This window comes from Pipistrellus kuhlii, unplaced genomic scaffold (assembly GCF_014108245.1).
Source record: "Pipistrellus kuhlii isolate mPipKuh1 unplaced genomic scaffold, mPipKuh1.p scaffold_m20_p_1, whole genome shotgun sequence".
Taxonomy (NCBI): Eukaryota; Metazoa; Chordata; class Mammalia; order Chiroptera; family Vespertilionidae; genus Pipistrellus; species Pipistrellus kuhlii.
The window spans coordinates 68,603,862-69,180,577 of NW_023425404.1; the positions used below are offsets into that span (position 1 = coordinate 68,603,862).

The 576,716-nt window shown below is 38.2% G+C and overlaps 1 protein-coding gene, 1 long non-coding RNA gene and 1 other non-coding gene across 4 annotated transcripts; 1 reads left to right on the top strand and 2 right to left on the bottom strand.

Moving 5' to 3' along the window:
- Positions 1-82,898: 82,898 nt before the first annotated feature.
- On the bottom strand, positions 82,899-361,472 carry PRKD1 (protein kinase D1). 2 transcript variants are annotated; one of them, XM_036450797.2, is made up of 19 exons: positions 360,910-361,472; positions 214,027-214,165; positions 161,392-161,523; positions 160,371-160,531; positions 154,031-154,054; positions 139,526-139,736; positions 139,304-139,381; positions 137,264-137,468; positions 135,145-135,268; positions 133,379-133,456; positions 131,805-132,084; positions 130,550-130,602; positions 128,476-128,548; positions 125,710-125,816; positions 104,174-104,335; positions 103,524-103,622; positions 101,868-102,135; positions 84,922-85,007; positions 82,899-83,858 (listed from the first exon to the last, which is right to left on the bottom strand). In XM_036450797.2, the coding sequence occupies exons 1-19, from the start codon at positions 361,177-361,179 to the stop codon at positions 83,640-83,642; spliced, it is 2,769 nt and encodes a 922-aa protein (XP_036306690.1). In that variant the 5' UTR covers positions 361,180-361,472; the 3' UTR covers positions 82,899-83,639. The 2 variants fall into 2 exon arrangements, with proteins under 2 accessions (XP_036306690.1, XP_036306696.1); XM_036450803.2 differs by lacking the exon at positions 154,031-154,054 and having other exon boundaries at positions 360,910-361,471.
- Positions 361,473-397,981: 36,509 nt separating this feature from the next.
- LOC118704849 lies at positions 397,982-423,727 on the bottom strand. Its single transcript, XR_004983532.2, has 3 exons — positions 423,445-423,727; positions 413,658-413,660; positions 397,982-397,993 (listed from the first exon to the last, which is right to left on the bottom strand). It is a non-coding gene; the product is annotated as an uncharacterized LOC118704849 (long non-coding RNA).
- A 66,139-nt stretch (positions 423,728-489,866) lies between these two features.
- LOC118710878 lies at positions 489,867-490,028 on the top strand. Its single transcript, XR_004985580.1, has one exon. It is a non-coding gene; the product is annotated as a U1 spliceosomal RNA (small nuclear RNA).
- The last annotated feature ends 86,688 nt before the right edge of the window (positions 490,029-576,716 follow it).

Genomic DNA, 576,716 nt, shown 5'->3' on the forward strand with positions numbered 1-576,716 from the left:
AGTTTTCTGTAGGCGGGCACACAGCTGTTCGCCATCTCCATGGGGTGAGCCTCGAGGAACGCAAACACCTGAGTGCCCTTCTGGGTTGGATTTCCTTGTTTCTTCTCCTTTTCTGAAACAGTGCCAGGTTAATGGTCCTATTTGTCCAAGTGGTTCATGGTGAGGGACCTATGTTTCCAATAACCCCTTTTCCCATTGAACAACCCTGTTCTCGGAGGAGGACAGTTCAAATGCTTATGGGGGCTCAGAGGGCCATACCAAATAATTTTTTTTTGTATGAAATGTGTCGGCTTTGGGCTACAACCCCCAAGCTGGTATACTAAAGGCCCCCCAAACCAGCCCAGTATCTTGGAATGAGGCAATTCTGACACAATGGGATTGCTACTGATCCTATAAGGCAGGACTGAGCAGAGTCTTAAAACCGCTAGAGACGAGACGCATTCCACAAAGCGGCATTAAATTATATTTTCTTCTGAAAACTGATTTTTTTTACACCAGCTCATAATATCTCATATTTAGCATTTTACAAGGTTTGGAATGGTTTTATTATTTCATTTGATCTTCAGAGTAACCTTATCCCCCCCATTGAAGACACGGAGAAATAAGTCGAGGACAGCATTCCCTGTGTGCTAAGGAGACTTCGCTTCCTGAGGTTTCCCTAACCTCGAGTGTGAGCACCGTCCCCAAACGTGACACCATCCCCCGCAGAGAGGCGCAGAGCGTGCGCGGCTGCGGGTGTTGCATCGTCGCTGCTGCCCTTTAAAGGCCGTGGGAGCCACCGCGGGGCTATCTTTGCTCTCCCCGCCGCGTGCATATGGCCCAGAGCGTGCTCACGGCTCCTGCCTTCCTCCGGGAGAGGTGTGAAAAAACTCCTCTCCGCGTCCAGGAGAGTGGGCTGCTCAAACCCTCCTGGAGACAAAAGGAGGAATTGGTTCCAGTGCCTTTTTCAATCCTAACAGCTTTCGGATGACACATGGGGAGTCGTTTGTACAGACTTTGAATATACCCCGGAGCGTTCCTCGCCAAGCCTTCCCACAGCGCAGCGAGCCAATGCAGATCACTTTATTTTAAAAGGTTACATGCTATGTAAAACCCACACAACTAGCTGTCTTTTTCTCTACCCCTGCTTGGACTTCTATTTTTCCATCTTGAACGACGGGAACGGGTTTATCGTCACCCGCAGAAAGCAGCGCTCCTGTGATAACCTATTATACTTCCCATGGTACCAGCCACCGGCAGGCCTGCTCCGTTCAGCGGTAACATCTCCTGCTCTGCGGTTACCACCCTGCCGATGGATAAGCAAACTGTCCATCCCAAAGGCGGCACTCCTCGGGCAACTATTTTTTAATTGATTAGTAAGTCAAATGAATACACTGTGCAGCTTATGCCCAAAATGTTGCTCTTTTTTTCTGAAGGGAAACTCTTGGAGTCATCTTTGAATCTGTTCCTTGACCTGTGAATTCAAGCTCCTGCTGAAGGTGATGCTCCAGCAAAATGTGTTTCCCTCGTAGTTCATCTCAGTAACTAAAAAGCCTGCTTTACACATTTTTAAAGGTAAAAAAAGTCCACTCAGTGTGTGCTAGTACCAAAAGGTACTCTAGACCTCTCTGAGACATTAAATGGCTGTATTCAGACCAAAAGTCCTATCTCTGTGAAAATCCTGAGAGGGCACTCTCTGCCTCTTCGCCTCTTATCCACAAATTGGAAAATAGGTCTTACTCCTAATTATCTATTATTCAAATTTTGCACATTATCTATTATTTAAATTTTGCACAATACCTTTCATTCTGTTATAATAGCAAATGGCTTGCATTTTATTTTTGCTCGTATGTACAACTAGCCATTAGGTAGTTTTAAATGAGACACACATGGATAATATTTTAGAGATGAGAGATAATTCACAATTCTGACCCATTTTAGGAACAAATTTCAATGAAATTGCACTAAGGAGAAACATGGTCAAAACATTTGCTGATGAGCATTGGTCACCCATTATCTTTATTAATGATGAGAGAGAGATCAATCTGTTGTTCCATTTATTTATGCATTCATTGGTTGCTTCTTGTATGTGTCCTACTAGGGATCAAACCTGCAACCATGACACATCAGAATGACATTCCAACCAACCACCAGGGCAGTCACCCATTATCTTTAGCTTCTTTTATTTTTTCCACCTTATCATTTTTATTCTTCCTTGAGAAAGCTCGTTGAGTTGTTAACACAAAATCTTTGTTTCAAAAAATACCAGGTTCAATTACCCATATGTAATTTCAGTCTCAGCTAGCTCACTGACCTGCAACCTCATGCTTCATATGTGAAAATATAGTTCAAATGCAATTTTTTCATCTTGAGAACATATATCAAAATGAGGCCTTTACAAATATAAATATTTAAAAACCACCAAAGATAAATATATACATATATTCATAATTTTCATTTATAAGTTGAGTATATATTTATATTTTAAGAGTATAATCTAAATTTTATAAGGAGTGGAAACTAAATATCACTAAATTAAAAGAGTACAAGTTCATATATGTGTATGTGTGCACGTTTTTCCCTAGATTTTCTAAATGCATGCTTGATAAAATATGTATATATTTTCAATTTCTAGATTTCATGTTTGAGTCTGCTAGTTAAGTGTAATAAACAATTTTTTCAAATCGTTTTTTTTTATTATTTATTTGCTAGAAATGAAAATAACATGAAATTATACTTCAATAGTGGATTGCCAATGCAATTATAAGTTATTTTCCCCAACCATCTCTATTTTTGGTAGATGATTAGTGCCCCGTGGGAACCAGAGACTTCTCTGATCGAGAGCTGTTTGTTTTCTGCAGGCTGCAATTATATATTACACATACAGCAATGATGAGTAGCCTCATGTGTTGGGATAAATATGTTATTACAAGTTCAAATGCTTAGATACTTTTTCGATGTTTATTTGAGCTGAGCAAAACATAGTGGTTTGAGTTCACAGGTGGCTTACCTAAGCCTTTTGGGGGAGAATCTCGGCTCACTGGGGTTTGTAAGCAGATGGCATATGCAAGCAATCACACTTCTCCTTGGTGGGAGGACTGGCATTCTCAGCGTGACAGAATAAGAGAGGGAGGTGCCACGTCAAGTCTGTCCTCAGAGTCTCCGCCCGGGCCTTCCCCACAAAGCAAAGATACTAGGCTTCAATCTGAAGGATAACATGGAATCGGAACACCGTGACGTGCTTCTCTCAACACCTGCAGACTGGCCACCTCCATTCTTCCTCTGGGAGCCTTGGAGTGAAGGTGAACCATCCCACTCTTCAGATCTGGCGTGAAATTTTGCGAGAACTTGATGAGATTACGTTCAGGAAGGTTAGAGCCTGGGACTCCCCAGTAGCTGTCCCCAATGTGACCCCTCTGGAGCTACAAGACAGAACCAATTTTGAAATGGGAATCAAGGGTCACTTTTGTAATAGTTGGACCAGCACCCAGTTCTCCAATGTAGAGAACCCAGGAAAATGTGGGTTGAAATACCTGTAAGAAGAGTCCTCTACCTTCCAACCAGCACCATCCATTCTCCATCTACATCTTAGAAGGTGCATTCTGCCCAGAGTTACAGGAACTCAGAGCAGTGACTACTAAACTGTGATGAAAAGCTAAACCATTTTAGTGGAGGCACACAGTTTGAATGAGTGGGGGATAGAACAGAGGGAAGATAAAGAAAAAGAGAGAGAGGTAAGAAGGGAAGGGTATGGGAGGAAAGGGAAGGTACCGTAAATGTTTCTTAGCTCTCAGTGGCCACACTCTCTAGCAAATGTGTCTCCATCAAAATGAAGAAAGAGTGGACACAGAATTGACCAGAGAAGACATTTTTGTCCTCTCTCCCTACCAAAACATTGAATTTTAAAATAACCAGAGATGTCAAACAGACCTCAGGTAACCCCTTAGATATACACACACTCTCAGTGGGCTGTCCTCTAAAGATATATTACAACTACTAGAGGTTCTGTAAGCAGAACCTGGCCCTCAGATACACTCTAGGACAGGTCTGTGACTTGATCACTGAAACCACACAAACACACCAAAGCTGACCCCTGTCATTTTGGTGAAACTGGAAATAAACTTGTTTTAAAAGATAGGGGAGGGCAGAGGGAGGATTCACAAGACTTCCCACTCTTACCTGATATGTCCATTCATAGTAAATGTGTATTTCAAAGACATTCTTTTCCATCTAGATCAACATCGATTTATGCAGTGCTACACAGAAGACTTATTTCTGCAAAGAAAAACAAAGGGCACTACTGTATTCAAAGAATTTTTGTCCAAGGCTCTGGCTGGGTAGCTCAGTTGGTTAGAGCATTGCCCAGGTATGCGAAGGTTGCAAGTTTGATCCCCAGTAAGGGCACATACAAGAAGCAACCAATGAATTCACACCAAGTAGAACAACAAATCAATGTTCTCCTTGTCTCTCTGTCTCTCTTTCTCTCTCTCTCTCTTCCTTTCCCTTCCTCTCTCTCTTTCTAAAATCATAGATAATTTTTTTTAAATGTGTTCAGCTCACTTCATATACACGGAAGCAGTCTTGAAATATAATACTTAAATAGAAAGATCATTTGCATTTCTTTATGCTATTCCATATTCCTAGTGGCTATTACTCCCAACTGTAAACTTAAATTTGTTCTAGTGTTTTTTTATCCAATTCCTCCAAAGGAAATCACAATTATAATAAATAGCAATGCAGTTCATAGTTGAAATTCCATTATTTCACTGGTATCCAGTTTACCCAATGATAATAAATACTGTAAGTAAGTATATGCAAGTTCCTCTGTAAGTGAAGAAAATACCATGTTAAATCCTGATAATGGCCGAAACCGGTTTGGCTCAGTGGATAGAGAGTCAGCCTGCCAACTGAGGGGTCCTTGGGTTCGGTTCTGATCAAGGGCATGTGCATGTATCGTGGTTGTGGGCACATCCCCAGTGGGGGGTGTGCTGGAGGCAGCCGATTGATGTTTCTCTCTCATTGATGTTTCTAGCTCTCTGTGCCTCTCCCTTCCTCTCTGTAAAAAATTAATAAAATATATTTTTCTAAATCCTGATAATGTGGGAGGGATTCTTATCAAACCCATTGATTATTTCTTGGAAGCTGTTATAAAGAGATAATATCAATTCAAGCCATTTACTTCTACTGCTTACAATTTATTTCTAATTATCCTGTTCCTCGATAGTGAGCATACATCCTTTTACATGTGAAGGTTGTGTTTTAGTAGAACACAAAACACCATTCGAATATACACACATTCGCAGTGGGCTGTCCACACAACAGAACCACACTATGCTTAAGAAAAAAGAGAACTCCGGACTATTATACCCTGAATAAAAAGAGAAAGACGGGCAAATCAAAAAATATTGCAAAGGAATAATAAACAACAGCCGGTGATCTGGGAAATAGGTGAGTACAATGAGGAAGACCAGAAGATTGGTTGTTTAATATTTGAGCTTCATTCCATTAATATAACAGTTATTTTACTCTTCACACCACCAGCAGAAACAAGATGTTTACAAGGAACAGGTTTTAAGATTCTTTTTCTTCAAAATAGGGGAAGATAAGCTGGCTTCTACAATTGGAGGTAAACCAGAATCTAAGAAGATATTGTGAAAATCTTGGCTGCGTTTTCAGAAGACAAAAGGGTATTCAGAAAAGGAATCATAATGAGGCGGCTCAGGGAGGGCAGATGAAACAGGAAGATAAATGTGCATCATTTACATTTCCCTTGGAATTCAGAAATATTTGAGGGAATCCCGATAAAAAACCTTCTACAGAAAATTTGTGTAAATTATTGAGCTTAGAGTAAAGTACATTTTCCATATTTGTTTTTTCATATAGAACATTTGGAATAGAAAAAGCTCTTTAGAGAAAAACTAATCAAATAAGTTGGAAGTTGGAATTTAGTTAACAACAACAACAATAAGGAGATTAGTTAATAGTAATGTACCAAAGTTGGTTCATTGGTTGTGACAAACACCATACTAATTAACATAGAGGAAAATAGGCTTGGTATATATGGGAACTCTGTAATATCTTTGCAACTTCTTTGTAAATCTAAAACTACTCCAAAATAAAATGTTTATTTAAAACCAAAAGAAAAGAAAAGAAAAAAGAGCACTTGCTAATATAAGTAAATTTTAAACTTTGGCCTATGAGCTCAGATCAGTTCTTAGCACATATAGTAAATGTTCATTAAATGAAAGGCATTGCTATTATGAGTAAAGTAGAGGCCCAGTGCATGAAATACATGCACGGGTAGGCCTGGCTGGCAATCAGGGTTTGGGGCCTTCCTTCATTCCATGCTGCCTGCTGTCAGCACACGTCATAGTGAGCAATCAAACTTCTGGTCTCTTAGTGGAACTCCCAAGGGGACACTTTGCGTATTAGCCTTTTATGTATAGAGAGATGTGCAATAGACAAGTTTCAGTAAGAACTTTACATGATCAACAAGTTTTAGAAATATTGGTTTAGTGACTGGTATTTGGCTTGAATAAAGATAGTAGAGACAGTAGATTCTGAGAGACCATTTAGAAAACCTTTGCCTCCCTGTACCTCAGTTTCTACACCTGTAAAATGCTGAAACTAACTTTACCTACCTCATAAGCATTTGTAAGAAAGTAAATAAGTTATTAAGTGTAAATAAATAGTAAGTTATTAAAATGCTTGACATATAAAAAAAGTTCAAAAAGTATTATTTATTATTGTCATCATTTTTATTATCATTGCATTATTATCCTACTGAATCTTGTGGAAGGAAAGAATAAGAATGGTACTGACAAAACTGAGGGTTTAGAAAAAAACAGCAATTTTGATAGAGAAAATGATCAGCTAAGAAAGATATATAGAAGAGGTTAGGCATCATGAGATTAGAGTGCTTTTTGTAGAAGTGATTGTTTAAATGTGAGAATAAATGAGATACCTGAGACTATATAGAAAGAAGAGAGCCAAGATCTTAGTTTTAAAAAAAAAATATCTCAGCTGAAGGTTAGGAAAAGGTAGAGAGACTGATGAAGAAAAGTATTAAAAAGAGAGGTAAAATAAGAATCAGTTAAGAGAATAAAAAATTATAAAAGGGGAAGAGGACAGCCATTGAAGACCTCAGAAAAGAGCAAACAAAATAAGAAAATCTAAGAAAGACAAGAAGATTCACCCATGACCCAAAACAAATATTAATAGTTCAAAATAGAGTAATAGAGAAAGAAGTTAAAGAAGAATGCATACTATTCATTCTTGCATGATATTCATGGTGCAGATTATTTTTGTCTCTCTTCCATCCCACAAATATAAGCTGCTCCAGGCAGGAATTTTTATCCAATTGGTTCATTGATGTATGCTAATGCCTGCTACATAGTAGGTATTCAATAATACATAATACACGATGAATTAAGGAACAGGTAATTCTTTAACTAAGTTGATCACTTTACAATAGTTTATATTATAATTCAATTGTTGCATATAAGTAAATGGCTATTGTCAAAAATTACAAATACTTATTTTAGCTTTTTATCAAAATAAAAATAGCCATCTTTCCAGCATCCCAAGACTATACTTATCTTACACAGATTTTAAACTTTGCTATTCATTTTAGATCAACGTTTATGACACTTTGGAAGTAAAATTTCTGATTTTTAACAATATTTGGAATCTTGGGTTGGTGGAAATAAAAGTATGCCAATGTCAAATCTTGTTGAAAAATTGGGGATTATCAATATTCTTTGTAATTTTAATGAAAAAAAATAAATATTTTATAGGAGCAAAGTCAACATGATCATTTCATAGAAGTGAAATATAAAGTAAATGCAAATAAGAAGAATACAAAGCAAAACAATCAGATGCTAGGAGTAAGAGAAACCAGAATTCATAATAAATATAAATGAACTCAAAAGCCCTCTTTAAAGGACCAAATACTCAGTTTGAATAAACAAAAAAGAAAAATCTATAAATGCTGTTTTTTAGGGACATACTTACAACATAGAAGGGTTTGAAGTAAAGAGAAGGGTAAAGATATATCAGAAATAAAAATAAAACAAACTTCACAATACTATATGAGTAAGTACCTGGCAGTGAATATTTGGCATATTCAGCTCTGTAATTTGAAGAGAGTTTAATAAAAAGAATTATCTATAAAACATGGGCGGGGATTAGGAGAAACTTGAGCATTACTTCTATCAGGAAATAGTTATCACCCCGTGGTCTGAGTGGGTAGAGGGAGGTGGCTATTACTGGAACCAGAGGCTGTAAGTAGAGGTCTATCTGACAGGGTGCGTGGTCTTTGGCCAAATTTTATACTGTAGTTACATGGCAGCTCCACAAGGAAGGTGCCTGTGGAATAGGCGTCCTGATTCCATTCTCTCCCCTCCCTGGAAGGTCCTGCCAGTGCCCCACTAGCCGAACCCCGTGGTCAGCAAACCGCAGCTCACGAGCCACATGTGGCTCTCTGGCCCCTTGAGTGCAGCTCTTGGACAAAACACGACATGCGGGCGGCGCGCACGTACAGTGCAATTGAAACTTCGTGGCCCATGCACAGAAGACAGTTTTCGGCCTGAAACCAGTCTATTTTGAAGAAGTGGTTCTAACGCCGAGCCAAACTCAAGGAGCCAAAGAGCTGCATGTGGCTCGCGAGCCCCGCGGTTTGCCGGCCACTGGCCTAATCAACTAGAAGCTAGGGGACAAGGGCACCTCTTTTCTATTGTGTGTTTCAAACACAGTTCACGTTCAATACAAGGGCATCTCTTGATGTGTGTGGTCCATACAAATCAGCATGCAGAGGCAGAGCAGAAAAGAAAATGGTGCAGAGTGGATCTCGGAGGGCAGTATAAGATTTCCAGTACAAATCGTCACAAAAAATAAAGAGAACTCAACTCAAAATCATTAACTGAAGAAAAGTGGGGGTGGATATTTTGAAAGGTCAAACTTTCAAAGTTACAGAATCAGGAGTGTTTATGCATCAATAGATGTATCACTAAAATATATAAAGTGAAAAAATACTTTGTAAGAATACTTTGATAAAACTCATGACTATGTAGTGACATACTTTAAAATTTGACATGATCAAAACTAAAGACTGATGAACAAATGTGCAAAGTAAACATATAGAGAGAGCTTTGTTCCTAACTGAGAAACATATTTATTTCTAACAACTCAGTAAAATTAATCACCCACTCAGAAATAAAATAAGCCTCAGTAATTTTCAAAACAGACCATTTACAGAAAACATTCCCTTACCACAATTAAACAACTAGAATTTGCTAAACACTAATTTTGCATCCTTATTTAATTTACATACTACTTACTATAAGGGAAATACTATCTTCTAAAACTGAAGGAAAAACATACTGAATTTTAAACTGTTGTGGCAAACCCTGGCCAGTGTGGCTCTAATGGTCGAAGCATTATCCCATACACCAAAATGTTGCTGGTATTGATTCCTGAATTCTGGTCAGGGCACATACCCAGGTTTTGGGTTCAATCCCCAGTCCTAGTAAGGTTGAATGCAGGGGACAACTGATTGTTGTTTTGCTCTCACATCAATCTCAATCTCTCTTTCTCTCTCTCTCTCTCTCTTTCCCACTCCCCTTCACATTTCCTCTCTCTCAAAAAAAAAAAAAAAAAAAAAAAAAAAAAAGAAGAAAAGAAAAAGAGAAAGAAAAAAAAAAAAAGAAAAAAAAAGAAAAAAAAAACATATCCTTGGGTGAGGATTAAAGATTAATAAAGGTAAGTGAAATTAAATAGGTCAGTCAGGAAACGCTAAGAACGATATGCTTTCACTCATAAGTAGGATATAAAACTGAAACTCATGAACATAAACAGCAGTGTGATGGTTGCCAGGGGGAAGGGGTTAAGTAAGAAGGGGGTCCTAATATGAGGTGACAGAAGATTTGACTTTGGGTGGTGGGCTCACGGTATAATATACAGATCTTATAACAGAGAAAACCACACCTGAAACCTATATGTTCATGTTGCCCAATGTAACCCCAATCACTTTAATAAATAAATATTAAAAAATAAAATCAACTAAATAAAATGCTGTGGAGATAGTAAATAAAATAAAATATGAGCTACATAGATTATTATAGCAGAATGAATATTGAAAAAGGTGATGAGGACTAAAAGAGAAGATAGCACCAGAAGATAACATAAAATAAATATACAGAGAATACATACATCTGTGGATATATATATATATATATATATATGTTATGAATTATGAAAAAAATGAAGCAGAACAGAAGGGAGAATCAAAAGGAAAAAAAGAATGTATCTATAGACTTGATTGCTGAAATTAAAAGAGCCCATTTGGTACCATGCAATATGAAAGGAGAAACACGACTAAACAATTTTGTGAAAATTTATTTCTATTTCAAAGGTTGTTAGCCACGGGTCTGAAGCTGTAATCATAAAAATAACTTAACATTTAAACAAATGGGAAATATCTCAACTGAAAGGAAAAGTTAAAAGTTCTCCTCTACCCATTCTCTGGGCAAACCTACCTATGTGTTGAGATCATGGTTTTTTTGAGGTCCTTAGCAATTAATTATTTTTAATAAGAGAACTTTATTTTTATTTATTTATTGATTCTTTTAAATATATTTTATTAATTTTTTTTGCCCCCCTCTCTCCCTCCCACACATACCCTCCCTCCCGAGAGTTTTATGCCCATTGGTTGTACTTATATGCATGTACACAAGTCCTTTGGTTGATCTATTATCTCCCCCAGAGCTTCCTCCCCTCTCCACTGTAATTTGACAGTCTGCTTGTTGCTTTACTGTCTCTATATCTATCTTTTGGTTCATCAGTTTATAATGTTCTTTATCATCCACAAATGAGTGAGGTCATGTGGTATTTCTCTTTCACTGATTGGCTTATTTCACTCAGCATGATGTTCTCCAATTCCATCCAGACTGCTGCAAATGATGAGAATTCCTTCTTTTTTATGGCAGCATAGTATTCCATTGTGTAGATGTACCACAGTTTTTGGATCCAATCATCTGCTGACGGGCACCTAGGCTGTTTCCAAATTCTGGCTATTGTAGATTGTGCTGCTATGAACATAGAGGTGCATATATCCTTTCTGATTGGTGTTTCTAGTTTCTTGGGATATATTCCTAGAAGTGGGATTACTGGGTCAAATGGGAGTTCCATTTTCAGTTTTTTGAGGAAACTCCACATTGTTCTCCACAGTGGTTGCACCAGTCTGCATTCCCACCAGCAGTGCACGAGGGTTCCTTTTTCTCCGCAACCTCACCAACACTTGTCGTTTGTTGATTTGTTGATGTTGGCCATTCTGACAGGTGTGAGATGGTACCGCACTGTTGTTTTGATTTGCACCTCTCGGACAATTAATGACTTTGAGCATTCGTTTCTTAAGTAAAAGATGTAAAAAATGAAAATTAAATAAAAGATGTAAAAAATGAAAATAAAATAAAGAATAGTAAAATTAGTGGTCATTCACTTCCTCTGTTATTGTATTTGGCATGCCTGAATCTCGGACCAGAGAGTCTTGCAGTTCCCAGCATTCCACTGCACCTCAATTTTGTAAGGTAATCCTTAATTTTAAGTAGGCTATATCTTAGTTATTTGTGTCCATTTATTTTTGATTAATTAAAAGAAAAAGAAAAAGAAAAAAAAAAAGGCAGTTTGTAATTCAGCCCTTAGGTGTCAGTGTTACCAGTTTGACCTCCCAGTCTTTTTGGTTGCTCTGGCCTTCTTTCTCTATGGCTCTAGCTGGCAGAGTGCCAACTGGCTCCCAGACTATCTTTTCTGGCTCTGATCCCTTGTTTCTAGGAAGGCAAATATCCCCCTGCAATTTCCCCGGATATGCCCAACTGGGCAGCCCTTCCCTAGTATTCAGGAGCAAGGGGGTGAAGGGGATCAGGCGCTGAGGTGTCCAGATGTTCCGCCCTTGGCGGGATAGCCGTGATTCTTAACAATCTGTCCTGTGTCCCCTGGAGTTTTAAAAAAGTCCCACTTCTGGGGAAGATTACGCCAAACCCAGCACTGGCTGTTGCCTGGCAGAATTTCTCACTGCAGCCTTCTTTGGGCGCAGCTAAGCACAGGTGGCAGCAAGGCCCTCCCGGCTACCATGGGGGCGGGGCCTCGCCGGAGCTTCGCGGCTACCATAACTGCCTGTGCCACGGGACCCATATCCCTCAGGCTATCCCTGCAAACTTTAACCTTTCCATGGGTGGTTGAAGAACTCCCTTGAATCCACGTGTTTGCGCTGATTGGGGCGTCACAGCTGCTAGATGGACTCCTCCACTGTGGGTTTCCCAGGCCTCAGAGAAGGTCCTCCTTTCCTGGTAGGATGGCGCAGCCTTCCCTCTGAGCCCACGGCAATGCTGGCCACTTGGTAAGGAAATCCTGTCCAGCGGACCCTTCCTTACCTTCCTTGAGAATTCCGCTGCCCCTTAGCTGCTAATCAACATTCCCTGAGTGACTCAGAGGCTGCTTTTATCTGTTCTGGGACCAGAGTCAGAACAAGTCCGTCTGTTCGGTCGCCATCTTCAAGCTCCGCCCATCTAATAAGAGAACTTTAAACTTTTTATCTTTCCCAAGGATATGCTTGTGTGTGTGTGTGTGTGTGTGTGTGTGAGAGAGAGAGAGAGAGAGAGAGAGAGAGAGAGAGAGAGAGAGAGAGAGAGAGAGAGAGAGAGAGAGAGAGAGAGAAAGAGAGAGAGAGATGGATTTGTTGCCTCCCATATGTGCCCCACCAGGGATTGAACCTGAAACCTTTTGGTATATGGACAATACTCCAACCAGCTTGTCACCTGGTCAGGGCCCTGTCGATCACTTTTAAGCACCACTGTCAGAGCTATAATCAGACTCACTTGGAGTCTATTACTATCCCACCTCTATATACCTATTAGATATCTTTCAAAATGCAGTGATACTGCAGCTGATGACTTGGATAGTCTTTTAAAATGTTATACTTGGGGACAAATTTCAGAACAATGAACCTGTTTGATTTTTTAAAAAAACAACTATGCATTTGTGTGTATGCATGTATGCAAATAAACACAATGTAACCAGGGTTACCTGAAGGATAGTCAAAACTTCATGAAGATCCCAGCTACTGAGCTGAAGAACATTCCCTGCCTCATCTAGGACAGTAGGTACAGATCTCCATGTCCTGCAATGAGCCAACACCAGATGCTTACGTGAAAAAGTCCAAATGCACAAGCACCTATATTCAAGCCTGGGGAACTCAGCCCAAGGCTGCTTCACTGCTTAGATCGATTAAGTGGAAAATAGTTAAAAGATTACCACATTCTCCAGCCATGTTTCCTCACTGAGGTTCACTGTAGTGACTTCAGTAATAAATACATGTCTTTAAAATTTCAAAAATTTTGTTGCAGCATTTTTGCTATGTCCATATATTTGTGGTTCAATCAGCAGTAGCAATTGCTCTGGTTTCCTGTGGTTCCCTAGATGGCCCACTGTGTTGAGAGAGTTGTTATTACTGAGTTCCTGCAGTTCACATAGCTACCTAGAAAGTGATACATGTAAACAATCACATCTTATTCACCTTCAACACATTCATAAAAACAGCATTTGCCTGCTACTTAGCTACTTTTTAGGATATTGTATTTTAGTTTTGCTATCAATGCATTTTCTGTTATTGAATATCTCACTCACTGTTCTATTAAGTTCCTTAAAGATTAACAAGAATCAAATTGTATTTACTGCTCTATCCTTTGTACCTAACATCTATCTACCTCTCTGGCATTGAAAATAGAAAATAAATATTTCATAGGTGAATGGAATGATGTAGGTGGATGCATTGATGAATGGATAGGTAATCAATTAGATATCTATATTTACCTACATTGTCAGCTTTGTTTCAACAGAAAGAACTTTGTGTATAGGATTTCTAGAAATATCTATATTAATAAAAAGTTAATATGCTAATTAGACTGGGATACTGGCCAGGGAGAGCAGTCGGAGGCCATGAGGCTGGCCGGGGAGGGCAGTTGCAGGACATCAGGCTGGCTGGGGAGGGCAATTAGGGGGCGAGCAGGCCAACAGGCATAGTGGATAGGGGCAATGGGGCAGGCAGGCAGGTGAGTAATTAGGAGCCAGGGGTTCCAGATTGTGAAAGGATCTGACAGTTGGACATCACCAGAGGGGTCCCAGATTAGAGAGGGTGCAGGCCAAGCTGAGGGACACCACACTCCGTGCACGAATTTTGTGCACCAGGCCACTAGTAGTATATAATCCTCGCTAATTGCTAAGCATTGTCCTTGACTTGATTGTGTTGATATATAATAAGAAAATAGTTATAACATCTTCCCACCTGCTCCCAAAATAAGGTTAATACAAATGATTAATTGGTAACCTCATTTATAAAATATACCATATATTTCAATTTTTCTGCTCAACCATTTTCATTGGTTGTTGAAATTTCGCTTTTCTCAATTTTTCAAATGATTATTTCTCTTTTTTTTCTAACAGGGGTCATCAAATAATACTAATATTTTATTTTTAAAAGTGCTCTAAAGTACGTTTTCGAACTCCTCTAACCAACATTTCCATTAAGAGATAGAGCTTTCTGCCCTGGCCAGCCAATGTGGCTCAGTTGATTGGGCATTGTCTGTGCACCAAAAGGTTGCCAGTTCAATTCCGGGTCCACATGTTCAGGTTGAGGGCACTATCCCCAGTAGGGGGCATGCAGGAGGCAGCCAATTGAAATCTCACATTGATGTTTCTCTCTCTTTCTCCCTGTCCCTTCCGCTCTCTCTAAAAATCAATTTTAAAAAGACAGAGACAGAGCTTTCTATAATGTCTTCATTTAACCAACTCTAGATTGACAATCGCTATGAAGTAATAGAGAAAATCTTCCTCTAGAGAGCCTGTCACTCTCAAGAAGCCTTTACCAAAAACTTAAAATCAGTTTCACTTAATTTCTGTACCATCGGCCCAGCTGTAGGTTAATCATCCTATGACAGCTGTTGCTCACTGAATTAAGGCAAAATGACATTAGTGAACAAAACTGAGCAAGCAAATCATATATATCCCAGAATGGAACAGGTTATTTTCAGGGTGTTCTCAATCTTAACAAATAGAAGAGCAGTTACATTAAAATTTTCACTTTTAAAAATTTACTTCTGCCTACTTCCTTGTTTTCTTTTGTTCGATTGGTTTTAAATTGCCATTAAAAAAATAACTAAAGGAATAACAAGGAGGAAAGTCTGCATGTAAACTCAGACCTGTGAAATTAGGCTCACTGTCTATTGAGGATAAGCTACACCTGTTACATTTGCCACTGGAACAGGATAAGCATTGTAACTAAATGGATTATGCTGCATTTTACTAGAAACAAATTACCCAATACTACCATTTATGAGTTTGGATTTCCTGTAAGAAAATAGTGCAGGAAAAAAAGAGGGATTATTTCATATCTTTGAAGGGTGTTTTATCACACTGTGCAATTGCATGCAATTTAACACCTAAACTGCTTAAAGTGCAAATGATATCAACTAGTCCACCCTAAGGGCCTGGTAATAGTCCTGCGTTTTTGCTGCTAGAGCTGGTTTTGTCAGCACTTCCATTACAAGCCTGGTCTTTCAGGATTTCTTTCCCACTCAACCATGAAAATTTGCTGTAGTTTACAACTTGGCATAGCAGGTTTTAGCTTAACAGCTCCTATTTTTCTTTCAGCTATTTATTCCCAAAAGAAGTCAGCTGGCCATCTCTTTGGCTTGTAAATAAAAGGAGAAAAAGAGAATTTGTGCTATAAAATATTGAAAATACATTTCAAATTAATACTTAATTCATCAAGAGTTTTATTTAATCTCATTGGTGCTAAGGTAGCTTTTCCCATGATCACAAGAGCCTCCAAAAATATTGGGGGACAATCATTTCTTTTCAAAGTAACTCCTGCCTGGCAAGTTTTCATGGTCCATATATACGGGGCTTAAAGAGAAGAAATAAGAACATATTTTACATACGGTCACATAAATTTCAAAAGAGTTGTTATGGATAGGAACAGAAGACATTATAATTACATCTAGTTAGTTGCTTCCTGGAGCCACACCAACGCCCACAGAAGAGTGTTTTATAGCCTTGAGCATCGGGACCAAGTTGTCCAGATACAGATGCTCCAACTTTTCTGACTTCTCTCACCCCTCCTATGGATAACGACTGTTCCTGCAAGTGCCTTTCTCTCCTCTCCTCAAAAGAAATATTTTTTTAATCCAGAATCGTTTTCACGGAGAAAAATACACATTGAGTTTTTTGTTTGTTTTTATTTTTTAATATTTATTTTATTTATTTTTATTTGTTTGTTTTTTGTTTGTTTTTGGTTAATCTTCATCCAAGGATATTTTTCCATTGATTTTTATCAAGAGTGGAAGAGAGAGGGAATGTCAGAGAGAAAGATCGATGTGAGAGATGTGAGAGAAACACACCGATTGGTTGCCTCCTGCATAAGCCCTGACCAGGGCCAGGACAAGGGAGGATCCTGCAACAAAGGTTCATGCCTCTGACTGGAATCGAACCCAGGACTCTTTGATCCACAAGTTGACTCTCTATTCACTGACCCAAACCAGCTAAGGCTGTTTGTTTGTATTTAATGACAATCTAAAACATAACTACACATTCAGTGTCTCAACACTCTGGCTGCAGGTTAACAGTTCTTTCTCTTTCTCTGGTGTGAGCAGCATCACCTCCCTTCATATCTCCTCGAGGACTTCATTCCCTTTATTATTCTCTTACATGCCAGTATCCCAAAGCCTTTTTCTTTTCTGGCTTCTTCCCATAAATTTATTAAACAAATTCCATCTTGAAACAAAATGTTAAATGTCCCTCTTGAGTCTCTATAATCTTAAAGAAAATGTTCTATTTATTTAAAATACTATACACAAACATATTTGTACATTTAATCCATTCAAAATTCTTATATAAATATGCATTGAAACAGGGATGTAGGTTCATTTTATCCAGATGATTGCGAATTCTTCCTGAGCCATTTACTTTCCCTATAGACTTGGAATTCTATTTACCTGTTTATTTATTTAGACCAATCTAAATGCCTTTTAGTACAATGTTCCAAGTTACACACACACACACACACCCCTACTATGTATATGTATACAGAGAAATTACATATATACTAGAGGCCTGGTGCATGAAATTCATGCATGGGGTTGGGTAGGGGGTGTCCCTCAGCCCTGCCTGCACCCTCTCCAATCTGGTACCAATCAAGCCTAAACCACCAGTCGGACATTCCTCTCACAATCCAGGACTGCTGGCTCCTAACTGCTCACTTGCCTGCCTGCCTGATTGCCCCTAATCCCTCTGTCTGCCTGCCTTATTAGCTCTAACTGCTTCTGCCTGCCAGCCTAATCACCACCAAGTGCCTCCTCTGCTGGCCTGATCACCCCCAACTGCCCTCCCCAGCCAGCCTGATCACCAACAACTGCTCTCCCCAGCTACAACCCACCTCCTCTGCCAGGATCTGTCTCCTTTGTGCCTCACAGAGCCATGGGACCACCAGGCCTCACTACATGGAGCAGCCTCCGGGTCCTGCCTCTGCTGTGGCAGACATCTTGTGGCGGCCATCTTGTGATGACATTGCATATGAGGGCATGAGGACTACCTACATATTTTTTAGATATCATGTCATTCTTACAAAATTATAGTGTTTAATATGAGGGTGATTGGAATATTTGCTTACTCTTTATTTTCTAGCTAGATTTCATTAATATAAAAAGCTATTGATATTTGTATATTTATTTGTGCCTTCAAATTTATAAAACTCACTTTTGCAAATTCCTTCACATGTTCACAAAAAATTTTATATATTTTATATCAATTAAATAATTTAGTATGTTTTATTTTCCTTCTGATAATTATCCCACCTTTTTGTTTTAATGTTATTGTACTTGCTGTAACCTCCAGGAATATTAAATACCTAGAGGCCCTGTGCATGAATTCATGTACATTAAAAGAAATATTTTAAATTGTATTCACCCTTTCTCCATAATAGAAGTGTTAATCAAATTCAGGATCAACAATGACTGATGGAAACACATGCATGTGATTGGCTCCAGAAAAGACTTTATATGTATGAATAAACTTGCTTAATAAAACCTGCTTTTTGATTTAGCTAAACTTTTTCCAACCCAGTGAAGCACCCCAACTTCTCTTTCAGGTAATTGTTAGCAACACAGCAGTAAATATCAACATGAAGCAGATTATTATTGTAGATCATGCAGGGAGAACAAAAGGTGAAATATTTAACTGTAGCAATGTTTGACTATATTCTGCACAGTGAAAAAACCTGAAGTCATTTTCATGTTCCACTATTTCTTACTTCTTTTCAGTCGGGTCAAGTTTCTAAACTTTCTAAATCTTTGTTTTTTGGCTAATGAGAAGAAAATAGGATTCTACTAAGTCTCCTATCTACCTACTCCAGGACTTCTGTGAGGATCAATTGAGATGAGGCATGTGAAAATGCTTCAAAGACATACCTGGCTATAAAGCAAGTTGTATTCCTAAGCTGAAGAAACTCCAAGGAGGCTAGTCACTAGGGAGAGGAAGCCAGGTGTTGCTACATGATGTCATTACCCATAACATCATTACCCAGCACTCACAGCCATTATTTCAGGCTGTGCTGGGCTGGATTCTGGGCTGCATTTTGGGCCATGGGATCTCGACAGCACTGGATGCAAGTTGGTGGGCTATCACTCTTGGGTATTTGGAATATTTGCTTACTCTTTATTTTCTAGCTGGATTTCATTAATATAAACAAAAAAGCTATTGAGATTTGTATATTTATTTGTGTCCTTCAAATTTATAAAACAATATAGGATGTACTGGTTCTCTGGAAATTAAATATAATGTGCATATAAAATTATTTTGACCTGTAGCTTATTCATGTTGTATCTTTGACCACGTTATTAATTTCTCCCTAAGTTATTGTTCTGTTCTAAATTATTGGTGTGTATTTATATTTTTTATAACACTGATAATATATTTATCATAATTAGATCCATTATTCATTTATAACATAATTTTATTTTTTTATTCATGCCAGAGATTTACACATTTTATTCAACTGTTTGAGGTAAAGACTTCTTATTTAGTCATCAGTTCTATTTTTATCCTATTTACTGTTTAATCTTTATTCTTTTTCTTTATTGAGGTAAGCACACTGAACTTGATATTAGGCCTTTTGATGAATTTTTAAGTCTACAATTTTTAAGTCCACAATTTTTAAGTTCACAATGATAGGCACAATATTGCACAGCAGGTCTCTGGAATTCATCCTTCTTTATATTTATACTAGTGGCCCGGTAAAGAATTCATGCAGAGGTGGGGTCCTTGACCAGGCTAGTGATCAAGGCTGATTGGGGCCATCTTGCCCAATCCCAATCAGAGGCCATCAGGGTCCATTGAGGCCAGGTGGCCACAGGGAGGGACCACAGGAGATTGGCCAGCCATGGGAGGTTGGCCATGGGAGCACACTGACCACCAGGGGGCAGCTTTTGTATTGAGCATCTGTCCCCTAGTGGTCAGTGTGCATCATAGTGACCAGTCAACTGGTTGTTTGGTCATTCAGTTGTTTGGTCACTTAGGCTTTTATATATATATAAAAGCCTTTTTTGTTGCTTTTCATCTTTTTCTATTTGTTCAATGCTTATTTAATAATAAATCATATAAAACCATAAATTTTAACTGCAGTCTCCACTGTGGTTATATGTTTTGACATATTCACATTTATTTTATTAAACTGCAAATCATTTGCTTAAATTTTGATTGGCTTTTTAGACCATGTGTTATTTAGAATAGTTTTGTTTTGTTTTTTCATGTTCCTAATTATTTTGTGTCTTTTTATTCTTGATTTCTTGTTTTATTTAATCATGTATGTCAAATATTCTTTAAGACATATATTTTAGGGATTATAATTTAAGTTTATTTGTAACCTTTCTAATGGAAGTTTCTTTTCTCTCACAAATGTTTCTCTTGTATGTATATATCCTGGGGTAGAAATAAGATTTTTATTTTAAACAAGTCAGTTATATAATTACTATTTTTATCTATCTCTTATGAGGTTATTAATTCTCTTTATAACAAATTATAAATATTCTACGGCTAGATTAGAAGATGAAGGTTCATGTTATACCTTTTATTTAGTTTGAATTTACCTTACATAGATAAATTAGATAAATATATAAGTGAAGATTTAAATGTATTTGTTTTAAAAAATGAAGGTGACCACTGGAAAAACAAATTGCATAGTAGAACTTTCAAATATATAGAAAAAATAAAAAATTCAAAACACATCTTTATCAATTTAGCAAAAGCAAAGAAAGGGGCAAGAGTAGGCAGTGATTTAAAAAGACCAGCAGAGAAACATCATGAGGTAATAACAAAATGGGTGCAGGAATATGATAGAAATAAACAATTCAATTACCTTTAAGGTATTAGTTAAGTGACTGGCCAAGCCAATCAGAGAATGACAAATGCCACATGGTTTCACTTATATGTGGGATTTAATGAATAAAACAAATAAATAAAATAGAAACAGACTCATAGATACAGAGAACAAACTGCCAGCTATCAAACGGGAGGGGTTAAGGACTGGGTGAAAAAGTGAAGGGATTAAGCAGTACAAATTGTAGCTGCAGAATAGCCACAAAGGTATAGATTATAGCCTAGGAAATATAATTCTATATAATAAAGAGGTAATATGTAAATTGACCATCACTCCAACAGACAATATTGCTACCCCCATGTGGACACAAAATGGCCACCACAAGATGGCCAGCAGGGGAGGACAGTTGTGGGTGATCAGGCCTGCAAGGGAGAGCAGTTAGGGGCAACTGGGTAAGTAAGGGAGGGCAGTTTGGGGCAATTGGGCTGGCAGGGGAGTAGTTAGTTGTCAATCAGGCTGGCAGGGGAATGGTTAGGGGGTGATCAGGCTGGCAGGCAGGCAAGCAGTTGGGAGCCAGCTGCCCTGGACTGTGAGAGGGATGTCAGACTGCCCATTTAGTCCCAGTGGGATGAGAAGTCAGACATCCCTTGAGCAGTCCCAGATTGGAGAGGGTGCAGGATGGGCTGAGGGATACATGAATTTCATACACTGGGCCTCTAGTCAATAATATTAATATACATGGAATGGGACCAGATGAGTACTTGAAGCATCAGAAGAGCCACTCTGTAAAATACTTTTTTTCTAATCATTTGCTGCGCATCTGAAACTAATACAGAAAAATACTGCAGGTGAACCCTAACTGAATAATAAAAAAAAAATGCAATTACCTTAACTAATATGAATTGATTAAATTCCTATGTTCAAAAACAAAGATTATTGAATTAAGTTAAAAGACAAAATGGAGGATTTTTCTGTGTACAAGAGCCACACCTGGAACAAAACAGCAAAAAGGACGTTAAGCCATGTTGCTTATCCGCCTTTACATTTTTAGTGTTCATCCCCATTATGTCCCCGCTGAGATTGTCAACCGTCGTCTCCTCCCTTCGGACTGACTACTAAAGCATCTCCTGAAGTGAGCTCCACACCCACACGTCTGCTGTCTCCAATCCGTACCTCCACGTTAGAGCTCGAGTGACTTTTCTAAAGTGAACTCAGTTTCTCCCCGAGTCTCTAGCTCCATCACCCAAAGCTGCCCTGTGAATCTTCTCCTTCACCTACACCAATCTAGGGCTCTAAATGTGCGTACATACCATGTCTCTGAGCTGTACTTCTCAGCAGCAGCTCCTTAAAAGCAGAGATTGTGACTGTGTAAGCTCCCAATAAAGATTTGTCAGTGAATAATAAATTGTGCCAGTGAATGAATACAGAAGAAGGGGATTGGTAAACGGATGAAAAAAATAGCATTCTCTCTTTTTTGGAGGTCCAGCCTCATTTGCCTGTCCAACTCCTCCACTTATTTTTCAAGATTTCCCTGAGAAGCTTATGAGAGCATATGACATACTAACTTATTTTGTGTGACAGATAGAATAGCTTCTCTTATAAAGAAATCTACATAAACTAAAAGTAAAGCTTAGTGTCTTACCTAAAAATAACTCCCTTTTATCAATCAGTATACAACCATTGATATGAGAATGTGTGTGTGGTAAATAAAGACGGTGTGACCTGGAATTAATATTCATATGTTTCTCTGCCCTTTACCCCCTTTCTATTTTTTATCCAATGATCCCAGTCCTTTCCTTCTTTTTTCACTCAATTCTGGAATATTTTTTGTTCAGTGACAAGGGTTTTTCTTGCCTTCTAATAAGAAGTCAAGAGTTCAGCTTTCCGGAGCTCAGGATAATGAGCTAGAATCCCCAGAGTCGACTGGCACAGAGAAGAGAGCAGCCTCCGCCCCTTCACCTACACTTTCTCTGAACTGGCTCAGACCTCAGAGAGAATGACACACAGAGAGAGGAAGGGCAGGGGCAGACTCTCCTGGCCTCAGTATCTTTATGTATAAAATGAGGGTCTCAGAAATGATGACCCTGAAAACAGCTGGTATGTCATCTAATAGACAAATATTTTGTGCTGGTTCATCCCAATTTTATGCTAGATATATAAAAATTAATAGTTCTTTCTTTTGCATAACCCTTTTTGACAACTCTTCCTACCAGGGATCAGGAAGGGAGGGGCCTGGTTTTAAAGGAAACCCACTATTGGAGTTAGGGTAATGAATGCAACCTTCCGTCTGTCACTTGAGGGCCTGTGTGGGACAAGGAAGGAGGGCTTATGACAGACCAAGACCTAACCCATCAGTGTACACTCTTTCCTGGACAAAAATAACGTTGCCTCTTGGGCTAAAGGACTCTTCCTGGTGTCAAAAACCTGACCAGTTTCCATGCATGTTATTTTGTTGTTCTCAATTTTGAAATAGTTCGATATTGTGGTGTGCCATAATTAATTGTGAGGAGTGCTTCAAGTAATGTATTATGAATAATAAAGTACAATTACCTTTTTAAATAAATTAAAGAAGACTCACTATTATTCCTGTCTATAATATCACTCTCGCCAACTTGAAATTAGAGCAAGAGCATGCAATACATTAAGTATGGATTCAGCATGTAAACATCATCCTTATGTCTGCTTTAGGAAAGATATTGTTTAAGGACTAATGCATTAAATGCTTAATTCAATCAGCAAACGGCCCTTGGTATGAGAATGTGTGTATGATAAATAAATAGAGTGGTGTGATCTAAATCAGGGAGAGCCCTGGGATCAGAAAAAAGTGCTTCAGTTAGTCTAATTCTATATGAGAGAAATGTGGAAGGAGACTTTTCTCTATGATGCGATTAATTACTCATCTCTTATCTATTCTGATTTATTGCATTGTTCCTCAACCACCACTATATATTATTACCACCTAGGAAACCTTTTAGAAGTATCTAGACCAGGATGTCCACCTCCAGAAATCCTGTTTAAATCAGTTTCCCATTCATCCATGGGTACTCAAGGTTATCACCCTTCAGAATCGCCAGGATGGCTGCAAAAACGACAGATTACTAGAGCCACTTCTGGGGTTTCTCATTGAGTGAAATTTGAGGTAGTCTGAGAATGCATAACTATTGCTGATTCCACTGCTCTGCGAACCACATTTTGAGAAACACTGTATTAAACCATGCCACACAAAGTATCAGCTAATCATAACACCTTGAAAATTAATTGATATCAGAGCTTCCCAGATTCATCTCTTGAAGGTTTGACTCAAAATGTTTGGCGTGCAATGGAGGAATTTTTATTTTAGCAGTTCTCCTCAATGACTCTGCTCACCCAGCGAGGTTGGGGAGCTCTACCATCAGGAGACCCCTGGCCAGAGGTAGAGAAGGACAGTGGGGATGGTGTCTCAGTTCTTTGCATGGCTCTGCTTCGGGGGCTGAAGCCATGTGGCCTGTTACCATGAGCTATTACTGTCTCTACTGCTCTCCCTGCCTGGCTCCCTAGCCACACTGCCTTCCCTGCGTGACCGGGACTTCTCTGTCGTGGCCACGCCTGACAGACTCAGCTGATTTCTGTAGCACCAGCCCTCCCTTCCTTATTCTTTTCCCATCACATGTCTCTAAGGGATATTCCACATCATGGTAGTCACTGTTTTCTCATCATAGACTTCCCCCAGGTGAAAGGAATCTGACTTTCATCCATATTACTTTATGACGTAAACTCTTGGACAGTGTTTCTTATATTTGTGATTTGTACCACTTGTAACAGAATACTCTTCTAACACACTGGCAATATTACATTTTTTCTATTTCCATGTTACTTAAATATGCGTAAACACAAATTTAATTTAATTCTAAATAGAAGTTATCAATTATTATAATATAAATATATTACACATTAAATACAAACTGGAAAACCAATAAATTATACACAAATAATATGTGTAATATAGTAAATAATACATTTATTTCTGAAAATATTTAGGTGTGTTAACTGATTTCAATGCAATATAATATATGCTTCTATAGCTAATATACTTTTCTATTTTGATATCAATACTATGTCTATCTTTATAACCCAGTTTTAAATACAATACAGGGTAAGGCAAAAGTAGGTTTACAGTTGTTCATATGGAGAATAATACAATAATTAATAAATAATAATACAAGAATAAACTGTGTTTCATGTACTCACAATTGTAAATCTACTTTTGCCCCATCCTGTATGAATAATATTAAGCCTTTGAATTCTGGTTCATGATAATCAGACCTTACACTTAACCTGAACACTTTGAGGAAGTGATCTTAAAATGTCAATTTTAACTAGATGTCCCTTGAGAACTCTATAAATGTGTCTTCTCTGCTTAACAGTAAATTTGGTTCTGCTATATTGTTAGAATCTATGTTAAATGCTTATTTAAACCAATTAGTGCCACAAGAAGAAACAGAAAAGTTCTCCATTAAGGTATTTGGTTTTAGTGTTATTGTTAATGAGCAGTGTGAACAAAGACAGAATCCACACGGTGCAGCTCTCAAAGTGAATACGAGATACCCTGCTACAGCTCTGCTTCTATTGAGCTCAGGTGCCTAGACATGCTTTTTAAATATATTTGTATTGATTTCAGAGAGGAAGGGAGAGGGAGAGTTAAAAACAATAATGATGAGAGAGAATCATTGATTGGCGGCCTCCTACCTGCCCCCCCTACTGGGGATAGAGTCTGCAACTAGGGCATTGCCCTGATCAGGATTCAAATCATAACCTCTTGGTTCATAGGTTGACAATCAACCATTGAGCCACACCAGCCTGGCACAGGTGCCTATATTTTAAAGTGCATGCCATGCTGTAAGTCCCCTTTACACTTACCCATTAGGTACTGGAAACTGTCATCAGTATGGCATACATTGATGAAGATGCCACCTGCCCTTCACTTCCTAAGAAAATATATTTTAGATGCAAACATGAACACTGATCATGTAGCAAGTAGATATTCAATACTGTGACTTAATAGTATGTTTATACTAGAGGCCCAGTTCATGGGATTCGTGCACTGGTTGGGGGCGTGGCCTGTGGGGATTGGCCTGCTGTGGGAGCGCTGCTTATCCCGGCCAGTCAAGGGGCTGTGGACCCGCCCTCTAGGTGTCTGCTCCCTGGTCCAGCATCTTCCATGGAGCTGGAGCACCTGCCTCTCCAGGGGATCCTATAGGGGCCGAGCCCAGAGACAATAGCACTGAGGTGACGGAGTAGGCCTCAGTCCCAAGATGGCCATGAACCTACCTTCCAGCCTCCAGGGTCAGCTCTGCGAGCCCAGCAGCCGTGCTCTGAGACCTGCAAGTGTCCAGAGGAGGTGGCAGGGAGAGAGGAGGCAGAGCAACAACCGCAGCCTGGGTTCCTACCCGTCAACCTGGGGTTCCCAGTGGGAGCAGCCTCTCATCCTAGTCAGCCAAGCGGTGCTCCCACTGTGGTAGTGCACTGACCACCAGAGGGCAGCTCCTACATTGGTCAGTGTGCATCATAGCAATTGGTCGACCAATTGTTCTGGTCATTCCACCGTTTAGTTGCTGGGCATTTATTATATACGATTATTTTTAAATTTTTCAATGCAAACAAAAACAAAGAACTTAACATATTTTTATGGTGAACTCCTAAGACCCCCGGCTAAATCTATGAATTCCAGACACCAGTTTAAGTAAACTACCTTATAATAATGGTTCTTGGAGGAAAAAGTTTCTTGGCCATCTAGGGCAGTGGATCTGAATAATTTGTAACATTTTTAAACTACTGATGAGTTACTTTGAGATTCTGATACAAGATACAGTTTTTGCTAATTCCCTGTCATGAAAATTTATTGTTGTTGATGGAAGTAAATGGGTCCTAAAGTCTCTGGTTCTCTAATTATAATTATACATACTGACCTCTTATCTGGGATTTATTTATCCTCTATTTATCAGGTAATTTACATTAGTTAAAACTTACTACCAGCAATATTAAAACTTACCTAAACTGTATGGCCTATAACCCACTAAAGTAGGTAGTATTGTCCCAATTTTATAGGTAGAATACAGATTTATAGAAAATAATTTTCCTAATAAGCATTAGAGTTGAGTTCTGAACCCAGGGCTATTTGACACAAATAGTAAGACTCTTTCTCTGTCTCACCCTCTTGCCTAAGTATGGTATAACAAGAATGGCTTCTGAGAGCTTGTGCTTTGGAATAAGTAGGAAGACAAATCTCAAATTTGTTTTAATCATATTAAAACTAGTGGCCCAGTGCACAAAATTTGTGCACATTAAACGGGAATTAGTGGAAATATTTAATATTGCTATTTGCCCTTTTTCTATAATATTATAGAAGTGTCAGAGATGAAAGAAAATTAGTAAAATGTATATGAAAATCACCCTCCTGTCAGAGTCTGGGGCATGCCACAGGACCCAGAGTTAAGTTCCTACTCAAAATCACACAAGACCCAGACCCAGCCAGCCCCACCCCCCCGTCAAGCCCCACAGGGAGGGGACACAGCTTCAGGTTCCCTGTAAAGCCCTGATGGAGCTGGGAGCATGGCCTCAGGTCCCCTGGCCCCAGTGCAAGGGCATGAGTATCCTGGAACATGAGTATACTGGGGCATGAGTATCCTGGAGCATGAGTATACTGGGGCATGAGTATACTGGGGCATGAGTATCCTGGAGCATGAGTATACTGGGGCATGATCGGCTGATATACTGGGCATGAGATACTGGGCAGATACTGGGGCATGAGTATACTGGAGCATGAGTATACTGGGGCATGAGTATACTGGAGCATGAGTATACTGGGGCATGAGTATACTGGAGCATGAGTATACTGGGGCATGAGTATACTGGAGCATGAGTATACTGGGGCATGAGTATCCTGGAACATGAGTATACTGGGGCATGAGTATACTGGGGCATGATTATCCTGGAGCATGAGTATACTGGGGCATGAGTATACTGGGGCATGAGTATACTGGAGCATGAGTATACTGGGGCATGAGTATCCTGGAGCATGAGTATACTGGGGCATGAGGGTGAGAGGGCATGACAATCATTTGAATATTAGCTCTTTATTATATAGGACTAGAGGCCCAGTGCACTAAATTCATGTGTCCCTCAGCCCAGTCTGCACCCTCTCCAATCTGAGATTCCTCAAGGGATGTCCTTCTGCCCATTTAGGCCCGGTTCAGGGCCTAAACAGGCTGTCAGGAATCCCTCTCACCATCCAGGACTGCTGGTCCCAAATGCTCACCTGCCTGTCTTCCTGATTGCCCCTAACCACTTCTGCATTTCAGCCTGATTATCCCCTAACCACTTCCCTGCCAGCCTGATTGATGCTTAATTGCTCCCCTGCCAGCCTGTTTGCCCCTAACTGCCCTCCCCTGCAGGCCTGATGACCCCTAATTGCCCTCCCTGTAGGCCTGGTCACCCCCAACTTTCCTCCCTGACAAGCCTGGTTACCACCAATTTCCCTCCCCTGCTGGCTTGATTGCCCCAACTGCCCTCCCTTGCAGACCTGGTCCCTCTAAACTGCCCTCCTATGCTGACCATCTTGTGGTGGCCATCTTGTGTCTATATGGGGGCAGCCATCTTATGTGTAGGAGTGATGGCCAATTTGCATATTACTCTTTTATTAGATAGGATAGAAGCCTGGTGCTCAGGTGGGGGCCAGCTGGTTTGCCCTGATGGGTGTCCCAGATCAGGGTGGGATTCCCTTGGGGTGTGGGGTGGCCTTGGTGAGCTGCCTGAGGTGGTTTGCAGGCTGGCCACGCCCCCAGCAATCCAAGTGTAGGCCCTGGTATTTGGGATTTATTTATCCTCTATAATTGAAACTTTGTAGCAGAGGCCGAGGTAGGCCAGGGCTACCGAAGCTTGGCTTTCTTCATCAACCAGGGCAATTCAAGCCTCCTGCTCTCTCCAGCTTCATGACTGCCACCATTTTTGTTGGGATTTACTTAACTTTTATAATTGAAACTTTCTAGCCTTGAGTGGAGGCCTGGGCCCTCCAGGGTGTGCAGGAAGGTTGGCTTCCCTCATTGCTGGGGAACCTAAGCCTCCTGCTCACTCTGTAGCTACAGTCATCTTCATTGGGTTAATTTCCATACTCACTCCTGATTGGCTTTTGGGCATGGCTTGTGATCGTAGTGGAGGTATGGTTAATTTGCATATTACTCTTTTATTAGATAGGATTAGAGGCCCTGGTGCATAAAATCATGCATGGGAGGGGTGTTTGAGCCTGGCAATCAGACATCCTTCTCACAATCCAGGACCACTCACTCCTAACTGCTCTCCTGCCTGCATGCCTGATTGCCCTTAACCACTTCTTCCTGCCTGCCTGATTGCCCCCTAACCACTCCCCTGCTGGCCTGGTCAATACCTAACTGCTCCCCTGCCAGCCTGATGGCTGCCAACTGCCCTCCCCTGCCGGAGCCTGATTGCCCACAACTGCTCTCCCCTGCCATGACCTGCCTCCTCCACCAGGACCTGCCTCCTCTCCACAAGGTGGCAGAGACACCAGAACTGACCTCCTCCACACCACACAGAGCAAGGAACCCTTCCAGGCCTATTCTTGCAGAGCAGCCATTGGGCCCCACCTATGCTGTGCATGCGACCATCTTGTGATAGCCATCTTGTGATGGCCATCTTGTGATGTCGTGAGCGTGTGATGCCACCTAGGCTATTATTAGTATAGATGCCTAAAGGAAATAGTATATTTTTCTGTAATAAGACTGAAATTCATCTAAAATGTCACATTTCTCTCCATTTGATTGAAATTATATAAAGTCATATGATAATGAGGATTATCCAATGCTAATTAAATATTTTTATGGCTCATTACAGATTTTGATGAAAAAAAGTACATGATATTGGATTAATTATGTAAAAATTATAGGGATCCTTCATGATATTAATTGGATATTATTTGGGATAGACTAGATGACCATGAAGAGACTTATAGCTCTAGAATTCCAAGATTATATTCCATACATTGTTGTTCTCATATTTGCAACATTTTTGTTCTTGTCAATTAAACATATATATATATATATATATATATCATATTAGCTCTCCTGGTGTTTTGTTTATATGGCACCAACACTGCAGCAACTTGGAAACCCCAGGTGATTGAATAAAGTTTTCCCATTGTATTTGAAAATTTGACATCAATTAATGCAACAAGAAAGTCCTTAATTTAATTAATGATCACTGATAATCCTTCCTTTTCTTGCCACTTCTAAATTTATCCCCAATAGATGCTTTCATTTATTCATTTAGGGATATTCATTGAGTACCAACTGTATGTCACCACTACACTGGGCTGGGATTTCAAAGAGGAATATGTGAAAGACTTTCCTCTTAAAGAGCCCAAGATACCAGGAATAAAAATACTTTAACACTTATTTCTGTTTGTTTCTCTTCCCCTTAACTGGGCCCCAAGACATTCTCTGTCTAGCAATTTACCTGTTTTCTAATGAAGCCAAACTTTTCATTATTTTATTAAGGCATTTATTCTTGAATTGTCTAAATGGCACCTGTTTTCAAAATCCTTAGGAATATTAATTAGCTTTATTTTTCAGCACAAAAGATAAAATCATTTTTTTAAAACATGATTACCTTTTATCAGTTGTAATAAGATTTATTTTACATATTAGTTTTGCAATAACATACAAACAACTGCTAGACTTTTTTTCTTTTAATTGATATAGTATTTTCAGGAGCTCAGTATTTTGGAGCAAAGAGTTACTGACAATTTAATACTGCAGAGAATATACTAGTTTTCACTTGACTGAAACACTTGAAAAAGAACAGGCAATTTCATAGGGCAGAAGTAATATAAAATAAACATTTGAGAGACTCTTTTTCTTTAAATGTTTATTAATTATTCTTGGTTTGCTTTTGGGAGTTGGAAATGCTTTTCAGTGTTTTCTGAATGTAGAAAAATTTATTGAGTTAATCCATAAATGCCCTCTTGTGACAGTCTCCAAAAATGCAACTGCCTTTTCCCCTATTTGCTTTGCTTTGTTTTTTTCTTCTAAAATAATTTTATATATTCAGACTGTACTAGTTTAAATTAAAAATATCCATTTTCTATTTTATCTTAACAAGTTTACTTATCTCTTTTTAATAAGATATGTGATGTTAGAAAAACTTGTGACAATACTATTCCCTGTAAGGTAATTCTTGGAAAGCCAATGAAAAGATTCTAGTTGTACTTTGTGAGTTGTGCTTGGTGAGAGATTTCTATATGTTGTGGAAAGATCCTTTTTCAACCTTTTCTTAAGACCTTCTGGGGGTATGGCATATTTCAAAATGTGATAGCTACAAGGTAATAAATACATTGAATTAGCTTAAACCATTCTTTCATAAATTATAGCTAATTTTAACCAATTATTTCATTTATATTTATTGGTAATCTCGGAGTTCCTAGAAGCAAATATTACTATTCACATTTTAAAATTAAACAATTGGTTATCATAACAGTTAAATGACTTGCCCAGGAATTAAGTGAATGTATCACTGTATGACCCATGGGCCAATGTGTGGCCTTCTGTGGGCTTCCTACATACCTGTATTCAGTCAGATGTCAGCAAAAATGTTTTCAGAGATCAAATGATGTGTCTTTTTCAAAGTTCATTTCCAAAACTTTGTTTTAGACCAAAAACTTTAGTTTCAAAACACAAAAAGAATGTTGAAAATATTGTATAAGCTTCAGAAAAAAACTGTAGATCTCTGCTACTCATTATCAGATTTACTACAAAGAGAATCAATTTAAACAAACTAGTTAACAATGGAAACATAGATAAGATTCACATTATTGAAATATCATTCTCATCTATGAGCATTAAGCATGCCATATTTAATTATACTTTTTTTTTTTCCATTTCAAGGTTAAGGGATTAACAGTTACTGATATGTGACCATCTTAGCCACAAAATAAAGTTAAATTGTGTTTTCTTTTTAGTCTACAACACAAAGTTAAGCATTCTTTTCAAAATTCAGTCTATAACAGATTTCAATAAAGATATAAATGATGAAATTTTTTTAAGAAGATGGTACAACATAAAACTTGGGGATGATCCAGACTAGTATTTGGACAAATAACTTGATTTTTTCAAAACAATTTTTTCTTCTTACAAATGGCAATAATATTAACCTACCTTTTAGGGTTTTAGTGAGATTTACATGAGATCATGTATATATAAATTGCTTTGCCCTTAGTAGAGATTTAAAAATTATAGGCTGCAGAAAAGGGTTTGGCTCAGTGGATAGAGCATCGGGCTGCGGACTCAAGGGTCTTGGGTTTGATTCCAGTCAAGGGCATATAACTTGGTTGCGGGCACATCCCCAGTAGGGGATGTGCAACAGGAGCTGATCAATGTTTCTCTCTCATCAATGTTTCTAACTCTCTATCCCTCTCTCTTCCTCTCTATAAAAAATAAATAAAATATATATTTTTTTAAAAAATTTGTGTTGCAGACTAAAAAGAAAACATAATTTTACTTTATTTTGTGGCTAAGATGGTCACATATCAGTAACTGCTAATTCCTTAACCTTCACATTTAAAAATAGCATAATTATATATCATACGCTTAATACTTATAGCAAATGAAAATAAGAAAATTTAAAAATGTAAATTTTATGTATATTTCTATTGTTAACTTTGCTTAAATTAATTCTCTCAATAGTAACACATGATAATGCACATGATAATGAATAACAGAGATCCATAGTTGTTTTTTGTGGGTTTTTTGGGGGATTTTTTTTCTGAAGCTTATACAATCTTGAACTTCCAAAATCTTACCATCACCAACTGGAAAGAGAAGGATGTTGAGAACACAAGTCAGTTGTCCCTGATGGACCTCAGGGGCATTCTGAACAAAGGAATGTCAACTGAGAAAGCAGGGAACAGGGATTCTTGTTGTTCTTACCTTCAGGAGGGAAACCTTTGGAGTAGGAAAACACTGAATCTTCTACCATTTTGGAAATGGATGCAATATATTTTGCTGAGCTACAATGTACTGCAATTTCAATTTTGAGACTTCTTGCAAATAATCATGTCTTTTAATTTCAAACCAGAATGCAGGATGTGAAGTCATTGTCAGTTATGATATCTGAAAAGATCCCTTATCCCATGGTAGCCTTTTCCTCACCTTCCATGTTCAGTGTATGCTCAGTCTTGTAAATTTTACTTCCTAAATATATCATGTTATTCCACTCTCTACCTTTACCATTGCCACCTTAGCTGAGGTTGCTACAGTCACCTCTGAATCTGTACCTTGAATCCACTCTGTCTCCCCATTATCCCTTCTCCTCTTTATTGCCCCAAATACACACTCTGAATTCTGTCTCCAAATAATGGTCAGGCCGATCTTCTGAAACTACAGATGTGATGACATAACACATTGGTTTGAAACTTTATGCCATTTTCCATGACTCCGAGGATAAAGTGCATAATCCTAATGGTGTGTAAACCCCCTGCCTGACCTTCCTTGTCTGCTTCTCCAGTTTTGTGTCTGACCACTTTTCTCAGGTAATTATGGGCCATATTGGTCTTTGTCTAGTCCCTGAAATACATTAAATTCTCACCTGTTTTAGGGCTCTGCTACACATTTTTTTTCTGCTAACTTTTGCCTAATCCATGTCTACCTACCTTCTAATCCCAGCTCAAATACATGTTTCCTCCAAAATAAGACATCCTCTGAAAATAAGACCTACTTACAGGTTTCCTTCTGAGTGAAATATAAGGCATCCCCCTGAAAATAAGTCCCCCCCCAGGCTAAACATGAGAGATTTGGTCCACTGATTCTGAAAGAAATGGAGTCACAAGGAATTCACCAGGAAATTCAGGAATTGGATTGTTATGATGATGTTCCAGAAGATGATGACATGATTGTCACTGAATAAATGAGTAAATTCTTGATACTGTAGGATTCACAGTTTGTCTGATTTGTGTTGACAACTACCGTACTACCGTACCGTATACAGGTAATAAATTTCCTTTATTTTCACTTAACAATAAATGTGTACCGTATTCTTCATGAAAAAATAAGACATCCCTGAAAATAAGACTTAGTGCATCTTTGGGAGCAAAAATTAATATAAGACACTGTCTTATTTTCGGGGAAACAGGGTATCACAAATATCCTCATTCAAATACCCAACATCTTGCTACCTCCAGAACAAGCATAGCATTTGTGTTCTAAACTAGCATACTTCTCGTACATTTCCTCCAAACAACTTATCGCAATTTATACTTAAAAATATATTTGGTGATATACTGATAAGTACTGACTGTTGGCCTCATTAGACTGTAAATTCTATAAGGCTACATCTATCTGCTCACCAGGATAATTTTAGTACTTGGACATAGACATTGCTCAATAATTACTTGTTGAATACATGTAATTGCTTGTTTTTCTCTCTACTGGAGAAATTACTCTGTGTTTCATCTTTCTCCAGGAAAAAAAAAAGTGTTCTATGTAATATTTTTAGTCTTTTCCTCTTCTTCCTAATTGCAGACTGACTAGCCATACCTGCCAGAAAACTACACTGAGTGAACCCACTGGTGCCACCTGTGGCCTTCCCCTCCTCACATATTTCTCTCCGTCTCCATCCTCCTTTGAGGGGTACTAGGCCTTGATGCATTCTCCTCGGCTCTTATTCTTCTCTCCAATTTTAAACTTACCTTTAATCAATCTTTCTTCCTTGTATGCACACATCTTTCTAAATTTTCTATCTTTTTCTGTTTCAACTTTGTTCTGTCATTTAGTAAAATTTTCTCCAGTATTCTTCTCTTTCCAACTTCCTCTCTCTTACTACCTTCTCTTCCTCTCTCTCAGCTTCTTCCTATTCATTCTTTATTAAAGCATCATATATATATATATATATATATATATATATATATATATATATATATATATTTTAAGTTCAAGAAATCTACTTTCCAAATTTTAGCTTGTAATTATTTAAAAATAAAGCTTTCTAAAATACCTTTGGCTTTTTTAAAAACCAAGGTATATATTTCTTCCATTAGCATTCTGATGAAGCATAAAGTTCTAGAATTTTTATGGTAATACTCTGTTCTCCATCTGTTTTAGAAATAAGCTTGAATAAATAACTTTAATGTATTTATTTACATAATCTCAACAAATTATTATTAAATAATGATTGACTTGCACATATACAGTATTACATTCCATTAAATAATTTATTGTGGACTTAATTACCAAAAAAGGAAATAAACATTTAAAAGGCAAAAGAGCCTTGCCAGTTTTGCTCAGTGGTTAGAGCGCCAGTTCTAGGATGGAAGGGTTTCAGATTCAATCCCCACTGGTTAGGGCACATCCTAGAGGCAACCAGTTGATATGTCTTTCTCACATCTTTGTTTGTCTCTCCCTCACCAGCCCACTTTCACTTTCTCTAAATATCAATGGACAAAAAATTCTCTGGTGAGGACTTAAAATTAATTAATCAACTAATTAATTACTTAATTTAAATAAAATAAAATGTTGACCCCTAATCGGTTTGGCTCAGTGGATGGAGCATCAGCCTGCAGACTGAAAAGTCCCAGGTTCGATTCTGGTCAAGGGCATGTGCCTTGGTTGCGGGCACATTCCCAGTACAGGAGGCAGGTGATCGATGATTCTCTCTCATCGATGTTTCTAACTCTCTATCCCTCTCTCTTTCTCTCTGTAAAAAATTAATAAAATATATTTAATAAATAAACAAATAAAAAATTGAAAAAAAAAGTTTGTTTTATAATTTTCAATGTAGATTTATTTACTTCCTAACCATATTTATCCTTGGTATTGCAAGTTTATGATTATGAAGACCTTTTGAGATTAGCTATCTACAAGTAAACAAAATGAGCAGAACATTTTGAATTCTGAGCAGTATTTAAATTATAATATTAAATAAATGATTTCATCTTTTTAGAATTATATATATAAACTCAACAAACTAAATGTCCAGTTGAGTGGAAACTACTCTATGTAATTGAATGTATTACAAGTACCTTTAGGAACACTGAGAATAAAATACTATATATGCAATAATTATTTTTTCATTAAATATTTTTAATGTTGACACTATTGCAGGTGTCCCTTATTCCCCCTCCTTTTTCCACCCATTCCCAAATCCCCCTCCATTGGCCTTCAACACAAAGAATTCTTCAATGTCAAAAATAATTTAATGGAAACTGTTTGGTAAAAGTATTAATTACTGATTATTTGCATACTCTACATGAGATATTATGTCATTCTGTATTTATTGAAACCTTTAATATACAATCAAGGGGATATTATTTAAAATTTTATGTAGACTGACAATTCATTAAAGCAATTATGACCAAACTTACTTATCCATTTAGTACATAAAAACCAAGAAGAGGGATTATTTTTCACTTAGGTTTACCTTATGGAGTTAATTATGTCCATCAACTTTATAAATATCTTAATACAAAGTAGAAAGAGGACAAATTCACATATTGTGGGTATAAATTCAAGTCTTCAAACATTCAATGAGCAATAACTTAGCACTATGAAGAATACTCAGATTAGGGAGACAAAATTCCTACCTTCCTAGAGTATGAGTGAACCAAGAAGCAAAATTGGTCATCTATTTTTAAAAAAAAAGTAAAGGAAAAAAAAAAGTTGGTTGTTTTATGAATATTAATCTTGTATAAATCAGAGAACTCATCTTCAAGACCTTATAATTAACTGTTTAGTGAGTCTAGCATTCCTTGTACACCAAATCTGAAATAATTATTTATTTCTTTGAATGGTATCATCCTATATTAAAAAAAATAGGGTGAGAGTTATAATAAAAAATTTGTAAAAATGATCAGTAAAATAGCCTTGAGAGGCCTGGAATAGAATGGGACTTATAGAAATTTTATATTACTCTTTATTGATTAGCAAATGAAAAAGTATTATCATGGGAAAAGCTCTATAGGTAGCATTTTGTATATTAAAGACGGAAGATCTAATTTTGATATACATGTCTTAGCATATACTTTTTGTTTATGAAAATATTCTTTGATTTTTATCAAAGTGGATATAGTTAATGGGGTTACACTTCCAGATAAAAATAACTTTTCTTTTCTTTTTTTAAAAATTCTTCATTGTTTAAAATATTACATATGTCTCCTTTATTCCCCATTGACCTTTCCCCAGTCACCCCCAACCCCAGCACATGCCCTCACCCTATTATTGTCTGTGTGTATTGGTTATGCTTATATGCATGCATACAAGTCCTTTGGTTGATCTCTTCTTACCCCTCACTCCCCAACCTTTTCTCTGAAGTTTGATGGCGTGTTTGATGCTTCTCTGTCTCTGTCTCTATTTTTGTTCATCAGTTTATGATGTTCATTATATTCCACAAATGAGTAAGATTATGTGATATTTATCTTTATTCAACTGGCTTATTTCGCTTTGCATAATGCTCTCCAGGTCCATCCATGCTGTTGCAAATAGTAAGAGTTCTTTCTTTTTTATAGCAGCATAGTATTCCATTGTGTAGATGTACCACAGGCTTTTAATCCACTCATCTGCTGATGGACACTTAGGCTGTTTCCAAATCTTAGCTATGGTACATTGAGATGCTATGAACTTGGTGCATATGTCCTTTCTGATTGGTGTTTCTGATTTTTTTTGGACGTACTCCTAAAAGTAGAATTACTGGGTCAAATGGGAGTTCCATTTTTGACATTATGTACTTTATCATATTTTTGTCCTCATAAGAATCTTTATTTTGAAGGCATAACATTATTTCTCTGTGTTTAAGAGGAAAAAGCAACACAAGCAAACAAAAGAAAAGCCTTCCTGGACTGGCCAGGACATAAGACCCCATAAGTAAAAAGTGCAGTCTGCTGATATAATTATGCTTCCGTATTACACCACTATAAAGCTGGGCTGTTTATCAATTTGACCAAAAGTTGAAAAGAAGACAAAACTCAAAAAAAATATGCATGGTATATGTTTGAACAACCTTAGCATTAATGGGAAAATCTCTATTTCATATGTTATTTTAAAGTCAACTTGAAGAAATACATGAGGTAGGTGAAACCGGTTTGGCTCAGTGGATAGAGCTTTGGCTTGTGGACTGAAAGGTCCTAGGTTCTATTCTGGTCAAGGGTATGTACCTTGGTTGTGGGCACATCCCCAGTAGGGGGTGTGCAAGAGGCAGCTGGTCTATGTTTCTCTGACATTGATGTTTCAAACTCTCTATCCCTCTCTCTTCCACTCTGTAAAAAATCAATACAATATATTTTAAAAAAGAAATATATGAGGTAAATATCTAGTACCCTAATATTTCTAAGCCTTTTAATATACAGTACTGATGATATCATCAAAGTGTGGGTCACATGCTGTAAAATGTTATTTTATAGCATCTGAGCATAGCTTAGAAAACAATATCTCAGGACTAGATATCACTGGAATAGTTACAAATAAGTTAATAGCCATTTTGTATTAATTAATGGGAAATGTTAAATAATACAACAAATACATTCTACAATATAGTATGCATATTAATTATATATCTTCATCACTTAATTAGAAAATATCATTCATATAGTACATAATAAACAAGAAAAACTTAAAACAAGAATCTGAATTTTCCAAGAAAAAAATTCAGCCTAAATCACATTATCCTTACACTTGACATATTTTGTCTCTAAGACATTATGCCTGAGACCATTTTTTCTGTATTCAACAATTTAAAGTTTATAATTTGTATCATATTACACAGTTTGTATTAAATAAATTATACCAATAATTAATTACATCTCAAGTTAAACTATATTTTTATATCAATTATAGTCTGATTTTTGTTATAAAACTATTAAAATATAATTGTATGATAAAATATATAATGTGTAAATTGTTCACACTTTAAGTAAAATCCTAAATAATAAAAGAGTAATATGCAAATTTACTATCACTCCGCTACAAAGATGGCGGTGATCCATAGCATCCCACTCCCAGGCCTCAGAGAGAGGAAAGGCTGCAGCCCTGCTCAGAGCCACTGTGGCCGCTGCAGCGCCGCTTGGGACACGTCCCCAGCCCAGGGAACAGAAGCCCTGCAGACAAAATGCAGGAGGTCCTCTGTGCATGAGCTACAGAGGAAATACGTTTTCTTTTTTCTTTTTTAAAATATATTTTATTGAGTTTTCACAGAGAGGAAGGGAGAGGGATAGAGAGCTAGAAACATTGATGAGAGAGAAACATTGATCAGCTGCCTCCTGCACACCTCCTACTGGGGATGTGCCCACAACCAAGGTACGTGCCCTTGACCGGAATCGAACCTGGGACCCTTTAGGGCGGAACTGGAACCAGTTAGGGCAGAAACACCTTTTCTGAAGGCTCATTGGCTAAGCTCCCTGTAAGCTGCCTCTCACAGTGTTCTTGGTAACTTGAGTAATAAGAATCCAAGAAGGTGATCTAGGGTTTTTTCACCTCACTCCTGGAGGAAAAACTAAAGTCTGCTGCTGGAGGGGCTAAGCGCTAAGGGATGTCATATCCTGCCTTAGTTTGGCTCAGTGGAGAGAGCCTCGGCCTGCCTATCTTAGGTTCTGGGTTTGATTCTGATCAAGGGCATGAACCTAGGTTGCAGGCTCCTCCCTGGCCAGGGCCCAGGTCAGGTCTCATGCAGGAGGCACCCAATCGGAAGTGTCCCTCTTACATTGATGTTTCTCTTTCTTTCCCTCTCTCTTTGAAGCTCTCTAAAAATCAATGGAAACATATCCTCAGGTGAGGATAAAAAAGAAAGAAAGGAATGTCATATCCTAGAAACACACATCTTGAAAGTGCCTAAAGAAAGTTGTCATTTTCTCATGATGAAAGGACTGGTGTCCGTGTTAATGAGAACACCTTGGCAACTGTAACAGTGGCAGCAGCAGCTGAGTGATGGGGCTGTTGCCTTCTCCTCATCAGCCCAGTCACCTCCCACAGAGGAAGGCCAGACTGCGGCTTAGGCCCGCTTCCCATCAGCAGGACATCCCCTGAGGGCTCCCAGCCTGTGAGAGGGGGCAGGCTTGGCTGAGGGACACCCCCCCACCACCACCACCCAGTGCATGAATTTCATGCACCGAGCCTCTAGTATTTTATAAATGTGCTCCTCTACTTCAGGAATAATATAAACTAGAGGCCTGGTGCATGATATTTGTTCACAGGTAGGTTCCCTAGGCCTGACTGGCAATCAGAGCTAATCGAGGCCTTCCAGCTGCCAGCAAGAGTCTTCCTTCCCCAGCTGCCGGCTGCAAGCCAGGGCCTTCTTTTGTTCAGCACCACCCCCTGGTGGTCAGCACATGTTATAGCAAGGAACCAAACTCTGGGTCTCCCAGTCAAACTACTGAGGGGACAATTTGCAAAATAGCTATATATATATGTGTGTGTATGTGTGTATATGTATGTGTGTGTATGTATATATCCACATATATAGACTAGAGGCTGGGTACATGACATCTGTGCACTTGAGGTGTTCCCTCAGCCTCTCACAGCCTGAGATCCCTCAGGGCATGTCTGACTGCCAGCTTATGCCCACTTCCTGTAGCAGAGGGCCCAAGCTGGCAGTTGGATATCCTGAGGAGTCCTTAGTGCTGCCTTGGAGGCAGGAAAGGTTCCCGCCACTGCCCCACTGCCACTGTGCTTGCCAGCTGTGAGCCTGGCTTCTGGCGCCCACTGTGGGAGCTCACTGACCACCAGGGGAAGCTCCTGCATTGAGAGTCTCTGCCCCCTGGTGGTCAGTGCGTGTCATAGTGACCAGTTGTTCCACCATTCAGTCGATTTGCATATTAGCCTTTTATTATATACTAGAGGCCCCGTGCATGAAATTCGTGCACAGGTAGGGTCCCTAGGCCTGACCACTGATCAGGGGCAATTTGTAGAGCAATCAGTGAGGTGCTTGGGGGGGGGGGGGGGGGAGAGGAACTGGCACCTGTTTTGGCTGGCATGGGGCCTGTGGGCTGGGAGCATCTCCTGTGTTGAACATCTGCCCTCTGGTGGTCAGTGCACATCATAGCGACCAGTTATTCCACTGATGGGTCAATTTGCATATTAGGCGTTTATTATATAGGAGGATATATAGATGATGCATGTCTTGGGTAAATTGAGTTTTTGCAACATGTCTAATCTGAGTTCACCTGAAACTATTGGCCAACCTTTTTATTGGATTATATTCCCTTAAACAAAAGTGAAGATGAATATTAAAAAGGCATAAATGTGAAGTTATCATTATTTAGTCCTCCAAGTACTGGCATTTTCATCCATCGAAATCTTAAAATTCTAAAAGAATTTGAGAGGTCATTTAATTTTGTCTCTCCTTCTCCTCCACTTAGCAAATTCATATTAAATTAAACTGGACTAAAACCTTATTCCATAAAAGTTAAACTTCAAAAGCAAAGCCTGACTGGCTACTGTTAATTTTAAATACTTTCAGCATTCTCATAGTCAAAAGGCTACACCAATAAGTTTATGTACACCATAAATTTACTATGTGACTAGAGGGTTGGTATGAATGCAAATACACTCATCTATTTTATGTTTATTCACGTATTCAACAAGTATTAATGTAGCATTTATTATTTGACATGTATCATTTAAAAAAAATTTAATGTTGGATTTCTACATATATTTGCTATATTTCCTTTATAGTTCCTAAATATTCAAAAAGCTCAAATATATTTTATTTAATATGCATGGATTATACTTTTGAATATTTCAACATAGTAATTATAATAAATATTCATATATTAAATATTATATTATTTTACAATATTATGGGTAAGCAGTTATAAAGCAAGGTAGCAATTTAATGTTTCCAGAGTTTGGTTCCTAACACTCAAATATGCTAACAAATATATTCATAAAGTTGAACTGGAGTGTTGTTGGCCTTTATGGTGCCATTCTATATTACTCATATTCCTGTATGGAAATAAAGTAAACACAACTAATGCTACCAATGAGGAAAGGATATCTACCAGATTATAGAGTACAAGATATCTAAACATTTTAATACATAATATTTTTCTGTGTAATTTTGCTTTACTTTTTTTTATGGTCATGTAGATACAACAATAGTTTTCTTTGCTGTTAATATTGAATGTGGATTTGGATATCATATGAAAAAATACTAAGAAAATTCAGTGGGGTAATATTAGATATAAAATGTGGTTTTATTTATGAAAAGAAAATATATTACTTTTACAAAATATATAAGTGTGTATATACATATATATTTATATATTTTTCCAATTTATAGTCTTGTTTTTATTTTTTTCAAGTTATAATTTTGTTTTTGATCCCTACATTCATGAATGCTTTAATTAAAGGGGGAATGGGTAGCAATAAGCTGTTTAAAATAAAACAGATTCAAAAATTGAGGTGTTTTATATATACTAGTATATACCATAACATAATTTTTTTTAACCAAGGTAACAGCAATTCATATCATATTATTTATAGTAAGTCTAATCAGTGAATCTTATTCTAAAGCTACCAGTAATTTAGTGTACTTAAAACACAAATGTGGTGCCATTTAACTGCTGACAAACCAGTTTTATTGATAGAAATAGCCTGAGTTGAAAGAAGGATCTTGAAAAGTTTACAGCTTTATTTTTTTTATTACCACAAACTAATAAGTAAAAACATATGATTAGATAAAATACTTCATTAACTCACTTTTATTGGGTGAGTCAATGTGATATGATTACATTTCAGAAACATTTAATTCCCCATCATATAAAATCACATTGATGTTTGGTTACATTTTCTCTCCTGGTGATGTAGCCATTCATAGTATTTTACTCATATCAAAGCACAGATATTATGAAGTTAAAACTAAAGTCATTTTCATCAAAGCTAATCATAAATTTTATTTTCTTAAGTGTTTCCCAAAGTGATCGCATTGCAGGTCTGTAAAGCAGACTCTTAAAAGCACTCTCAGGTCTTGGGTTCTAATTAGAAAGAAACCCGTTGAGCGTGGAGCATCGCTGTGAGTATAGTCGGGAGACCAAAACAAAAACACCCACATTCGGTTCGTGAAGCTTTGGGTGAACCCACTGAACACTGATATTTTAGGAAGGTATTTCTCAATGTTCCAAATATAATTGGCCATTCATTGCTGAGATGGGCAGCTCCACAGTGCTTCGCACCCATTTTTATAACCCTTATGTAAGTGTATAACTGCTTCTTTTGCACCCATTTTTATAACCCTTATGTAAATGTATAACTGCTTCTTTTGAAATGATACAAAACACGAATCATTACATAAACTGGTAAATGATAGTTGCTCTCTATCGCGCACTCAGTTCCCTTTTTTTTGGTTAAAGGAGAGAGGTGAACATCCCAGATGCAAAGTGTTTGCTGCTGAGAATGTGTGTTTACAGGTGTGGAATACCCTAAGGATGGGTAGAACTGATATCCTGCTGCAGGTGCAGACTTTAATAACAGGAACTTGTCTTTCCTCTAATCACTCCTCTCCTTTTATCAGGCTGTGGCATTATCTCAATTCACAGTAAGTATCACTGGTGCATACAACACATACAAGGTACATTCACTGAGATATGCATGTGACTAGATTTTCTGAGAATAAAACCCAAAATGCATCCACATGAGGAAATGGAACGGTTTAATTTAAATATTTTACGAGTGCTAGAATACTAATAAACATCTGGAAGAACAGATAAAGCTAGATAAATGTTTAGCCTTGTTATGAGTAACACACTAGCATACGATTAGGTTTATAATGGTTGTAATTGAACAAAACTGTTGTATGAAATATTTTGTTTAGCATTCATTAAAAACTGTTAATGCGCTTGTGTTTTCCATGGACTAAATTTTTTGCAGCAGACGCACATTATTAGTATAATACAAATATGCTAAAAAAGCAAACCGTTTGGTGTTAAAATGTTTTAAGTCGGATTGCGAAGGGAAATTTTACACCAATCTTCAATTTTTTTCATTTTTTTTACAGAGGAAAAATTTTACCACAAATTCCACATTTTAATGATATTATACCAACTCTATTTTTTAAACTCATTTTGTCACTGTTTTGTAACAGAAACACTGTAAATATTATAGATGTGGTAAACTATTATACTTGTTTTCTTATAAATGAAATGATCTGTGCCAACACTGACAAAATGAATTAATGTGTTACTAAGGCAACAGCCACATTATATGCTTTCTCTTTCACAGTAGGCAGCAGAGCATATGGTTTTCTCTTAATGGAACGCTAGCTTCTCATTAACATACCAGTAGCAGTGTCAGAACTTACAAACCAGCATAACAGGGAGATGGAAAAACTTATAAATTAGACCCTTTCAGTACTATTGAGAAGGAAATGAGTGATGTTCGAAGGTACAATATTTAGCTAATACTGTGCCCTTTTCTGCACCTTCTTTCCAGGAAAAAAAAAATACTTTTTTCTTATAATAAATATAAATATAAATATTGAAGTGCAAGTAATTTTTACCCTGCTTGGAAGAGTGATTGACACCCTGATTTTGATAACTCTTCTTAAAAATAATATTTCACTGCCTTTTTGCTCACAGTGTGTTTTAAACAGCTGCATTTCACCATCCTGTTTCAATAAAGTACAGCAGTTGAAATGTAAAGTTAAAAGAGGAAATCCACCAGGTAAACAGAAAATGGGGATGAGAAGGCAACCTTTTATTTTCTGGAAGCAGATGACTTTCCCAGCACAGCGGTGGAGCCGCCCAGAGGTTATGCTTGGTAGTGGATGAAGAAATTTATTTTACTTAGGCCCCATTTCACTATAAATAGACCGTATTTAGTAGCCTCATAATAATTAGGATGATTTGAATTTTTCATCCAATATTTTTTCTTTATTTTAAGATCCTTCTCACTGAGAACTCAGCCTTATCTCAATGTCATGTCTTGAGAAACTTAAGCCTATACACACGGATGGTCATGACATGGTCCTCACATCCCAGGAATTTTATAAACTAGTTTTTCCTTTATATTTTAAAAATGTTCATTATATTTACCTATCATTCGATGGTTGAGTGCTATTAAAAAGTGAAATATAAAGTCCTTGAAAAGCAGCCTGTGTTCTGGGTTGCTGTAGAGTAATCACCAAAAAGAAAGCAGATGTATGGGGGGAAAAAACATGACTGACCAGTGTAGCTCAGCGGTTGAGCATCCAGCCAGGAACCAAGAGGCCATCTGTTCGATTCCTGGTCAGGGCACATGCCTGGGTTGTGGACTGAATCCCCTGTGGGGGGCATGCAGGAGGCAGCAGATCAATGGTGTTTCTCATCCATGTTTCACCTCTCTATCTCTCTCCCTTTTTCTACAAAATCAATAATATATATATATATATATGTTTTTTTTGTTTGTTTGTGTGTTTTTTTTTGTTTTGTTTTTTTAAAGCAGATGTATGAATCCTCTGAGAATCAAAACTTCAGGGAGATAACAAAGCTGATTGATAGTTCATTCCAAAGACATTTGTGTCCACATTAGTTCAATTCACTGAATGGAAAGTTATACTCCTAGGCATATCTACCCACTGACTAGGCTTGTTATGAAATGGCAGTTGTAGATGTATCCCTTAAATCTGCAGATCCTGGTAAGTGACAAGAATCTATTTCAAAAGAATAAGTCAGAAATATATTGCTAATAGCAATACTATTTAAATCTTAATGATAAAAATGTAAATCAACTTTCTATTATTCTGAACAAGTGAGCCATTGAGACATATGTGGCTTATTGAAAAGGATTTGTTTTCATTGGTAGAGTTCAACATTTTACTAAATTTTGAAATTTGCCGGAAGTTAGCATATTTGTGCCTTTATCTTCTACCAATGCCTTAAGACAATAATGACCCAAAGAGGCAGTAATCAATATTATAATCAACTATCATATGTAAGTATCCAACTAACATTCCAAAGAGATCACCAGCCTGATGCTATCGAGAATAAACTCCAGTGTTTCAAATCTCAGAACTTAGTTCTTTTCTTTTTGCAAAGAAAAGATACTAATTCTATTCATAGAAAGACCTTTCCCATTCCTACCCACCACAGGACATGACAAAATGTTTATTTCATAATCATTCTCTTTTCCCCCGGCCTCAAAATTTGTCATTATCCCCAACATGATTGCAATTGCTTTGGAAACTAAGTTAATGACTATTATTGATTCAGGCCCAATATTATTAATGCAAACTATTAATTTAAGGGTGTTGCCATACTTTCTGAGTAGCAAGCAGCCAGATAACCATGGCCCATGCTGCAGATTTAATTTGCATGTCAATAGATCCAGATTCCCCCTCCCCCCATTTTATAAGCTTTTTTTTTTTTTTTTTTCATTTCACCAGAACCCAAGAAAGCCCCAGGGAATAACTGGCTTCTTGGCATATACCCCCCTACATATAGATGACTGATACCTAGCCCTAACAGAGGTATGTCAGAAGTCACCACTTCTACTTCTCAGAGTGTTTCCCCAACAAGATGGCATCAGGTACATCTTGGCATTCAGGTGTTAAAAAACGCTTCCACCTCACCTCCAGCATTAAAATTTAAACTGATGGCTGTTATTCAGCCAAAGACAGTATCAGCGTACAGTGTCACCGATCTGGTCACTATCTCTGGGAGGCTGCCAGAGCCTCCGCATTGGCTTATGGTGTCCTCTGTGACGGAAGCCAATTAAGATCACAAGATAGCGGCTGGTAATAATAAACGTCTAATGATGTTCCAGACTGAAAAGAGGTAATTAAAATGTGGATGTGGATGACCCCAGCTTCTATCGGCTGGCTCCATGTCGCTGCTACGCTGACAACGCCCATGCTTTGTTTAGGAAAAGGAGTTAGTGTTGTCTAACAACAATAAAATAAACAATTTAATAATCTAGAAAAGATTGCCTTGGAACGCACACCAGTTTCAATTTGGTTGCATCCCTGACAGAATTCAGTTGACTGTTATCTCCTGGCTGGTAGGTCATTTATTGTTTTGGTTGCGGACTCTGTATAGTCTTCCCCCCCCCCCCCCCCCCCCCCCCCCCCCCCCCCGTGTCCTCCCTGACTACCTACACGGTACACCCCTCCATCCCTCAGCCTCAGCCCCAAGGTGGGTTTTGGGGCTGTTGTTGTATTTCAGCAGGACTAGATCTTATCTTCTTCAGGTGCTTCTTGAAATCAAAGACTTTGTTTTGAAGAGAAAGACAATTAATTGGACAGCAAAGGAAGCCAGCCGGGTCCTCTTATCACTTGATCTGGTCCTGGACATAGTGCTTCACACTTTTCCCATTCCTAGCCCTGCAGCCCAAAGCTTTCCTGTGCACCTGCTCGGCTCAGCTCATCAATTTTCTGTGAGCCGGTTAAGTTCCTTTAAGCCTGTCCACTGAGCAGAGGTGGTGATAGCTCTCCGAGAAAAAGAAGAAAGAGAAAGAGAAGCAGAATGCTGCTCCAGGCCTTTATCTTGATCGCACTGTTTGTTTTTGCATTGATGTCTGTAATGAAACAAAGAGGATTTAATCGTGTTAAACAAAAGCCTGTTGGTACCCAGAGGAAACTCACTCAACTCTGCTCCAAGTCCCCAGTTTCAGGTTTCTTGTCTTCCTCTTTGCCGGCCCACCAGGCTGAGTTCCTTACCTGGGGCTTAAAATTGCGAGGTGTGAACCCTTCTTTTGTTTTGACAGGTGCTCTTTGCTAAACAGCAGCCCAGCCTGGATGGTGATAATACACAGAAGGGGGGAGGGGGGAATTTCAGAGTGTTAATGAGTGTAGTTACCCAACTTCTGCCTTTAATGGGCTTGATTAGCTTCCCTCCTTGGAGTTCTTTAGGATAAAGTGGGAAAACAAATTGGGCTGGTAGGAAATGAGTTGTGAAAAGACAGTTGCTAAGGAGAAGACCCAGGAACCATCCCCATTTTGGAATCCCAAGAAGGAAAAAAAAAAAAAGGTGATGAACCTGGGCCTGAGACTGCTCTTTCTTGATCAAGGCTTTGCTGGAAGTGCTCTGATAGAAGAGCAGGCTCCCAGGTGACACTGATGACACCTGGCCAGCCAGTTCCCAGACGTATTCCCATTAGAAAGCTCTCAGTCACCAAGAGACAGGGATACTCTGAACTGATAGTACTTCGCTCTTATATCCAGAAAACGGTCCCCTTGGGGGCAGAGAGAAACCTTGAGGCCTCCTTCGTTGACTTGAACTGGTCCTAGTGCGTCCCCTTGCTGTCTACTCCACAGTGATCCCCAAGCAACCTTCCTGGGAAAATGCCTCTCCCTGCCCTGGCCTTTCTCCCTGTGACACCCCACACACACACTCCCACAGGACTTTCTCCTTCCGCAGCACTGATGGCTCTGCTGTGCCTCCCCGGCTCTGGGGTAAGTACAGCTGAACCACATCTCCAAGTGGCAAAAAAAGGTGGTGGCGTTGAGCTCTGCTGTCAGCACAGAAAGTTCCACTGCACCAAAATTCCGTAAAGAAAGGGCACCTTCTCTGTTTGCAGTATTTCCCCATCTCTAGTTAGAGAGCGATGATGGAGTAGGATATTCACTTCTCCCAGAAAAAAATAAAATAAATAAATAAATAAATAAATAAATAAGTTCAGCCCTCAGGAAAGGTTCACAGAAAGTTAGAGAAGTGATATGATGGTTAAAAGTGGACCCGAACCATCAAATAGTTCATGCTACAGATTCCTCAGCTTTAACGTGTCTATAAAATAGCACTGAGATTTTAAGATGGTTATAAGCACTTAATTAACTGATGTAAAATGCTTGAACACTCATTTATGGAAAATAAAGAACATTATAACCCGATGAACAAAAAGATAGAGGCAGTAAAGCACCAAACAGACTGTCAAATTATAGCGGGAAGGCTGAGGAGTGTTGGGAGGTGGAGGGGGGGGGAGGGGGAGATCAACCAAAGGACTTGTATGCATGCATATAAGTGCAACCAATGTACACTGACACTGGGGGAGTGGGAGGAAGGCATTTGATATGGAGTAGGGGAGGCTAGGGTAAGGTCAATGGTGGTGGGAGAGGAGATATATGTACTACTATATGTAATATTTTAAACAATAAAATAAAATTTAAAAAACGCTTGCGAGTCCTTGCCATCGCTTGTGCTCAGTAGATGTTAACCATCATTACTGGCAGCTGGACGGTCTTCTCCAGGCCGGTGGGATTCACTGAGACCCATGTCCTTTATCGGGGGCTTCATCTTCCAAACACCCGTATCACTTGTTTTCCAGACTTTGGTGGGAGCGAGCCTTTTCCTTCGCGTGAGAGGGCTTTGCCTCCAGTCTCGTTCTGTCTTCTCAGCAAGCAAATTACCCTGATTCGCACATTCCTTTTCCCTAAAATAACTAATCAGGCTGCTTAGCCTGACTCTCTCCTCGTTCAAGGTCTTAAAGAGGACGGAATTATGTATTTAATTTCAGTCCTTTTCTCAAGCAAGACCTAGAGGGCAGAGAAACAACAAGGAAGCCGTGCTTCTTTCCGGTCCCCACTGGGCTCCACAACGTGGCCACGTCCTGTGCCTGCCCTGAAACCACCCGCTCGCCACCTTGCAGGCCTTTCTCCATTCTTTGCAGGAAGAGCACAAGGAAAGTGGGCTGGTCTCGAGTGTAGACTATTGCCGCTGCCTCATACCTGGAGTTTCCATCATAGAGTGAGGACTGGTCTTAGATCCTGGATAGTTTTTTTTTTTTTTTTTAAATTGAGGTATAATTAATATAGCATTCTGTAAGTTTCAGGCATGCAATATAGTGATTTGATGTTGCTATATATGGTCACCGCAGTAAACCCAGTTAACATGTATGATCATATACAGTGACACATTTTTTCTTGTGATAACTTTCAAAATATACTCTTCTAGTTAATTTCAAATATGCAATGCAGAATTATCAGCTGTAGTCACCATGCTGTCCATTATAGCTTTGTGACTTCATACCAAAATTTGAATTTTTAATTACTGATCCTTACAAGTTAATTATAAACTAACACCTTTGAAGAAGATTATAATTATATAAATATTCCTTAGGAGAGAGAAGCCGGTACAAAGGCTTAGTAAAAAGGTGAGTAATTGCCCTGGCTGGTGTTAGAGTGTCAAGGGGTCACAGGTTTGATTCCGGGTCAAGGGCTTTGATTCTGGGTTGCAGGTTCCTTCCCTACCTCAAGTCCAGGAAGCATGCAAGAGGCAACCAGTTGATGTCTTTCTCACATTGATGTTTCTTGCTCTCCCTCCCTCCTCCTTCCCCTCTCTCTGAAAAGCATGAGAAAAATATCCTAAGGTGAGGAGAATTAACAGAAAAGGTCAATAACTTGGGTCATTGCTCTTTCAGAGACAATAAAAGGATAGGCATACTGCAAATGTGGTTGCTTTCTTAAATCAAATACCTAAGTTAAGCAAAATGATGACAAAAGAGAGAAGAAACAAAAAGTAGTCATTTGGCTGCACTCAAAACAAGAGTATACTCATTTCTTATGGGTGAACTAGAGGCTCAGTGCACAAAATTTGTGCACTGGTAGGGTTCTTAGTGGCTGCCAGCTTTCAGCTGCTAATCAGGGCCCTCTTCCCTTCCCCCAGCCACCTGTTGCCAATGGGTCCTCCCTCCATTCCCCAGGTCACCTCTGCTGCCAGCACTAGCCAGGGCCTCCCTCCCTTCCCCTGGCCAGCTCTGCCCCCTAATTAAACTCCTGAACAAACTCCCAGTCAAGGAGACAATTTGCATGCTATGCTTTTATTATATAGGATTTATCATGATCTTGACATAATATCCTATATTTGTTTTAAAAGTAACAGTTAAGATGTTAAGAGGAAGGAGGGAGGCATTCAAACACCAGTTACCTAATTGGGACAATCCAAACTGAACAGGGCTGAACCTCAAATGGGTATTGTGGCAGTAGCTGCAGTAAGTACTCCTGTTTAAGTTCTCAGTCAGACTGTACAGAGGCAAAACAAGCTCCAGCTTTCATCCCTGACAGTTGAAGCAATCAAAAAGAATATTTGATTCCCCAAATTTCTTTATTTTTTTAGCCAGAAAATATATGGGTCATTCCATTTTATTCTTTTCCATATAATCATGCTACCTTTAATAACTGAGTTTTTTCCAGATTTATAGAGGGTTTTCTTATAATAATGAATGAAGCCAGGTAGGTATTCACAAAATAAAGAATAATAAACTATGCTTTTTGCTCCCCAAATAGAAGTTATCTCACTTAAATAAGAAAGTCTTGATCTTTGATTTTTCTCTTTTCTGCCTTCATGTCCAGGTACTGGAGCTTGCCTTGAGTGTGCTTGTACAGAAAGCTACAAGGAGTCACCTATGGCACACAAATTATTTTGTTAGGGTGCCATCTGCTGGTGTCAATTTTTTTTTTTTTTTTTTTTTTTTTTTTTTTTTAGCTTCACAGACAAAAAGACTAAGGGAGTTTATCATTACCAAGTCAGCAATGCAAGAAATGCTAAAGGGACTGGTGTAAAAAGAAGAAATAAAAAGGTGAAAAGGAACACAGGCACAAAAAATAAAAATGGCTACAAACAAGTACCTTTCAATAATTTTAAATGTAAAAGGACTAAATGCTCCAATCAAAAGACATTGAGTGACTGAATAGATAAAAAAAACACGACCCATATTTTGCTGTCTACAAGAGACCCACCTCAGAATAAGGAACTCACACAGTCTGAAAGTAAAGGGATGGAAAAATATCTTTCAGGCAAATGAAAATGAAAAAAAAAATCTGTGTTAGCAATACTTATATCTGACAAAATAAACCTCAAAGTGAAGGCCATAACAAGAGATAAGGAAGGCCACTGCATAATACTAAAGGGATCAATACTATAAGAAGTTATAACTCTGATAAACATATATGCACCCAATGCAAGAGCACCCAAATACTGTAAAAAAATTGCAGTAGGGGACTTCAATACACAACTTATTTTTCTTAAAGGTTAAACAGTAAGCTTCTATTAAAGCTAGTGGAATATTTTTTACTCAAATTATAGAATTTGACTAGAATGATAGTATAGACTATTTTTAAATGCTTGTCCAGTAGATAATTCTTGAGCAATCCAATATGGTAATGTAAAATTTCACTTTGTCCTAACATAGGTAAATGGACACAGCAGACATTGCCTTGACTACTGGTTCCTGATCTGTTTGGATTCAAGTTTCATTTTATAGCTTCCATGGCTCCCATAACTTCTTAAAATGTTCTGTTAAATTTTCCCCTTAGGAAAGCAATTTAATTGCTCTGCTTGTGATTGCATCAATTTTAATATGAGAAGTCTTGATTTACCTGCCGTTCACTAAACTTGTCCTCCAGGCAAGGTACAAAGTGCATGCACAATTTGTTTTCTCACTATAAAGCAAGCTTAGCCACATAGTCCTTATTACTCATGTTGCTGTTCCCAGGTCTTTGCCCGAAGACCTACCTTCTATAAGAGAAAAGGAAAAGAAACTACCACTACACTATCACTTCTTTTTAAAAATCTTTACCACTTACTGTGTGACCTTGAGCAGCCACTCAACTTCCCCTGACTCTTCTTCCTTCTCTGTCCATTTCAGATAACAGTAACTACCTCTTTAGATTACCTATTGGGTTATCTCAAGTGCTAAAAGAAAGTGTACCTATAAATTTCTTAGAACAGTGCCTGTAACATAATTAGCACACAATAACTATTAGCTGCTTTACTTCATTGTTAAACATGTCAAAAAACATGAGTTAATAGCAACTGGGGAATCATTGCTTTCAGCAACTTTTGAGGTCCTTAACTTCTTCCAATTGGGAAATATAAAATCTGCCTCTTATACTAGAGGCCTGGTGCACGAAATTCACGCAACTGTAGGCCTTCCTTCTCCTAGCTGCTGACACTGGCTTCCCTCTGGTACCTGGAACCTGGGCTTCCCAGCAGCCCCAGCTTTGTCCAGAATGACGCCTGGTCTAATTAGCATATTACCCTTTTATTATTATAGATTTTGTAGAGTGGGGGAAGAAAATTTATTTTCCTTACATTTTTTTTTCTTCATTCTATGAGCATTTAACTGGCTTGAAAGTAAATTTCAACTCCTTTAAATCTTATATAAAGCCTTTCCTAGGCTGACCTACTTACTTCTCCATCCTCATTTCTCAATGTTATTTTTCAGGTTGTGTGTCCCAGCCACAATGAACTTCCTTCAGATGCCTGAGTGAGTGAGCCATGCTCCCTCCCCATAGCTCTCTGCCTGCTCTTGTTCCCTGAGCCTACAACAACACCCTTCTCCTCCCACTTGCCCCATCAGCTGGCTAACCACTCCTTATCTCTCAGCTTCCCTGTTAAGAAGTCTCAAGACAAAGATCACAAAATCCTTTCCTGGGCCCATAATACTCAGTACTCACTTATCCCCACCCTCATGCCATCACATTTCCATGGGATGGGGAGGCAGGGCCCACACACTCACCATTATGCTCCCAGCTTCTGAGCAGTGCTGAAGCCCAGCAGGGGTAAATGTTTGTTACATAAGGGACAGTGCACATGGGCATGTTTATTTTGGTGAAGATGAAAGAGAAAGCATGAGCTATCTCCCGCCTACAGGTTTAATTCTGTCTCAAGTAGTGAACATTTTTCTTCAGTTATTTCCATTAAAGCACTATTAGAATAATCTCATTCATTAATAACTTTGTTACTCATATATTTGTAGCAAAGTATGCTTAATAAAAAATAGATGTGACTGGAGGGGTTATATACATATGGGAATTCATTTTAAATTTCTATGTTGGCAAATAATAAATTCTATCGTTTTAAGTTATGGTGGTTAATCCTCATCTGAGGATTTCCCCCCCATTGGTTTTTAGAGAGAGTGGAAGAGAGAGAGAGAGAGAGAGAGAGAGAGAGAGAGAGAGAGAGAGAGAGAGAGAGAAACATAGATGAGAGAGAGACACATGATTTGTTGCCTCCCATACTCACTCCAACCAAGTCAAAGATCGAATCTGCAACACAGTGCATGCCCTTAACTAGAAATCAAACCCCAAATTCTTCAGTGCTGGAGCCAATGTTTTAACCAGATAACCATACCAGCTAAGGGGTAAATATTACCAGTATCTTTATCCTCTCAACAATTAGAATTTTTTTCTTTTTTTTAAGATTTTGGTTTGTTTTGGTTTATTTTTTTAAAATTCTTTATTGTTTAAAGAATTACGTATGTCTCCTTTTCCCCCCAATGACCTCTCCCAGCCAGCTTCTGCCTCCCAATCCAGACCCTCACCCCTATATTGTCTATGTCCATTGGTTATGTGTCCATATGCATGCATACAAGTCTTTTGGTTGATCTCTTACCTTTTCCCCACTTCTTACCCCTCCCTTGTCTTCTCTCTGAGGTTTAATGATCTGTTTGGTGCTTCTATGTCTCTGCATTTATTTTGTCCATCAGTTTATGTTGTTTGTTATATTGCACAAATGAGTGAGATCATGTGATATTTATCTATTTCCAACTGGCTTAGTTCACTTAGCATAATGCTCTCCAGTTCTATCCATGCGGTTGTACATGGTAAGAGTTCTTTCTTTTTTACAGCAATGTAGTATTCTACTGTGTAGATGTACCACTGTTTTTTTAATCCACTCATCTGCTGATGGGCTCATAGGCTGTTTCCAAATCTTGGCTATTGTAAATATATGCACCCCTATATATGAACATAGGGGTGCATATATTCTTTTTGATTAGGATATATTCCTAGAAGTGGGATCACTGGGTCAAATGGGAGTTTCATTTTTCATTTTGTGAAGAAACTCCTTACTGTTTTCCACAGTGGCTGCACAGTCTACATTCCCACCAGCAGTGCACGAGGGTTCCCTTTTCTCTGCATCCTCACCAGCACTTGTCATTTGTTGATTTGTTGATGATAGCCATTCTGACAGGTGTGAGATGGTACCTCATTGTCATTTTGATCTGCATCTCTTGGATGATTAGTGACTTTGAGCATGTTTTCATATGTCTCTTGGCCTTCTGGATGTCCTTTAATGAGAAGTGTCTATTTAGGTCCTTTGCATATTTTTTAAATTGAATTGTTTATCTTCCTTTTGTTAAGCTGTATGAGTTCCTTGTTAATTTTGGAGATTAAATCCTTATCAGATGTAAAGACTTTTCACAAAATGTATTTGTATAACAATTTATTCAGCAAATACTTCTGAGCCCTTACTGTTTGCCAGGTACTCCTCTAGGCACTGAGTAAGAAGACAGAAATTCCTAACCTCACTGAGCTGAATCAGTTCTGTGCTTTTGCTCAGTTCTTCTGTATCTACCAAGAGAAGAAGAAAAACCAAAAAGAGAACAGTGCCCCACCTGGGCTGTCACAGACCCTGCCCCTCCAGGAACAGGGAAGGAACAGGTACCCAAACGCTACCTCCTGATTGTATGGGGAAGGCTGTGTGGTGGAGGTGTGGCTTTCAGTAAAGGAATTCAGCAAGTTCAGTTCATGGTGTACCTTGAGAGGGGAACCTGGGATAGCAGTTCAGACTTCTCTCCCCTCCCTCCTTCATTCTCCTGCTTTACCTTCCACTAGCTGAAGCCAATAGAAGCCAGGATGCAGGAAGCCCAGGTGAGGCAGGGCCTGGAGAGCAGGGGCAGGGAGGGCGGGGGTAGGGAGGGGTAAAAAAGGGAAAGTGGGCAGAGTGGGTCTGGAAAGAGAAATGGAAAATATCCAGCACTAACCATGATCTAGAACTTTTAAATTATTAGTATTTTAATCTCAGTCTTTTCTAGTACAAAGTATTTTTACAAATAATTGGGAATTTTTGTGCTGCAGAATTGGTGCCACCTGTTGAAAATAGGAGCTTAACTTTTTATGAACTCATGATGCTTAAACAAGAACCAACGTTCTGTATATTTGGAAATTCTTTTTTTTTTTTTTTGTATCAAAAGGAGAGATCTAATATGTATGAATAATCTGTTTCTAGATATTGTCTCTGAAGCTCATGTCAAAACCGTGAAAAGGGGGAAACAGGGTTTGGGATTCTGTGACTAAGGAAGAAAGAGTAAGGACACCACGGATGGATGTGTTTTTTCTGTGCTTCCTGGGATCCACAGTGGCGGTGTGGGTCTCTGCAGTATCGCATGGCCTGAGGACAAGGCCACAGGCAGTACGTGTAAATAGAAAGATGATTGTTGAAGTCCCACAGGATCTTTGAGACCAAGATTTCTTTTAATGGTGGAGGTTAAATACCGCCTGAGGATATCTCTGAAATCCAAAGGCACTACAAGCAAGAACATTGTATTAACCTTATTATACCACCCATTTTTTCCATCATTTGTTATATCATTTTCCTTGAAAGTTTTATTAAAATCCTGCTTGGCAAGATTGCTATACATTAGGTTTATGCTTTCATAGGAACTACTATTTTCACTCATTTATGACTCAGGTTTACATATTTGCTGTGAGGTAAGCTTTTCCTCAGAACAACTTACTCAGTTTCTTCTTCCTGAAACACTACCTGTCCCAAATTTAATATTCTATATAATAAAAGCCTAATATGCAAATTGTCCCCTTGAACTGGACTTAGACAGGGAGTTTGACTGCTCACTATAACATACGCTGACCATTAGGGGATTGCGCAGAATATGGCACAGTGCTGGCAGTGGGCAGCAGTGAGGGAGCGAGCGGGACCCCAGCAGGATGGTGGAGCAGATAAGCAGACAGCACCAGGCCAAGGAGCATGTGAGGGGGGCCTGATGGCCCCACTGATTGTCCCGCAGGCGGTGACCAGCAGCAGTGGTGGTGGTGGTGGGGCTGCTGCCTGGGTCCCAGGCATTGAGAGAGCCAGGCGGGGCCCAGCCCAGATCAATGGTCCTTCAGATGGTGACCAGCGGCCAGCAGGGCCTTAATCACCGATAGGGGCCAGGTTCTGGGCTGGGACAGGGAACTGGGAGTGAGTGGTGGCAACCAACCTCCCGGACAGGGTGATGTAACCTCTTGCCAGCTACCTGGGGGCAGGGGTGATGGGGATGGAGGTGCAGTCAGAATGTGGGGTGTCCACTAAGCTCGTTCTCATCCCCCCTGCTACCCTCCCCCAGGACACCAGGACTTGTGCACCGGGGAAGCCCCAGCTGCTCAGGTGTCAGGTGCACAGAGGAGCCCACCCAGGCCCTGCTCTCACAAGGCCTCTTCTGGGTAAGCCAGGCCACACAGCTCCCTGTGGGCTCACACAGGAGCTGGTCTGTGAGGCCAGCTGGGAGAGAGCATGTTGCCCATCCAGCTTCCATGCGGCTCCACTGGGTGGCCCAGAGGCCTATGCTGCACCCAAGCCCGCAGTGACCCACTGCGCTCACCTCATCTCTGCATGGGGACTTGGGCACCATGACTCAGGTGGAGGGAGGCATGTGGGAGCCCAGGGGTCCAGCTGCTCAGGGCCCAGAGGTCAGCTGGGACCTGCCCTTCCATGCCAGAGGCTCACACTTGGATCACCAGCCAGGCCTAGGGACCACACTCATGCATGAATTTCATGCACTAGGCCTCTAGTTAATTAATAAACCTAACTGTCTGTACTTAACACCAACCATGTGTTTATGTTGTGAGGATACTAGCTTGTATGAGTACCTTCTCAGAGTTAAAAATCAAACAATATTGGGCACAATAAGAATGCCTAATAAATTGTTACTGTACAATTTCCACAAAATTGTATAATGCATTTTTGAATTTAAAACACTAAGACCCCAACTCACTCAAAAATAAGAAAATCAGAGACTTAAATGAGGTTCCCAAACAAACCCACGTGTGCATTTAGGTTCCTAGACATCCAGCCACCCCCTGACAAATAAACAATGCTCTTACGAGCATGAGAAGCTCCGTTCACGGGTGACTTCCTCTGAGCCTCAGCTCTGTCCTCTGCACAGAGCAGGGCTGGGCCAGGTGACTCGGTTCCCCTGGTTCCCCTTCCAGAGTCAGATTTCTATGGACGGCTACTGGCCGCTATCTCTAATTAAAATGTAATTGCGGATTGAATCCCCACTATCTAGCACTTTGCCTGAAAAATGCATGGAAGGAAGTCCATGAATATGCGCAGGCCTGAGTACTTCGCCAAGCTATTTAAGCATAGCCAGGTCTCTAGAACTATTTCAAAAACACTGTAACTCCAGCTTTCGCTCACCACGATGTTAGGTGTTCAGCTGCTAACAGTGCAGGGGAAGATGAAAAGTTGGCCAGGGTTAGTACTCTCCATTTGGTTAGAATTTTGGAAAGAGGGTGCAAGTATATTTATCTCAGGCAAAAGAACATGTTTGCACTTCATATTTTAGCTAAAAATTTACCAAGAAATCAGACACTTGGTCCATCCTTCATGCCCACGTTAAAAGGTGACCCTGTGCAAATGCTATGGAGTGGATTTTTGTGTCCCCTCAACACCCATCTGTTGAAGCTGTAATCGCCAAGGTGTGGTATTTGGAGGTGGGGACTTAGGAAGTAATTAAGTTTGGGTGAAGTCACAGGAGTGGAGCCCCTTGATGTGGTGAATGCCTTGATAAGACGAGACCAGAGCTCCCTCTTCCCACTATGTCAGGACACAGCAAGAAGGCAACCGTGCAAACCAGGAAGAAGATTCTCAAAAGGAACCGAACCTACTGGCACCTTGATTTTGGACTATTCAGTCTCCAGGACTGAGAAAAAAAAAAAAATCTGATTGTTTAAGCCACCCTGTCTATGGTAATTTTGTTATAGTGGCCCGAACTCAGACAGCACATTGCTGTGGTCTATTCACAAACAACGCAGAATCTCATGTTAAAGAATTCAGGGTCAATAATGAATTGTTTTACAAGGTGATTAAAAAGTAAGAAATCTAACAATGATAAGGAGAGGTTATGTGGAATACTGACACCAGTTGCAGAAATAACCAATTCGAGGCAGCCCACAACCTTGTTAGATTTATTCAGAGTCAGGGATGTCTCTAACCCAAAGCAGAACTCTCCTGGGTTTGCCACTGAAGGGGTCAAACTTCTCCAGATTGGGAACTATGTCTTTTTAATGCTTTTTTGTAAAACTCCAGAGAACATGGGCTCACTCTGAATGCTGCTGTAAAAAAAATACATTAAAAATATACACTGTTTAGTAGTATTTTGGTTGTATCAAGTCACATCAGGAAGATTTCAACCTCTGTTTTGTTTAACTTCATACTTAGTACAGAGAATATATTAGCTTTGTTACAGTAGGTTTTCTTGAAACACTGAAAAAACAAATGCTTGTATCAAGGTGTGTGAGTGTGTGTGTGAGTGGTTGAAAAATGAGAAATCTAGTTAAACCCCTTCAATAAAAAATATTCTTATTTAAATAATATAAGGGGCTCATCAAAATAAAGTACAACTAAATTATATGTGACCTGGTATATGGACAAGATGCTTCATGAATTAGATAGAACAGCTACTTGCCCATTTATTTTGACTTTTCATATCTGTTTCTCTCTCTCTAACTCTCCTGTCTTTCAACTTTGCCCATCATATTCTCAATCTCTCTCTCTCTCTCTCTCTCTCTCTCTCTCTCTCTCTCTTTCTCTCTCTCTCTTTCTGTTAATTCTAGCTGCTTAAGTTATATTGCAGGCTCCCTACATATATATACAATATATATACATTTAATGTTTCCTGTGGTTTTGAAATGTTTTATCATTGGTTAATCTACAATGAAACATCTACCTTAGCATTAAAAATGGAAAAGAAGATATTTAAAAATTAGTGTTACTTTTTCTCAATCTGAGTATTAATTCATATCAGTTTAACTTAGGGTTTTCAAATAGCCACATATTTCTGTAACATTGTAAAAGGTTATGTTTTCTGTAATTTTCTAAAATAAAGTCTTTATTTTGTAATATTTATAATAGCTAACTGATTTAAAGTGAGACCAGAGAAAGAAAAATAAACTTGTGAATGCTGTAATTTATTTTGAACAGAAACAGGATTTATTGAATGATGTAGTTTGATTCACTGCATATACAACCATCATTAGGAAACAATGCAAATCACACACACTATTGTACCACCTAAAATTAAGGTAGCAATGTGGATAGCCAAGAAAGCATATTCCAAGTTTAATGGCTCCTATTTATTTATTTATTTTTATCTTTATCGTTGAGAGTATTACAGATGTCTCCTCTTTCTCCCCATTGCCTAATTCCACCCAGTTCCCACCTCATCCCAATCCTTCACCACATTGTCCATTGGCAATGTATAAATGCATATAAAAATTTTGGTTAATCTCTTCCTGCCCTCTGTCTCCCCTTCCTTCTGAAATTCATTAGTCTGTTCTATGCTTCCATGAAGCATAGAACAAACTATGTCTTATTTTATTCAGTTTTTTTTGTTCATTGTATTCCACAAGTAACTGAGATCCTGTGATATTTATCTTTCTCTGACTGGCTCTTTTGCCTAGCAAAATAAACTCCAGGTCCCTCCATACTGGAGTCTCAAAGGGTAATAGATCCTTCTTTTACACAGCTGCATAATATTCCATGGTGTAAATATACCACGGCTTTTTTGTCCACTCATCTACTGATGGGCACTTGGGCTGTTTCCAGATCTTAGCTATTGTAAATTGTGCTGCTATGAATGTAGTCTTTCTGCTATATAGTCTTTCTGATCTGTGTTTCAGGACTCTTAGGACATATTCCTAGAAGTGGAATCATTAGGTCAAATGGAAGTTCCATATTTATTTTTTTTAGGAAATTCCACACTGTTTTCCATAGTAGCTGCACCAGTTTGCATTCCCACTAGCAGTGTACTAGGGTTCCCTTTTCTCCGCATCCTCACCAGCACTTGTTGTTTATTGATTTATTGATGGTGCCATTAATGACTCCTTTTATCACCCTAATTCTCTGGCAAGTTCTATAAGCAGCTTTTTTCACCCTATGAATCAGGAAACACTTCATGGTCTTAGGTAAAAATTGTATCACAAATAACCTGTTGTTGGGTGAAAAAGGTGAAAGGATTAAGAAGTACAAATTTGTAGAAACAGAATGGACATGATTGTAAAGTACAGCATAGGGAATATAGTCAATAATATTATTGTATAATAACTAAGTATGGTGCCAGATGGGTTCTAGATTTATCAGGTTGACCACTTAGTAAATTATATAATGTCCAATCACTGGGTTGTATTACCTGAAACTAAAATATTGCATGTAAACTATAATTAAAAATAAGTTATTTAAGTAAAAAAAAAAAAGTAACCTGTTGCCAACAATTTCAAAAATGTATAATTGATGTGCATTTTAAGGAAATTAGAACAGATTATAAAGTTTATCCCTAGGATATCACACAGGTTCCCAATTTGCTCATTTTCTTGAGTGCAAGAGAAATAGTTGGAGTCTCCCAAGAAGAAGAAAACAGCATTTATTGAACATCAGAACCAGGGTACTCATTTAAAATTACATAAAAGTAGATATGTAGAAAAATGTAAAAGGTATGGAAATTTTGAAAGATAATGGGATTAGCCTTGATGTGTATTTTTTATTTATGGGCAGCTCTACTAATGGAGCAAGTATTTTAACCCCACTGAGCCTCATCTATAATGCAGGAAGACTTCTATTTCACAGGGCGTGGCAGCAAGAATGAAATGTAGGAATGCCTACATGTCCAGTTCTGCCCCTGGGCCCTAGGGGGCGCTCAGATGACTTTCACAGTAGGTGCGCCTTCCAAATGTCAGGCACTGTGTGACACTGAACCTAGCAGAATGCTCTTATTTGGAGGCCCTAGAACCTAGGATCCTGGTCTGCAAACTGCGGCTCTTTGGCCCCTTGAGTGTGGCTCTTCCACAAAATACCTCTACCTGGGCGGGTCTATTTTGAAGAAGTGGCATTCCCACTTTCTAATTTTCCAACCATAAAAATACATTGCCTGTAGTAGAGGCTGTTGATTTTTGCAGTACATCTATGTGCTCATGTACATTTCTCAGCTCACATGCATCAGATCTCATGAGGTCATGTGACTCTCTCTCCACAACCAGACAGCTAGAAGAAAGAATGTGGCACTTCCTGGCCTGGTTGTGCTTTCCATTGTGCTCCCTCCCATTTGTGTTGCTGGGAACCTAGGTCTCCAGTCCCTGCTCAGAGAAAAGATTTGCTGGATTTGCATCAGATTGTAATATGAGCAAGAAATAAACCTTTTTTTGTGTTAAGCCACTGATTTTTGGGAGTTTATTTGTTATTACAGGATACTATCCTGAATAATGCATTTGTGTTTTAATTTTTTTTTTAATTTAATGTTCATGAGTTCACTTGAGACCAGTATTATTATTTTTATATTACATATGAAGAAGCTGAAACTTGGAGACACTTAATAACTTGCCTAAATAGGAAATGGTTGACCTGGAATTTAAATCCTGCTTCCACTTGAACAGTTTGGTATGCTTGTTTGTTTTACATAAACTATCCCTTTATCATATCACAATATAATGTGACTTGCATATAAATAGAGCTACCATTTTTGCATTAAATCTCCCTGTTATGTAAGCAAAAAGTAATTCCTTTTATCCTTTTTGGGCCCTATCATTTTCAGTGTATCCCTGCAATGACCATCCTCATGCATAAGTAAGCCTCTTATTCTATGAGGAAGAGCCCAACCTCCCCAGTTCAAAGTTAAAGGTACTATGATGTGTTTCCAATATTTAGTAGCGAGCAATTTATCCTCTAAGAAATCCCCAATGAGAAATGGAAGGTAATTGGGAACAAATAAGTGGCAGAAGCCTGGGTGTCTGGCTACTTGATGGTTCTGAAGGGAGTCCAGGGTCCTTTATTGAACACATGAGCCAAAATAAATCTTGAGAGGGTATCATGTAGAATAGGCATATGGACCTAACATCAAGAGAATCTGTAATGTGGGTTTTCCAGTAATTGAGATGGAATTGACATCATTGTAATTAGCTAGTTATTAATACTAGAAAAGAGCAAAGGGAAGGCCAGATACCGTGTTTCCCTGAAAATAAGACATCCTCTGAAAATAAGACCTACTTACTAGTTTCCTTTCTGAGTGAAATATAAGGCATCCCCCAAAAAATAAGGCCCCCCTCTAGGCTAAACATGAGAGATTTGGTCCACTGATTCTGAAAGAAATGGAGTCACAAGGAATTCACCAGGAAATTCAGGAATTGGATTGTTATGATGATGTTCCAGAAGATGATGACATGATTGTCATTGAATAAATGAGTAAATTCTTGATACTGTAGGATTCACAGTTTGCCTGGTTTGTGTTGACAACTACCATACTACCGTACTGTATACAGGTAATAAATTTCCTTTATTTTCATTTAACAATAAATGTGTACTGTATTCTTCTTCATGGGAAAATAAGACATCCCCTGAAAATAAGACCTAGCGCATCTTTGGGAGCAAAAATTAATACAAGACACTGTCTTATTTTCGGGGAAACAGGGTAGTATAGGCAGGTCATTTGGGCAGCTTCACAAGGAAGCTACAACTTTGCACTCTCCAGGGGAAGGAGTTCAACAAAGGGAAGATAGAGCATGCCCAATAAAGTTGGAGGGACTATGAAAGGTGCTTACTGTCTGTCACACATAGGATTTGCTTGCTAGAATGGGCATGGCCACTGAAAGTATGTGTAAATTTGGGAATACATAATCCCCTAAACAAAATAATTCACTGTTTTGGTTCCTCTTGTGCTCTTGGGACTCTTGTTGTTCAGTCCATGTTCTCTTGGTTTAATTGATTCATTTGCCCCTATGGCCCACACCATGCAGGCCCCACACACAATGGACTAATGGGCAGCTAGCCTGTTGCTGTATTAGACTATGCAAATATGGAATGAAAACTCTGGACTCTGGCTCTGATTTCAGCTCTACTGAGACTCCAGCTACACTTCCATGACTTGACTAAGGATAATGGGACTTTATTTGAAAACCCAGCGGTATAATTCCACAGTAATAAAGATTTCTATTATGTCTCCTCCTTTCTATGGGGGTCCCCAGAAATGCTAATTCCAGTGATACCTCAAAAACCACCCCTGGCAGGAACTGGGGGAGATGAGGCCCACTCCCCTCCGATAACAGAATGATAATCCTTTTTCCCCATGTTTTCTCTCATAGTCAAGGCTGTGTATTTTCAAGAATGTTGTATATGGCTCCCTACTGCTGGTCTTACTTGGGAAAGTGCCTCAAGTTGAATATTTACATTAGTAAATATGCAGTCTATCAATCCTATCACCAAAGTTTAAATGAGTCAAAAGTGTATAGAATTTTTTTAAAGGGAAAAATATTTTTAAAAATTTGGCCCAGCTGTTCAGCTAACTAAATTTTAATAGCATCCCCTGTATTTTGGAGACATAAAAGGCAGTTTAAGATTGACTATGCCTATGAAACTGTTGTTCAAAAACCTAGATTATTATCCCAAATTATAGGGAACTAGTGACTTTAATGGTAAAAACCTCTATTTATGCCTCAGAAAGAGTACTAAAACTAAGATGATGTTCTCTGAGAAGCTTCTATGGCAAATATTTGAATATGTTATAGATTTACAAACATAGAAGAAAATAAAATTTCTAACCAAAGAGGATATATGCATATATACCTAAGCCATGGACACAGACACAATAGGGTGGTAAAGGCTGGGGTTGGGGAGGCAGGAGCAGAGTGGAGGGGGGTCAGTGGAGAGAAAAAGGGGACATCTATATTACTTTCAATAAAAAAGATAAATTTTAAAAAAATGAAATCCTATGTGGAAAGGAATCAGAAGACGAAACAAAAATATAAGAAAATGTACAGTAATTACTATCTTGCAAATAACCCCAAACTCTCAAAAATACATCTGTACCATGTAATCATGTGACAATGGCTTTTCAATCTCTAGAGATATTTAAAAAATTCATTTCTCCAGCACATTTGTTTCTTATACATTGAACTAGAAAATATAGAAACTAGAGCTTAGCCAAAGAGTCCCTAGAAAATATAGAAACTAGACTTAAGAGTTCATGCATGCTTTGGTTTGAGTTTTAGGGTTGTCACATTTATTCATATATACATTCTATACACATGATATTGTGAATTTTATTTTCTGTTTAAAGCTTTAGTGAAAGGCAAAAAGAGATTGTGCCAGTATTCACATGGTCAAAAGTAATAACCCTTTTCTTATTTTCATTACCATTTATTTTGTGTTATTGTTATAACAATGTGTGGAAGAAAATGTTTATGAAAGATCCAGAAAAGTTTATCAAGCAGACATATCAGCCCATAATAAATTCAACAGATAGGTGTTCATCTTGGGCACGGTCATCTTTTTTGTCAAGGTAATTCACATTTATTCTAACATTTTTGCTCTTATCATTATTAATTAAATATATAAGAACGTTTAGTCATTGCAACAGGAAAATCTTCAAGCCACAGAACAGATGGAGTCATGCAAATAACGACATTGACCACAAGGTGGCAAAGTATACAAATCTACTTCATAGAGTTAGGATCTTCCTGGAGAGAAAATGTCTTTCAGCAGGGGGAGGGGGAGGGGTGGCTTCTTTTACCATTATCTGCAAAATTATACTAACTTCTCAAAATTTGGTAATTATTCCAAATTCTTAGTTCTTGAGATGAATGTAAATATGTTACTATTCTAATTTATTATAAGGTTGTTTTGTTTTTGTTTTGTTTTGGTTTTTTTTAGAGCCAGACTGAACTTCTTAAATCTTACGTGTGCATTTTAAAGGCGAAATTATTGGGTCCCTCTCTTTCATGTGAAATCCATTTGAAATGTATGCATGAGTCAGTTGGAAAGTGGGAGGTATTGCTACACAAATTCAGAACCGTGATGTGATTATATGATTAGTGCTAGTTATCAGAAAATTACAGTTATTTATATTTCAAAAATTTTTGGTTTAGAGAAGACAGATTATAAGACTTCTTAATATTGTTGTTCGCAAAACTCTATGCTCTCTTTTCCTTTGTATACTTTGAGGGATCAGCCCATTTTCAGTGACCAAATAGATAATCCTCTCAAATCTTCATGAGGCCCTGCTTCCCAAGTCCTAAAGCAGAAAATCTAAACTAGCCAGCTGCATGTGCCATATACCAATTGTATTTAAAATACTTAAAACTGATCTCATTATCTTCCTCCCCTGCTCCTTACAAATTATTTCTCTTCTGGTAATCCAAGCCAGGTCAGACACCTGGGGCAGCTTCATGTCTTTACTTTGGTGCCCTGAACCCTTCATGGTCTCGATCCTGCCCACTTTTAGGTGTCAGGCTCCGCCACTCTTCCATGCCCTGCCTCAAACTGTCCATGTTTCCTTGCCCCTTCATGCCTTTGCTCATGCTACATTTTTGTTATCTAGATAGTACTCCTGGAGTTCTAAATTGATATAAACTACCTGGAAACTTTTGACATAACGTATTAACTACCATAAACCATTCATATTTTTCTGCTTGTCAATTCCATTTTTTTAAAAAGAAAATCACCAAACAGTTGGTCTGACATTTATAAAAATGTCATTTGACATAGCAAAAACAAACAAGCAAGCAAACAAACAAAAAGAAACCCTCAGACAACAGAGAAATAATAAAGATAAATTACATTAAGACTCTAAAACTGTCATGTAGCTATGTTAATAGTATTTAAAGTAATGTTACAATTGAGAAAAATGTTTGTTGTATAACAGTAAGTTTAAAAAAAAATGGGAGCAGGGGGTGAAGGGAGGGAGTGTTTAGAAGTCTTGGGAGCCAGGACACCTGGTTCATGTCACTTCTTCACTACAAGTTATTTATTCTCTTTGCTCCTCAGTGTTCTTATCTGTAAAATGCAAAAGGTAATAACAAAGCTGGTATGAGGATTACATGAGATAACACTTGTAAAGTGCCAATAGTGGCTGACAAAAAAGAAAGTACTTAAAAAATTCTGCTAATGTTATTGCTCAGGAATGGCGTTATGATTATTTTTCTGGTGACTATGAAACCATTTGATATCCTATGTTGATAATTGTTTTGATCCATAGCCCTTGATTAATTCCCCATGCTGATGTGGTCTCAGGAAAATGATGAGGCAAGTTATTAAACCAAGTTAAAATCATTCACCTTTGGTCTAAATGGGATACTCCCTAGGGAAATTGTTTATAATTTAATAGAACACATTTGCTACATTTCAGTAAATGAACTGTTAAAGCATAATAATCTCCTCAGAGAAAGGTCTTGAAAAGATTGGCCTTCAAACCCAATACTCTTAGAAAGCAAGGTTTAATATTCCAGCTTTTGTTCTTTCAATAGAATCTATGATACACTTTTTCCAAATGAATATTTAATGAACATAATTAAAGGCACATTATGACAGTCTACTGGTTTACTCTAAGGGTGGCTGAGAATTCTTTAGATCAAAACCTAACCTAGACAAGTAGGTATGAAAGACCTCATGTTTCTAGTGTTAATTACCTTCTGATATAAAAAGTAATTAATTTTAGTTTCCTTTAGTTGGAACATATTCTAATATACCTGTAATACTGTAGTCAAGATTTAAGACTTCAATATCCTCTTACCATTCTTAGGCTCATCAAACTAGGACTTCTTCTAGAATATGGAGTAGTTACTATCTGCTGTGATATAACCCCAAACCATTATCCCTGGACAAATAGTAACAGCCACATTCATTAGATGTTTATTGTACACCCGGCAGTTGGCTTTTATAACTTCACTTTATGCTCTAGCTGTTTTAGGAAGTAGAAACTGTTCCCAACCCCAGTCTTCAGAAAGGCTTACAAAATGTCCACAACTCATGGGCAGGATCGTTTGGGAGAATTAAAGGCTGTGTTCTACATTTGGGACAGGGAGATAAAACATATTTTGCAAGCAGGAAGAGATATCATACTACCCCCAAGAATTTCCAGGAAATCCTGGACAAACTGTTTCCTACCTTACAAAGGAAATTTGTTTAATTTTTACTGGATAGTGTGGATCAAGTAAACTAAAAGGCTTGAATGTATTCAGGCAACTGATATTGAACGCTATAAATTAACACTGATGGACTAGTTCACAGATGTGTATAATGAATGACATATTTATTTTCTGTATTTTTTATCAATTCCTATTAATATTTTAATTAGAAAAAATGGAAACATTTATACATCAAAGTTTTCCAATTCTGTAAATACTTTTCTTTTTACAATACTGAGCTGTTGGTCAATTAGAATGAAAAAAAAAAGCAAGTTTGAACAAATTTATAGTTTTTTCTGAATAAATGTGATGCAAATAAAACTTAATCATAAGGAACACAATCTCAACACTATAGACAGTTCTTTTCTCTAAAAACACATTGGGTTTATTGCAATATATTATCCTACATTGAGATCTAATTCTAGATACTTAAGGGGATCTCCAGAGCAGTTGGTTGGTTGTCGAGTTTAATGAGACATCCATGTTTATATAGCATGGGGGTGAAAAATACTAGCTGGGTATTAATTGAGCTGATTGGATTAAGGAGTAAGAGTTGTTTGTTACTGACTGAACTGAGTCATAAGAAATATGTGCTGGACACATTTGCCTCCACTCCTTCTGTTGTCCACACCTTGCGAGGGTTGAGGCCACAGTGCTCTGGTGTGCCAAGAGTCCCCACTCGCTGAGAAAGCCAGGCTGGACCTGGCCTGCTTTCAGTGCTCTTGCCTGTGGCTGCAGCTTTTGGGCTTTTCATTACGGGTCTGTAGGAACTTACCCTCCAAACCTAAAATCAGAAGGAAAGGAAATGATACCTGTAAACACCAGCTTTCAGGCACATTCGAAACTGGCTCTAGGAACCTTTCTCCAGGTCTTTATCTCTCACAAACACAACCTTACTTAGAACTCAGGGCATACTCTTCAGGATCTTTAAGCATCATTGATGAAAGAAAACTATGTCAGGACTCTGTTCCAATTATGTTCGCGAGTGTTTGGTTTTAAGTGAGTACTTTACAAATTTGACCAAAGACATAACCTTGGAGATGCATGGAACTCAGTGAAATCTAACCAGAATAAATGCAAAGAAATTCTTGCCAGAGATATAATTAAACTGAAAACTGACAGCAAGCAAAAAAAAAAAAAAAAAACTTGAAAGCTACCAGAGAATAAGGAAACATTTATGCATATAGGGAGATAATTTTGAATGATGGCAGATTTCTTATCAAAATCTAGCTAGCAGTGAGCTGAAGGCAGTGGGACATTTTTAAAATACTGAAAGAAAAGAAATGTCAGCCCAAAAGTCTATATTCCATTAAGTTATCCTTGACGAATGAAGGTAAAATAAAGATATTCTTAGATGATAGAAAACTAGAGAATTTCCAGCAGAAATGCTCTTAAAGAAATGGAAAAGGGAGTTCTTCAGATTGGATAAAAATGTCAATGGAAGGCAACTTGGAGTAATACCAGTGAAAGATAAGGAACAGGCCGAAACCGGTTTGGCTCAGTGGATAGAGCTTCGGCCTGCAGACTGAAAGGACCAGGGTTCGATTCCGGTCAGGAGCACGTAACTTGGTTGCTGGCACATCTCCAGTGCGGGGGGGAGGGGGGGGGAAATGGGGGGGTGCAAGAGGCAGGCTGGTTGATGTATCTCTCTCATCGACGTTTCTAACTCTCCCTCTCAATTCCTCTCTGTGTAAAATCAATAATATATATATATAGTATATATATATATATATATATATATATATATATATACCAATAATCAAATTAAATTTAAAAATGCTTGAATACAGCAAATAAAACACAAAGATTTTAATGAATTTTTGAAAATCTAAGTCTTAATTTATTATATCTATAAGAAACTCATATATATATTTATTTAAACTCATATATATATATATATATATATATATATATATATATATATAAAGTAAAAGGGTGGAAACACGTATACCACACAATCAGGAGGATATAAAGAACTGAACAACACCAATAACCAACAGCTCTTAGTTGATATTTGTAGAACATTCCACCCAACAATAGTAAAATACATGTTCTTTCCAAATACATATGAAATATTCTCAAGACAGGCCACATCTTGGTCATAAAACCTTGACAAATTCAAGAGAATTAAAATCATGCAAAGCATATTGCCTGGTCATTATGGATGTAAACTAAAAATCAATAACAGAAAGATAACTGAAAAATCTCCAAATACTTGGGAATTGAAGCACATACTTCTAAATAATCCATGAGTGGAAAGAGGAAGATTGAGGGAAGTTAAAAAATATTTGGAACTTAATAAAAATTAAAATACAAGATATTAATATTATTTGAGTGATGCAGCTAAAATAATGCTTAGAGGGAAATTTATAGCATTAAAATGCTATATTCAAAATAAAAGGGTCAGGTCAACATTTTGAGATACACCTTAAGAAACTAGAAAAAAAAAAATTCCAAAGCAAGCAGAAAGAAAATAACAGATATTGTCAATTAATTTTAAAATAAATAAAAAAGCAAAAAAGTATCGGTGAAACTCAAAGCTGGTTCTTTAAAAAGGTCAATGAAATTGATAAACCTGTACTTAGACTAACAATGAAAGAAGAGAATAAGCAAATTGCCAGAATAAGGAATGGAAGACAGAGTATCACCAAAGGCTGCTTATAGTAAAGGGATATTAAAAGAACAACACAAATAAAGGTATGCCTAAATTCGACAACTTAGACACACTGAACCAAGAAATAAATGCTTAAGATTGGGAAGGAGTATATAAAATTGTCTCTAGTGGCAGATGATTGACTGTGTAGAAATCCCAAGAATCTATATAAACTGCTAACACTTCTAAGTGCAAAACTGTGGAAGAGATCAAAGGAGATATACTAATGACAATAAACACATAAAAGATATTTAGTGTCATTATCCTCATAGAAATGCAAGTGAAAACCACAATAACATACCACTATACAATGATTGGAATGGTTAAAATAAAAATTTTTAAGAGTGCTAGCACACGCCAGTGAGAACGTAAAGCAACTGGAATGTTTATATCGATACATTGCTGGTGGGAATTCAAAATGATTCGGACACTCTGGAAGACAGCTTGTCAGTTTCTTATCAAGTTAACGGGCACTTACCCAGCAATCCCACTCATATGTATGTACCCTTGAGAAATGAAATTTACTTTCACAAAAAAAATATGAACGAGATTATATATGGTAGCTCTATTAAAAAATCAACCCAAACAGAAAGCAACCTAACTGTGCTGTAATAGGTGAATGGGTACATCCATGCAGTAGAATACTACTGGCCAGTGTGACTGAGCAAGGGTCCATGCACCATGCGGTCACAGTTAGGATTCTAAAAGGGCACATGCCCAGGTTGCTCTATCACTAGTAGGGAGTTTGTGGCCAGAGGCCAATAGATATTTCTATCTCTCCCTCTCCCTTCCTCTCTCTGAAATCAATGAAAACATATATATTTTTTAAATGGAATGAACTACCCTGTTTCTCCGAAAATAAGACAGTATCTTGTATTAAATTTTGCTCCCAAAGATGCGCTAGGTCGTATTTTCAGGGGATGTCTTATTTTCCCATGAAGAAGAATACGGTACACATTTATTGTTAAATGAAAGTAAAGGAAATTTATTACCTGTATACGGTACAGTAGTATGGTAGTTGTCAACACAAACCAGACAAACTGTGAATCCTACAGTATCAAGAATTTACTCATTTATTCAATGACAATCATGTCATCATCTTCTGGAACATCATCATAACAATCCAATTCCTGAATTTCCTGGTGAATTTCTTGTGACTCCATTTCTTTCAGAATCAGTGGACCAAATCTTTCATGTTTAGCAATAGCACTGTCTTTAAATGAGTAACGTCACTCATTGCTAGATGTCAGTTGGGGCGGCCCTAGCAACCAGTTTACGGTAAATTAATTTTCATTCTGAGACAGAGCCTGGGGGGGGGGGGGGCTTATTTTCAGGGGGATGCCTTATATTTCACTCAGAAGAAAACCTGTAAGTAGGTCTTATTTTCGGAGGATGTTTTATTTTTGGGGAAACACTGTATTTATTGATTCACACAACACAGATACACCTCATAGGCATTATACTGAGGAAAAGAAATCAATGTTTATGCTTTGCGATTTCATTTATAGGGAACTAGAGGCTTTGGGGGTGGAGTGGGCATGTCCCTCAGCCCAGCCTGCACACTGTCCAATCTTGGACCCCTCGAAGAATGTCCGACTGCCCGTTTAGGTGGGATCAAGTCTAAACAGGCAGTCAGACATCCCTCTCACAATCAGGACTGCTGGCTCCCTGCCTGCCTTCTTGATTGCCCCTAACCGCTTCTGCCTGCCAGCCTGATTGATGACTAACTGCTCCACTGCCAGCCAAACTCCTCTGCCAGCCTGGTCACCTCTAACTGCCCTCCCCTTCAGGGTTGATCACCTCCAACTGCCCTTCCTTGCAGGCCAGGTCCCTCTCAACTGCCCTTCATTGGAGGCCTGGTGCCTCCCTATTGCTCTCCTTTGCTAGCCATCTTGTGGTGGCCATCTTGTGTCCACATGGGGGCAGGATCTTTGACAACATGGGGGCAGCCAGCTTGTGTGTTGGAGTGATGGTCAATCTACATAGTACTCTTTTATTAGATAGGATAGAGGCCTGGTGCACTGGTGGGGGCCGGCTGGTTTGCCCTGAAGGGTGTCCTGGATCAGGGTGGGGGTTCCCTTGGGGCATGGGGCAGCCTGAGTGAGGGGCCTGTGGTGGTTTGCAGGCCAGCCATGCCCCTTGGCAACCCAATCAGAGGCCCTGGTAACTGGGATTTATTTACCTTCCACAATGGAAACTTTAGCCTGGAGCAGAGCCAAGCCTCCTGCTTGCTCCATGGTTGCTGCCATTTCAGTTTGAATTTGTTTACCTTTTATAATTGAAACTTTGCTGCCTTGAGTGGAAGCCTAGGCAGAAAGCTTGGCTTCTTCTGTTGCCTGGGAAACCTAAGCCTCACTCCTGCTCTCTGTGGCCGTAGCCATCTTGGCTGGGTTTATTTGCATACTCACTCTGATTGGCTGGTGGGCATGGTTGGTGGGTGTGTTTCGTGGATGTAGCAGAGCGATGGTTAATTTGCATATTACTATTTTATTAGGTAGGATTCCAAAAGAGCTCAATCAGTAGAGTGGAGGGCAAATTCATGTTTGTTGGGATTAAATGGGGGAGAGTTTGACTACAAAGAGTATCATGAAAAAGTTTTTGGATAGGACTAAATTCTATATATTTAAAAAAAAAACATATTTTATTAATTCTTTACAGAGAGAAAGGGAGAGGGACAGAGAGCCAGATACATCAGTGAGAGAGAAACATTGATCAGCTGCCTCCGGCACACCTCCCACAGGGAATGTGCCCACAACCAAGGCACATGCCCTTGACTGGAATCGAACCCAGGACCTTTCAGTCTGCAGGCTGAAGCTCTATTCACTGAGCCAAATCAGTCAGGGCTTAAATTATATCTTGAATGTGGTGGTAGTTTCATTGATCCATATGTGTAAAAATTCATAGAAAGGTACAACAAAAAGGTCAATTTTACTGTACATAACATTTTAAATAATAAGTGAATATGAATATTTTACTTCATTTGTTCATAATTCAATGTGCAACACTGGAAACACATTATCATTGCGTGTATCACTTTCCCTAGCTCAGAGATCTATGAAGTTATTTTTTATTGCTATGCTCATAGGATTAATGAGATAATGTTTGTGAAATGTTTTGAGTTCCTTAAAAGGAAGTTGCTATGCAAATATAAAATGTTATTATCATTATCCAGGAACTATTTTTTTCTTTTGCTTATATGAAGTTTATGATCATCTTCACTTTTCACATTATTTTTAATGAATCGTAACAATAAAATGTGGTAGCCAAGGCATAAAATGAAGCACATGTGTTAATGAGGCTAAAACTTTGTAATTAGAATTTGAAACATCAGTCTGTTTAAGATAATTGGCTCTCATGATTATTTCTATATGCACACAAGCTGTAATTTTATGAAGTCCAAGTGTGGCTTATTCTGCAGTTTTTCCTGCAGAGCATACTTCAAGTCAAGATCTCCTTGGAGATGTTCTTAGCTTATCTGAGCATCTGAACAGAGGGAATTAAATATGAGGAAGAAATTCCCATGTGACAGTAAAAAGAGTTCTCTATCAGTAAAGAAAGGTCAGTCAGTTTAATTTAGACTCTGCTTATATCATTTGTGTCTTCAAAGAAGGCCTTTAACCTCTTTAAAATAATAAATTCTTGAATTCCAAAGAAAAATTTTATTATCCATTTAAAAAAAAATTTATTAATTTTTTACAGAGAGGAAGAGAAGGACAGAGAGTTAGAAACATCAATGAGAAAGAATCACCCATCAGCTGCCTCTTGCACACCCCCTACTGGGGATGTGCCTGCAACCAGGGTACATACCCTTGACTGGAATCGAACTTGGGACCTTTCAGTCCGCAGGCTGACTCTCTATCCACTGATCCAAATCGGTTTTGGCTATTATCCCTTTCTTTTTTTAAAATATTTTTTTATTGATTTTTTACAGAGAGGAAGAGAGAAGGATAGAGAGTTAGAAACATCGATGTGAGAGAATCATCGATCAGCTGCCTCTTGCACACCCCCTACTGGGGATGTGCCTGCAACCAAGGTACATGCCCTTGATCGGAATCGAACCTGGGACCTTTCAGTCCACAGGCTGACGCTCTATCCACTGAGCCAAACCGATCTCGGCTATTATCCCTTTCTTAAGTGCAAAATAAATAGTATTGCAATTCCTTTTGACAAAAATCACCAATAGCTTCCTATTATTTTGGGACAAAGTGTGAATTCTTCCTGTTTTCTGAAGCTTGAGATCTAGCTTTTCTTAACCTGGGCAGTGTTATTTCCTGGGTCTACCTGTATGTTAGCCCTCTAATTCATCAGGAGCCTTTTCTCTATTTGTATCAATCCATTCTAACTTCTGTATTTTTACCCAAGAGATTTCTTCTGCAATTCTGTCTCAGTCTTGAGGGCTGAAAGGTACTGCAAAGAATCCAGTGTGTGTGAGATTTTGCACAAGACATATACATGTCAGTCATACACAGGTAGCATTTGAGAGTATTCCTTGTCTCTGTGGAAGGTAGTAGACTCAAGTAGTCCATCAATACTAGATAGTTCTCTACTTTCAGGTGTGGAGACAAATTTATAAATAGAAAACTAAAGTAATCTACTTGAATCTCCATGAAAATTGAAATCAGTAGGTGTCCCAAGTTCAAGCTAAGTTCAAGCTCAGCCCTTAGAGCAGAATATTTCAAAAGAAAAGATTCAAGGGTTTTAGTTATATAAAATAGCAGCAAACAATATAAAGATTATTCCATTCCCCATAAAAGTGACACCTTAATTTAAAATCTTACCATTCCATTCAAGGTATAGAAAGAAGGTTTGCAGCAAATGTTCACTCTTTTCAGCAGAGAGTGGCTGGTAGCACAGATTTCACTTAAAGAAAGCATTTATAGTCAGAAGTTCCTGGACACAATGTATGGGAAAAGGTGACTTTTCTTTTTTCAAAACAGAATTTACCCTAGACAATTAAAAATGTATGCGTCATTGACACCGTATTGCCATTCAGCTTAAACCACGCTTTCATGAAAACTGTGGTTAGATGAGTGAGAACCCATCTTGTCCAGCTTCTTGCCTTGTTATAGAAATAAGAGGTAAACTTCAAAGAGGTGAAAATTGTTTCTGTCTAAGCCCTGAAATTTGTATCTGTGGCTCAGAAATCTGTGGGATACATAGAATTCTTATTGAATAGTGAGTGCTTTATTAATTTTTGGAACCCACAGCTTTTGTGACACTAAGAAATAAGAATTTATCTTATAGATAACTGGGAGTAGAGTTTTTTAAGATTTCAGAATATTGCGAGTACAATGATGAAAATACTTTTGGAGAATATAAGTCTAGCAGTGGTATATAAAGAAGTAGATAGGAGGCAAGAGAGCCTGAAAGAAAAAATTCCACTTAGAAAAAGCCTTACAATGCAAATTATATGAGGGTTAAGAAAGTAATAGTGATGCTAGATGTGTTAAAGTTAGGTCATAGGGGACATTTAGATGTAGTCTATAAATTTATGAAGAGATGAAATTAGATTGTTTTGAGTTTGAGGTGGCCAAAATGGATTTATGAGTACTAGCTAAAGTAATAGTTGAATTCATGGCAATAAATAATATCTGGAAAAACTATTGAAAGAGAAAACTTTGGAAAAGCATATAGAAGTAGGGGAGAGGAAGAAATTAACATCTGTTGAGCTGCAACATCTACATTAATAAAAGAGAAAAATGCAAATTGACCATCACTCCATTATGCCCACCTGCCTATCAGAAGGGAATATGCAAATTAGAAGGACAAAGATGGCAGTATCCAGCTGCTCCAGGTACAGAGTGGCCTGCTCTAGAGGGAGGGAGGGGAGCACAAAGGGATCTATAGGATCCCTTGCAGCACTCCAGCACAGCAAAGACGAAGATTGCAGACTCCAGCTGGGGTCTGCATTGAAGACAAAGGCAGCAGACTCTGGCCAGAGCCTGTAGCAAAGACTAAGAAGTCAGACTCTGGCCAGAGCGAAGGCCTAGGTCCTGGGTGCCAGAAGAAAACCTGTGCTGGAAGCCAAGGGAAGGAAGGTCTATTGCATGAATCTCTTTGTGCAACGGGACTCTAGTAAGTCAATAATTTGGCTAAGAAATTTAAATGCTTACTTTACCTAGTTATCCTGATTGCATCCTAAAATATGTATTACTGTCATTCTAATTCTGAGTAGACTTCCAGACAATAGACTAGTTTGTCTATATTCACTCAAGAAGGCTTGAATTGGTTATTTGGATTTATGCCTTTTAAGCTTCAAAGTTCTTGCCCTTCTCAGTCTCCCATCAAAACAAAGGACCTCAGAGAAGGAAGGCCATGGGGAATATGGGTAGCGACTGCAGCTGCCTTCATATGTTACATTCCCAGGACTTAGAAAGTGTCAAAAATAGTGAATAACTAAACACTACTAAACATCACCTTAATGAATGGTCTGAGGCCAAATTTTACACTAAAGAGTTTTATATGCATGGCTGTATTTAACCTCTCACAACACCCTCGAGAGACATGGGAGATGACAGATTTCATGGTCACCCAGCAGTCAAGCCAAAGTTGTCTGTCTCTACATTTGGGTTTATGACCTCTATCCTACATTGAAAAAAATCCCCCAATTTTGAGTTAGAGTTCACTGATCATTCATGGAAGAAGGGATTTACTGATGATAAAAATGAGGATTGTATTCCAATGGCTGTAAACACAGAAGCCGAAGGACAAACAGTGAGAGATTTGCTGGAGAAAGAAAGAAAAAGATTAGATGTTTGCTGGAAGAAGCAAGTTTCAACTTGATTTGTTTATATTGTTTTGTTGAAGGTGGAGAGCTGAGTTTGTTTTGAGACAAAGGATAATTTGTTGGTGGAAACCATACAGAGCAAAGACAATTGGGGGTGTGGCTGTGGAGTCTGAAAGAAGCCAGAAAGATTTTGAAGTCAGGTAGGAGGGTTGAGTTACTGAGCCTTTGAGGAGATTAAAAACTATTCTTTATCTAAAACAGCAAGAAAAGTTTAGGGCTGGGAGAAAGAAACAAGTCAAACCGGAAGGACAAAAGAGCAAAGAAGCTCAACATGTCAAGGAAAACATGCAGGAGAGTTACCACTAGTGCCAAATGTTTGTATGTGGAAAAACATTTTGGCACAACTAAATGTTGGAAGGCTCACGTGGCCACACCTACACCCACATACCTTACTATGCATGTAGGGAATGTTTTTTACCCATTGGGGTCCAGTATGCTGTCCATACACCTAGAGCCCAAAAGAAGGAGAAAAGGATAAAATAAACAATTAATAAGATGTTTTGTTTTTGCTCTAGCTGGTTTGGCTCAGTGAGTAGAGCCTCAGCCTGTGGACTGAAGGGTCCCAGATTCCCTTCCAGTCAAGGGTACATGCTTGGGTTGGGGCTCGATCCCCAGTGGGGGGTGTGCAGGAAGCAGCTGATCAATGATTCTCTTTCATCATTGATATTATATCTCTCTCCCTCTCCCTTCCTCTCTGAAATCAATAAAAATGTATATTTAAAAAAGATGTCTGGTTTTCACAAGTTAATTAAAATTTACTGGTCATTTCGTAGCTCACCATGAGAAATTTGAATAAATGAGAAAACTTAGAATTCTCTGAATATTTTCTCCTAATTGATCTCTGTGTTTTTTAATTTATAATAGATTAAATGAGTTTTTAGGGTTTTTGTTTAACTTCCTATGGATAGTCTTCAAGTGAGGTTAATATTGTTATCTCTGGGAACTTCCAGAATAGTGGAGTGAGAAGCTCAGTAAATCTTTTCCCAAAGAGCAATAATATAACCAGCAAAATTTTCCAAAACAACCATTTTAGGACTTTGGAAATTGGCCAAGGGCATACAATGAATTTTATTCAGGAAAAAATAATAAACCTTAGTAAGAACAATGGGAATCTGTGGCATTTTAGCCTATCTCTATCCTCCCGCATCGCCTCAGCTCTGAGACAAGGTGGTTCTATGAGGGTGGGGAAGGCTGGGAAAATCCTGGAATCTTACTGATAGAGGGAGGCAGACTTGATTTGGAGCTGCACATGGAAAAACCCATTTCCAGGGTTATTGTAAAATACAATACCAATCTCAACAGTGAACAATCATGGGAGGCCAGTGTTAAAGCTATCCTGAAGTTACAATGCTAATTGAGGTAACGAAAAGACTGGTAGGACTACCAAAATTTCTCTAGGGACAAGGTATCTGCATATCCCTGGTGGCTGAAAGGCTACATGTATCTGCAAAGCTGTATACACATTCAGAAGAGACAGAGCCTTAGGCATCTGCTCTTCACCTGGGTGAATGTAAGACTTTGAACATACAGAGATATCTGGGGAAAGGAAACTTATTAACTGGTCAATCCTAATCCACACTCAGATCCATCAGCAAAGTATAGATGACTTATTGGCTGATGGTGCTTAAATTAAACACAATCTCTGATCTATCACTATCAGACCACTAGTTTATGCTGTCTCAAATGTGACCTCTAGGAATCCAGACTTAAGAATAAAATTTTAGCCGAAACCGGTTTGGCTCAGTGGATGGAGCATCGGCCTGTGGACTGTCAAGAGCATGTACCTTGGTTGTGGGCACATCCCCAGTAGGGGGTGTGCAAGAGGCAGCTGATCGATGATTCTCTCTCATGGATATTTCTAACTCTCTATCCCTCTCTTTTCCTCTCTGTAAAAAATCAATAAAATATATTTTAAAAATTTTAAAAAAAGGATAAAAATTTAAAAACCCACATACACTCAAACTAAAGCTGAGCAGTGACATCAGCAGCTGCACACTGGGTGGAGGCAGGATCTAAAAGAACTCATCCTGAAAAGTTAGTAAACAAAGAGCAGCCACCACCATCATGGGAAGAAGGTGGAGAGAGGCTCATAATACAGAGTTGCTGCAATATATTAAAACACCCAGTTTTCAACAATAACAACAAAAATATAAGGCACGAGGAGAGACAGGAGTGGATGCATGCACAGGAAACAAGCGCCTTCAGTGGAAACTCTCTCCAGAGCAGATGAACAGGAGTTACCCAGGCTAGGGAATGGGGACGGGGGAGGAGAGGGAAGAACAGTTCCAGGCGAAGGGAAAAGGCTGAGATGAAACAGCTTGTTCTCTTTTGGCAACTGAAAGCAGTAGCTCTTTTCCGTGGGCCCTAGTGTATCTTCAGAAACCAGTACTTGGTTCCTTAAAAGAGGTCTAAACAAACAGTATGCAAAACCTAATCACTCCTGGGAAGTAGTCTGACTTAACTGGAGTGGATAATGGATGCAGGGAGGAGACAGATGGCTTTCTTATCCTCCTCATGGCTCACCATATAGTTCTCAGAATAGTCTCCAAGCACAAAATGCAAAGACCATCTCTTCCTCAGTAATAATGGACATATAAAAAAAATCCATCTTTTTTTTTTTTTTTTACTTCTTTATTGCTTAAAGTATTACATAGTATTACATGTCTCTTTTTCGCTATTGACCTCTCCTCGGCCAGCCCTACTCCCCACACATAGCCTTCACCTCCCTAGTGTCTGTGTTCATTGGTTATGCTTATACTAATGGCCTGGTCACAAAATTTATGCACATTAAAAGGGAATTAAAGGGAATATTTTAATATTGCTATTTGTCCTTTCTCTATAATAGACGTGTCAGAGATGAAAGAAAATTAGTAAAACGTATGTGAAAATCTCCCTCCTGTCAAAGTTTGGGGTGCACCGTGGGACCTAGGGTCAAATCCTCGCCCACCACCTGCATGTGCTTCAAAAACGTAGGACACCCAGACCTGGCCAGCCCCACCCACATTGGGTGAGACCTAGACCCGGCTGGCCCCACCCCCGTCAAGCCCCTCCAGGCAGGGCAGTGCAACCTCAGGTCCCCCAGCCTGGTGCCGGGTGGGGAGCATGGCCTGAGGTCCCCCATCAATCGGTCAATCCCCACTGGGCAGAGGGCACTGCCTGAGGTACCTGTCAAGCCCCAATAGGCAGGGGGCACAGCCTGAGGTCCCCAGTCATGTCCCACTGGGTGGGGGCCATGGCCTGAGATCCCCTGTCAATCCCCGCTGGGCAGAGGGCACTGCCTGAGGTACCTGTCAAGCCCTGCTGGATGGGGGCCATGGCCTGAAGTCCTCTGTCAAGACCCGCTGGGTGGGGGTGGGGGGGGGTCATGGCCTGAAGTCCCCTGGCCCAGCGTTGGGGCTGGGGGCACTGTCTGAGGTCTCCCAGCCCAGTGGCAGAGCATGGGGAATAGCCTGAGTCCCCTGTCAAGCCCTGCCAGGCTAGGGGCATGGCCTGAGGTCCCTCACTTCAGCCAGGCACCATGCAGCCTCACTTTCCTGCTATTCTGTTATAACAGTATGGCATCCAGGCTAATTTGCATATTCGTCTATTTTTATGATGATGCATTCTCAGCAGTGTCCTCTTGTTTAGGACAAAAGCAAGACTGGTAGCAACTTGTTGTGATGGTTCAGGATTTATGGAGACCAGTAATGTTTATGGCACCTTAATTGTTTAAAGAATATTGTCTCTGTGACAATGATAGAGGACACATCCTCCCTGAAACATGCTTTTGTCATTTCTCTTATTTTTTTTTTCAGAATTAGATGTTTCTGTGTCAAAAATGTTGGCCTGTCTCTTGTATTAAACACAGACTCTTGAGCCGTTCATGTCATGTAATACTGTCATATAGCACTGTTGTGAAGTCTGAACAACTTTATTGGTGATGGTGAGCTTGAAAGGTGGGTGCTGATTGAAACTGGATTCTTTGTAGCATCACTGATACTCTGGGTGAAAGAAAGTGGCATGACTTTCAGTGGCCCACTTTTTTCTGAACACTGGCAGTACCTCCGCTTTCCTGTCCTTAATGACCGCAGAATGGTGTTGTCACACAGGGATCCTTTTGACACAGCTGTTCTCAATGGAGCGGGAGAGCCATGTTTGTTACAATTTGCTGGGAGAGTTGCCAAAGCCGAGTCCCCAAAGGCTGAAACCAACACCTAACATAGCGTTTCTACCCTTGTTGTCTACTTCATCTCCCCCTCACCCCTTTAAAAATATAATCCTTTATTGCTGAAAGTATTACATATGTCCCCTATTTCTCCCCATTGACCCTCCTTCATCCCACCCAGGCCTTCAGCACCCTATTGTTTGTGTCCATGGGCTTTGCATATATACATACAAGGTCTTTGGTTGATTACTCCCCCCCCGCCTTCTCTCTGAGATTCCGCACTCTGTTCCATGCTTCCAGTCTCTGGATCCACTCCGTTCAACAGTTTATTTTGTTACGTGGATTCCACATATGAGTGAGATCATGTGATACTTGTCTTTTTCTGACTTATTTCACTTAGCATGATAATCTCCAGTTCCCTCCATGCTGTCTTGAAGGGTAAGAGATTCTGAACTTAGTCTTCCCTTGACTTCTTTTTTTTCTACATTTAATTCTGTTGTTGAATATTCCTTTTGAATTTTCCTTACTAGTATGCTGGCTGAACCTTCCACATGGATACTTCTCAGGTTTGTGACCTAAGATCCTTTTCTTTCTCATTCTGTCCCCAGAGAACTAGATCATTCTAATCAACCTCTTGTGGGCTTTGTATTCCAAATCTGTACCTTCAACTCCAGCATTCTTCCCTAAACACCTTTAAGCTATCTCAAACTTGGCGTCTTATAGAAACTTTATATTTAACATGTTCAAACATGAACTTAGCCTTTCTGAAATGGCTATGATTTCTTTTGATTAATACTGCCATCAATATCCAAGCCCATGCCTAGGATCAATTAATCAGTAACCAAATCCGGGTAATTCCATCTGTTCACATCGCTTCTATGTACCTCTCCATCAAGCTTCCTATTGCTACTGCCTTAGTTCAGGCCTTCATCTCCCCACATGTTCAAAGAACAGTTGAGCTGGAATATTGGCCCATCTCTTCTTCCCCTGGCTTCCATGCAGACTCTGTCTTGCTGGCAGAGGGAACCTGTTGATATTGCTTACTCTTCTGCTTAAAAAGACTGAATGGTGTCCTGAGACTTACACAGAATAAATTTCAAAGCCCTTAGAACAGTGGTCGGCAAATTGCAGCTCGCGAGCCACATGTGGCTCTTTGGCCTTTTGAGTGTGGCTCTTCCACAAAAATACCATGGCCTAGGCGAGTCTATTTTGAAGAAGTGGCGTTAGAAGTTGAAGTTTAAAAAATTTGGCTCTCAAAAGAAATTTCAATCGTTGTACTGTTGATATTTGGCTCTGTTGACTAATAAGTTTGCCGACCACTGCCTTAGCATAAAGGATAAATAACAATACAAACTAATTACTATTTGGAAAATTGACTATTCCCTCTCATCTCTCCAAGTGTAAATATTGTCTGCAGTTTTAACATACATATCTAATGTATTCAAGTATCTCAAAACAAATAAAATCCCTCCAAACATTCATTATGCTTTTTCAGTTACACTATGAGAATAACACACAGTAATTATTATCCTGCCATAAAGACACCCTGCCCACGTCGCCCACATCAACTACTCTACACACTGATAGTCTATAATTCCTCTCTTCCCCAGGCCCTTCACTGCAGTTGGCTTTCTCTTTAGGAATTACTTTCCAGACTTCATGAGCTTCTGCAGTTCACTTTAAAACCTTCCTGTTTAGATAATGTAGAAAGAAACGAAACCGTTCTTCTAATACACTCTTGGCTTATACTGCCTAACTCAGGAAGCTACATGAAGATTGCTATTTGCAATATTCTTACTTGTGCCTTCAAGCATCCTGTTCGGCTTCGGCCATTTTTTTTTTCTCTTTGAAAGCTTTCGTTCCTCCTGAAAACCAGCTCACACGCAAGTCAGAAAGACTTCTACACTATGGCTTCAGGGAAAGTAGATTCTGGATCATTAGAGTGTTTCTGATTTTTTGAGCAGATACCTGTTCCTAATTGGCCTGAAAACACCAGTGTAAACTATAAATGAAAATAATTCAGTCAAATGGACACATCTTTTTGACAAGAATATTTATTTATTATTAAAAAGTACACAAAGGCAAAAAGGTTGCTTAGCTGCTGATCGTCCATAATACAGCAGGGCATTGTAAGATATATCTCGCAGTTTACATTTTTTAAGGCATTTAGGCTTAACAGTAGCAGGCATGCCTAGGTGCCTTTACTTGAGTTTAAATATACTGAGGCACACTAGGCAGGTAAGGGATTTGAGACTATACAATAAAATACCCATGCACTTGTGTCTTAGGATGGTATATCTGTCCCCCCCACAGCCCCGTCATTCTTTTTTTTTTTTTTTTTGCACATAAGCTTTGGAGTTGTTCATAGAACAATGGTAATAATAGACTTGCTTATCATGACAACTGATGGGACACAACAGAACTATCTGACAGACGGGTTCCGTAGACTCTTACCAAATCGAGGCTCCAGTAAGAAAAACAGCGATTTATAAAGGCACAGTGGAGACAGGTTTAATGCATTAAATATAACACGAATCACTCACAATAACACGTTTAGTTTTTCAGGGAACGTTTGTTAATACAACACAGTTGGTCACACAAAATACAAATGCTTCTGTTGATTTGTCTTGGCAACTCAGATACATCAACAGTGCTAACAGTTTAACAGCTTTGTTCTCATCTGACAGAAAGTAATGGCAGCTCTGCAAGGCAAATGTTAAACCTGACCGTATGTATTTATTAATTCCACAGTGTTTTGACAGATTATAGGGGATGGAACTCAGAGGATGCTGACACGCTCGCTGAGGGCTTTCATCTCCGTTTCCTCCGCCTCAGGACTGTCGCCGGGACGGGCGCTGGGGTTTACCAGGTGTGGGGGGTACTGCAGCCCCTGCTCGCCTGCGTGCTGCTCCCACCGCAGGTCATCGCTTTCGTGGGTGATGTAGCGTTCCCCGGTCTTACACTCCAGCTCTCGTAAGTCTAACCAGGTCTGATAATCCTGACGAAGAAATTCCAAAATATCAGCACAGCGATGATTACAGCTCATTAATGCACTGTCCTCAGTTCCCACAATGGAGGGGTTATCCCTTTTCCTCTCACTCTAAGCCTGTGTGTGACTTCCCTCAGGCACCCTGAAGAGGAGAAGACAGCAGCAGCACCAAAACCATCCTATTCGCCTGAACTTTACAAACGCATCCTGTTCATGTGAGGGGCACCGGAGGGTGGGCAGTAAAGTGCTTGCAGTCCAACAATTAGGAATGTTGGTCTTTTGAGATTTCATGACTGCAAATAACCCTTCTGTATCCCAGAACACCATTTTTCTAAACGTTTAGTTCAACCCTGGCGAGTTTTGCTCGGTGGTTAGAGCATCTGCCCATAGACTAAAGGGTTGAGAGTTCGATTTCCTGTCAAGTGCACATACCTGGGTTGCATGTTCAATCCCTGCCCCTGTTGGAACACACTGGAGCAGCAACTAATCAATATGCCACTCTCACATCAGACAGATCAATGTTTCTCTCTCTACCCTCCCTCCCACTCTCTCTAAAAATCAATGGAAAAAACATCCTGGAGTGCGGATTAACCATGACAAAACACTAAACTCAAATTTTAGGATGAAAATAATAGATATTTAAGAGAAAACATGCATATACCCACGCATGTACGTTTGCCATGCATTTGTTCTGTATTGGCCTAGGGCAGGCTTTAGAGACACAAGTACAAACAAGTACAGGGCACGGCCATGTGTACCCATTTATTTGGGCATTTATCAGAGTTGCACAGACAGATGCTTCTGAAAGTTGGGACTTAGAGTTTGGTTGTGACCCTTAGATTTCTTGATTTTGGTTTGGGGTGGGCAAGTGTGTATGTGATTTTCTTGATAGAGAAGTTTAGAAACACTAAACTTTATTAAGTCCTAAGCAGTTGCATTCATTTTGGCAAACAAATTGATATTAGAATTACACTTTAAAAAATAAGACAAAATAAGTTTTTGCTTACAATATCAAAATCTTACAAATATTTAGAAGCTCACCTGACTGAGGAAATATCTGATTGATTTTTACCTGTAGCCAAGGGTGACTCAAGGTCTTGTCCACACTATAGCGCTTTCTCATTTTTACTTGCAGCAAGTTATTGATAAGATCAATGGCTGAAAAAGAATGTTAGCTATTAGTGAAACCAGATGACAATTCCTTTACAGCTTATTTCATGTCTGCTATTTCACACAGTCAAGGCAGCACAGCAATAGCAGGCCCTAGAACCCAAAGAACATTCATCTTGAGAATTCTAAAACCTTGGTCTTCATTTTATTTTGGGTGCTGAAAAGTGCAATTGGAAACAATCGTGGAGGAAGGAATATGAGTATTTTGTGAATATGATTAAGTTTCATGGTTTAGTCTTTAACACATTTTTCTAAAGTAGAAGTTTTATTTAAATATGTTTCATTTAAATACATCTTGCACTAATGGCAGGATAAAACTAATATTCAAGAGAAGACATTTACTAACTTTGTGGTAAAATGTGTTTAAATTTAGAATACACACAATGGGATTCGTAGTCTTGAATTTAATGACGGCCATCTGGATACCAGATTTAAGAGGGAAAATATATAAAGCAGAACATGGGTCAGGAGTCGTGATAAACTTACAGCCTAAAAACCAGTGGCTCCCCAGGATTAGACTTGTGTCTCTTTCACAGATATCAACAACAACAACAACAACAACAACAACAACAACGTGAATTAACTCCCCAACTTCCCCAATGACTAAGTCCAGAGTCAGCTCCATTGTTTGGTCTACACCAGCATGCCTGCACCAGAAAATACGGACTGTCACAGGGGTGCAGGGGCCACCTGAGACCAAGATCGTTCATCCAATTCAAATGAACCAGACTCCTTATCCCTACAGGCAAAGGGAAGTGATTCCTGCCGTCTTTCGGTAATCTAGAATTCTCTCTCTCTGGCACGAACATTCTAAATATTGGCTTGTACGAAAGGCTGCAGAATCCCAAACACCTAATTCTTTGACTGAAGAAAGCAAATGCTGCCTCTGCCCTAGATGCCCTGGCCAGAGCTGGGACCCCTGAGGAAACACAGCACTTAGTACAGTTTCCCATTGCACACATGTTCTCAGAGAGCTTTCGGAAGTACAGTTCTCTCAGCGAACGGTGTATTGGGCTTGTGCTTTAAAACAGCCATTCACACGATTTACTCACTGGTGAGTAAAGTGCACCTTCCATTCTGGCTGCTGGGAAGTCACAGCACATGGAGGAGGCGGGGTGCAGGGAGAGCGTATGTGCTACGGAGCATTAAGCTTCCCTGGACACTGCGGGGAATAAATATACTGGTATGTTATTAGTTCACTCAGTCTGTTTTGAATTCAATAATTAGGAGGGCAGGAGTACAGTAGCTCAACAAAAGGTTGGTTTGTGCCCAAATGGGCCCCAACAGTGAACCACACTGTTGGGCCTAACGGGGAAGGAAGCACCGCCAGAGGAGAAACGAGAAGTGTCTGAAGGGAATGGAATATGTGAAGATAAAAAAAACAAAATGGTTCTGTTAAATGAAGCACAGGCAGCAGTGGGGACAGCAGGTACCCAGGTGACCTGAATACGCACAGCAAGAGGACGACGAGGATCTGGGGAAGGAATGGGTCCAGGACACAGGGAGAGAACCCAGGAAACACGTGTGTGTCTATACATGTGTGTGGGTATTTGTGAACTTATATAACCTATTTTGTGGCTCTAGGCAGAAAACAGAGGTAATGAACTATTGAATGTTGATGCCTGTACTTAAATGTTGGGAATCTGGTGGTACTGAGGAAATAGGTGCCTCATTTGTGTCTGAAGCTCCATTCTGCTTGCCGCTCTTTCTGGAACTCTCAAAACATCCTTTTTACTCATTATCTTTCACAATCCAGCATTAATTGTACCCTCCAAATGCCTTTCACTAAACCTATTTTTAAAACAAATTCTAAAGTGTGTTTGTTTTCCTAACAATGTTCTGTTTATTGGCCACATTCTTCATACAAACGTATCAATCATCCGTTCACCAAACCTGCCTCAAGAAATTATTGTTGGCAATTACTTAGGGAATAAACAAAAATATCTGGCCTCCTGAAAAGCTCCCAATCTAGTTGCAAAGGCAAAACATACACACATACACACACACATACACACGCAGACACACACACACACACACACACGTACACGTACGTAACAATATGCACCATTTGAGTCTCTGGCCTGTGTCAAGTATCTTGGCATCCCTCTCACTTAATCCACGATTTATTCAAAATTCCTCACAACAGCTTGAAGAATACCTCTGTTAGTTTCCTCAAAATGCAGAATGTCCAGTTCTGAACAGTAATCATATCTCAGAGCTGCCACTGAGGATCCTCCTGTGACACCTCCATCCTCCCAGGTCTCGCTCCCAGCAGCGACCTCCCTGGGAGAAGCTTCCACACTCAGGGGGCGAACCCAGGTGCATGGGAGCAAAGTCTATAGCAATCACAGAGGAAGCTGACCATCAAAAAAATCCAAGACTACAATGGAGACTCAGAATTCGGAGCGAGAGGGAATGTGGTAGGGCACGCCTTCAAGACTGTGGCAACACAAGGGGGAGAGGGAGAAACCATGGGAGAGACATAAAATTGGGTCATTCTGCGAACTTCTCTCAAAAACAACCCAAAGGAGGAAGTGCCTTGGCAGCGGGACTCGGAGGAAAGAGGAGGACTGCAGCAGAATGGAAAGTCAGAGAGAAGGCAGCCTATGGCACAGCACACAACAGGAAGCTGGTGCCCACGGGGAGAGCAAGGACTGCAGAAACCCCAGGCTCCCCGAGTACAGGAACAACACAGGCAGTGCCCGGTCCTCCTCCTCCTTGTAGAAAACACGATGCCAATGTTTACAGAGAGGCAGAGAGGGGCAGAATTATTTTCTGATTGTACCTGCCCAGTTATTCTGGGAGTTTGCTTTTCTAATGCTATTCCAAGAGTTCTGTTATTCATCCTTAAACTCAATCTCATCTTCCCATGTTATTAGTAAATTGTTGTATATCTGAGTTTTCTCAATACCGTGGATAGCCATATTAGGCAATCTGAGATGTTTTTCCTTTTTCTTTTTTATTGAAAAAAATTTAAAGAATTGTATGGTTCAGTTTTTCATTTTTAAAGAATTTACTCTCCCTCACGAGCAGAGAGTTTTATGCTTTCTAAAATGGATCCACACTCATGTTTCCTCTAAATAAAAGAAAAGAAAAAAAAATAAAAGAAAATCTGTATTTTGAAGCTTAATGTTTCTTTTCTTGCTACAGCAAATTATTGCCTAACTAGAAGCTGGGACCATGAATTTGTGTACAAGTGGGGTCCCTCAGCCTAGTAGGATTGGGCCGAAACCAGCTCCCTGACATCCTCTGAGGGGTCCCAGATTGCTAGAGGGTGCAGGCCAGACCAAGGGACCCAACCAGTGCATGATTGGGGCCGGGAGGGACGTGGGAGGTTGGCTAGCTGGGGAGGGACTGCAGGAGTGCTTCAGGGCATGTCTATCCCATCTCCCTCAGCCCCGATTGGCAGGACCCCAGCAGCAAGCTAACCATTGCTGGAGCATCTGCCCTCTGGTGGTCAGTGCACATTATAGCGAGCAGTTGAGCTGCCTTAGCATATCATTAGCATACTACGCTTTGGTTGAATGGACAACTGGATGACGGGACACTTAGCCTATTAGGCTTTTATTATATAAGATACAATTATTTTCCTCTAACTTCCTGTATGTCAGTTTCTGTTGTTGTCGCATCAGTTGAAAGACTGAAATGTTAGGAAAGTGAAGAGAAAATTTTTATCAAAACGCTCCCTTTTTACCAGAACAGGCCTTTCAACAGATGTTGGGATAGCTGAAGTTCTGGATAGCCTGTTTGCCAGGTGCACAAGTACATCTGAACAAAAACAAAATTAAAGGGTACATGCAGGTGCAGAAGAGCTTTATGTTTTAATATGAAAAGAAACGTTTTATCAGAGTGTTAATTGTATGGATTCCATTTTCTTCTGGTATCAAGTACAGAATTATCTCTGCAACTGTGGAAACTATATTGCAGTCATTCTCTATTTCAAAGCAAATGCCATGTGTATGGACACAATAGAGTCTGTGTATGTAGAAGTTTCATTTGTATGTGCCATTGCACCCAAAACTTGGAGAAAATCCTACAAAAAGAATGGAACTGGACATATTTGGATACATACTCGGTCCCTCAGGTTACATCCCTCAGTCCCTCCACCATTCCCCACCGTTCACTAGTTCAGTACAAGCCTATCTCCCCCTCTTCTCCCCACTGGATTTCAGCTCCTTTAAGGCCAGGCAGATTGTGCATTTATTTTTGTACCAGTGTTTCACAGATATTTAAAATAAAATACATCATTTAATGCATTAGAAAAGTGCTTGTTAAGTAGCATTTGGTAGACAGACTACACTAATTAGAAACTTAAGTAACCATTTTCTCAGCTCTGAGTTTTAATATCCATATTATGTGCATATGGTTTGTACATTTTTGCTAAAAATACTCCTGGATGGTAGGACATCACAACTCCACACAATATAACAGATCACGGGATCAGTGACTTCTGTTGGAAAATTAGAGCAATGCTGAGAATATCTGAAATACAAATTGGATTTATTTTTACAACGTTTATTTTACAGAAGATAAATTATTGGTGACCCTCTGGGGCTAACCTGTTTTATCCAGACACAGTACTTTTTACTTTTATTTTTTCCATTCTGTCTTCGAATGCAAATTATTCATGTACAAATCTACCTATATAAAACCCTAATATGCAAATAGACCAAACAGCGAAACAACCAAACAACGGGTTGCTGTGACATGTGTGTGATGACGAGGGGTCTGCAGAACGTGGCGGGCATCGGCCACAGTGGGATGATGGAGCAAGTGAGCAGGGGCACCAGATAAGGCAGGGTGCCAGTCACTGTCATCAGGGCAAGCCTCTGGTGGTTTCTGAAAATTCTTTGTTCCCAAGCGCCACCGTGGTCCCTGGCAGTGCTCACACCTGCTCCCAGCGCAGGCCCCGCTCAGACCCGCACCCACTGCCAGCACTGGAGCCACTGCTGGCACCTGCTGCTGGCACCCAGCACCGGCCATGATTGCTCAATTGCTCAGTGCCATCAGTGGGTGCATGCAGTGGCTGCTGGCCCCAGTTGCCCCTCAGGGTTTCACCTCCTCCTCCTCCTGAGGGGTGATTGGTGCCTGCAGCCGCCTCTTGTCCCCGCTGCTGGAAACGGCCCTGCTTGCACCCACTGCTGACACTGGAGCCACTATTTGAACCACTGCTGGCGCCCGGGGCCAGTCCCAATCGCTCGGTGCTATCAGCGGGTGTGAGCGGCAGCTGCCAGTCCCAAAGGACCCTGAGGGCTTCTCCTCCTCCCCATACTCCTGAGGGGCGATCAGGCAGCAGCTGCCACTCACACTCAATGCTGGCAACAGCCTAATGGTTCCGTGCCATCAGCAGGTGCAAGCAGGGCCAGTGCCATCAGCACGTGGGAGTGGTGGCAGCAGGAGCAGGGCTGCAGGTGGACAGGGGACTCAGGGCCATGGAGGGAGGAGCCAGGCAGGGGCCCGGAGGATGGGCTGAGACCTGCTCCTGTGCCCACCATAGCCTTGTGGCCCACTGTTCCTAGTTCCTTTCAAGGTGCACAGATTCATACACTGCGCCCCTAGTTTTCAAATAAAGAACCCAGATCAGAACTGTCCCTCTAGAGATGGAGCATCATCGATCAGCACTGAGCTCCTCACCTTCTGTTTTCCTTTACCCTTTCCATTCAGCCCCGCAGTTGGTCAGTGTAGCCCTCAGCACTTCTCCCCTTGGTTTGCTTCACGCTGGTGGTTAAGTTGTGTGTTTATTTTAAAAACAATTTTGCAACCCTTCACATTCCAGCTCTCAACCCAGCAAGCTGTTGCCAGGCAACATGAACTGGGACGCGCCTCTCAGGGCCGGAGCCAGAGGCTGCTGCGGGAAGTCATCATCTCACCGGTGCCCGAGTCCATTACCGCAATCCGAGGAAGGGCAAGACCTTTAGAGACTCGAGCCCCAGCCTCTCCCTTCCCAGCTCTTTCCTCGGTGCAAAGCCATTCTGTCAGTGGCTACTCTTTTGCTTTCCCTTCAATTTCACGGCCTCTCAAAGACCGGCAACACAATTTTAGAAATCCTGAACTGTTTCAACATAACCATACAGCCGCCCCCAAACGGGTGCCAACGGGTTCAAAATCCAAAGTAAAAATCAAAACATATTCATATTATTATAATGATGCACAGGGTGGATTTTTATTTCATTTCCACTGCACATTAATATCGCTGAGAGAGGTCTTTGCTTTTAGTGTGTGTTTTCTTTAATGCTGAGACTCACACCCACGTGCAAGGTGCTGGTAGTTTTTAGACATGCCCGGGTGCTGCTGGTCTGTACAGCTAAGGTGGGGGATGAGGGCTGAGCATGGCTTCTCAGATTTGCCAGGCATGTGAGTAACCAGGGGATCTACACTGAAGATCCTGGTTGCTGCGTCTGGGGTGGGACCTGAGAGTCTGCAGTTTGTTGTCTCCCAGGCAGAGTCTTAGACTCATACCTGAGTAGCAAGGGCGAGAGGTGTGAGAACACTGACAGTAGTTAATACCGGGTTAACAGGGCCTCTGACACCATGGAGGTAAGTGCAGAGAAATGAGTCTAACCACGGAGAAAGGTATCCGTGCTGTGTGCCATCTGGTTCACTGTTTGGGATGAAGACTCAGAGGGTTTCAGGACAGCTTCCCCTCAGGAGACGCCAACAGGAAGAGCAGACAAGTCGCATTACACAAGTAAGTTCCAAAATAGCTACAGTGTGAAGCTATGGGCCATACTGGTAAGACAGCACTTAACAGGAACCAATGGAACTAAGTCCTCTACTTAGGTCCCTCCTTCTCACCAACCGAAAAGGGTCTAAGTACAGAACTGAAAAGCCCGGCTTATCAGCAGCATGCCTGAGAAAGAATTCAGGGTTCTAAATCCACAGCAAACTCAATGAATCTATTTATTGTCCCTAAATCAAGTGTCATTTTATGGTGTGCTAAAAGAAATGTGTTCTTTACAACGAGGAACATGGTGGCATTGCTTTATTTTAGAATCACTGAACCTTGAGGCAGAGGCATTTTGAGGATTGGTGTAAAGAACATTGATGAAGAGAAAAGTGTCTGAACTAGAGTGAAGAGGAGGTTGAAAGAAACACTGACTGCTTAGGATAAGACTGCTTAGCGGCTTCCAAACCTCTGAGATAAGCTTTTAGTTACAAGAAGGATTGGGCTTGCTTGACCAGGGGGTGTAAAAAGACCTTCTCCTCATTGTGCCAGGGTCAAAGTAAGAAGAAATAGGGCTCCTCATGAAACTGCATATCTTCCACCAATGGAACATTTTCAGAATATTATGTATATGTCCTCAATGGATTGACACTGTGAAGCAGTACAGGGGTTCGATAAGATTTTAAATACTGGGTTAACAGGGCCTGTATTTTAAAATATTATTCTGTTGTCATTGTGGAAGAAAGCAAATTTACAAGAATATTTAAACTTTGTCGTTCTTCTACTCTAATATCTCTACATAAATTCAGATGTCATATTCAGACGTGAAATTTTCATCTTATAATTGGGATTTATAGGAGACCTTTCAATTTTGGGGGCAAATAAACATGTTTGAGCACTGAGAATGCCAATGTTCTTGCTAAAATTCCCTGTGGTCAGTTTCTCTCTAAAAATTATCTGCTAGAGAAAAATGCCATGAATTTAATTTTATCAGGATAAATAATTCCTTTCCTTGTGGGACCTTTTCAGATATTAACTCATTTGAATTTTAAAAAATTCATTCTAGTAGTGGATATTAATGTAATCACTGTATGCCTTTGGCTCATAATTTTAAAGTTCCTTATTGTTGAACAAAATGCATGCTTTTTTTTTTAAAAAAAAAAGATTAAATACGAGCCATCTCAGAATTTCAAGTAGAGATTGTCTAACATGTTAACCTCCCGCGAAGGTGCTGACCCAGATAATCCGCTTTGGTTTATCCATCTTGATGGACTCTCCCGGCACAAGTCTGGCATAGGTCAGCAGCTCACTAGTTAGTCCCCTTGCATCTGCTCCCCGCTGCTACATCTGACAGCGGTGCTAATATGTTGACAAATAAATCTATTCATTAATATTCAGCTGGCTTGCTGGGTCTTCAAGCCTCATATACTGTTGCAAACACAGTTTAATTATTAAAATGACAACTGTCTTCCTTTTCTTCCTTACACCATTGGGTTTCTGGGTCTCATCCATGCGAGGCTTATTTTTCAATGAGGTTATTTTTTGTTTTGAACAAACGCAGTGAAAAGGGGACCTACAGCTGGTTGCTTTTCATGGCAAAGTGCTACTTCCAACTTAAGTGCTTTGTGTCCTGGAACACTGTTGGATTTTGAAAACATACCATGTGGTAACGGTGCGATGCTTTCCTTTAGCTTTGCTTTGTGTTTGCACTGGCTGTATTTTTCATCGGCAACTTCTGGGGGGGAACACACTTGTGACCAATTTTATTTGAATTTGCCACACTGAATGACAAAAATTGCTTTTTAAAATAAAAGTTAGATGCTTTGATAAATGCAGTGGTATATTATTAGAGCCATTCTGTGCCTTGAGATGCCATGTAGTCTACACAAGTGTCAGCAGAGGACATACTTAGTAATATTACCACTGCACCGGGATTAAGCCAGCGCCTTTTCGCACACACAGTTCTCCGTACCTTCACAGTTCCTGAGGTTCAGCGTGCCTTCTCTCTCCTTCCCAGATGGCAGAGCCTCCTCTCAGCCAGCCGTCTGGCGCTTCAGGGCAATGCCTCCCCTGTTTTTCAGTTCTAAATTCAAATTTGTTGTGGTAGGCTGCATTCGGGTGTCTACCCTATGCCGCCATCTAGGTTTCTCATATTGTGCTATTTTCATTGCAAACAACTGTAAACTTCTTTTTGTTGAGAAACTTTATAATTTATCTAAATTTAAATATTAGGAACTTAATTTACATTTTTTTCAGAGCACTGTCAGCTGCGAGGTCTTTTGGGGGTCCCAGAATTTAACTGTAATTCTTTCCTCATGAGCCAGGGCTCTGAGCCATAGTTTTCAAAGTGTTGCCCATGGATTTCTTACAGTTTCAGCATAGGATGGCATTGTATGGGGGTGGGGCCTGATCATCTCTGCTTTCAGCTAGCTCCTCCACCAAAGTTTAAAATGGCCTGCGATAGGCCTAGAGCCAGACCATGACAGGTTGTTTATAATGAGCCATAATCAAGGAGATTCTTGGCAAGTTATGAGGAACCCCCTGACTTGCAAGCATTCCCGTGCTCTGTTAGCTGGTTTTTTCATTTCCCACTTCTAAGCTCTATACCCCCAGTACTAACTTCTAAATTGTAGACTGAGTCTTGCTTGCAATTTTCTGATTTTTTTTTTTCAATGTCCATCCAGGATTCACCCTTATGATGTTGTACTACTACATACAACAAACATAAGGGCTAACTGGGCCTTTCTCTTGTTGTGGAGTTCCTAAAAGTGCAAGGAAAGGAAGGGCGTATTGGTACATGATCAAGGAAGGTGCAATTTCCTTAGTTTCCTCTGATTATCTAAAAAATGTTTAAGTGATAATGGGCTTCCCTTTTCATAAGATAAAGTACATTTGCCTGATTAAGTAAATATTTTAAAATAGGTGAACAAGTCCTTTCAAGGAACTGAGGAAGGTCACAGGATGGATATGCTGAGGGCTAAGCTTCCTATGAGAGAAAGCTGAGGTGAGACTATGGCCCTGGTTAATCATTGGTGGGTGGTAACGGCTAAACTCAATGATGCCAAATGACCATCCAGACAGTCATAATGATGAAATGAAACAAGACAGAACACACAACACTGCCCGAGAATGAACTGAAATGTCCCCACAGCCCCGTTCCATGATGACCTAGTCTCCTCTTGTGCTTTTATTTGTAATCATATGACTCATTCTGGAGTATTTTCTTATATACGTACATTCTTCTTTAGTTATATGCATAACTATACATAATGTAAGTATCGAGTTTTATATATATATATACTAGAGGCCCAGTGCACAAAATTCATGCATGGGAATGCGTGTCCCTCAGCCCAGCCTGCATCCTCTTCAATCTTGGATCCCTCTCACAATCCAGGACTGTTGGCTCCCAACTGCTTGCCTGCCTGCCTTCCTGATTGTCCCTAACCACTTCTGCTTGCCAGTCTGATCATTCCCTAACCACTCCCTTGCCAGCCTGATTGATGCCTAATTGCTCTCCTGCTAGCCAGTTTTCCCCTAACTGCCCTCCCCTGCAGGCCTGGGTCTTCCCCCTGCCCCTCAACTGCCCTTCCCTACAGGCCCGGTCAACCCTAACTTCCCTCCCCTGCAGGCTTGATCACCCCCTACTTGCAGGCCTAAGTCCCTCCCAACTGTCCTCCCCTGATGGTCTGATTGCCCACAACTGCTCTCCCTTGCAGACCTGATCCATCCCAACTTCCCTCCCCTGCTGGCCATCTTGTGGTGGCCATCTTGTGTCCACATAGGGGCAGGATCTTTGACCACATGGGGGCAGCCATCTTGTGTTAGAGTGATGGTCAGTTTGCATGTTACTCTTTTATTAGATAGGATAACTACATATATAGTTATAATGAAATATGTGTTTAGTTATTCAATACATAGACGGTGTCTCCCAAAATGTATACTCTTTGAATAAGTATTAATTCCAACAGGTTAAATCTGAAAAGAAATAGTCTTATATAATAAAAGCCCAGCGACCGAACAGCAGAATGACCAGAAGGACTGGTCTACCAGCAGCTATGACGTGCACCGACCACCAGAAGCTGCCCCTGGTGTCAGTGCACTCCCACAGTGGGAGCACCACTCGGTTAACCAAGATGAGTGGTTGTTCCCACTGCGTACCCCGGGCTGATGGGCAGAAACCCGGGCTGCTATCATCGTCTCCTCACCCCAGGTTCCTCCTCCTCACTCCCTGCCACCTCCTCCAGACACCTGCAGGCCACGCAGTGCCACCACCAGGCTCCCAGAGCTGACCCCGGAGGTTGGGAGGAAGGTTCATGGCCACCATGGGACTGAGGCCCACTCTGCTGCCTCTCAGTGCTATTGTCTCTGCGCTTAGCCCCACAGGGTCCTCTGGAGAAGCCAGTACTCGGACTCCATGGGAGATGCCGAACCAGAGAACAACTGTTCAGAGGGCAGGTCCACAGCCGCTCATCTGACCGGGATGAAAGGCACTCCCACAGTAGGCCGATCCCCGCAGACCACACCCCCACCAGTGCACAAATCCCATGCACCAGGCCTCTAGTATTATCATAACAAAAATAATTAGCGTGTTTATATCAAATCCAGGTCTATACTAAAAGAAAAATGCATGATAAAGTTTTCATTCTGACACATCTGTGTATGCTACAAAGACCTTATAACCTTTTTTTATTTTTTATTTTTATTTTTTATAATTTTGCCTTTTCATGCCAAGAAAAAAAAAATACAATTAAAGAAATGTCTGAAGAACTCTTGGGAATCATCAGTATGCATACATTTCCTAAAATTATACAATCAATTCTTGGTTTTCTGCCAGGGCAATTCTTAACTTAGCTGTTCTCTTCCTCAATCTAAATCCTTGACTCACCCCACACCTGCCTTCAGAAATGCCTTTCACATCCTTTTCCCATTCGGTCTCTATTACCACCTCATTATGTGGGCAGAAAGCATTACCCTATTCTACAGATGAGGAACCAAACCTCAAGAAAGGTAAGTGATGGCTAATTAGAACAGCACATAGGACTATGTCTCAAACTGTGCGGCCTTCGATCCTTACCTTTGATTGAGGTGCCGACATTTTTATTCTCATGTATCTGGATTCTGACTGGTTTTGGTGTGGTTTAAAGTATCCTGAGATTAAAAATTACTAATAACAGTTGTGACCACCCTTTGTCAGATACTTGTTTGCTTGTGTATTTATTAGACCCCACAAGCTTAAAATTATTTGGTACCAGCTGCCCTGTTATAACTTCTAATGAGGAAATTATTTGTTCTCAACAAGGTAGTGAGCTAGAATTTGGGCCTGTACTACCTCACCTGGTTATTACAAGATGCACAACTCTGGTGCCTCAAAGGTAAGAATGCATTACAGGAAGATGTGGAGGAGAAGCCAGTTAATACCCAAACTGATACCTGAGTTTCAGAAAAGTGAGGGTTACTGAAGCTGGTCTCCACATTACTATGTCTGAATAATAGGAAATTTGTAGTGCTTAGACATAGCTATAGGTAAGTAAATGTGTACTTCCTGGTCAAATATAAATGCTTTGAATTCTACGATGTAATCCCCTCTTTCTAAATGCTGCCTGTATTCCTTTTAATTCTTTAGTTATTGGTCTAAGTTCCATCTCTGAATATGCAATTCTTCCAACTTCACAGGTGTTGAGGAGCACATGAGACTTGGTTGGAAAGTTGGAAGGAGGACATTCTGAGAAAAGGGAAGTGTGTGGAAGGCTGCAGGCCCTGTTTGCTGGAATTCCGGCTTAGGGGAGACTTTAGGGGAGTGTCGAAGGCTGTGCCCCTAATTATTCCTTGACCTTTCCACACAAGTCTGTGCATGAGCACACCCTCTGGGTGTTTACTGGAATTCTTACGCCTAATCCCTGGGTGCCCTTCCCTGGAGGACTGTGTAAACACGTGTCCTCCCAAGATTACTCACCCTGCTGATAGTATCTAAAGATAAAAAGTCCAATAAAGGCCTAAGGAGGCAGGTGATAGGGGCTGCTCTGGCCACTAGATCCAGGGGCCCCTTAGCCTCTTTCACAGACAAACTGTGTCTGAGTAACCTGTTCATCCATCCTCCCCTTCCCCCCACAGTGATTCTTCTTCCTCTGACCTTGGAGACCCTGATTATATACCTTGCTAACAATTCAAGGAAATAAATGATCATTTCCCCAAATTTACGTAACTCATCTCTCCAACAAGTTTCCAAGTCCTTTAAAGACATTTTACGTGTTGTCCTTTGCTTTCATGTTACTTATGATGTATGTACATCGTGGTTTCCCAAGAAGAGTGCCTGGAGCTATTGATATCTATGTTTCTGGTCTCTATTATCAATGGTAATTAAATCTTCATAATGTACAGCTATTCATTTCTGGCCTAAACAGCTGTGTCTGCAGACAAGGCCAGCACATTTCCATGATGCCAGAGGCCACCATTTATTCCACTACAAAAAAGAAAAAAAAAGAAAAAGAAAAAAGTACTCCGAGCTGGAGGAGGCCGGGAGGGTAAACTGTGGTCACGCTGCAGAAACTGGGGAACTGCCCCACCCGCATGGCAGCAGTGGGCTCTGGGCAGGCAGGACCGAGATCCCAGACTCTCAGAGACTTCGGACATGGGGAAACGGAGGCCCACAGAGGGAAGGGCCACAACCCCTCAGCAATCCACACCAAGGCCAGGCCTCGAACTGCAGGCTCCAGTAGGCCTGTGGGGGCAGGGTTCGCCCACATCAGACCTGGACCTGACCCTGTGCTCCCTGCACCCAGTGGGCTGTAGGTGAGGGTCACAGTCCCAGGGAAAAGGGTGTGCCCTGAGCCATCCACGTGTCCCAGCTCCGCAATGCTCGGGGTGAATGAACCCAGGAACCTGCCTGGCGCTCCAGCCCCTGAACAACCGATCGCCCCCATCCCGAGCCTTCTTGGGGCTTCCGGTGACCTGTGCCCAGCCAGTGGGCCTTCCCTGACACGTCTCTGCCCTCCTGGCCTGGCATTTTACAAAGGTGGTAACCCCGGCCTAGAACGCCTGTGTTCGCATCCTTCGGGGCTCGATGTTCTGGGGCAGGGTCAGTTCTAGAACCCAGGACTCTCCTTACAGCCCTGTCTCCGTGACACCCTTTCTTCTGGCCTGAATGACAGAGACCTGGTCTGGACCACCCTGTGTCCAGAGCCCAGCACAGGGCACAGAGCAGACCCCAGGCAAAGCTGACCAGTGGGCAGGCAGTCTGTGCCCACCACAGGGTGCAAGCCTCCTGAACCCTGACAGAGATGAGCCTGTGCCACAGGCACCACAACACCCAGATTGTGAAGGTCTGTTTGTGGTCACAACACCAAAGCCACAAACCACCCTGGGCAGGGCCCAGCTCCCTGGAGAAGGCAGGTGGTCAGGGTCCCTCTGTAACCAGTCTGCTCCTATCAGAGGGTGAGGCTGGGGAAGCACAGAGGGAGGAAGCCATGGAGAAACCACTGTCCTGTTCACAGGAGCCACCCTGTTCTTCAGAGGCCACAGTGTGTGTGTGTGTGTGTTTGTGTGTGTGTGTGTGTGTGTGTGTGTGTTCGTGGCTGGGAGTGGAGGCTTTTCAGTGAGACAGACATTGCCTCTGCCATGCCCTCACTGTATGACCTCAGACAAACTACATCTCCCTGATTGTCCATTTGTCCATCTCCATAATGGGAGGTTCAGACACGATGAATGAAAAGGTCCTCGCTCAGTTTTCCGTAATTATGCTGTCATGAGCAAGCGTCACTGCATCGCCAAGGGATGCTTGAATGTATACACTGTGGGCATCAATGGCAAATGTCATCTCTTCTGGGGCCAGGGTTTGGACTGAAGAGGAAGCTCTAGGTAATGGGAGATTCCAGGCCTAAACTCAGAGGCCCAGGTTCTCACTGCAGCTCTGCTTCTGCCTCCCCATGTAGCTTAGGGACTTGCAGCCCATATTTTGGGTCCTGGTTTCCTCATGTGTAACTGGAGAGGGATTACATTCCATGAACCCAAGGGTTCCAGCTCTGACATGCTAAAGTTCATGAGCTGTGAAGGAGCCCCTGTCCCTTGCTGGCCCACTAGATAAGTGCTACCTGGGATAGAAAAAAAAAAAAAAAGTATTCCACTATTTTAAGATAAAGAAGATTAAATGTGAAAGTATTTTCCTAATGTTCTACTCCTGCAAAACAGGAAAATGCCTGGCCTCAGAGATATTCCTGATTTTCACTGTAGTAAAAGCATCAAGTATTTTACTGGATTTCTGGCTTGAAGTTATCAAATAGAATGGTAACCATGTTTAGGGGTCACAAGGTTACCTGATAATCCCCTCTTTTCTGCTTTCTGAAAAATAACCCTTTGACTTTTGCCTGTTGAATCATCCTAAATATTTCATTAGTCCTTTGGCTGCATGACAGTTCTTTTGAAGGTCACAGATTCCTTTAAGATCTATCCATCTAACTATGATTTACAACTAATTAAGGATGTTAAAAAAGTTGTTGCTAATAGTAATTCAAAGCCCTGATGATAGATAGCTCTTGGCCTTTAACACTATAAGCAATCTGAGAACTTAATTATGCTATTTTTTGTTTTTACACATGCAATAACTGTTATCAAATAGGTATTTATCTATGAAGTATTTGCCTTGTTAAATGGTGAAAAAATTTAAACAAAATTAGAACTGGATGTTGCCTGAAAACTATAAGAGAAGCAGGACCAGCGGTGTGAATTGTACGCAGACTGTCTGAGCAGGGATTCTGGCTCTCCCGCTTCCCAGCTGTGTGGGTCTGACCTGTGGTGACACTTCTTTTGCCTCAGTGTTCTCACTTGAGATATCGGTATTATAGTCAAACTCCAAAGCACATTCCCTGAGGCACCCCTTTCCGAAGCATTTTCTCTGCCCCACAGCCTTCACCACTTCTTTTTAAACTATCTCCTTCCTCTAAGAAGGGAACATTCACTAAGAATAATTTAAATTTAAATAATGCAACACTGCCAAGGTAACCTATCAAAAAAGAATCAGAGATACATGTAAGAAATTATGTATAAAGTTTATCTAATACTGAAAAAAAAAATAGAAACAACCTAAATACTAAATAAAGCAGGGAAATGGCTAAATAAAATCCCATTCCTAGGAATATATCCCAAGAAACTAGAAACACCCATCAGAAAGGATATATGCACCCCTATGTTCATAGCAGCACAATCTACAATAGCCAGAATTTGGAAACAGCCTAGGTGCCTGTCAGCAGATGATTGGATCCAAAAACTATGGTACATCTACACAATGGAATACTATGCTGCCATAAAAAAGAAGGAATTCTCATCATTTGCAGCAACCTGGATGGAATTGGAGAACATCATGCTGAGTGAAATAAGCCAATCAATGAAAGAGAAACACCACATGACCCCACTCATTTGTGGATAATAAAGATCATTATAAACTGATGAATCAAAAGATAGATATAGAGACAGTAAAGCAACAAACAGATTGTCAAATTACAGCGGGGAGGGGAGGAGGATCTGGGGGAGATAATAGATCAACCGAAGGACTTGTATACATGCATATAAGTACAACCAGTGGACATAAAACTCTGGGGAGGGAGGGCAAAAAAAAAAAAAAAAAAAAAATCAATAAAATATGTAAAAAAAAAAAGAAAGAAAAAGAAACAACCTAAATACTAAGTAAAGCAGGGAAATGGCTAAATAAAATAATGTACATGCTCTAATGTCACACAATGGAAGTCAGTACACAAATAACTTAGTATACAACTGTAAGTAATATGATCATTAAAATACCAGGATCTTAAAGTTCTTGTATCCAAAATAGATTAAAAGGGCTTAATACAGAAACAGGTATATGAAGATTACTCTTAGTAAAGATGAGGAATTACTAATACAACAATGTATAAATATTTATATATTCTAAGAAAATATACCAAAAACATTACCAATTTCTCTTTTGCTACATTTACCTCTTAATGTGTATCTCTCAGTTTCTCTATAACACATGCGCATTTCAGCAGAAGGTATTTCTGGTTGCCATTTCCTTTACTTCTCCATCCACCTCAATCAATCTGTCCCCTACTCCAATGGGCAATTCACAGCGAGCATTTAGACATTTACTAATTAACAACCGAAATAACCAAATAACAAGGATTTAACCACTCTTGTTTTTAAAAGAAGAGTATTACCTTCGTGGGAGATTTCCTTCCAGGGGTTCGGTGGGTACATGAAAGCTGCATTCTGGATCTGGTCGTGTATGTCTTCATCTTCATTGAATGGGAAGGTGCCGCTCAGGCTGACGTAGATGATCACCCCAACGGACCACATGTCGAGAGAGCGGTTGTAGCCCTTGTTCCTTAGGACCTCGGGGGCCAGGTAAGCAGGGGTGCCCACCACCGACCTCCGGAAAGACTTCTCTCCGATGATGCGGGCAAAACCAAAGTCACAGAGTTTCACCTGTGGATGATAATGGTGTGCGGAAAGAGGGAGGTCATCAACCGTGTCTGTGTCTTAGCCCAGGTTTACCAAAGAGCAGGCTATATGGCGTTCTCAAGGTAGAAGGAAGTAATAGCTGTTTTCCATTTTACGTACTTGAAGATAGTGGGTTATGTATGGATACATTGAGTGGTTTATGGATTGTATGTATTCATTCATAAAAATACCATGTAAACATTTCCTTCCTCCTCCACCCTCTGATCTGAGAGATACAAGTGAAAATATGAATACTCAGTGGTGGGTAAGATTGTTTTACAAGGCAGTTAAGCATCATGCAAATCAGGGAAGTGACGAGCTGAGCTGGAAGGTTCCATGTAAATAAAGGTTGAAGGATAAGCATAGAACAGTGTTTTTCAACCTTTTTTGGGCAAAGGCACACTTGTCTCATGAAAAAAATCACGAGGCACACCACCATTAGAAGATGTTAAAAAATTTAACTCTGTGCCTATATTGACTATATATAAAGTAATTCTCTTGAATAGGAATCAAATAAACACAAAGAAAGTATTTTATAATTACTTTATTATGAAATATTAAGTAAACAAAATAGTGAAAAATTATAAAATTCTTGTCTTGTCTGCACCTACGGCACACCAGGCAACATCAGTGTGCCGCGGAACAGCGGTTGAAAAACGCTGGCATAGAACACGTCATGCTACCCGTAATGAGCCTCATAATTAGCTCTTCACGGCACCCGGGCAGGACCTGACGGAGTCTGGGAAGCAAGGCAGGACCGCCACCTCGGGCAAGGACTCCCTCAGGAGAGGGAGAGGGACAGAGCCAGTTGCTCGCTGTCCTCCGAGTTGAGGAAAAGAAGAAAAGTGTGCACTTGTCCCCGAGAGCAACAATGAGCTCTAATGTCCTGCCCGGTGTGAGAGAGCTGGGGGCATCCCTGGGCCTCTGCAGAGTCCTCCCTCTCAGAAGCTGAGAGCTGAGTGAGAGGACAGGGGGTGTGCTCCCAGGCAAGCTGACTGAGATGCCAGGTTAAACGCTGCAGTCCCAACAACAGGAGGGTCACAAATGGATGGAAATGAACTTGTAAAATTAGGAACAAGTAAAGGTTTTGAGGGGAAAGATGATGGAGCCCTAACTGATTTGGCTCAGTGGATAGAGCGTTGGCCTGTTGACTCAAGGGTTCCAGGTTCGATTCTGGTCCGGGGTATGTACCTTGGTTGCGGGGACATCCCCAGTGAGGGGTGTGCAGGAGGCAGCTGATTGATGTTTCTAACTCTTTCTCCCTCTCCCTTCCTCTCTGTAAAAAATTAATGAAATATATATATTTTTTAAAAAGATGATGGAATGCCCCAGAGAACGGCTGACTTTCTGCTGAGAGAGGCTTTCATACTTGCCTGAGGGAAAGGGTCAGCTGATGCAAGCAACACGTTTTCTGGTTTGAGATCACAGTGAACGATATTTTTAAAGTGAAGATGCCTCAAGGCCACGAGTATCTGTAAAGAAGAAAATCATCGAAATCATTTTACTTTGGCCTATTGGTTTATTTTAAAATGGTTTCTACTAGGATGTAAGCCTAAAATGCCAACAGAGAGCTCACAAGGGCCAGTTAGACTTCTTAATGCTCAAGACACTGAAATAAGCTAGATTAACATAGCAGGTTTCTAAGGAAACTTTCATGGAAAAAGTAGTATTTTATGGCATTCATATAGCGATCAAGACAGGTGTCGAGAAAATAATTCAACATCTAACAGAAATGAACATTATCGAATTTTTTCGAAGAGCCAGGGCTCAGTCACTGTATATTTTATTATCTCAGGAGTCCTACAGTTTTAATACATGGGCCTGCATACACAGCATCCAATGTACCAGGCTCTGGACACCAGGGATAAATATTTAATAATACAATAAGTCACTGCAAACTTTTGCTTATAGTTGAGACTTTGGAGATAGGGGCCAAACAATCAGGTTAGAATGCTGCAGTTAAACAGTGATAACATTTGATATTAAATATTATCTTTGTTTCTGTCTCTAGCTGATTTCTTACCTGCGTAATTAAAAACTTCGTTATGTGTTCTGGCAACCTGCCCTTTTCACTTGACAAGATCATCTCCAGCATGTCTCCATGGAGTTTTTCCATAACAACAAACACTCTTTCAGGCGTCTCAAACATACACTCCAAATTTACAACGCCAGGGTGATGAAGGTTCTATTAAAGATAAATAAAGCACTTGAAGAAAATGATTTTTTTTTATACTGGTTGGCAAGCTCACAGATTATACAGAACTGCTGGAGCCACAAGCTATGGAGAAGCCCACAGTTAAGATTTTTAACACCTTTAAATTCCACATGTGCTACCTTATATTTTTGAAATTTTAATGTGCCCAAAAAAATACATCGTAACTCTCTATGCACAGTGAAATTGTGTTTTTCTGTGCTGAAAACCTAAGTTCCAGCACAGTGAATTGCTAATTAAGTTTTAATTAGAATACCATATTGAGAAAGCTGTAACTTCTTAGGAACCTCTCCAATATTAAGCATACTGTCTTCAATATGCATGCGAGGCCACCTCACACCCTTGATAGAAATGTAATGTAGAAAAGATGAAGCCAGTACATCTGATTGCACTGATGAAGCACACTAGTCAAAACCTTTTGGAACTGCTTCGCTAGCAGAGGCAGTGGTAGCTTACTACGGAAGCTCTGATCGTCATAAAAACAGCAAATGAATGAATGAATGAATGAATGAATGAATAAATAAATAATTCCTGCACCCCTGCTTTGTCCAAGATACTATGCTATGTGGTAGTCCTGCATTGTTCTCAATAACCAAATAAATATTTCCACTATAAAGTAATGGCTGGTAATGCTAGCCTGCATTTGGCTTGAGATGTTAATTGTCACAAATGTCCGGCATTGTTCTGTCTGGGGTTAATCAACAAAAGACTTTTACTCTTTTTTATCTAGATGCAATAACAAAAAGTCCTGCTATTTAAACATGATTATATGTTCCACTTGTATTTCAATGAGAAATAGGAAAAAAAACATTAACAAATCTATCTAAAGAATAAAGTAAACACACACACACACACACACACACACACACACACACAAACAAAACAAAACAAAACACATAGGAACAAACTTAAATGCACTAACAGCTGAACAGAAAAAAAAATTAATGAATGCTTTGTTTTAGGGGGAAAAGCAACAACAACAACAAAAAAACAGTGAGTGAAAGAATTGTATGTAAAATGAAGCTTGCACAAACTACTTGAAACCTGAAATGGCTCACCATTCAGACCTCACAGATGAATGCTGGGTGGGGAGCAGCAGAGGGGGCTGGGGAGCAGCAGAAGGGTCTGAGGTGGATCTGCATGTAGGTGTCCTCGGAGAACCTGGCACTGCCTGCATAGGGAGCCCCACTATGGTTGGCAGAAGCTCCCACGATGGTGACCTGTCTCACAGAGTGTCCTCTCACAACCTGGCAATTTTCATCTCTGCCTCAGATACCTGAGGAGTCTTTTCAATTCCGATGCCTTGGTGACCATCATGCATCATAAGTGGTCATAGAACATCAAGTTTCTGAATGTGGTCTAAAAGGTGCCCGTACATCCACCCAGTGGCCTTTCACCTCACAGGGCTAAGTAACTGCTCTTGAAACCGTTAACTGGTCAAATGTGGCTACTTTAGATACTTGGCCTCCAGAGTCACTTTTTCCTGGTCGTGTGGAGAGTGGGTGGGATGAACAAAGCTCACACTCTCACTTCTCAGCTCAGCCTGCGGCTTCTGCTGACTTTGTATTAGGCTATGAAGGTTGAGGGAGAAGAGGGAGTCAGTAGATGACCTGGAAGCTCTTCTACCTACATACAATGTCAACCCTCTTGTTCCTCTACCTGAATTCTCAGAGGTACTAAAGTCCTCACTCAATATACTCTTTTTTTCTACTCCTACAACTTGAATGATAGCTGAAAAGTATTTCCAATAGCACAATGACTTTATTTTTTCTGCATAGCATAAATAGTATATAATAAGTTGATATTTTAAACTTAATTATGTATGATTGAGACACTCACGAGCTATAATTTTTGCATTGAACCAAATGATCAAATTTGTTTTTACATTTGACAATAATAATAATAAAAAAACCCAAAAACCCAGACTATAAGAAATCATACTGTTTTTATCCAAATTCTCTCTACCATACTGATGAAAAGTACTTCTTTAGTCTAAAGAAGATAATATTTAAAGTCTAGAAATAGGAAGAAATGTAAGATATTATTTTCTGTAATCATGCATAATTCATATTACCTTATTAATACCTTAAGAACAACTCTAAGATAAGCTTCAAACACATTGGTCCATGTGACTTGTTTACACTTTAAATTTTCTACTTAAAATATAAAATATATAAACTCTTCTATATAAAATAACCATTCAATCCTTTTCTCTTAATGTTCAAAGTAAATGGATTAATTTAAAAATGGCTTAATAACTTCAACGCCATGTCATTTATAGCATACTAATGTTCAGAAAGAATTTTTGTTAACTTCTTAGTCCTACCTCAGGAATTCAAATAATATATTTTATGGCAGAGTAAGTACTACAAGACTTTCTGGCCATCTGTTTGTTGCATTTAAGTAATCTAATTTTCAGGAAATGAAACATTTGGTCAAGTACAGGAAAGAAGAGTGTCCATTCACACACAACAGATTGATGACACATCCAGGGGGTGACTAGAAGCTGTTTTGAAGTCTGGGGGGAAATACCTTTTGGAGATCAAGATAAAAATGTTCCTGACTCAACTCGCCTGAAGAATTCTTATGTAATCAGTGGAGACTATTCACTAAAAGCAAAGGCTTTCCTAAAAGCAACAATATTTTATATCATAAAATAAAGACAACTAATTAACATCTTTACGTTCACATTCTATATTGTTATATCTTCTGAATTCATGTGATTATTTCATTTGTACCTATATTTAATTTTAACAGTATTGCTTTATATATCATTCCATATATAGCTGTGATAAATTGGAGATGTCGTATTTCCCCCTTTCTTCTTATTTCATGATTCTAATACTACAATATATGAGAGATGGTAAAGAGGAGAATTAGAATCAACAACTTTTCAACAGGTTATTTAGGAGCAATACAGGTCTCATATGGGGATTTCTGACTACTTTTCTATAAAAACAAGTAAGTAATTTAGCTCCTACTGAGACATAATGAAATAACCTTAAAAGTGATGAGTATAAGATCTAAAACCTAAATGCCACGAAGAGGAGAAGGAAGGATATTTGCAGTGGTGTGGGAGGGACTGAGGTGCCTTTCTCAGAAGTGTAGCACTCAGGGGCTTTCGCTGATTCTCATTTCTGCCAGTTTGCCAGGGTTGAGAGAAGAACACACCATCTTTCCATTTTATAATCACAGGCTCTTACAATTTATGCTTCCCTTAATGGCTCTGGAAATCACGATCACCTAATGTTTCATGAAGGGGAAATAGGATGTAATTCCCTGATAGATGCTAAAAAAAAGTCATCATGGAGACAGCAGATGACTATAAAAAGACTCGTTAAGGAGAATACTCAAATTGATAAGGTAAGCTCAGCTCTCTCCAAAATTCCAGAACCTTATGCCCAACTGTGTTCTGGGTGTGTTCATTTAAAGGAAACATGTCAAACAATAGGAATTGGTGTCTTTTCTTCCAAACTTATTCTTTGGTGATTCCTCTCTTGGTATATAGCCAGGCATTTTAGTCAGAAACTGAAAGTCATACTAAATAGTTACTCCTCCCTCAATTCTCAAACCAATTGATCTCTAAAATGAATAGAATCCACCTCCTTACTTTATCTTACACTAACCCCTCATCTTTATTGTCACCATGACAGCCTTGGTCTAAGCCTTAACTCTTCCCTAGGGATCTGCCACAGCCTCGCAAATGATCTTATTATAGGTCTTGCTCTCCTCCAATCCATTCCTTAAAGGGCTGCCACTGTGATCTCCCCAGAGGTGATTCGAAATCATACCATCTTGCTTCAATGCCACTATAATCACCACTGGTTTTAGGAGGAGGTGCATGCACCTCTCTAGCAAAGCACATGGGGATCTCCACTAACAGCTCCTTTCCCCCCTCCCACCAAACACTCCCCCAGCTTCTTCTCTCCTGCTCCCACATATCTACCCATATCTCTGGCCATGCTAAACTATTTTCAAAACAAGCCATAATCTCTCTTTCTTTTCTATACTTTCATACACACTTCTTTTCTCAGCCAGGAACAGATTATTTTGTTCAGCGGACAGGCAGCTTTCATGACTACCAGTCTCTCTTATCTCATAGTCTTTGGTAAATTCTTTCATAACAGTTAACATATTAAGTTATTGGTGAATCTCTGTGTTTTACCAACAAGAACCCCAAGCTCCTTAAGGACTTCATTTTATCAATTATATTCCCAGTCAGAGTAAGCCTAGTGCCTGGTATGTATTAAATACCCAATACAAGTTTATACATTAGATTGAAGGTTAAAGAATCCCTATATCTCCTCATTTTTCAGCACATGAATAATACTCGTTTTAAATTGGATTTATCAGGGTGACATTGGTTAATAAAATTATACAGGTTTCAGGTATAAAATTCTACATAATCTATATATTGCATTGTGTTTACTATCCCAAGTCAAGCCTCTTTCCATCACTCCTTTACCTTCTTCTATCTACTCATATTCCCCACAGCCTCTTCCCTTTGGCAATCACCATACTGTTGTCTGTGTCCATGAGTCTTTCTTTTTATTCTTCGGTTAATCACTTCACCCTTCTCATCCAGCTCCAACCCCCTCCCCTCTGATAGCTGACAATCTGTTCTCTGCATCTATGAGTTTGTCTCCACTTTATTTTGTCCATTAGATTTCACATTTCAGTGAAATCATATGGTACTTGTCTTTCTCTGACTAGCTTATGCCACTTAGAATAATATTCTCCAGGTCCATCAAGGCTGTAATATTTATTTTCTGTTGTTTGTTGTTGTTATTGTTGTGTGTGTGTGTGTGTGTGTGTGTGTGTGTGTGTGTGTTTATGGCTGAGTAAGTAGTATTCCATTGTGTAAAAGTACCACAGCTTTTTTATCCATTCATCTCCCCATGGACACTTGGACTGCTTCCAAATTTGGCTATTGTAAATAACACTCTAATGAACATAGGGTGCATATGTTCTATTAAATTATCGATAGTATGTTGGGTTTCTTTGGATATATTCCCAGAAGTGGAATTGCTGGGCCAAAAGGCCATTCCATTTTTATTTTTGAAGGTAACTCCATACTGCTTTCCACAGTGGCTGCATTCCCATTAACAGAGCATGAGGGTTCTCTTTTCTCCACATCCTCACCAACACTTTTTGCTTATTATTGATGGTGGCCATTTTGGCAGGTATGTGGTGATACCTTATAGTACTTTTAATTTGCATTTCTGGTGATTAATGATGTTGAACCTTTTTTCTCTGTATCTACTGGCCATCTTTATGTCTTTTTTGGAAAATTGTTTATTTGTGTCATTTGCCCGTTTCTTTTTTTAAAATATATTTTTATTGACTTCAGAGAAGAAGGGAGAGGTCCAGAGAGATAGAAACATCAATGGTGAGAGAGAATCATAGTTCACCTGCCTCCTGCATGCCCACACTGAGGATCAAGCCTGACAGTACATTTTGCATCCAATATGGTAGATATTGATGTCCTCTCAAAACCCATGTGCTTTGACTGGGAATTGAACCATGCATGACCTCCTAGTTCATAGGTTTAGGCCAAACCACTGAACCACACCAACCAGGCCTTTGTCCATTTCTTAATTGAATTATTCGTTTGTTAATATATATTTTATTGATTTCAGAGAAGAATGGAGAAGAGAGAGATAGACATCAATGATGAGAGAGAATCACTGATTGGCTGCCACATGTGGATTGAGCCTACAACCTGGGCATGTGCCTTGACCGGAATTGAACCTGGGACCCTTCGGTCCACAGGTCAATGCTCTATCCACTGAGCCAAATTGGCTAGAATGAATTGTTTATTTTTTCAGTGTTGAGTTTTATAAGTTCCTTAATAATTTTGGATGTTAAGTCTTTATCAGGTGTATCAGTGAATATGTTCTCCATTCAATAGGTTGTCTTTTCATTCTGTTGATGGTTTCCTTTGTTATGTAAAATTTTTTAGTTTCATGTAGTACCATTAAGATTTAAATTATTGCCAAAACCAATTTGGCTCAGTGGATAGAACATTGGCCTGTGGACTGAAAGGACCCAGTTTCGATTCCAGTCAAGGACATGTACCTTGGTTGTGGGCACATCCCCAGTAGTGGGTATGCAGGAGCAGCTGATCCATGTTTCTCTCTCATCAATGTTTCTAACTCTCTATTCCTCTCCCTTCCTCTCTGTAAAAATTCAATAAAATATATTTAAAAAACATTTAAATTATTTTATTGAAGTGATACATATCTGACATATTTAGTGACAGTACATTTTGCATCCAATATGGTAGATATTGATGTCCTCTCTTAAAAAAAAAAAAGTACTAGGTCTTTTCATTTTTAGTTCACTTGCGTAGGCTAGACAATCTCAGGATTCTGATGATGAATCAAATAATCAGGAGTAACGATTTTCTAAAGTCCCAAAGGTATAACTAAGACATCCTGTTTTTTTCCAGGTACTGTTCCTTTAAAATATAGATTTGGCCACTGCTTTTATAAATATTTCAGCATACTTGAAAGGAATAAATATGTAATTTTCTTACTTCCTAAGTGATCTGTATTTATTTTATAGGTAGCTATTAAAAAAGAGGTACTCATCCATTTCAGTTCATACTCAAAGCCATATGGAAACATTCACAGGAAGAGACAGAAAAGCAGCAGCAGCTAAAGACCATAGCCAGGATATTCCTTTTAAATTACCACTTCCCCCTGCAAATTCCCCTTTATACAACTTGTAAAAATCTAATTTCCTATGATTTCATTATTGTCCTGAGGATGAGAAATACAGCACTGAAAATGGATTGTTTAAATGACAATGATCATGGTACTTCTACCCCTTACTTGGAAAAGGCCTTACAAGTCTTTTCTCCACATTTTCATTCCATTTACCACTGGACAGATGTGACACGGGAAGGCTGGAGGCCTGGAACATCATTTCAGGGGCACAGTTTCTCTGGACATACTCCGCCTGAGTTTGAATTCCAGCTCTACCACTTCCCAATTTTGACTTCTGTTTCTTGATATACTAATAATAATAATAATAATAATAATAACAACAACAACAACAACAACAACATCTAACCTTGTAACATAACTAGAATTTAATTAGTTAATGTATATAAAATCCCTCAAACCATGCCTGGAACACAGTAAATGTTAGTTGCGGTCATTGTGGAGAAGATTTTTTATAATTTTGAAAAGATCTGGGCCACACATCTCTCTTCAGTTTGATAAGTGGAAGGATACTCTAAGTGGCAGAAAGGAAACTTGCTTCTTGCCTTTCACCTCAGAGAGGCTGCGTCAGGAAGGAACTGCCACAACTTGCTCCTTCTAGTTTGTCCGGTCCATCTTTCCCCCGGCTGTGGATTAAACTTCGGTGGTGGGAGAGGGGCTTCTACTTCACCGCCGGTCAGGCAAAGGCTTTGTCCTGCAGCCAGGAAAGCCCTCCTGACCCAAAGTGAGCATGGAGGTGATTTGGTTATGCCAGGTGAACATGTTCCCATGTCAGTTCAGTTGGCAAAAACTCTATATTTCAATAGGCTCCTACTTCAGTCATTAGTTATCTTTTCGGAGGTAACAATTTTTTGGGGGGATTTCATGTGTAAATTTTTGGAAATGTACAATGATTTTCATCTGGGACAAAATAAAGCTAACTTACACTGTCAGAAGAACAAAGGGACACAATGTTACTTCAACAACAAGATTAGATATAACCCTCTACCCTCCGGTGGACAGGGATCACTTGCTGACGTTTAGGTCAATGGGGCCATAATCAAGATGTTCAGATTTTTCCTGGTAAACCGGTTTGCTCATCCCATCCATGAGAACTGGGGTGTATTGTTACTCTTGCTGTAGCATTAAGTAGGACAGATTGACCGTGGTTAAATATAGTTCAAAATGAGGATAATGGGAGAAATAATGCACTGAAGCATCTCCATTAACTGCTATGACGATACATACATACTGCACCCAAATATCAGAAAAGGAAGTCAACTTTTAGGTGGTTAGCTATTAATGCAAAATTTACCATTACATTTTTTTTTTATTTTTAAATCCACTGTCTGTGTATTCCATTAAATAATATTGGACCAAGAAACTTTTTTAAAAGAACAATTCAATATTTGCATAGCAAAAAAAAACCTCATCCAAGACCTGATGTCAAACTTCACTATTACTGTATATCCATAAACCTATCTATACACCTGTCAGTCATTCTGTACTTCATCAATTGTGGACATGCTTTAATCTAGCTTTACATCCCAGGGATGTTTCGACGTATGATAAATACAATGAGTATTTTCCTTTCCCTAAAAAAGGAAGAGGCTAAATGCAGAGGGGAGGAGTATGCAGAGAGCAACACTTAAAAAAAGCTCTCATCATCTTTCATGTTGTTCCCAGCCTTGTCTTGAGTTTTCAACAGGCGAAAATGCTATAAAAATATCTCATATTTGTTAACCATTACCAGGAATCCTTCATATTAAAGGTAAAAATGAGACACTTTAAAAACAAAATCTAGATGCCTTAAGCTCTCCATATGGACTCATACACTGACGTTTCATCAGCAGTGATGTTTACATAAGGCTGAGGCTAATATTGTAATTTTGGAAGATGGGTAATTTCTTTTTTTTTTTTTTTAATATATTTTATTGATTTTTTTAAAGAGAGGAAAAGGGAGGGATAGAGAGCTAGAAACATCGATGAGAGAGAAACATCGACCAGCTGCCTCTTGCACGCCCCCTACCGGGGATGTGCCCGCAACCAATGTACATGCCCTTGACCAGAATCAAACCTGGGACCTTTCAGTCCACAGACTGACGCTCTACCACTGAGCCAAACCGGTTTCGGCAGGAAGATGGGTAATTTCTATAAAAAAAACCTTACATAGCAAGGATCTAATATGTATCTGAGTACCCATCCCTACTTCCCAACCAAGTTGACTTTAGGCAAAAGAATATGATATTTGTAAACTAGAAACAAAGGTGTCAAAGACAGAAAATTAATAACTGACCAATACCATTAGAAAAAAAATAGTGTTAGTAAAGTCTGACCCTCTGTCCACTATGGCACTACTCTGTGTTCAGAGAAAAGGCAAGAATTAAAAGTATAGCTTGTTAAAATAAGAAAATTGGGATTTCTTGCTAAAATAAGAAAATTGGGATCATCAAATCTATATATTGTACATAAAAGCTGAAAACTTCAATTATCTGGATTTTTTCCTATTTGCCATTAAATGCATATCATGGAGATGCATCTAGAACACATTTTTATTTCCTGTTAATGTACCTGGCTGGAAACATGAACACATAAATTCAATCTCATTCTGATGTTAGGTTTAAAGAGAAATTTTTGACAAATCATATCACTGTAGCCTAGTTCCTATATTTAGATGTCAGTACTCCAAGAAGTCTAATGTTCTATTATCATGTTAAATCATCTGTGTAGACAGATAATCCTTCTCATGTCTTATATATCAGATAATGCGAACTGGAATGAGTAGTGTACAGGGTCTACCGGAGGGATTAAAGATGACACACTATGTAGAAAAGTTAAAGTGGTGACATCTTAATAGTATATTTGCCTAACGGTTCTGTGGTAAAATGTGTTTAGTGTCAAAATGTGTTTATTTAGTTCTTAAATAAGGGCATTTTTGAAATCCTTAATAAGTAAAAGACTGTATTCACTTCCAAGATGTGGATGACCTGGAGAGGGTACATATTATTTTCTAAATTGTTTTAGTGAGGAAATCTTAATTCCTAACCCCTTACAGAAATAAACTGAAATCTTTTCCAAAAATATGTTGGTAAAGACAGATACAAAAAACCATGTTATACATTATGTCATTTAGTTCCCCCAAATCATTCCTGTGAAGCAAGCACACTGAGTCTGATGAACTCCATTCATTAATTAAAAAAACAACAACACATTTAATAAAAAATAGAAAAGTTTTGACTTGGTAACTGGCCTTTTTACACTAAGTTTTCACTATGACTGACATTCTTACCAAACACAATATTTGAAAAATTTTTTAAGTTTATTTTCTTTGTCTTATAATATATTTTGTTTTCTTTTTCCTCTATTTTAAACATCCATAAATATTATCTATAAGCTTTATTTTTTGGAACATGCAGAAGATATGACTACTTTAGAGCTGAAAAACATGTCTAAAAAAACAATTTTAAGTAAGTTATTTGTGCAATAAGATACAAAGAAGGAAATATAATAAAACATATTAGATGAAAGTGAGCAGGACAATTAGCTCAGGGGCAAGAGACCCCTGGCCCCACCCTTTCCCTTCCCCTTCTGTTAGGAACGTGTGGAAGTGACTGTGGCTAGCCACTTGTGCCCTTGCCGCCCCTCTCCCAGTTTCCTGGGGTAAGAAAGAGTTAAAACAAAAACCAAAATTCATAGAACTACACTAAAATGGATGTTTTCCTGTTTGCAAATTATCCTATATAATAAAGAGCTACCATATTTTTCGGACCATAAGACGCACTTTTTCCCCCCCAGAAGTGGGGGGAAAAAGTCCCTGCGTCTTATGGTCCAAATATAGCCTACACATATACTTTTTAAAAAAAGTTTTTTTACTTGCCCGGCTCTGTGTGGTCTCTGTGTGCTTGCCCGGCTCTAAAATGGTTTTAAATGCTGCTGTTTACTTTACAGGGTTGATTACATGTGTTTATGACTGTGATGTTGGGTTTTAATGCACATAAAATATTTTAGGACACTATTTGTTTCAGAATCTTTTTTTCTTCATTTCCCTTCTCTAAAAACTGGTGCGTCTTATGGTCCGGAGCGTCTTATGGTCCGAAAAATACGGTAATATGAAAGAAAAAAAAACACCCACAAAAGACCCCCACAAAACAAAAACAACTAGTCTCAGCCAGAGTTGGCAGTCATGTTAACCTAGATCACAGTGTTGAAGTAGCTCTGCCCTTCAGATCATCATGACAGTTTTGAGAAGACCAAAGACAGAGCCACTATCTAGAGAAGAGGGACTTAGATGAGCTGTGCTGATGACCACACCCAAGGTGTCAGAGACCATGAACCACCCCCATTCCCTCCCTGCCCAAAGCTGGCAACCCCTCTCCCCCTCATTCCTTTCCTCTCACTTTAATAAGTCTACTGTGCTTTCCCAAATCTCTGTCTAGTTCTTGAGATTTTTTCCTGTGCAAGGACAAGAACCTGGACACTGTCACCAGGTTGTGGCCTCCCATGAGCCCTCCTGCATCAAAAGTATAAAATAACCTCTCACTACACACTAAAAGAAAAAGTACTCAAATTTTGCACATTTTTCTCTGGAAAAAATAAAAAGAAAAAGAAAAATTGACTCCATAATTTAAAAAAATCAGCAGTTTGCAAAAATGTTCATTTTCCCACCCACATTTGGCAACATTTTTATCTGTGTTCTATCGTGATTATCTCTTCTCCACCTACTCTTGATCATGTTTTAGGTTAAGAGAACAAAGCCATGTATTTAAAGATATGTAATATTCTTGCTCCATGAAGACAAATTACCATGCTTTTTAGACAAAAAGGAAGACTTTATTGTTTTATTGGCATGCTCTGCAATCTATCCCCCTGTTTTCTTCAGGTGTGGCTACATAATTTGTTAAACAAATACTAAATGCCTACCAGGGGCCAAGTATACCTCAAGGCATGTTCAGCCCTAACCCAGGCTTTGAGTCAAATACATGTTCTTTGTGTTGATAAAAAGTATTTGTCTCCAGGACCTACTTAGGAAATTGAACCCCAAGTTCCTAGATCTTCTTCCTAGGAACTGGACTTAAAACTCAATCGTGGCTAACTAATAGCATCTAATAAGTATGAAAACTTTCCTGTGTACCAGGCACTGCTGAGTTTCACAAATCACCACAGTCCAGTCTCATGTCTATGACATTTTTCTAGATAAAGAAATTGAGGCACAGAGAGCTGAAATAACTTGTGCAATCTCCTAAGAACCCTTAAATACAAGTCTAATATTTAAACTGAGGCAATCTAACTCTAGAATTTATGTGCCTTACACACCATGTTATGCATTGTCTTAATTCTTTCCTTGGATTCAAGTCCATTTAGGATTAGGTAGGGCACTGTCTGCTCTAATATGCTTCAGGAGCCATGCTGCTTACGTCTCCCCACCATGATCTCACATCCCAGCTGAGCACGCTGTCTGGATGTCAGTCTTATCACCACATTATCCGCCCCCCCCCTCACACACACACACCTGTTATGACATTCATTCTGACAATCTGCATTGACAATTTAGATTCTCTGTCTTCCTGACTGGCAGGACCGCTTCCCTACAGCTTATTCTATTTTTCAATCCATGAACCACCACAGTGTTGTGCTCTTACCAAATCTCCTCCTGATCTGAGGTTCCACTGCCTTTCAAGGTAACTCTATCATGTTCTCTGATTTGCTTTGCACCCAAAATGCAACTCCACTTCCCCTTCCCCCCAGGGCTTAAATTTTGAGACAGAATATATGTAACATCTGGAACAATTAGTGACTATTCTACAAATGTTCCCACTCATTAAATAGCAGCATTTTATAATTAGAACCTAAAATTTAATGATTTATTAGTATAAAAGATATTATAACAAAGGCCCTGAGAAGGAATTTAAGAAAATACAGTAATTTCAAAGAATTTTGTCAAATGTTAATTAATTACCTGTAGTATCCTGTCTACTATGATAGGTCTTGTGGAAGTTGAAAAAAAATTAGGCACTGCTGAGACTTTCAAATTGTTTATAATCTAATTATTACAGAAGAAGCATTTAATAAGTATTAAAGTACTTTATACTGAGACTAGAAACCATAAATAAAAATGAGATATGGAAAGTAGCACAAAACAGAAAGAACTGGTGGATCTTAAGGATCAATCTAAGATTGATGAGTCAAGTAATCAAAACTGGCATCCAGGCTTGGAAAAGAAATCTGAGCAATGGCCAGAAGTTAGGAGTATAAGGACAGTGGCTTGAAGATAAAAGACAGTCTTAGTGGAATAGAAACTACAGAGTCCAGTGAGATCACCTACAGTGCTAAAAGGTAGGACAAGTAGATAGGTTTAATGAAATCAGAAAAAGAAAACTAGGGACTGATAAGATGAAAGCCAACTAAAGACTCATCAGGTGTGGTCTTCAGGATGAACCAGGGAAAAGGGAGGGCCAGGAATGTGGTGATGTAAAGGAAGCAAGGGAGGACTCAGCTATGACAAATTTCACCCATGCCAGTAATCAAGGCATGAATTTAAAAGCCTAGACTAGTTGCAGTGGAAATGTTAGGGCTACAGCCAAGATGACATTTTAGAAAGAAAGAGGAATGGGGGCATTGTGACTGGCACTACTAGCCTCTAACGAAGTTTTCTTGCCATTAAACATTTTTCCTATATATGTCTTTCCTAAATACCCATGTTATAATAACAATTGTTTTCCCAAATATTTCAATAACCCAAGCATAATAAAACATTTACAGTCACCCAAGCATAATAAAATCCAATTGATTTGACACAATATCTAAGTCACACAAAACCCATTTCCTGGTTTTATTGTGCACTCTGTCTCACCATAGCAGTTTCCAAATGAAGATAGGCTCTTGGGGAACAGAAAGAATTTTAAGAGATATGTAAGCAGAGAAATAGATGTAAGAAAATCTGTTTTGTTTAAATCTGTAGCTCTACTGAAAAGTATAAATACTCTTCAATATAGATCTGCCTGAGCAAAACCCTGTGGTCTCAAAATTCTCCATTCCCAAGTTTCCTTTCATAGTGATCTTTCATCCACTTTCCAAAAGAAAGGCATGCTTCTCACATATTCCAAGTTACAAGAGTGCTCTTGGAAAATCCTCTTGGAGAAAATAAACAGAAAACTTGAAATACCATATTGGCGTAAATAGAGAATAACCTTAATGACTTCCAAATAATTATTTTCCAACTCAGTTTCTAATTCATGCTTTCAACACAATTAAAAAAGATGCATTGGATTTATTAAAAAAGATTAAAATAAATTCCTAAAGATAAATAAGTTTTTCTTTTTCTGGATTACAACTTGGCTTCTACAGTTTTAAAAAAGGTCCTTACTCAAGGATATGTTTTCACTTACTTATTTTTTTCTTGAGAGAGGGAAAGAACATTGATGTAAGAAAGGTACATTGACTGGTTGCCCCCTGTATGCAAATATTATCAGGAATCAAAACCACAATCTACTTATGTGCCCTTATGGGAATCGGACCTGCAACCTTTTGGTGTAAGGGATGATGCTCCAACCAACTGGGCCACCCAGCCAGGGCTTGGCTTCTACATTTTAAGAAAAGGAACTTATATACTTATATGCATAGCCCATGAATACAGGCAAAAGGATAGTGAAGACCTGGGAGAGTGGTTAAGGACTGGGAGGAGGGGCAAGAGGAGGAGAAAATGGGATATATCTGTAATACTACCAACAATAAAAGTATATATTTAAAAATTAAAAATTAAATGTTTTTTAATAAAAAATAATAAAAGGAATAAAATTGTTGCTGAATAAACAGTAATATTCATCCACCAAATTATCAACTAAATTAAAAAATCATTTTTATTAATCTATTTTCAGTAATATTTTATTTTCTATGATAAATAAGCACAGATAAAAATTTATAGTAGATTTATCTTGCTTTATAAAGCTTTTACTAATAAAAACTGTGGTGATAGCTTAATCCAGGTTAATGCTTTAAATACTTAAAATATAATAAAAATTTAAAACAGTGCTTATATTTATTGTAAATAACTATGGAGAATACCAATAAAAGACTTTCAAATATAAAAACACATTACATTGAACTATCATTCTGTATGGAACATGTAATATATTCACAGAAAACAAGGAAGTTGTAAAGTATACTATTGTTTAAAAAAGACTATTCAAGTATTTTTAAAATCATTGATAAATAATTTTAAATGTTTATAATATTTAGATTCTAATGCAAACATTTAAAGGAGTGGCATAGCTTTATTTTCAAATACATATGCTTTTAATACATTATAAAATTAAGACTCATTAACCTCTGACAAAATTTTTCCAGCTATCAACTTAAACATTCACAAGCAGGTACAAAAGGTTTTGAGAACATATGACTAAAAGTGTTTGAAGATCATTCTTCTAAAATGGCCTTAAGTTTTCTACTCATTTTTCACAGAATATTTATCTTGAGCTTGTCCCTCAGCCTAATGTTTCTTTCCACCATTTCTTTGCTTATCAAACTCAAGATTTCATCAATGTTATATTATTCTTGGAACTCTCTGGATTCCAATGCTCAGTCATAATCCACAACTTCTTCCACTATGCTTCCACACTATCCTGATGGTTGCTCCTTGTACCTGACTATACTAAGATATTTAATCTTAAGGGTTTCATTCATTTTTATATGGCACAAAGGCCAGTAAATTGCTTTGTGTGGAGAAAGGAAGTGCTTCATAGGTTCTGATGAATGATGTATATTTTCACTAATTGAAGGAAAAGTTTTTTTGGGGTAAGAAAATGGAAGAATGTTAGCAATATAAACAAAATCAAGGAGTGAGTATCTTATAGGGAAGATGTTAGGATTAAGCATTTGGTGTTAGGCTGGTTGATTTGAGGTAACAATACACAACAAAATGGAGATGTCCTAAGGTCAGAAATAAGAGATGCAAGTGCCCATGAAAGAACAGATCTCAAGAACGACCTTTGATCTCACTCATTTATGGAATATAATGAACAACATAAACTGATCAACAAAAACAGATCCAGAGACAGGGAAACATCAAACAGACCATCAAACCTCAGGGGGAAGGTAGGGGAGGGTGGAGGTAAGGGGGAGAGATCAACCAAAGGACTTATATGCATGCATATGAGCCTAACCAATGGACACAGACAACAGCAGGGTGAGGGTATTAGTGTGGGGATAAGGGCAATAATGGGGGATAAGCACACATATGTAATACCTTAATCAATAAAATAATAATAATAATAAAAGAACAACCTTTGAAGAGATTACAGAAACTCTCTTTAAGTGATGATCTCACTCTGGGAATGAGTTCCAAATTAGCATAAGCCACTTAGCTGAATGAAAGGAGACGTTCAAGGAGACAGCTGGAGGAGATATCAGGGAAAGAGAAATAGGATCTGTTAAGTGCAGGGGTGAAGTGAGGAACTAGACTGGAAAGGGGGCAAAGTATCAACACTGTTGAAGGACTGAGATTAGTCAAATGGGATAAAGACTAAAACACAGACAAAGTGTGACAGCTGGGGAGAGGTAGAACATCAGCTTATGGCCAAAAGAGCCTTGCATTTTCTTAAGAAGATGTGAAAATCAAAGATGAAAAGTGAATTTATGAACAAGAACTGAGTGCAGAGCTGAGCTCGAATCTGAAGTGTGGTGGCACAGAAGGGAGAAGAAGCAGGCTGCGGGAGGCAGCCTAGACCAGTCAAGACCACCTTTTGTTGTTGCTGTGGTTTTCAAGAGCGACTTGAATGAGAAGGGGAGTCCCTCACAATAAAAACAAAAACAAATGACAATGGTAATTTTATGCGATAAGTACATAGGGATACATTTAATTTATGGCCTATGAAGTTCTCATATATTTTTCCCTATATTCTGTATTCTGTGTACTTTCATAATTCCAAAATGCTTCCATATATTGAATCATAAACAGAAGCTCTGGAATATCTCTATGTGTAAAAGCCTAAGTGACCAAATGCTTAGTCGCTATAAGGCGCACTGACCACCAGGGGACAGGTGCTCAATGTATAGGATCAAGCTCCCTTCTGTCTGGATCAGGCCAGCAGGGATGGGGCCAAAACCAACTCTCCAACATCCCCTGTGGGGTCTGGATTGCAAGAAGATGCAGGACAGGCCAAGGGACCCCACAGCTGCAGGAGTCCGTGCACCAGGCCTCTAGCAGATGAATAAAAGTTGATAATTAAGAAAAGGAGAACAAACAAAGTAAACAAATTAGAGTTATATTCATAAGTATTAGCCTAAAGTTTTCTATGCACTGTGACATTATGTTAGAAAATAAAAATTAGAGTTGACCAAATAAGCCAGTATTGATAAATTATATTAAATAGGTCATTTCAATATTACTTATTTTAGATTTTAAATTTCTAAGATTTCTCTGATATATTTGCATCTCCTTGTAAAGGTCAGTGTTTGGTGATATCCTTAATAATCACAAAACAACAATACTTTTTCCTATTTTGTTGCCATGAGTAGAAAAGATCATAATTTCTAATTGCCATGTATTTTTTAGCAAGTTACAAAAATTTTAAATATTATGAATAGGATCCCTTTGGGAATTTTATGAAGTAACAGCTATGTTAATTAACATCCTTCTGAAACATAATGATAATGAAATACAGATAATGAAAAACAAATTTTCTAAATGATAGAAGAGACAACTATGCCATAAGATTCATACTTGCCTTAATTTTAACTGTTGAAAACATCTAATGGGTTTCGTTTTCTAATGACTGATAGGCCTTACAAAACCTTCACCTAGGCTATATGCAGAAGATGAAATGGGAAAAAAATGCACACACAACACAAACAATTCTACTTTTTTGCACAGTCCATTGAAGTCTTGTATAAGCTAAGGTACATTTTTACAAACCTAGAAACAAATCTAAATTTGACCAGCAGCCTAACAGATTGCATGAGGAGGACTTTCAGAATCAGGCTCTTCAACCCACATGATCCCTTCTGGAGAATCAGAAGGAGGAGAGGACAGAACGTTTCAGACACCAGGTACAACCAGAAACTAGGACACTGACTTTCATAAACTAGACAGCACAAGGCAGAGGACACCAAATGCTTCTGGGTATCACTTTTATATCCAGAAGGACAGAAATCTGTTCCTCAAGATCAGTGAAAGAAAACCTTCCCACCACTCATAGGACTTTAATCATGGTGCCTTTTCTGAACTCAACCACAGTCAGAATTCCAACCCCTAGCCCCTATCCCCATTTACAATTTGAATTTTCAAGTTCAAAAGGTGAATTCTTCCTTTTGATAAGAAATGAGGACTTTCAAAGACAAGTCACACACAATCCTTCTTAACAAACCAACCACTTAACCATTAATAGCAATGCAAGCTAGACTTTTGCTATCTTCTTGGACACTATGGGTGCCATGTATGTGACAAGATGGAGTTTCCATACAATTTTATTAATTTAACAAATGTTTGCTTAACAATTAATGTATGCCAAGTGTTAAGGATATATCCTATATAATAAAAACATAATACCGTTTCCCCGAAAATAAGACAGTGTCTTATATTAATTTTTGCTCCCTAAGATGCGCTAAGTCTTATTTTCAGGGGATGTCTTATTTTTCCATGAAGAAGAATACAGTACACATTTATTGTTAAATGAAAGTAAAGGAAATTTATTACCTGTATACGGTACAGTAGTACGGTAGTTGTCAACACAAATCAGACAAACTATGAATCCTACAGTATCAAGAATTTACTCATTTATTCAAAGACAATCATGTCATCATCTTCTGGAACATCATCATAACAATCCAATTCCTGAATTTCTTGGTGAATTTCTTGTGACTCCATTTCTTTCAGAATCTTGTGTCTCCAAATCTCTCATGTTTAGCCTAGGGGGGCTTTGTTTATGGGGGGATGCCTTATATTTCACTCAGAAGGAAACCTGTAAGTAGGTCTTATTTTCGGGGAAACACGGTATGCAAATTGACAGAACGGCAGAACGGCCGGCTGCTATGGTGCACACTGACCACTAGGGGGCAGATGCTCAATGCAGGAGCTGCCCCCTGATCCTCAGTGAGCTCCCACAGGGGAGCATCACTCAGCCAGAATCCTGGCTCACAGTTGGTGAGCGCAGTGGTGGTGGGGGGAGCCTCTCCCACCTCCATTGCAGGCAGGCAGTAAGGAGTGAGGGGTCCCAGACTTCAAGAGCCCTGGGCTGTGAGAGGGATGTTTGAGGGCAGGCGGATATCCCCCACGGGGTCCGGACTGCGAGAGGGTGCAGGCTGGGCTGAGCAACCCCTCGCCCCACAATACACGAGTCTTGTGCACCGGGCCTCTAGTTAGTAAATAAAACAGCAATATTTGCACTCCTGATGGGTACACTCTACTTAGTGTTATAGGGGGGGGAAAAAAAAAGAAAACACAAATCAGAGCAAGATGGAACAGGGGTAGGGGTTGGGAGGCTGTCTGAGTGGACTGTAGTTTTAAATAAAATGTGAGAGTGATGCTTACACAGCTGGTGATATGTGAGCCAACTCATGGGAGGTGAGCTTGAACTTTACTGTCTCTGGAATAGGGAATTACAAGCTTTCCTAAGAGGCTGATATACCTGACTATGGAACAAGTTCAAATACTTTTTTCCACCCCACTTATTTCTGCTAAGGGACATGAGGAATTCCCTATTTTTGATTAACATATTTTGAAACGATTGTCCACTTTACGATAAAGTATAAACTCCTGAACCTGGTATCTGCATGTAATTAAGTGAAGTCTTAAGAAGACACTTACACGATTGAACATCCAACATATAAATAAGTAGCAGCTTAACTAAAGTTAGGGCCCATGACACCTAGGACCTGGGTGTCTTTGTCCCCATGATACCCACTGGACGCAGAGCCGAGCTTAGCTCATGGTACGCATTCAGTGAGTATGAGTTGGGTGAATGAAGCAAGGAATGGCTGGGTACAGTGGGGTTGTGATAAGTGATGAGGATTTTTGAGATTTCAAGCCATAATATGAGAGCTGTTGGACCTCTTCCTATGCTCAAGGGGCACAATTTGACTTTTAATCTAACCTAACTCTTTAGAAAACCACGTTATTATAATAAAAAGTGTGCCAAATGTCTGCTTATTGCATCTGCATTGTGATTGCACCTACTTTTTTTCAAAGTAGAGATGGGAAGCAGTGTATGCTCAGGTATATTTTATTTTCTACTTCACTACAGAGACAGCAGCCTCGAGTGACAGGCTCAGGGAAGCCAACTAAAGGCCTAGGCATAGAAAATCAGACCTGCAACATCTATTGCAGGCAGTCTTCTGCAATTGTAATGAAATACAGGACATAACTATGTGAACCATGAAAGTCCTCTCATATCCTGTAAGGAAGGAGAGGTATCTGTACATACGCCAGCTCTGGAGGTGGGCATGTGGCAGAGGAATCTGCCTTCAGGACCCCTGTGGGAGTGGGGCCTGGGGAGCAAGGGGCAGGTTTGGGAAGACGTCACGTACTAAGTTTTCAAATGTCATCTGTAGTTCAATATTGCCCAGTTAAGAATAAAAAAATTATTTTTGTGATAACTGATTAGCGAGCACTGACCTACGAATCTGTGAATTGGCTTTTTCTTCCCCATGAAAATGGAGAACAATGCAGCAGTCCTCTGTGTTACATTTGTTGTCCAAAAGTACTAAACACCATCTTTACAAATCCTGAATCCCACGAAAGTCTGTTATTATTTTTAGTTTTCTGAATACGTTAATTCCTTTAGAGCAGAAATCATTATCTTTTTCAACATTTAACTGTATGAAACTCAATAAATGGCCGTTAAATGAAACAAACAATGAATAATTAAATATTTCATTTTGTTAGCAATGTTCAAATGAAAATTATTTAATAAAATGATGAATTAGAAATTATGATCAGCATGTATGGCAAGTGGAGAATTATGGAAGTTATATAATAATGGAAATTTATCAATGATCTAAATTTTCTAGACTGAATAGCTAATTTAACTACATCTAGCAACAGTTGCTCAATTTCCACTGGTCTATAGAAAATGTTTTAGTAATTAAACAGTTATATATATCACATATATACCTTTTATTAATACATTCTGGCTTTAAAAAGGGACTGCTATTCATGAGAAGAGTTAAGCAACATGCTGAATATTAAATGAAATGTTTACAGTAAGAGGCAAGATATTAATAACATCAAATTGATGTGGTTCTCAGACATGTTTTACTCATGTACCTGATATTCTGAGAGTTACACACTCAATTCATATAATAATGGCAGCACAAAGGAGAAATGTTTACAAAGGCAAGGTTATTTATAATGTAAAAAAAAAAAAAATGGTCTTAGAATGTCCACTGTGAGCAAACGCTAAAGCATTACTCATTTAGTGAGTATTAATAACATATTAAAACATATAAATTCAGTACATAAAAAGGAACAACTGCTTCCTAGACTCAGGAAAGTTACTACCTAGGCAAGTGGTTTGATGTTTAATCTGCCTTTCCAATAATTTTAAAGTGTTTCTAAATACCTATCCCACACATGTATGGATAACTTTTCTGTTTTGCAGAAGTTGAGGGTGTATTTTATAGCTTCCAAATAAAAAAACAAATAAGTACCTGTAGAATTGCAACCTCATTACGAAGCTGGCTTTCTTGTTTTGTTGGAAATCTTAATTTGTCAATGATTTTAATAGCTACATCTCTTCCTGTTTTACGATGTTTTCCTTTAAAATAAAAAAGAAAATATTAGCATAACGTTATTAAATACCATCTATTTAAGAACTCCAGAATTTATAGGAACACATAGAAACTATAAAAATGTTTCATGAAATTAATTAACATTTCTGCTGTTAATTAACATTTTTCTACCTCACTACAGAGGCAGCAGCCTGGGTGACAGGCTCAGGGAAGCTAACTGAAGGCCTAGGCATAGAAAATCAGACCTACAACATCTATTGCAGGCAGTCTTCTGCAATTGACTTATACCCACTAAGATTTCATTTATTGCTCCATTATTCTAAATCATATATGTACTATAAAATTAGCAACTATTTAAAACACAAAAGAATTGGAACATTAAAGCTATATGTATCAACAGCCTGATATTTCTCATAAAAATGTATTTTAGAAACGGGATATTGAGCTACTTAATATAGAAAGTACTCATACCACCAGCACTATGCTCTCCTTAAGAAAGTATAATTTTAAATTCCTGTTAAACTAATGTGTATTATAATGGAAAGAATAAACATCTTGGCTCTGTCACTCATTAACTTTGGGATCTTAAGCAAATCACTTAAGCTTTCTGAGTTTTAGGTTCCTCATCTTTCATGATAAAGTTGTTATGAGAATTAGATGAAATAAGATATGTAAAGTACACAAAGTGTCCAGATAACTATGCACACTAAAAAAAAAAAAAAAAGTTAGTTATCGCCTTGGCTGGTTTGGCTCAGTGGATAGAGCATCAGGCTGTGGTCTAAAGGGTTCCAGGTTTGATTCCAGCCAGGGACACATGCCTGGGTTGCGGGCTCGCTCCCCCGCAGTAGGGGGCTGGCAGGAGACAGCTGATCAATAATTCTCTGTCATCATTGATGTTCCTATCTCTCTATCCCTCTCCCTTCCTCTCTAAAATCAATAAAAATATTTTTTTAAATGTTAGTTATCATCATTGTCGCCATCATTAGAACATGATAAGCCATTTCTATACATTATATCCCACTTAATCCTCACAAAACAAAACAAAACAAAACAAAACAAAACAAAACAAAAACACCAACTTTGAGACATCTACAGGGCACTCTTAAAGGCTTAGCTATAATGTAACAGGTATAGAGTAGTGTTAATTGAATCTAAAAATTAAAATCTGAAAATGGATCTAATTAGTCAAAATTTTTGGTCACATACAACTTACCTGTTGTAAATCTAATGTTCTTTTCCCCTTTTCCTCGCTCTTGCTATTCTTTCTAATTCATCCCAGTCAGCTTCCTTTAAAGACTGGTTGTTCTCATGTTCTCTACTTCCTTACCACCATTCCTTACTATTGGGACTCACGGCAACCTCTGTTCCAATTTAGCCATTTTCCTGCAATCTCTCTCTTCAAGGTCACAGCATCTTTTGTCTCTACACCTCTGTCACTATAGCACTTGAATTCTCTTCTAAGACTGTTCTCACCCACTTCACGCTCTATGTGTCCTATCTTAACTTTTTCAGTCTTCCTCATGAAGGCCTCCCGAGGTCCCTCACTAGCCTGATAGTGCACTGGTCCCACAGTCTGGCCTGCACCCCTTCATAATCTGGGATCCCCCTAGTAAGTCTACTCTTTCAATGTTGGATGTTACCAATTATCTGGCACCTTGCTGGTCTCTCAGCCTCATTTCCCACACCTGCCTCATCCCGCAGTACATGCAGTTATGGGTATTTACCGTGCTCTATACAACCATGTTTTGTTTTGTTTGCATGTGACTATTACACTGCAGAGCAATACTCTGTGAGTGGTGTGATTAGTCTCCCCTGTTACACTGTTATGCATTAACAACAAGCACAATGGTTGCTAACTCACTAATAGGTTTGCCATAAAAAATAAGTTGAGCATTTTAGAAGAATCACAATTTCTTTGTAAAACAGAGTAGAACTTGATTAATTTTCAAGTAAAAAGCACAATATTACAATTATAAGTAATACTGAGCAAAATGTAATTATTTCAGAGCACCTGCACCTCACAAAAAAAGATAATTTGTTACTAATTTAAGGAACTGAAAGTTATGATGTTGTTTTATAGGGCAGGTAACACATTAACATCAAATGTTTTGTAAAGACTTGACAAATATAATAGAACTGGCTAGAATCTAAAACAGCAGTGGTCAAAATAATAAGTTCACCAAATAAGATTAACAATAAGAAAAAAGATAAAAATTCAGTATTTCATTTCAAAAATTTAAAAAATGCAAACCTTAATGAAATACATTCAGTGTTAAAGATATTAGAATTAAAAGCTTTTTTGTGTCTAGTTACATGATTGGTTTTCCATGGAGTTCTGAGGAAATATTGTAAAAGAAATGGAAGTAATTTTTTTATGAATTACAACTTCCTGGTTTCTCAATATTTTGTCTAAATAAGCCAATATTTAACCAGTATTGCATATAGTTTGTTCATATTTAAGCAAAATATGTTTTTTAGGAGTGAAAAACTTCTTTCAAAACATAAATATTCCAATTTTCCAAATAGTAATTATTTAAAGAAAAATGTCTTCAAAAAGGTAAAACAGAGACACTTACAAACATATATACACACAGGACTTATCTTTCATATTTTTTAGAGATATAACTTATAAACACAAATAGCTAAAATTTTAAATTAATAAAAATACTTAGTGAACTAACCTACCTCCATAAACAATTCCAAACTGCCCTGAGCCCAGTACTTCGTCAGGAAAAATCTGATAGACTGTGCTGATATCCTGTAGGTACGAGTCCAATGAAAAGAAAACATGAAGTGAAACAAAACATGAGTCTTAATAAATTATAAAATGTTATTAATTGTATCATAAATATTAAATATTTCAAACAAATTACAAATGCGAGATGAAATCTACAATATGACCATAATATCCAAAATACATTCTTCAATTAATGTAAGATTGTAATGTTCTGAAAACTATTCTGCTCTTAAGCAGCAGAGTAATGTCCAATGAAGTGTGTCTCTAATGAGAGAGATAAGACTTAAGACTATACAATGTCATTTACTATCAATATTCATAAAAAGGATTTGCATATTGAGATGGCTATATAGAGGAATGAGTTAAATAATCATAGGTCTGTGTGAGTCCTGGTTCCAACCACTCCACGCTTTGTAGCTTGAAAGGTGACGCTGCTTCTTTATCAACCACCACATCCCAATGAATCTACACTGAGAGGAGGTGGCTGATTCACTGCAAGAGCGTGGCAGCCACCACAGATGGATGACAGCCCTTGGAAATCCTCATCTGTGTGGTAACTAAAATCTTCCATGTTTACCGCCTCTGGAGGTAATAAGGTCTCAATGTCTACACTATTTCTCTTTGACAGAATACTAGCTACAGCATTATGTGTTAATCTGTGTTGTACAGTCTGTGACTTGATGACCACATTGATGAAAGCAAAACACAATAGTTTGCCACTTTACATAGGATGTATTCCTATTTCTTGCATTCTCTTTGCTTTTTCAAAAATAAGTCCTTTTACGTTGAATTCTACCATCCTGAGATCCTATACTTTCCTATTTTCTTATGCCCTTCCCTCTAGAAAAGCTGTCAACATCCTATGATCCCTTCACAGTGTCTATGGGGTGAGTTCAGGTTTGTAGATTAGTACTGCTCCAGCATTCTGAGTCCAAGCTACAACATCTTCCTCTGATGGCTCGATGGCCCACCAGGACTTTTCAGTGGCCAGTCCTGGCCAAACAGGGTGGAACAACCCCACAGCTTTCTAGAATTCGCAAAAGGCTTATAAGTTTATCTATATGTCTGTCTTCTCTGGCTAAGCAAGAGCAAAAGGAACCTGCAGATCTTTAGAAAGCTATCTGTGATCAATGGCACAAAAATTCATCTAACCTTCACTCTGAAGTTTTCCTAATTCTCTCTAATCTTTCATTTTCAGTTTACTTTATATCAATTTAGCAAATATTGTAAGCTGTTATAGAGGTTCATGGAATTTATTAAACTCACATCAGTGTAACTCTGCAAACTTTGCTTTTATTCATAGGTAAGTATAGCAGGCAAAACAGTAAAATATCTTAGTCACAAGACAGGTGAGAAAGATATTATTATTGTGGGTTACTTGCCATACAGACAAAGTATTACAAATAAAACAAACATGACAGAGTGCAAATTCTTTCATAATATGTTTGACCTGTAATATTCAAAAACTCAGCTGCAAGGATGGAGTTATGTGCCCTGGGTGACAAAGATGCTAGATATAGATACATAAAATCTAAATCATGCAGGTTTTTGAGGTTTCCTTAATATGTACAAGGGACTGTAACAGCATTTGCAACTCCTTATCATATGACAGCAATCAAGACATGAGAATAAGGGCATGTTTAAGCTATTCATGCAACTAAAAATTTTTATTTTATCTTATTTCATATTGTGTAATATCACTCATTAAAATTCTAGTACCAAGATATAAAAATGTGTGAAAAATTGGAAACTGTATTATAATTGCTTACCTGAGATGAATAATAGGTATTTAGCTCTTAATACTACAGAATAAATTACAAAAAAGTCACCAAAATAATACATCTAATGTAATGTTTCTAAAATCTTATGGAAGAAAAGTACCCAAATAGACACTATTTAATTTAAAAAAAATACTAAAAATTTAAAATGTTAGATAAATAATGAAGAGTATTTCATGATATCTTTATTTTCTAATTTAAAAAATCATATCACCACATTTTATATTACTAAATATATACTCACCACATTTTCTTGAATCTGGCAATTTGATACCGAAATACTCAGAGAAATATCTCCTGGAAATACATGTTAAAAATATACAAAAGAAGTAAGAGAGATAACAGCATAACAAGTAAACACATGCTTACTAATCAAGCTGCAGGAGTATTTTTAAATCAGAGCAATTAGATTTTTCTATAAACATGTCTATTAGGATATTTCTTTCCTTTTACTAGTGTAGATTTACTCAGTACAGCTTTGAAAAATAGCATTTTCTCAGTTTAGAATGTGGAGTCATACAGATTCGAGTTCAAGCACTGGCTTGCCACTTTGTGGCTCTGGTACAAGCTTAACTTAATCTCTCTAGAGCCCTATTTCCTCACCAGTCAAATAGCCAAGTCATTAACATCCACCCATTCAGGTTGTTTTAAGGTAGTGGTGGGCAAACTCATTAGTCAACAGAGCCAAATATCAACAGTACAATGATTGAAATTTCTTTTGAGAGCCAAATTTTTTAAACTTAAACTTCTTCTAACGACACTTCTTCAAAATAGACTCTCCCAGGCTGTGGTATTTTGTGCAAGAGCCACATTCAAGGGGCCACAGAGCTGCATGTGGCTCGTGAGCCGCAGTTTGCCGACAATGATAATTTAAGGCATTAAATTAGAGACCTTATGTAAAGTGCTTAGCACCAAAATAGGCATGCACATTCTACTAATATATATATATATATTAGTTGGAGAGATCAATGAAAGAGAGATAAATCATAAAATAAACTATGATGTGAAAACCTGAGCTTCTCCCCTATAGACTTCATTATTGATAGTAATTATAAGATTTAAAACTACATTTTTATATAGATATCCTCAATATTTAAAAAAAAATCCAACCTCAATATTTTATTATGGTCCCATTTTAATAAAAGTCTACCTCATTCTACTAATGACACAGATTTCTTCCTAGGATAAAATTATCAAGGGTTTTCAAGTATTCTGCACACCATGTACACACATGGTAGCCTAGCCTGCTAGGTGGTTTTCTGTTAACTCAGATTTGCAAATAGCAAGCCTGGCATTCCAGGTCAGGTTCAAGGATACTTCTAGGTCTCTGCTATTGCCTAATATTTGGGTCTACATGAATTTGTTCAAATTTAATATAAAATAAAAATAGGATAATTTAATGAATGTAATATCTTAGTATATTAGGTTACCAAGTAAACGAAACCATCTCCAGAAGGCCCTCTTCACCTGCTCTACAGACAGGAAGCTAGCAGACTCACTGTGAGAGTTGGTTCCGGAACCTACGGACGAGCCCTTGGGAATGACGGGCATGAGGGCATGCTGGATCGCCACCTCCCACATCCTGGCCACATCGGCACCAACGCCACTGGTGAGGACACTGCCACTGGGTGATGGGCTGGAAGGGTTGACCACATTTTCTCCCACGTAATACACTACATTTGCTGTAGTGATCTCAAAGCAGTGAGGGTTGGCCCCATTAGGAATTAAAGCTGAAGGTTTTGCTGGTTCCAGAGATAAAATTTCTGATAACGGAATTTCCTGTGGAAGAAAGAGTATGCTGATATAGTTTACCAAAAGTATGCAAATTTTCAAATAAGATACATGCCAGGAACATGTAAGAAATGACATTACAAATGGCCATCATTTACGTAAAATGGTTTCATAATATACTGAATATTACAAAGCAAAATTAAAAAAAAAAATCTTTGCTAGAGAAAATATAATTATCTCATTTTCCCCAGAAAAATTCAAGTGCCTTTCTCATTATGTTCATGTGGCAAGAATAAGTATCAATAAGAATAATGATTTTGATCCTGCCTCAAAATCTAAAACAGAATATAAATGACAATTTTTGTGACAGTGAGGTAGAATGACAACACTTTTAAAATGCATTGTGTTATGAATGGCTGTTTCTAATTTTTAACTATTCTTTAAGGTACTGGAAGTGATTCCTATAATTTGACTGGATACATGTTAATATAGTAATACAGCCAAGTGAATAGTTTTAGTGAGAAAAACCACAGTGATTGGTTTTAAAAGCAGTTGCTTTTAAGACCATCTTAATATTAAAAAATAATAATCACCACATTGTCTTCCAGGAGGTATGGAGTGACTAAGACATCATAATTGTTAAAACACATTTTTTATTGAAAATTTAATGAGATATCCTTTTTCCATTAGAGCTGTGTAAAGTGGCCACGGAGAATCACTTCAACTATGCCTGAGCCGGCATTCATTTTGCAGGAGCAAGTATAAACTGTTTTCATTCTGAATTTCCTTTGGAACCTTGTTTTAATGGGTGATACATTATTCCACATCTGTATTATTTCATGTAGAGAGAACGAAAATTGCTGCCAAACTTTTGCAAAGTGCTCTTTATGAATATTGACAATGTAAGAAGAAATCAGTCAAGGTTTGATTTCTTAACTACTCCCTGTGATGCTCAAGGCTGTAGAAGGAAAAAAAAAAATGAAGAAGCAAAAGCAAAAAAAAGTTGGAGGTAGTGGATTTCAGAAATTACTTTTAGCTAATTTGCTGTGACCTTGACTTTTCTGTTCAAATCACACATCTCTGCGAAATAATCCATGAGCTTCTTCTCCCCCACCATCAGTCCATGGGGCCAGAAGGATTCCCTTGGGAAATGTCAAATTCACCAAAGGCTATTGTGGGGTCACAACCTGACTCCTCCAAAATTGTAAGTTACAGAGAAGAAAAAGTATCTCTTCGAGCAAGCACAAAAACAACCATGCTTGTTGGATGTATTTTGCATTTATGATAGTCTACATACAGAGAGTGTGAGACCCCAATCAAGGAGAGAGCCACCCTTACTTACCTTGTAGTACCTGCTTCCAGTATCATTTTGAAAGAGGGTTATACATTTGCTATCCAATCTCCAATAGTGCCGTTTCCGCTGAAAGAGAAGTTAGATTCAGGATCTTTTAAAAACCTTCAAAGTATTTACTATGGATAAAATAAAACCCATTTCCCAGTGGGGACAAAATTGGATGGTGGAAAGTGCATGAAAGACTCACAGCCAATTTCATTCTCTGCAAAGTGTCTATTTAGCCATTGTGTGGTAAGTTTGCATGTCTACATCAGAGTGATAAGCAATAAAGGAGGTGATGTATTATTCTCAATCAGAATAGAATTGGGCATGGCATTTAGTACATGCATAATAGTAAATAGAAAATATGCTTTTGAAATTTATTTGACTGCTTGACTAGCTAAAGGTGGATTTTTAGTCTATAACAAAATAGAAAGGCTTAACAGGAGATACAAAGTTCATACATTCTCATTATTTTAGAACATAAGGAATGCCATGTTGATCCAGCCAGGTACTCTGGCTTCAATTAGAGACTGAAGAATTCTGAATGTCACAACAGAACTGAAGACTACTTTGACTCCATGGCATCAAAGTAAGGGAACTGTATCAAATCAGTTTACCTTCTCTCAAGCGCTCTACAGATCTCTAAACTTCAGTGATTTCGTTATTAAGTCCATTTTAGGGGTGGTGATGTGTGTATGTGTATGTGTAATTTCACCTTTTTAGACCCAAAAGCCCCAGCATTATTCTTGGTCTTTTCTAAAACCAATGTTAGACCAATCAAAGATATAAAATATGCTTTAAATCACAAGTGTCAAACACAAGGCCCGCGGGCCAAATCCGTCCCGCCAGGCCTTGCAATGTGGCCCGCACCGCGCTGTCATCACTACACTCCGCTGCGTTTCCATCACAATGACAGTTTATGACTGTTCAGTAAACCATTCGGCCCGCGATTTAGGCTGGATTTTAGATTTTGGCCCCCTCTCTGATTGAGTTCGACACCCCTACTTTAAATACTTGACACCATGTGTAGGAAAAGCTATATCATGTTCAGTTGAGTCCTACATTAAGTCATGCAAATCTTTCTCCAGCATAGAAGGTTGAGACTATAAATAAATGGGTTATAGGTGTTTATCTAATGAAATAATGGGAATATTACAGATTAGAAAGTAATGAGGAAAACACTACTGGTAACTGAGAAAAAAAAAGCTTATCATTAAATTTAAATTTAACTTTAAAACATGGATTCAATTTTTATCTCTTACCCACATGTACAACCTCATTTACAACTATCAGGAGAATCTACAGTAGTGAGCAGCTTATATTAAGATTTAAATGTGTTGTTGATTTTTATCTAATAAAGTATAGGATTACTGTATTCCCGAAGACAGTTTTTAAGTGAACACTTAAGAATTTAACAAGAATATAATAGTTGCATTGTTGTTTTTTTTCTCCCTAAAAAACAGACGAGCATTCTTAAAGCATAGAGTGTGGTTTTCACGTCTGCTCTAAAATGGCAGGTGGGCATTCAAGTTGTCTGAAGATCATCCTGAGGAAAGAAGCTAATTGGTTTCCCTGAGGCTGCTGTCTACACTTTTTGCTAGCTTAGTTGCTTGCTCAGCTACCTCTGACACCCAGAGACTGCTGAAGTGTCGCACCCGATCCAGGCCAGGCCTGCAGGGAGAGTGCTCCTGGCAACTTGGAACACCCCACGCCTTCCCGGGTGTTCGGGTAAAAGTGAGCAACCCCTGAGAGAAACGCCCCGGGCCCCTCACCAGTGCGTCCTTGCTGGTGTAGTGGACCAGCCAGCCCTCCTTCATCACGGTGCTGCCTTTCCGCTTCGTGTGCTTGACAGACTGCACGACTCGCATGAGAGGGATGTTGTTGCTTGTCGATGGACTTGGAAAGTCAAAATATTTCAGGAGATAAGTACTTTTTGAAAGAAATCTTTTCCTGCATAAAACTATTTCAGCTATTTCAAAGTGAAAGTAAGAAAAATGTCACACCCCCATTTTTAGTGACAGGTACTGTCAGAGAACCATGGCTCAGCTTCTGGATTTCTCTGAAGAGTGATAGGCATGTCACATGTACACTCAAAAAACCCCAAGGCAGGATAATAAGTGCCTTCATCTCCAGGCTAACCTCTATGGTGTTCAGTTTTGGATAAATACCAGGTAGATTACTGTCTTAGGGTCTTAAAAAAAAAAAAAATATATATATATATATATATATATATATATATATATATATATATATATATATAACTGAGTTTTTACCGAGAGGAAGGGAGAGGGAGAGTTAGAAACATTGATGAGAAAGAAACATTGATCAGCTACCTCCTACACACCCTCCAATGGGGATGTGCCCGCAACCAAGGTACATGCCCCTGACCGGAATCGAACATGGGACCCTTGAGTCCACAGGCTGACACTCTATTTACTGAGCCAAATTGGTTAGGGCCTGTCTTAGGGTCTTGAGGCCACAGTATTCATGACAACTCATTTGCTTACTTATTACATACTAGAGGCTTGGTGAATTACTTTGTGCACAGGTGGGGTCCCTTGGCCTGGCTGGTGATCAAGGCCAACTGGGGTTGTCTCATGGAGGGAGGGACTGCGGGAGGTTTGCCAGCCACAGGAGCTTGGATGTGGGAGTGCACTGAGCACCAGGGGCCAGCTCCTGCATTGAGCATCTGCCCCTTTGTGGTCAGTGTGTGTCATAGCAGCCAATCGACCAGCCATTTGGTCATTCAGTGGTTTGGTCACTTAGGCTTTTATATATATATATTACAGGCAAAATATTGATCATTTATAGATAACATCATTTCACATAAATTTGAGTCTCTGAAAAGTTTCATAAAAATTAAAAGCTGTTTAAACTGTTTTTTAAATAACCATTCTCCATGAAATTATATTAATCCTTTAACTCTTTCTTTTTCCTTTCTGTGTCCTCTTCCCTTCTCATTCCCACATGCATCAATGCATGTGGCCCCCTTTGATGCTAAAGAAATGTATACCTTCAAAAGTGGGCCATAAGACTAATATTATCCAATATTTTAGAAATATACTTTAATTCATTAAATGGAAAAAATGTCATTATTTGATTGTTTTACTCTGATGAACAATTTCAATTTGGCAATTAATATGGCATTTATAAGTGGACACAAAAGTTTGAACACACTTGTAAATTAGAGATTGGCAAATTTTCTGTAAAGGGCCAGGTAACTAATATTTTAGCCTTTGCAGAATACTAAGCTCTGCCAATTGTAGAACACATGTGCCCACAGACATTATGAATGGGCATGACCATGTTCTGATACAATTATTACAAAACAGGCAGCATCCTGATTTGCCCAGCGTGTGCTAACCCCAGATGTAAAAAAAAAGGGAAAAAAAAAAGAAAAAAGAAAAAAGAAAAAAAAATGGAGATCAGAGAGTAATTTAAAAAGTATAGATGGCTAGATCACAACTATGAAATTTCATATACTTCTGAAAGTGTAGACATATGTGATATTTGTGATAGGGACCAGCTATAAAATAAATGATATCGGCTGAGATTCATCCCCAATCTTTGTGCTTCTACACAATAAGCTTTGCATAAACATTAATAATTTAGTAGTAAGTTTGTAGATGGCAAATATGAGAACCCCTCACACGCAAAAAAAGAAAAAAGAAGAAAGAAAAAGTGGGTCAAAGACTGAGGCCATGCTAGAAAAGGATGCAAACTACACTTCTCCAAGGGATCCTGATCTCCTCACTCCAAAGGCTCTCTATGCTCTACAAACACAGCTCATTCGTGAACAAATTATGCACACACTAGAACTTCCTTTTGTAGTAGATGAAAATATCAGCTGCAGGTCCACTGTTTGACCAAGGCTGTGAGTATGGCCCTCACCTGATGGTTCTGTTGGAGTCCTCCTGGTCTGGATCTTGGTCCTGCATTTCCCCACTGTCGTTCTGGCACTCTGCCATCACCATCGCAGCATCCTGGACCATTGCTTCTTCCATATCGTCCATGAGCCCACTGTTCCTCTCACTGTCATTGTCATCACTCCCTTCTTCCATGACCACGTCAGACTCTGCCCCAGGGCTGAGCAAATCTAAAACATAATTGTTGATATCTGTGAAGATAAGCCTGCGATCCTGGAGCCAGAGCTTAAGAGAAAGGCAATTCTAAAATGAATCGGCCAGAAACCCTAAAAAAAGTAGTTATTTGAAGAATCTATCTTTCCTGTTTTTAAAATTTTTGTTCATAAGTATCTGAACTTATGAGAGGACGAATAGGTAATTGGCAAGCAGATACTTATTTATTATGCCTAAAAAACATGAAAAGTCACAGAGAGCTTTAAAGAAAGGCAAGGGTGAGATAGAAGCAAAGTGCTTGGAAGCAATGATACCAGGCAGAAGTGAAGGAGAAATGAATGGATAGCATTTCAATATCCCAGCCCTGGTGGGACAAAAAGGATATTTGGACAGATGAGGGAAACTTTCACATGCAAAACTTCTCAGGGTCATTGATTCTTTCTAAGTCATGGATTCCAATATATGAAAACAGTCACATAAGAAGCATTTTTTAAATACCCAAGATATTGAATTACCAAGTTGACAGCAATGAAATAAATTATAACCATTTACTGACTTACTTTAAAATTAGAAAATAAACTGATCAGAGACTCTAGCCTGCCAAGCTTGGAAAATTGAAATTCTACCAGATTTTTCTGACTTTCTGGGAAGATGCAATTTCAAAGAAATTAACAATATCAAAAATGGCACTTCCCCCCATTAGTTGTAGTTATCAAGAGTACTTTAACATTTTCTGGGTCGGAACAAAATCCATACCACATGTCACAGGAAGTGGGGAAATGGCCAAGCTTTCCACTTTGGCAGTTAATTCATGCACAAATCTCCAATGCACAAACTAATCTGGGAATGTTTGCCTGGAGAGCATTCCCTTCTTCTAGTAGTTAGGTATTTCTTCTAGAGAAGAAAGTTATAGAGAAAGATAGCCACTTGTTCTTCAGTGTTTTAGCACAATAAACAAACAAACAAACAAACAAACAAATAAATAAATAAATCAACTGGTCTCTTTGGTCTTGCATCACCATTTTTCGTTCCAGAGCAATCAAAAAACTGATACGAGAATAAAGGTAGAAAGCAGTCCACTATCTATGGAAAAAGTTAGCTTGTGGTAGATAGAGAGTCAACTACTTTGCTAAGAATTCATGAGGAATACTATGTGGAAATGAAATGGGAGCTGTTCCTTTAAGACATGGCATTTTTCTCAAAGAATCTTTCAAAATTAATTTACGTAGCTAGAGTTTTCCCAAAGGAATATTACCAAAATGTAGAAAATGATATGTATTTTTAATTGGCTGAATTACAGTTCCTTTTATTATTGAAGTTTCAGGTTAATGGCACATGTGTAATGAAAGTAGCTGGACGGAGGAAGAAGAGGGAGATTATTTCCTGATGGGATAGTCTCTGTATCTTCCCTCCCTTGACCAACAGGGATGAAAACTACCCTTTGGTCTCAGTGCTTGGAATGATGAAGAGGGAAAGAGACACAGTTATGAGTTGTAGGTGTTCCAGCATTCCAACACTCTCTCCATTTCCAAACAAACTGGGAGAGAGGTGTATTAAAAAGGACAACTGGAGAAGAAATTCTGGAATCCAAATTTTCAACACTGGCTGTTCCCTGTGTAAAAACAGAGATAATCTCTTTGGTTTTTATCAAAACCTTATGTGCTGGAATGGGTGATTTTCTACAGTACATATAGTAGGACAAACTGAGGCCATAATTTCTTTTTAGCTGAGTCACAAGTATCTGAATGGAAGAAACAAACAACCACAACAACAACAAAAACACAGTAAAAAAATAAAAATAAGAATCCCGCTAGCTGATAGCCTCTGAGATAGATTGCTGGTTTATACCCACCTCCATTGATGCTCACTTCGCCCAGGCAGTTGTTGGGTACTTTTGGTGCACAGCGTTTATGACAGTTGAATCTGCAATCTAATCACAATGATTTCAAAAGGAAACAAAAACCAAGAATTCATCAGCACGTGAGTTGTAAAACAAAGGAAAGTAATTTCAGCTGGAGGAGAGCTAAGGGTCTCCTCTGACTGGGGAAGATGCTGGCGGCAGGAGCCCCCCTACCTTTGCACTGCAGGCCCTGCCGGAAGAGCCCCTTGAGCAGCTTCTTGCAGTACTGGCACACGGTGGGCCGCGTGTACGAGTGGATGACGAATGTGTGCGGCACTTTCACTTTGGACATCAAAATCTTGTCGAGCTGAATGGGGCGTCCGATGTACGACTGAGAATTGGACCTCTTCTCTCGACCAATAAATGATTCTGATGGTGACTTTTGCTATAGTTTTGAAAAGCAATAAAGAACATTAAAATGTAGGAGAGTACTTGATTGGTATCCTCATGCATTTTAAACACCTTATGTTTTACTATTGTATGTAGTGGCTTGATCCTTAAGAATGTGAGCTATATAAGGCAAAACTGTTCCTGTCCATGAATGTATTTATCATCATCCCTGTATTTCTTATTTGAATTACCTTGTTTTTATAGTTTGAAATGAAGGGAAGTGGAAATCAGAATATCTGAACCTGATTTCTAGACCTTACACAAAATTTTGGCTTCTAAAAGTTATGTAATAACTTTCAGACAGGAAAATAGAGTTGAAGAAAAAAATGGCCCTTAACCCCACTGTGCAAATTACTTCATTGACATTTTCTATAGTATTCCATGCACATGGTTAGAAAATATAAGCAGTTCAAGAAGACAGAAAATGAAAAGTAAATCCACCAGGTCTACCTTATATAGTACTCCATCTGAAAAACACCTACAATTTCTTTAGATTCACTCAAAGGGAAAGGTATGATTTAAAATGATCTCAACCATATGAAAATAAAGGATGTATTATAATTCATACTTTTTTATATATAATTGGAAAACACAGAAACTGGTGGACTATCCATGACACACAAATATTGGTGTTCTGGTTACAATTATATCTCTGTACACTCTTGTCTCTTGTTTTGGGCTTAATCAACCCAAGGCATATGTTTTAAAAATTAAAATTAACTGTTTTCAATTTTTTGGACAATTTCATGGTATCTCTTGACATCATGGAAACATACTTTGGAATCAGCAGTATAAATGTATTTTGAAATCATCAAAATAAAAGAAAAATTAAAGTACTTTTAAATACTTGTTATAATTACAATTATCTCACTCATTAAGCTTCTAATCTGAGTAATTATTGTATTAGGTGTCTTATAAGATCAGGCAGGCCTTATTATTTATAGTTGAGGCATCACAACTCATAAAGTTTAAATAATATTTTTTGTGTCAAATGCTAGTAAATAGTAAAGCCAAAATTACTTGTATTATCATCTTATTCAGTTAATTTCTATTTGGAGTGATTCTGACAAGATGAAAAAAAAATCATATTTTACATGTAATTTCCATCCATTTCTATCTCTGTCTGCACCAAAAGGTTAATACCACTTATTACCAAATGTGGAAATTTTGATTTGCAAATTCACTAGCTGCAACAAAACATTTTTGATTTAAGGTTCTAGTTAAGATTATTATGTCTACAGTTATAGTTAGAATTATAATTCCATGAAAGAAAACTATAAAATATAATCACTCTGGAAAGGCTCAGCTCCTACAGAGACGTCTGGGGGGCTTATAAAGATGGGCCAAGGCCTGCCAAACCAGAATCATGAACATACTGAGGAAATATCTTAGGGATTGAAAAATAATTGAGTCCATGGGGTTAGGTCCCTGTTTCATGTGTCCTTCTTGAGGAACTGCAGCCAACAGGCCAGTTTTAGGCACAGACTAAAATGAAAAGTGATGTTTTTCCATAGTTGGAAAGTTTCAGCACTCAGAATAAAAGCTGACCTGATGTCACACTTTCTTAGCAGACTTAAAATGTTTTCAGATTTGGAAAACCATATGAAAACTTGACCATTCAGTTATTTTCCTTAATTTAAGATACCTAATTCTAGGCTGTTAGCAGAGCCAGTTCAACATAAGACTATTTATTATACCTTGGGGCAAATTCACTTAGAGGAGTAAGAGGCAATCTGTTTAAACAGACAGTTTTCTTCTCATCCAACATAGTAACATTCATATAAACACGGCCATCAACTATAAGAAGTGAGGTTAGGGAAAATAAACTGGCTGTTCCTTTGTGCCCAGACTCTGTACTGCACACATTCAGGCAATAATGAGATGCCCATGGCCACATGTGTCCCTGGCACAGAAGAACCTAAACTGCATAATTTAGTCAGAAATTAAGACTTTACTAGCATTTTAAGATGTAATTGCAATTTATGATTTTACTAGCATTAATAAAGAGTGCCTCCTGTCATTCATGACATCTTAAAATTACAATTACGTAGCAACATGACCAGCAATACTATCATTAAAATTTTTTAAAGTCCCAAACATAATTAGTCATTTTCAATATGGCCTATAGTTACATATGATAAAGTAGAATTTTCAAATATTGAGACAGTGTGCTGGACGGTGACTTCTCATGTGGGAACTAATTTATTGCTGGAAGGAGATCAAGTTTAATTTATTAGATAAACTCTTTGGGGAAAGGAAGAGTGACAAAGCCTTCTGAAATTTTGTTTGCAGAATTACATGCTATGTTTTGGGAGTGAGCACGCATTCGTTTACATGTGCTTTTCCTATTATGTGGCAAATCTAAGAAGTAAACACAAAAAAGAACACTGTGCCACTATCTGATGACTTTGTAAATGCTTCTGAGATATTTATCCATTCTTCAATCAAAATGTAAAACAGGGCCAGGGCCATCATTGATATATAACAAATGGTAAAACAAAAACAAAAGCCTATGAAATCAGGCCATTGCTCTGTGATATGTATTTAACATCCTATATAATAAAAACCTAGGTGGCATCATGCCCTTACATGATACCCTCACATGATGTCATCACAAGATGGCTGCTCCACACAGTGAGGCCTGGGGGTGTCATAGCTCAGCATGGCACAGAGGCCAGTCCAGGTGGAGGAGGCAGGTCACAGCAGGGGAGGACAATTGGGGGGCAATCAGACCGGCAGGGAAGGGCATTGGGCCTAAACTGGCAGTAGGACATCCCCCAAGAGGTCCCAGATTGGAGAGGGTGCAGGCTGGGTTGAGGGACACCCCCCTCCATGTATGAATTTCATGCACTAGGCCTCTAGTTATTTATATAAATGTTTAAGACCCACCATTGCTGTCATCAGCAATTATCTCTTCAAATATTTTCAATGATGAGAACACAAACTAAACATTTCTAAGGATTTTCTCCATTGCTAGTGGGAGTGGGGTTCTTGGGATGCCACTGGAATAAGAATTACTGGAGGCCCCCACATGAAGATGAGATGTGGTAGGAAGCTTTGTTTGTGTGAAAATATATTCCTCAGTTTCCAAAGTCCCATTTTCCTGAAACAAGTCCTGGAAAAGGTGCAGTTGGGGATCCAGCAGAGCTAACAGCAAAGCCAGTGTCCAGAGTTTAAAAAAAAAAAAGTATATAAAGTGAAATAACAGCATTGTGTTATTTCTTCATTCACTTCATTTTACTTGTTTCCTGATTTGTATACTTAATTATAATGTTTACAGTACTTTAGAATTTTAAGTAAGACATTTTTTTAAAGTATACTCTGGTAATAAGAAAATTATTCATTTCTCATCAACACTAGTAAAGGTTTTATTAGGTTTAATAAGTTAATTAAATTGATTTTCACTGTTACTTGTTGTTCTGCTTTCGCACTGTGTGAACCTGGGATATCTACAGGATGATTGTTTTTGTTTGTTTGTTGTTGTTTTTTTTATAAGAAAGTTAAAATGCTTTGGAAAGGAAACCACTACGTTTTATTTTACACTACTTCATTATTATGTTCAGAACAAAAGTGGCTCAGAACTCGCAGAATAAACTTAAAATGCCCTTCTCCATAATTACAGTAAGCATACAGGAGGATATGCTTCCAAAATTTTTAATTTTTACATTAGTCATGGGTCCTATAAATTGTTCTTTTCCTGAGTTGAGGAGTTTGGATCAAATTACAGGTATGCGAGGAAATTTTGTGAGAACTGGCATTATCATAACATATGGTATTGGGATGGCTGTATGTAAATGATTTGATTTAGCAAATTACAGATGATAAAAAATATGACCATGTCTTTTGCATTCTCAGTGCAAGAGGAATCTTATTAAGGGAGAGAGAGAATAGGAGAACAGAAAAGTGATGAAAGCTGAAATTTAAAGGTAGAATTAGAGATTAAACAGAGTAAATATCAGAGAGATTAAAATTTGGTTAAAAGGCTGTGGTTTTGTGAAGGAGCTGCAACATCCTTATGCTAACAGGGGTTCATCTGAAATGAATGCCCAAGTGAAAACTACATGCATGGACACCTACTTCCCAACACAGTGCATTCTGCTTTGCAGAGCCTGACTTTGTTTTTGAAACTGGTATGCTGAAGGAATGACTCAGCAAGTGGGGAACCTTCCCAGGAAATGATTGCTTAGATTACATTATGGAAACTCCAACTGCCAGCAAGTCTTTAAACATTTAACAGGACTTGGAAACAAGGCATATTCCACTTCAAAACAAATTCTCTTCATTAGCAAAGCTAGAAAAAGAGGGGGGAAAGATGCCTTAACTTGTGGTTTGCTTGTTGTTATATATGTAGAGATCACACATGATAAAAGTCACTTTCCAAAAAGCATGATTCAAATACACAAATTAACACACACACACACACACACACACACACACACACAACAATAGCCTGTTCTCAGTGGTTACAGCATCAACCTGAGGATAGAAGAATCTGGATTCAATTCCCAGTCAAGGAAGGGCATATCCATGGGTTGCACATTTGATCCCTGGTTTGGGCAGCAACCAATCCATATGTCTCTCTCACACTGACGTTTTTCTCTCTCTCTAAAAATCAATGGAACCAATATCCTCAGGTGAGGATCAATAGAAAAAAAATAATAAAAAACATGGCTCAAATGAAAACTTGTGCAGTATTAAAATATTTATATTTATTAACTAAAATTCATTTCACAGCCCCACATTGGAACTGGATTTTGGGTGACATAAACTGCACCTTGAGTTAAAGGAAACAAAAAATGTTCAGAATATTTTAGCCTACACATTGACAGTTCTTTGTGGTGCTTTCTCAATTATCAGACAATAAATGTCTAAGGAAAGGATCATGTCTTCAAATATTTGTGCTCTATTAATGAAAACACACATCTGGTACTTGATAAAAAAATAAATAAACATTGCTTGCACTCATCAGAATGAATGTTTTCAGGAAGTGACTGGGAATAAAATGGACAAGACATTTCAATAGATATATTTAAAATGCAGGCTATAATATAAGCATATTTCAATAACTTAATATTACATGGACTGTAACTTCTACAGATTTGCATTTTATTGAGAGTGTACAATTGGCTACAACTATAACTGCTCTTTGAACTTATCTTCTTCTTGATTCTGACCCTTATTTGTCCTATCCAACATGAATCTGTGTAGAACTCTTCTGCTCTGGAAAGAGAAAGGGAGCAAGCTCATATCTGTTCTTATTAATAGGTGGTCCCTCAATGTCATGGAGGCATAGAAAATGGTGTGGACTGTATTCAATTGGAGAGGATGAGCTCAATATAAAAGGGATGAAAATAAATAAATAAATTAATTAATTAATTAATTTAAAAAAAGGGATGGCCACAGCTCAAACACTGCTAATAGCTGCCATGAGAGTATGTAAACCCAGTGCCTCAAGACCTCTTCTTAGTTTTTCAAAAGAAGCAAAAAATCCAACTGTTTTGTGAAATAACTCCATTTCAAGATGTAGGCAATTCTAAAAAAAAAAAAGAAAAATTTAAATATTTTGCCAGTCAACTTATTTGGGTAACAAATTTAGTTCATGAGGAGTCTGACCTTTGAACTAGGTAGGCATAAGACACTTTTTATAACTTTCATATGTGCCAAACTCTTTTCATATCCTTCTATATACATTAATACATTTAAATCCATGACCACTCATGTTATGGTCCCCCTTTTACAGATAAGAAAACTGAATCCCAAGAAGGTTAAGTCATTTGTCTGAGATCATACAGCTTGTTAAATTCCAGACCTACGAATTCAGGTATTTTTAAAAATATATATATATTTTATTGATTTTGTATAGAGAAGAAGGGAGAGATATAGAGAGTTAGAAACATGGATGAGAGAGAGTAATCAATCAGCTGTCTCTTGCACACCCCCTACTGGGGATATGCCCGCAACCAAGGTACATGCCCTTGACAGGAATCGAACCCGGGACCCTTCAGTCCCCAAGCCGACGCTCTATCCATTGAGCCAAACCGGTCTCGGCAGGTATTTTTTTTTTTTTTTTTTGCTCTAGATGATAACAATAATTTCTCTCTCCATAGTCCCTCTCAGCTTTTATATTCTCTGGTTTTATACCAATATAAAAATAGAAAGTATTTTCTTCTCCTCATTTAAGTCATGAAGGAAGAGTTCATAGGAAACAGTGAAGATAATTAACAGTGTATTCTACATGCCAAAATGCAATGTGAAAATATTGTGAATCCTTTAACCTTGACCTACAGAAGAGACTTTGAACCAGCCTGCCTGTGCTCAGAGGATAGCATATGAGTCACACATGTTTTCTAGAACATAATGACTAACTGAATAAACAGCTTCTATTGTATAAGCATCACTCAGCTGGCTGCCTACTTTCCTATTCAGGTACTAGCACAACTGTGTGAAAACAAATGCTACCAAATCCTTTAAGATAACTAGCATTTTGAATTTTAAGATAACTAGCATTTTGAACTAACAGCATTCAAAGAACTACCGTGTTTCCCCAAAAATAAGACATCCTCGGAAAATAAGACCTATTTACAGGTTTCCTTCTGAGTGAAATATAAGGCATCCCCCGAAAATAAGGCCCCCCCTAGGCTAAACATGAGAGATTTGGTCCACTGATTCTGAAAGAAATGGAGTCACAAGAAATTCACCAAGAAATTCAGGAATTGGATTGTTATGATGATGTTCCAGAAGATGATGACATGATTGTCATTGAATAAATGAGTAAATTATGATGCTATAGGATTCACAGTTTGTCTGGATTGTGTTGACAACTACTGTACTACCATACCATATACAGGTAATAAATTTCCTTTATTTTCATTTAACAATAAATGTGTACCATATTCTTCTTCATGGAAAAATAAGACATCCCCTGAAAATAAGACCTAGCGCATCTTTGGGAGCAAAAATTAATATAAGACACTGTCTTATTTTCGGGGAAACAGGCTATGCAGAACAATACCTTACACTAGTTCTCTCCTACTGCCATCGAGATGGCTCTATCTGATTTAAAAAGTGTTCCCCGTGGCAAACCCCTCCTCAAAGCTCAATTAAGATGCTGCAGGACATATAAATACCCTAAATATTACTCTCTGAGCCCAATGAATTTATTATTTACCGTATTTTTCGGACCATAAGACGCTCCGGACCATAAGACGCACCAGTTTTTAGAGAAGAAAATGAAGAAAAAAAGATTCTGAAACAAATAGTGTCCTAAAATATTTTATGTGCATTAAAACCCAACATCACAGTCATAAACACATGTAATCAACCCTGTAAAGTAAACAGCAGCATTTAGAACCATTTTAGAGCCGGGCAAGCACACAGAGACCACACAGAGCCGGGCAAGTAAAAAAACTTTTTTTTTAAAGTATATGTGTAGGCTATATTTGGACCATAAGACACAGGGACTTTTTCCCCCCACTTCTGGGGGGAAAAAAGTGCGTCTTATGGTCCGAAAAATACGGTAATAGAATTATGGACACAACTTAATTGTTACTATCCACAATAGCATGTGTTCTTTCAGATGGTTTTGCCTTATTCCTCAGATTTCAGCCCTGTAAAAAAAAAAAATGTACAGTCCATGGAGAGAGGATCTTAAGTATTCTGTTCATCTTGTATCACCAACTGCTGCAATACTGCCTCACACAGAACAAATGCCCCTATATATGAAGGTTTGCAGCAAAGATAAACCACATCGATGGTGGAGGTGCAGGGGACATTCAGAAAAGCAATTTCCTGAAGAAGACATTTAGTGCGAACACGGAAGTAGTCTTGCCATGCAATGACTATGTTCAGTGTCACTGGCCATTACAATTCTGCTTAAGATGACTGAGCGCTCCCAATCTTCAAACTGCTTAGAAATGTCTTTCATACACTCTGAAGCCTCTTTATCTCACTTGGAAATGATTATCTAACCCTACTAATGGTCGCTGCTAGTAAAACATTGTGAATGTTCAGTATGATGCAGACTACTTTCTGAAGTAAAAATAAATACGTAATTAGCTCCTTTCAACAACAGTACACACTACTCCACAATGGGAAGTCGGGGGATTTCCAGGATGATTTCTTGGGCAATGGACAAGTTTGAAGACCCCCAGGGAATGGAGGTCACATAGGAACAGCCATGTTTCCATGCCCTGTATCTCACTGAGTCGCCAGGATACTGTTTGATGAGTTTCAGATTGTTCAGTGCTATTCTGCCACAATTCTGATTCTATATCCCTTGAACTATAATACCTGCCAAGTGTGCCAGATTTGTGAGTTTGGCTCCTCAATTGGATACCCTAAATACAGAGCATAAATAAAAGCTAATCAGCATCTTTTCATACCAATAAAAAGCATTGCTACAGGGCAAGGGGGGATATATGCCCCCTGCTTAGTGGTGATGGTGCTGTATTCTAAAATGGAGAATCCATTTCTTCATGTTTGTAGCAATTGGGAAAGCTCACAGAGTAATAACATATAATTTCATTAAGAATACAAGGTGATAAGGACACATATGTAATACCTTAATCAATAAGGAAAGAAAAAAGAATACAAGGTGATCTGGATTTGCTAAGTGCTAAAGTAGTCTTGAAAGTTATATTAAGTTTTCTGTTACTCCATTCTCCTCAAGGTAAATAGAAATGAAAGGTAAAGGAACCTTACTATTTTCTTAAGTGATCCTCCCTTTGCCAGAAAAGCACAAGAACTGTTAGCAAATTGTTGCAAATTACAGGCATTGTTCTTTCAAAATGCCAGTTACCAACATCCCACTAATCTGTGGGGTTTCAGAGGAAAAGGGAGACATAACAGGAGAGCACTTTTTTTTTTTTTTTCCTGAAAGCAATGCAACCTTAATGCTATGCACTATACACAATAAAAAGAAGTGTTTCTATTGAGGAAGACAATAAATTTACATGTCAACAACTTCTACTTTGAGGCTTCAAATGTCAGACTTGTTCTACACCTGAACATGAATCGGGTGGTAAAAGAGATTATGCAGAAGTATCAACAATAGCAATTTTAGGGATATATTATTTCCATGGTATTCAATCCTGCCTAAAATCGAGAGGTGCCTGGCCTGGGATTATGAGTTCACTGGAAAGCTGAATGAAATAATTTGGAAAAAGGTCGTGCCATTGAATATTGCCTTGGAAACACCAAGGAGAAGCTGTAAATGCAGGCCATGAACAGTCCACGGCTACAAAGGTTAGAGCCCCTCCCTGCAAAAGTGGCCCAGAGGATAACTTTCAGGTTTTATAGCACCTCAGCCTGCAACATCCATGGGGAACATGAAGCACTGTATTTATGAGCACACATGCTTCTGAAACAATATGACAGAAAGGACTATATTTTAATGCAACTCAATTAAAAAAGAGAGGGAAAAGATGAGACTTTTCCTTTAACTACCCCCAAATTTTTATTTTATTTATTTTTATTTATTTTTTTAGTTTTAAAAATACAGAGAAGCACTAACTCAATGAAATCATATTGCTCAGTGATATTTTCAGTGCAAAACTGGAATACCACCTCAAACTAGGTTATTTTTTTCATTGTTTCGGCTTCCATGCCATTGCATTTATTATAAAAATAGCTCCACTTTCAGTGTTCTTGAGAAGGGAGAGAATTCATGTGATCATATCAGAAAACCAGGTTTAAGGGATGAAGTAAAAGAATGCATCCAAACATTTCTGAAACAGATAAAATGTTAGAAGATGAATTATTTCTTGTTTCTAAAAGTCTAATTTATAGTACCAATTCATCTTCTACCTTCCTCACACTCCTTTATTATTTCTTCTTTTTAAAATTAATCCTCACCTGAGGTTATTTTTCCATTAATTTTCAGAGAGAGTGGGGGGAAGAGAAGAGAGGAAGAGAGAGAAGAGAAAGAAAAAGAGAGAAAGTAGAGAGAGAAACATCAACTTGAGAGAGACATATCAATTGGTTACCTCCTGCACACCCAGACCAAAGCTGGGGATCGACCTGCATCCCAGGTACATGCCCTTGACCAGGAACAGAACCTGTGATCCTTCAGTGCAAGGGCCTACTCTCTAACCACAGTACCATGCTGGACAGGGCAGAGTAGGGACATTGCTGAGGACATGTACACTCTCAAATTTTTCATATTACTCAGCCAAGAACTCAGTATTCATGATTGGTCAGGAATTAAAGGAGACAGGACTGAAATCTGGCCAGGTCTAGCCTGACATAAGATGGATACTGTTGGTCAATAAGTAAATGACTATGATATGACCATTGTTGGTAAAAAGAGGGGTGTGTGTTTTGTAATCTTAAGATAGAAAGCAATGTTTTGCTTTGTATTGTGTATTCTCACATGGCTTGTGGGGAGTGTGAGGGAAGCCCATGCCCTGTATTTCATGGAGTAGCAGGTAGGGTGTTTGCTGAGTTCCAGATCACCTTTCCTGAGAGGAGCACAGGACTTTCAGAGCTTTCATTAAAGATCCATTTGTTCCTAAGACTACATGTTTATTAAGTGCAGTTAAGTACTATCTGATGCCCCCATGCTCCAGTGGAGTTCATGAGGAACTCTCCTGCAGTACTCATAGTTGGAATTACACATCTGATCTGGAAGTTTTTGTTCACAGCATGCATGCACATATAACAAACCAGAAACACAATTGAAATCAGGCAAAATCTGATTATTAGCACATGAAAGGCCGCACACTCTTAATCCTACGGAAGGGTTCCTTCCCCACAAATCCACCACTGCGCTTCTGACGCTCAGGGGGTGGAGATGTGGGTTGAAGAATTCTTGGGTCTCTTTCCTCACTGAAAGTATACAGTGCCCAGGTTTGAATTTGGAAAGCTAGTTTGTACAATCAACAAAAGAAATTTTGCAATGTCTGGCAAATGCACTATATGGATGTCATTTAAATGGAAAAATTATTTCTTAATTCAGATGAATCACCAGGATTCCTGGAACTCCAGAACACAAAAGCAACAATTAAAGTCTCTACTGCTATATAGACTTTTGCTACTTTGGAAAATATCCCGGAAAATATTCATTTGGCCAGAAATATCATCATAGTTTCATTCAGGATTAGAAATAGTTGTGGGTTTTTTAATCATTTGTTCATTAGAAAAGAATCTACCTTGACTATTATAAAGCATATCAGGATCATATCCAGTTATAAATAGAAATTGCAATACTAGAATTATCTTATCGTCTTTATAATTTTAAAATTAACAAAACAGTAAATAAATGAGTCATTTTCTAGAAAAATATGTAGCCAAGAGTTCCTTTTAGTACAATGCTTGGCTTAATTAAATGTGAGTCAGTAAACTTTATGAAAATAATAGCAGTTTATGAAATATTATTATTTATAAAATATGTACCCTAAAATAAAAAAGTTAAACTGAATACTGTCTAACTTTCATAAAAATTAAAGGATGCAAAAAAGTGAGGTTATAAAATAGTTGAACCCAGAGAAAACTTTTGCAATGAGCAATTTATTTCCTAATAATTTCTGGAAAGCAGAAATTATTAGGAAATAAGAATTACCAAAAAGACTACTAGATTGTTAAGAATTACCAAAAAGACTACTAGACTAGAATAATTTAGTTTCACCAAAAACAATTTTATCTATTGTCTACCTTAACCTCAAAGCTATGATAGTAAATACATCCTTAAAAAACATTTAAAACACTTAAAATAACTTTAATAATGTTCTTAAATTGCAATCAATTTCCGCAGGCCTAACTTACATTTTTTTAAAAATTGTTATCAATTATGCACTGCGGTTGCAGAGGACACCAGTGTTTCATATTCTGCTTCACTTTCTACCTTGACTTCAGTAACTTTACCTCAAGAAAAGACCATTCTCCTCATAATTTGATAAAACTATGATGTTTAATCTGCTCATATTAGTTTATTTTCAACAGTTTAGAAATAATAAGAAAATGAGTGAAAATATTTTTTGCCAAGTAAAAATGTTAGTTTGGGAAAAAACATAAAATACATAAATACGTAAACTGAAAATATACTTCCATCATAGATTAACAGATAGAGGATTCCTATCATAACACATGAGCAACCAAGAATCATCTCACAAGGAAAAGAGGAATCCTCCATAAATGAAAAACAAGTAGTCAATAAATATATGAAAAGCTGTTTATCTTCCAATAGAAATTATGTTAAATGTAAGTATTTTTTCTGAAGAAATTAATAAAAAAAAAATTAAAATATTGACAAAATGTGCTGTTGGGAAGAGTGTGGAGAAACAGAAACTTATATACCATCATCAGATTTATAAATTTAAACGTTTACCACTTTTTCAAGAACTATTAATATTTAGCAAAAAATAAGTATAAATGCTTTAGTCATTTCACTTCTAAGGATATAACTTACTAATCATTCTGAAATGCTTATTGAGAAATCTACTGATACTTTTCATACAGTGCAAAAAATACATAAAAATATATACAAGAATGCTTATTTCACATTGTTTAAAATTAAAAATGAAAACCTAATCTGTAGATTAAATAAATATATATGCAGCATTGGGATGTAATACTAGGAAGTTTTGACAAGGACCTATTTTTATTTGTTTGTGTATGGTCCATTTATGAAGCTCCATGATGGCAGATCATCGATATAAGTTCACACTTATGCATCTCAGTGTCACAAAACACGCTGAACATGGAACCATGACCAGATTTCTATAACAATTCTGCAAATCATAATTTGTCACTAAAATACTTCTCTAAAAATTTCATCACATTTCATGCCTTGTTTTTCCCAAGACATTTATAAGGGGTTAAAGGATGCAGGGTGGGGAGTCTGTTGCCTTTTTAACACACGAGGTATAAACAAGTTCAAGAACAAAAGCTTATGCACAAAATGCGTCATATCTATCAGGAGTCACCATGTGGAGGCCTTGCTGCCATTAAGCTGTACAGGTTCCACAGGAAAGCAGACCGCTGGTCACTCCTCCTTTACACACTCCACCCCTGGCTTTAGTCACAAAGGATGATTCAAAGGAAAAGATACTACTTCACTAAAATTACATCTGGAAGGCACTGTAAATTACAACATTTAAATTTATAAGAATATAAAAAAATTATATTTATTGAGCTTTCACCTGTACTTTTCTAAGAAGGGCCCATCTTACCTAGAATAATTTGTAAACATAGGAATTTACTATTATTGAAGCAGATTTCTTCATTTTACCTGTTATAAATCAAGGTATCTTGACTTACCAATTTTATTTGACCCAGAATATGTTTTGGTTGTGTTTTCATTAGCTTCCTTTGTTAGTTACCTTAACAAGACCAGCTTAGAATGAACACTAATAATGATATCTGAAATTTATAGTCTCATGAGGGAAAATAACAATTTGCAAGAGGTAAAAAAATAAGGAAAACTAAATATTAACAAGTCAATTGGTCAAAAGAACTTCTCATAAGAAGAGCACTGTTATATATATACTCTATGCCAATGCTTGACCTAAATGTCCCTTCTTCATGTTCAGGTTATTGACTGCTTAAGAAAGATAAAAGGCCAGTTTTGGAGAAGGACTTTATCAAAACCTTTATGAAGGAAATTTGTGTCTTTTCCATATAAAGTTATTCTTGGATTAAGACCCTGCAATATCCACATGCATACCATCCTTTAAAAGCAATTAGATGGTGATAATCCATTAAGGATTAAAAGTTCCTTCCTTGAAAAAGTTATATTCATTTTTCAGGCAGTCTTTGTTTAGTGCCTCACTGTGCCAACCAAAACCTGTGTGTATTGATATGTGACCTCCCTTTACATGGTTCTGTGCTACCTGGCATCAGGACACAGTTCCAATATGCATACATTTCAGCTAACATGCTACTGAATGCAGTGAGTGCTGACTGTATCCTGTCTAGTCTGCTGGGTTTCACACACAAGCCATGGATGTTATGAAATCAGGTTACAAGTTGCCTGAGGGCAAAATTTTATCTAACAGTTCAAGACCTATCACCCTACGCTCTTCGTTTTGTTGAGGACTGTGAAAACTTGAACAACAACAAGAAAAGACAACAATAAAACTATGGTGTGGTTTGTTTGTTTTTTGCAGTTCCATAGATTGGTTTCTCAGGTAATATTTTTTAAAGGATAGCTGACATACAATTTTGAGCTGTGTTCTGACCTGATTATTTTCATAGAATCGATGCAGATAATTGTCTGATAACAACCTAATGTTATAATGCTGGTTTGCAAAGACGGTGGGTTACATTTTAGTGCCAGGTAGAGTTAGTACATACCTCAAAGCCAGGACTCAGAGGAGTCTTAGGGATGAAGTTGTGAAAGCAAAACAGGCAAAGGAGCAGAATAAAGGGAGGAAAAAAAAAACACAAAAAAATATATAGTGTTATTGAAGGAAAACAACGCACATTACTCAATAATGTTTTATATAGGTTTGTTTTCATGAAAAAGCAAACTTATACTAATTAGTCTTTGTGGCAACACACACAGCTGGGTTGGAAATTACTTTTTAACATTTCAATAGAATTATAGACACAAACTCAAGATTGCAAAAACAATTTTCAGTTGTGAGCTGGTAAAGGTAAAAAAAATAAAACACAAAATACTGCTTGCCATGGTGTCAGTGATGACAGATGGTTCTTTCACCTTGTTGAAAATAAATTATAGACAGAAGCATTTTTGACCTTTAGGTTAAAGATTAGATTTTCTTCACAATAATTTATCCTCTCTATGGGAAAAGGAAGAAAAAATGTTATCAAAGTAAGAAAATGTTACACTATTGCTTTCTGCCTACTGGCAAGAATAAGTCAGTGGTTTACAAATCTGGAAATTCCAATACGGGCTTAGAGTTATAATGAGAGAAACATGCCACATGCATTCTTTGTTCACCTTAGAGTCTTTGTTGCATATCATTGTTTTCTGTCTGATTTCATTCAAGGTTGAAATATAATTCAAAAGTGAAAAACTATTCTGAATGCTTTTATGAGGAGAAGGAATATCGATAAAAAACATAAGAAAAAATCTTGGTTAAATAGTCAACACATATCTGGTAATTTATAATGAATATGTTCTTTTTCATCGCTGTTCCTTCAAGCCTTTTTGAGAGCACCATCTTTTAACTAATCAAAACAAATCAAAACTAAAATAGAGTTGACTCTTTTTCATAACAAATATGCATGGTTGGTGTGGCTAAGAGGTTGAGCATCAACCTGTGTACTAGGAGGCCACAGTTTGATTCCCGGTTAGGGCACATGCCTGGCTTGCAGCTCTGTCCCCAGTGGGGATAATGCAGGAAGGAGCTGATCAATGTGTCTTTCTCATCATTGATGTTTCTACCTCCTTTTCCCTTCCTCTCTGAAATCAATAAAAATATGTTTAAAAAAATGTGTGACTGTGTTTTGCAAACAGTAGTATTTCTGGTGTTGAATGAACTTCTGCACTTTGAGGAAAAACTGTAAATTTTTTTATCTTTAGGCTCCTTGATAACTACATACATGATGTAAAGTACATTTTCAAGTTTATTGGCTATTTTTTTTTTTTTTTTTTGTAAAGTGTTCAAATATTATGCCTATACAGAATGGATTTGTCTGTCTTCTAACATATTTTTAGAGATTTTTAAAATACATTCTAATTTAGTTTTTTTATAGTATACTAGGGGCCCAGTGCCCTCTCACAGTCCGGGACCCCTCAGAAGATGTTTGCCTGCCAGCTTAGGCCTGCTCCCAGGAAGCAGGCCTAAGTCAGCAGGCGGACATCCCCCGAGGGGTCCTTAGCATTGCTGCCATCGCTGCACTTGACAGCTATGAGACCTGCTTCTGGCTCAGGGGTGCTCCCCCTGTGGGAGCACACTGACCACCTATATTAAATGTCTGCCCCCTTGTGGTTAGTGCACATCGTAGCGACTGGTCCTTCCTCCTTTCAGTAGATTTGCATATTAGGGTTTTATTATATAGGATATACATTAAAAACCCTCTCATTTTGTGACTTGCTTAATGGCATTTCTTCTTAGTCTCTGACTTGCTCGATGGTATATTTCAATAAAAATAACTTCCTAATTTTAATAATGTTCAATTTATCAATCTTTTCCTCTTGCCAATAGTAATTTGAGTCTTGTTTAAAACAGCCTTTCTACTCCAAATTCTTATGGTTGTATTGGTACATGTTTGTATTAGTCCCAAAATTATTTGTTGAAAAGAGCATCATTTTCTCACAATAGTGGTACCTTGTCATAAATTAGTTGACCTGTATAACCATGTTGTTTCTGGACTCTCTCTATCTTATTTCATTCATTTATTTTTCTGTTCTTATATAATACCACATTGCCTTAACTGTGGCTTTATCAAATGTTGTGAAACTCTACAATAGGGGTGTCGAACTCAATCAGAGAAGGGGCCAAAATCTAAAATCCAGCCTAAATCGCGGGCCGAATGGTTTACTGAACAGTCATAAACTGTCATTGTGATGGAAACGCAGTGGAGTGCAGTGATGACAGCGTGGTGCGGGCCACATTGCAAGGCCTGGCGGGACGGATTTGGCCCGCGGGCCTTGTGTTTGACACATGTGCTCTACAACATCAGGGATTCTCAAACTCAGCAGTACTAATATTTTGAGCCTAGTACTTCTTGTTGGAGGGGAAGGAGGGGGGACTGTCCTGTCCACTGACCACTCAGTGATGTCCTTCTTTCTGATACAGTGGCCCTCAAAATCCTGATTTCATTAGGTGCTCTTGGGTATCTTTAAATATTGTTGTACTTTGTTATATTTTACTCAGCTTTTATAATTGTCCTTTGCAAGGCAGCTGATCTGATACAAGCTTCTTCATACAGTCTTTTTGATAAGGCTGTCTTGCATAGCATGGTGTCAAATGACTTTAACTTTTCTCATATACCAGAAGAATAATTGTAAATCAAAAAAATGAGTAAAGCATAACGAAATGACAAGATCATTTAATCCTAAATTCTCTTCTGCAACTGTCTAAAAGTCTCTAAAATTGATATAATCTCAATATGTCTATTTATATGTAATGATAAAATTTATTAGTGAGTCCAACTTAAGGATCTGCTGAATTTTTCTTGTTATTTTCTAATATTGGTGATCATTTACAAAATGATATACACCTCTACTTAGCTATCTACCATAAATTGACTACATTTTGGATTTTCTTAAAAGATGAACTGCTTTATGGTTAGTATAATTAATACAGTTTACTGCCAAAGTTGATGAGAAATAGAGCTTGTCATATAACCTGTGTTGTTATCCTCTCTTCCTATGTTAGCAACATGATTGAAATTGGAAATTCAATTTTTGTGCCAAAATGGATAAATTAATAAAATTACCAATATCTTCATCTGCATGTGAAATGGAGATTTTGTAGTCAAAACAGTGAATCAAGTAGGGAAGAGAAAAATCATTTCTTACATTTGAGAGAAATCTATATACCAATCATAGCCAACTTGCAATATGGGTGATCTGGTGGCATTAATGAACAATGCCATTGTCCTTTTCAATAATAGAACATATCCTTTATGGTATATAAAAACTAATAGTTTTAACTGTTATTGCCATAATATTACCTATGACTAAGCACTACAAATTTAGACCATAGTTACAGGCCTTTCTCATCTTGCCTAGGGATAAAATGGGACATACTCATTGTATTCCAAGCATGCCTGGGTAAAGCAGGGTAGTTTTGCCCTATATAAAGGAGCCAAAGAATGGCTCACACAACTGGGAAATCCATGGACTCCTCAAGGTGAGCTAACGCTTCCTCTTTTCTCAGGAATTGGATAAAAAGAGACATAAGTGCACCCATGAGGGTACCATGGGCTCTGATGCACGGAACACAATTCTGAGAGCCATTGTGTCAGTGTCACACACTATTCCCAGAGGCATTTCTCATTGAAGGTTACCTGCAGGGCATTTAATACAAGGTTATGAACGTTTATGATCATATTTTTCAAAGTATCTTATGGCCCATAAGTATCTGATTTGATCAGAATTTTACAAGCATTCTTGACAGACATGTTAAAGTATGACTTTTAATAGTATACTTTAAATATATAGTTAAGTATTCTACTACAAAAATTTGCATTCAGTAATAAAACACTAGTGATTTCAGCATTTGTTGTAAAATATAATTTGGAATTAGGCTAAAGACTACAGGCAGTCCTTGGGTTACATCGGATTCGACTTACGTCATTGGGTGGTTATGTCGCCATCTCTTCTTGTTGGAGGGGAAGGAGGGGGGACTGTCCTGTCCTATATATATATATATATATATATATATATATATATATATATATATATAAAGTTCCGTCATTTCGACATATGTACATACATACTTTATGTTTTTTATTGTTTACTGTATTTACCACAAGTAAAATCAGGGATTTTTATCTTTCTTTTAATTTTTTTTAATTGTTTCACTACATACATGATGTGTATGTGCTTCATATTGAGTGACGTAGGTGCTTACGTAGGTGAGTTTCACCTTATGGAGAAAATCGCATTACATCATGCCATAGGAACAGATCTCCGACGTCACTGGAGGACCTACTGAATAGTTGTGTAATCTAAACTACAGCTATATATAATTTATATATTTATACATATATGCATGCATATGATAATTTAAATGTATAATTTAATCCATACTTACAAAATTTAACTCATATATGTGATGTTTTGAAGTATTTATATATGTGTATATATCTATAAACACCTACATGTGTATATGTTATAAAAAGTTGGCTTAGATTTAAAAGAAGAATCTTCAGCATTAATCATCTAGATCCTAATCTTTTCTAATGATGAATGACTTTAGAGCTTTAGATTTCTTATGAGATATTAAATAATTTTAAAAAACTTCTTCTGGTAAAACTGACAACAATACACAATTAATTTATAAGTTTATTTCTTAAGCTTGTTTATAAATGTCTATCCTGTAAACAGTATGACTCTCAGTGACTATCCTTAAAAGAAAAAGTTGCTATTGTAACTGGTAAAATCACATCTTACAAAAATTTAAAATAAATCAAGAAACTTCAGATTTTGGAAGGTGACATGAAAAGTTATTTGAAAAAATAAATAGCTTTTGCCCTAACCAGTTGGGCTTAGTTGGTTGGAACATCATCCTATATACCAAAAGGTTGTGGGTTCGATCCCTGTTCGGGAGCATGTGCAGGAGGCAACCCACTGTTTCTCTTTCACATCAATGTTTCTCTCTCTGTCTTTCTTCCTCTATCTCTCAAATCAACAAAAATGTGAGGATTAAAAAAAAAAAGTAAATAGCTTTTAATGTAAGCATCTTTGTAAGAACATCACTATTTCCAATTAATACAAGTTTTTGGAGCAATATATATAGTCACACACTTACATTCTGAATGTTACCAAATAGAATACATTCTTCTAGTTATTGGTGGAATTTAGTACCTGCGTTCTCCCAAAACAGAGTATAAAATTTGCTTAATTATCAAAATGAGCATTCAATTGAGTTATATGTCTCGTTTAGGCTGTAACAAATTAAAGTGATATAGAGATCACAACAAATATGTTTCAAAAGAGAAGCTAATTAATAAAATTTTCTAGGTGTCTTAAATATATATCACCACTCTCCACTCCAATAAGGATTTATTTAACCTAAAACTATAGAAATTTTTAATTTCTTTCTTTAATTACATTTTACATCAGCTAGATTATAAAGAGTTCTTGTAAAATCCATTTGGAGATGGAATAGGTGTGGGAAATTTAAAGCCTCACACGATTAGCTAATTTCAGGGGAGGAAAAATTCTTACTTTAAATAATTCACATAATCACCACAATTTGTGTTTTGTTTTCAATGCTTGAAAAGTTCAAATTTAATTTTCCTAAAGAATAATATTTAAGCCATGTCAATGGATTATATATTTTAGAGCTAATGGGATGCTTTAATGTGTTAAGTGCTATTTTTCTTACAGCATTTGTCAATGGTGTCCTTCTGACCATACACTGGAATGTATGCTAGTAATGCCATACAATTAAATACTCCCATATTCCCATTAAGATATGGGTGGGGAACATTTTTTCTGCCAAGGGCCATTTGGATATTTATAGCATCCATCACAGGCCATCCACAATTACCAACTTAAAAATTAGGCTGCTATCTTTGGTCAACATTTAACTAATCCCTAATGCCTTGGCAGGGATGAGGGTCTTCTATGACCTGTGGGCTGGACATTCTCCACCCCTGCCTTAAGAGAACATTTCAAACTTTCTCACCGAATAAATGTCCAGCTATGCCACAAAGTACTTTAATCATCTTCCGAGAAAAACATCGCTAATCTCTATTTTCCAAACTTTGGCAAACTATGTTTTGTAAGATTCACACATCAGTGTGTGCTGCTCTGGCCTGTGACCACCCTGAAACCTCACACATTTTGTAAACTCACAGATAAAAGCAAACTCAAAGCTGTGGGATATCTGATGAAGCCTTGACCAATCTACAGCACCGGCCCAAGGAAACATTTGCACCCTGGCTGTGTCCTCCCCTGCAGGGAAGGCACTGTCTTGGCTGGCACTGCTGTCACATTGTCCCACAGATTTCTCACATGAAAGGGGAGTGGGTGAGCAGAAAGCCCTACCAGAAGGGGCTCGTCGGGGACGCTGGTGGAGAGCTCAGCAGACACCGAGCGGGCCGTGCTGAGCCCGGTGAGGGAAACGTTTGAGAGTCTTCTCCGCCTCACACCACTGCAGTTGTTGGGGATTTTAAAGGCACACCTCTTATGGTAATTCAGACCGCATCCTGGAAAAAGAAAATAAAAGTGGCTTTTGTTCAACCATAAAATAAAAGCTATTCTAGTTTTAGTTGTACATTTTGAATTATTTTTTTACAACAGTACTGCTTCCATTTCTTTTGGGGCTACTTGGAAATTCACATTGTCTTTTGAGATTTTTTTCTGATTAATTTTACCAATCTGTAAGTAACCTGGGTTTTGAATTCTGATTTTATTGAATGAGTTCAGCAACTACTGTGATTATCATTTCCCCTTCCCCCTGAAATGTTCTCTGATACAATGGATTTTGGCTTTGAAAGATCCAGCAACAAAACTCCGAAGAGATTACCTGAGCCATTTTCAGCTGCCCCAAGTTCTAATGTGAGTGGACACATAGGAAAATTAATCACAAAACAGAACAAATTCTGAACTACATTGATTTTAATCCTGGCTCCATAGGTTCCAGGGATTTTTCCACAGAGGCTGATACAACTATGATGCTGGTATACAAGCCGGAATCCACCACTCAATAGCAGAGTGACCTGGGACGGTTTGATGAACTTCCTGAATATCTGTTCACTTCAACCAACACTTAATGAAGGTCTACTATTCCAAGATCTGAATTATTATAAGATGCCAATTTTATTTTCTGTCTGTTAACCAACACAAAAGAAACCTATTCATACGACATAGGGAAAATATGTGAGAATAGGGTTTCCCAGATCTGAATAAATACGTTGAAGACTAGGAGTGTAAAGGAATGAACAGAAGAATCCATGCATCCCCAAGTCCCTGGAAGACGTTTGAGGGGAAGAAGACATTGTTGTAGACAGCGCAACACAGGCAGATAACTGCAGCCTGTGTTCCACTTGGTTGGGGAATATCTTACCTTCACATTTGAGGCCCTGACGGACCAGCCCCCACAGCATTTCTCCACAGTGGTCACAGAAAGCTGGAGCTCTGTACGAATGAACAAAGAGAGCATGGGGGCGGATCTGAAAGTCTTCAAAGGTGGCAGAAGCTGTAAAGACAGCAAAGTTAAAAAATGAGTTGAATGGATACCTTGCTGTGTAGATAATTAGTTTGCAAGATAATGAATATAAAGTATAGCTATAACTCTCCTGGCAAAGCTAAGGAGAGATAAGTTGCAACCCAGCTCGGCTTTTAGCCATTTAGATTCCATTCTTTCCAACCAACCACAGTTTTACAAGTGGTTCCAAAGCAACTCTCACTCCTCTCTTCCTGCTTGCCGGTCGCAGGCCACTTTGAAAACAGGCAAAATGCTGGCAGAAAGCATGAATAAAAGGATAGCTTAACTCGATTTATAAATACCTGATGTTACTTAAAAACATATTGCTTATGCCATCCATTAACTCCTGGCTTCTCCATCTCCTCCCACCCCCTCAAGGACCAAACAACTATGACAAATAATTGAATGATTACCGTCGTTTTCAAAATAAGGCACATCAGAATTTGACAATACTCACACCAAGTTGCATATAGATAGTTTTCTAAATTAATCAGGAAAAATATAAATAATTAACTGAAGGTTTTCAGTAAGTCACCCTCCCAATCTATGTCAGGTAAGTACATTAATTCGCTTTTTTAAAGGGATTAACATTCATAAGCTGTTAGCACCCTTGACTTATGTTTAAATGCCATTTTCTAAAGTTCAATTTTAATATTTTCCTGTTAATGTTAAAATAATTAAATACATTTTAAAAATAAAACTACCAAGTGTGGTGAGGTTTTACATCCATTTGAAATCAAAGCACAAACTCCATTCATTATGAATGTACTTGTTCTGCACCCCGGGGAACCAGCATCGCTGGGTGTATGCATGCCATCTCACCTAATCACAAAATTGCACTTCAGAGATAATCACTTAGCACAGGAAAACAAAGTGAACGCTGTAATTCCATTTCACTTAAATTTTGGAATCCAAATGGACAGATAAGAATAAGAATATTAAAGGGTCTAGAGATTCTAGGAGATGAACAATGTGCTATCTGTCAGTCTGTTATAACCAATCAGTCTACCTAAATTAAAACGATATGACAGAGCTACAAACTGAACACAATGGTCCCCTTGTACTGGTATTTGTGTTTCTCTGATTTGCTCTATTCACAGTCTATTGTTATACGCAGTGTGCAGGAGAGGAGAAAATGACGTGCTTTCCTTAGTCAATGAACATTTGAAATAGGCAATTGAGCCAAAATCTCTAAGATAATCAGTAGTTCTTTTAAGGTTCATTATAAATTGTTGCACAAAATGGAATAAAGCATTTGGTTAGCAGTACACATGAAATGAGGCCTCCAAAGTAAAATAAATAACTTCTGGGGGTCAAAATTATTTGCATAATAAAACAAAAACATGTAAGATTTCCCAAGACTTTCAGTAATTTTTTTTACTGGTAATTTTGGCAATTAGGGAGTAACATTAACACTTTCTGGCAATAACAAATTGGGCCAGATATCATAAAAAATAAAAGTTTAACATATTACAAGTATCACCTCACTCAATTGTTTACAAGCAATTTGTGAAGTACATATTATTATTTCCACTTTATAAATGAGTAAACTGAATCTCAGAGAAACTAAGAAGCTGCCCAGGGTAACATAAAATCTTGAATTAAATAGTCCTGACACCTGTACCATACAAACTCTCTCAGCCACTCTGATGTTTCTCTGACCATTGAGACACTATGAATAACAAATTGCATCTTTATTTTATAAGACACTTGGAAAGATTAACAAAAAACTGTAATTAAATAATATACACCATCATTATAAAGTACACCCTTATCTCAGAGAAGCAAAAACTACTGGGGAGAAGAGTCTATGAAATAATGTACAGAATGAAATTAATTCATGTCATGATAAAAAAAATGATAAAATTAACATGCTTTCTGCATAGACTCCATTTTTTTTGAAATCCTTCCCAACCCAAAAGTAACAATAATAGTTTTTAAAAGTTTTATAAAAATTAACATTAATGCAGAACTACAGGCCAGTTAGAGCTTATGTTTATACTAGTGGCCCAGCCTGATATTGCGCGCAATAGGCCACCCTCCGCTTCTGCTGGAGCCCGCAGGAGCCGCGATGTTTCCTCAAGAGCGGGAGGGAGGCAGCGGCTCTGCTTCCACCGAGCCACGCAGCTTCAAGAGCCACTGCAGCCCGCAGGCAGGAGAGCAGCTGGGAGCCAGCAGTCCTGGATTGTGAGAGGGATGGAGGAGCCAGAGGGAGCCATGCCACTTCATTGTCTGGCCTGTGGGGGCGGGGGCCTAGAGGTGTTCCATGCATCTCCTCATTGCCAGCTGTGCACACAGCCTGCCCCTTGCCAGGCGAAGCCCCTCCTAGCCTGTTCAATGGTCATTGCTGTGATGCAGTAACAGACAGTTTGCATATTACTTCTCTCTCTCTCTCTCTCTCTCTCTCTCTCTCTCTCTCTCTCTCTCTCTCTCTATATATATATATATATATATATATATATATATATATATATATATATATATTAGAAGCCCAGTGCACGAAATTCTTGCAGGGGTCTGGGGGTATCCCTCAGCCCAGTCTGCACCCTCTCCAATCTGGGACCCTTGAGGGATGTTCAACTGCCCTTTTAGACTCGATCACTCTCACAATCCAGGACTACTGGCTCCCAACTGCTCCCCTGCCTGCCTTTCTGATTGCCCCTAACCACTTCTGCCTGTCAGCCTTATCACCTCCTAACCACTCCCTTACTGGTCTGATTGATGTCTAATTGCTCCCCTGCCAGTCTGTTTGCCCCCAGCTTCCCTCCTCTGCCAGCCTGGTCACCCCTGGGATTTACCTTCTATAATTGAAACTTGTATCCATGAGTGAAGGCCTGGGCCAGCCAGGGTGTGTGGAAAGCTTGGCTTCATCCAGGGAAAGCCAAGCCTCCTCCTGTTCTCTGTGGTGGCAGCCATCTTGGTTGGGGTTAATTTGCATATTCGCTCTGATGGGCTGGTGGGTGTGGTTGGTGGGTGTAGTGGAGTAATGGTTAATTTGCATATCACCCTTTTATTAGGTAGGAGATATATATATTAACCAGTGTCACCACATTCAGTCAGTAAGTCTGGCCAAAAGCAAGACAATAGGGAGTTTTTAAAAGCTGTGAAGATTTGTTGGGACAAGTTTGTTTTTCGCTTAGCCTTTGGAATATTGAAAATAGCTTTGGATATCACTCTCCCAACATAAACACACTTATTCATCTGTTTTACAGTTTTTTGGATGAGAAACATACTAACCATCCCCCCATACACACACATAGCAGAGATACTTCAAATTATTAGAAAGTAGTTTTTTATGAGTCCCAAATAATCCTTTGTAACTTCTAACTGGTTGTCACAGTTCCAAAAGCAAGCATTTAAAATTATGTTTTTTTTTAAGTTTGAGGACAGTTTATTTTTCTTAAATCAGCTCATTAGAACCAAGCAGTCTTAATACCTTCAAGCATCATAGTTAATTTATGTTATATGCTATAAATACATCTAGAACCTGCTAGGTAATGTAGTGTAGGTCAGAAATAGAAAAATGAATAATATCTGTTGTTAAAGATTCAAAGTCAAAATGAGAATGACACATGAATAATTAATTTAGAAAAATGCAGGGAAAGAAACACAAAAGAAGGAGGCTGAGACTGCCTGAACAGATCCTTAAAGGATGAGAATAATTTGAAAGGCACAAAATGAAATAAAGTGGGTGGCTCAGCTGGTTGGAACACAGTCGCATGCACCAAAAGGCTGCGGGTTCAATTCCGAGTCAGGGCACATACTTAGGTTATAGTTTCATTACTGGTTGGGACATGATTGGAAGGCAACCAATTGATGTTTCTCTCTGAACCTTCTCTCTCTCTCTCTCTTTCCCTCTCTCTCTCTCCCTACATCCCCCCCCCACTTTCACTCTAAAAAGTCATAAAAATATGTCATTGATGATTTAAAAACAAAAGAGAAAACATTTTTATAAGATCTGATTTTTTATTTAATTATTGATAATTTATAGGATTATCTACGTATTTCTTTGTAATTATAATAATTTTGACACGTCATTGTCTTTTGTGCACTTTTAAGAGAGCTAGCAAGAGTGTCCATGATGCAGATAACTGAGAGATGACCACACATCCCCTCCATGCTATTGTGGCCCAGATGTGAGGCAGTACTTTAAAATTAAGCCTGCACGTGTCTACCCCCCTCCGCCACCTCCCATGCACACACCTGCACCATGAGGCTGGCCCTTTCTGTTTCCCTTTGGTCTCAGCCTCTTCAAACCCCTTTTGTACCAGATTCTCCCATCAAGCAATTACTGTTCCAATTAAACACACATTTTATATTGTTGTTACACCTGGATATACCTCCCCAGCAATGAGAACATTCAATTCTTGTTGAGACATTTACCAGAGCATCTTTTGGATGGCTGAAGTGGGGAGGAAAAGAGGAATTTCTTTTTAACTTACATCTGACCAGAAAAATGTTAGAGAAGTGCAATGGGAACTTGGAAGTCTGTGAATATATCACCCCAGAGATTAGAGCAGCTAATAGAAAAAAAAAACAACAAACATAAAAAATGGTTACATATGTTGATTAGGCAGTTTGGAAAGTTCTGGGAAAATATTTTATAATAATAAGTGCATGGCCAGAGACTGTTAAAAAATATGGCTCCAAGAGGAATAAAGAATGATAGCATAAACCAGATTGATAACACAATAACAGGTTACCCTAATGAGGAAGAAAAGGGGTTTGGTAGGTACAGACACAGATGGCACTGATCATGAAACTCCCTGACAAGGTCCTCTGGAGAAAGATGCACACCGACTGCAGACCCAGCAACACAGGGGCGGAGGGATGGAAATCAGTGGCTTGGCCAGGGAGAGCCACCCGGGAAGGCAAGAAAAGGAAAAAACTGAAACAGAAAAAAAAAGGGCCTTTTAGCTGTGTTACATGCGGAAAGAATGAAACAAAGATAGGCAGGCCTGAACCATGGAAAAATACGTTTAATGCTGACAAAACAGAAAGAGCTGAGCTAGTCCATTGCACTTTTGCTTCTACCTTTTCTAAAAGCAAACTGTCCTCAAACTTAAAAAAAAAAAAACCTTAAAAAAAAGAACAAATATGGTCAATAAGAAAGTGAAATCTACAAATCCAGGATGACTAAAGGAAGATTAAAGACTTTAAACTATTTTTAATAGTCCCAAATGAATAAAAAATGAGGACTCAAAAATGTACCATGTATTATTTGTGTAATACACTCCTGATCCACAAGAAAGAAAATTGATAACACAGAAATGCACTCTGTATGAATTCAAAATACAATAGAAGAGATATCAAAAGTCAATTTATCAAGGAAAAACTATTTAACAAATGATTAACAATTAGAAGTAATTAGCTACTTGGGGAAAATTCAATTGGTAAGCTTATAAAAATATACATTTTGTACTTGGGAATAAAAACTTAAAATAAAAAAACCAAGCCATAGAAAAACTAGAAGGAAACAGAAGTGAATGTTTATCAAATGTCTAGAGGGAAAATAACATTAGAAAGCAAGAGGAATTTAGAAATCTTCAAAGTGATAGAAGAAATCAAATGGGAAAGATTCCTTAGCATGGCTGTGCAGCAGGCACTTCAGGTTGACTTGTCATAGAGTCACATAAGTCTCTTTTATTTTACATACGGTAGTTAAAATAGGATTATTTACAACTATTACTTATGGTAGGTCACAGAAAGCTAATCATGTTTCATAATTCCAGGTATTTAGAATATAGTTACTAACGTTCAAGGAGAGACCACTATGCATTGTTAGATGCCAGACATACAAATGACAAGCCTCGTGTCTTATTATGAAACTAGAGGCCCAGTGCACGAAATTTGTGCACTGGGAGAGGGAGTCCCCTCAGCCTGGCCTGTGCCCTCTCACAGTCTTGGAGCCCTCGGGGGTGTCCAACTGATGGCTTAGGCCTGCTCCTCGGGGAGGCTGGAGAGGCTCCTGCCACTGCTGCTGCACTTGCCAACTGTGAGCCGGCTTCTGGCTGAGGGGCGCTACCTCTGTGGGAGCGCACTGACCACCAGGGGGCAGCTCCTGTGTTGAGCATCTTCCCCTGGTGATCATTGCACATCATAGCAACCAGTGGTTCCACCATTCAGTGATTTGCATATTAGCCTTTTATCAAATAGGATTAAGGAAATTCACATGTATTCATTCCTGCTCAGAAAGAGACAGACCCTTCTTTTTTCCCTTTATTCTCCTTGTAACTAGAAGGACAGCAGGAGTTTTGATGGCCGGGCTAAATTCTGCTCACCACATCCTTTAGGAACTGAACCCAGGGATCTACAGTTCATATTTGTGCCAGCCTTTGCTTCCCTACGGGGAAACGGGCTCTATGGCTGCAGCAGCAATGCCACCTGCCAGGAAGGTACTGCAAGGACCAGAGAGACATGGGATGAAATCTATGTAAGTAAAGGAGAGAGCTAGAAAATAAACTTTATTCCATCCATCTCCACCCTGAGAAACCAGCCAAGAACACTGCTCTCAATGTACATGTTTCTTTGTGCTGGCCATTACTGAGGTCACGTGTCCTGTCTTTGACACACAACCTCCCTTCTGTTTTATAGGGTGCCACTTCTCAGTTAGCTCACTCTTACCCATCTGGCAACTCAGCTCAGTATTACCTGCACGGGGAAGCCTTCTGTGATAGGCCCACCCCACGTGGTGTCAACGACGTCTTCTCTGTTCTCATAGGCTCCTGGACACACTTGTATCATAAAACGCATCACGCTATGCGGCCACCCTTCACTCCTTTATCTGCTCACATCTGACATTAAAAATGGCTAGAGAATACAGGCAGTACCTTCTCTGAGGATATGTGCACATATTAAGTGGTCAAGTAATGTTCCTGGAATAAGTAAGCCTTTATAGTGCATATTGCTTTTCTATGGTTTTACATTTTATTAAGTCCTAATAAATAGCACTTCAAGTTCAAAAGAGAAACAAAGGAAACTTTATTCAGTGCAAACATCTCAACTGTAATATACAGCACAGCTGTGAAAACAGCAAGGCAGCTAGGTGGGCCGAGGGCCAGGCGGTCCTGGGACTAGGCCTCTCTCTGGATAGACTGCTCCTTCTGCTCTGGGCTGCTCTGGCTAGACATCTCTGGGATTACACCTTTGGTGTTTCAGCTCCAGCCAAGGAAGTGATGTCTTCACTTTTCAAAGGGAAAGTTCACTACCCCAGCCAGAGGGGAGCTGGTTTAATATAGACCGACTAGGGGCCCGGTGCATGGATTCGTGCACCATGGAGTCCCTCAGCCTGCCTGCGCGCTCTTGCAATCCAGGGCCCCTTAGAGGATGTCAGACTGCCGGTTTTGGCCTGATCCCTGAGGTTGTAGTGCACAAAGAGGCAGGCGGCCTGGGAGGAGCCCGAGTCCAGGCAGGGCTCTGCACTGTGCCTGCAGCCATGGCTCCGTAGCACTGCCGTGGAGGTGGGAGAGGCTCGCCTGGGAGTACACTGACCATCAGGGGGCAGCTCCTGCATTGAGTGTCTGCCCCCTAGTGGTCAGTGTGCATTATAGTGATTGGTCAAACAGTGGACTGGTCACTTAGGGTTTTATATATACAGATATCCCTGCTCCCCGATTCCTAATTGGTCCATCCTGAAACAAATGAGGATTCCAAATCCTTGCATTTGATTGGCCCAAAAGGCACTTTCCAGAATGATCAGGATAAAGCCATTCTGATTGGCTGGTGAAGATGCACAGCTCTGATTGGACAGGCTTCCACGAATTCCTGTATAAGGGCTGGCTCAGTTGGCAGGCAGGCAGTTCAGTGCTGTTTAGCGCAGTCTTCTCCCTGAAATGCAGTTTCTAAACAGAGAGGACTCTGCTTAGAAACGACTGCGAGGCTCTTAAATTTGAGTGCAGTTAAGCTACCGAGCGCTCTTCTTAGCAGGTACCTTCTTTTGCAGGCTCCACAATCACATCTTGAGAAGTGCTTGGCAATGTTTTCCAGAGATGCCCTTGCTAGTATCTCATTCCACTAAAAGCTGTGTGTGGGGGTAGCTATAAAAGGTATGGGCACAGTGTCAGAGCATACCTGGGTTCTAACCCCGGTCATAGCACATTTGAGACCTCGGGAAAGCTATTTTACCTCTCTGACCTCAGCACCCCTCCGTTAGGCTGGTGTGGTGCAGCTCACCTCGCGGGGCTGAGAGAACACAAAGTAAAGAGCACAGTCCTTGGCGCACTGGTGATCATTGTCACAAACATTTCTCAGCATAATGATGAAGAATAGTGTATAATAGGAGTTTGAATTCCAGTTATGATTATTATATTTTTATTTTTATTGTCACCATCATCAGTAGCAATAATAAAAGAAAGTACTATTTTTAAATCTGTTACCAATCCACAGCACTTATAAAAATTAAAGGCATTAAAAACTAATATGATTTGTTCTTGCTGCTACTTCCTATAGAATACATTTCCTCTCTCGAGGAAATTGCTTTTCTATCTCGTGTTCTGGTTCGCATTAATTAAGTGGAGCCAAGTCCACAGGACTGTGTCTAGCTCCTTCTCTAAAAACGAATCAATGAACAGTTAGGAACTACCATGGGGAAAGAATGCTGGCCATATCCTGATGTGACTGAATGACAAATGCCACAGCTGGAAGGAGATTAGAGAGCACCTCAGGTCAAGAAAGAATATAAATGGTTGCCCCATGTGTTCCATATAGAGGGAAAAGAAAATTAAGTAAAAATGTCATGGAGTCAAATTCTAGCTAATGAGTGCAGGCTCTGCAGGCACCCTGAACAGAGGGAGAGAAAGGTCAAGTCTGTTTCTTAGAAACTCCATCACACACAGGAGACTTTATACTTTTAAAGGGATAATGACCTCATTTACATGAGGAGCACCAGCATACAGATTGCCCTTTGGACTTCTTACAAAAGGCTGGTGGACAAAGGGGAGATGCAACTTTACACCAAATGTTCTAATAGGCAGCAGGGCTGCTGGTGACAAACAGCATCACTGTTGTCAAACACATTTGCTCATGGACACTAGATCGAGGTCCTATATGCTTTACTTCAAGTTTCTTTAAGTCTCCCTGTACGTTTCACAAAAACAGTTACTTACGTTAGACTCATGAAAAACACAGTCCTTGAAAGCTGTGAAACCATTCCAGAGGAGGCAACAGTTCGAGGACAGCAGAGTTTACCTCAGCGCCTGCTGGCCGGGCACCTGCGCTGCAGGAACTGTTTCTGCTGCTGCTAGGGGCACAGAGAGAAGGGAATTGCTATTGAGGGCCTCCCTGTTTTCCTTTGAAGAATCAGGCTGACTGATTCATTGGCCTGCTCTGGCTCACCAGATGGAAAGAGCTTTATTAATTGAAAACCTGAATTTATGCTTTGTAGTCAGGCTTATTGAGGTATAACTTATGTGTAGTAAAATCTATCACGCAAGCCATGGTTGATACGCCATGGTGTGCATACCAATTCACCAGGAGAGTCCTCTCAAGCGGCCATCGCTTACCATTCACCAGGGCCTAAAGCCACGGGGCCTGTGGGATGAAGGTGGTGGAGATCTGTGTCCAGAGCCCCAGGGAGGAGGTAAAAGTAGAAAGAAAAGTTTATTTGTGACCTGCACAGGCCGTTCATAACACAGGAACTTTATTCTTGGAAAGGACTTCCTTTTACACCGGACAGCATATGAATTTAGAGTGAGATAATGTGGCTTCAGGATCTCTCTGTACCTCGTATCTTTCATCTTTGAAAAATGGGCATAATTACTAATCCAAAAAGCAGTTTCATAATCATTTCCATGAAAAAACATTTAAAAATAACAATATCCCATGTGAAACTAATATACTTTTATTAACCAAGCCCCCCTAATAAATTCAATAAAGAAGTAAAACACAAAAAGAAAAAACAACACACACACTCCACAGCAAATAAAAATAACAGTATCATACTGGCACTACACTGTAGTTGTGCACAAAATTGGTAGACAGTTTTTCAAATATGCATGTGTAGATTTATAATGATCTTATGTTTTTGCACTATTTGCAAAAAAACAAAACAAACCTTAACTCAAAATAGAACATGGAATTTAATATAAAACTTAAACTATAAAACTTCTAGAAGAAAATCTCCAAGAGTATGTTTATGACAGTGGTTTATGCAGAAATTTCCAACATCAAAAACATAACTCATTTTAAAAATTCATAGACTTTGTAAAAATTAAATACTTTTGGATTTTCAAAGACCTGCTAAATTATGAAAATAAAGGGTACACTCTAGAATAAACATTTGCAAAGTACATTTTGGATAAAGGACTGTGTATGAAATATATTGAAACTTCTCAGCAACATTAAGAAAAGAAGCAATTAAAACATCAGAGGAAGGTTTGCAGGGACAGTTGACCAAAGAAGCTATGTGGACGGCAAATAAGGAAGCAGCTGAAACCTGGTTAACTGTGGGTCCCGTGGGCTTTGGTACAGCAGTTTGGGATCATTGTCAGCTGTATATTGAAATTCTGTCAATCACCAAGTCTTTCTGTGTCCTAAATAGTTAGCTTTCAAATTGATGCATTTTGGGACATAGTTCACTCATGTGCAGGCCTAACTATATTTGTTTTGGGATCTTATATCACATTCCACCTTGATAACTGAAATCACAAACTTTGGTCCTACTTAAGGAAATGTTATGAAGAACAAATAGGTAAGTCATCATTACCAATTTGTAATTGGAAATTATCTAAAATTAACTATGATTGGACAGACTTTAATTACTTTGTGCAAAACACTCATTTTTTGATTATCAAAATGTTCTGCATGTGTACGTAAGTGAATTATTATTGCAACTTCATTCATTTATTTATTTAATATACATTTGATTCTCACTTCTATTAGTCATACTTAACTTCAGCATTTATTCTAATTTCACTCCCTTTAAAATCACAAGGTACAATGTCATTATATAAAAAGCAACAAGGGGACAATTTTACCATCATACAGATTCCTAACAAATTACCCTGTAATGTCAGAAGAATAAAGGATAAAAAAACATAAGAAACATGTTTAAAATACATAGAGGTAAACCTTTATATAAATTTGATGTTGCCTATTATGATTCTCATACAGTAGTGATGTTTTCTCTGAGATATTTCAGCATTGAGAAGGAGAGGAATGAAGTAGTTCTCTAATTGTATATGCACCTCTTAAAATTCTGATAGTAGCACCTTTCTTAGAATATTCCCCTGTGATAAATATTATTCCATGTGGTGGCAGAGTTAACTTTGTGCTGGAACATAAGTAACATGGGAGCAGCAAGGATTTTATTCTTCAATACAGTGTAATGGGTTAGGAACACCAATTCTGGAGCAAACGTGCCTGGGTTTGAAATCCAGCTTCACTACTTACTATGTGTCTGAGCTGAGCCTGGTTATGCTCCCTAACTCTGTAGATCTGGCCTACCACATCTGTAAGAAAAGATATATAATAAATGCTGAAGCATTAAATATGTATAAATCATTTAGATTTGTGCTTCTCATATAATTACTTATCTCGTCCTAATAAATGTTTGGTATTATGTTTTGTATATATGTTCTAATTAAATATTGAAGATATTTCTTTATCCTCATTTTAAAGTTGCTGTTGACATTCTACGATATTTGCAATAAGCTTGTCCAATCTAGTTGATTCTGTCCATACTCATTTTTAGAGTTCATTTGTATTAAAGTTGTATGAAAATATTGCAGGAGTGGAAAATATGACTTAATTTTTTGTTTAGCATTCAGAGAACGATGTTTCTAAATTGAAAGTTTATCCCAGCTAATTCTTCTAATCAACATTTGCAAATCATCAGTGAAAAAAAAAATTGACATACTGGATCTTAATTCTGTTTTTGTTCCATGTGTTTGCTTTATTTTGTTTCATTTTCATTCTGCAGAGTAGAGAATATTATCCGGCATTTCAGGTAGTCAATGGATATATATTGAATGAATACCTTATCTCTATCTTTCTTAAAGGGACACTCTTTCATTCAACTGGTATTTGTTGTTACTGAGGTAAACAAATATTCACTTAGCATTTACTTTATTTGCCAGGTAAGGCATTGATCAAACATTGGTATGATGATGAAGACCATTATTGCTATTTGATATGACTTTTCATTCACTCAATTTTTAACTTCCTGAATGTTTTTATAAAGTAGGCCTTGTAATTTGTCTTAGGATGGGATTTGATACAGGTATTTATTTCAAAGAAACCCAAAATAATAGTCTTAAACAAGATACAAATGTGTTATATTCTCATATAAAGAAGGAGGCAGCCCCATGCTGCCATGGCTTCTTCTAATTGCCCACTCTATACCTCCAGCTCTAAACGGGCCATCAATTCCAGGTGGCAGGTTAGAGAAAAAGGAGAGCCCATGAGCTGCAAGGAACCTTACAGAAATGTTTACTCCCTAAACACGGGTTCATGTCACTGAAGGAGAGGATGGATATTGGGAGGCAAATCTCTTTCACAGTGAGAGAGTTCTTTATATTTTAGCAGGGGTAGGTAAGGAGCAGGAAAAAGGACACAGGTGATACATGATGCTCTGAGTAGGGTGTGGGCTGGTGAATTTGGGAATCGTCAGCAGAACAAGAGCCAATACAGCCATGTGAATTAATGAGACCTTCTAGGGCTTTAATTTCCAATATGGTGGCCACTAGCCACATGTTATCTTTGAAATTTAATAAAATTACAAATTCAGTTCCTCAGTCACACTACTCCATTTCATGTTCTCAAAGGCCATACGTGATTAGTGGTTATTATATTGGAGAGTGCAAACCATTTCCATGACTACAGAAAGCTGCCCCAGACAGCAGTGCTGGAGAGAAAGAATTTTACAAAGAAAACGAACCTAGTGGTAGGTATTAAAACAGTACTTTCCTACATTTATTTACTAAACTCAAGTTTCATTTTTACTCTCAAGCTTTAGTACAGGGATGGGCAAATATAGGTTTTAGGTTTGAGTACACAAAACAGAATTTATTCTTATATATTTTTCCATAAAAACTGTAAACCTACTTTTGCCTACCCCTGTATTACTGCACTTACCAATAATAGGCTGGCAATTATTGAACACTTAATTGGAGACAGGTTCTATGCTAAAATAAATGCTATTTATTTTATTTAATCCTCCAAACTCACAAAAAGAGTGCTGTTATAATCCTCATTTTATAGATGAAGCCATTAAGGCTTTAAATGTGGACAAATTAGGCTACCAACTCATAGACACTTTAGAGAGGGAATTTCTGGAGAATAACTTCAATCAGTCTGAATCCAGACCTACATGTGGATTTACCATTGCATCTTATGCCTGCAAATAAGTCATGTGACCTGTTGCTTTCCACTATTTCTACTTATTTTATTTTTGTGATGTTATTTCATTTCCAACTTCCTGAACAATGTTGAATGCTAGTAAAGATACTCTAAACCTTGATTGGACTGTGCCTTGTATGTTCTAATTAAATATGATGCTGTTCATTTGAATTAGCTAGTCCTTATTAGTGTAAAAGCATTAAAATGTATGAGAGGTTATAAAAAACTGATTGAATAATTATGTAACCTCTTTATTCCTAGAAATAATTTACTTTGTTATTTTGCATTGCTCTTTTGTATTCTTATGGATTCTATTTGTCACCACATTTCAGTTAGGACTTTTGTATCCAAGAAGCCAACATATTTCATTAGCCACATGTGTGTTCTGATTTCAGATTTTCCTGGGTTGTAAGTACAGGTTTACCACTAAGTAACTGGGCAATTCCTAACAAATTACTCAATAGCTCCATACCTCTGAAAAGATTTATCACAGCGACTAGTGAACAGTATGTGTTTAAAAACATTAACCATTCCATTTGTGTACTTGGTCTAGTTTTCTTTTTTTTCTTAGTCCATTTGGACTACTAAACCAAATACCAAAGACTTGGTGGCTTACAAACACTGGTTCTGGAAGATGGGAAATCCCTAGATTAAGGTGCTGGCAGATTTGGTGTCTAGTGAGAGGGACATCCTGTGTCATAGATGGTTTTGCTGTAATCCCACAGGGCAGGAGGCATGGGAGCAATCTGTGGTCTGTTTCATAAGAGCACTAATCCTACTAAACACCCAACTTCATGACCTAATCACCCCCTGATAGCAACACATTGAGGGCTAGGATTTCAACACAAATTTTAAGGGAACATAAACATTTAACCCACTGCAATTTACTTTTCTTTCTTATACAGTACTATCTTTTCCAAGTTGGAGTGTTAAAATTTTGTTGAATTTGGACAATTTATTGGACAGGATTTTTAGCTTTTATATGTTCTGAAATAGTTTCTGCTGAAAAGATTGACAGAAATGTAACCCCAAATTTGCCTTCAGAATGCTCTGTTTTTGAGGGAGTGGTTAGGGAGCTGATACATCTTTAACAAATTTCGTGTTTTTTTTTATCAAAAAGTTTTTGTGTGCATGTTCCATATAATAAAGAGAACATTCTAATAATTCTTACAATCTAAGTCAAAGGATAGTGAAACTGAATAAACCTTACTATTAAAATGTATTTCAAGCCAAAACCGGTTTAGCTCAATGGATAGAGCGTCGGCTTGGGGACTGAAGGGACCCGGGTTCGATTCTGGTCAAGGGCATGTATCTTGGTTGCGGGCATATCCCCAGTAGGGGGTGTGCAAGAGGCAGCTGATCGATGACTCTTTCTCATGGATGTTTCTAGCTCTCTATCTCTCTCCCTTCTTCTCTGTACAAAATCAATAAAATATATATTTAAAATGTATTTCAATACTTAAATAATTTAATTTTAACTGTGATGAAAATAATGGATTTTAACATGTGTGTAAATTTAAGTGACTAAATGATGAGTATTTGAGGCATAACACAATTAGCATACATTTAATGTGATAATCCTCATCTTAAATAATCAGGAATTTTTTTAAAAAAATAACAAGTAAGCGTTAAAATAAACACTTAAAACTATGGACCATTTGTACATCAACTTCCAGCTTTAAAAGAAGTTAAAAGCTGCAGCCTTTATTAAAAGCTGCCTGCTAGATAGAAGGCCATAGGCAAGAGAGAATGCATCCCTTTTCCAGGACTCTTTCCAGCAATGGCCCTACATGAAAACGATCTTTTAAAAAAGTACACAACTCAGAAACCAAGCCACGTGCCACATTTATCAAAAAGAGCTGATGAAAATGAACCTAAAAATGGAAATTCAAAATGGAAGAAAACTGATTTGATGATAAGCAGAGAACAGATTAAACTTGTACCAAATGCCATTTTCGCCTGTCTTCCTAAACTGTGCTATAATCACAACATTAGCACCAATTATTCTGAGCAAAACTTTCCAAAAGGTGCTTTTGCCTACACGATTACTGCATTTGGTAGAGCTTTGAAGCCATTTTCAAAGGCCACTGTTCTAGGCACTCAAAGATCATACCTGCCCTTCAATATTTTTTGTCTTGCTTCACACTTACAGTGACATTCTTTGGATTACTTCAACGCGGCATTATTAAATCAAACCAATACGGCATCTTCCAACATATTTAAAACAAAGTAGCAAAAGATTCATGGTCAACCATCTAGGACTTTATATTTCAGTTAAGGAAAGTTAAGGAAACACTACAAAACAAATAAAATAGGTCAAGTAGACTATAACCCAGTATTGACCAAACCTAGAGGCGGACATTTGTAAAGGCCAACAGGAGCTCCAGGCAAGGAGAAGGGAGAGTGCGCAGAAAGACTGGCTGAAAAGATGAAAAATGTAAATCTTGAACTGAAGAAGAAAAATAATTTCTCAGATAAAAGCACAGTGAGAATAAGGTTAAGGAGGGAAAACAGGTTGGATGGGAAGGGTCCTGGAGGAATCAACATGACTGAAGGGAAGGTGACTAGAGGCCAACACTGCGAAACACAGTGGATAGTTTATTTGAGATGAGCTGATGAACAACTTCAATATTTCAAGATGAGATTCTAGAATGCAATTAGACACAGTTTAGACTTTAAAAAAAAAAAAAACATGACTAGAATTCATTTTAGTTATAAGTATCAATATACAAAATAACATATATAACAAATATGTAGTTTACAGAAGAATAAAGAGCCATTAAACTTTCCATCCAACTGAAGACAAAGAAGATGACCATTATGTTTGAAGTTGCCTTTGATCCCTCCCCTCCCCAGCTGTGTAGACTAAGTAGTGTCAATGTTTGAGTGAGATTAGTTGGGTAGGGTTCAATAGCATCAGGAGTGAGACACAAAAAGAAGGGACACTAGAGAGCAGTAAGAATCCTGGCGGGTTCAGACTGAAAAAGAAGCAGTGGGAATGCAGAAGAAGGGGGAAATTTACAGTTTATTGTTACATAAGTATTGAAAGGCAAATATGACTCAATTTTGTTTTGTTTGTTCTTGGAGTTGTTTTAGTTTGGCTTTTTTTGTGTGTGTTTTTGCATGGATGCAACAAAATATTGGTACCATTAATAGAAATAGGAAAGAAAGGAATGTTTAAAGTTAAAGCCTATGTTTCAGACCCCATCTATAGCTGTCAAAATGAGACATTTGTGTGTGAAAACTATATTAATAGAAGAAAATGTAGGATAGGATTTCAAGAAATAATTTAAAAAATTAGCTGTTGAAAAGTCTGAGATGATGAGAGCCTTTTGAGAAGCTAAAAAGTAGAGCAAAAAGTTCTGATTTGTAGCTTGAGGACCAAGATTGAGCCAGCTGGAGGGATTGTTAGACGTGGAAACACAAGGCAGAGGGAACCAGGAGCCCTGACAGTCACAGATGAGGAAATAAGAAAGCATTTGGAAAGGTGAATTGTGTAACCTAAAAAAACACCTCCACATAGTAACATTCCTGGGGACACAACCCATAGTTGGCCCTCTGGCAGGCATAAGAGGCCAGTGCTGAGATATTCCCAGTCTCTTATTGCCTGAAGAAGAAGCAACAAAACAAATTACATATTTCCTTTGCAACTGCCAAAGCAGTTGGGCTATCCTAAACTCCCCTGTGCCTCCCACAAACTGCCTACATTCAGTGCAGAAATTCTTGACCTTGACTGTGCATTAGGATCATCGGGAGAGGTTTAAACCAAAAGAAAGTTTTGTATCCAAACTCTGATTTAATTGTTCTGTGTTGGAGCATGAATACAGATTTTTTTTTTTTTAAAAGTTCTAATGGAATAATCAGGGATGAGAATCACTGCTTAAGAGTGACCTCATTGAAATGCACAGGTTTACTAAAGTCAATTACCAAGGAATCAAAATCTAGCATCAGTTCATTAATGGTCAAGGTACCGAGGGGCATATTTTAAGTAAGATGTGATCACCATCCATAATGTGCTCAATGGGGAAATAAAACAAGAGTGTATATCATGATTTTGAGGACATCAAAAGACATACATGACCAGTGCAGACTTGTATATGACAACCTGTGAGGGCTAATGCAGTGAAGAATGTATGATGCTGATTCAAAATATGGGAGAGAATATTCTAGTGTAAGATAGTCCTAATGAGATTGTAAGCCTGTGAAAAAGAGTCTTACTGGAGTAAAACTCGTTAAACTTCCGAAGGGTCAGTGTTCGCCTGTGAGTTCAGTAACTCTGCCTTCCATAGACAATGCAGAGAACATCTTCAACAGGCCACATATGTATCACCCCTTCCCCGACACTGCTAACTCAATTCACTGCTAGGATAACCAAGGGAGAGAAGCTACACATGTTTCCCCTCCCTGGATGTTAACCTCTCTGTAGTCCTTTGCTTTTGGCCAGCATGGCATGAAAGATTACAAAGGACAAAGAAACCATAGTTCTCAAGGCTATGGCACGGCCCTAAAATGCTGCTTATGGAGAGCTGATGGTCCGTCCTAACTAGGGTGAAACTGATTCCATAAAGACGAGGCAGGATGTAAGCCTGCCTTTCTGCTAAACCTTTCTGAGTCTTTCTGTTGAGTGAGAATCATTCCATTCTAACCCTGGGGGCTCACTGGATAGCTACTTCCTGCCAGTTCCTTCATCAGAAATGTTCAAGCCTTGGACTCAGCTTGCCCGGGGCCACCCATCCTTAAAGAGCACACCACCGGATGGAGAATCAAAGCTACCATTTCTGACACCACGGCAGCTTGTCCGCTCTTAAGGGGAAGTTACACTGTAATTAAATGGTCAGATTCCAAGAAACTGTGTTGAGGACAGCCCTGTGAAGGGAGTACTAAAAGGAAAGTTTGCTGAGGGGAAGGGTGTGTCGTTTCTTCTCCATAGCATTCCTTGCAGCCTGAGAGGTGAGAGGTGAGGACAACCTTTCATGGCATTCTCTGTAATCTGCTGTGGCAGCCCAGGGCTTAAGCTACTGCCCTCATCAACTTGACCTTGCATAGCACCAGTATATATGTCACTGCAGTAGAACATAGATAGCAGCAGAGCAAGTATGACAGTTCTAAGCCGCGGCCAGGAGTTCATGCTCTGGGATCAGAGCCCAGGACACAGGCCTTCGGCCCCTGCGCATCACTCACCTGCTTGGTGATCTTAGGTTAGTTATATAACGCCTCTGTGCTTCAGTTTCCTCATGTAACAAAGGAGTTGAGACTAATAATAGGACCTAATTGGCTCTGAGGTTTGAGTGAACTTTTAGAACAGTGCTTGGCAAGCAGTACACATGCAGTCACTATAAGCTATCCTTTATTGTTGTTTATTATCTCTTTATTCCTGCCTTCCTCCTACTTTCCTTCCCACCTTTGTGTGTGCGTGCAAGTGTGAGTGTGTATGTGTGAAAGTATCTGTGAGACTATGTATGTGTGTGTGTATGAGTGAGTGTGTGTGTGTGTGTGTGTGTGTGTGCATGGACAAGCATCAAATCTATTAAACTCTATGAAAGACCTGCTTTTCCAATATCCAAAATCCAAAGTCTAAATCTAAATCTCAGGAAAGGTTTCCCAAGAATATCAGCAGGGCTTTTGGAAAACAAGTTAAGTTCTTGCTATTTAAAGGCAATTCAAATTCACACAATGAGATCTGGGACTGTGGAGCTGGCGAGGTTTGGGACTTTAGGGGATCTTGGGGGTGGTAAGTTTATTTTGGAAGTGGGCTGGATGTGAATCTTTGCAGGCCAGAAGGAAGACTGTGAAAGGCAGAGTAATCACCCCTCACAGATGTCTGCATCTAAAGCCCCCAAACCTGTGACTATATTATGGCAAAGAAATGAAGGAAGCCAAGGGAATTAAGGTTGCTAATCAGCTGCTAGATACTGAGATTGTTTTGGATTACCTAGTTTAGCACAGTGTTACCACCATGGCCCTTAAATGTGAACAAGGGAAGCAGAAAAGTCAAATGCAGAGTGCAACAAAGTGAGGACTCCACCGACCACTGCTGACTTTGAAGATGGTATGGGCCAGGGCCAAGGAATGTAGGCAGCCTGCAGAAACTGGAAAATGCAAGGAAGCATATTTTCCCCTGGAGCCCCCAGAAAGGAATATGGTCCTGCCAACCCTTTGTTTTTTTGGAGGACTTCTGACCTCCAGAAACATAAATTTGTAATGTTTTAAGCCAATTAGTTCATGGTAATTTATTAGAGCAACAAAAAAGAATGGATACAGAGAAGCATAGCACCACATATTTCAGCTTAGCTCTGTACAGTTCTATACTGTATTTGGGGACACATTTCCCCTCAATTTCTTCCATAGTAAAACATAAAGTTTTATTGTGTTACTTTCAAGCCTGCTTCCTGAAAAAAATCTATGTTTTTATAAAAATGATGAATTAAAAAACTCAAGAATAAAAAGAAAAGAGAGAGAAGCTATTATGCTGGAAAAGTTGTTCTGCTTCTGAGTAATCACAAGTCAGTAATATGTATGTGTGTCCACAGCAGAGATGAAGGTGAGTAAAATGTCAGTGTCACTGTTACAAAGAATGTCCACAGGGACCAACTGTGCCCTCTTCCCATCAGCAGTCGAGGTGAATTTAAAAGTCATTACTCTCCACCATATTCTTAGTGATATAAACCAAGCAGGGACTCCTATTAAGTTATAATTATTAGGAGAATAATTATATACTTGAATATCTTTAAATAAAATAAGAAAAATGTTATCTCTGAGAAACAGTTCCCTTTCGTCCTAGTTGGACCATCCTTTGTATAAAACCAAAACCTGCCCTCACAGGCCATAATTTTGATTGTGTTTTTTACTTAAATACTCAACATGGCAGAAACTGTCATCAAGGATCCACACACTTAATGGTGAAATGCTTTTAGAAGGATCGGTACAAGCCAGTAAAACTAAGAGTATGCTGAGAAAATGAGCAGTTAAGCTTTCAAAATTGCTAAGTATAGATGTAATCCTCAATTACATTACCAATGGCATTCTCCATAGCCAACTACACTGAACCTAAAGATAATGAAAAAAAAAAAAAAAAGGAAAGTGAAAACTAGTGAGACGGCCATGGGCCATGGTACATAATTTGATACCCACTGAATTTTACAATGTGTGTGTGTCTCTGTGTGCAAGTACTCATGCAATTTGCCTTATGGTTCTCTATCACATTAGATCATCTGTAAATGTAGCTGTCACAACTGGGAGTATCAACAAGGTTTGGCATTTTTTTGAACTTATTTAACAAAAATTAAAGTGAGGATACTGAATGGTGTACACTGATAGGAGAAGATAAACGTTAGGAGAATTCTCTTTAACCTCTATCCCAAAGGCTTTTCAAGCACCCCTTGCCTGGAAGGATAAATTGGGTTTAGCACATCATTAAAAATGATTTACTTCCCATCATATGTTTCAAATATTCTGAAAAATTAGCTCAGAACCTTCATATACTTAATATCAGACTAAGCTTCCTGAAAGACCACTTTCCTTCCCTTAATATTCCCCCTTCCCTTTTAAATAGCTTTATGTTTCTTACTGTATTATTCATCCAAAAAATACCCATTGAAGAGCGACTGCAAAGAAGACTGCTGGGAAGTGAAAAGGGGAGGGAAGCTGGGACGCTAAGAGAAGCAGAATATGATTCAAGTGCTCATGGAGATTATTATGGCCGAGTACATAACGTAAAATGTATGCAAAAACTACAGTGGAATGTGGCAGATACTATAACACTGGAGGGGAACCTCTGTGCAGAACTTGGGATCTCAGGTGGATTGTGAAGGGTAAATGTGAAACCTAAAAGCTATTAATAAGAGGCAGGTATTTCAGACAGAAAGAAATGCCCAGAATCAGAAAAGCAAAGGGCAGTTCAAGGAGCACAGCTGCTCAGTGAGGCTGGACCCTGGATCCTGAAGGGGACAAACAGAAGTGCATCAGGGATAAGCTGGCGGGTGCGTCCGGGTTTGTGTAGAGAATGTTGGCTACTTGCTCAGGGACTCTGCCGTCAGCAGACAGTGGACAGGGAGGAACTGGAGGCTTCGGAGCAGAGGTGGTGCCTGATCACAGCCAGATTCTGGGGAAATTAACATGTAGGATAGTCTGCAAAAAGGATGGACGGCAGAGTGTCAAGGACACTAGTTAGAAGGAGTTACAGGGGCTCTAGCAGGGGAAACAAAGGAAAGAAAAATAAATGCAAGCTGTACACTTGACAACTCATGTGATGAGAAGTTACTGAGAAAAGCAGTGAACAGTGACACTAATAGCCCTTATAAGGAGCTGGAATCCGATTGGCAATGATGACAGATCACCAACGGAAGGTGTGAGCTGAGCAGGAGGAACAGCACACCCTGTTCTGGACATCCAGCTAAGAGTGTGCCTGTGGCTATCCACGCAGACCTGTCCGCAGATAGCAGTGTGCTGTAGGAGGGTGGTGAGAGGAGACAGATTGGAGGAGACACCCACCACACAGGCAGTTTTAAAGAAATGGCAGTGAAACACTCACCAACAGAAAGAGTAAAGAGGCCAGGGGAGGTCTTCTGGGGATGGAAGAGGAAGCTAAGGGAGAAGGGATGTCCAAATAGAAGGGTATGCAATCCAGCATTAAATGCTGAAAGATGGTTACAGAGTAGAACATGATTGAGAAGTAATAACTAGCAATTATTTAGCATGTAGCAGGTCTTATCTTAAACACTTTAGAGTTATGATCTCATTTATTCCTGATCCCAAACCATGAGGTTCTACTGACATTATCAACTGACAGATGAGAAACCTCAGCCTTCAGAATTGAAGGAATTTGTCCAAGGACATCATTCTTAGGAGGTACTGGCAGTGCATCCAGGCTATCGAACCCAATGACCACTTGCCCACAATTAACCAACTCCTTGTGCTCACAAGTCCAGGGCAGTGGGATTTCCCCCGCTGAAATGCCCCTCACATTCTTCTACACCAGCCCTCGGAGCCCAATGCAAGGACTATCATTTCCAGAAAGTCTTCACCGACTCTCCAGATATCCTCTCTATATTGTTCACAGCAGTTGCTCTTCACGATGTAAATGGCCTGTTTTATGCGATTTTGTCTATTATATAACAGTAACTCAAGTGCACTGTTCTTTCCTCAGATAAGTAGCTGACTCCTCCAGAGATGTATCGGCTTTTATATTCCTTCCGTATCCCCCTTCAAAGCAATTTGTTATCACTGAGAAGCGTGGTGTATCCAGTGAGGAAATGTCTGTCATGTTTTAACCCATGCCTACAGATGTTAAAAAGGAATCAGCCGAGACCGGTTTGGCTCAGTGGATAGAGCATCGGCCTGTGGACTGAAAGGTCCCGGGTTCGATTCCGGTCAAGGACATGTACTTGGGTTGCGGGCACATCCCCAGTAGGGTGTGTGCAAGAGGCAGCTGATCGATGATCCTCTCTCATGGATGTTTCTAACTCTCTATCTCTCTCTCTTCCTCTCTGTACAAAATCAATAAAATATATATATATATTTAAAAAGGAATCAGATCTGGGTTGAAGGTAAAGTGAGTAGAAATGCTCTCAGTTATGTGGGTTCACTAAGACGGTTCTCAGAGAGCAGCAGAACATTCCCAGCCTACACAGCCTGTGCGGGCCTCAATGAATGCTGACTAAGAAGGAAAGCCCTGCTCATTGGGTGGGGCTGAGGAGGACTGTTCAGAGCTAAAAGTTCTGAAAACATGCTTGGCTTCTCATGCAGTTATCACACCCCTGAGTTTGTTAGCAAATTAAGGCATGCAATTTTTCCAGTGGACTAGCCGTTTCAGCTTATTTTAGAAGGCTTTCTCACTTTTTTTCTTTAGATTTTTGAATTCTGAATTTTTCCCCCTTTATAAAGGGATGATTTTACAAAAAGAGTCTCTCAAACCGTGTTACTTTTCTTGGTTTAAGAAAGATATAAAGAAATCTTACTTCTTTACAGAAGATTTAGGCATATTCCAACACGAAAGCCCCTTGAATTTTCTGGCTCATATTCATCTGGTCGAATTCCTCAGGCCAAGGCTGCGTGTGACTTCTTGCCATTTCCCACTCAAAGTGCAAAAAAGCAGCCACTGGGGCAGAGCATGACTGCCCCTGGGATTAGAGTCACTGTATTTGCTCCCACATCTAACTTGATGACTGCTAGAAAGTAGTCCTTCCCCTACTGAGTGCTGGTTTTTAGTTTGTTTAAATATGCTCCACAATTTTATTCCAAATGTATTTGAGAAAGTAAATGTCAAACTAAATGCATTTAAAACCATCATTATCTGCAATGGAACGTCAGTCTGGTAGAAATGAGGGCATAGAACATCCAATCTACTAAAAGTTTCATTTCCATGAAAAACAAACAACACAACAAATGAAGCTCTTTACAAATGAACTTTCCCCATCTTATAGAATGAAAGCCTAATATGCTAAGTGTCTGATTGTCTGTTCAACCAGTCACTACGATGCGTACTGAACCCAGGGGGCAGACACTCCGACAGGAAGGTTAGCTTGCTGCTGGGGTCCAGCCAATGGGGGCTTGATGAGATGGGCATGCCTTGGAGCCCTCCTAAGGTCTCTCCCCGGCCCTGATCATGCACCGGTGGGGGTTCTCAGCCTGGCTTTGCCTTATCACAATCCAGAACCCATTGGGGGATGTCAGAGAGCTGGTTTCAGTCTAATCTCCACCGGCCAGGCCAAGGGACTCCACCGGTGCAAGAATCCGTACACCAGGCCTTTAGTATACTATAAACCTCTATTAAGTTTTTTTTTTTAAATAAATTAGCCTCATCTATCACTCTGAAATATTAAACTAAAAGATAGTCTTACATAAACATAGTTTTGTATCATCTCCAAGAGAAAAAGGGAAAAGTGCTCCTTTAATCTCATAGAAATGAGACTATTACAAACTCTGTTGTGACAAGGGGAACATGTCATTCAATTTTGGCTACACCTTGTTCACAGTACTTTCCATGAATTGAACAAAAATGTGGATGTTAAAATTCCCAATCCTGTCATCAATACTCTGACATATTTTCCAGTAAAAGTGATAAATCTTTGGAGGCAAATAGCATCTTTTGTGGATCTTTAATAGTTTAATACTCAAGAGAGATGAACAGTTGTAATTCAGAGAAAGAACAAAGCTGTATCTTCATCCTCACTAGATGTGTGTGTTATGTCTTTTCTGTGCAATACTGGACCAACTAACTATAACTGAAACTTCAGATGTTTATGCTGAGGGGGAAAATTTTCTATTTTAGACTGTATAGCTTTCATCAGCATTTAGTTTTAGAAATAGAAACTTCTTTAACTCAGATTTTCTAACAGTAAGACAAATTCTCATTTTGATGATGACAGCTGATTTGGGAAAAATGTTTATTTCCATTTTAAAGTGTTCAAAGACACACATATAATAACTTCCCACAGTAACAGTATTATAAAGGGGAAGACATGTGGTTTTGGATTCAATTTGCACAATTCTTACAAAAGGCTTCCTACTTTCTTTAAGAGTTTTGAGAAGTGGGATGGAGAGCCTTCATTCCTTCCCCCTTTCCTCTTAATTTAAATCCTTTGGGTTCTCTTTAAAAAAAAAAAACTTTAAAAATTATATTTTTTTATTGATTTCAGAGAGGAAGGAAGAAGGAGAGAGGGAGAGGGAGAGGGAGAGGGAGAGGGAGAGGGAGAGGGAGAGGGAGAGGGAGAGAGAGAGAGAGAGGAGAGAGGAGAGAGGAGAGAGAGGGAGAGAGAGAGAGAGGGAGAGGGAGAGGGAGAGGGAGAGGGAGAGGGGGAGGGGAGGGAGAGGGAGAGGAAGAGGAAGAGGGAGAGGGAGAGGGAGAGGGAGAGGGAGAGGCAGAGAGAGAGGGAGAGAGACATCAATCATGAGAATCATTGATTGGCTGTCTCCTGCACACCTCCTACTGGGGATCGAGCACACAAGCCAGGCATGTGAACTTGGCCAGAAAAGAACCTGAGGCCCTTCAGTTCACAGGCTGATGCTCTATCCATTGAGCCAAGCCAGCTAGGGTCTTTGTGTTCTTGTTTGAGTGGAGAGTTTGCTCCCCAATTCAGCTGGTGACACATACTTGCTTCTAGTGCTTGACTGCTGTGGACTGGCAAGCACCAGAATTCTCATATTTAGTCTCTGAGTCGAGGCAATTAGGAGATGCCCGTGGGAAGAATGGGCAGTTGGGAGAAGATAGAGAGATGTTAAGCTGGTGCTCTACATTCCAACATATTCTATGCCCCCACTTTTGATGCCTGCATCTTATCTCTGTTGTCTATACCGGGTCTTTGCCTAAGTAATCCCCTCAACAAATCAAGTTACCACATCTTGATTTGCCAAATTGCCTCCCAGATATTTATGTAGCCAAATACACTAAATCTGGGGCTGGAGCAGTGCTACTATCTGATAGATCTCTGCACTCCCAGCTAAGGGCTTTGCCTCTAGGGCATGTAACTCTACTTACCAGCTATGTAACCTTGACCAAAGTCATAAATCAATCTGTGCCTCAGTTGTTGTTGTTTTTTAATCTGTAAAATGGGAAAAACAATCACTTCACTTACCTAACAGACTAACAGTGTTTCCCAAACTTCTCTCATGATGAGAAACATCTGTCTTAGAGCACTAGTTAAGTATACAATTTTACCTATATGTTCCCAAAAATTCTAGTTTAGCACTTCTTAGTTGGGATTTAGAATCTGTATTTTAACAACTCCACCAGGTGATTCTCACCATGAGAGAAGTTTGGGAAACACTGATTTAGAAGATTTCTTTTTTTGTAATTAGGGAAATATGTGGCACAGTTAAACACTCAAGAAGAAAATCTATCCTCTCTCTTTCTACCTGGGGTTAGAAAGTGCTGATGGATACTGACAATAGATGGCACAGAACTTACCACCAGCTGACTATTAATAACGTCAAAATTTTCTTTTCAGAGCCTTCTTTAGTCCGGTTCCCAAAGCTGTCTGACCTTGCCCAGCCCAGCCCTGCCCCCGATTCTGTGATCTGCTGGCCTGAGCCCTCCTGAGACAGAAGGTATGCCAGTCTAAGCCACTCCTGCTCCTTGTGCCTTTCTGGAGGCCTGTATCACCCACCATCTGCGACATATTTCTTTACATCATACACGCCTTTAAATACTACTAGACTAGAAAACTTCTTGAATATTCTTTAAGAACATACTCAAATATGTTAAGATGATGTATCAGAAGTAATTGAGGTTGTTTTACCAGCTGTTCTAAAGCCCACCTGAAACTGGGTGTCCTCCATGTTTGTTGGGAGGAGAAACTGGTTGAGGTTAGGAGTGGAGAGGAGAAAGGAACTAATTGCATATATACTTATCTTTTCACTACACCTCCACAGGCTAGGTATCATCAGAGGCTCAATGAATCTCGCTAATTTCGAGGCCCAACCCCATCTAAGACACAGGTGGCAGGAATAGTGACGCCCCAGCCAAGTGGAAAGGGGGCTCTGAATGTGGACAGTCCTCCGCTGATATCTCAATATCAGTATTAATTGTATATTTATGTGCCATTTGTCTTCTGATCATTTTTTCCTGTAACTTTTTACTAGTAACTGCTACTAGTAAGAGTCTAATGTTAAAAGCAATCACACCTGGTTCAACATACCCACAGCTAATGCTAAACATCTGTCACTGAAATTAGTGGAGAAACTCATAAACATGCTCTCATAAGCTTGTCTATTTGTATACCCATTTGCTGTCTTTACAACTATTTCATCTCCCTAATTTGATTTCCTCTGCCCAATACTTGTTTTAGCTTTCTATTGCTGTGGTACCAGAAACTCAGTGGATTCGAACAGCACACAGTTATTCTCTGAAAGCTCTGGGCATCAGAAGTCCAAAATGGGCCTCAGAGAGCTCAAATCAAGGTGCCAGCAAGCTGTGTTCCTCCTGGAGTCTCCAGGGGAGAATTGGTTTTCTTGCCTTTCCAACTTCTAGTGGCAGCCAGCATTCCTTGGCTCAGGACCCATTCCCCCATCCTCAAAGCCAGTCAAGTTGGGCCAAGTTCTTGTCACCCTGCCATTTCTCTGGTCCTGTGTTTCCCCTCTCCTCTACATCTTGAAGGCTGCTTGAGATTGCATTGCACCCAAGATAAATCCAGGATAATATCCAAAATTTTAAGTCAGAGGATTAGCAACTTCAATTTCATCTGCAAGCTTAATGCTCTTTTGCCACGTAGCCTACCATACTCACAGGTGCCAGGGTTTAGGACAGACTTCTTTGGTAGATCACTACCACTAACCTATGAGTTAGGTGGAAGCGGGTGCTTCTCCTGGAAAGGACGAGGAAGATGAAATGAGAACAATTAGATCACTGGCCCATGGCAAAGCCAGAACGGTAGCCTAGACACACTGATGTGCAACGTATTGTAAAGGGACTTTCACCACCACCTCCTTTATTCCTGAAACTTTCAAAGACAGACATCCCTCTCTTCTCACTTTCGGGATCAGGTTAGATATTCTTCTGGCTTAATTATCCTATAACTATTTATACTCCTCTAGTTCTGATATCTGCCATGGGCTTTAGATCTGTATTACCAGCTCCCCATAACACATTTCATTTGTTCTGTTCACAGAAGTCTTAGTAGGATATATTTATAACCAAAACTACTAACTTCTTGTGTTTCTCTTCCCAAGTTTATTATTTTAACTTGGCCATACTGCACATACCAAAATACAGGTGTAATCCTTGCACCCATCTCCTTTTTTGTCTCCAAATACTCAATAACTGACTCCTGTTCTCAAACCTGTCTACTCTTCTCCACTTCTACTTGTGTGACTGAAGCAACCATCATCATCTCTTAACTGAATTTCTGCTTCAGAATTTTTTTTTTTCTATCTTCATTCTTGCCTCCTTTCTCAATCTATTCTCAGTGTTGTAGCAAGAATTCCACCATTGCTTGGATGGATAATGACAAGACTATAATCCTCAGATCTGTTTATCAGTTCAACCTCATCTAACTCTCCTAACCTTGTACAAATTTTCACTCCATCATCACTGAACTTCTCTGTTCTGTGAAATGCACACACGATATCTTGCTTCTGGCCTTTGAGTACCTGATTTCCTCAGAATGCTCTCTCTTCCTACAATCTCATCTAGACAAGCCCTAGTCACCCTTCAGTTTTCAGCTTAAACTTCACTGCCTTCTTTGATGTCCCCTTTCTTCTTATTCTGGGTAGATACCTTCCTCAGGGCACTGTCTGAAGCCTGTCTGGAGACTTGTTTCCTCTTGATTTGGTTCCGAGTCTCACACTGGCAGCTACATGGCTATCTTGTGCTCCATTTTAGCCTCATGGTGGCACAGTGCCAAGCACATCGTGGATGCTCAATACACCTTTGTTAGCATGAGTAAATGGCATGTTTAATTACATTAAGGCTCAAGCTCAAATGGATTTAAAAAGCAGCACAATTATTTTCCCTAAAATTCTACTGGGGTCTTTTATACAATGGGTCTTCTCTATTTTCCTGAGTCCTTAAAATCTATAATGAAACCACCAGGCCATCAGGCCAGTTCCCACAGACAATAATTATTCTATCCAATCTAGCGGTGAGTTACTTGGTTATATCTTAAAACCTCCTGGGGGTTTTAAAGCATGCCCATCTCAGATGGCACCTAAAGAAATGAATTAAGTCCTGGTCATGGGAAAGCATAGGTGTGTGGGTGTTTTTTTGTTGTTGTTGTGTGTTTTTTTGTGTGTGTGGTTTTTTTTTTAAAGTTTCCCAAGTGATATTAATGACCTGCCCAAGTTTATAACCACTGATATGAGCTTATTTAAACCAATCCCCATGCAAATAAGAGCTTTCTGGGAGCATATGGTTTATGGTGACCTCAACAGGTAGAGGCCACCTCAAAGAGCGACCAAAATAGTAATGATAAGAGAACGACAGGTCTTTTCCATTGAGACAGCATCTTATACTGAGGCTAGTACATTAAAGAGAACTGGTTGGATTAACAGTGTACAAAGAGTTAAATATGATGGTTGAACATTTTTTCATCACTTAATATTTATATGCTTATATGCATAGCCCATGGTCATTGGCAATAGGGTAGTAAAGACCTGGGGGGGGGAGGAGTTTAGGGGCTGGGAGGATAGGGGGAAAATGGGAGATATCTGTAACTCTATCAACAATAAAAAATGTAGAAATTGGGGGGAAGGGGGAAACAGAGATTCCTTCGATTTGTCATCACCATATCACAGAGAAAGGGATACAATCGCCACCAAATTATGAAGGTATATTTAGAATGATTTGAGCTATGTACAAGATTTTTTGGCTCTGCTTTCCCCCCAAAAAATCAATACTTTAGTAAGACGATGAAAGGCTTAGTTATAAAATATGAGGTACTACACATAAAGATAGGACAAAACAAGTTTATGAGACTTGAAGTTCATATTTCTTAAATTTTGAAATAAAATTTGGATTATGCATTAAAGCCAATTATTTTATTTATTAGATTCCATTTTTAAATTCTATAAAAACTGATAATAAAGTTTCTCTTGGAAGTGATGGAATATTCCAAAATTAGATAGCAGTAATGGCTGCACAATTCTGTGAATATAATGAAAACCACTGAATTATAAATTTTAAATGATTAAAGGTTACAGTGTAAGAATTATATGTCAATGCAGGTATTTATAAAATATCAATAAGACCTGATAGAAAATATACAAAAATTGGTAAAGTGGATCACTTTATATTATTTGAACACATTTATCTTGAAACACTCGGTCATTTCTATCTTTTGTTCTCTGACATTGGCTAGAGATATAGTTTCTGCTATGTATTTCTGAATTATGAGACATATAATGTGCAATTACAACGCTGACACTCGGCCTCGGTGACAGGGAGACAACAGAGAGGAGATGACTATAGTGAAAGGAAGAGCTGAAGATCCACAGAAGAGAGGCTTCTACTCCGGGTACTGGCTGCCAAGGAATAGTGAGTGTGAGGGCCAGTTCCTTTGGATTTTTAAGAAAACCCTTGAATCCAGATTTTTATGTGAAATCTCCATATTTTCAAATGTCTGCTCTGGGGTGAAAAAACATGTTGTTAGCTCAATAAAGCACTTTTGCAGGTTGTATCTGGCCCATGTACTGCCCGCGTATAGCCACTTTTTGACAGTCAACAAAAGAAAAGCATGCATCCAGATTTAAACTCCACTCCTACGCTGACCGGATAATTTAAAATCCTTGGTATCATTAGCTAAACCCTATGGATGGGTCTTTTGAAAATTCTCTTGCACCCTGTGCTCCAAGGCAGATGGTCACTTCTACTCAGATGGCAAATAAGAGCATCAGCACAACTTTTGCACGTCTGTTGTATAACTGAATGTATGTACACCAGCTTAAACATGTAATAAAAAGTTAAAATTTCATTTGAATTCCTGTTTTCTAAAATAAGGATGGTCTCTATCACATATGCAGATTTGTGTTTAGTAACATTTTAAATTTTATGAAGCTGTTTTTGGGCAGTCACTGATTAAGAATATGCTATCTTATCACAAACAAGCAACCAAATGACCAGTCAACCTGTTGCTATGATGCGCACTGACCACCAGGGGGCAGGCAGATGCTCAACACAGGAGCTTCCCCCTGGTGGTCAGTGCGCTCTGACTGGTCCTAGTGGCCCACCAGCCATTCACTCCCTCAATAGTCCAGCAGATCCAATCTCTGGAGAATGGGCCAAGCACCAATGGACCAGCACCACCAGCATGATCCCAACAGCATTGCCAGCCTCCTGGAAGTTGGCCCTGGGCACCATGGCCACTTCCCCTCCCTAGAATCTCTGCAAGGAAGAAACAATATTAAAGTAGTCACCACGTGGCTCCTGACAACCAGCGTCAGAGTCAGCAGGACAGGATGCATCTAGATCCCAGGCCAGCAAAGGTGTCCCACCACTTCCCAGCGGGCAATCCTGGCCACCCCCAGCCCTCTTCAGGACTCCACCTGTGCACGAATTCATGCACTGGACCTCTAGTTATCATATAAAAATCTATGTGCAAAAAAACATTTTTGGGAAAGGAATGTTTTAATATAAAAATACTGTTACTACTCAAAAATTTTAGGTAATCGCACTCAGTTCTTTTTCTTTTTGACATGATTGTGCTTGAATTTCTCCAGCAATTTCATCAAATGTATTTTTAACTTGAACAAACAGTAAGCTTTAATGTAGTTCTGCTTGACATAATGAAATTGTGTAACTCCCACAGCTTTCTACTTTTTTGATATTATATAAGAAGCCTATAATTTTATATGCCAGAGAAGACAGAACACCTGAGAATAAATGCCTATTCAAACATGTAGAGCAATATCTGAAGATGCACTATGCATTTTCAAAGTGACCTGAGGTCAAAATTCACAAGGAAACAAGAATGCTCAAAAAACGTTACTGAAATAAATATAATTTTCTGATTATAACCTATATTTCAAATTATTCTAAAAAATTATTATCACTAGTCATATGGGACCTGTCAAAGCGTCAATATTTAAAACACTCACCCAGTGTTTCCTCATTTTTAAGGTTTGGGTATTTGAAACTAAGTTTTGGGAGAACTGAAAAATGACATTTGAAACATAAACAAATGTTTCTAATTACTGTTATCTGGATCATGAGATACTATATAAAATTGTTCAAATTACTAAAACTAAGTGAAGCTGTCATGATTCCCTACGATGTCATTTTTCAATGAAGAGAGCAAAGTAGCAAGTGTAACATTATTATTTATAAGAAGAGCTTTTTACAGTTTTGAAATTTCAGAAAGCAAGCTTCATCAAGCTCTATCAAGCTTGACAGGGAGGGAATGAGATATTAAAAAAAATGACCTATGAGGAAAAATCCTAGATAGCAGATACAATTTGATCTTCTACATTAAATTCTGCCTTTCTAGGTTGTCACTAAAGTTGAAGTACTACAGGAAATCCTAGCCTTTATCTCCTTCAATAATAAATCATTTACTGATCCTTAGCTCACAGATCTTTTTGTCATTTAAACACAGAAATCTCCCATCCCCATCCATGGAATAACCATGTGACTACAATTACCAAATTGGGAACTAAAGGCAATACTACGTATGGCAATTAAATTCTGGAAATACTGATTTGGGATGCAGACCATGCAGAGAGCATCATGTGAATCATCATATTCTGCTGGGTTTGGGGGTTGTTTCTAGTACTCTTAACTCAAATATATTACAATATTGATATTTGAGCATAGATTTATAAACCAGGTGGTCATGGTTTAATTGCTTGTCAGGGCACAAACCCAGGCATGGGGTCCATCCCCAATAGGGGTCTTGCAGGAGACAGCAGATCAATGGTTCTCTTTCTCTCTTTAATATCTCTCTCTCTCTCTCTCTCTCTCTCTCTCTCTCTCTCTCTCTCTCTCTCTCTCTCCTCTCTTCCTCACTGAAATAAAAATCTATTTCTAAAACATCTGTGAGGTCATTATATGCAAAAACAAACAAACAAACAAACAAAAAAACCAGAATGGAAAGAACAATTCTTGAAAACCACAGGGCCGAAACCGGTTTGGCTCAGTGGTAGAGCGTCGGTCTGCAGACTGAAAGGTCCCAGGTTCGATTCAGGTCAAGGGCATGTACCTTGGTTGCGGGCACATCCCCGGTAGGGGGTGTGCAAGAGGCAGCTGGTCGATGTTTCTCTCTCATTGACGTTTCTAGCTCTCTATCACTCTCTCCTCTTCTCTGTAAAATATCAATAAAATATATTAAAAAAAAAAAAAAAGAAAACCACAGGAAATAATTAGTACACCAATTATTGCACACACAGAGAGACAGATGTATTGCACACACACACTACATAGAATCATACACAATTTAGTCCATACAATTTTTATCCTATCAAAGCTAAAGATGTAGCATTTTTCCATAAAGAATACCATAACACTGCATAAACATGCTAAGAGATAGCTCTTCATTGGCAGGAATGGAATATCTCTGTTGCAAAAGTATCAAAGCACATCGCACTTTAGAAATCACATTGACATGTTATACTCAGAAGATCAATTTGAATAATAGTCTTTCCTTAAGAAGACTCCCAGAAATAAAACTTATTTTTAGCTCGTTGATTCTGTAATTATTACATCCTGTTGATCTCAAAGCAATTAAAAGTTCATAAAAACAAATGAGATTGTGTATGAAAGACATCCACAGTATTTTTTATATAATACCTTCACTTATCCTTTCTCTCCCTGTGTAGGTGAACAGAAAAGCCAAATGCTATCTATTTTTTTATTTTATTTTTCATCTACTTTCTGTCTCTATAATTGTGCCTATTCTGGACGTTTCATATAAATAGAATAATACATTACCACCTCTACCTGACTTCTATACTTTAGGATAATGCTTTTAAGCTCCCTCCACAATGTAGCATGTATCCTTACTTCATTCATTTTTATGGCTAAAAAATAACCCATAGAATGTCTATACCATACTTTATTTATTCATTCATCAGTTAATGTAGTTTTTAAGTTATCTCACCTCTTGGCTATGATTAATAATGCTGCTATGAATATTTGTGTACAAGTTTTTGTGTAAAATATTTTTCTCTTGGGTATATACCTAAGAGTAGAATTGCTGGGAAATGCTGAGAAACTCCCAAACCCTTTTCCAAAGCAGTTACACTGTTTAACGATCCCATTAGCAATACATGATGATTCTAATTTATCCACATCCTTGCCAAAACTTGTTATTGCTTTCTAATTGATTATGGCCATCAAGAAGTGGTATTTCATTTGCTTTTGATTTGCATTGCTGTAATGATTAATGATGTTGAGTATCTTTTAATGTGCTTATTTGTCATTTATGTATTCTCTTTGGAGAAATTTCTATTCAATTCTTTGTCCACTTTTTAAGTTGATATTCCCATTTCTTTTTAACCTTTAATTTTCAATGGAACTCCATTCCCTATGTTCTCTTTTAAAAATTTGTAATGAATTTACTGAGGTGACATTGGGTAATAAAATTAAATAAGTTTCGGGTGTATTATTCTATTGTACATTATCCTTATAATATATGGAATTTCTTTTAAAAATTGAAAATGGAGCTACTTTATGACCCAGCAATTCCACTTCTGGGAATATATCTGAAGAAACCTGAAACACTGATTCAAAAGAATATATTCACCCCTATGTTCATTGCACCATTATTTATAATAGCCACAATTTGAAAGCAGCCCAACTGCCTATTAATAGAGGAATGGGTAAAAAAGCTGTGGTACATTTACATAATGAAATACTAATTGACAATTAAAAAAAGAGGAAATCTTACCTCTTGAGACAGCATGGATGGACCTAGAGAGCATTATGCAAAGTGAAATAAGCCAGAAAGAGAGACAAATACCATATGATTTCACTTGTATGTGGAATCTAATGAGCAAAGTAAATCAATGAACAAAAGAGAAACAGACTCATCAATACAGAGAACAGACTGACAGCTGTCAGAGGGAAAGGGTTTGGTGAAATATGGTAGCAATCATACTTGGGTAAAAACTGCTGTTTGAATTTTAACCCTACTATTCTGACTTCGACCTTCACTTACTTGCTTAAACAATAGGGTAGTTACAGGAGATTGATTCCCACTGACTCAGTAGCTTCAGGGATAGAAACTATAAATAACCTTTGGAGATTAACCACTGAGTTCTGCTTCTGTAAGATAGGGCCACATTCCAATGTCCAGCAGGAAGTGACTGGGAACAACCCTGTGGGCTGACCCCAGTTTTTAGAATATAGTCTTTAGGATTTAGAATTTAGAACAAAAGAAAATTCCTGTGATTTGAACTGGTACAGAGGGAGGGTTTGGAGAGACTTGCTTTGTACATCAAGCGATGGGCTTAGGGAGGATGAATTGAAATTCTAAGCAAGGTTACAGGCAGAACTTCCTTTTTTTTTTTTTTTATTAAAGAGCCAGCCCTATGTGCACTTGGTGGTTATCTCAATGCTGGCCTTGAAAACAATACAGTTCTATCCAACTGAAAAAGTGCACCTGGCATGGTATTGAGATTGTGGTTATATCTGGTCTCTGGCCTACAAGGTCAGACAGCAACATTTTGTCTAGGAAGAACAGCAGAGAATTCCAAACAACAGTTTGTTGCAAAATAGGGGTTTTCCTTCTCAGAACCTTTAAAAAGAACTACCTGTCCTTGAAGCAGTGCAGTCGTGTGGAGTCTGCCTGCGTGTGGTGCTCTTGCGGCTGTCATGGCCAGATATTTCAATAAATCTTTGCCTGCTTTTTTTAATAAATCATCAGCCTCCGGTGGTCTTATTTTGAACCCAGGGTTCGACCCCACAACATTTGGGGGAATAAGTGAAAAAGGTGAAGGGATTAAACAAAAGGAAAAAAAAAAAAAACTTCCTATGTTTCTTAATTTTGTTCACCGATGAGTGTTTTTCAGAAATATTGTTGTCAAATGCCACTCAAGTTATAAATTTAAAAAACCCAAACAAACATCAATTTTATAAAATTCATCTCTGGATTGACAAGTAATAAAAATACTGTGCTAAATTATATTAACATCCATATCATATTTAAATCCAAATTCTAGTTAAGTGCCCATGATGGTAATTAATGGAGAAGTTTAATATAGTCAACAATAATTATTTAGTGAACACTTACTGCCAGATGGTACACAAGGCACTGGAGATGATGATAGAAAAAAAGTTAAAATATCTGAGTGATTTATAGTAGATCTCATATCATCTTTACCCAAAATCTTGTGGTGTTATTATTACACTCGGGGCTTGGTGCACGGGATTCGTGCACTGGAGGAGGGTGAGGGGGGCGTGACTTGTGGGGATCAGCCTGCCTTGGGAGCACTGCTCATCTAGGGCAGTAGAGTGGCTTGGACCTGCCCTCGGAGGAGCTGCTTATCCCAGCCAGCCATCCCACTGCGGAAGCACACTGACCAGCAGGGGGCAGCTCCTGCAGTGAGTGTCTGCCTCCTGGTGGTCAGTGTGTTTCCCATCGCTGGTCGACTGGTTGTTCTGGTCATTCTGCTGTTGGGTCACTGGGTTTTTATTATATAGGATGTGCGAGTTAGATAATCATGGCCCTTTCCCTCACACAGTATCCTCTACTTTAGTAAAAATTATTGTGAATAAAGTGTGATAAACATTAGTGAAGAAGTCACCTGATATAAAGAGTTGTCTGACACAAAGTTGGTATTTCAGGTAGAACTTCTTGGAAGAGAATATATGTGATGAATCATGAAAAATAGATAGAAGTTTGTCAGGCAAATGGAGAGAGGATGAAGGTACATATGAATTGCACTGGTTGCAAAGCAAGTAGGTGTAAAGGGGCACTGGAAGAAAGACAGACATCATAATATCCTATATAATAAAATGCTAATATGCAAATTATCCCCTTGACTAGTAGTTCAACCTGGGGGTGGGGCTGGCCAGCAAACCACCTGTGCCCCCCTCCACCAGCCCTGCTCCAATCAGGGTCAGAGCCAGCTGGCCAACCAACCACGGCCCCTGGATGGCCCACACCAAATCAGCACTCCTACCCAATCATGGGTGTGGCCAGCCAGCCAACCACCTATGGCTCCTCCCTCTGGCTGGCCCTGATCCAATGGCCCCCATTAGGGCCAGGCCAGCTGTACCCCATTCATGCATGAATTCATGCACTGGGGGGCCTCTACTAAATAGTAAGAAATGCTAATATTTTGTGGGAGATAATATCAACAAAACTTACTGATTTGTTAGATTCACTCATTTACTGGTAACTTATATATATTGTGCTTACTAGGTATCAGGCTTTGCTTTAGGCACAAGAGATTATATAATAAGGAAGAAAGAAAATGCACCTGCATTTTGGAACTTATATTCTAGTGAGAAAGAAAAATAAATAATACTTCAATAGCTAAATAGATGGTTACACAGCTATCAGTCCAGCATCACCCACTTCTCGCATTAGTTTCTTCCCAGAATTAGTTTCTCCCCAGAAACAACCAAACAACTAACAATTGTTACTTTCAAACTAGATCATATCCTCCATTTCAGATACTTTTTGCAACTTCTGGGGCTTAATTCCCTACTTAGATATGATGCTTATTGGATGACCAATTCATATTAGTAACCTCCTCTGGACTCCTGATTCTAGCTTGTCTCTTGGCTTCCAGATTGTTGATATACCTACCTGGACTTGCTGCTTATATATCATCATTATATGACCCCTGGGATACATCTTTCAGGATGATAGATTGCTGACTCTGTCATGACCTCTTGAACTATCTGACATCTGACTTTTCACTCTCATTAACTAATGAACGCAGCTCCAATTGACCATGAAAGATAAACCTGTTAATCTTACATTTAGGGGTTCAACTCTTATCCAAGATACAGATGTTGCTTACCAGTATTGTGAGTCATTCTAGCGTGTTTATCATTCTTATCTAATGGATAAACACATAGTGATGCCATTTATCAGAAGATATTAGGAAAGACAGTTTAATGTGCTAATCAAAGGAAGAACTGAAATGATCTTGAGGCCAGTGAGTACTTGAAGGAACTGTGAAAACATTTCCTGGTTGTAAAATGAATAAGTTCTAATGATCTAATGTATAATATGGATGACTATAGTTGATGACACTGTATTGTATAATTAAAATTAACTGGGAGATTAGAAGTTAAAAATTCTCATACAAAAAAGGTAAATCCGATTTAGAGAGTTGAAATAACTGTTAGGGTTTGAACCTTGTGAGTCTATGTTGTAGTGATAACTATTGTTGCAAGTGCATATACATTTGAAAGTTTAAAAAGTTAATTTCAAACTTTATATGGTGGCCATGGCATCAAATAAGAGATGTGACTAAATACTTTGTCTTTGCCTACTAGTCTTAAAGAGATAAAGACACCAAGCCACCATTATAAATAATATTTATTTATTTTTAAGTTATAGGTCTTTAAATCACAATAAAGCAAGATACTAAAATCTTATGTATTTTTTCCAAGATTAAATTCTGTGCAATTATTATAATATTTAGTAGAGTATGTGTTAAGTTTCTTCCATTTTCACTATAATGCTTGAAAACTGTTAGTAAGAAAAGTTCCTTTTTTATGAAAAATTCAAATCTAAAAACAAGAACATCCTTACCCATTGATGAACACCTGTTTCAGACACAGATTAATTATAAGTGAAGAAACTCCATAAAAGTTAATTTATTAGTACACAGGGTATGATTTATTAATATTACTACTAAAAAATTAAGAAAGAGATGCACTATATTTCCTTAAATAAAAGGGAAAAATCTAAAATTGTAATTGAAATATTTCACAGTTTTGGCTAAGAATCACACCTACTTACCCCTCACCTCAGAAGTATTCCAATTTTCAAGTGTTAAAATCTCACCATAAAAAAAACAAACAATAAATGCAAAGAGATGATTGACATAAATTTCAAGACAGTAGAAAGAAACAGTGTGAAGGAAGGGGCATACAAAGGGTTTTCAGGGTTATGCTATTTCGCTAATTCTTCACTGGAATAGTTGGTCAGAGTTCTTTAGAGGAAACATAATTGTGGAGGCTAACAAGTCCAAAGATTGGCAGTCAGCAAGCTGAAGAGCCTAAAAGATATGTAGCTCCAGTCTGAATCTATAGGCAGGAGAAGACCAATGTCCCAGCTCAAAAACAAGAAGACTGGCCTCCCTTACTCTGCATTCCTGTTCTAGTCAGACCTTCAGGGGACTGGATGAGGCCCACATACACTGGGAGGTAAATCTGCTTTACTCAGTTTATTGATTCAAATATTCATCCCCTCCAAAATGGCTCTGATAGACACACCCAGAATAATGTTTAATCAAATAACTAGGTACATGTGGCCATCATGGTCACCTACACTGGTATTCACTGGTGTTCACAATTATCTCAAGTGTGTGTGTGTATGTGTGTGTGTGTGTGTGTGTGTGTGTGTGTGTGTTTGTGTATTTTCTTTTTATATTTAAATTGAAGAGCTGAAGTAAAAAATCACTATGACAAGTGCCACTAGAACTTATGTTATCAAATGTAGTAAAAATTAAAATATAGACACCTAAAATTGGGTCTTGAATAAAAAGAGATAAGACAAATATTCCTTCCAGAATAATTCAATTTAATATATCAATTATCCCCTCTTCCAGGGGGAGGAACTTGTCTTCCCCTCTGCTTGCTCTCACTGAGAATTCTCCACACAGCTTTACATTACCATGTTCTCAGGATCAGCAAGCTATGATGGGATCAAACCTGAAACAACCTCTGGGAAAAATAAAATAGAACAAGGTGAGATTCAGAAATAACCAGAAATTTTTCATTTTCCAGAGCTTATCTTCCCCTCTAGAGCTCTTAATAGAGGCTTAGAGAGTTACAGAGTAGGGAAAGAAAAAGTTAGTCTCTAGGGAAGATACCTGGCCAAACACAACTAACCTAGTAATGAAGGTTAACTTCATCAGTAAAGTTGTGTCAATATCATTTACCTGATGCCACGCAATAGGAGGTGTATACTTATTAGTAAAAGCTTAAATATTTTTTAATATTTAAGTATTTTTTAACCAAATATCCACAACTTCAATCTAATCATAAGAAAAACATCAGATAAACCCAGACTGGAGATGCTCTACAGAATACCTGGTCCGTCTTCCTCAAAGCTATTAAGGTCATGAAAAATAAGGACAGTCTGAGAGAGTATCTGAGGCCAAATGTAACAACTAAATGCAGTGTGATACTCAGGAGTGGGTCCTGGAGCAGAAGGAGAGCATTAATGGCAAACAAACATGTAATTCAAATCATGTACCAATGTTGATTTCTTAGCTTTGACAAATATACCATAATAACGTAAGATGATAACCGTAGTGAAAATATATAAATCTGGGAGAAATAAATTCTCTGCAGTATCTTTACAACTTTTCTATAAATACAAAACTATTCAAAAATTTAAAAGTTTATTGAAAAAACGTTCAGGTTTTGACTACTGACTCACTTGCTAGGGCAGTATCACCTATGACGGCCAGTTTAATTGCAACCTGGAAAGATGCATTTGTGCTTGTGTCACCTGTTTTGTGTATTAAGTACTCCAAGAGACCAAAAGTAGTTTTCAGTCAGTGGAGACAGTAAACCAAGGCCTCTGCTTAGCACCAAATGTTTTAAAAGCATTAAACTAGCAAGAGAAGAGACTCATATATGAGATAATCCTGAGGTTCCTGTTAAACTTGAAGAACAACAAAAGGAATCTAGCATGCTCAATGTATAAATATTACACATGAGCTAGGTAGAAAGGCAGGTTTTTGAGTCTATAGAATTAAGCAAATATTTTTCATGAAAATTTTATAATAATAGTCATAATGTATCATAAAGTCTAATGTGTCTTTTAACTTTAAATTTTTCCAAATATTTTAACTCCTTAAAGCCAAAATTAAATTCTTCTTTTCAAATTGATATACATTTATGAAATCCTAAATAGCCAAGCCAAGCATATCCATCATGAACAAATATTTTCAGAGTAACTACTATATGTCTGCCATTAAGTTAATTGTTATATGGACTTCTTAAGAACTATAACATACTGTCCCGCTTCTTTAATATAGTTAATCTTCTTGGGTATGGAGGATCCATATGTATTCAGTATATCCATTTTAGAAAACTTGGGTCTTGCTCTATCATTGCTTTTCATGCCCTGATTACACAGTAGGTTAGTTTTCTATAGGTCAGTTTTCACAAACATAAGTGATTTTTAAGTGCTCAAAATTCATATAGTAAAAAATCTTACATACGAGCAACATTAACACATGACCAAACAAATTCAACTTAGACCTTTACTTGTAGAAACATCAAAATATAAAAGATGGAGCAAACTAATTTCAAACTATCCAACTTTAATTTCAGAACAGTTATGCCTAGTCACTTGGGAAGAAATGTTTCTAGATGGAGTGTCTATATCAGATCTTTGTTTTTTAATATCCATCATTCCTAAATAATTTGATTGTGAGTGTCTTATTTTACTCTTCATCTTTTTTAATAGAGGACCACTTGCTGGGTCCCACTGAGAATTCTCCATACAGCTCTACATGATCATGTTCTCAGGATTGGCAAGCTGTAATGACGGGAACCTCAAAGAACTTCTGGGGGAAATAAAAATAAGATGAGATGAGATCCAGAGTTAGCCAGAAATTTTTCATTTTCTAGAAACTGAAAAGTTGAAATTTCTTCATTATATGAAAAAAAAAATCTGAGCTTGATTCAAATCCCATTTTTTTGTTAAAATTTATATAGGGAAGAAGTATTTAGTATATTTGTGTGGACTCCACTTTGAACCTAAAGTCAACGCTGGTAATAGGGTATAGATTTCTTCAAAATACTTAGAAAAGTGGAGGTACAAATATATTCTGGTATAGCATTGCTCCTTTCAAATACATCTTTCTATTTTATTCCTCCATACTGGCATAATGAATAGCGTTATTGCTGTTTAAGACTTAAAACAGCTGCATTTCTAATTTTGGCAGATTATGAGGGATTTTTATATGGGTTGCATGTTAAAAGCAAATAAACAACATGCCAACCAGCAGAATGAGAGTGCTGGGCAGATGGTGGCAGGGCTCGGTTATTGAATTGAAGTGCTATGTGCCACCAATCATGGAACATCAAAGATGTATATTTGGCAGTTTTTCAAGTGAAGCCCAATCCTTTACCTCAAACAAAACAATTTATGCCCACAAGGTCTTTAGACAGCCACTCAGTAGCTATTCCCCATTGGCCTTTGTGAAAACAGGCAGCCTTTATTTCACTGATTTGAAGACATATACAATTCCGCCTTTCCTCCTCTAGGTTCTCCTATCATGCTGTGGTGTGTGTGTGTGTGTGTGTGTGTGTGTGTGTGTGTGTGTGCTGAGAGATGACTACAGAAACAAAGTATCTGCTACAATCTTCCCATTACTAAGGGGATTATTGCTGCACAGGACGAAGGCATTCTAACATGTCCCCATAGTGAAAAAGAAAATCCGTCCATATAAAAGCATGAAAAAATATTGACCAATATTAATCTCCATTAGCCAAGCTTGATCAATACATGCTTTACACTTCATTCAGAATACTACTATATAAATTTCCCCAAAGCCAAGAGTTAATATTTCTTGAGAATAAACAGCCGGGCAATATACCAAAGAAATGTTTGGCCTTTTACATTCCTAACTGCATGTTATCTTTTATATCGTGGACAACATCTATTATCAATCACTGGTATTTTTTATATTTAGTATGTTTTTGTAAATATATAATATATAATATATAATATATAATATATAATATATAATATAATACACATACACACACACACACACACACACACACACACACACATATATATATATATACATATATATATATATATATTCTTTTGGGAAAATGTGAGATAAAAGAAAGAAATGATGCCATTCATAAATTGTACAAGTAGTGTATATACCATACCATGATGCAGTATTATTCTTAATGAGCTGGGTTTTTTTTTTTCTTTTGTTTTTTTCTTTTTTCTGATCTACGTTCCTTCCCTGTTCCCTTCTAAGACGATATGATAAGATCCATATATCCTGGGTAAGATACTTCACTTTATTATCAAGTCAGTCTCAATGTGAAGTTGAGAAAACTGGTACCCAAATACTAGATAGCTTCCTCACTGCCACAGAGCTAATCAATAGGTAACTAGGAATTGAACTTAGGCAGTTTGGTTCTAGAGTGGGTATTTTTAATCACTAGGGAGTTCTGTATATCACACAATTAAATAATTTATATTGAGAAACCCCGGGGAAATTGCCTATTCTGCCAAATACAAAGAATTAGTATATAAATATATATTAGTATATAGTAATATAATTAATTAGTGATTAGTCAGTGATGTAGTATTGACTTGTACCATATGAGAAACGGCCTGTGGATTCAGATTGAAAGGCCAAGGCCAAAGTAGAAAAAATAATTACATGTCATCTGAGTAACATTATTCATAAAACAGAGCTATCTGGGGAACTAAAGTCCAAAGAATTTAAACTATAAAAAACCCACAGGATGATATAGTGGACAATTTCTCCCAGGAGATATTGATAATAAATATGCTAGCAAAATTATCAGGTGTGCCATTTGTAATATCTCTCAATATGTCATATCAAAGAACATTTCTGCAGGGCACACGTCCACGTGTGTGCATGTGTGTGTGCGCGCGCATGCAATCTCTTACAGATCTAGCAGTAACATTGATTTATGCTCTGTCCAATAGAATTTTTGTTGATGAAGATGTTTTGTATGAATATGGCAGCTATTAGCCAATGTGACTGTTAAACACCTAATATGCAGTTAGTATGATTGAGGAACTGCATTTTAATTGTACTTGATTTTAGCTCATTTAAGTTTAAATAGATTCACATGACAGTTGCTAGTTCACATGACAGGGAAGACTAGAGGAATGGTTGACTTGTGTATCTCTCAGCTGATTCTCATGAATAGAATTTCATATTTATTAACAGACAGACAAAATAAAAATCTAGTTTTATTCTCTAGTTTGAGGCTAGAACACAAGAATTTTGTGTTGTCAAATTCAGCAACAAAGTAATTTTTTTTCAAAGGTTCTGACCTGAAAAAAAAAAATCACCTAGATATAGAAGCAAGCCAAGGAAATACATTTCACAATCTACGACTATTGACTAAAACATTTTATATTTTATGATCAGATTCTGTAACTCATCTATTTCGGTATCTCTGCTGTGTCAAAGTCTTCGTATTTCCATTGGAGTGCAATTTTTAGAAAGAAGCTCAGAGTTAAATCTGATAAATAAGGTAGATTAGAAGACCTTTCTGTGTTTCATAAACTAATTCATGTAAAAAGGCAAAAATAACAAGCTAACATCACGCTATATTTTCTAGGATTCTGAATATGCAAAGTCATCTGAGATTCCATTTACTGTCAAGGCCCTAGGTGGTAAGATTTATGCACATGAGACTTAAATTTCCCCTCCAGGAAGCACAGATAAGGAATTTTTAGTTGCACAGAGACCAGCCAACACAGAGAAAAAGCCCCCTTTATGTGGTGTTTCCTTGCCCCTGTTTTCTTTTCCTGTTTATCTGGAGGAACTATGTTGTTCTCAATTAGAGAAGTAACAGATGAAAAGAGAAAGAAAGGAAAAAAACTATGATTTCTGGCTAGATATCTACTTGCCAGATGGTGAAGAACTAGGCCGGAGGCTAATTCTGTGAACAGAGGGGCACGGTATGTCCCTTTCTGAGAACCATGGTATGTACATGGACGGAGATCTAAGGAGACTTACAGTTGTGTTCCCGTTGTGGAGCAAATGGCTCAGCTTTTTCTATAGACCAGATAGAGTTCATGAGCAGGGAAGACAGGAGCCACAGGAAAAGCTAGTTGGCACCTCAGGACATCAGGCCTTGTTCCTTCCAGAGCCAAAGACTAGCTCCAAGGTCAACCCGTCTGAGCTCTCATGCAGGTATGGAACACAGAGGTACAATGAGGAAATGACAAATGATGAAGGCAAGTATGATTAGTTTTGGGGGGAGAGCATCAGAAGAGAGTGACTTCTGAACACATTTTAGAAAGCAAGAGTATCTGGGAGGACAATTTTGTGATACCAAAATCAATAAAGAAATTTAAAAAAAAAAAGGAATATCTGGGAGAAAACAGCAATGGCTGAAAAAATTATTTTTCTAAAAAAGTGAATTGAGTTTGGTAGCAAATGGGGTTGCTTGGTCACAGTGATGAATGTGACCCGGGAGTAGCAGTAATTAGATGAGAAAATAACTAGCATTCTATGAACCTGGTCTTGAGAAATGTTGTGAAAGACACTGCAATGATTTGAAAGCAGAACTGGATTTCTAAAAATAAATAACATCTAAAGCTGGATTTCTAAAAATAAATAATATCTAAAAAATAGTTATTGAAAATATGTAGAGGATAGCAAGAATCCAGAAAAAGGATTAGTCAGATGACAATAAGACTTATATTACTAATAGATTAGGCAAAGACAAGTCAATGGCATGCATTGAAATTCAATTCCAACAGAACAGTGGTAGCTTTTGAGTGTCATTATATAGAGTACAAATTTACTCACTCATTTGCTGGTTTGTACATTTCGTTTATTCAAGGATTCATTTATTCACTCAACAAATAGACATTAATTGCATGTGATATGCCAGGTCTTGGGGACTCAATATAAAAATAAATGGCTCCTATTTCAAGAAATGTAGCTAGTGGGATGGAGGTGGAATAGGAGAGTTGACTATTCTGTATTTGCCAGGCATCTTATGAAATGTTTTATATTTCTTATTATGACACCTATAGCCTAACCTTACATTGTAGATATTGTTATTGCTATTTCACAGGTGATGGATCAAGACTCAGGAAATGAGCTGTCTTGCCAAACATTATATAAGAGATAAATGATAGGTCTGGGACTCAGAACAAAGTCTTTGCCTGGAAGTCCACTAAGTATCAAATTGAAGTTATGTGAATAGATGCCATAAAAATATGATGCAGATTTCTGAGTTATTATATGTAAAGGACTTAGTGCCTGACACATCACAAATGCTATATGCCCTTAATCACCATCGCTATTATTTTCATAATTTCTTAAAGAAAGCATGGGGAGAAATATCACTTATTCAGAATTAAGCAAAAGAAATACAATGTAGCAAAATGTGCATAAAATTTTCAAATTAAATAATTTTCTTCAAACCACTTTTCCCTTTAGGGTTTGTCTCATGCGCCATGCTACCTGAGACAATGTCTCCATTCTGCCTTGACACTAAGGGAGGGGTCCTTGGGTAAAGAAGCCACATCTCCCTGTGGAATCCACACCAAGAAAAACATCACAGAGAAAGCCATCAAAGTAGCCAAGGTTGCTTGGCCCCTAGATCTCCACTGAAGTCACAGTTCAGGGTGGATGGAAACTCTATGGAAACATTCCAACCTGCCTGCCCTTACATTCATTTGTCTATGAAAATGGTTTAATGTGGCACCAAGAAACTAGAACCAGTTTTACTTAAAAGATAAAGACAGAAACAGAATTAACATTAACAATAACAGTAAGGAGATGCTGAAGACACACTAACAAAAACCATACTTAGAAGAAAAGACTAATGACCTGCATTCTTGCACTTAAAATTTCCTTTGTTACAGAACCACCCGCTCGGATAATCGCAACAAAAGTTGGACAGGAATTGGCACCACTCAGCCCGACATATTTAGATGTCCAAGAACAACTACAAAGAATTATAAATTGAGTACTAAAGGCCAGGTCTTTTATAACCTTAATTATCCAAGCAGTATTAGGGCTAGGAAAGTGCTCCCCATGATTCATTCTGCTTTCTTAAAAGCAAGCAAACAAAGCTATATCTAAAGAATGTACTCAGCAGAAATAATAATGCAGGGATGCAATGTTATCACTCTCGAGGTTTTTCTCCTCCACCTATGTTTCAGAGGGGGACCAAACACTGCTGAGCAATGTACGGTTTCTGAGAGAAATGGATATAATTGGCACAATGCCATATAAATCTACGATTTATACTTTCTATAAATGAAGGAGGATCCTGCTAGATTTTTTTTTTTTTTTTTTTTTACCATATATTTATTCTGGCTTACGTTTTAGACACCAAATCCTTAGTAACAGAAAACCTGGTCATACGAATGTCTTACATATAGTGACTCTAAGACGCTGTTTCAATTTTTAACAGAGTTGTGAAATTAGCTGATGAGATCCTGTATAAGCAGGTTATTTTATTATCTCAGATTTTTATATTCTAATTCCACAGACAAGAGCCTCCAGGATTTGCCTGACATGATTAACAGTTTGTAGAACTATTTAGTATTTGTTTTTTAAATGGAGAAATGGAAAAAGTGGTTCTGTAATAAAAATCATGGCAATGAAACGTGTGCCTCAGTACTCATTTGGTTGTTACAAATACCATCCATGTTTCCCTGAAACATAAACTATCTCACTGCAGTAGGAATTCTTTGAACAGGTCCTCAGGCATTCCTGTTTACTGCTCCAAGTTCAAAGGGTTAGCTTGACAGTGAAGTGGTGTGAACAGCCCCTGAACACTTCCATGCAAGCTCTGGTGCCACCTCTGCTCACGGTGGGAGGTGGGGCAGTTAAATTTATATTCCATAGCTTTTAAGATATCCGATTTCACTACCTCCCAGAGTCATTGCTAAGAAAACAAAATTACTTATGTAAACTGCCCCAAAAGCTTGTGATATTACATAAACAAAGAGTCTCCTTTCCTAACTCCTGCTTTTCCATGGTCCAAATAGCCCCCTCCATGAGAGAGAAGAGGCTTATGTGTACAGAAAATGGATATGCCCTCTCAGAACATTTGGAATCTATCTACCATGAGCACTGTATGACACTTCCATCCAGTATAAACACTTTTTTATTAAAAAATAAACAAAAACCCCTCAATCCCAGAGCTCATGCAACTTGCGCAAAATTACAAATAAAATAAATGGTATACTTCATGCCCAAGAAATCAGTTCTTCAGCCCCCTCGGGGCAATATCCAAACCATTTGGCAAACACATTGGACAAAAAAAGATAAGGACAAAACTTGAGATGGGGGTAGAAAATGTGATCTCTTAAGTAGCTGTATCTATCCTTAGAGTACTTTTCATTTTCTCATTCTCCATCAAGTATGACTAAAGGGTGATTATATCTCTTTAATTTTACCTCTGAAACATTTGTTCATCTCCCTACTTCATTTTCAGCTGTCACTGCCTGAGAATAGGCCACACTCCCTCTGCCTGGGCTACAGCACTAACTTTTTCAAGTGGTTTCCATCTCTAGACAGTGAGAATAAATAACCACATATAGAAACGGCATTTCATGAAAGTTATAAATAATGCAGCATAATCTGTTGCAAAAACTAATGAAAAAATACAAGAAAAAGATGGATTTTTACCATTAGCAAAAGATTCAATGTTTAGCTGTAAGACTTTTAAAATTATTTTTTTATTTGAGAAATTCTTGCAGTCCTGTGTATTTTTCATTTAATCACTACAAGACACACAAAGACACAAAGACACACACACACACACACTCACAATTATTAGAGATCAAGCCCCAAAATATCTAAACAAAAACTAAAAGATCTGGGTCATGTGAGTACAGTCCTGTTATTAATTTGTTTGCTATGGCTGAATTATTAAGCTTTGATAGAGACTCATCATGAAGAACACTTCAGATAAATTCCATGAACTTTATTTTATAGTTCAGTACAATACATATGAACTTGACTTTGGCTTTAATAAGAGGAATTTCCATTTGCAATGTTTTCCTACTTTTTAACAGTAAAATCATAGTGTTCAAGAGGAAAATTTCCATAGTATGGGAACTGGTCAAAGACAAAATAGGGACACCCAGTATTTTGCCCCCATCCCCCTCTACCCTCCATACCTACTGCAGTTTGAATAAAGCTGATCCTTAACCACACCTCCAGGGAATGGCATATTTTCCTGACCAATCACAGCACTCCATCCTTTTCAGGGGCTGATTCAGAAAGGAGGATGTGATCTGAGCTTCCCCACACCCATGGCCTGAAGTGTCTTGGTAGCTTTCATTTTTCTTGCCTCAAATTATTATAATGCAATACAATCCTGCCCACACCACAGGCACTAATTTCTTATTGTTGCTGAGTGACTGCATTACCAGGAATTCAGTTAACTTTCAGGATATATCTAGAAATAATATTTGCATAAAAATTGGTATTTTTACAAAATCTTGTCCATATGGTAACTTCTAATGTGATAGTCAATGGACCAACTCCTACATGTTAATTGAGAACATATATGTTTATATGCCTATGGCAGCGAGGGGATGCGGGGAGAAGAGGCTGAACAGCGGTAAGGCCAGCAAAAGGCCAGTCTGCACTGAGCCAAACAGACAGGGAACCGTGAGTCTATGTCTAGCAGTCACGTGTGACTCAGAACAGGAATGGCAAACATGTGTGGGGAGGTCATTTAGATTACCGACAGGCACATCAGGCCCTTGGGGGCTATAAGAGATGCAAGGTAGTTGAGACTGCTTGGAAGTGATGCAATGCATGTGTGCTCTGGGGAAAGAGAAAGGGACAAATGCAGTCCAAAAATGGCAGGGAGTCCGTGGTTGACAACGACAGTGCAAAAGACAGGGAACAGGAATGTGCATTTGGTCACGAGGGACGGCTGGCCTGGAGGAGGAAGGCGGCCAGAGGTGAGTGCAGTGCCAGAGCCGTGCTTCACAGGTGGGGTCAGGTTGGGACAATGCTGCAGGCGACAACAGCAGTGATAACAAGGAATCTGACGTCATCAATTCCATGTTCACAAGGCCAAAGGTGACGGGGTGCAGAAAGCGAAGAGAGATTGGGAGTCTGGCGCTGAAGTGAGTGCCACGACTAAAAGAATGAGGCTTCCAGGAGGTAAATCATTGCAATGCAATGGTCTAAGGCACATGTGTCAAACACAAGGCCCGCGGGCCAAATCCGTCCCGCCAGGCCTTGCAATGTGGCCCGCACCACGCTGTCATCACTGCACTCCGCTGCGTTTCCATCACAATGACAGTTTATGACTGTTCAGTAAACCATTCGGCCCGCGATTTAGGCTGGATTTTTAGATTTTGGCCCCTTCTCTGATTGAGTTCGACACCCCTAGTCTAAGGAAAACATAACTAGTGGAACAGGCATCGCTGGAATGGGAGGAGGATGGTCAGAAAATAAGCAGAAATGGACCCAGGGAACGGGCTGTTTCCTTCAACTCCTCACCTAAGGAGGAGGACAGTGAGCAGCACGGCCTCCCCATGGGAGGGGTGCAGCACCCCCTTATGGGGAGCTGGGCTGCCAATGAGGCAAAGTCAGGGGAGAAAGAGCAGGCATCTGATCAGAAGGGACTTGGGAGCCTAAAAAGAATATGAGGAAGAAGGTAAGAGGCAGACAGAAAAACAGGGTTGTAATAGGGAAGGGTTTGGAGATGTTAAGGAAAAACTATTTTTAACATTTGTTGAGAAAATTACAACACTGAGCAGCAGAGTGGGAGAGGAGCTAGAAAGAAGTTTATAGATAAATGCCAGAGATCTAAATATAAATGAGTAGCTGTACCATTAAATATACACACTGGATCAGTTTAAGCGTTAAATGACTTGGGGGCCGTGGGGCTGTGGAGAGTGAGAAAAGGGCTCAAAGGCTCTAGGCTCACAATTGAAAGTGGGATGACACAGAGCGGCTCCTTTTAAATACCAGTGACACCAATGAGAGTAGGAGAAGCCTTCCGCCTCTTGCAGCTGGGGAAGCAGGTGAGCAAAAGGGCTGGCCCCAGGTGCCCTCCCGGCAATTGCAGCTGGGGAGACAGGAGAGATGGAACATCGCTGAGGGCGGATGGGAGAAGAAGCTGAGCTGGAGCGCAAGGATGAGAGAGGGAAGGCAGAAGAGGGTCCCTGCACAGTGGGGCGCTGGGAGGGTTGAGGCAGGAACTCAGTGTGGGGGAGAGCCACAGGCAGGCAGTGTCTCCAACGCACACGGGGCATGCATCCGATCTGCCTGGGACTGCACTCTGAAGCACTTGATGACAAAAGTAAAATGGAAAGAAAAATAAACTACACTTAGGAATGTAATTTTTAAAGTTTTAATATCTGCCACAAAGAAAAAGACTCATAAAACACATTGCATTTCCTGTAAAGCAGTCTGGCTATGAGTTGAATGTAAATTGTGGTGAGAACAGATCCAGTGCCTGGTCCCCCTGAATAATTTATTTCAGGCGGCCCCTAGTGTTCAGAAGCAGGAACCTTAAAATATGGCATGTCTAGACACTCCTATTGTGAGGCCATGGTGCAGTAAGTCAATGTGAAAAGAGCGAATCTGAGTGAGAAAAGGGCTCAAAGGCTCTAGGCTCACAATTGAAAGAAAAGAGAGAACGAGAATCTATTCAAAGAAAAGAGAGAATCTATTCAAAGCAAGTGATTCTTAAAAAAACAAAAACAAACAAAAAAATTAACAAAAAAACTATGAAAGGTTTTGCTTTTATTTATTTATGTGTTTTTTTGTTTTGTTTTGTTTATTTGGCAACTGGAAACCCTATAAACAAGAGTAACATTACTACTTTAAATAGCAAAGCATTTTGTTTTATAGCATCTATCTATATAATGAAAATATGGAAATTCCAGTACCTCACACAAGGATAAGTAATTGATAAAGTCAAAGAGAATTAAACTTAAAGCAAAGACCAACTGAATTTTATCGGCGCACCCAAGGGCTGGGCTCAGAACAAATTGAGGAACTTGAGGAAATGGTGTCCAGAATCATTTTAGCTAATGGATTTCCTTCTGTCAGAGAGATAGCAAGCAAAGAAAGCTGAAGGGGAGAAAGGAGTAATGCAATCTGAGTGTCTCAATGACTCAAACTTAACAAAAATAAACAATAAAAATCTGAACCTCTTCAGAATATTGCACTGCATGTTGCAAGAATCCCTGCTACAGCTGTTCACTGGCACTTTAAAAAAAATTAATAATAATTAAATCATCCTTTCTTTTCCTGTATTGATAGGCACAGTCCTAACTTCTAAATCCTAAACAAAAAAAAATATACACTTGGGCAGAGGGGAATGCAGCCATTTCTCAGGGAGTGCGTTAGCTAGTATCACAGGGCATCGCCTGATACTGTAAATGCTGAGCTCTGGTTTTCAACCTGGTCTTGGCTCAGTGCTACTGGATGTTTGACTCAACGAGAACAACAGTTCCCTAGCCCTGCTGGTATTCTTTGGCTCTCAGACACTCAGTAACACTCGGGGTCCTGACATGCCTTAGCTTAGCTGTTGGAAAGTTTTTTTATTGCTTTTGCTGCTGTCCACATGATTCAAGATAATGAATGAAGGTATGGGAGTGTATCCTTGAGGGCTGCGGAAAGCATGAAGTTGAAAGAAGTGATTGGAACAGTACTGGGTGTGGAAACAGCCAATTCAAAGGAAACTTTTTGTTTTTATCAAAATAATTTTAAAAGTACATGTCAACAGAGCCCTAAAATTTCCTTTTGGAACCGAGTTTGATGTATGTTTTCTAATATGCCTTCAAAGCTATGTGTAAGAGTTCTTCACATACTAATTATAAATATGTGGAGAGAGAAAAAAGAGTATACTACCTGACAAGACCACTTCAATAAGATCGCCTTCCTGGATATCACTAGCCGTTTTCACCAGCTGGAGGATGTTTTCAGAGGTAGGGTCATGGCGAAACAGCAGGATCTTATCATACATTCCATAGAAACCACACTCGGGGAACTGCAAATACAAATAAAACAACAGGTTACATGTCAAAATCGTCCTAAATTTAAAACAATAATGAAATAAGCAAGTGTCAGGACATAAATGCAAACTAATTAAAAAAGTTCAAAATATATAGAAATTAAAAATGACAAAAATGATATTAACATGGCTCCAAGTCACAAGGAAATAAATAACATATCATTAGAGCAATAATGACCAAAGGATCTAATTAGCCAGAGAACAGGAGAATATGAGGTTCAATAAATTTTTGGCTGTAAGTTGGTGAAGAAATATAATAGGTGGAAAGAAGTGTACATTTTTATATGGCCTATAGCAGTGGTCGGCAAACTCATTAGTCAACAGAGCCAAATATCAACAATACAATGATTGAAATTTCTTTTGAGAGACAAATTTTCTTGAATTTAAACTTCTTCTAACGCCACTTCTTCAAAATAGACTCGCCCAGGCTGTGGTATTTTCTGGACGAACCACACTTAAGGGATCAAAAAGCCGCATGTGGCTTGCAAGCCACAGTTTGCTGACCACTGGCCTATAGCATTCCAATTGCATAAAAAGGAGTCAGTTTATTACAAGTCCATTAAACATACTATTGCATTTGTTTGCAAAAGAAAGGTCAATCCATTCTGGCATGTGCCCAAATAAGAGATGACTCAACACGTTGAAGCTTGGTCTCTGTGTGGGCAGTAGTGTCATCTAGCTGCTCTGACTCAGGAAAGCACCAGAAGGGACAACCAAAACTGTCCCTCTGTAGCTGCCCTTACATTCACTTCATTTGCATGCAATGTAGGTAAAATAGGAAAGCACAGCAGCTAAAAGTCAGTATGTTTTAAATAGAATACCTCATTTATATCCCCTATAGAAATAAATCAAAGAGTTCATCACTCAAAAATTGTCTCCTGGTTGCACGCATATAATGAAAGCTAAACAAAGAATACTTTATCATGGACAGGCCTAGAAAAATTATAATGACAATTACTATTATAATACTAACCATCAATATTATTTCCTCTCCTCCTTCTAAGACAGGAAAAGGGCCTACATTCAAACCATAGCTATAATTGATTAATTGTGCTTTAAAAGTACATTTGATCTGTTTTTGTTCATCAGTTTATGTTGTTCATTATATTCCACAAATGAGTGAGATCATGTGATATATATCTTTCTCCAAATGACTTACTTTGCTTAACATAATGCTCTCCAGGTCCATCCATGCTGTTGCAAATGGTCACCCTTAAAGATCTTAAAGCAAATTTCAAGCTCATTACTAAACTGTCAATTCACAATCTTATGACCTTTTCTTGAAGGTCCAACTAATCCAACATTGGATATTTTCATTAAAATAAATCATTGATCAATCTAGGCTAAGCTGATATGTAAAAAGGTATCTTTTCTTATATATGTTTTTTTCACACAAGTATTAAAGATTAGTTTTTATAAAATAATATGTGTAATATAGTAGGAAAAGATCATAAGGGGATAAAATTGTCTTTCTTGTTCCTAAAACTAGTGATGGTTCTGACACTTATGTCAATAAAGGTGGATTTTTAAGGGCTGCTGTTGAGAAGAAATGTATAGAATGTGATATCTTTTGAGGATAAACATTATGTATTGTGATTTCTTCTTTTTTCTCTTATTAATAAAATGAAGGGTTACATTTAAGTGAGACATTTTGTATGAATTAAAAGTAAGTGCATTCAGAACAACTCTTGGCTCTTAAGCTTCTGTTAGTGACTAGCTTAAAACTTCTTCAGATCATTTAGTAAAGTTGGCTGCCTTAAAATAAACAAAGAGCTGAAATGATGTAATTTCTCCCCTTCTATTAATTAAAAAACATTTCCCTTTTTTGGCAATTTATCCAATAATATTATTATAATACAAGGAAAAAACGGGAACTCTAAAATATAATTTTAGCCAAAAAAAAATAGTTAATTGAAGTATCATTTACATAATATAAAATGGTTCTAAAATTATAAATCTAAATTTTGACAAACATCAATACCCATATAAAAAAAATCACATGAAACATTTTCATCAAACCCCACAAATTTTATTGTACCCACTTGTAGTCAACACCATCAACAATTTTGATTGTAGGCACAGATCTACTTTCTGTCACCATAGATCAGTTGACCTGCTATAGCATTTCATACAAATGGAATCCTAAAATATTACTTCATCCTCTTTTCTGGCTGGGTTCTTTTGCTCACTATAATGTTTTTTGAGACTTTTATACATTCTGCATTTGAGCTTCACCTCTTTTTATTAGTTATTAGTATCTAGAATAATTGTTTATCCATTTACCCACAAATGAACATTTCATTTTTATCCAGTTTATGAATATTGCAAATAAAAATGCTATGAACATTTTTGTGTAAGTTTTTTAATGAGTATATATTTTTTTTCATTTCATATAAGTATCTAGGAACAGAATTTCTGAGCCACATGATAAGTTTATGTTATAAGACTCTATAAGTCTATCCCTATGCCAACACCTCATGATACTTATTGTTGGAGCTTTACACTAAACCTTAAATTCAGGTAGTACAAGCCCTCCATCCTTTTCCTATTCAAGACTGTTTTGGATATTACAGACTTCTGAATTTCCACTTTCAGTTTGGAATCACTTTGCCAATTTTTATGAAAAAAATTGCTGTGATTTCTAGTGATATTGCTTTGAAACACATATATAGATCAGTGTGGAAAATCTATTTATTTAATCCGAGTTGTCAAAATTTATGAGCATAAAGTTTTTTTCATTTTATTCCCTAATCACCCTTGTAATGTCTATAGGGTCTGTAGTAAAGTTTCTTTATTAGTTTCTTATTTTATAATTTGTGTCTCCTTTCTTGCTTTCTGGCTACTAACCTACCTGTTTTTATGTTAGTGCCATAACTGTGCTAATTACCATAATATATCTTGAAACCAGAAAGTATTATGCTTGCAGTTTTACTCTTCTTGCTCAAAATTATTTGGGCTCTTTGGGGTCTTTTGCAGTTCTATGTGAATTTTAGAATCGTTCTTTTCTATTTCTGAAAAAAAAAAATTCCATTGTGCTTTTGATAGATGTTGCACTGAGTCTGTAGATCTCTTTGGGTAGTATGGCCATTTTTAATAATATTAATTCTTCTAATACATGAGCATGAATGTGTTTCCCCTTATTTGCATTTAATTTTATTTCTTTTAGCAGTGTTTTATAGTTTTCAGTGTATAGTCTTTCACCTTGCATTTTCATCTAACTCCATCACTTCTTTAATTCCTGGTCTGTTTCCATTCATTCCTTTTCTAATTATCACCTGAGGATATGTTTAGAGAGATGAAGAGTGGTAGACAGAAACATGTATATGAGAGAAACATCAATCCGATAGGTGCCCCAACCAGGGATTGAACCCACAACCTTTTGGCATAAGAAGTGATGGTCGGACCAACCAAGCTACCTGGCTATGGCTCCATTCATTCTTTTAATCCTGGTATGGGTCACATCTTCCTGCTTTTTCATATGTATACTTTTCAAATTAGATGCCAGATATCATGCATTAAAGTGAACATTGTTGTTTTCCTTTAAAGAATGTTGATTTTTGTTTTGTCTAAACATTAAAGTACTTGCAGATCAGTATTATCTGTTTAAAGCTTATTTTTAAGCTTTGTTAGGCAGCTCCAGAGTAGCACTTGCTCTAGGACAGTTCATCCCTTCTACTAATGCACGACTCTTTGAACATCTCTATGGAATGCCTCGAGTGCTCTGTGAAATCTTTCCTATTCTCCTGGTACAAACTCAACTGTCTCACAGCCCTGTGTGAGCTCTGGAAAGTGTTAACTTTATAGCTTCCCAACAGTTGCTTTCTCCTGCCTTATAGATTTTCACCTTCCACACGGAGATTTGTACTCAATCAAATACTCAAGTGTACCCCTATTCAGGTTTCTGGAGTTTGTTCTTTGTATAGTTTCCACCTTTCCAGTATTTCTCCCCTAAAAGTTGTACGTCTTTTTGCTGATGAGGTCTCTTTGAGCTCTCTTCTCTGTCTCCTCCACAGCCAAGCAGGCGCTGCTGGGGTTCTGTGCCCCTTCACTATGCTCTGGAGCCTGCCTGCTTCCAGGCGGGAAGCTCAGATGACTGCAGCAGTCAACTTGCTTGTTATCCTCTTGGGAATCCCAGTCCCGTGCTACCTCTTGGTCAATGTATAAAACACATTTTGTGTCATTTTCTTTTTTTTTTTTTTTTGGACCAGGAAAGCATAGCCATAACAGATACAACTAGTTAGTAAAAGAAAAAGTCTCCTGTGCTTTTTAAACATAGAATACTAATCTTCTTTTTTTTATTTATTTACACACTATTTAGGTACATTTATTTCTATGTAAATTGCATTTGCAAGAAAAGTAAGTAAAAATGAAGTGCCTGTAATTGGTAAGAGTACATTTTTAAGGTTAGTAATAATATAAAGATACAAGATTTAATAATTATCATATAATTTTCAAACTGCAGTTGGAGCTACACGGGGTTAAACTTTCACTGTTAAAAGATAGTCTCTGATTGGATCACAAAAGTTCTTGTAACTATCATACAATAATGTACAGACACTATTACCATATCCTTTCTAAAACACTGGGTAGCTGGTTCTAACTCAACGGAGAAGAAAGTTGATGGGATTCAGTGCTTGGGCTGGAGCAAGAAACAACAGCTGGAGATGAAGAGACAAGAAAAGGCAACTGTTTCCCTGAAGAAGAGCTATACTGGTCAGTGTCTTCTAACTAATGCCTGTCTGGGCTGGTGTGGAGCGAGGGTCAGGTAGGACAACGGAAGAGGGTTCTTAGTGAACAGAGATCCTGGCATCTCATCACAGCAGCATTGCAGCCTGGCCTTGTCCATGCACCCCTTGCTCTCCTCAAGGACATCTCCGTTTTCCATTTACCTATAGTCCTGTACTGTTGACACTTAAGCGGCAATCTGTGCTGTGCCTCTGGTATAACCATGGGTATAATATAATACATGATTCGGTGTTCAAGTAAGATCTGAATGCCTCACAGCCTAATTATTATATGCTCAGGGGGGATGCAGAAAACATTTTTAAAAATTAGCCTGGGTAGACCCATGGTCCGCAAACAGCGGCTCACGAGCCACTTTCGGCTCTTTGGCCCCTTGAGTGCGGCTCTTCCACAAAATACCACGGCCTCTGGGCGAGCCTATTTTGAAGAAGTGGTGATAGAAGAAGTTTAAGTTTTAAAAAATTGGCTCTCAAAAGAAATTTCGATCGTTGTATTGTTGATATTTGGCTCTATTGGCGAGTGAGTTTGCAGACCACTGGTAATACCAACACAGGAAACACATATTAAAGGTAGTTTTTTAAATAATTAAATTTTTTAAATGAGGATAGTGTAATAAATGTCCATGAAGGTAATCTGCCCTGAGGTGAGAATACCCTCTCTCCCACCTTCCTTCTTCTTGGCTGTCAGACATCGCTTTTCTCCCTTCAGTAACAAGCCATTTGGAGCAGCCGGAGGGCCCTGTGACACAAGGCACAAGGGTAAACCCTTGACCCCAGGTCAGCTGTCATTGCAGCAGAAGCTGAGGTTCAAATTTTTTTCAGATTGTACATTCTTTCTTGGACATAAAAATACATATGCATATTTACCTTTCACTATTAAGAGAATAAAATCTTTGCTTTTAGGTAACATAATCTGCTTACAGAGCAACTATATACAATAAGACTTTCAAAATTATACTTACGAAAGGATGTCTGGAAGGTGAAAAGTGTAACGGAACAATGCCTGACAACTGAGAAGGGAACACATTGGGGGAAAACATTCATGGAACAACATTCCCTAATTTGGTCATAATCATCTGTTTCTATGCGAAGGTGTGTGAGCTTTGAAATCTGAAAACCCTCATTAAACCAAACAGGCTTTCAGAAAGGCTCAGAGGCTTGTAAACTCAGCTGGAGCTTATTACAAGATCAGTCCTGTGTTCCTCGGGGCTTTGTGGCTGGGAGTGCAAACATCTGAAATAAGTGATTTCAAGCTCTAAGTTCGACTCGAACAAAACTGGCCACTGTGAAAATATGGCCAACAATCCCGGCACTGGCCCTAAGCTCTCTAATTCTACCCTAGGCTGGAAACCTCTGTGCTGTTGTGTGTATCATTTGGCATTTTTGACCACAGAGCACAATTTACTGTTACATTTCGCTATAAATGCGTGGCTGGCCAGACAATGAACTCCAGAGTAGAATAAGTACACGTTTTAATGAGTAGCTGAAATATGACCTGGCCAGCGTGTGCTTTTCCATAGTTGAGGCCAATCACAGGGCAAGGAGCAAGCAATACCAGAAACAAATCAATCCATGACTCAGTTAAGGAAAAAGAGAGAGGGGGACAGAGAGCCATGGCCTGATTAGGAAATAAAAGAACACTTCCAGTTTGCTTGTGCTAAAAGGCAATCAGGCTCAGGAGTCCTGACATTAGGTTATTCTACTCAAGGGCAGGACACGCCTGGCAGCGGATACGGCGATCTTCTCATTGAAGGTGATTCTGAGTTATTCCTTTAGACCAGTGTTTCCCAAAGTGTGCTACGTGCACCCCCAGGGGTACGGGAAGAGTTTGGTGGGGGTATGCACTGCACTGTGCTTAGCTGCACCTAACTCTACATTCTCGTGAGTACGAGGGGTACTCAGCATTACGAAAATTATAGAAGGGGTACACATATGTCAAAAGTTTGGGAAACACTGATGGTAGTCAACAGAGCCAAATATCAACAGTGCAATGATTGAAATTTGTTTTGAGAGCCAAATTTTTTTAAACTTAAACTTCTTCTAATGCCACTTCTTCAAGTTAGACCCACCCAGGCCGTGGTATTTTGTGGAAGAGCCACACTCAAGGGGCCAAAGAGCCGCATGTGGCTCACAAGCCGCAGTTTGCCAACCACTACCCTAGACCTCTCCTTCTACCAGTGATGCCTGGCCACCTTCAACGAGCAAACAAATGACAAAGTACTGGCACTTCCTAGCCTGGCCAAAATACTCCCCAAGTGTTGTTCCAGGAATAAGAGACAAGGACACAGTGTGAGCCAGCCCACTAATACCAAAATTTTACTTAGAAACACAAGTTATAAAGTGTAAGTGAAAAGGGGAAAACGGGATAACCTATTATTTAGAGGTATATTTCAGAAATGTGTTTAAATTTGGGTGCAAGGTTTTTCCTCAATGATTTCACATCCTCAAAAGGAGACACATGAAAAGAATGTCATACAATGACCACATAACGCTGTAATCTTAGGAAACAGAAACCAGGGAGGGAAAATGTTAAAAACTATTCTTTTTTCCTCCCTCTCTGTCTACCCAGAACCCACCCACCGATCCCCCACTCCCACCTCCAAACACCACCAAGCTGGGCAGAAAATGAAGGAATGCTGTTCTATCACAAAAACTAAGAACCAAGATCAAAGGTAACGGTTTGCTATATTCCGAGTTGCAAATTTTATTATAAATTCTTGGTAAAATCAGTCCAAAAGATGTGATTCATGAAAAAATAAAAATCTGTAATACCTATTCTTATGAAGTACTTTTTAAAGCCTTTGAAATTTTCCAGTTTCTAAAATGATGAAGACTAAATGACAGTTAGCTACAGTGTTGAAAGAAGATCCATTATACATTTCCCAAGCCATGAAAAACAGCAGAAATGTTCACTGCAGAGCAAGGAACACATGAATTCTCCATTTTACTTTGCATCTTCTGGACCAAAGACATGCTGTGCAAGTGCAGGTAATCCTGGTTAGCAATCACACTCCTCCCCTTGCTCCTCTGCAAGTCTTTTATACCAGCACCTGTAATCACATGACTCTGCTCCACCAACCCAATGCCTCCTTTGGAAAGGGAGGCCTAATACCAGGGGGTCTATCAACTTCAGAAAGGTCAAGGTCCATATTTGGAAACACAGGTGTCCTTAGTTAGTCCTCCTCTCTCCACTTCACTGACAAAAACTTCCTTTCCTCATTCCAGGCAGGACTTTAATTTATTCCACTCCTGCTCTCATAAAGGCAGATCTAGAATCTGACTGAGGGACTCACTTTTCTGCTTAGATCTCTGACTGTTAGCCACTCTTTTTGCCACAAGTTCAAAATCCCATTGTTTAAACAATCATTTTCATTCTTAATTTTAGCCTCACCCTCTATTGTATTACAGCAAAAATATATATATAATAATAATAATAAATAAATAAATTAAAACACTAAAAATATATATCTGAAGAAGGAAGGAAAATATTTCAAAAAGAGATCCGCTTAGAATCTTTTGGAATTAGAGTTGGATTAAATGGTGATAGATTTTAGCTATGAAATACCACAAGACATAGAAATAGGCATGCATTCTAAATTTGCAATTCCTTTGGGAAATAAATCTAGTTTGCAAATTCTTCTCCCTTGGACATATAAATATATTGATGTTTTATGTAAGATACTGCTAAAGAATTCTTTAGTAAAGTAATGGCTTTTCTTGGAGGCTGCAGATCTTAGTGTGATGTTTAATTGTTGCAAAACTTTTTTAATTTAGTTTAAATAATATGTGATCTATTAAAAAGACAAAAGCAATAAAAAATTATTGGATACATCATAACTCTAATGCAGCAACTTCTGTGTATAGACTTCTGGAAGGTAGTTTGAATCATTATTTTGTTGTATATAATTCTGAAGTTTTAAAATAAATGTTCACATCAAGCAATTATAGGTGGTAATAATTAATGAGAGCCTCACTACTGTGGTATAAAAACCTGCATTCTACCTTGGCAGGTTACTAGTCACTGATAGCTATTAGGCGATTAGTAGGCACTCTGAAATTATTCACACAACAGTGATTAGGTGTGTAGCTGTGCAGCTTGGAAATGGAAAAGGTACTGTACACTCTTTGTCTCAGTCTGAATAAAACTGTCATCATCAGACAATAGACTGTTTACATTTCTTATAAGGCTACCTGCTTGTTCATTACTTTTAGAGAATTAATGAAAATGGATGCATGTACTAAACAAAGAATATGACAGCACCTAAAAGGGTTTTACCAAAAATTAAGAATGATTGACTTTGGAGAAGAAACACTTCGAGATTATTTATTTTATCTCCCCATGTTAGAGATGAGTGGGTTGCTGCCCAGACACACTAAGGAATCTGCCCAAGACCTCAGTGCGAGGTAAAGCCAGAACAACAGGAGCGGCCTGCCTCCTGAACTGCACTCCTGACCTTCCCTTCAGCTCTGCTTCTCACAAGAAAGGAAACACAGGAAAAGTGGCCAAATGTCCAGCAAACAGTGATTCAGAATGAAAATTCCTGAGCATTTTTCTTTGCCAGGAAGCCCTGGCCCCAGGTTTATTGACTGAATTTGGGGGGGCGGGGGGGGGGGGAGAAGAAAAAACCACGTAAATGACTTAATGAGCTTTTCAGCAGCTATTCCCTGGCTATCTCAGTTCTTACTAAACAGGCAAGTCATTAAAAGGGTAGTGACAGTGAGACGGTCCACAGAAGGCTGGTTGACAGCAAAGTGGACAGCTCATGGCAACAGAAAAATTGGCTGAGGTCATTAAGACAAAGGGCAGTTAATGTGACATACTCCACCCTCCAAGGATTGAGAAGATTTCCATTAAATTTCTATAATAAAGTTGGAAAGTAAAATATACTCTTGTTTTTTGTATTTCTATGATCCAATTTGCTTATAATAACAAGACAGTAAAGTTAGAAGAAGTTAGTATGGAAAATGCTTTAAATGAAACATTTTGAGAGAAGTTTCTATTTACTTAAAAAAAAAAAAAGAGGAGAATAAAATCCTCTTGAGAGGAATCTGGTTTACACAGTGATATCTGAGAAATCTGGGCCATCTGAACAGCCTAGCAACTGCAGGTTGTCACAACTCTCCATTGTGTCCTTGAAGCAACTGGGAGTTTATAAAAGGGCGGCCTGTGACTATGCCATTTCAGGTAGATCCATTCATTGCACTAGTTTGCACTGCTTGTCACAGGGAGGGTACAGGTGCATATAAAAATTAAAACTAAAATGTTTGAGTCAAACAGGATATTTTAAACTTCACTATGTATATCGTGACCCATACTGATTTTATCAGTACTTAAAATAAAACTGCAGTTTGTTGAAAACAGAGAACCAAGAAAACGAGAACTAAAAAGAAATTTGATATCTCACTCTATACAATTAGAAAATCAAATTCACTAGCAGAAACTGAAACATGTTAGGAATCAGAACATCATGTTTCACAAAACATCAAACGACCATCAAAATTCAGGTTGCCGGCAAAACATTCAAGATATATTGTACTCCCAATTCCATCCCGATTCTCTTGTCCCATTTATAGGAATTCTCCTTACAAGAAGCAGCTGCCTGTGTCCATTGCATAGGCCCTCGTTTGTATGGACTCCAGGGAGCCGTCTGCCCAACTCCTCACAAGCCAAGGCTGCCCAGGGCCCTCACATTGCCAGATTCCAGGGGTGAGGACCAGTCCTTATGGGCCACGGCTCAGCAGCACTGGAGCCAACTGAACACGCTCCTTTCACAAAGCACTTGGTTTTCCTCCTGTTTGACAGGCTGCACCTTTTCAATCACATTTACTGGCTCTGCCTCTTCTTTCCAATCTCTTCGATGCTGCAGTATTCAGGGCTCCTTCTTCACAAAGTTCATTTTCTCTGTGTATAATCAATCCCTCCCTTCAAGGACCTCATCCAACCACCCATCTTTCAATACCATATATGCTCAGATGACACAAATGTCTCCCTCTATCGCTGAGCTTTCCCCTGAAACACAAACCCATCTATCTAAATGCATTCAACAACTCTGCACAGATATGTCTGTGAGGGGGTCACAGTAACATGCTCACAACTGAACTCCTAACACCAGCCCCTCCCTGCTCCTCCTCACAGCTCCCCAGATCAAGAAACGGCACCAACATTCAGTTGTTCAGGTCCGAAATTTTACAATCCGGATTTTCCTTCCCTCCCATTTCATATGTAATCCATCAACAAATCCTATTAGCTCGACAAGATAATTACAATATAATATATTCCATGTCTAAATTTGTCACCACCTGCACTGCAACGTCCCTCATCCAGGCCACCATCTCTCAACCACATCCCAATAACTGCTCAAGCCACCTGCTGCTATTCTTGTTCCCACAATCTAGTCTACACACAGGAACGAGGCTCATCCTTTGAAAACATTTATCAGGTCAAAGCCCTCCAGGGGCTTCCCTTCACACATAGAGACATCTGACAGCTGTCACCAGAGCCCCTGAGGTTCTTACTCCAGGCATTCCCTCTGCCCTCATCTTCTCCCTCGTCCTCCACTCCGGCCCCATAACCATTCAATTAAAGCATAGGCGGTTCTTTGAACCTGTTCTCCTCCCACTGGAAAACTCCCTTTTTTTTTTTTAATATTCATCACTACCAGAAGATACACATCTATCTTTATTTTCTTAAGTCATTATCTGACTGCCAACTAGACACTAAGCTCCATTAGAGCAAAGGCTTTCCCCATCACATTCACTATTATAACTGAAAATCCTCGAATAGTCAGTGGTACATAGCGTGTGCTCAATATGCAGTGTTGAGGGCATGAATACATTAGTCACAATAAAGCAAGCTACTTTATCTCACAAAAATAACAGAGAAGTTCGTTAACAAATATAGTATATATCATTTTAGTTAATAAAACCAACCCAAGCAGCACTAAAAAGAAATTCATGATTTCTCAGTGAAGGTTTTAGAATCTCTCTGGAGACATTTTAAGACTCTGGCATCTAGCTGCCTATGAGTTTAAAGAAATTATCTCTCTTCATAGTCTAATTCCACAATTAAAACAGGTCAACGACCTGTATAGGCTGGGACGGTCTGTTCCCCTCTGACTCTTAAAATAAAAACAGTTTTTATTTTTAGAAATCAGGATTTCCTTTCCCTGCAGAGGTTACAGCCCAGACACATTTGAACACTGAAATGTTTACGGTGACTTTGGCAGACAGCTCACACTGAAGAGGCATGAGTCCCCAATACAGAAATCCCAAGTCTCTGAGAGCGTAATTCTCATTTTCTGTGCCCCACTTTCCTTATCACAGTATCTTGACCTTAACACCTCTAAAAAACTTGATATTAAGCAAGGAAAACTGAATCTGCCCATTCACAAAATCATGAGATCCTGTCTCACATCAACTCCCTTACTTACCAACTTCCACCCTCCCCTCAGTTCTCCAGAAGCTTCAAGCAGCAAGTGCAGCAGGACTCACAGTCTTTGTTTTTGCTGTTCCCTTTGACTGGAATGCTCTTCCACCTATTAACCCACTAATCCACCTGATCCTGATTCAGGTCTCTGCCAATATCTTTTTTCTTTTTTTTTTAATCTCATGTGTATAGTACATATCTAATCACTAAAATTTGAGTTCATTTGCACAAGAACTGCATGTTCGATCTAATGCTATCCCAGTAGCCAGGACAAGGCCAGGCTCGGAGCAGAGAGTCAATAAACAGTCATTGACTGAATGGTCCACAAATAGCCTGCATGTCTTCACCATCCATTCCTAATTCTCCCCATTATTCACTGAGAAGATTTCCATTAACCTCAGAACTATTAAAAGCAGGCTATTTTGACACCTATTTTAGAATATAATTTCCTTAGTTATGAAATGATTCACTTTATTAATTTGAAGAACATCACTGGAATGTAAACAAGCATTACTCATAGCTAAGTATTATTAATATATTTCATTAATTTGTGGATTGACATATTTTAGGATGCTATGATTTTGTTTCACTACTTTTCTGGAATAATTTTCTCATTTCAGTTAGAAGATCCGAGTGCCGATATACTGTAAAAAATTTCAATATAAGCAGCTTCAAAATATATCTTTCTAAATGCACATACAAAACTACTCCAAACACTATATATAATATATCTACGGACACTGTGTAACCTGGCTAGATAATTTTTCGGTTGTTTCCAGTAGAAAACATCTATATAAAATATTTTAGAATATTAAAAATTAAAGTCACAGTTACAATTTATTGACTACATATAATGTTCTCTGATTTTGGATTTCAAAATATCGGGGGAAATGAATTTCTACAGCTAACTAAAATACAAAGAAATTATACAAAATAGTTAAGTGAATAAATCAGAAAGAAATAAGAGTGTATCTATCTAATGGTGCAAAGTCTTTTCAAAACACTTAAGCTAAGAAGCCCTCTGGCTCAAGATGACAAAGGAAGCACAAACATTAACATATCATTTCCACAAATTCTACTGAAACAGCAGTAAAGTACAAAGAAAAATTAAAAATCCACATCATCACTGAATATGGGAGTGGAGAGTCATCAGTGAACCAAAACTTCTGACAAAATCAAGATGAAAATCTGATAGAAATCCATGTCACGTAGGCCCGCACCTAGAACATGCCAGGCTACTAGTGTTCAGTTAATGTGTCTATCGAGTGAATTTAATAACCAGCAATTTAAAACTCAAGAAATAAATTAAGATAAATCCTTTTAAGATGCTACAATGTCACCTTTGCAACCCAATGCCAATAACAAGTGAATTTCTCAATAAATATATTCTGAATGAACAAACAAATGAATGAATGGTGGAAAATGAAATCTTCAGTGCTGCGAAAAATTTGTCATGACATGCCAGTAAGTAAAAACGATTATAAAATAGTATAGCCAATTGAGCCCTTATTTTGTTAAAAATAAATTCATTCCTAAAAAAGGGACTTGAAGAGAACTATTAACTACGACTAGCTATACCTAAGAATGGAATTATGAAGGACCGTATCATTTTTTTATGTATTTTTCAAATTTCCCACTACAAATGTGTAATCCCTTTGTAATTGAGGAAGGTAGAAAAGCCACTGTATAATAGAAGAAAACAGTTCTGCTGGTCTCTTAGAAGTAATATGCTATCTCCTCTCCCACTCTCCAGCCAGCCAGGTGCACTACCACCCACCATGTGCCAAACTATAGTTCCCTCCTTCAAACACACAGGAAAGAAGGAGTGGAAAGGTCAGTGGCAAGCAGATAGTTACAGAAATGAGTAAGAATCAAGCTATTCTACCTTCCAGGACAGAATTTTATGGCCTCTTCAGGTTGGAATGTATGCCAGGTATATCTGTATGTATATGTGTCTACGTTGGGGATGAAATGTAGGATCACTCTTCCAGGGACTCATTTCTTACCAACGTTTTTAAAGTGCTTGTTCTATCACAGTATAGTCACCAGCACCAAGATGGCATCATTATTATGTGTTCAATCTACCAGCAATTATTTCCATCCCTGTATCCAATGCTATATGGCTGCCCTGTAATTTTTAGTGTCTGCCCACTCTGGTTTTGAGATTGGCCATGTGACCTGCTTTGGCCAATAAGATGTAAGCAAACATGATCCAAGCAGAGGCTAGAAGAGCTGTGTAGGTTAGGGTTTGTCCTCTCTTGCTGCCTTTGAAATCTGCCACTGTCATATGAACTACACACACATGCATGTGTGCACATAAAAGAAATGTTCTAGTATTCAAAACTATTATTCATTTCAGACAAGAACTCATTCGTATCTTTGATGAGCATGAGAAGTTCTGACATCTATATTCACTGTTTCACTTTAATCTTCTTCACTTAAACAAAGTGAAAACCAACAGTGATGGCAGGAACATATTCAGTCATCACTTGACATTTTTCCAGTCCTCCATTATAAAAAAAAAAAAGGTAATAAATTATTTTCCTCAAGAGAATGCTGTTCAGCTCTGTAGGAAAAGGATGACAATCAGTGAGAGAGGCTGTAACTTCCTTATAAATCTGCAGAAAAAACTGCAATAATGGTTGGAGGTAGGGTGGGAAAGTAGATTTCCAAACACCAGGACTTTTTATTGGCATTCCTCCCAGGAGTGAACAGGCAATTACTTTTTCTTCTATCCATGCTCTCCAAAGTGGTTACACACACCAATTTCAAAATGGAATCAAGTAACATTCTTACATGGGCCTCTTTTTTGAGGATCCATGTGAGGATCCACCTTGATTAAAGTCAAAGGCCAAACATGATGTTAGAGGAGACAGTGGTTACTTTAAATTTTGTTTCTGTAAAATTAGCGAAGAACAACCTACACAGTACCTTAAACAATGCAAAAGGACCATATTTAGAACTAAACTTTTCTGATTCCCTGGTCATTTTCATCACCTTTACTTTTGTATTGCTAAAATATGTGCGTGGAAATAGGATAAAGGAACCTAGTAGTTTATTCCCTCCTACCATTTCTTTTTTCCAAAGTCACATTAGGAACAGAGAGTGGAGGTGTGTGCAGGATAGATCTGCAGGCCAAGGAAAATCAATCTCTTACCTGGTAGTAGAAAGAAATGGGGACAGAGGCTGAGTGACTATAAAAAAGGAAAAATAAAGGAAGAAATAATCAGACAATACAGTTTTTGGGAAAAAAAATAGAGAGAGCAGGGGACGGGAAATGAGTGGAAAATACAACTTGATGTGATAAAAACAAACAAAACAACAACAACAAAACCACTGTGAAAGAAAAGCCAAGAAATGTGAATGAGAGTAAGAGGCATATTATAGAACAGGAAGAGCAAAAAAAGAGACATAAGAATCCTAAGGAAAGTAATTTTACCAGAGCTAGCAAGACACTTCTGCATAAAATGTAATTAGTTTCAGGTTCACTATGCCATTATGTGCATTTCAGAATCCACTCTGCAAACGCTTGCCAAACCTTCTCCTTAAACTTAAGAAGCTAGTCATTTTCTCCACATCTTCGGGGCCCAAGTCTTGAATGGCTCTCAATTTGATCATATCGATAACTATAAATAAAGACAACAGTCTGTGCCTTGGGCTGGTGTGCACTGAGTATTCTTACATACTGTCTATTAGAGTCTACTTTTGATGTTCTGCCTCTTGAACATTGAGACAGTAGACACCTGCCATTTTTGCCAGACAGGATTGAGTCTTCCTTCACTGGTAATGACAATTCTGCTTCCTGCTGCCCTTGGCTAATGTCTTTCTCTCCCCTTAATTCCTACAGCTCAGATCTCCTCTCTCCACCCCAGAGAAAGCCACCCAAATGTATTCCAAAATTGTGTTTACATGTGAATGCATATACTCTTATTCACATAAACTCTATGTAATACATCCCTTTGTTCCTTTTTGCGTTTGAGATATATCCAGAGTTTCTACCTGCAGCATAATATTTCTTGGTGTCTACTATATTCTACGCATCCACTTTTCTAGATGACACGCAGTCTCTACCAACATATTGCCTGCACAAACACCACTACAGGGCATATCCTGACACATGCCTCCTTATGTACTTATAAAAAGCTTTTGGAGGCTATATGGACCCCAAAGTGCCAAATTACAATATTTAGGTTTTAGTTTTAGTAAATAGTGCCAGACTACTCATTTGGAGGGCTGCACCAGTCTATATTCCACCAGCAGTGCCCAAGGCTTCCTGAATACACAAATCCCCATCAGCACTTGGCATTATCCAACTTCAAATGTTTTGCATTTTAATATGTGAAAGATGACATCTTATAATTCCTTAGTTTGCATTATCTAATACAAAATAACTTGAGGTAGTGGGCTCTGGGAGTTTCTTCCTCTATAGATCCTGAGCACACATTTTCTGCTTGCTCTCAAAGTGCTGAGACAAAGCCCACTTAAGCAGGAGTCTTGATCTCACTCTGACCCTGGTTTTTCTCTGGATCCCTGAAGAACTAGCTTTCTCCTTAGCTTCTCACCTAATCTGCACAGCCCCACACATAGCCCAGTGTCACAGATTTGCAGTTAAAATACAGATTTACTAATTATCATGCACATTTAACAATTAAGTTGTACAGTTAACCCACAATTGTGACATCAGTGTTTCATAAACCTCGTGAGAAATAGGAAATATATATAGTCATATCTCTATCTATAATGATATACATGTGCATTTTTCCCTCTAGTGAGTTCTGGCACTCTCAATACTACCATTGAGTTCCCAGAACGTATGATATCATTTCAAAGACATATGACAGAGAAACAATGTTTAGATTTCTAAAAGTGACACAAACTGAATTTTAACCGTAACAAACTGTTGTACCCAGCTATGTTTAAAAACTTCGCATTTAGAAACAATGACACATGCTGCCAAAGTCTGTTTGAAGTGTTCTTTCTCTGTTCTATGTATGGAGACTTTCTGGTTTTCAATCAAAATTTACTCCGTGATGAAGGTATATTCAAGGTTTTTAGACTCTCTAGTTCAAATTTGAAAATATGCATGTGGTAGTTCATCTTTTACCAAGTAAGCTTTCAAGAATAAAAGCAACTTAAAAAAACAATAACCAGGAAGAGCATAGATAGTTCCTTTGAATATTACTTTAAAATAAAGCAAGACAAAACTTCCATCCAAACTCTCCATTGCCTGTCACAGTCTATCCTTGCTTTGTGGCCTGCAGACAAATGTCAGTGAGCCTGCATAGTGGCAAACCATAGGGCTAGGCCCGGACAGGGGAGATGTGGTATTACAGAAACTGTCTGACAGGCTCAGCACTCAGCATCAGGGACTAATGCCCTTTGAGTTAGCTGTTCATGGATTGTATAAAAAAGGGTGGAGTGACCAAGCACCAATTTCTTTTTTTTTAATATATTTTATTGATATTTTACAGAGAGGAAGGGAGAGAGATAGAGAGCTAGAAACATCAATGAGAGAGAAACATCGATTAGCTGCCTCTTGCACACCGTCGGGGATGTGCCCACAACCAATGTACATGCCCTTGACCGGAATCAAACCTGGGACCTTTCAGTCCGCAGACCGACACTCTTCCACTGAGCCAAACCTGTTTCGGCCAAGCACCAATTTCTAAGTCTCTTTAACTTGAACGCTCTCAGGTAGAACAGACTATTTGAGTTTAGAGTCCTTTTATCTGAGTCCATTTAGGCTGGGTGACTTATAAACAATAAAAATTTATTTCTCCCAGTACTGAAGGCTGGAAGTTCAAGATCAGGGCCCTCTTCTGTCTGTATACACCTCACTGATTCCTTACAGGGTAGAAAAGGGCCAGGGAGCACTATAGGATCTCCTTTATAAGAGCACTAATCCCATTCATGAGCATCCTACCCTTATCACTTAGGTACCTCCTAATACCATCACATTGGGAATTAGGACTTCAGCATCTGAATTTGAGGGGAACACAAACATTCACACCATAGCATTCTTATATCATATAAATTTCATGTCTTTAACTTTAAATTTATTTGTGTAGATAAGACTAAAAATCATTTAATTATAACACAGCATTTTAACTATATTAAAGAATAATTTTCAGATATGGCCCAGAGACACAATTGCATATGTTTCTTAAGAAAGATCAGCAGAGTGCCCGGCCATTGAGGTGCACTGGTTGAATGCTGACCTATGAACCAGGAGGTCAGGGCTCAATGCCCGGTCAGGGCACGTGATCTCTGGTGGGGGGCGTACAGCAGGGCAGCTGTACAGACCTGTCATCATTGATGTTTCTATCTCTCTCCCTCTCCCTTCCTTTCTGAAATCAAGTAAAAAATATATTGTTACTTACTTTTAAAGTAAGTAAATAAAGATCAATTGTTAACTCTGCTGATCTTTATTTACTTACTTTTAGTAAATAAAGATCAGCAGAGTTAACACGCCATATTGCTAGTAAATTAGAACTGTTTCATACCCTAAGGCAGAGATAGGGAATTTTTTTTTTTTTTTTACCAACAGCCATTTGGATATTTATAACATCATTTGCTTAATATAATGCACTTAATGTAAGTTCATGTTGCTACGAGAGAAAAAAAGCTCCTAGGTTTATTGAATTTTGACCCATGCCTGTGGTTGCCTTGACAGGGCCAGCCCAAATGATTGCCCCCCACCTACCCCACCCCCCTCCCCCACCCTCAGAAAGCCCTAGGGCCAGAGGTTCCCCACCCCTGCCCTAAGGGAATGAGTAATTGAAGTCTGCTAGCTGTTACATCATTCCTACCTTCCAGCACAGTACCTGGACACAAAGATAAACATCCCATTACCCTCTGAAAATTCTGGGATAAGAGATATTTCCTGCTTTCTAGGAGCTCAGTCCAGTGAGAGCTGGAGAATCAGGCAATGTCTGCACTGGGGCAAAGCTAAGTGCAGGTGCCGAGGAAGCAAAAGGAGAGCTTCTTAGCCCCGTCTGAAGCCACCTGGAGAAAGTGGCCTCTCACCGGAGATTTGAAGCTTGACACGTAGCCGGGCACAGAGAGAAGGATCACAGACAAACACACAACACTCCATGAGGATAACTAACAACTGACCACGGCCGTAACAAATGGTATTTCAGGAAAATGGCAGGACAGGCAGGCAGGGTATAACCCTTGCCTGCCACAAGGACTTGCTGTTTTATTGTGGACACAAAAGAGATAGATTTTCTTTTTTTAAATAAAGTCATGCCCTGATCATTCCACAAACCGGCTTACAGGGAGTGAGCGCGCAGACCACGCTGTGGGCAGCCATCCAAGCAGGAAGAGTGCTGAGGACCATCCCAGAGGCAGAGCCCCGAGGACAGAGTGCAGGGCAGCAGACCGTGCCCGAGGAAATGGCAGAGAGAGGACAATGCTCAGACCTGGGGTCAGAGAGCTCCCGCTGACCGTTCCCTAGGAGCAGGAATGCAGGAAGAAGGGCAGACTCGGGGGAGAAGAGCTATGAAGGGCCAGGATGCAAGGTTCCTTTCCTGGGTGTGCCTCTCTTTCTGATCACACTGCTCAAAAGCTAGTAATTTTCTGCCAAAATTATAGTATCTTGCAGGGTAAATAAAAACTTCCTACTGAGAGAGGGGGATAAAAGCATGGACAGGGGAAACAGAAAAAACAAAACAAAACAAACAAACAAACAAAAACGAGCCACTTCTATGCGCAGAGTGAACAGTGTGGAAGAGGAGGGCAGCGATAAGCACAGAAAGTGCAAAGAGAATATTTAGCAGCAGCGACAGTGAGCCGAACCTTAGCAGCTGTACAGACTGGACTTCCAGGTGGCTGCAGCCAGGCTTCCAAACCCTGGGACCCAGCGAACCATGGAAGTAAAACTTCTACTAGAGGTGGCTGGCAACGCAGCAGCTGGCCAGAAACCTCACGTCCCTACTGTTGGTACAAGCCTATTCTCTCCCTGAGGAAGTCGAGGAGGGAGAGGATCGAGTTGGGTGTATCTCACTGCTTTCTCTACAGATTCACCCAGCAAATAAAGAACTGGAGAAGTTTCATTGCAATATCAGAACTGATTTGTGTCTTATTTATAAACTAGTGGCCCGGTGCATGAAATTCGTGCACTTGGGGCAGGGGGGGAATGTCCCCCAGCCTGGCCTGTGCCCTGTCACAGTGCATGAGCTCCATGATCCAACACCCCAAAGAAGTAGGCCCCGCCCACCCATCTGGGGCTCCGGGATGGATTGTACCAAAGACGTAGGACAGAGCTGGGGGAGGCCTGCAGACCCTGGGCCAGGCCACGGCGGAGGCCTGTGGACCTCCACATGCCTGTGGACCCCGGGCCAGACCTGTGGCAAAGGGGCCTTTCTTCACTCCTGCGGAACCTCGAGCTGGCACGGGGGGCGGGGGGTTGGGGGGGGCACTAGCCTCATGTCTCCAGGCCCTCGCAGGGGGTAATGATGCAGCCTGCTGATCTGCCATTATGTGACAGCCAATTTGCATACTATCCTATCATTAGATAGAAATTCAATTTCTCAATTGAACTTTAGACCACACGAGGTTGATTCCACCTAGGTGTTGAGTGCAGTCTATACTTTATTGTTTTACCAATATTTAAACATTGGAAGATATCACATAATTTCTGATTTCTCTTAAAAAATTAAGCACTAGTGCCTGAACATTTTACAGATGCTGTGCATCAGCCATTTTTTAACCATCATCACCATGCTCCCTGGTCCAAAGAGACTGTTGTAACTTTGCTGGGTTTTGTGGATTCCATAATCATATACTGAGGCTAGGTGCAAAGACAGTAAGTGTGGAAGGTGCTGGCGAGATGGTGCTTGCTGCTAGTAACTGAACAGAAGAGAAAAAAAATAATAAAGAGTAACTGGGACCAAAAGCGCATGAAATTCACCTGAAAGAGTTATAGAAGTCACCTGGTGTGTGGAAAGCACAGGGCCCATGTAACAGACCCTAGTTTAAAAATAGCAATCATTTTATCAGGATGAAAGTAAGCTCAATCATTAAATTGGTCACACGAGTAAAACATGTTAAGCATATTCACACTTTCAGTAACTTTAAACACTGTCCTAACAGTAATTTAAAACTGTAAAGACTCCAGAAGCCACCACAGACAGGAAGGCACCTGCATTGCTCACCCTCTGCATTCTGGCAGCGGTGTGCAGGTCAATTCGGTGGTACTCAGGGTATGTTTGGGAGTCAGTCATTCTAGCACAAGAGGGAGGCTTCTATTATATTAAAATATGTAACAGTGATTTGAGGAAAGACATATGAGAGAACACCAAGCACACAGAAGCTCTAAGAGCCATAAGCACAGTGGTGGCAACTGGTACTGAGAGCCAGCCACAGGCACCAGCCACGTGTCAATGAAAAGCTGTTGCATTGTGGGAAAATTCTTAAAAGGGCACTCATATGGAACATTTTGTGTTTATGTTTTCTTAATCACTAAGAAACTTCACATTAGTCACTGGCAAAGTAATTTCCATTTATAAAAATTAACTTCAACTTTTTCACATTCAGGTTTTTGGTCAAAAGTTAAAATAATCTGGTCGACCATGCCCTGGGCCGTAGTAAACACGTGCAAAGGGTTTAGAAACCCAGGCCTCCCCAATGTCATTAAATAAGAGACTGTGGGGTCCAGCCAGTGGGCTAGAAACATTGTTTACTGCTTTTGTATGATGGCACTTTTCAATAGCTCTCTTATATTCCTTTGAATAGGCAGCATTCCATTCAGCCTACCCAAAATTCTCTCTCTTCATACTGGAGAAATTGTTCTGCATTCTGGTCTGCATAATCGCCGAGTTAGGCCAAGAAGAGACCACACACAGCTCAATCCTGCCGCACCAGTGGTTCATCAGAATAGTTTCTGGATTGCAAATTCACTTTAAGGTGACACCTGGGTTTTGCCACCTGGAGTGATCACACCTCTAACTATCATTAAACATGCTAGTTAAAATGCATTTGGGTGAATTATTTCTTCATTACTACCTAGTATCTCCTTCCTAACCAGGCCTTCCTAATATAAGTCATTCCATTGGGTTCCTCAGTCTTTTGAGATCCTTTGTAACACATACATTCACCCCAATAATAGACAGCTTTATGTGTGTTTGTGCTTTAATTGATTGCATTTGTATAGCCATATAAGTAAACGTTCATTCTGAACAAAACTCATAGAATTGGTGGTTGTAGGCATACATTTATTTGTTAGCTAGATTTCATAATACTTTACTTTTAATTACCATTTTAACCCTTTATTTTAAGCCACCAGTATTAAATCTGTCATTTAAAAACGGTGTTTACTTGTCTCCTGAAGCATATTTTATTCAGCAGAACTTACATTTTGAACATTAGCATGGAGTCGTCACAATCAACACCAATGATTACTGTGAGCAACACAGCGGGGCATGGAAAGCACAAACCTTCTGAAGTCCTGGGCTTGGTGTTCAAATTCACCAAGTGATTTGGGACTGCCTGAGCCTTGGATTGCTTTCTACCAAACGGGAATAAGAACGCATTGCTCAAATGGTTGTTGGGATGAGAGTTAGATAGTTAACAGCACTCAGAAAAGACCAGCCCGCAGCATTCCTCTGCAAGTCCGGAGCGCTCTCAGAGCTTGCCGAGGAAGGGGACATGTCGGCTTGTAGTCTGCACAGTGCCAGGCTGCGGCACCTTTAGAGACCTTGTGCTTGATTCTGTCAGTGTTGCCTACTTACCTGTGCTATAAGCTTAAGCTGGTGCTATAACTGCTATCATTATGACAGCCAGTAGCCTAACATGTAAAAATAGTTGGGGGTGCACATGATACAGTAAATAAAAGGAGTGTTTCTGTATAAATCAGAAAAGAGCTCCCCTTCCCACTGTAAGCAAGAAAAGTGGGTTTTCCTAATTAAAAATGTTCTTAAAGGAAAACGGGGGAAGAAGAGGCGCTATAAACTGGTTTACACCAACAGGGCCAGTCACAAGCTGTCCAATTCTTTTGGTAAACATATACGTAGCTTCAGATAATCAGCAAAATGTGCTTGCTGTGAAAACCAGTCCTAGACTGAACTGGGCCACAAGTTCAAACAAGCATTTGTGAACAGCCATAAATACCACACCACCTGTTACTGTCAGCTCTTAAAACTCCATTTGTTTAGTCTTTGTAGGCCTCCACCCATCACTCTGTAGGAAAGAGTCAAATTCTGGGAGGATCGGGTGACCTTCGGGTCAAATCAGGAACAAGATGCTCCCTTGAGTGAACCAATTGAAAATCTCAATCTAGATGCTTTACTCTGAGGGTATTGGCTGTTTTCATTGTTTTTATATACCTTTCCCGAACAGGATGGAGGTGCCGATGTGACTCCTAATGAGCCACACTTATCTCACCATTGGAGCCATGCCAAAACATCTCTACTCTCTCAAACTTATGCAGGTCTATCATCAATATTGGAAGAGGGTTCTATTCCCTTTGTCCCAAGTTAAACATTTCTTCACCTGTTTTTCAAAAAATATGGTTTCAGCCGAAACCGGTTTGGCTCAGTGGATAGAGCGTCGGCCTGCAGACTGAAAGGTCCCCAGTTCAATTCTGGTTAAGGGCACGTACCTTGATTGCGGGCACATCCCCAGTGGAGGCTTGTGCAAGAGTCAGCTGGTCGATGTATCTCTCTCATCGATGTTTCTCTCTATCCCTCTCAATTCCTATCTGTGTAAAAATCAATAAAATATATTAAAAAATATATATATGGTTTCAGGATCCTTCACTGAACTGAATGCCATTTTGTCCAAGTTCCCTCCAAAATAAAGTGCTCACCTGAACATGGTTCTTTGTTCTTAAACCATGTTACCAGGAATGCTACCTGGAATAAGGCCTATTTTTGTCAGTGATATTATGCTATTACTTGACAGTCAGTCAACAAACTCTTAAGATTCCCTCTCTCTCATATACAATTATATTTTGTATAAGTAATTAATTTCAATAAAGTTATGTTTATTTTTATACTTGTACATAATAAATATCACCCTGTTAATTAGGGATCGATTTTCAGGTGCTTGAAATAGTTATCTTTAGGCTTTCAACCAAGAAGTAAATCAATTTGCATTGATGAGTATCTACTGTCCTGTAATACAGAAAATTTGTATTTTAAAGATAAGTAAATGAGGTCTAATATCTTTAAAATCAACTTGCCTTGGAATCTGCATTCATACCTAGTCTGTACGATTCCAAAATCCGTACTCTACCTCCTTTCCTTTACCAGTCATCCCACTACTTTGGAAATACAAAGAATTGCCAAGTAGGCCTTCTAGTCCTTACCCAAGTCACTGATAAACTTACAAATGTGTGGAACCCAAGGATGGAACCTTGTAACACATCAGAAGAAACCTCCCACAGGGAGATACACTGACCCAGTCGACAATGAGTTAATTTCCCAAATAAGAATTAAGCTAACCATTCCCATGAACCCCATACTTTTCCAGCTACTCCATAAGACTATAAGAGAACATTCTGTAAAAACAATCCAGACTCACCATCATAAGTTCCCCTATCAAGGAACTTTAAAAAGAAAGGATAAGTATTGAAAGAGAAGTTGCAGCATACTAAATATTTTCAGTTTATTCGAGCACAAATCCATTGGGATAGGGCAGTGCCAAACCAGAAGTGCTCCACCATCAGCAAGTAGGGACAAGACTCTTGGGGGGAAGATCTAGAAGGAAATGATTGACTATGGCATGCATGGTTGCAGGATTTGGGAAAGCCTAGTTGGCTGTTTGTGACTGAATGTCCTAAGGTTTTGATTTCTTAACCTTGAGGTATTACATACAGGCTTATGTTTTGGGTTGCTTCCATAAACTAAGTACTTCAATCTAATGATCTCTTTGTCTAATTAATTCAACACAAGTTAGTACAGCATGATTTGTTCTTAGACTCGGGAAGCCACATCATCTCATATTAATCACTACAACCCTTCAAAGGGGCCACAGATTTTCATCATCTGTTTGAAATTTGCTAACATTTGAGATTTAATTTACTAATTGGTAATTTATAAACCCTTTGGAGAATTATCTTTAATCTCTTAGAGGTCTTCAGTTCTTTCCGTCTGTGAAGATGGCTAATAATGTCCCCAAGAGCCCCGTGTAGTAAATCTAGGCTAAAGAGAAAAGTCTTTCATCCCCTAAAGGTTCCCTCACTATTTCCACATCTCTATGGCATCAAATGCCTGTTAGCTGTCTTTGTTCTACCTCTACACTTTGAAGCTCTTTCTCCTTGATAAAAAACAAAAACAAAAACAAAAAACAGCAAAGTTCAAAACAGAGCAGTTATTAAGCACCTCTGCTTTCTCTCTGTCATCTAGAAACACTATGTAACAGGCCTCAAACACCAGCTACCTCTTCCATGGTTGTCTTATTCTGAAACTAGCTCCGAATGCCTCCTTTTGGGGGCAGGATGTTATATATTTCAGATTACTCTATGCTTTAAACTTCCTGAAACCAGTTTTAAAATATGTTTCCCCTCTAGTATAACCTTCCACGGTTACATATCTCTCAGGCCCAGCATGATACACACTGTCTTGAAACTGGGAGACCAAGTCACTAGTAATCCCTGAACTCTACATTGCCTCTGCCCCACACACCCAGAAATGCTGAACCTGGGCCAAATGGGAGCTGATAAGAAGGAAATTAAAAGCATTACAGTAACTTGTACAAATACCAGGAAATAACAGCAGTACTCACAGATAAGCATCCCGAGGAGAGAAAAATGGATAAAGAAATTCAGGTCCTGGGAGCTGCAGACATCACCAACAGGAGAAACCCTTGAGGGACAGACCCAGAGTGACTCCTTCATAGGCAGTTCCTTTCTCTCCTATTCTTTTTTAATATGAAATAGCCATGTTCCTCAGAAATGTATGTAAAATTTTATTGAAGAAAAGCCCAAGCCTCTATATTTCTGTATGTGAAAAACAGCAGCATTTTATTATCTCAACCCCCACCCACCTGTGTATTACAGAAATTCTGAGAAACTATAGATCATGTACATATAACATATATACAAATATATAGGAAAATAGCGGAATGAACTGTTACATAAGGAAATTAATTCATATATATGAATGAAACATTCATACTAATATACTATTAATATGTACTAAGCATATATATATTACATAAAATAATACACAGTGTATGTTATATCCTGTATAATAAAGAGGTAATATGCAAATTGACCATCACTCCAACACACAAGACGGCCGCCCCATGTGGTCAAAGATGGCCGATCCCATGTGGATACAAGATGGCCTCCACAAGATGGCCACAAGGGGAAGATAGTTTTGGGTGATAGGCCAATAGGGGAGGGCAATTGGGAAGGACCAGACCTGCAGAGGAGGGTAAATGGGAGGGATCAGGCCTGCAGGGGAGGGCAGTTGGGAGGAACCAGGCCTGCAGGGGAGGGTAGTTGGGGACAAGGCTGGCAAGGGAGGATAGTTGGGGACAAAAAGGCTAGCAGGGGAGGGCAGTTGGTGGCAACCAGGCTGGCAGAAGAGGGTAGTTCGGGACAACCAAGCTCGCAGGGGAGAAGTTAGTCGTCAATCAGGCTGGCAGGGGAGTGGTTAGATATCAATCCGACTGACAGGGGAGTGGTTAGAGGTGGTCAGGCTGGCAGGCAAGCAGGTAAGCAGTTGGGAGCCAGAAGTCCTGGATTGTGAGAGGGACCTCAGATTGGAGAGGTTGCAGGCTGGGCTGAGGGATATACCCTCGCCCATGCATGAATTGCATGCACCGGACCTCTAGTATAAAATAATATTGAATGTCAGCTGTCATTGAAAAATAAAAACATTAAAATAATGACAAGTGGTGACCACCAAGTCAGTAGACACATTATTTTTAAAGTTCACTTTATACATTATATATTCGGAAACTTTAGTATACAATATCATTTTTCATAACATAGTTATAGAACACACTTGCACTTAAGTAACTTGACGAAGCAAAAGAACAGACAACATATTCTCACTAAAGTAGGGGTGTCGAACTCAATCAGAGAAGGGGCCAAAATCTAAAATCCAGCCTAAATCTCGGGCCGAATGGTTTACTGAACAGTCATAAACTGTCATTGTGATGGAAACGCAGTGGAGTGCAGTGATGACAGCGTGGTTCGGGCCACATTGCAAGGCCTGGCGGGACGGATTTGGCCCGCGGGCCTTGTGTTTGACACATGTGCACTAAAGAGTATTTAAAAGGAGGTAATTGTATCATTTGTAAATATTCTTGGAAAATTCACTCAGGTATGTAATTCGCATTGTTGCCATTTCTACAAAGTGATCATTTTATAGACTTCCTCTTTGATTAAATCATTTTTATCAAGAAAAATAATCTAATTCAGCCCTGGGCCAGTGTGACTCAATTGGTTGGGCCTCAACCAGTGAACTGAAAGGTTGCAGATTTGATACCTGGCCAGGGCACATGCCCAAGTTTTAGGTTCAATCTGGGGTTAAGGTGCATGGGGAGGTAACCAATTGATGTTTCTGTCTCACATCAATGTTTCTCTGTCTCTCTCTCCCTTCCTCCCTAAAAAAGCAAAAAAAAAAGGTATTTTAAAAATAATATCTATATGGTCTGTGCATCCAAAAATATGTCTATAACATATTCTTTATATGCCTCGAGTACCTAAAAATATTTGTTTGCCTAAGATAGTGTTTGTATCGTGACAACTGAGTTGAAGAATTACACCCTCTGGTTTTGAAAAGGTTCTGGATAAAGAAGTAGATGTGTTATCAATAATACTTTAAAGTACCAGTGCACATTTTTTACTGCTAGGGATGCTTTTCCTCTGTGCATCAGGAAGGTGCTCTGCTTCTAAGAACACCTGCACCAACGTATTCTCTGGTGTGATTCACAAAAGCATTTTGGGTAATTTGTTTTAACTTAAAGACTACTTTACCTGAATGATTAATTCTAAATTTTAAGTATTATTAACAACAAATATCCATTAAAAACACAAAATAAATATATCCCAAGAAAACAGAAACATCAATCAGAAAGGATATATACACACCTATGTTCATAGCAGCATAATTTACAATAGCTAAGATTTGGAAACAACCTAAGTGCCCATCAGTAGATGAGTAGATTAAAAAAATGTGGAATATCTACAAAATGGAATACTATACTGCTATAAAAAGGAAGAAACTCCTAACATTCACAAAAGCATGGATGGAACTGGAGAGCATTATGCTAAGCGAAATAAGCCAGTCAGAGAAAGATAAATATCACATGACCTCACTCATTTGTGGAATATAATGAACAACATAAATTGATGAACAAAAATAGATCCAGAGACACGGAAGCATCAAACAGAACTTCAAACTTCAGAGGGAAGGTGGGAGGGGGGGCAAGGAGAGGGAAGGGAAGCTTAAATCTGGGGAAGAGAAATGAGCAAAAAAGATTTCAGGTAAGAGAGCAATCAAAGGACTTGTATGCATGCATATGAGCATAACCAATGGACACAGACAGTAGGGAAATGAAGGTATGTGCTTGGGGGTGGGAATGGCCGAGGAGAGGTCAATGGGGGAAAAAGGAGACATATGTAATAGTTTAAACAATAAATAATTTTTAAAAATATTATTTTATATTAGGTAAGGAATTAATTATAACTTATTATAGTTATTAATTATAACTCTGACTCTTTTTAATATTTAATATTTTAATATTTAAATTATATTCTGTTGCATTTGGTTTGGAGACTGCACTGATTAATAGTAAGGATGAAAACTAGTTAGAAGCATCATCTAAGTATATTGCCTTTAAAGATAAATATCATAAAAGTCATATTTGCTAATGATGTATGCTTGGCTGAGTGAACAATTTATGATAAATATTCGCATATTGTGAACACAGACTAAGTAGCATTTACTTTCCAAAATGCCAGCTGCAATGTAACGGAAGATTCATAATTTCATCCAACAACATGCTATTCACATGCCATAACGACCTCTAGGTCTTTACTTGTGCTTTCTGAAAGCAAGAGCCGATGCTCCCAGGCATGAAGGCGTTTATCAGTGGGTGGAATTTAACAATCCCTGAAATGAGTGAGTCCCAGAGGCTTTTTCCATCTGATTTACCCTATTTACAACATCCCAATATCCCCATCTCTATGCTTATTTCCAATGTCTTTGTTCATACATCTGTTTGGTATTTTTAACTAGTTTAAAATTAAAATGATTTCTAAACAACACATTTTTATACATAACTTAGAATCACTGTATCACATGGTCTCTATTGCCATACCATAAAACTTACATTACTATGCTATTTACTCAATCACACATTCAACAAATAGTATTAAGCTATAGGTATGTACAAGGTGCTATAAATAAGGCATCTCTAGTTTCACATTTTAGATCGTCTACAGATATATCATCTAGTTATGTAAACCATTATATGACTACAGTAGTCAGGAGTATTAGAGAGGTGCCCCAGATGCTATGAGGCCATATAACATTTAGTTCTGACTTAAATCTGGGGAAGAGGAAAAGAGAAAAATCTTTCAGGCAAGTCTTCTCTGGGGGTTATTGTGAAAATTAATGCTTAAAAAGCTCTCAGCCCCACACATAGAAGTGATGAAGATGATGATGATGACAGTTAAAATCATTCAGCTCAAGATCTTCCCAGTCCTTCAGACCAGGCATGTCTAGAATATATTATGAATAGAAGATAGATGTGCTAGAAACAACTCTATGTTGTCAATTGTTTTAGGAGTAATGATTAAGGGGTATAAGAGTTTAAAGCCGTCTTTTACATAGTCTTTTTATCACAGAAACTGGTCATCAGGGATATACAGGATTTGCCTCGCCAGTATATTTCTGGCTCTCCTACTCTAAATACGTATTTGAAATCCAAGTGGAAGCTGCCATGCTAATTGCCAGAAAAAGGAACAGGCACCTCCAGTCATAAATAGGTCTCTCAGCCCCCAGTTTGCATGAAACCATTGAGAAACTCAGCATCCTGACCTGTTCAGTTTGCCCTCTACACCTGTTCGCATTCATCACAATTGCTACTCTTCTGTGAGGGCAACTCCAGTGATCTGAATTCAGCAGTCACTCAAACAGCCCATGACCTGCTATGGTATCCATTCACATGTATAAACAACCAGGTAACTAAAACAGGGTGTGTGTGGCCTAGATCCTTGAAGAAATGACAATTTTCTCACCAAAAGAGAAACTTCTGTTTAACCGTTTTTCTCCCTTGTAGTAGAAGTAAAACTGCCCCTAGTTTCCCCCACCACATCATGTTATCATCTCAGTTTAATGCCATGCATTGTGAGATTGTCATTTCCCAAGCAACAAAACAGGACGTTCATGTGTGTTACCTTAATTTTTTTAACAGCTTAACTAAGGTATAATTGTCATATAATAACTACACACATTTAAAGTGAGCAATTTGCTTCAGTTTTTAGATATGAACACACCACAGGAATCACCACCAAAATAAAGATAATGAATACATGCTTCATCCCAAAGGAACTGCTGTGAACTGAATGTTTGTGTCCCCCACAAAATTCATATGCCCAACCCCTCATCCTCGTCTAGATGGTGCTAGGAGGTGGGCTCTATGGGAAGTAATTTGGTTGTGAGAGTGAAGCATTGAAAAGGATTAGTGCCCCTATAAGAAGAGACAAGGGGCAATCTCTCTCCTCTTTGTGAGGATACTGTGAGAAGGTACTGTCTACAAGCCAGAGAGAGGCTCTCACCAGGACCTGACCATGCTGCACCACAAATTCAAACTTCCCATCTTCTAGAAATATAAAAATAAAAATAAAAAAAAACAATAAAAACTTGTTTGCTATTTAGGCCATCCAGTCTATAGTATTCTGTTACAGAAGCAAAAATGACTGATAGAAACCCCTCATGCTTCTTTGTAAGCCCGCCCTTAGCCCCTTCCCACCCTGTGATTCCAAACAACTATTGATCTACTCTCCCGAACTACAGATTAGGTAATACTTTCTGGAATTTTCCACAAATGAAATCTATTACGTTCATTTTTTAGTGTAGCATTTTTCATTCAATATAATTACTTTGAGATTCAACCATGTTGTACTATATACCAATACTCCCTTCTTTTATATTGCCAAGTATTATTCCATTGTATAAAGGATAAACTATACTTTGTTTACACATTCACCTGTTGGTGGACATTTGAGTTATTTTCCATTTGAGGGTAATGCAAACAAAGTTATTATAAGTAATTGTATACAATTATTGGTATGAACATGCCATATGACGGTATATTAAACTTCCCCTGGGCTAATACCCCAGAGTAGAAGAGCTTGAATATATGGCAGGTATTTGTTCAGCTTTTTAAGAGATTGCATCCATTGGCTCTGCTAATATGCATGCATTCAAGTCCTTTGGTTGCTCTCTAACGTCCCCCCCTCCTCTTCCCCTGCCATTTGTCTCTGGATCTATCAGACACTGGGCAGTGGAGGCTTGCCTGGGGTGGGAATGGCTGGGGGGAGGGAGGGAAGATCAATCAGGGGAAAAAGGAGACATATGTAAAACTTTAGATAATAAATAAATAAATAAAAATTTAAAAAAGAAGTTGCAAGCTGTTTTCCAAAGGGGTTGTACCATTTTAGATTCCCACCAGCAGTGTATGAGAGTTCTACATTCCTTTCCTCACCAACAGTAGATGCGGTAAATCAATTACATTTTAGCCATTTTAACAGTATACCTTATTTATTTCTCAGTTTATGAAAAACATCTATAATCTCCATGTCATAGAGCAGAACAGTGAAGTTCTGCCTATGTTTTCCTCCCAATGCAATAATACAAAAGTTTCTTGAAAGAACACAAAATTGTTATTATAAAATAAAAATATTTATGCCATTTGATGATAACTGAATTGCCATATTATAGATTCAAGTCATTGCAAAATTAGCTAGCAAATGAGTTTTAATTCCATGCCTAGACTAGAACATAAAATAGTATTAAAATGAAATATATTTTACAAGGTCAGAATGTCCAAATTTTTACTGTAATCCTGTAGAGTTAGGCAGGATTAGACACTGTCTTAGGAAAGTCACCAACTATTAGTGTTATTATGAATGGTTCACATATGAATGTATCTCAAATGTTATTGAGAAATTCCTTTATACAGAATAATTTTATCCAAAATTTAAAGTTTCCAAAACCAACATCTGGCACAATTTGAGCTTGTGAAATTTCAACCAGGATGCTGACATTGGATAACCATGATAAATCCAAAAGTGTGGAGGAAATAATTTGCCATTTCAGTTACAGGAGCAGCCAGGAAAATGGCTAACATGTCATGTTCCAGAGGTGACATGGTTGAAGAACTCAGGCAAAAAGTAAAGGTTTATTATCTATATGGAAACTTGCTACCAACTCCCAAATACCTAAGTACAATAATACTGGCAAAGAAAGCAATGACATGATGGAAACTAGACAGGAAAAATAAGTTAAATTCACTTAGTAAAGTTTTTGTCAAATAGCCAGTGTTAAAAGTGCTGCCAATTCAAAGCCATTGCTTTCAAGAGCCAAACATTCCTCTAATGTTCACTGGATCAAAAGTGAGCTAGTTGCAAAACAAAATGCATTAAAATACACACCAGAGATTGTAATGGCAATATGGAGACAGCTACAAATCACATTCTTTTTTAAACATTTCACACTTGTATCATAAAAAAAATGACAATCTGCAAGTTATTAGTGCTGCCAAAATTGGAGAAAATTCTTGTATTTTAAAATAAAAGCAAAATATGCATAAATATACAAGACTAGCAAAAGACTATTTTTTGCTTGTAGGAGCACTGTAATTTTATTTAAATGGTAGGTGTTTTGCAGAATAAAAAATGGAATTGCACTTAAAAAGACATCCAATTCTATACCTCGCATATACTAGAAGTAGTCATCTCTCAAATGTTGGCAAGAAAAAATGCCCACAGGAAAAATAAAAGAAGGGAACTATTTTAAAATCATCAAACTATAATAACTGAAGAAACACTTCATCTGTTCATTTTTTCCCCCCTTTTAGGTAAATCTGAAATATGTTCTCCTCAAAGAAAAGAAAAAGCCACTACCAAGAACTGATTTGTTCTAAGATGCTTGTGTACCTAACTCCCACACCTGCGAAGGCCATCACGGCTGTCTTCAGTGGGGAACCGGGGAGTAAGAAACACCGTTCTGCTTGAACAATGTAGTTTCTTACACTTAAAGAGGAGCAATGTTCAAAAAAGTCATATTCATGAACAGTGGCTATTTCTGATTCAAATGGGGAGAAATAAATACCAGTTCAGTTGTTTTTTTTGTTTTTAATCTCTCAAAGCTTTGAAAATGAACCTGTTCTCTATAATTCTTCTGCACAACTCTATTGAAGCAGCGGATTTTAAATCATCCACAGCTGCTGTCTGAGGACAGAAAATGAGAGGTAGAATTAATTATATTTTTCTTAAATATAATATTTTTATTCCAAGTATAGGTGTATTTTGCATTAAAGGGAGAGCTAAAGAGGCAACGAAACAAGCAAGCTGGGGGAGTACATTTTCTACGTGGAAACCTGTAATTTCTCTCAAGACTGCTTATTAGGATAACATTCTATCTCCGTGGAAAAGGTTGTTAATCGCGTTGTGAACTTCATTCACCTGGGCTAACAACAGCATCTGTCTTGTCTAAAGTATGTCCTGCTACGGAGATGCCCATATGCTAACCGCCTATGCCTTTTCCTGAACAGAGCATTCCTTGGTCATCTCCCATCTTCTCTCTCTCTCATGCAGCCTCACACTCACCACATTTATCTGTGCAGGCTGCCACAACAAAATACCATAGGGCAGTGGCTTATAAACAACAGAAATTTATTTCTCACAGTACGGGAGGCTGGGAAGTCTGAAATCAAGTTACTGACTAGGTGGGCTTCATTCCGCAGGCTCTCCTTTTGGGTTTGGTTGGTCACCTTCTCTCTTCATGTTCATATAACCTCTTTTTTGTGCTTGCATCATTGGGGGGAGAGGAGAGGAGGGGAGGAGAACATTTCCTAAGCAAAGCAATCATAGGCTGTGTTCTGTTACTAACATCAATTGTTCCTTCCATCACACATTGATTTTGGCCATGTAGATCAAGCTTGTTATCTTTTACAAATGTCTGAGTATATGGTGCTTGTTGCTTCATCACCATACAATGTACATATATAATATTAACAGATATTGTAGGTTTAAATCTAACTTGCTAATTTAAGGTTAACATGCTGATTTTTAAGAAGGGGGCTCAGAATTTAAAAACGTTTTTTTAGACAATTTTCAAGTTTCAAATTTATTGATATAAAACAAAGACCATGATTTATAATATATATTACTAGAGGCTCAATGCATGAAATTTGTGCAAGAGTAGGCCTTCCTTCCACCAGCTGCCAGCACCAGCTTCCCTCTGGCACCCAGAACCTGGGCTTCCCTCTGGCTGCAGCAGGCAATTGGGACTTGGGCTTCCCTTGCAGCCCGGGCTTCGTCCGGAAGGACATCCAGTCTAATTAGCATATTATACTTTTATTATTATAAAGTAGTGGCCTGGTGCACAAAATTCATGCACAGGGAGGGGGGTGTCCTTCAGCCCAGCCTACGCACTCTCCAATCTGGGACATCTGTCTCACAATCTGGGACCGCTGGCTCCTAACCACCCACCTGCCTGCCTGCTTGATCAGCCCTAACCACTCTGCCTGCCACCCTGATCAACTCCAACTGTCCCTCCCCCCCCCTCCCAATTCCAGTCTACCCCTAACTGCCCGCCCCTGCTGATTGCCCCCAACTGCTCCCCACTGGCCTGCTCCCTTCCAACTGCCCCACCCACCAGCCTGCTCCTCCTCAACTGCCCCCCGCCTCGCTGGCCTGCTCACCCCCAAAGCCCCCCTGCCAGCCAGCTTGCCCCAGCTGCCCTCCCCTGCCAGCCTGATTGCCCCTAACCGCCTCTGCCTTGGTCACAACCACTATGGCTTTGTCTAGATAGAAGGACGCCCAGAAGGTCTCCTAATCTAATATTAGCACACTACCCTTTTATTAGTATAGATTAGGGGTGTCGAACTCAATCAGAGAAGGGGCCAAAATCTAAAATCCAGCCTAAATCGCGGGCCGAATGGTTTACTGAACAGTCATAAACTGTCATTGTGATGGAAACGCAGCGGAGTGCAGTGATGACAGTGCGGTGCGGGCCACATTGCAAGGCCTGGCGGGACGGATTTGGCCCGTGGGCCTTGTGTTTGACACATGTGGTATAGATGGTATACAGTAGAGTACACTTTAGTATATAAAATCATTGTATTTCCTATTTAAAGTATTACCATGGAAAATTATTGTATCTAGAAATTTAAATTAGTGGGATGTACCTTTATATTAAAAAAAAAATCTATAAATTACTAGGCATGGGTTTTTTTTTTTTTGGCCTATTCCTTTAATTCCTCTTCTACACCTAGACCTTTAGATAATTATAATTATTGCACAGAGAGGATACTGTATACTCATTTATTTTAAACATAGTTGTTCAATAATTTTTACTATATATTCATAATCAATATGAAATTTAAGACCACTTTCTCTGGTTCTCTCTCTGCCACTTTATTTTATTTTGTGGTTATTTTCTTGTGGAAAAGTCTCCAAATTAAAAGGTAAATGGTAGAGTCACAGCTGTTACCTTGGGTATTACATTTGTCCATGTCCTGATACACTGATAAACTCTTCTATTTATCATACTAGCAGAAATATGCAAATTCATACATGTCCCTACAGAATCACATAAAATGGATCTATAGTTTTTAGTTATTTAATAATCTGATAGGCAATAGTACACAATATAGAATTGTTTTGATTTTTATTTCTATAATATTACTAAAATGAACATTTTTCTTTTCAACTTTGATATATGCGTTCTCATTTATATGAACAATTATTTCATTCTTTGAACATCTATCCTGTGAGTATCTCCTAGGGAGATGCCGATAGGCTAACAGCATATTCCTTTTCCTAAACAGAGCCATCCTTCGTCATCTCCCATCTCTCCTCTCTCTCACACACAGCCTCACACTCACCATATTAATCTGCAATCATGGGCTGAGTAGCACTCTTATACATTTTCATTAATTCTCTATTTGACATCAATATCAAATTCTAGTCACCAAATGAATTAGTAGTTCATATTGAATTTATTGAGATTTTGTATTTTAAAAACCAGAAAATATCATCCCTAAACCATTTTGTTTTTGTCTACTTTTATATTTCCTTCTACTTTTACATAGTTATGTGTATATATTTATGTACATATATTTAATTATTTTAAATCTATTTTCTATGTTAAATATGCCTTCCTGTCCTTCAATAACTTGAGATATAGGAAAAGTTTGCCTACCTCTGTATTCTTTCCTCAGTTTCACAACACTGGTTATTAAATATCACATGTTCTCATTCTATTCTCACATAATTTCCATATAATAAATTCTAAAAAACATTATCTTGATTCTTCTATTTAACTTTGTCTTTTCTTCAACATGAGTAGTAAGAGTATAACTTTATAACTTAAAGAATGCATAAATATTCTGGTGATTCTAAGGTTGAAATAAAGAACTCTGAAATTGCTTTCAAGACAGAGTTATTTTCCAGTGGAAAATGACAGCAAAACTGACCAACTAGGAATAATGATGAATATACTAATGTGGAATATTCCCAAACTCCACATGTTGAAATAATCATTTAAGACACTTAACAGAACACAAAATGTTCTAGGATTCTCAACATTTAAACTTCGGAGAATTCCACGCCTGAAAATACATGAAATACGCTGTTCTTATATTTTAGTTAAAAAATTCAACTTTAGGAAGAGGAAGAAAATAAAGATAAAAATTATGATCAACAAATACGTAACTATCAACAAGTGAAACTAAAAGCCAAGGGAATTAAAAAACCTGATGAACAATATTAACTGGTGAATATAATAGAATCAGAGGTATGGAACGGGAGTGGACTGAAGATTCTTTGGAAAAAGGGGAAGGGGGGTGCGGGAAAAGCATGAACAAAAACTGTGCACCTATGGATGAGGACAATGGGGAGTGGGGAAAGGGCAGAGGGTGAGGTGGGAACCTGGTGGAGGGGAGCAATGGGGGGGGGAGGGGAGGGAAAGAGGAACATTTGTAATAAATAGAACAATAAAGATTTATTAAAAAAAAAAACCATCATGGTTTATGAACAATTAGAAAAAAAGTTCAACTTCTCAATTTCACTGTAACAGTTAACTTTTTATTGGTAGATAAGCAAAAAAACAAACAAAACGTTTACCAAGGAAATCAAGTAAAACAAACACAATTTACTATTATAAGATCTTTAAATGTGTTAGCTGGCCGCCGAAACCAGTTTGGCTCAGTGGATAAAGCGTTGGCCTGCGGACTGAAGGGTCCCGGGTTCGATTCTGGTCAAGGACATGTAATTGGTTGTGAGAACATCCCCAGTGGGGGTGGTGCAGGAGGCAGCTGGTCGAGGTTTCTCTCTCATCAACGTTTCTAGTTCTCTATCCCTCTCCCTTCCTCTCCGTAAAAAAATCAATAAAATATATTTTAAATAAATAAATAGATAAATAAATAAATAAAATGTGTTAGCTGGTCATATTAGTATGTGTTTTTTCCTTAATTACAAATGCTATACTCTTCTTTCATCTATTGATATGTAAATAACACTGCTATGTATGGTATATTTATAACACTCTTCTAAACAAACCAAACATTTTTCTGGCTTAATTATATCTCCCAAAAGAAATACATGGCATATTATGTTGGCACGAATTAGCTTGTAAGGTAAATAACCTTAAAGTAAATATGAAATAGCAATCAACAAGTATGCATAAAAATCATTTAAATGTGTATGATGTGCCTACCTGAATTGAATGATTCTAGCTTGTCTATCTGAAGTTAAATTCCCCTATTTTGAATATAGAAATTAGAATGAATGCTTAATTATGACAATATCAAAGTTTTAAAATGGTGTTCTTTATCATCTTACTAGGGTCCCAGTACTCAAATTCGTGCATCTTCAAAGGAACTGTGGGTCAAGAGGCTGCAGTTGGCAGAAGGGCAGGTCTCAGCTCAACCTCTGCACCCCTGCCCAGCCCCTCCCACCATGGCTCCTGTTCCCTGTCTGTCTGCAGCCCTGATCCCCCCACTGGCACTCACACACACTGATAGAGTGAGCCCAGTTTGTACCTGTGGACAGTGCCAAGTGATTCGGGCCGGCACCTGCAGCGGTGTGAGTGGCAGCTGCTGCCCTGATATTCCCTCAGGATCAGGGGGCTCACACCCGCTGATGGCGCCAAGTAATCAGGGACCTGCACCAGGCACTGGCAGCAGGTGTGAGCTAGCAGTGGGTGCGAGTGAGGCCAGGTGTGGGTGCCAGGCAGCACTGTGGTGTGCGAGAGCAAAGAATTTTCAGTAACCACCAGAAGCTCGCCCTGATGACAGCAACTGGCACCCTACCTTGGTCTGGCACCCCCACTCTCCTGCTCCACCATCCCACCGCAGCAACATCCATTATGTTCCGCATACATCCCCTGGTGGTCAGCACATGCCATGGCGACCAGTTGTTCAGTTGTTCCAGTTGTTATGCTGTTCGGTCTATTTACATATAAGCCCTTTATTATATAGAATAGACAGCTTTTTCTTTTTTTGGTGGAAGATGCAAAACTGGTCTATTAAAATTTTTGGACATAGAAACCAGAAATTTTTATAACTTCTAAAGTAGAGAAATTAAATGTTTGGGAGAGAGTTCTTATTTAATGACATTAATGTGGCAGTTATCAACCTATAAATGATAGTCATGAGACTGAATTCAGTCTCCAGAAAGTGCAAATAAGGAAGAGAAGAGGATTAAGTACTGACTGCTTGGGAACTCCACCATGAAGGAACTGTAACAGAAGGAGGCAGGAACAAGAAGATCCCTAGGAAGATACACTCTCATCTGCCCTAGGAAAGGGCAATAGATGACCAAATATTGACCAGGATACAGAGACCTGGAAGTCACTGTCGAACCTGACCAGATTTCTGGTGGGGACAAAAGTCTGGTTAAAGAGTGTTTACAAGATAATTAAAGGAGAAGTAGAGACAACAAATATAGACTTGCTGAGTCTTATTTGTCAAAGGAAACAAAGAATTGCTAGTGGGATAAGAGAAGAGGCAAAATGGGGTTTTGGTGTTTTTTTTTTTTATTGTGTGTGTTTTTGTTTGTTTGTTTTTGGTGTTTTTGTTTGTTTGTTTGTTTTTCATTTTAAGACTGTTGAAAATATATAACAATTAATTCTTTAGAGAGCTCCCAGACAACACAGCCCCTGAATCCAATTTAAAGCTCTAATGAGGAAGGGCATTAAGAAATGAGGACTGGGACTAACTTTAGGAAAATGTTTTTGTCTAGAAAACTTTAGACCTCAATTAGACCAGTCCCTTTTTCAAAGTGATTAAAATTTGCAGAAATTCTAAGGACCTATCTAGAGGAACAGTCAAGTACTCCTTCCCCTTCCATAGATGACCCTGGGGTGATGGGCAATCCTCTGAGAGTCACCACTCCCAGAACAGGTAGAAAAGCAAAGCTGCATCAGGTGGTTTCTGGGAGGGCATTGGCATGCCTTGTAAACAAACTGTATGTACTAGTAAGTAAGAAATTAAATCTCTTGGGTGCTGATCAACTGATCAAATGCTGTAAGTTTAAATTCAATGAAATAGAGATGTAGGGATGAGATATTATCAACAGTTCAATGTGTTGCTTAAAATGTGCTCTGGAGGTAATGGTTTAAATCCCTATCTGCAGAATCACAATGGCATCAGTATCACATTGATAAAATACATCACTATGATCCCATGATAGCGGGATCCCATGTGACTGATCCTGCTCCAGCCACATCCTTACTCCAACGTGTCACTATGTAGAAACAAGGTTTCTCAGAACTCCTAAAGCTTATATGAAAGGGGCCACTTTGCACTGACCATAAAGGGTAATTAATTCAAACCACCCAAGGTGGGGGCCGCAGTGCACCTCTGTGTCCCACTGAGCCAGGGGATCTCCAGGCACAGCTGCAGCTGCAGAGGCACACAGGGTGGGAGGAGCAGCCATTCCTTCACCTCAGCTTTCCTGCTCCTCCTCCTCAATGGGCCCAGGCACCAGGATCTAGGCTGGGAACCAAAAGCAGAACAGACTACAGCTGCACTATTGTTTACTTCAAATTCCTTTGCCAAAAGAAAACAATTTCAAGGTAATCATTTAGTTAATACTGAAATCCAGATGATATGTAGAAACAAAATTTCACAGTAAAATTTAGACTGAGTCCAACCAATATCAGTACAGAGATACTCAACCAGAAACAATGATAAATTCAGAACTAAATATCACCCAAATTTCACCACACATTAATCTCCAAGGCATTCCAGAAACCATCATGAAGATGTATCCACACTTAAACAAATACAAAGGACTGTCCTCAGATAATTTCCAAGTTGTTATGATAATGTCAAGAGAAAATTTATCAGCTTTCCTCTGGTGAAAAATTTTGTATCTCAGAAGACACGTCTGAAATGGAATTCTGTCCCTGTAATATTTTTCTTTGAGAATTGCACTTTTCTGATAGCAATATGCAGTTCCACACAGTTCCGCCCACTTCCCACTGCTTTCCAGACTCATGGCGCAGAAGCACCACCAAAATCCACATACATATTCATAAGCTGTCTGAGGCATTAATTCCACACATGGCAATGTACACTTGCATCTGTGGTTAGAGCTTCTAATTTGCAAAAGCAAATATAATGTGTCTGAAAATCTTGATGAGTGAGTGAGTCTTTTAAATTCAAGCCCGGAACATTAGAGATCCACATATACATAATTTCAAGCAGCAACGCACTCGGGTTTTCTGACTGCCTAACATAATTCTTTCCCAAGTCAGAGTGTCACTGTATGAATATGATTATTGCCAATGCTGATTTTTCTAATTTACTTCTTATATTTATTTCAGGTTATAAATATTCATAACCAAGGCCTCTGGTAGTGTCCCCTTCCATTAGTCTGAACTAAATTCTACATGCTAGAATATAAACCTATTTGCTCCCATTTTAATTTGTGAAATGACTGAGAAAAGTAGTTTGCAATATTGTTTCAAAATAAAGGAATAACAACCTTTCTTTTCTTTAAGTGTACAATGGTCTGGTTGTGTAACATTGACAATAAAATATTCACACCATCTTCCATATTAGTGATTCTTTTCTTCTTATATATATATATAATCTCACCAGTAATTGAGATGATCAACTTCCTCTGCCCTCAAGTTCTAATTTTGCCTCTGTAGCTATAAATGAGATATCTTCCTTTACTCTTCTTTCTTGATTGGGGTACCTCCATGATGCAGCAGCTGTTTAAGCCAAAAAAAGCCCTGATTTGCTAATTCAGAACTTTTAAGCACAGAAATTTGCACACAAGTGCTTGACAAATAAAGAATTAAAAGAACTGGCATCAACCTAAAAGTACATAAACAGTTTGCAAGAATCAAAGTTGTAGACTTGCTAATTTCTTGGCAAATTTCAACATGACAAAAATCATTAAAAGGTGAAAACCTCAATTAAACAAGTAATTGTTTTAACAGTGGTTAAAGATGTGACATGTTAATGAAGTGACTTTGTAAATTTTGGTGAAAGAAAACAAATTGCTTCTCCACCAATATTTTGAAAAAGATGACAAATTACTTTGCTTGCATTTTGATTTTTTTTGCTTATTTGTGTTGGTTTTATTAATCAAGCCAGTGGTTCAAAACAGACACCTAAAATTGCTCAGGGTTTCCTGAGGAAAGCCTGTGGCCATATTTGGAGTTTTGCTATTTTACAGCCCTTATTTACTTCTAAAAAGGCTGCAGAAGCATGGATTAAAAATGTTAATTGAAGAATACTGGAAATGACCATAAAATGTCTAGGAGCCCAACAATTTTCTTTAGCACCACCGTACTCTCTTACAGAGTGAGTGTTTTTGCAGGAGGCTATTTTACTACAAATAATTGCATTTTACAGAAACTCCCAATCTATTCGTAGCAGATCCCCACTATTTGCAAATTCTGTACTTATAAATTCACCTACTGGCTAACATGTGTTTTTAACCCCAAAATCAGTGTGCATGGTGTGCTTGTGGGGTTATTCACAGATATTTTGGGTTGATTCCCAGACATTTCATGGCCATTCATAGAATGGCAAAATTTGAGTCACCCACCACATGCATTCGCAGCTGGTATTCTGCCATCTTGTTTCAGCTCTCAGATTGTAAATAAATATACTTTTCTTATTCTATTTAATGCCACATTTCTTTTATTTTTTGCATTTTCTGCTTCTTAATGGTGATTTTGCTATTTCAAATGGTCCCAAGCTTTGTGCTGTCTAGTGTTTCTGAATGTAAGAAAGTTGTGATGGTTGTTACAGGGAGACTAAGTGAATGAAAAGCTCTATTCAGGGACAAGTTAGGGTAGTACTGGCCACGAGTATATTAAACCAGGTGTCCTTAAACAGATACAAAATTGTGCATTGAACACATGATGTGGCCAGAGGCTCGCTGGAACCAACCCTGTGTGTTTTCTCTAGGAGCAAAGGTTTGTATTTGCTCACTCAGTGTGCAAAGTGAGTGTGCAGGGAGTATACCCACTGCCAAGCAGACTTCCAATCAATTTGCTTGTGATTCACCATCCGAAGGAGAGGCAACACTGATGAAAGCCGCACAATTACATTCATTTAATTCTTGGGTGCTAGATTTTGTCCATTTCTATTTAATACAAATTTGTATTTTAAACTTTCTGCTCTATGAGAGTGTTTTCTCTGATTTGCAACAAAACAGCAAAAAACTTAACTTCTGTGGGTTAACCATGATGACTTTGGGTCTAACAATGAATTTATTTTTCTATTGCAACCCAAATTCCTAAAATCACTGTCCTTTGTCCATTTCAGTGTCTTCTTATTTGAAAAGACCATGTTTCAGTAAAATATATGACTTGCTCTACCTTATAAAACCCAAAAGAAAAACTGTGCACACTACAAACTACACATGGACAGATGCCAACTTTAAATAGAAAAGAAGAAAACTAGGGTTTGTGTTTGTTGTTGCTGGATTTTCTTGAAAATAAAAGTGTCTTCAGCAACTTTCCCAAGACAGTTATCACAAGCTCTCCTTAAGGTTCAGCCTCTATGTTAGCCATCCAACTGAGCATCCCTTCACTTCCCTCTCCACACTTGCTCCCTAACTGGACTCAGGATAAGACCACTAGTACCAATCTTCCATATCACACACAAAAGTTTCTATATAGATTTTAAATTTAAAACATCGTTTTAATGTGGGAATTTAAGTTACTTAAAGAAACACTTTACTCTTGAGGCAAAATTTGTTCTTGGCTTTTGCTCTTAAGGCCTTCAAATGATTGGATAAAGTTATCCACATTATTGCTTCAAGATAACTAATTGTAGATGCAAAACAAAACTTTAAAATGCCTTCACAACAGATTGGTGCTTAACCAACAACTTGATACTACAGCTAGCCAAGTTGGCACATATAACTAACCACTACAGTTACCTTAAACCGAAAGTCATTCCAAATGAACACCAATAAGCAGTAGGGAGAAAGAACAAACTGAGGCAACAATTGTGGATTAAATCTCAGCTGTATCACTAAACTGTACTGTTTTAAGAGTCAATTTTCTCCTCTGAATCTCAGTATGCTTATTTGTAACAACAACAAAAAGGTGTATAAACAATTACCTTTTGGTAGTACTGTACGGATCTGCTGAAGAGCTTAGGGCAGTCTGTTGTAGCACTATGTTATAAGAGTCTATGTCTTTTAATACAGTATTGCCAGTCATTCCTGACATGGAATAAGTGTTTCATAAATGTGTGAGAAAGGAAGAAACAAAGGAAAGAAGGAAGGAAGGAAGGGACAGAAAAGGGGAGAGAGGAAAGAAGAAGGGAAGGGGAAAATGAATGAATGAATGAATGTCAGTTTACGCTAGGAAAGAACAAAGTCTCTGTACTTCAGACTACAGAAAAAACAAATGACAATGAAAAATAGTCCCTGCTCTCATGCAATTTAGATTAGACAAGTAGAAAAAAAAAAAGAAAAAAAAAGGCCAGTTTGTAAATAACCATAATACAAACATATTAAGGAAAGGATACAGAAGTGAATGCATCTTATGATACATAAAGCAATTTCAGAATTCTGGTGTAAGTTCAAACAAAAGGCACAATATGAGAAGATGAAGGATCAAAATCAAACATGTGATACACGAGCCATTCAGAGATATCACAGGAGATGGATCTAAATGTGGTTGTGTGGACCTGAATTAGCTTCAAATTAGTTGATAAGGATTAGTGTTGCTCAATTTAAAACTAGGTAACAAAGCAACATCTTTATAATGACATTATAGGAATGGAAAATGTAAAGGAGAATTGTAATTCCGTCACTTGGGCTGATGGATAAGAGATGGGAACCTGAAGATCCACTAATGTTTGTATCAGGTTATCCAAGGAAAATAACCTTATCAAGTGACCCAATAAGGAAATGAGCCTTCCTGTAACCGAGATGGAATATCCTTCAAGACCAAGACATTCCTTATGCCCCAATTCCGGGTTAGTGCAGCCATTTTCCAGTTACTGATTGCCTTGCACAGGTTGCCTTGCTTTGGAGAAGCAATACCCTGAAACAGCACAAAACTTGTAAGAAATGCCTCTATGAACTAGAACGCATTTCTAGTAAAGAGGCATTCTAGCTCATAGAGACATTTCTTGTGAGTTTTACTAGAAGGGGCGTGTCTTCACAGAACTATAGCAACCCTGGCTTGAAGGAAAAAAATAAAATTTCTGAAGCTCAAATTTTGAGAACCAGAAATTGCAACTCAATGAAACAGCCCTGTGATTAACCAGGCAGACAGGCCATGGTGGCTGCCCACTCTGCACTACCCCCATTATTGGTCAGACCTGCGTGTTGAAGGCTAAAAGAACCAAGAGCTTCAGAAACAAAGACAGAGGATAAGTATTTTAATGAGCAGAAATGGTGAGAAGACAGACCATTCTAGATGGAGAGAAAAAACACAGCTAAGGTTCAAAACTGAGGAACACAATGAACACATTAATTAGAATAAATAGTCCAATTTAATGTCCATACACAGGAAGATTGAACAGGGAGACTGGAAAGGAAAGCTAGCCAATGGAGCACTTAAAGAGACTAAACTGGAAAATGTTTGTTTGTTTTTTATTTTACTGGCAATGGGAAGCCATCAAGTTTTGATTTTTTTTTAAGCTGGTGATTATAAAAAGTATAACTGTATATTAGCATAATTAACTGTTGGTAATTCAGGTACAACAGTGCCCCTGAGAGAAATACACATGCCAGGGGAAAAAGTGGACATGGGGTGATAAAAAAGACAAAGGGGTTGGGTTTAGACTAGGGGTGTCGAACTCAATCAGAGAAGGGGCCAAAATCTAAAATCCAGCCTAAATCGCGGGCCGAATGGTTTACTGAACAGTCATAAACTGTCATTGTGATGGAAACGCAGCGGAGTGCAGTGATGACAGGGCGGTGCGGGCCACATTGCAAGGCCTGGAGGGACGGATTTGGCCCGCGGGCCTTGTGTTTGACACATGTGGTTTAGACTATTTGAATTTGGCCTTAAAAATGAACCCAGGTGCAGATGTTAAATAGTGTTATTAAGAGATTCAAACTATTAATATAAAATGATATTCAAAAGTTACAGAACAGCATATCAATACATTAAAAAAAAGAGCAATATACTCATTACTCCTAGAAGTTTTCACACATACACACACACACTCACAAAAAAAAGTTTTGCTGTTTATTTTTTTTTTAATGTGATCTCAAGGTAGAATAAAAATAAAAGGACTGCCTTTCCAGTGTGACCAGACATGGAAGGAAAGACATACTAATCATTTATTAAGCAACTGTACTTAATGTTATGTATAGTGGGAATTTTTTTCTGAGAGAAAATAAGATAGCATATATTTACATATAAAGTTACAAATCTCTTATTTTAACTCAAGTTGAATCTCCATTTTCCACAGATCTCTCTTATTAAATACCAACACTTTGGAAGCTTAATAATTTAGTAAGACAAGTTTAATAATTCAATAATGCCTACCAATATATAATGTATACATTATTGTTATTAAAGATACTGCTTTATCTGTTTCCTTCAGTTAAAAATATTAGCAAGGTATCATTGAAGGACTTCATTATAAATCATGGGCAAATTGACTCAAGTTTTTAAGGACTAATAAATGTCAGAAATACAATGGGTCTTATTTCACAATTTAAGCAATCTATAAAATAATATACTTATTATTTAAAGGTCATGTTTGTTTATGTCTGAAAGAGTTCACAGTTCTCAAGCAAAAACTCAGGAATACTAATGACTACAGTGTGGCAAGAGTGATGGATGGTCCTTTATGTCAACCTGGCTAAGCTACAATGCCCAATTACTTAATCAAACACTAATATATATGTCGCTGGAAAAGTGTTTTGTACTTATGAATATCTACAATTGATTGACTTCAAGTAAGGAGATCCCCCTCAGTAACCTGGAACCTCATCCAATGAGCCAAAGGTCTTCAGGCAAAATGGGGGTTTCCCTGAGGAAGATGAGATTCTGCTGAGAGACTGAGTATCAGTTCCTGCGAGTTTTCAGCCTGACCCCCTGCCCTATGGATTTCAGACTCTCCAGTCCTTACAATCGCATAAGCCAATTGGTTGAAATAAATGTCTTTATACACCACACACACACACACACACACTTACACAGCCTAATGGTTCCGTTTCCCTGGAGAACACTAAGGAATACAAAATGGCAATGCCACAGCAGAAGTGTGAGCACAAAGGTAAACAACCTGTGGAGCCAGAGAAGGTTCTGCAGAGGTGACATCAGTGGGTTGAGTCAAGGTACTGGGTAAGATAAGGAGGTGTTGTATAATCTAGGTAAGGGAACCAGAATGGTCAGAAGTCCAGAGGTTTGAGGAAGCATCAAGTATTTAGGGAAATGCTTTCCACAGCAGTCACTCCAGGTACCTGCTTGGCAACATCAGAAGCTCTGTCCTGCTGAGTCATGCGCTGTCCAGGGGAGAAGCAGGCACTGGGAAATTTTATGTGAGGAAGAAACAGGATTTGAATTACATTTTAGGGAAACTCTTTTTGTTAGGCGAACTATGGAAAACAGTCTTGTATGTCTGCCATCTCTCTTTATAGAGAAGTACTAAATATTATAGAAACTCAAATAAATTCTATTTTATTAATAGCTATGGGAGCCCATTAACCCTCAGAGGGAAGGTAGGGGAGGGTGGGGGTAAGGGGAAGAGATCAACCAAAGGACTCGTGTGCATGCATATGAGCCTAATCAATGGACACATACAACAGGGGGGTGAGGGCATGAGTGGGGGGTGGGGAGATAGGGGAATAAGAATACATATATAACACCTGAATAAAGAAAATTTGAAAATAGTTATGGGTGCAACTGTAAAGAATGCACGGTAGCTGAATGAATCCATACACTCCATTTAGTGGTTCATAAATCAAAATCCAATCTAGTAAGCTGCCTTCACTCTTCACAACACAGCATGTTCCACCCACCCGTAAAAACAGACCTATGCAAGTGGCAGGACAGCAATCTAACTACACAACTGTACAAGGTTTACATGGTAAACTGTTGAAGAAGCAGTGTTCTCCAGTTAAAAATCAAACCGTGGCTCAGGAGCCACATGCAGCTCTCTGGCCCCTTGAGTGTTCTAAAGTCACTTCTGCAAAGTAGACTTGCCCAGGCCAAAAACCGACTTCTGCGCATGGGCCATGAGGTTTCCATCGCACTGTACTTGCGCGCCCGCATATGGTATTTTGTGGAAGAGCCACACTCAAGGGGCCAAAGAGTTGCATGTGGCTCACAAGCCGCAGTTTGCCAACCACCGATCTAGCACTTTTGGTCCTTTCCTTTTTTTTCATTTAATAAATCTTTATTATTCAGATTATTACAATTGTGTGTCTCCCCCCCACCCCACAGCTCCCTTTCCTGACAGCTGGCAGAGAAAACCTTCTGTATGCTGCCTACCCCGTAAACATGTCCAATGCCTCCCCTTTCCTCAACAAGCAAGAGCACCAGATTATCAGCAAGTGCCATACCAGTACCTAACCATGTGCTTTTTTATGCTACCTTTCTCATACATAATCCCAATGAGAAAATGCGTCCTAATTTTGTTTTTATTGATTTTTTTTTTTTTTTTTTTTTTTTACAAAGGAAGGGAAAGGGCTAGAAAGATAGAAATAGTGTTTGGCTATCTTTTGCACAACCCCCTTCTGGTGATCAAGCCTGAAACCTGGGCATGTGCCCTGACCTGGAATCAAACCACAGACCTCTTGGTTCATGGGGTAACAATCAAACCAGTGAGCCACACCAGCCAGGCTAATTTTTAAAAGTTACTACAGCAGCAAAGTGAACAGTTAAAAAGCACTGAACTTAATCAATGCAAGTAAGTCATTGCTGGAAAGATTATCCCTTGAGTTAAATCTCTCACTGCTAAGATTATTGCTATTTATCTAAAGTGTTTCTGAAAAGGTAAGAATGACTGACTGACTGAGGGCTTTGGATCAATGAGATGTGTGTGTGTGTTTCTTTTTTGCAATGAGCTAAAGCTTCCAGTAGACCTAAGCTACACTTTTAATCAAGAGGTTAATCAATAACAATTACACCCAAGAGAATTCCAACATAGGTTTTCCAGGAAATCTCATAGGGTTTAAAATGCTATACTTGTTGAAGTAGTCAATACATTATATTGTAAAACAGAGTTCAGGTTGGTTCCTTCCTATTTTCCTAGGGCAGAATTTTTGTGCTCTAGACGCAGAACTGAGCACACTGCTTCTCAAACATTACCCTACTTAAGAATCGCCTGGGGATCTTGTTAAAACGCAGATTCTGATTCAGCTGATCTGGGGTATGGCCTGTGACCTGCATTTGTACTCCCAGGTGATGCCTATGCTGCATGGTTGGCAGACCATACCTGAAGTAGCAAGATGTCAGAAAACATTGCTGATCAGTCAAGGAAAAGAGCAAAAGGTGTGCACATCCAAGAGAAAGATTCTACTTCTAGATCTTCCACCTCAATCTTCCTGAGTTGGAAAATGACTGAAAAAAAAATGGCAATATTAAACCTACATTGAAGAGGCACATTTTCCAAATGTATTCCAAGGAACTCTTCTTATCTCAGATATTAATAAGTGTTTCCAGAAAAATAAGATGCTAATAGGAGCATCAATGGTCTCATAACTGAGTTAAATGAAACTAACAATAGCAAACATTTTTCTTTCTTTTAAAAAATATTTTTTTTATCGATTTAAGAGAGGAAGGGAGAGGGAGGGAGGAGAGAGAGAGAGAGACACAGAGACATCAATGATGAGAGATAATTATTCATGGGCTGCCTCCTGCACACCCCACAGTGGGGATCAAGTCTACTGGGAATCGAACCATTACTTTCCGGTTCATAGGCCAATCTTAATCACTGAACCTTGCCAGCTGGGCAACAATGACAAACATTTGCTAAACGTTCATCTAAATAATTAATATGGAATAACTCATTTAAATCTTCACAGCAACTCTGTGATGTAGAAACTATACCATCATTCCCATTTCACAGATATGGGAAAGGAAGCAAGGAGAGGTAAGTAATTTGCCCAAAGTCCCAGGTCTGGTGCCTGGTGGAGCTGGGACTCAAGCCCTGGAAGGCTGCCTCCTGAGACAGGCTCTGATCTCTGAAATACAGCACTTCCCAGTGTTGATGGGAAGTGTGAATAACCACAAGGTGATAAAAGTACTGGTAAGCTGCCAAGGAAGGGGGATAGGCAATGGAGAGAAAAAAAGAAAAAAGAAAAAAAAAGCTAGCGCAAGAGATAAAATGTAAACAAGCTGGAGAAGGGAAACCTTAGGAAGTGAAAGCCATGTTTGGGGAACAAGCAGATTTAGGAGTGCTGTGGGGATGAGGGAGACACCCACACAGACACCGGTGAAAGAGGACCAAGCTGCTAGGTGAGGGAACACCTCCGCAGCCACCGGAGGACAGGAACAGTTTACTTCCACCAAATGCACACACAGGCACTCCAAGACAAGAGTCATGATTATTCTTACACTAATTACCCAATTTACAGATTATGTGGGCACCCTGCTGGGTCTCTGTCTTCTTCCCACAGGATTGTTTGGACATTTTGCGTCTAATTAGCAAGTTGGTGAGAGGGACCAGGGAGAAGACAATTAAATCAGATTGTGTTTTTGTTTTTTTCTCTTACTTGGGGATCTAGCACTGGTTTTGGGAGAGGGAGGTTAGGATGTGAAACTAATGATGACATCACTCTCTTATTAATCCTACGTCTCCATGAACCCTCTTTGCCTGCTTTGCAGTGTTACTGGAGGACGAAATATGCTGAGTGGACCCCGTCTGCATAAGAAAGGTCAGCACATGGCGGAGAGTCCCGCTTCAGGTCAGGCAGAACTATAAACAAAGCGGTTGTTTGGTTAGATGAGCGCTGGAAAACAGTGCAAAGTGTTCAGACAAACGTTCAACAAAACCTGACCTCGGAAGCTTCTGACATGCACTGCTCCCTGAGGCAATATATACTGCAGAGATGCTCACTAAAACCTCCAGCTCTGGCTTAAAGAAAACCTTACCCAGAGACAAGGAACCACCTTTGAGCACCCAGAAATGGCCTGAGGTGTAAATGTATTGACAAGGACCAAAATGAAGGTACGTTTTCTGAATGAAACAAGAAGTCACTTGGCCTTCAGGACTGAGATGTGCCATGACAACATACTCTTTATCGCCACGAAACACTACTGCCTGTTGCCTACCTCTCCTTTTAGGGTGCTAACGTGAAGCAACCTCATTTTGGTATGCCAGTACTTCAACCTGCATTTACAAAATCCAGGATCTTCATTTCATCTAAATGTTTTCCTTTTTAACAAGAATCACTTATTGTTTCAAGACACAAATCATATCCCTTTGAAAACATTTTAGGCCTATGTATTACTGTGTTTCAACAGACATGTATACAGATGTAAAACAGCTTCGATGTTAGTTCAAATACACTCTCAATATTTCGCATTGTGTTGACATTATCAAGGCACTTAAGAAAACGCTTCCAGGTGGCAGGCACCTGCTCTGGCTTTGAAACACCAACCTCAAAACTTACCCTCAAGCACCAAAACGGGCGAGAGGGACAAACTATGTATTTCAGCACCTAGCCGTTTTGGCAGCTCATTGGAAGTGGTTAATGCCAGCTGGGCATGCTGCCATTTCCTGGAGGCAAAATTAAAGTGGAAGATGCAAGGGCTTTATTGTAATTTTCCACCACATATTTATATCATTATGGGTTTTGTGCTGCTCTGGTCCCCACACTGTCTCACTGAATATATTCTTATTATGTCACTAAAATTTGAAGCAAATATAGGACGATGCAGTGAAAACAAGTGGGCACTGTGTACAGTACACAACTGCTGACGTTAACGCCACACCCGTCAGATGGGCTACAGAATTTGCAAGGCCCCCGTATAAGAAAAAACATGGGGGCCCCTGCTCAAAAAGCAGAGGAAAAGTTCTGTTAAAAGTACTAAAGTATTGAGATTTCCCCCTTCCCCTGCCTCTGTCAACCTACCCTGATGTTGTTTATTGGCTATTCAGGGTGGCTATGCCTCACCCTCGGTGAGTGCTGACCTGCTAGAATACCACCCCCTGTGCACACAAGCTACCCACACACTAAGTACTGAGTTACCCCTCCCTCTACCATGCACCAACTAGGGGAGGGGGTGACAAGTCAGGCATCTCCCTTCTCACAGGCCCACTACCCCAACCCACAGACTTGCCCCCAGGAGAGCTGCCATCTCTATGCAAGGAGGAGATCGATGCCTTAGGTGCCTAGATTGGCGAGGGTGAGATTTGCCCCACTGAGGCATTGCTGTGACCCTCTGTGATGGGCACAGCCTCATCGATGCCCTGTCCTGAAACATCCTGGCTCTGGCTCCAGATCTGGACACTCCCCTGGTTGGGGCCACAGCAGCTGTGGGGCAGGAGCAGGGGTCTGATCCTTAGGGTCCTAGGAGGTGGGTGGGGTGTGAGCAGTGGAGAGCAGGAGAGAACCCAGTCCAAGGAGGCCAATGGAATGCTCTGGTCACGGTCCACAAAGCCAGCCCTGATTCATTTAAAAGGTGAAGACCTGTGTTCGTTTCTGAAGCATACGTTCTAAAATTGGACAACAGAGACGTTTCTATGACCCATGCCCGAGACCCCACGTAAATTCGGTATGTATTCCCTATTTTTATTTTATGGAACTAAATACAAGTAGACATAGACATATTTACGTGAGTATGCATAAAGACTGGAGAAACCTTTGTGGAACTAGGGAAAGGTGTACTATGTCGGTCAGTATCCTAGCTGTGATGCTCCACTATACTTTTGCGGAATGTTACCATTGGGAGAAACCAGGTACCCTGAACAAGGAATTTCTCTGCATTATTTCTTATGACTGTATAATTAACTCTTTTTTTTAAAAATGTAAGGCCTACTAAATGAACAAAATACAACATAGAGGCAATTATTAGCAAAACTACCTATACCTAGATATATCCAGAACAATAAATGGAATATAAGTTGACTTTGATATGAATTACAGGAGCAATCCTCTAAATAATTAACTCAAATACACAACCTGAGATCAGTGTGCTCAACACACAGTTTACCACCAGGAGGAATAAGCTCAGTTGTGTCGCCTGTTGAAATGCTCTCATCGACTTAAAAGAAAACGAAAACCCACAACCTAGAAACTATAAAATACGCTGGAAACCCAAACAAGCCTAGGCGAAAGGCATGCCTTTATCCATACAAGGGAGAGAAGTACGCAATGAATAGCACACAATCAACTCTAAAATACTGTTTTTGAATCTAAAAAGCTGTCTATCATTTACAACTGAAAGTACATATTTAAATGCCGGTACAGTTAATTAACTCTTATATACAAAAGATGAACCATGTTGCCTATCAGGTGCTGAAATATCAAAATATAATAGGAAAAAAATAAAATTCTCCAAGCTCAATTCCCAGATGATAATTTTATGTTGCTTTTTAGGACTGTGTCTGAGCACATGCCCAAAGGGGGTCAATCTTGTCACAGTCCTGGGGAAAGAGTGCAGTCACACCTATAAAGCCTCAGAGACAGATGTTCAAAGGGCCCCTAATTCTACCCTGACTACGTTAAATGAGGTAAAAGAAGAGACACATTTCTCAACAGACTTTAGCAATTTCTATCAACCATGGCAGCCTGCTTCCACTGTGCCATCTCTAGTCCTTAGCACCAACTCAATATAAATTATGCACCCAATTATTATTTATTGCCGTCAGACAACACTCCTAGCCAAGATAAGCCCACCTTTGGAGCCAGCCAGGACTTTGCAGAGCTCTGAGGAACTGATTAAACAAACAAAGAAGTTTGGGATCCAAATTAATTTTGCCACTGCTAACTGTACCTCTGGGCAAAACACCGAGCTGTTCATCAGTAAGATGAGATTTGAATTTCAAAGATGAATGAATATTCATTCACTTCAGGGTAATTACAGACTAAGGCATTCAAAAAAATATTTGTTGAATGAAAAGCTGAATTAATGAATGGATATGTACAGACTTCTCTCCAACCTGGCTCTTTTCTCTTTCCTAGCTGAATTCCCTTCAGCTTCATTTCAGAGTTAAAAATATCAAAGCAGAAGGGGAGGAACCACAACTGAAACAGCACTTTGCTCCCAACCTCACTTGACTGTATGGCCCTACCCCGCTACCTAATTAATCACTGTCAGCGCCAGTCAGATGTGGATGTGCCAACAACTCTCTGTCAGGATTTGCCAGGTGTGGCAAATTACCGCGTGTTCATCTGGCCAAGCTTGAGCCTGGAAGTCTCACAAAAAGCACTTAAGAACCTCCCGAGGCCGGATAGCAGCTTGGATGGCTATGTCTCCATGCTCTTGTTGCCCTGGTTTCATCCTGGCAGGCTCAGGTTTCTGCAGGTTCCTAGGCCCCTCACTGGATTTTCCCCCATTCCACGTTGGGCCTTCAGATTCTGAACAGCTCACCTCTGATGTCCGCATGCGCCCCAACCGCAGTCCACACACCTGCTTTCAATACACTTTCTCAAAGGCATAGTCACAGCCCTCTCTGCTCCGCACAGGCTCAGATCCCAGGCTGGCTGCGTGCCCAACGCAGTGATTCCCTGCTGCCTCCATTCTGGGCACCCACACAAATGCAGCTTTGTGTCTATTCTCCACAGAAACCTTGACTCTGTTCTATTCTCTCATTGATTCCTTAGCCCTCAAAACTAAGCTAACTATATTTGTGAAATCTAATTAGCTACATGCAAAATTATTCATGACTAAGCAAGACAGGTAAGAGCCAACTTGAATTGTGCCATTATAGGAACAGTGTAAAGGATGGCTTACTATGTAAATAAACACCAACCTAAAAGACGACAAACTGTGTGCTTTAACATAGATGAACGAAGCAAAGTGTTTTGTGTTCTCAGAAACACGTTTTCTATCATGTGCCGTTCAAATCAGTCACAGTTCCAACTTCCCTGTGCGTCTTCCAAGCTTTACTTGAGAGGTTTCTCACTACATCTAAAGCTAAAAAGCTACTAAAAAGGTGCATTAAATGACCTTTTCATCATAAAAAAAAAATGAGCACAGCTGACTGTAAACTATTATGACATTAAATAATTAATCATGACATCGCAAAACTAGCATTAGAAATATCCAAATTATTTAAGATAAGTCAAACATAACTACGTCTTTTCTTTCTAATTCATCATAGTTAACATGAATACCAAAGAGTCTCATGATTAATATCCTTCCAGCAAGTTCTCACCTCTCCATTCCAGGCCTTCACTCTCATAGGTCCCGTGAGGGAAATTGTTGAGAGCAAGAAGTTAAACACGACAATGAAAGGAAAAATCCAAGTGTAAAATCCAAGTGGCACATTCTCAGGTCTGAATATGAAAGAGAAAACAAAATGGGGAAGAAATGTATTGATAACAATTGAACCACTGACCCAAATGGTACCGAATTAGAGAGCCTGGAACGACTGACAGAACAATGCAACAGAATGTTCACTAAGAATTCAGCCTAATGCCTTCTGCCTGGACCGTGGAACACGTCTCCTGGAATCAGGGTTCTTCCCAGGAGACTATGAAGAATGTATATCCTTTAAAAGTCTTTAAGTAGAATCATGGTTCACTAAACTGTGCTTCTCAGATAGCACAATGACAGACATATCTATTTCCAGATAAAGGAATAAATTAAATCAGGTCTACCAGTTTAAATGTGGTGCCTGATTTCTACATATTAATACTCATTTCTTTATTCACTTAAAAAGAAAAACTCTACCTTCAATATAATTAGGCAAAGGGGACACTTCAATGAATGGAACCCAGCCATATCAGTAGTTAATCAAAACTCCTAGGAACTTTATATCAGCAGTTGACAGAGATCAGCAGACAGAGCAAGCCGGCTCCCTGAGCCACCATCACTGCCCAATAGAAACACTAATCACTAACCATGCGCCACACATTCAGGAAGGACAACACAAACATGTAGTATGTAGTTTATTTTCATTCTTTTTTTAAATGTTTTATTATCACAAATCTATTGTAATGAAATTTGTGTAACATCATTAACAGAACAACTGTTACCCCTGAACACATTTAAATAATCTAAAAAGTTTTTTGCTTTTTTAGTTCTCATCGTTCACTATCCTACATAAGAACTTTTTTAAATTATCTATTGTCCATGAGTGCTAGGGGATTTCTTTTTCTATTAAACATACCTCTTTTGCTACATCACTGATAATCTTCAGCAGCTATGTTAACTCTGCCCTTGCCTTGTGTGTAGATGTTGGTTTAGGGTCGTGGTCTGCAAACTGTGGCTTGCAAGCCACATGCGGCTCTTTGATGCCTCTTCCACCATGGCCTGGGTGAGTCTAATTTGAAGAAGTGGCATTAGAAGAAGTTTAAGTTTAAAAAATGTGGCTCTCAAAAGAAATTTCAATCGCTGTACTGTTGATATTTGGCTCTGTTGACTAATGAGTTTGCCGTTCACTGGTTTAGGGCATCTCTCGCTTTCCTGACAGTTTTATATTTCAGTGGTGTATAAATGCTGTTGCTATGAACTGCAAGTCTATGTTCCCCCAAGTTCATATGTTAAGACTTGAATCCCAGTGTGCCAGTATTAGGAGATGGGCCTGTAGGAAGGAATTAGGTGTTGAGGGTGGAGCCCTCAGGGTGGGATTTGGTGAGCTTAGAGGAGGACACAAGAGAGTTTGTTCTTTTTGCCATGCAAGGACACAGTAAAAACATGGCTACATGCAAACGAGGAAGAGGACTCTCACCAGATACATATATGTTGGCAACCTGATCTTGATCCTCCCGGCCTACACAACTGTGAGAAATAAATGCCTCTTGTTCAAGCCAGGCAGTCTATGGTAATTTGTTATAGCAGCCCGAACTGCCACAGACAACTATGGCCCAGGATATTATGCCCTCAATAAAATATATAATCTATTCCATGTAACCCTGTGGTTATTAAAATGGACTCCACATGTGGGAATGTCCCCAAATTCCTAACAGTTCAAAAGATCATGTCTTCTCTGTTTATAAACTACTGGTGACCTGCTGGGTTTCAAAAATGATTTATTTTATTTAAATAAAAAGGACATATTAAGGTCTGAAGGTTTACAATAAATTTTTCTAAGTTTACATTTTTATACTTGGCTTATATGCCTAGCTGGTTTCTTATTTTGTTGTTTTTGTTTTGTTTTAAAAATGAAGTATCTCCTAAAATCATTCTGAAAATGTATTTTCTTTCAAGTTTACATACCAGGCACGTGAAATTTTAAACTAAATAAAATGTTTTTCACAAGAACTATAGATTGGGCTCATCTAAATCAAAACAAAGACAATGCTCTGAGTAAGCAGAGTCCAAGGGTGAATAAACATGTTTAGCTTTTTAATAATGCCTTCTCTCAACTAAGCCAAAGCACAAATACAAGTGGCAAATTAACACATGTTGACTTTTGAAAAGATTCAATTTAAAAAGTGATCTTCAGTTCTTCAATTAAGGGCCCCCTACTTCTTTGAGGAGGACTCTCTGAGTTCTGATTTCCACTAAGTCATATCACCAGGAAAACGGATAAGTAAAGATTGGGGAGTAGAGTTATTGTCTTTATTTAACACTCATACCATATATTATAGGTATTATTTTAAGTATATTACAAATATTAACTTAATAAATCCTCATAACAATTATACAATTAGATACCATTATATAATTCCCATTTTAGAGATGAGGATGTCGGAACACAGAGACAGAGCAACCTGCTGAGACCAGTAGGCTAGTAAACCGTTTAGGCCAACATCTAACCCAGGCAGCAAGTCTACATAGTCCATGCTTTTAGTTACTGCCTTATCCTGCCTTTCCTGGCCACTGCTTGCTCAATTCTTCTCATTAACACCACAGAAAATCCAGTCAAAGAGAGAGAAAGAAAAAAAAAAAACCCAAGAAAAACAACACATTCATTACAGAGGAAAATTAAAGGATCTAGCTTTTAAGTCTTTCCCTCCCCTGTTAAAGGCAACACAAACGATTTTTCATTTTAAAAAAAAAACAAAACTGAATTCCAAACTCAAATGACAAAAACAGCAGGGAAGAAAATGCTATTTTCAAGTTTCTAGGAAGTTATTATAAACAATAAAGAGAGAAAAACAAATTAATGTTTGGTTTTTTTTAAATGGCATTTGACAGCATCCCTTCTACCTCACTGCCTAGAACACTTTGACTGCACTGGTATTGCGGCCGTGCAGAGCACCCCACGGTGTGAAAATGAGAGTGACCACGCCTGGAAAGAAGGAAGGAGCATATTGTAAGCAAGTGTAAGTGCACAGGAAGGGCTGCGTGTTGTGGAAATAAGCCCAGGCTGCCTCTCAACTCGTGAGTTTAGCTGAGATGGCAGCACAGATGACAAACAACAACAAACAGAAACACCATACCACACAATTCTCTCCAATGGAGGAGATAAATAACTGCAGAAGCTCATTTAATTTTATGCTAATTTACTTTCTTGGTTAAACATTCTAAATATTTGCTATCTACTCAATATTCATGTACGATGTTTTTGTACCTTGAGAGTTTTATGTTCTCCAAGGGATTAATGTGTACCCATTGTCAAAATAGCACACTTTCCTCAAAATAACAGCAAAAGCTTTTATTCAAAAACATAATATCAATTAATTAGTCAACATATGTGAACTCAATCTTCTTGGCATTTAAATTTTCAAAATAATGACATGAATATTTGATTGGAAATACTTCATTTTATTCCAAAATAAAACAAAGCATTTATATTCTCTAATACAATTATTTTTGTTCTGTTTCGGCAATCAAGGAAAACCCAGTAGTGGGCATACTCCCCTCCCCTTTCCTTGCAGCTCCAGAAATATACTATTTGTCTACCCAAAATTGGTTTATTCAATCTACCACTTTTAGATATAAACATTTTTTAAGAATATGCTTATTTTTTGTGTGAAGTTTCACAAATAATATCAACTTATTCAAAGAAAATTAAGCTATAGTTTTCAGTCGTAATTATTTATACCAATGTGTTAATAGCTTATTAGTTCAAATCCAATTATTTGTCAGTTTAAGAAAATAGTGATTAAGCAAATTTTACTAACATGTGAAACTCCAAAATAGGATTGTTCTACTAAAAATAAAAAAAGAGGGTGGACTACACTACATTCTTCAAAAGTCAATGCCGTAAAATGCAAAGAAAGGCTATGGACATGTCCACACTAAAGGAGGGGAAAGAGACATAACCACCAAAGGCAATGCCTGACCCTAGGCTGGACCCTGCACTAGAGGGAGAAAATGCTCTAAAAGAAGTTACTGACCCAGTTGATAAAACTTTTAATATGAAAATGACAGATTAAAGTATTTTACTGGTGATAAATTTAGTTAAGTTGATAATTATACTATAGTTAAATAAAAGAATAAGCTATCCTTAGAAAATATACACTGAAGTAGATGAGTGCCAGGGGCCATGGTAGGTAGAATTCTCAGATGGTCCAGGGCCCAGGTTGGGGGTGGGGGTGGGGTAGGGGTGGGAGAGGAGGCAGGGGAATCATGGGAATGAGGGAGTAAAGCAAATAGGGTAAAACGTTTAGGTGAATCTCAGTATAAGAAGAATATTCTTTGTAATGTATTTATTGATTTTTTTTCTGTGAATTTGAAATTATTTTCAAATAAAAAGTAAAAGCAACAACAATGAAAAATTATTGATCTGAAACCAGAAGTATAAACTCCAAGGATGGAACTTACTCTTTATAGGAATGGCCCGCAAGGTATTGATACTCTGTCATAGACTATCACAGACATTCAAGTCACAAAGATCTTGGTCCACATAGAGTGCCAGTTATTTCTAACATTAAAATCACTCCCAAAAGGCACTCTCAGGACACTGCAGTTCTGCAGACACTATGCGCTCACTGTCTCCACAATAAGAAGGCAAGGCACATCCATTCTTGGCACAATGGTTGCAAGATTTCAAAGGCACCCCAGATCAGCCCTAGAAATAAGGTTCCTCCACATCACCAATCCAGAGACAACACCTCCTGGCTCTAGCAGGGGTGGTCTAACTTGGGGAATATTTACTTACTGCCTATTTATGCACAGGCACTAGGCTATGTACTAGAAGAGAATGATGACCTTTGACACTAATCTTAAGGAACTCACAACTTAAGGGCAAAGACATAGAATTCTATGATTATAATAGAAACTATAAAATGCTGCTGTAATGGCATATATTTCAAGTGTTCTGAGAATGATTCAGTGACTAGGTGAGACTGCTTCACTCAGTTATTCAATAAGTATTTACTCTGTATCATGAAAAAGAACCTTAAGGATGAGTAAGTACTCCTTCCATTGACAGGAAAAGCAGTGAGAAGAAAATTTCAGGTAACAGCAACTAATAATGTAAGATATTAGAGTCATGAAAGTATAAGCTATTTTAATTAAATCGTAATGGGGTCAGTGTGACTGGGAGCCCAGCATCTCCTCGGGGTATAGGTACTGGGAGGTAAGACCAATTAAGAGACTGAATCTGAATGGCCTCGTATACAAGGCTTAGAAATTACATGGAGGCAATGACATAATATTTTCAGCAGGAAAATTTAAGTATGAAATGTTTGTTTTAGAAAGACAATTCTGGTTGAAATGCTAACCATTAAATATCAAGAAAAGATGGAAGTAACAGCACATATTCACATGTATTTGCAACAGTCTTCAATTCTAATCAGAGCTTGAACTGAAACAACATCAAAAAAGAAAAAGACATTTAAGGAAGTAGAATGGGTAGAGGTCAGCAACTGACTAACTGGGTCTGACTAGATATGGTGGAAATGGAGGGTTAAGATGATGCAGCTTCCGAGGTTAAACTTTGGGGGCCATCAACAGTGATGGAGGAAAAGGGGAAAGGATAAAGTCATCTTTGAACATATTGAGTTGAAATTCCAGTACAGTTTGCTAAGAGATGTTCAAAACCAAAGTTAGAATTATGGGAAATATATTGAAGTTCAGGACAGAATTTCATCGTGACTAAATACAAAATCATTTCCTTGTATTCTCTAAAGAAAGTTGAATAGATTGAAAAGACAATTAAAGTAGATGTTTAAAGATGATCAAAAAGAAAACAAGCCAAGAAAAGGAAGAAAAAGTAGGCAGCTATGTGATATGACATGGTACCTATGTATGGGTTAGGCCAACACCCTATTCACTGAGCAAAACCAGCTAGGGTGAGAGAGAGAGATTTCTTGAGATGGAATCTACTCCTGGTGAATATGCTATAAAGAGTGTCTAAATAACAACAAAGGACTTAGAATATTACATAAACTTAGTTGATAAAGCATGGTAAGATAAAGTCTAAAGGACTGACTCCAATTTGGAAGTTTTACTATGAGTAAAATGCTATCAAACAGCATCGAATACTCAGAGAAATGTATATGAAAGGAAGAGTCATTAGACCCAGTAGCTTCAGTGCTGCCTTATTTGAAAAGAAAGTACAATTATGGAACCTAAGTAGTCACTTAGGCTTGTAAAACAACTGAAGAAAAATACTGGTAGGTTCAAAAACTAATTACTGAATGCATTCACTCTTTTTAAAAATCATTGATGGGAAAAAATGTCAGAATAGATCATGGTTAAAATAATGCAAACTTTTTTTTAAATATATTTTATTGATTTTTTTATAGAGAGGAAGAGAGAGGAATAGATAGTTAGAAACATCGATGAGAGAGAATCATTGGTCAGCTGCCTCCTGCACACCCCATATTGGGGATGTGCCTGCAACCAAGGTACATGCTCTTGACTGGAATCAAACCTGGGAACTTTCAGTCCACAGGCAGATGCTCTATCCACTGAGCCAAACTAGTTTTGGCAAAATAATGCAAACTTTTAATTGCAACATAACAATGCCAAGTGATGATTCTGGCTTAAGTAATGAGCATCTTCCACATGGAATGCCTACAAATGCTCCAGTGAGCGGTGTGTGTGTGTACATACACACCCACATCACTTCCTTCAACAAACAGACCTCACAGTCATAGCCACCATTTAAATACCTTGCCTTCATCACCCATAGTGACCATCATTCTGGTGCAATCACCTATATATCTCCTCACAGAAACGGTGATACCTGTAGCCAGTTTACTCAGCATAGCAACTAAGTTTTATAACTAACTCTATGAACCAGTTTGTTCTATAAATAAATGTTTTTCTTTTCAAATATCATGATTAATGTACTGAGCAGATCATCAATATTCTTGACCTCTCAGGTCATTACAAAAAACAATCTGATCTTCTTTTACAATCATATGAATAAATAATACCCAGTCATGTCTGTAAGTATTCATTACACATGAGCTATAGAATGGGAATGGGGGGATGAGGACAATTATGTGATACCATAATCAATAAAGAAATTAAAATAAAATAAAATGAATAAATAATAATCAGTCACAGATCAAGTTTAGGACCTTCAAAACAAAATATGTAGATATGACTTACTAAGAATCCTTTGAGTGGTTTCTTTTCTCCAGAAGTTACCTGAAGTTTCTCCTATATTCATTGTACAACCTTGTTTTTTAATCTGTAAATATTTCTCTTGGGTCAATATTCACTTTACGCCTTTCTAACTCAGCAAATAAAGGCTCAAATCCAACATGCCTTTGTCATTGGTCTAGCACAGTAATAGAGCAATGATTATGTTAGTGTTCAATCTGGACAGTCAAAAAGATGACCTTATGATGAACCTCCTGTAAGAGAAACAGTACTGTTTATAAATAAAATCTCATGCTGAGAGACCCAAAGGAAGAAAGCAATCACCATGTTTGCAGGCAGTTAATGTTCTGCCCTTTGCTTTAGGTACATAATATCTGGATTTTCATCAACATTTTTTTAAATGTTTCTCTAAGTACAGAATCCTGGGTTTTGTTCATGCATATCTGGAAACTATTGTGTTTAGGGAATATCCCACTAGCAACTAGGTTACAAAAAAAAGAACATTCTTTGGTTATTCCTCCTAATAAGAAAACACTCTCACAGTTCTTGGTTTAGTCTCACCACATTCTTAAAGGGGCATCTCACTAAAGAAGAGCTGGACCTTTCTGTGAAGAATCAATACATTAAAAAAAAGAAAAAAGAATATTCTCCAAGGAAATTTTAAAGTTATGCAAAAAATGAGTTGCACAAAAGATTACTTATAGATTGAAAACAGTACCAATTTAAAAATTACATTTGAATTTAAATAGACCCGAACTCCCCATTTTGCATGCTGGATTACCTTGAACTTGACTTTGCTGAGAATCTAAATGGAAATAACTGGATATGCTATATGAATAAACTGAGCACTTGATACCCCATAGGCAGTAACTAACATTACCATCCTGCTTGACTTTCCACTTTGATACTGTAAAAGACAACACCATTAGGGAATCCCATAGTTTTCCTTTTGGCACATGTGTTGTTTGCATTACAGTGATTACTTGCCACTGTATAAACAAAGAACATCCCAGATATCCCATGTTAAGTAACTATCACAAGAGGGTTCATAAGCTATTTTTAATGGTAGATATTTCCATAGTCTATGGGTTCACAGGATCACACAAAAGAAAATCACAGCTATATTAAAGTATATATTCAATTAATGAATGTAAACAAAGCTCATAATTTTAAAATACCCAGTATCCTAACCCCATCAGATTGATTTTTATAAATGACACAAGCATTGAATGAATCGCACATTGTCACTTCCTTTGTACTACCTCGTAAATGGAATCAAACACAAAACACTCTTTCATGAGGCACTGTCCCATTACATAATCCAACTACTGACATAAAACAGAAGGCCCTCCACCTTTGTACAACTCTTCAGGTAACATGTCAGATGACAGAAGCCTTAGGATGAGACCACTACAAGTTGTTGATGGAAGAGGAAAAAAGGATTTTAGACTGATTCCCAATGGTAATCATTCCAAAAGATCATATTCATATTAATACACATATTTTCATCTTAATGATGAATAGCTAGCTACCTGCTAAAGTTAAAGAAACAGCAAACCCTTCCTGATTGGAAACGGCAAAACTGTGTGTATTTTCCACTGTATATTTTGGCTCTCTGACTGTTTGATCTGAGAACTCTGAAGTGGAGCCTCAGAAACTCCCCATGCTCCATACGCCAGCACATTCTTTAGACACACTGCCTGCATTCAGTACAATCACAACATGCACAGCTGGGACACAGCGCTGGGGATCCTTGCATTTTTTAATCAGTTTGTGTGAATTTTAAGTGAGTTATCAGCTATGGTGAGGGGGAAGCAATTGTTCTATTTGGAAACTTCTTAAATGGTAATAACAGGACCCAAATATTCTAATGTTCCTTTATTCATTTCAGAGAAACACCCTCTGTCACACTTGCTTCCTTCTGCCAAAGTCTACAAGAATCAAACTCAGTGGTAGCAGAATAAGCTAAATAATGTTTTGTCCAAGTTTCCAAAACAAGCTTTCACAATTTTCCATTTATGAAAAAGGTTAGAAACTACATTTTATCATTTTGAACAACCAAAATGATTTAAAAAAACAAACTTGATTCTTAACTCTCCCATTCCCCTTCAACACCCCAACCACCACTTTTTAAGTAGCTCCAGCACATGGTGCCTTTTCCCTGACCTGTTAACTGAGATCTATCAACAGGAAGTTAATATAGAATCGATATCATTTTCTATGCAGGGCCCTATGCAAATAATGCTAGATAACCTATGTAGCAAATAGCTTGTCCAAATGTTACTTGAAAAACAAATAACTTGACTGACATTAACAAGATATATTTATATGAAGGAAATTTATTTACTGTGTTGATGAAATTATTCTACCAGTCCATTTTTTTACTGTTTGCTATTCTAGGCCAGTGACGTGGGGACAGTTATACAATTGGCCATATGAACACTCTAGATAGATGCTTGAGAATGGGTCTTGCTCAGGTTTCTGTTTTGTTTTAATTCAGAGCCTTATATTTGTAACTATCCCAACATTTATCAGTAATATCAGTAATACTATTTAGTCCAACTGAATACTAGCCCAGTAGGCACCTACCTGTCAGTACAAACCGAAAAGGCCAGAGAACTAGTCACCTGAACAGAGGATCCTTTCAGAGCAATGCCATATTCCATAGGAAGATTGGAATATCTATGATTTTATTAGGTATTATAATTTTCTAAAAGGAGATAATAGTTTTGATCCTAAAATCTAGTTGGCCTTCAGTTATTCTTAACGAGGAATGGAAACATGTATTCTTTTCTGACTTTCAGAAGAAAAATTTTTTCCAATTACACATGCCAGGAATTGAGATAGGTATTTCCTGGTGATAGAAGGATTAAGACTTAACATAGCCCAAATGGAGGAACAATGTATAAAGAGATGGTTTCTTTACAATGCCATAGCTGATTTGACCGAGGTCTACATAGAAAGGGGTGTGTGGCAGGCATAAGGTCTGATAAAGTGATATTAGAACTAACACTTGACAGGCAATAAGTAGTCGCAATTGGCCGAAACCGGTTTGGCTCAGTGGATAGAGCGTCGGTCTGCGGACTGAAAGGTCCAGGGTTCGATTCCGGTCAAGGGCATGTACATTGGTTGCGGGCACATCCCCAGTAGGGGGTGTGCAGGAGGCAGCTGGTCGATGTTTCTCTCTCATCGATGTTTCTAGCTCTCTATCCCTCTCCCTTCCTCTCTGTAAAAAATCAATAAAAAATATATTAAAAAAAAAAGTAGTAGCAATTGGTCAGGCAAAAAGTCGTACATATCCATGAACATGCGTGTATGCATGTATGTATTTGCATGTGTGTTTGTAAGGAGTCACTGCTGTGAGGGAGGGGAATGCATATTAGTAGAAATAGCCCAAATTTCAATAAAATAGAGAATTACCTAATCCCTAAAGGGTTTAGTCATTAAAGAGCTTAAAAGGGATATTATAATAACAAGGTTTGATTTACATTTTGGTGATATCAAATAGGATCTTAAAGATAAGACTGTTATCAAATGTAACTATTGAATAGTACCACCAGTATTTTGTCAACACTCCCCCATGAAGAAGGGAGGTCTGCAGTTCTTCCCCTGATAGGTCTGTTATCGCATCAGCCAGCAGAGTGCAGTGGGAATAAAGGTATGTCACTTCCTAGGCTTGTTCTCAGGAGACAATGGGCCTTCTCAGTGGCTCTCATGGAATTCTCCCTCCTGAGACTGTCCGCCTGAGGAGGCCCCACTTGGAAACCAGCTGCTATGTTGTCTTGCCCAGGAGCCAAACATGGAACTAAGGAAGCCTTCAAATGATTCCAGCTTCTAGGCATTCAAGTCTTTCTATCTGAAACCCCAGATAGCATGTGGGGGGGTGGGGAGCAATAGATAACTGGAATTAAGATCCATCTTTAAAAAAAAAAATAGATCCACAATGAGATCTTTTAGGTAGTTCACTATCAGACCTTTCTTACATAGGCTCCAAAATAACCTGCCTTGTATAAACTTACTAGGAAGGAGTGTCACAATTGCTTTTACTACTTACCATTTTTAAATGTAAAGATAATGGACAACCATGTGGTGATTTCCGGTGGGGAGGACAGTGAGTGTAGGTGAAAGAGGGCATAGAGAAGATAAATGATGATTAAAAAAAAATAAAATGATATAAAAAATAAATATATTCTTTTTAGATCAATTTTAAGTTCACAACACAACTGAGGAGAAGGCTCAGACACTACTCACAAATGCCTGCTCCCATAGCCTTCCCCATCACCAACATCCCTCACCGAGAGAAAGACCTTTGGTACAACTGATGAACCTATGTTGACAAATCATTAGGAGCCCAAAATCCAGAGTTTACTTTAGGGTTCACTCTTCGTCTTGTACATTCTATGCATTTTAAGTACATTTAGATATAATGTATTCAACATTCTACGATAGTATCATACAGACTATTTTCACTTCCTTAAACACACACACACACACACACACACACACACACACACCACTATTAAATTTGTTTTTTAGACCAAAGTATTTTAAACAAAATAAATGTGAAGGCAGGGGGAAAGGTGTGTTTATATGTTTATTTGTTGTCTGTACCTACTTTTGATATAATAAGAAAGCTCTTTTTTCAAAAATAAGACTAAGGCATAAAGCCAACCATGACACTATTTTCCACTAACCCAGAAACCTATCCCCTTTCAGAAAAACAGAACCTCATTCAATTTCAGACAATCTCCCCACTTAAATTCCAGCCTTCTGCATACTTTGAACCAATGTTGTTTCTAGTCACGTTATTTTTATTTTACTAAGTTCATATTTACTGCTAAAATATTCTTTTAAACTTGCATTTGCATATCAGTAAAAATAAACAAAACATGAAGATGAAAGACAACTGATTCTCTTATTTCCTCCAGGCTGGCAGATTTCATAGGAAGTGCCTTTGTAATAAAAAAAATATTAATGAAGTAGCAATTTTTTTGCAGACATTTGCTCCTCTGTCTACTTCATTTATAAATACATTTTAATGAGGTAATAGAGACTACACAGCTCTGCAAATGTTCCTTTCTCCAACATTTGTTCTGAATTCAAAGATTAGAAACAGCTAATGTGCTGCGCTGGGGGGGTTGGGGGGGGCTGGTTTTTGAATACACATTTAAAGCACATTGTTTGAGCATCTGGAAAGCTAACATCTCATAAATAGCCCATCCTCCCAAACATATGATTAGACAATAAGGGTAATCTGAAATTTGTTTAAAATCAGTAGCCATAAAGTAGGTACTGTGTACTACAAATTCTCCCTCCCTCCTCACCCTCCACTTCAGAGCATGTATTGAAACATGCCTAAATGGGCCTTCATTTGCCAGAAGACATTCACAATGGAGTGTCAAATCCTCTCATTTAAGAAATCTACATTTCACTGAATTATATCGAAGCATTAAGTCAGGTCCACCCAAAGGAACTCTGTGTCTGCATTCTCATGTTAAAGGATTAAATGCTGTTTTCTCAATAAAGTATTTTCCAGTCTTCCTCAAATGTGTACATATTTAACCGTAACAATCGGCAGACTTAATAAAGGACATAGTTCAAGTAAAGAATCTGCCTTCTAATCAATACATAGAAAAAAAATAACTTATGATGCAATGTTCTAAAATGTTTTTCCTTATTTCATATACTACAAACTTTTCCTTTCCAGGTTAAAAAAAAAATACAACCTAACCAAGATTTTGTAAAAGTAAGACCAGCTTATTTCATGTAAGAAGAAATCCCTGGGAGTCATAAATATACACGTTTATTGTAATACCCTGCAAAAACCTGTAACATTAAAGAAGTCTCTAAGAAGGAAAATATTGCTTACAATTAAAGTATCCCATAATTGATCTGTTTCATGAATTTAATCTTTAAAGTCTTGGTTCTACCAACTTATATTTATTGAGTGATAAGTGACAGGCACAGAACTAAGTGCTCTATATAAATTACTTCATATGCTTTTCAAAATGGCCCTATTAAGTAGGTACTGCTGTGAAGTCCACATCTTACAGATGAGTAAACTGGCAAAAAAGAGCGTTTATAAAATAGGCCTACTGTCCCACAGCTACAAAGTTCATAAAATTGTCAAGTTTGCAAGAAACATTTAAGATGGCCTAATAAAATCATCTTCTTTGAAAGTAAGAAGCTGAGGCCAGAGATCTAAGATCACAGTTAAGTCAGTAGCAGAACAAGATCTAAACCTAGTTTTTCTCATTCACAGTCCATTAGTCTCTCAAATGTCTTTTCATTTCTCATTTTGTACAGGGAGTTTTTAATGTTTAGTCTTTTTTGTTCTCTCCATGTGTACCCATCCTAAATCTGCTTCCTAAATCTGCTGTGCAATCTTCCAGCCTATGCTTTAATCATTCAATAATTGTATAACAAAATGTGTTTATAACTGACATTCATATCATTATTTTTTATGTACATGTTATACACTATAAGTATGTTGCTTTGTCATTCAAAAGGATGCTTGGGGGATTGGTCTATGTAATATAAGTATGCATATCTAAGCCATTATTTTTAATTTCTAATTACATCCATCCTACAAACATACCATATTATTAAGTTGTTTCCATTTTTCATCATAACAAACAATGCTACAGTGAACATATTAGTACATGTCTCTGAGCTTATTTAAAGAAGTTTCTAACTTAATATATATATATATGTGTGTGTGTGTGTGTATCTCTAGCTTCACTAGTTAAGATCAAATACTTTTCCAAAGGGTTGTGCCAATTCACACTTTTACTGACTATACACATCTTTATCCCCACCTGACTCCCCCTGCCCCCCAAAATCTCTTCTAATGCATAACATTGTCCAAACTTTTAAATTTGGTTAGTGCATATGAAGTGGTATTCCCATTCTTATTTTATGCATTTTCAAGTACAGGTGCATTAATGTTAATTATTTAGATTTCTTTTTCTTTAAATTTATTTACCATTCACCTATTCCTCCATTGACTTGCTTATATTTTTCTTATTAATTTCTGTGATTTTTTTTTCCTTTGTTATATATGTTGTTTTCTCATAGCATTCTTACAGGGACTTCAATTTTGAGATAGTAAAATTTATCTATTTTTTTCCCTCCTGATTAGCTCAAAAAACTGAAACTGATATAAGTATATATATTTTTTACCCAAGATTTTTAGAAATGACACCCTTATTTAGAACTTCCTCAAAGAAAATTAAGAAAATAATAAGAACTGGACTAATTGTTTCTTTGCATTTAGCTAAACAACTGTCAAAGTGAATACAGAAACCCTTTGTTGTTAATAAAAAAAAATTAGAACTCATCATTTCATTTTACGTGTAATTATCTCTTCATTTTATATTGTTTTAAGTAAAAACATTAAATATTTCAAATTTTTATGAAAATAACCCTATCCAGCCCTGGTGGGATGGCTCATTCGACTGAAGCTTTGTCCCACACACTAAAAGGTTACCAGTTTGATTCCCAGTTAGAGCACATTACTAGGTTGTGGGATTGATCGCTGTTCAGGGCACTTAAGGGGGGATGTTTCTACCTCCCATCAATGTTTCTCTCTCTCCCTACCTCTCTCTCTAAAAATCAATAAAAACATATCTTTGGGAGAGGAAGATAGATGATAGATAGATGATAGATAGATAGATAGATAGATAGGTAGGTAGATAGGTAGATATCCTATCCATCTTAACAAGGATCCCAGTAACTTATACGATTATATATTTTATCAATTATCCCTGTTTGTACCTGGATATCATACTTGGCATATGCTATCTTCTTTCTTTGGAGTCCAAGTTTCTTACTATTGAGGGCAACCTACATATTAAGATTTCAGAAAAGTTGGAAATACAAACTATATGTACAACTTAAAAATATTATAACAGACAATAATTTATAAGGACAAAATCTATTTTCCCTAAAATTCATTATCTATGAAATATTTCTTTTAAAATATATCTCAAAAGGTTAGGGTTTTTAAATAACTCAATTATAAAAGATGGCAGCTATTAGATGCTGTCCCTATCCTGGATCATTCTTTTGGAAATCATGTGGATGAATAAGCAATACTTTAAGGAGTTCTCCACAGCTAACACCCTGTCATTAGTTAAGTCACTGATCTCTGATTTTTTTTTTTTTGTAAAGTAAAACATTAGTCAAAATGATCTTCACATTTCTATTCCTTTATATTCCTTTATAAGTATACTAAGCCTCCCATCTCCCACTCCTCTCTCTCTCTCTCTCTCTCTCTCTCTCTCTCTCTCTCTCTCTCTCTCTCTCTCTCTCTCTCTCTCTCTTCTCGCCTAAACACAGCAGCTATGAATTAAAATCCCATTTTCACATTCAGCATCCCAAAATGGGATGGGTAACTTCCTTTCTTCAACATATCTACTGAAATAAAAACCATTACTCACAAACCAAAGGCGGTGTGCCCGGAAGAAATGGATTCTTATGATGCCAGATGTTACTTCCCAAGCAGACAGAATTGAACAGCCTCTCCTTCCCATCATGTAGGAAACATTTCAGTATAAAAATGTGGATAATATAGGATTCTACTTTATAATGGTCAATATATCCATTTTCTGAGTTATCTCCGTAAATTTGTCTTCCTATACATTGAAATTGCTATTTGTTGAATTCAATTTTATATATTAAATTATCCAATATCAATTTTATATATTAAAAAAGCAATTCCTTCCACTCCTTTATTTTCTATCCATCAGATCCATTACTGAATAAATAGCAGTGACTCTGAGAAAAGAAAAAGCCTCAAGAGAGTAGCTATTCAGAACTCCCCAGGCGAACAGCGGAGCAGAGGAAGAAAGCTCGCTTCTGAAAGAGCATGTCCTTCTTGACCTTCCTCCATGGATTTCCTAAAGCAATGGATCCACTGATCCATTCTCCCTTTAGAAACCAATTATATGCATTTTGATATTAAATTGCTTGTGTTCAGAAAACTTTAATTTGTTTTAAACTGCATGGATTTATTTCAAGTAGGGTTTCTTAGTAAAAAATAACGAGTCTGATCAAACTGTCTCTAGTAGAGACAGAAGCTGTCAGCTGTTCATTGTACTGGTTGGGGGAACTCATAAATCTGTTGTAATTTGGGCAAAATTATAGCTGTACCATTTATCTAGCCTGTTTTTGTGTGGATATATTATTGTCTATCTTTTCAATTAAATGTTTTTCCCTTTGCAGAAGTTTCTGACTCCATGTATACATATACATGGAGTCAGATTAAAAAAATAATTATAATTCTGTCCTATTCCTATCATACAGTACAAACATCACTGATATTTCAATGAAATATTTATCTTTCTTTATTATTAATCCTCACATGGAACTAAGTTCTTGGCTTAGCTAGCTTAAATTTTAGAACAAAGCAAATGAACCAAAGCACATTCTTAATTATTTAGTGTTTGGTTTTCCAGTTTATAGATAATTTAGATAGAATTTTCTCCCAGTACTTTTGTTTTGTATTTCATTAAGTAGTAGAGGCACACCCTAGCCGGTTTTGCTCAGAGCGTTGGGTCCCGGGTTCAATTCCGGTCAAGGGCACCCTTGTCTGGGCTCATGCAGGAGGCAACCAATTGATGTGTTTTTCCCACATCAGTGTTTCTCTCTTCTACTCATCCTAAAAATCAATGGAAAAATATCCTCAGGTGAGAATTAACAAAACAAAAAAATAGTAGAGGCAATATCTTGTAATATATTTATTAAAACAGAAATAAGTTACTAACATTCTAGAGCAATTATTAGGTACTTTATTAAGCATTTCAAAAGGATTATCTCATTAACGCTCCTACTTCCTATGAAGTAAATATTATTCACATTTTATAGAGTACACTAACTCATAGCTGCTGATTAATTAGCCAAAGGTCATACAGCTAAAGGTGGTGGGCTGATATTCACATTCAGGCAGAGGACTCCAGAGTTAAATGCTATTCAGTACTACAATGATTTTCAAACAGCCAATACCTGACTCTTTAGTTGGGCACTGCTCTCCTTTCCCTTAGATTAGTGGTCGGCAAACTGCGGCTTGTGAGCCACATGTGGCTCTTCGGCCCCTTGAGTGTGGCTCGGAGTTAGAACCACTTCTTCAAAATAGACTCGCCCAGGTCGACAACCGACTTCTGCGCAGGGGCCACGAAGTTTTGATCGCATTGTACCTGTGCACCCACACATGGTATTTTGTGAAAGAGTCACACTGAAGGGGCCAAAGAGCCGCATGTGGCTCATGAGTGAGCTGCGGTTTGCCAACCAGTGCCTTAGGTTATCAAATTCAAAAATTACAACTGTCAACACAACAGCCATATAGTGTGAATAAATCAAAATTACACCTATTTTTTGTCAGATGGCCAAAAAATATATTTTTTGGTGGGCCACAGAATCTCAGCAATTAGTTTATATGTGTCAAGAGATGAAAAAGGTTGAAAATCACTGTTCAGAATGCTGCATTAAGACTGATATTTTTTCCTCTGAAGAACTAATTTATCCTTCTCGTTTGTGAATTTACAATCTGATAAAATCAATACAAAGAAATGTAGGAACACCAACTAACAAATACATTTAATTAAAAATTGTCATGTACTCATGCTGTGAATATGTCATGTACTCATGCTATTCCAGTACACTAAAAAAGTTAACTTCTTTTATAGAAATACCAGAGGCCCAGTGCACGAAATTCATGCACTGGTAGGTCCCCAAGTGTCTGGCCTCCCACTCAGCTCAACTCCCTGGTGGAACTCCAGAAGGAACTCACAGTTGTAAGGACAATTTGCATACTAAGTTTTTATTATATAGGATTGGAGCAGTAAAATAAATGAAAAGATCAAAACTATTCATTGCTTTTACTTAGCAACTTGGTTGTGCTGATGGATACTAATCACATTTTACATCTCATTCTATTTCCTACCTTTATTGGCTTGAATAATTGAAAACTGGATGACAAGTTCAGTTTTTGCTTTTTTTTATTGGATAAAAAAAGTCTTACAATTACATAGTGCAGTTTACTTCAACAGTCATAATAGTGTTGATTTAAAGAAATTAGTTACTTTAGACCAATTTTGATTAAAATTGGATGCTTCTTATTCAAGTACTCGTTTCCTCAATCTGCACTGAACAAACTCTGAAAGTTTGTCACTTCTGAGATTTGCTTAAAAAAAAATTATATATATATATATATATATATATATATATATATATATATATATATAAAATTGATTTTTTTACAGAGAGAAAGGAAGAGGGATAGAGAGTTAGAAACATAGATCAGCTACCTCCTGCACACTCCCTACTGGGGATGTGCCCGCAACCAAGGTACATACCCTTGACCAGAATGGAACCTGGGACCCTTGAGTCCGCAGGCCTACACTCTATCCACTGAGCCAAACCAGTTGGGGCGACATTTGCTTTTTTTTTAAGAAATCATTTTAAAATCCAGGCATAACCAATAACATATTCTTCCTGAGGTCCAGGACCCCTTTTTATATTTCATGTCATCATAAAATCCAATGAAGTCTACTAAAGATGAAATGCATAATTAGACAGTGGTGGGGGTAAGGACAGGGGTGGGGTGGGGAATTAGGTGGAGGGGAGCTATTGGGAGGGGGGGAAAAAGAGGAACACCTATAATAATCTGAACAATAAAGATTTATTATAAAAAATAAAATAAAAAAGTAATTTGGTTCACAACACATAAACCATTGCACTTTCAATCAATAACTAAAAAATATTAGCCATTAGTGCTAAGGATGTCTATTTAACTTCCTTATGTGTATTTGGAAGAGTTTAATATTTAACACTGTAAAAGTAGAGAAGTAATCAAATTCATTTGTATAAACCCTCGAGTGAAAATCTACTTTCAAGAAAGACAAATAATGATGAAATATAGTAGCATAAATGATTTATTTTAAATGGGCATTTATAATCTATAACTATGTCAGGTGTAAATTCAGTATAAAGTCTACATTTTATACCTAAAGCTTATATAAGTAAAATCAAATGTATTATTGTTTATTACAGTAATGCATATAGAGTAATAGTAATTCATGTGAATTACCGTAACTAAGATATTAATTCATTTAGGTTTAATAACTACTCATGACACACAAACGATATACCATATATATTTATATATGTAAATGTATATAAAATACTGCACACCTATATTTTAGCAACATTTGATTGAATTTCAAGCATTGCAGTAAAAGATTTTCTGATTAATTCTGGGTATGCCAGATTACTTCATCAGCACACCCATTTTTTAAACATTCTTGATTAGTCAATGTTACTTCATTACTTCGTTACTGCTGGCTTTGGGAAGCTACATGCACTTCTCAGCAGAGCACAAAACTCCCTGCTTACATTCACATAATACTTCTCATAGGACAACATCTAAGGATACTTAGTGAAGTGACATAGATTCTAACATTTTTCTGATTTTATAATTCATTCAGACAGATTCTGTGGGTGGTAAATTTTCTGGGTCCTTAAGCCTGGGAAAACACATCCCATATAGAGTCCAGTATCATGTATCATTTTTAAAATTAGATTTAAAACAAAGAGAAAACATTATGCCATAGTTACTTCAGAGCTCTTGTTTATTTAAAAATAAAATAAACTGTCCACCTTTGGCCCACATTATCCTCCAAAACTAAACCAAATTGACATGTCCACAGGACTGTAAGCATATTGGGCAAAAAAGAATCATTTCTTCTGAACCTCACTTTCTGCAAGAGTCCTGAAAATATGGACTGGGCACAGGGTTAGACACGGGGGGAGGGATGAAGAGGAGGAAATGACTGGCCAACTCAAAGCTTTGAGCAAAAAGTCATAAAAAAAAAAAAAAAAAGTTTCCAAAGATGAAATGAGAAAATTCAGACAGACTGTCCCACTATGCAGCTTACAGGAAGGGCTATTCAGAGAAAGTGAAGGTGTTATGAAGAGAATTGTGCCCCAACTCCACCCCACCCCAATATTCATATGCTGAAGTCCTAAGACTTAGAACCTTGAATGTGACTGTATTTGGAAATAGGGCCTTTAAAGAGGCAATTAAAGAAAAAAGAGGTTATGTGGGTGGGCCCTAATCCAATACAATTGGTGTCTTTATAAGAAGAGGAGATTTGGATGTGAGGGCGATCTGGCTGCGACATCTGTCACCCCACTGATCGCCAGGGTTGATTCGGCTGATCTGGCTGGCTAGGCGGGTGTCCCCCTCCTCCCTCACCGATCCAAGTGCGTCCCTCCCGAAGCTGCGCGCTGGGTCGAAGAGGACGACTTTCCCCCAAGAGGAGAGGACCGGTCTTCGGTCAAGGGTATACGAGTAGCTGCGCTCCCCTGCTAGAACCTCCAAACAAGCTCTCAAGAAGAGGAGATTTGGGCACGAAAGCACAGAGGAAAGACCATGTAAAGACACAAAGAGAAATGGCAATCTATAAGACAAGGAGAGATGTCCTCAGAAGAAATCAACCTAACCAGCACCTTGATCTTAGACTTCTATCCAACAGAATCATGAGAAATACATGTCTGTGGTTTAAGCCATCCAGTCTATGACATTTGGTTGTGGCCATTCTAGAAAACTAATATAGGAGGTAAACACAGGAAGAAAATTAGAGGCTGCAGACCAAAACATCAGCAGATGTTGACAAAAACAGGATATGAAGCCAAAAATATATCCTATGGAACTCAGAAGTTATGTTTTCATAGAGTCTCTAAAACCACAAATAAAAAGTGAATTATAAATTGCTCCTCCAACATTTTTATGTATTCAATACCTCTTATATTACCAATATCACCATTTTTCAACAACTATTTATTGAGCACTTACAATGTGCTGGACTGTTCAATGGACTTAGAATTCTTTAGTAAAAAAAAAAAAAAAAAAAAAAAACAGGTTAACATTCCTGCCTTCATTGAAGCATCCAGTCTGGTGGGAAATAACAATGAACAACAGGCCTACTAAATACATGGATGAATCACGTGGTATGTTGGGCACAATTAATGCTACAGAGAAAACAGGGTAAGAGAAATTAAGAATGATGAGTAAATGCAGCTTCATTTATGGGTCCAGATATATATTATGCAATATATGGGCATTATATCACTTATCCTCAAGAGCCTAAGAGTGGAGAAAATACATTATGCCTATTTTAGGAAACTCAAGCTTAAAGAAGCACAAGGCTATTGTGTGGAAGAACTGAGATAACTGAGTGAACCAAATATTCAGCGAGTAACCAAACCCAGCTCCAGACCTGCCACAGAGCCAAGTGAGGGAAGCATGGGAGAAAATAGGTCATTACAGTAGGCATGCCACGTGCTGTACTCAAGGCAACTGCAAGGGATTAGAGAAGAATGAGGGTGCAGCAAAGCCAGGGCCTCTCTCGGAGAAGTGCTCTTGGGGAAGTTAGAGTGAATTACATGAGCCATGTTTAAATAGGGTGCTGATACAACATAAACTCAGTTAAAATATGAATAAAAATATTTCTAGGATAGATACAAATGACCATTATCTAGTAAAACAAAATATCCAAAAAATAGTGATATTATCACATAATGGTACACTCGCAGGTTAAGTAGCTATTTAAAATGTTTTAAAATAATTTAATAATACAAGAAAAATAGGAATTTAATATTAAGACAAAATATGTAAATACAGTAATGTGCACTATAAATAGCTCTGTGTAGGCGTGTCTGTGTGAAATATGTATGTATGTGTGTCAGGTGCACAGATAAAGGTAAAGCCTGAAAGAAGAAAAGTAATTTTTACCTCTGTGTAGCAGGATAACAGATAAGCAACTGAAAATAACAGCAGTTTAAACAAGAAAGAACTTCGATATTTCTTCTACATTTAATTTTTAGAAGTCTGGAGCTTGGCAGCCCAGAGTTGGAAGGAAGGTTCCAATGAGTTATCAACAGCCCAGACTCTTTCCAGTTCATCGCTCTGCCATCCTTACAGCAGGACTGACCTCACAGTCCACCACATCTGTGGAGCTTTATCCATCAGACATCTGTGTGGGTCAGCCAGATGGAAGGGAAGAGAAAGAAGAACCCCTTGCTAATAAAATGAATTCTCATAAAAATCATCTAATATAACCACTGATGGCATGACCAGGATATAGTCTTCCCATGGGGGCAGCAAGCCAATCTAACTGTTGTTGCTGTTTTTCCTAATTAATCAAGAAAGGGAGAGGAGATTAGAAAGGCACCTGGTAGTCTCTGCCACAAGACTTTTCTGTGTTCCCCCAAATTTTCTGCAATGCATGGGTAATACTTTTCTGGAAACAAGAAGGTTTTCTTGCTTATGATACTCAGTTATTAAGTGATACCAAAATATAAGTGAAGAAAAAGCCTAAAGTTAAAGGGAAGATACAAAATTATTGAGAGGTAAACTAAATGTCTATTTGTCATAAATATTAAGGAGCTATGCTACCTTAGATACAAAAACCCACTCACATTTAATGTATTTTCCTTCTATAAGCTCACTACCAAAATATTCCAATGAAGGTTTATTAAGTTATAAAACATACATTTTTTAAAATAGCTGCAAAATTACAGGTTTTCTTCTGAAGTTCAACATTTGGAAAAATATTTAGACAAACTGAATACAAGACAATGTGATCAAGATTAATACAAAATTCTAAAAATATGAGTAAATGAAAAACAGCACATGATTTTGTCTACATTTTACACAGTAGCATATTTTGCTAAATTGATAAAGCTAATGCAATTGCAAAAAAATCAAAGTCACCATCTTCATGACACTTGTAGTCTGACTTACAGTGAATAGTAAAATGAAAATAGTGTCTAAGAGACATTTGTTAATGTCAATAGAATAATAAAGAATAATAAGCAAAAACTGCTGCCCACCTGATGAAAAAAATACTTCCAAACAACAAATTAAGCATTTATTGTTATTAAATATTTGATAAGGATCAGAGTGTGTTAGTTACTCTACCAACCACAAGCCCTATAACTTGCTTACAATTTATCATCTAGATTGATTTGTTGATGAATCTATTTAACAACAACTCATAATTTTATGCTACCATATAAACACAGGTATCACCTTTAAGATGCCTGTTTAATTGATTTCAAATAATAAAATACAAAAATAATCTCATAAAATTAAGGAAATATGTTTCATACATAACCAATAAAGTTGTGCATTTTTCAAAATTTAAGTGGAGTTAGTTGCTGGTAGTATTTATTCATTATCAACTAAATCAATATTTATTAATGTCAGACTTCCTTCCAAGCCCTGGGGATACAAGTATAAACAAGACAAATCCCTGACTTATAGCGATAACATTTTACTGCAGGAGACAATTAACAAGTAAATATAAAATACAACTGCAAGAGGTGATATGTGTTACAGGGAAAGTAAAACTGATAAGGAAAAACCACACACAAGGTGAAAGAGGAAATATTTCAAATTTGGTCATCAAGGTATGTCTGTCTGGGGAAAGAGCACTTAGAGTTCTGGTTGAGAGGAGCCACGTGAATGTCCAGGGGGAGGACAATCCAGACTGAGGGCTCATTGAGATAAAAGCCTTGACATACATGTGTGAACAGCAAGCAGAGGGACTGGAAGGAGAAAGGAAGGGAATCATAGGAGACAAATCAGAGGGGCAGCCAGAGGCCAGAGTGTTTGGGTTTGACTCAGAATGAAATGGGAAGCACAGGGAAGGTTTACATTAAGCAGAGTGGTGACAAGACTCTTGAGAAGATCATTCTGGCTGCTGGGAAGAAAAAAGACTAGAGTCAGCCAAGGGCAGAAGCAGAGAGACCAGCTAGCTTGTGGACTCGCAGGTGAGAGTGGCAGCGGCAAAAACAAGGTAAAGATAATAAGGAAAAGGGGTTAGAATTGGGATACAAAGTAAATGTAAAGCTAACAGTACTTGCTGATGGACTGTATACAGGGTGAAAGAGAGAAGGCAAGCCTGACACCAGTGGTAACCCAAAAAGTTGGATGAGTGTTCACACAAGACAGACTAAGATCAAGAAGATAGTGGGGGAAACAAGTCACGAAGAGAAATCAGAGTTCAATTTTGGACATAATGTGAGACGCCTACATGCATTCAAGAGGAGATGTTTTTCTATAATGTTAAACATGCAGGTCTAGAGCAAATATCAAAATTGGGGTGTCATCACTATATAGATAATATTTAATTAACAGGCAGGACTTCATGCCAGCAGACTAGATAAAATAACCAGGAGTAAGTACACATAATGAGAAGAGAAGCACAACTGAGCCCTGCAGAATTTCCACATTTGGAGGGTGGGAGGAGAAGATGAACCCAACAGATAAGATAGGAAAACTCATCCTTTCTTAGGAACAGTCAGGAGAGAGAATGCAGTCTGAAGGACACCCACTGAGAAAGTATCTTAAGAGAGGAAGACAACTACAACTACATCAAAGGCTTGCTGGCCGCTTGAGAAAGATGTGATTAATTATACACCTCCTGATGACCTTGAAAATAGAGCAGCTGAGATTTCTTTTGGTTACAACTAACAGAAAACAACCTGAACTAGCCCAAACAAGACCTTTGATTTAATTTATTTTATTTATTAGACAGGGATAAAAGTCAGTCTTGCAGTCAAGGCAGTTTCATTGTCACACCTCACTATGAAAAAAAGGTAGCCACCCAACAGCTCCTAAATTTAAAGATGTTCAACAACTCCAACTGCACATAGAGACCAATGGCAGGGTCAGCAGCCATCAGCCTGGGGAGGATAGTCTAACTGGACCAGCATTGACCAGGTGTCCCCCAACAGCTTCCGTGACTTCTATGGTGCAGAGGGGCCACATCTAATATTGTTCGCTTCTCCCAGGACCTGCCCAAGCACAAATGTGTTGGGAAAATTGAACTGAATGTAAACCCTGCCCTCATTCTGGCCATTGTCCGAAGAGCTATGCTAAGGACAGTGCATATATTATCCCAGTAATCACAATCGCCAGTTAAGTTAGTGTACAATGGGAAAACCAAGACTCATAAATGCTAAATAACTCATCACACAGCCGGCTATGTGGCAGAGTTGAGATTTTCTGACTAGTAAACTTATCTGAACTAATTTGGCTCTGCACAACTACAATAGCCACTACCAACAGTTAGAAGTAAAGGGTTTGCATTTCCCCTGTGGACATCACAAGCAGGTATGAAAGAAAGTCTTAGAACAAACTGCAAATCCACTTAGAACATCAACATTAGATATCAGATACAAAAAAAAAAAAAAAAGAATTCTTTATATTTGTTTATAAACTCAACAAGGTCCCAGGGTTCCATTTTTTCTGCTCAGACATTTCATGCAATAATCTAAAAGAGAAGATTCAGCTATTTTTAAGTGATTATCAAGTAACTACAATCCTCCAAATTATTAGCTGATTGGTTTAGGATTCATTCTTCCATTGTCATTCCTGAGACGATACAGAGGCCACCACTCCTACTGTTTCCTCTCTATCCATTGCCTTCACTGGTGAGGAATTTCCTGGGGCAAAAGTACACTTCTTATCACCTTTGATAATAGAGAATACATCATAAGCTGTATGCAGCCCCATCATAATGGAGTAATGCTAAATGGAGTCATGCTATTCAGTCAGTTTCGGGCATCACTAAAACATGTGCATCTGGATGACCAATACCTCACATCACAGAGACAATAAAGGAAGCTGCAACTGGCCACAGGAAACACTAGGAAACCAAAAGTAGCCGCCAGCCTAAACAGTTAAAGAAATCCTTTTGCCAAGTCTTGCACTTGAGTTTTTTCACTTGAGCCAACAAGATCATTTTACATTCCAAATACAGCAATACTGTCACTGCTGCCCATTCTCCAAACCCCCACTAAAAAAAGAAAAGAAAAGAAAAAAAAATCAGTGCAGCCAGTTGTTGAAATACCTGAATAACTGGTAGGACAACCACAAAGATCTATCTGATGCCCTAAGTAGAACAACAAAGACAGTAAAACCATAGATTTCTCATTAGGTGTTTTAGGGAACAAAAATAAAACAATTGATGAAAGTATCATGTGGAGTAAGAAAGACAGATAGCTACAAGGTGTGAATAACAGATAAAACTTTATCTAAAATCTGTATCAGGAAGTCCTGTTAATAGTGAGCAGAAGAAGGACCAACAGCTCAGTATACTAATTCACTGTTCCATGTTTCTATTTCATTATTTTACTTTTCAGTTGAATTTACTGGGGTGACATTGGTTAATAAAATTACATAGGTTTCAGGTGTACAATTCCACAACACATCATCTGTATATTGCATCGTGTGTTTACCACCCCTGTCAAGTCTCCTTTTATCACTATTTATCCCCCCCTTTACCCTCCTCCACCTCCCCCATTCCTTCCCTCTGGTAATCACCATACTGTTGTCTGTGTCTATGAGATGTGTATTTTTGTTTTGTTTTGTCTTGATTTGTTTTTGCTAATCCCTTCACCTTTTCTATGCAGCCCCTCCATATTTCTATTTCAGATACCCAAGAGAGAAGGAAGGCCGAAACCGGTTTGGCTCAATGGATAGAGCGTCGGCTTGGGGACTGAAAGGTCCCGAGTTTGATTCTGGTCAAGGGCATGTACCTTGGTTGCGGGCATATCCCCAGTAGGGGGTGTGCAAGAGGTGGCTGATCGATGACTCTCTCTCATCGATGTTTCTAACTCTCTATCTCTCTCCCTTCCTCTCTGTACAAAAATCAATAAAATATATTTAAAAAATAAAATAAAATAAAAAAGAGAGAGAGAGAGAGAGAGAGAGAGAGAGAGAGAGAGAGAGAAGGAAGGACCAAGTTCAGGACAAATTCCAAGCTCAGAGGACACAGAGCCTGCTGCAGTTTGGTTGTGGGAGATGGGAACACACTCGGCCCACATCTCTGAGCCCTGGGGGAGCTGACAGGAGGAAAATCACTCAAACAGAGCTCCAGCTACCAGGCCTTCTTCTCTTTTTTTTCTCTTTTTTTCTTTTTGTTGTTGACATTATTACAGACATCTCCCATTTCCCCCACTTTGCAATCTTTCTTTTCTGGGCCTAGTCCATTTGCCTTGGCAGAGAGGCCATGAGGATGCTGGATGAGGCCATCATTGATGCTGGAGGAGCAGAGCCCAAGACTATATAAGAAGGCACTGGTTTCCCTGGATCATCACTCCCTTACTTCCAGGATAATGGGAATGAGGGGAAAACAGACTTTAAAATCAAACAAACCCAAGTTTGAATCCCAACTGCACTACTAGCTGTGTTACCTTAGGCAGATGACTCAATCTCTCAGCCTTCTTTATGTGTGAATGGTCTTTTCATATATATATATATATATATATATATATATATATATATATATATATGTATTATTGACTTTTTACAGAGAGGAAGAGAGAGAGATAGAGAGTTAGAAACATCAATGAGAGAGAATCATCAATCAGCTGCCTCCTGCACACCCCCTACTGCCCACAACCAAGGTACATGCCCTTGACCGGAATTGAACTTGGGACCTGTCAGTCTGCGGGTCGACGCTCTATCCACTGAGTCAAACCGATTTCAGCTCTGTGAATGGTCTTATTCCACACCCTGCAGGACCATGAGGAAGAGTGAATGAAATCACAAATGCATGTGAAATATCTAGCATACTGGACAGTCAGAAAACATAGTGCCTAATGTGATCTTTGACTCCCTGTCCACATATGGTAAGCAGGCCAGACTACCTACCTCAGTACAATAAACTCAATCCATACCACCTCTGACCCTCAAACTTCCAACTTGTAAGAGGTAAAAATAAAATGCCTTCTGTCTCTGCTCTGTCTCTCTTCCCTTGCTGGCATGGAAGCCACCTGAGAAGAAAATTCCAGTTTTTTTCATAGGCGGAAGAGAAAAAGAGGAAAGCAAAGCTCCCAGTAGATGGAAAAAATGTTGGCCTTGGTGACCTAGTGGCCTCCTGCCCAAGCAGATCCTCAACCATGGAATATACACTCACTGCTTCCACTCAGCTTTGTTAGACGGCTTAAGACCCAGCAATCCATGATGCAGGTATCTTCATTAGAAAACGCAAATCCCTTTGCTCCAGTCAGGGTTTTGCTCACCTTATGCCTCATTCACACACTTATGAGAACTTCAATCTGCTCTCCTCACAGGGCTCCTAAGGAAGAACCAGAGAGAACGCGCTGGGATATGCAGAGCACTTTCTAAGGTAGAGTAGGCCCAGTGGGGAGGGGAAGGGCAGTGTGAAATAAGGAATGCCAGGGGTGCTGAAAATCTGAGAGAAGAAGGAGAAAGCAAAATGAGTTGATTTAAAATTGTGCCCAGAAGATGGCCACCAGGAGTCCAGGAAAGAGGAGGAAGTTCTTCCCACCTGTTCCCTACTATGCCTCGGTTTCTCCCTCCTCGCAACACCCAGAATGCAATCTTCTATCGTTAGTGCTCCAGTTATATTTCCACTTGGTTTATAGGGGGTTTTTGAGAGCCAGGTGAATCTTAACTTCATTTGCTTAACATTTTTTGTATAGGAAAGCGAGTTATAAGTTCCACAGAACTCAATGAAAGCAAAAACCATATCTGTCTCCTTTAAGATGGATAATACATTTCATTAAACTAACAGATGAGCAGTTGCACAAGTGAGTGAATAAATAAAGGGGAGGCTTTCCTGACAAACCAGTGTACGGTAAAGCAGCAGCCTGATCTCAGTTAAGTTTTCTCGAAGCACGTATTACTATCTGACCTTATAACACGCATTTATTTATTTGTTAATTCATTGTCTGTCTTCCCTGTTACAACATAAACTGCGTGAGGGTCCATACTGTTTATCATACTGCTGAAGTCCTCACCTAAAACAGAGCCTGGCAAATCAGAGATATCCGGTAAATATCTGTTGAATGAGTGAATGCACTGAACAGGAAATATCTTCGTAAGACACTCTGAGGTTAAACACTAAGCCTTTAAGAGCAATACCCCAGGTCCCTCCTGCACGTGTTGCTTCACACCAGAAGCACCTAACTACTGTCTGAGCTTGTGATCATTTATGTTAAACAATGTCCCCCTAATCACTCTAAAACTCTACAGCTAACCTGTAATATTGGCGCCTGTTCTTGACATCACTTCTCCCCAGGAATAATTTTTAAGAAAAATGACAGAGAGTTTCCAACTACATCAAAACTAGGATATTCCATGATTAATGGCTTTCCCTGCTTTTTTTCAGTGCCATAAATGCCTTATCCTCTCCTTTCAAGAAGACCTCAAAGCCAAATCACATAAATGAAGCTGTAATTTCCTCCCATTTGTTCTATTTCTTTTTCAGTAGGAAAAAAATACTAATATTTTTTAAATGAGGGGAGAGGACACTATAACCTAATTTCACATTTAATATTGGAAAGTCACTTTCCCTGGACTGCCTGCTTCCTCTATTAGAGAAGTCTCCTCCATTCAAATAATGGCATAATATCATTTATTTATATTTAGTTATTGTCCTTTTAATTATGAAAAAGGCCATGGCTATTAAACCAAAAGCAAGGCTGGTAAAATCTATCTTCTTAGACCAACCAATTCATTGTTATACTAACTTTTTAATGGTTTATAAAATAGTAAACCATTTCCTTACTTGAACAGACTCACATATTTGATATTTCCCAAATAAATCAGGTCATCAGTAGTCAAAGCCATCTGCTTTGTAAACCACATTTTAAAGCTCAGACTTAATGGCTCTCTTTATATTCAGTCACCCAGTTTCCCCATGTCAATAAGTAGGTGAAATAAAGTAAGCTTCATTTTATAACCATGATTCATCACAAGGATGCAAATATAGAAAGGGAAATGTAGTAACTAATAATTATTAATAGTCACTAAGAATTGTAAAGTTAAATGACTTCTTAGCAAATTAAGGCTTAGAAAAGTCGAAGGCAATGCTCAGGAAATAACTGATTTTTAAAAGTTAATTAACTCTAATACACTCAGTCTAAAATCTTTCTTTAAAACAATATACAATTAATGTTTTTGATGTATAATTTGAATGAGGAAAATGAGCTTTGAATGTACCAAAGGTACTAGAGGGTGCTTGTGGGTTTTCAGAATATTTTCCTACAGAATTCAGCACTTGTCAAATCCACTCTTCATTCCTAGAAACTTAAGAGGGGAGAGGCAAGTAAGAGGGTTTTGGAAAATAAAGAAATGCCTCGAAATACACATGAATAAATATAGCATATGTACAATCTCTAAAACAGGTTCACTTCTTTCTGCTGGAAGCATTATTCCTAAAAAAAAAAAAAAAAAAAATCATGATTATAAAACAAATACCTAGATATGAACCGCTATGTTGCATTGAAGATTAAAGAGGAACACAATGTCTATTATAGAAAACTAGGGGCCTGGTGCATGAAATTCATGCATGGGGGGGATGTGGGGAGGGAGACATCAGCCAAACCTGTGCCCTTTCACAGTCCAGGAGCCCTCATGGGATGTCTGACTACATTTTTTAAAAATCACCTTGTACTTAATTTTCTTAGTTACTCCTCCTTTTACACTCCCCTCACTCTCACATTCTGTTTCTTCTTTTTTATTTAACCACTAGAGGCCTGTTGCATGATATTCATGCAAGAATAGGCCTTCCTTCCCCTGGCTTCACTCCCAGCTCCCTGGCCACTGGGAGCCTGCACCTCCTCACTCCTGGGCCACTCGGAGCAGGAAATCTTCCTTCTGTCTGGAGCACCACTCCAGCAGCTCCCTCCACTGCCACCCTTGCCCTCATAGTAGGCTGCACTCCACTCTGCACCTGCATATGCAAATTAACCTCCATCTTTGTTGGGTTAGTTTGCATATTCACTCTGTTTGGCTATGGGCATAGCAAAGTGATTGTTAATTTGCATGTTTCTCTTTTATTAGGTAAGATTTTCCTGGACTCGACCCCATTTTAGCATCCTTCTCTTTCCTGCTTCCTTTTTCTCCCTCCCTTTGAACCTCCAGCATCCTCTCTCCCTTCTCTCTTCTCCCCCTTCATTCCCCATGTCTGTCTCCTTACTCCTCCAACTCTCCCCCAACATTCCCCTTTCCCTTGTGAGCCTGAACCCTGCCTCCCTCTCTCCTTCCTTATTATTACCCCCTGCCTCCCACCATGTTCACTGGTTTCTCTTTTAAGCCTTCCCCTTTCCTCTCTGGGACCTGCTTCCAGCCCCACCTGAGTGCACTTTGATATTAAAGCTTCCATTTGGAGAGCTTTCATCCCCAGCCCAAGCCCCAGCCAGGCCTTCACCACTCCCCTTCCCCTGCCTCCCCGCTACCATCCTCCTCCCATTCCCTGCCTGGGATGCCCAACTTCTATTCAACCAAGTACACTTAACACACCACCAACCTAACCCTGGCCAGTTTTCTTTGGGTCCAGCCCTCGGGGATGAAAGAGGTACCCTCCTTAGTGTCCAACTCCGCCCCAGCTAAACTAAACTGTGTCTCCCCTCCCAGCCCTGGGTGCCCAACCCAGAAAGGTGGCCAAGGCCTGCACAGCACGGGCGCTGCTGAGGTGGAGCAGGAGCGCCTCCACCCAGAAAGCCTCGAACATCTACCCCTCTATCCCAACGGCCCATGCTGGGGGCCACCACCCTCCTCCCATGTCTGGGCAGGGCTCCCTGCTCCGAGCTGCCTGCATCCCATCCTGCCCCTCATGCTGCTCTGCCCCCTCTATCCCCTCCCACATGCAGCCCCACATTTCCTTCTCTTTTCCATTCCTGCAACGTTTTCTTGTTCTCTTTCTGTATTTCTGTTTCTCCTCTCGGCCTGTCTGCATGCAGGCCTGCTTTCCTCTCCCTCTCCTTTCTTATCCCCTCCTATTGTATCCTATGCTACCAACCCCAGGCATCACAGCTGTCTGAACACGGGGCAAGGATGCAGCCTGCTGAATGGTCGTTATGTGACAGAGTCCCGGACAATTTGCATATTCTCTATTATTAGATATGTGGCTGCACTTTTCTGAAAGAATGAAATCTAAACTAAACTGCATAGGCCACATGTAACTCAGAAGGGGACATGAATAAACTCTTCTTCACATAAGGCAAGATAGATGATAGATCTCTGAAGAACGAAAACTGCAAGGCAGGAAGGCAAACCAGATTTCTCAGACTTGATACAACGCAGTATTTGGAGGTTACATGGAAGTTCAAACTTAAGCTCATTCAGCTCCAATACCATCCGAGATGCTGTTGCCTAAAGCTGACATGAAGAGAGACTTCTATAGCTGTAACTCTAGAAATTAATACCACCTTTTAGCTGTTGCTTACTGGAGTTTTCTAAGATTTGCATGTATTACAAAATACCTTTTTCATTTTACAATTATACTTTATATGTGTTTAGTCATTTGCAATTTACAAAGTGCTTTTACCTCCTTTTCTTTGAAGTAGGTATTTTTATTCTCCCTTTATAAATAAGGCAACTGAGGCTTCAGTAATTTAAATGATATTCCTAAGGTCACTTGATAAAAACAACTTAGACTCAAATTTAGATGGTTTGATTCCAGGGCCAACAGACTTTCCACCACATCAATTTCCCAGCTTTTCCTAGATCATTATCTCGCTCAGTATTTGTTAATTCTGTAATCAGACAGGTTACATTTCCCACATTCACTAAAAAACAAACTAGTCTGATTTTTCAAGCCTAGATGAAACAGGCTCTCCTTTCATTATTTTTTAAAATTTATTTTTAATTTATCTTTATTGTTGAAAGTATTACAGATGCCCCTCCTTTACACCCATTGCCCCCCTCCACCCTGCTCCCGCCTCCTCCCCAGGCCTTCACCACACTACTGTCCACTTCCATGGGCTATGCATATATGCAATAATTTACTTTTTAATACTTTTTATTCAAAACTACTTAACAATACACTAAACAAACCAAGTTAAACTCATTTTTCAGCCAGGATAAATAACAACAGTAGTCAAAATAAACTATGACTGGCACCCTCTATACCAAAGTATAATTTTTGCCTAGTGATATGATGGCTGCAGGGGCGAAGGAAAGCAGAAAGGAAGCTCCTGGTTTGATTGGTGTCAGTTCTCATGAAGTGCGATGGTTTTAGTTCGTTTATCTCTTATTATAAGAGATGCCCTGACTTACAAACTGCATCCTGACCCACCACTTCTAACAGGGTTTATGTCACCTCTAAATCTCTCTCACCTCTTCACCAAGCATTTTCTTCATGGGCAGCTTCATAGAGCACAGACTCAGCTTTGGCTTTGATGAAGGCAGAAGTATTTCCACAGTCTGAAGGAACCCACCACCAACAGTTGAGTATTCTTACTAAGTAGCTGCAGCAAAGGCTCATAGGCTTCCTCTCAAGTACGGAAAGAGCATTATTAAGTAAAAGTGGCAGAAGAGAGTCATTACAGGAGTCAAAAATCAACGAGTTTGTTTTATTTCCTACTATGGACATTTAGGTAGGTCCCAGTAGTATCTTTTCAATATCGTTCTTTTTGTTTTAATCAATAAAGTGAATAAATGCCTACTTAAACCATCTTGTAGTAGACTGAGGCAAAGAACTACATAATATTAGTTAAGATATATCTGTCACTATTGAGGAAATGGTGACATAATAATATTCCTGCCAAGGTAACTTTATCAGAAGACATCTTTAAAACTCAACAGAAGACATACTTATAATTCTACAAAGAAAATATATATGAAAAAGTTCCAACCCCACATCCAAAGAGTAGAACTTAGCATTAAGTCTTTAAGGGTTCCTGCAAATGGAATCTCAATTTACCTACCAATTAATGCAATCCTCTCTTCTAAAATGCAAATGCTGGCCTAAAAAGAAGGCAAAATCTATCTGGCTTCTAAGTATATCCAAAGTACATACATCTGAAGGCAGCCCAATTCCCTAAGTTCAATAGCTAGTCTTCCCCATAGACCCTCAGCACTGACCACGTGAAGAAGAGAAAAAAAGTATAGTTTTTCTCCTAAGAACATCCTCAATAGTTACATGAACAATATATTGTCATTTTTCCATTGCAAAGGCTCAGAGCAGACTTCTTTTTTAACCCTCACCTGAGGACAGGCAGAGAGAGAGAGAAGGGAGGGAGATGGGGCATTGATTGGCTGCCTTCCACCCCAGGTATGTCTTGACTTGGAATCCAACCAGACAGCAACCCTTCAATCCTTCAGTGCATGGAACAATGCCCAATCAACTGAGCCACTCAGGCCAGACAGAGCAGTCATTTAAAATGGGAGGAGGAGAGCATAGATAAATTCAGGGGATATCAGTTGAGGTATTTTTGGTAAGCCAAATGAATCATTCTAAAGGTGACTTTAAAACAAAGCAATTTAATTAAAATCCCAAGACCTTGAAATTAAGGCAGGAGGGGAAGGGGAATAAAGGAACTAGAGGAGCAGAGTTAATAGTCCAAGTGAATAAACTGACCACAGGTCTGGATTTCTCTCTCTGAATTCTCAGTTTATCGGAGGGTACTCTTGAATGGTCTCTAGGTCTGATCTTTAAGCCACAGGTTCAATTTATCAAGTTTTTCCTCAAAGAGCTGTATCTTTAATGAACTGAGACATTGTCTTTTCAGGTCTTCAACTATTTCTACCTTTCTCTGCCACTCAAGTCACCCATGCAAGCACTATCTAATTATAAAAATATACACAAAAATGCTACCAACATCTTATATAATATAAAGCTAATATGCTAATTAGACCGAACAGCAAAATGACCGTCCAGACGAAGCCAGGGCTGCAAGGACCAAACTCCTTGCATGAATTTCATGCATCGGGCCTCTAGTATATTTATAATATTAACCAGTCACAAAGTACTTAGTGATCATATGACATTAACATAAATTATTCAAGGAGGTGGTTACCAAAAAAAATCACATGCTGCATTGCATACTGAAGATAAAGTAAGCATCATGAGGTCAGAGGACTGTGCTTGTCTCATTCCCTTTGCAATTGTCTCTAGTCTCCCGATACAATAAACAGGCACTGAGTAAACATTTGCTAAATAAAAAAAATATGTTTTCAAAAATGTTGCAAATGAGGAAATCAAAATGGCCATGGTTGTTTTAGTTATCTGCATATTGCTGTGTACCATATCTCTATGCTACTTATGATAAATCCCAAATTCCAGGGACCAACTACTCTCCAGATTACCTAATGCAACAAACCCTCTGCTAGCCCTGGATTACACTGAGTAGAACTAACCATTAACTTCCATACATCTGGGATCCAATAATAATTGTTGATACTGACTGCTTATAAGACCTTAAAGTAGTTTTTGATCAACAAAAGGAGTACGAGTGTTGTGCTCATATTCTTTGAATTTAATTCAACTATATTTAAAAATTAACTTTCTATTATCCAAAGATTACTATTCAACCATGTTGAATAATGATGTTCATAATACATTAATCATCTTAAAAGTTCACATGATAAGATAAAGTGATGGATAGAACACAGGCATGAAAATTTAGAGTCTATTGCATGTGTTCCCTAAAACCCTTCACTGGGACATGACATTATTGGGTCGGCAACTAAGTAATTGCGGATTTTTAAAAGAAAATCAAAGACAATTTTTTCATGGAACTAAATAACTTTATTCTGTAATGTATTGCCCATTTTGATCAATGACCTTTTGCCATCTTTCAGGCAGCATCATAATCCCACGTTCAAAAAACTTCTGGTTTTTATTAGCAAAAAACTGAATCAGGTACGATTTGACATCATCATCATTATTGAAATTTTTACCATTCAAGGAGTTTTGTAAAGATCGAAACAAAAAGTAATCAGATGGTGCAAGGTCAGGACTATATGGTGGATGTGGCAAAACATCCCAACCAAGCTCCATTAATTTTTGCTGAGTGACCAAAGATGTGTGTGGCCTTGCATTGTCATGATGGAATACAACACCTTTTCGATTTGTCAATTCGGGCCGCTTTTCTTCAACTGCATTGTTTAATTTCGTTAGTTGTTCAATGTAGACATCAGAATTGATCGTTCGGTTGGGTGGTAAGAGTTCAAAGTAGACAATTCCTTTGTAATCCCACCAAACTGATAACAAAACCTTCTTTTGATGAATATCAGCTTTTGATGTTGTTTGAGTTGGTTCACCTGGCCTGCTCCACGATCTTTTCCGCTTGATATTGTTGTAAACAACCCATTTTTCATCTCCAGTTATCAGTCGTTTTAAAAATGGATCATTTTCATTACGTTTCTTTAGCAAATCGCAGCTGCTAATGCGTTGCGTTAACTGTGATTCTTTCAGTTCGTGAGGAACCCATGTATCGAGTTTTTGAACATAGCCAAGTTGTTTTAAGTGATTTTCAATGCATGTATGTGATACATGAATCTTCTCTGCAATCTCACATGTTGTACTGTGACAGTCCGAATTGATTATTGCTTTGATTAGGGCGTCATCAACTTCAACTGGACGACCAGAGCGTTTTTCATCTTTGAGTGAAAAATCACCAGAACGAAATTTGGCAAACCAATTTTGACACTGCCGTTCTTTTAAGGCTTCGTCACCATAAACAGCACATAACTTTTTATGAGCTTGCGATGCGTTTTTCCCTTTGCGGAAATAAAAAAGCAAAATATGACGAAAATGTTCCTTTTGATTTTCCATTTTTCAACGAACGCCAAACGAAAACTACAAAACAGATCAAAAAACTTTTTTTACTGATTAACAGCTGAATAGCCAACTATCAAATAACAAAATGTGTTTTACATTTGTACTACGTCTGCAAACCTAAAAATTCAACTGAAGCCATATATGTGTGAAACCCGCAATTACTTAGCTGCCGACCCAATACAAAGACATACTGCATGAGGAACTGTTACTCACTCTTAAGTGCTTATGTCTACCTGAGAAAATAAGTCTACCTGAAAAAAAAAACCACAGTGACAGCTCAGACAGAGGCACACACAACCTTCTACATGCCTTGCGGGGAGATACATAACACTCAGGGGGCGGTGGAAGCCGCGGGAAAGGTGGTGATGAGGAAGGACTTCCAAGAGTCAAGGCTTACGAAATGGACAGAATTTAGACAGGCAAAAGGGAAAGGGAAAGAGGATGCCTAAACAGAATTCGGGGACAAGAATGTGGCATAGGCTCCCTAACCGGTTTGGCTCAATGGATAGAGTGTCGCCTTCAGACTGAAAGGTCCCAGGTTTGATTTAGGTCAAGGGCATGGAACTTGGTTGTGGGCACATCCCAAACAGGAGGTGTGCAGGAGGCAGCTGGTCGATGTTTCTCTCTCATTGATGTTCCTAACTCTTTATCCATCTCCCTTGCTCTCTGTGAAAAATCAATAATTCTTTTTTTTTTTTTTTAAAGAATGTGGTGCCGGTAAGAGTTAACAAATAGCAGCAGTGGATAATTACGTTAGAAACAAGAAAAATATGATAGTGGTTTCTCCTCTTTGGATTTTGTTTTGAGGATCATATAGCAGTGCCTATTCAAGTCTGGTTCATGGGAGACAGAAGTCCGGCAACCCTAACTTAATTGCCACCTGACATTGGCCTACCACACCCACAGCCTCAGCCCTGACTTTGTTTTGAGAACTGCTACACATGTAAACTCTGCAATGCCAATCCAGCCAGTCCTCTGTCTTTCCAGCTCTCTCAAACCTTCATCCCCACTACACTTTCTCCCTTAATCCAATAAAAACTTTGGTCTCACAGTCTACAGACTCCTTCCTGATATCATTCTCTAGTGGGGAAGGCATAAAATAATCAAGAAAGCAAATAAATATAATTTTGAACTTTGAATGTGCTTTAAGAAAAAGAGTGCTACAAAAGAGAGTTATGAGGAGGCCTATTTACATAGTGTGGTCAAAGAAAAAAAACTCTCCAGGGAATGACATTTAAGATAAGACATAATGGAGTAGAAGGAGCCAACTGTGAGATGGACGCAGAATAGGGTATTCCAGACAGAAGGCACGGCATGTACAAAGGCTTGTAGATGAGAAAGATCCTGGTCTGGTGTGCGCACAGAAAGGTGCACCATGTGGCTGAACACAGGGGTCAAGAGACAGCAGAGGAGAGGAGGTCAGAGAGGAGGGCAGGGGCCATATAACCAAAGGCTTTGTGAGCTGTGATAAGGAACTTGAAACTTAGGTGACTTGTAATGCAACTTCATCGAAATGCTTTAAGGACTGTGACATGGTCCCATTTGTGTTGTTTACGATGACCATGACTGAGGCATGCAGAAGTGATGCTAGAGGCGTACCTGTAGAGAGGTTTCTGTCACTGTCTACGGTAGAGAGCCTGGCACATGGTACATGCCCCCCAAATAGATAATGACAGAATTAATGAATAAATGAGCCGACAACTCTGAAGCTGGAAGGGGAGTCACAAATTAGTTTTGAAATAATTACTCTGGCAACTCTATCGTGTTTTAGAAGACAGAGAATCTGCGTCGGGAAAGCATTACTCAGACCCTGAGTAGATGGTCCACTGAAGAAGAAGCATGCCACAGCTGACTATCCATTCTGAAAAGTGACAGTCAAACTTTACAGGCTTTCAATGTTCCAAAACACAGTAACACAAGAATCTTATGTATGCACAAAATGGCTCAGCGTAAACTGTTCCTCAAATTTAATAAAATCTTTGTTTATCTTGTGTCTGGCCAAGTGTATGTCTGTGTGTGCTATGTGTGTGTGTTCGTGTGTACGAAATATATGTGTTTAGAGATGCTAAAGACTGATGGTCAATCAAAAACAAAAACAAAAACACAAAAAATAAAACCCCAAGCTGAAATTGTTAAAGGCTGGGAAGTGAGCCAGTTCGTAATCACTAAAGGAACCGCGTACGTAAGCTAGTTCCTTGCTGCCACTCTGGTAATGAGCATTCCTCAAAGGATGCCACTTAGCATAGTTTAGTTCTTGCGGATGCGAAAGACGTCACTTCTGAAATCAGGCTGACTTGTTTTAAAAGAAGTGTCAACAAAATTAAGCTCAACCTATTCACTGATTACAAGAACAATAAAAATAAATGGTGGCCCTGATGCTTCAAAAAAAAAATAGTCTATCAGAAATATATGGCAATACTCTTTGAAAAATTGAACTCTAAATCTGTTGTTCACTGCATTTTTTTTTTTCATTCTCTTTTTATGGAATCACATAAAAGGGGCAACAGGGGTGAAAAACACATCAATTCTTAGTGTGGATTTTTGCTCAGAAGTAATAAGAGAGAGGTATTTTCTTGGAGTAAAATGGAGCTTTTTAAAAATACATATTCTAAAAAGCAACGTGGATAGATTATTAGCATGTAAATTCATATTCTCTTGCTTTGCAAAGAGTTTCATAGAACAATGAAAGTCTAGACCAAGTAATATCAATTTATTATTTCTAGTTCCTATGGAAACATGCAATAAACCTATGGAGGCCAACCATATAGGCACAAGTGCAAGGCAAATACACTTAAGGAGAAATCACATAATTTATATCTCTAGAAAAATGAGCTCTGAGGTATCAGAAGAGCCAAAAGGACCCACAAATCACTGTGGAATGTGCTCTAAACTTACTAAAGTTACTGGTACCAATAAAAAAAGAAAAAGAAAAAACATAATCCGACATTTTAGGATCCCACATTTTGAATTTGCCATTTGCAAATGATCATACATTTTAGAAATATGAAGTTGAAAAAAGGCTAGTCCAAACTCTTAAAAGAGAGATTTACATGAAATGTAATTTATTCAATAATCTCAGTATTTAAAAATCTATATGATAATGTTGAAAAGCCCATATGGTTAAAAAAAAAAATCCTGTGTATTCTCTAAATATGTTACAGGACAGTACTTAATGGCACAGAAATAGGTTTATGGTGTATTGTGTAAAAACATAAGTCCCAAAACACTTTACCATATCAAATCTATAATTAAAAAATATTGGAATGATGTGTACTTCAAAATGTTAACAGTGTCATCTCTGAGTACTAGAATCATGAATGATTTAACTTTTCTTTGTCTTCATTAATTTTCATAACATCTAAAAGTTATTTTTATGATAATTGTATTAGAAATGTATTTTTATGTTAAAAAAACACACAGAATTTTATCAAAAGAGATGCACTGAAGATATAGAACTTAGTAAGCAAATTCATGATTTTTTTTAAATAATGATTTTTTTATAAATCAAGCTAGCCATGAAGTGAAAGATCTGCACACAACGTGCTACCTTTATATAGCAACTTCTATCATTTGCTGCAATCAAACTGAGCTTTAGGTGAATAGCTTACTCCATAACATATGTAAATTTTCAATGACATTCTTTCTTTTTTTATTTTATTTCATGTTTATTTTCAAGTCTGCCCCAAAGTGACAGCAGTCTATTTGTCACTTTGTCTATTTCTAAATTGTTTTACTGTTTTAAAGTTTCTATCAAACAAGACTGACTTCCGTGTAGTCCCTGGTCTTTCCCCTTTTCTTTTGCCTTTGAGACAGTAAAACATCAATATAATGGACTAATTCGGGTAAGGGAGTGACCATTAAAGCCAAAAGTCCATTATATAATAAAGTAGTTTTTCCAAATGCATATGTTAAAAAATTTACAAATTAGTTCAGATAACTGGATTAATAACAAGAAAAAAAATAACCTGTTAATCCTACCTAATAAAAAGGCTAACATGCAAATTAACTGAACAGTTTAAAGACCAGTTGCTTCCCACAGGGGAATCACTGCTCAGCTAGAAGCCCTGAGCCAGGCTCATGGCTGGCAAGTGCAATGGTGGTAGCAGGAATCTCTCCCACCATCATGGCAGCAGTAAGGACATTCAACTGCTGGTTTAGGCCGGCTCACGACGCCATAGGTTGAACATCCCTGACTGTGAGAGAGTGAGGGACCCCTCCCCCAAAAGTGCACAATTTCATGCACCAGGCCTCTAGTTTAATGATAAGCAAATAATGGTTAAAAAAGCTTTTTAAAATTAACAGGGTGTTAATTTTCATATAGAACATATGGACTGGAAACTTTTAATTTTGTCCATAGAATCTGAAATCCATTAAATCAAGGTTAAAAAAAAAAAAAAAGTTTTACTGTACTGGTTTTTATTGAAGATGTTGCCAGAGAGGGTTCTTTCCCTCACAATATGAAGCTAACCATCATTGCTCACTTCCTCATTTCCTCATTCTTAATGCCTCTCCTTGAATACAGTTAACTCATCTCAGTACAATAATCAGCTCTTGTTATTTTCATTTCTTATCACTGAGATAGGGGCAAAAAGAAAAAAAAAAAAGTAATCAGGTAAAAAACCCTTAGTTCAGACTTCCTCCATATTTTTTGAAACCATCAAACAAACGCCCAGATTCTATTTCCCTGTCAGATGAGCAAAGCACACCTCTTCGGTTGCAGCCCCTTTCCGGGTGCATTCACGGATGCCAACATCAGAACCCACAGTTCGGGAGCCGCACACAGTTGCATCTTGTTTTGAATTTTTGTTTGCAAACTGCCAGTAAGATCATCATAAATTGTATGCTATGCAGTCCAATATGTATGTTCTTGAGCACATCTCAATGTAGCCACCAAAAAATATTCATAGCTGCAGGTGTACAAAAAAAAAAGGCAGAATTATGGCTTGATTTGCCTTGATAAGCATGGCAATTTTCTGTACACTTTTCATAAAGTGCTAATCAATTTCAGCTCAAAATAGATTGAAACACCCAACAGATTGCTGCCATAGTCCACAAATGTTTGTCATTCCTAGGCGGTGGCAATAATGTGAATTTTGAGGAGGAAAACTGCAACTGAACTGTACCTTGTTAAAACCCCTTTAGTTTGCCTTAATAACTCCTGAAGAAATGCTAAGAACTGTTCAGAACTTTCTTGTTTGAAATTTCTATTTCTTTTTGTTATGTCTAAGTATTGCTTTAGTAGTATCTGTTGTAAGGATGGTTATGGAACTATTATATTTAGAACTCAGTGTAATGGCATTTAAGAATCATGTATCACATTCATATTGTTTAGTGTGCCTCTAAAATATAATTACAGATATCACATACAACTTGGAAATGAGCCATTACAAACTTCTGCAATAAATTACTTTGTCTATATCCTTAACTATTAAATGTAGCATAATTTTTTGCAAATGTTTTGTCAATATTCTAGTCCTTGCATTAAGATTACTTCACAAATAGAGGTGTTAATATTCCTATTAATGCACCTTTTCCAGTTGCAATAATCCTGCCATATGAGTGATTCATCTGCCCAGGATGTTTTGCCAAACACAAGTGCCAAAACTTTGCTGAGGATTATCATACTCCTACAAGAGAGCCTCTGCTCAAAACCGAGCATTTACTTACCCTTTCGATAAGTGTGGGAAACTACTGGTAATGACATTTACGTCTGGGAATGGTATGTTCTCTATGGGATGTAGGGAAATTAAATGAGAATAGATAACATTTCAAATTTTCACACCCTTCTTCAAAACTACAAAAGTGAGAATATAATTTGGGGGGAATAAAAACCACACAATTTGGCAAAGTTGTGACTTTAAGCAACTTGTGTGATCACCATCTGTCAAAACTTTTTGCCAAAATTAGAGGCAGTAAAGCGTAGCAGACATAGGCCCTGCAGTCAGAAAGCCTGAGTTCTTATGCTGACATTAAACACGTGACCTTGAACAAGGGCTCTGTCCTTGCCATGTCTGTTTCCTCATCTATAAAATGGGAGCTATGAGAATAATGCAGAATTAAGTGAGCTCATATATGCAAAATTCTGAGGATTAAATGAGATAATGCATTCCAAGTTCTTAACAAAGTTCTAGTCAATTCTCAATAAATGTTAGTTCATCTTAGCATCATCACAGTCATCTTCATCATCTGAATGAGCAGTGCTAGACTCACAGTCTGAGTACGATGGTAAGTGCTCTAGCTGCTTTACAGGAACTGCCTGTAAAGAGTTTGTTTCGAGGTCCGGGTCCTCCTGGGTCACATGTATTGACCTTTCTTCCAAGAGACAGCCCAAGGGCCCATCAGTAGCGGAGTGGATAAAAAAGCCCTGATACATTTACACAATGAAACACTAAGCGGCCATTAAAAAAAGAAGAAAAGAAAAGAAGGAAATTTTACCTTTTCCAACAGCATGGAGGGACCTGGAGATTACTATACTAAGTGGAATAAGCCAGTCAGAGAAAGACAAATACCATATGATCTCACTTATATTTGGAATCTAATGAACAAAATGCACTGACAAAATAGAAACAGAGGCATGAATACATGGAACAGATTCACACAGGGGAGAGGGGAGGAGGGACTTGATGAAAGATGATGAAGGAATTAGCCAAAGAAATCCTATATAATAAAAGGCTAATATGTAAATCGACCAAATAATGGAACAACCAGTAAATTCATTTTATTTACTCAACATAAAAATAAAACACACCATTCAGGAAAAAACTAATGTACTTAAAATGTAACCACAAAAAATACATTTCAAATCTTCTTAAATAATTACTGCAGTCAAAAGGAAAACAGCTGACTGCTCTGACTCAAAAAACATTTACATTCTCCACACCAAGTATTTTCCTTTTCTTTCTTCCTCTTTGGGATATTTCTATTGGATAGTTGCTACAGAGCAAGTCAATGAACAAAAGCAGTCAAAACAGAAACATAATCAAGTAAATTGTGTGTATGATTTTAAAAGATGTGTATACTTAGATGTTGTTTCCCTGAGATCATATAGTCATTTGCCAGTTTCCCCCTGACAATCTTAGACTTTACGTATTTGTGTTTTTCTTCAAAATGCCAAAGTATCAGTACACACAACTTCATGAGGTAAATTACCACCTTGTTCACTTTTCCAAAGACAATTTAAATACAAGTTGCAGATGAAGACTGAAAACATTACAAATAAATTTGATGTTGCTTATACTACTTTATTTTTTATAATTAGAGACACTTCCTCAAGAACAAGGTTTTGAAATTTTAGCTAGATAATAAGTTAAAATTATATTTTATTTTATTTAAATATATCTTATTGAGTTTTCACAGAGAGGACGAGAGAGGGATAGAAAGCTAGAAACATTGGTGAGAGAGAAACATCTATCAGCTGCCTCCTGCACACCCCCTTCTGGGGATGTGCCGGCAACCAAGGTACATGCCCTTGACTGGAATTGAACCTGGGACCCTTCAGTCTGCAGGCCGACGCTCCATCAAGTGAGCCAAACCAGTTTCCGCAAAAATTCTATTTTAAAAGAGGTTACTGATTCAGAAAAGCAGGTTCATTGTATACTGCATATTTTGCAGAGAGCAAAACAGGATCATGATGCATACAGAAATACTTTGTCCATATATATATTCAACATGCATTTGTGACTTGATTAGAGTAACTATCCTTTGCCTTCAAAGAATATTTTAAATATTTGCTTTTAAAAGTGCCTGAAAAAGCTGTGGTAAATTCACACCATAGAATCCTATACAGCAGTGAAGAAGGATGATGCCTTGCCCTTTGAGACAGCATGAAGAAACCTGGAGAGTATCATGCTAAGCAAATAGTAAGTATTATGCCCAGAGAAAGACAAGTGTCACATGATCTCACTTATATGTGGAATCTAGTGAACAAAATAAACTGATGAACAAAATAGGTCCAGAGACTTAGACACATGGGGCAGACTGATGGATCTCAGAGGGAAAAGTGAGGGTGGATGGGAAGAGATTAACCAAAGAACTTGTATGCACATATGCATAAACGAGGAAAACAAAGTGTGGTGAAGGCCTGGGAGAGAGGGAATAAAAGGGGTCAATAAGGGAAAATAGGTGCCTCTGTATTACTTCCAACAATAAAGATACATTTTAAAAAATAAAAGTGCCAGAATGGCTGTTAGCCTTTTTTTAATCAGTAATTTATACAAGAAGGGATGCACTCAACCCAGAAATGGGCAAGAAAAACCATAGTCAAGAGAGAGAGAAAATAGCAGATATTGCATTCATTTTACATAATTTTATATTAAATGTCACTCCTATGTTTATAAAATGTTATTTTTATTTTATAATGTTTTACTAACATAGTGTATATACTAGAGTATGCATATATACGTGTATGTGTATATATGTATACACACCCACACACACACACACACACATATTTGGTATATGTGATCAAAGTTATTTTTATAAATAATGAATACGTGCAAAGGTTTTAAACTGCTCCCTTCCTTTCTGGAAACTCCATTCAAGGTTCTCCTCCTCTCCTCCTTCCTCTCTCACCCACTTCTGCTCAGTTTTGCATTGTCTGTTTAGGTGCGGTTGCTCTGTTGGTTTGGTTGTGCACTATTCATCCTCTGTTAATTCTTTAACTTTTTTCTTCAGGTCCATATTTTGGGTCTCTTTTGGTCCCATTCCATGGACTCTCATGAGGCTTTATCCACCCCTCTCAAACAGGGCCAATGAATGTGTTTTCACAAAACCTGCGGCTCCTTTTCTGTCCTTACCTTGGTCAACTGCCCCATCATTCTCTCATAGTCCGCCATAATGTCCTCCTTTACTTTCTCCTCCTCCGGCACACACGCAGACTCACACTCAATATAGCAGTCCCCCTGATACCTAGTTTCACTTTCTACAGTTCCAGTTACCTGCAGTCGCCCAAGGTCTGAAAGTATTAAGTGGAAAATTCCAGAAATAAACAATTTGTAAGTTTTAAATTGTAGGTCATTTTGAGTAGCATGATCTAATTTTACAAGTCCACTCCCCTCCGCCCTCCATCCTGCCTCCTTCCTGGGGACATGAATCATCCTCTGTCCAGTGTCTCCACACAGTATGTGCTCCCAGACCATTAGTCACTGTGTAGCCCCCTCGGTTATCAGATCTACTGATGTCGTATCGCAATGCTTGTGTTCAAGGAACCCTAATTTTACTTAATGATGTCTCATCACTTAGGCACTGTAGCCTCCTGTATCATCACAGGGTGAGTACAGATTTACAATAAGATATTTTGAGAGAGACCACATTCACATAACTTTTATTACAGCATATTATTATAATGGTTCTATTTTACTATTAGTTGTTATTAATTTTCTACTGTATCTAATTTATAAATCAAACTTTCTCACAAATATGTGTGTATAGTGAAAAAAGAAAACATCCTATACAATAAAAGACTAATATGCAAATTGTCCCCAGGGATAGAGTTCAATAGACTGGGAGCTAGACGTGCACTGACCAGCAGGGGGCAGCAGCAGGCAGGCAGCCGGCAGCTGCTAAGGACCCTACCCCTGCAAGAATTTTGTGCATTGGGCATCTAGTAGTATAGATAAGGTTTGAAACTATCCACAGTTTTATGTATCCAGTGAGGGCCCTAGAATGTATCTCTTGAGGGTAAGAAAAGCACTGTGACTACTGTATTCTTAAGTCTTGTTGAGTCTAGCTGTTTCATAGCTCTGGAATTCATCCACTGCTCTCTCTCCCCACAACCAATGTCCGTCACTGTCCCCACTGCTGCCTTATTAAGTAATGGTCCTGGGTCCTGTTCCATTCTAATCTCTTCTCTTCAATGCAGCCACACTCAAATTTCTGGAGTACATATTTCTCCCTACTATTCTTCTCTATAAAAATTTCCATCATATCTCACTGCCACCAGAACCATATTATAAAGTGGCATTTATCTTCATTATATAACATCCTGTGGAGTCTCCTTCCCCATCCCCAAACACAATGTTCCAATCGGAGTCAACTACTCTGAGTTAACTAAGCCACATTCTCTGAGTCCTATAGGAAGACTATCTAACCTGGATTTGGAAGAGTGAAAAGGAAGCCATGGACTCCAGGACAACAAGTGTAAGGGACGACGGTAAGGAAAGAAGCTGGCTCTTACCTACCGGTCTCTGCACTTACTCATCCCTCCATTTTCTCCTCCAACCATGTCACCTATTTGACTTTCATTTCTCATAGAACTAAGCTTTGGTTTTGCCATAAAGTCTTTCCAGAAGCCCCATAACAGAAACCCTAACTCTCAAGTGTCCTACTTGTTTTCACTGAACTCTTAATTTTACCCTTTTCATTATCCTTTTGGTACTTTATTATAATTTTTCTATTTCTTACTCTCCTCCCACCCTATTCCAATTTAATTGTCTCTGGACTCCTTTGGGACTAGACTTAATATCATTATATATCTGAACCCAGCATAATATCCAACGCAATAGTAAGCAATAAATAATTATTTGAATAAATAAATGTCTCTGGGTTATTAAACAAAGGAACTGTTAAATACATATTTGAATGTGCTGATTTCAGTACTTTAGTTAGCTTTGTATTATTATAGCAATAATAACTTACTATGTCCAACATTATCTACCAAAAATAAATAAAGTAGAATAATTCAGGGACAAATGACTTGCCACTGAACCTTAACTATTATTTTCTTATAAGTACCTGCATTTGATTGGTAATCACATATTATATCCCGGACCTTGCTAAAGGCTCAAGACCAATCCTAGGTGTTCATTCTGTAGAAACAATTATAATAAAAATAAATAAGCTCAAGTCTAAAAATTGTGCTTTCACTCCAGGTTCTCTTATTACTATAGTAAAATACACATAATATAAAATTTACCATTTTAACCGTTTTTAACCGTACAGTTCAGTAGGGTTAAGTATATTCACATTGCTGTGCAACCAACCTCCAGAAGTTTTTCATCTTGTAAAACTGAAACCCTATAACCATTGAAACACTACTCCCCATGTCTTGCTTCCCCAGCCTCTGGTGACCACCATTCTACTTTCTGTTTCTATGAATTTGATATTCTAGAAACCTCATCTAAATGAAATCACACAATATTTGTCCTTTTATGACTGGCTTATTTAAATTTAGCATAATGTCCTTATGGGTTCATCCATGCTGTGGAATGTGTCAGAATTTCCTTCCTTTTTAAGGCTGAATAATATTCTATTGTATGTATATGTGTGTGTGTGTGTGTGTGTGTGTGTGTGTATAAAATCACATTTTATTTATCCATTCATTCATCAATGGATACTTGGTTGCTTCCACCTCTTGGCTATTGTGCAGAATTCTACTATGAACATGGTTTCCAGTTTCTTTTAATAGAAGAAAATAAACAATATCACAAATATTAAAAATAAAAAATAAAATTGTTCATAAAAGTATTTTACCATGTGTATTTATTGCTTTTTTCTATAGATATTATTTATAGATGAAATTTTATCTTTGTGATTCACACTTTCACTAACAAACATATGTTCAACACAATCTAAACATCATGTCTGTTATAGAAATGAATATTCATTCACTTTAATGACAAAATAGTTCTTTTTAGCTACATCTAGAAGGAACTTACTTGGGGAAAACACTTGTTTTCTGATTTCTGGGTATATTTGATTGACAAGTCATAAAATATTTTATTTCATGTATGAATATGTAAATGATTGCTAGCCCTTTGGGGTTGCATCTGAGATGTGCCACCTAAATTTGCACAGTCCAAAGACCCCAAGACTGAAAACAAAGATAAGCAAAAATGAATTGAGAACACAATTCACAATCATGGAACTTCTGCAATCTGTCTTCACTTGCTGCTCTCAGATGCATCATTGTCAGCCTCTGACCCCGTTAGGGGGCTGATAAGAGGATTCTGAAGGCCAGCAGATTTTATTTTTAACCTCTCCATATGGTTGACCTTCTAGTTTCAATGTGAGCATCATCTGCACAGATGATCATCAAATGGCAATTCCTACCCTAAAATGTTTTGGGTAATTTGATCAAATCAAAAGTGATGCTCAGTTAAAAAACAATATGTAGAGTGTGATCTTTTCACTTAAAGTTTTACATAATCACATTTTTAAAGGTCTTCAGGACTATAGACAAAAACTGGCAAGTATAACTTATTGACATTAGAACTAAAAGAATTTTCTCAAACTGTATGCCATATACTACTTATATAATAAAAGTTTAAAAGTCACTTTTGCTTTTAAGATTTTCTACTAGAGTAATTTTAATGTAAAACATAGATGATAAATACCTCAAATTAAAAACTAAACTCAGCCCTGGCTGGTTTGGTTCAGTGGATGTAGCGTTGGCCTGCAGAATCGGGGGTCCCAGGTTTGATTTTGGCAAAGGGCATGTGCTTTGGTTGCGGGCACATCCCCACTGGGGGGTGTGCAGGGGGCGGCTGATTGATGTTTCTCTCTCATTGATGTGTCTAATTCTCTCTCCCTCTCTGAAAAAAAAAAATCAATAAAATATATATTTTAAAAAAAAACTAAACTCAAACACAGAAAGTTAATAAACTTCATTAAAAAACATACAAATGTATACTGATGCATTGATATCTCAAGTCTAATATTAGCAATGTCAATGATTACTTAATATAACACATTCTGTTATTACATTTTTTTACTTAAAGGAGATATAAATTATTTTACCCACAACTTATGGTCCACAACTTTATACCCTAACAAACCTTAAAGAGAAAGACAGCAAAGATGATTTTCCATATACAAAAATTGTGCATAGAAGAATATAAAGTTATTCATCCACCCATTTATTCAATAAACATTTAATAGGCACCCATTATATTCCAAAGACAAATTCAACTATATATCTAATAAAGTAGAAGAAAAAGACAGTCTCCACACATCAAGGACCTCAATCAGGTGCCAAAGAAGGATATAAGCAGTGCACTGAGCATGGAGGAAAGGAGGCTGGGGATACAGAATGAAGCAAGCATAGAATTAATCCCTGAGAAGTTACAAAAAATAATAAAATTAAATCAAAAGCACCCTACAAAGACAACAAGTAATTTAAGCCTTGAGGATAAGTAAAAATTCACCTGGGGGCAAGCCCAGGCTTTGTGTAGGTACAGTGGCAAGTCTCTAGGCAGAGGGAACAGGAGGGGAAAGGCTCAGTGCCAGCCAAAACTGTTTAAAATATTTTTTCTTTGTAGGCTCTAGTCCTCAGTCCTCAGAAAATAAAATGGACAGCTTCATTTCTGAGCTGACTCTTCAAAGGTCACTAATATTCAAAATGGCTCACCCCATATTTTTGGACTCGGCTGGCTTTTTCTTCAAATTCCTTTGTAAATTTCCATTTACTCAAGACTTAATAATAAGACCATATACCAATTATAGGATCAAAGTGCAACTCTGGTTATTTATCCAAGGCAGTTTGTAGAAATAATTACACTAAAAAAAAAAAAATGCGTAATATCCAGACAAAATTTGTATAAGAACAGCATTTAGGTGGGTTAAGAAAAATTCCCTATTCCTTAAGAAAAGGATTAAGTCTGTTACTTTCTAATACTACAATGGTTGGCACGTGTTTATGGAATAACTGAGCTATGAGAAAACACTCCCTAATGTCCTACAGAGACCCTCAGTCAGTCACAACAAAAACTGCAGAACAAGGAATGGAGGAAAGGAGAGGAAGAGACTTGCTCTCCGTTCTGGCACATTCTTGCACAAGGAAAGCTGGCAGTGCGTTCTAGCCGCTGGCAAACACTGTTATTCATTAATATTCTAAAAATCAATGGAATTTCAGGGTGTACCTGGTATGTCCAACAGTTCAAATTGCCTCTGAGCCCTGGCATTCTTTTAATGCTTAGCAGTAGCTGCCAAAACTTGAAAAGATATGAAACTAGAACATAAAGGATTTCTATTATCTCTAAACGTAGGTACATCTAGACCCAGGTAGAACATAAAAAGATTTCAGATGAAAGTCAATTATAATTGCCTCTTCCTCTCTCGCTTCCTCTCTCCCCCAAACGAAAGGAACGAGAACACAGTTCCACTAAATGGAGGGCATGTCTTTTAGGACAACAGAATATGGATGAAGTACCTGTCCATGTGTTCAAATGAACACGTTTATTTTTTAAAAATCCTATTTGCAAAAGAGTTCCTGAAAGCACACTCTACCGTGCAATGACAAAACTTACTCTGGGCCTAGCACCATCTGCTGACACCCTTCCAAACCATTATGTTAATATAATAAACAGTGCATGCCAAGAAATGTAAGGGAGTCAGCAGGATGTAACCACACCCACTGTGCTTGTATACTTAAGAGACTGCGATTCTATAGCTGTTTTGCAACTGAACAAAAGATGGCCTGAGCAATGACATTTATTAGTCAGCCACATGGATCATGGCATTAATCATCCAGACTGGTATGTATGGCAAAGAGAAAACAGGAATTGTAGTTGTTCTCCCTCCTCTGATGGTGCTGTCATTTCAACACCAGTGATTGATATTTGACATCGAGCGGTTTTCTGGAAAGGAACTTGTGCACCTCTCAATGGCACATCTGGTAGCTGCAGATGGTGAGCATTAGCATAATTTCCCCAGCAATGATGCGCCAAAGCATAACACAGAATAAGACTTATGCCTGATGTCAATTGTTTGTTTCTTGCCAATGTTAATGTAAAATCTTCCAGAGATGGTTCTAATGCTTACTATCAGCTCAGACTACAGGGGGGAACTCAGGAAGCAATCCTGAAGGCCTGGGGGTGGAATGAATTAACTTTTATGGCCATCGACTGCCGCTACTGCTCTCCCTTCCTCTTGCACAAAGATGGTCAAGTCTCCCACTAAGGAGGCGATGGGTACACAGAGGGGAACCAACACAATGCATGCCCTCTACAATGCTTGGAGATTTGATCTATATTCTATCTGTTTGTGTGTATCCCATACGTCCATATTGCTGATACAATAGGAGCAAAATGTCTTTCAAATAAGTTTTATATAAGCTATCTGTGCTATCTGTTCCATAAGAACAAGAATATATGAGAAAAAAATGAGCATCCTATCTAGACCAGGAACAGTACTAGGTTCCTTGACAGATATTAAAGTATATAATGTATAGAGCCCTTCCTAAAAGACTTTGAGTGAAATAAAAAAGAAAAGCTTATTATCTTACCTAATATCAATAATACACAAACACGTAAACGACCATGCCTCTGCTACGCCCAGAGCCAATCAGAGTGAGTATGCAAATTAACTCAACAAAGACATCCTCAGCACCCAGGTCACTCTGAGGTAGTCCCGCATGGGCCCTGAGCAGCCTGGGAAGGGCCGGAGCCAGGGGCTCCTGGGTAGGGATGAGCCTGAGATAGGAGGGAACTGAGGGTCCCCTGCATAAGCCTAAAGCCAAGGCCAGAAAAAACACCTTTTCTGACCGCTCATTGGCTAAGCTCCCTGTGTGCCACTGGTAATATTCTTAGTAACTTGGTAATAAGAATCCAAAATGGTGATCTAGGGTTTTTCCACCACACTCCTGGAGAAAAAGACAAAGATCTGCTGCTGGAGGGGCTAAGAAATGCCATAGCCTGACCTAGCTGGTTTTGCTCAGTGGATAATGCCTTAGCCTGCTGACCACAGGGTCTGGGTTCAATTCTGATCAAGGGCATGTACCCAGGTTGCAGGCTCCTTGCTGGCTGAGGCCCAGGTCTGGGCTCATACAGGAGGCAACCAATCAAAGTGTTCCTCTCACTTGGATGTTTCTCTCTGTCTTTTCCTTTCTCTTCCGCATTCTCTAAAAGTCAATGGAAACATCCTCAGGTAAAAATACAAAAAAAATAGTAATAATAAAGAATATCATATCCTATGAAAGACATATCTTGAAAATGCCTAAAGAAAGCTATCATTTTTTCATGGTGAAAGGACTGGAGTCTGTGTTGATGGAAACACCTTTGGTGGCTGCAGTGACTGGCTGTGGCTGCAGCAGCGGGCTGATGGGGCTGGTGCCTTCCCCTGATCAGCCTGGTTGCCTCCCACAAAGGGAGGCCAGACTGCAGCTTAGGCTGTCAATAGGACATCCCCTGAGGGCTCCTAATAGTTTGTGAGAGGGAGCAGGCTGGGCTGAGGGACCCCACTCCCAGTGCACGAATTTCATGCAGTGGGCCCCAAGTTAGTATATAATGTATGTCATAAGTGGTATGAGCCCCATTCAAGAATACTTGAAGCAAAGTATAAATGCCAATTGAGTGTAACACAGTAATAAAGGAAGGCCTACATCTTTATGTATCCAATTTTACATGGAGTAGGTAGATCCCATGAAGGGATATACCATACCTGCAGCACAGGTTGCATTTTAGCAAACAAATATATTCAAGAAAAGAAAAAATCTCAAACCTGAATGATTTAATTCAAGATTAACAGGACAGCAGATAACAAGTGATACTTGGAGAAATCTCTGACATCCACATTGACCAAGAGGGTTGACACAGGTGAACCATGAGAATAAAATTCCACATAGGAATGAAAGAGGAAAAAAAAAAACAAGAGAAGTGATGAAAGGAAGGTACACCACACAGATCAGAAATTCAGTTCCTAGGTAGTGAATAGTTATTATTATTACAACTCTATGTTATTTATAGCTTGCATAATTCCAAAATTTCCAGTATTTATTGATACATGCTCAACGCTGTCTCCAAAATGATTTAAAAAGAGAATTCACAAAAAGTATACAACTTACGTGAAAATAACTTGGTGGGAAAGCTGGTTGAAACCAGCTCTGCAATATAGAAGTTAGACTGACCTAAACCTTTGAAATATATATATTTTTTCCCATCCCCTGAGTTGTGTTCTTAATGGGTGCAACATCCCACAAGTGTTCAGTGTTCCTGCTCTCATAAGATTACTAAAAATAGCATTGGTCCTCTTATCCTTGAGCTCTTGATACTACTAGCCTAATATGATTGAATTATTACTTTAAAGTTAATTATGTTTCAAATCTAAATTAGGTCTATTCTCAAACCAAAATTCTAATGAAGATCTGTAGTTGCAAGGATCTTTATCAATACTAATACACCTATTAGTATTAATGATAAAAACAGTTTCAATTTACATTTAAAATATATATATATAACAGCATCTAGCATCATTTCTTGATAATGCACTAGGGAGTATTCTCCTAGAAATATACCTGAATTTAAACCTTTTTTTTTTCTTTCCTGAAGCTTTGGCCAATGTCATAGACATTAAATAAAAAAAAGAAAAGAAACAACAGCATCGTTTTTGCAGTATAACTGCACATATAACTAGAGAAGCAACTGAGAAACTACTACCGAAGTTATTCTTTGCAAAAAAGAGGTAGATAAATAAATATAATTCTATCTTCTAATTATTAGTTAAGTGATCATAATTACTTCACTCTAATTATTCATCTGTAAATACAGGCAAAGCTATCTAACATACATTGTTATTTTCCTCAAGGAAAAACTAAAGTTGTTAGAAAAATCAGGTGAGAAGTCAACATACCTAAATAAATTTAAATTATAAATAAATTCAAGTAAATCATAGAAGGGTTTTTCAAAATGGGAAAGGGTATCAGTTAAAAGCTATAGGCCACTAAATGACAGTCCATCCTTTACAAATGCTTTTTGAGCATTTAGGAAATAATACAATCAGGAATGCTATAAAAGGGGGTCTTATCTAACCTATTCTACACATCCTTTCACTCATCCAACAAGAATTTACAGAGTATATATTGTCTACCAGACACTCTACTAACCTCTGCAGATACAGAAGGAAGCAGAAAAATGTCCTTGTGGAGCACAGAGTCTAACGGAGGAGGAGACAGACATCAATTAGAGAATCATACAAATAAATGTGAAATTACACTGTGGTAAGACAATAATGTGATGAGAGAGAGAAAAAGAGAGAGAGAGAGAGGGAGAGAGAGAGAGAGAGAAAGTCAAATGTTTGCACTACTCTAGCATAAAATAAGATCACCTCACTATAAAAACTGCTCTCTTTAAAGATGAAATAGGATATAGTCATACCCACCAACAAAAACTTATCAGAAGGACAGAACTTTATCCTAGGCTGCAAACAGAGAATAGTAGCAATAATGGCTGGCAATGCTCCAGGTACTTAGGGAATTCTAATCTGAAGATGCCAATCACTACAAGCCCATAAATATACTTCAGCCCTGTCCATTCTCACTGACTTCAAAAGGGAAATTTTGCACAAATTTTAGTCCTAAAAATATAGGAAATCACTGAAAGTAAATAATCTTTCCTTGGTAATTTTCTAACAAGATTCTCAATAACTTGTGTTACATGTATAAACTTCAGTCCCTACCTCTCTGGGTCTCCAGCCCAGGCACCTGGAGGTTCCGGAATGTTCCCTGGAGGAACAGGTGATGGGTGAGCAGGTGAATGCACTCAGAGGGAGGAAAAGGGGGAAGGAAGGGGAAGGTAGGAGTTCCTGAAAGGGATGGCTGGGGAAAGGCTGGGTTTGAGCATGACTCACCTCGGGGCCTCAGGAGACACTTAAGAATAAATAATTAAATTGCAAACGAATTGCTTAATGATGGGCTGCCCCAGATCAAAGCACCAGCTGCCAGCCCGTTTATTTACAGGTTTATTTACAGCGGGAGGAGAGGGAGGGAAACAGGGTAGCCATCCCCTCGGATGGAAACCGCTGGTCGGCTTCTGTACTTATCTGTTCGCTAAAACAATAGAGAAGTTGCCGGAGCCAGTGTGGTTCAGTGGATAGGCCTGAGGACTCAAGGGTCCAGGGTTCGATTCCAGTCAGGGGCATGTGTCTTGGTTGCGGGCACGTCCCCAGTGTGGGGTGTGCAGGAGGCAGCTGATGTTTCTCTCTCATCGATGTTTCCAACACTCTATCCCTTTCCCCTCCTCTTTGTAAAAAGTTAATAAAATATATTTTTAGAAAAAAATAAATAAATAAATAAATAAACTTCAGTCCCTAGATATCTATACTATTGATATTACCACAGTAGTCGTTTTGCTGATATTTTATCAAATGCATATCTCTCAGACACCATTCTGTTCTCCTAAAATTAAAAACAAAAGCACTTCTAGTTTCTGACATGCTCATATATTTCAAATGTTTTATTTTTTTCTCACGTTGATAATTTTTATAAACTCACCCAACCTGCTATAAGTAAAAGAATAATTACCTGGGCAACATCTTTTGAAAGTGAGAACCCCATAAATAATATTTCTATTAATAGATTCAATTCCTGACCATAATTTATTGTTTATTCTCAATTCTTCATCTATAAAACAAATATGCTGGGAGGAATAACAAATGTGGCCCTATACCTGACATAATAAATATTATCCAAAAACAAATACATGTGTGTGCAGACAGATAAGTATTATAGATAGGTTATAAATCAATAAAAACTCTTGACAATGTATCAAGAAAGGTTAGTTGAACAATAATCTTAGGAAATTCAGATATTTAAGGACAATCACAGAACTGAAACAAGCCCTTTGACTTGTCTCTCCTCTTTTTTCCAAAAAATAAAAAATAAAAAATGGTTAGAAATATAATAAACAAGTATTTTCAAAAAAAAAAAAAAAAAGAAAGGAAGAAAGAAAGAAAGAGAAGAAAGAAAGAAAGAAAACCTACCACTATAATAACTCTCCCAAGAGAAGACACTGCCCAGATAGCATGTGAATGGATGAGAGTGCAAACACTGAAACCAGTTGTACAAAGCAACCTCAGGGCTGCTGGACACTGCACACACAGATAAACAAAGATACCTAATCTTTATGAAACTGGTCCACTGCTGCGAAATTAGATGCTTCATCTGACTGAAGACTGTATCTATCACCATGGGCACAGTTTCTTGTAACGTGTCATCTGCATTTCACTGAAAGTATAACTAATGTTAACTATCTGGAAAGAATCCCTACCAAAACATTAACCATGTATGTAACAAGTGTCTGCTTTACTCCGGGAGCTGTTCAGACTCGGGAGACTCACCACGGAGGAGATGCACCAAAACATAACACCTCCTATCACAAGGCACAGGAGTGGCAGAGAGAGGCTGGGAGGATGCCCCAAAACAGCTATGCAGTAGGTGCCAATGTGACGTGAGTGGTCAGGACATCTCCTTTGATGGGGCTTGAATATCAATGGGGAGGCTTAGGTACTGGCTGCTCAAAAACCAAGCACTTGTTTTCACATAAAGCAGAGCCCCCACGGATGGCAACAGCCACTGGCCAATTCAGCTGCACAAACCAAAAACCATAAAGTGAAGTATCTGGTTAGATACACTTTCCCTGCTCCCTCCCTCCCTAGCATAATGCACTATTATATAATTACAGTCCATTATCTAAAATGATGATTCCTCTGCCTTCTCCATCTTCATATACATAAATGAGCCTGCCCCTTCAAGGGCTATTGCAATGATTACCTCTTCCAAAAGAGGGTTTCCTGATCCCTCTAATTCAGCAATTTTCAGCATTTTTCATCTCATGATACACATCAAGTAATTATTAAAATTCTGCAGTCCACCAAAAAATATTGTTTTGTCAATCTGACAAATAAATAGGCATAATTCTGACTGCTTTACAAAAAAAATAATAGTAGTAGTAACTGCTTACACTTTTACTTCAAATTGACTCCTTAAAAACTCAAGTGACTATACTTGTATACATATGATTTCTGGTACCAAGAATTAACCAACTATCCAACATGACCAATAAGTGAATCTCTAGTATATGAGTTATAGTTATGGCTCAAGACAAGGCATTCATGCCAGATGGCTATTGTGTTGGCTGTTGTCATTTTTCTATTTGAAAATCTAAAGGAAAAGAGGTCCGTGGCACATCAGTTAAAAGATCACTGCCCTAATTGAATAGTTCTTGCCCTCCTTTGTCTCTCCCAGGCAAGGTTTCTCCCAATCTGAATTTACTACTGGATGGTAAATTTTTAGTTGTTTCTAAGTTATTCTCTTTGTTATATATATATGGTAAATTTCTTTTTCCTTTTTTTAAAGTATATTTTTATTTATTTCATAAAGGAAGTAAGAGGAAGAGACAGAAACATCAGTGATGAGAAGGAATCTCTAATCAGCTGCCTCCTGCATGCCTCTACTGGAGATCGAGCCCACAATCCGGGCGTGTGCCCTTGACCGGAATCAAACCCAGGACCCTTCCATCCACAGGCCAAGGTTCTAACACTAAGCCAAAACTGGCGAGGGCCATGATAAATTTCTAAAGGATGTATTTTAGTTTCATTCTAGCCCTTAAAGAAAATATGTATTGCCTGAAAAACAGAAGGCACTAGAGAGATATTTGTGGAGTTAAATTCAAAAATCGAGTTTACATGCAGTTATATAAACATACCAAAATACTAATATAATCTAAATATTTATTTTTTATAAAAACTTCTAAAGGATTTCCCTATTCACCTCTTAAAATTTCTAAAAGACTTTCATCAAAAGTTCTAACACCCTCCAATGCTGACGAATATGTCTCTTAGCTGATTGCCTTGGTATTAATAGTAATGGCTTTACTTTAGAATAAATTAAGAATGATTTAACTTCACCAAACTACATGCCCTCTTAATATATGAAGGATGTTATATCACACATTCTCCAGATTTTTTTTTCTACACACAGCTATTGAGCATTTTACTTTCTATCTTTTCACTATCCATGTCTATATGCACAACTATTCTTTCTTCCATCTAGAAAAGCACCAATGCGTGGAGTATGACATTTTGACATGTACACACTTGACCACTAGACAGAGTATGACATTTTGACATGTACACATTTGACCACTAGATAAAGAATAGTTAAATGGGTTTTCTCTTTTCATCTAAAGACTCAAATTTTTAAAACACTTCAGCCAAATTATTGAGGAAGTTTCTCCTTGTACCAGGAACAATCTTTTGTGTGTTTTTATACCAAATATGGAATAATTTCTGGCCATCTCTAGGGGGGGGGAAAGGATAATATAAAAGTTTTAGGCATCATCCCTTCCAGGAGTTCGGTTTACAGTTTCCATGCGGACAGACCTCATAATAAAAGTCTTACACAAACTACCTTCTCTTGCAGTGCCAAGAATGACTTCATGCTACAAGATCCAAGACAGCTATATTCTCACCGCCTATCGTATATTAACTTGTGGAAAAGGTACAGGCACGAAACTGAATCATCTTCCCCGGCATGCTCTGGCTCCAGTGTGCTGAACCACGGTTCTTCAGCAGTGGGTCTTTTAGACTGAGATCACAGCAAGTGTTGAACAGTGCCCTGATGGTACTGATTATTATTAGAATTGATAATAATAAGCATGAATAGGCTTTCATTGGAAGAGAGGTCACCAAAAATTTTAGGTGGCTTCCTTCATTGCTTACAAATAAGAATGTCAACATTTCCATCAAACACATCTATTTCTAGAATGTTGCAGCCACAAACTTATATTGGAAGAGAAGTGCAATTAAAAATGTCCATCAAAGACTTATTTCTTCTTCATAAAGTTAAAAAATAAGTTCCATTCAGCTCTATGGTTTTGAAATACTTAGTCAGAACACCATATGTATTTCAATAATGTATCTATGTACTTGCTGCTGAAGTGGCTATTGATGGACCTTTTCAATTCAAAATTGTAAAAATGAATAGATACACTGAGTTATACTATGAGAGATTAGATTTTCATTTTCCAATAGAAAATAAGTAATGCTTCCTAACAACAAAGATGTAAAATATCAGCTTTCAAAACATATAATACATGTAACAGAATAATTTATTACTGGCAGAGCCAAACTTTCTTACTTAAACATTACACTTTATTGCAGGTGTTACTGACCAAAACTAATCTTTAAAAACATAATAATAATAATTGGAAAGTCTTTTTAAATAATTGGAATTATTTATAATACTAAAGGCCCGGTGCATGAAAATTCGTGAACTGGAGGGTGGGGTCCCTCAGCTCAGCCTGCCAACTCTCACAGTCTGGAAGCCCTCATGGGTGGGAGGCGACCAGCAATCAGGGGAAGGCAATGCCCCATCACACCTCTGCTGCTGCCACTGCTGGCAATGTAAGTCTCAGCAGGCCCTGGTTACCTGAGCCTCGGCCAGCCCTGGGTGGCTAGGCAGCCACCATCTGAGGCCTGCCTGAGCCTCATGCTGGGGGGCTGAGGGAACTGGGAGACTCCAGAGACAGGTGCATCAGGGCTGAGGGGACAAGGCACCACCATCTTGTGGCTGTGGGTGCCACCATCTTTGAGGGCAGGCAATTAGTATATTCCCTCCTTATTGGCTGTTGGCACAGCCATCTTTGAGGGAGGGACAGTCAATTAGCATATTTCCTTCTTATTGGCTGTGGGTGCTGCCATCTTTTGTGATGGTGTGAGGGTGAATTAGCATATTCCCTCTTTATTAGATAGGATAGTATTTTAGTTTTCTTTTTAAAACCTTATTTATGTCATTCTTTTTGTCATCACCCACATAAGTGGTGCCAAAGATTTCCCTCCCTCATTAAATATAACTTTGTTCTGAATTAAAGTTGGGAAAAATGTCAATAATTCCAGACCCCAAAGTTATAAGCATAGGTAAATGGAAAAGGTATATAGCTTTTCAGCTTCAAAACTGAAAGGTTATAAATGCCTTACTGACATGAATTACTTGCTGGGTCCATGAGTATCAGTTTCAGCCCAGGCAAGAATGCACACACCCGGCTTCTAGTTTTAGTTCTGGATATAATTCTGAATTCTAGTTCTGTTCCTAAGTCTGAGCCTAGACTAACACATTAAAATGTCCTTGATAATTACTGAAAATGACCTGTGAAGGTACCTTCGCTTTCTTTCACCAGTGAGTGTTCTGTATGTACCCAGAACTGCCTGTGAGGCAGAGATTTCAAACACAAACATAAGCATTCATATCTTTGACCTCACGAAACCTAGAATCTAGCATGGAAGAAAAACATTATGCAAACAGTGACATGAATATTTATGTATAGTCATGCCACCTGTTACAAAGAAAATAGTTAGTGTGAAACGGAGTGTATAACCAGGAGAGGTTTCCCTGAGGATACAACAATAAAGCTGAGGCATTCAGGATGAGCAAGGGTGAGATAAGAGAAGGGGAGAAGGAGCAGAGCAGTGATCGGCAAACTGTGTCTCTGTTGACTAATGAGTTTGCTGACCATTGGGATAAGGGCTTAATCACAAGGAACAACAGCCTATAATTATTGGAATCGAGAGTCTAGGTCAGTGGTCAGCAAACTCAGTCAACAGAGCAGTAAACGGTGGCTCTCAAGCCGCATGTGGCTTAAGAGCCACAATTTGCCAATCACTGGAATAAAGGAAAAATGGTCCAGTCAGAAAGGATGAGATGTATAAAACCAAGGAAATAAAAGAGGCTTGAGGTCATTAAGGAACTGACAGGCAACTGTCAGAATCAGAGATGGGTGAAAGGGAAGATGAGTGCCCTGCCTCAATCACTCAGGTCACGCAGGGCCTTCCATGCAGACTTCTGTCTGTGTCATGGATTGTCAACTTCATCCCAGGCCAAGAAGGATTGTAGGATCTTTGGTGGGAATCTAGAAGCCAAAAGAGTTCTGCTGATACAGTCTGTACCTTCCGAGATATGGAGCAGGGCACAGAAAGGCAGAGGATGGACAGAGGGCTGTGAGGAATAATCTACAGAGGTCACTGAAGGGTGTCACTCAGGGGTGCCATTTGATGTGACTTGCATTTGTCCAAAATTCTGTTTGCCGAGTACAGAATGGATGAGGGTACTTGCAGTACAAGCAAAATTGCTGATGTCTAGAACCACAAGGTTGGCAGTGGAATGGACAGAAGCAAACAGATTTGAGATATCATTTGAAAACACAATGAACAAGACCTGGTGATTATAAAGCAGAAGCAGAAATGAGGGAGGGAGGGAGGGAGGGAGGGAGGGAGGGAGGGAGGGAGGGAGGGAGGGAGGGAGGGAGGGAATAGGGTTGAGAATGACTTCTCAGTTTCTGTATTAAGAAAGACTGCATCATCCCGGGATCATATGCTGTTTGTACTGTCGGAGGAAGCACAAAAGCAATCTTACTGAGCTTGAAAGCTGATTTCTTCACAAGGACTATAGTAAAAGCAGTCCAAAACCATATCCCATTTAATTTCTCGAGTATAATGTTAAAATGTACACATGATACATAATACATATAATAGACATTCGCACACTATTATAAATTCTAAGCCCTAAAGAAAAACTTTGAGAAATGGATACCCCCTAGCTCAATATCATTTTTATAAGAATAAGCACACCTTCATTTTTACTGTGCTTCTTATTCTCACTCTCATCACCTGGGCCACCCCTTTTCTTCCAAACCACTGTCATCTCTCACTTGAATTTGTATCAGTTACTATTTATTATGCTTATATTTTATTGTTCATCTCTACCCATTAGAGCATAAATTCTAATGACTAAATTATGTTTGAAACCCTGTAAGGTAACAAATACAGGGTCAATTATCTTCATTTTGTAGTTGAGAAAACAGAACCTACAGAATTTGAAAGACTTTTCTATGCAGTAAATACACTAAATTGGAAGTTAAATCCAGATTTCCTGACTCTTAAATTCAATAAATCCAGTTTTCATCAATGCTTCCCAGTCATTAGGTTTTTAAGCTTCTATGAGTGTAAACCTGTTCAAACACACACTTGCACCTTCAAGATGGTTAGCCTAAATACAGATTTGTTTGTCCTCCTATAATTAGTATTTGCTTATGTGACAGGAGAGGAAGTGGACCTCAGTGGTTTTCTCTCCCTGAAAATTAGTAAGCCAACAGGAAAACAAGAGGAAAAGACTTACTTCTCCCTCCATCAGCAAAATCTTCATATCTATATAATAAAAGCCTAATATGCTAATGTCCAGTCATCTGGTTGACCTTTCAACCAATCAAAGTATAATACGCTAATGATATGTTAAGGCCAATCAACAGCTTGCTATGACATGCACTGACCACCAGGGAACAGACAGTCAACTGGTGAACCAAATGCTATGACATGCACTGACCACCAGGGGAGAGATGCTCCAACCAGTAGGTTAGCTTGCTGGGGTCCAGCCAATTGGGACTGAGCAAGACAGCCTGGACACTCCTTGGAGCCCTCCAGCAATCCCTTCCCAACTGGCCAACCTCCCACATCCCTTCCTGACCCTGTCATGCACTAGTGGGGTCTCTTGGCCTGGCCTGCACCCTCTAGCAATCCGGGACCCCTCGGGAGATGTTGGAGAGCCAGTTTCAGCCCAATGGCAGAACAACCGGTCACTATGATGCGCACTGACCATCAGGGGGCAGACTCTCAATGCAGGAGCTGTTCTCCGGTGGTTAGAGTGCTCCCACAGGAGGAGCACCACTCAGCCAGAAGACGAGCCTCTCCTGCCTCCGCAGCAGCGCTAAGGATGTCCGACTGTGAGAGGGTACAGGGACCCCTCAAGTGCATGAACTTCATGAACTGGGCCTCTAATATGGTAATCAACTGGTGAACATGATACAAAACACACAAGATAGGTAGCTACCAAGTCAAAGTACACTACATTATTGGCTAGGCTTTAGTTATTTAAAATTGTCTAAAAGTGTTGAACTTCAAGACATTCGAATGTATGATGAGATTTAAATACAAAAGCTCAGGTGGAGACCAGGAATCGCCTTGACTTCCATCACCACAACTAACATGCAAATGAGTCTTCTTATAAGAGCCTTAGAAGAAAACAAATCAAATGATTATGTTTAGCAGAATAATAGTGGGTGAGAAGGGCTATAGACATAAAGCATGGGAGAAAATAATGACATGAATCAATAATGTTAAGTTCCCTAAGTATTTTCCCCTTTAAAGACAAAAAAAAAGAGGCTTTCTTGTATTTCTCTGATTACATTTATAAATTTTTCCTATCTTGTTAAAAATGTTATATAATAAAAATGAATACACCTATAACCCCAAGAAAAAAAAACAGTTACCATTTTAGATTATCAGAGTATCTTGTAGACTTCTATGTACACATACAAATTTTTACTGATTCATTTTATACGTTTTATAAAACTTTTCACTTAATCATACATAATAGATATCTTTCATTTAGCTAAGTTCTACATCTACATTTTAATGTCTGCATAATTCTTCATTTACCTAGTTCCCTATTGGAAGACGCTTGAATTGTCTGAAGTTTGTTTCCTTTCATAAACAACTGTGCAGCATATTCCTGCACATCTGAAAGCATAACAGGTGGGATTTTCATTTTATAAAATTCAAGAAATGGAACTGCTAGTTCCCAGGACAAGAATATTTCTGTCTTTTAATGCAGATTCCCAGACTATTCTCCAAAAAGGTGAGTCCAAGTTTACACTGACATCAATGACATACAAGAATAGTCACTCCCCCATTCCAAGTATCATTGCTTTCATCTTTGCCAATTTAACAGGTGAAAACTAATCTCTCAAACATGTTTTGTGTTCATTTTCATTACAAAAGCTCCCGTGCTTTTGGGCATGCTGTTCTCCTTTGTAACGGAGTGCGTCTAATCCGCAGCAGTGGATCCTCCGGGAGGAGTCCCAGGTCTCTGCTGTTTACACACGCAGCGCGTGATTCACACTCAGATCTGAGAATCCTGAGCCCATATGCTAAATGTTTACAGTGCTGAATAGCTGATGAAAGGTTTGGCTTATGTTGTCTCCACAGATCTATGCAACAAGCAGGTGGAGCAGGAAGATACAAAGATACTTACAAAGATTTAAAGAAAGAAAAGCTCACAATGGCAAGGAACCTGCCCAAGGTCACATAGCTAACAAAAACAAAAACAACAAAAAAAGAGTGAGAGAACTTTTCATAATGCTGCAGAACAAAGATAAAGTATTCTTTCATTTCAGAAATCTTAAATTGTCCATCTTAAATTGGAGAACATTCGGTAATAAACTGTGCAACTCGGGTAACTCATATATACCCTTAGACTTAAAATTCACCATGTAGGGAAGCATTATGTAATGTTTTTATGTTTCAAACTGATATTTTAAAAAGAATAAGAAAGAAACATTATTACACAAAAACACAAAGAGTAAGTATGTGTTGGGGAGGAAGGCATGATCCAAAACCCCCACTAACAACTCCCTACTCAGCTATAATGTGTCCAATTCGTTTTGGGGAGTGTTCTCCATCCCCAGATGAGAAATGCCATACTTCAGGCAGCTCCATGCGCTGCAGTGCAATGAGCTCTGATATGGAATGATGATCCAGCAGCAAAGCAAGTGTTTGGGAGCTAACAGACTTCTGCCATTTACTTACTTCAGCCTTGTTATTAAATTATTTGTGTCAGTTCCCCAATCTGTAAAATGAGAAAAGTTCCGATCTCACAGAGTTTTATGAAGATAAAAAGAAAGAAAATAGGTAAAATACCATGTATCTGGGAGGTATCTCGTTATTCTGTGTGTGTTTTTCTAAAGATATGACCAAGAATTGGCACTGTTTTTTTTTTTTTTTTTTTGAGAGACTGACTTGCTAACTGGGCAGAAACTGACTGCTCCCATGCTATCTCATAGGCTTTTGACAGCTTAATTAACTGTTCTGTGCACAAGAGCTGTTGTAAACTACCAAGCAAAACAGGACCCACCAAAAAGTCTATCCAACCATCCAAGAAAAGCTGGGCTGTTACCGCAAAGAATGTGTGATGTGTATTTATCAGGGAAAAAATACCTTTGCAATACTCAAAATATACTCACATAAAACTGCAATACTCACATAAAGTTTGATTTGAAGGGCATTTCATGCAAAAATAAAATAAATAAATAATGTTTTCCTTTCTTAAGCAGATAAGTGTAAATGTTAGCATCATGGAACATATATAGGTCACATAGGCTTTGTCACCAAATCTGGAGGGAGAAGGGGAGAATTAAAGGTTTATTAATAATTTGGTAATGTTCTTTTCTTCAGCAGTACTCCATGATATTTGGTGAAAGATAAATTCTAATACTAATGTTCAAAAAATAGTAGTTAGCATTTATTTTCTTATATATTGAGTTACTTTTTCAAAAATAATCTTGTATACTAATATAGAGCCACCTATGTTTCTGAAAATGTAAGGAAAAATTTGATATAAGTGAACATTATGTTACCAATTTAAATTTAAAAGAAGTTAAAAATTAAAATAAATGTATACTTAATTTCATAAATTCAAAATTATGGGTTTTTTTTGTTATTTGTTGTTACACCAAAGTCAGTGGTATATCCAACTTTTCTGTTCTGCATTTTGCAGTTGTGCATCCATGTGTTTTTTTGCGCATTAAGAGAAGTAGTCAGGGACTCTGCATGTTTATGCAACTCATTAAATGTAAATATATCTAAGCTTGAAATAGAAAAGAGGCTTCTCTTTTAAAAGGGTTCAGCCAATCTGGCATGGATCAGTGATTGAGCGTTAATCTATGTCCCAGGTCAGGGTTCGATTCCCAGTCAGGGCATATGGCCAGGTTGAGGGCTCAATCCCCAGTGAGGGGCGTGCAGGAGGCAGAGGATCAATGATTCGCTCTCATCATTAATGTTTCTATCTCCCTCTCCCTTCCTCTCTGAAATCAATAAAAACATTAAAAAAAAAAAATAGGATTCAAACAATGTCACTACGTTCTGGCTAATGTGCCTAAGGGAGCCACGGAGTGATCTGCGAGTCCTCAGGGAGGGGCACAGTCTTTTACCTCAACAGTCTGTGTGTGCCTAGAAAATCAGTGCATTACAAAATGTTTACTGAGTAAATCAATCGATGAATCCCAAATTGTTCACATACTGGCGCTTTTGATGGGTAAAATGTAAAATATATCACATTTCCCTTTGAGGCTTCTTAAAGCACATCATCGGTTATCTGTGTCACGTCATGCAACATAACAAGATGGGTACTTCTGGCCAAAACAGAAGCACTGTTATCACTAGTCATGTTGGTTTTGTTTTTAATTGAGCTCGCTGAGAATATGACTAAACAGGCTCCAACCCAAACAAATGATTCCATCAGTGTTACACACAGATAAAAACAGCCTGAGCCTTCCTTTGGTAGTTAGCACAAATATTTTTCAATATTTCTTTTAAAACAAAAAGAGAGGCTGATTTTAAAGAACAAATCAATCTTAAAGACTCTTATCTGGATGCTATTTTAGAGGACAGAAGGCAGATTTTGATGCTCATCCAGAAGGTTGATTTATAATATCTTGATCCCTGAAGTGTTCTGAAGTTTAATTGATTAAAATTTATAAAATGCTCCAAGTACAAATCCTAATACTCGTGATGCAAATATGAAAATATTTATATTGAAGTTAGCACTTGCTATTTGAATTTAGTTCATTAAGAATCAATAAGCACATGCCAGTGGAATGCCATTTCCATATCAGGGAAATACAGTATCTTCCTAACAGTGAATTTAGATACATTTGTAAATAAAATGTAAATGTTTATTCATGAGTTATTATTATGTAAGTCAATTTATCCATTTTCAAACCTTGTCAGTAAATCATAGAATAAATTTCTTTTATACGATTCACTTAAAACATGGAGGGGTTGTTCAGGTAAAATAACTTACCATTTAGGATTCTGCCCCTACGGGCCTGAAATTATTACCGTAATAATCCCATGAATGCACCCGCCATCTCAGCGAGCTTGGACTGGCTGCTCGGTACCTACGAAGCATTGTGTGTTCCATAGTTGTTACTAATCCACATGGTTAACCTTATAAAATAGTGACTGCGATGCACAGACACTTATTACCCCCTTTTTTTTTTTTTTTTTTTTTTTTTTTTCAGAAAAGGAAGATGTGCCCACGGTTACTCAGTAGCAGAAACAGGATTCAACCCAGGCTCATCCTCTTAACCGTTCCCTTAAAGAGTTCATAATGAGACCCTGAATTATTTTCAAAAATCCTTGGCTCTTGAAAAGGAAGAAGAAAGCCCTTTTTAGTAACCCTAGTATAAAGCAGTTTAAAAGGTAAAGCATAAAAAAAAGTCCAGCCAAAACCAATTTGGCTCAATGGATAGAGCGTCGGCTTGGGAACTGAAAGGTCCCGGGTTCGATTCCGGTCAAAGGCATGTACCTTGGTTGCGGGCATATCCCCAGTAGGAGGTGTGCAAGAGGCAGCTGATCGATGACTCTTTCTCATCGATGTTTCTAACTGTCTCTCTCCCTTCCTCTCTGTACAAAATCAATAAAATATATTTTTTTAAAAAGTCCATTAATTCTATGATTTTTTCAATTCCAAATGTATCATGTAATCACTTTATATTTGCATTTGATCCACAGAAACGTGTGAAAATGCCAAACAAGTCCACTCCATAATATTACTTCTAATGATAAACATTGCTGGGCCCTCTTCAAAAATACTCAAGCCATTTTTCTTTTGATCCTTGCAACAGTAACCCCTGAAACAACAGGTAATGCTATTGCTAGACAACTCATTGTTAGGAGACTACAGTATTTGGATTTGTATCTCCCGTGCTTAGCACAGAGGTTGGCGCACAGTAAGTCTAAGGCCATAACCTAAGTCGTCTACTAGTAAGCCCTTAGTCTCTTCCCACACTGTCACTCTTCTCATGGGGCACAAAGCATGACTGACAGCAAGGTGCATGGGAATTGTGATTTATTCATCGTCATGGTGAGACATTGTTTAAAATGCAGTATGTTTACTGGGGGGAGATGGGTAAAATTATTTTCTGCCAATGACATGGCTCATCAAAAGAGTACAGCGCATTCTAAAAGTTGAGACCGATACAGTAAAGTTAAAGCAACAAATTAACAGTTGTTTAGCTGCAGTTGTCACTTCCTTTAGAATGTATTTTTGAGCGTGGGTTGTTATATTTTAGAGTATTTTATTGACTCACAGAGGAAGAATTGAAAACTTCTCTCCTGCATGGATGCTGCAAAGATGGAATGAAATACTGTTCTGAAAGTGCTCAGCATAGAGCCCTGTTCCATGAAAGGTTACTTGGTCATTTCAAATAAATCTAATTCAAAACAACAAAGTGAACCCTGCACCCACAGAGTCCTTAATTCTCACATGTCCCTGACTTTCAAACCACAATGTTTATATCAGTTGCTCATTATTTAGATTTAATTTTTTTCCATTTTTTAATACCTTTTTTTTTATTTCAGAGAGAGGAAGGAAAAAGAGAGATAGAAACATCAATGATGAGAGAGAATTATTAATCGACTGTCTTCTGCACAACCCCCTTTGGGGATCAAGCCTGCAACCCAGCCTGCAATGTGCCCTTGACTGGAACCGAACACAGGACCCTTCAGTACACAATCCGACGCTCTATCCATTCAACAAAACCAGCTAGGGCTAGATTTAATTTTTAAAAGTGTTAATATATTTTACTTAATACTTTTAGAATGATGCATTCTGTAAGAAATTTTAAAAAGTAAAAAGAAAATAATAAAATTGCCAGTTATACCCCAAATCAGAGATAAACACTGATTTTTATTAATTGGCTTATATTTTATCTTAACTGAAAAAGGAAAAAAGAAAATCAAGAGTAATGACAAAACTGACTTTAGCTGAAGCCGGTTTGGCTCAGTGGATAGAGCGTCGGTCTGTGGACTGAGGGGCCCCAGGTTTGATTCCGGTCAAGGGCATGTACCTTGGTTGCGGGCACATCTTCAGTGGGGGGTGTGCAGGAGGCAGCTGATCGATGATTCTCTCTCATTGATGTTTCTGACTCTCTATTCCTCTCTCTATCCCAACTCTGTCACTGCCTGGGAAATCTGGGACAATTCTTTCTTTCAATGCCCCAATCTCCTCACTTGTAAAATGAGGCCAAAAGTAGTATCTGCCTCTTAGATAAATGAGTTTGTCTAAATAGGCCCTTTAAAAATAGTATAATAATGGCTGATAAATATTAGTTATATTAAGGATAATCATCATGATAATAATAACAATGATTCTATTATTATTTTAACTTACAAGAAGTTGATTCCTACTGTCTATGCCAATGGTTTCTATGGAAGTGGTTCAGATAGAGCTTAAATTGTCAAAGCTATATGCTGAGTTCAAATAGGTTAGCTCACATTTTATTCTTGTTCATGGATTCAAAGGCCAAGGTGAGACTAATAAAACCTGGAAGCAATTAGTTATTATTCCCGATTAAAATAGGTCGTTCAAGAATAGTGTCAAAATCCTGTGCCTAGTGTAAAATAATTGGTCAAAATACCCAAACTTAGATATTTAGTTGGAATCAGTCTGATTTAAAAAAAAACAATGAATCAATAACTTGTGGAGGACACATGTTAACTTTTTTTGAAGACCGCTTAATTGTACTCTGGGTCTGTCAGATAATGATGTCACTTCCTAAACTGGTTTTCAGGTGCACAACAGTCGCTGATGGACTCCAAGATGAAAGAACACAATTTCAAGAAAGTCAGGGAAAAAATTCTTGAAGGGGAACCATCAAAAGTGTTATAACATGGTCTACGTTTCTGAAATTTGACCAGGTTCCCTCCAGGGTAGATAGTCTTCCATGTCCCTTCACCCCAAGGAATTTGGGGAAGATATGGTAAAAAATCCAGGCAGAATGTTTTTTAAAATATATTTTATTGATTTTTATTTTATTATTTTTTTTTTTTTTGCAGAGAGGAAGAGAGAGGGATAGAGAGTTAGAAACATCGATCAGCTGCCTCCTGCACACCCTCCACTGAGGGGATGTGCCCTCAACCAAGGTGCATGCTCTTGACCAGAATCAAACCTGGGACCTTTCAGTCCTTAGGCCGACGCTCTATCCACTAAGCCAAACCGGTTTCGGCAAAAAATCCAGGCAGAATATTTTTTTGTATATCAAGAAACTTCTTAAAATGACTGGATGAAAGACACATTGATGACTTTAAACAATGATTTGCCAGTGGAAAAAACAGGTTCCACTGTGAAATCCAAGTTGAGGTTAACTCATATTCTCAGCCTCTTCTTAGGTCCTTATAAAATCTGGAAAGATGGAGACCATCCTCATAAAGAAGTAGTTTAGAAGCAGGATAGTTTCAAACATGGGTACAAAATTGCTACTCTTCCACCTCCATGAATGAACTGATATGGAGATATCACCTCTCCTGGTTTAGTACCAATGGCTGGGAGCAGCCCTCTCCAGGAGGTTACAAATACTTCCTGCTTACAGCAGGCAACTGCCCAAAATAAAGTGGTTAAATACTTGGGAGATCACAGATTGCTTATCCAAGGACTAGATGTTATGTTAAAAAACAACAGGGTTCCAGAAAATCAAATAGGATATTCACCCAAAGGGTTTATGACTGGAGAAAATCAACTCATGAGTGTATCTATGAGGCATTTAAGAATGTCTGAGAAGGCATAGAACTGTATGAAAAAGTAAATTATGATGGAAAAAGAGAAACAAATGGCAGGGCAGAAAATCTAAAACAAATGAAGTGTAAATCTGGGTTGTCAGAAGCTAAAATTATAAAAATAAAACTTTTTTCAAATACCAGAAAATGAGATAAGACACACACACACACACACACACACACACACATATCCATCATTAATATCCATCATTTAGTATACAATAAGTATTGAAAGTATGAATAAAAATGCTTTTCAAAAATAAGCATAATGCTAAATTATTTAAAAGCTGAAATCTAACTTAAAAAATATAAAATAGTAATTTACATTGGAAAAAAAGTAAAAAATTAAAATAACTGAGGTTAAGAATGGGCAGGAAACAAAGTAAATGTCTTTTTAAACTATAATCCTACTGACTCACATTGAAGCAACTACAGTAGAGACTATTAACTACCTTTAAAGGTCCTCACTAGACGCCACTCTGCTGAACGTTCCTTCTCTGTAAGCCCATCTGAGTTTCTAAAATTCACTTCATAAGCCGTGTGAACCCAAAAAAATAGCAAAGGGACGTCCAGCTAATATTGTTGAGTTTGTGTTATTATCTGATTTTCTTCTTTCCTCTCCATCACCACTATATTTTTTATGTCAGCTTTTCCCAATTTCCATAATTATATTCTTAAAATTTACAGGTAAATTAGGTTGAGATTTGACAAGTAAATCACTGAAGTGTCTTTTAAAAGACTCCTTCTGTTCCAAACACTCAGTTCAATTCAACAAATACTTACTCGAGCCCTGTCATGAAATGTTTTCAGGAGGAAGGTTCTCACTGGCTTTAAATCCTCGGCTCAGTTAGACAAGAGGAATAACAATTCCTAAGAAAAGACTCCAATCCCAGGGTTTTGTGTTTGTTTGTTTCCTCAAACAACGGTCCAACATTCTCCCTAAGTAAGTCCTATCTCCCAAAACAATTCTAGTTCACTTTTTCAAAAGCAATTATTTGAATAATACTTATGGAGCAGAGAAAGAAATGAGCACTACCTAGAAAGCAAATAGTACAGATATAGCAAAATATTTAATTTGCATACAAACTGTTCACACAGCTCTGCTTCTAGGAACTTAACCAATAAATAATGGAACACATCATTTGTCCAAATCATCAGTGCCAGGCACTTGTTCTAGATACCCGGGTATAAAGATCGCTGCCGGCATGGTGTCTATTCACTTATGTGGTTAACTCAGTCGTCTTTAGTCCACCCAATAAAGATGTTCCTGAAACTTTGTGTGTAAATCACAGTTTACAAATCAAAATCCTGTCTAACAAAAGAGTAATATGCAAATTGACCATCACTCCAACACACAAGATGGCTGCCCCCATGTGGTCAAAGATGGCTGCCCCCATGTGGACACAAGATGGCCACCACGAGATGGCCAGCAAGAGAGGGCAGTTGGAAGGGACAAGGCCTGCAAGGGAGGGGAGTTGTGTGTGATCAGGCCAGCAGGGGAGGAAATTTGGGAGGGATCAGGCCTGCAAGGGAGGGCAGTTGGGGCAATCAAGCTGCAGAGGATGGCAGTTAGGGTTGACCAGGCTGGCAAAGGAGGGAAGCTGGGAGCAATCAGGCTGGCAGGGGAATGGTTAGGGGGTGATCAGGCCGGCAGGCAGAAGTGGTTAGGGGCAATCAAGAAGGCAGCCAGACGAGCAGTTGGGAGACACAAGTCCTGGATTGGAGAGGGTGCAGAGGTGCAGGCTGGGCTGAGGGATACCCTCGCCCATGCATGAATTTCGTGCATCAAGCCTCTAGTATATTTATTATAAATTACCAAAGAAAACTCTATAGTATTTAGTAAATAATGCAACAATTTATTTTGCAGGAAGGATTTAGAGGGGGAAATGGACATGTCAAAGTAGACATTCATATATATGAATTTAAAAACCAGTTTTTTTTTTTTTTCAGGTTTCTAAAGAACATTATAGAAAATTGAATAAAAACAAATGTAAAATTTTACTTTTAAGAAACTATTCTATGGAATTCCTTAAATATGTATAGAAATATATGTTTGTTAAATTGCATTTTAAAAGATCAAAGTGAATTTGGATATATAGAGAAAATATCAGGCTAGTTGTTGTGGGGAAAAAAGCAGAGAAATTGGAAAGTGTCAATCATTTTTAAAGATTATATCTGTTCATTATGAATATGCTAGATATAAACTTTCATATGTCATCTATTCAATAATGGATTCAGTGCTGGCTGTTAAACAGTTTATTCTGCATCTTGCTGCTCGCTTCACTCGTTTTTTTCTCTAAATATAGAGCAGGAAAAAACAAAATACATTTATACATTTATACTCTGCAAATTGAAAAAAAAAGCAAAGAATCATTATAATTCTGAAAACAAAACTATAATCTAAAATTATTCTTAGAAATATCAACAAACAATATCAAAATATTTAAAGCATATTAATCTTGGGAATGGAAAAATTCAAATATAAATATTATATGTGTAAGTGGAAAAAATAATGCCAAGACATATACATTAAGATATTTTTTAATGAAAGAATCCTAAATATACAAAAGTATGAGACAAGTTAAACATACTGTAATAAATCCATATAACCATTCTATTCAGACATTAGAAAGTGGTGCCCAGACAGTTCTTTTATTTACAGGGGAAGGTAGCAAGTTAGAAGAATGATCTTATGAGCTGTGACTTAGATGGCTAGGTTAAAGCTCTAGAGATTGCCAACACTCAATCACATACTTAATATTCTAAATAAGAGAAAGAAAGAATATGAAAATGCAGTATTCCATTAGGTTCAAAGGTCTTGAGCATAGATAGAAAAGGGATTAACCAATTTTAACAGCCAAATTCAAAATTCAATCAAATGATCAATCAGGGTAGGAATTTGAAACTTTTCCACACAGAAGTAATACATAAATTGAATCCAAAGATGTGGAATACATGATTACACCCATTGTTGAAGTGATGGAATCACTCACACAAATAGGGTTCAAAGGAATTGATCTACACAAATTGAACTACACTGCCAAGAGAATCCAATTTTGTCCCAGCTAAAAGCACCAGGGTTTATGCAAACTGAACCAGGCCAAGAAGACAATTGCAAAATGTACATAAGAAGAAAACCCCACAAAACTTATGGTATCACATAATTATTTCATGGGTGGGAAAACTTTTGTATACCAGGCCACTAGATTTATATAAAGGTACAAGTCAGTGGTCCTATCTAATATCCTTAATATTTACAAACCAAATAGGGATCAGGCCTAAACCGGTAGTTGATATCCCCCAGGGGATCCCAGATTGGAGAGGGTGCAGGTTGAGCTGAGGGACACCCACCCCAGTGCATGAATTCCGTGCACTTGGCATCTAGTCTATATATATAAAAGGCTAAGCAACCATTGCACCCAGAACAACTGAACAGAAGACTGAACAGGCTGTGTGGGGTGACCAGGCCGGCAGGGGGTTTAATGAGGGCCAGACCAAATGAATGAACAGCAGGCTACATGGGGCAACCAGGCTGGCAGGGTGTTAGTGAGGGGCAACCAAACAACCAAGCAGCAGCTGCATAAAGCTACCAGGCCTGCAGGGGGGCAATTGGGACAACCTGATTGCCAGTGGAGGCAGTGAGGGCAACCAGGTTGTCGGGGGGGGGGGGGGGGGGGGGTGGCAGTTGGTAGCAACCACGCCGGCAGGGGGTGCACAAGACTGGCGGTGGCGGGGGGGGGGGGGGGGGGGGGCAGTTGGTGGCAACTACACCTGCAGGGGGGCAGGTGGAGATGACCAGGCCAGCAGTGGGGGCAGTTAAGTGCGATCAAGAAGGCAGACAGGTGAGCAGTTAGGAGCCAGTGGTCCCGGGTTGTGAGAGAAATGTCCAACTACCACAAAGGATCTCAGATTGGAGAGGGTGCAGGGTGCAGGGTGCAGGCTGGGCTGAGGGTCCCCTCCCCCCTGCACAAATTTCATGCACCAGGCCTCTAGTACACATATATTTAAGCAATTTATTTTGGCTTATGTGAATGTATTGGAACATTTAAGAGCTTAAACTTTATAATATTTTCATACTTATGTTTCATTTATTAGATTTATAAGAATTACATAATAACATATAAGGATTTATTAAGCAGGTGATTACAGTATTTAAAGGAAATCAAATATGTTAAATTTAGAAATGTAATTTAAAATGTTTGAAAGTATCTAATTAATTTGGTTTGTAAAGGATACTAATAATTATTCAAAGGTTCTTAAATGGGATTGATACAATCTGCTAGACTTTAAAAAATAAAAATACTTATGAGTTTAATGCACTCAAACATTAAAATTAAAAGCTGAACTTGTAACTCTATGAACTTTAATATTAAATTCTAAAAGCACAGTAAATAATCTGAAAAGCCTTTTCTTCACACAAAAATTACCCTGAGGGCACTGAACAGTTTATAGTTAAAACTTTTTAAATTTTTTTTCTTTATTGATTATGGTATTACATATGTGTCCTATTCCCCTACCTCCCAATCATGCCCTCACCCCTCTAGTTTGTATCCATTAATTAGGCTTATATGCATGTATACAAGTCCTTAGGTTGATCTCTCCCCTTTTCCCCCACCCTCCCCTACCTTCCCTCTGAGGTTTGACAGTCTGCTCAATGCTTCTCTGTCTCTGGATCTGTTTTTTATTAAATTATTATCTGTGTACATATTTTAACATTGCCCCCCCTCCCATACATATGCTCCCTCCCCAGAGTTCAGTTTATGTTGTTCATTATAATCACAAATGAGTGAAATCATGAGATATTTATCTTTCTCTGACTGGCTTATTTCACTTAGCATAATGCTCTCCAGCTCCATCCATGCTGTTGGAAATGTTAAGAATTCCTTCTTTTTTACAGCAGCATAGTATTCTATTGTGTAATGAACCACAGTTTTTTTAATCAACTCATCTGCTGATGGACACTTAGGCTGTTTCCAAATCTTAGCTATGGTAAATTGTGCTGCTATGAACATAGGGGTGCATATATCCTTTCTGATTGGTGTTTCTAGTTTCTTGGGATATATTCCTAGAAGTGGGATTACTGGGTCAAATAGGAGTTCCATTTTTAGTTTTTTGAGGAAACTCCATACTGTTTTCCACAGTGGCTGCACAGTCTGCATTCCCACCAGCAGTGCACGAGGGTTCCTTTTTCTCCACATCCTCTCCAGCACTTGTCGTTTGTTGATTTGTTGATGATAGCTATTCTGACAGGTATGAGATGGTACCTTATTGCCATTTTGATTTGCATCTCTTGGATGATTAGTGACTTTGAACATGTTTTCATATATCCCTTGGCCTTCCTTATGTCCTATTTCGAATTGTATCTATTTAAGACCTTTGCCCATGTTTAGATTGGGTTGTTTATCTTCCTTTTGTTAAGTTGTATGTGTTCCCTGTAAATGTTGGAGATTAAACCCTTATCTGTGATAACATTGGCAAATATGTTCTCCCATACAGTGGGCTTTCTTGTTGTTTTGTTGTTTCTTTTGCTGTGCAGAAGCTTTTTATTTTGATGTAGTCCCATTTGCTTATTTTCTCTTTAGTTTCCATTGCCCTAGGAGTTGTGTCAGTGAAGAAATTGCTTTGGCATATGTCTGAGATTTTGCTGCCTGTGGATTCCTCTAATATTTTTATGGTCTTATCCATTTTGAGGTGTGTTTTTTTTTTTCTTCATTTTTTTGCATGTATCTGTCCAATTTCCCAACACCGTTTATTGAAAAGACTGTCTTGACTCCAATTGTATGTTCTTGCCTTCTTTGTCAAATATTAATTGAGCATAGTGGTTTGGGTCAATTTCTGGGTTCTCTATTTTATTACATTGATCTATACGTCTGTTCTTGTGCCAGTACCAGGATGTTTTGAGAACAGTGGCTTTATAATACAGCTTGATATCTGGTATTGACATCCATCCTACTTTGTTCTTCTTTCTCAGGACTGCTGCAGCTATCTGGGGTCTTTTTTTTTTTTTTTTTTTTTTTTTATTCCAGATGAATTTTTGGCAAGTTCGTTCTAGGACTGTGAAGTATGCCCTTGGTATTTTAATGGGGAGTGCACTGAATCTATAGATTGCTTTGGGTAGTATGAACATTTTAACGATGTTGAAAATAAGACAGTGTCTTATATTAATTTTTGCTCCCAAAGATGCACTAGGTCTTATTTTCAGGGGATGTCTTATTTTTCCATGAAGAAGAATACGGTACACATCTATTGTTAAATGAAAATAAAGGAAATTTATTACCTGTATATGGTACGGTAGTTGTCAACACAAACCAGACAAACTGTGAATCCTACAGTATCAAGAATTTACTGTTATTCAATGACAATCATGTCATCATCTTCTGGAACATCATCATAACAATCCAATTCCTGAATTTCCTGATGAATTTCTTATGACTCCATTTTTTTCAGAATCAGTGGACCAAATCTCTCATGTTTAGCCTAGGGGGGGCCTTGTTTTTGGGGGGATGCCTTATATTTCACTCAGAAGAAACCTGTAAGTAGGTCTTATTTTCGGAGGATGTCTTATTTTCAGGGAAACACGGAACCAATCCATGAACACAGTATGTTCTTTCATTTATCCCTTCCTCTATCTCTTTTTTCAGTGTCTTCTAGTTTTTCGAGTATAGGTCTTTTACCTTAGTTAAGTTTATTCCTAGACATCTTAATATTTTTTGGTGCAATGGTAAATGGGATTTTTTTTTTTAGTCTCTCTTTCTGTTAGTTCACTTTTGGTGTATAGAAAGGCCATAGGTTTATTGGCATTAATTTTGTTCCTGCTACATTGTCGAATTCATTTATTAAATCTAGTAGTTTTTTGATGGAGCTTTTAGGGTTTTCTAAGTACAGTATCATGTCATCTACAAATAATCCTTTTCCAATAATGACAGTCTTCTTTTCCAATTTGGATAACTTTTATTTCTTCTTCTTATCTGATTGTTATGGCTAGCACTTCCGAAACGATGTTGAACAGGAGTGGTAAAAGTTGGCATCCCTGTCTTGTTCCTGTTCTTAGGTGAATGGTTTTAGTTTAAAAAAAAAACAAAACTGACATAGCATAGCAAGACATGGTATCAAATGAAACAAACAAAACACTATGGGAGTCATGATGAGCATATTCATTCACTTAGAAAAAAAAAAAAACGCCTGATAGGATATTCACCAAAATGTCACCTGTGTTTAACTCTTGGTGGTAAGACCCATTTTGGAGCTTGTCTGAATTGAATGTTCCATAGTATAATAGTTTCTGATTGCTGAAGTAAACAACTACCATAAAGTTAATAGCTTTAAAAACATACACACACACACACACACAAATTTATTCTCTTACACTCCTAGAGATCAGAAGTCCAAAATCAGTTTTACTGGACTAAAGTCAAGGTGTGGCTCCTTCTCCTGCTGCTGTTAGCAGCTTCCAGCTTTGACTCTATTGCTTAGTTCATGACCTCTTCCTGGAATCACTGCAACCTCTAGTTTCTGTTGCCACACCTCTCATTACTACAGAGCTCTCACTCCGCCTTTTCCCCCTTACAAGAACCCCAGCATGGGGGTCACTCCTGGAATGACCTCTATCTTCCTGGTCTGAAAAAGGCAATCAAATCTTTCCCATGATTGGAATCTCTCTTGCTTTTTAGTCTCATCTGTCTGACTTAACCTGAAAGATTCTCCACTTTTAAGGACATGTGATTACATTGTGTCCAATCAGATAATCCAGAATCATTTCTCAATCTCAAAATCTTATCTATAAAGTCTCTTTTGCAATAAAAATAACATTCACAGGCTCAAGGGATTAGGATATGAACATCTTTGAGGGTCATGTGATAATTCTGTAATTATCCAAATTAAAAAAAAACAAACACAATTATCTAATTAAAGTATACATAATATAATTCTAAACAGAAATGATTATGCAAAATCAAGTTCCTTTTCAAGTGGCTTTAGACTCACTGACTTGCATTATTTTTCAGGAGCCAGAGCATCAACATTATAATTTCTAAGCCTATAATTCTTAATATCACTTCAACAGCATATTCATCATCAGGAACCAAGTGTAGAGTAATAGACGTAACTCATATGTTTATTTCATCCAGGCAATGCCCATGAACATCTCAAAGAAAATATGAACTAGAGCCTACAAAAAAAATTTTTTTTTTGGCAGGACAATACAATTTACAAAACTTTATCTCTCTTATTTTCCTATTTATTTTTAAAGTATAAAACAAGTTGTTAAGAAATCAGAGAATTTGTGTGCAACTTCTCTCTTTTTGTGCTAACCATGTTATATTTTCTCCAGAGCGGAGAATACAATAAAATACAACTTGAAACTATGACATTCTTACCCTCATGCTGCATGTACGTCTGTATTTGCCTTTGTGATGGTTGCTAAGGATGCTGAAGGTGAAGGCTGCCTTTTCTGTGTGACCTTCTGAAAACTTCCTACAGGACTACTGTGCTTGGAAAAGCCTCCTCCAGATGAGGCTCTGTTGGTCACACATGTGCTTAGTGAGACCTCGCCCACTGCTACCCTGTTTCCCCGAAAATAAGACAGTGTCTTATATTAATTTTTTCTCCCAAAGTTGCGCTAGGTCTTATTTTCAGAGGATGTCTTATTTGGGGGGAAACATGTATTCATGTGGCCCCTGCTAACTGAATCATAGGCCCTTCACTATCACTGTTTTTTTCTGCCCTCCGGTGTCACTTTCTCACAATCCTACAGGTGCTGCCTACTCAAGCCTGCTCAGGTCTGTTCACCACCACTGACTCAACAGCATCACCAAAGCTTAACTGCAGCCTTCCTGCCCCCACCATCCTCCCACTCTTCCCTGATTCGTTTTATAATTTATTTTATTTTATTTATGTTTTCCATCACTATTTATCCCCTCCATGCCCTTTTTCACCTTCCTCCATCCCCCTAACCCCACAATCACCACACTGTTGTCCATATCCATGAGTTCTCTCTTTTCTTTTTCTTTTGTGCTCAATCCTTTCATTCCACTTCCCAAAACTCCTACAACCCTCCCCCCTATCCCTCCTTCTCAAGAGCTGTCTGCCTGTTCTCTGAGTCTGTCTCTATTTTGCTTGATTGTTCAGTCTGTTCATTAAATTACACATAGGAATGAAGTCATATGGTATTTGTTTTTCTCCCACTGGCTTGTTTCACTTAGCATAATGTTCTCCAGGTCCATCCATGCTGTCACAAAGGGTAAAATTTTATTCCTTCTGGAATTAATGGCACAGTGGTATTCCATTTTGTAAATGTACCACAGCTTTTTTATTCACTTATCTACTGATAGATACTTGGGATGCTTTTTAAAAAAGTATGTTTTTATTGATTTTAGAGAGAGAAGAAGGGAGAGGGGGAAAGAGAGAAATATCAATTGCTTGCCTCCTGTACATCCCCCTACTGGGGATGGAGCCTAAAAGCTGGAATTGAACGGGCAACCTTTCCGTAAACAGGACAAGGCTCAACCAACTGAGCCACACCAGCCAGAGCGGGGCTGCTTTGGACAATGGGAGAGCTACAGCTGTTTGCCCCAGATCACTGCTTATGATCAAGTGGCCTTGACTTCTACTGCTACTGTCCTGATGGGCTAACTGGCCTAACCAATTTCTAAATAATTACAACTCTGTTGGTCACACATGTGCTTAGTTGCAGCTTTCCGTACCAGTGATACAGACCACACTTTTTAAAGATGCTGAAGTAGTGCAAAAGCTCTAGGGATGGTGCAGAATGGACAGGACACCTCCTCTTTCTGGAACCTGAGTATTCTCCAGTCCTACACAAAAAATGTGCTTCCTTGGCAAAGAAATCACCTTTAGGAGTCTCCAAATTCCTTATTCCCTATGCTAGGTGTCCTGAAACCCTTTGTATGTCCCTCCCTGAAGGCTGGCCTTGATCTCCCAGTACTGAGAGGATGTGGCCACTCTGAAGTATTGTAAGAACACCTGGTCTGACCCAAAAGGCCCTCTCCCACCACACAAGACAGCAACCAGCTCTCAATAATCTGAGGAGTTAACAGAGAGAAAAAACAAAAACAAACAAACAAAAAAAACTGTTCATGTTTAATTAATTAGAGGGCTGAGACAGTGCCATGAATAAACTATTTAAACAGGGGTCGGTGGCCCAACTCAATCAATTAAGTTCTCTGGTTTTAACTCAAGTACCTGAACCAGAGAGAAGTAATCTTTGGTCTCTCTCTGGCCATAGTTATCAATTATAAACAAAGTGAGTCCTAGCTAGTTTTGCTCAGTGGATAGAGCATTGGCCTTCGGACTGAAGGGTCCCAGGTTCAATTCTGGTCAAGGGCACATGCTCAGATTGTGGGCTTGATGCCCAGTAGGGGGTGTGCAGGAGGCAGCCAATCGATGATTCTCTCTCATCATTGATTTTTCTATCTCTCTCCCTCTCTCCTTTCCTCTCTGAAATCAATAAAAATGTATTAAAAAAAACAAAACCACAAAGTGAAAGTTCCATAGTCATGCAGTAATTACTCTATCATTAGGGTGACTAATTCAGACAAACTAAGAAAAGGTTTTACTTTTTTGTTATGTCTAGCACTGACAATTTTAAATCTTTCTTAACATTTTAATATAATGGCTAAATCTTTATGAATGGTTAATGAGAAAAAAAATTGCTTAAAAAGTGTAAATTTCCCACCGGGACCGGTTTGGCTCAATGGATAGAGTGTCGGCTTGGGGACTGAAGAGTCCCGGGTTCGATTCTGGTCAGGGGCATGTGCCTTGGTTGCGGGCATATCCCCAGTGGGGGGTGTGCAAGAGGCAGCTGATCAATGACTCTCTCATCGATGTTTCTAACTCTCTATCTCTCTCCCTTCCTCTCTGTATAAAAATCAATAAAATATATTAAAAAAAAAAAGTGTAAATTTCCCCTGGCCACTTGGGCTCAGTGCATAGAGCATGTTGGATGTTGGACTGAAGGGTCAAGGGTTCTGGTCAAGGGCACTTATCTTGGTTGCAGGCTTGATCCCAGGCCCCTGTCGGGTTGCAGGTATAAGCAGAAAGTAACCAATCAATGTGTCTCTCTCACATCAATGTTTCTCTCTTTCTGTCTCTCACCCTCCCTTTCACTCTCTAAAAATTAAATGAAGAATGACCTAGGGTGAGGATTAACAACAACAACAAAAAAAAACAAGTCTAAATTTACATCAACATCAATTTACATAAATCTAGCTGCATAAATTTCAAGCAAAAAATTCTTACTTTATAGTCAACTTGAATCTTTTACCAAAAAAAAAAATTCATAAAAGCAAACTAATGGAATATGGAGTTAATCCTATATAATAAAACCCTCACATGCAAATCGACCAAACGGCAGAATGACTGGCAGAACGATCAGTTGTTATAATGTGCACTGACCACTAGTGGGCAGTGCTCAATGCAGGAGCTGACCCTGGTCAGAGCCGGTGAGCAGGCAGCGCCAGGCCACCAGCCAAGGCAGGTGCCAGTGAGGGCCCCTAATCACCCCACCCACCAGTCACCCCACAGATTGGCTCTGATCGCCAACCAAGCCTAGGGACCCTACCTGTGCATAAATTTCCTATTATGGGCCTCTAGTCCTATCTAATAAAGAGGTAATATGCAAATTGACCATTACTCCAACACACAAGATGGCTGCCCCCATGTGGTCAAAGATAGCCACCCCCATGAGGACACAAGAAGGCCGCCACAAGATGGCCAGTAGGGGAGGGCAGTTGTGGGCAATCAGACCAGCAAAGGGGAGGGGGGCAGTTAGGAGTGACTGGATCTACAGGGGAGGGCAGTTGGGGGCAACCAGGCCAGCAGGGGAGGGCAGTTAGGGGTGACTGGGCCTGCAAAAAAGGGCATTTGGGGGGAACCAGGCTTGCAGGGGAAAGCAGCTGGAGGAAGTCAGGCAGGCAGGGGAGAACAGTTAGGGGCAATCGGGTTAAGAGGGGAGCAGTTAGGGTTGATCAGGCTGGCAGGGGAGTGCTTACTGGGTGATCAGGCTGGCAGGCAGAAGCAGTTAGGGGCAATCAGGCAGGCAGGCAGGCAAGTGGTTGGAAGCGAGTAGTCCTGGATTGTGAGTCCTGGTGGGATCATACCTAAATGGGCAGTCAGACATCCCTCGAGGGGTCCCAGATTGGAGAGAGTGCAGGCTGGGCTGAGGAACACCCTCTCTCTGTGCATGAATTTCATGTACCAGTCCTCTAGTATTTTAATAAACTGTTTTGATGCAATTTGATATAAAAATATGTTATTATCAGTGACATATTTTACCAAATCAGGCTTTGATTATATGCATATTTTTCAAACCATTGTTTATGAAAAAGGAAATAGACTCAGATATTTATTTCACAGGCTTAATAACATTCTTTTATAATTGGGTTTAATTGTCTATTATTTCTATGACAAACATTTCAGTTGACTGAACAACATACATTTGAACTGCCTGGGTTGACTTAAACATGGTTTTGAAGGAGTAAAAAGTTATACACAGATTTTAAACTGTGTGGGGGGAGGAGAGAGGCACAGTGCCCTAACACCCACATTGTTCCAGGGTCAACTGTACACTAAAGCTAGCTTCAACTGCATTAACGTTTAACATTCCATATGCATACCCAGGCCTTGCAACAATCTGAACCAAGGAAAGGTACATACATATAATTTTTTTTTATTTTTTTTTTTACCAAAATAGTTAAATAAATTTCTTCTAATAGACAATATGTTTGTTAGTAACAAGACAATGCACTACATTTTGCCACAGCCTACAGAGCCTTCGATTAAAAATAATACCAATTATTTTTCACATTCATATCTTTTGATTATACTTTGATTACCATATTCATACTTTTTAAATTATTTTATAATATATATGTAAAAAAAAAAAAAAAACAGCCCACAGGGAGAGAGGCATTCAGAAATTCTTGAAATTGTGCCTAAATCCAAGTAGTAAATTCAACAAATTCCTCATCAATCACTGGTTTAGTCAAAATAGAAGCCAATGAACCAGTAAAGGATGCATCAATTTATTTTTCCTTTTTAACAAAATAAGTTGGACAAAATTCCTATCAATACATGTTTGCATATTTAAAAATCGAATCTTCATATTTGCCAACATTGCTAAGCTGCTATATCAACTGCCTAGTTTTAGCCAAATAAAACCTTTTTGAAACTTTGGAAGGAACTTCTATATATATATAGGATACTGTAAATCTGGACATGCATAAGTGTGTCTCAATATGTGGTATTTTTATAATTCTTATCTTTATAAATATCTAAATTCTGTGATATTCCATAATGGCCAAGTGGCCATGTAATTAAAACTTTGTTTATTTAATTATCTGTGATCTGTATAAGACTAGAAAGACAGAGTAAGAAACAGTAAAATGTGGGTTTCTGATGCCAAGTAACTTCAAGTAATGTTGTCAATATCCATTTTTAATGGTACAAAAATATTTGGTTAACAGTATCAGAGGAATTCCTGGGAGAAATTTCACATATTCTTGTAACATGTGAGAAAAATAACCATTTCTCTGTATCTAAATCCTATCAATAGAAAAATGAAAATTGGTGCCTTTTTTACTTGTTTGTGTTGTTCTAACATATTTCAACATTAAGGAACGATTTAAGAAACTGAAACCTCATTTCAAAACCTCCCCAGCATAATGCTGGGTAAATTAAAAGGTGAACACTATTTTTAAAAACACGCTAAACTTTTACCTGTTTTCACATTTGGGCTTAGGGCTTTCAGAAGAACCAAAGTGACTGTGAGAGGTCAGATGTCAGAGGACAAAGAGATTAGTTTGCTTTTGGCAAAAAATATAAAAACAAAGAACTCTTATGATCAACTCCTAAGGAATTGCATTTTACTTCTCATCTAAACTGAATCCAGCCCCAGTTGCTTGGTTATTAGAGCACTTCTCACACACACACACCTACCTTTCATGTAATTATCTATTCCACTGTGAGAGAGAAGTGGTAGTTAATGAAAAGATCTAGAAAAGACTTGTGATTGGCTTAGCCAAACTGCTAACTCAATTGTTCCCCAGTAAAACTGCTCCATTCCAATATAACTCTTCGGTATGTGCACAAGCATGTCAAACTAGGTATTCATCAGATACAGCGATTCAGCAAAGATGCTCGATGCTAGCATGGCAGCAAAATGAGATCTCCTTCCGTCCAAACGCCTTTCTCTTCAGACCAAGGGCTGATTTGCAAAGGAAGGTTAGACTCCAGTCTTGAGAACCATTATGTTGCCCAATGTTGCACCATTACCTATTTTATTTCCCTTTTTTATCAAATGAAATATCATTGAAATTACTTGCAATTGGAAGGGGAGTAAATCAACTTCTTGGTAAAAATAATACAAAGCAATGAAGCTATGCCTTACTTTTATCAGCACATATATTTTTCATTTAACAATAATCAAATTACTTCTTCAGGAAGTCTGAGAGGTTGAGATTTGAGAGGCAGTTTCAGATACAACTATTTCTAAGACTTGCTCTATTATAGAGTACAGAGAACAGATAATGTCACCTGGGCCTTGCAGCCACATTGCTTTTTAATACTGCAATTTCAAATTATATATTGAGATAAAAATAAGAATAGAAAGTACACTTTTCTTCTGTTAGCAATACAGTATGCTAGTCTGTAAAGCCTTAGATTACCAATAATCCTATTTATTATGCACCTATTTACCAGGCAGTATATTTAATCTTTTACACTTATTAGACTTTATTTTCAAAGTTATTTTAGATAAGTTACATCCATACATTCATGGGCTTACAAATGTGTTTTGTCTAGAACAGTCCTTAAAAAGTCATTCATGCATAAATTAGTGAAGACCGAGATACTCACAGAAAAAGAGTAATAATAATAATAAGCAAAATAAAGTTTTAAATCTCCTTTAATAGTTATGATAGGTGTCTGCTGATACCAAACAATACAGTCATCAAGCATGGGGCAAACTTTCAAACTTTATTAATAATTTCTAGCCCCACATCTATCCCAACTGATACACAATCACTATAGCCATCACAGAAAATTCTTTCAAGCTTATTTCATTCTTGGATTTAAAGGCCAAATTAATTCATATATATGTCAAAACAGCCAATTATCAGATTCTTCTCAGCCCAAAGACTGTAAGGCTAACTGCTTTTAACTTTACAGATTCAAAGAATATTTTCCTTGTGAAAACTGCTAAATAATATACAGCTGTAAGAAAATGTTTTCAGTTCTGTGTATTGATAGAAAAATATAAAGCATAGTTTCTCTTTTGGATTATGAGATAAATAATAAGGCCTCACTTCTCGCAGCCACAATAGAAAATATAAAACAACTAGAGGCCCGGTGCAGGAATTCATGCACCAGTGGGGTCCCTCAGCCTGACCTGCAGGATCGGGCCAAAACTGGCTCTCTGACATCCCCCAAGGGGTACTGGATTGTGAAAGGGCCAGGCTAAGGGACCCCAATGGTGGGTGTACAATCAGGGCCGGGGAGGGACACGGGAGTTTGGCCAGCCAGGGAGGGGCCATGGGAGGACTCCAAGGCATATCTGGCTCGTCTCGCTCAATCCTGATCAGCCAGACCCCAGCAGCAAGGTAACCTACCAGTTGGAGTGTCTGCCCCCTGATGGTCAGTGCTTGTCATAGCAACTGATCAACTGGTCTGTCTGCCCCTGGTGGTCAGTACAGTCAGATATGTTGAGTGGCCTCAGCATATCATTAGCATATTATGCTTTGATTGGTTGAACAGATGACCAGACAACTGGATACTTAGCATATTAGACTTTTATTATATAGGATTCTTCAGCATCTGGCAGATAATTGGGCTTTTAAAAATATGTTCCAAAACAGATTTAAACATTTAGAAAATATAATACATATATGTGGTATATTCAAAATATAGGCATTGCATCTAAACCAAAGTATAATCCTATTATAATCATAAACTTGAAAAGAAATTAAAATTTGAAATATATTGTATTAAAGTTACATTACTTAAGACTCACTTAACGAAATGACAAATCCTATACTGCATCATTAAATCATAAATTAATACATACAACAATAACAAATATAAAATTTGAATAAAAATATATACCTAAGACTCAAACACCATCATTAGCTTAAAAGGACTTGGTTGACCCATGTCAACTAATTACTTCCAGCTTCCTCAGATTATGTAGAAGTACCATAGCTAAAATTAACGACAAACATAAAAGTGACACTAAAACTGTTAAGAAAACAACGTACAATTAAGAAAGTGAAACAACTCCAAACAGTGTAAAGCTGCTCTCAAACCCAGAAACAAACCTTTGTTATTCCTTTCGTGAGCTACCCTCTATAAAAGTTTCATTTTTCTTTGGTCAGAGGACATGCCAGGAGTCTTATAGATGCTATTACTCCACATTCAAAAAATAAATATAAGTTGTCTTTCTGTTAACTGCATCCCACATTCCTAAATTAATACTGCTTATTTTTATTGTTTTGTTTTTTTTAAATACGTTTCATTGTTTTTTTACAGAGAGGAAAGGTAAGGAATAGAGAGCTAGAAACATCGATGAGAAACATCGATCAGCTGCCTCCTGCACACCCCCCACCGGGCATGTGCCCGCAATCAGTGTACATGCCCTTGACCAGAATCGAACCTGGGACCTTTCAGTCCACAGACCGACCCTCTATCCACTGAGCCAAACCGTTTTCGGCAATACTGCTTATTTTTAAAAAGTGTGTGATGTGCGGTGTGTGTGTGTAGAGATACATGGTGTACTGTGAACTAAACTAACGTTTCTTTGGGACTACTGTTCCTTGCTTCAAAACAATTCCTTCTTAGTCTATATGTTCAAGATTCCTTTGATAGAAAAAAGTAACTGTGTTTCAAAGTGAGGCCCATTACTGCTCTTTTTTAATAACTATAATCATGTACACTAAGAGTACCTGTCTTTATGTCTTTATACACAACCAGCCTTCAAGGTTGCATGCCTGCAAAGTGAAGAAATAAACATAATAAATATAACCTAAATATAACCGTGGGCAAACACTTCCAGAAAAGAAGGAATTAATCACGTCTTTTATATTCATGCACTGCTACATACAAAAAGCAAGGTTAGATTTTCATCTGACCTTCAAGATAAAAGAAATAATTACTTTGTTTTATAAGTCAGTGTACAGGGTACTTTTATATTAAAGAAAGAACATTTTTTGTTTAGTTGCCACCAAAATTCTTTTAAGTACAGTCAGATCTCTGACACTCTTCAAATCTATGTAACTGAAGAAAACTCTAAATTCTAAATAGTAAGTTAAAGATGTGTTTCTCAGGATCTCCCTCACTCAGCCCTGTCCACCTCAGGTGCTCGGCCTACAGAAATGTCCCAGGAATGTTGCTGAAATAAACAGAATTGTCAGCTAAGACTTCCAAAGATTTAAGCTGGCCTGACCTTAGTATTTAGGGAACTCTCTAACCTTTGAAAACCCTCTTAACACATTATAAAACAATAAAAGCAGAGGACTGCTGTAACATCAACATGACTCCAGTCTGTCTACTAGCAAATTGTAATTGACTTAAAATTCTCAGCTTTCTCCCACAACATTCACTCCCCATGCCCACCCTCTCTCTCCTGCCAATCTTCCTCACTTTGCTACCTTCAGAAAGTACTTCAAGAGAACTGAAATAAAGAACAAAGGACCACCTCACTCTTCCTTAACTCCACACTGACCGTCTCTGCTCCCCTGTATGGATATACTGCCCTCTGAATTCTGCCTGCATGATAACATGTCTCAAGATAGATGGAAATGTTCCTGTCTAGACCCACCATCCAGTATTTATTTTAGGGATGTCGAACTCAATCAGAGAAGGGGCCAAAATCTAAAATCCAGCCTAAATCGCGGGCCGAATGGTTTACTGAACAGTCATAAACTGTCATTGTGATGGAAACGCAGCGGAGTGCAGTGATGACAGCGCGGTGCGGGCCACATTGCAAGGCCTGGCGGGACGGATTTGGCCCGCGGGCCTTGTGTTTGACACATGTGACAGTATCCTGAATATTAGTAACTCTTAAATCCACATCTCTGAATCTATCTCTCCCTTTGCCATAACCTTCAACAATAAAAGTGTGAGACCTCACCTTGGCTATACCAAGCGGTCAAACTTTTCAAACTCTTCTTGTGAGAGACAGAACTGCTGGATTAAATACCAAGAGAAGGGGTCCCCCTTTTAAATCAGTCCCCAGGGCTGGTGATTTTCTTCCCGGCATTCCTCCAGGTGTCCCCCACCCCCGTGTTTGGTTCAGGTCTCAACTGGCACATGATGGAACTCCAGTTTTCTTTCTGCCTTCATATGTTTGGCATTCTAAAACATCCTCCACGCAGCAAACCCATCTTTCAGCTGGCCTTGGTGTGATATCTCCATGCAGGAGATTACGGAGGCTTATGGTAACGTGAGCTCCTTTTCGTTTCAAGGCCTTTTCATAGTTACTCTTTCTCTAAATATCCTAGTCACTACCCTCAGGCCTGCTGTGTTCCACAGAGCCTTCCAGTCCCTCTCCCTTTGCACTCACATAGCTCCCTCCACATAGCACAGCCCGTGTTAACTGCTGATATGACTGGAATTCACTCTTCATTCAACATTCCAATCCCAGACTTCTTACACCACATGTTTCTCCCCATCCTAAGCTCCATCAAGGGGTGTGTGGTGTGTGTGTGTGTGTGTGTGTGTGTGTGTGTGTTTTAAAAGTGTCAAAAACAGCCTGTTCATATTAATTTGAACCAATTCAAATACTCCCTATCACTCTATCACCTGCTTTAAAATTCAGGTGAAACCCCATACAATTGTTGCATTTGCTTTGGGGGAAATTTCATTGTACATTATTTATGTGCTTATCTAGTATTCTTTAATTAACTGTTGACCCCCTAAGAGAGGTTGCTGTAGACTACAACATCCATAGAGGGAAGGCTTGCAGTGCCTAGGGGGGTGGTCCTGTTCACCTGCTACAGGTTTTCCCAAAAAAAAATATCGATGAGGAGGCACCTGATATGATTGGTACCAGAATTAGATAAAATATGTCATTTCCATGGAAGTTGCAAAAAACTGAGAGTTAAGTGTAATATAAAATGTCCCTCCCTTCAATGAACGCTTTCCCTGGCGTCCATCCTTACCTTAGCCTGGGCGCCAGAACTTTCACAACTTCCTAGGACAGTGATTTTTCCCAGCGGATTTTCCTAAATATCCCCGCGCTGGGTGCCACGGTTCACACAACACTCTGGCTTAGCAAACTCTGCTCCCCAAGTTTAAAGAAACCATTCCTGATTATCCAAGTGATAGTTATAAGGCAAGTACCAGCCAGTCCTTCGGGGTTGAAATTCAGCACCTTTACAGACCTGTCTCCACCCCCCTAAGCCTTGGCTATTTACACTAAAAGGGCTGGCGCCAGGGTCCCCTCTCCTTTCTACTCTTATCACCCCCTCCATGCAACCCTCCTCTGGATGGCTGCAGAAGCAATCTGAAACTCAGAATTGCACCATTAACAGTGGGCTGGGTCCCCTCCCAGGGTGGCCTGGCCCAGGATAATGGCCTTTTCCCCCAACCTGCCTTGGATGGATGGCCGCTGTCCAAAGTTTCACAGCTACAAACTTCAGCGCGGTCTCCAGGCGCCCCATCCAGCGCAGAACCCCACCCTGGAAACGCCTGTGCCCCACTTCCACGCCCCACTCCCAGTGACCCCAGGATGAAAAGCAAGAAAAGCTGCAACTTCCAAACTGTATGTGGAAATATCTGCCCCCATGTTCACCTAGAGGTAAGTGGGTAGTTTGTTTTCTAAGTCAGTTCTGTTTTCACAGCTGGCCCAGTCCATCACCCTTTCTTAAAAGATGATTCCAGGAACTCCTCAGCATCCATCCGAGCCAGAGGGGTTGCGGGGGAGGGCTACCGAAGGGAGGGGTGCTGAAACACCATGAGCGGGTCCCAGGGGACTCTGGCGCCTGGAATGAGCTGGTCCAGGGGGAGCGAGGGGACACCCAGCCGAAGAGTCTCCCGAGTTGGGAGAGTTGAGACCAGAAAAGGGCGAGATACCTGGACAAGTCCGTCTGGAGAGGGATGGGAATTGGGGAAGAGGATGCAGGCTGCAGAGAAACCGGGAGTGAATACAGCCTGGGGCGAGGGAGAATCGGACACCAGGAATGCTGTGCCCGGGATGCATGCGGCCGTCCCAATGGGAGAGGAGCGGTCCCCACCAGGAGCTCCCGGGAGGCTGGCCGCGGGCTGCGCGCACGGCCGGACCCGGAAAGTTGGGGCGCCGGGCCCCGGGCGGGAGCGCCCCCCGCGCGGCGGGTGGGCGGGCGGCGGCCAGGCTTACCTTCTGGTCGACGATGGAGCAAGCCATCTCGCGGACGTGCGCCAGGCTGTAGTCCCCGGCCGAGTCCTGGAGCAGCAGCACGGGCTCGCGACTCAGGCCGATCTGCAGATGGAAGGAGATGCCCGCCGCCGGCGCCGCCGCCGCCACGGGCGCCAGGAAGGGCGCGGGGCCCGGCCCGGAGCCCGGCACCAGCGCGGCCGCCGCCGCCGCCGCCACCGCGGCCACGGGCAGCAGCGGGCTGGGCGGCCGCAGCGCCGGGGGGGCGCTCATCGCTGCGCGGGGCGCGCGCGGGTCCGGGCGGCCGAGGGCGCGGAGCGGCGGCGGAAAAGTTTGCAGCCGCCGCGGGAGCCGGGAGCTGCGTTCTCCGAGACCCGAGGCGGAAAATGAAAACTTTCCGGAAAAGTCCCCGCGCGCGGGGGCCGGACCGGGGCCGGGGCTCCGGAGCGCAGAGGGAGGAGGGAAGATGGCCGAGCGGGAGGACTGGCGCCGCCGGGAGCGCGGGCGCCGCGCAGGGAGGCGCCGCCTGAGCAGCACCGCCGGGGCTCCGGCCGGACGGCAGGGCAGCCCGGGCGCCGGGGGCGGGGCGGCGGGGCGGGCGGGGGCGGGGGAGCCGGGGCGGCGCGTGGAGCCTCCGCCCGGCGGGCGCGGGAAGCGCAGGAGGCGCGCGGCCGCGGTGGCCGCAGGGCGCTGGGTGGCCGCCCGCCGCCCCGGGACTGGCCCTCCCGCCGCCGGGCGGGGCCGGTGCGGGGCCCGGGACGCCTGCGAGGGCGCGGCCCGTGGCTCCCCGCGGGACTCCCAAAAGCCCGAGGACAGCACGTCTAGAGAGGCCACCTGTGATCGGCGATGGCCCCGAGGACGCCGAGCCCCGCTGGCCCCGAGGAGATCACGGGGAGGAGGGAGATAGCGGGTCCCAGAAGACCCCTTACATCCAGGCTCCTCCCAGGAGCCTGGGGTTTATGGCCGGAGCAGGTGGGAGGCAGGTCCAAGGAAATGTATCTGAACCTGTCTCTACTTTTTTGTCCCTCTGGCACACCCTGATCTCCAGCCCACCTCCTCCACCGCAGCTCCCGAGACACCAGAGTCTGCAAGTGGCTGGATTCAAAGAACCTCTTGGGGTTTTTTTTGTGGGGGGTTTTTGTTGTTTGTTTGTTTGTTTGGGGAGTTTTTTGTAGAGTTTTTTTGTTTTTTGTTTTTGGGGGATGTGTGTGGGGGGGGCGGGGGCATTGTCTCCATAAAGACAGGAGGAAAGTCTAATGCGGCCTCTTTCCCTTTCCCTTATCTTCTGTGTCTGGAGCTTCTAGTCCTGGACCCTCGGAAACTCTGTTGTCTTCCCTGTTCTGTCACTCCTGAGTGGGCTTTGTAGGATGGGGCTTCCAGCTCCGCCCAGCGCCACCCGAGGCTGGGCACCCCGCTCTACTTTTGTAGAATGATGTCCCCACTGGCTGGTGCTTTGGAGGGAGTGGGGAAGTAGGGGGTTGAAGATGAATTCTAATCATCTCCCCAGTAGGACAGGCTTCATGAGCCTGAGGCCCCCACCTCAGAAGGACCTACTAGGTGAAAGGTTGGACCACATGGTCTGCTGCCTGTCACCCTCCAGGCATTTTTCATTTTTCATTTTGAAGTGGACTAAGCAAATTGGTAGCCAGTCGTGCTGCCTATTTCTCTACTTCTCTTACTCAAGCACACACAACATGATATATGTTACATTTTATTTTGTTTGTTTGTTTATATCTTGACCTCAGGTCCTGGCCCAGAACAAGGCACTGCAAAGTATAATAGTTTTCCCTTAGAGTTCATTCCCAGGGTCAGTATTGGAGCATTGAATGTTTCCAACAACATTGTGTTACTCACTGGTGTAGAAGGGGGTTGAATTTATTCTGCCTGTGTTTGATGTGAGAAGGTTTATGTGTGTGTTGTGTTTTCCCCGCTTACTTACTTCTGAAAACTGCCTTGTAATGCCTTGTCTGGGTCAGGACCTGAGGTCAAGATACAAACAAACAAAATAGAACAAAATAATTTCGTTCTAATATGCCAGATTCAACTAAGCTAGGAGAATAGTGGAAATATTCATGATGCAATGCTCTTCTGATTTTCTAGGAGGTGTTTTGTTTTGTTTTTAATGACAGAAAATGTGTTTTGCGGGGTTTGTTTGTTTGTTTTTCAACCATGGAATAAAATCAGTATGCCCACAGTTTCCTACTTCTAGAAAAAAAAAATCTGCTGATCAATGTGCAAGATACTTACAAAGGTAGTTTGGCTTAAGATGTAGGAAAGGTGGACTTTCATGTTTGTAGATACCACTATGATGCATTAAGACCTTCTCTGCGGGCACTTATACTGGCACTGGGTATGCAGCTATAAAGATGGATAGGTTTTCTGCCGTTACATTAAGAAGGAAAACAAAACAAAGGATTATTTCCGGCAATCATAATTACAATGAATAAAAATAATGCAACAGTAACAGGAGTGACTTGTGAGGAAGAGGGTGGAGAAAGAAATGTAGAGATGAGGGAAGGTTTTCACTGAGTTTACATTTGAGCCAAGCCTGATGACAGAAGGGAGCCAGCCTGAGTGGACCTGGGAGAATTAACATGCTAGGTGTTGGGAGCAGCTGGTGCAGAGAGCCTAACACAAGAAGTACCTGCCATTTTCAAGGCACAGGAAAAGCAGGGCAAATGCCTGAGATGATAACAGAGAGCTGGTAGAAGCCAGATGACAGAGGGTCTGGAAAGCCATGGTACGTTTTTTATTCTATTCTTAATGCACTGGCAATTCATTAGAAGATGTTAAACCAGAGATCTATAGGATTTAACTAACATTTTTAAGAGACAATTCTCCCATCACGGTGTATAGGATAAATGAGTCCAAGCAGATGACCGAGGCAGAGAAGATAGGGAAGAAAAAGATTTCTGCTTTGACCGTGTTGAGTTCAGATGCCACTAGCTGTTCAACCTAGAAATAACCACCAGAACTTGAGGACCCCAAATTTAGTAAACAGAGGAGGACCAGGAATATATTTGGATGGAAATTATCAATGTGCAGATATTTTAAAGTGCAATTAGATGATAAATCTAGAAAGAGGGGGCTTAAGGCATTCATCAGGTATTTGAGACAGGAAGATACATGCTCTACTTAGGAAGAAATAAACTGTGTAAGTAACTGCTTATATTCTGCTTTTTTAATAGTATGAAACATTCTTGTGGAATATTAGAAATAGTTAAGAAAGAAGCAGTGGTAGGGGAGAGAATGCTAAGGAAGCCCTGAAGAATTAAAATTATTTTTAAGAAGCTGATGAGTTGCCAAATGCAAAAGAGTGAATAAAGAGAAACCAAAAGAGGAAAAAAAAAATCCCAAAACTAATGGAGCTCCCCAGAACAAGCAGAATATCCCCATGGTGTTTGTTATTGTCATTTCTATAGTAGACTTCTGAGATTTGACAGTTTGCAAACCATTATCCACTTTGCTGAATCACAAGAGAATGAGCAATAGATAATACCAGAAAGAACCCCGGTATGTATTTCTGGTGACTTTGACTTTATACCTATAAAACTTGAAGGATTTGAGAGAATTCAGTGGTTTTATTCCTCTGGATATTTGAATTTAGGGGGGGGGAAAGGGGAAGTTTAGGAAGTGAATAGCTGTTTATAAATTGCTAGAGTCCAGGTACATGAAATTTGTGCATGGGTAGAGTCTCTAGGCCTGGCTGCCGATCAGGGCCAATGTGTGGGGCAATTGGGGGCCCCACTGGCACTCACCTTGGCTGGCTGGGTACCACCTGCTCACCAGCCTCACCTCACCCCCTGCCATTGCTGCCAGTCGCCTCCCTCTGCAGGGCCACTGGTAAGGTGATCTGGGGGCTCCTGCTGACACCCATCTTGGCTGGCCTAGGGCCTGTGAGCTGGAGGCAGCTCCTGCGTTGAGCATCTGCCCCCTGGTGGTCAGTGCACATCATAATGATCGATCATTCTGCCAGTCATTCTGCTGTTTGGTCAATTTGCATATTAGGCTTTTATTATATAGGCTATTCGTGAAATTGTATTTCATTTTTTGAATAATGGCTAACATTACTGAAATAATGGACTTCTAGCAGTGGCTGGGAATACCACCTTAGAAAGATGGTTCAATTCCCTCATTAAGATTCTGCAAATGTATTTGGATATACAGAAGTATGTGGAAGCGCTTAGAGCAATTTTTAAAAAAATGAATGATAACCTCATTGGGTATTCTTCAAAAGAGGGTTGGATGTTGAAATAATTTTGGAAATAACTGCCTAAGCTTTATTTTTCTTGTATGGCTTATAAATTGGCACTTATAGAAATTGAGAAGTTCTTTACAAAAGTTTTTTTTTTTGTTGTTTGTTTGTTTTTTTTCACTTAACTCACTACTTTCCAGACATTTTTTTACCTCAAAACCCACTCATTTTGTTATTGTAGTTTTTTGTCCTATAGCCTTTCTTAAACTATCACATAGCTAATGTTCCATGGAACACACTTTGTGAACGGTGGATGATATGACAAATGTAAAAGAATGTAGGTTAAAGTTGAAGGTAAAGAAAATTGCTCAGAAAAATTAAAAACAGATACTTTAAAGAAAAGCATGAATGCATAACAGATGCATAACATTGGGAGTATCCAGTAATTCACAATTAATAATCACAAAGAAGATTCTGAATAGCTTCATTTGAATGGGAGTCAGCATAGAAGCATTACATGCTTTCATATTCATTAGTGGGCCAGAAGAAAGAGAACCAGCTTCCAGTGTTTAGCTAGAAGCTTTAAAAAGTATTTAACCTATATTTTTCCAATTTTATATATATTAATTGATTTCAGAGGGAGAGAGAGATAGAAGCATCAGTGATAAGAGAGAATCATTGATTGGCTGCCTCCTGCATGACCCATACTGGGGATTGAGCCCACAATCCAGGCATATGCCCTGACCCTGACTAGGAATCCAACTGATTCATAGGTCAATGATCATCCACTGAGCCATGCCAGCCAGGCATAATTCTTAGTCATGAATAAATTTTATTTTTTTTAAATATATTTTATTGATTTTTTTACAGAGAGGAAGAGAGAGGGATAGAGAGTTAGAAACATCAATGAGAGAGAATCATCAATTAGCTGCCTCTTGTACACCCTCTACATGCCCTTGACTGGAATCGAACCGGACCTTTCAGTCCGCAGGCCTACGCTCTATCCACTGAGCCAAACCAGTTTTGGCAGTCATGAATAAACTTTAAATGTTTTGTCTAAAATGTTGAAGTTTTACTTTTTTGCACACATGAAAAATATCTACATTTACATTTCTAAGTATATTATGTGTTTTTGTTTTGTTTTTTTGCTAGACTTGATTCCCTAAACATCATTCCTTCCTGGACAATAACAGCTTTGACTCTGCTATTCTATATCTGCTGGCTCAAGTTATCATACAATTTGGTTGGGTCCCTTGTAGAAAACAGAATGTAACTTCTTCCTTGGTCTTCTTTATACTCAGAAGGCTATTGCGTGGAGTCGCCAACTCTGTTTGTGGACATCGGCTTTAGTAAATCCAGCATTCAAATTCAACTATGGATATCAAATACCTCCTATAAGTTGATAATGTTCAATAACTTAATTTATTCTCTTTAGTACATGTTATCTTGTCAGACTTTGCATTATTTTATTCAGTATATTTTATAAAGAACTGACTAAATTTTGAAAAATTAGTAAGAAAGAATAAAGGAGATACAATTAATCCAAAGTTACTTTTTGGGTCCCTTCCTGGAAAAAAAATACTTTTAAGCTGAAATTTCTTCTGATACTTGATTTGGAAAATGAACTTTTTAAGGGAAAGAATCTGGCAGATTTATTTCCTCATGACATAATCAGGAAAAATAGTTTTAATAGTTTAAGAAAAAATAATTTGCTTTTCTTGGCTTAGAAAAATTTTAAATGGCATTATTTCTAAAATTCATTTATTACTTAAAACCCATATTCCACTAGGGTAAAAGGATGAATAATTAAAATGAGGTCATTTACATGTAATTAAAACCATATTTTATCTACTTACCATGCTGCAGTTTTAAGTTAATTCTTATCCTCAGATATGCAATCCTAAAAAAAAAAAAAAAAAAAAAAATGTGCTGTTGCAACCCCGTAAACCTTCTTTCTCATACTTTATTATTTTTAAATTGAACTATTTACACATTTGATCACGTGCATTTAAACTAAAAATCTTTGCTTTTCATACCACTTTTAGTAGAATATTTACTTCTTGAATTCAACATTAATTTTTATTTATTTTAAATATATAGTTTCTTTTATTTATATAATTTACATACTTTTTATGAATATATTGTGTTTTGTTCAACCAGTTAGTCATCCAGATCACCTAGAAAAATGAAGTCCTCTTAAACTGAAAAGAGGGGGGGGGAAACAATCTTAAATTCAAGACTTGTTTCAGAATGTCTTCTGAAAGATGAAAGAAGACATTCTAGAGTTAGCTCCTTGCTGCTCTGGGTGAATGTCTAGGTCAACAATTGTAAACAATGAAAGTTTGTTAATTTGTCCATGCAACGAACAGCATTCCTATCACTGTCCACACATCTTTGTCCTCTTTACTAATTATAAAGTAAATAATACATCTAACTTTCCAAGGTGAACATTAAAAAAAATTTAGTTATTGAAGTATATGTCAATTGCTTTGGAAAAATAAAGCTATTTAAGTCACTAATGAGAAATATTCATTTTAACTTTTATTTCCCTTACCAAACATATTTTCTTTGTTTTCATATAGAAATTAAATAATTCAAAATTAAATGATAAATGCATTTATATAGCTTTAATTTATGATTTGTTGTGTGTCCTTTTCAAAAAAACAATAGAGCCATTTTATTAAGTAGAAATTTTTATCAAAATAAATAAGTAAAGCAAATATCTACTAATATCTATAATTTATGCTGTAGTAATTAGGTCTAAAATTCCTCAGAGCCCAAACAAGGGAAAGATAACAGTGTTTTTTCTAATTGTAATTGTCTGATTTTACGCAAAACTTTTAGATGAAATTATCACAGGTGTCCATATTACGCAAGACAGCAAAACATTTAATTTAGAATCTGAGCTTCCTAAGGGCAAGACTCTTATTTTATTCACCGTTTTATCCCTTAGAATCAGAACCTAACTAATGCTCATCAACATGCCTTCCAATTCAAACTGTCCACCTACAGTTTGAAGATTAAAAATTTGGTAACTTTTTTTCAGGATAATAGTCTTTTCTAATCACCCTGTTCTAAAGCTCAAGTCACAGAAACCAACTCTGAATTAGACATTTCCTTGAGGGGTTCAGTTAGTGAAGTTCAAATGAATCCTACTCTTGTGACTTAGTCTGACTCAGATCCACATAGTCAGCTCTGTGCTAGAGCTATGCTTATGGCACTTTCTTCGGCTATTTCTCTAGCACCTACCACATACTATTGACTTCACTTGCATTCTATACCTGTAGGAGCCTTTTTGTAATCATCTCCACAAACTCCTCCTCAAGTGTCTTCTAAACCAATTATTATATCTGACATGGAATAGGTGCTGATCCTTGGTAATAGTTCCAAATTCTTTACTGAATGAGTGAATGGCTTGAGACTAAAATGCCTCCAAAAAAATGCATGACATAATCTAATAACCTGTCTTCCCTAAAAATCAACCATCTCAGCTACAGGTCTTTTTAGAGTAACATTTATTATTCTTTTTCATATTATAAAAGTAATACATGTCATTTTAGAAAATTTGGGGGGGGAATCTAAATCAAAATAAAAATCAACTATAATCTCTTAACTCAGAGTTAAGACTACCTTATTGTGTGTGTGTGTGTGTGTGTGTGTGTGTGTAATAATATAAAAAATATATTTAAATATTATTTTAAAACTTATACCAACACATTTTTTCCAAAGTCATTAAATATGGAAACATTCTTTGAAAACATTATTTGGTATAACTACAGAGTATTTTAGAATATGGTTTTTTATTCCTTTTGCTTGAACATTTTTCCTGTTTTTGCTAGCATATATTTTATGTGATTAATAGAACTATTACTTGAGCAGAAAATATTTTTATAAGTTTGAATAAATACTTAGAAACTCAGTTGCAGGACAGTATAAATAAGACTAATAATTTGTGGGAACAAGTCTGCTAATAACAATTATATCCAGAGGCTTTTGATATAGAATCATTCATTTAAAGATGCAAAAAATTTCGAAGAATTTATCATGGTGAAACATATTAAGCTGACATAAAATCTTAAAAAAAACAACAACAAAAAAAAAACACACAGCACAACACATTTTTTTTAAAATTAGCAAGACATTTTGTAGTTTATAAATTGAATATTCAAAGCAATTTGACACCTCATAATATCAGTTCTTCTCTCAGAAATCACACAGCGATTTAAGCTATATTTGAAAATTAAGTGGTAGAATCTATGTACATGTATGTATACATATATAACTATATTATTATGAAAGAAATTAATTAACTTCATGAAATATCACTGATAAGTGAAACGGTATTTACTTTGCTATTTTCCACCCATACTTTCTGTTAACTGACTCAAAATATAAATACCAATCTAGTTTTCTTAATGCTAAAGTATAGTATTTTAAAAATTATAAGCACATGGCTTAAAAACAGATGGAATAAAGATGTTAAAATTTGATTTTTAGAACCTAGTAAAATGTGTTATAAAAAAAAAATTAACAAGCCAATATTGGTTTCTAAACTTACAATGCCATAAATTATTGAATAATGATACAATGATGGAATAATCTAGTTTTTAGTTAAAAAATAATTAAGTAATATGATTCTACTTGAGTTATAAAATGTGCTTGATTTATCCCCATATTATTACATTATAATATCTCTAAATGGCCCATGTTTTTACTGTTAAAATGTATATCTGTGGAGCATTTTGGCCGCCTATTTGAACAAATATTACACATACACACACACACACGCGCGCACACACACACACACACACACACACACACACCACACTCCAAACTAAAGCTATGGTCATTATAAAATAGCCCTTCTGAGCTTAATTCCAAAATCTTAACTTATAGAACTTCCTTTTTAATGGCAGAAAAGTTAATATGGCTGTTATCTGATGAATTACATCTGCTGCAAAATTCACATGTTGCTCTGGCTTGTTTGGCTTAGTGGATAGTGGATAGAGCATCAGGCCAAGGGCAAATGCCTGGGTTGCCAGCTTGATTCCCAGTGGGGGGCATGCAGGAGCCAGCTGATCAATGATTCTCTCTCATCATTGATGTTTCTATCTCTCTCTCCCTCTCCTTTCCTCTATGAAATCAATAAAAAAATATATATATATATATATGTTTTTTAAAAATTTACATGTTGAAGCCCTAACCTCCATTACCTCAGAATGAGATTCTATTTGGAGATAGGACCCTGGTCGGTTTGGCTCAGTGGTTGGAGCATCATCTGCAGGCCTAGGGATCGCAGAGTCTCTGTCATAAAGAGCATGTGCCTCGAGGACAGGTTTGATCCCCGGTCAATTGATGTGTCTCTCACCTTTCTCTCTTTCTCTCTATTTCTCTCTTCCCCTATCCTCACTCCCTTCCTCTTTCTTTAAAAATTAATGGAAAAATATTCTCTGGTGAGAATTACTACAAAAAAAAAAAAAAAAATGAGGCCCTGATCCAATCTTATTGTTGCCCTCTTAAGAAGAGGAGATTAAGGCACATAGAGAGGCACTGGGGCATATATACTAAGGACAATGATGTGAAGAGGCAGCAAGGGGATAGCCATCTGCAAGCCAAGGTGAGAGGCCTTAAGAGAAACCAACTCTGCTGGCACTTTGACCTTGGACTCCAGCCACCAGAGCTGTAAGAAAATGAATTTCTTTTGCTTAAACTATCCAGTCTATGGTATTTGCTTATGGCAGCCCTAACAAACTATGACAGTAATATATAATGTGTTAGGGTAGAATAAATATATTTTATGCATTTTTTATTGGACCTCTAAGCACAGAGTACAATAGCATCACTTTCTGATTTTTGACCTTTTTAATTTCATCAGGAAAGTATTGAAGGGTGCATATTACTGAAAGATGTCAAAGGAAAATCCTAAGTTATTGCAACCTTGAACTTAACAATTCAAAGAAAATTAGAATGAATGGTAAACTTTTAAATTCAAACCAATTTTGCTGTTTTGTGTAACAATTATATGTATAGGACCAATATTGATTAATTATTATAATACACATTGGGTGAAAGTTTATACTTCAGAAAATAAATATTTTCAGGATTTAAAAAATATTTTAAATAAATTTTGAATAAGGGAAATAACTTTCTTGTGATATTTTATATCTTTTAGAAGGGTACTAACTGGCATTATTTGTAGAGTTTTAGAAGTAGAATGGTATTAGATACCATATTACCCAATTGCTTCATTTTAGAGGTGGAAAAAAGACAAAAAGAATACTCCAAATCACACAAGTTACAAGAGCAATGTCAAGAAATGAATCAACATTGCATTGATTACACAGTATTCTGCACTCTGCATTTGGATATGCACCCAATTAGTGGAAAAAAGAGTACCTACTTCCATATATGTTTGTATATTTATTTATAATTTAATATATAGTTATATTGATATGCAGCTGGTATAAAAATATATACAAAAATAGCAATTTAAAAGGAGATTCACAGGGCTTCCAGTTCTGGATAGCATGGGAAAGATGCACTTCTTACTCCCACTGCTAAATACAACTGAAAGCCCTGAACACTATATATTAAAGAAACAGTGGGACTCTGAACAGTAGGGAGAAAATGATAGACCCAGGAGGGACTTTGATACCCAAAAACTAACATGGTTCCAAATTTCTTGTGTTTTCTTTTTGCCTCACGTGTCCAAATTGGGTGCTGGACAATCATACCATCTGGGAACATCAATAGATAGAAACAAACAAACAAACAAAAGGCTTAAGAAAAGTCTGCTTTCTCTAACCGAAGAAGCAAGAAAGTGAAAGCCCAGTAATACAAAAAACTTGGAGACAGTAAGTGCCCTATTTCAGCCTCACTTTATAGCAAAAACTCCAGGCATCATCCTCTTCCATCATATATACACAACACTCCATCACTCTTCCCATGGATGATACCAGAGAATGCCTAGAAAGACTTTCAATCTTTCCAGGTGCCAATAATCTCCTATCAGTAAGAACACATAAACACATGAGAAACCTACACTTCTACCCCTTCCAAGTGGTAATGAGGCATCCATTCCCCCCTGCTGGAGTGGTGTGAGCAGAGGCCTTGTGAGGAGCCTGGAATTCCACACCCACCCAACAATGAGGCGATCCTCCACACTGGAGTGACAATGAAGAATGACTAGGGAATTGGACTTCCACCTCTACCAGGAAGTAATTAAATGGTATAGGCCTCTCCTCACGGTGTCCAGGGAGACCTGGTAAAACAGAGATTGAAATAAGATCCACAATATCCAAAAGGTTCAAAACACGACTGAAAATCACTTACAAAACAGAACAAGAAAATCCTAACTTGAATGGGGGGGAAAATCAACAGATACTACCACCAAGATATCAAGGATACTGGAATTATCTGACAATGATTTTAATGTAGAAATTATTTAAAAAAGGCTTCAGTGAATAATTACAAGCATGCTTTAAATGAAAGAAAAATGGGAAGACAAAACTATGTAGAAAATGTGAGCAAACAAAAAAATAAAATAAATAAAAACCCGATTAAAAATTTGTAATAAAACATACACACACAAAGGGGGTGGGTAAAAAATCTCATGAACAGGCCTTAAGAGAATGAAAATGGTCAGGGGAAAGGATCAGTAAACTTAAAGATAAAACAATACAAATTACCTAGTCTCAACAAGAGGAAAAGTAGATGGCAACAAACAAAATAAATAAACAAAGCATAAACTATAGAAGGAATGAAATGACGGTAACATTCTTGTCACTGGAGAACCACAAGGAGATGAGAAAGAGGGTGGAGATTTAAAAGTATTCAAAAAAAAAATAATGTCTGGACATGTCCCAATTTGTCAAAAGATAAACCCAAAGAATTACATACCAAGATATATCATAATCAAACTTCTAGAAACTAAAGTCAAAGAAAACATCTTGAATGCAGCCAGAGAAAAATGATATCCCACCTTAAAAGAAAAACAAACTGAAAAAACAATGGATTTCTTATCAGAAACCATAGTTTCTAAAAGGAAGAGGCACATAATAATGTTTAAGTGTTGAAGAGAAAGATCTGTCAACCCAGAATTCTATACCCAATGAAAATATCCTGTAGGAATAAAGGGGAAATCAATACATTCCCAAATGAAAGGAAACTAAGGAGAAATTATTGCCAGCAGATCCATCCGAAAAGAATGGCTAATGGAAGTTGTTAAAATAGAAAGAAAATGAATAAAGAAGGAAACTTGGAACATAAACAAGGAAGAAAGAACAATGGGAAAATTACAATATAAGTCAATGCAATAGACTTTCTCCTCTTGATATTTAAAAATTAGACTTGATAATTGAAAGAAAAATTAAACCTTTGTATGATGTAGTTCTTGGTATATAATACATAGAAGAAATAGTTAAGAGGATTATAAATGATGGAAGGCAAAGAGATTTAAAGAGGGGATAGAGTTACTATACTTCATTCAAATGGGTAAAATGGGTATACTATAATAAGTTATGTATGTATTATGTAAAACCTAGCACAACCATTAAAAAATCAATATAAAGATGTACTCAAACCCACTAACTATAAATCAAAATAGCATTATGTAGTAAAAAAGTTTAACACACAGGAAGGCAGGAATATGAAACAGAAAATAAATACATATAGGAAAACAGAAAAAAGTAATAGATATATACCCTAATATATCAATAATCATATGAAAAACTAGATGACCTAAATATACAAAGTCTGTTCTCTGATATAATGGAATCAAACTAGAAATCAATTATAGAACAATAACAGAAAATTTCAAAATACATGGAGACTAAAAAGCATACTTCTAAGTAAACCATGGGCCAAGAGGAAATCTTGAGTAAAATCAAGAAATACAGGGGACTAAATGAAAATGAAAATACAACATATAAAAATCTGTGGGATGCAGCTAAAGCATTGCTGAGAGAGAAGTGAATAGCACTAAAGGCATAATTAGAAAAGAAGAAAATCTCATATCAACAATCTAAGCTCACATCTAAAAAACTTAGGAAAAAAGGAAGAAAATAACCCAAACCACGTAGAAGGAAGGAAATTATAAAAAGTGAAACAAATGAGAAGATAGTAAAGCTCAGCAAAGAAATGTATTAAAAAATAAAATGGAGATTACAGAACTGAAAAATACAGTATCAGAAATAAAAGCTCACTAATGGAACATTCAGTAGCATGGGGATGACAGAGAATAGAATGGATAAAAGTTATATAGTTAGAACAACAAAGAGAAAATAAACTAAAAAAAATTTTTCAGAGACTGATGGAACAATACAAAAGTACCATCTGTATTACCAGATTTCCAGAAGGAGAAGAAAATGACAGTCTGAAAAGGTGTTGAAAAAAATAATGGCTGAAATTTTCCAAAATTTGGTGAAAGATGTAAACCAACAGATTCAAGAGACTAAATGAACATATTCAAGAGGCAAAGTGAACCCCAGGTAAGATAAAACCAAAGAATTCCATGTATGACATATCCTAATTAAACTTAAGAAAAATAAAAACAAAGAAAATATCTTGAAAGAATCCAAAGAGAAATGACACTTGGCTTTTAAGGGAAAATCAATTCAAGTAACAGTAGATTTTTCATTAGAAACCAGGATGCCAGGAGAAAGTGGAACTATTAAAGACAAAAAATTGATTGCTGCCTTAGAACAGTATAATAGGCATGAATAATAAATAAATAGCCAGTGCTTCAGGGTGAGTCGTGCTTTGAACAGAAATAATAAGCCCAAAGTTTTAAATTTTCAGCTCAAGACATTAAAAGCCAGGCAATGATTACCCTAAGATTGGCACTCATCTCTGCAGGGCTGATGGATGGTATCATGACTCTTATTGAAGGCTAAGACACTGGAATCCAAATTGAGATTAGGACAAATGAGACAACCCTGAAAACTCAGAGCACTTTAAATACTAAACATCCCTTACTAGAAGACATAGCTTTTTTGCCAGAGTTTGATGAGCTATTCCTGCCTTCCTTGAAAATTATGTAAGCACTGTGCCTGAGGCAATTACCTGGCAAGATGGTGTAACTGTCCTTACAATCCTTAGATCTATAACTAGTGTCAGAGTCCAGCATACTCCAAGAAGGCATTGCAAAATTAAACCCAAGAAGGAAAAGCTAACACACCAAAAAGAATGCAACATTTTGCCAAGAGATATTGGCAAAGACCTGCAGAAATGAACTTTGGAATAGATTCTGTGGTTCTTGATCAGAACCAATGGAATATATTTGTATGCTGAAACAAAGTTTTAGATATGGGTTTAGAAAAATATATATAGAACAGAAAAATAGGCACAACCACCTTTGAAAAGTATGCACTATTTTCTACAGACTAAAAATAATGGTAGGAGATGTCTCATTGATAGTGTTTAACCCACGTCATAAAAATCAGTCATTTGACATTTGACACATACTACTCTGCCTTGTTGATTGATTGGGAGGCCTCAGGTCTGAAAGACTTATGTACCCACTTGCTCTGCATAAGCAAAACAAAACAAATAAACAAAACAACAGCAGCAGCAACAACTTAGCCATGGCTCCCTAACTCAGTTCACAGCACAGAATTTTTGGAATGCAGAAGAAGCTGGATATTTTTTAAAACAAACTATATGATGATATCATCTTAGATTGGGTTCTTTCAGAAGCAGACTTGAAATGAGCATTCCTGTGCAAGTGGTGTGCACAAAAAGTGCTCCAAGAGAAGCCAGTGGGAGTGGGGCAGGCTGGACAGGGAAGAGGAAAAGCCAAACAGTCCAATTTCAGACAATACCCTAGCCTCAGCCCAACTCTGAAGTCTTTGGAACATAAACTGGAGTTTAGGCCAAGGGGCCAAAGGAGACAAGCTTTCATATTTGTGTATACACTGAGAGTGGCTGAAGGGCACCTGGGATATCCAGGTGTACACTTTCAAGTACTTGATTTCTCTGCTCCTGCAGGCAAAGTGGTTCCATTAGCCTAAGGGAAGTGTCTAGAAGAATTACAGAAATTCACAGAATTGGTAAGAGAGATCTGCAGTTGGAATACATTCTGATAAACTTCACTTTACATTGAAAATATCCTAAGTTGAACATGTTTTTAATATTACAATGTAGACATATCAGTTGTTTACTCCCGGGATCACGTGGCTGATTGGCAGCTCTGACTCTTTCCTGCTGCCCAACTTCATGAGAGAGTATCCTACCGTTAATGTTAGTCCAGAAAAGATCAAAAGTCAAAATTCGCAGTATGGCTACTTCTGAATGTGTATGGCTTTTACAGTATCATAAAGCCGAAAAATCATAGGTTGAACCATTGTAAGTCGAGGACCATCTGCATTAGCTTGGAGAATACAGTTGCTGTGTTGTTTATAAGTTTGTAAGTTTAATGTGGTAGAGAGTGTATATTGATGTTTGTCAAGAGAAAAATGGGCCGAAATAGACATTTCTCATTTATGTCTGCCTTTCAAATAAATTTTAAACATCCACTTTGCATTGTGATATTATGTCACATGGAAGTTCTACCTCTCAATTTGATTCTATTATTTAAAAATCCTACACGTCCTAGCACGTCCAGGAGTTAGGGTGGGACATGTGGCCATGGTTACACCCACTAGGAATAGTCACGCAAGACAATGATTCAGAGGTAAACTATGAGTGACATTTCTGGATGGTGATTGATTTTTCTTGCTGCAGGTAGTACTATCATTCTTGAGATATCGGTTACAGATATCTTATCAGGCCTGTTCTCTCTCTAGTAAGTTTCTGCTCATTGTTTCTGAGAGTGTTGTTTCTTTATCTCTCCCTCCTTTACTTCATCTCTTTTCTGTAAATTTGCCAGAGTGGATTCTCTTTTTGAAACTAAGAACTTTAATCATAATCTGTAAAGCACATAAATTTGAAGCTAGTTTTCAAGAATATATAGTATTTGAGGGGAGAAATGCAAGACTTTTAAAACATTTCTTTTTTTATCTTTTCTATAGCATCCTCTAAATCAATGTTTCCCAAAGGGTGGTATGTGTACCCCCAGGGGTACGGGAAGAGTTTGGTGGGGGTACGCATTGCACCGGAGTTTGGTGGGGATATGCACTGCACCATGCTTAGCTGCGCCTAATTCTACATTCTCATGAGTACGAGGGGTACTCAGCGTTATGAAAATTATAGAAGGGGTACACATATGTCAAAAGTTTGGGAAACACTGCATTTGAAATGATAATCTACACTAATAAAAGAGAAACGTGTAAATTGACCATACCTCCGTGATGCCCCCGCCCCAGCCAATCAGGAGGGAATATGCAAATTAGCAGGACAAAGATGGCATTGGCCTCATCCCCCAGCCACTTTAGGCTCAGAGTCCCTGGGCAGGGCAGGACATTTACTATGATGGGTGGAGGGAGCTACAGGAGCAGACCTTCGGCCAGAGTGAAGCCTGCAGACTCCAGCTGGAGCTAAGGCGGCAGCCAGAGTGAAGGCCTGGGTCCCAGGTGCCAGAGGAAAACCAGTGCAGGCAGCCAGGTAAAGGAAAGCCTATTGCACGAATCTTCATGCAACCGGCCTCTAGTTTTATATATAAGAGAACAATGATAAGATTTCAGAGGTATCCACAACTTTTTCATTGTGAGCTTTTTTTTTTTTTTTTTTTTTTTAGGGTAAAGCAAAATGAAGATACTCTCTATCTTTATTGCCCACTGCTTATATTTGCAAATAAATATCAAACCATAATTTGAAGGGAAGGCTAGGACAATATAACTCTTTAGACTTCTTACAGTTTCTGCTAAAAGAGTGGCAGATGCAAAAATATTATAGAAAATGTAAATAAATTGCATTTTTTTAAATAACAAATTAAACAAAATAACAACTTTTGAAAACCAACCTAGGATGATCATGAAATCAGGTCATATTATCATAGAATGAAGAAAATAAAAGACTTTTTAATTGCTATCCATAAGTAACCTTAATTGATTTTTTTATATGGCTGTGTTTTCTTTACCTTTTCAAGCATTATGTGTAATATATTTTAATTCTTTTGGTTAATAATAGAGATATTTAAAGATAGTTTAAAGTTTGATTTTATACCTATGAGTTTTTATACATAGCATAGTCATTTTGATTAAATTCTAAATTAGTCTTCCTTAAAATTTTAAAGCAATATCTCTTAAACAAATATGAAAATCTTATGCTTTCAAATTTTATTTGAATTCAAAACAAATTAAATATAAGCCCTCCTCCTACACTGACTATTTGCAATACTTTGTCATTTAAGTACTAGAGTAACATTTGCAATATGGAGAAAATATTGAGTTTTATGGCTTGTTACAAAATTAAATTTTGCAAATATTCCATGGACACTGAAAAGTGAGTGCTCTCAATTATAGGACTAAAATGACATGTTTGCAATTCTTAAAGCAAAGGTCGCAATTGTATTATTCACATGTTAGTCTTATTCATGTTTTGCCTTAATTTGCGAATGATTGATGGAATCCTGTAGTCTTCTCCTTCTACTGATATTTTTATTCATGAACTAGAGGCCCCGTGCACAAAATTCATGCATGGGGTAGGATCCCTAGCAGCTGCAAGCCAGGGCCTCCCTTCCCACAGTTGGCCAGCTGGCTTCTTCGCCACCTGGTTGAACTCAGGCTTTTATTATATAGGATCCTTGTATTCATAAAACATTTTTCTTTATTTTTGTTTTCTGTACTGAAAGGTCCCTAACTAACATCTTTATTGTGAGCCGTATATTTTGCAATATTTGGTTCTTTTTGTCTTGAATTCTACTGAAACTACAAAATCTACTTTTAAAAAGCTTGGATTTTTGAAATGTTTGCTGCCTTTAAAAAAATCTTTATTAAAAGAAAAAAAAAGACTCTCAATTTCTATAAGAAGGAGTTATCTGTTATATCTATTAGTTGAAGTCATCTTAGCCCAGAGCCCAAAATATGTGAATTGTATATTTACAGAAGTAGCTATAGGGAAGAAAAAAACAAAAACAAAAACATATAATTTCATTTATTTTAATTTTTGTTTCATGTTAAAATCTTTCTCTTTACTGGAAGAGTTTAAACTAGTATACATTTTTAAACATGAGTTATTTGCTTATGTCTTTGGTCAGATTGAATTTTATAAACTTCTTCCTTTTGGGTTCCCATTCATCTTCTCTCTTTGTTAGTATAAACTATTATTTATTGATCCAGATAATTTTATTAAAACATAATATTCATATTACATAATTTCTTTTGTAATATTTACTTTTGATACTCGTTTTGTAATGAAATTTTTATTCAATTAGGTTTAGTTCTGTTTTTGCTTTGTTTCATTATTTGTCATTCTATCTAATAAAAGAGAAACATGCAAATTGATCGTACCTCTGCTATGTCCACAAGCCACACCACAGGCCAATCAGGAGTGGCTATGCAAATTAACTTAACCAAGATGGCAATTAATTTACATATCCAGGCACAGAGCAAAGACTGAAGACAGTATAGAAGGAAGCCAAGCACAGCAGAAGGGAGTGAAGCTGCAGAGAAGCAAACAGAACAGAGAAGCAGAGACAGCCTTCGGAAGCCCTATTCTTGCAGGAATCTTCCTGCAACAGGCCTCTAACTTTATATAAATTCTTACAAGTTTCCTATTCTTGAGTTATTAATTTTCTGAATTATGTACATTTTGGGGTAATATTTTTTTCTAAAAAAATATGTGACATTTCTATTTTCAGGTTTGTTGATTATCTCAGAGTCCTTCTCCACTGCCTAAACTGGGTGATATTTTTTAGCTTTAACCTATCTTTGAATCTGAGGGCATAGACATCAGAATGTTAAAAGTGCCTCCTTAGTTTTGGGGGTAGAGACTCACTTTCCTTGCAGATAGACATGACACCTTGGAATGCCTCAGAAGCCTTTCTTCTACTTGCTATTTTGGAGGAGTAGATTCAATTACCATCCTAGATAAGGTTTCAGCAGCCTTTAATACAGTGGCCCCTCCCAACCTCCTGAAGAATCTTCATGGTGACCTCAGTAAAAGCAGTTTTCAGTAAAGTGGGAGAAGCAGAACCAAGACTTTAAGGGAACTACAAGAGAAGAAATACTGAAGAAATGAACTCAACCAATATACACTATTCTTTCAAGAATGAGAGACGACAAGTAGTAACTAGAGGAAAAAGGTCGAGGAAAGAAATTTTTAGAATGGGGAGACATGTTCATGCCTAAAGGTAGAGAGGAAAGAGCTTGTGGAGCAGAATAGGTTGAAAATGCCCAGATATATGATTCAGTCTCCCAGCGAGCACCAAAGAGGTTAGGGTCAATGCAAAATTCCCAAATGTATGCTCTGAGATGCTAAACACGTGTGCTTTTCAAAAAAGTCTGTCAAGTGACAAGTCCCTCCTCTCAGAATATCAAAATTTGAAATCGGGTCTATGTATTTTAGTCAGACTTTCCATAAGGGATTTAAAAATGCTTAAAATTATATGAGAATAAATAATGCCATGTTAATTCTGTTCACCTGCTGATTTCTGGTTTGACAATTTTATACTTCTCTCTGAATTTTAACCAGGGGCATAAAGAAACTTAACTCCAGAGATGATACTGATCTATTCTCTGCTATATAGTTTGGCCCCTAGGTTGTAAATATAATTAAAGAGAATTACCATTATATTGACAGAAACAGAAAGGCATTGATTCCTTTGCTGTGCAAAAACTTTTGAGTTTGATGCAGTCCTATTTGTTTATTTTTTTTCTTTTGTTTCCCTTGCCCTAGGAAATATATTTTTAAAAATATATACTGCTAGGAGAAATGTCCAAGGTCTTACTACTTATGTTTTCTCCTAAGATTTCTATGGTTTTGAGTCTAACATTTAAGTCTTTAATCCATTTTGAGTTTATTCTTATGAGTGGGGTAAGAAAATGGTCTAGTTTCATTGTTTGCACATGTGTGTCCAATTTTTCCAACACTTGTTCCATCATCTCACTGCTACCAACACCTGCCATGTTCCACATCTGCCCCCTGGTGGGCAGCACACATCATAGCAACTGGTTGTTGGGCCATTTTATTTGCAAAATAGGGTTTTATATATATATAGATGTTGAATCTAATGAGCAAAATATACTAACAAATAAAAATAGGCAGACTCATGGAGACTGACACCTTCAGAGGGGAGGAGGCTGGGGGCTGAATGAGAAGGGTGAAGGGATTAAGCAAAGGGAAAAATGAAAGATTCATAAACACAGACAACAGTTTTATGATTGCCAGAGGGAAAGGGGGGTAGGGAGACATTAAAGAAGAGAAAGGGGGAATAAATGGTGATAAAAGGAAACTTCACTTGGGGTGATAAACACAATACAATATACAGATGATGTATTATTGAATTGTGTACCTGAAACCTGTATAATTTCATTAACCAATGTCACCCCAATACATTCAATTAAAAATAAGTAAACAAATAAATAAGCAGCCTTAAAAAAGGCATTGTTTTTACTCATAGCTCTATGTATTTGGGGGAATGGGAGGAGTATAATGAACAATGTCGCAATTGGTAATCAGTAGAACACATCTTTTAATTTATTTATCCTTTTAATCTCAAGCCGTGTTATTAATGCATTTTTTGTCTAAGTATTTTAGTTGGTTTAAAATCACTTTTCTTAACTGTTGGTGCATGTGCATGTGCTTGTGCAAACAGATACAGCTCTTCTATGATGAACAGGGGCACTAAAAATACACAGTGTAATGAAAAAAACATTTATTTGGATGTGTATAGACATAGCACCTGTTGTTTACACATGCCAACATCGAAAATGGAAACGCATATGATGAGCCAAATATTAATCAAATTAGAATCAGCACCAGGTCTTACCTGCATTACTTCTCAAACACTGGAGTAAATTATCCCATACTGCCACATTTGGAAATTTGCATATGCTAATATTTGAATCATTATGTATGTTTTAATAATTGATAAGAAAGCTAAGTTAAAATAAAATACTATTTTAACAAGTATTTTCAATGAATATTAATAATCTACTGCATTTGGAAAAGAAGATGAAATTAAAGCCATAGTGGTCTTAGAAGAAATAATTCTTAATTACTTTTAGAAACATTAATCATACTGGGGCTTTTAATTTAAATAAACATAAATCATCAGAAGAAAATATTCTGACTATATCAGGGACAATTTTCCATTTTTATCTATATCTGGCACAAAGCAGTAACCAAGGAGTCCTCTGGAATTGGTTTGTATTGCTGATGCTAACTTAAAAAAAAAGGAAGGAAGAAAGAAATGTGATTTAATTAATTAATTTAATATATGCTTTAAACAGGATTGACATATAAGAAGATTTATTAAGATGTATGAAAATTAAGCTTATGTTGCTCAAGTGGACACAATCAATAACTTATTTTTTTTAATTATTTGACTGGGACACAGGAAAGTTAAAAATGACATAGTTTTAATATTTTGTGAATAACTTTATGAACCAAAATTAAGTTCCTTATTTAATTTTTAGTTTTTAATTCCTAAATATTCCCCCAAATACTTTACAAATTAAATAGGATAGACACAGGCTATAATGAAAATAAGTTAAAATAATCACGTTTATAATAAAAATTTTAGACTAGATAGAAATCATAGGCTTTACACCATCAGAAAAATAGAGACAATGAATACAACAAAAGCATGAATTGCTTTTTGTTGTATTCATTGGGTGAAGATTTCTGACAACTAGGAAAGATAAAACAAAGCATGTTTATTTTAGAAAGCATTTTCACAGCTCAAACAAACTAAATTTAAAGGGTCACAGGACCTGCTTACAAAGTAAAAATGCAGACTCTAAATGATAACTAACTGTGGAAACTAAATAAGGAAATTGAAACAGAACAAATTGTAGGACCAGTAAGTTATGGCTTAAGGAGAAGAAAGAAATTGGCCTAAAATTTCTGCTGCTGAATTTATAAAATTATAATAAAATATATATATTGATAGTTTTTTCTCATTCTTTGTTATGTTTTAAGACTTTGAATTTTAACAAGAGCAAAGATAGTTATGCAATGCTAAAATCACTATATATGTTGAACTCAAAAGACAAAACTGACAATGATGGCATAGCATTGTCTCTCGCCCCCCACCCCCACCCCTGCCTACCCCTCCTCTCCAGTTGCCACATTGAAGTTTCTAAATTTCTAGTAAACAAGTGAAAGATCCATACCCATCTATCCATAAATCTCATGCATATTCATATTCATGTGGGAAAAACTGAATCGGAAATTCAACACACGCAATATGCTGAGAAAGAACAAAGATACTGTGACATGTTTCATAAGCATGTGAAACTAGATGTTCACATCTCCAATAAAGGCCTGGTGCTTCCTTTTTATTATTAATTTTGTTATTGTTGACTAATTGGATGTTTTGGTTCGATGATGAAAACAGTGGATTATGCTCCAGAAAGGCTGGGCAAACATATCTATTATATTACCCTGCGTAGCCTGGAGAAAGAAGAGGCAGTTTATGTCCTAACTAAGGTCTATATCACCTTCATTAAGTCAGTGTATCTGACTGAGATCCAGATCCCCTATTTGTAAAGGAAACCAATTATCAAGTTTACTTCCAGTGAGAAAGGATTCATTGCCTCCTAGACCCTTGGAAAGGAGTGTGGCCTGGCCAACACCTTGATTTCATTTCTTGCCTCAAGAACTTTGAACAGTTCCTCTTTTAAGCCACCAAGTTTGTGGTGGTTTGTTAGGGAAGCCCTAAACATTTTGCTTCAGTTCATTTTTATGTGCTAGGCATACAGGGCAAAACAATGACTATGGTATAATTCCTTCAAGAGCTCACTTTCTAAAGGGCAAACAGGCACATATACAATTAGCTCAGTGTAATAACATTGAGTTAGTAGTGTGAGAGGAGCACAGAAGAAGTTATGAATTTTGACAAGGTTATTCAGGAAATGTCAGATTTGGGAATAGCCTACAGCTGTTCAGGTGTTTAGCCAACAGGAGGCAATAACTGTAGATTTAGATGCCCTGAGCTGTCTGGCAGTAAACAATTATCCTATTCAGGTTTGGGGGAAGTGCCTTCAAGCCATTCCAACAGATAATTACATATGTAACTCAGCCCTTATTGAACTCCCAAGTTGCATCAACCTTTTGATGAAACTCTTGTAATTATGACATGCTGGAATTGGCTTCTCACAGAAAATAATGGAAGTCAAATTCAACAATATGTGTAAGAACCAAGAAGAAATGAAAAATGGCATAACATTGCTGCTATAACGAACTCAATAGAAAGCATCAACAGTAAAGTAGGAGAAGCAGAGGACCATGTCAGTGAGCTAGAAGATAAGGTAGAAAAAAATACCCACGCAGAGCAGCATCTAGAAAAAAAAAATAAAAAACCAGGAGGAGAGCCTAAGGAACTTTGGGACAACATGAAATGAAACAACATCTACATAATAGGGGTGACAGAAAAAGAGGAAACTGAGCAAGGAATAGAAAATCTGTGTGAAGAAATAATGACAGAAAACTTCTCTGATGCACAGAAGAAAAAACTCACACATATCCAGGAAGCTCACAGAGTCCTAAAAAAATGAACCCCAAAAGACCAAAACCAAGGTATATTATAATTAAATTGCAAACTCCAACAACAAAGTAAGAATACTAAAATTGGCCTATAAATGAGACTAGTGACTTATTTCTCAACACAAACACATCAGACCAGAAGGGAATGGAATGAAATATACAAAGTCATGCAAAGAAAGGGTCTGAATCCAAGAATACTGTACACAGAAAAGCTATCAATCAAAATTGAGGGGGAAATCAGGAGCTTCACAGACAAAAAAGGATTAAAGTAGTTTATTAACACCAAACCAGTAATGCAAGAAATGCTACAATATATATCTGCTATAAAAAAAATAAGAAATAGAAAGGGAAGAAGGAACACAGGCATAAAAAAAAAAAAACGGTAACAAACAAATACCAATCAATAATAACTTTAAATGTAAATGGATTAAATGTCCCAATCAAAAGACATAGGGTAGCTGAGTGGATAAGAACATGATTCATATATCTACTGTCTATAGGAAACCCACCTCAGAAAAAAGGACTCACACAGGCTGATGGTGAAGGGATGGAAAAAGGTTTTTCAGGTGCATGGAAATGAAAAAGAAGCTGGGATAGCATAACCTAGATGAAATGAACATATTCTTAGAAAAAATCCAAGTTCCCAAAACTCAACCAAGAAGACTCAAGAATAGGCCTATAACTATCAAAGAAATTGAAACATTGATCAAAAATCTTCCAGCAAACAAAAGTCCTGGTCCGGATGGCTTTACAGGGGAGTTCTACGAATCATTCAAAGAAGAACTAAAACCTATCCTCCTCAGACTATTCAAAAAAATTCAAGAGGAAGACACACTTCCAAGCTCTTTGTATGAAGCCAGCATTACCTTAATCCCCAAACCAGATAAAGACACAACAAAAAAAAAAGAACTACAGGCCAATATGCTTGATGAACATAGATGCTAAAATCCTCAACAAAATTCTAGCAAATCGAATTCAGCATTACATTAGAAAGATCATATACCATGGCCCAGTGGGATTTATTCCAGGGATGATACAATATCTGCAAATCAATAAATGTGATACATCACATAAACAAAGTGAGAGACAAAAATCACATAATCATATAAATTGATACAGAAAAAGCATTTGACAAAATCAAACACCCTTTCTGGATAAAAACTTTCAGCAAAGTGGGAATAGAAGGGTCATACCTCAACATAATAAAAGCCCTATATGGCAAACTTACATCTAACATCATACTCAATGGGCAAAAACTAAACTCATTTCCCTAAATAATAGGAACAAGACAAAGATGCCCACTTTCACCACTCCTGTTTGATATAGTATTAGAAGTACTAGTCACAGCGATCAGACAAGAAGAAGAAATAAAAGGCATCCAAATTGGAAAAGAGAAATAAAAATGTCCTTATTTGCAGATTACATGATACTATACATAGAAAAACCCAAAAGACTGCATCATAAACACTACTAGACCTAATAAATAAATTTGGCAATGTAGCAGAATACAATACTGCAAAGAAATTTGCTTTTCATTTAGATATCACCTCCCACCTCCATTTCAAGAGTGTGGGACTTGAGTCTTTGTCCCATATAGGATTAGGAAGACTATAATTGCCACTCTAATAATACTAGCTGGCTGTGTGGTGATATTTCCCTAAGTGTGGAGTAGGGGAGCATAATTATAGGACAGAAATCTTAAACTCTTTTGTTTGTGGGTCACTACATGCTCCCTCAGGAGGGTCTCAGTACAGCTAGAAGTTCAGGTAGAATGTTCCATGTTTGGGATAAGCCTCCAGTAGGCCTCATGTAATTGGTGGGTGGGTAGGTGGGTGGGTGAAATGGGACTATTGAAAGAACCAATGGGCAGTCCTCTAATCTGACCTCATCTATGACCTTGTCCTCCTCATAGATCAGTCATCTGGTGTCAGAAAACAAACAGATTCTGCTGAGCCTGATTCTTGTGGGGCTAATGGGGCTCCACTTTCAGGTCCTGTTCTGGTTTCTTCAGACCTCACAACCACTTGTATCTGCAGATCAGGAATTACAGCAACTGGAGTCCACCAACTAACACCTCCATGGCTGCTGTATCCCCCTGCAGTCTTTGCAGAAAGACTGCACATGCATTTGTGCCCCAAGACATCACAGGGGAACCGGATTTAGTATTTGTCCATTTGGAGATACACATGGGTGACTTTGTGCCAGACCAGTTTTGGAAAGTCTGTGGATGCTCCAGCAGTCCTCCCAGAAATCCAGAAAAATGCCAGTCAGTATTAACTGGTAAGGACCCATCTAAGTGTCAGAGCCTGAGCTGGTACCTCTGGAATCATGCACCTCTTATTTTTATTGTTTTTAAATTCAGAGTTGAACATAAAGCTTTAAAAAATCAACTTTAAAATTTTCCTTTTTATGTATTTTCTTAGAAATCTTAGAATGACTTGACATCAAATATATAAGGCTTCATTTCTCTTTCTTTCTTTTTTATTGCCAGTCATCCTATATGAGCAAAGTTATAGGGCATTTTGTAGCACCCAGACCAGCCTCATAACAGCCCACTGGCATTTCTGAAATCAGTAATGACTGTTGAGATCTTAAAAGGTAATTAATAGTATAAAATCCAGAGTTAAACTACTTAAATTTAAATCCCGACTCTGCCAATTATTAGAAGTATGAATTTATGCGAAAACTGGTTTGGCTTAGTGGATAGAGTGTAGCCTGCAGACTGAAATGTCCCAGGTTCGATTCTGGTCAAGGGCATGTACCTTGGTTACGGGCACATCCCCAGTAGGGTGTGTGTAAGAAGCAGCTGATTGATGATTCTCTCTCATCAATGTCTCTAACTCTCTATCCCTCTCTCTTCCTCCCTGTAAAAAGTCAATAAAATATATTAAAAATGATTTTGCCATCATTTCGAAGTATGTATATATGTGCTCTATGTTTTTATTACTTATTTATCACAAGTAAAGGTTAGTAATTGTTATCTTTCTTTTAAATTTTTTTTTTAATGTTTCACTTCATTAGTGCTGTGTATGTGCTCCTTGTGAATGCCATAGGTGCTTACGTAGGTGGGTCCAGACTTATGGCAAAAATCATGTTATGTCACGGTGTAGGAACGGATCTCCAATGTAACCTGAGGACCTACTGTATCTAGACATAAAAATCCTTATCATAATATTAGCAAGTAGAACCCACTATATGAAAGGGATTACACAATGACCAAGTAGGCTTTATCTCATTGAGGTTTTAATAGATATTTTCCTGAAGACTAAGTTTTAAGGACCTTCTCAAATATTTATATAAATGTAATTTTTTGGGGAGAGTCAAGTGTCAGCTCTCTTGTCCATTTTTCTATTGTATTGCCTGATATTTGCTTATTGATTTATAGGAATTTCTGTATACTTTAGATATAAGCTCTTTACTATGTAAAGTTGTTGCAAATATTTTCTCCCTTATGTCCAACCATAGTAACACTAAAGCAACTTGTTCCTAAATTGTCACTTCAAAACTCTATTGGTCACAGATTTGTGTGGGTCAGGAGAGGAAAGAAATAAAAAATCACAAAAGATCCTGACTGATTCTTCATTGCTGGATAGTCAATAGGTCAAAGTCAGAATTTCGTAGGGAAGCAGAGTCAGTGGGGATAGAGAGTTGGCTATTGAAAAAACAGGGATTCTTAATACAGAATATATAAGAAATGTAGACTGTGGCATACGTGTAAAGATGGCTTGCTCTACAACGTGATGGAGGAAGGGAAAACGAAGAGGAACCTGTTACGAAAGCAACACTGGGTAACAATTAGAGGCTATGCTATCATAAGACACAGAAAGCAATCACTAAACCCAAGATTATCACTAACAAACAATGAGAAAATAGAAAATTGCTTTACAGAGTTGTAGAACATGGCATGAGAAGAAGGCACAATTGCAGCCTAGAATGCATTTTGCAGGATGGTGAGTGGCTTTTTAAAAATTTTACATTTGAGGTGGAGGGGGGCAATGGTAAGCTATGTACAAATATAACACCTTAATAAAAGAAAATTTAAAAATTTTACATTTGTCTGCAAGATGTTTCCTTTTCCCACACAGATAACTGGAATTAGCAGTTGTATGATTTGTTTAATGATCCAGACAAAGACCTCATGCAACAATCTTGTTAGAGCTTCAATGAAGCATTAAACAAGTGCTAATGTTAAGGTTTATTTAGCTTAGTCTATGAGTACTGATTACTGAAACATAGTTGAGACTGTGAACAAAGTGAAATGAAGAATTGAATAACCAATCAAAGTAGCAGGACATTCCAGATAATTCATAAACACACACACACACACACACACACACACACACACACACACACAGAAACCACACAAACAAACAAACAAACAAAAACAACCTACATATGATTCTTCTTTGAGAGCTTATTTGTATAATTAGATCAAGGTTCCCTGATATTCGACCTTTGAGTAACCAAATAGTTAAAGTCTACTGCTCATTCTCATAGTTAGTGTCATTCATATACTACTTTAATAAAAAACTACTAGTCATTTGCTACAAATGAATTGCTTCATTTATACCATCTATAACAATGGCATAACTATAATTTGCATATATCACTGAACTTTTTTTAATAATTCGCCTTACTCAAATATTGGATAACCTAAAACCAATTGCTTGTGATTCCATAACATTATCAAAATGATGAGTTGCACATATTAAGTGACACTTTAGTGTTCAAATATTGATCCAAGCAACATTGTACCTGTGTTTTTTAGGTTTCTCTAAATTTGGTTTTTAATTCCCATATAACTTTTTAAAATAGTTTTGTTGATATAATTTCATACAATTGAGTTGATTTTTTAAATATTTACAGAGTTGTGTAAGTATCATCATAATCTAATTTTTGAACATTTTCATAACTCCAAAATATTATTTCTTTTGACCACATTTTCAAATCATAATTATATGTTATGGGAAACTCCACATTTTAGAGTTCACTGCTACTTTTGTTTCTTTTCCATATGGATTCAATGACCTCAGTGTGTGTGTGTGTGTGTGTGTGTGTGCACGCACGTGCACATGTAAGAGTCAGAAAGAACAGAGTTCAATTATTTCAAAATACTAATCATCATAAAAATCCTTCTGCAACTTTTTTTGTAAACAGATCTTTTCTGCCACTTTTGTTTTTTCCAGTAGCAGAAGTGTATATTTAGAATTATTGTAATTGTATGATAGATTCTTTTTAAATTTTTTTCTTTTATTAAGGTATTATATGTGTGTATATCTTACTGTTGCCCCTCCTACCCCACTCCTATACATGCCCTCACCCCCCAATGTTTCTCATCCGTTAGTTATTCTTATATGCATGCATTCAAGTCCTTCAGTTAATCTCTTATCTCCCCCATCCCTCCCTAACCTTTCTGCTGTAATTTGACAGTCTGTTTGATGCTTTACTGTCTCTGTATCAATCTTTTTGTTCATCAGATTATGATGTTCTTTATTATCCACAAATGAGTGAGATCATGTGGTGTTTTTCTTTCATTGACTGGCTTATTTCACTCAGCATGATGTTCTCCAATTCTATCCAGGTTGCTGCAAATGATAAGAATTCCTTCTTTTTCATGGCAGCATAGTATTCCATTGTGTAGATGTACCATAGTTTTCTGATCATCTGCTAACTGGAGCTGAATGAGTTCAAATCCTAGAGAGTGCTTAAAAAATGCACCCTTTTCTAAATGAAGCAGGTTAGAAAGACAACTGCTTGACATCTCTTCTGCTGTGACCATGATGATGTAAAGAGTGAAACCTTTATATTATTTATCTGACGACTAAACCAAAGCTATAAATGAAGATTTTAGAAAAAGAGAAAGCTAGACAGTTGAATTATTTATACCTTCTGTATTTGTGGAAGGCATAAAAAAAAGCTTCATTCTTTTCTTATGTAAATAGACATTGGCCAAAATTCTATTTACACACTTGGAAATAATTTCCTAAGTCATGACTCCCTCTCCCCACTATTAACTGTTTATCCCAAAAACATTGGTGTCCTGGCCATGATTTCCCTTCCTGCCATTAGTTGACTGGATAAGTCTGAGCTGGACTCATCAGGAATCTGAGGTCACGTGAGAGGAGGCTGACCCAATTTCTTTGAACCCTGAAATATGTAGCTCAAAGGCAGCCTCCTGGTGAGCGTGATCTGCCTCCTGTAAGGACCTGAGAAGTAGAGACAAGGAATGCGCAGAGAGAAGAGAGAGGAATGAAGCAAATGTGTGCAAATTAACAGGCCAACAAGAAAGAAAAAGAATCTGAATGGTGAAGGCATTCCAGAGAGCTTTCCACACTCTAGTTCCTGGACCTTCTGAGGCTCTACTGATTCTTTATGCTTAAGCTAGGCTGGCTTTGCCTTATGTTACTGGAAACCCAGAGTCCTAAACAAAGATTCATTTAAAATGGAACCTAAGTATTTTCTTATGTTTCTGAATAGTTATCAGTACTACAAAAAAAATAAGAATAATGAAATTTCTGCTTTTGATTAACTTAAAAGTCTTACTTGGGAAGACAGGATCTATCTTCACTTATAACAAAACTCTCCAATGCAGCTTTCTACATGATGAGCCTTATGTAGCATAATTGTGTGCAGTAAAAAATGGAGAAATACATGTAGGCTCTATGAATGAGGGAAGACTCTGCAGGAGTGATTCGTCATGTTAAATATTAAATGATGAATAGCATTTAGTTAAATAAAAAGTGACATGTGTTTTTGATGAAGAGACACAGTAGCCAAGAATGATGGTAAGAATTTACAGAAAATCCAACTAAAGAATAAACTTGTGATAAGAGATGACATTGAGGGGAGAGGGTGGAGTCAGATAATGGAGATGCTTGATCTCCAAATGAGTAATTGTTGGAATTCCTGAAAGTAGGTAAAAGGAGGAACTGTAGATCCTTAAGCCAAGGATGTGACAAATATTTGTTTAAAAAGTAGAATCTCGCCGAAACCGGTTTGGCTCAATGGATAGAGCATCAGCCTGTGGACTGAAGGGTCCCGGGTTCGATTCAGGTCAAGAGCATGTACCTTGGTTGCAGGCACAACCCCAGTAGGGGGTGTGCAAGAGGCAACTGATCGATGACTCTCTCACCTATATTTCTAACCCTCTATGTCTCTCCCTTCTTCTCTGTAAAAAGTCAATAAAATATTTTTTTTTTTTAAAGTAGAATCTGGTTGTGGTATGCTGTATAGTTTAGAGACAACTGGATGAATTTAGAAGATGTTCTCTTTCACGGTGACGAGAAAGGGGTGAAAAATCTAGGACACATGGAAGAAGCACAGTGACTTACATCAGTGCTTCTCAAACTTTATTGTGTGCATGAACTGCCTGAGAATTGTCTTAAAGTGCAAATTCTTATTTAGTAGTTCTGAGCTATGGCCCATAATTCTGAATTTCTAATAATTTTCTAGATACTACCTATGCTGCTAATCTGTGGACAACAGTTTCAGGAGCCAAGATTTTGAAAATTATTATCTAGTCTACTGTGACAAAGAAAAACAAGAGTCAAACATGGCTCTGAGGATTCTAGTGTGCTAGATAGATGGGAAGGGGTTGGCAGAAGAAAAGGGGAACTGGCCCAATCCAACATTTATTAAGTGACTACTGTTTGTTATTTTTTTATTCTGTGACCTAACTGTATAAAGTAAATCTATTCATTCACTTAGCAACACTTATGTACCAAGCATCGACTGAGCACCAAGCATCATCTAAATGTTGTGGATTCAGTCATGAATAAACCATAAAATGGAATTTTAAGACTTGGCTTACATTTTAAAGGGTAGGACAGAAAAGAAAACAAGTAAAATGGCCGAAACCGGTTTGGCTCAGTGGTAGACTGAAAGGTCCCAGGTTCGATTCAGGTCAGGGGCATGTACATTGGTTGCGGGCACATCCCTGGTAGGGGGTGTGCAAGAGGCAGCTGGTCGATGTTTCTCTCTCATTGACGTTTCTAGCTCTTTATCTCTCTCCCTTCCTCTCTGTAAAAAGATAATAAAATATATATTAAAAACAACATAAACAAGTAAAATGTATAGCATTAAACTTGGTCATAGTATAATTTTAGCTGAGTTTCATTTGAACAAATGACATTGAACATCTGTATAGCACAAAAATGATAACTTTAAAAGGAATTCAAAATATAGATTGAAGTTAAAACTATTTTTTTAATCATTTGAAAGTGTTTTTACTGAGTTAATAACAAAATATTTCTGAAAGTCTATAGACATGTCATACCTGGACATGTTTTTAATAAAATTGTGTATAGGAATGTGCAATGGAATATTTTGAAGCTTTCACAGTCACCCACTTCAGAACAAACTTCTATCTTACTAGTCAGGTAATGTGTGGTCTGACTGAGTGCTCATTTCTCTTCTACAAGGGGCTTACCATAAGTCACAAAGAGCAATTTTTCCCCCCGAATACATAGTAGACATTTATTTCCATAGTAAGTTGAAGAAAACACGATAAAATTATTTTTGAAAAAACAAAGAAATGGATTTATAAATTTTTGTATGCATGTATGTACATATGTATATATTTACTTATATCTACTTGTATTTCTGCCATCTATGAATCTGTAAAAAAAGCAATAAAATTTAAATGGAAGCCTATTAAACTATAATTGCTATAAAACAATAGTTATTCATCTCCAAAATTTATATTTAAAAATTACTAAATGTATCTTTGTTCACTAAGCACTTTAATTAACATCTATAACATGATGATTATATTATTCAACATTTAAATGCTTAATTTGCAATCTGGAATTGCAGGCGTTTCCTGATAAAGACATATTTTCATTTGTTGCATTTGTACTTTTAGTAGAAGATAAAAATAAGAAGATACTTATATGCTAATATGATACTAGATCCATAAACAGAAGTTTTACTCCTTTTTAAATTGCTTTTAAGATTTAAAACACAGTAACAACCTATATTTATGTACTGAGCTGGTGGATTTTTTCATGTTTTGGGAGGTTTGAAGTACTGTACCTGCCACCTACTGGAAGCCTATAGGAGGTACATTTCCCTACTCACCAGTCAAGGCCTCCAGAGAGCGAGTTTAGAAAATGCTATCAGTGATTTGAGGAAATTTTATCAAAGATTTTAAGGACTTTCACCACTGTTAAAGAGAAATAAAGAAAAATAATTTCCTTAATCACTGGTAAAAATACAGAATGAACCCATATGCGTGAGTAGGCAAAATGGAAAGAATGATTCACCTCTGAAATGTTAAAATTACTTTCAAAAGGCCATGAGCAAAAAGACCTACAAATGTTCTTCCCAGCATTCTTATTAAAGGGAGTACTTGGCCATAGACATATGTGTATGTGATTCCTAACTACCGTGTTTCCCCAAAAATAAGACATCCTCCAAAAATAAGACCTAGCGCATGGAAAGATAAGACATCCCCTGAAAATAAGACCTAGCGCAACTTTGGGAGAAAATAATATAAGACACTGTCTTAATATAAGATACTATCTTATTTTCGGGGTAACAGGGTAGTGCAAGTAGCTCTTAGGAGAGAGGGCAGCGAGGATCTGAGAACTTCTCCAGTGACTTCTGTTACTTTCTGGGCTTAAGTGGATTGTTTTCTTTTCTGTACTTAGGGGTAAGAAAGAGTAAATGTGAAAAATAGGCTAAATGGAGACTATAGCTAAAATGGCGAATTACTTTAAGGAGTAAAATACCATAGTTAGTTGTTTAATTATATGCTTCGTGACTGTATTTAATTCCTTCAACTATGCTCTGGGTCAAAATAGTGAGCTCTGGTCCTTCATGTAACCTAGAAATCTACATATCCAGGTATCTAGACTTTTCCTATTCAAATCTAATCTTTACCCTAAATAATTTTAATATAATGTGTCTAATGAATCCTTTTTCCTGGTTGTTTTTTTTTGTTGTTGTTGTTTGTTTGTTTGTTTTGTTTTTTCGGGGGTGAGGGTGGGAACAGACACTTTGAGCTACCCTTAAATTTGACTTTTAAGAATGACTTTACAAATTATGATTTTTAAAACTTAAAAATATAAAACTTTTCAGTTTTTAATCATTCTGTTCTTCTTTGAAGTAACAAGGTCTAGAATAACATAATCATAGTCAGAACTTGAAGGTTTTATGCAAATTAACAGTGGCACTAAGAGATAGATAATTCAAGGTTATACAATGTAGTAGAAGAGCTTAAACTATAATTCAGGTTGTTTCACTCTAGTCACTATTATTTCCACTACATTGCACTGAATGCAACTGTAAAATTGAAATATGAATGACCTTGAGCTATTATCATGTGAGAGTAGTGAAGGTAGATGAGGAAGAATAACAATATTTGAAAACTATGTCCCTGGCATTATACATTAAGTATATTCACTTTCACTTTGAAATTCAAACAACCAGAACACTCCCCATGTAAAAGTTTAAAACTTAAATCAGCCCTGCTTTCCTACCAAAGAGAAGAAATTAAGACAAGGTGTGCCCAGAACTAGGGAGAGGATTACAAAGACAAATGGCAGCCAACATTTCTAAGGCTAAGTGATGAAACAGTGGGATGCCTATGCCTAGCAATATTACAGATAACTTGAGACTATGAAAATCTTTAACTGCAAACACCTGTAAGTGTGGGATAATACGATAACAAAGATTGTTTAAAATGCATAGCCAAACTCACAAAGAAGTTGTAAAATCCCCATTGGCTAAATGCAAGTAGAAAATTGAAAGCCAGTTTTGTCAACCAATGCTAGCCCTTTGGCAGCTTGAGGGAATAAGGGCTCTTAGTCTGGTTATTTAAAGGAATTTAATGAACATTATGGGCCAAAAAATAAGGCATTGGGATTGCTTGAGTTGGAGAGTTGGACTGGCACAGACAAACTGTATATATAAAGCCAGGATACATAAAGCATATGACCTCAGTGAAGAAATAGCAAGGGAAAAATTCATCTACTGGCAAAGTAAAATAAGAGCTCAACTTGTTGAGTTGACCTGTGATCTATGAAGGGGGAAAAAGTCTATACCAAAAAAGTTGCATCCACAAAAAAAGAAAAAAGCAAAAATAAAAACACAAGAGCTTTAGAGAATAAGATTAAAATATACTAAAAGATAATTATTTTTAAATTGATTAAAATAGATGAAGGAATCAAATATTTAAGAAAGTATTACAGCATGATAAAAATATATATAATAGAATATCTTGCAGCAATAAAAAAGATTAGGTAGATCTATACATGCTGATATATATTTTCAAAATTTGTAATTATAAAAATGTTAGGTAGTTACAAAAGCATCATAAAGCATAAATCCATTGTTGCTTAAAAAATTATTAAAAAGACACTTGTGTTCATTTTCTTTATATCTGATCCCAGTTAACTCCTCAGTTCCCATAATTTTTATTGAGCATACTACAAGATTATTACTAATGATAAAAATTTGGGAAAGGATAAAAATAACTTGTAGATATTTTTAAAAGTCACTAAAATATTTGAAAAAAGGATTAGATATGGTGAATAGAAAAAATAAACTTGGAGAAATTATTCACAGAATCACAGAGAGACAAAAAAAAAAGGAAAAATATATGAGTGAGTTTAAGAGACATAGAAGTCAAATGAGTAAGTACAACATTTATTCAAAAGAAGTTTCAAAGGAAAAAAGAAAGAGAATGGTGAAGAATTTATCTATTAAGAGAATGGGTGAGAATTTTCCAGAAGTAATAAAACAATTCAGTTCTCAGAGAAAAAAATATAAATCTCAAAATGTGTGAAGCAGCAAAAAAAATAAAAAATAAAAAAAATAAAAATAAAAAAAAATAATAATAATAATAATTTTAAAACCAAGCCAAGGGAAGAGACAGACCACAACCAACAATTAAACATTGCTGTTTTATCAATAGCAATAATAAATAAAGGAAAGGTAGTGAATTACTCAATCTCAGTGAATGAACTGAAAATACATATATAAATATTCTCATAAAAATGAGTATTTTGTCCTCATTTAATATTACTTAAGAATGGAATCAAAATGGGAATTTCACAAATAAAAATAGATTGCAGTTACTACCAATAGACCAGCACTAAAGGAATTTCTAATAAATAATCTTCATGAAAAAAATTGAATAAATAATGAATAAGGTGGAAAGTGGGTAGGTGAACAAATAAATTGGTAAAAAGTAGAGACATCTTTTAAAAAGCACTTACTGCAATAAGCAACAGGATAAAATTGGTTAATTTGGGGAAGAGGAAAAAACAAGATCAGACCAAAACAAAAATAACATATACATTGGTAATACTTAGAGTTAAAAATTGTAAGATCTTTTTATTTGGGGAAAGTCTGATGTGATGGTTAATTTTATGTGGTAACTTGACTGGCCACAAGGTTTCCAGATATTTGATCAACATTGTCCTGGATCTTTCTGTGAGGGTGTTTGCAGATGAGATGAATATTTAAATCAATATACTGAGTGAAAAAGACCATCCTCCCTTGCCAGGACCTACATGGCGAGGTTCAGGATCTGAAGGGGCCGACACATAAATGAAAATTCTATACAAGAAACATGAATTTAGAAGGTATTAGGGGGCCAGGTGGAACCTCTTTCCTAAAGAGGCACACCAAGTCCTGACCTTATCTGCTTTTTATTCAGTTTTAGATACACATCTTGCTCTCAGTAAAGCACATCAAGAAGGTAGCAGACAGACAATCTCAAAGGTCAGTAAAGACCAATAAGGTCCAGGAAACATTTACTTGGAGGCTATCAAGTCATAAAATTGCTTTGAGCCACCACTATCTCAACACGAGCAATCGGTGTCTAGTGTAAGTCCTGCTAATGCTCAAGGTCCATTGGACTCTCATGTTCCTTGGTGCCTGCTCATGACAGTGTTGGCATGCAGTGGCTTCCACATCTACCCCTCTGTGCTTTCTTAATAAAACTTGAAAAGTGTATCCCATCTATAGGGCTTGAGTCCTTTTAAGATTCTTCATTCCACAACTGCAGACATCTCCCAGATCATCTCCAGACTGATCTCCTCTGATCCTGGACAAGCCCCCAGTTTGTGAGAAATGGCTCATTTATTTAAATTTTAAGTGATGAACTAGGAAACAAAAATGAGAGTCCCAATAACACTCCCGAGAGTGAGCATACATTCCACAGGATCACCAAGAGACCTAGTATCAATGGGCTGGGACCTTTTTAATCACATTTACCTCCCTTTATCTTATGGAATTTTCTCATTTTCTTTCCCCCACCCTACATTGTGTTAGTAATGGCCTGGCCACCTACTGTTTCTTTTCTATGAAGATAAATTAAAGGCATGGTTAATAGACTAACAATAAAGAAATTAAACCAACCAAACAAACAAAAAACACAGATAAAACAATAATCAACAGACAAGCGTGCATAACACATAGATAAGATATAATAGATCAGAGTTCTTTTCATGATTCTTTCAGATGTTTTACATTGCCTGGGACTTACAGCCAGATGCGGCCCAGAGCTCAGCCTGTTGTTCATAGATCTTATTATGTTCTGCTCTCCATAGCATTGATTGGCATCTAAAGTCATTTTACCTAAAATCTGATGGTCCCAAGGTGTCATATGGTAATTTTCAGACAAAGCATTAAGGAGTCCTTTTGTAAACAGACTGTTAGCTCCATTTTCTCTAGTTGATGAGTCTTCCCACACTGGAGGCAGAGGAGCAGGAAGGGGTGGTGATAAATCCTCCTGGAATTCTGTAGGCTTTTGATCCTCAATATGAAGTGGGCAATATACAGCTTGAACAAGAGCTCACATAGTTAAAGATGACAAGGGAGCTCATTTTCCTTGAGCCTGATTTCTTCTTAAATTCCTACCTAATTGTTTCCAGAGATCAAGGTCTAATGTTCTAACTTCAGGGAACCAAGGATTATACTCTATGATAATATGCAAAAACTGTAAGAGAATACTTTTGACACTTTAATTCCTTTATCCTTGAGAATGCAAGCTAAAAGTCTACAATAATGTTTTTGCCTTTTACTCATTATAACCTGGCTGATTCCAGAAGCATCCCATCCATTTACTTTCAAGACTCTGAAGCTGGCATGGGCTTTGGGCACTGGTGAGTTTCCACATTTCCTGGTGAGTTTCTACTTTTCCTTTTTCACTTTGTATTTCGCTCAGGTGAATCTTCTCTTCAAGTCCCTGTTCGGATGCCAATTACAATGTTTCTCTCTCATGCATGGTGAGGGCCAGGATCTGAAGGAGGAGCTGACACACAAATGAAGATGCTACACTAGAAATATGAATTTAGAAGGTATTGGGGGGCCCGGTGGAACCTCTTTCCTGAAGAGACACATTGAGTCCTGGCCTTGTCCAATTTTATTCAGTTTTAGATACACATCTTGCCCTCAGGAAAGCATAGCAAACATGTAGCAGACAGATAGTCTCAAAGGTCAGTAAAGACCACTAAGGTTCAGTAAACATTTACTTAGAGGCTATCAGGTCAGAAAATTGCTTGGAGCCACTGCTATCTCAACATGAACAACCAGGGCCTAGGGTAAGCCCTGCTAGCATTTAAGGTCCATTGGCCTCCCACATTTCTTGGTGCACGTTCATGACATTGTTGGCTGCAGTAGCTCTCCACACTCCCTAAAGTAGATGGGTATTATTCAATCATTCAAGGCCTGACTCTCCCATGAGTAAGAGAGCTCTTCTTGACAGCCTGAGTACTGAAATGTTGGCTATTTTCCTGCCTTTGGACTCAAACTAAAACATCAGCTCTTCTTGGGTCTCAAGCCCACTGACCTTTGAACTAGAATTACACTATCAGCTCTACAGATTTTCAGACCTTTAAACTCAAATTGAAACTAAATTACTGGCTCTTCTGAGTCTCCAGCTCGCTAATTCACCTGAAAATCTGAGATATAGCTACCTTCAGAGTTCATAGTTGCCAATTAATTATAGTCTTTCTGTCTCTCTCCCTCTCTCTCCCTCCCCATTCCTCCATCTCCTCTTTAATCTCCATCTATATTTCTTTGGTTCTGTTTCTCAAGGAAAACTTGAGTAAATATTATTTGGGTACTGAGAGTGATTCTAGCAGGATCCTATACAATAAAAGGCTAATATGCAAATAGACTGAACTGCGGAATAACCAGTCGCAATGATGAACTCTAAACACCAGGGAGCAGACACTCAATGCAGGAGCTGCCTCCTGGTATTCAGTGCTTCCCACAGGGGGAAATTATATAGTTGTAATAACAAAATATATAAATTATATAAATTTATTTTTGAGAAAATAATTCTTATATTTTCTCTGGAAAAATTAGTACTTTAAAATATATTGATGTACCAAGAGTGGTAAAATTTCAACCTAAAATATAATATGGTCTAATTCATAAAGAGGATTAATTCTGTGGTCTCAACCAAATTTTTAATATAAAAACCAGTTTAAATTTAATTGATATCTCTTAGAATAATTATAAAAAGTATATATGATAATCTTTCCAAGTTAAATTTCAAGACTTTAATCTAGGGATAACTATGAAACATTTCACAGGCCCTGGAGTGATTAAAGAATTTATTCCCTCTTCTTAAAATAAATATTTTTTAATTTAACCTATTTAATATACTTGAAATCATGTGGAAAGCTTTATCAAATAAAAATTAATAAATATATTTTATTTATATACATATATTTTAAATATTATAAAGGTTTTTAAGGAGGGCAAGACAAAGTTGCTAAATATTTCTTAAGATTCAACAAGAGAATTTTAAAAAACAAAAGCCTTGGGCAGCCTGCATTTTAAATAGGCTAGGAGAAAGAATGGAATAGATCAAATGTATAAGTCTTCTTACTTTACTTTATAAATAAGAGATGTCTACTGTAATTACTTAAATTAGTTTTTAAAAATATAATCAAGATCTTATACAATTTTGGTTATATGAGAAGCAAATATTTTAATAAACAATTGGATTCTAGTAAAGTCCTCTGAAAAGTTACTGAGACCTCCCACAATCCCTCTGTGTATGCAAATGAGTGCTAACCAAAAAGAATTTTGTTTAAAAATAAATCTTAAGCTTAATAAAAGGAGAAATTTTAAAATTTTTAAATCTCCTCCACTAACATTTACAGAGTAAACTGAAGGTTATTATTCAAGCATTAAATCTAATGATTAATCAGTCACCATAAATAAAAGAGAGGCACTAAAAATGTAGGCAGCAGTATCAGCCAGCATCTGAAAAGAAAGAAAAAAGGTTTTTAAAAAAAACTTTCTAAGTGTAGAAAATACCCTAGAGGGGGGGGAAAAAAGGGGAGGGTTTCTCCAAATGTCTGGAAAGCTGTAATTAAAAGTTAATACCTTAGGCCTCAAAAAGAAAAATAAAGAATTTGTGTTTTTGCCTTCCTCAACAAAGCTTATGTAATCCACAAAACATCAGGAGGTATACTCAAAGACTGATAGAAGAAATAGCCAAGAACAAATGAAGTTAGAAAATAAGCCTTATTTCAGACTAATTTAAACTGGCAAATTGAAGTAAGTGAATAATCAAGGGAACCTTGTACTAGGGAACCTTGTATTGTACTAGGCAGGAAACTATTCTTGGAGTGTTAACTAATTATTTACTGATGGTTCATCTCATAGTAAAGCTGCATATAATGCACAGTCATATTTCTGTGCAAAGAATTGAATTAAAAAACTATCAAGACTGCAATGCAAGATTTCCAAAGATTTCCTCTTAATATTATTTAAAACAAAAAAGAGAGGATAGTGGAGTAATCTCCTTTAATTACTTAAATTTTTACTTTAAAAATTTTTTCACTTATAATGCTGATGGCAAGACACACATGATGTCACAATAAGCCAAAGGAAAATGGTTTGGCAGAATGAAAGGATCCCAAGTCTAGTTTATAGAAAGGATTCCTTTATTAACCTTTGGTTGAAAATATGCTTATTTATTTTCAGAAAACTCTTCCCACACTGTGTGGATTCCTGCAACAATGGATCTGAGTAAGGAACTAACCAGACTACTCCAGCCACAGATAGCAGTGGCCCCAAGCAACACACTGATGAAACAGCCCAGAGATGGAGCATGGTGAAGATGCTTTGCTATGCTAGCAGTCAGCAGTTATGCATTGCTATAGGTTGCCTAGGACAAAGCCAAAGAAGATCGAACCTGCATTGCCATTGATCACTGTTTGTCCACCATCCAGAACTAGAATATCATTGCTGTCATATCACAAGAGACAGTGATTGGAAAGGGGACTAAAAGAACTGTAGGCCCAGAAAAGAGCTTACTACAGACTGATCCCATTGATGCCTAGAAGCAATTAAAAAGGACATGAAAGAACTATCCCTTCCATTGAATTTGAAAATCTTAAAAGGATCTGAGCTCTGCAAATGAGTTCTGCAAATGACATACATTCTTATTAAATTTATTAAATCAAAGAAGGGGAACATGCTGGAGGCTAATTCTAGCAGATCATAAATGCAAGAAGTTCATCAAAAGGTTTATTAACCTTGTGGCTTCAGGAGAGCTGAAGATCTACATATTATTGCCTGCTGCCAGACAGCTAAGGGCAGGTCCCCACACCTGATAATCTTTTACTGTTTACCAACCTTTACCTTTGATATGTATATCTGCTTTGTTATAGGGAAGAATGTGGAAATAAAAAGCCATGGGTCTGGAGATTCTGAGAGCTTAATCACTAGAACTGAGTTTTTGTATGGCTTTCCCCCATGCCTTCCAAATTTATATTTCATGTCTAGATTATTAATTTATGCATAGACCCTTTTCCAGAGTCCTTGAGCCATGGTACATGCAGAAAACACTCCAGCACCTATAAATTATTTTGAAAAGATAAACATCCTTATGGAATAAAATAATAAACAGATTATCAAGAAAATACATATATCCAATAAATATGTGAAAAAATACTTAGCCTCACTAATAATAATAAAATTCTACCATTAATGTAGTCCATACAGGTCAGATTCCTCCGTCATAGAGAAGGGTGGGAAAATAAGAAGTGAATCTGAAGAACAAATGGAACTATACCATATAAAGAGCTTTGCTAACCAAGTTCTCTGAGATTTTCCCAATAAAGACATATATAAATCTACACAGAGAAAAAATAAATTAAATTTTCAAATCTTTGTTTAGAACTGTTTGCTCATTTTGATATGTATGTCTAAACTATATTGGAAGTTAGAAATCATGATATTCTAAATAAAACAAAAGAAATCTAATGGGATTTTCCTAATAGGAAAAAGACTAGTGGGATTTTACCATTAGAATAAATTATAAAACAGATTTTTTTTACACTAGAGAGTTTTCTTTATGCTGTAGAAATATAGGTGTCTTATTCTCATCACAGAGTGAGCATTAGCAATTTCTGAGATTAGTACAATTTGATTCATTGAATTTTGCCACCTTCAGGTGCAGAGATGAAAAGAGGAATGCCTAAATATTACTTGGAAATTACATTTGATTGAGAATTTCATGCATTGAAACCATTGAACTATTGTAGTATCTTAAAAAAATTTTTTTTTTCTAACTAAATAACAAGAGTCAAACATGGTCTAGTCCAGATTGGAAAAACCCTACAACAATAATGACTGCTTACTTATTTGTTCCTTTATTTGTTCAGTTCATTCAATATGCTTTTATATAGTTTGTGTCAAGAATTGTTATAGAGAAAGATTTCTCCTGGAGCTCATAGTTAGTAATGAAGACAAATGCAAAGTATTAAATGATATGATAAGAGGTATTTAATACAAAGTGAAAAAGGGAGCTATGAACACAGAGGAGAATTTTTTAGGGTGTTTTTCTTTTTTTTTCAAAGCAGTGCCTAAGACACAAGGATTCTTGTGCAAGTGATTTATTGGGGGTGTGTATTCAAGTGAAACCTAAAATACTATGAGGAAAGCAAGATGCAGCAATGTAAGTTCAATAGAAGTTAAGCTTCTTTCTGAGAAGCTCTGGGTCATGAATGGCATCATCAAGTTGTACCATCTTGAAGTAAAAATCATGTTCTTATATCAATAGTCACAGTCTCCCGGTTGGCCCAGGGAAGAGTTCCTAGGCATAAGTTCCTGGGTATTTTCAAATAAAGAGGCTTCTGTTGGCCAGGGACAACTTTCAGGAATATCACTGTAGGCTGTTAGCTGTCATTACTCACAGAAGCTGGGGGAGGGGTGCTTTAGCCAAATTATGTAGGATCTGTGCCTACTGCATCCCACCATTTTCAGCTGCTCAGATCCACCTGCTTCTCACATCAAGTGCACATCATCATCATCGTATAACTTATTTCTCCAGAAACAAATTCTGGTTGGCCAGAATTTCTGGGGAAACTTATATGAGGAGAGTTATTGAAACAACTGCAATCCCTACTACACCAGTACTCATCATCTTCCTTCCCTCTCCACACATTCTAGATTCCTCTCTGTCTTGTCTAGCACTTTTGTTGATCTGAATCTACGGTTACCTTGACCATACTCAGTCATGTTTGCTATAGTTCTGTGTTCACCATTTACTCATTTACAATTAAAATGGAGGTGAAGATACCAAGAGATGGTTCATGTGGTCATTTGCATGCCAAAAATATTTCTCCCTATCCTAATATGCAACAAGTCTTATTTCCTGTTGGTTATCAGAGTTCAATAACCCCTGCCAGCATGGTAATTTCTCTTATTTCTTGTTCATCTATTGGTACAAGGAGCCCAAAACGAACAATGGTAGCTGTAAGTTTAATTTCAGTGGAAAACCTAAAGAGCCTTCCTTCTCTTTGAAATCTCGAAACCCACACAGTGTAACTATGTGGGGTTTGGAAGCACACATCCTCCAAATGGGTTATTGTCAGTTATGGTAGTGACTTGCATTTTTATACTTTGATTACCAGATCCACATATTCTACCTGTTAGTGAGTTGAGTGTTGTTGATTTTTGTGTGTGTGATTTTTTTTCTGAGTAGGATGCAAAGTTGATTTCTTTCCCAGGTGGATTAGAAGAACGAAGCTATGGACAAAAGGTGGTACAAAAAACAGGTGGAAATTTATTGGAAACAAGTACAGACTCCCACGTGGAGAGGATGTCTTAAAGGGGATAACCCACTAAGCCCCTTTCTTCCCTAAGGTTTGTAAAGGCCCTAGTTCTTTGTCTCTTGATGTTGCCTTTTAATTGGTAGAATATCAACTTCAAAGCTTAAAACCCATGTGGTGCCCATCCTTTTTTCTCCCCTTTCAGTGGTAGAATTCTCTATCTCCTATGAAAACCTGTTTTCCTCTTTCTCCCATTTTTCAGCATTTCTCTGTCCCCTGTGAAAGCTTGTTTACTCTTTCTCCCCACACCCTGTGGCTCTTCCCTATCTTCTATGAATGGATGTCTTCTTTTCCCCTTAGTGTGGCTCCTTTTGCTCTCTGTGAACGTCTGTTTTTTGGCAGCTCCAAGCCCTCACCTTTGTAGTTCTCCCCCATGGATCTTCTTTATTTCTAAAATTCCCTAAACCTGCCTATTTTACCCCTAAAAACTCCTTTCATTAGGGACATGACACCATGTACTCCATATCCTTACAGGATGTCATCTTCAAGCTTCAGATGCACCTTCAAGAGACCATTCTAATGCCCGGTGAGACTCCAGCTTCAGAATGAGGTAGTAGTATATTATAGGAGCAGTACACCTCATTTGCCATAAAATGGGTCTTGGTTTGCAAAAATAGTATACAGGATCTCATGCTAGTGAATTATATCCTTGAATCATGGCAGGCAGTGGTAGAGGCACTGTGAACAGGAGATGCAAACTCATATCCAGAATGCAAGTTAATTGCAATCAGATCAAATAGTTTCCCTTTCCAGGGTGAAAGGATTACAGTTAAGTCTTGTGCCCGGTTGCCAGCTCTGTCTGCACGTTGGCAATGAGATGAGGCTCTCAACTGCAGCCAAAGAAGCCTGGTTTGTTTAAATTGGCAACTGAATCAGAGCCTGTATTTTCTCTCTTTACGGCATTAATGGTCCTTAGTAACAGCTTCCAAATACCACAGTCCTTACAGTTATTATTTACCCTGAAACTCTTAACCATCAGAAACATTACACAAACTACATCCATCTGTATCTCATCCAAGATACCAGTGGTGGATTTCTCAGCAGTTGTATGGCTACAGCAGGTCCAGACAATCAATACTCTCCCGATCAACAGTAATGAAGTCTTTGTTACTGTTTGGTTGGTCTCCATTTTTAGGACTACTTTCTAGGATCATTCCTGGTACCCAACTATCTTAGGTTGAGTTTTCGAACAGCAGAGCCAGAAAGAGAGGTTCTCTCAGAAACCTTGTTAGAGAGGAAAACAGATTAGGGCTGGGGGTGAAGCTAAGCAGAGATACTACAGAAGTCTAGCCTCAGGGATCCTGTAATGACTTCCATGAATGGCACACTAAATCATTCCAACCTTGAGGCAACAGGTGACCTTGTTGCCTCATATTAGCCAGCTCTCAGGACAGAGAATGGCATTTCAGACATTTCTGAGTGAGGAGGCTCCTGTTGGTAGGAGGCAATCCTCGGGTAAAGAGGCTGTCCATCCATATAGGAGCTGGGAGCAGCCAACCATTGTAGCAACTGCAGGGTGGGGACACTGTCTAGCTAAAATGGATCTGGGCTGGGCACCAGCAGCTCTACTATAGGAGGAATGAAACACTTTTGCTGAGGACTGAGAAAAGATTTTGTCACATGGATGACACGGCTTGTAGGAAAAGAGATCATTAGGCTGAGAATGAGGTAGCCACATTAGAGGGTAAAGAACAATTCAGGCAACAAGTTCACTGAGTTCAGTTTGGAGACTTGTGGTTAGAGTCAAATATGCTTAATTTCAGCCCTCTTGAACTCAGAGTAAGCTCATCTAGTAGGTGTCAATTTTTATTTAGTATTTTTTCTTCTTGGGTTATTTTCTTTAAGCACAATAGCCTGCCCATTCTCCCTGAATATAGCTAGTTAATGAGGTATTCTGGGGTTAGTTTACAATATTTGCACTACTTAAGGTATTTAAACATCTCACTAGAATAATAATAGACACTTTATAGAAAGGCTGTATGCTTTCACTGATGTTTAAAAAGAAATAATTGTGTAAAACAAGGTAGTCTTGCTATGGGCTTCAGAAATATAAACAATTCTATATAATAAAGGCCTAATATGTAAATTGTCCCCTCAACTGGGAGTTTGACTAAGAGTTCAACCACTTACTATGATGTGCACTGACCACCAGCGGGCGGCACGGAACATGGTGGGCATTGGCGATGCAGTGCTGGCAGTGGGCAGCAGTAGAGTCGCTGCAGGCCCCAATGGGCCCTTGATGAGAATGGGACCACAGCAGTATAGTGGAGCAGGTGAGTGGGTGACACCAGGCCAACACAGGTATGAGCGGGACCTGATCACTCAGCTGATCGTCCCATAGCTGGCAGGCCCTGATAGCTGGGATGGGGAACTGGGAGTGGGTGGCTGCGGCCAACATCCAATGGTGCTGGGCGGAGAGCGGCAACCTCTCACCAGCCACCTGACGGTGGGTGTGATGGAGACAAAGGTGTGGTGAGAATGCAGGGTATCTGCCTCTCATTACCCCTGCTATTCTCCAGGGGACACCAGGGCTCCTGCACCAGGGAAGCCCCTGTGTTCAGGTGCTGAGTGCCCATGAGGAGTCTGCCCCACACCCACGTGGTCTCTCCAGGATGAGCCATGGCACAGCTGCTGGGATCGCAGGGGCTGATCCGGCTCCTCATGGGTTTATGCAGGAGCCAATCTGTGAGGCTGGCCTGGAGAGAGCGAGCTGCCCACATAGCTTCTGTACAGTGCCTCTAGGCAGCCCAAAGGCCCACGCTGTGCCCCAACCTGCGGCATTTGGCCACACTCACCACATCTCCACGTGGGGACTCAGGCACCATAACTCAGGCAGGGGGGGCTGCCCAGGACCCAGAGGTCAGCTGGGACCTGTTCTTCCACACCTGATGCTTGCACTTTGATCACCGGTCAGGCCTAGTGACCTCACTGTGCATGAATTTTGTGCACTGGGCCTCTAGTTTAGTATATAAAATGTACATTTAAGGTAAAACAGGTAGAAAAATAGCCAAAGTGAATTAGAAAAGGAAGAGTTTGAATAATTTTGGATTCTCCTAATTTATTAAATGTAGGATATACAATAAGAGGCGAGGGGGGGAAACTGACATTTAATCAATAGCATTACATTTTGAAATCTTCACTTTCATATTGATGGTCAGATAGTCACCATCACTCTATTGTGTCACAACATACTAGAAAAGAGTTCAGGGAAGAAAACACTGAAGGCTAGGTATTTGTGGGTACGTTTGGGTGAGGTGCATATTTGTGTGTGTGGGTGTGAGTGGGGGCAGAGAGGAAGGAAGGGAGAGACAGATACTTTTGGTCTCTAAGTGTCATTTTAAAACCAAATATAAATTATTTAGATAGTCTAGTGCATACCTGTGTGTTTCTGGTGTAACATGTAGGTACAAGAATTGACACCACAATAAAGCCAGCATTTGAAATTCGAAGAGGAGAAAAGACTTTCTTTTGAATCTACCAACCAGATCTCGTGTTGTGCAGTCAGGAGCTTTGTATTATTAAATGAAATCAAAAGCACATCAGGCCTAGCAGCATCTTAAAAACCATTAGTGTTTCATTTAAAGAGAGTGTCTTGTTTCTGAAATATTCATAGCTGGAATCCACCACCACTGCTGAGATTTGCATCTCCTCTCTCCCCATTATGCTTACTGAATCTCTTTACTTGCTATTGTAGAAAAATATTCAAAGATTTATAGGCAGCAAAGAGAAGGAAGCAAATTATAACATCCATTATTGGCATCTACTCTTGTCTGTATCCCCAGGAAATGCAAATACAAAGGACTTCCAATTTTCTACTACAACTGAGTGGCAAAGGGAACTGTTATATGCAGATGAAGCAACTTCTATTTGGACAGAGATAAAATGGAAGAAATTTCAGTCTACTATACTTGGCATACCATTTGCATAACTCCAAGAAAACTGTCACAAAGGGATAATAAAAAATCATAATGCTCTTAAAGAACCACATATAATGCCTGCAGCTAGGCTTCTTAGAAGAGAAACAAACACAGCTTTAAGCTCTCTGAGCTGGATCAAGATCCAAAAACAAAAGAGAGACTAAATATAGATGCTTCTATATTCACTGGGAGAAGTGATCCCTCTTCTCATGTTTGGCAAAAGAATTACACTAGGTTTGAAAATAACTTATAATCCATATTGCCAGTTTTTTAAATTCTTTGAACATAAGTCATTGCTTCTCCTATAGGAATGACTATGACAATATTTCTCATCATATTGTAGGCTCTTTGAGGGCAAGGAGCTCTTGTATTCAATGTTGTCTTGTGTCCTCATTGTCTAGCATAAACTTTTGAACATAACATAATCTCAAATTAAAATGTTCAATGATAGGAATTGAAAGGGTCCTAGCAGCACAATAGTGGGACTTAAAAGATGAATGTTCCAGTCTAGTCTTTGTCTTTGTGAAAACTTGGCAGGGTTCCTATCTCTATGGGCCTCAACCCTCACTTTGGAAAAAAGGAGGTTAATAATACCTATCCTGTTTAGTTTGGGGAAGAATTATATGATGTATCATGACTAGTGTCCAGTATAATATCTGGCATAGATTTGTCTCTTGAGACATGGGTCATTTTTCCCCCCCTACCTCCTAAAATCTCCTCGAGGATTAGAAAGATCAGCAGGCACATGGTTCATGTTATCTGGACATTCTCCATCTGCTCTTATCTTTAAGGCTCTGCCCACTTCAAAACTGATTTCCAACATTTATTAAAACTTTGACTGGTGCAACCACTGTGGAGAATAGTATGGAGTTTCCTCAAAAAACTGAAAAGGGAACTCCCATTTGACCCAGTAATCCCACTCCTAGGAATATATCCCAAGAAACTAGAAACACCAATCAGAAAGGATATATGCACCCCTATGTTCATAGCAGCACAATCTACAATAGCTAGAATTTGGAAACAGCCTAGGTGCCCGTCAGCAGGTGATTGGATCCAAAAACTATGGTACATCTACACAATGGAATACTATGCTGCCATAAAAAAGAAGGGATTCTCATCATTTGCAGCAACCTGGATAGAATTGGAGAACATCATGCTGAGTGAAATAAGCCAGTCAATGAAAGAGAAATACCACATGACCTCACTCATTTATAGTTAATAAAGAACATTATAAACTGATGAACCAAAAGATAGATATAGAGACAGTAAAGCAACAAGCAGACTGTCAAATTATAGCAGGGAGGGTAGGGAGAGGTGGGGGATATAAGAGATCAACCGAAGGACTTGTATGCATGCATATAAATATAACCAATGGACACAAAACTGGGGAGGGAGGGTATGTATGGGAAGGGGGGAGCAATGTTAAAATATGTACACAGATAATAATTTAATAAAAAAATTTTAAAAAAGAATGCCACTAATTAAAAAAAGAAATAAAAAATTAACTAGTGTCTAAATTTAAAAAATTAAAAAAAAAACTTTGGCCCTTGACCACATTTCCCTCTTACCCAAGTACTGACATCATGCTGGGCAATACCAATGTCTGGGTGAACAACACACCCAACTATTTTTAATTCCCTCCTATTCACCTGGCCCTACAGTTATGAGGGTGGCCAAACAGGGATTGTGCAATGCTCGCATGATACTAATGACGCTCACACTCAGGAGAAGAGGACACCCCACATCAGGCAAGGACACATGGAGTGTGTCTGGGAACAGAGTGAACAACTAGGGGTAGTGGAGGCAGGCTTTATAGTATCAATAGGGTGAGTGATCCTGGTTTCCATGGGAGATATGATTGGCTTGCTTAAATAATTCTACAGAATGGCAGGGAACTGCAGCCCACTTCTCAGGGGTAAGCAGAAACTGCACCTGATCCCTGTGATAAGAAGGGTTATCTGGCTAGGGGATCTTACTTGTGAGAACAAAGTGGGGGGGGGGGACCGCGGGGGAAGCCTGGGATTAGGCCATTGAGGTAATTTCTGTTTTGCCAGATATCAAGGCAGCACATAATATTTAGCCTTAATTTTAGACCTCATAAACCACACCAATTCATGTTTGACTTCTCAATTTCTTTAACTCCAGGAATTCACCTCCAATTTACTTTGGTGGGGATTATACTTTCAGTCTAATACTCAGAATCATAATTTCCAACTTCCCACCTTCTTACCATCCTTCTGGTTCTATTTTATTGTTCTTCGATCCTCTCTGAAAAAAACAACTCTGAATCTATTGTGTTTACTCTGCTGAGAACTATAAAGGGAAACCATTCAGCCAATGGGATTTGAATTTTACATTTTTTAATCCTTGACTGTAAGTGGATTATTATATTGCCTAGAAGCTTACGACCTTGTTCTCTCAATAAGCAGCAAAGCTGCTACAAATTTCACTGTTATTATCAAGGCCCTATTCAACCTTTCTCTAGTCATTCTCACAAAGCACATGAGATAAAAATTCTATCTACACTGCATCCTCCCTTAAGCCTATAGAGAAAGGGACATTTCTCTTTCTTTCCACCACCAAGTATACTCTTGTACTCTGAATCTTTTCTTGTCTCATCTCCTTGACATCTTTTCCATCTTTTTCTCTTCTTTTTCCTCAGTCTCCTTCTCTCAGTTGTGCTTTTGTATTAGCATATAAACATCAAAGGCTCTTCTACTTTAAAAATCCCACCTTTGGCCCTTTAACTACTATTGTTATATCTTTTTTCTTCCCCTTACAATCAAGCTGCTTTAAAGAATATGTTAGAATTTAAATTGCTTCCAGCTCCATTCATTCCTAACTCAATGCAACAATAGATTTGCCAATACACATCAGTAAATTGGCTTTCATCAACCTAGTGTAAGGCTTTCAGTTCTTATCCTGCTGAACCCTCTAGAACATGGGGCATTGTCAGTTCTGCACACCTCCAGGCTTCTGGGACACCTCTCTTCTAGTCCCTGATCACTTGTGTTTAGTCATCTTTCCTTTGTTCCCCCTCCCCTGCCCACCTTTAATGCTAAAGTTCCTCAAGGTTCAATTCTCAGTTATGCCTCTTAGGTTGTCCAATCCATACCCCAACTGCTGACTTTCAAAGCAATTTATCTTACTCAGAACCTCTCCCTGTTCCAGAGCTCTGTCTCAAACTGACTACTAATTATCACCTTCTTTTGCATGTGCCCCAAACTTAGGGCACAGTAAATTCATCACCTTCTACATCAGACCTTACTACGAGTGTACTTCATTTTACATCCCCTATTTTGTTTTTTACTCCCCTACAACTAATCCAAAATCCCAGGAAATATCCAGATCTCTTCCTGTCTGCTTCATCCCTTGTATTTTTGCATCTCTGTATTCTTCTATCCAAGCCTGGACTCATACAATAGTTTCATAGTTTCCTCCAGTAAATAACAGTCTTTAGTTCTCCAAAGAGTTTGATTTCCCAAATCTGATCTACCAAATAGCTTGAGGAACATTATTTAAAAATATAGATTTGTTATCTGTATACCTATTTCCCTATCTTCCTCTTCCCATACAACATGGGTCGGCAGCTAAGTAATTGCGGATTTTTTCAAGAAAATCAAAGACAATTTTTTCATGGAACTAAATAACTTTATTCTGTAATGTATTGCCCATTTTGATCAATGACCTTTTGCCATCTTTCAGGCAGCATCATAATCCCACGTTCAAAAAACTTCTGGTTTTTATTAGCAAAAAACTGAATCAGGTACGATTTGACATCATCATCATTATTGAAATTTTTACCATTCAAGGAGTTTTGTAAAGATCGAAACAAAAAGTAATCAGATGGTGCAAGGTCAGGACTATATGGTGGATGTGGCAAAACATCCCAACCAAGCTCCATTAATTTTTGCCGAGTGACCAAAGATGTGTGTGGCCTTGCATTGTCATGATGGAATACAACACCTTTTTGATTTGTCAATTCGGGCCGCTTTTCTTCAACTGCATAGTTTAATTTCGTTAGTTGTTCAATGTAGACATCAGAATTGATCGTTCGGTTGGGTGGTAAGAGTTCAAAGTAGACAATTCCTTTGTAATCCCACCAAACTGATAACAAAACCTTCTTTTGATGAATATCAGCTTTTGATGTTATTTGAGTTGGTTCACCTGGCCTGCTCCATGATCTTTTCCGCTTGATATTGTTGTAAACAACCCATTTTTCATAGCCAGTTATCAGTCGTTTTAAAAATGGATCATTTTCATTATGTTTCTTTAGCAAATCGCAGCTGCTAATGTGTTGCATTAACTGTGATTCTTTCAGTTCGTGAGGAACCCATGTATCGAGTTTTTGAACATAGCCAAGTTGTTTTAAGTGATTTTCAATGCATGTATGCGATACATGAAGCTTCTCTGCAATCTCACGTGTTGTACTGTGACAGTCCGAATTAATTATTGCTTTGATTAGGGCGTCATCAACTTCAACTGGACGACCAGAGCATTTTTCATCTTTGAGTGAAAAATCACCAGAACGAAATTTGGCAAACCAATTTTGACACTGACGTTCTTTTAAGGCTTCGTCACCATAAACAGCACATAACTTTTTATGAGCTTGCGATGCGTTTTTCCCTTTGCGGAAATAAAAAAGCAAAATATGACGAAAATGTTCCTTTTGATTTGCCATTTTTCAACGAATGCCAAACGAAAACTACAAAACAGATCAAAAAACTTTTTTTACTGATTAACAGCTGAATAGCCAACTATCAAATAACAAAATGTGTTTTACATTTGTACTACTTCTGCAAACCTAAAAATTCAACTGAAGCCATATATGTGTGAAACCCGCAATTACTTAGTTGCCGACCCAATATTTCCCTATCTTCCTCTTCCCATACAACATGGAACCAGAAGGACAAAAATAATCAATGTTTATAAATTTTCCCAGGTGAATATCAAGTAAATCACCCTCTGATAAACACTGGGCACTGGTAAGGTTTTCCAGTCATGGTGTTGCATAGTTTTGTGCTTCGGAAAGATAGCTCAGGCTGTGGTGTGCAGGGTGAACTAGAGGCTGATTCAGTGCAACCAACATGTTTTCTTACATATAAAAACCGAAAAGGCACCCAGGATAGCCACCACTGCATGTCCATGTAGTGGTTCCTGTCAATAGACACTCTGTAAGTATTCTTATCTACCCTCCTAGTGATTGACAGCTGTGCTAACTGCCCAGAGTGAGCAAGAAACTCAGAAATATTAATGAATTTTCATAAAATCACACAGTAACTCAGTAACATAAAGATCAGATTTTTATGATTTTCTGTCTCCTTGTCTTGTATAGTTTCCCAAGCCAGTTCACTGTCTATAGACGGGTTATCATCATATCGTCTTTAAATAAATCTTCCCAATGGCTTATGGAATTAACCAACACCTCATTTCCTCCTTACGTAAGTGTTCAGACAATCATATCTATTAGGGAGCCCATGCCTTCCAAATCCCCTGAAGAAGGTTCAAATCTGAGAAGTGAATACATTTTATCTAAGCAGAGCCTGTCAGAACATTTTTAATAAAGGCCTGGCCCAATTTCAGAGCATTCTTTTCATTAGGGCAGGTCTGAAAGCAAAGGCCTTGAAAGTGCTTAGAAAAACATAGTGTAATCACTATGGTACCATTATCCTGTCCCTGGTAATCATTAGGCATCAGCTTGCCAAAGCGAAGGGCGGTAAATTACTCATGTATTGTTACCTGAGCTGTGCAGAAGATTGAAATCTGGACTACTAATGATTTTTTTTTCACCTTGTTTGGGAGAGGCTGTAGAAAAGTTCACATGCAGCACAGCTGCTGGCTGGCTGGCTGGTGAAAGTGCTTTCAGACAAACATGAAAGGGAAGCAAAGCATCACCTCCCTTCAAAAGTGAAGCGGAAAAGCTCCGCATCCTTTCATGAAAGCAGCTCTCAGGGAGAAATACTAAAAGTCGTCAAGATCTATATATTCCTGGATAAGAAACTAGTTCCTCGGCTTTGAGTCGATTTTTACCTGCTATAAAAGATATTAGACAGACAACAAGCTGGATTTAACAGAAATCAAGTTTAAGGTAAATATTTACCAACAGTTTGTAGAAAAAAATTCTTATTTAGTGGCATCATCTAATGAATTGGATGTTGTTGTTTTTGTTTTGTTTTGTTTTATTTTATTTTGTGGTTTTTTTTGGTCTGCTGCTTCAGCAAGTTTGGAATTCAATAAAGGCTTGAGTGTAGGTGAGATGAAAGAGAACCAAACCATTCCTAACCTTGTTAAAGCATTTACAAAATCTAATACAAGCAGTGTGATTGGGAACATGAGAAGTCAGCCATTACTACGTTTGTGTCTGTACCTAAAAAGACATCTGACGAGAACACCTAGGTTCCTGATACTGCGGATAATGGATGTAGGCCAGGTGGAGAGTTCTAGACCGTTTTGTGAATGTGAAAGGTCACATTCACGATGGAGATCGAATGCCTCTTACTTCTATAGGAAAAAGGACGGTGTCTGGAATGGGGACATGAGAATCAAAAAAGCATTTATTTCTACTGCTGGCTCAGCTGGTGACTGCTTCTTTAGTTTGAGGCAATTTTCCCAGCCAATTTGTGACTAAATCTCAGCATCTACAAAATGAGGTTAGGCATCTGTGCTGTTTGAGACCCAGCTAGTACGTATTACTAGGACTTTTGTTCGTGTTATTAATGTTTATGATGCCTTAATGGATTTTCAGAGAAAAAGGATTATACAAGCTCAAAGTGTTATGAATATTATTTTTCATGTTATTACAAAGGGTATTGTGGAGGCTGATGAATTAACATTCCCAATATTCTTTAGGGAAAGTTGTAATAAACATTAAAGGTATTATTTAATGAACAGATCAGTCCCTAAAAATTATGTAGAAAACCTACATGAAATAGCTTCCTGGTCAACCTGATATTAGGGTCATATCAGACTCTTAGTCACCTAAAGTATTTACCAGAATATAGATATAGTTATAGATATAGATATAGATATAGATATAGATATAGATATCCATGTAAACGCAGAGTGCCAGTGTACCCATATTATCCAGAAAGATGAAATAATGTGTCATAAAGTTTCATTTGTTCAAAAATTTGATGGTCTAATAATTTGTATATTAATGTTTCTTTTGTTTCACTGTTGATTTCTTAAACAGTTCTTAATACAATATAAACCCATTTTCTAACAGATGGGGTTTTAATATAATAGTATCCTTGGGGTTTTGTATTTTTGTCAGAGATTTGCTTGATATTTAATGCCTCAGAGATGCTGGACATATTTTTATGGTGCCTGGCTTTGAATAGCTATTAAAGTGTATATTACAGGCATAAGGCACCTTCAATTTGCAGTATTTTACCTACTTATGCCATTTCCAGGGCTCTCTATTGTAGCATTATCATTAAGGTTGCTGGCCCTTTGCTGTCAACAACATGATTGAATTCTATTACAGTTGCTCTTGATATAAAATCCTCTCATGTTCGTTGGCACTAAAGGTGCAGGAGCCATGCAGGAGGTAACATAAAAAGGAGCAATGTGCTCTGAACTGAAAGCAGGAGAGCGGGAGCCTGGAGAAGGTAAATAGATCCCCGATGCAAGACATCGCTGTATTACCATACTCTCTGGGGGCAGGCTTTCTTTTGAAGTTTAGTTCATAAATACTAAAGAGAGTTCTGCTCTCATTTTGCTTTTCTCTCTAGGACACTGGAGCTGCGATCTGGAGGAAGTCTCACAAGGAAAGGCTCAGTAAAGAAAATGGCGGTCTGCCGTAAGACAGAGGAGAATCTAATCAATGAGTAATGCCCCCTAATTTACATTCAATAATGGTGCTTCTTACACTTAGGAAAGAAGAACTCAGCAGCCCTTCTTACAACCAGAACAGCAAAACAGGTACCACAGGTAACTAAAGAACAGAGGTGCCCACTTTATAAAACCAACTTGTCTTCAAAAACTATTTACCAGTACCCTTGAGCTTGTGTCTGGGTTTCAGTTTCCTCATCCTCATAAGGCTGTGGGGAAGGTGGTATTAGTGAATATTTGTGAAACTTCGAAATGCGTGGCCCACAGAACATGCTGTCTTCCGTATGCAGCAGTGAGGTCCGGTACCACACAGCCTCCGCAGGAAGGCACATTTGCACCTGTCCCACCTCTGCCTGAGGAATACGCGCGTGTGAGGAAATGAGGTGACAGAGAAGTGGAGCATATAGAAACATAGCCAATTCACTGTAATAAAGGGATATTCCATACAGTCCTAATAGCTGGTGATTGCTGGGCACGGACTTGTGCTGGATTGAGCCTTCCTGTGCATCATTTCATTGCATCCCTCAGGAACGCTCTGAGGGAGGCATTCTCGTTAGCCTCAGTTTACCACTAAGGAAAATGAGGCAATGAGAGGAAAAAAATGACAATATTTATGTGAGGAGCTGGGAGTAGTTTATCCAGCTGCTATCCTTCATTTTATCGCCCTCCTTTCTCACTCCCATATTTGTATGGGGATAAGAATTGTTAACTGTGGACTAAACCATGAATGTCTGCATAGTTACAACTAAAAGATATCTATTTGTCCATGCATCACATATTTTCTCAGGGAGAACTGGAAGGTCACAATTAAAGAAGAATTTGTTTATAGGCATATAGCTCTACATCCTATATTAACAGAACTATCTTTTCATGTTTGTATAAAGGTTTTGGGGGGCTCAACATGCATGTCTTTTCTGTTCTCCTAAATGCCCATGGCAGAGCAAGGAGAGTGGTGCAGGGGCTGATCTGCCCTAGGTATAGATTGTAAGGAGGTACACTGTCTATGGAGAATTGAAAAAAAAATAAAAATAAAACCAAGCAAAAATCAGCCTGCTTTTTCTTAGAACCAGGCAATTCTAACCCCATTGGTGATAGAGCACTGTTCCTCACCAGGCAGCCTCCAGGCCCTGCCCTCCCTCCCCTCTGGCATGTCACCGCTTATCTGCCTTTGGGGAGGGAATTAAAGTGTGATACAAAGGAAATGAGATATTTTCAATAATAAAAATACCTAGCCATCTATCAGTTAGATATTTATTAGGTATGTAGATATTTTTAATGACTACTGTTAGAACACTTTCACAGCACAGAGAGAAAAAACAAACCTTTTATGAAAAGAAACACATACACCCAAAAACAAAGGTATAATACTGCCCCCAAAATCACTTTGCTCAATCGATCCCTAATATCCAGAGGGGCCGGGAGACACATATCTGCTTCATTTTGTTCCCATGGCTTGGCAGGGAGGTGGGTATTCTTTAATGATGAGAGGAGACTATAGGAAGCAGTTAAGAATAAAGCCTTTCCAATTTAACTGTTCCATTCTTTTCTTCTCCCCAAGATGACGGATGATGTATGGGAAAAAATAAGAATTCAGAACAGTGTGACTAAATCATACTTGTTAAAGTTAGAAAAGCCCTGAATAGGTCAATTTTACTGACTTCATAGAGGGAGAAAAGCACAAGAACCTTTCATGAAAGGTAAGAGGTTTGCAACTCCCCACCTGAGCTTACAATTACTGTTTACTCACCTGTGTACTACCATTATTGTCATCAGACTTTATGGATAAGGTCATCCCATGGCAAAACTATAAAATAGGTGTTGTTCTTTGGTTCACCATTCTTTTTGGAACACTCTTACAGCTTTGCTGGGTTCCCATCTCCTCATATGCTGATGCACCCTATCAACCACCACCACCTCCCACACCCGGTCACCAGACATAACAGTTTGAGGGCTTCGGCAATAACTTGTGTTCCTTATCTTTCCCACTTACTTTCTCCCATCAGCCTTTTTCCCTCCCATGTTCTATTCCCTCGGAACTCTGGTCTGAGAAAACAGCTGGGGATACATTGCTCATGCCACTTCCTAAAGGTGGATTGGCCAATTGCTTTTATTTGAGTAAACTAGAGGCCCAGTGCGTGAATTCATGCATGAGTGGGGTCCAACCGGCCTGCCCTGATGTGGGCCAATCAGGTGGGGCCAGGGCCGGCCTGGGGGAAGGACTTTGGGCAGTTGGCTGGCTCTGTACCCTAGTCAAACTCCCATTCAAACTCCTGATCAGGGGGACAATTTGCATATTAGACTTTAATTATACAGGATTGGGTAGTTTCTCTGTGCTTTCAGGCTAAGAACTAAGAATTTGTATCCTTTAATATAGATTCCCCTAAATTAAGGTCAGGATTAAAAGATAACAAGAAACAAACACAACTATTCAGTTGCTTACTATAAGTGATGTTTAAGAAAAAATAGAGTAGCATTAACTGTCAGTTTTAGAAAATAAAAACAAATCGAGGCCCATTCATGAATTTGGGATAAGGCGAGTCCACAATGTAAAATTGGTCCTACTGAATTAAGCAGCAAATAAGTGTTTAAAACCAAAAGAGCAAAGGCGTAAGTAAGGCTAATGTAGAAAAATGGCTTTTTCTTAAGGTTCTTAAGGATTAAACCTCACAGATAACAGCATGGTGATTACCAAAGAAGAAGGGAGGTAGGGGAAGGTAGGAGAAGATAGAGGGGGAATGAATGGTGATAAAAGGAGAGTTGACTTGGGGTGTTGGACACACACTACAATATTCAGATGATATATTATAGAGTGGTACACCCAAAACCTATATACTTTTATTATCCAATATCAAACCAATAAATTCAATAAAAAAGAGTAGATGTACCACAGTTTTTTAATTCACTCATATGCTGTTGGACACTGATTCCAAATCTTAGCTAGGATGAATTATGCCACTATGAACATAGGGGTGCATATATCCTTTCTGATTGGTGTTTCTAATTTCTTAGGATATATTCCTAGAAGTAGGATCACTGGGTTAAATGGTAATTCCATTTTTAGTTTGTTGAGAAAATGCCATACTGTTCTTCACAGTGGCTGCAACAGTCTGCATTCTCACCTGCAGTGCACAAGGGTTCCTTTTTCTCCACATCCTTGCCAGCATTGTTGTCTGTTAATTTGTTGATGATTGCCATTCTGACAGGTGTGAGATGGTACTGCATTGTAGTTTTGATTTGCATCTCTCAGATAATTAGTGACTTTGAGCAAGTTTTCATACGCCTCTTGGCCTTTCTTTTGTCTTCTTTTGAAAAGTATCTATTTAGGTCCTTTGCCCATTTTTTTGATTGGGCTGTTTATCTTCTGTCTTAAGTTGTGTGAGTTCCCTGTAAATGTTGGAAATTAAAACCTATTGGTGATAACATTGGCAAATATGTACATCTACTAAATGGAATATTATGCTGCATTAAAAAAGAAGGAATTCTTACCATTTGCAACAGCATGGATGAAACTGGAGAGCATTAGGCTAAATGAAATAAGCCAGTCAGAGAAAAATAAATATAACATGATCTCACTCACTTGTGGAATATAATGAACAACATAAACTGATGAACAAAAATAGATCCAGAGACAGAGAAGTATCAATCAGAAGGAAGGTAGTGGAGGATGAGGGTAGGGAACAGAGATCAACCAAAGGACTGTATGCATGCATATAAGTCTAACCAATGGACACAGAAAACAGGGGGGTGAGGACATGAGTAGGGGGTGGAGTGGGAGGACAACGGGGAATAAGGATACATATATAATAACTTAATAAAGAAATAAAAAAAGAGTAGTCTCTTTTCTGCTTAATCCTTTGTAACTCCATAGAAAACAGAGGAAAGGATCACAAGCAACCATACCCTCCTCTGATCATGCCACCTAAATGTAAGAAAAAGATCAATTATGTCCCCAATAATACTATTATAATTATTATATCATATTTCCACAACTAACTAAGCATATTCAAACACCATATCTTTTGCTGATATCTTCTAAAGTGATATATTCTTGTAACTTGTTCAAGATGTATTTTGTAGATGCAGGTTAGTTAGGGCAGTAGAGAAGATATTTTGGGGAGGTGTCTTCAATTCATAGCATCATGGTTCTGTTTATTCGGGTAGGTGTTTTTTGCTTACTCTACATAAAACTTTATAAAGAGATTACTACCCAAGACAAGGAATATTTTGTCACTTCAAGACAAGATATCTTAACAATTCTAGATTCTTTTCTGTGTCTTTCTGGTTTTTTTTTTTGTTGTTGTTATTGTTTTGTTTTGTTTATAGTGGTGGTTATTTGTTTTTGGTTTTCAATTCTTTTTATGTCTTTGCCTTTTTTGTCTGTCTTTCATCTCTTTGACAATAATTTTCTTGGTTAAAATGTTCCATCGTGAACAGACTAGCTTATAAGTATTTTGGAAATAAGAGTGGAAAAAAAATGATTAAATTCAGATCACAGACAGCCTGTCAGACCAAAAAAGTTCAGGGAGAAATCACTGAAAGGTTTTGAACTGGGAAAGAACTGATGAAAAATATTTCTTTATGCTGGCATAAGAATGGGCTGGAAGATTTTGAGACAGGAATCTGTTTTTTAAGTGGAAACTAACAGAATACTATGGCAAAAATTCCCATTCAGCTTAATTTCTAGGGAATTTTATCAAACTCAGCATACTGTCAGAGTTGTGAGAAGTGGTATCAGTAGCAAAATGGATTTATATTCATGCCATTGACAAGAACTTAGAAATGAAAGCTTAACTGTTTTCTCAGTCTTCCATGATCTCTAGCCTCTGTGCATATTGAGTAACAAGTGAAGCTGATTAAAAAAAAATCTATGAAACATTTTGCAAAACAATTTTCATAAAATATTGTATGCGCAATACATATAAAACAATTTTATGCATATAAAATATTACACACACACACACACACACACACACACACACATATACATAAGCTAAGTGACCATCTGACCATTTGACCACTTGACCATTCTACTGTAGTTATGATGTGCAATGACCACCAGGAGGTAGAAACTCAATGCATAGGTGTGGAAACATGGAACAGACTGATGAATCTCAGAGGGAAGAGGGGAGGTGAAAGGGCGGGAAAAGATTAACCAAAGATCTTATATGCATACTAGAGGCCCAGTGCATAGATTTGTGTACCAGTGTGGTCTCTCCACCTGGCCTGCAGGGATCGGGCCAAAACCTCGCAGTCCAACATCCCCCGAGGGGTCCCAGATTGTAAGAAGGTGCAAGTCAGGCTGAGGGACCCCACCACTGCACAAATCTGTGCACTGAGCCTCTAGTATATAAATATGATAGTATGTTATTTTATGTTTTCTAGTATTGTTTTCTCTAAGTGTATAATTATTTTTAAGGTCATGGGTATAGCACACTGTGCTTTCATTGTTTTTAGTCAATGAAGGTTCAGTTATACTGTTTGAAATCAACATGTTTGGCAAAATTTATTCCTATTGTATATATAATCTTATGCCTTTTAGAGAAAATAATTCTGCCTGAATGCCCATCAGTAGATGAATGGATAAAAATGCTGTGGTACATTTACACAATGGAATACTATGCAGCTATAAAAAAGACCTAGTTACTTTTGAGACAGCATGGAGAGACCTGGAGATGATTATGCTAGTGAAATAAGCCAGTTAGAGAAAGACAAGTACTACATGATTTCACTCATATGTGGAATCTAATGAACAAAATAAAATGAATGAAATAGGACCAGAGGCATGGAATCATGAAACAGAATGACAAATCTCAGAGGGAAGGAGGAAGAAGGGGTAGGAAGAGATTAACCAAAGAACTTATATGCATATATGTATTGTTCATGGACACAGATAATATTCTAATTAATATTCATGAGGCCAGATAATAGGGTGGTGAAGGCCATGGGTGGGGCAGGAACCAGGGGTGGGGAAGCAGGGTGAAAAAGGGGGGTGGGGCATCTGTAAATCTCTCAACAATAAAGATTTCAACATTAATGCCATTTTATTATTCATATTTTATTTTTTATTTTTATTCTTGTTCTTAAACAAGTCCCTTAAATGTTTCTTATAGTATCAGTTTGGTGGTGATTAACTCTTTTAGCTTTTTAACGTCTGGGAAGCTCTTTATCTATTCTTCAATTCTAAATTATAGCTTTGCTGGGTAATCTTGATTGTAAATCCTTCCTTTTCATCACTTTGCATATTTCTTATCCCTCCCTTCTGGTCTGCAAAGTTTCTGTTGAGAAATCAGCTGACAGCCTCATGGGAGATCCCTTGTAGTTAACTGACTGCTTTTCTCTTGCTGCTCTTAAGATTCTCTATTTATCTTTAACCTTTGGCATTTTAATTATGGTGTGTCTTGATGTGGGCCTCCTTGAGTTCATCGTGTTTGGGATTCTCTGTGCTTCCTGGGCTTATTTGTCTATTAACTTTTTCCGTTTAGGAGAGTTTTCATCATTATTTCTTCAAATAGATTTTTAATCACTTGCTCCTTCTCACTTTGCCTTTTGGTACCCTCATGATGCAAATGTTGGTAGGCTTGAAGTTAGCCTAGAGGCCCATTAAACTATCTTCATTTCTTAGTCTTTCTTTCTTTCTTTCTTTCTTTCTTTCTTTCTTTCTTTCTTTCTTTCTTTCTTTCTTTCTTTCTTTCTTTCTTTCTTTCTTTCTTTTTTTTCTCCCCCCACCTGTTTGTGTGTTTTCTGCTACCTTATCTTACAAATTTCTCAGTCTTTTGCTTCAACAACATAATCTAATCTATTGAGTCCCTGTAATGTATTCTCCACTTCAATTACTGTATTCTTCATTTCCAAAATTCTTTTTTATGTTTTTTATTCTCCATTTATATGTTTCCTATACCTTTGTTGATGTTCTCACTGAGATCATTGTGCATAATAATGACCAGTGATTTGAACTCTGCATCTGGTAGATTGCTTGTCTCCACTTTGCTCAGTTCTTTCTCTGGAGTTTTGTTCTATTCTTTCTTTTGGGACATGTTTCTCTGACTCCTTATGTTGGCTGTCACCCTGTGTTTATGTCTATGTGTTAGGTAAAGCTACTATGTTTCCCAGTCTTGGTAGAATGACTTTATGTAATAGGTGTCTTGTGGAGTGTCACAGTCTCTCTGGTCACCTGAGCCAGGTGTTACAAGTTTGTCTTTTGTGTGAGTTGTCTGGGCCTTATAGCTGATCCTTATTTGTTGTTGGCACATCAGTGGGAGAGACATATCCTCAGGCTGATTGGTTGTGAGAACTGGCCGTGACTACAGTGGTGGAGCTGTGTGCAGGAACTGACACGTTAGAGCAGGATTCTCTTTAGAAGGGCTCCGTTGCATTCTGAATCTGTCCTTCTCATGTGTCATTTTGTGGAGGTGGTTGGATGGTGCTCTGGTGTGGTCTGAAACTGGCCACTATGTGTGTTGGTTCTGAGGCCTCTTGGAAAGGGCTCTGGTGCAGGCCAACATCAGTTGCTGCCTGTGGCTTTCCCCAGGGCTACTTGATAGGAAATACAAAGTGATCTGTACTAGTAGATGGTTAGTTGTACTGGGTTTGTAAGTGCCTGGGAAAGGCTAATCTGTGAATTTTCTTTTATTGAATTAATTGGGGTGAATTGAAGTCAGATGCCACTAGTGCTGTGGTGGGACCACTTAGCAAGAGGTACAGGGTATGCTGAGGCCAGATGCTGCTTGTTTGGTGTTTGTGAACTTTTAAGAAATTTTTAAAAAGTCTGCAGCATAAGACAAGATAGGCCATTTATATGGATATGGCACTGGAAGGGGCTTAGTGGCTTGGGTTGGCCTGCAAGTTGGGTGGAACAGGGTCTCAGAGAATCATCAAGGCAGGATGATGGAGACTGAGATATAAAAAGGAATAGAAAAAATAAAAATGAGAGAGAGAGAGAGAGAGAGAGAGAGAGAGAGAGAGAGAGAGAGAGAGAAACTCATATCTTCTTCCACTCAACAAAGGAACAATGGCTTTCACCAGCAATTCTGTCCCTCCAGTCCTTGCCCTAAAACCAGACAATTCAGTTCCTCTCAGTATGTTTCTGGTGCCTTTTGAGCTATTTCACTGGTGATGGAACTCAGAGTGAGTGAGTAGGAGTAAGTCCATCCCAGCCTTTAAATGGGATGTGTGAGACCCCAGCAGCCCTCTGTCTCAGCCACAATCTCTACTGGTTTTTATAGCCAGAAGTTATGGGGACTTTTCTGCCAACACTAGAACAAATCTTATGTGGGGCAGGGACCCTTGCTCTGTAGAGAGCACTTCCAAAGCTAAGATATCTTTGCCACACATGGGTGTGGGACCAGCCCATTCTCCATCTCCATCCCTCCTATCAGTCTCAACATGGCTTCTTCTGTAAATCCTTAGTTATTAGAACTTCTATTCAGCTAGACTTCAGGCGATTTCATGGGTTTTCTATAGTTTAGTTATAATTTTGATTTGGTCATGGGAGGAGGTGAGCATAGTGTTTTCCTACTCTGTCATCCTGACTTGAAGCCTCATCATATTTTCTTTTAACCATATATATTTACAACATTTGTGCACTGGGCAAGAGAGAATCCCTCAGTTGGGCCTGTGCCCTCTTGCAGTCTAGGATCCCACAGGGAGAAAGCCTAAGGCAGCAGGTGGACATCTCCCAAGGGGTCCTTAGCTCTTCTGTGGAGGCAGGAGAGGCTCCTGTCACCACGGCTGCACTCACCAGCCATGAGCCTGGCTTCTGGCTGAGCAGCACTCCCCCTGTGGGAGCACACTGACCACCAGGGGCATCTTCTGTATTGAGTATCTGCCTCCTGGTGATCAGTGCATATCATGGCAACTGGTTGTGCTGCTGTTTGGCCAATTTGCATATCAGGGTTTTATAATATAGGATCGCATGTACATGGTTTCCTTCAATCTTTGAACAAATTTGTAATTGCTTTGAAGTCTTTGGTAAATCTAAAACATAAGCTCTCTCAAAGTCAGTTTCTATTTACTGATTTTTCCTCTAAGTATATGTCACACTTGTTTTTTTTGTTTTTGTTTTTAAGTTTCATACTTTTTTTTGTTAAATATTGGATATTTTAGATAATATATTGTAGCAACTCTGGACTCTGATTTTTCTCTACGGAGTTTTTCTATCTCCTTCTTTCTCTCCCTCCTCCTCTCCCTCTTACCTCTCTTCCATTCACTTTCTCCCTCCCTCCTTTCTTTCCTTCCATTCTCCCCTATCCTTTCCTTTCTCTCTCTTTCTTTACAACTTATTCTGTAGAAGCTATCTCGTTGGCAATGTACCATCAATGATATCTGCTAAGATGTTTTAAATTCTACTTTTATTTGTTATCTTGGTTTCCTAGGGTCACATTTCATAGCTTAGTGGACAGCCAATAACTGGTTAGAGATGGTGCTAAACACTTTGAGCCATAAACTTACCTTAAGCCAATCAATCTGCTTGTGATTTGAAGAGGACATTAAAGTTCAGACAGTTTTCATGTCTGTCCCAGATTTTATTTTCCTCTCAGACTTCTTGAGTCTCTGTGTGTGCACACAGTCCCCAGTCATTCAGAAATGTGTGGAGAATATATATAGCCCCACTACAGCTCTTATACTTCCAGGATCTCCCTTTTATATGCCTGGCTGGTCTGTAAGCCCACCACACATCACAAACAGACTACAACCCCAGGCTAGCAAATCTGCAGGCTTGCCTCATTCATTTCTCACCAAGTTTGCTGGTTTTACTGAAAACACCTGCCAGGCACAGATTTTTGCTCTGGGTTTCAGACCAATTCCACTCCCGCTGGCAGCAAAACTGCCAGTTTTTACAGACACTCCTACCTTGGCCTGTAATAATCTAGCTGGGATAGAGGAGAGATGAAAACAGCCCCAGGCAAGAAGGCCACTGTCTCTCACTATTTTAACCTGAAACTCTGTCAACTTTTCATAAATAAATGATCTCTTTGTTGTTTCCCTTTGGTTGATTTCTAGAGGCCTTGGAATGTTTGGGGGATTTGCTTTGACAATTAATAGTTTTATAGTTTGCTTTTGAGAATAGGATTTGCTGACCACCTCTTTTTCTCCATTGTCCAAAGAACTACTTTCAAAGTATGCACTCCTTATTCCATAGTGGAGCCTTTTTCTATCATTTAATTTCTGTTCTGGAGAACAATTTGACATGTGATGCTTGACTAAAGTGGTACAAGAGATAGGATTGAACCTGTCCCAAATAAACAAAGAAAAAGAATGATGTGAAATTTGAAAATGTATATTTTAGAGTTGTTTAAGTCAACCTACTAGTAGTCTTGAACTACTAAATGATCTGTATAGGAGGATAAAGATTAGAAAGCCATCAGCTTATTAGTAATTAGAATTCACACTATGGTTTTTATATTAAAGGCATGATTATGTTACAGCAACTTAGTAGCACTGGCCACCAATTGTATGAAATGGTGGCTAAAATAAATAATGAACATTTAAAAATCATGATTTACATGAATTTTAAGAGAAAAGAAGTATTATTCAATGCTCCTATTGTTTAAAGTTGGAAATGCATCTCCATCCCATCAGAGTCTTATTTCAGTTCCATATCTTCTTCCAAAAACACATCTTCATAAAAGACAGCATGCCAGCCTATTCTCTGGAAGAATGTGTAGATGTTTCATTTCAAGAAGGATCAGTGGAGTTTGGTTTAAGTAATATAAACAATCTCACAAGAATTCAAGAATGGAGAATAATTACACCAGGATTCATGGGGGTGGAATCTAAATGGTCAGGACAAGGCTATCTCTCCCAGTTTTAATGGAAATTCATGGTTAGTGGGTCTCTGCTTCCTGCAGGTTATTTTATTTGTTCTTCTACTTTCCTCAACAACAACAACAACAATAAAACTTACTTCTTTGCCCATGGTCTCTCTGCTCCCTCAAAATACCATAACTTTAGCTTGTCATGAACTGACTTTTATTTGTCTTTACAGACATTATAGCTGTTCTTTCACAATTGACATAGTCATTAAGTGTTCACTGTACTATTCTCAGAAGAAACTGACTCACCGATTTGACTCAGTCCTCTCTAACCAGTGTTTTGCGTTTATAAAGGTAATTCTGATTTTCTATGGCCACCCTGTCAGCAGGAGCCATGGGTGGAGATTTGCTTAGAAAAGGGGGATAGGTTGGGAATGAGGACAATGCCTGACATCTATGATATAATCGGTTTATTCCTAAGTGAATTTTCTATTCCCCAAGTGCTAACAACTTTTTAAAAATTCTCTCTGAAGCAATGCACTCAAAATTTGCTTGGGATGAGCTCTTGAAATTCTTTTATTTAAAACTTACCATAATCTCCTTTTTAAAAAATATTTTATTGATTTTTTACAGAGAGGAAGGGAGAGGGATAGAGAGCTAGAAATATCGATGAGAAACATCCATCATCTGACTCTTACACACCACCTACTGGGGATGTGCCCGCAATCAAGATACATGCCCTTGACAGGAATCGAACCTTGGACCTTTCAGTCCGCAGACCGATGCTCTATCCACTGAGCCAAACTGGTTTTGGCCATAACCTCCTTTTCCTTCTCTAGTTTGATATGGATCTCAATTTTTGGTTACAGACTATTTAACATAAATGCTTGCAATATATCATTTTAATTAATGTGTATAACTACATGTGAAGAATTGAACCAAGGAAAAGTGAAGTCATTTCATGGGTGAGAAAAAAGCTAAAGAAATTATAAAGGCTAAAATGATCATAGTTCATGTGTTTTCCTAGGGCTACTGTAGCAAATTATCACAAACTAGACAGCTTACAAGTAAAGCAATAGAAATTTATTCTCTTGCAGTTCTGGAGTCTAAAAGTCTAAAAGCAAAATGTCATCAGAGCCATGCTTCCTTTAAAGGCTCTAGGAAAGAATCATTTCTTGCCTCTTCTTAGCTTCTGCTAGTGGAAATTCTTGGTTTTCCTTCATTTATAGCTATATCACTCCAATTCCTGCCTCTGTCTTCACCTGGTTATCTTTCCTCTGTGTGTCTTGTCATCCAAATCTCTTTCTCCTTATAAACACACCACTCATTGGCTTTAAGGCCCTAACCCATTATGATTTTATACATACATCTGCAAAACCCTGTTCCCAAAAAGTTTAAATATACAGGTACTGAGGGTTAGGACTTCAGCAAAACTTCCTAGGGGACACAATTCAATGCACATCAGTCTAGTTAGGAAACTAGCATGAATGGAAGGGAGACTGTGTACTGTGGACAAATGTGGATAATCATGAAAATGGAATTCATGAGATTTGGGCTATAAGAAATCATGGTGCAGATGCAACACCATACTAATCAATTTCAAAGGTATCTTTCTCAAATAGTCTATACAAATTCAGAGTAGTCAAAGTGTCTTTTTTAGAATGCATCAATAGTATTGAGTTTTAGTGGCTTGTTCCTTAGTGTTTTTGTTTCTTCTTCATACTTTACTGAGAATTTCCACAGATTTTCTCACATCTTCTCCCACATTTTCTGATTCATGACTGTTACCATAGATGTATTATCCATGCTTTTATCTAAAACCTATCTGTAACTTTGTACCATAGATCCTATCGCATCTTGACTATTCAAGGCAGTACTTTAGCAAATTCCCCTCCCCGACTTTCCTATTACTTACTCTCAGCGAGATCATTCCCATCAACATGCATATATACACAAATAATACATGCATACTGTGGGTACATGCATACATAAATGACATAGCATGAATAAAGATGATGTTATTTTGCATATTTCAGGACTCTCTTGAGTCCATTTTATCTACCAAATGCTGCAGAAATGGTTTTGTTCCCCTTTTAACAAAATTCCTTAAAAGACTTTTCTTTCTTCAAGGTCTCTCCTATACACTTCAATCTAGCTTTCACCCCACCACTCCACTAAAATGTTCTTGTCATAATTATCAATAGCCTCCCTATTGCTAAATCCAGTGGTCAATTCTCAGTCCTCACTTTCTTGACTTATCAACAACATTTATCACAGCTGGCTACTCTTGTATCCTAGATACACTTCCCTTCCAGGATACTATACTCTCCTCAATTTCATTTCACTTCATTGTCTCCCCCTCCCCCAAGTTTTATTTGCTTGTCATTCTTCTCAAACTTATGTTTAACCATTTTAAAGCATCTGTGGACCTCTTGAAGGCAATTTTTAATGTTTTACTAATCATGGTTGTGCTTTAATTGGTAGGATCACTAGTGAAAAAAGAAAAGTTTTTTTTTCTTTAGAAATACTCAAGGTATATATATATATATATATATATATAGATAGATAGATAGATAGATAGATAGATAGATATACTCAAGGTATATATATACTCAAGGATATATATATATACATATATATACATATATACATATATACACATATATACATATATTCAAGATATATATGTATTTATATATATACTCTTTTGGCATGTTGTTGAATCTCTTTGTCTTAAATACCACCTGTATGCTAACTCCCAAATTATATCACTAGTCCAGACCTCTCTCCTATCTTTAGACTCATATATCTAACTGCCAACTTAATATGATTGGATATGTAATAGACATTTCAAACTCACCATATCCATCCTACCATCAAACCTTCTCTACTTTTAACTATATCCACCTTTGATAATGGTACAATAGCTCCAAAAATATCAGTCTTTCTTGATTTTTTCCCACTCTATATCCTATCCAAAAAGTTTTTTTTGTGTGAAAAATATGAAGAAAATTCAAAATATAATCAGAATCCAATAATTCCCTCCACCTCTACTGATGTATCCTCATAAATTGACTATCATTTCTCATCTGCAATATTATTTCAATGATCTTCTAACTGACCTGTTTCTACCCTGTCCTCCTACAGTTTATTCACAACATAGCACCCAGAGTGAAGTTGTTAAAACTTAAGTCATATAACATCTCTCTTCTTCTCAAATCCTTCCCACCTTCTGCAGGGTAAAGCTAATGTCTTTACAATGGCCCACAGGGCCTATATAAACTAACCCTTTGAAATCTTAGATCTCCTTGCTTTCTATTTTCTCTACCATTCTTTTCAAACCAGCCATTCTGTCTTCACATCCATCAGACATGTTAGGTTTGCCTTGTCATAGTAGTCTTGCAATTAAAATACTTCTCCAGATATTTCATTTCTAATTCTTCATTCTTTAAGTCTGAGTAACTATTACCTTCTCAGTGAGGCTTATCCTAACCACCACCACCATCCCCTCTAAGTATTTATTATTTTGTACTTACCATTGTGTTTATACTATATACTAAATATATACTTATTTATTATGTTTATTGTTTAGTATCCCCACCTCTAGAATATAAGGTTTATGAAGACAGGGAGTTTTGTTTGTTTTTTATCGATGCATTTCAAGCATCAAAAACAATTCCTGACACATCGTAGTTACTCAGTGAATATTTGCTGAGTTAATAAATCTTTTGTTTATCTTGGAAGACTAGACCGGTAGCTTCTGAAGGAAAGAACTTTTATTTTTGCTCTAGTGATCCCACCAATTAAAGCATAATTATGATTACTATAATGGTAAAAATTGCCTTCAAAAAAATGTACCTCGTCGCTGATACTAGTGAAGAGGAGCTTTACAGTGTGCAGGGGAATATGATAATTTAATGGTCTTGCATAGCTTGGTTTTAAGTGGTTGTAAACTGTAATGTTTAATGCTCCTTCACCTTGCTGTGCAAAGCAGCATGCAGGGACTGACCCTATCTCTTCCTTGGTATACTGTTGGATGCCACTTTGTAGCCCTGTGCATCATGGGAGGGTCCTAAGGGCAGGCTGGACAACAGAACAGAATGAGAATTCAATAGAATAGGATTGCACTTGCCAAGCAAGTCCTTACCGTTCCCTTGTGATGCTGTTCTCTTCACTTCTTAGAGAGAGAGGTTACGGCGCTGAAACCGGTTTGGCTCAGTGGTAGAGCGTCGGGTCTGCGGACTGAAAGGTCCCAGGTTCGATTCCGGTCAAGGGCGTTTCTACCTCTCTCTCTCTCTCTCTTCCTCCTCTCTGTAAAATATCAATAAAATATACTAAAAAAAAAAAAAAAAAAAAAAAAAAGAGAGAGGATATTGTGGGGGATTCAGAGGCCCTAGAATATTTTGGAGTCAGTGGGTGGAAGGAAGCCAAGTTTCTGAATCAACAGGTGGGAGACCACTCACCAAACTTTTTATTGGCCAGCGACATGAATAAGGGCTAAAATCTTTATAGTTTTAACTTGCTGGTAACGAGTTAATTTTTATGACAGTTAGACAACCATAACCAACAGGGCCAGTTCTGAATATTGCCTCAGAAAGGTAGGTGAAAGTTGATTATGCAAAGCTATTAAAATGTCATATGTTAGTATCAAGGAAACTTGAAATCTTTGGCAAAGCAGGATTACAATCTTTTTACTAAAATGTTCTTTTTACTAAAATGTGTTAGCATTTCCAATATGTTAGCATTTCTTCTTGAAACAAATAGGTTGATGCTTTTTGGACCTGAGATGCGAATCTCTAGCTTAAGTTAGGATTTCTCTTTCAATTCAATGGCGGTGTCAATAGGAAAGCAAGTTGGCCGTTTGTGCCTGGCACCACCTGGCTGCAGTTACATCTCTCAGCACTAAGCAGGCTGGCTGTGTCAGAGTTGAGTACTGTCATTCTGATGAAGTGGGGAGTGTGTTGCCCTGGTAGGAAGCCTTTTAAATTGAATGACAAGGTTTTTCTTATTTGTTACATCCCCAGGCCATTGTCAAATCATATAATGCCAGCCCAGGAAAGTAATTACAGAACTGTTGTGAGGCTGTTAGCAGCTGCTTTTCATTTTTCTCCATTGTGCCTGGGATGTGGAGAAAAATTGGGATGACTAAGAACCACAACATAAACGCCACCCAATCTGCTGGCCAGTCACATGTGGCACTTACTTTCAGCCGAGAGGAAAAGAGCTGGCTCCACAAATGTTATTAGATGTGGGTGCTAAATATAATGAAGAATCTACGGCCAACAAGGAGAGGTCAGGCCATGATAACAAATAGATTTCACTTATTAAATCATTATCAAAATCATAGGCCACAAAATCTAAGTTCTAAAAACAAAACCCTGCATTGATCCCATTGTGCAGCCCCTTTCTTCCCAGCTGTTTCTTTCTAGTGCTTTCTTCATTTGTGTAAGGACCACAGTGAGCCTTAGGATAATATGTCACTCAAAGTTTCCAACAGCAAGTGTATAACTATAAGGATACAGGAAGGGGGAATAGATAATGTTAAGTGTATTTTCATCTTGCCACCTGACCTTAATTTGGTCCTTTCTAATAAGAACCTTATAAGCTGGCCAATGCTTATTTTCAAGGTTATTTTATTTCCTAAACTTTGCTGAGTGAAGAATAGTTCTACATTTGATAGGCTCCTGATTTAAAGTAAAATAGGTGTTGCTTTAAACTTATAACTATTTAAAATGTAATGGAAATTTTTTAAGATTCTTAACACAACTGAATGTTGTATTTCCAATCAGGTGACAATCTAATCAGGATGAACCTTAAGTGATTATTCATTATTCACTTTCTTTGAAAGAAATTGCTTAACTAGCAAGTCGCAATGCAAGCGAGTTACTATGTTCACATATAAGCCTTTCTTGTTCTGAAAGTCATTGCTTTCCTCTCCTTCTTGGTTACTAAGATACAATAAATTCATTTATACACCTTCTAGAAGTTGCAGAAGGCAATTGCTTCCCCATACTCCAGGAAAAATCCCTTCCACTAAGAATGTGTAACCATCTCTCATGAAATAATTTATTTCTAAATGATGAAAGTGGTCAGAGGCTTAGGATCCAACAACATCCCAAATGAAAATAACTAGAATTTGCGGTAAAGATAACAGTGAGGTTTGAAAACTGTCAGTACACATCACTAAGCAGAAATAAATTATGGCTTGTCAAAATGATAGATTTCAACAAGGTGCTTCCTTTTCACTTTGAGTAAGACCTTTTCCCACCCAGCAATTAACTTTATCCCCATTAATATTCAGTAGCATTGACGAGGCTGACAGAGTAAAGCTGGGTTTTACAAAACTAAAGACAGATTGATAGAGACTCATTACTTTGTCTAATAATTTTATTGTTGTATGTTCGATCTTAATAAATAAAGAACAAAGCTGTTGACTACAGCATTGATTTGTTGTGCCAGGTAAAGGACTCAAGTTTTCTGTGTATATTTTCTTTTTGTGATTCATAAATTTATTTTTGCAAGTAAACAGTAATTTTGCCCAAAGGGTTGCAAAGGTGACACATTAATAGATTTATAGCATATCATAATATGCTTAGTGCTAATGTAGTTTTCTTTAGAGATTTCTTCACAATCTGTAAATAATAATTACGTCACACAGTTAAATTAAATAAAATGAGTAACTGCATCTAAACAGCCCTTTGATTATAGATTGAAAAAGCCTAAGAGCAAGTATTTGCTTGTGGTGTGGTAGAAAAAGAGCAAAGAATTAAATCAAAACACAAGGGAACATAAAAACCAAACATCTTTATCTTCCTTCTTTTATGATAAAAAAGTTAGAAATAAAATAAAGCAGGTTTCACAAAGCTTCAATATGTGTCAAAGATGATGTTGCTTAGAGACATAACATCTGTTCTGTTTTTTGTATTTGTCATATTTCCTAAAAATATGAAGATGAAACATTGTGCTTTTCCAAGCTTATGGATACAATTTTTTCCCCCCCATATAGGACACTTGGGCTGAGTTCAGCTTTGCTTTCTCTTCTAGAATTGTGATTTTAAAAATAATTATTACTGTTGGTGAGAAAGAAGTGATATTTGCCTAACAAAATAAACTTGCATTCTTTTTCTGGGCATTGCTAAGTTCTTATTTTCCTCTGCCATGACAGGTGACTTCTTAGAGGTGTAAATCTGTTATTTTTCCTAAAGAGTTATTTTTCTTTTAACATTATATCAATGAGCAAAAAAAAGGTTGCCAGAGGCAATATTAGTGAGTACTGGATGTATTACTGACATGGAATTTTGCCACTTGTATTTATTTTCTGTGCTATGATAAAACTAGCATTCTTTGGTAGAAATGACACAGTTTTAGACCTCATCAAATTCATAGTTTCTGAAAAAGTCTAATTTTTCATAAGTGAAAATTCATGTAGTGAAAATGGAATCATTTCACACAGTTCTGTCTTTGGCCCTAAGCACAGCCACTGAACAACTCTATTCTTTTATCACCCTATTTTTTGTCTGTATCCAAGTCTTTATGTTGGATCACACCTGAACCCTTGAGCAGGATTTTTGTAATCTATAATAATAAAAGCATAATATGCTAATTAGACCGGATAGCCAGACAACCTTCCGGAGGTCATTCCAGACATTCTTCAGGATGAAGCCACGGTGCCAGGGGCTGAGGTAATCAGGCCGGTAGGGGAGAGCAATTAGGGGCAAACAGGCTGGCAGGGGAGGGTGGTTAGGGGTGTCAGACTGGCAGGCAGAGGGGTTAGGGATGATCAGGCTGGCAGGTAGAGGCAGTTTGAGGCTATCAGGCAGGCAGGCAGGTGAGCAGTTAGGAGCCAATGGTCCCGGATTGTGAGAGGTATGTCTAACTGCCAGTTTAGGCCCATTCCCTGCAAAATTGGGCTTAAACCGGCAGTTGGACATCCCCTGAGGGGTCTCAGATAGGAGAGGGTGCAGGCTAGGCTGGGGGGACCCCCCCCCATACACAAATTTCATGCACTGGACATCTAGTCAGAATACAAGGACATTTTTTACATACTCTAGAGACAATATTATCAAAGCCACATAGCTAGCAATTGGTTGAGTCCAGAATCAAATCCTGAATGTGTTTGAAACCTATCTGGCATAACCTGTGTTGAAGGGTTGAAAAAAGATGATATTGGAAAAGTTATTTGAGATCAGTGTTAAGAAAGTCATGAGTAAAATAATAAGAAATTTGGACTTAATTCAGGAAAAAAATAAAAAAGTAAGAGATGTATTAATGCATTTATATATAATACATATAATATTTATAGAACATATATAATGTATAGAAGCCCTTCAGACTTATGTATGGTTCTGTGTTTCAGAGGAAGTACTACAGGAAGAAGGATAAACAGAAGGTGAAAACATCAATTAGGACATTATTGAAATAACAAAGTGTAAGGATAAATCAGAGAGTGTTAGGGGATTGATTCCAAGATCATTGTAGAGATAGAGTTGAAAGCACATGTTGTAATACTTCAACAGTTGAAGCTATCATATAAGGAATAGCAAAATGAACTGGGAATTTACCATGTAGAAGAGAAAGCCCAAGAGATAGACTCTCTTGATTACTGAACTAGGCTAGAGCTCAGAGGCTACTCTGGGCAGCAAGATGCAAGAGAATAAAGATGTGGAAAGAGCTCTTAAATGTTTGTATTTTGGTTCAGTTGAGAAGCAGATAATAAAGAACACAAAGGAGTGGCTCAGTGGTTGAGCATCAACCTATGAACCAGTGGGCCATGGTTAGATTCCCAGTCGGGGCACATGCCTGGGTTGCAGGCTTGATCCACAGTGGGCTGCGTGCAGGAGGCAGCCACTCAACGATTCCCTCTCATCGTTGATGCTTCTGTCATTCTCTCCCTCTTCCTTCCTCTCTAAAATCAATAAAAAATATATTTTTAAAAGAAGAACACAAAGGAGCCTCAGCTTTATATGGCTCAGCACAGCACTGTTAATGGAATAGAAAAGAGTAATTTATGATAAAAGAATATGTATTTCAATATGTAAATGCTCAGGCCAGGCTAACTCAGAAGACTTGATGACACAGACAGAAGCTTGCACCTACTGATAATGAATACATTGGGATTTAAGAGAGTTTAGATCAGAAATTCAGGGAGATAGAAGAGTGGAAAACAAGTCCCAACAGAGCAGACTTATTTGTCTATTTTTAAAAAGAGGGAAATAATCTTAATTGAAGTACGGATAACATGCCAAGACAAATTACAGACTTTGGAAACAGAAAATGATGAAATATGATATTAGCACAAATGAGCTGGGCCTTATTTATAAGTGTGATGTCAAAATAATTCCCAATGTTATGACGGAATGGTGACAAAATATCTCTGAAAACAGATCCCCTGCCTTGAATTCCTACGCATGTTGAGGCTCACAATCAGGGTCTGGTACTTAGAAAGACCCAGGAGACCATATCATATCCTTTGATAAGATATTGAGGATGAAGGATGTACTATAAAAAGCAATAATAAAAGGAACCACAGGAAAAATGGCTGGTGTAGCTCAGTAGTTGAGCACTGACCTATGAATCAGAAGATTGTGGTTCTATTCCTGGTCAGGGCACATGGCTGGATTAAGGTCTTTGTATCTTAATTTAATAATATTTTATTCTAAGTGTTAAAAAAGAGTCTTGGATCTCCTTTGTTATCTATTTGCTTGTAGCAGCTATGTATGTTATATTAGAGACTCAGTCATAATGAGTGGCATTGTTTTGTTGATATGATTTTTCTGCAATGATGAAGAATGCTCAGAATGTGTAGTATAATATTCCCTTGATCTAACAGAATTGCAATTCTAGAAATTTTAGCTTATAACTATGAAGAAAGTTTCTTGTGATATGTAATACTATTTTCTCGACTCTCAAATAATTGTAAATCATTTTTATCTACCACAAATGTTGGTGAGATATTTGAAAGCCATGTACCATAATTATCTATTGTCCAAAATTGATAAATGCATAGGGAAATATCTGGCATCTCTAAATAAAAGCCTTATCCTCCAATTGCTATGAAAATAAAAAAATAATCACATAATTTAAAAATTCTCCCTGCAAAGAACTACTGGTTTCAGTAATGACTCTAAATGAAAGGGAGACCCTGCCATAAGACATACCTGGGCATATGCTAAAACCTCTTAGCAGGGAAATGGTGGACAGAACTCAAGAATTGGGTGATTGGGTTGGAATACATCAGGTTTAAAACACTCAAATGCTCACAGATAAAAGGTAAGAATGAGAAATATGTAAAATAGGTAGAGAGAATGATAATAGCCATATGGTCCTGTTGTCCTGGCACCATTTGTTGAAAGAATATTCTTTATTGAATTGTGTAGCACCTTGTCAAAATCAATTGACTAGAAATATGAGGGCTTATTTCTGGACTATCAATTCTATTCCATTGATCTATATGTCTATTCTTGTGCCAGTACCACATAGTCTTCATTACTGTAGCTTCATAGTAAGTTTTAAAATCAGTAAATGTGAATCCTCCAACTTTATTGTCCTTTATCAAGATTATTTTGCTTATTTTAGATCCCTTGAATTTCCATATGAATTTTAGCATCACCTTGTCAATTTCTGCAAACATGCCAGCTGAATTTTGATAGGAATTGCATTGAGTTGGCACATCAATTTTAGGACTACTGCCATTTTAACAATATTGTCATCTCATCTACAAACATGGGATGTTTTTCCATTTGTTTAGGTCTTTTCAACTTTCTTTCAACAATGCATAGTTTTTAGAGAGTAACTTTTGTACTTCTTTAATTTTTTTCTTAAGTCTCTTATTCTTTTCCATCTGGATGCCTTTTATATCATTTTCTTATCTAATTTCCTGGCTAGAAAAGTTTTTAAAACTTGTGTATCTAGTATCTCATTTATATTTTATTCATTATTTATTAACTTGGTTTGATCAAACCAGTCACATCACTCTATCTTACAGCTCTTTTGGAACTTGCATAATTTAATTCCTAAAACAATAAAAAAAATTCCCTGATTAAGATCACCCTACTACTCCAGAGATTATTTCTTTAATTCACACCACTTAGACATACCCAGGACCATAGTCTGGATTGCTATTTATCCTGTTGCTTTCTATTGTCTTGGAAATTTTCTAAAATTAAATTGTAAGCTCATTGAGTAAAGTCAGTATCTTCAATATTAAGATTTTTCAGTCTTGAAAAAAATCCTAACAAAATCCTATGCACAAAAAAATAGCTCAAAAAATGTGTTTTATTTGCTTTTGTTTTTTTCCTGGAGAAATAAGTCAGTGAAATGAAAAGAGCACTACATTGCCTTGAATCCTGGCTTTGCCACTTAAATTCTGTATAATGTTAAGTGATTTACATCTGAATCTCTGTTTTTCCATCTGTAAAATTGGACTGAAAATGCCTAACGTAATGAATTATAATAAAGATTAGAACAAGACAAGTAAAATGTTCACTTCGTAGCAGGCATTTAGGTTATATAATAGCTTGTATTTCATTACTAATAAAAACAATGTAGCAGGCAACTAAAAAACTAAGATTAGAGTTTTTGTTTTAGAAATAAAGGGAAAGGGGGAATGAAAAATTTAAAAGGTTATACAGGTTACTCCAGATTCTAATTATTTTATGACAATGTCATATCTAAAGCTCCCTCATCAGCATCTTATACAGATGGCAGAAAACAGAAAAAAAATACACAACACAGATAAATAATATCAAGATGCAATGTGATAAAGCCAACCCAATGTCAAATATAGAGAAGTTGAAAGGGCTGTACTCTAAGTCATTGCTCCCATGGGAAATTAAGTCGAAAACCTTAGAAGCTAGTTTTTGTTACTAATTTCATACTTTGTATCAGTTAACTAGAGAAAAATATTTCAAAATGTTATATGTTGTTTGATTTTTTTCCTTCTCCAAAGACTATTGAAAAAATTCTCTTATAAAAGTTTATTTTTGAAAAGTTTAACAATCAGTAAAGTTTAACAGGGAAATGGTATAAGTAGGTAAAAAAACAAACAAAACAAAACACATTTTAACTTCTTGAGCTTCATTAAAGGAAGAGATTCCTTTACCACAACCATCTTTGAGGGACACATTAATTTTAAATGAGTATATTCTAAATAAAACAAGTCAACAGATGTATCAGAATGAATTAAAAAGTTGCACTTACTTGGGGATCCCCCTTGACAGTTATATGTTTGGCTTTGCCCTCTGTAAGTGATGGAATAATTTCTAGTCTTTACAGAGGTTAAAAAATATACACAGGCCCTAACTGGTTTGGCTCAGTGGATAAAGCATTAGCCTGTGGACTGAAAGGTCCCAGGTTTGATTCTGATCCCCAGTAGGAGTTGTGCAGGAGGAAGCTGACCAAGGCTTCTCTCTCATCAGTGTTTCTAACTCTTTATTCCTCTCCCTTCCTCTCTGGAAAACAAAACAAAACAAAACAAAACAAAACACACACACACACACACACACACACACACACTAAAATATATGAAAAACATACACAGAAGTTTAAAAGATTATTCTATATGTACTGACGAAATTATGTGCATTGCAAGAGTTTCGCCAGAAAACAGAAACCACTGGAGTAGTTAAAGAAACTTTAATGCAGAAAATTGATTCTGTGGGTGATGAAAGAGCAGAGACACCAAATGGAGGACATTGGGGGAAATCCAAAGATTAACATCAGCAGGAAGCCATCCTCACCCATGACTGAAGGGAAAGGGAGAAGGCAGTGTTCTCAGCGCCAGTGGAAGTGGGAACCATAGTTGGCCTCCCTGCCAAGAGCTGTATTCATGAAGCTGCTGGCAGGGAAGGAAGAAGAGATACCTGGGCTTACTCCTCCCCACAACCCCCTCCACATCTGCTAACCATGGAACCACAGCTGCGGACCTTACTGCCTCCCGACAGACAGGGCAGAACAGCTACAGGGAAGGGTGGAAAGGAACGTGAGGGCAAACAGGTACAGGACACACACATCATTGCCTGCTATGATGGGAAAGGTAGAGGGCATGGGGCAGAGGCTTGTGGTGAAGAAAGGAACCTGGAGTCTGGCCATTTATATTTTGATAAAGGATATGAAACGATCCCTTTATTTACTCTTTTACAGGAAACTAACACATTGGGACTGAGATGAGCTATTATGCCCCTTGATTTTGCATTACACACTAGGGTTATATGTGCCACTATAGTCTTACTGTTAGGTGGACAGTTGGGGGCAAAGACCACAATCTTACCATCTCATCACCAATTTTTGGCATCCAATATCACAATGCTCTTAAATGCTATCCGTGCACACACACACACACACACACACACACACACACACGCACACATTTTAACTGACAAATATAGAACATAAGTGGTGATGGGTACACGAATCACCTATAAAGATTATGAAACATTCATTGTGATCCCAATGTTCTGTGAAAGCATAACATTCAAATCTATTCATCAAGACACTTTTAATATGGTGGAAATTATAAATGGAAGACTCAGTATCTAAAATGACGGGAGATTTTGCTTCCCAAGCTGTTGTGTCAGGAGGCCACACCTAAGCAGCTGACGGTTTGCTGAAGCCAGCAGAAACAACGGACAGGGGGCCGGGGAGGAGAGGAGAGACTGACCAGAGGGACCGCAGCCCACAGGCGGGAGTGGACAGCGGCCGCTAGGGCTTCTGGGAAATGCCCGCCGGTGCCTGTTCCCTGAAGTCAGAGACTGACTCTGGTCTGCTGTGCAAAGCCATGAAGGGCACAGGTGTCCCTGTTTCTCCTAAGATCTCACCGTGCCACTTTGCTTTTACAATAGGTCTGTATTACTTTTCACCAACTGAGAGAAATCGCTTTTATGAAGAAGACAAAAGGTGAAAATAGCATATTTGTTTCACACTGAGCCCTTGCAGAGGCAGCGCACACCCCGACCAGCCAGCAAGGCCCCGCCAGCTCCTTCCCTGGGACTGACTACACTAAGCATCTCAGCGCCAAGCCACAGCACTCTGTAAGTGGGTGTGCTTTTTTCTTTTAATTTCTTTATTGATTAAATTGTGATATATGTGTCCTTATTCTCCCATTATCCCCCGTATCCCCTCCACTCATGGCCTCACCCCCCTGGTGTCTGTGGCCATTGGTTAGGCTTATATACATGCATCCAAGTCCTTTGGTTGATCTCTTCCCCTTACCCCCATCCTTCCCTACCTTCCCTCTGAAGTTTGATGGTCTGATCGGTGCTTCTCTGTCTCTGGATCTGCTTTTGTTCATCGGTTTATGTTGTTCATTATATTCCATAAATGAGTGAGATCATGTGGTATTTATCTTTCTCTGACTGCCTTATTTCACTTAGCATAATGTTCTCCAGTTCCATTCATGCTGTTGCAAATGGTAAGAACTCCTTTTTTTGCCACAGCATAGTATTCCATTGTGTAGATGCACCACAGTTTTTTAATCAACTCATCTGCTGATGGGCTCTTAGGAGTGGTTGTGCTTTATCGCCATTTACTTTGTGCATTATTAACAAGGTGAGTCCTACGGCATCAGAAAAGCCTAAGTTTTGTGAGGGTGCTATGCTGGGTGTGATGAAGTGTATTTGGTTATTTTGGGGGTCTGGGAATGTTCAAATTTTTTCATGTAAATTAATGGCAGTTGTTTCTTCACTTTCCGCCATTTCAGCTTACAAAAGGTTTCATATGAATGCTCTATTTTCAAATAGTGGGGCAAACCTGTATCTTACTACTCTCTGTCTGATCTTGATAAGAGATGTGGATGATTGAAAAGAAAAGAAATGAGAAATAAATTGATTGGGATGCCTTCCAGTAAACTTTCCTAATTAGCAAACAGCCTGGGAATAATGTAAATTGGAATTATAATCACAGCTGATTTTTTTCCTACCTAGCTGGCCAGTGAAAAATAAAACATTGACAGTTGCATGGCTCATGTAAAAAAATGATATACAGTAAACTTGCAGAGAGATTCCCATGGATGGAACTGGAGATAGCCATGCAGGAAGACAAGTTAGCCCGAGAAACAGCCATAGCTAAGGCGTGCCCTCTCCAGAGCTCCCACACACTCACAAAACACCCTTCTATTAAAAGGTCAAGAGACAGGCTTGCAAAGAGCCCTTTCCTTTAGGAAAAGTAAATAAAAAAATTTATTTGCACATTAAGTAATCATGGGAACACTTTAGAGTATTGCTTTCATTGGCTAAAAACTGGCAATGAAAATTTATTTGTATAAACATATTTGTTTCTCCAATAGTGAACTCAGAAGTCAGGGAGCATTTGGCAAGAAAAATAACAATGCAATATTATCTTTATCAAATTTGGAAAAAAGCCAAAGGGATAATATTATGGTGTATGTTTTGGCATCAAATGTGTTTTTGATGAACTGCCTTAGAAAGTGCCTGAAGATTAAAAAAAAAAAAAAAAAAAGTCAAAATTGACTATATGTGTTTGAGGTCAATATGTCCACATAGTCGTTTAGGAGCATGTGAGAGGAAAGTTGGGAAGGAGAGCTTATCAGAGAAAGGTGTGATGAATTCGTTTTACATCCGTATGCAATTGAAAGTGCCCAGTACATACTTAGAAATATCAGATGGGGTCTCTTTCTGGTGGCATCTCAAAGTAAAAGCAGTGCCTTCAAGATGAAGATGAGCATCCTCTTCCCAGTCACTAGCGGCCAGACACTCGCTGAAGATGGAAGGGTTGTATGGCCAGAATCAATGCTGACAATGCCAAACAAGTTTCCCTGACAATGTAAAACCTGTTGGTGTTCTATGAAACTACCATTTCCCCATACTCTGGCTAGCCCTTGTGAGAGTTAAGGGTTGACTTTTCCAAGACGATCTATAGGCTGGCTTCTCAGAGAAAGAGAGAGCTGGACTCCTGCAAATCTCCATGGAAACTGGCTATGACTATGTTTGAGCCAGTGTGCCTTGACCCAAGGCCATGTTCATCTGCTACTGAGTCAGACCAAGGAGGACTGAAGAAGCAGGTACAAATCCACTCAGGAATGCATTGTAGATGCTAATAGAGTGTTCTTATCTGGGTTGTTGTAAAAGGGGAAAGAGGGATATTTCTGGAATGACTGTTACTGCTGTGGTCCCTTGATTTTCAAAAAAGAACTAGCAGAACTTGCAAACGTTTCAACCTCTTTAAAAAGATGATATCCATCAATATGCTGCGAGAAAGTCTCTGTACAAACAGGGTAAGAGACCCAGAGCCAGAGCATGCAAGTGTCCTGTTATCTTGTGTGTTCTATAGCAACAACATACTAAGAAAAATAAGTAAGAGGATGCAGAATATGCTAAACTTTTGGCCAAGAGAATGGGAGACCAAAGAGAAATTTTAGGAACACTCCCAAAGGCTTACTCCCCGAGGGCTTCTAGTCTCAGTCCAAGTCCAGTCAAAAATAAGATTTTGTAAGAGTAACAGGATTGGATTTTAAAACCAAAACAAAACCATGGGATTGGAGCTTGGATGAAAGTCGGGAGTGGATATGTTAATTTTTTGAGAACACAGATTCCATAAATAAAACTAGAAGAGAAGCAAGGGGAGAAAAGTTTGCAGCACATGGAAGATTGGTTTTCAGTAAACTTCTACCAATTGATCAAAAAGAGGCAAAGACTGTAAACAAGAACTTCACAGAAGAGGAAATAAAAAAGATGCTTATTCCATAGCCAAGGACATGGATCTTAAAAGCATAATATATATATCATTTTATGCCCTTCAGGTTAACAAAAGAAAATAATTTAATGATATCAAACTGTTGTGTACACAAGTTTTGCACGTCCCATACACCAGGCTTGCTTGAGTAGAATTTTCTGTGGAATTCTCAAAGAAGAGAAGCAGTCATAGGTACCTAGGGCACCACACAGCAATCCAGTCGAGCCCAACACCAGGTCTGGGAAAGCAACTCAGATCTTTGCGCTGTAATATTTTTATGCTGCAGGATTAGGAAAGGCCAAGCCCCTCCTGGGGTGGATAAAAGGCTAGGCTTTAAGAGTAACATGATATGTAGAACTGCTAGTTTGGTGTTCACAGTTGGGAATAACACCAGTCCCTTTCTCAGGAGACAGATAGTGATCTAAGCCTTACACCTCTTAGCTGTTCATTGTGGCAAGTTAGCAAAGAATTTTCCCCATAGCCTTCATGGCTGAGGAAGCACTGCACTCTCAACTGGCATGATGGGGTTAGGAACTGGGGTCCAAGCCCTGATCCTGACAAGGTGGCCTTAAACATAATCAGCCACTTTCCATGGTGATCTCTGGAGTCCAGCCCTCTCTCCTGGAAGCCAGCCTACAGATCAGAAGAAATCAACCCTTAACTCTCACAAGGGTTAACCATAGCATGTGGAAATGATAGTCTCATAGAACACCAACGAGGTTTTACATTTTACAGCTGTTTTGAAGGACAAAGACCTACTACCTATTTTCCAACAATGCCCAAAGAGATTATAAGACGCCAAAGAGAAGTGGCTACAAGTTTCCAATCTCTCCAACTATCTCAGTGAAGAAAGCATGATCAAACACGCTGAAGAGTTACCGTGACCTGAGCGAAGTGTGTGGCATTGGACAGTGAACACTTTATTTATATTATATTTTATATACTTTTAAAATATATTTTTACTTCAGAGAGGAAGGAAAAGGGAGAGAGAGATAGAAACATCAATGATGAGAGAGAATCATTGATCGGCTGCCTCCTGCACGCCCCCTTCTGGGGACTGAGCCTGCCACTTGAGCATGTGCCCTTGACCAGAATCCAACCCAGGACCCTCCAGTCTGCAGTCCAAAGCTCTATCCAGTGAGCCAAACCAGCCAGGGCAGACAATGGGCACTATAGAACTAGCCAGTGGAGAAAGATGACCAGAGTCTACAGGATATCCATAATACCTTGAATCTTCTTCATAATATTGAGTCCCTGGTTCAACCCTGGGAAGGAAGAGCTTCAAAAATGACAGTTGAGTTGCTCACCAGCCCAATGGGAAGGGTAACTGTTGGAAATTGGGTTGATTTAAAGAAAACAAAGAATTACAATGTTTCTTGCAAAAAAAAAAAAGTAATTTACAAACGTAATTTCAAGGCAAATTTTAATTTACTTTATCTTTTAACATATTATATTTTGGGGGAATAAATACGGTTTTAAAAGTTCTGAAATTTGCTAATGTCTCATCATGATTGTGAGCATTCAAAGTGAAACCAATCAGGTTTCAAATTACACTATGATAAGTGCCTGAGGCATAGTTTTGTGGTCCTTAGGCCATAGTTTCTACAGGTATAGAATAGGGATTGATATTAATCATTAAGATGAATGAGGCAGTGTTTATAAAGCACTTGGCACAGTGATCTCATTTAGTGGTACTTTAAGGATACTATTCACATTAGAGAAAATGGAGAAAACTGGGGAATTCGGGAAAGATCACTCACAACCTGGCCACCCTGGCACAAGTGCCGTTATTTGGGGCGCGTTCCTTTTTAACTCTGGGGGTTATTGTTCTGTTGTAGTTGTGTCAGCTTCAGGAGGGCAGAGAGTATAAAGTATGGAACTCAGCACTTAACATAGTCAATGATAAAAAAAAAAGTTATGGAGTAGCATTTATATAATTGAGTAACATAATGAGTCAGTTAATATGTTAGAGTTCATTTGTGGGGGGTTTTCCATATTTTTATCTGGTAATAAAATGCAAGAAGCTCTCAAATGGTCAGGAATGTTTTCTTATAAACACTTTTTTTTTGTATAGTTTTTTTTTTTAACAGATAATGAGTTTCACTTTTAATTTGCCTATATTATTTTAAAATATTTCCAAAGTATAATGAGTCAGCCTCAAATATGTGAAGAATATCCAACTCATTTTAAGCATTTAATCTTTAAGCATATGTTATTGTTCCTAATATATATATGCCAAGAATTCAATTGCCTCATATATGTAAAAATTCAGTTCCTCTTTTTTTTTTGTTTTGTTCCTTTAAACATAAAATGGCAATATGTATGTGGAATTGCTAACTTAAGATTCTTGAAACCTGTGTTTTTTTCTTTAAGGATTTCCTCATATTCTCTCAAATCCCAATGAAGTTATTGCTTTAGCAAAAGATAAATTATTGCTTACCATTATGCTCATTTTGGACTTTCCTGGTTAGCTTTCCTTTCCTTCCTGTCGTTAATGAGAAAATGACTCAGAAGCAGCTCAGATCGCCGGTCCTCCAGCGCAGTTCCCATTTACAATGTCTGTGATGTGAACAAGAGAAAGCTGACTAATTTAAACACACAAAAACTGGAGCTAGGGGAATTAGGACAATCTCTAGAAGACATGCTGGGCCTCAGATGGGAATACAGGCTTCTGGTGACCTGGCCATTCTTTCCCCTGTCCTCTCACGGATACCCTGACTGAATCTTTCAGCAGCAACGAGTCAAGCCTCCTCCTTCTTCATCTGGTTTAACAATAACTTTGCACCCCAGTGAGATTTATTCCCCCCTTGTTCTTAGAGTAAGCCTCAATAATATCAGAGACAATACTGACACATGCAGTCATCTTTGATCCATGAATTAGTCCCTTTCCTTCTTAATTTGGCCATTTTATATATTAACATAAAATTATTATTATTTTTTTTTTTATTTAGCCATTTTACCTGTAACTAGCAGCTTTAATGACAAATTGTTGGGAGGGGAAATACAAATTAAATTTTGGTTTTGCATTTCATCATTGAATCCCGATTGAATAAAAACCCAAAGTTTTATTTACCTAGAGAAAAACATATTAGAATTTCATTGTGCAAAATATATCTAAGTAATAACTGAAATAAGTGTAAATAAACTGGCCCATTTCAGAAATATTGAATATGCAAAAACTATATAAAGAGAAAAAATTAAACCAGTAAACAGAAGCTGTTTTTTAAGTAATCTATAATAAACAATAACTACTCTTAAAACCTGAAAAAATATACTAATAAAAAACTAAGAATAAACAATGAACTTATCTTTTGAATTTAGCCAACTTGTGCTTCTTTCTGCCCACGCCCCACATTGCCTTCATCATCTTTATTAATCTAACCTGGATGTTTAGTTTTAGTAATACTAAAATGTTACTTTGAACATTTGTCACTTTCTCTTAAAAATGATTTGGCATTCATGTTGTGCATTATAACTACAACAATTTTTTGACCACTGTTTAAACTGGAAAAAAAATGCTCATCACTAGAACTGTTGCCCTAATACTATTTCATTCTTCAATTCTTGATTCTGATTTCTCTTTCAGTGTTAATGTAATTCCTTTTCAACATTTTTTTGTATGATTATTTGAATAAATAAGTTTTCTCTCATATATTCTGGTATAATTCTTAATTCTGTGCACAGCAGCATGGTGCACTGTCAGTGGTTTTATAGCACAAGCGTGTTTTGCTGTAATGAAAAGTCCTTGGGTGGTGCCAGTGATACACAGGTTATATAAATTACAGGAAGAGATAAAGGTAAATTCTCTTATACCCAATTAACTTGGCAGGTATTTTAAAAACTATTTGTCTTGGAATTACTAGGCTTTGAGAGCTACTTACTAGCTGAATGAATAAATAAGTGTATAACAGATGTGCGACACATGAATTATAAACAAAAAGATTAGAGAAAAGAAAACCAGTTAGATAACAGTCCCTCAGTAATTATACAGAAAATGGAGACCTTGAATCATTTCCAATGAGTCTTTCCTAATCTTTGCTATAAAACATAACTAATTCTATCAAAATCTTATGAGAAGTAAGGATATACTAAAAGCTGAAGAAAGTAAACAGATTTACTTGCCTCAGATGGCCATTGACCACACATCTGGAGAGAGCATTTATGTAGATTTTCTGTTATGTGAATTGATGTGATCTTAGTTAGGAACATTTTATTATTGTAGATGACCAAACTAAGGACATAACTCCCTTATGATTACATTTTTATGCTCCACTGGTTCTCCTGGTAAATAACTATTAACTATTTCACATTCCTAATTAAAATTTTCAGTGAGTTTTATCTAGTAATCCAAGTAATGTTACCAGTATAGATAGTTCAGTCAGGTATTTTAGACCTTTAGGTAGATATCAGATGACCCAATAATTTAGTCAGTATATCCATACTAAAAAAATTAATTAACTGCTATGTTTTTTTTTTTTTGCAAATACAATCAGCAACAAAAGGCATATAGAAAAATCAAGCTTTTAAACATAAATGGAGAACAAAATTGCTGAGAAGTTCCATTTTTACCCAATGACTTGAGTAAATTTTCGGGAAGACATAAACATAATTATGGATGGCATCTTGGATTTACCAGATTGGATTCATAAGATTAAAAAATCTTCACATTGTTATGAAGAACTAAAAAGTAATTAATAATGCAGAGAGCATTCACCTGAAAATCAGGTCACATAAAATGCTATAATTGTAAACATTAAAATTGGAGTTTTTAATCTTTTGGACAACAATGTTAAAGCATTGCTTTGTGCAACCAAATAATTATTGTCTTAATCATTTTATCCACTCCCTTAGGAAAACTCATGCTAGAGAATTATTATGCTCTTTCCTAAGAAGAGGTAGAAGGAGAAAACAAAAAAGAATATGTGAGACTCTATCCGAAGAGAAGGACTGAGAAGGTAATATTTTCTTAGCACAAGGTGCCAATGCTCAAGTACAGCTGGCATTTTGGAGCCAATCAAGAAATCAGCCAGCAAATGTGGTTTGAATAGCTTCTTTCTTTCCTAGAGGTGTAAAAACATGCCATGTGGGCTCCTCCGCTTTGGAGGAACTCCAGAGAAATATCTCACCCAGGTTTCCTGGCAGATAGGGGCCAAAGGCATCCTGGACAATATTCTTGTGGTGTGTGAGGAAGGTGTTAAAGAGCCAAAGAAAAGCCATCCTCGGGTTTCTCTGAGCCCTATTAAATAAAACAATAACAAACAAAAAGAAAACACCATACAAACTCACAAAAGATGAGAAGTCAAACCTGACAGAGTTTCCAGGTGTGTTTTAGGATAGCAAACCTGTACTCTCAGCCTTACATTTCCTAACTGAGCTAAGGCTGCACTATGGTGGCCTACCGTGGCCCTCGGAAAGTAACACGTCAGAATTAGCATAGAGAGAGCAGCTGGAAATGCATCTGAGAAAAAAAAGTGAAGGAGCAAAGTTGTTTGGCAAAGATCGGGCTTCTGAACCCACAGTGATGTATTGGAACTCTTAAAAAGATCTTGTAGGATTTTAAATATGTGTAAGAAAAAGACTCTTAGAAAATGCCCCTCTGAGAAAACAGAGGGTACATATCAAAGGTTTATTGGCGCTGACCTCAGACAGCTGTTTAAAATGAGAAAAACTGAGAAGAGGAAGGGTGACAATCATTTGGAAAGCAAGAAATCCTCCAAACGGTTCCAATCTTGGAGTGTTCTGATGTTAAAACCGGAGGCACACTATCAGGAGATGAAAGTTCAAAGAGGCCTCTGCTGCGTGTTGGATAAACAGGAGCATATGCCCACCCTCAGAAACGTTTCAAATGTGCTGTGAAACTGCACTCGGTTAGGAGAGAAATGTTAGAGTTCAACTGTGAAAAATTCAAGTGCATATTTGAAAAAAGCAGGTGCTGGAAAAGACCACAAACTTTCTAAGCATGTCAGCGCCCTAACCACAGTAGCAAGCAAGTGAAGAGACCTAGAAAGGCTTCCTGAGTGATACATCAAATGAGACTTGGTAGCATATACGTGCCATTGTGGAAATGTACTCCTCTGAGGAGAAAATAAATGTCAAAAAGAAGAAATTTGAGACCCTGCACATACCTCATAGTCAGCCTTTATGGGAAATTTATAAAAATTAAAGGGAATTTTGGCAGAAGTCAGTACATACCAGAGGTGAGAGATCTCTATTGAAAGGAAGAAAAACCGCAAAGCAATTTCACTCACAAAATATACGTCTTTAAGTAGCTCATCAGAAAAGTCCTATTCCAAAGGAATTTTACTTGTTGATTTATGAGTTGTAATGGCAGACGAGGTTAAGTATAGCTAATCAAAAATCTTTTCTTAATCCTGTGAAAAAATGATTTTTTTTAATATAGCTACTCATTCCTCTTCTAAGTGGCTTATATTTCTTTCTTCTACAATATATCCACTTCACTGAGTACAGCATTCTAGGAATGGTAAAGGAGAGTTAATAGATGTTGGCTGATGAGCTTCACAGCAACCCAGTACCAGTACCTAAAACAAAGGGGCAGTCAAGCAGTTCCAGGATCCCCAGGGGCAGGTCAGATGCTGCGGAACAGGACTGTCACCAGTCCTCACCCTCAAGTGTCCCAGCCACACAGAGTCCTCCCTCTATGGAGGCCACTCACAACATACCACACGATGTCCCAATCTCAACATCCTGAACTCCGGGCTTTTACTTTTAAACCTTACCACTTACAAATTATCCTGAACAATGTTCACATGGAAATTGATAAAATTTATCATACTCTGAGTGTGACTGATTAAAATGACCCATCTTGCCCGATCAGTTTTCTTGAAGCCTTGCCACTGCTAATCTGGAAAATTAATCCATGTTATTATGCCACTGGGTCAAGAAGGTAACCTTCCAAATTAACTCTTGTATTTGATAGTGGAAGAATCTAGAGAGAAGAGAAGGTCATGTAAGAGAGTAGCAGGGTTGAGGGAAGCATTTTAGAGCCACTCTTCTTTTAAAATCCACATTGTTCGATCAATAATACTCTCTATTGCAGGGACCTCCTGGAAATTCTGGCTTCCTGTTAAATATTTTGGAGAAAACATTTTTAAAAATATAATAAAAATGCACATGCACACACACACATACCATTCTGTGATGCACTGTTCACTTTCCAGAACTAACAAGTGCTTATATTTTATCACTTTTTTTCAGATTTAAAAAAAAATAGAGCATTTCAAATACATTGGAGATAGACTTTGTTACTTTTCTCCCCCCTACCCTTCCCTCCCTACTCTCTAAAGGCTACCATTATTTGAATTGTATACTTGTCTTATATAGATTTCTGGGTCATTTTATGTATAGATTTATTATAAATAATATATAATATTGCTCTATATGTTTTTTTAATTGTTTATAAATGTACTCATGTTATACATATTCATCAACTCGCTTTTTATCACTCAACATTGTGTTTTAGGTTGTCCATAAAAATATATATGTAACTTGTTTGTTCACTTTAACTTCTAGGTAGTTATTTCATTATATAACTGACTACATAATTTACATCTCTATTAGATATTTCCAATTTTTATAATTATACACAACACTGTGTAAATATCCTTATCCATATCTCTGCACATGAGCAAGAACTCTCTGTGGGCACCTACACTACTAAGTGAAATTGTTGGGTTGTAGGATATGAGTACTTCCATCTTTACTGAATAGTACCAATTGGTTCTGTAAAGGTATTATGTACATTTGCATTCCTACCAGCAATATTTGATATTTCCTTTCTCTACATGCTCATCAACATTTTACACTGTCAGACCATTTGCCAATCTGATGAGTGTAAAATAAAATCTTCCTATTTATTTTAAATTTTCTTAATGATTACCAAGCTGGAAGATCTTTTCATAATTATTGGCCAATTGGGTTTTCTATTTTATAAATCATCCTTTCATATATTTTACTTTTTTTAATGATGTTTGTTTTTTGACAAACTTATTTGTAGGAGGTTTTTTAAATTATGAATATTATTATTGTGTATCATATATGTTTGTGGATATCTTCTCTCTGATGTCAGTCTTATAACTAACTTTGTTGAGATTTATCAGGCAGACATTTTTAATACAGATATATAGTTTTTTCTTAATACATTATGTTGTATTTTTCACTTTATTCTAAAATACACTATATTGCAATTATATATAAACTACATATGTAAAGTGTACAAAGAAAAATATGTACATTTATACACACACAAGTATATCCCACATATCACTTTTTCTAACAGTCTGAGAAGTTTAACCCACCAAATCAATTGAGTTATTATATTACAAACCTATGCTATTCAGCTTGGTCTACTCTGTTGTGTAGCAATTGTTATCCATCTCAGATTGAGTGCCAATCATTTTGACGCAGTACAGGATTTAGCATCAGAGAGACCCAATAGCAAGTCATAGCTCTGCTAAGTATATGACTTTAACCTCTTCATGTCTCAGTTTCCTTACCTGAATCATAGATTTTATCAAAGTAACCACCACACAGATTCCTCTTATCTGTCTCGATCTTCTCATGTATAAAAAAAGCCTGAGCAGGTTTGGATCAATGGATAGAGCATTGGCCTGTGGACTGAAGGGTTCCATATTTGATTCTTTTCAAGGGCACATGCCTGGTTTGTGGGCTCGATCCCCAGTGGGGGGCATGCAGGATGCAGCTAATCAATGAGTCTCTTTCATCATTGATGTTTCTATTTCTTTCTCCCTCTCCCTACCTCTCTGAAATCAATAAAAATAAAATTTTTTTTTTTAATTTAAAAAAAATTTTTTTTTAAATAATGGTGCTCTTCTATGGTGCCCTTACAATGAACTCATTTGATTCTTACAACAACATAATGTAGGAGGCTCTATTATCTCTAATTTACCGATGAGGAAATTGATGGACAGAGGTTAACTGACTGGAATGAAGCCACACGGTTAACATATAGCAGAGCTAGGATTGAAACCTACAGAACCCATACTCTACTGCACTATATTGTGCTGCCTCCCAGTAATTTCTTCCTTGTAAGTAAATGAAAGCATGACTATAAACCACTTACCCTACTTCTCAGTCTATAGACATATGTCGATGTTTGTTTCTTTTTTCCCCTAATTTTCCATAAAGGCTATTCTAAATTTTTCACTTTACTCCAAACTTGAAATATTTCCACAGATAACCTTTCATTGGTAGACTCCAATATCTTCTGTAGAACACTAGAGCTATTGATTCAATTAAAAGTGTCATGTAATGAGAATCTCATTACCTGTAAACTTTTACCTTCTCTTTTGCCTTTTTCTTCCCCTCCCTCTCTTTTCTCTCCTCCTCCTTCAAAACACCTTTGAGAAATTTCACGTGACTTACGTTAAAATTTCAAAGTGAAGACCCTAAACAGGTGCATTTTTAAAGTTTTTCTTATGACTCACATATAAATACCTGGTCTAATACATGGGATATAGCATGTGTTTAGTGAATGCCACATTTTATTATTCAGATTTTTTGTTTTAGTGTGGACCAGGATAATTTCTTCTTCCTGATGCAGGGATTTGGATTTCTACAGCAGCATTGAGTGGGAGATGGATATAGGAGCCATGTGATATTAAAGCACATGTGTCAAACACAAGGCCCGCGGGCCAAATCCGTACCGCCAGGCCTTGCAATGTGGCCCGCACCGCGCTGTCATCACTGCACTCCACTGCGTTTCCATCACAATGACAGTTTATGACTGTTCAGTAAACCATTCGGCCCGCGATTTAGGCTGGATTTTAGATTTTGGCCCCTTCTTTGATTGAGTTCGACACCCCTATATTAAAGGAAGAGAGTCCATCTTCTCCTTACCTTCTAATAGAGAAGTTCATCTCCTTCCGAAGGGAACCCCTCTACTCACATCAATGATCTTATCCACTTTTGCTGCTTCTAATATATTAAGCCCTCTTTCAAATCCTCAATCTTTCATCCTTTTGTATTCTATAAATTTTCTGTTTTTTTCCTAAGATATCCTCACTTGTAAAGAAAAATTGCTACATTAAACTAGGATAAAATACTTTATGACTCATATAGATATAGATTTTTATCATATATCACTTGAGCCTACATAAAAAGAAAATATAAGCAAGTAAATAAAATAAGTTAATCCTAAAACTTTGCATTCACAGTACATTCCTTGCATACCCAGGACTGTTGATGCCATTTTTAATGTTGACGTCGACATATATTACAATATTATACTCCCATTTCCCAGGACAGCTCCCCTGTTGTCTTCAAGACACTCATTCAAGTGCTTCACCCATCCATCCTCTGAGCTTTGACATGCATGGGTTGACTAAAAGTCATGACTGCTATCTCACTAACAGCAACTATAAAATGCATCCTGATTTCAGAAATATGAAAATATGAACCAAGTAAAATACACCATAGAACCAATAAAATATAGATCCTTCTCCTTGGCTTATAAACATTAGGAAGTCACCTCATAAAACTAATGAAAGGAAAATAGTGATAAAAAGCAGATAGTATCAAAACCTTCTCTCACTTGCTTTTCAAACCAACAATATATCAATACTTATTAATTTAGTAATGTTGATTTAGATTCACTTATCAAAAATTCTGATCTAATATGTTTATTTTGTTTTTTATGTTCAATATGATTTTTCTGTATATCATATAATTTTGAAAATTAAACTAGATAAGTGAACTTTTTTCAAAGGATAATAATTTTATGGTCTTTTCAAGGTTATAACATTTATAATATATTTTAATAATATATGTAATATACTTTATTTTATTTCAGGATACTTTAATTTAGAGATCTAATTCACAGACCTCCTTAAAATGCTAAATCCATTTATCCAATCCATTTTTTAAAATTCTAAGTTTGTTTGGAATAAAAATGACTAATAATTTCCATGTTTTACTGAAGAAAATTTCTGTAAAATTTGTTCTCAAAATTGGCAACATTTTACATTATCTTAGTAAAGAAATTCTGAAAAAAACTTCTGAGATTATAAAGCAGCTGCTTTAAAAAATGTGAGAACTTGGATTTACTTTTTAGATATAACTAGATTAATTATCTGATACATAGTTTTATAAGATAATAACATTTTATCATATCAATTTATATAGAAATTACTTAATTTTTTCTCATTTCATACAAACTGTTGTGTTGGCCTACTTTTTGAGTTATTGAATTGTCCTGAGTTATTTCCCCAGAAAAATGGAGCATTTAAAGCACAGGTCAAAAGCACCATAAATAAAATATATGGTGATAGAGATTTGACTTTTGGTGGCAAGTACACAATGCAATATACAAATGATGTATTATCATATAGTTGTACACTTGAAACCTATATACTTTTATTAATCAATGTCATCCCCATAAATTAAATTTAAGATAATCTAATAAATAAAAATGAAAACAATGAAGTTCCTCTTTCTCCTCATCCCCATCTTGCTGACAAGAGTCCAGAAGGAATGTTGCTGATGAAGGTATGAAGAAATTAGTATATTCATCACTCCTGTGACAGTATAAATTTGGACATCCATTCTGGAGGATATTTTGACATTATGTTTTAAAAATAAGTTATATAAACGACTTTTTTGTTGTTAATCCTCACTGAGGAAATGTTTTCTATTGATTTTTAGAGAGATTTGAAGGGAAGGGAAGAGAGAGAGAAAGACAAAGAAACACTGATGTGAGAGAAACACACTGATGGATTGTTTCCCACATGTGGGAAGATTGAGCTGGGGATTGACCCCACAACCCAGATATGTGCCCTTGACTGAGAATCAAACCTGTGATTCTTCAATGCATGGATCAACGCTCTAACCACTGAGCAATATCTCCCAGGGCAGTAGTGTAAATGTATTAACCTAGTCATTCAAATTTCAGAAATTTATCCTAAAAACATTTAGAAAAGTACTCCAACATATACAGAGAAGGATGTGAGTCACAGAATCATTCAGAGAAGTGAAAAATCAAAACAAACTAAATATTTCAATATTGTTGGTTAAACAAATTATGGTGTATCCACATAAAAATATTTTAGCTACCAAAAATCATGAATTAGTTTCATGCCTATTCAAACATTGTGGTATACAGAGTAATGCCTACTAATTGTTTCACTCCCTACCTGTATTTCTTGACACATCCTTGTAGTAAAATAGAGTCATGTAATTCATTCTGGCCAATAAAATGTGGAAGTCCGGTGTGCAACTTCCAAACTCAGGCAATTAAAGGCAGAGATTGTGAGAATTTCCAATCTCTTCTTTTTTATACTTTAAAAATTGAAGAGGCAGGGCATTCCAAATTTGCAGCTACAAGATTATGACATTTCTATCAACCTAGGTCCCTACATGAATGTGTGGTACAGAGCACTCCATTGATCAATTTGGAATATTTAACATGAATAAGAAATAAACATTTGTATATTAAACCATTAAGGTATGAGGATTTTCCTTAGAGTTACCATATGACTCAACAATCCATCTTCTGGGTCTACCCACAAAATTTGAAAATACCTATTAGTAAAGATATACATATGTATTCCTATGTTCATTACAGTATTATTCACAATAGCCAAGACATGGAAACTACCTAAATATCCTTCAATAGATGATTGGATAAAGATGTGGTACATACATAAAATGGAGTACTACTCGTCCATAAAAAGATGAAATATTGTTATTTGCAACAACATGATGGATCTTGAGAGTATCATGCTAAGTGAAATAAGTCATTGGAAAAGGACAAGAACCAAATGATTTCACTCATTTGGGAGATATAAAGCAAAAAGCAAACAAGGAACAAACAAAATAAGCAAACTCATTGATACAGACAACAGAATGGTGGTTACCAGAGGGGAAGAAATGGGGGAATATGAAAAGGGTAAAGGGAATTAAACACATGGTGATGGAAAGAGACTATAGTTTATGTGATGAGCACAGAATGCAGTATACAGATTTTGAATTATAAAGTTGAGCACCCAAAACTTTCATAATGTTATTAACCAATGTTACCCCAATAAATTTAAGTTTAAAAATGATTCATGATATATTAAATGAAACAAGTGTCAAGGATATAATATACTAAAAGGTAACACATTTTGTTTTTATATACTGAATATCATTATTTTATACATTTTTATTATAATTTTCTCTTCTGATTTTTTAAATTAGCATGTTTTAATACATAAAATCAATTTTTTTCACTTTATAAAAACTTTAGAACAAAACAAGTTAGACACACTGATCAAGAAATAAACAAACAAATTCTAGCTATTGTAGATTGTGCTGCTATGAACATAGGGGTGCATATATCCTTTCTGATTGGTGTTTCTAGTTTCCTGGGATATATTCCTAGGAGTGGGATTACTGGGTCAAATGGGAGTTTTATTTTCAGTTACATCTACACAATGGAATACTATGCTGCCATAAAAAAGAAGGAATTCTCATCATTTGCAGCAACCTGGATGGAATTGGAGAACATCATGCTGAGTGAAATAAGCCAGTCAATGAAAGAGAAATACCACATGACCTCACTGATTTATGGATAATAAAGAACATTATAAACTGATGAACCAAAAGATAGATAGAGAGACAGTAAAACAACAAACAAACTGTCAAATTACAGCGGGGAGGGTTGAGAGATCTGGGGGAGATAATAGATCAACCGAAGGACTTGTATACATGCATATAAGTACAACCAATGGACACAAAACTCCGGGGAGGGAGGGTATGTATGGGGAGGGGTGGTGTTAAAATATGTACACAGATAATAATTTAATAAAAAAAAATTAAAGCCAAAAAAAAGAAACAAACAAACAACTAGAAAACACAAAAATATAGTATCTGAATTCTACCAGCATTTTTTTTTTTTACAAGCTAATAGTTTTTAGAAGTATGGGATATAGAGATGTACAGACAGTCAAAGTTGCTCAGTCCATTTTGTGTGTTGTGGTAGGGAAAAGTAAATGCTTATATGCTGCAACCCTGGGACAAGTGAAAGAAGATATTTGGTGGCAGTAGGAAAGCGTGGTATCCTGCAATGTGGGATGGAACATTAAGAACAAGTGTTTTCTCTGTGGAAAATGCCATGAAGGTAAGTATGGAAACTGGAGATGAAGAGCAAAATCTTAATTATCCAAGAGGCAGCAGAAATAGCTGCGCAAGCAAAGAGTAGTATTTAGATAAAGCTTTTGTGGCCCTCGTGAAACTCTGAAGTTAGTGTTCTCTGTCAGCCCAGACTCTGACCTCTCTTCCTCTGGCTCCCTAGGCCCCTTTCTTTCCTACCTTGTCTTGGGGCCTTCTCTAGCCTCCTCCCTCCCATGCTGATGTTATTCCAGGAACCATCATGGCCTCAGGGTATTTTCCATTACTCAGAGATTTTTCCATTATTATAAAAGCAGTGGGATGGCAAGAGAATGTGCCTGCCCTTTCAGATGAAAGTAAAGTGGGAAGAGTTCCTTTGCGGTCCCTCATGGTGACAAGTGAAGATTGTAGGGAAACGTGAGTGTTCCCAGTTTAGAGGTTAGTGAAGGTTATCGCCCCAGAGGCAGAAGATAGTTTTCCCTGATACTGGTCAGCCCAGTGGGATACATGTAAGGGAGAGGACTTTTCCCTTGTTACTGCAAAAGTATCGACCAGTCACTTGACTATATCCCATTCAACAAGGCCAAATCCATAAGCAGGGAGCTCCCTAATTCTCTGACCTGACACTGATATAAAGCTTCCACGATACTTTCCTTAAAAGCAGAGAGGACTGAATGGGGGTTTGACTCTGTGCCATGGTGATAATGAGGATCAACTAAGGAGGTCTGTTACTGGCAGTACTGGTGTGTGCTTTAAGAGACACAGTGGTGCCAAGAAACAATACCAAGTGTGAGAACAAGCAGACTGAGTCATGATCCGCTGCAGATTCTAATATACTGTACACTGTATATAGCACAGCAGAAGTGTCACTTCTGTTGTCACGAGAACTTTTTAGACTGTCACCAGCATAAGTACAGCAGCAATGGTAGCATTTCTTTATTATATTAGCTACATCTGAATTCCGCAGTGAGATGTAGTTTCCCTGACACATTTGACTTGGGAGTATTGGGCTGAGAGACCTTCTGGAGGTAACTGAACGGTGCTTCTTGATTGTGTGCAAATAAACGTCGTTCTTGTTGACATAGATGGAGTGTTGTACTCTTTTTGGATCTGGCTGTCAGAAATCTCCAAGTATGGTATGAAATATGCATAATATTCTTTCAGCAAGGCTATTTTTTTAAACCAGTATTATGTGAGTTTGAAAACAGAATGGGAGCGCCCTCGTTAATAATCCTTCAGCGTCCGATGGTGCAGCTGAGGTGCTGGAGGCGAGGGGCTGTCACACATTCAAATGTCGGGAAAGAAAAGCATTTTAAAGGGTCACATGTGTTTCCCTTCTGTTATTCCTCATTTTTATTTAAAAAAAAAATCTTTGGTTCAGTTTGGAGAAAAGCTCTTGTTTATGAAGACACTATAAAATAAAGGCTTCCTTTGTTACTTAAGACAAACTAATTCTGGAGAATGCCTTAGGGATGCTTTAATGAATGATCTCTTTTATTTCTTTTCCTGTGTTTTTTTTTTTTTGTTTGTTTTTTTGTTTTTAATCTCTGGTAAAATTAAGTCTAGTTGGTCTCAAAGACACAGAAATTTTCTGACTATAGAAATCTTACTCTGACGGACACAGAGAAAATTCAGTTTAAATAGGGATTAAACACACACACACTCAATGTATGGAACTAGATGAAAAAGAATCCAGGGTCCTTACCTTCAAGAAGCTACAATATAATATGTTTAAAACTCTAAGTGCTGACTCTTTTTTACATTAAAAAAATTACGTGCAGTAAAACTCACTCTTTTTGGTGTAGAGGCTGTAAGTTTTGGCAAATACATACAATCATACAGTCACATAACTATCACCATAATAAAGATGTACAACAGTTTTACCCCAAAAACATTCCCCCAAGTCCCTTGAGAGTCAGAGCCGGACCCACCACCAAACCCATAGTTTTGCCCTTTTTCCAGGATGTTTTATAAATTGAATTATACAGTAGGTAGGCTTTGGGGCCTGGCTTCTTTCATAGCAAAATGCATTTATCACTTTTCCATAGTCTTACATGAATTTATAGTGCACTCTTTTAATTGCTGAGTAGAATTTCATTATCTGAATGTTTCACAGTCTGTTTTTCTATGCACCACTTGAAGGACATCTATGTTGTTATTAGTTTGGGGTGATTATGAATAAAGTTACTATCCATATTCATGTACTGGTTTTTATGGAAACACTAGAGACCTAGCACACAAAAATTCATGCATTTAGGGGATCCCTCAGCCTGGCTTCTGCTCTCTTGCAGTCAGAGATCCTTCTGGCAGATATCCCTCTGGCAGCCCAGGAGCCTGGGGGGATGTCTGACTGTGGCTTTGGCCCACACCCTGTGGACACCTCTGTGGAAGGCGTGGTGCCAGGACTGGGCCCCGGATTCACACTGCCGCCTCTCCCGCCACTTCTGCAGAAGGGGGAAGGCACCAGGACCAGGCTTGTGCCACCGCCTCTACATAAGGGGGGATGCCAGGATTGTCATGGCTGGCCTGGCAGCACAGGCTCGCTGGCCTCACCCCATGCCCACTGGTCATTCCAGCAGGTCATTCCAAAAAGTTGTTCTACTGTCCGGTCTAATTAGCATATTAGCTCTTTATTATATAGGATAAGCTTTTGTTCCTCCTTTGTAAATACTGACTGGAACTGTTAGTGCACATGGTAAGAGTATTTTTACTTTAAAAAAAAAAACACACCTGGAAAATTGTCTTCTATAGTGGCTTGTATTCCCACCAGCAATGTACAAGAATTCCTTTTGCTTAACATGGTTATTCACAGTTGGTATTACCAATTCTTTGTAAATTTCATTCATTCTAATAGGCTGTAGTGACATTTTACTCTAGTTTTCATTAGAATTTCCCTATTGATTAACGAAGAGGGACATCGTTTCCTGTGCTTATGATCCATGTGTGTCCTTTGGTGATGTACTTATAGAAATCTTTGGCCCATTTTGAAAAATTGGATTTTTTTTTCTTACTGAGTTTTGAGAGTTCTTTATATATACTGAGTAAAAGTTTCTCATTAGATATATGTTTTCCAAATATTTTCATGCCATCTACAGCTTCTCTTTTACCCTTTTAGCCCATGTCTTTTGCAAAGCTGATTTTCATTTTGGTGAAATTCAATTTATCATTTTTGGGGGTGTCTGTCATATCTACCCTGTTTCCCTGAAAATAAGACAGTGTCTTATATTAATTTTTGCTCCCAAAGATGCACTAGGTCTTATTTTCAGGGGATGTCTTATTTTTCCATGAAGAAGAATAAAATACACATTTATTGTTAAATGAAAATAAAGGAAATTTATTACCTGTATACGGTAATGTAGTATGGTAGTTGTCAACACAAACCAGACAAACTGAATCCTACAGTATCAAGAATATACTCATTTATTCAATGACAATCATGTCATCATCTTTTGGAACATCATCATAACAATCCAATTCCTGAATTTCCTGGTGAATTTCTTGTGACTCCATTTCTTTCAGAATCAGTGGCCCAAATCTCTCATGTTTAGCCTAGGGGGGGCCTTATTTTCAGGAGGATGCCTTATATTTCACTCAGAAGAAAATCTGTAAGTAGGTCTTATTTTCAGGGAAACACGGTAAGTAATTTAAGCCTGTCCAAAAGTCACAAAAGTTTTTCTTACTTTTTCTTCTATAAATTTGATAGTTTTAGATATTACATTTAAGTATATGATCTGTTTTGAGTTGATTTTTGTATATGAGGTATAGGCCAAGGTTCATTTTTTGTTTTGTTTTTTTACTTTGTCCAATTGCTTTAACATCATTCAATGAAAATACTTTACTTTGTCCATTAAGTTGCCTTCATGCCTCTGCCAAAAAGCAATTGATCAAATATGTGTGAGTCTACTTCTGACTCTCAATTCTGTTCTGTTGACCTATGTGTCTGTCTGCCTTTTCACCACATTGCCTTGATTACTACAGCTTTATAGCAAATCTTAATATCAGATTCTGTGAGACTGCCAACTTGTGTATTTTTTCAAAATTGTTTTTGCTTTTCTAGTTCCTTTTCCTTTCCATATGAAATTTAGAATCCAGTTTGTGATCTATTTAAAAAAAAAAAATGCTACTGGGATTTAAATTGGGATTGTGCACCTTAAAAGGAACTGTGGGCCGCGAGGCTGCGGTAGGCACGGGGTGGGTCTTGGCTCATCCTCTGTGCCCCCGCCCGGCCTCTCCTGCCTCAGCCCCCGGCCCCTGTTTGCCAGCAGCCTCTGCCACCACCCCCACGTGCTGATGGCACCAGCCCCACCCATACCCGCTAATGGCACGGAGTGATTGGGGCTGGTGCCAGCAGCGGATGCGAGCGTTGGGCAGGACTGCGGCATACGGGAGCAAAAAAGTTTTCAGTAACCACCAGAGTCTCTCCCCGATGACAATGACAGTGAGCCCCCCACCCCCACCCCCTTGATCTGGCACCCCTGCTCACCTGCTCAAACATCCCACCACAGCCAACGCCCATCATGTTCCACACACACCCCCGGGTGATCAGCTCACGTCATAGCAACCAGTTGTTTGGTTGTTCCTCTGTTCGGTCTATTTGCGTATTAGCTTTTTGTTATATAGGATATATCTATATATATATAAAAGCCTAAGCAACCTTCACTACTGAATGACCAAAACAAAAGGTCAGCCAGTCGCTATGATTTGCACTGACCTCCAGGTGGCAGACACTCAATGCAGAAGCTGCCTCCTGGTGGTCAGTGCGCTCCCACAACCAACCTCCCGTGACCCATCCCCTCCCTCACTTAGCTGACTTCCCCATTTACCCCGATTAGGGGCCAGTCGGCCAACCTCCCAGGGCCTGTCCTCCTCTCCTCCCCTGGCCTGCCCACTTTCTGTGGCCCCTCCTCCTTGCTGGCCAACTTCCCATAGCCTCTCCCCTCCGTTGGATGGCCCCCTAATGGCCCTGACCAGGGGGCTGGCCAGCCAACATCCAGGGATCCCTCTTCACAGCCAGCAGCCTCCCCTCCCCCACCCCCCCATAGGCCTTGATCGCTGGCCAGGCTAAGGGACCCCACCTGTACACAAATTCATCCACCAGGCCTTTAGTATATGCATAAACCTCTGCAAGACACAATTAAGAATCCAAATTCTAGAACTGATCTACATGAGCTAACATTCCTGTTTGTGATCTTGGCATTTGACAGTTACATAACACCAGTTTGATAAAACATTGGAGAAAAATTCTGAGATTATAAAATCCATTTCTTCTCCCAATACATTCTGGTATTGGTCACAGCATAAATAATCACTTAGTTTTTAGATATGCAAATCCATAGACGAGGCCTTAGGAATCAGTGTAAGTAGATACAAAAAGAGCTCATCTTCATAGCATACTCTGCTCAGATGTATAAAAATAGTAAACTTCAAACTGGAAATAATTCTCTCTGCCCATGAAGACTGAGTGGTATCACACACAGAACCACTGTTTCCTGCAGTGTCCCTGTATGTTTGTCCTATTTGAAGAATGCCAACACATCTGCTTGTAGACACATGCTCCAAGTTAAATTACGAGAAGGAAGGGTGTAAAAGAGTATTCAGTTCATATTGGAATAATTCCTAGTCCAAATAAAGCTTATGAAAGGGAGCTTGAAATTCACGTTCATGGGGTCCTGAGGTCACTATGTTAACATCACAGAAAATAATAGTACTCTTTTCAATGGTTCATCTACCCCCTGTTTGTTTCTTCCCTTCAATTAGATTGTTTGGTGAATTGCCAATTTTCTTGGTTTCCTGCAGATTTTCATTGTAGAAATTGTAAAAAATATTTTAATTGCACCAAACCATGTACACATCTTTTATTGACATGGGGTTGTCTTGAGAAATTTTCAGACGAAGTCTGTGGAGAAAACTTTAGCAGTATGTTTTGCACATGGAAGGGGGAAAAAACAAAGAGAGGTTTTTTTTCCTGTTGTCATATGCTTTCTGGCATCATTTTAAATGTATTTATAATACTGCTGTCATTAATATTATGCTCACTTGGTTGAAATTATTTTGTTGTTCCCCTTTGGAAATAGAGCTGCTTCAGACTGATAAATAATAACACATTATATAAGTACTGTAGATTTTTTAACATTCTGACTAATGAGGTATTTCCTACCCCAAAATGACAATCTTCAGAGCTTTGCAGATATAAGCTTGTCAATCTCAGATCATAAATAGTGTTTACATGTGAAAGACAAATCTGATACATTTTAAAATGATTAATTTTTTCCTTACACATTTTTTATGAAACCACTGGTGAAAAGTTTTCATTAAAAACTGACCTTGTCTGTATGGCATTGAGCCAGATCAGACAACACAAGCTAATGGAAGCTCAAATATTTTTGAGAATATAGATTCAGATTCTGCTAATGTTGATTTCACTTAGGTTTATTGTCAAGCTAGCAAATAAACATGGCAAAAACTATAAAGGAGATGGAGATACAAATGAGTGGACTATAAAGGATACTGGGGAACAACACAATTCACCTCTCTGCTGTACTCTTATTATGCCACTCCTCAAGGAATTCATCAGTCATAGGAGCTGGAATCTTGGGCTCTTTCCAGAGGCATCAGTTATACTTGATTAGCACGTGAGAAAATGCTTTCTGTGCCAAGTTACCTACTTCCCACATCATCAGCTTTTCTTATCGGCAGTAGGCTGAGCCATGACCTGGCGTAGGTGTTCTCCCTCTAAATGTGCTCCATTTAGACTCTATCCACTTGGTCCTGATTAGACTATCTGCTCTTTTTCAAGTATATTTCCACTGGCAGGGATGTTGCTAAGCTTTGTCATTGCTTTAAGAGGAAGATATGTCCACATCAAAGCATATCTAAACACTCAGATGCTCAACCTTTGTGGCTAATTTCTAAGTTACCTAACAGGCTATGGAAGTCCCCAGGCTGCAGACATAAGAATAGCAATTGGGTGATCATAGAGTAATTTAAATGCTGATTGCTTTGGATTATGTTTGTAGGAATATGATTTTGTAAATATGTTTTATTGATTTGAGAGAGAGAGCAAAGGAGGGAGAGAGAAACATCCATTTGAGAAACATCAATTGGTTGTCTCCCATAAGCACCCAGACAGGAACTGAACCCAAAACCTGGGCATATGCCCTGACGGGAAATATAACTGGAAACCTTTTGGTGCACAGGAAGATGCTCAACCAGCTGAGCTACACCGGCCAGGGCTAAAAACAGGATTTAAAAAAATCCTCATGCAACTCCCAAATCATCAGATATGTGTAACTTTAAAAACCATCAATAGAAAAAGAGACTAGAACACTTGGTTTTAAATAAAGTGTCTCCAACCACTTCTCTAGGCTCTAAAAATTTCTATGACCCTGGATTCTCAGTCCTTCAGTCATGTCAGTTATAAAAAGGAATAGAATAAATTTCTTGACAAGATAGTTTATTCAATCACACAGAATACATTAAAAGCTGGTTGTGTCTGTCTAAAGAAGTATTTTTGATGGTGTCAGGAGCTCTCCTGCTCTCTCCATTAGGAAAAAGGATCCCTTTTTATTATGAGAAAGTCGCCTTCTAATGCATTCCTGATGCAGCCAAATGTCCTGATTATTATATTCTCTTCACAATAATGTAACAATTTAATATTAACCCTGAGCATCTATAAGGGGAGATTAAGACTGAGGGCAAAGGAAATGTGTTATTGCTGTTAGAAAGGAATTTGGAGAATGCATGATGAAAGGGGAGTGCTCCTATGGGAACGGTTTCTATGAACTGTTCATTGGGGAGTTCAAAACCAGAAGGAAGTTTGGGGCCAAGGGTAATGTAAGGGAAAGATTTGAGAGACCACTCTCAGCGGGTTCCCAGTGGTGCATATAATTGGAGACAGTACTTCATGGGATCTAAAAACTGTGTTTTTAAGAGGAAAAAGAAAACCATGAGTGTAGATATTTAAGTCACCTCCACTTCCACTTGCCAGGGAAATGACTTTGAAGTATGAAACAAATACGCTAGTACCAGTGCTGGAACTGAGTAAAAACTGCCACTCACATGCCACACACTTGGAAATTTCAGTTGCATTGAATGTGATATGGAAGGCCAACTTGTGACTTTCCATACTGTAAATTACCTGGCAAACAGGTACAGGAGAACCTGAAAGAACTCCCAAATACCCTATTACTGACGAATGAGGGCAGGATATGGGGCAAACAGCCACAGCAAATAAAAAATATGTATGGATGAGCTTCCGTCTAGAGCAGATGGCCCCCAAAACCAAGAGTTGGCAGAGTAGGGCTTCCTCTGAAAGACATGGAAAAGATACTGTAAGTCAAAAGGAGACCATCTGGAGGAAGCAGAGGAAATGCCTTCCCTAAAATAGACTTACTGCAAGAAGAAAAGCTCCATGTTATAAAATGATTAATTTAGGTTCTCAAGAATAAATGTCAAATATCAAAAAGTTGAGAAAAATCAAATTTCATGAAGGAAAAAATAAAATTATCCAACTAAAACCTGAAGAGAGGCAATGAGTAGCAAACCAGATATTGCAGAAAATTTACTTTAATGAAATAGAAGTTTCAAATTATATCTAGGGATGAAGAATATCAAGATGAAAATAATTTTAGAAAAGATGAGTCTTATGAAAGAAAATTCTAATTGTCAAATCTGTGTATAATAGATACTAGAATGATAGAAACTAAGAATAAGGAAGTAAGAGAAAGTGTTTCTACTCTGTCTACAGACAATGTAGAAACAAATAACAAAAGAAGTTTTATAAATAAATAAAGGTTGGGTGCAGGTGCACAAAGAGGGAGTGGATATAGGGGCATCTGTAGTAATTTGAACAGTAAAAATAAAATTAAAAAAATTAGAAAGAATTAATAAAGGCTGAATCCACAAACAGCTAAGTTCCCTGAAAATAATCAATTTAAGAATAAATAGAAAAAAAATTAAATTTTTAAATGCTATTCATATTCATCTAAAACATGGAGGAAACTGGAGAGCATTATGCTAAGCAAGATAAGCTAGTCAGAGAAAGATAAATATCACATGATATCACTCATATGTGGACTCTAGTGAACAATATAAACTGATGAACAAAATAGATCTAAAACAAAGAAGCATGGAACAGACTGTTGAAGGAAGACAGGGGAGGGTGGGTGGAAGAGATCAACCAAAGAACTTGTATGCATGTAGGCATAACACATTGACACTGACAATAAGATGGTAAAGGCCTGGGGTAAAGGGAGTCAGGAGCGGGCTAGAGGAGTCAATGGGAAAAAAAATGGGGACATATGTAATACTTTCAACAATAAAGATTTTTTTAATGATAATAAAGTTATTGATAAAAAAAAATGAACAAAATAAATCCAGAGACATAGAAGCATAAAACAGACTGACAGAAACCAAATGGCGGTGTAGACAGACAACTGATCTGCCGATAGCACAACAATTTAAAAAATTAATACTAATACAAAGGACATCTATCATCCAAAACCACGGGAAGCCTGGCTGAAAGAGAAAGGAGAGCAAGCGCTGAAAAGCTGAGGAGCCTAGGTACGGAGGCACTCGAATCGGACTGGTGGTGAATCGGGCTGGTGGCGGAGGCACGTGAATTGCATGGCTTTTCTTTTCAACCGGAAAGGAAACAAGCTCCCTATCACTTTGAAATCCAGTTTCTGGGGTCACATGGGGGACCCAGATGCCTATGGGGAGAAGCTGGTCTGTCGGCCATCGGCCATCGGGTTGAAGTGAGGGCGACTCTTGCAGAGGTGCGAACAGCAAACATTGTTTACTGCACTGGATTGCAGGGAAGCTGGGACTTGGAAACACGGGAGGGCAGGGACAGCTGGCGCAGACATTATGTTAGCCACGCCCCAGCCTAGTGACGTCCTGAGACCCTGCCCCACCCTGAGGCCCCGCCCTGCCCTGAGACCCTGCCCTGAGGCCCCATCTGCAGATTCTACAGACCTGCCCAGGCACCACAAAGCTACTTTTACATATGAATGGCCTGTATTGAGGCAGCTTAACCAGATATAAACTGCAGCTCCAGCAACAAAACCACCAAGTCCCAATCAAACAGGAAAAAACTGTAGTTCTCACTGTAGCTCTTGCAGGGTGGCTTCAGACAGTGACTGAACTGAATCCCATTGGAGATCCAGATGCCAGTGTTCCTAGTGGTCAATTTCAACCACTCACACCCTTAAGTGACACATTTGGGAGACGGACTCAGTGAGCACCAAAGCCCCAATGAAACAAACCGTGTCTCCAGCCCAGCAGTTCTTCCTTTATAGACAGAGTGGGTCCTCACAGACAATTGGCTTGGAGATCAATTCCTCCCAGAGTACCAACAACAAACAAGGCTTAATTATACCAAGACTTTGCACTCAGCCCACAAAGGGATATACCAAAAGGGACCACCCCAGGCGATTGGGGAAGCTGATAGGTCACCTACCACACAAAGCCACTCCATCAACACAGGGAGGAGACACAGAAACATGTCACTAATGGGAGAAATGGAGGAAAGTAAACTACTGGACGACACAGAGTTCAGAATCACATTTATAAGATTACTCAAGAATCTTCTAAAAACCTTTGAGAAACTTGATGAGACCTCCAAGAAGCTTGGTGAGACCTTCAAGGACCTTAAAGAGAATAACAAAAAAATGGAAAAGGACCAGTCAGAAATTAAGCATACATTGTCTGAAATAAAGAATATACAGAAACTTAACTATAGATCAACGTACCCCAAGAATCAAACCAAAGAATATAAGGAAGAAAAAAATCACCCAACCAGAGAGGCAGAAAGAAAGAAGAATCCAAAAGTTGGAGGATAGTGTAAGGAGCCTCTGGAACTGCTTAAAACGTACCAACATCCAGATTTTTGGGGTGCCAGAGGAGAGCGAGCAGATATTGAAGACTATTGAAAGAAATAATGATAGAAAATTTCCCTACCTGGTAAAAGAAATAGACTTACAAGTTCAGGAAGCATACAGAACCCCAAACAAGAGGAATTCAAAGAGGAACACACCAAGACACATTATAATTAAAATGCCAAGGGCAAAAGACAAAGAGAAAATCTTACAAGCAGCAAGAGAAAAGCAGCTAGTTACCTACAAGGAAGTACCCATATGAATGTCAGCTGATTTCTCAACAGAAACTATGCAGGCCAGAAGGGACTGTCAAGAAATATTCAAAATGATGAACAACAAGAACCTACAAACAAGATTACTCTACCCAGCAAAGCTATCATTCAGAATTGAAGGTCAGATAAAGAGTTTCACAGACAAGAAAAAGCTAAAGAAGTTCATCAACATCAAACCAGGATTACATGAAATACTGAAGGGTATTCTTTAAGGAGAGGAAGAAGAAGAAAAGTAAAGGTAAAAATTATGAACAACAAAAAGACATAAAACGCACACCTCCAACAAGTGAATTTAAAAATCAAGTGAATAAAAAATCTGAAGAACAAAATGGACTGGTGAACATAATAGAATCAGGGACATAGAAAGGGATTGGACTAAAGGAAGTGGGAAGGAAGCGGGGAGGAAGTCTGAGGGGTGAGGGAAGAGATTGGACAAAAATCTTACACCTATGGATGAAGACAGGGACGTGGGTAAGGACATGAGATGGAGTTGGGAATCAGGTGGAGGGGAGCTATGGAGGAAGAGGGAGGAAAGAAGAACACCTGTAATAATCTGAACAATAAAGATTTATTATAAAACAAACAAACAAAAAAACAGATTGACAAATCTCAGAGGGAATGGGGGAAGGGGTGGGTGGGAAGAGATTAACCAAAGAATTATATTTGTGCTAACCCCCAAATTATGTGGGCTTTTCTTTACAGTACTGGAACCCTGGGCTGAGGGGTCTAGTGTGGGTCTGGGACCCCTTGCTCCTTACAGGAGGCCTCTACCATGGAGATAGCCCCCCCAATTAAAAATTTATGCTTATATTAACCCCATTTTACAGATGAGAAATCAGACGTTCTGAAAGGTTTATTAACTTGCGTAGATTCCCAGAAGCAGGGCCAGGATTCTATGTAGGTTAAACGCCAGAGCTTTCATCCTAACTATGACTCCCACTTTTCTAAGTCATGGCCCATTGACAGGACTCTTTCTATCCCCATGAATGAATGAATGAATGAGTGAGTAAATGACTACACGGACAAACAAACCAACAAACAAGTGAACGTGTTTCTGAACACTAGCTTTTAAAAATAAAATTTGCTCTCTCCGAAAAGTGAAAAATCTCTAAATCCGAGTATGGGAATACTTTTGATTTCACAAGGTGATCATCTCTTTACCTGCTTAAAATTCAAAGGGGAAGAAGTGGCAGAAATGCATTCTGACTCGAGTGCTCCTGGCCACAGGGGTAAGGACTGACATAACAGACAGGCAAAAGAATCTTGATTTTAGATACATGAAGGGTTTTACTAAAGTTAACATCAATGTCTTTCCTTCAAAGACATTTATATTTTTTACTTCTTATTAGAATTGCTTAAAGAGAATGTCTATATGCACTCCTAAGGAATGTTCATAGCAGCACAATTTATAATGGCTAGGATTTGGAACAGCCTATGTGCCCGACAACAGATGATTGGATCAAAAAATTATGGTACATCTACACAATGGAATACTATGCTTCCATAAAAAAGGAATTCTTATCATTTGCATCAACCTGGATGGAATTGGAGAACATCATGCTGAGTGAAATAAGCCAGTCAATGAAAGAAAAACACCACGTGATCTCACTCATTTATGGATAATAAAGAACATTATAAACTGATGGACAAAAAGATAGATACAGAGACAGTAAAGCAACAAACTGTCAAATTACAGCAGGGAGGGTAGGGAGATATGGTGGAGATAAGAGATCAATGGAAGGACTTGTATGCATGCATATAAGTGTAACCAATGGACACAAAACTCTGGGGAGGAAGGGCATGTATGGGTGTGTGTGGGGCAATGGTAAGATATGTACAAATATAATACCTTAATAAAAAAAAAAAGGTAAAATAAAAAAAAAAATATGCCACACATGGATGTCAGACCATTGTTTTGTGCTCCCACAGTTTCAATGTGTTTCTTCTTTAATTCTCTAGTTGTAGGACTTCCATTCAGACAGATTTCAGGCAGATTCTGAATGATGTTTGTTTGTATTTTAGTTGTAATTTTGATGTGGCTTTGGGAGGCAGTGAATACCAGTGTTTATCTATGTTTCCATCTTGGCTCACATTCCCACAGGTTTTGAATGAACTCAGTCTACTAAGTAGTATAATTTTCATTGATTTGCTAAAACAATTGATAACTAGTTATATGCCTTTAATGGTAAGCATATAAATAAATTAAAATTACTTTTATATGACTTTTGAACTAGGTATCATATACAATAAAGAGCTAATATGCAAATGGTCATCACACCCTCATGCCCTTACATCCTTGTGCCAGGGCCAGGGTACCTGAAGCCATACCCCTCCCTGGTGCTGGGGCTGAGACCTGAGGCTGGGCTAGGGGATCTGAGGCTGTTACCCCCTGCCCAGGGAGGGTTGACAGGGTACCTGAGGCCACGCCAGGGCCGGGAGACCTGTGGATGGGCCAGGGACCTGAGTCCACAGCCCCCATCCTGGTGCTGGGGCCAGGGGACCTCAGTCTGTGCCTCCCATCCCAGCACCAGAGCCAAGGGTCCTGAGGCCCTGGCGGGGCTTGATGGGAAACCTAAGGCTACACCCCCTGGGCTTGACAGGGGTGGGACCGGCCAGGTCTGAGTCTAGTGCAATTTTGAGGTTCAAGTGGATTGGCAGGGAGTTGGCTCTGGGTTCTGCAGCGTGCCCCAGACTCTGACAAGAGGGAGATTTTCATATACATTTTACTAATTTTTCTTTCATCTCTGACACTTCTATTACAGAGAAGGGGCAAATAATAATATTAAACTATTTCCTCTATTTAATTCCTTTTTAATGTGCAGAGATTTTGTGCACTGGGCCACTAGTTTTAATATATAATAGGCTATAGTTATTTATAATCTGAATACATGTAATATCTGAGTGATTGGTTCATTAATGAGAAATGTGAGTGCTCTGGCCTAAAAGATAAACTCTGTATTATGAAAGACATGAGAAGAAAAAGTATGATTATGAAAAATTAGATTATAATCAGTTTCTCATGGTGATGCTTATGTGATTATTTCTCATTGATAAATATAGATGAACACAGAGACAGAACCTACAAAATTACTTTTAACAAACCTCCTTAATCACATGTTCATTATAGAAATATTAAATAAGAAATATGTACATTAAGTTAACTCATGACTAAGCAAATGATCTATGCAGAGAATCCTATATAATAAAAGCATAATATGCAAATAGATTGAACAGTGGAATGACTGTTCAACAGGGGGCAGGGTTGGCGAGCAGGCAGTGCCAGGCCAGCCAAGACACGTGCCAGTGGGCAAGAGAAGGAACAGTGATTAGGGGCATTGGCAACCAGTGGCGGCAGAGAACACCATCCCTGATTGGGTTGCCTGGTTACCTTCTGCAGAGGGAAGCCATTGGCGGTGGCAGCTGCAGTGGTGGGGGGTGGGGCCAGCTGCTCACTGGCTAGCGCCATTCCCTGATCAGCATACAGAGGGAGGCCAGACCTGTGAATTAGGCCCACTACCCACAGGAAACATCCCCTGAAGACTCCCAGACTGCGAGAGGTTGCAGGCTGGGCTGAGGGACATTCCTTACTCCTCCCTCCCCCAACCGAGTGCACAAATTTTCAGGTACCAGACATCTAGTAAAAACAAAAATGGCCCTAGCTGGTTTGGCTCAGTGAATAGAGTTGGCCTGTGGACTGAAGGGTCCCAGTTCAATTCTGGTCAAGGGCACATGCCAGGGTTGTGAGTTTGATCCCCAGTAGAAGGCATGCAGGAGTCTATCAATTGTAGGTTCTTTAATATTAGTGGTATTGAAATGCATTAAAACTGTCTTGTGATTTTACTCAAAGAGAAAGTCAAAATATGCTGAATGATAAATAATATGTAGATAAAGATGCCCTGAGCTGTCTGGCAGCAAATGACTATCCTATTCAGATTTGGGGGAGATGCTTTTTAGCTCCTCCAACAGATGATTACATATGTGGCTCAGCCCTTGTTGAGCCCCCAAGTCTCATCAACCTTTTGATAAAACTCTTGTAATTATGACATGCTGAAATTGGCTCCCAGCATAAACCTGTGCAAAAAAAAAAAAAAAAAAAAAAAAAAAAAAAAACAGCATTTTTTTGTGTGTGTGTTTAAAAGCATGAAATAGGGAGATAATGGTTGAAAAGAACTTCAACTTTGTGATTTCTCATATATGTAAGACTTAAGGTCATTCTTGCTTTTTGTGATTCATTTACCAACTATCACACATTTAAGTCTTTCAAGATAACTACCACTGGAAAGAAAAAAACAAGCACAAAAACAGACAAAAAGGTTTCACTTAAATGAGGAAAATGTACCATTAAGGAGCGTGTAAGTGTGTTTGGATGGGAGGTGGTGGGGAAAGAGGGCGGCATGAAGGTTCTGGCCACAGGATTATATACCACCATGATACAGAATTATGATGTCTTTCTCAGAGGAAAAGAAAATGGAACTACCAGAAACTCGATTAAACATTAACATGTTAGCAAATAAAATCAGCTCTGTATTCTATAAAATATAAGTCTTGTTTCTACTTTGTTTTTATCATACTGTAAAAAGAGACATTTTGTCAAGAAAGAGACTAAACATGAGGAAAATATGAGTCTTGTCTAACCTAGAAGCTTACTGCTGTCAGTCCCTACCACTCATCATATCCTATATAATAAAGAGGTAATATGCAAATTGACCACATGTTCTCACACAAGATGGCCACCCCCATATGGTCACAAGATGGCCACCGCAAGATGGCTGGCAGGGGAGGGCAATTGTGGGCAACCAGTTCAGCAGGGGTGGGCAGTTAGGGGCAATCAGGCTGGCAGGGGAACAGTTAGGTGGTGATCAGGCTAGAAGGCAGAAGTAATTAGGGGCAATCAGGAAAGCAGGCAGGCAGGCAGGTGAGTGGTTGGGAGCCAGCACTCCTGGATTGTGAGAGGGATGGCCAAGGGATCCTAGATTGGAGAGGGTGCAGGCTGGGCTGAGGGACATACACCCCCAGTGCACTAATTTCATGCATGGATCCTCTAGTCTATAATAATAAAAGGGTAATATGCTAATTAGACAGGACATCCTTCCTGGCAAAGCCGGGACTGGAGGAATGCCAGCCCGGGTCCCGGGTGCCTGTCAGTGGCCATAGGAGGGAAGTTCTGGTTACGAGTGCTTGGGGGAAGCCAGTGCTGGCTAGGGGTGAGGGGGAGGAAGGCCTACTCTTATATGAATTTTCATGCATTGGGCCTCTAGTATCTTATATAACTAGTGACCTGGTGCATGGATTCGTGCATACTGAAAGGAAATTAATTGGAAAGTGGCCGGGACTGTACAAGACAGGCTGGACACTCCCTGGAGCCAACCTCTTGAGGTCCCTCCCCAACCAACTGCACCTGGGGCAGCACTATGGTTCAAAGGGCATCTATGGAGTGAGCAGGGTCCCTCCTGCAGGTGGGTTTCCTCAGCCTTCCCTTTGGATATCCCATCCCCCATCCTCTTTTTTAAATAAGTTCAACTTTTCTTTATCCACTATTTGAGATATCCATTTAGCCTGTCCGCATGCACCATCCACTTTAACCTTTCAGGTAGCAAAATAAATAATTTGTAATTTGCTTGAGTTTGTGTATTTCTGTGGTTGGATTGTTTGGAAATTTAAGAATGGTGTTTGAACAAGATTTTGAAATTGAAACCAGAAAAGGACTTCAAAGCACCAATCCAAGCTTATCTAACTTTCTAACAAGGCAGAATCTTTATAGAATCTTTCTATAAAGATTCACTGTCAGGTGTAACTGAGAATTGCCAGCTAACCTGAACCAGCTGCTACTACCTCATGTTATGTTCATAATAATGAAGGGAGGATTTCGGCAAGTGAAAATTGCTGTTTAAAACCTAAAAGTCTGGAAGCATCTGTCAGTGTATTCAGGCCCAAAACTAATGCTTTACAAACCAGATGATGGCTGTGTACATGTTATGAATTGCTACTGTGTGTTGCTTTCCTAAGTTTTGTATACAAAATGGTGAAAGTTTTCATTCTACTGATATGACTCCTCAATACAACAGATGAGATGTTTGATAGAAACATTGCTGTCATTTCTAATGAATTCATAAGCTATTGTTCAATTCCCTTTTATGCTAAAGGCCCAGCTGAAAGCCCAGGAGTTGGTGTTTAATCAGACACAGTCCATTGCATGAATTTTCATGCATTGGGCCTCTAGTATATTATACAACTAATGACCTGGTGCATTGATTCTTGCATATTGAAAGGAAATTAATGTTCTATCTTCACAGAACACTGGGATAATGACCCTTATAATTTTTTTTTTTTGGGGGGGGGAAACCCTAATTTTTTAAGTCTGTGAAGATTCAATTTAACTCATTGGAAGAGATCATTTTTATAAAAACTTTTTACCTTCAATTCATCATTCAGCATATTTTGACTTTCCCTTTGAGTAAAATCATAAGACATTTTTAATGCATTTTAATACCACTAATATTAAAGAACCTACAAATGATAGCATCAGTGGAAGTAGAAAGGTTGGTTATAGGAAAAAAGCATAAATTGTGTTTGAATTAAATTTTGAGACTGGAAGAGAAAGAATATAGAAAAGTAATGCCAGTATCCATACCTTCTGGAGAAGACAGCTTTAATTTGCATTTTGGTACCAATTAGGGCCAAGAATTGCTAGGCAGTCAGCAACAACTGGTACAATCATTTATGCCAGGAATGCCCATTATCATCCTACATAAAACCTTAGTTTTTCTTCCTGATTATCTTCAAGTGCAAGTCAAGTCTCTTTAGGGTTTTAATTATTTTTAATTTTTAAAAAAATATTTTTATTTATTTTAGAGAGGAAGGGAGAGGGAGAGAGCCAAATGAGCGAGGGCTAGAGTTTTTGTTTGTTTGTTTTGTTTTGTGGGTTTTTTTCCCCTTTAAGAATTCTTTTCTCATTAGAGTCTTGCTGGCAACTTTCTTTGTCAGTGTTAGCACACTCAACTGATTGTATGCTCATCATTGGTTTAGTTAGTGAACCAGTACCTGGAGATTGCATTTAGTAACAGATTCAGCTTCTGCAGAATCATGGAAAGGGGTGTGTTGCTTATCTTGGTTGCTTCCCTTCAAAAAAAAAAATGACTTCCTTTCTTAGTATCAGAAAATAGTATTTAATATGCATCTAATTTAGCAATATAATAGTCAACAGGATTATGAGGAATCTTGTTTTAAAAATATGGTTCGATACGAAGAATTTTAGAGCACATTCAATTTATATCTTTTAAAAATAAAACCTATTTGTTTTTGTGCATTTATTTCTTTATTGATAAAAGAAGACAGAAGGTAAATTTTAGAATGAATTATATATATACATCATATATAATGCCTTACATATATAATTTCCTTTAGCTAGCTCCTATTTAATGTTTTCATTATTCTTAATTTAGAAGAATTCATATTTTTGTAGATTGTTGATTAAAAACACAACTTATATAAACAGACGTATGCTACAATCATGATAAATTAAACTATTATAAAATAGAATAGTGTATTATATTTAAATTTGTTATAAGTAGAAATGTTTTTATATTAATTCTTGATGACCTATCTAAGCTATATTTTTTTGGTTTTGGAAGCAATATGTTAACCTAAGTTTAAGTTGAATCTATCTATCTCCAAATTTTCCAATGAGGTAGCTCAACCAAGTCTATAGTCAAGTGCTAAATATGTGTATCTATTCCATCATAGATAATTACAGAGGGAATCTATCAATAGGTTAGGGCTGAATAGACTAGAATTCACCCCTGTCAGCTAGAGTACCTCTGCCTCTCCCATCTTGTACACTTGATGGTAAGTCTAGCTGCGAACTTTGTCCTCTCCACTGCGCCTCTCTCCTGGTAATCTCTAAGCCCATGCTTTAGGGCAAGAAACTTCTGTTTGGTTCAGTGGAGAACCTGAACCACTTTACTGTCTTATGGCATAAGACACTATGTTAAACATTAAGGGTGTAGTGATCACTATGGCACATGTTCTCATAGAACTAGTGAGGATAACTTCTAACCAGTCATTTATAATATAACTATGAAGAGACATTTTAAAATCACCAAACAAATAAAGAAAATTGGTTGAAAGAAAGATATTCTATAAGTTAGGACATTATGTTGCAAGAAAAATCCAATGTGAATTAGTCTAAGCAAAAAATAAAGAAAAAGCAAAATAGAAGAAGGAAAAGAAGAAGGATGGGGAGGAAGAGGAAGAGGAAGAAGAGGAAGAAGAGAAGGAGGAGGAAGGAGGAGGAGGAGAAGGGAGAAAAGAAGAGTACAGAATTTAGAGGCTCACACTAACAGAAAATGCAAGAGTGTAGCTGGTCTTAGATATAATATCAGGAATGAGGGATTTGGAACAGCAACAGGAATCTCTCCATGGATTTCCTTTGCTCAGAAGAATATCTTAGACTCAATTCTTTTCTGCTGCATATGGGTTTAATCCTTATGGCAGGGAACATAGTTGTTGGTTACTCCAGGCTCAAACACTTTCAGTTTTATAACCCAAAGGCCAAAAAGCTTTCCTGGTAGCTTGTTGAAGTACCAAGAAAGAATTATGGTCAGTCCAACTTTGGATTTCATTCCAGGACAGTTACCACGGCCACAATGAAGTAATATGGTCAGCTCAGCCTATGGGAAGTAAGTATACTCTGATTGGAAGCCTCCACCAAAAAATACCCTTAGCGTAGGAGAAAAACACTGGAATCAGAAGAAAGTGAAGACTGACAAGGGACATCAACAATAACAATTGATATTAGGAGTCGGATCATGCAGAAGAGTCTGAGAAAATCAGATTTTGAAAGAAAGATATTGTTGATGTCCCTTGTCAGTTGGTTGAAAGAAAGACTGCTTAAAAATATAATTCCTGCCGGGACCGGTTTGGCTCAATGGATAGAGCATCGGCTTGGGGACTGAAGGGTCCCGGGTTCGATTCCGGTCAAGGGCATGTACCTTGGTTGCGGGCATATCCCCAGTAGGGGGTGTGCAAGAGGCAGCTGATCGATGACTCTCTCTCATCGATGTTTCTAACTCTCTATCTCTCTCCCTTCCTTTCTGTATAAAATCAATAAAATATATTAAAAAATATATAATTCCTATATATTGTATATAAGGATTGAGTATAATACATCATTAAGAAGAACAATTTCTCATAAAACTAATAGAAAACTTTGGCATATCCATGTGTTGAGAATGCACAAAGAGCCCAAACAAGACAATAACCCAGTTGATTGAATTACAGGGCTTCAAGATAATGTTAAATAGAATTTATTTTAAAACACACATATATACTAAGCACTATTCTAAGAATCAACTCATTTGATTTTCACAACAGCCCTGTAAGGTAAGTATTATTATTATTATTATTATTATTATTATTATTCCCACTAGAGGCTCACTGCATGATTGAAATCATGCAAGGAGGCACCCCACCTCGCACCTCCCCCGACTCTGAAGAGATGCCCCACCTCCTGCTGCTCCAAGGAGGCACCCTGCCTCCCACCTCCCACTTCCTGCCTCCCACTGCTCCAGGATGTACCTCACAGAACACCCAGACCAAGAGGTGCTCCATGCAACTGATGACTGGTCATTTGGTCATTTTGGTCATGATGCCTCTTGGTCTTTCATTATTATGATTTTTACATATAAGCAGACTGAAACACAGAGAGGCTAAATGAGTTGCCCAAGATCACATGGTTGGTAACTAGAAGAGCCAGGATTCAAATTCAGTAATAATATCTAGAGATTGTGCTCCACCTCTAAATTAAAATGCACCCTGTGAGTCTCTATGCCTCAAAGACAAGACATGAACATTAAGAACCTCTGAGATTGAGATTCTCAGCTATACACCTGCCAGCCAGTGCAGATTGGCTAAGGTAGGCCTGGTCAACTGATTTCTCAACAGAAACTTATATATTTATATATACAATTTATAAATTATGTACTCAAATTATGTATACAAATAAGGATAAAGGGCCAAATCTGACCCACTGCTTAGTTTTGTAAATAAAGTTTAATTGAATCCCAGCCACACCCAATCATTTACTCATTGGCTATGGCTGCCTTTTAGCTGAAAGGTTTACTTGAGTAGCTGTGACAGAAACAGTATCATAAATCCTAAAGTACATAATATCTGGCCCTTAGAGACAGTTTGCCAACCCCTGCTCTACTGGTATAGAATAACATGTATAGTAAATAAAATAAAGACTATCATTATACAGATTCATATGTGGATAGGTCAATATAGATATATAGATACATAGATATTCTAGCAAGAATATCACAGATGAACCTACTAGAAGCTGTTTTGGGTGGGTAACTACATACATTTTCAACATACAAATCATAAATTTTCAGCATACATAAAATTTCAACATACAAATCACCAAAAAGATGCAAAAATGAGTCCCAGTGTAGAGATGCAGACAATGTTGGTCAGTGATTTTTAACTGGTGTGCCACAAGAATTTTTAAAATATGCAATACCTAAATATTTAGTCGGGGGCACTGATTTTTCCCCCCCTTCATTTGTCAAATTAAAAAATGACAGCCACCAACACAACAATGGCCATTTGGTATAAGTGAATCAAATTTATGTCTATGTTTTTTGTCAGATCAGCATGAAATATAGTATTTTTTTTGTGCACCACAGAATTTTTATTAATCAGTTTATGTGTGCCATGAGATGAGAAAGGTTGGGAATGACTGATGTAAGTGATAGAGCTCAATTTAAACTCAGTTATTAACTGAGCAACATGTTATTTTATTTCATTTTATTTCTTCTATAGATACAGTTTTTTGATGTTTTGCTTCTTTTGCTTAGAAGTTAAAATGAAGAAAACCATATATTTTTATTTATATATTAAGTAAATGTTAAATATGTATGTCAGAATGTTCAATGGAATATCTAACCTGAAAGTGGATATATTCTTTTAGTTAATTTTTATTCAAGTTTTTCTATTAAAATAATCTTATATAATAAAAGTCTAATATGCTAAGTATCTGGTCTACCAGTTGGCCATTCAACCAATCAAAGTGTAATATGCTAATGATATACTAAGGCCACTCAATCGCTTTCTATGACGTGAACTGACCATGTGCTGAGGTCCAGCTGATCGGGACTGAATGAGATGGGTCATACACATCCTGGAGCCCTCCAGCAGTCCCTCCCTGGCTGGCCAACCTCCTGTGTCCCTCCCCAGCTCCGATCATGTACTGGTGGAGTCCATCAACCTGGCCTGTGCCCTCTCACAATCTGGGACCCCTCAGCAGATGTCAGAGAGCCAGTTTCAGCCCAATCTCTCAGGCCAGGCCAACGGACACCACTGGTGCATGAATTTATGCATCAGGCCTCTAGTTCTTTTTATAATATAGTAAAAAATGAACTGAGACTCATAGAAACATAGATGTGTGTGACTGAATTACCACCTAATAAAATGCAATATCTTCTTTATTATCACTGATATAGTTGGAGGTACTGCAATTTATTGTGATACAATTTTATTGTAAGCCTTTCTATTATAGTCAAAACAGTTTTGAGGACGTCGAGTTCAGAAATGGAAAAAAAAAAATTTAATGCAACTTTGTATTTTAAATCATTCAAGAGCACTTTACTTTTTCACATGTAGTCCCTCTTTTATGTTTCCCCCTTCCAGTTTTCAGAAGGAAATATTTGACATTTGTCTCTACAAAGTTTCCTTCCCAGTAGGCTATTACTAATGTCAACAAAAGCAGCAGGAGAGCCTCTGAAGACTTGGAAAAAAGCAGTTGAGCAAGCACAGATGACCCTGTTTGCTTAGAGTAAAATGAAGTGTTTACCTCCATCTTCAACAGTTTTAGAGGATTGCCAGAAGGAAAATTATGCTTTAAATCAGTAGTCTTCAAACTATGTCCCTTAGAACATTAGAATTCTGTGGTAGTGCTCAGGGCATTATAAAGGCAGACTTTAAAATAATGCCCTTTCTTACACCCTCCAACTCTGCATACACTTGAAAATTGGAAATGTGTCATTACTTGGGAAAATTGTGTTTCTGCACTGCTTTATTTTCTTTTTCATATATATATTATATATATATACATATATATATATAGAGAGAGAGAGAGAGAGAGAGAGAGAGAGAGAGAGAGAGAGAGGGGGGGGGGGAGATATCAATTGGCAAGAGCCCTACTGGGGATAGATCATGCAACCATGGCATGTGCCCTGACCTGGAGTCAACCAACCACTCTTTGGTTGGGATGATGCTCAACCAACTGAGCCATACTGACCAGGCTGCACTACTTAATTTTCAATTCAAATTTCTTTAAAATTCCTGCAGTTGAGTGCAGATTAGTCACAAAAACACTATGCATGCCAGCTACTTTTCTGTGTGTTCTCCTCCATTAAAAAAAAAAAAAATCCTGCATTCTTCTGAGTACCATCTTCCATATTGACTGTTGAGCGTCATTAACGAACAAATGAAAGCTGTTCCGAGGCCTTCAGTTTGTGCAGGTCTCCATCTGAGCATAGGATGCTGCTTCAGTCAGGGCTCAGAATGGCACAGTGGGATCATCAGCTCACTGTGTGTCCTTGCCATAGAGCAACAGTCAGTTGAACAATAATAAGCAAATTCAAAACATATTATAACATAATGTAGGCCACTTTGTGTCAATTGTGAATTCTGAAAGGCTTCCAGTCATAGACAGAATGAAGAATGTCCATAATTATTTTTAATAAGGTAATTTTGAATCAAAAATTCCCTTCTAATTGGTTTCAAGTTTCTGGATTAGTTTAAATGAACAGCAAACTGAGAGGACAAGGTAAGCAGCTAAAAATTATCATTTGAAAATAATTATTAATTATTTGTATGAAACAGGATTTTGTCAATACTGCTCAATCTTTTTAAAACTCTGTATTCTATTATATTTTCCTCCCACTGATTGTTTGACACCTTTTCTTATTGCTATTTCTCTGAATTTTAAATATACTTTCAGCATGATGAAAGAAATATGGCTTTGGGAATTATATCAACTTCCCATTTCCTCACCTTGAGACATTAGTCTGTTATCCTTTTAGAATCATAATGTCCTTACCAGCAAACCCAGATGATTGTGAGAATTAAATTATGCAATTATGTAAGTAGACTAGCAAAATAAGTGTGGGCTCCCCTTTTCTTTTATTAGATATTGGGCCACACTGACCCCTATTCTTGTGTGAGATGTAAAATGTGACAAGAACCCAGCCATGGTGATATCAGGGTCTTCCAGGAAACAGAGGCATGTTTATAGAAGTTTCCAATGAAGGAGAAAATGAATGGCATTTAACACATCCTTCCACCATCCAGAAGTTTATATGATAAGGAATAATTGCATAAGAAGCTTTCATTAGATTTATCTCACCACAATCTTTCCAAATGGCTGAGGTTATATGTGAAATGTGGTTGGTCTGAGTAATATAGGGTCCGTGGCTATGTATCCACAATGCATTGAAAGTTCAAAAGAACAAAAGGGTAGTTGGTAAACTAGTAAGTAGTATATTTTTTAATAACAACTTACATCATAAACATGATATTATTAGTATCCCATTTTCCCATTTTTACAGATTTTGAACACAAAAGATCAACTCAAGAAAGCAGAAAAATATATATGCATTGATATATCTTATATTACATATGTATGTGTGTGTGTATAACATTCCCATCACACACACACACACACACACACACACACACACACGGTATATACTGGAATCTTATTGTTGTGGTTCTATTGTACAGGATGGATACAGAGAAAGAACTGAGAGATTTAAAGGGGAAAGAAAGAGAATTAAAACATGCTGTAAATAAGTAGAATCTTATTTACAGCAATTCCTTAGCATTTGTTTTATAACAGTTGTTTTCATGTTCAGCCCTCACCAGCTGTTCCCCAAACATTGGGTTTTAAAAACTAATATGCTTTGCACCAACACAATTCTCCATAAAATGTTTAATTCATTGTAATTTTTGTCTTATTACTGCTCTTGTTCAGACTACATCCAGCCCATCCTAAATTTCAATAAAATTTTGGAGAAGTAGCCATTTTTGTGGAATGAAAAAATCAGTTTATATATTTCAAAACTATGAGGTAGCTGCCAAACAAGATTTGTTTTAAAAAATGTTTCCAGCAGCAGAATTATGTTTAGCCTTTAAATACCACTGTGAATGTTGAGCCAGAAATTCTACCTAATAAAGAGGGAATATGCTAATTGACCCTCATGCCATCACAAAGATGGTGGCACCCACAGACAATAAGGAGGGAATATGCTAATTGAATGCCATGCCCTCAAAGATGGTGGCACCCATAGCCACAAGATGGCAGCGTCCAGTCCCCTCAGCCTGGCTGGGGTGCCTGCCTCTGTTGTTCCCCAGTCCTCTCAGCACTTCATCAGCCCAGGGCCACCCAAGGCTCAGGTAACCAGGGCTGGCTGAGTCTTGAGTTGCCAGCAGTGGCAGCAGCAGAGGTGTGATGGGGGTGTCCCCTTCCCCTGATCACCAGGTCACCTCCTGCCCATGAGGGCTCCTGGACTGTGAGAGAGGGCAGGCTAGGCTGAGGGACGCCCCCCTCCAGTGCATGAGTTTTCATGCACTGGGGGCCTCTAGTATTAATAAGTGTCATTTCTTCAAATGAGTTCAGTATTAATATTGATACAAACTTTCTTCCTGCTCTTAATTTTGCATCTCAATAAAGATATAAATATTGGCAAGCACTGCTATTGATAATACATAAAATTATTTAAACACAATGTTTTTGCAGCTTTTGAGTAAATACTGCATGCTAATGAATCCCAAAGTGTTTTCTGTGTTCCTGTAGGAGCTGAGTTTGTGTAGGTGGACCATGCCGGAGATGTGCTTTTCTGAGCCTTTTACACTTATATCTCAGCAGAGCTGTTGTTTATCTCCTAATAAGCAATTTGGTAGTTTTATCATGAGCTCTGAGGCCCTCCAAAGATCATTTATATAATGACATCTTTTGAGAGCAAGCCTCTCTAGAACTTTTTGGAGGTAATGATTATTGCATATATTTGTTCTGTAGCCACAGGGATGTTTTCAAAAGCTTCCTGCTTCAGAATTTATTGCCACAGGTTTGTTCTTTGGTTTTAACAGAATGGTTTGGGCTATACAAGAGACATACTTTTTGAAATAGACTTCTATAAAATATGTTTTTTATTGATTTTAGAAAAAGAAGAAGGGAGAAGGGGAGAGAGATGCAATATTAATGATGAGAGAGAATCATCAATTGGCTGCCCCCTGCACAATCCCTACTGAGGGTTGGCCCCACAACCCTGTCATATGCCCTGACCAGGAATCAAACCATGACCTCCTTGTTTATCCATCAATGCTCAACCATGGAACTACACCGGCTAAGCAAAGCAGATTTTTAAAATATCTAGCAACATTCACCTAGCTAATGATTCCTTTATAATCCTAACCTTATATTTTCAGTAGATACTTTGGAAAATTAATATGTCAGTGCACAGAAGAAAACCTAAATGAAAGGGAAGTAGAAAGGCATTAAAAGTCGTTTACAAATGCCCAAATGAGGCCTTTCTAAATCTGGACCAGAATGGTTTCTTGTCTTCAAGAAATGCATCAATGTAAATTATTTTGAATGTTCATAAAAAATAAATAATTATGTTCTACTGAGGAACCTTCTGAAGACATGATTTAAAAGAAGAAAAAGGAAACTTTGAGTAAATCTGCTGTTGGAGAAATTATAAGGTCCAATTTCCCTAACACCAGTGGGCATGAGGTGGTTCTTGCTATATTTTTAGAAAAAAGAATCCTCTAAGATTCACATGGGAGAATGGATGGCTTTTATTTACATTCCTCAGGTGTCAAAGTCCCATGCCCCTTAACCCAGTCCTGAAAAAGATGCAGCTTGAGTGCTAGTAGAGCCTAAAGCAAGGGCAGTGTCCAGAGCTGCCACTCCATGTGCAGCCAGTTCTAGTTCAGCATCAGGCTAATTCAAGTCCATTAGTCTATTGTGTGGAGCCCACATGGCTGTGGGCCACATGGATGATTGCAGGGGATTGGGCCTGCAACAGGAGTCAGTTGCAAACAGCAAACAAGCAAGCCAAAAGAGTGACCTGCCTTTGTTCAGGTGTTTAAATATTCAGGTTTCATGGCCTTTCAGTGACCAAGTCTATTCTGGCCAATTCCCTGTTCCCAGGTGTGATTGATAGACAGGTAAGCACCTTCCCAAAGTATAGACACTCAACCACCATGCTCTACAGTGTAGAGTCTACACAGAGAAAGCAATTTATTGGTCACAATCCATACTCAAACCATACCAGGCATGCATCCAAACATCAACCAGGAGGGGAACAGACTTGTAGAGTATTAAATGCAGCTTTTTGGCAAGGCTGTATAAATGGCATGCTTATACTATTTTTACTCCTTTTCTGTTAAATAATGGCCAGGTTATTACAATGGTATCAAATTTAGTCTTGTTTTTAGTTTAGTCTTAATAGCAGTATATTCCTGCTCTAATTAGTTTGACCATAGGTTTGATGCAAAATATAATTTGCTATGTATAAATATTCTTCCTAGGAAGAATTAATTACAATTACATTTTAAAACAAAATTAAAAGACTAACATATCAGTGGTCTCCCAATCTTTATGACTATAAAAAAAATGTATACACCTCCAGTGTATGTATATGTAATATTTATGAAATAGACACGTATTCATAAATATTATGTGCTAGAAAACATACACAAAGTAGGAAACTTAATAGGCTAAGGTAAAAATAAACATAAATAGATATTTGGATTGTCAGTCTCTGAGGAGTACATGTTCTGCTCTTATTTTTTTAATCCTTATTGTTGAAAGTTTTACATATGTCTCCTTTTTTCTCCCATTGACCTTCCCCCAGCCACTGCCCCAGGCCTCCACCACCCTATTGTCTGTGTCCATGGGTTATGTAAATATGCAGTCAAATTCTTTGATATCTTCTCACCCACCCCTGCCTTGCCTCTGAGATTGGACCGTGCACTGTCTGCTTTAGAACACCGCTCCACAGGAGCAGCATACACTTACAGTGCCAGGCCTCACTTGAAGAGCTCTAGACAAAGAACTCATTAATCCTCATGACAGCTCTCTAAAGGGACTCTGCTACTCCCTCCACTTATAGATGAGTGATCTACAGCTGGAAGGCACTGGGTGATTTACTTAGGGTCACACAACTAAGTAGTGGTAAAGCTGGGGTTCAAACCCAGAAAGTATAGACACTCAACCATCATGTTCTACAGAGAAAGCAATTTACTGGTCACAATCCATACTTCACATATTAACCTCTTAACCCTTTGTCATCTCACCCCACTGCCTCCCCTACCTGCTACCTTATACTAAATTACACCATTTAAAGATTAATAACAAATCTATTTAATATTAAAACCAAATTGCAAATAGAGAAGATAGATGTGCTTTCTATAACAGAAGAGTATATCCTTTTGTTTGCCTTGCTACTCCTCAAATGCTCCCCAGCTACCCCTCCCATAAACCTCTTTGAGCAAGCATCAATTAGAGATCTCCTGATAAGAAGAAGGAATATCTAGCTCAGGCAACTTTTTTTAATCAATATATTCATTATTTAGGGTATCTCTATTATCAAATTGTAAAGGTAGCATTGTAAATTATTTTCTTTGAACTATGTTCTGGGGCCTAGTATAAATCCTTAGTTGCATTACTTAAAATTAAGAAAAATGAGATCCTTAATTGCTTATAGGTAACATTGTTAGATACAATTCAAGAAAAAATAAAATTCTGTTGAATATGGACTCCCTTGCAGTCTGAACTGGGTCTATAAAATATTTGTTTTTATTAGTATTTTATAAACAGAGAAATATGACTAATTGGTTACACACTCATCTACATATATAAAAGCCTAAGCAACCATTTACAACCAGATGGACTGGTTGGTAGCTATGATGCACATCAACTACCAGGGGCCAAACACTTAATGCAGGAGCTGTCCCCTGGTGGTCAGTGCGCTCCCATAGTCAACCCCCTGCAGTCCCTACCCCCCATTGGTTGGCCCCAATTGGGACTGCAGGAGATGACCCCAATCAGCCTCAATTGCCAACCAGGCTGAGGGACCCCACCCGTGCATGAATTTATGCACCAGACTTCTAGTTTACAATAACAGTACAAATGAAACTACTTAGAGAAAACTTAGAGGAAAGTTAATAACAGACAATTTTCAGTTAGAACAAATAATTACAAATCATTGTCACAGAGTTCAAATACAGTTGGGGAAGGCCCATTGTTGATACAAATTTGTAATTAGCACCTGGTAGCTGCTCAATAAATAATTAGAACTAGCACTGATGTTATATAATGAGTTAGATGATTCCCTCTATTCCATCCTAGGATATAGTTATCATTAATAACATTGTTTTGGCAGGAAAATTTGGTTTCCAAACTTTAATTTTGGATTCCAATCACAGATTAACATGGGTGTTTCATAATAGCACTGAAGAAAGTAATGACCAGTAGCCCTGGATAGTGTGACTCAGTGCTTAGAGCATAGGCTTGTGCACCAAAGGGTTGTGGATCTCTCTCTCTCCCTCCTTTCCCTCACCTGCCCTTCCTTCCTTCCACTTTCTCTAAATATTAATGGAAAAATATCCTTGGGTGAGGATTCACACACACACACACACACACACACACACACACACACACACACAGTAATGGCCACTCAGCAAGCAAGAAAACCTCCAGTGCTGATTTTCCAAAGCTTCATGGCCACCATGAAGAGAAGAACCCTCCCCACACCTCACAGTCATGCCGTTGAGGAAAGGTGATTTGGAAATGATTTCCTTGGCTTAAAAGGAGGATCTCTGCTTCTGGTATATCTTGGCCTTGCTGTTCCCAGACAAGGTGTTACAGGATTAGTTTGTGATGACTGTTTGCGATTTCTCTGTTATGGATTTTTAAATAACATGTCCTTGGCAGGAAATACATGTCTTTAAAGGACAAACTCCTATAAAAAAACAATAGACAGTGTATTTGCCTTGAAGCTTGACAAGTGTATATTTATTACAAGTAGAACATTTTCAAAAGAAAAACATTTCTAGGTACTTATTCAGAAAAGATGTTTTATCAATGCTTTCCCCTTCTCTTGTTTTGAATCAATGCTCTTTATTATTTACTCTGAACATGACAAAAATTAGAAATAATAAATTCCCACAAATTTAAATTAATTAGAAGATCCAAAAGTTTCCTTGGCCTTTTCTTTTCCATCTTATTCCTTATGTATGTTCTAATTTTTCCTCATATTTAGTTACCAAATGCTTTCTTCATTGAATAATTACATTTCTATGTCTAATACTTCTTCTAGGATGAATTATACTTAAAAAATGTTCTTGACTCTTCTGCATTTTCTCTTTTTCCTTTAATCCTTCCCTAGCTTCGAGTCAGGAAACAAATATCTACTGGTCTACATAACAAAAACTTATGGTTCCTAAATACCAATCCATGGACCAGTGCTGTTACAGTTTCTACCATCTGTAGAAAAGTGATAAACATAACATGTGTGCATGCATGCATGCCACACACACACACACACACACACACACACCCTACTGGTATAAAGGTGCCAAATGAAACTACCTTTTCTTGGAAAGCTTGTTCTTTAATCTGAAATTATGTTCTTATACTTTTTAACTTTTTAAATACTTTTCCTATTATATACTAACTAGAGATCTGATGCACGAGATTCATGCACTGGAGGGGAGAGGTGGTGTGGAGGGGTCCTTCAGCCTGGCCTGAGCCCTCTCACAGTCCAGGCCTGCTGGGAATTGGGCCTAAACTGGCAGGCAGACATCCCACTCACAGTCTGGGGCTCTCGCAGCCCAGGACCCCTTGATCCTTACTGCCTGCCTGCAGTGGAAACTGGAGAGGCTCCAGCCACCACCCCTGCACTTGCCAGCTGTGAGCCCAACTTCTGGTTGTGTGGTGCTCCCCTGAAACTCACTGACCAGCAGGGGGCAGCTCCTGCATTGAGTGTCTGCCCCCTGGTGGTCAGTGTACATCATAGCGACCAGTCATTCCGCTGTTCGGTCTATGTGCATATTGTGCTTTTACTATATAGGATGGAAATGGTAGTTTCTTTACTATCCTGGCTTACAGAGAGTAAATGTTTTTATTATTTGTCAAAATAACTTGGCTATCCTCAGAATTTAATTTTTGATTTTCAAAACTTTGGGGAGAAATTTCCCTAGTCTTTGAAATTCAACAGTCTGGGAGCCACTCAAACAAATAATTGACTTGACTCGTCTTTGTTAACCTCTTTGCAATGCAATCCCTCTATTTCATTTACTTAATATGTTATTTATTTAATTAAACTTATTAGATGTCTTTAATTCCTTTAATTCCTTTCCCTTCAACAATCACACCATAGAAGTAGAAAAATTAGAATGTTTTGTTTTAATCTATACAATGCTTAAACTATATCAGGTAAAGATAGGTGCCTAATTAATACTGTTCAAAGCTGTAGAAAATCTTGTTTCCATTTCAAAAATACTGTAGAAAAATTATTTTGTTTGATAGAATAATCTATTTAAAAAATCAGTATGATACTTACCTGGCAGGGGAGACACCATGATCACAAAGGTGGTTTTCCAGGGCGAGGCTATCTATTGCACTCTGGATGTGCTGACCCCTGCAATTTCCCCAAATGTGGGAAACTCGACTCCATAGTTTGTGGTAGTGGGGGATTGTGCTCGCACTCTCCACTCACAAAAAAAAAAAAAACAAAAAAACAAAAAAAAATCAGTATATTTCTAAAATGCTATAAAGAAACAAACATGAGCAACACTGTGTGCTAATGTCAAAATGAAGTTAGCAATAATTCAGAAGAAATATGTAAGAAGGTGAATGTTATGTTCGGTAATAAACAATAATGTATTCACAGGGGTTATGGCTAAGCTACTTTACTTTTTTATTAAACACTAGACAATTCACCTCTGAAGAACTAAGCAACTACTAAATCAATTTAATGTAAATTTGTTTTGGGTGCTAAGAGTCCTGAATTTCACTTCTAGTTCCATTATTAAGAAATTGTGTGACCTTGATAAGTTATTTCACTGCCCTGAATCTTAACACTTTTGTACATAAAAGACAAGGCATATCATCTAATTCTTTGCAATTATAATGTTAAAAATAACCTCTACAAAGGAATTCTACCATTTTCAATAACACAGATGGACCTAGAAGACATTGCACTAAGTGAAATAAGTTAGACACAGAAAAAAAAAGTACTGCATGACCTCACTTATATTTGAAATTTTAAAGCATCAAACTCAAAATCAGACAGTAGGATTATGATTGCCATAGACTAAGGAGTGGGAGGAATAAGGAGATATTGGTCACAGGATATAAAAGTTCACTTATGTGTGATGAATAAATTCTGGAGATCTGAAGTATAGCATAATGACAATAATTCACAACACTCTATTATATACTTTAAGTTTTCTAAGGGTATAGATCTTAAATCTCCTCAAAACACATACATAGAGACAAGTCACTATGTAGAGGTGACATAATATTTTAGCTTAATTATAGTGATCTTTTCAATGTTATATATAGACATCAATGTCAAGTTGTACACTAAATATATATAATTCCTATATGTAAAAAGTACCTTAATAAAATTATTTTTTAAAGAAGAATGAAATTCAGATTCTGCAAGTTTATTTGAATAAGCAGAGCTGAGATCTTGAATTATGGGATCAATAACTCCAAATCCTGATATTACAACCTCCTGGAATGGCACCAATTATCTGACTGGTTGTAGCATAATTTCTAAAAAGTCATCACAGTACTTTTTAAAATCTCTTTAAGAAAGCATGGCGCAGAAACAGGTTTGGCTCAGTGGATAGAGTGTTGGCCTGCGGACTGAAAGGTCCCAGGTTCGATTCCGGTCAAGGGCATGTACCTTGGTTGCAGGCACATCCCCAGTAGGGGGTGTGCAGGAGGCAGCTGATTGATGACTCTCTCTCATCGATGTTTCTAACTCTCTATCCCTCTCTCTGCCTCTCTGTAAAAAATTGATAAAATATATATTTTTTTTAAAAAAAGAAAGAAAGAAAGCATGGCATAGAATCATTTAAGAAGGAGGATTTTTTTCAAAGTAAAATAAAAGATAGGGCACAGGAACTTTTAAATGGCTTGGAATCACTGTGATTAGACAACTCCTATAAGAGTAGAATAGTAATACAGTTATGAATATAGTCCCTGGTGACTTACTGCTTGACTCATCCAAAATTGTGCCCTTTCCACTCCAGTTAAAATGTTATCTCCCATCAAAATATGACACCCAAAAACAACATGCCAGTAACTCTAGGCCTTGGGGAACTACAATGAATATCATTCAAATTAATTCTGACTGACATTTTGGTAAATCACCTCTCGAAGTCAGGAAGGGAACATTTTAAAGCACTTGACTAGTGCCAAAATAGTCAGGAGTAAACCCACATTTATTACTCAGGAGGCAAAGTGCCAGCAGACTCTGAATCCAGAAAAATGGCAGCCACATCATCTCAACTGGAACATGAGTGATGGGTCTTTGTCAATAACATCAAGTTAGCAATTCCCACTATACACATGGTTTAGCAGGTAAGATATAGAATTAGAAGTACAGTTCTTATGTGCATTCATTCATATTTTAGAAAGATAGCTCAATCATTTTAATAAAATTAATTCTCAATCATTCTCAATAAAATTAAGAGCAAAGCTTTGGAATCCACAAGAACCTATTCAAACATGGATTCTGCCACTTATCAGCCATTGAGCTTCAAGAAAGTTAATTTCTCTAAGCCTTGGTTTTCTGAAATGTAAAATATAGGTGATAAAAACTTATTTTATATGGCCAATCGCTAGACTAAATGAGATGGTGCATATGCACTGTTCAGCAAAATGCTGGGCATAACTGAGCAAAAGTTAGCTGTTGTTGCTATATGTATCTAAAATAGTTATAGCTTGAGCCCATTATACTTTCATTATAAATGGGACCAATTATAAAATAATGACCTAGGATTATATTTGTATATAATAGTTCTGTTTGTGTATAATAAGCCTTTCAGAGTGAAGACGTTAGTATTTATTGAGCATTTACTATGCCAGACATCATGTAGGGTCCTTTACCTATATTTATACCCATCGGCTCATTTAATCTTCTAATCACAGAGATACTAAGATTGAGAGAGTTTATAACTTTTTACCCAAGGTGATACAGCTAACAGTTGTTAAAGCCAGGATTTGTCCGTAGATCTGTCTTCAAAGCCAGTAAATCTAACCCTACATCTTATTTAGAGATAGCAAAACTGTTCATTGAGCTGAACCTCTTTCAAACCCATGCCCTTCTGCCCCATCCCATTGACATTGCTCTAGTTCAGGTGCCTCTTCATCCCTAATCATCTTTGCTATGATAATAATGATCTACCTGGGCTCTTCTCCAGCATTTGCTTGTCCCGATTCACTCTTACTTCCAGCTGCCAGAATAAACTTCCTAAAGTTCAGCTTCATGTGTGGTACCCTGTTTCTAGTCAAGGAATCCCCCTATTGAGAAAATCAAGTCCAAATGCATCAGACTTTCCTTCAATACTCTCAATAACCAGGAATCACTCCTTCTTTTCAACCTCATTCCTAATCAGTGCTGCATTTTGGATATAAGTGCTCCAGTTGACCTGGATGACCCATGGTTTCCTGGAGAATGCCAACTATCCTGGACAACCTTACCTGCCTTATTTGCTGCATTGGACAGCTCACTGCTGATCTTTCTACTCCAAACCTCCTCTCATCCGGCCCCATCAAAACCTTACCCATATTCTGTGGCTCAGCATCAACATCATTTCATTAATCAAATCTTTTCTGATCAATCAGCATTCTTTGTGATCATTACCTCTTCTCAATATCCACAGCTCTTTATTTTTGCCTCCATCATAGCACTTTTCATTTTCTGCTCTGTAGTATCTTAGGCTGTCACTTTCTTGAAAGTAGACACCGAGTCTTCTTTATTAAACATCCAAGTGATTTGAATATAGTAATAGTTACAACCAATACTTATATATCACATTATATTTCAGGCATTGTTCTAAGATATTTTACATATATTAACTCAACCCACCCAACAAACCTATTAGGTAAGTGTGGTAGGCAGCCTCTGCGATGATCTGAAATGATCCTAGGATTCACACCTGTCTGTAACCAGCTCTTTTTGCATGTAGGCTGGACATAGGAATTTGATTCTCATGAATACTTTGGAATCTCATTAATCTGGAATTGGGGCCCACCTCTAACAATTCCTGCCAGGGTGACCTTAGGCATCTGAGTTTAGGGACACAACACTGAGCCACAGCTACCATCAGTGTACAGAAGGACTAGGAAAGGGAACTACCCTCGGGGAAGACTAGGTTTTGTTTCTGGCATAATTAAGTCGCTTGGAGTAGTGTCTGGTCATGTGCTCTTGAAGGCCTTGCTCAAATAAATTCCTTGTGTTTAACAAGGTCTTTCTTGGCCACAAAAGTGAAGAGGGCTGACTCCTCCACCATTTATTCGTCCTACTCACATGACACATATGATTACAGTATCTGTTAGAAGACAAGAAATTATCATAATATCTTTACAATATGCAATTAAATTATTCATTCACAAAGTCTTACCTGAACATCCTGTGTAAGGCCTACACATTGGTAATGAGGGACTCCTTACTAGAATGTTCTTAATAAAGAAGACAACTTGTAAATATCTATTGAATTAATCATTGAACACTCTGTATTATGCCATTTTATTATCAGAAATTCTTTTATGATGCATTATGAAAATAACTGTTCTGTTACAGTTCACAAAATCGTGTTAAGTAAGAGCTGACTGAGCTGACTTCCTGAAGCTATATCACTCGGTGGCCAAGATCTATATTGTGCGGGATGGGTGTCACCCCCATCTGCATTCATCTCCGCACTATGTCAGGGAAGTCTGGAACTACATTTCCCATAAGGCCCAGCTCTCTCCTAACCCCTTAGTGCCCTAGAGAGGCATTCTCACAGATTGAAGTTTACTAGTACACCTAGGTGGCATCTGCTGGCAGGAAGCTTAGATTATGTGAGGTGCAGCCTGCCTTTGACTTCTGAGGATTTCTACTAAGAATTATTGTGTTCTTAGTAGAATATGGTGATGCTTAAACTGAGATCCTTAGCTACAGCTTCCCTGTAAATCCTGTATCATTCTATTCCTGGAATAGTTTCTGCTAGGACTCCTGACTTCAGACTCTCAGAATTTCCAAATGTTGTATAAGCCTCCAATTTCATATAAAATAATTTTTAGTCCTAGCTGGTGTTGCTCAGTGGATAGAGCGTCGGCCTCAAGGGCACATGCCTGGGTTGCGGCTGGATCCTCAATAGGGGGCGTGCAGAAGGCAGCCAATCAATGATTCTCTCTCATCATTGATGTTTCTATCTTTCTCTCCCTCTCCCTTCCTTTTTGAAATGAATAAAAAAATATTTTTTAAAAAAGAATTTCTAATTTCTAACCAAAACACCTTGGTGGCTTCTGTTTTCCTAACATATAGACACAGTATGATTTGGAGATTTTATAGTAATAAATATTATCATTCATTATACACAAAATCATTCCCCAATAAAAAATTTAATTACTATCTCATAGAACTTATAGAATTACAATATTGAAAATTTTAAGTGGTCTTCTAGTCTCAATGAATTATGTTACTATACCTACTCCTAGTGAATTTATTATTTATGATTTTAATAGTTCCTAGAATTCCTACCTCTGGAGGAAAAAAAAAATAAGGGAAGAATTGGAATTCATAGCATAATGAAATGATACAGATAATAATGAAAACGCATGTCTATTCCTAATGCCACAGCCTCTGGCTCAGACACCAGACCTGGGCTGCTGGGGTTCATGGTCCAGCTCTTTGACTTAGTGGACTACGGTGTGTCAGTCCCTCCTCTGTAAATGGAAGCAAGACCTTGTAGAGTAGTTACAAGGAACAGATTAGTTAAAATATGAAAAGTGCTAATAATAGTGTCTGGCACTATAATAAACATGGTTACTATGTCTGTTTCATTATTTCTATTATAATTTAACCTAGTCACAACAGATGGCAAGATGGCCAGTATCCTGAATCCCCAAATTCTTACCTAACTGGCACCTGCTGCCACCAATTCCTGAGGGTAAAATCTCAGGCACAGGAGAACTCCAGGCAAGAGTACACTTTATAACAGTGTCTTACCCTGGAAAGCTTTTCAGTCTCCAAAGAGGTTTTCTTTTCCATCCTCTCCCATAAGCCATAATAGAGCAGGAAAACCACCACCCGGTCCCTTTTTTGTAGATCCCACACTCTGTTTCAGCTCTCATAAATGTGAGAGCTGACCTTAACACAGAGCTAAGGTTTAAACATATTATACAGGTATGCTTAACATTTATTAATCTATATCATATGCTAGGAAATAGACTAAATATTCTATCGATACATATATCCAAGCCTATGACAACCCTAGAGATAAACATTGTTATTACCGTCACCCCCAATTAAAAAAAAAAGATAAAAATAAATCCAAAAACACTGGAGGCACACAGCTGGTAATGATAATGATATTTATACTCAGAGAGTCCAGAGACCTTACCACATACATATAACCACATAAATGCTCGGGTGCTTATATTGCCTAGTGCCCTGATTTCCATTAGAGGACAATTGGTGGAGGAAGCAGAGAGAGAGCATTTTTTAAATCCATGAAATTATTAAAATCCTTGATCTCCTCCTTTGTCCACAGAAAACTGCATTTGCAGCTCAGTGTGTCTACGATGCATATTCTTTTGCTTAACGGGAGGAAAAGGTTAGGTATTTTTTTAAAAAGTGAGGAGCCATTGGAGAATGCCATAAATTTATGCTGTCAGGCAGGCTGAGCTGTGTGACAGTCAGAGACATGGCTTGATGCAAAGATGTGAAGTGTGACTTTTTTGACTGTCACACTGGAGGAGATGGATGGATTTTGGAACACATCCCAGGAAGCTGCGACACTCGTGTGTGGTCAAGTGTTGGTCTCTCTGCTCAGCTTTGACTTGCCGTCTCTGAAGTTGTTGGGGTTTGCCAGCCCTTCAGATACTGCATTGTGTCTTTGCAAATGCAGTTGGTTTGACACCATCTGTAAGACCCTGCATTGGTCCTAGCACTGAGAGCCATTGTTTCCTGAGAAATTAACGGACATTCTCACATCCTACCTGTGTTAATTGAGCTATTTTCACACGTGCTAATGTGTCAGTTTACCCTGGACAGAATTCTCACTTACATACTCTGTGCTGGATATGCATATAAATGGGAGAAGTCCTGGGACTTGCTGCCAAAATCCAGATCGCCTACTACCGAGGGAATGAGAATAGCTAGTATTTGAAGAAATTATATTTCCAGAAGTAAATGTACAGGATTCATGTTTTCAGGAATAAACAACTATGAGATCACCTAGACACTCCAGTATACAGAGGATCTGATCCTGAATTAGTCACTTGGCTTATCTATAATTAGTTCTTTATGTTGCTTTAAATAGGGACAATAATGTTTTCCATGCTCTAGAGTTATTTCACTCTAACATCATGGAGCAAGATGCAGGGAAATAAGTGGGTCTGGGCTCCCATCCAAAGGTGTTTAGTTAATGAATTACCCAAAGTCCTCGGTGATAAGGAAATTCCACTTATCTGCTGTAGTAGATGCAAAAGGGGGGGGGGGGGGGGGGGGGAGGGAATTCAAATGAACCCAAAAGGAAGTAAGGTGGGAGATAGTTAAAATAGTCCTAAGCAGTTCCTTTTAAATTAGAATATATGAATGTCCATTATTTCACCAATATTCTGATGAGAAACCAAGTAATTTTCATTTCTGTGGGCCTTTTCACTGAGTGTGGGTCTGTCTGCTGACTGTTGTTTCCTTTTGTATTTCTTGCATAAGCCACATCATAATGCATTCTCTGTGAGTTCCAGTCATTCAACTTACAGAAACTTACACAGCAACCTGTGTGAGGTATCCTTATAGATTCTGACGTATTTATTTGTCTCACCCAAAGATAGTTCTACACTTTTTTAATAACAACTTTTAAATGCTCTTCCAGAGCATTCAATTTAGTAGTCACAAAAACATAACTTTCTTTTTGAGCTTATATTTCTCAGATGTAAGGTGTAATTAAGACAATGAGTGATTTTATGTTGTTAAAGAAGTGCAAATGGCACCTGTGAGGTTGGGGACAAACACAACTAACTCTTGATAAGCATGCGATTTGCCTGTGGGAGCGGAAGTGTGTGGGATCCCTACTAGCCACTGGCACTCCATGTACCATGGTCACCCATCAGCATATCTTACTACAGGGACAGAGAGATCTGATTAATCCAACAATGTGCACACATGGCCCACTGTCCTCAGTTGTGTAAAATCAGATTATCTGGCATTTTCCCTGACCGTAAATGCATAAGAGAAAAAAATGCTCCCTTAGAATTAACCTCAAAGATTCAAATCACAGCTGAAAACATACATTTAAAAAAATTGTGGATCATCCAAGATATTTATGTAACATAGTGGGGCAGCAAGTTTAACATCTGAAGAATTGTTAGCCCTCTAAAATGTATCTTATATAAAATGTCCAAGATTATTATATTGCTCAAGAGCAAAGAGGAAAAGGATTGGAATTCAACTAGAATTGTATTTCCACCGTTCTCTCTGGCCTAGAGAATAAAGAATAGTTTTATATTTTACTTATTATCCTCATAGGTTGAAGACAACAAATACACCATAACTTTCAATGGTGCCAGATGTACTAGTCTGTGCAAGATATATTGGATGTTTCAGGGGAAAAAAGAGCTCACCTACACAACTAATGCCTTCAGGTGGTCTCCCTGTCCCCATGGGGATTCCAGAATGCAGCTTTCTCACTCTTACTTAACTCAAGGTCTGATGAATCAAATGGATGAGGTGGAAAATGAAAAGACATTTATTTAGGACCTGCCATATGGGAGAAATAATGTTCAGGATGATAGTTAATGTTTGTCACACATTTCCTGAAAATCCTACAGACAGTCACTTAAAGAGCTGCCATCTCATAGATAAGGTATGGCCATGTTTAAACTCTATTTGAAAACTGTGAAAATGGAACCGTGAGTTTATCATTTTGAATATTTCTCTACACATTACCAGAGAACTAACGGTGCCACAATCCCTGGGGACTGTGGGAATTTTTAATTTGTTTGGGGATGACATGACCACCAAAAGGTTTCCCTATTTCATTCTCTACATTGTTATAATAAAGAAATATTTTATATAGGTATTTTTGTGTAAGGACTTAATATAGAATGCAAGTTGATTGAAAATTCAACAAACGACATAAGAAATTATACTTTAACATAAAATATCTAACATGACATGCTATTTATCTGTTTAATACTTCTTTCTATGCACAACATAAAATCAGTTTGTCATAACCTTTATAGCATTTTTTTTCCTGATGCTCAAAACTCCAGAATAAATTGCCATTCTTTGACTTTCTCAAACATAACAATGAAACTGATTTTTTTTTTCTTGGAAAAGATGAATTATTCGAGCTTGACAGAGGGTAATTAGCATACCCAATGCAAGTTAAGAGAATGGGTTGACAAGCACAAAGAAGACTAAGAAAACATGGGCACACTTTGCATGTGTCTTAATACATAAATGATTAAAAACATTACTATATATGTTAATTGCCACCACTTCAACACAACTCTATTGGAAGACAATATTAAGCCGTGGAAAACAGTGCATCTTTAATTATTTGTCTATTCTATAAACAGGTTTAATTGGAATCTAAAAACAGCAAGGGATAAAAGCTCAGTTCATTAGGGACCAACTAACTGTAAAGGGCAGATAGAAACCTTTTGTCTGATACAGATTCACCTCCCGAGCACCGTCAGAGAGCACCAGGCAGCACACTAATCAGTAATAAGAGGTGCTCTCATTATTAAGCTTATAAGGCATAAACCAGGTCACCATAAGCTTTGAAGGTACTGATCATCAATTATTTCGCTAATTGTTTGTTCTGTTTGCATGTCTCAGGGTAAAAGGAAAAGTCACTGAAGCAAAAAAGAGACACCAATAATTGCTACCTCAGTGACAGTTGGTTTTTAGTATCTCATTATTTATGATTTGTTTTGTTGTGCACATGTGACTTTAAGTCTACTGTATTAATATATACCCAAGAAGCCTACTGTGCAACATTTGCAAAAGAATTACACAACTTAATCAGCAAACCCAGGCTGATTAGCCTGTAAAGTCTGCAAGACTGTTAATAACTGTGTGTGTGTGTGTGTGTGTGTGTGTGTGTGTGTGTGTGTGTGTGAGAGAGAGAGAGAGAGAGAGAGAGAGAGAGAGAGAGAGAGAGAGAGAGAGAGAGAGGGAGAGAGAGAGACAGAAAGACAGAGAGACAGAGAATTCAAGATCCCTCACTCCTCACTCATAGCACATTGAGCTTCTGCTGTTGGAGAAGCGCTATGTAACACACTGCAGCATAAATTACTAATTTACTTTACTTATCCTTAGTAAAGACAGTGGGTAACTACAAATTTTCTCTGACCATTGATTGCCATTTGTTTTTAAAAATCACAAGACTTCTGACTGTCCTGGAAAGTTGATTAAACCTTTTTAACGAACAGCAACAACAAACTTGAGGATAATCAGTGAGATAAAGTTAATCTGAGGCAATGAATCTGGAATGTCATGGAATTCTGGAATAAGATTGCCTGTTCTCATTCCTAACCAGGAAGATAAGAGAGATGTTCAGATGAAGGCAGCACGGGCTAGAGTTCAAGGAATCATCAGTCCAAAAAGCAGCTGCCATAGGCCCCTCTTCTATTTACTTTTCCTTCTATTTATTAATGTCCCATTAGAAGATTAAATATTACTTAAAACTAAAAATTACCGTGTAAGCCGGTTTGGCTCAGTGGATAGAGCGTCGGTCTGCGAACTGAAAGGTCCCAGGTTCGATTCCGGTCAAGGGCATGTACATTGGTTGTGGGAACATCCCCAGTAGGGGGTGTGCAAGAGGCAGCTGGTTGATGTTTTTCTCTCATCGACATTTCTAGCTCTCTCTCTCCCTTCCTCTCTGTAAAACAATAAAATATACTTAAAAAAAAACAACTAAAAATTACTCATTGTTAAACTGAAAACTGAGCAAATCCTCGAATAAAGCATGTTTTTAAATGTGTGCACAGAGCTGCACATTTAGACCTTATAAAGACTGAGGGAACTGATGGGAGGTGGCGTGTACGTGTTTAGGAAGCCAAAGAAATTACTCTTTGGTTTACATCAGACTTCCAAAAAGTCAAGAAAAGAAAACCTTTGTTTGTGAAAGAGACCTTCCATTTCCTGTACCCTCCTCTCCTCTCTCTGACTTAGGGTTGTAAAGAGTACAAAACTGATAGGGGCTTGATTTTGCAGAAACAACTTATTTATATCAAATTAAAGTTCATAGATTCTTAGTAAAGACAGTGTTCTCTGTCCAGAAGAAATAAAAAGTAAATAATTACTGTAAGAAATAAAAGTAAGTAATTACTGTTTAACTAAATGTTAGACATTTGTACTAACTAGACAAGGCCTATGCCTTTTACATTAGAATCAACTTGCACTGAGCAAACTGATCTGACAAGAATACACCAATATAAGAATATTTATTCTCCTTCTAAACAGAATAAAAGAGAGATTATTAAGATACCTAGTTTCCTTGCAAATTTAATATAAAGAAAAGAGTTGTTTAAGTATTTTGTAGGAGAAATGATTTCAGGTAACTGCACTTGTACTGTGGAAAATTATTCTTCAATTATGTATAGTAATTAGAGTTGTTGTTTAACTGTTATGAAAACCTGCAGTGTGCTACAAGGTGCAGGCAACTCATGCAAAGATTCTATCATTGGAGCTAGGTGGAGGAGGTGATCGCGATAGAAGGCAGAATGAAGCAGAAATGTGCTGGAGAACAGTTCTGTGCAGGACTCAACTGAAACAGTGAGAAACTATTCAAACGTATTTGTTGATCACTTACAACGTACTGACCATAATAATAAGATTACAGAGATTTATACGTCACTAAAACCCCCTTATTAAAAATCACTAGTGCACTGATCCTAAGTGATAATATATAGTTACTAAGGGTTAATATATCAGCTTAAATTTGGGTTTTTGGATTCTACCCAGTGCGATTTTAAAATTAGTTTTTGAGATCAAAGTAAAGGACTGGTCATAAGTAAAGGGAATATAACCTAATAGTTTTTAGATATTGCTTAGTGGCAAACTCGTGACTCTTAATACTTAAGGTTTCAAATGACTCAACTGACAATGAGTAATAATGACAGAGGCAGAAATAGCTTCATTTCACTTCAGTTGTCTCTTGGCTCTTCAGTGAGATAGATCAACACAATTTTGAAATATTTAAGTTTTGATAGGCAAAGCAATTCTCCTCTATAGTATACATGGTAATAAAATCATAATTATGACTAAAGAAATAACTTTAGTGAGATATTATTAAAGTGATCAGATTACAATATCTGTATTCCACAAAATCTGTAAGACCGGTGTCCAGGCAAAAGTGTTCTCTTCTGTCTTATTTCTTCTGTATTTCTGTCATCATCATCTCCAAAATTAACTTATCGAGCAACTTCTAGATAACTGCTATAACAGATATAGAACTGAGCACAATTAAGTTTGGCTCAGTATCTGTTAGTTTAAAAACTAAAATCATCAAGTTATAACTACTAATCCCAATTGACAAAAGCTAGGCTCTGTGAACTTCAACATTTCTCTTTCACTTATACTATTTACAGACGAATTTTAACTAAATATTTGTTTCTGGGCGCATTCTTGTACATGTCTCTCTCCAATTCATAGTATCAGCGACTGGGTGGCACCAAGCACCGCAAGCTCCCATTTGCAGGTAGTGGAGGCTGTGAGTTGTTGATACTAATGTAAAATCCACATTATATGCTTTTCCTATTTTAAGACTCATAATTGAGGCATCTGTGTTTTCTGCCTTCATTTTATAACTTTTCAGTGAGGTAAGAAGCACGATTTTAAAACATCATCCCTCTCAGGACTGCTTGGACTTTCGATGCCCCACTTAAGTCAATATGTGCTTTGTGTAGGTTCAGGCTGGACTCATAATGAGCAGAGTTGATGAGCATCCAGCTTTCCAGGGACGGCTAGTGCTGAGCCTTCAAGGTCATTCATCACTTTCATCTGAGAAGGGAGACCCTTTATTTGATCTCTCTTCTCAAATAGGTACACAATTAAAGGAAGAATTATTCATCCCAGGGGCAATTACTTTATTAACAAAGGGCACATTAAGCCCGCATCTCCTCTCATTGCCAGATGGTCTGTGTGCCCAAGCAAGTGAAGGCAGCCTCAATGAATATCTTACTTTTTACCTCAGAACTGCTGGCTCTGTTACTTCTCTGCTGGCACAAAGTGAAAGAAAACACTCCTCATAGTTTTGCACTGCATTATTTAATTTTCTGTGCAAATTCTGAGTCAGTAAAAGCAAAACTGGTACAGTTTGGTTGTTTTTCCAATAATTATGTTCAAATGAACATTTTTAAATGCTAAAAATCCAAGACTATGAGTCCATAATTAGAACTGTCTGCAAAAGCCTGGACTCAGTGAAAGTTTTGATGAAATAAAGAAAAAGCTTTCATCCCAAATAGTATGCTTCTTATCAACTTTTATTAAACATACTTAAATAGCACAGTGCTTATAGCAATTTGTAAGACATATTCAAGAGTAAAATTGTTTGCTTCTGACAATGTCATTAAACCTAACACCCCTAAAATTTTCATTGAGTACTGAACATAATTAATTTGAAAGCTGTTCGTGATCACTCTTTTAGACAAATCTCCCCCCCACCTGCCCACCCAAGAGAATAGCATTCTTTTACTTCTTTAAAAAAAAATATTGTTCAGAATATTATAGATGTTCGATTTTCCCTTCCCCCATTGTCCCCTTCCACCCAGTTCCCACCCCACCCCAGATCTTCATCACCTTATGGTCTGTGTCCCTAGGTAATGCATAAATAAATAAAGGTATTTGGCTAATCTCTTCCCACCCCCTCACCCTTTCCTCTGAGGTTCATCAGTCTATTCCATGTTTTCATGCCTCTGATTCTATTTTATTCATCAATTTATTTTGTTAATTAGATTTCTTATTTGTTTATTTTGATATTTAATTATTGATATATATTTATTGCCATTTTATTACTCATATTTTTATTTATTTTTTCTTCTTCCTCTTCTTTTTAACATGTCATATAATACTGGTTTGGTGGTAATGAACTCTTTTAGCTTTTTCTCATCTGTGAAGGTCTTTATCTGCCCTTCAATTCTGAATGATAGCTTTGCTGGGTAGAGTAATCTTGGTTGTTGGTTCTTGCTATTCATCACTTTGAATATTTCTTGCCACTCCCATCTAGCCTCCATAGTTTCTGTTGAGAAATCAGTTGACAGTCATTTGGGCACTCCCTTGAAGGTAACTAACTAATTTTCTCTTGCTGCTTTTAAGATTCTTTGTCTTTAACCCTTGGCATTTTAATTATGATGTGTCTTTATATGAGCCTTTTTGGGACTCTCTGTGCTTCCTTGACTTGTAAGTCTATTTCTTTCACCAGGTAGGAGCCATTTTCTACCATTTCTTCAAATAGGTTTACAATATCTTGCTCCCTCTCTTCTTCTGGCACCCCCATGATTCAAATATTGTTACACTTGAAGTTGTCCCAGAAGCTCCTTATGCTATATTCATATTTTCTTTTTGCTCTTCTGATTGGCCAGGCCCCAAGAGAAAGAGAGGCAAGAGCTGATCAATAGCTACCACAGAGGCTATGGATCAGTCCCTTCTTCTCCCTCCATGCCTCTCTTTGGGCCTGATACGCAGCCCCCTCAGCAGTCAGTGCTGGGTCACTTCTTCATATTCCAAATCATTGATTTGATTCTCAGCATCATCTATTATACTCTTTGATCCCTATAAATTATTCTTTATTCCAGTTAATATATGCTTAATTTCTGACTGGTCTTCTTTCATGTCTTTGAAATTCTCACTAAGATCCTCAAAAATCTCAGTAAGGCCCTTAAAGATCTTGATTTTGTACTTCTGGCCTGAATTATGAAAGTAAAATTCTGTTATTTTAAGACACTCAGTCTATGGTAATTTTATACAGCAACCCTTGGGAAATAATACAACTTTCTTCATAGACTACCCATAAATTTTAATTAAAATAATTTATAAAATATTTACCATGTTATCTAGTATAAAGTAATCACATAATAAATGTTAACTCTCAAATAGTTACTGATTAAGAGAATGAGAGAATATATACAGAATATACAATTACCCTATCCTCTTCATTCAGATACGTAAGGAGAGATAGAATAAGGCAGTGGGAATCCTTCCTTTCTAATATTCAAGAACAGAATGAAGCATCCTAATATATAAAAACCCAGAATTTGTAACATTCAAAATGACTGAAGATCAACCGACCAGAAGTCAGTTCTGGGTTGCAGGGGGCTGAGGGAGCTGCAGATCAGACCTGAAGAAAGGCATGGAGGGAGAAGCAGGGACTGATCTGTAGCCTCTATGGCAGTTATTGATCAGCTCTTGCCTCTCTTTCTCTCAGGCCTCCACTGGGGCTGCTGATCAGCCCGCCTCTCTGATCAGGTCTATTGATAGGCTTGGAGATGCTGACTGGCATACAAACTGACCAATCAGAACCAAATTTGGGTGAAGTATGAGAAGTCAATGGCTCCCTAGAAGGTGGAACTTTCAATGCTGACTAGCATAGAAACCGACCAACCAGAACTTAATTTGGGTGAATTGAGAAGGCAGAACCTAAGGTGAGGGCTGAGGAGGGGTTTTAAGGGCAACAGCTGTTTGATGTAAGGTGTAAAAAAGCAGTTCAATTTTTTAATGACTCGTTTGGCAGTATAGTGCATATGACTGGCTATCAGTCCAGATATATGATGTGTTTTTGTCTGTCAAGAGCATCTCCTCCTGCTGAAAAAGGCTCCCCCCCCCCACAATTAAGCAATCCTATCCTATATAATCTATCTATACTACTAAAAGGGTGATATGCTAATTAGACTGGGTCAGCCAGCCATCTTCTGGATGTCTGACTTCCTTCTGGACAAAGCCATGGTGTAGTTCAGGCCAATGCAGAGGCCATTAGTGGTGATCAGGATGGCAGGGGAGGGTAGTTGGGGGCAAGATTAGGCAAGCAGGGGAGGGCAGTTGGGGGTGAGATCAGGCCAGCAGGGAAGGGCAATTAGGGGTAATTAGGTAGGCAAGCAGAGGAGTTAGGGGCAAACAGGCAGACAGAGAGGTTAGGGACAATCAGGCAGGCAGGCAGAGGCAGTTAGGGGTGATAAGCGGTTAGGAACCAATAGTCCCAGATTGCAAGAGGATGTCCAACTGTTGGTCAGACATCCCTGAAGGTTCCCTGATTAGAAAAGGTGCAGGCTGGGTTGAGGGAACACCCCTCCCATGCATGAATTTCACACACCAGTCCACTAGTGTATTATAATTATAAAAACAGCTAAAGGTTGTAGGAGTTCCTTGGTGTTCCATAGTGGCCAGTTTAAAGAATGAGGGCACACTGAACTAACAGAGATAAAGGTATTCAAATAAGAAAAAAGTAATTGAGAGAGGGTTTCAAAGCTGGGAAAACAGAACATACAAAATTTTGAAACAGTAGGTACATTACCATGGATCAACTGTAGGGGAAGCAGTTACATGACAGAAGCAGACAAGATGGTGGACCACAGCAAGTAGACTAGAAGCAAGAGTCTAGACTTCAGTGAACAAGGACTTTATTGGATAAGTTTTATTTATCCTGGAGCCAATTTTTAAAATATAATGCTTGTTCATTGTTTTCTCTTAAATCATATTTTTTATATAATAATTTGAAAATATGAGGAGCACCCATAAAAAAAAAAAAAAAAAAAAGCTTTCTTGGAAGCATCCTTGAGCTATATCTGGTGTGGCTCAGTTGGCTGGAGCATCATCTTGAATACTAAAAGGCTGTGGGTTTGATGACCACTAGGGGAGCATATAGAAGGCAACCAATCGGTGTTCTCTCTCTCTCTCTCTCTCTCTCTCTCTCTCTCTCTCTCTCTCTCTCTCTCTCCTACCCTCCTTCCCTTCTTTCCTCCTTTCACCTCCCCTTTCTCTCAATCTCTGAAAGAAAAACTTCAATAAGCATATCCTTGGATGAGTATTAAGAAAAGATTTTTTTTTTTTTAAACAAAGCATCCTTTGGCCCTGGCTGGGTTGCTCAGTTGGTTAGAGCATCATCTCAATAAGTCAAGGTTGAGGGCTCAATCCCTAGTCAGGGCACATACAAGAATTTGTGTTTCTCTCTCTCTAAAATCAATAAATAAATTTTTTTTAAAAAAATTAATAAATAAGCACTCATAATACTCTGAGGAAGAAACTATTTACAGTCCAGGAGTCAAGTATCTTAAACACAAGAGCCAAGTCTGTCTTGTTCACTGAGATTCCCCCAGGCTTGGCAGGTAAGAAGCCATGCAATAAATATTCATTAAATGACAAAATAAGCAAGGTAAGGTATATTCTCTCCCTGAGTTTTCCAAATTTGAAATTGGAATTATGCTGTATCTGTGATCCCAGGACTCATCTTCATAGTTTCATTCTTTCTTCATTTTGAGATTTAATCAGTGTTGTCACTGCACTGGGAAAATTATTTCAATACTAGTTTGATGGACACTCAAACACCCATTCATCAAATGTTATTATGTATTAAGTAATACTGTATATTAAATTAATTTCTCTAGAACTAATTTTGTCTAATTATAAACTATGTTGTTGTTGTTGTTTTTTTTACCTTCTTCTTGGTGCTACTTAAGATTTATTCCATGTAATAATCTATCATATAAAGCACTGAGCAAATTGTGCTATATTACATGTTTATCTCTTTCATTTTATGTTGAAATTTATACTTGAAAATAAGTTGTCTCCTTGACTGAAAGCAAGGAAAAAATAAAAGAAAACAATTCTTATGTCTTTAGAAAAGTTCATGAATTCTAACAATAACACAAACCTATAGTGGGAAATCATAAATGGGAAGCTATAGATTACTGGTATGTCAACCAAAGTCTCGGGTTTTTTGTTCTAATTTATACTTAATAAATGAATCCAGTTATTTAGCAGAGAAAATTCTTTGAAAATATATGAGGGCAATGATTTTCATAAAATGTTGCAGGTGTTTCTTATGAAGAGAAAGCAAATCAGAAAGAGAGAATGAAAGAAAGTAAAAAAATAAAACAAAACATTAGTTCAAACATAATTTGGTTTATTTTATATTCTAAATTTTATTTCCTTTAAGCAATGATATGTACTTTTATCCAAGGCTCAAATAAGAGCTGTGAAAGTTCTCAAAGATATTTCTAACAGGAGCAAAATCAGAGAATGTCTCAGAAAATTACACCCTTTCAAGATGAAGCATCTGCAGAGGACTCTGCTATGTACTTGAAGTAAATGAAACCAAAGACTTGAAGGCTTGAATTTCTTCCACTATTTTTTAAAGAAGATAATTTCATTTTGCATAACTCAGACAAGTGGGATTTGATAGTTAATATTTTGTGTTGCTGCATTATCTTTTCTTTGTTGGAAACCTCCTCTTTGTCATTTTATTTTTATTATTATTATTTTAATATATTTTATTGATTTATTACAGAGAGGAAGAGAGAGGGATAGGAGTTAGAAACATCAATGAGAGAGAGTCATCGACAGGCTGCCTCTTGCACATCCCCTACTGGAGGTGTGCCCGCAACCAAGGTACATGCCCTTGACCGGAATCGAACCCAGGACCCTTGAGTCCGCAGGCTGACGCTCTATCCACTGAGCCAAACCCGTTTCGGCTCTTTGTCATTTTAAAATGTTTATAAATTCTATTAAAAGACTTACTCATATAACATAATGCAATATATCCTAAATTAATAGGAAAATATATATTGTCCCTGACATTAAAAAATAATTGAACTTTTATATGAGGCAAGTAGTCAGTAATATCACCTCAATTATTCTGGTGAAATAACTAAATAATAGAAAAATTAAGCTTGAAGTAGTTGCTGCTGTTACTATTAAATTTTACCTTTAATTCAAATAAATATTTAAGTAATTAATGCTTATTACATTGATTTAAACAGAAATAAAATTTATAACTAAAGTAGAATTAATAAAATTTCATCACCTAAGGATAGGCATTGTTATAACTTCACATTCTTTCCTTTAGAATAAATACACACGTGTAAGTGTTTTTTAATAAAAAACAAGATTATATATTACATATTCTGTAACTCAAATATATTTTGTTTATTATATATATATATATTTACATGCATATACTAGTATATGTATATATGATATAGATAGATAGATAAAATATCCTTCTATGGCAAAATTTGAGATTTATAGTATGGTATTCTAAAAAATGGCTTTAGCATAATTTATTTAACCAGTCCCATGTTGCTAGATATTGGGGCACTACCATGATTTTGTTATTATAAATAATACTGTGGTAAATATCATTATACTATATAGTTCCAATTTTTTCCTTGTATTAACTTTCTAAAAGAAGAACTGTTGTGTCAAATGATCTGAAGGTTTCTGATACTACTGCCAAATTGCACCCCAGAAAGATGGCATCCATTCATATTCTTACCAAAGTGTAAAACAGTATTTATGACCTTATATTTACATCAGTTCAGATTCCTTCTTTTAAAAAATCTTTATTGTTGAGAGAACTACATATGTCTGCCTGTTTTTTCCTCATTGGCCCCATTCATCCAGATTTCTCCTTTTTAATTTTCATCAATCTTATAACAACAGAATTGTATCTTACTTTTAATAGGTGACAATTTAAAGATGCCTATGTGTTTTTTTAAAGACCTAAATCAACCACTAAAAGAATAAAACAGGACAATAAAACAAATAAAATGGAATAATTAAAAACAATCTAAAAGAAAGCAGAAGAGGAAAAAAATAACTTCATGATACATTTATACCTAATAACATCAACAATAATATTAAATATAAATGTTTCAAATGCTCCAATTATAAGACAGAGATTTTTGTTTTTGTTTTTTGCATAAAAAAGAAATTCCCATCAATATGCTGCTAACAAGAATCACACTGTAATATAAAAACCCAAAAGGGTTAAAATAAAAGGATGTAATTTGATATACCACACTAAAAGTAGTAAAAAATGAAAATGTTTAAGTGGCATTCAGAGCAAGGCTTATTGTTAATATAAAGATGATAAAGAGAATCATTCCAGAGTATAAAGGGGTCAATTCATTATGAAGACAAAAATCCTAAAGGTTTATGCTCCAAATAACAGGACTTAAAAATAGATGAAGAAGTAATAAAATTGAAAAGAAAAATGGACTAATCCATATATGATTAAATATTTCAATGCCATTTCTCAATAATTGCTTGAGTAAGTAGACAGAAAATGACACTATAAATTATCTCAATCTAACTGACTTTTATAGTACATGTCAAATAATGATAGAAGAATATACATTCTTTTCATGGAAGACATAAAGACAGACTGCATTCTGGACTCTAAAAAATTTTTTTTCTTTAAATAAGTTTAAAAGGATTCAAACCATATAAATTGTGTCCTCTGACCACACTAAATGAATTTAGAAATCATTAACAGGAAAATCTCTAGAAAAATGGCCATATAGCTGAAACTAAAGCAAAAAAATTCTAAATAAACTGTGGTTCAAAATAATACACAGGAAGAAATTAAAATTTCTGAGTTGAATGAAAATTGGAACACAACATACCAAAATATTGGGGATTCAGCTAATGCTATGCTTAGAGGGAAATTTGTAGCACTAAACATCTACATTAGAAAGATAAATGGGTCTCAAATAAATGTCTTGCACTTCTACATTAAAAAAAATAAGAAAAAGAAAGAGCATATGACACTCCAAGTAAACAGAAAAAGGGAAATAATAGCCAAAACCAGTTTGGCTCAATGGATCGAGAGTTGGCTTGGGGACTGAAAGGTCCTGGGTTCGATTCCGGTCAGGGGCATGTACCTTGGTTGCGGGCATATCCCCAGTAGGGGGTGTGCAAGAGGCAGCTAATCAATGACTGTCATAGATGTTTCTGACTATCTCTCTCCCTCCTCCCTGTAAAAAAATCAATAAAATATATATTTTTTTTTTAAAAAAAGGGAAATAATAAAGATCAGACTGGGAAAAAATGAACTAGAAAACAGAAAAAAATAGAGCAATTTATTTGTCTCTTTGAAAAGATCAATAATCTGTTAACTAGATTTATCAAGAAAAAAAACCACCCATATTACCAATATCAAGAATGACAGATGACTTTACTACATATCTGATGACATTAAAAGGATATTTTTATTATTGAAATACTAAAGTATTATAAAAATTTCCAAGAAATTTAAAAATTTAGATGAAAAGAAAAATTTTTTAAAGATAAAAACTACCAAAGCCCAATCAAGAAACATATATATATATATATATATATAATATATATAATATATATATAAATTAAATTAATTTGTAATTTAAAACCTTCAACAAAAAAGGACATTCCAGACCTAGATGCCTTTACTAATGAATGCCCTGCAGGCATATCAGTAAAAATTATCAAGATGATTCTAAAATATATGTGGAAATGCAAAGGACCTAGGATACCCAAAAGGCTTTTGAAAAAGAAAACACAGATGGAAAACTTACATAAAATAAAATCACAGTGAGATACCACTATATACTTATAATAGCTAAATTTAAAATAGTAATAAACAAAACTCCAGAATGTTCTTACCAAGTGTTAGTGTGGTTGTAGAGCAACTGGAACTCTCATAGACCACTGAAAAGTCTCACTTTGGAAAACAGCTCTGCAATATCTTTAAAAGTTAGACATTTATGTACAATATAACCTATCCATTCCACTCCAATGTATTTATCCAGAAAAGAAAACATATGTCCATATAAATATTTGTGCACTAGTATTTAAACAGCTTTATATAGCTCACTTTAAAAAAACAACAACCCTCAAATGGTAAACGAATTTTAGTATAGCCATATGATGTAATTCTTCTCAGTGATAAAAAAAAAAAGAATAAACTATTGATACTAAACAACTACATACTCTATGATGGTCTCTACATAAAATTTTGTGAAATATTATATCATTTATAGGGACAGAAAGCAGACCACTAACTGAAGGCAGGAGAGGAGGAGAAATGAATAAATCACAAAGATCCACAAGGAACCTTTTGAAGGTGATGGATATGTTTATTATTTTTATATGACAATGGCTTTATAGATATGACAGGCATGGGAAAAGTGATCAAATTGTGTACTTAAAATTTCAGTTTATTGTCCATCCATGTGTTTTAATGAAGGTGTAAAAATAAGTATGAAAATATTCATTTTGACACACTTAATATCCATTCATATTCACCTTCTATAGAATTTTTTTAATCATGTAAACACAAAATTATACCTTATTTTAAAAAAATTTTTGATAATTGCAGATCAGTATTTTTTACACATTTTATTGCTACCACTTTCCTTATTGTCTCTCATACAAGTTAACTATTCTATTGTTATTGATAAGCTTTTTAAAATTACCTCCTTAAGATAATAAAAATCATATGTATGTGAAATTCATAATTTTCAAATAGACTTTTACAGTTTCACATCCTACAAATTTAGCCAATTTTTTCCAGAACCCATAATTGTGTTCTCTGTGTGTGTACCATTGCCTCAAGAGGCCATACTTAAGGTAATTACACAATGGCCTCTCAGATTCTTAGAAGACTCATGCAGAGAAAAATAATTTTGTCTTACACAACAATTGACAATGCCTAAGGGGATCTGATCCAAGATGCTCACATATTAAGTTTAACTGCAGGAAGTAACTGCTTTGAAGATTCATAACCAAGTTTGTGTTTAATAATTATCATGATTCTCTCACTTGTCAATTTTTTTCTGGACTTGTTCAATAATTATTAATTGGACCAATAGAATTTCAATACTGTTTTCTTCTGGGTAACAATGCAAATAAACAAGGAAATATGCAGTAAGTAAGAGGAGCCTAAGAAGCAAGCATATATAGTTAATAAACAATTGAAAGTTGGCTACAGAATACTTTCCTTTTAAAAAGAATAGTGCTAAGCTCAACACATAGGTAACATGTCAACAAAGACTAGCAAAAGTAAAGGAAACATAGTACTGAGAGGGTAGACTCTCTCACCACTGTTGTTATCACTTGTAGATAGTCTTTCAGATGTGAATCATTTCTGCTTACATAGAAGCCACCAATTCAAAGCCACAAATAAATGTCTTTCTAAATGTACATTCCATAATGTTATGTCCACATGCATTTTGTTAAAGACCTATTTTAAATAATATTGAATAATTCTTAAATGAAATAATAAAAGTATATTTTAGCAACTTTTCAAGATTGATTAGTTTTTCTAGCAAGTTACATCAATAGTAATAATTATCTATATATATAAAAGGCTAAATGACCGTCTGAAACAACCAAACAGGCTGTGTGGGGCAACCAGGCTGGTGGGGGGGGAGGGAAATTGGGGGCAAACAGGCTGACAGGGGGCAGTAAGAGGTAACCAGGCCAGTGGAGGGGGCAGTTAGGGGTGACCAGGTCAGGGGGGTGGGCAGTTTGGGGAGACCAGGTGAGCAGGGGGAAAGTAAGGAGTGACAAGGCCGGGGGGTCGGTTAGGGGTGACCAGGCCAGCAGGGGAGGGGAGTTGGGGGTGACCAGGCCAGCAGGGGTGCAGTTGGTATTGACCAGGCCAGCAGGGGTGGCAGTTAAGGCCGATCAGGCAGGCAGGCAGGTGAACAGTTAGGAGCCAGTTGTCTTGAATTGTGAGAGGGATGTCCTGGATTGGAGAGGGTGCAGGCTGGGCTGAGGGGACCCCCTGCCCTGTGCACGAATTTCATGCACCAGGCCTCTAGTTATTAATAAAATAATGGCTACATTTTTTTTAATACTAATAGCCCTGAACACAAATCCATGTGGCAGTAGCTCACCAGTAGCTTGCTGCCACCCTCTAATAGCTCTCCACCTGCTGCTCCGCCCTTCTGTAGCTCCCTTTCCTCTCCTCCTTTCATCCCCCTTCAAAGCTTGATACCCTGCCCCCTCCTGTAACTCCCTCCTGCCCACTTGTAATCCATGATCCAGTCATTACGCAGTCAGTCATTATGCTTCACAGTGTAATGACTATTTGCATATTACATCTTTATTATATAAGATTGAGTATACACTAGGCATTATGCTAGGTTCTCAAGTCTTCCCTAAGTTCTCAGAGTAGCTAGCATTGTCTGCATTTTATAGAGGAAGTCAGGGTTTCTCTGATAAGAGCATATAATTTCCATTCCTTGGGTTCTAGAGCACTGTGTGCAGGACCACATTTCTGTTAAGAGGCTGGTCCAAATGTCTCTTCACTCAGTGCATTATTGCTTTATTTTTCCTGGGCCTGGGGGTTGGGGGCAGGAAGAACCAGAAAGTTGCCTTTGTAAATAAGTAAACAAGTAGGTGCCATTAGATAATCAAAACAGGCACACATCATTCAAGGAGCCCTTGACAATTTATTATGAACAGAAAATGTTAGTATACTTTGGCTTTTTAAATATACTTATATGCTACTAGGGGCCCAATGCACAAATTCATGCCCCTTGAAAGGAACTGTGGACTGTGAGGCTGTGGTGGGCACAGGGGCGGGTCTCGGCCCATCCTCTGAGCCCCCGCCCAGCCCCTCCTGCCACAGCCCCTGGTCCCCTGTCTGCCATCAGCCCTACTCCCATTGCTGCTGCTCCCACACACTGACAGCGCGGGCCCTGTTCACATTGCTAATGGAGCAGAGCGATTGGGGTCTGTGCCAGCAACAGGTACAAGCAGTGGCTGCTGCCCTAATTGCCCCTCAGAAGCAGAGGGAAGTGGAGAAGCCCTCAGGGGCTATTGGGGCCAACAACTGCAGCTCACACCCACTGACAGTGATCAGGGCCAGTGCCAGGCACTGGCAGTGGATGCAAGCACCTGGTGGAACTGTGACACGCAGGAGCAAAGATTTTTCAGTAACCACCAGAGTCTTGCCCCAATGACAGTGACCGGCACCCCTACTCACCTGCTCCACCATCCCACTGCAGTCAACGCCTGCCATGTTCCATGCTCACCCCCTGGTGGTTAGCCCACATCATAGCAACCATTTGTTCGGTTGCTCTGCCATTCGGTCTATTTGCATATTAGAGTGTTTTGTGTATATATATGTCTTAGAAAGTTTCTAGAATGAACTTGTCCTGAGTGGTTATTAGTTAACTAGAGGCCCTGTGCATGAAATTCATGCACAGTTTGGGTTCCTAGGCCTGGCCAGCAATCAGGGCCTAACAGGTTCCCTGCCTCCCTACCTCCCTGCCTCCTTCTCTCACTCCTTCAGCACCATGCAGCTGCCGCTGGTCGCCGCAATGTTCTGTGCTTCCCCCTGTTGCTCAAAGCACATCATAGTGAGTGATCAAACTCCTGTTCTCCTGATTGAACTCCTGAGGGAACACTTTGCATATTAGCCTTTTATATAGAGAGTTATTTATGAAAAAGACCAGTCTCTGCTCTCTAGAAGAGTGTGGTGTGAGGATGCTTCACTAGTAGAAATTAATGCAAGCGACCGATGGAAAGGACAAGACTCTGAAGCTATGTAAGAGTAGAAGAGCAGCAAGAGCAGAACTGACTTTGCTGGGTTGTGTGCTAGTAGGGAAGTCCTACTTGCATTGGAGCTGCAGAGGCCTAGTGACAATCACTGAGTTTCTTACTCCCAATTCTGGCCAGTTTTGACAACAAACATTTATTATTACTCCTTATATACTTTCTGGTTTCACATGCTTTCTTTTGATTAGCATTTACCAATTTCAACAAGTCCATCACCCCTCTGCTTATACACTTCTCAATCCATTACAAATCTAAGTCAGGGCAAAATGGATCAACTCTGTCCATCACCCCAAGATGGTATGAGCTATGGTTTACATAGAGTTATTTTAGGATTATGAACTTGTTGGAATTGTATTCTTAAACACGATTTTTGTTGCAAGTAGCTGAAATATCCACCTTAATATTTTTTTAATATATTTTTATTGATTTCAGAGAGGAAGGGAGGGAAAGAGAGATAGAAACATCAATGATGAGAGAAAATCATTGATTGGCTGCCTCCTGCACGCCCTCTACTGGGGATGGAGCCCCCAACCCAGAAATGTGCCCTTGACAAGAATCTAACCCAGGACCCTTCAGTCCAAAGGCCTATGCTCTATCCCACATGTGTCAAACACAAGGCCCGCGGGCCAAATCCGTCCCGCCAGGCCTTGCAATGTGGCCCGCACCGTGCTGTCATCACTGCACTCCGCTGCGTTTCCATCACAATGACAGTTTATGACTGTTCAGTAAACCATTCGGCCCATGATTTAGGCTGGATTTTAGATTTTGGCCCCTTCTCTGATTGAGTTCGACACCCCTACGAGAGTCTATCCACTGAGCAAATCAAATAGAGTACCTTAACATTTTTTTTAAAGAAAGCACAGGAGAGTTTCATCCCCTCTAACTTCTTCCTCTGATTCAACGCTTCAGTGGATCAGGGCTCCTTTCTCCCTTCCGTCTCTCCTGCCTTTATTTCTGGAATGCCCATCCAATTGTTGTGAAAGGGAAACACTCTTCTGCCCGGACAGCAGCCACAGCGACCAGAGTGCGGTTAGCAAGCAGAGTGGCAACATCTTTAAGTTTGACCTAAAACATGAACACCTTATTTGTACCAAAATTAGAGTAAAAAGAAATTGGCCTGATTGCAAGGAAACTAAGAAAAATTATAAAGAAATTAACCTAACAGTATTTTTTACCTATAGAAATAAAAATTTTAAGTGGAAAACTGTCTTTCCTTGAGAGCCAGTCATTCACAGGAATTGACTGTCCTGCCTCTGTCACAATTCCAAAGCCAATGGCAGCTTCAGACCAATTTGTTTTAAAACAGATAACTCATCAATTGAGACCCTCCTCCAAATCTGCAATAATGGGTCCACCTTCTCTTTGCTATGGTAGTATAGCTTTCTGGCCTCAGGCCTCTCCAGAAATGGAGAACCGATCTTTCAAACACAGGCCATTCTATTCTGCAGCGATGTGAAACTATTCATCCCAGCTGTCTGGGATTTTAAAAATCTGACTAACAGAAAAGGAGCCACAAGGAAGTCCACTTGATGGCAGCTGTGACGGAAAGCTGAGGTGATGCTTCATTGCACCTGACCACATTGTTCCAGAGGCCCACGGGAGTGACTGTGAGGATGTGGAAGAAATAGTGGCTGCGGAACCCACCAGGAGACACCCTGATGCGGCCCATCACTGGCACCGCTCGCCACCAAGGCCGTGGGTGCTCATAGCCTCATTGTTTAATTTCTCCAAAGAATATGTGGAAGCAGAAAGCACAACATCCCCAAGTTGTTACTTTGTCACAACTTTACAGAATACATAAGCACTTCAGTAAATACACAGATTTTTTTTTTTTTGCAAACTGTAAATCATCTGTGAGCCACCACTGTTCGACTAATTACAGCAAGAAGCTGTGCTCATTAGCTGTTCTCATCTGGCTCACTGCACGACCTAAATAGTCCGTAAATGAGCCGGCAATTATTGCTGTATTACCACTACCAGCTCCGCTCACATCAAAATATCTCCACCAAATGTTACGCCTGTTGGTATTATCAGGTTAGAAATTTCATAAACATATTGAGGCAGTTAATTGGGAAATTATTTCTAAAATGTGAAAATAGAATCATCAGTGAAAGAGTTTTCATCAAACCCCAGATAGGCGGCTCCACCTATAGACAAGAACCTCAGAATGTAAGAAGCATCTTGTAGAATACCATCGCCTGCTTCCAAACAACACCGGGAAACTAGAAATGCAACTGGAATGTACTCACAGTAAATGGAAGGGAAGTGAACCATGCATATTCTCATGCCACCTAAAAATGGTCTCTTAATTTGGTCAAATTATAACCAAAACACATGCTCATGGGCATGAAAGAACTTTAGCCAAACAGAAAAGGATTCTTATTGTCAGTGAAACTTTATTATTCTCAGCCTCACCATGGGGCAAACCATATGGGAGGACTAGGATTTTTTTTTTTTTTTTTAGTTTGGTTCAATTTATTTTTAAACAAAATGTTTATATTCATGGTGATGGTGAAAAGAAGCGATAAAATAGTGACTTTGAAAAACAATTTTCTGACACCTTCAAACATTTTAGAAGAATCTATTTATATTATCAAATTATTAATTGTAATACTTAGTTATTCATAAAAATGTTCTCTTTGAGCATCATTCTAATTGTTGTGAATATTTAAAAGTAAAACATTAAAAAAACAAACATACATCCATTTAAATTTATGGAATCTCAAATGACCACATTTACTGAGAAACTACTTTGATCATTTTTATTACAACAAGGGGACTGTATTTTACCTTGATACTGGAGGGCTTTATTTTACCTTGTTCTGGATCGTTATCAATTAGGATCCTGAAAAATAAAGAAAATGCTAAAAGATAATGGCTAATTCTATTGGCTTCCTGCTACCTATCATCAAAGAAGAGATAAGTAAATACATACATACATACTTTTATAAATAAATACTTTTAAATAAAAAATACTATTAATTATTGATTCTGGCACTAGTTGCATGCATACAAAAGAGAAGTGGTCTCTACTGGATTAAATATTGTTATCAAATTGGACAAAGCTTTTGTCACAATGTGGCCTGACACAAACCAACTGTGAAGTTTGCACAGGATGCATAACAGAATCAATCACTAATGGCACGCTCCAAGGAGAAGTCTTCACAATGAAGACACTGACTATAACAATGACAAGGATATTGAGAAGCAACTCTCCCCATTTACTAATTAACTGACCTCAATGAGCAAGAAAATGTGCATCATGTTTGTTCCACTCTTTCCAGCTGCTCAGATTTACAAAGAATTCTTCAAATCTGGTCAGGGAATATCTGTTTTTCTATGCATTTTATGAAGATTTTTATAGTCGTAAACACTCCTCAAGCTATAGGCGTTAGGCTATAAAACACACCACTGTTTTTTCCCACTGGAATTTTCGTCAATTTTAGTATCAGTTTTGATTGCAAGAGTAGTACTTCCTTTTTCTTTCTTCTTCAAGGTCCTTCTGAGAGAGACAGCTTACTTACCTTCTTATCTCCTCAGACTAGAAGCCAGGTGCATAAAATTCTTGCACAAGGCAGAGAGGTATCCCTCAGTCCGGCCTACGCTCTCTCCAATCTAAGACCCCTCAGGGTACATCCTACTGCTGGTTTAGGCCTGATGCCTGCGTGATCAGGCCTAAACCGGCAGTTGGACACCCTCTCACAATCCGAGACCACTGGCTCCTAACTGTTCACCAGTCTGCCTTCCTGATCACCCCTAACCACACCACTCTGTCTGCCTGCCTGATGCCCCTAACTGTTCCCCTGTTGGCCTGATCACCTGTAACTGCCTCTGCCTGCCTGCCTGATCACCCCTAACCTCTCTGCCTGCCTGATTGCCCCTCACTGCCTCTGCCTTGGCACTGCCACCGTGGTTTTGTCCATAAGAACGTCCAGAAGGTTACCCAGATGTCCGATCTAATTAGCACATTATCCTTTTATTAATATAGATATTTGCCCTTGCCACCCAAAGTAAGACCCTCAGACCAACAAAGCAGCAGCATCTTGGAGCTTGTTAGAAAGGCAGTGTCTTGAGTCCCAACCCCAACCAACTGATTCAGAACTTGAACAAATTTGAGAAACACTGGTCTTGGGGAAGACCTTTTATGAGCCATGGGTCTCTTCTCTGCAATAAAGGGGAGTCAAAGCAGTGCCAAGCTGTGCAGAATGAAAGACTGAGCAAAATAAACACATGGTTTTTATTGTTTTACTAATCATAAACATTAACAAAAATGGTTTATCCAAAGGCCACTCCTTCATGTTTAGACAGATATACTGGGTCATGTAGAAAGCTAAATCCTTTAACTGTTTGTAGTGTGATAATCATAGCAAGAGATATTTTAAAGTGTCTGCTTTGTGCCCAGTGCTACACTCAACACAATGGAGGTCTCAAAAAGCACAGTCAGCAAATACCCACCATGAAGGACCTTCGTCTTCCATGGCTATGAGTATGCTACAGTTCAGATGCCCAATATTCCCAAAATCCTTTAAACTTTTTAATCACGTTTTCTATGGAACTACTTAATATCACACATATAAGTACATATTTTCACTTCCTTTTAAAATATTGTGCAAAATAAGCCAGCCAGAGAAAGACAAATATTATATGATCTCACTTATCCGTTGAATCTAATGAGCAAAATAAACAAACAAACAAAATAGAAACAAAGACATGGACACAGGGAACAGACTGACAGTTATCAGAGGGGAGGAGGACAGGGAGGACTGGATGAAAGAAGGTGGTATTTTGTGGAAGAGCCACACTCAAGGGGCCAAAGAGCCGCATGTGGCTTGCGAGCCACAGTTTACCGACCACAGCCCTAAGAGAAGGGCAGAAGAAAGGGACTGAGCTAGTTGCCCAGTTCTGCTACCAGACACACCACTGGTGAGAAATGAACAAAGAAATGAAAGAAGCTAGAATCGATAAGCTAGCCTTTCCACATGAAGAAAACATCATAACAGAGAATAATTTTTCTCAATGTCAGTAGAGCATTATTGAGACTATTATACATTAGCATACCGTATTTTCCGGCATATAAGACGACTTTTGAAACTAGTAAAAAGCCTACCCAGATTGGCCAGAGTCAGAGAGGCGGTCTATTAAAAAAAGAACTGGTGTTACCTTGGAAGTGGGGGTAGTCTTATACAGCGAATATAGGCCTAAACCTATGTTTTAACTGTAAAATTAGGGGGTCGTCTTATATGCCAGAAAATACAGTAATAACATGTTAAAGTTGTATTGAGACATGGTCAATAGTAACAAAACAAAAAAAAGTGTTATTTTGTAGCATGTCTATTCTTAAGAATCTTAAGGGAGTGGTAAGGTGGATAAAAAAAATGGTGAAGGGGAATAAGAGGTACAAACTTTCAGTTATAAAATAAAGAAATCACAGGGATATAATGTACAGCATAGGGGAAAGAGTCAGTAGTAATAACTTTGTATGGTAACAGAGTTATTAGGTATATTGTGGTGATTACTTTGTAATGTATGTAAATGTTGAATCCCTATGTGGAACACCTGAAAATAATATAATGTTGTCCACCCTCTAAAAAGCTAGGCCTAGAAATAGCATAGCATCACTACTGACATAGTCTATTGGTCAAGAAGTCACAGCCCAACTCAGATTCAAGGGAAGGAGAAAGAGATTTTACCTCTTTTGTTTAATATATGTTTCTATTGATTTTGAGAACTTACTAAGATTTTATTTTAATTTGCCAAAGCCGGTTTGGCTCAGTGGTAGAGCCTCGGTCTGTGGACTGAAAGATCCCAGGTTTGATTCCGGTCAAGGGCATGTATTATACATTGGTTGCGGGCACATCCCCGGTAGAGGGAGTGCAAGAGGCAGCTGGTTAATGTTTCTCTCTCATCGATGTTTCTAGCTCTCTATCTCTCTCCCTTCCTCTCTGTAAAAAATCAATTTAATATATTTTTTTTAAAAAGATTTTATTTTACTTTAATTTTTCATCACTTTTTATCCCCTCTATGCCCTCTTCCACCTCCACCCATTTCCCTCCACCCCCACAGTCCATTTCCATGTTTTTTTGTGTTTTTTGGTGTTTTTGTTTTTGTTTTTTTAGAGGCAGGAAGGGAGAGGAAAAGGAGAGAAACACCAATCGCCAACTTTATACATACCCTTACCTGGGAATGAGTCTGCAGTTTGGGTGTGTGCCCTGACCTGGGATTGAACTGAAGACTACTCAGTACAGGAATGATGTTCAACCAACTGAGCCCACTCCCACCAAGACTAGATTCTACCTCTTGATAAGAGGAATATCAAATATTTAAACCATCTTTACTCCACCATTCCTCCCTAAGGAAGTGATGATTAAGTTGAGAGATGAATATTAAGAAAGGTTATATGTTCCTGAAAAAGAGAATAGCAGATGTGCAAGCCCTTGGAAGGGAAGGTATTATTTTAAAAAGGAACAGAAAGAAAGCTTGTGTGGCTACAACATAGTAAATGAAGAGGGAGATAATTATGAAATGATATAGATTAAAAAAGGAAAATTAATTAGTTTCATTTTTTAAAAATATTAGTTATAGTTTAAAAATCCAAATAATAATTTGCTGCAACACTCTAAATTCCTGGTTTCTTTCATTCTCTTAATTGTTTCTTTATCTTCAAGTCAAAACAATTAGATTATATTGAAAGTTCTTGAAATATGTTTCTAGCATTTTCTTTTACTTCCTATTATGAAAAATGAAGACTTAATTGTCTTAAACCATACACCTACATGTATACCCATCTTACATAAATAATTATATAACAGTGATTGAGTTAGATTAGTATTTAGTGTTTTTCACTATTATATAAATACTAAAGGCCTGGTGCATGAAATTCATGCACAGGGGAAGGGGGAATCCCTTTAGCCCAGCCTGCACCCTCTCCAATCCAGGACACCTTGGGGGATGTCTGATTGCTAAAAATCCCTCTCACAATCTTGGACCTATGGCTCCTAATTGCTCAGCTGCCTGCTTGCCTAGTTGCCCCTAATTGCCCCTTGCCTGCCAGGCTGATGGCCCCTCACTACCTCTGCATGCTGGCCTGGTGACTCCTAACTGCCCTCTCTGCCAGCCTGGTCACCCCACACAGCCTGCTGTTCAGTCATCTGGTCATTCCTCACTAACACCCTTGCCAGCTTGGTTGCCCCATGCAGCCTGCTTGTTCAGTCATTTGGTCGTCCCTCACTAACCCCTCTGCTGGCCTGGTCATAGACAGCCATCTTGTGAGGGTGTGGGCGTCAATTTGCATATTACCCTCTTTATTATATAGGATTATTTAAAACTGGTTTACATGGTATATTATTTTGGTCTCAGCTTTCTTTACAGTTTCTTGTTTTTTAAAAAATGTATTTTTATTTTAATTTTTAAATTAATATATTTTTATTTATTTTAGATCAGAAGGGAGGCGAGAGAGATAAAAACATCAATGATGAGAGAGAATCATTAATAGGTTGCCTCCTGTACGCCCCCTACTGGTGAGGGATTCTGCAACCCAGGCAGGCGTCCTTGACTGGAATCAAACCTGGGACCCTTCAGTCCTCAGGTCGATGCTCTATCCACTGAGCCAAACCAGTTAGCGCTATAATATGTTTTTATTAATTTCAGAGAGAGGAAGGGAAAGGAAGACAGAAACAACAATGATGAGAGAGAATCATGGATCTGCTCCCTCCTGCATGCCCCCTATCAGGGATGGAGCTCACAGCCCAGGCGTGCGCCCTGACTTGAAATAGAACCATGACCTCCTGGCTCATAAGTCAATGTTCAACCACTGAACTATGCCAGCTGGGCTGTTTCTCTAATTTTGACTACTTTGTCTTTCGTGACAGGCTTGTTTCACTTAGCATGTCCTCAAGGGTCATCTGCCTTGTAGCATGTGATAGAATTTCCCTATTTTTTAAGGCTTCAGAATATTCCCTAACTGAAAAAAAACAAAAACAAAAAACCTATTCATTTAAAAGAATATGCATAGTTTAATTATAACTCAAACATAGGGGGAAATTAAGACATTTTCAGGTATCAGGCTCCAAGGTACAAAGAAGCTTAAGGATATATAGAAAAAGGAAGATAAGAGCTACAAGAAATTCTGGTTAGCAGAATCTTGTAAAAGTTTTAGTCGTTAAATAATTGCCTATGTATAATACAAATAAAGTAATTTGCAACCAAATTAGATAATTACATCATGATACAGGGCAAGAAAATTTAGATAATGCTACGTTTTTTTCCCTTGTACAACTAGAGAATATTAATTTTACATGCATTTGAAAACTCTAAGTATAAATATATTTGGCAAAAACGTAAGCGTAATCACCAAACACCATAAATAGTCTCTGTAACTTCCAAATTAAAAGAAAATAAATAAAATAAAAGCAGACTCACTTACCCATGGTCACTGGCTCAGTGGATAGAGCATTGGCCTGTGGACTGGAAGGTCCCGGGTTCGATTCCAGAGAAAAGAAAAAAGACCAATGAATTAGATCCTCCCAATCATGAAACATTTATTAATAGTTATACCTCAATAGTCAGGTAAGCCTTTCCACCTCCATGGGAAAAAATGTGATAGCTAGATAGGGCAAGGTACCAAAATGTTACTCCAAGGAAGGCCTTCCACATGAAATCTGAAAATCGGGAATACACATCCCACAATGCAGATTTGCAGTTAGTCTACCTCATGCCTCAGCTGCACCCTGGAGCCAAAGTCTCTTTAGTTCAATCTTTCCACAAAATATGTCTTCTGTGAGGTAAGGTAATCTGAAGACCTAAGTATTCATAATCTAAATTTTTAAACAATCTCCCCATTTTCAGCCCTACCCAGACCCAAACTATTGAATATTTGTTAGGCTTTATAATCCTAAATCTGGGAGCTCAAAACTGTTAGGAGTTTTGGAAATCATTCTCCTACTTTCCCATGCTGTAACTAGACTTCTATTTTCTCAGTCTTAGTTATTTGGCACCAATCCATCTGTGTCCCATCTTCCAAAGTTTTATTGACATCTCTATCTACTGTTATATTCTTTCACTTAGGTATGTCCTTGAAGTGTTATGCCTTTTAAAACATGTTTATTGACATGTTGGGCAATTTATTTTCAAGAAAAGGGGTATCTTAAATCTATCATGTACACTTACAATTCCTTTTGTGTGCTTGTGTATTTTCTAAACTTTACACAATGAATATGTATTCTTTTTGTAACCACACACAGACTCACACAAAATATACACAGTAAATAATTTTTAAAGAACTCAAAAATTGTAGTCTAGTGAAATTTTAATTATATTTATTCTAAATTATTTCATTTATTTTAAATATTTCTCTAAAAAATAATTTCAGCCATTTATAATATATATAAATGGTCCAATTATTCCATTTGATAATTTTTAAAAAACCATTAAAAGTCATGTATTAACACTATTTGCATAGGTGTTAATAAGTTATTAGTACTTTATACATAACACATATTTCACAACAATTGGTTTACAAGTTTAGAAAATGTAACAACTGAACTAATTACATGGGGAGAAAAGTAATGTATGTGGAGTACAAATGTATACACATCATTAGCAGTGCTTTATGTATGAGAGAGATGGGGATTGACAAATTTAGGTGAGTTACCTGAGGCTTATTATTCTAAAACATTCTTCCACAATGCCATTTATTTCTGTGGGCTGATGTCTTGTTTTTTTAATAATGTGGGTATCTGGATATTCAACCAGAATTAACTATAGAAAAGTGTTACAGTTATGTAATGCCTTAGTTTCCTAACAATAAAATGGGAAATTAAGATAAAGTGGGAAACTAAAACACCTGTGTCTTTTTTTTTTCTTGGCTTTCATAATTGATATGGGAAAGAATCAGTGTTGACAGAACATTAGAAAATCAAAAGATTCTCTGGAATAATAATTAACCATAATTTACCGGAAAGAATTGTTCGCAGGCTAGGATGCACCATGGCTTGGTCCCTGTCCAACGCAGGGAAGCCAGCTGACCTGCCTCACTGATAAAAGAGTCCTATCTTGCATTGTATTGATATACTCTCTAGGACTCAGTGGTTCCACTATTCTCTCAGCTCCAGTTATTATTAATGCTTAATTTTAATGGATGAAGATAGCATTTTGGTGTGGGTGGCTTGCTTCTTCTTTTTGTTGTTGTTAAATGTAGCAACAAGCAATCAAATCAAAGGGAGAAGAAGACAAAGAATATGGGTCATGAATCAACAAAAAGGTCAGGACTCTAGTATTTGGTGCAGTTTCTGGGGAGCTATTGACTACCCCATGATTGGCAGATTTAACAGTACCTTCTGTTCTTCTTTTGCCAACAACTCTGCAATTATTCCAGGTGTTGTAGTGGAATGACTCTATCAAATTTTATAGGATTAATCAGCATGTAAATGTTGGCAGGCTTCAGACTCAGATCCAGACTTCAGGTGCAGCACTTAGAACAGATGAAATAAAACACTTATTTATTTATTTTTCAGAGGAATTTATAAATTGGCCATAACTTTAACCTAAGAAAGAGTTCATTTCATGATACTTATCTCAAACAATCTCTCTTTAGTGTACCAAAAAAATCAGCTATGTATTAAGTGGTGAAAATTATCCAAAAATTTGGAATGAACACAAATATCATAATTCCATATTTCCTCTTTGACATCTAGGAAAATACTGTAAACATTCCTTCTGTTGATTATCACTTAATAATATGTCATAAATAGTAAGTTAAAAAGATAAATATGTTTCAATTACCATCTGTCAAGTATTTCTTTATTGGTGTTAAAGAGAGGCTCGAGAGGGATTTGAACACAGTGTGATGCTTATTGTGTGACTGTATGACTATTTGGCATAAGCTCTTCTATTTGTGAACTTCCAATGGCTCCTAATTGCCTACATCACTGCTTCTCAAATATTTGTTTTTGCCAAAAGCAATTTAAGATTTCCATTAGTAACAGTGGCTCAGGATAGCAGGACCTCTCAGTGCAAGTCAGTGATGAGGCACTGAGAGGGCCAAAAAGGTTTAAAAAGCGCTCCTTGGAGGTTTTCTATCCCCTCCCACCTTCAACCCAAATAATTCATTCAGCAAATCAATTCAAGAAACACTTATTTTGTGTATGTGTCATATGAAGTGTGCTAGGGAATAATAAGAGTTTCTACATTGAAGGACAAATGAGTAATTGAAGTTAGAAGTAAGCTTAGATATCTTTGAATTCCTTTATTCTGTGGGGACAAGGAGCCCAATAAGTTTATTTTTAAGAAAAGACAAACAAATGTCATCTGAACTGAATTTGAGGCTACAGTTTTTGTTTTATTGTTACTATACTGCCAGAATAATAGGAAAAAGAGTATCTCCTCTCATACAGTACAATGTCACAAATGTGTTCCCACATAAATTAATATTTTAACTGAATTCCTCTGTGAGATGGGAACAAGAAGCTCAAATACTAAGGTCAACAGATAAAGGAAGAATGAACCCAGAAAGTAGAAATAATAGAAGAGACATTAAAATTTATCAAAATATGAATCCTAGTTTCCCATTTTGAACTCGAAATCTAGATCTGATTTAGGAAAGAAACAAAAACAACATAGAAGGTATACTTGAGTCTGAAAATTAAACTCAGAAAGACACAGTAATGTAAAAGGTGATGAATAGAGCAAGGGTTAGAGTTTGGCAATGCAAAGGGGAGAAGGTGAGGATCTGAGAGGATCTTTGTAACAGGACACAGTAAGCCTTACCATTTGTTTGGGTTATGAGGAGTGAGTGACAGAGAAAACTGGGCCTGGGTGTCTTGGAAGGCACTGCTTGTCATGAACCAAGACAGAAAAAATAAATTGTGCTTTTTGCTAACCTACAGAGTAAATACACTGATATAAATTGGTTATTAGATTATTTTAAACAATGCTTAAGAGGTTCTCTTAGGTCTGTTGAAATGTGTTTGTAATTATGGTCATCTCATTCTAGGATTAATAACATATATGGACTTTGTTATTAATTCTTTTTGTGAATCTGGTTCATTCAGATTGTTTCAGGAGGCAGGGGTTATCCTTTTCACAGGAATAATTCACTGAGCCAGAGCTCAGCTTTCTGACAGTTAATAATAATTTTTAAATGCCTAAAGGCTTTGGGGCCATGATAATAGATGCCAGGCACAGAAAAACAAAACACAAAAAAGCACAAAAAAACCCTACACCATAGCCAACACAATATTGAGCAAGAAAAACAAAGTCAAATGCCTGACACTACCCAACTTCAAGATTTATTATAAAGTTGCAATAATCAAGACAGTGTGTTTGGCAAAAGAACAGACACATTGATCAATTAAACAGAATACAGATCCCCAAAATAGACCCACAATAATAGAGTCAACTGATCTTTGACAAAGGAGCAACAGCAATAGAATGGTGCAAAGACAGTCTTTTAAACAAATGGTGCTAGAACAACTGAACATGCAAAAAAGAATAAAAGAATCTAGACACAAATGTTACACCCTTAACAAAAATCAAATCAAAATGGATCACAGACCTAAATGTAAAACACAAAACTATAAAACTTATCAAAGATAACATAGGGGAAATCCTGGATAATCTTTGATGTGTCAATAACATTTTGGGTACAATTACAAAAATACAATCCCTGAAAGAAAGAATCAATTAGTTGGACTTCACTAAAATTAAAATTTCTGCTCTGTAAAAGATACTGTCAAAAGAATGAAAAGACAAGTAAGCCAACTAGGAGAAAATAGTCACAAAAGACACAAATGACAAAGGATTGTTATACAAAATATTAAAGAACTCTTAAAACTCAAAAATAAAAATTAAAAAAAGAAATAATTATAAAATGGGCCAAAGACCTTAACAGACACCTCAATGAAGAAGATATATAGTAGATGGCAAATAAGCATAGAAAAGATGCTCCACATCATATGTCATCAGGGAAATACAAATTAAAATGAGATGGCACTACACACATAGTCCAATGGCCAAAATCCAGAACACTGACAATGTCAAATGATGGCAATAATGTGGAGCAACAGGAACTCTCATTCATTGCTAGTGAATGTAAAATGCAATAACAACCACTTGGGAATATAATTTTGTGTATTTTTTACAAAACTAAATAGGTTCTTATGATCTGATCCAGCAACCATGATCCATTGTTTACCCAAAAGGTTGAAAAATTTTTTCTACATAAATACTTAGAGATGTTTATAGTAATTTTATTCATAATGGCAAAACTTGGAAGCAACCAAGATATCTTTCAGTAATTGAACCAGCCAATAAATGGTGGCACATACAGACAATGGAATATAATTCCACATTTAAAAACAAAACAAACAAACAAAAAAAGGAGCCCCTAGCTGGTTTGGCTCTGTGGATAGAATGTCAGCCTGCAGACATTCAAGGGCACGTACCTTGGTTGCAGGCTCAATCCCCAGCACCAGGGTCAGGGCACGTGTAGGAGCAACCAATCAATGTTTCTCTCGCATTGTTATTTCTCTCTCTCCATAAAAATCAATTCCACTGATTTTTACGGAGAGAGAGAAATAATAATGTGAGAGAAACATTCTCTGTAAAAATTAATGAGGAAAAAAATATCCTCAGGTAAGGATTAACAACAACAACAAAAATCCAGTGATTGTCAGGTGTTGGGAAATAGAGTGATAATTAGAGCACACTGGATTTTTAGAGTAGTGAAAATACTGAGTATGATGCTACAATGGTGAATAATGTCATTATACATTTGTCCAAACCCATTGAATGCACAATGCCAAAAGTAAACCCTAATGTAAACTATGCACTTTGGATGAATATGATGTGCCAATGTAGATTCGTTAGCTGTAACAAATGTACCACTCTACTAAGGTTGGGTACCACCCAACTGCCCTCCCCTGCTTACCATCTTGTGACAATATGGGGGTGGCCAACTTGTGACAACAAGGGGGGCAACTATCTTGTGATGATGTGATGGCAACAATCTTGTGATGATGTGGGGGTGTCCATCTTGTGGTAGCCCTCTTGTGACAATGTGGGGGTGGTCATCTTGTGATGACATCGGGGCAGCCATTCTGTGACATGAGTGTGAGGGTCAATTTGCATATCACCTGTTTATTATACAGGATCCCTGTTGTACATTTATTTATCATGGAATAATAACCACTCCCTGAGGATCCTTTCCTGACCCCCAACGCCTGAGCTAGATGCTCAGGGAGCTATCATTGTGTCCTATGCTATGTGGCACTGTTCACGCTGCTTTGTGATTGGCAGGTAAGGCCTGAGTCAAAGGTTTCTTTAGCAATTGTTGGCCAATCCCAGAGTCCCCTCAGTCAGACAACACTTTAAAGGCTGTTTCGTAGCCTGCTGGCCCCAAGAACTACACCTGAACCATTGTGGCCCGTGGACTATATACTCTATTCTTGGAAACTGAGCTAATGCTTGATATCTGGGCTAATTTTTGAACATTCCTTGCTACTGAAATGAACTAAAAATACTTATCATACTTGCTTACACATTGCTCTTAAAATGAGCCTCAGCTGCTATAATATAAAGAGTTAAAGCATTTAAATGATTCTAGTTAAAATAGCTAAACTATTTATACTCCTATTAGTTCTCTCATTTGTTGTATGAGTTTTAGGTATCTTGCTAAAGATGACAGCATAGAATTTCAATGCTTCTTATTTCCCAGTGGCAGTGAACATACTACTACTGCATACACAGAAGGTGATTTAAAATTGAGGATTTTTAAAATTTAAATATATTTTTGAAGGGCACTTTTTAAGATTTGTGTTTTAAATGTATCTTATATAGCATTTTACAATGTCCTCAGAATAATGAAACTGTTATACACTCCCTATAGGCTACACCTAAAAGTACTGGTTTCATACTTAAAAGAAAAGAGGTGATTCATTTAAATGACATGTATGTTGCTGTATCCGGCTGGTCCACGCTTGGCAGCAAATCAGAATTTGTGCTTGCAAAGACACATTGAAATTCCAGAAGACAGAAATACGTCCAAAGCCTTTCTAATTTCAATAGAAATTAGCCATTTCTTGTTCTTGTGGGTTTTCTACCTTTGGGCTGCAAAGTCCTATTTAATTCTATAGCCCACAGGTAAAGCCACGCAAAACAAACATGAAAAACAAAGGCTGTACATGGCCTAGAGTCAGAAGAGTAGCGTTTTGTTCATCTTCTACAAGAAATAATATTCCTTAATGTGCACTATTTGTGATTCCCCCACGTCTGATGAAATAGCTGATTGTGTCCATTGGCGCCTTGAGAGAGGAAGGTGAGACGTGGTCAGGGCTATGAAGCTTACCTTTCCTCCAGCTCTTTACTCACCTCTACCTCTTCCCAAATCAGCTACATTCTCCAGAAGGATAAAAGGACTGCTTATTTATTTAGAAAGTGCCTCTCTTTTCTTTCTTTTCCGGGGCTAAGAAAACACCATCAGTGTTCCAGCAGAAGCCTAGCAGCTAGGCCTTTAGCCATTTGTCCAAAATATATTCCGTTTCCTTCACCAATTGAAGGTATGAGCCCCCTTTAAGTCCCACAATGCTATCTCTCAAAGGCTTTTCACCACCACAGCCCTGACCCAGTGGGAAAATGCTCCCCTCGATCATCCTACAGAAAGTTGGCAGCACATCCCAAAGGGACCCTTCAGATTTCCTATAGACTCCCCCGTGCCAATCCGGTTTCATACACGTTTCCTCACAGACTTCAACAAAACTCCATATTTCACTTCTCTAAACTGGGGGTGAGATATATCCACAAAAAGCAACAAAAGTGCTCTAGCTATAGATGGAGGCCACTACCCTCTGTGCAAGCAGCCATCCAGTTGGGAGTTGTAACCACCTGACTCAAAGCAACTTGAGTTATTTCTTCTCCCTGGTGCTACTGACTATGGGATAAGACCAGGTTTCCTTTTTGTTCTGCTGTTTGTTCAGCTGAACTTCCCACCCACAATGCAACTCTTCTCTGTTCTAAGTAGTCAGTCTACCTAGTCAGTGTAAAATCCAACCTACAGTCATTTTTGATATGCTGATCAAAGGCAGAGATCATGCCTTTTATTTCTTCTTATTCCCCGGTGGCACCTGACATGCTACTGCATATACAGGAGGTGATTTAGAATTATGATTTTTTTTTTTAATTACTGATTTTAGGTAGAAAAAAGGAGGGATTAAGGGAGGGGGGAGAAAGAGAGGAGGGTCGATGTGAGAGAGAAGCATTGATCCATTGTCTCCCACAGACAATCCAACTGGGTATTGAATCTGAAACTTGGGTTATGTGCCTCAACCAGAAATCGAACCCTCCAACCAACTGAGCCACACTGGCTAAGGCTAAAATTGTTTTTTAAATATGCAAAGGGGAAGAGGAGATGAAGGGGGGATAAAATCAAATATTTCTATCATAGTCTCTTTAAATATATACATATTAAATATAAAAGTATATATAAATGTATATGTTAATATATATTAAAGTATAATAAATATACATTAAATATTAAAAATTTTAATATAAGTTTTGGACTATTTTACCCTAAAAATGAACTCCCACCAATATTTAACCAGACCCTTTCTTTCCAGCATGTTGTATAATAGTTTCTGTAAACATTAGCCTACATTTGAAAAACAAATTGTGATTATTTTTAAAGAAATTAGAATGGCAACTCTGCCAAGAAAGCCTAAACCAGATTTGAGACTGAATTATATATTTCTTTTACTCACTCTACATCCTCCTTATATCCTTGGCCTTCATACATCTTCTAGGATTTTATAATACTTTTGGCAATATCAGTGCATATGATATTTCTTACCACCCATAACCTGTGCATCAGGAGATAATTCTGGAAATCATCCTGCAAAATTCTTTAAGCAAAAAATAACATTCCTTCTGTAGAATCACAGAATGTTAATAAATGTTACAGTTGAAAAGGGCACCATATCTTATAAGCTTGGGAAACTTGGTTTAAATAAAATTAAACAGGTTACTTTTTGAAGAACTTCCTTGAACTTTAATTTGTTAAAATGCAGTGTGAATCACCAAGCGAAGGATATGAAATACAGCATTTCCCAACATCTCACAGAACTATTCAAGGAGCACCTCTGAGGGCCAGGAAAATGTACCTGGGGGACTGAGAGTCTCTCTGCCCAGGGAGAGCCAAGGTGGTCAGAGTCCAATTTTGTTGCTTATCCAAATACTGCAAAAATTTTGTCTGCATGGAGGAATTCTTCATTCTCTCTGAATAGCATGATTGTTTCAACCTTATAAAGTTTACTAGAGGCCTGGTGCATGAAATTTGTGCCCAGGGGTGGGGGTGTCCCTCAGCCCAGCCTGCATCCTCTTCACTCTGGGACCCCTCGAGGGATTTCTGACTGCCCATTTAGGCCTGATTCCATTAGAGTTGGAACTAAACAAGCAATTGGACATTCCTCTCACAATCCAGGACTGCTGGCTCCCAACTGCTTGCCTTCCTGCCTTCCTGATTGCCTCTAACTGCTTCTGCCTGCCGGCCAAATCACCCCCTAATTACTCCCCTTCCAGCCTGACTGATGCCTAACTGCTCCCCTGTCAGCTGATTGCTCCCACCTGCTCTTTCCTGTAGGCCTGGGTCCCCACAACTATCCTTCCCTACAGGCCTGGTCGCCCCCAATTCCCTCCTCTGCTGGCCTGGTCACCCCTAACTGTCCTCTCCTGTAGGTTTGATCACCCACAAATGCCCTTCATTGCAGGCATGGTCCCACCCAACTGCCCTCCCCTGCTGGCCATCTTGTGGTGGCCATCTTGTGTCCACATGGGGGCAGCCATCTTGTGTGTTGGAGTGATGGTCAATTTGCGTATTACTCTTTTATTAGATAGGATAAAGGCCTGGTGCACTGGTGCGGGGCACGGAAGGCTGGTTTGTCCTGAAAGGTGGAGGTTCCCTTGGAGCATGGGGCAGCCTAGATGAGAGGCCGGTGGTGGTTTATAGGCCAGCCATGCCCCCAGTGACCCAAGCAGAGGCCTTGGTGTTTGGGATTTATTTATCTTCTATAATTGAAACTTTGTAGCTTTGAGTGGAGGCCAGGGCCTGCCAGGAAGCTTGGCTTGCTCGACCACAGGGAAACCCAAGCCTCCTGCTTGCTCTGAGGCTGCAGCCATTTTTGTTAGGTTAATTTGAATATTCACCCCTTGTGGGCGTGGGCTTGTGGGGTATCAGAGGTACAGTCAATTTGCATGTTTCTCTTTAGTAGTGTAGATGGAGAATGAATGATGAATTCTAATTACATGAATGCATATAGGTTCAGATACTAAAAAAATTTTTGGTGAATAGAGCAATTAATTCTTCCTTGCCATCTGCTTCACCCACCTGTTCTTTCATTTTATTCAAATCAAAGATGAAGGGAAGAATAAGCCATGCAAATGTGCCTTGGATAGTCCTGACAAAGAAATATGGACAGGTATAGAGGCTGGTTCATTTGAGGTTCATGGCAGAGGTTCATGGGCCCAAAGATTTCACACTTTGTGTAAGTATTGGAAATTTTGCATTTTTAAAGTTCTATCTTTTTCATATTTTTACTCTTATTTTACCAAAGCAAATTAGATTTGCTTAACTACCATATAGACCAAGTTATAAGATGAACCTTTCATTTTCTCCTCAATAAGACTGTAGTTCTAATGAATTTAAATATTTTTAAGATTTTTTAAAAAATAGGATAAAAGGAACTCCCTTTAAAAAAAATATTTTTTATTGATTTCAGAGAGGAAAGAAGAGGGAGAGAGAGAGAGATACAAACATCAATGATGAGAGAGAATCATTGATCTGCTGCCTCCTGCACACCCCTTACTTGGGATCAAGCCCACAGTCCGGGCATGTGCCTTTGACCGGGATCGATCCCAGGACCCTTCAGTCAGTTGTCAGGCCGAAACTCTATCCACTGAACCAAATCAGATAGGTCAAGTACCCCCCTTTTGATGTAATCTAAGAGACATATGAAATAGTTTTGTGAGTACTGCTAAGAATTTTTTCATCAAACTAGTAAAAATACGTATGATAATAACCTTAGACTTCCAAGCAACAATATCTTGGGATGATGCATCAAAAGCCTGTTGGAAACAAAAGTTTAGATTCAGGGTAGCATGTGGATACCTGTTTTTCTCAGCCAAGTAATTCAGCCATTGTAATTATTTTTAAACAGAATTAGACTTCACACTGTGGGATAATGAGCTGGAAAATGTATTTGTTTTAAATAGAGGCATTTTCACACTATAAGAACACACAAACAACAATGAAACCCGAATGCATCCATCCAGCGTGCCTGGTAAAAGAGCCAATGTGATGTTATTTCCAACTGTGCAGAAATAATTTGCTACAAATTTCAGGCTACCATGCAAACAGGTGCTTCTTGAAAGAAACCCCATGAGCATGGAATTGCCAAGGGCGGGGACAGCTGGGAAACATGAAGAGGTTCTCTTTTAAATGGGACCCAAGCCTCTGGCACCCATTTGGGTTCTGACTCCAAGCCTTACTTTTAGGTTGGTCACCCATGATCACAGGACCAACTGCCCCTTAAAATTCCCCTTCAGACTTCATCAAAGTTGTGGTTTTGAACTAGCAACACTAAGAAATTGAATGATACCCTGACGATGTGTGGGAAGGTGATTTCCAAGCCCCAGGAGGGCACATACGCCATAAGTGGTGACACATGCAGCCATCCTCACCCTACACTCCAACAACTTCACCTTTTGAATCAAATAAAGAGACAAAGACAAAACCAAGGGAGAGAAGGGTGAAATGAACAGCTAAAAAAAAAAATAAAAAAAATAAAAAATGCAGACTGAAGAGGTGTAAGGAGAAGGGAAAGGAAGCACGTGGAGTCATAACACTAGATCAGTGAGTTGAATTACCTAGCAGAAACAAAAGGTAAAAATAATGCAGCTCAGAGGAAGGAATTACAAATTATGTTAGGCTTTGAAAGGAAATTTTCAACAATGCAAAAGTACAATAATTTAAGCATATAGGTAGGTATTATGTACAATGCATTCCAGTCTTAAGTTTAATGAATCCCACTCGGTGTTGATGACTCTTGCTTGGATCTTAATGCACTTCCAGGACTCAATCCTAGAGTTTATTGCTAGATCTAATTGGCTTGTCAATAAGTTTGATAATTTCAAACCTCCTTTCTTACAGATTTGGTTTTAATATCCTGGTCTAACAATTCTAGCATGTGGGAGAGCTTCCCCAACCCCACCAAGCAATTCTGGAACACCAGCTGGGTGTCCTGCAATTCAACTCAGTTCTGACGCTTCCTGGAGACAGTGTCATATGCACAAGCTAAGGGCTCAGTCCGATAAAACTTCTTCGCCTCCACCTTCAGAGGCTGATCACAAGTCCAAGTTGCCACCGGTATCACAGATCAGGATTCCAACGACTCCCTCCTTGGGTCTGATTAATTTGTCGAATGGCTCACAGAACTCAGAGAAACAATTTTTCTTACTAAATTACTGGTTTATCATAAAAGGCTTTAACTCAAGAACAGTCAGATTGAAGACTGGACAAGTATGTGGGAAGGGTCATTGACTTCCCTGCCCTCTCCAGATTGTCACTCTCCTTGCACAGCCACATGTCCACCAACCTGGAAACTCTCAAAACCCGTCTTTTTGGTGGTTTTGTGGAGGTTTCATTACCTGGGCACAATTGATTATATCATCGGCCATGGTTGATTGAATTCAATCTCTAGCCCCTTTCTCCTCCCTTGTAAATTTTAAGCCTCTAATCACAGGATGGATTTTCCTGGTAACCAGTACCCAATCTTTAGGTGACTTAGGGGCATTCCACCTTCACTAACAACAAAAAAACACTTTTATCACTCTCATTACTTTTTTGGGGGGGTGAGGGGGAGCAGTTTTGCACCTTTTGTAAACATATGTTTTTATTTCAGGGAGGAAGAGAGGGAGAGATAGATACATCAATGATGAGAGAGAATCATTGATCGGCTTCCTCCTGCATGCTTCCACTGAAGATTGAGCCTATAGCCAGGGCCTGTGCCCATGACCAGAAAGAATCAAACCCAGGACCCTTCAGTCCACAGGCTGATGCTCTATCCACTGAGCCAAACCAGCTAGGGCTCACTCTCATTACTTTAAAAAAAAAAAAAAATATATATATATATATATATATATATATATATATATATATATATGATATATATATTTTATATATATATGTATATTATTGATCTTTTTTTACAGAGAGGAAGGGAGAGAGATAGAGAGCTAGAAACATCGATGAGAGAGAAACATCAACCAGCTGCCACCTGCACACCCCCTACAGGGGATGTGCCCCCAACCAAGGTACATGCCCCTGATCAAAATCGAACCTGGGACCTTTCAGTCCACAGACCAATGCTCTATCCACTGAGCCAAACCGGTTTCAGCTCACTCTCATTACTTTTAAATCCTAAGAAGCTCTGTGCCAAGCATGATGAAAATCCAAATATATATTTCTTATTATAAATCACAATATAACAGGTTTCCTTCTCCTAGTCCTCTCTAAAACACTCCTTTGTCACCAAAAATGGGTACCTCAGCAGAGGAATCTACTCTGCAGTTTAAATGGAATTAACCAGTAAAAATAGAACTTCTCTAGAATATACGGTCAACTGATAGTCATTGGCACCAGTTCAACATCAACAGGAATCCCCAATTTGGGGTGTGGTGAGGAAGGAAACCTTATTGCATGCAAAACAGTTTAATTTCAATACATCGTGGATGTGAAAACAGCATGGCTATGAGGCAGCTCTGGGGCTGGCTAAACAGCTCCGCTCTGCTCCTTGCCAGTCTGTTTTGCTCTGCACTGGGACTTTGGTCTGCATAGTTCTGTGCCAGTCTTTTCCAGCCTATGCTAGTTTTCTGTGAGGGAAGGGGGTGGAGGGGTTGGTGGAAGCACAGTCTTCAGTTTTCCATGAAAAGGGAAAATGCGCTCCCAGTGCCAGAGGGGAGTTGGCTTATATAGACAGAAGTCAGACCCTTGTCTGTCCTCATGTAAATGAGAATTCTAAATCTTCAAAGTTTGATTGGTCTCCAAGGTATTGCCTGGTTGATCAGAATAGAACTGCTCTGGTTGGTTGGAGCTGTGTAGCTCTGATTCTATAGGGCAAGCTTCAGTCCCATTGGTTAAAGTGGGATTCCAGGAACACCTTCATGAGGACTGGCTCGGATGGCAAAAACACAGTGTAAACAGCCAGGTCAGTACAGAGGCAGGCAGTTCCATCCAGGCTTCTCCCTGAAGTGCAATTTGGGTGAGAGGCTCCTGTGTAGAAATGGCTGCTAGGCTCTGTGGTTGGTTTGTTGGTTCGTTTGTTATTTAATTTGAGCCCTATTAACCACCAGGAGCCTCTCTTTGTATCTTCCTTCTCAGCAGTCCTAGTACCTTACCTATGTGTCCTTCCTTACCAAAGTCTCAGCAAGGACTTTTCAGATTATAAATAAAGAGATCCAAGAATACATCTGAAAATATTACAGACTTCCAAAATCCACTAACCACTGAAAAGGCAAAACTGTTTAAATCAGCATAGGCTGAGAGTCTTAATTTCAACTTGGCATTCACATGACTAATTTATATCCTGTACTGTCTAAGTGCTGAAACAAATAACTACGTCATCTGTAAGTGCCATGTACAGTGAGACCCTAACCCTTTATTTTACATTGTGCCAAACATATAAAAATGACTTGGTTGTAACAAAATAACTTTTTCTAATTTGAAATTTTGATAGCTGAGCCCACACATATGAGGTAAATATTTTCCTTCTAGAGTTGATGTTGCTGTTCTCTCTGGGTGATTTTTTTTTCTACCACCTTGGAGAAGAGTCATGTTTGTATGACACAGCACAGGGGTATTTGTAAATGTAAATTATATTGGTAGTACTTGAATTTTATTGCCACTCAAAGAGTTCCCAGGATAGGATCTTCCTCATACCAACCTGTGCTTGTAAAAGGTGCGTTACCTTTTTTGGGCCAAGGAAAATAAAGCTATCAACTACTCTGAGACTTAGTTCTTTAGAATTCCATTCCTTCCAAGGAGGGTGAGTCCCATACCAGGCAGGACTCTGCCTCACTGCGCATCACACTGGGTGTGGGTTTGAGAATTTGGGGTGGTAGATTGGTTAGAGATGAAATGCTCTGTATACTAGAATGGAAACAACATTCTGGATGGAAAATCTGAAAGGCATGGGATTCTGAATACTACAAGAGGTCTCAGTGCCACTAAAGAGGGGCACTAGAGAAAAACACTGAAAAGTAACTATTAGTTTTTCAATGGGCTGAGAAATGGGAGCTCATCTTGTTTCCTTATAAGTCATATGACTTCATTTTGAATAAGAAAAGATGGCTTTCATTCTTTTGTGTATGCTTTAAGCATACACGGGTTTAAACCTGTTATATTGTGATTTGTAATAAGAAATATATATATATGGATTTTCATCATGCTTGGCACCAAGCTGCTTGGAATTTAAAAGTAATGAGCGTGAGCCCTATCTGGTTTGGCTCAGTGGATAGAGCGTCAGTCTGTGGACTGAAGGGTTCCTGGTTTGCATATATTGTAAAGAAAAACATTGTGTATTTTCATGAATAGTTAAGATATTTATTTTTAGAATATTTTTTGTCAAAATAAGAGATCATAAATTTTCAGAAACACAGAAATGTATTTTTTATTGCAGGAAATGAAAAACCCTGTACCTTATAATAAGAATAATAATTTCCTTATATTTACCTTTCAGAATGAAACATATGGTAAACTCTATTGCCTCAATCATCAGCTGAAATTTGTTTTTGGCAAACAAAAAGTATTAAAAAAATGCTCAGGATGTTAGAGAGGATTACATTTTAAGAAAACTTTTAGCCATGTGATTCTGTCTTTGTAGTACAATTCTGACTTGTTTGCACAAACAAATGCATCATCTTGTTTCTATAGTTCTACAAAACAGATGTCTGGAGGAAAGATAAAGTCGTCCAGTAAGCCAAAAGGGGGAAATGATTCGGCCACTTAGTCTTTTCACCTGCTTTGTAGCTGTACAGCAGTTTCTTTTCTTTTCTTTTCTTTTCTTTTTTTTTTTTTATTGATTTTTAGAGAGAGGAAGGGAGGAGGGGAGAAAACAAAGATGTGAAAAACACTGATCATGTGCCCCAACTAGGGATAGAACCCACAACCTGGGTAAGTGTCCTGACCAGAATCGAACCTGCAGTCTTTTGGTGTCAAGGAGAATGTGCCAAACAAACTGAGCCACACCAACCAGTACTGTGTCTCAGTTTCTTATTACATCAAATTAAAATAATGCCTACAATACTGACAGGGAAATTATAAGATTATAAGATAAAGGGAATATTTGAGATTCAATTCACTTATCAAAGGAATAACTTGATAATTACTTTTTATAGATTTTTTAATCACAAAGGTAATATTGCAAAAGTCTTAGTAAAGAGGTATGAATTTTATAAAAATATGAAAATTTCATTTTATCCCTCATCCTTAACCATGAAATTCTACTCCCTTCTTCATAACTAATTTTCAAATCTTTTTCTCTATTCTTTTGTTGTTCATTTCTAAATTTATTGCATTGTAATCAGAGCATGTGGCCTGAAACATTTGTGGTTTTTTTTTTAAATATATTAAAGGGAGGGGGGGTCTACTAGTGGTTGATCTTTTTTCGCATATTTATCATAAAATTTTAAAAAGATGTATATTTTTAATATGCATGTTACAAAGACTGAGGCAGAGATAGAGATACATTAGAGTGAGCTTGTCAATTGTTATTGAAATCTTACTTATTTTCATCTATCTTTTTGTCCAGTTATCTTTTAAATTCTTAGAGAAGTGTATCACTAAGTTTCCAACTGTGTTCATTTTAGTGACTTTAACTCTCTCTTGTTTTTAACAATCTTTTCTTCACTGTTATTGTATCTTCTCAGTGAATTGTTCATAATTTAACATAAAATAACCCTTTTGTTTATCAAATGTTGTTGGCTTTAAATCTACTTTTTTTGATGTACTACTATACAACCATAAGTTTTTCTTTAAATTTTCAACCTTTCTGTACTGTTGTGTGTATTGTTGTTGTTGTTTTGTTTTTATTAATCCTACCTGAGGATATTTTTCCCATTGAATTTTTGAGAGCATGGAAGGGTGGGGTGAATGGGGGGGGGGGGATAGAAGAGAGAGAAACATTGATGTGAGATGTGAGAGAGACACATAGACACATAGATTGGTTGCCTCCTACATGAGCCCTGACCAGGCCAGGGGAGGACTATGCAGTCCAGTTACATGCCTTTGACTGGGAATTGAACCTGAGACCCTTTGGTGGGAAGGCCAAGGCTCTACCCCTGAGCCATACTGGCCATGCTGGTACCATTTTGTTTTAGTGTTGTCTCTGAATTGTACATTATTGTTTTTATCCAATATAAAAATTTTCACACTTTAATAGAGAAAATATACCCATTAATAGACACCTTGTTAATAAATATAATTAAATATTGAAAAACTTAACCCATGATAACTATTATAATAAACTAGGGGCCCACTGCATGAATTCATGCACTTTAAAGGAGCTGTGGGCCACTAGGCTATGGTAGACACATGGGCAGGTCTCGGCCCATCCTCCATGCCTTCTCCTGGCCTCTCCCACCATGGCCCCATCCCCTGTCTGCTGTCAGCCCTGCTCGCACCTACTGTGGATGTGAGAAGTAGCTGCTGCTCCCATCAACCCTAAGGAGCAGAGGGAGGTGGAGAAGCTCTCAGGGGTGATCAGAGCCAGCAGCCACTATGCACACCCACTGATTTTGCCAAGTGATTAGGACTGGCGCTGGGTGCCAACAACAGGTGCAAACAGCAGCTCCAGCGCCAGCAGCAGATGTGAGAGGTGGCTGCTGGCCCTGATCACCCCTCAGGAGCAGAGGGAAGTGGAAGAGCCTGAGGGACAATTGGGGCTGGCAGCCACCACTTGCACCCACTGACTGAGCCAAGCGATTGGGGCCGGTGCTGGGGCCAACAGCGGCAGCTCTGGCACAGGTAGTGGGTGCAAGCAGGGCCAGAGCTGGCAGCAGGTGTGAGCACCAGGCAGGACCACAGCATATGGGAGCAAAGAATTTTCAGTGACCACCAGAGGGTCTCCCTGATGACAGCAACCAGCACCCTGCCTTGGTCTGGCACCTCCACCGATCTGCTCCACCATCCTGCTGTAGCCAATGCCACCATGTTCCTGCCTTCTGCTATCAATGCCAACCATGTTCTGCATGAGCCCCTGGTGGTTAGTGCACATCATAGCAACTGGTTGTCCAGTTGTTCTGCTGTTCACTCTATTTGCATATTAGGGTTTTATATACAATATATAGGTAGCACAACTAATGACATATTTGTCATTATTCCTAGTTTATTTTTTCTATTTACTATGTTTTCTTGTTCCCTCTTTTGCCCTTGGACTTCTTGAGGTATTAATGTTCTATTTTATTTCTTTCTTTTCTTTAAATTTGGAAGTTACAGAACCTGTTTATATTGTTTGGTGATTGCACTTACATTTTTATCAAACATTTATACTTATATTTTTCAAATGCATCTAAAATTATTTTGAATTTATATTCTCTAGCTGTTCAAGGGGGAAAAACTTTAACATTCTCTAAATCTTTTTTTACCTATACCATGATGTAATTATCTAATTTGGTTGCAAGTTAATTTATTTGTATTGTACATTGGCAATTATTTAACAACTAAACCTTTTACTAGATTCTGTTCAACAGAATTCTTCCTTTTCTACAACATATATTTAAGCTTCTTCTCTTAAAAGCCTTATACCTGAAAATGTCTTAATTTTCCCTTCACATTTGAATTACGGTTAGGCTGTGCATATACTTTTAAATTAAAATTTTTTAATCAAAAATTTATTATACAGCCTTAAAAAATAAAGAAATCCTATTACATGTTACAACATGGATGATCCTTGTTGTAGAGAAATAAGTTTGTAAAAATAGACAAAGTAGTCAAAATCAGAGAGTAAAAAGGTGGCTGCTAAGGGCTGGAGGAAGATAAGAGAAAGAATTCTTATTGAAGGAAAACTAAAACTTATGGAGTTTTAGTTTTGCAAGATGGAAAAGTTCTAGAGATCTGTTACACAGCAATATTACTATGCTTAACTGTACACATAAATGGCTAAAATGGTAATTTAATGTGATATATATTTATTTTTTTACCATAAAAATTAATTTTACTCACTAGATTGGAGATATTATTTAATTTTCTTATATTCAGGTGGCTGATTAGAAAACATAATGTCTGAGGCTAATCTCTTTCTCATTCCTTAGTGATTAACAGTCTATTCCTTTCTGGAAGCTATTAGAATTTTTGCTTTATCCACTGTATGCTCATCATTTTTCATTCATCATGTTTAGCACTTGCTGGCTTTCTTTTGAGAAATAAGGTCCTTTTTTGTTCTAGGGTATACTCTTCTATTAGTGATTTGAGTATTTTATTCCCTCATTCTGGAACTCCTTTGGACCCTCAATTTATTCTTCCATGTCTCTCAGCTCTTCTCTTTTACATACTATCTTAATAGTATTGGTCTCTACTATGAACGATGTTTTCAGCTTTATTTTCCAGGCCATTAATTTGTTCTTTATATTGCTCACTTTACAGTTCAGCCTATCTATTATCTATTAGATTTTATTTTTTCAAGGATACTTTTAATTTTACCACATTGTTGTTGTGTGTGTTTTTTTAACTTGTTCTCTTTTTATAAAAGCCTGTCCTTTATTTATGAATGCCTCTTGAACATCTTTATGAAAAAAGAATAGTTTTTTAACTTCCTTTTTTTGGTGTCCAACTTACTTCATTGTCTTTTAAATCATTAGATTTTAGTGTATAGCACTCTTTTTATTCATTCTCTAATTATTGTCCTCCAGAGCACCACTCTCATGTCTTGAAAAGTTTAAACATTTTGCTTTGTTGTCTCTCTATCCAATAGTCTTGCTGTCTTTTCTCCAATGGCCTTACATTCCACCTTATCTCAGCAGCTAACAGTAATGGTCATGCCTTAGACCTTGCTAGTAATTTCAGACTCTCCATGATTCTGAGTCACCTATTTCATCTCAAACAAGTTGAGGTCCCCAACTCAATATCATCATCCAACCTGGGTCTCCAATCTATGAATCCTACCATATTTTTGCTACTCCTTACTCCTGTAGAAGTTTATCTTCCCTCCTAAAACACTGTAAATTTTATGGTCAATCGTTACATTAACTTCCTTTTATATGCTTTCAATTTCCTTGCCTCCCTGTCACTTTGTTATAATCATTTGACCAAATCACAAGCCTATGTAATTCCAGTTTTCTTCCTAATTGAAACCTACACCTAAGCAATTGAACATAGCTGAATGATCTTACTCTAAATTTAAATGGGTCTTACATGGTGCCCAGAAATCATACTATAGTTCAATAGTTAGTCCATTAGCTCCCCTACTCAAATGTAATACTCTAATTCCTTTAAAATATTTCAACCCATCCACTCACTCTCACTGATGACTTTGTTTCTTACTTCACTGAGAAAATTGAAGAACTAATAAGAGAACTTCCACATTTTCTCTTCCCACCTTGTTACAAGTTTCCACCACTAGAACTTCTCAATGACCAATATCTGCACTGTATACTCTGCTTTCTGCTTTTTACTATATACAAACTACCCACATTCCTATTTAAAGCCACGCCTCCTCTTGAAAAGCAAATCCAATCTCATAAGGACATAATACCAGAACGCTCCCCTCCCTCTTCTATATCATTGGAATATTCTACAACATATATTTATGTCTCCCATCTTTCTAAAACACATTCTCTTCATTTTGAATTTGTTATGTAGCAAGAGATAATTAATATAGTGACAATGTTCTACATAAATTAATCCTCCAAACTTATTGCAGCAAATATTAACTTTCACTATTTTAACTATTTTTAAGGATAGTTAAAATAAGGTTTTGAACTCACTATCCTTGAAATGGTCAGAGCAGCCAGCCTACTGGGTAAAAATCAAGTCAGTAAACTAGATCATGGCATTTTGTAAACAGCATAAAAGCCTGAGGTTAAAATCTCAGACTTGAGCCACAGTGAGAGAGAAGCCATCCTGAATTTTTCCAAATGGCAAATGGCATGATCAAAATGCCTGACAGTGAAGGTAACCTCAAGTTTAAGTGGGGATAGATTTATGATTGCAGAACTAAGAAGATATTACTGAAACAAAAGAATAATTAGGATACCATTACCAGACAAGAGGAACATTCTTAAGCTGTGGTGAAAGAAAGTAGAAAAGACAATGACTGAATTGTATTGTAAGCTTTCATACAGTTTCTTGATATTGGCTATGCTACCTTGTGGCTTAAGATCTGAAAATAATTACCTCAATTTGCCTTTTCATTTCCTAAAGAATTTTCAAAATATTCCCCCATTATTTGTGAATTTTGAGGAGGCTCCAGGTCCTAGAGCCAGTTATGGTTTTCCTTTCTTTGCTTGGTTAACTCAGTTTATCATCTCACTCTTCCACTTTCCTGGTCTCTGTTTACATCATATGGACACAGACATGAAACTTAGAACTTTTCCTTGGTCTCCTCTCTCCTTAAAATACATTACACCTTTAAAAAAAATAATTTACTTATTTGAGAGAGAGAGATAGGAGACGGGAGAAAGAGAGAAACATCGATTTGTTGTTCCACTTATTTATGCATTCATTAGTTGATTTTTTCTTCATTTTTGCATTGATTTGTAGAAAAAGCACAAGGAAGGAGGAGATGGAGGGGCAGAAAGGAGAGAGAGAAGGGGAGAAATACAAACATTGACTTGAAAGAGACACATCGATTAGTTGCCTCCTGCACATGCCCCGACCCAGCCAGGGATTAAACTGCAATCCAGGTGCATGCCCATGCCCTTGACCAGGAATCAAACTTCAATCCTTCAGTGATGGGCTGGCACTCTAACCACTGAACAACACCAGCCACGTCTGGTTGATTGTTGTATGTGCCCTGACTGAGGATCAAGCCTGCAACCTTGGCATATCGGAACAATGCTCCAATCAACTGAGCTACCTGGCCAGGGCTCCATTAAACATTTTATTTCCTTATATTAGGCTTTTGAGTGTTATATAGTGACTTTACTAAATTTTTAGGAGAGGTGCCAATAGTTTATACCATAAACAATGTAACATTAAACATTACATATCCCTGTTTTTTTAAAAAACTTACTCAGCAAATTTTATTCATTTGGGCTTCAGGTTCTTGGCATGTAACCTTGTGCATTTCCTTTTTTTATTTATTGTTGACTCTATTACAGATGCTGCCATATCCCCTCCCCACCCCCACCCCTTTGCTCACTTCCACACAACCCCACCCCTCTTCCCTCTGTCCATCACCACACTGTTATCTGGGTCTATGGGTTCTTTGGCTAATTTCTTCACTTTCTATCATCCAGTCCCCACCACATACAGCTCCTCCTCTCTGACAGCTGTCAGTCTATTCCATATATCCATGCTTCTGCTTCTATTTTGTTTGGGGATTTATTTTGTTCATTAGATTTCACATATAGTGAGAGCATATGGAACTGTCTTTGTCTAGCTTATATCACTTAGCATAATAATCTACATGTCCATCCACTTTGTTTCTTTTTCTCTCCTCTCTTTCAATTCCTCCCTCCCTTGTTCCATCCCAAGCAATTTATCTAGGTGTTTTCCTAAGCAAAGATTGATCTCTCCCTAAAAGGAATTTTGGTGCCAGCTGTTAAGGTAATTGGTCTTTACTTCACTTGATTGGCTGATTGGTATAAGAAATCAATTACAGACTTGTTTTGAAGATCATTACACAATTCCTTGATATTAAAGGAGTAACGTGAATCAAAGACTGACAATTTTTATGGCCAGAATGGAATATGGGACATTATATTATGTACTAAGGACATTTCCTGATACTAAATAACAGGACTAAATCCAAAAGTAAATATGTACACTGGACACCATTGAAAGTAACTAGGGCACTAATTCTTTGCTCTAAAATTTGACAATAAATAAGCATTATTTTTTAATTGTATTTCAGGATAACCAAAAAGCGATATTTGGTGAGCAAAGGTTTTTGCTGCTTGTTGTTTTTTTAATTTAATCCATTTGTTTTTAAAAGAATTTATATAAATGTAAAATGAGTGATAGAATTTTTTTAAATCACCATTCTGTAATTGATAGTGAGATAACTGAATCAGGTAATAATCACCAACGCATGAAGCCACTGAAAAAAGGTTGAGGGGAAACTTAAAATGAAAGGCTCAGGCTATCACTATCTGACACACTGATCAATTTTAGTACCACTCTGTGTGGAACAAACAACCATTTTGTGCTTTTTGATTTGTGGTTTATAAGCCAGAATATACATGACAGGTATTTTCATGATTGTATTTGGGGAAACATGAAGTATTTCAAACTTTGTACAGTATTCATTATTATAAAATCATAAACATGCTGCTTATGTTTTATTTTACTTTCTAGGTGAGTTCAAAATTACTATTTTTATTCAAAAATGTTTATTATCTTTTCTATTTTATACATTGTGCTAGGTTTTGTGGGCCAAAGGTGAAAGGATCCAAACCCCATTTTCAAGGAGTTTATAGTCACATGAATGAGCAAATGCTCCCAATCAACATCAGAGAAGGTCAGTGCTCCTGGGGAGGCTGTATAAGTTGCCTCCTGTTCCCTTGGATCTGACTGGGCAGGCTTCACAGAGGAGTGGACAGCAGATATAAGTGTGAGCATCTCACCAAGCTGAAAATGGAGAAAATGCCATTATACAGGAGTAACAAGTACCCAAAACAGGAGAACATGCAGTACAGTCAGGAAATATCCAGCGGTCTGGTTTGATTAAAATATGGGGTGTATGATATGGTGAGAAGGTGTTGGGTTTTCAGGAGATAAGGCTTAAAAATGATGGGGTGCAGGCTAGATTATGAAGTACTTTGTATATTATATTAAAGATTTAAAGTTTTATATGAAAGATCTTGGTTGCCACTATTTTAATATTTTATTATTATTAGTATTAATTTGCAGAAGAGTGTAGACATTGTTGGTGGGATAGCAAATTGGTACAGCCTCTATGGAAAACAGTATGGAGAGTCATCAAAAAACTAAAACTAGATACATCATACACACCCAGCAATTCTATTTCTGGATATTTATTCAAAGAAAATGAAATCACTGATTTGAAAAAAATACATGCACCACTATATTTATTGCAGCATTATTTACAACTAGAAGCCCAATGCACAAAATTCATGCAAGGGACTCGACATTCGCAGCCTCAGCTTCGTCCAGAAGGTCATCTGGATGGTCAGTCTGCTGTTCAGTCTAATTAACATATTAGATCTTTACTAGAGGCCCAGTGCATGAAATTCATTAACAGAAGGGGGTTCCTCAGCCCTGCCTGCACCCTCTCCGATCTGGGACCCCTCAGGGGATGTCTGACTGCCCAGGGATTGGGCCTAAACCAGCAATCGGACATTCCTCTCACAATCCTGGATTACTGGCTCCTAACCACTCACCTGCCTGCCTGCCTGATTGCCCTAACACCTCTGCCTGCCTGCCTGACTGATCACCTCTAACCCTTCTGCCTGTTGGCCTGATCACCCCTACCTTTCCCTCCTGCCTGCCCGATCTACCTTAACCCATCTGCTTGCTTGCCTGATAGCCCCTAACTGCCTCTGCCTGCCTAATCATTCCTAACTGCCCTTTCCTGCCAGCCTGAACTCTCCCTGCAGGCCTGATCTTGCCCCCAACTTTCCTCCTCTGTAGGCCTGATCTTACCCTCAACTGCCCTCCCCTGCTGGCTTGATCACCCCTAACTGCCTCTGCCTCAGCCCCAACCACTATGGCTTTGTCCAGAAGAAAGTCATATCCAGAAGATAGCTGGTTGACCCGGTCTAATTAGCATATTGCCCTTTTATTAGTATAGATAGATTATATAGGACAGGATTGCTTAAATGGTTGTGATGGGGGGGACCCTTTTTCAGCAGGAGGAGATGCTCTTGGCAGACAAAAACACATAACTGGACTGATAGCTAGCTATATGCACTGTACTGCCAAACTGGTCATTAAAAAATTGAATCACTTTATTACACCTTACACCAAACAGCTGTTGCCCTTAAAACCTCTCCTCAGCCCCCACCTTACATTTTGCCTTCGCAATTTACCCAGAGTAGATTCTGATTGGTCAGTTTCTATGCCAGTCAGTGTCAAAAAATTCCACCTCTTAGGTAGCCATTGGCTCCTTGCAATTCACCCAGATTTGGTTCTGATTGTTTGGTTTCTATGCCAGTCAGCATCAAAAGCCCCACCTCCTTGGCAACCAGGCTGCTGGTGAGCAGGCTGAACTGCTGACCTCTGGGAGAAAGAGAGAAGCTTGGCTGCTGGCAAGGCCCAGAGAGAGGCCTTGAGAGAGGTCTCCCTAGCAGCTGCTGCTGATCAGCCCTGCCTCTCTCTCTCTCTGAGAGGTCAGCAGTTCAGCCCACTTGCCTGCTGTGCACATAGCCTGGCATTCAGTTGAGCCTTAAGTCATTTTGGATGTTACAACCCTAGCTCTTTATATATAGAGAGATTATATAGGATAGCCAAGATATGGAAGAAACCCAAGTGTCCATCAATAACTGAATAGATAAAGATGTGTGTGTGTGTGTGTTTGTGTGTGTGTGTGTGTGTGTGTGTGTGGGTGGGTGTAGTGAAATATGCAGCAATAAAAAGAATGAAATTTGCCGAAACCGGTTTGGCTCAATGGATAGAGCGTCAGCTTGGGGACTGAAAGGTCCCGTGTTCGATTCCCGTCAAGGGTATGTACCTTGGTTGCGGGCATATCCCCAGTAGCGGGTGTGCAAGAGGCAGCTGATTGATGACTCTCATCAATGTTTCTAACTCTTTATCTCTCTCCCTTCCTCTCTGTACAAAATCAATAAAATATATATATATTTTTTAAAAGAATGATATCGCACCATTTGCAACAACATGGGTGGATTTAGAGGGTATTATGCCAAGTGAAATAAGCCAATCCGAGAAAGACAAATACTGTATGGTTTTACTTCTATCTAGAATCTAAAACAAAACAAACAAATAAAACAAAAACAGAGTCATGGCAAGAGACCAAAGCAATGGTTACCAGAAGGAAGGAGTGAAAAGGAGAAGGGGAATATAATTAATAATATTGTGATAAGTTTACATAGTGATAGATGATTAATTACTATAATTAGAGTGGTGATCACATTGTAAGATATAAAAATGTCAAATCACTGTACTGTACATCTGAAAGTAAAATAATCAATATAAGATTGTATACACCTATACCTAAATAAAAAATGAATTAAAAAATAAGAAGAGTGAAATACTAAATTTGCTTATGATCAAGATCACTCAGAAATCTTTTTTTTAAATTTATTTTATTGATTTTTTACAGAGAGGAAAGGAGAGGGATAGAGAGTTAGAAACATGATGAGAGAGAATCATCGATCAGCTGCCTCTTGCACACCTCCTACTAGGGATGTGCACAAAACCCAGGTACATGCCCTGACTGGAATCAAACCTTTCAGTCTGCTCTATCCACTGAGCCAAACCAGTTTTGGCGTCACTCAGAAATCTTATGGAAGAGAAGTTAAAGAAGGACATGGTGAGAGGCAAGAATACCAGTAGTTAGGTGCCTGCTGCAATTGTGAAGATGACATTGCAAGGCAGCAAGAGGGGGGCCAAACAGGAAGGGCTGAAGAAGCGAATGTCCAAATTTGAAACACAGACGATGGAGTGTGTCCATTCAGTATGCAGCAGCTGAGACGAGGTGTGAAGGAAAAATCTCTCCCAAAGCTTTCTCAGCTGCTTTTTATGTTCCAATTAAGCAATAATGATTCCGTAGGAAATTATTAAAATCTCTTTGTCATTATTTCACAGCAACAACAGAAAAAGAGAACTGGAGTCTAGCAAGTTCTTCTCTGGTCTAAGAACCAAACATTCAGAGTTTATTTACATCAAAAATAAAGATTGGTTATTTCCACTCATCCAGCATGAGGAAAGAAGAGAAGAAGGAATGAGGATGCCCAGAGATGTGGTGAGCAATGTTGCAATGAGCCCTACATTCCAATGGCATCTTTTAACCACGCCTGTGTACAGCAGCCCACGTGTACCAGCTGTTGGTGCTTCTACTTACATCCCCTTCAGCCTGTGCATTTACATAGCCCGTACCGGCAAGCTTCCTTTTTAGAATATTGTTTGGTCCTGTAAGTTACACAACATTCTGAAGTACATATCTTTAACACCAAGGACAAAGACCAAATGGATGGAAACTATTTCTTGCACCCTGTGGTTTATTTATATCTCCACCTGACTCTTGAATCTCTGCACAGTGTTTAAATCTGGAAAATGTATCAGAACCACTCCTGATTCCATGAGCTTAGAGAACATGCAATCTAACAACAAAGACAACATGCACACTTGCATTTCCTATAAGTACCTTGACAACAAATACTTTATCCATCCCTACCCCAAATACATTAAAATGTGTGTTTCCTCAGCACATTTCTTTGTGGAACTAAAAAATATAGACAATAAATAAGGGAGAAGAAGAAAAGTTAGGTGGAAAAGACCAGCAGTAAAAGTGCCAAGTGAGGTAGAGAAATAAAGAGAAAAGAGTATGGAATCTCCCCTTGAATACAAATAAAGATGCTTGAAGGTCAATGTCTATAAAGAAAAAAATTCCAAAGAAGAGACTTATCAATGAGTCATTACAATGGAAAATAATGTGGAAAGTCGGCCAAGGTAAATAAAATGGCTATTATCTTAAAAGGAGATGAATAAAGTGAAAGGAATTTCAAAGTATTTACTCTGTGTGGGATGGCAAAAAGGACAAAGGATTTAGGGCCACAGAGACCCGTATTTCAAACTTCCTCTTTCCACTTACCAGTAGAGTGACTTTAAGCAAGACATGTAGTGTTCCAACCTTTAGTGTTTCATCTTTTACACAGAAATAAGAGTATAGAATTTAGGCCTATGTCAGGAATAGATGTTTGGAAAGCATTTGCATGCCATTAGTGCACCACTAAATGGTTGTTATCTTGCAAGAAGCACTAAGGGTGACCGAGTTGCCCAGTTACTCAGTAAGATGCAAGCACATTGTCTTTGCAGGAGTCATTGTAGGATAGGCAGAGGAAACTGAAGAAGAACTAAATGGAAAGGTCCTAAATTGGATTAAAGCATAGAAACAAAGAGAAAGGTTATGCTTAGGATAAAAAAGAAAAGTTTGCCATCTGGTTAGTAACAACGAAGTCAGTCTTGTTTTATGGGGGGAAATCATCAAGGCTACATAAAAAAGCATTTTTCTCCAGTTGTTCAGGACAATATCAGATGCTGATACAGATGGTTTTTTGATCATGACCTCCTTGACATTTCTGGAGAAATTAAACTACCCAAGCCATTTTCACTCATCTATCTTTCTCCCTTGCTCAATAAATGTTACATGAATGAGTGAATCAATGGACTAATCCCATGGTTGGCAAACTGGGGCTCACAAGTCACATGCAGCTCTTTGGCCCCTTGCATGTGGCTCTTCCACAAAATACCATGGCCTGTGGCGAGTCTATTTTGAAGAAGTGGCGTTAGAAGTTTGAGTTTAAAAAACATGGCTCTAAAAAGAAATTTTAATCTTGTACTGTTGATATTTGGCTCTGTTGACTAATGAGTTTGCCAACCACTGGACTAATCTGTCAATAGATTTTTTTAAATAGATTTTTTTAATTAAATTATTATTTCTGTACATATACCAATGCCCCCCTCTCCTGTACATACCCTCCCTCCCCCGAGTTTTGTGTTTATTGGTTGTACTTACATGCATGTATACAAGTCCTTCGGTTGATCTCTTATCTCCCCCAGATCTCCCCAACCTCCCCGCTGTAATTTGACAGTCTGCTTGTTGCTTTACTGTCTCTATATCTATCTTTTGGTTCTTCAGTTTATAATGTTCTTTATCATCCATAAATAAGTGAGGTCATGTGGTGTCTCTCTTTCATTGACTGGGTTGTTTCACTCAGCATAATGTTCTCCAATTCCATCCAGGTTGCTGCAAACGATGAGAATTTTTTCTTTTTCATGGTACATTTACATAATATTCCATTGTGTAAATGTACCATAGTTTTTGGATCCAATCATCTGCTGATGGGCACCTAGGCTGTTTCCAAATCCTAGCTATTGTAAATTGTGCTGCTATGAACATAGGGGTGCATATATCCTTTCTGATTGATATTTCTAGCTACTTGGGATATAATATATTTCTAGGAGTGGGATTTTACTGGGTCAAATGGGAGTTCCATTTTCAGTTTTTTGAGGAAGTTCCATACTGTTCTCCACAGTGGTTGCACCAGCAGTGCACGAGGGTTCCTTTTTCTCTACAACCTCGCCAACACTTGTCGTTTGTTGATTTGTTGATGTTGGCCATTCTGACAGGTGTGAGATGGTACTGCATTGTTGTTTTGATTTGCATTTCTCAGATAATTAGTGACTTTGAGCATGTTTTCATGTGCCTCTTGGCCTTCCTTCTGTCTTCTTTTGAGAAGATTCTATTTAGATCCAATGCCCATTTTTTAATTGGGTCATTTATCTTCCTTTTATTAAGTTGTATAAGCTGTCTGTAGATGTTTGAGATTAAACCTTTATCAGTGATAACATTTGGAAATTTGTTCTCTTATACAGAGGGCTTTCTTGTTGTTTTGTTGATGGTTTCCTTTGCTGTAAAAAAGCTTTTTATTTTGATGTAGTCCCATTTGTTTATTTTTCTCTTTAGCTTCCTTTTTGCTAGGGGAAGTATCAGTGAAAAAGTTCTTTTGGCATATGTCTATGATTTTGCTGCCTGTGGATGCCTCTAGTATTTTTATGGTTTCCCATCTTATGTTTAAGTCCTGTATCCATTTTGAGTTTATTTTTGTGTATGGTGTAAGTTGGTGATCCAGTTTCATTCTTTTGCATGTATCTGTCCAATTTTCCCAACACCATTTATTGAAGAGACTGTCTTGACTCCATTGTATGTTCATGCCTCCTTTGTCAAATATTAACTGAGCATAGTGATTTGGGTTGATATCTGGGTTCTCAATTCTATTCCATTGATCTATATGTCTGTTCTTGTGCCAATACCAGGCTGTTTTGAGAACATTGGGTTTGTAATACAGCTTGAAATCTGGTATTGAGATCCCTCCTACTTTACTGTTCTTTCTCAGGATTGCTGTGGCTATTGGGGGTCTTTTGTTGTTCCAAATGAACTTTTGAAGAGTTTTTTCTAGGTCAGTGAAATATGCCAATGGTATTTTAATTGGGAGTGCATTGAACCTATAGATTGCTTTGGGAAGTATGGACATTTTGATGATATTGATTCTACCAATCCATGACCATGGTATGTTCTTCCATCTGTTTACATCTTCCTCTACCTCTTTTTTCAGTGTAGTGTGGTTTTCCGTGTATAGATCTTTTAACTCCTTAGTTAAGTTTATTCCAAGATATCTTAATTTTTTTTGGTGCGATGGTAAATGGGATTGCCTTTTTAGTCTCTGTTTCTGCAAGTTCATTATTGGTGTATAGAAATGCCATGCATTTCTTGGTGTTAACTTTGTATCCTGCTATATTGCCAAATTTATTTATTATCTAATAAGTCAATTAGTTTTTTAATGGAGTCTTTTGGGTTTTTCATGTACAATATCATGTCATCTGCAAATAAGGATAACTTTACTTCTTCTTTTCCAATTTGGATGCCTTTTATATCCTCTTCTTGTCTAATTGCAATGGCTAGTACTTCCAGGATTATGTCAAACAGGAGTGGTGAAAGTGGGCAACCCTGTCTTGTTCCTGTTCTTAGAGGGAATGGTTTTAGTTTTTGCCCATTGAGTATGATGTTGGTTGTGGGTTTATCATATATAGCTTTTATTATGTTGATGTATGATCCTTGTACTCCCAGCTTGTTGAGAGTTTTTATCAGGAAAGGGTGTTGGATTTTATCAAATGCTTTTTCTGCATCAATTGATATGACTATATGATTTTTATCTTTCAATTTGTTTATGTGATGTATCACGTTTATTGATTTGCGGATATTGTACCATCCTTGCATTCCTGGAATAAATCCTACTTGGTTGTGGTGTATGATCTTTGTGATGCTCTGCTGGAGCTGATTTGCTAGAATTTTGTTGAGGATTTTGGCATCTATGTTCATAAAAGATATTGGCCTGTAATTCTCTTTCATTGAGCTGCCTTTATCTGGTTTTGGTATTAGGGTGATGCTGGCTTCATAGAAGGAGTTTGGAAGTGTTCCTTCCTCTTGTATTTTTTGGAATAGTCTGAGGAGGATAGGTTTTAGTTCTTCCTTGAATGTTTGGTAAAACTCTCCTGTGAAGCCATCTGGCCCTGGGCTTTTGTTTGCTGGAAGCTTTTTGATGACTGTTTCAATTTCTTCTGAAGTTACTGTTCTATTGATATTTATAGATTCTTCCTGATTGAGTTTTGGAAGGTTGTATTTCTTTAGGAATATGTCCATTTCCTCCAGGTTGTTCAGTTTGTTGGAATAGAGTTGTTCGTAGTATTTTATATCAATCCTTTGTATTTCAGTGGGGTCTGTTGTTATTTCACCTCTTTTGTTTCTGATTTTGTTTATTTGGGTCCTCTCTCTTTGTTTCTTGGTTAGCCTGGCTAGAGGTTCATCTATCTTGTTTATCCTTTCAAATAACCAGCTCTTGGTTTTGTTAATCTTATGTATTGTTTCTTTGGTCTCTATGTCATTTATCTCTGCTCTAATTTTTGTTATTTCCTTCCTTTTGCTTACACTGGGCTTTTCTTGTTGCTCTTTTTCTAACTCTTGAGTTGTAGAGTTAGGTCATTTGTTATCATTTTTTCTAGTTTTTTGCAATAGGCTTTGCAAACTGCTTTTGCTGTGTCCCATAGATTTTGGATTGTTGTGTTTTCATTGTCATTTGTTTCCAGGATGTTTTTAATTTCTTCCTTGATTTCTCTGGCAACCCAGTCCTTGTTTAACAGCATGCTGTTTAGTCTCCATGTGTTTGATTTCTTTAGATTATTTTTATTGTAGTGAATTTCCAGTTTTATGGCATTATGATCTGAGAAGATGCTTGATATGATTTCTATCTTCTTGAATTTGAAGAGACTTTGCCTATGTCCCAAAATGTGGTCTATCTTTGAGAATGTCCCATATGCACTTGAGAAGAATGTATAATCTGTGGATTTGGGGTGGAATGTTCTGAAGATATCCATTAATTCCATCTGGTATAGTGAGTCATTTAGGATTGATATTTCTTTACTGATTTTTTGTTTAGATGATTTGTCGAAGGGTGACAGTGGGGTATTAAAATCTCCTACTATGATTGTATTGCTATTAATCTCTCCCTTAATGTCCTCCAGCAGTTTTTTTTATGTATTTGGGTGCTCCTGTATTGGGTACATAAATATTTACCAGGATTATTTCTTCTTGTTGGATTGCTCCCTTTAGTATTATGAAGTGGCCTTCATTATCTCTTGTTATGTCCTTCTCTCTGAGATCTAATTTGTCAGATATAAGTATTGCTCCCCCAGCTTTTTTTTATTTTCATTTGCCTGGAAAATCTTTTTCCATCCCTTCACCCTCAGTCTGTGTGCGTCTTTTTTTCTGAGGTGGGTTTCTTGTAGACAACAGATGTATGGGTCTTGTTTTCTTATCCAATCTGTTACCCTATGTCTTTTGATTGGAGCATTTAAACCATTTACATTTAAAGTTATTAATGATAGGTACTCATTTGATGCCATTTTTATTCTATACCCCTGTGTTCCTTCTTCGCTTCCTATTTCTTTTTTATTTTTATAGTAGACCCTTTAGCATTTCTTGCATTGCTGGTTTGGTGGAGATAAATTCCTTTAGTCTTTTCTTGTCTGTGAAGCTCCTGGTTTCACCTTCAATTTTGATTGATAGCCTTGCTGGGTACAGTATTCTTGGATTCAGACCCTTCCTTTACATGACTTTGTATACCGTATTTTTCGGACCATAAGACGCACTTTTTTTCCCCCAGAAGTGGGGGGAAAAAGTCCCTGCATCTTATGGTCCAAATATAGCCTACACATATACTTTAAAAAAAAAAAAGGTTTTTTACCTGCCCGGCTCTGTGTGGTCTCTGTGTGCTTGCCCGGCTCTAAAATTGTTCTAAATGCTGCTGTTTACTTTACAGGGTTGATTACATGTGTTTATGACTGTGATGTTGGGTTTTAATGCACATAAAATATTTTAGGACACTATTTGTTTCAGAATCTTTTTTTCTTTATTTCCCTTTTCTAAAAACTGGTGCGTCTTATGGTCCGGAGCATCTTATGGTCCGAAAAATACAGTATTTCATCCCATTCCTTTCTGGCCTGATAAGTTTCTGTGGAGAAATCAGTTGTTAGTCTGATGGGGGTTCCTTTATATATAACTTTCTGTCTCTCTCTGGCTGCTTTTAAGATTCTTACTTTGTTGGTGGTGTTTGTCAATTTAATTATAATGTGCCTTGGTGTCGGACTTTTGGGATTCATTTTGCATGGGACTCTGCGAGCATATGGATTTCTGTGGGCTTTTTCTTCTCTATCTCAGGAAAGTTTTCTGTCATTATTTCTTGAAATACATTTTCCATGTCTACCTCAGTTTCCTTTCCTTCTGGAACCCCTATTATTCGAATATTGTTTTGTTTTGCATTGTCCCAAAGCTCCCGTAGGCTCTCCTCCTGCTTTTTAATTTTTTTCCTAGAAGCTGCTCTAATTGGGTATTTTTTTTCCCATCTTGTCTTCTAGCTCACTGATGCAGTCCTCTGCTTCTTCTAGTCTGCTCTTGATGCTTTCTATTGAGTTCTTCATAGTAGCGATGTCATTTTTCATTTCTTCTTGGGTCATCTTCATTTCCTCTTGGTTTTTCTTCATTTCCTCTTGGGTCTTAATCATATTGTCAAATTTGTCTTCCATTCTTTTTAGCCATCTTATGATTGTTACTCTGAATTCTTGCTCTGGTAGGTTGCTTGCCTCTCACTCGTTTATTTCCTTTTCTGGTGATGCCTGCTTTTCTTTCATTTTTGGGCTGTTTCTTTGTTTCCCCATGGTCTCTCTTTTCAGAATGTCTCTCTACTGCATTGATTTAAAGGCACAAAATACAACACAACCAGGTACAACACACAAGGCACTGAACAGAAATGTATTTGCAATATTTATAACCTCCAATAAAGGTAACCACTAGGGAAAGGCAAATTAGGGAATAGGAGAGAAAGAGGAAGAGTAAAAAGAGAAGAGGGAGGGAGCAGAAGAAAAAGATAGGAAAAAGAGTGTCAAAATGAAATTGGGAAACAGGGAGAAGAAAAAGAGAGAGAGAGAGAGAGAGAGAGAGAGAGAGAGAGAGAGAGAGAAGGGGGCCAAAACCAGTTTGGCTCAGTGGACAGAGCATCGGCCTGCGAACTGAAGGGTCCCAGGTTTGATTCCGGTCAAGGGCATGTACCTTGGTTGCAGGCACATCCCCAGTAGGGGGTGTGCAGGAGGCAGCTGGTCGATGTTTCTCTCTCATCGATGTTTCTAGCTCTCTATCTCTCTTCCTTCCTCTCTGTGGAAAATCAATAAAATATATATTTTAAAAAAAGAAAAAAAAGAGAGATAAAAGGGGAATAAACTATATATATGGGGAGAGAATTTCAATTGAACAATCACTAATCCCCACAAATGCTGTCAGCAGTACCTGGAGAATAATTCAATCTACAACACCCCCTAATTTCCAGCACAGGAAGGGAAAACAGAAGTTATAAAATAACAAGGAACAAAAACCAATCAAATAAGAAAATACCAAGCAACAGCAACAACAAAAGAATAAGCAAAATACTCTCACTAAAAAGCATAAAAATACAATATAGTCATCATTCCCCCAAACAACATCAAAAGAACAGTGAGGAAAACAATTTTTAATTTAATTTTATTATTATTATTATTATTATTATTATTATTATTTTTGCTAGTTAATACAGCTCAGAGAGGGGGTGTGTATGCACTTGGCACAGGGGATTGGAAATTATATATATAGGTAGGTTAGAAATTTTAGCTGGGGGGATACAGAAAGAGTAAGGAAATCTAAATCAGGAAAGGGTTAAGATAAACAGGATAGCAAAAGGGGGAAGGTTAGGAAGAGAGTGATGGTGTAAAGGTCGTGTTGAGATAGGGTTAAACTAGGGGTGTCGAACTCAATCAGAGAAGGGGCCAAAATCTAAAATCCAGCCTAAATCAAGGGCCGAATGGTTTACTGAACCGTCATAAACTTTCATTTTGATGGAAATGCAGCAGAGTGCAGTGATGACAGCGCGGTGCTGGCCACATTGCAAGGCCTGGCGGGATGGATTTGGCCCGCGGGCCTTGTGTTTGACACATGTGGGTTAAACAATGTTAACGGAGAAATGAAAATAAAATGAAGAACAGTAATTCCAATGTAAAATAAAGAGAAAATAAAATGGCCCTTAAAAAAAAATTAAAATAGCAGTAGTAAAAATGCTTATTGAACCTAAAAATGTAATAATTAAAAAGTTAAAATCTAGTGAGGAAAAAAGGAATAAAACTTATTTCTTAAGTTAAAGATGCAAAAAATGAAAATTAAAAAAATAATAAAAAATAAAAAATAAATTTAGCAAAAAAAGTTTGCGGTTATGAAGGCAATTCACTTCTGTTATTCTATTTGACACGCCCGTTTCTCAGTCCAGACCGTATTGCAGTTCCCTGCATTCTGCTGCACCTCACTGGCGATTCCTTAGTTTCTTGGTTTTTGATCAAATAAAACTAATAATAAACACAGTCAGTTTGTACTCCAGAACCTAGGTGGCAGTGTATGTGGATTGATGTGCCGTCTTTTTGGCTGCTCTCGCCTTCTTTTTCTGTGGCACTCGATAGCGTTTTTTTGTTTGTTTGTTTGTTTGTTTGTTTATTTTGCCTCGGAGCTGAATCCTGGATGATTTCTCCTGCTCTGCTTCTCCGCTTCCAGAAAAGCAGTTTTCCCCTGCTGTCTTTTAGGGTCAGCCAATCTGGGTGATCTCTCCTTTGTAATCAGAAGCAAAGTGTTGCAGGGGAACCAGCCTAGGTGCGCGATGGACGAGTCTGCAGTCACAGACAGACTGCTTTCCAACTCCTCTGTTCTCCCACCGTGTCAGATCAGAATGGGTTGCTCCCTAGAGAACCCCCCTAGTAGCAACCTTGGGGACCCCCGTCCGCTCTCTCAAATCACGCCAGATCCAACAGTGGGCAGCTTCTGTGGAGGCAGATTTCCAGGGTCCCAGCGTGCACTTTTGTCTCAGCTGTCTCAGTGGCCACAGTGGCGGCTGCAGCTGCCGCTTTCGCTTTTGCTGTTGGGACACAGACACCCCGCGTTATTCCCGGCAAAATCCAACCTTTCTGTGGAATCCGCTTGCCTGCCCCGGTCGGGGCCCCACAGTTGTGGTCCTTTCAGGTCTCAGGTAAGATCCCCCGTTGCAGCACTGATATGGTTGTGGGAGGCAGCCAGTACAAGTGTTTACCTGGCCGCCATCTTCCGAGATATCTGTCAATAGATTTCTAGATTAGAAACCTAACGTACCACCCACCTTAATGCATGGAATAAAATAGTGTTACTCTTTACCAATACAATGACTACACACACACACACACACACACACACACACAAAAAAAAAAAAAAAAAAAAAAAAAAAACCAGCATAGACTGGTGTTTATCAACAAGCTACTCCACATTCAGTGAGTTCGATTTTACTTTGGCCTGTTATTTAAATATGCCATAAGCACATGCTGCAGGCATGTCTAAAAGTGAATAACGTGCACTCGGTGTCTAATGGTTACCTTTCTTTATCTAAAGCTATTCCAACAGTGGAGATAATCACCCAGCAATTGGTGACTTGGAACCTCTCCAGGGATTGATTTACATTAGCACAGCTTTGCCTACCTCCCAGCACTTGCTTCTCCTTAAACCTCCCCTATGCTGTGGCTGGAAGACACTGCTCTGATTACCAACCCACTTCCCCATTTCTCTTGGTATAAATCTGACCCCAACCTACATATTGCCTCCACTCCTTTCCCACAAGACATATGATCGAGGCTTCTCTGTCATAAGAAGCCTCTTTACAATGATAAATTTGGTTACACAGAATATCAGATCACAGTATGTCAGGATAGCCCTGCCAGCCTGTCCCCTCCCACCCATGTTTTAATATGGTCACTGTCTAATGTAATCATAATCTTAAAATAGCTCCCTATTGTCCGGAACTAATCAAGACGCTGTGTGATTGCATGACAGGTGGTCTGCATGTTTGATATCACCAAAGGCATTCCTAAACTCAGGCTCCCTACTGCAATGCCTTAATCCATAATGGCAGTACTGGCGTCAACTCTGACACTTACTAGCTGAGTTAATGTAGGGAAGTTACTGGGGGCAATGTATGCCTCAGTTTCTTCATTGATAAAATAGACATAATAATAGCACCTAACCCTGAAGATTGTGTTGAAAGCTAAGTGAGTTAATGCATATAAAGCATTACTTAGAACAGAGCTTGGCACATAATAAATGACTCCAGAGGAAAACAGCTGTGAGTATTTTGAGTTCTATCTAGTTTTAGAGACACATTTGGATGTAGGGCTATGGCCAGTTATGCTTAATCCATTCTTTGGCTCTGAAATGAAGCTCACTTGAAAAGATGCATGGATCAAACCATGTCATCCACAACCTTTAAAAAGGTGTGGCAAGCTGGGGAAAACATGTATTTACAGTAGAGTCTGTTGTCTGCTAGGAAAGTGATATGTCACCAGGGATCATTGGCATTTTTTTCTCTTCACTCACATTGGTGGAGCTTGAACTCCCAGAACTCCCATTCTGTCCCTTTGTATTAAAGTCATTGACCAAAGCTGTGAGACTGAAGGTGAGCTTTGCATGAGCCCTAGGTATTGGTTCCCAAAGCTTCCTATCTGACTACATGAGTCATTTGCACTGTTTGCTAAACATACAGGACCTGAGCCCCATCTCTGAACATTTTGATTCAGGAAGCCTTGGGGTGGGGCTTGACAGTCCGGCAATTCTGAGCATAGTCCAAAATGATGACTTTTTTTTTTTTTCCACTGAAGATAAAACAGCCACTCTCTCTGGGAATATTTTCTTCACCCAATTACACTAATGTATCTTGGAGTTACCTGGTCTGTTGAATTCTTTATCATGTTCCACAGGAACCACTCTTCCAAACCTTCATCTTCAGCCACATGTAGCATTTAACAGAACGTCTAGGCATTTTACAGATTAGTGGATCTCACAGCTTCCATTTCTTCCTAATCTCATTGTCACAGGTATTGGCAGAATTAACCCAGATCTGTGTATCCTATCTTCTTGTCCACAGAATGGATATGAACTTAATTTGGGCAAATGTGGTTAGGTATTTTTAAAGGCTTCTTAGAAAGCGCTCTCTCTTTCTCAGAATTCTCTCTGTTCCATTAAAAAATGAATGATATGAATGATAAATGTTTATCACCAGTCTGGATGCTGTTGACAGCGGCTTTAAAACTATGGGGGAAACCAACTTTAGAATGAAGCTAATGCCATGAAAAGTCAAACTCAGTGATAGACAGAACTCGCATTCCAAGGGACATTATTCAGCAACTGGGTCCAGTATCACCTGAAGTCCACATTAGCATTACATGTGTTATGTAAATAAACCAAAATGTATTCTCTGTTGTTGAAGCTGGTTAGAGTTGTATTTTCTAGTCTTTTAAACTCAAATAATCTTTACTGATTCACAGCCCATAACAATTAGTTCAAAGCTTTATAATGTTGGTCTTGTTCACAACAATCAAAAAGCCCTTATCGTGAAGAACACTAGCCCATCCTATTCTTTTTTTAAAAAAAATATATATATATATATTATTGATTTTTTTTTTTTTTTTTTTACAGAGAGGAAGAGGGAGGGATAGAGAGTTAGAAACATCAATGAGAGAGAATCATCGATCAGCTGCCTCTTGCACACTGCCTACTGGGGATGTGCCCACAACCAAGGAATATGCCCTTGAGCGGAATCGAACCTGGGACCTTTCAGTCTGCAGGCTGACACTATCCACTGAGCCAAACCAGTTTCGGCCAGCCCATCCTATTCTTATAATTTAGTATCAGCTTCCCAACTGCTTAAGTATGTCTTAGAGACAGTCAGAGTATTATTCTCTCTCAGTTTTTCTCCTCCCTTACTGATTATTACTTATCAGGCTTCTTTGCAGTTTTTCCTGACCCCAGGGTTCAGTCTTTAGACTGATTCTCTCCTCTTTCCTCACTCACTTCTTCAGAAATCACATACAACTCCAATTATGTGTGATGACTCCTGCACATATAACTCCAGCCTAGACCCTTTTCCTGAACTTTAAACTCATTCATCAAATTGCCTACTTAATGTGTATGCTTAGATGTCTAATCAAATCCAGAGTTATGAAACTTCTGAACACTTGATTTCCTTCTCTGTACCCACAGAAATATGCTACCTGAAGCCTTTCTCCATCTCAGTTGATAGCATTTCCAGTTTTCAAGTTGCTTAGGTCAAAAGCTTTGGAGGCATCCTTGACTTCTATATTTTTCTTATATTCTACACCCAAACTGTCAGTGAATTCTATTGGTCCTACCTTCAAAAGGAATACAGAATTCAACCACTTCTCAGCATCTCCACTGCCTCCATTGTGGGATGAGCTGATGGGGAATCCTTCCTGAGCTCAAGTTGCCAGTCAATGGAGTCCTCTATCTTCTAGGAACAGGCCTGCTCAGAACAGATTATTTTAGCAATTCTGCAGTATCCTCTTTATTGCCCAGACTCAGCTCATCCAAAGGGAACTTTGAGGTAAATTCAGTAATGAATTTGAGAATGTAGCAGCAGGGGCAGTCAGAGCTTGGAGAAGTACCTTTTTTTTATGGCCACCAACCCATTTTTATTTTATCTTTTCATTTGTCCAAGCATCATAGTCCTTACCTGATTTGTTGTTTCAATCATACATTAGCTCTGAGGTCTATGCACCTGAGTGAGGACTTCCTCCTTCCATCCCCAGCCTGGCCAAATCTCACTCTCTGACCAGTGAAAGCAATAAGGTTTAACACTCTTCTATATATAAGAAGTAAGGGCACATTGTAGTGGGCAAAACACTGAACTAGAAGTTAGCTAACCTTCCCCATCTCTTTACTGGCCTAATCCAGATAAATAAATGAGCCTATATAAGCTCCAGCTCCCTCAACTATAAAATGAAGATTTAAAGTACATTTTTAAAAGATAAGAATAATAAAATGACATTTTGGCAAGTTACTGAGGTCTCAGTTTCCTTATCTATAATATCCTAGTACATAAAACACTCCTTCCTTCAAAATTATTATAAAGATTTAATGATAGGAGTAAATGATGCAACTATTACATAAAGGGAAAAAAATACATCTAAATGAACAAATGGATTGCTACCAAGATCAAAATAGCTACTATAATAAAAAATTACGCAAATCTAACAATTACTCTACTCAACATAATACATAAGTAGAAGAAAGAATTCTTGCCCTAATGATAGACTTAAAAAATATTGCTAGAGTTCACATCTTCATTCTTAATTTCTCTCCTGAAATTATATAGCATCTTGTATTTTAATTTAAGCCTATCTGAGAGATGATGTTAAAATAATATATTTGTTTCACTTTGGAGAAGAATTCATATTCCTCTGTTTATGTGTATGTCAATGTATGTGTGTACCACGTTTACCTGAACTAAATTTAAAGTGAAAAGGCTACCTACAATGACATTTTGCAAAGACTGTATAAATGTTCGGTGTTGTTATTTCTAAATTCTCACCACTAGAGTCCATAAATTGTTCTTAACTGCAGTAAGTGTACACATAAGACTGTATGTGTGTGTGAATTTCAATTTGTCCAGGAAAGTAGAACATTGCTGTTTATAAGACAGTAAATCATGCAGAACTGACTTTCAAGGTCATCCATAGAGTCTTTATATTTTTGTGGATATTTTTTAATTATAAAAATATTTTATTTAGATATAGTCCTCATATAAAAAAAATTTACCCTTTTGAAAAGTGTACAACACAAATTATGACTGTCCATATTTGGCACCTTATTTTAAAACTAGAGGCCCAGTGCATGAAATTCCTGCATGGGTAGGGTCCCTAGGCCTGGCTGGTGATTAGGGCCGATCAGGTTCCCCCACCTCCCTGCCTCCCTGACTCCTCCTTCCCTCACTCCCTTAGTGCCTTGCTGCCACCACTGGTTGCCCGCTATGTTCTGTGTCACCCCCTGATGATCAGCACATGTCATAGCTAGTGATTAAACTCTAATTCTCCCAGTCAAACTCCCGAGGGGACAATTTGCCTATTAGACTTTTATATATGTAGATATGTATTTATGCAATTAAATGTAATCATTGAGATATTTTTGAAGGTTTCTAAGACAATGAGTGGACTCTCAGGATTTTTATAAATGGGAACACAATTCTAAAAGTAGCAAATTGTCACATAACCAAACACTGATAGAATCTAAATTTCCCACCTCCAACCAGTATGGTTCATCTCGTAACTTGGTAGAATTAAATCATTAGAAAATCAAAAGATGCTTTATTTGCTAATTATTTGTTCCAAAAAGTGATATGTGATAAATCTAAGAGACAGGATCACTCTGGTTGTACGCTTAGTATGTTTGGTATTTATATGCAAGTCATCTTGTAGAGAGAAATAATTTATGTTTTAAAAAATTTTGTTACAAAATAACATCTCAAAAAATGTAAACTTGACTATTTTACAAAAACATTTCCTTTATACATGATTATTCAGAAATTGACCAGATGGAGAATTAGAACTCTACTCTGGGAAAGTATATCTATCAATCATGGTGTAATTAGAAAAACTGAAGTCACCTTAGGGATTTTGAATAGATAGATACTCAATATAGAGAATTATACACTCATACACTATTGGAGGAATGAATGTGAGAAGTCCATTTTCAGAAATTCTAGAATTAGGGACCATGGAGAAACTGCAGCCCATAATCTAAGCTGTCAAGTCACCAAAATGGAAGATTCCTAGAAGAGGAGCCACAAAGTCAAAGAAAAACATCACTGATTATACCTTGGTTAACTATTCACAGCTCTCTACTGAGCTGAGGACAAATCAACACAAAAGGAAATTGTGAGGTGGTGAGGGGTACACTCCTAGCCACTTTGCTTAGGAAATCAAATGGCACTGCTATTAGATTCCTTTCAAGTGGAGGAAATTCTGCATTCTCTAGGATTATGACCTCACTTTCCATGAATGCTTTTGGAAGTTCTACATCCTGTGGAAAACCATACAACCTGATGTGACCTTGGCAATAAATGAGCTTGTATTGTATTAAGTGGAAAATCCCAAGTCTTAATCAGATCAGAGCCAGATGATCTTGTTGTCTCATGGTGATCATTTGGATTCAATTTATTTGCCTCCCGTCAACATGTGCTCACTATTTCCAAAGCCAGCTTATGTCAACTTCACTCCTGGATCCATTCTCAGTCTGTTTTTGCATCTCATAATTCATTTACTATCTCTATATCTGGACTATTTTACCTTACTGCAAGCTTGCTGCCTGCTCCAATGTGCATAGGACTTAAAAATGCTGATGGCTCAATATTTTGTGTATGCCGTGCAAATTTATGTGTGACAAACTCATCAGGGACTGCAGGCAGGAGACGTGATAAAAATTCTTTTTCCTTGAATCTACTAAAGCGGAAGAAGTACCAGAATGTGGCAAATAAGAGAAGCTGCAATAGTTAATTATCATGACACACAGCTCATCTGTAATTAATCCTTTTCTTCAGCAGGATCCTGCAACTGTAGCATTAGAAAGGAAAGAAAAAGAAAAAAACAAAAAACAAAAAAAAACAGGTCAGATGATGCTTTAATTAAGGCTGTACAGTGTTGCTGCTTCTACAGCAACAGAACTGTTTTTTGTCTATAGGTGTGTGTGAAGCACTACAAATATTTTCTTAACATCTTTACAAAGTGCTGTTTAAGCATCTTTTCTAACACTATGTCTGGAGACAGACTGATTACAATTCAAAGGAGTTTTTCTGTTCTCCTCACACCCATCTTAGGAGCCACTAAAACAATCTAAATGTCATGCCAGTGGGAAAAAACACTCTCACCATGGAGCTAGAAATGAAACATGAGGTGCCATTGCAATTGGGAATGGCACTGTCTTGAAATTTACAACCCTCATAACCAGCTACCCAGGCTCAGATCAAGGGCCTGTAGTGAATGCTTACTTGACAAAATCTGAATTGTAGTGAATCCACTACTGCTACCCTGGAATATTGACCCTCAGCTATTCAGTAGTGGAATGTATATTGCGATGAGATAATACAAAAGGAAAATTGCACAATCACTCTATTATGTCTGATTATTTTTTTTACAAATTATTAAATTAACTAAGGCTGGCAGTATGTCCTAGATTAGGGGTGTCGAACTCAATCAGAGAAGGGGCCAAAATCTAAAATCCAGCCTAAATCGCGGGCCGAATGGTTTACTGAACAGTCATAAACTGTCATTGTGATGGAAACGCAGCGGAGTGCAGTGATGACAGCGCGGTGCCCACCACATTGCAAGGCCTGGCGGGACGGATTTGGCCCGCGGGCCTTGTGTTTGACACATGTGTCCTAGATAGATTCCATATTTAAAAAAGAAAAAAGGCTTGTTGTATCTTCACAAAAGTATTGCTACTGTCAATCAGATGTACCTTGTGATAGACAGCTAGTGATCACCATTATCAGCAGACTCACTGAAGTGAGATAGGGTCATGTGACTTGTTCTCACAATAAAACCTGAGAAAAAGCAATATATGTCATCTCCATGCCAAGGCCCTTTACCCCTTTATTATGAAACAGTATGGAATTTCCTCAAAAAATCAAATATGGAACTGCCATTTGACCCAGTGCTCCCACTTCTAGGAATATATCTTAAGGAACCCAAAATGCCATCAGAAAGAATGTATGTACCCCTATGTTCATACCGTGTTTCCCCGAAAATAAAACATCCTCTGGATATAAGACCTACTTACAGGTTTCCTTCTGAGTGAAATATAAGGCATCCCCCTGAAAATAAGGCCCCCCCTAGGCTCTGTTTCAGAATGAAAATTAATTTACCATAAACTGGTCACTAGGGCCACCCCAATTGGCATGCGTCTAGCAACCAGTGAGGTTATGCAGAGTCACTGCTGTGTGGAGGTGGAGCGGAGGTCGGAGTGAGCAGTGAGTGTGGGGCGGGAGAGAGGAGGAGACTTTCTCAGATGCTTGTAGAAGAACAGGAGGATTAGAGCGGACTGGATGCAGCGAAGGTGCTAAGTGCTGGTCTGTCTCTGGTGACACTACCTGATACTCGCGGCCTCCCTCATGATGACTGAAGGTTCTCAGTCAGTGGCAGACCCTGCTCCAGCCCAGATCCAAGCCCCAGCAAGCCCAGTGACAGTCCCCAGGCAGGCCCCAGGGGGTAAATGTCTGATAAAGGGGTAGGGGGGGATGTCTGGTGAAGGTGTTCAGTGACACAGGGGTGGGGGGAGGGGGATCACTTAAAATGACAGGAGGATCAGAGGGGGCAATCAAAATGACACAGGAGGATCAAAAGGGGTTACTAGAATGGTAATTTTCCCCTTCTGATTCTGCTGTGTCATTTTGATTCCTCCCTCTAATCCCCCCCCCCGTGTCATTTTAAGTGATCCCCCTCCCCCCATCTTGATACCCCAATTCCTTTTTTTTATCCCTAGAAATGAGCGCAAAAAGAAAAAGCTACTCCGTGGAGTACAAGAAAGGAATCGTGGAAGACTCTTGGGACCAAAATCTTACTGCTTTCTGCAAAGAGATGTTGAGTATCCGATTGGTCCAAAAATGGTGAGCAGAGTATGGTAACCTCATTGAACAAGTGGACAAGGGAAATGCTAAGAAGCACAAGCGTGGATCAGGTCGGCAACCATTATTTTCCGAGCTGGAAGACTTGATCTGTGAATGGGCTGTTGACAGAAGAGCAAAGGCTTTGGTTGTGAATAGGGCTCAGATTCAAGAATTTGCCCTTGCAATGGCACCACAGTTTGACATAGCCCCCGAAAACTTCATAGCATCACAACACTAGCTGGATAATTTCCTTCAGCGAAGTGAACTGTCTTTAAGAAGATCTACAACATTGTTTAGGTTGGAAGATACTCAAGTTATTAAGTGAGCACTTGCATTCAAGTCCTTTATTGATGATGCTGACTTCTCTAAATACAATCTTTCCAGATGACTGCTATGGATGAAACTGCAGTGTTTATGGGCCAATCATCTCAAACAACAATTGAACAGCGGGGTGCCTTCTTAGTGTACATTCCCTCCACTGCTTACGAAAGTGCACCTGTTTCCTGTATTTTGGCAATTTGTCTGGATGGCACTAAAATCCAACCTTTAATCATTTCTAAGGGCAAGAAGGAAAAGATTGAACGTGTTTTGGGTGTTTTTTATTCTTGAAACTGAAAAAGTCTGGGCCACACAAGCAGTTATAAGGAAGTGGGTCAATTTAATGCTGCCGCTTGTTATGTGAGGGAGCCAAAGAGGTCTGCTAGTCTGGGATGCAGCCAGCAGTCACTGCGCTAAAGACATGAAGACATTTCTTCACAGAAGAAAAATAGAGCAGATAATGATTCCCGCAGGAATGATGGCCTATCTCCAGACTCTTGATATTGCAATAAACAAGCCATTAAAAGACAATTTGCACATGGAAATTAATGACTACATTGAAAATAGAATGGAGAGAAATCAGCATGGAAACTTTGTGAAACCTAAACTGCAAGAAGTTGTGACTTGGGTGAAGAATTCATGGGAGAAAATCACTGACAGTTGCATTGCAAATGCACTGTGAGCAGGCTACCTTGACAAGAAGTACTCATTTAAAGACAGTGCTATTGCTAAACATGAGAGATTTAGTCCACTGATTCTGAAAGAAATGGAGTCACAAGAAATTCACCAGGAAATTCAGGAACTAGATTGTTATGATGATGTTCCAGAAGATGCTGACATGATTGTCATTGAATAAATGAGTAAATTCTTGATTCTGTAGGATTCACAGTTTGTCTGTTTGTGTTGACAACTACCGTACTACCTTACCATATACAGGTAATAAATTTCCTTTATTTTCATTTAACAATAAATGTGTACTGTATTCTTCTTCATGGAAAAATAAAACATCTCCGAAATTGGTTTGGCTCAGCGGTAGAGCGTCGGTCTGCAGACTGAAAGGTCCTAGGTTCGATTCCAGCCAAGGGCATGTACATTGGTTGTGGGCACATCCCTGGGCAAGAGGCAGCTGGTTGATGTTTCTCTCTCATCGATGTTTCTAGCTCTCTATCTCTCTCCCTTCCTCTCTGTAAGAAAATCAATAAAATATATATAAAAAAATAAATAAAATTAAAAAATAAGTCATCCCCTGAAAATAAGTCCTAGCGTACCTTTGGGAGCAAAAATTAATATAAGACACTGTCTTATTTTTGGGGAAACAGGGTAGAAGCACAATTTACAGTAGCTAAGATCTGAAAACAGTCCAAGTGTCCATCAGTAGATGAATGAAAAAAAACACTGTGGTACCTTTATACCATGGAATACTGTGCAGCAGTAAAAAAAGAAGGAAAATAAAAGGTCACTTACCCTTTGAGACAGCATGGAGGTACCTGGAGAGTATTATGCTAAGTGAAATAAGCCAATTAGAGAAACATAAGTATCAACTGAACTCTTTCATATGTGGAATCTAGCGAACAAAATAAATTGTTGAACAAAATAGATACAGGGATGTAGCACCATAGAACAGTCTATGGAATCCCAGAGGGAAGCTAGGGGTGGGTGGATGGGTGGGAAAGGATCAACCAAAGAACTTGTATGCTTATCTGCATAACCATTGGACACAGACAATAGGGTTGTGGAGGCCTGGGGCAGAGGTAGGGCAGGCTATAAGGGGTCAATTGGAGATAAAAGGGGATATTTGTAATACTTTCCACAATAAAGATTTTTAAAAAATAATAAATAAAATAAATTTTCACTATGTTAAGCCACTGTGATTTCAGAATTTTTGTACAGTGCTTCACCTATGCTGATACTTGCACTGTATTATTTATTACTATGTATTTGTATTATTCTCCTTTCCCCTCTGTAATTAGTAATATGTATTTGCAAGACACCTGGCTAAATACTATGATCTGGTGAAACTTTTGTGGCATAGTTTGTGTGAATAACATTTTTTTTTTCACGATGGCAAACTAATTACATTGATCTTAAAAACCTTAGATTTCCCTTGACCTAGGTAATCAACTTGAACAATCTAACCAAGTGACCAATACCAGTCATTAAGCAATCTTATTCTAAATCCTAGGGAAAACACCTAACTCGGCATTGTAGACTTCGGCACATTCACAGCTGCTCCATCCAGCATTATGAAGTAGCCAGGAAAAGCTCCCTCTTGTTTGGAGGGCTCAGGAGAGGACACTGTGGGCCTTCCACCATACATTGCCTACAGACAGTGAGCAGTCATTCTCCCATTAGAAACTGCATTCTAAATTGTATAATTATAAAATGCATATTGATATCTACCTGCTTTATTTGGTAGATGATATATTTATAAACCATACAGCATTTGATAATCAGTGGGGAAGGGATCCTGTCTAAATTTTGCTTAGTATAGACAGTAAGCAAAGGATTTTGCCTACTGTTAATCTAAGAATATGATATTGTCCTCCTTAATAAAGGTGTCTGTGGTTTGGATGAATGACTCTCTGGGATCATATTTTTGAGGCTCTCAAACAGGTCTGGCTGTTTCTATAAACAAATAAAGTAAATTAATTATAAATGTCAACTCTCTGGAGAGGTATGTGTAGGGGGTGAGGCATTGAAGGGATGGGAAAGATATGAAAACTTTGATTTTTTTCTACCTTATCTCAAAAAAAATTAAATTTAGCCAAGGTAACCCTTGACAGATTATTTCCATTTTTTTGTACCCTTCTATTATATGTGGTACCCTCTGAGTTCTGTACCAAAAGGGAAAGGAACAGAGAGAGAGGGGGGGGGAAAGGGAGAGGGAGAGGGGAAGGGAGAGGGAGAGGGAGAGAGAGAGGGAGAGGAAGAGGGAAAGGGAGAGGGAAAGGGAGAGGGAGAGAGGAAGAATTTAGCTGGTTCCACCAATTATATAGTTTTGATATTTTTCTTCTCTTTCAATATTAACAATGATAAAGCCAGTTTCTAAACTGGAGTTAGTTATGCAAATATTCTGTGCTTTCCTTGTTTAAAAATTCTTACTAGCTGCTAATAGGACATTAGAATAAAAGTAGCATCAGATGTGTATTATTATACCCAGCTGAACAGGTGTAGCACTTGTATTTAATACCATATGTTATTCTTAACCCTTTCTTCCCTGTAGTAAGGGTAGTTCTGGTATAAACATTCATGATGCTCTTGCTAGGAGCCCTTGCCAATTAGTAATAAAGGATGCATGAATCCACAAAGATCTCAATAGAATGCATGAAACCACAGAGATCTCAAAAATCTCATTCTAGGCAATGGCTTCTTACATTCCCTTTCATCAAAAAGTGGTCCAAGAGACCAGATTATCTTTGTTCTGTCCATCATGGGGTTGGGAGGGGAGGGGCTTGGAGCTATAAAATAGGTAAAGCAGGAGATCCAAATGCAGTCATCCACATTCTAATCACTAATGTCATCTACGCATCAACAAAACACTTCCATTGTAGAAGATACTACTGAAAAAAATGGCACAAACAATGAACACTTAGAGCTGAATGTATGGTTGGAAAGATGTTGTTAACATGAAGAAATGATTTCAGGACATGTAACTCTAAAGGCAGTCAGAATTCACAAAGGTGAGACATCGTTGTGGGCCAGAACAGAGAAGTTGAATTAGGCCTTTAAAGAGGATTTTTATTTTAGTGTGAAGAAAGTAGTGACTTAGAGTTCTTGCAAGCCTTTCTCTATCTCATGTGATTACTTGGCCTAGAGTCCAGAATTCAAAGTCCCCACAGTGAACATAAAGATATAGTTTCTCATATCAGAAATATGTGCTGTTCAGGGCCATCTTGTTAATATGTCTTAGATTTATTTAGAAAATAAATGATAGGTGGGGAGGAGATGGCAAAAAGAGTTTTATATTGTGGCTTCTAAAGAATAAGGACAAGTCCTGACTTGTGTGGCTTCGTTGGTTGGAGTGTCATCCTATATACCAACAGGTGGTGGTCGATTGCTGGTTAGGGCACATCCCTAGGTTGTGGGTTTGACCTCCTGCCAGAATGTGTACAGGAGACAACCAATCGAGATATATATATATATATATTTTAGAGAGAGGAAGGGATATATATATATATCCCTTCCTCTCTCTAAAATTATTTATATATAATAATGTATGTGTGGTAAGGATAAGAAGAGGGCTCAGCCATCATTTCTGTACAATATGCCAAATAGAAAGAGAAGGTCCAGTTGTTGAACACCTGCTACATGATAAACCACATTTGAGCACTTCATTTGAAATGCCTATTTATTTCCCCTCATAACAACCATCCAAGGTATTTATACAGCTTGCATGTATGTAAGCCAGAATACCAGACTCCGAAGCATAAGCCCCTTCTAGAATCCCATGCCATCTTGTCTGGGCCACATACTGGTCTATCTATATCAGAGCTGCCTGGTAGAACTGCACAGCAGAGTAAATTAACTGAAGGTACAGTTTAGTCCAGCTTTAATTCGGCCCAGCTGCAGATACAGGGAAATGCCAGTAATATAAGTGAACAATTTGCCCCAAACCATAAAATTATATAAGTCCCATTAACTCTACTAAACTCTGAGATTCACTATCTACACATATGTGCACAGATATACACAGGAAGGCACACACTCATACACTCCACATACATACTACTACCTGCCACCATCACCACACCACACCACAACATGCGCATATAAGCAGACACACCTTTTGACTCTCACTTTCCTCCCAAAACAGGTCAACCCCAGGCACATCGCCAAAGGCAAAGCTGCATTGCTGAGTTGGGATCTAGTGCCTCAGAGAATCACTACTTAATTACCATCAACCTTTTAATTCTGTAGGTATGGTGCCCACAAAAAAATTACCAGGGCCCTAGCCGGTTTGGTTCAGTAGCTGGAGCATCAGCCTTCGAACTGAAAGGTCCCAGGTTCGATTCCGGTCAAGGACACATGCCCAGGTTGTGGGCTCAATCCCCATTGGGGGACTTGCAGGAGGCAGCCAATCCATGATTCTCTCTCATCATTGATGTTTCTATCCCTCTCTCTTCTTTTTCCTTTCTCTCTGAAATCAATAAAAATATATATATTTTTAAATCACCAGGCTTCCCATGGCTGTTTATACAAACATAAAATGATAGAGTACAGTCAACATCACCACATCTGAGAGAACCTGGGCATTGGACCCAGGCTGCAGGTCCTCCCCTCACTCCCTCCCTGGTTGCTGTGTCTTCTCCTGGGCATAGTTCCCATGAAAACTTACATTTTCCTGGCCTCCAGCAAGACATGAGGTAGTCATCATAGGCTGTGAAACAGGCACATCCTTGAAGGCAAGAGCAATCATAGAAGGGTTTGGAGGGATTTGATTGGAGAACCATGGACCAGTGAATTCATATGTGCTGGTCAGACCTGAGATGGAGCAAACTGTACCTCAAACCTCAGACCAAGCTGGCAGGACTTTGACTGAGCCTGTGGAATCGGGTCCTGCCCAACACACCTCAAGATAAAAGGTGTATATACTTCTGGTTCCTTCAGACTTTTATCCTTTCACCTCTGGTCTCAAAAAGTTGCCTTTGTTTATAAAAACAGGTGCCAAAAAAACAAACAAACAAAAAAAAAAAAACAGGTGCTAAATCTAAGTGTCAGGCACAACCTTTTCACAGATTATTTGCTCTATCAGGTGTGATCTCACTGCTTCTGTGGGATGGGAAACTCCCTTTGTTCCTCTCTTGAAGGCACATGCACACTCTCTTGCTGCCATCTTCAAGGGCTCATTTGCAGAGATGCTTTTGTCACCTGTTGAAATTTAAGATCTACAAGATCTCTGAGATTTGAAGAGGACAGTTAGGGGCAGGGAAGAGAGAGCTTGTGCACGTCTGACTGCGGACAGGCTATGGGAATATGGGATCCTGGTTCCCTGAAGCTTGGCCTAGATCTCCTGTCTTGGCCTGAATCTCTCTAAATCTCTGATCACTGAGAAAGGTAGAAGTATTTCCACCTTCTGTGGTCATTCATAAAGGCTTGGGAGGGATTCTGAATCATTTCATGTTGAGAATTACAACACTAATATAGAAAAGGCGAAATTAGCATTTAAAATATTCTCACAACATGCCGAAACCGGTTTGGCTCAGTGGTAGAGCATTGGTCTGTGGACTGAAAGGTCCCAGGTTTGACTCCGGTCAAGGGCATGTACATTGGTTGCGGACACATCTCTGGTAGGGGGTGTGCAAGAGGCAGCTGGTCGATGTTTCTCTCTCATCGACATTTCTAGCTCTCTATCTCTCTCCCTTCCTCTCTGTAAAAAATCAATAAAATATATTTTAAAAAATAAATAAATAAAATATTCTCACAACAAAATCAGAATTTTGGTTTTGCTGTTTCCAAATTTGCTGAGATTGAGAAAAAGTTAAGTGGCCTAATGAATTACTCTTTGTTAGTAAGTTCTAAGGTCTCTGCTGGGTAATATCCATTTTCATAAACATTTTATAGAGGTGATGCCTTTTCCAAAATAAATGATGCTAAAGACTGTACTATAGTGGGCCAGCTGGGGAGAAACTTGGGGACTCCAGTATGCTTCAAATCCTTCCATATAGACGGCAGCATATTGCCTCCGAATCAGCCAACTGTGGGGAAAAGCTTCATGAATCTCTGTGTTTTGAAAGCTTCTGTGTGTGTTTTTTTTTAATTACTGAGTATTTAAATTATTCATTCCACTGAATGTTAAGTAAGAGGAAATCGACCCACTTTTTCATGGTCTTTGCTTCTGATTTGCATCAAAGAGTCAAGCCCTCCAGACTCTGACTGGGGCGATACCTGGTGCTGGCTCATCTCCTGGGTAATGTGATCCAATCTGGGCAGTGGTTGTTTACAACTGGTCCTTTGTGGCTCACTCAAAGAGAGAGGATGGACCCCGATCATTAAAATGGGCAATCAGCAGGCTCCAGGAAGAAAGCAACACGGCCTTTTTGTTGGTTTGAATGCCCACATTGAAACAGGAAGAGTTCACCTGGTGCCGCACCCCCTCCCCCAAAGATAGCATCTCCACCTCCCTGCTCAGCTCAAGTGCCCATAGATGGGATTAGACTGGAATGTGCCACCACAGAAAGGCATGACCACACAGAATCTGCAGATTTAAACAGGTGAAATGTTGTGAGCAGTAAGTAAACTGATACCATGTGATGACAAGCACTGCCTCCCAGACCTGATCCTCCGGTTGGGGAAACATGACTCACTCGCATGAAACAACCAGAGAACAATGCAAGAAAACCTAAAAACAGGTGCGAGGTTGTGTGGCAATAGCCACGCACTGTTACAGAAACTTAAGGACAGCTTGGGTTAATAAAGATTTGAGGTAAAATGTTATCTTCGATAAGGGTTTAATCTCCAAAATTTATAGAGAATGCATACAACTTAACATAAGGAAGATAAACAACCTAATGAAAAAATGGGCAAGAGTGCAAAAACCAGTTTGGCTCAGTGGATAGAGAGTTGGCCTGCAGACTAAGGGTCCTGGGTTCGATTCCGGTCAAGGGCATGTACCTTGGTTGCAGGCACATCCCCAGCAGGGGTGTGCAGGAGGCAGCTGATTGATGTTTCTCTCTCATTCATCAATGTTTCTAACTCACTATCCTTTTCCTTTCCTCTCTTTAGAAAGTCAATAAAACATTTTTTTTTTAAATGGGCAAAAGGACCTAAATAGATACTTTTTGAAAGAGGACATACAGAAAGCCAAGAGACATATAAAAACTTGCTCAAAGTCAATAATCATCCAAGAGATACAAATCAAAATGACAATGAGGTACCATCTCACACCTGTCAAAATGGCTATCATCAACAAATCAACAAATGACAAGTTCTGGTAAGGATGCGGAGAAAAAGGAACCCTTGTGCACTGTTGGTGGGAATGCAGACTAGTTCAGCCAACTGTGGAGAACAGTATATTGTTTCCTCAAAAAATTACTCCCATTTGACCCAGTAATCCCACTTCTAGGAATATATCCCAAGAAAACAGAAACACCAATCAGAAAGGATATATGCACCCCTGTGTTCATAGCAGCACAATTTACAATAGTAAGATTTGGAAACAGCCTAAGTGACCATCAGCAGATGAGTGGATTAGAAAACTGTTGTACATCTACACAATGGAATATTATACGCTGCTATAAAAAAAGAAGGAACTCTTACCATTGGCAACAGCATGGATGGACCTGAAAAGCATTATGCTAAGTGAATTAACCAATCAGAGAAA

Coding starts and splice junctions, on each gene's coding strand:
- PRKD1 (XM_036450797.2), bottom strand. CDS start 361,179: ATGAGCGCCCCCCCGGCGCTGCGGCCGCCCAGCCCGCTGCTGCCCGTG. Junction 139,382..139,525: donor GCAGGGCCTGCAGTGCAAAG/GTAGGGGGGCTC, acceptor CATTGTGATTAG/ATTGCAGATTCAACTGTCAT. Junction 83,859..84,921: donor TGAGTCACCCTTGGCTACAG/GTAAAAATCAAT, acceptor TTTCTTCGTCAG/GATTATCAGACCTGGTTAGA.